We start from the raw sequence: 413,187 nt of genomic DNA, 5'->3' as shown, positions 1-413,187 counted from the left end.
ACCTGGATTTTACCTAAACCAAGTATTAGAAAATAAGGCACACAATGAGATCCACCTGTTCTCATTCTGAAACAAGACATTTTCTACATGAAGTAATTGAATCAGAGAAGTTAATCTTTAGATTCCAAGATGTGGCAACTAGAGAGGCTAATAAAGGATTTTGAAAGCCAAGGGATGCTGCTTTAGATTGGCTGACACGTCCAGCACACGATTCAGTTATAAGAGGCATTAAAAAGCATGCTTTCCGATAAATCACACAGCTTCAAGTATCAGTGGTATTAACAGCAATCAAAACACGACTAAAACCCCTGCCCTTTATAAGCAATTAACTCAAAGTGCAGAAAACAGAAGATACAATAATGAAATATATAATATAACAGGTGGGAGTGTGTAATTGCCAGCTCTTCTGAGTTCCGTTTCCTGTCCTGCTGGGGCTGTGCACTGACAGACGCTTTTCTAGGTCAGCGATGAACGTGAGCTGAAGTCAAACGTGCAGATCCAGCGCTCACCCGCCCAGCACTAAGGCAGAGCACTCACCATGGGAGGCACAGCACAGCAGAGCCCTCTCATCTGAGCACACCAAACAAAACAAGACCAAGAAAGCCCCAGCACTGTATCAATAACCTCGTAGGATCACACAAACACTAAGGAGGCTTTCTGCCTAACCTGTTATTTTTCAAACAGAAGACATCATCTCTCCCGATTCCAAATGTAGCACAAACTCCGCAGTAAGCTTAATAGCTTTCAAAACAAAAATATAAACAAATAATGCAATTCTCATCCCTTTGCTTCAGCCTCTCTCTGCCACACCATCAGCTCAAGCACCTCAGCCAGGTCCTTCCACGTCTGTAGATCTAAGCTCAATGGTAATTTATGCTTTACTCCAGGTTGTATCGATCAGCAGCCTCAGGAAGGCTCCCATCACCTCGCTGCAGGTGTTGGAAAGGCAATCAGCCTCACCAAGCTCAGCCCAGATACCTCGTTATCTACATGATTTTCAGACAAACTCACTCCTCAAAGTTCCCATTGACTTTTTGGAAAGTTTTTAACAGGATGGGTAAGTCAAGAGAAAGATTTATTTAGAGGAACAGAGCTAATACATTAAGGTAAAGCTAATGTACTTTATTTATTTTTTTTAAAGCAGTGCAGCTTTTAAGTTCAAATTTAACATTTTAAGTAACCCAGCCTTTACTTTAGCTCATACAAGTAAGTATGCTACTTAGACAAAAGCAACAGCCTAGGCAAATCCTCTATGCAATGAGCAAAGGAAGCAATAACAAATAAGAACAGGAGAGTCCTTTAGGCAAGAAGAGAAGCTGATGAGCAGAGACAGCGCACATACCATGCTCACTTCTGCTCTCACACCAGTGCAGCTATATTAGCTTCAGTAAACTTGGTCTTAATTTACATCAGCACAGGGAAGAAGAGAATCAGCTGTCTTTTTTCATTGTTAATATGCAATGTTACTGTAAACTGTACACACTTGCCAGTGTGCTGAGTTCCAACACGCTGAGTTTCAGAAGGTTTTGGCTCAGCTCCCGCACACAGGAGAGCAGCTCGTTCCCAGCCCTGCTCGCTTCAGAAACACAGTGTCCCCCCCAGCTGAGCTGCCTCCAGCAGAAATATCCCTATGGCACAGCTGTGGGGACAGCCGTCAGATAGGTCCTACCTGTTATCCAAGTTTTCTGGTAAGATCCTTGATTAGCTGGGGATCCTGCTGCGCTTCAGCCTGGAGCTGCCTTGTCCCTGAGCTGTGGGACACTTGCCTGGCGAGTAAAGCCTTGCACTGACTCTGAGCCAAGCACGTCATTTCATTTTTGCTGCTGTCCCCCTGGCCAAGGCAGGACCCAGCTGCACCCACCCGATTCCCCCAACCACCCTATGCTGCAGGATCTTGTACAACTATTTGCCGAAACCCCTTGTTGACGTGGTTTCCCAGCAGTTTTTTGACACTTAATTTCTAGACCAAAGTTCATGCTTTAATAAACTCCTCCTACCTCCTCATCTCCTCTCGGTTTCCAACCTGTTGACTAGTACAGTTAAAGAAGGCAGAGATCTAAATACATAATTACATTCTTATGGGTGGTCATGAAAAGGCAGACCGTTTGGCATTTTGAGGTAAAGCTGTAATGTGAGCTCAGCCCTTGTGGGACAGGCTCAGTTAACATTTAAGAGAGAAAGACACCCCAAACCTTAGGAGCTTTTTGGATGAGGAGACATCAACGGATACCACCAAAATGCAAAGCCCCAGGACAGCAGGATTTGTTGGCTTCCAGCTTGCAAAACTGCTCCTTTCCTCCTGCTGCTGACACATTTTCATGGCATCACGATACCACTTCATATCAAACTATCAGTGAAGAGCAGGTTTGTTATCACAGGTTTTGAAGCCAGGCCACGTTTTCACAATACCCTCAGTTGGCCCATGCTGGAATGCAGATTTCCCAGTATGAGCAGATGTGGTCCACCTCTCCTGTAAACCCAACACCTCCTCTTTCACACCACGCCGTTTCTGGTGGTGCTGCAGTTGGTCCTGCACGGGCAGCACATCCTTCATGGGATGCCCAGCACCACCTGTGTAAGGAACCAGCCAGAAGTCCAGCCTGAAGTTTGCAGAGACAATGCAGCAGCTCTGGCAGCAAGTCCATCCAGGTACCCAGAGCAACCTCACAGCAGGTTATAAACTCAGTGGCTGGGAACAGTATCCACATGAGCATGAACATGTAGTTTATTTGTATTTATCACCGCTGAGAGACTTGTTGCTGTACTCTTCATTGTGGTTGAGATTATTATCCCTTGGTTTCCCAAAGCAGAGATGGGTTGTCTTCTTTTGCACCAAATATTTTGCCTCCAGGAACTATAGTGCTTTTGAACAACTGCATGCTCTACATAGTGTTGTAAGCTTTATACCTTCCCGCACACCCACCATTTATTAGTACCTTTCCTTCTGCTCCTATGTCTATTTTGCCCACCTTCCTGGACCACTTCATATCTGGTCCTGCCCTCCCCACCCCTTTTTTTCCCTCCTTTTACATTCCTTCTGAGCTTGTGGTAGAGCCTAGAGAGCTAGTGTTTCCTCCCTGCCTTTTTCCCACTCTCAAGAGCCTTATGCAAGGGGCACCATGAGCAGGCAGCACTGATGTCAGACGGATGCACCTTAAGGGTGCTCCAGTTCTCCACCATTTTCCTCCACTGTTACCAGCCATGCACAAAATAAATTTGCTGGTTTCAGTTTTATCAGAATCTGAACACTTTTCCACTGTATCAGGGCTGTTTTCAGAACTCTCTTTTCTTTTGCTCTTCAGGGGAAGTCATTTATCTACACAGTCAGCAATTAGATAACTTAGTATTCCTTTCCCTTTCTAGGGTGATTGCAGTACAAGAATTACTGTACCTATTGCTGCAATTCTATTTTAGTGTGGGGATCAATATCCCTGGCAAGTACCAATCCCTATACCAAACCCCCACCATTCTCAATACACTCATTGAGAGACTCCTCCACAGCTACCTACTTGCTGTTGTTTTAAGTAACAAACTAAAGCTTAACCCTAGATTCATGGATTTAAAAAGTCACTGGAATGAGAAAGGATGCTGACTCCATTGAGCTTGCTCTTCAGAAGACAAATGCTTTGCCACAAAAATGTAAGCACTAAGTGTGAAAAAGTCATCCCAAAATTTATTCTCAAAATGTCAACAGAAACGCATCAGTAGATACTCAAAACTACAGAGTTCTTAAAAGTCATACATTCACAACTCAGAAACTTAACAATTGGGATGCCTTTTGCATGGTCTATGTAACAATATCCATTTTACAGTGTAAACAGGTACTGGTATGTTCTTACAAGTCCAGCAGGAAAGGCACAACTCGGCATACAGAGATCATAAGCAAGAATCAGGTGCAACAACATTACACAAACTTTTGGTAATCTGCATTTTTGGGGCCTTCCACAACGGAGACTGGACTTGAAGATTTCCTGCAGTCAACAACTAGACTTCTTTCCATCGTTCAGTCCTTCCACACCAAACGCTCGCCTTCCAGTCTGATTTTGATCCCATTACACACACAGCTCCAGCAGATGTTAGGGGAATAGTGAAAGGGCAGTCCAGTAAGTCTTCAGGTGCTTCCACTAATACATCAGGTTTTGGTTTCAGATAGTGCATGGAAGCATCTGCTTGAATCTCAGTTCATTACAGTGGTCATTAATAGAAAAATAGACACTACAGCTACAAAAGGAAAAAATGAGGTAGATAACTTAGAATCCAGATGACCATCCAGCAACCTTCATACAATACACATGGATCATTAATTACCATTTTGGTAGAATGCAATTTCACAAACCACCAAGAAACTTAATGACCAGAGTAGGAATGACATCCAAAAACCCACAAAACATTTAACCTAAGCATTAATACTTCATATTTAAATACAGGTTTACACAGACTGATCTAAATTACTCAAATGAAAAAAAAATAAAAATAAAAAAAAGTCTCTTGCTAAGGAAAACAGTTCCCATGCCCAATTGCAACAGTCACCTGAGATTCCTTGCAGAGCTTTTAGACCTGACTTCCCAAGGCAAGTCTTCCCTTTCAAGAGAGGAGGAAAAGAAGTATATACATACCCACCCATGCTTGTTTGGGGCTCTTGGTATGGAAATAAAACATCTAGGAAAAACTGCACATCTTTGGAAGTAGGAGTTTTGGCACTATACTTGAAGGACTGTCCTAGTAGTAGTATTAAATAAGCAGCAGTCGACAAAACAGAGAATTAATTCCTCACGAGCAGTGATTAAAGAAAAACAGCAACTTTCTTTCCACAGAACTTCTGAGGCAAAAAAGGAATTGAAAATATATTTTTTTGGTAGTTTTTATAGCCATTATAGTAAAAAGTACATTCAGAAACCATAGAGCCAAAAATCCAAACAGAAAAACTATTTCTAACAGGGTGGCAGACATTCTAGGATATTTACCCGCATTAATAGTTTTTATTTCTCATCAGTAAATAGAAGCTTTTCCATCGACAGTAGGTTACTTCCACTCTATTCAAAACCCCCAAGTATTCCACTCTAAACAAAGAGGTAAATATTCTAACCTTTGGAATTTCAAGTTGTAGAAACTTTTGTAAGGCTGTACACATTAAAGTCACACGTAAGAACTACTTTGCAAGACCCGCATCTTTCCAAATAGAAGGAAATCCTATTCTTTATTTATTATTTACTATTTGCAAAGCAATATCATGATTGTACTCTGGGCAACTCTTACAAAGACAACCATAAAATCATTTGCACGTCAATAGGAAAATAGGAGGCTGAAGTGGAATCTCTTAAAAATATATGTTTGTGTATATATATATTTGTTCTTTCTGTACGTCAACTTCACTAGAGTTTTTAACTAACAGCAATTTTGTTCTCCTCCATGAAGTGAGGGAACTGGTGTTTTGGCACATTGTCTGCAGCAGCACCACTGGCCTTTTCCGTATCAGAACCAGTCCCAGACTGGGTTCCATCTGTTTTGGAGACCGTAGCGGTATTTATTGACGAACTGCCCCCAATGGTGACTGGAAGGGTCGGTAAGCCACCGCTCTGGATCACCGAGATCTCGTTAGTCTTCATTGCTATGCCATTGCTGAGTACCGCTGCATACTGATTCCACACAGTGGGGTCAATGCTCACTGAAGGAGGCATTATATCCTTCGGAAACATTTCAGATACCTTCTTGGGATCATTCCCCAGCAGGGCCATGGGGTTATCAATCGAAAGCCTTCTTCCCCGCCTGGCAGAGTTATTCCACATGTGAGTTCCTACATGGACCTTCCAGAGGGGAAAAAAGTAGGGAATCGTTAATACTGCAGTTATACGGTATACCCAAGTTCTACTCTGCTTACAGCCAAGTTGCTCAAAAGAAGTCACACATACACCAGTTGCATTCAGGTAAGTATTTAATCTGGCTAATTCTTGTCTTTGTTCTCTTCCTGGCACATGTAAGATACAGTCATTCTACTGCCCGACATCACCATGGCTCTCTAGAGTTTACCGCTGAAGTGCTTGTAGGGCTGTGTTTTCACACTTACTGTCAGTGATGTTGGCAGAGGTGCCTCCCTACCCTCCAAAAAATAAAAGCCACATTATTTGCTGGGAACAGACTACATTGGAAAAAATTTAGTTAACACAAGAAAAAAAAAACAACTCACCAAGGAATTTGGAAGAGGTGTTACACCTGAGCTAAATATCTTCCACACCACAAACATACTGGTAACCTAATGGTCCCTACAAGTGACTGTCCACCAACTGCAGAGTATTTTCCCTCCCCATCAGCATTTATGCAAGAGGACTGAAGAGCTCAAAGAGGTTCTCATGGGAAAAGTCCCTGTGCAAGGGAGGGAGCTGAAAGCCCCTTACAGAGCAGACAGATTAATCTTACAATAAGGAAAGACTTGCAGGACTTCTTCAGCAAGTGCTTAGATGCAAAAATCCCTAAGTACTTTGTGCTGTCTCAGGATTATCCTCTCAGTTTTATCGCTCCTTGTCCTGCATGGTGTTTCAAGCAGTGCAGTGTAACACATGTATTCTGTAGGCATAATTTTGTAGAATTCGGTCAATGAAATGTTTATGTCTTGACACATCCAAGTCCACACAAAAATAAAGCAATCTCCTTAGTAAGGGCTAAGCCTTTCTTACCATACAAAAAGGAAAGTAAAGGACAGTAGCAGACTTCTGTGGGTAATCTTGGTACACTGTTTATCCAGTTGTGTGAAGAAACTCAGGAAGGAGAGACAAAAGTCAAAGATAACCATTCAAGGAACTAAAAGAAAATCAAATTTGTCCCCAAAGGCAGGACAAAGATTGGCAATAGTCTTTCCCTCTCTGCTATGACTTCCCCTGATAAAGGAGATCATAACTTAAGAGACAACTTACCTTCAGGTTTCCTTTTGTTGTGAATGCTCTCCCACAGATGGTGCAGGCAAATGGCTTTTCACCTGTATGGGTCCGTTCATGAATCTGAAGGGCGCTGGCGGAGGAGAAGTTCTTCCCACACGTAGTGCAGATGTGCTGTTTGGCGGGACGGCAGAATTTTGGTCGTGGCACGAGGAGAGGGGCAACACCAGGGGAGAGAGCTGGTGGGCCAATGAAATGGCTAGTGCTGATGGGACGCTCGCTGGGCATCTCCATCTTTATGAGGGCTGGTGGGGCTCTAACAAAAGCAGCTGGAATACTACTTCGACCTGGAAAGAAAGCAAAGATAACACTTATCCCAACCTCCTCCTGCTTCCATGCTTAAATCTGGCTAAGATACCAGAGGCCCTGCCTTTGGAGATGCTCTGAAGAGCATTCCTGCCAAGCCCACCAAAGCCAGGCGGTAGGGCTGCTATTACACTTGCTAGGTAAGATGCTCTGAAAGAAATCAGTTCATCCCTACTTTTGCTGGTGAGCTTCAGAGTTAGAAAGTCTCACTTTGATGTCAAATTTAGATCAACATCACCCTCAGCGCTGAAGAGCTCAAAAATCCCACAAAAGATCCCACAGTTGTAAAGCCACATTCTTGGGTTAAGCAGCTTTCCATGAAACACAAGCATGGATGCATCAGGTGAGGCTATGAACGACAGTAAGCACGTATAGGTTTTCTTTATATTAAGGACCTTGTATGCTCCCCGTTGCAGGAGATGACAGCAGTCAGACAACAGGAGTCTGACAGTCAGGGAAACTTTCCAGGGCATGTTCCCTCTCTCCTACTGTAGGAGGAGGAAGCTGAGGAGGTTTGGACCCCTGTTCATCCTTTTAGAGATGGATTTCCTTCAATTCTGCTACCTCACCCAAAGTTAGTGCCAGCATTTTGTGTTACTCACCATATTCTCCATTTGCAAAGTGTAACCCAGGTTCTTCTTTAATGACCTTTCGACCAATATTGCCGTAAGTTAAATCCAAAGCACCAACGACCCCTTCCATTTCTGCAGGTGCATTCTCAGGACCTTCTGATTTATTTCCCGTGCCTGTATCTTCTTGATTGTTGAAGCTAGGTGACTTTGACCTTACGCTCTCAGCTTGGCTGTTGGCTGGGGACAGAGCCTGGAGTGATGCAGACTCGGAAGCAGCAGGACTCCTGCCATTCTGGTAATCTGGATCTCCTGCCACAGAAGACGAATCATTTGTCATGCCATCACTTTCTGCTGAGCCATTGTCACTAGACTTCAAGCTGCTTTGCCGCTGCAAGTTCAAAGCGGAGCTGACGATCTTCATTTGATTCTCCAGTGCTGCAATACCAGAGAAGCCGGCTGCTGTGGCTGGAGATTCTGATTGTGCATCATACGGAGTAGGAGGTTTTGAAGAACTCCTAGGGCCATCCTGAGAGTCCAGGTCTTCTTCCATCTCTATGCTTTCCACGGTCTCATCTGGGCGACTAACGTCTCCATTCTTCTCAGCCACAGTAGGGTCCACATCAGTACTGTCACAGGTGCTTTCCGGGATTGGTGTATTGGGTATTTGTCCCCCCATATGCATGCGGATATGCTGCTGCAACACAACTGCATTTGTAAACTTCTTCTGACAAATGGGACAGGAATGTTGCATCTTCAAAGGAGTATTGGCCCGGTGGACACCATAATGAGTTTTAAGGTTCCCTTTAGTGGAGAAGGCACGGCCACAGATTTTACACTTGAACGGCCTCTCTCCAGTGTGAGTACGATAATGCATTTTGAGTGAACTCTGGCAGCTCAGCACTCTGTGGCAGATGAGGCACTCGTTGGGGTCAGCAGTGGATTTTTCAATATTTTCAACCAGCTGCTGGAGCTTCGATGTTTCTGAGCCTTGCTCATTTGACCCACTGACATGGAAGATGCTCACACTGCAGGCAGCTTGCGGTGAACTCAAGCTCTGCTCTGTTCCCAATTCATGACCAACCATCCCCGATGAGGATGAGCCACCCTCGCTTTCTGGAGAAGGCCTGGACTGCAGGTCACTTGAGAACGTTCCAGGCAGAGACTCCTTAATGCCCGCGAGGCTGGAGATGGCCTGAGGTGCACTGGTGGCTGCAGAGGTAGGCAGAGTTGTTAGGACAGGTTTGCTATCCACAATTAGGTTAGACTCATCCAGTGGCACAGACATCCCATATGGGATTCCAGTGCTAGTGGGAACATTGTCCAGGTGCTCAGGAACTGGGTAAGGATTCATCTTTATATGGGGGTATTTGTCTTTGTGGCGCTGAAAATGCACTTTAAGGTTTCCTTTGGTTGTGAAGCGGTTACCACAAATGTTACACTTGTAGGGTCTTTCACCAGTGTGGGAACGGAGGTGAATCTGCAGTGCACTGTCATTGCCAAAGACCTTGCCGCAGAATTTACACTTGTGTTTGAAGAACGGCTCTTCTGCATTCGGTTTGCTTTCAGAAACACTAATGTTGGGAGGTTTTCCCTTCCCCTTCTTTGAGGAATCGATCACAGAAGAAACAGCAGAAAGCGGATTTTGGAAGATGACGGAGTTGGATGACTGAGGTAGCAAAGGATTTGGGAACCGAGATATGGAGCCAGGGAGGCTTCTGCTCGCCTCCGGCTTCAAGGGGAAGGAGGAGGAAAGGCCGGCAGCCAGTGAGCCGGCCGCCGCAACGCCAGTGTTAGAATGAGGTAGTTTTCCTTGCTTCAAGGATTCCAGTGATAGGCTCTGGCTTCCAGCTTTTTGTCCGATTAAAGCAACAGCAGCCGAGAGCTGCTGAGACATGTGAGCACCCAGAGCTTTCAGCGGATCAGTAGCAGCTGCTATGGAAGGATGCAGGGCGTGGGGAGCCATCATGGCAATCTGAATGCGAATTTGCTCGGTCAGCTGAATTTGCTGAAGTTGCTGCTGCTGCAAACACACGAGCTGCTCCAGGATCATGGGGATAGCATTGAAACTGGTTGCCGAAGAGGAGATGGCATCGGAGGTCCGCTGGTTCACAGCCACCTTAGTGCCGCGTATCGTCTGCAAAGTCACGTTAGTGTTTGGTACTTTGGATTTTGGTAGATAGCTCAGCCCAGGAGCCGCAGGCGTGATGGGGGGTTCTATTTTAAGGTACATTCCTCCTACTGATTCAGCATCCATTTTTCCTTCTCTCTTTTCCATAGAACCAGTGCAGCTCTTTGCCTGAATGTCCTTGCGTGTCCTGCTATCCATTCGATCACTTGAAAAGCTCCCTAGAGAAGCTTCAGAGAAGCTTTCAGGGGGTACTGTTCCCTCACTGTCATTCATGATTAGAACAGGTGGATTTTTAGTGCAATTTTTCTTATGCTCAAGGAATTCAGAGAGATCAAAGAATTCTGCACAGCATTTCTCACAGATTTTAGTCTCCTCCATGCGGCACCTTTTGGAACTCATTTCACCATCTCTGTCACCTGGGACGTCTTGTGGACTCCCTTAAAGCAAAAGAAAGTCACATTATTAATAGCTAGATTTAGACTTGAGTATTTCCTATTCTTAAGATCACCAACTTCACCTAAGTTGCGAGTTAAAGATACAAGACATTGGAATCAAGTTTACAGATCAATCTGAAGTCTTGTTCTTTGTTTAGCTGCCAAGTCATTTTCAGCCCCAAAGAAATCTGCATCTCAGTTCTGTTTTTAATAAAGACAATAATGGAAAAGGAATCTCAACAAGAATCGATGGAAAGAGGTTTATCGCAAATCCCCTTATACGAGTAAAAATGCAACAGTACAGCAAGGCAGCTACAGCACCTGCAAAAGCCCTTAAAACGAACACAGCCCAAGGAAGACAGAGAAAGCATCGTAATGCTAAGCAAAGCATCACATAAGCTTATTTTGTGTTTGTACTTCCGGTTATAATTCTTTGTTAACCATCTCTCATAAATTCATATAAGATTGTTAATACAGGAACTCCAGAGCAGTTCTTAATTGTACACTGATCTACACTGAGTTGTTTAACTTTCATTCCACCATTATGGAAGTAATTCCTACCGAAGAGGGCTGACAAAAGCAAAAGTCCAATATTAGCTTCTAAATACTTCAAAAGCACACTCACGTAAAAAAGCAACCTCTAAAAAGCCACAGTAGTAAAGAAAAGACTATTAACTTACAGAACCCCACAGGTAGGTATGAGCCTACGCTGATACTGATGGTTATTAGAGAGCAAAGCAACAAGTCCTGCTTGCAAAACATACACAGTTGTTTCAGACAGGCTCAGGACAACCTGTCTAGCTGCATCCGCAACTCGCCTGCTTTTAGGGTGGGGGAGGCAAAGCAAAGCTCGTCTACAGGTCCACTCCTGCTCTTCCTCCACCTGTGCCCCACAGATTAGACTGAGCATGATTTCCACACGGACAGAAAGAAAAAAAAAATAACTTGGGGATATATCAGAATGGGAAGAGAGGTTAAGAGACATTCTAAACCAAAACAGGATGTTTTTGCTCAGTCTAGCCATCTTTAAACAACAAACTCACCCCCAGCTTTAGGCAGGCGAGCATTTGGGGCACGGGAGGAGGGAGCGTTCAGGGGGTGAAACTTGAGGCTCATGCGGCTGAGGGGAAGCGGGAAGGACTGTGGCTGTATTACAGCCCCCACCGGCTGAAATGTCTTGGAACTCACATTAATTGGTGCAATTTTGATGGGTGCCAAGGGTGCAGTAACCAAGTGCGTCACATCCCGCACACCCAGCAGGACACACTGCAGACCTCAGCTGAGAACCTCTGTTACGAGATCTCTTCTATTCAGGTCTTGCATGTCCAGTGATTCACTTGGGGCTCAGCTCTGGTTCCACACGAACAGCCCACACCATTTTACAAGGGGAACCAAAGACTCTGCAAGCACAAGAGCTACTTGTGGCTTTCATTTTAAAGGTGTAACTGAACCACACATCTGATACATGTGTATATCCTGTACATGGCAGGGTGGAGGGGAAGCATGTCCAAGCAACAACTCAAGCATGTTGACTTACTGTTTTGGGGTAGCATAAAAGCTCTGAAAGGGAGGATATTGCAAATGTTGACGTTTGTTAGGTTAACACGGGTATTGTATACATATTCAACAAATCAAGCTTTAACTGTTAAATACTGAGTGATGGAGAGTGCATGTCAAAGTTAATTTTTTAAAAAGACAAAACTTGATCAACTAAAAAACCGAAGAATTTGAGGCCTGTTATGCTATGGTCCAGAGAACCATAAACCCAAGTCTATATTTATGCGATTCTGTTAATCACGTACATTTCGGGGTTACAAGTCCTTGAACAGGGAGGAAAGGTTTTCTCAGCACAGATTTGATCAAAACTGTTTCAATCCCTCATATCTAAATGGGGAGAATTAAACTTTTTTCCCCCTCCTTCAGCCCAAACAACTTCCACAAGTAAAGGAAAGAATAGTAAAAATGTAGTTTTAGCATACATTTCCCAGCCCAAATATCACTAAACTGATGCCTCTAAAGTTGATTTGACTCTATAGAAAAATATATGTAGAAATATAGTCTGCAGACAAGAAGTACATGATTCAGAACTTGGTCAATTAATAGGGTCATCTGAGGTCAAGAATGGATGTTTTTAAACTCATCTTTGCAAGAGTCTGAGGAGATACAATGGCAAAGAAAGCACTAGTGTTGAAAAGAAGGCAAGAAGCTTCCATAACTACACTGTACACCGAGTTGAAAGATATTTCCTTGACTACTTTCCTAGCTACTTCCATCCATCCAACAGTTATCTCACAGAACAGGCTAAAGCATCAAAACCTTTTTCCCAAATCCTTTAGCATGTAGGGCTTCCAGCACTCCAGTCTCCCAGGCTCCACTATACAGTTCCCTCATGTTGCAAAATAACCTTAGGTTTTACCTTAGGTAGCACAAAGCTCTTCCTTCCACCACCTCTCCATAAGTAGATGTATTTCACACTGTAGTTTGCACCTCTGGGGTGGCCATGCAAAATGTTTCAAATGGAGTAGAAATGTCTGCATGAAAAGACTGTTCCCCAGCCCCCAAGGAGATATTCCAGGATAACTACCCCTAGACAAGTCCTCCAACTTAAACTGCTTCAAAGCCTCTGATCATTTATCTCCACCTCGCTTGATAGTACTTTATTATTTTCCCACTTTTCCACCGATAATACCACACTAAATTCAAAGCTCCCTTCTCCAAACTCCAGCAGGCTCCACACTCCTAATATTCACAACTCTGAGGAGCTCCAGGACTAATGTTCCTGGTCCTAAGGACCAGTTGCCACCTCAGAGAAAGAAACGGCAGTAAATTGAAGGCACCTGTGTTCAGCAGCAGCAGGTTAGCAGCCCTGCACACTCACACAGTTTCTGTCTCCAGTTCCCCTGTCTGTAGGGCACTAGCTCAGGACTCCAAATAAATTCAAGTCCCTGCATGACAAGTAGAGAAGAGTCATGCTTTATTTTCCCTTCGACCTTAGAAAATAGTATAATAGCTTCCCCTACCTCAAAAAGCATGTTTTTAAGATACATTCAGCAGAAGCAGGATGCTTGACTATCGTGTAGCAGCTGGAATAACACAGGAGCAATTTGTTGTTTCTTTAAAAAAAGAAACCAAACAGCTTCTCTGAAACTCTTCATCTTGATTTCTAGCTACATCCTCTCTCCAGCCCCGAAGGGGCACAGAGCCCCTGCAATCAGAGCACCTCATTCACCCAAACCCCTGTGCTGCCCGCCCCCTCAGCACTTATCACTGACATGAACTTAACGGTCTGAAAACGTGGGGCTTTCTCTGCAAAGGAGCCTCCCTGTGCAGGCAGCTCTGTCCATACTGTACGAGGATTTACTGAGAAACACAGGGCCCCGCCACAACCATTGCTTGTGCACTTCACTTACCCCTCTCCAAAAGGCTTCCTAGGGATAAGACTTCTACTTTTTTTTTATCTCCCCACCCCCGAATTTCAGGAATGTTATCTCTCAGCATCTAGTTATCCAATAAGTTAGAAGAATGCAGTAAACCCAGCAGGGGGGTTAGATTGAATCACTGGCAAATGGATGGAAAAAAATCCACTATTGTGTAGGACAAGTCGGTCATCGACAAGGAAGGCTGATAAAATCCACACAGCTCGAATTATTTTTTTTTTTGATGGAACCAGTAAAAGAGGAGTGAAATAAATCCTGTCTAGTTTGATGTGATTTCAAAAAGGATGCTGCTGATCGACCACTCAGCTCAGCAATTAGTGACTTTTTTCAGCTGTGATAAAATTATATTTCACTTGAGTTGGGAGGAAATGGTCAGAGCTCAAGTTTGTGTCCCCCCAGTCCCCTCTTCTTTTTTCCCAAAAGTTTAATACCCTTGGTGAGCTTACTTTTTCCACAGACAACATTTGATCAACTATTTCAACTTTAAAATTAACATAACCATGAACTTCCCCAGTTAAAATTAACTCATGAAGGATCAGCAAGTATCTACTCCAGTTTTGGTCATGAAAACTTCTGCCATCAGCTCCCTGTTGCTCTCAGGCATTGTGATTGCCCGATTTTTTTCCTGTTTCCAGCTGAAAAGCGAGGACTTAAAACTGGCCAAATTTTTCCTTCTTTCACTATAAAACACTGATCAAAACATTTTCTTTAACCATGAAAAAATCACCTCCTTGAGATAAGCAAAATACAAAACTACTGATGGAAATATCCCAGACCCTTGGTGTTTTCTACACCATATTTATCATCAGCATTTTTCTACCCAAGAATGAGCCAGAAACGTGTTACACCTAACAATTAATGTTTCACGTGCTTTCAGGTTGCTTCTCAAGGCTTTATTTGATTTTTTTGTTATTATGCCTCCGAGTCACCATTTTGATGATCCACCTACCAAAGAGAATGGGCAAAATATTGTGAAAAAAAAAAAAAGCATCTGAAGAGCAAAAAGTGTTAAAACACGGAGGCAAGGTTAAGATGGAGGGCACGGCGCTGGCAGTGCAGGCGCCCCCTCCCCGCTCCACCAACCTCAAGTCGTTCCAAAGCGCTCCAAACCCCCCCGAAGTTGAGGCAGCCGTGACAAACCCCTTTTATAAAATGTCTGCGAGTTACCTGCCCAGGCGCACACACACCCCCGGAGGCTCCAGCGCGGCCGCGTCCCGGCGCCGGTCGGTGGAGGGCACTGCTGCCCGCCCGGCTTTGCGGGGAACCGGCCGCCCCCGGGCGGTGCTGCCAGGCGGGGCCACCCCCGGAGCGCGGCCTCCCCCCGACCAGCATCCACCTGAGCGCGAACAGCAACCCACACCACCCATCATTATTTTTTAAAGCAAAACCCGAACTTGGCTGAAGAAATAACGCCCAAAGAGCAGAGGTTGCCCCAATAAGCGGCAGCAGGGGCCACCCGCCCGCCGCCCTACCTGCGCGGCAGCGCTGCCTCCGCGGCGGCCGGTCCTCCCACAGCTGTAAAGGCGGCGGCCCCGGACCACACTTAACACTAGTACAGTGTTTAAGACCGAGCTAAACGGCACAAACCCCGCTGCCAAGGTCAATTGCATGAGAGTCCTAATTGTAAGCCTGACATCAACTTACCACCCACAGCAAGCAGGAGGAGGCAAAGGTTAGAGCAGCAGCTCTGTCAAAACGTCACATGCCGCCAAGCCCAGAAAAAGGGCTTCATCACTACAACCAATATAATGTTTCACTTACGTAAAAGGAAAAATAAGCCGGGCATCGCCCCCCCTCCAGCTCCCAGGCACCCTCAGCCAGCACACCACTGCAACACCCCGGCTGCGCAGCCCAGGGCACGGCCGGGGAGATGCTGCCCCACCCGCCTTCCCAGACGATGGGAGCTTCGGGAAACCTAAAAATAAAGAAAACCACCAAAACCCCTTGTCTTTCCTCGTTAAACACCCCCCTCTCCACTTCTGCAGAGCTCAGAGCACGAACCAGGCATTTAAATAAAGGAAATCTCTAATTTTACCCTGAGAAAAAGTTGGGGTTTGATACTGTATTTTTTAGGAATGAATCACATATTTAATGGCAGCAATCCAGCACAATGGGCATTTTCAACCCCTTTGTGAAAATGCTAATTTTCAGTATGTAGTATTATTCTCCAGTGACCACCTGCTGATTTTTTGACCTGTTAATTGATCACCAGGTTAGCAGAACCGTTTCTTAACACGCTGCATTGTTCACAGAGGTGGGTCACAAATCACTTTGCAAAAAAAAAAGAAACACTTGCAAAATAGGAGATAAGAGCTTGATTTTATTATTACGATTATGTATATACTCGATAATGTCCCAGACAAATCCCTGCGGTATTTCGACTTTGTTATGCAGCTCATCACTTGTTATTTACGGGCACACCTGGAGTGGTGAATATCGAGACTATTTTGGAGATTTGAGGGCGATAAGAGGCATGTGAGCCGCAGCCGCGATTTTTGCTCCTGAAAACAGAAACGCGGATCCCGCAGGAAGGGGTTTCAGCGCAGGGACCCGCACCGGCCGCCGCGTCCGGGCGGACCCCCCGTTGTCCCCGCACCCCAGCGAAGGGTCCTGGCGAGCGCGGCCGCGGGGCGGCGCACGGCAGCACCGCGCCCCCCCCGACCCACAAGAGATGCCCCCATCCAAGGCGGCAGGAGAAGCCCCAAAATCCCCGGCGGGGGCCAGAGCTTCGCCAGGTTCTCCTCGGCCAGTGCAATCGCTGCCCGGGCTCCCGGAGGGAATTTCATCCAGGGTTTTGTTAGAAGCGGGGGGAAGCCCCAACAGCAACAACAAAAAAGCAGCTGGCCATTGCCCCGGAGAGCACGGTGTGTAGCGATCCTCCCCTCCCTGCACACCTCCCCCGCCCCAAGCAGGCCGCATCAGGAGTTATTAACCCTTTTGTTTCAGCGCAGACCCGGAGGTGGCTTTCCAGCAGTGGGCAGAGATTTACATGTGGAAACATCACCTCCATCCCCCAACCTAACCATATGCACAAAGGAAAACAGTCATGCATTAAACATGGGATTTATTGCCTTCTGGCCAGCTTGCTGTTTCTTAAGTCACCATTAACCGGACCCAACAATTGCACATTTCGACTGAAAGAACAGAGGGGGGAGGAGGAAAAAATTAAGAACCCGAACCTCCTGCGGGCTGGGAATAAGCAGCTCCTGTAATGCGCATTGGTATTGATCAGTTCTAGAGGTGGAAAAACCCCACACAAAATCAGTCCCTTAGGAAGGCAGAGAACCCCCAAAAAAAAGTTATTGGGCGCCGTATAGAAGCGTTTGGGCACAAGGACCACAACAACTCCTAACAAACGAAGCCCAGGTCGGCTCCCCACCAGCCTCCTATTCCTCACCCGGAACGTGCCCCTCCTGCCTCCACTTTCGTTTCGGAGCAGGACGGGCACCGAGAGCGCAAAGAGCGGGGTAAAGCCGGCACCTCAGCCCAGGGGCCGCCAGGCCCCCAGCAGCCCAGCTCCGGGCAGCCCCCGCGGGAAGATGCTGCTCCGTGGAGGAAAACCGGACACGGCCCGGCAGGCCCGACCCTTCCTCGCTCCCGTGGGGGACACCGGCAGGCGAGTGTCCCCTCCACCCCTTCCCCTGCACGCCCACCCCCACCGGGAGCTCAGGGCTAATTTGAGCGCAAATGTATACTCTCCTCGTCCCTTAAGCAAAGCAAAGGGCTGCGAGCTTCCCTAAAAGGAGGAACACTGATTTGCGGTAGCGAAATCTCCCACATCGCCCAAATACAAAGCGCTCACGCACACCCCACATTAGCTCACCGGAGTTATTTTAGGAAGTCGGAAATCAAAGATGGCTGGAGGTCAAGCTACAAAAGGTCCAGGGCGATTGTGATCTCCAACGAAAATAGTCCGAGCGCCTTTTTTTTTAAAGCCCCACAAAAATCCTCATATAACTACCGAGAAAGTGCTAAATAGATCGGGAAAACCAAACTCGAGCCCCTTCTTAGCCCTGCCAAGACTATTCGCAATTCCTTCCTCTCTCTCCCCCCCTCACACTCTGTTTGCCCCCCCCCCCCCCATCCCTTCCGCCCTAGGGAGGCTTTGGGGTTCACCTCCCATGAGGCTGCACCTCGAGCGCAGCGGGGCCCGCGCAGCCGTGCGCCCCCCACGCGGGAACCGGCGCAGGTTCCGCGGGACCAGGGCAGGGGGGGGGGGGGTGCGGGGCGTTGGGGGCCGCCAGCCGGGCAGGGCGAGGGACCCCTCGGGCAGCTCCGCGCCGAGACCCCCCTACCCCCCCGAGAAACAACGAGGGGCCGGTGCTCCGCACTACCCCGCGGAACAACACCGCGCTGGGGCTCCGCAGGGGCGCGAGGATTTAAACGCCCCCAAAAGCCTGAGAGGAGCTGGAGGTCGGGCTCTGGGGTGGGAAAGGAGCGGGGGGTGAAGCACGATGGTGGAAAAAGCCCCCCGGCAAGCGCTCCTCGCCGCCCCGGCCGCCTCCTCCGCGCATCAGGAAAGTTGGGACCCGCCGCGGCTCCGCGCCTTCCCTTGCGCCTTACCACTTGCAGCATCTGGGGGCTGCTCCTCCGAGTTGATGTGCTGGGGCTTCGCCTGCTTCCGTCGCGACATGGTGCACCAGCATCGGGAGCAAAATAGTAGCAATTATTTTCCTCTTCACAACAAATTCCTAGAGTTGGGAAATTACCCCCATTGGGCGGAATGCGCATGTCAGAGTAATTATGATTATCAATAATGCATTGCGATTTATCATGGGTCCCTGACAGCTGATTGGCCTGAGTCCAAGGGCTCACAGATTATTCAAATAAGGTCCATTGATCCGGGCGCAGCGGGGCACGCTGGGCGATGTAGTCCCTGCCCGGCCCGGCCCGCCCGGGCGGGCGACAAAGGCGAGAGCCCCGCCGGGGAGCGGGGCCGCCCCGGGCAGCGCTCCCGGGGCAGCGGGGGGGCAGGATCAGTGTGGAGAGTAAACAAACAAGCCAGCAGCCCGACTTGCCAGGCTGGCGAGGGACAATACCTTTGTTATCTCACCTGCGCTTTTTATATTGTGCTTTAAAGACTTTTTTCCCCCCCCCCCCCCCCCCCCCCCGCTCCTTTAGAGCAAGCAGAAACCGGGGACAATGCTAATTCTTCCCTCTGTCATGAGATAAGGTGGAAAAGGAAAGAGCACTGATTGTCTGAATGGGCGAACCCGGGGTCTCCTGGTGGTGTGGGCAAGTTAAGGGTCTTTAAAAGCGGATCCAGACGGCGCGTAATTATGTTTGGCGTTGGTTCATTTGTTTAAAGGCTTCTTTTAAGTCTCACTTTCTGGGAAGCCGACAAAATTGAGCCAATGGTATTTTTAACAGCAAATAAAAACGTTAGACGTGAAAGGTTCATGTGAAAAACTTGAAGCAAGTGAAGAAACACCACTTTGAAAGTGTTTTCTTGTACTAAGTTGACTGTGTAACTATATAGTGGAATCATTTTCATTTGTAGTCCCCTCTTCTGCTGTCGGCTTCCATGTGATAACGCACCACATTTAAATCCTCCTCCAGAAGCCCCAGCTGGGTGGCCCATAGCGTTTGGTGCCACATTGGAGGTAGCGTCCGTGTGTCTGGATAGGATCGCACGACCCAGCCCAGCTCAGGCTCGGATTTACCTTGCTGTAAATTCCCCGAGTGTTACAGAGCAGTCACCTCTTCTCCTCCGATCTCTACTGAAGCCAGCTGGACATTGCCTAAGCAAAAATGTGAGGCTTCTTGCATATATAGAGGTGCAGATTGCAAAATCTTTCAGCGAGATATGAATGCTTTTTGTTTTCATGTAGAACACACCCCTGCTCCTAGATCTATCTATGGAAAATGAAATGGGTTGCTACAAGACATTGAAGAGGTTGATAAGGTGAAGAGATGATTTTGTTGATTTGGAGGAGCAAAGCACTGAGTAAGGATTTAGAAGATGTAGGTTCAGCCAAAGTCAGACTCAATACACACTTACCATTGCATTCGTCAGCAAACAATTTACCAGGGTTTGTGCCTCAGTTTCCCAGTTGTAACCTGAGGATGCCATTGCCCTCGCTGCAGAGCTGCTGTGAAGATAAACATCCAGCCGAGATTGTGGAGGGGTGTCGGAAGGGTGATGTAGAGTGGAAAACGCAAATCTTACTAGACAGCAGGAGGGTGGAGGGAGGAAGCAATGGTGCCTAATGGGGCCACACAATTGCCACAGAACATTGCACAACACACTTTTTACATATTTTATCGGTTACTTTACTAACATTTTTACCTTGCAAAAACCCTGGGGTTTGTACAACATTTATATTCTAAAGTTTGTGCCTGTGAACACAGTTATGCCAAGTGTCCATGGCATTACCCAGAATCATCTTTTCTTTTTTTGTGTGTGTGTGTGATGCTTGAAGATGGGGGAGCTGTAGTTTGCATGGGACAGCCGTGGAAAGATCTTAACATTGTAGACCAAGGTAAACAGCACATCATGATCTAATTAGTTATATATTCTCTTGGGGTTTGGTTTTGTTTTTATAGTTTCTCTTAAGGTGTTTTATTTAGCTAAGGATAATAAAAATCTTAGAAAAAAAAAAAATCTTGCCAAGAGAATCTATCACCCTCCTCCTTGGACAATTATTGAACATGGAAGCTGGGACAAATTTTGTTTTTCAGGCCACTTTCCTTGCCCTTTCCTCTGCAAGCAAATAAAGGTTTTACAGACCCCCACACTTGCTACACTTTAATGGACATGTTACATCAAGAGCAACTCTGTGTTTACTAATATTAAATAGAAGAGATTAACAGGTATTAAAAATAACTCTGACCATTTTTATCTGGTGATTATTCCACCCCCATGTTGCCCAAAGAGCTTCTATATTTTTGTTTGTTTAACTGGCACTTTGAAATGCTCTTTGTTTCCGAAGTGTGTCCTGAGGAAATAGACTGTTAAACAAGATTGATACCAATTGATCCACAGATAGATATTTACATTGATGAATTTTCTCCTTTTTCACTTGATATGCTCAGTATAACCAAGAGATTTTCATTTATTACACATAATGCTACCAACCCACACCAGCGAATTTATTAAACATGCTGTTTTATGTATCAAGCTGAGAGACAGACATCCCTGTACAGTAGATCCATATTTAGAATGGACAACTCATGTGGAGCATTTGTACTGAATTTAAAAGAATATATTATATGAAATCAATGGAAGTTTTTGTATTGATTTCAGAGGACTGGGATTTCACTCACTATGGCTCTAGCACACTGAAAGAATAGAACGCGTGAAAAGTGTTAGTTTAAAAGGAAAAAAAAGAGCAAGGAACATTGCTGTATTTAAGGCTGTGAAGACAGCAAAAGTAGGAGAAAGAACACAACTGACCAAAAAATACAGAGAGGAAGAGGAGGAATGTGACCAAGGAAAAACTGTTCTGATTCTATTTTTCTGGGAAGGTGTTCCCAGCCCGTGGTGGTTATAAATAGGCTACCCTGAATGATTACATCATATGCAAAAGGCACACTACTTGGCTTCAGCACAATCATATGGATTAGCATGATTGCAGCTTCTGGATTTGAAGAACAGCAGGCTTCCTTTTCGGGCTTGACGTTGATTTATTTTTTTAAGAAAAGTCCAGAGGAACAATCTTCTGCCACCAGCAGAGCCGAGGCGTCACTCTGGATAGGCGTCCTCCCAACAGCGGCCCAGCCCAGGCCGCCACGCTGAGCAAAGGGAGCTGTGATAGCGCGGCGCGTTGGGAGCACGTGGAACTCATTGCTGCAAGACACGGTGGCAGGAACCGCAGCGCTGCCCAGGCCGGGAAATTCCTGTCTTCAGGAATGTCATTGCAAAATTATCATGACTATGGAAAATCTGATAAGTATGTTTGTGGGGAGATATATAATAGGTATATACATGTGTTTGTATATGCATCTCCTATGTACACTTAACCTCACCAAGGTAAAGAGCATTATCTTATATCCTGTGCTGTCCTACTTCAACCAACTCAGTTTATTGCTGGAAAAAACATACAAATTTAAAACTTAGTTCATCCCTTTTTGAAATTCAGAATTTAAATGTAAATAAAAATACCTTTCGCAAGTTGCACTGTGCTACATACAACTTTATAGCTTGGAGAAGGGAAAAGAAGCCTTAATAAACTTTGAGGCACACCAGTTCGCTTTCCGTATTCTTCCCCCTGTACCTTACTGCAGCTCGTCACAAGATGAATCTCCCAGTGTCGGCGCTCAGGGCTTATCTCCGCTACATGGAGGATGACTTGAATGTTACTCTGTTGGAACATGTGTAGGAAGCCTCACATTTGTTGATATGAGGTGGACCATAGCTCTGTAGGCAATGTAAATCAGGGTAATTAACATTAATTGTTGGGCCAGTTAATCAAGAGTGAATGCAAAGACACATACATTCGAATTTGGAAGTGGTTAAAAAGTATGTTAAATTTCATGTCGATAAGTACTTATGACTCCTCCAGACTAGACTCTAACTAAAACCAAAATCAGGACACTGTCTTTAAACAGTTTTCTTATACCATTACAACTATGGTAGATAAGGGACATATTTTTTTCCAGCTTTATAAGAAATTAAGGTTTACGTGGTCTGTCCATCCATCCATCCATCCATCCATCCATCCATCCATCCATCCATCCATCCATCCATCTTCCAAATGACTTTTGAACCCACTACCCGCTTCAGTCAAACCTGATAGTAGCAGAACAGTTTCAAATACTTGAGTTAGTGCAAATTGTGTGAAAATCAGCATCTGGGTAAGGAAGAAAGATCCCAATTAATGTTCTCATTTAAGAAAGAATTATGCTTCAAATCTCACACACATGGCAGCCAGCAAGCCATGTAGAACATTCACACTGGTGACCCAATAGCCAAATTGTCACTTCAGATCTGCACACACATGCTTGCACCAGCCACCCGAACAGGCTGGGGACATTGGACCAAGCAGGGAAAACGCCCAGGAGTGAGAGAAAGATGGAGCACAAATGTTTAAAACAGGCTTCCTGAGCCTACTGCTCAGGGAACAACTTGCATCTTGACCTAGTGATGCTTTTAGTACAGCTGCAGTTAATAGGGCCACAATATGGCTTAAGTACCTTCCGTGTGGGAACTGTTAATACAAATGCATCCACCCTCACTAGAGCAGTGGTTTAAGAGCCAAAATATCAAGCAAAACAGTAATGAGTTGCAACAAAGGCGTTAACAGAGCTTCATATTTTCCTCCCATCACTAAACAAACACAATGTCCATGTAACAACATCAAAGAACTCTTATTAATTAATAACCAGCTGTTAAGTGTGAGCAGCCACTTTTATTGTTTTGAATCTTTCTGACAGGAGCAAGCCCTGTTGCTTTAGTGGTTGTGACTCTGCTTCATCATCTGGTTGCCCCACGCCCACTGTTCTCTCCAGCTCTGTTAGCAGGGATTGCTGTGAAGAGAACACATTATTTTGCATGATTATGTTTTAAGAACAATATTTAGCCATTGATGATGGGACTGAAGCATGGAAGAGGAGTTTTGGGGTGGCAAGATCCTCACACCTCCATTACAGTATGGGTGTGTAACAAGTAAAAAGTCATATTTAGCCTCTGTCTTGTAAATGCAGCCTCTTGTACTGAAGCTGACAATGCTGCCAATTCTAGGGGTTTATAAATGCTATGGAAGTACCGCTTTCATAATGGCACTGCTAATGCAACTGATGGACCTCTGATTCCCATGAGTTCTGAGCTGTCTTTTACCAAAGATGCATCTGATGGAAGATGCAGGAAGTGACTTAATTTCAAGCTTTAGCTCTCCCAAGTGAGCGAAGTTATAACCTAGGAATTGTAACTTTTTGAAAGAACCACCAGCTGGCTCCCCAGCCAGGAGGAATGAGCGGCATGTGGGCTAGGCAGGTAAACAAACAAATCTCTGGTTTGTTAAAATGCCCAAGTGTTTCATCTAGTCAAGAGTAAACACTATTCAGTTCTATTTCTCCCAGCATGAAAAGTGTCCTCATGTAATATCTGGACATATTAGACAGCAGATGCAGTCTGGAGAATGAGAGATCCAGCTTTGCCCAGAAATACAAACCAAGTATGTTAAGGAGTGGATTGACTGTGTGTCAAGTGAATAGCATTCCCCTACTCTGCAATATTTGTTCATGTTCAAACACTTACTTGCTTCTGAATAAACATAAGACTAGAGGTGTCACTTGTCATTGCGGTGTCTTTACTGAATTTCATGACCAAATGATACATCACAGATAGTAACAGGAATCCTGTGAGATCGTTTCCTTCCAGACAAGGTACACAAACCTTTTTTTTAGCACTAAGCTGTAATGGAGCCTTTGGAGATGTCTGATTATTGTCCCTTTTTACAAGGGAGACATAGAGCCAGCAGTGGTGTGAGGGAGTCTCAGGGTCATTGCTGTGAACCTCAGCCCATCTCCAGAGCATCAGGGCTGACATTTGCTGATGGGAAATCTCCTTCGTAATTAGGAACTAGTCTAATGAGTTTTGATTATGAGGTATAATTACTTAAGTTAATACCAAACCATATCTGAAGGTGATGGTGAAATATTTAATCAGATGTCAATACTACATACAACTTAGTAGGTAACAAGTTAGGACAACCTCCGCTGTATCCTTATAATCTCAGATAACCACAATTTAATTGCATGTAGTATTGCTTCATAATCAATTTGTCAGTACAGGGTGCCATTACGTTATCCTAAAAAGCAGCTCATGGAAGACACATGAAAGCTGTTGCCTGTGCTCGCAAAGGACTGAGCTTGGTTCCAAAAGGTCTCTTCCCAGGTCTCTGTTCATGGTGGTTGCATGGAAAAACTGCTCGCTGGGCTCGAGCAGTCTGCAAGAGTCTGTGCAGAGATGGCTTGAAACAGCAGCTCCGAGAGAGAGAGTTATGAATTTCCTTGTTCATGTCAGGGAAGCACCAAGATCGAAATTGAATTATTTTCAGATGTCAAAATACCACTTAGCAGGGCTCTTTTACTTAGCAAAATTAGCTCTCATTTTCTGCTTTCATGACTATGATTAATATGATTTTCTTTTTTTTTTTCTTTACATTGTAGACCTAATTAACTTTCTTTTGCTACAGCAGTTTTCCCAATTCCTTTTATCAGTTATATCCCCATCCTAAACTTGGCTAGTTTCCACGTGGGTGGATTTGGTTCATGCCATACCTAATGAAGGACTGACAACCAATTGTGAGTGGAGATTCAGAGCATTAGCAGGTTTTGGAGGTGTCATCTGGTCTTCAATAGCTCAGCTTTTAGTTTAAAAAAATAACAAAAATTAACAAATGGAAAATCAACAACCCCCCATCTTCAGCTTTTATGGTTGGAAGGCAATAGGGAAAAATCAAACCAAAACATTGACACTTTAAACTGTGAATAGAGTGAAATCAACACAAAATTATCCCAGTGGGAACCTGAAATAAAAAAGGACAGAAACCTATGATTTTTTTTTTAATCTAAGCCTGATTGCAGAATGATGACTGAAATATTTTAAATGACCCATTTTAGTAGTCTACTCTTTATGCCAGGAATTAGGAGGGAAATGAAGAGGATATAATGATATGATCACTCTTGAACATCTGAACAATTTACTTTGAGTAGTATCCTATTTTCATAATTTATGAATCTTGTACTAAAAGTAAAGTTTGGAAGAAAGTGATCCCTTCCTTCTCATTCAAACTGTCCCACAGATCAATTCTTGACCAAGACTCAAAGACAGTAGCATGTTCTGCCTGCCATAGGTATTATTCTTTAAAGGAACTCTTTGATTTAAACGCATATCTCCAGTTTTGATGAAATTTCTGATACCATTCTTTTGAATTAATGATTAAAGGGATTTTGTCTGACTTTTCGTACAGATGCTGAAGGGCCACCACAGAATGAGCCCACTGAAGTTAAGGCTACACTTTTGATATTATTCAGTACCTCTACTTAGATTGGACAACTAAAAAATTGCATTTTCATTTCTTTACACAACAAGATTCATAACCAAAAATTCAAACTACTGTTATTCTATAAAACCCAGGGTGTTTATTCAGTTTGGATGCTGTATAGCCATGTAGCCATATAGGTGTATTTAAGAGAATGTGTATACCTTTCTAAAGAAGTCTTAAGTCAGATTAGAAAATTTGGGCCAAACCAGGGTAGAGTGACGTTTTCAACAAGGCGCTCCTGCTGTCAGACACCACTTTCAGCAGGAGACAGTATTGCTACTCAATTTTCTCTTCAAACAAAGGAAATGATTGTTGAGTGTTAGTTCATACATTGTCTCCCAAAGTAGTTAAAACAGACTTTAGTCTTCATCAAGGCAGCTTAAGTCAGCCCTAGAAACTGAAAGAGAGAGCCTGGAATTGGTGGGTAAATATATTGAAACTGAGCAACTTGCACTTGCAATAGAACTAATTAAATTTAACAGCTTCACCCAAGTATGATTAGACACAATAGGACACCTTTGCTGGGCTTTTTGGCCAAGGTCCCTCCAGCCAGCCCATTCTGCTGTAATTTAATAAAAAGCCCAAACCACCAAAAGGAAAACCCACAACCCACCTGCAAAGCTCAGTTGTTTCATCCACACTGACTGATCAAAATGTTTTAAGACCTGTTGGTTTTAACATTGATTAGTTAAATAGAGTGAGGTCTTTTCTAAAGTTCCTCTGATGCAGCACACTGGCCAGTAGAGCTATCACTGAACAGTTCTCCTTACAGCTCTTTTCCAATCTGTCTGCTTTTATACCTACAAGACCCTTAACACTGTCTGATTATTCCCTGTAGCAGTATAAACAATGCATCATAACCACGGTGGATCACCCAATGTGTGCCATCTATCTGCTGTCCTTCAACATGACTGCATGGAAGCTCTTTGGGGAAGGCTTTTTGATAGAGGTGCACAAGTGAGGATGGATTTGTGCAAGACCTGGGTGTATGGTTGCTTCAGACATGCCACAGCCATGCAATAAGCAGGTAATATGCCCAGCAGCTTCTGGGCCACTTGCTCCAAAGTTTCAAGATGATGCACTTGTGTAAGTGGCACAGCATTAGTGATCCTGAGCCCACTGCTGAAGGAGCTTGGATGAAGCGTTTGAGAGGAAGAAAACAACTAGATAAAGCTAAAATACTTGTTGTATCTGGCTCAGCCCAAAAGTACTTTTAAAGGCCCCTCATAATTAGAAGCTTGGCAGAGAGTTAGCTGCAAGTGGAACTGATGCAGGGTCTGGACACTAAATGCAGATCAGCCCCTTTCCCTTGCAAACCTCCCACTTTTCAGCTAGTTCTGACTGTAACTTAGTTATCCCTGATTACAAGTGTTCAACAACTTTAATGTTAATTTAGTTATGTTAGCTAAGGTGCAGTCTACTCTACAGACTTTAACTAGATTAAGAAACAGATCAGCTATAATTGGAGTCCCTGATTGAATTAGATTGGGATTACAAATATAATTGGATACTACCCTATTTGAGACACTTCAAAGGAAATAAATCTTCAGAGCAAGAAAGCTGAAAAAATCAACAGACCTTTGGAAATTCTCGGTCCTGTTTCCTGTGGGGATGTAGATAGTCCCGTATCGCTCCAGTGCCTTCTGCAGAAAGATATTTTTTAAAAGACAATTGCACTGGTGGAAACTATAAACCAGACTTCTGACATACATTCACAAGTCAAAGGCAACATAACCTTGCAGCTTCATAATCTTGCCCGTGGTAGCGATACAGCCAGATTAGGCTAAAACTGTGCCTGAAAGGAGCTTTAAAACCTAGTAACAAGTCCTAAGTATGGACTAACAGGCCTCAGGTTTTATTGTAGGACATAAGCTAGGAGCCACAGTTTAAGCAAAGAATTCCTTTTGCTGACATGGCTTTTGCAGACATTTCCATTTGAAAAGAGCAGTTGGTTGAACAATGGTCTCGGTGCTGGTTCAGTGCTTGACACCTTGCAGTATATAAAGAACAAAAGCCTGAAAACTTTTTTTCTTATGATATCTTTTCCTGTTTGTGGCCTTTAGTCTTTGCACCACTGTGAGCCTCCAGCTACCCGAGCCCTGATTAAGTAGGTCACACCATAAACAGGCTTATCAGAATAACAGCAGACTCATAACTCAAGTAGGAAAAACCTAGAGAAGACATTTTGTGGAAGAGAAAATAAACATCCAGCAGCCTCTTAACTGACCAGCCATGTGACAAAACGAAAATTAAAATTCATCCCTCAAAATACCCAGTCGTGTTTCAACATTTGCCTTCATGAAGACAGCTACGTTATTGAGAGGGTGCTCTGTTCTGGTCCAGGCATAAAGTGACTTCAGCTCTTTTGAGCCTTCTACATCTTGGCTTCATTTGATCTCCTTATCTAGGCTTCTCAATAGTCCCCAAACATTCAAGTTTATATGGAAATAAGTTGTTACGTGAGAGCTATTTTCAGGGGAAACAGCCAATTTGGGTTGGTTTTGTACTTTTTTTTTTTACCTTTTCCTTTGTGCTTCATCAAAAACTTGCCACTCACGTCAAAAATGCTGGTCCACTGGCACATGCTCACCCCTGGGGTCTCAAAGTGCCTTCCACACATGAAATATTGTCTAGATGATAAAGATGGCCTCAGCAAATCTATAAACCCTTAATCCATTCCTTATAACACTCCATCCTGGCTCCCTCCACAAAACCTCAAGAGCAGCAAAGCACCTTTACAGGCTGTTCAAACAAGCTGGAGTTACAGTTAATAAATTGTAGCCTGTGTGCTTGTGTTTCCCCACACTCTTTTTGCTGATTAATTGTTAACAGCATCTCTGTTTAAAGTTACTCCAGGACAAATTTGATCCTGATTTATTTTTTTGACATCCCACAGTTAGGTATTTTCAGGGAAGAAGACAAATGCATTAAAGTAATTCTGTGTCCTGAAGTGAGACCTATAACTATGAAAAAAAAAGGAGAGATATGGGACTCTTGGCTCCTTTGTGTAGCAGATCATGGATATCTAGGAGAGGTTTTATTTATATGTCATTTGTATACATAAGATTTATGCTTGCAATTAAATTTCAGTGTAAATTAGCCTGGCTTGTGTGTCTGTTTAATTGCAGGTGCAAATCAAGTGGGTAAAACATCTTTTTCTGCCTCTCTTGGATTTGTAAGCAGCTCACATCTGAGCTTTGAAACTCTGTGTGTGTATTTTGCAGATGACGGCTGTGCCTTCGAAAAAGGAGCTCCTAGCTCTCTCAAAGCTTCAGCTAGTAAATGCTCCCTTATACATTTTAATTAAAGTGGTTATTCGACAAGAAGCCCTTCTTGTTAGGTTTAGGTGCATAAATTCACTCAATTTTGCACATCAAGGGAGTAAATTGTATCTAAATATTGATGTATGTTGAAAGTATTGATACAGCCGAAAAGGTATCTGTCTCTTACTTGAGATTTTCCAATTTCTAAGCCTGGTGTTCTGTGACAACTTGAGCATGAGCAATCTTTATCTCTGTGCTAGTTAATTGAGAGGGGTCAGATTACCTCAAGGAGCCAATCACTTCGGGGTGGGGGTTGCTGTAATTTAGGACATCAGGAATTTTGACTCCAAGAACAATTCTTTTCAAACTTCTCTTTTCATCCCTGAGATTAACTGTTAGATTTTCAGGGAGAAGGGAGGATAGAACGGGCAGGGGAGCAAACCAGAAGCACTGAAGAGATTGGCAGTCACCTTGCATGTACTAAAGGTGACCAAAGAGAGGAACAAAATCGCAATTTCCTTTATTTACTAAGCTTGCTCCATTCCCGATTGTGTATGACTTGGCAACAATATATTGATTTTTCAGGAGTTTCTTTTTACAATTACTAAAGAAAACAAAATTACTGATTGGGAAGGAAAACTTCTTTGTTCTGTTTTGTAAAAGAAACAGGGGTTTTGTGTGTTTGGAAGAAATAGAAATGCATTAAAAGAAGAAAAGGAAAAGGAAGAAGATGATGCCACAAATCAATACAGAAAATTAGGTGAAATAGAACATCTTGTATGTTTTTTAGAAAATCATTTTTCATACACTAAGTACACTTGCAGACTTGTTTGCTACAAACCTTTTCAAGTTGCCATTTGAATCTGAAGCTCTAGGCTTCCCAATAGGCTTTAAGATGGCTGAGAAATATTTTGTTATTATTTTGGGAAAAGCAAAAGATTAGGAAGAACTCAGGCCTTCAGAGACCATCTCAATCTTAAGAAACACACGTATATTTATCCTCCCTACAGCCATGTCAAGGAAAGTATAAAGTCTTTGCCTGGGGGTTGAAAGACCTGATCATCAAGGTGTGGGGTGTTACCTCCGTATGACACAGTGACAGAAGAACCTGGTGCCAAGGTGGCACAACCTCACTCACCGAATGCTGGTTCTCCAGATGGCTTCATGAGGGGTTGTCTGATCTCAGTATGAGCAATGGTGAAATCAAGGCTGAATAGCTTGTATTTTGAATGCTGATGCTTCTCTCAGAAGTGGTATTGCCACCTACAATGACCACAAGCAGTATGTCACCCTCATTTCCTCCCTTGCTATTGATTTTGGGCTGTCAGTATGCTCAGGACTGTTTAAACAGAAGATGACAAAGACCAAGCGGTTTACAATCAGGAGACCTGGTGTTTTCTCTCAGGGTGAAGTTACAGTTTGGGAGGAGCCAAAATACCTACTTCTGCCATTCCTGTTTCCAGCCAGGAATGGGAAGAGGCAGAATGGTGGCAGCCTGTCTTTAGATAGGGTTTTCATCTTCACAGAGCCAAAGCCTCCCAGTTTAGTTTTATGACCTTTGAGCATCTGTACTAAAAATCATTATGGCTAAAACAGCCTCTGCTCCCACCTCTCTTTTGTTCTTTTTATGCTGTGCTGGCTGAAAAATAATCCAGCAAAAAAAAAGTTGCTAGCTCAGCTGGATAATTTTCTCGGACCACAGCCACAAAAAACACTTGTGGGTCCATCCAACGAGAAGGGGAAATGTGTGGGGCTGGACCGCACAACCATGGGCCATCCGCAACACCTGCACCAGCCAGGTCTCTCTCTTCTGTCGGGTTCTTACTAATAGAGCCCAGCACAGGATCAGGGCTTGTGTGTGCAGGAGTGATTTCTGCTTTTGAGAAGGCTGTACAGGGTTGGTTTTGTTTTGTTTTTTCCACCTATGTATCTTCACCTCTAGGAAAGTGAAAATTAGTCTCCAATTACGTAATTATCAGCCACCCTAAAGCTCAATTAATGTGTTCTGTAACTCTTCCAGAAAAACAGGAGGTCTGTTGAATATAAACGTGGTGTATATAAATGATGGGAATTTCTCCCTCCAGCTTTGTTTCTCTCTATTTTTAATTGCATAACTAGGGTGATGTGTAAAGATAACTAAATTCAGATTGGGGTTTACATCTGCAGTTGCTGGCTAATACTGATGAGCCACTCGTTGCCTCGCTGTGTATTATTTCAGGCCCTACCTCTTATGAATGGAGTTGCTTCAGAACAAGGAATTTTGCTGCAATAGCCCGGGGCAGCCGTACACAAACAAACAGCCTCTTGGAATAAATGCTCTGAATGAGTAACTCAGGATAGAGTTTCCTGGGATAGAGTGGATTTAACTCGAGTCGTGGATTTGTATAGTACGGGCATGACTTTTTTTCCTTTAAAAATACCCTGTCCCCCACATTGCAATGAATTACTGGGGGTTTTCCCCAAGGTTAAGCAGCTTTTCAAATATTTAGGTATTTACAGAGAATTAATCAGGAGCAGTGACTCCAAAATAAGCCTTCATGCAGATAAAGAATTAAGAAGGACTTGAAACTGCATGGAACAAGGAAAAGCTTGGTCATGTCACAGCACAAACACCAGGTTTGCTTGTCCCAGGAGGGGGGTGTTGCAGCCTCTCTCCAATTTATGCCATAGCTCTGCAATGAATTCGCACTAGTGAAAAATCCCGAAGGCGCTGATTTACTAGCCCACTAGGACCCAGCCTAGCCAAAGCACGCTACTGTAATACAAGAGGGGAAGGACAAAAACAATCTATAAATTCATCTGTTCAGTCCTCATAAATCCTAAGGATACCCAGCTCTTCCTCTGAGCTGTGACTCCATCGCCAGAGAACAGCATCTTCTCCCACCTGTATCCTCCAGCCTCTGGCTTGTTCCTTGGGTGCAAGGTGGTGGGTGTCAATGGGGTGGGTGTCAATGGGCACCCACAGCTGCGGGGTAGCAGGTCACAACTGAGGTTCTGCCCCTGATGCCCCATCAGCTTCTCTTCCCCTACTTTCAACATTTAATCAAGAAAACACAATTTTATTTAACCAAGCCTTACAAGTAATTATGTTATCTGTTAAATATTACAGAAGCTCCATGCATACGCAAGAAAAGAGAAGTTTTAATTCACTAGTGCCTGTTTGAGGAGCTATTTATGCAAACTTCCATAATTCTGGGAATCTACTATTACCCAGCCAGCTGATGGCCCTTCTGAAAATGAATGACTACTATTCAGAGCACTCAATGTTCACATCAAGCAGTTTCTTGATACGAACTGTTCGGCTTCAGGTTACTAACTCCCACGAAATCCGATGTTTCATTTAGAGCTGAAGTTCCTAGAGAAACAAATGGTTGTAAGAGAAGCCTTTCTTCTGCAGATCGGTAAAGTAATCTTAAAACATGTAATAATAAAGAAAAGCTTGAAAACGTAGGGTCTCTGTGGGGTTCGCTCTAAGGTCACAAGCCCCTAGAAAGTAAACAGAACATTTCCAGTATATATATATATCCAGTGTGTGTGCGTATGTGTTTATGTATATATACCTACCTATATATATATCTCTCTATATATATAGAGAGATATATATAGATAAATCTCAGAGGACTTTCAGATTATTTTGGAGCTTTTGGAGTAATTGAAGCTATTTTTTTTTCTTCAAATACCTGTGAGGCATAATGCTGTGCTTATCTCACTCTTATATGAAATTTATTCATCCAAACTCAGTCCATATTCAGTTTTCCAGATACTGTCAATGATATGTGAATAAAACAGGCACGGGAAATAAGATTTCAGCCTGCTGGGAATATGAGCTTCAGTCTCTTTCTGGTTTTAGTCTGATGATCACAACAGATAAATATATTGTGGAGATACAGTTTGGAAGAGGTATTAGAAATAAGGAAAAGAAATCTCAAGGGAGATAGATGGCAGGAAGTGAAGTAATGATCAAATAGAAAGAAACCTGTGTTCTGGTGTTGGGGAAATATGGGATGTCTCCATGATCAATTGGCTCCAAGTGACAGATTCTCCAGAGGTAGAAAGATTCCTCAGCAAGATTGACTTTAACGAAGTGGGCAGATCCACGGTGGGCCTCTAGCCATAAAAGAGATTTGCCAAATGGCCTTTGATTCATTATATTTATGAGTTTAAAAAGCATGTAATTTTTTTTTTTTTCCAGGAAAGTATAAACATAAATAATGCAGGAGAAGCCTGAGTTCAGTGGTGTGGAAGTAGCACCCACCTGAATCCTGATAAATCTGAGATAGGGCATGTGGGATCAGACCTGGGTGGAGTAAGACTCTGGGGACAAACCATATCATCCAGGGAAGAACATTTTTATCTAAGTAGCTGGTTATTGCTGTGCTTGTAGAGCTCATCACCTCTATCTTCTAGAAACAGACTCTGCAAGGCATTTGCACAGTACCCTTCCTGCAGGGTCTGAAGACCCAAACTTGATTTTAGGAGAGCAGAAATTACTATGTGAGAGTAAACTAGGGGAGGAGGAGATGCCCATCTCATTCAATAACCACTTTTGATACTGGATATCATTCGACGCTCAGGGAAGATGGTGTAAAAGAGTGTGCAAGATAATCAGCCACCGCATTAGGTTTTGTCTTAACCTGAAAATCAGAGTATAGATTAGACCCTGAAGCCTGACATTAAACAACCCTTCCAGAAACGCCATTAGCAATAACAGTTAAACAAAGATAGTTCTGTCATCCAGTCTATGCATGAAACTTTTAAAATCCTTGTCTTGGTGGCCATGAGTCCCACAGTGCAATAAATCACTGCACTGAAAAAGCATTTCCTATGAATCTGCTGTCTAACATAATAAAATATATCTTGAATGTCATGTCCCCTTTTTATGTGTGTGTCTTCAAATTTTAAATGATTTTACTTCCTGCTGGAGTCCAGCTATTGTTTAATCTTTAAAAGCTTATTGCCTGATTTTCAGAAGTGCTGAGCACCCACAAACTGAATCAGGGGGCTCTGTAAATGTTCAAAATCTTTTAAAGACCGAGGCATGGTTTCGATGTTCAGCCAGTTCAATTATGCCATTGATTCGAGCCCATTCAATGTAACAGATTTCCCAATTAGTGGACAGTGGAAGATCACACCTTGGGAATAAGTGCTTCATAAAAGGATACAGCATCTGCTCTGAAGAAGCGTTTAAAGAATTAAACCCCAAGTAAGTCCAAAGCCCAGTTGCTCGTTCTCCAGCTAACAACTTACCTTCTGCAGCTCTAAGTAGTATTTAATCTTCTGAAGAATAATTACTGCTTGCAAACATGTTAGCAAGAACAGCACAAGATTGGCTGGGAATCCATATGTTACAATTTATTGGGTCTTGCTGTGGTAAGGTGGGTGGGCTGAAGGCTGATTTTTTAAATAAAAGATGCACAGGGAGAGAGCAGGAGAGCAGTGGAACCAGCCTGCAGTGCTGAGGCTGTTCTGTATCTGAACTTACTCAATGGAAGTAAAATATTTTGCTTATAAAAAAATTTCATAAACATGTCTTAGGATGTGTATTAGAGGTACGTCTTAGGATGTGCATTAGGAGTAAGCTAAACAAGATGGTATAAACACAGGAATGGCCTGTAATAGGAGGATGAATGGCCTGCCCCCGCACCCGGCCCGAGTGAGGAGCTGCACGAGGTCCATCCCCAGCCACGCGTCCCCTGTTTAAATCTGGGAGATGCCTAAATATAGAACCACGTGGCTAATTCCAGGGTCCCGTTTATAAAACGCCTTTAAATTGCAACCACCTCTAACTTCTCTTCAGCCAAAATTAAAAAGGGCAGATCTGTTTCAAGGGATGTGTCAGTGCCAAAAATATCTACAATTTTCTCATGCAGCAGAAAGAACAAATCAAAGAGAACAACGGGATTTTATTTGGTTTACTGTTAAACATTTATCCAAAGTGTCCTGCCAGATTTGAAAGGTATTTAGGTATCAAAAGGTACAGATAGGCACGTAAAAAGGCCTTCAGAAGAGTCTGAGTGGGTCAGATGCCCAGTTGCCATTGAAATTCAGAAATACCTCAGATTTAGTTTCCCTTTACTTTTATCTTCCAGTCTTGATTCCCACTAAACCCTACCTTGGGCAAACCTCAGCTAGAAAACTCAGATGTTCAGCATTTTAAATGTGGTGGATGCCTAAATATAAAAGCAAATGCTTAATTTGAGACTTCCACTAAACTTCGGGTTTAAAACTACTACCACGTCTAACCTATATAAAGGCACAAATCCGTACTGAATAATAATAATTGAATTCAAATGCTTTCATCAAATAATGCCCAGCATTTTAATTAAAATCTGCAAGGATTTTTGGAGTCAGGGTGGACAGTGTAAGTTATAATCTAGTTTATGGTATAAAGTACTAATTATGTGTCCATGGTATTCATCAGATGAAAGTGTTTCCTGTGTAATGTAAAGTAAGTATGGTAAAGATTAATTTAATTATGCATTTTATAGATGAAACTATGTTTCTAATATTTTGTAACTAACAATAACTTTAAAGGCAACTGTAAATATATGGTATTTTGGAACCTTAAGAGATGAAAATAAATAACATCTGGACCAAAATAACGTGTGAGGCCTGGATTATGGTTTTGCTAACATCACTTTTAGAAGTATGATACTTTACTGACAAATAAGGCCAGCAGGAATGCCAGCTCAATATAAACTCAGTAATACTGGCCAGAAAAGGACTTTTTACTAGCAAAACTGCAAATTGATTGAAGCTAAATTGACAAAAAGCCAATATGTTTTGTGCTGGTGAGGTTCAACAGTACCAAACCAGCCCGGTTTCTGGCACTGTTGCATTAGCGAACCTGCAAGGAATAAATAACTGCACATTTCTCAGCTGTCAGCACTATCCATTGAAAGCTTACCAAATAAATTAGAATTTCCACCTATTTTGTCTAACTCTCATCTTCCTGCTTGCAACCCTGCCATGATATTTTGGAGCAAGGTGCATGATTGAATTTTCATGCCTTGGCTGTAGCATCCTCTCCCCAGGGCGGGATCTGGAGCGGGTGCTGTGTGGGAAGGTGAACTGCCATGAAGTCACAGCAAAGAGAAACATCACCCTCACTCTGCCTCATCTTCAGATGGGAATGGGAATTAATGTTGTTACTTCATCACAAGAGGCTCCCGGGTGACATATGACAAACACATTAGAGGAGGGGCTGTGCTAACAAAACAACAAAAAGTTTGCTTTCTTGGTGGTGTAATTAATTTTGATGATTATTTTTTGAAAGGGTGGCTCTGTTCTATTCTCTGCCTGAGGATAGGTGTTAGATTATTCCTGTGAGAAAGGCAGCTGAAGGAGCAGCTGTGGAAACCATTCGCACTCTAATAGCACTGCAGTAGCGTCCCCATGAAAGCCCCACCATGTAATACACAAGGGCCATTTCCACGTGATAGTGAACAAAGAATATCTACATGAAGATAGTCTATGAAAGAATATCTACGTGAAGATAGTCTATGTGAAGTCACTCTTCTCCAACCTTTTTTATTGTTTGTTTAATCAATTTCTCTGTTTATTTTGCAGCCTTAGCCTGACCAAGGTCCCCTTTTTGTGTTACTACTTGGTCTCATAGGCTGCATCACTAACAACTTGGTGCTATTTAGTTTTATTTGCTCTTAAAATGAACAAGGCATTCTTAGGATGTGTTATGTGATACTACTGTTTTGTTACTTCCCCTGGATAATAAACAGTCTGGGAAATTAATGATTTATAGAGAGTTAGTGTTTGTGACAGAAACTAGGACAAGTGGCTTGACTCGGATCCTGCTTGTGTCTATAACTCCAAATATTTTCGACGATCCACCTCTGATTTGCATTTATTCAGAATCCTGTCCAATGCACTTCTTTTAACACGTATAAGTCAAACAAACATTTAGCACTAGTATAATGGGCACTGATGAAGGAACCTCACAGAAGTCATAGATATATTTTCTTTGCAACGAAATACACACATAGCTGAATTATATCAGAGGGACAATCCTGCATGGTGAACTCCAACCAGGCCTTGTTTGTTGTCCAAATAAGCTTTAGCCCTGCAGGATTTAGGAAGACAGAGTATCAGCCCCTTGCACAATGCTGCTGGGAAGTGATTCTCCCATGGGGTTGGTCATCAGCTGCACGTCTTGGTCTATGACTAACCTTATCTGTGGATTCATGGTAGGGTGAGTTTTGAGGCAATTGTGGTTTCCAGCAATCCAGGACTCCTTCCACATTGCTTGTTCCATGCACCACAGTCCTTCCTGTGCTGGCCCATCTAGTTGTGAAATCCATCTGTCATCCAGTTCAGGGAATTGATCCAGCATTAAAACACACATACACAAAAACCAAAGGATGGAGAGCCAGCTTGGGATAGGAACTGGGAAAGGTGTAACAGGACAAGAACACACTAAGCCCTTTCTGCCATGATGCCACAGTCACTGATGCCACAGTTCAGTCCACAGATTTTAGACCTTTTGAGTAGTTATCAGGTTGTGTCAAATAAAGGGAGGAATATACTGCCTGGCACATAAGGCTTGATCCTGCAATAAAACTTCATCATTTATTAAGAGAACATTTACACTGAAAAGATGAACATATTAATATCTAAACACATCCTCAAGTTTAATTGCCTTGGACTTGATTTAGCTGTCACTGAACTGTACAAGCTATCTCCTACCTATATATGCTATTTAATGGAAAGATATTCAAACACACCCTTAATCAATAAAACTGGATAATACGACACAAAATTTTGAGATCACTGCTAAAAAATATCACTGGGAATAGCTGTTGTTACAGCTGAATTTTGGAACAACTCTGTAGATTGAGGAAAGAGCCCCCCCACACTTTTTTTTTTTTTAAGCTGTGCACCTGCACAAATGTCATTAAAAATCCAAACAGAAATACTAGAAAACAGTTCTCGTGAACTCGCCAACACTTTCATGACACAAATATAACTCCCAGGCAGAGCACGTGGGATATATAACACCCTCAAACAATGGGCTTTTGTTAATGAGCTCAGGAGAGGCTCCCATATAATTTACCATACAATGGTGCAGTGTAAAGGGTGTGCAAATCTGTAAACACATCCCCCCCGCCGCAGTGTTTTGTGGTTTTGAAACAGCACGGTAAGGTCACATAACCTAAACTGCAGATGTAGGGACAGAATGGACCCATCAGCCAGTCCCAGCACAATTACTGACACTCTGAGTCAATGTCTTTAAAATATTTCCAGTGTCACACATCAGTGGCTATGGGAAAAGGAATAACGTGACGGTGTTACTCGTGGGGTTTTGCTCACATGTGCCTGTAAGCACTATATCAGACTTGATGAATTTGATGGACTTCCTGAGAATTACATATGGACAGGAGTCCCTGCCTTAGGAATGGACACCTTACCAAACTTAAAAGTTTTGGCAGCAAAGTTTATCAGCAGCTTGTGAATGGAAAGATTGAAAGGCGCTATGAAAATTGTAAATTGTTACTGTATTTTTCTAAAAGATTAATGTCAGATCCTCAAGAAACAGACATGTCTACAGGCTGCTAATTTATTACCAGTAAAGCTTGGTTTAATAAACTTGTGGTAAATATTTTCTGCTTTTAAGACCCTCTAAGGCTACAAAGGCTCCCATTTGCTTTAGGGTCCCTAGGGATGCTGGTGCCAATGAGACATGTTTCATTAATTATGTTGCACAAATAAGCCAAATATTGCACAAATGTGTGTAGCAACATTGTGAGGAATGCAGCAAGGACTCTTCCTAACTTCACACAGAGCAGAGCTGCCCAGCTGGTGGCTCTTTTGAAGGACAGATAGGGCCTGAAACACACACTTGGGACCTAAAATTGACACCCCAAAATTGTATAATTACTGTTTAGGTGGGCACAAAATTGCCAATAGTTTTCCCTCTGGAATTCACAAACATTAGGCTGTTTTTTCGCAGTGTATGGCCCTTTTAAAATAGGGTGAGAAGGAAAAAGCACACTGCAGGGACATTGCAGATCCCTCGCTTCTTGCTGGGTTGGAAATTACGCAAATATGAAGAGATACCAGAGGATGATGAAGTCTGAGGTTGTGTTCCCATAAGTCTTCTTCGCCTGGACGAGGTTGAAAGTGGCGCATCTTGATGTGAGGAGCCTGGAGGTGAGATGTTCCTTGTTCAGCTTCAGAGCCAGGGTCCCTTGATGCTGGAAAAGGAAAAGAGCAGTGCTGTGAGCAGGTACGCTGCAGTAAAACTGAATATGCTGGGGAAAGGGAGTAGCCAGAGATATTTCACAGCCATTAGTGAAAGGTCACTGAAGCCACACGATGATTGCACCTTTCAGAAGGAGGACTGTTAGAAGAGCTACAGGCAAAGATGATTTTCCCAGCAGGGCATACAGGGATAGAAACCCTCATTTTGATTCTCACTTTTTCGCTTGTGTAACTCACACAGACCAGCAAAAAGCTACATCTCGTTTGAGCAGGTGAAAGCCCCCTGTTAAACAGGCAGTTGATAAACTAGAAGGCTGGAGATAAACTCTTGAGCAGTTCCTCTCTAAACCTCACAACCTGTGTTCCTCTGATAGCTGGGAAGGAAAATTAGCAAAAGCTGGGTGATAACTAGAAAATGGAAAGATGCTGTTTGGCTGCCTGGACACGAGAGCAATTACAAAAGCACACTGACGTGTGTACAGCTGAGGGAGACCTTAAGAGCGTACGCTGACAGTGTGCCATATGGCAGGGCACGTGCTGCTTTATATTACTTGGTGCAGCTTTGTGAGGGAACTGTACTAGGCTTGTATATGAATTTTAAATGAATTGTTAACACATTTTATGAATCTGGTAACGGGGGGCTGATGTGGGAGAGTGCACATGTCTGTTCTGCGAGATGGAGTAAATAAATCATGACTTTCACAAGATAAAACTTTATTGAGTAGCAGTAAACGACAGAAATACTTCTAACAGCATTTAAAGCTGTGTAAAAGAAAGCACGAAGGGCTGATTGCCTCCGAGTACACGTGCTTGTAACAGCTTGTGTTGCACTGATGGAAGAGAAGGTGCTTTGCTGGAGGAGCACTGGTTGTTATACGCTGAAATTCCCCAGGTCTTTTGTCCATAATGCCTTTCAGCAGCTGCATTTGCTGCTCACAGTATCTACAACATTTTGATGCCTTTGCCTAGACATAATCCTCCTCTCTTTCTGCCTTTCCTCGCCATAAATTCCTCTGCTTTTTTGTCTTGAGAACCATTTTGGACTGGAGGACACATCACCTGTGCTGCCCTCCTGCCTGGTTTCACGCTGTGAGCAGATGGGGGAAGTTGTTCTCTAGAGGGACACACTCAAGCCCATCAGGGATCAGTAAGCCCAAATTAGCCTGAAAAGTGGGCAAAACCAATTCCCATCATTTTCTTTAAAAGTTCTTCATAAGGACTCTTGTCGGTTCATTTTGGCCATTCGTAGTGGGGTAAGAGCTGCCTGGTAGGTCCTCTGCGGTAGGTGATGAATTCTACCGCATCTTGGGCAACACCTGAAGGAAGGGTACCATAAATTTTCCTTAGTTTGCTGGTGACTGACATTGTGTTACACATGAAACACTGGAGATCCAGAAGAGAAAACTGCCAGAACTGGTATCAAAAAGGTCTAGTAGCTTGAGTGGTGTGTGCCAGTGTCCTAACACACAAAACCAAGGCACCCTTTCTAGAGATATTTATTCAGCTTTAAGAAACATCTGCATAGAAGCCGGACTCCGAAAAGAGCTTTTGCTGCTGTTCCCACCCACTAATTTAGTGCCCCATCCTGTCAGGCAGCAACATATTCTCTCTTTTGTTAGAAAGTAACCAAATAATTTATCTGGACTTCCAAAACTGGAAAACAATAGTTCTACATTATTGACATCAGTGTTATAGATTTACAGTTTTATTAATTAAAATCTCTAGGTCTAAATGCTCAGTTCTTGGATTGCTTGCAAAGTTACTAAATTCTATGTACATCTCAGATATTCTTTCCAGCATCTCTCTGTTCACAAGGCATTGACTTACACTACTAGAAGCCTGTTTACCTGTCTAGTCCTGCCCTTTCCTGGTGGCTTTTAGTTTTTGCTTTTGTCTAAGACTATAACTTTTCTTTTTTTTTTTTTTTTTTTTAAATAGACCAGCTATTTTAAAAGGCACTTTCTTGTTCTCTGCTTGTGTTTGTTTCTCTGTCATTTAGAGATGAAAGAATAGGGGACTGTGGTGTTCTGGGGAACATAATATCTACCTGAATGTCTCTCCCTTCTTCACTGGGTTGCGTGTCTGTGTTTGTCCAGGTCTCCATGAACTTGTGGGTCTCTTTTGAAAGTGCATCAAAGACAGTACCTAGAGTCCCACCTTTACTCACATTGGCTCCTTCCTTCAGTGCTTTTCCTCTGCAGCTCACTCTTGTCTCTGTACTTCTCAGGGACCATCTCTCCCCTGCAGATTTGGCTCTTCATGTGCTGTGGCCACTCAGGAAGTTGGTTCTGCCCTGGGTGGGTGCTGGAGGTCCAGATGCAGCTTGAAGTGGAGCCACTCTGGTCTTCCTGCAAAGCTGCAAAAGGAATTACAAGGCAGACAGGCAACGTAATACTGGGAGATTTTGGAGAGCCAGGACCAGCTTCCACACACCATGAAGCTGAGCAGCAGAAGTAAAAATTTGTACCAGGGTATTTGATGTCATTTCTCTGGAGTGCAGTTGGTACCAGGAGCTAATGAAGAGTCCACACAGCAGCTTTGTGGAACAGCCTTGGTACAGACCTAGTTTTAGAAATAATTTCATGTGACCATCAGGAATACCAACTTTTACTGGTGAAGTTGAGTGTGGACATATGCAAAGATACCTCCACTTCAGACATATTTTATGAGGCAGGCCTGGCAGGCCTGCCCTTTTTAAAAGCTTAACTGGAAATGTGGCTACAGTGACGGTATTCATGTTATTACAATGAGTCAGCACAGATCACTTTAATCAGATTACGCTGGAGAAGGATTTTTTTTTCCCCAATACTGAGCCAAAGATACTTATCTAAACTTACCCAAGCAGCTTCTACTCCAAAATCTTAAGCAAACAGGTGTTTATAAAGTGAGAAATATCACCCTGATTTACCTCAGCACTGTCAGATTCGATAAATCTGTAGATTCAATGGTGACCCAGTAAGACAGTGGCAACATTTCCACTGTACTCAACAGGACCAGGATTGCAGTCTGTAAGATTAGAATTCTCAGGCTTTAGACCTCTGGTTTCATTTTGCTCCAGAACTACAATCTGATCTATTACCTCTTTGCTTTTCATGGATATTGGGGTGATCACGAATGGTCAAAATTAGGAAATGAAAAAAAATATACAAAGTTGTTTTATACAAAGACACAGGCAACAGCGCTTTATGCTCCCAGGGAAAGCTGGCACTTTGCGCAGACTCAGATTTCATGCAACTGTTCCCTTAGCCCAGCTCAGCACTCAGTAAAGACAACAGAATTTCCATCATCCCCAAAATCTATTTCTTCCCAGAAAAGCTCTTCTTAAACCTCAAAGATACCCACAGAAATGGACAGATGAGTCTTTCTTCTTCATGAAAAAACCCCAAGTTTTGTAGAGTAATAAAGTGTTTGGTTTTTTTTAAAGTCACTTGCCCGATTAATTCCTTTCGGCTGAATGTGAAGTGGGATGAAACCTCTCGCAAGGAGACAGTCTTACTTTTCCTTTGGTGCACTCACTGTTGACTGTGGCCCAATAAATCTGTTCCTCAGTGTATCCACAATACCATGCGCTGATCAAGGCTCAGCTGAACACTGGATGCTTAGTGATTATATGACCGAGACCCAAGATAAGCAACTTCATATATACATGACAGTAATCCCCACTCCATCCAAACATTTTTAAAACATCTTGATATAGAATTAAAACAGAGAGATGTGAAAAGAGGTGAAATTATTCAAGATATACAATGGAGGAATTTTATTACCAAGCTGACTGTGTTGTAAATCTAGTGCTCTGTAAATGCAATAAAACAATTGTTTAGTCTGCATGATTCATACCACAAACCTCGGTATTCTGTGTTTTGATCTTATTGCAGCAATAAACTGTCTAGACAGCAATTAACAAACTGTTTTTTCTTTAGATGTTTGGAGTGCCTTTGCTGCCTGATCAGCACTCAGAAATACAGGGCTTTTTCTCTATTCCTATTAATTATCAGGTTGATCAAGAAGCATAGTTAGCCATTCTCTGTAATTGTACAACATTTCTCTTTAAGTGAATTGCTATAGGAAAAGTACCGATAATATTGTTTTTCATTAGTACTAAGTAGCTAAGATAAAGATTTATTTTACCATGGTGCTCTAGAATGAGTTTCGAAGTATAATTTATACTGAGCAATAGCATGCCATTTTAGGCCCTGATTCAACAAATTGTTTACGCATGTGCCCAACTTTAAGCATATAAGTAATCCCAGGAGAACACACACGTTTGCAATTTGGTCCCTGACTCTGTATTTTCCTGAACTACAGCCAAATAACTGATCCTTCATATATAGTTATCCCTTATCTCTTCACACAATAAGAGCCGTAGATGTGTCACGTTTTGGTTTTAAGCTTAGCGGCTTACCAGCGGGAGGTGAGATAGAAGGGGTCCTAACACCTGGGGCAGCTTCTGCAGGAAAAAAGATACTTGAGAAAAACCTGCTGAAAGAGATTGGAATAGTTTCTTCAGATAGTAGTTTAAAGTGTGGGATACAAAGAAGCCTTTGAAAACCTATAATATTGTTACACGGAGGTTTACAGAAAGGTGAACAGAAACGTATTTCCTGTGGTGGCCTGTGCAGGTGAACTCTTTGGAAGTGATTTAAGGTGCGGGAGGCACCCACTCTGCAGCTGAAGCAGGGGTGTCGTGGGCTGCAGGGTGTTTGTTCAGCACAAACACCGGGGCTGTAAATGTACATGTCTGTGTGTGTATTTATGCTCATATAGCAGAGAGTGACTCATCACACAACATTTCCCTCCTTGCTTTGGGAGGCTGACGCAAGTCTCTAAAATCTACAGGAGATGCAAACGAACAGCCCCGGGATTTTCACCTGGTGTAAAACAGCCAAGCGGCGTTTCGCTGGTTTCCAGGGCACTCCTGGCTGTCCTGCCCCTGCTGCTGGAGGAGCCGCTCCGTGCCGGGAGGCACCGCGCAGCCCCGCGGCCGCTGCCTCGGCCCTTGCTGGACAGCTCCCGGGACAGGGACCGGGGATGGGACGGGACTGGGATGGGACCGGGACGGAACCGGATCGGGACTGGAGATGGGACCGGGATGGGACCGGGACGGGACCGGAGATGGGACCGGGACGGGACCGGGGATGGGACCAGGGGCGGGACTGGGACGGAACCCGAGATGGGACCGGGGGGCGGTTCCCGGAGCTCACCTGCACACGTACACAAGGAGAAGCAGCGTGGTAAGTTCTGCTGCAGTGAGCTCGCATCTCCAGGCAGCAGAGTTCCAGATAAAGGTCCAGCAGCAGCTGTAAGAAACATGCGGGAAATTCAGAGAGGATGCACCGCTTCCTTTAATTCGCAGAAATAATGCCATGGGATTTGGCTGTAATTCTAAGTTAATAAATGGATACGTGATATCTTGAAAGCAAAATGAAGAAATTCGATTTGAAGCTGACTGCTAGAAGTTATTTGAATAATAATCGTTCTTTAAAGAAAAAGTGTGTTTGATTATTTATTTTAGGATGTTTTCTCTCATTCCCTGTTGTGGCAGTAGAAGGGGGAATGGAGAAAATAAAACAAAACACACACAAAATCCCCAACACAACGCAAAACTAAAACCAACAACAACAAAAACCAAACCAAACCCCAAAGATGGACAGAAAAGAAAGGGAAAAACTACAACAAATCTAGTTTGCTTATCCACACAAGTGGAAAAAACACAAATTAATTGAAATGGAGCTTTTCAATTAATTTCACAGTTTTCATTCACAGTGTTTTGCAGAAGAACTCTGTAAGTTTGATGTTCATGTGCTAAAGACTCCAAGAGCCTCAGTTATCTGTTGATGGTGACCCTAGCATTGCAAAGATTTCAAATAGTATTTCAGCTTCCTTTGCTTTCCTGGGAATATTTGCAAAAAATAAGCAGAGTCTTGAAATCAGGAGTGAGTTTCAGGGTTCATATTATATTTACACGTTTTCTCTCTACAGCTTAAGAATGTGGGCAAGGAAGAGGCTTAGCTGCCCTTGAAACATGGGCAAGCGTCCTCATTGCAAAGAACCCAGAAGCTTCACCAGGTTCTGTTTCATTGAGCAAAGTCTCGGTAACTGGGGAAAAAGGAAGATTCGGCAAATATAGGAGGATACATACACATCTTAGAGGTTATTGATCGAGTAATTGATAAGTCCAACACACAGTAATTTCAGCCAAGTCTGGATGTCGGGATTTGTCAGCTGTATCTGGAGAGGCTAGGGCAGATGTGAGGGGACACTAGCTAAATGTGACCCTGGGAAGTGTGGGAACCACTGCAGGAGTCAATAAGTGCCCCATAATCCACTGACAAATACTCACTCTGTTTGTTTGGTTTTTAAATTTCAAAGGCTTTTGCTTAAAGAGTTGTACAGCATTTTTAAAATCCTCCTCTTGCTTCAAGTTCTATTTTTTTTTAATAAACTCATTCCTTTGGAAAGCTTGAAAAGGAAGCTTGTTTTCATTCTAATTTGCCTCTCCTCTATTATGTATAAACACTGGGCACATTTAGCAAGGTTGCCCGTGAAGTCAAATGTGCAGCTTTGATATATTTTCCCTAGAGAAATACATTTGTATCGAGAAAAGAAAAAAAAAAAATAGATCTATGCAGACTCTTCAAACAGTTATTAGGAAACATGCACGGTGAGTCAAATCAAATTCTGAGCTCGCTCACCTTGACAGTGTCCCTTGAAATTAACTTTGCAGCCTCAAAACACACAAACAAAACATTTTAAAGAATTGATCTGAGCAAGAAGCAGCAGCAAGGCCGGGGCTGCTGCACCACTTGTCTGGGCCGAGGTCTGTAGGGTGAAATCTGGAGGGCTCGGTGTACCCAGCGGGTGGGAAGGGGCCACCCCAGGTGTCCCCACCTGCTTCGCTGGCTGGAGAGCTGCGTGGTCACTGCTTTGCTGTGACACATGGGGATAAGGAACTTGTCCAGGAGGAGGTGAGGGCAGGAGACGGGCGAAGCCCCCGGGACCCTCGCAGCAAAGCCCAGCCCAAGGCAGGGGAGACCAGAGGCGCAGACAGATCACTGCTCACCCCCCTCCTTTCTGAGGGTATGATTGCCCTTGTGGATTTAATCCACACCGACATGCTCCTAAAACGTAAATCACACTTTGTTCGCTGGCTGTCCACAGGATTTTAGCCCATTTAACTCCTCCACCAACCAAGCACCCTGTAAAATCTATGACAGCACCTCGGCACTTTCAGCATATTTTTAAATGGTAGTTCAATATAACTTAGATCCATTTTTAACGTTTTCATGCAGGAAAAAAAAACCCAGCACCAATTTTTCCTAATTTCTTTTTCAATGTTCATCTTGCACATGAAAACACATTTTCCCTGTTCACTTGTAGATATTTCCTTTGACTTAACCCCCCACCCCAGATGATAAGGGCTGTGTTGATGAGTCTTAGAAAGGTGGGTGGAAGGCAAAAAATATCTGATTCTGATGTGTCTTTTGTGCTGCTGCACAGAAACTGCTGCCTGTAACGTGACAGCCCAACAGCAAAACAGTAGCATTGCTAAACTGCATTACTGATTTTCATTAGTTTATTTCTCTATTTTTTTCCCTCCTTTTTTTCTTTACGCAGAGGTAAACCCATGTTCTTATAGAAGATGTAAAACCAGGCTCATTTAACTGTTTTTCAAGATGTTTTGTAGAAACCCAGAGCATCTTCTGCTGTAATTGTCTTCCAAACTATATGCGGCTGTTCCGAGCTTATTTTTTGTTTCATATTATGTTTCATTAATTAGCGTTGGTTCTTTCAAATAATAAATAGCACTTCTGGCACCCATCTTGCAACCCAGAAAATCTTTAGGGAGAACAAAACAAAACAACAAATTATTAAGACCACAAAAGTCATTCAAAACAAAACTACAACATCGCACAAGACTCAGATGCTGTATAGTTTTATTCCATACTCTAAATTCAGTATAATTTCTTCAAATTGCTCCTGTCCTTTTCCAAACCAAGCCCAAATTCACTGAAAAGTCTTATGGGTAAGAGAGTCCCATGTAGCTCAGGGTTTTACAGTCAAATCAAGGAAAAATACTTTCATCTGGTTTTGACTCAGAAAATCAGGTGCTGCTCATCTATTATATTTTAGATAACTATAACTTTGAGAATTAACCTTCCTTCAAACTTGGATGATTTAAGTGGTTAAAACCCTGTGTCCATCAGAACCTGGCAGAATATTCTAATAAACGCCATCTATCTCTCAACATCAAGATTTATATAGCTCTCAATATGGCCTTAAAGACAAACCAAACCAAGCTTAACATTTCAATATTCCAAATGCATTTTGTTGCATTTTCTTCCCGTTAATGCTGCCAAACAGTGAATCTAATTAACTGGACACAGGAGGGCCTTTATGAATGGAATGTAACATAACCATACAAAGTAATCTTGTTACATTGTAACAAGAGGTTAAATACCACTTCCTGCTATGTAGTAGCTGTTAAGTATAGTATTGATGAAAAATATGCTAATAACACCTCCTGAAAAGAATAGCTCAGTTCTTGTTAGCTAATCTGTGCAAGCTGTTTGGTAAGCTGCTTTTGTGGCATGGTTATATCACATGCACATCAAGCAAAACTATTCTGTTATGTCTATCACCCTGTTTGAGACTTGGATTGCGGATTTTTTTTCTGTAGAGGGTAGATTTACATACATATACATATAAATATATACGCAGACAAATAAGCAGTGTTTGGATCTGTTCACAGCGCCCTTCCCATCCCCCTTCGTCCCAGTATGAAAGGAGCTGCCAGAACTGGGGTTGCTGGGGTTCAGCGACAGACTCGGAAACCAGGCCCTGGGTTTGGAACCCAGATTATGCTGAAAATCCCCAAAGTTTCAAATAGGACTTCTAAAATCCAAATTTATGCAGAGAAATGAGAATCAGGCTTATTCTTTCCCTTGTAAATCCACAGAAATCTGGTCATAAATCATTGCTATTTGCATCTGTGGGATAATTATTAGGTAAAGCTCACAGCTAAACCTGAAATTTTAACTTAAGAATAAGGTAAAAAATGTTAACTGTTTTAAATCGCAGCAGCTGGAATGGATTTTCACAGTCTCTGAGCTGATTTGCAGTTGTATTAGTCGATCAGCATCTCTCATTAGGTGTCTATAATGCAAGCAGGGACATCATGCTAAGCCCCTATGTTTCTCCTGTGCATAGGCCCATCTTTATCTGGAGGGTAATGTTCTGTTTTCTTTTCTCCCTCTTCATTTCCATAAACAATATGCACAATTCTCTGAGCCATTCAGTCTGCAAATAAAGGCGGAGGGCTAAGTAAATTTGCTTCACACCAATTATTTTTGTGAGGTCACAGAGTTAAGCATTAAAGAATACTGCTGTGGATGAGCACTCGGGAACAGTATGATTTGTGCTATGAAGTGGACAAAAGCACTCAGTGCATAGCAGAATACAACATTTATTGGGAAGCTTTGTTCCATGAGTTAACAGAAGAATAATCCTTTTAACAGCTACGAATTACTCATTTTACTGCATAACCCAGCTGCACTGTAAGTCACTTTTGAAGTCACAGCGCAGGATAGAAAGTGAAAGATGAGTGATTTCAGAAGAACATAAATAAAGATTGCTCAGTTCAATATTAAGCTGTTTTGCCTTTGCGCACAGCATGGGGGTGAGCAGCCGTCAAATTATTGTGTCATGTTTTTATGCAAATAAAATTACAGAAGGAAAGAACATTTTTCAATAATCAGAAGCCAAGTGAGGAGCCAAGAATCCAGCTGTTGTGGATTTGCATCGCTTTATTGTCACACTCCTCACAGCCGAGAGGTTGGCCCCACATCTGACTGTTTACTATGTAGGGCTGGCTTGTGAGCAGTAAGTAACTGTGACAAAATGCTCCGCGCACATGGGTAATGGCTGATGATTGCATTTCAGACAAAGGACTCAGGCTTGAACAAAACAGCAAGGCAATATTTCCCCGACGGAAGACACAATCATACAGCAGTTATACTGCTAGTAATGTAAGACGGAGTAAGTCTTAAAAGTCACTCTACTCGTTTCAGGATGCAAGGGCAGAATCAGACCCTGAGGTTTCAGGGGATTTAAAAAAAACCAAACTCAAACAGAAAAATAAGGTTGTGTCTGAAAAAAGATATCAGGCATAGGATAGAATCGATGGGAATTTGATCTGAAAAAATCACTGCAGGATCTGATACTTTATGATGCTTCCTAGGAGACAGGGCTAAAAACTAGCACCCACACTGGCATTTTTAGTAAGAGCAAGATGCTTTATCTTTGGACACTTTATTCTGTTCTAGTAGAACTTAAGTGACTATTACATGTACCAATAAAAGGAAGGCAATCAAATCACATGTTTGATTATTTATTAAAAAATTAGCTTTGAAATTATCCATCTAAATCCAAATAAAGCCCATGCTGTGCCCTTTGAAAGCAGATGAAAAGCCAAATATAACCGTGGCCTGAATCCTCACTGCCCGGGTCTATTTGTGCCTTAATTTGGTGGTACCCCAAATCAGAATTTGTCCCCCACTGCCTGTTCGGACTGGGGGGGGTTGGAGTTGGCTACAAATCCCCTTTTGTCGGAGCTTTGGGTTTATTCTGCTCTCTTTTTAACTGGTGCCCACTCAGCATCTTTGGGGTGACATGCAAGTATCCTGGAATGATGGATTGTAGCAGAGATTTTCTTATCAGAGGCACAACAACATTTGGAGTCATTTGTTCATTGAGTTGTAGTGGGTTGTGGGTTTTTTTTGGCCAGTCACTATATCAAGCTTCCCCAGGTGCTTTAATTAACCATTTAAATGAATTTTCCCTCCACTTCAATATCACACTTCAATTCCAGGTGTTGGGTGACTGTATGGGATGCTCATTGTACACCTGATTTGTGCTGGGATTATACAGCAAGTAATGCAATGGAAATACCACAACGAAGAATACGGTTTGGTTTTATTAAAAGAGAATACCTCCCAAATAAAACCTGACTTCTTAAAGAGAATTTTTAGTCTTTCACTATTTTAATGCCTTCCTTGTTTTCATTAATAGGAGTGACTATAGCTCTCTCCAAAGAGGAAAAATCACACTAGTGTGAGGCCTCATTGGGTCATCCCTTTGTTCAGACTGAGAGTATCACTTAATTACTGTCAAACAGACAAAGCTATCCCTCATCCATTTACAGTATTTAACTTTGTAAGGGCTGAAGCTGATTAATACACATGAGCTTGGTAAAAGATGTCATTTCATCGTTTACAGTAAGAGACAACACAATTAATGCAATATTTGCTCTTTTCTCGAGATGTCTGGGTGTCAACGATAACATCCAAGTTCTTGGCCTTTGTCACAAATATTTGATTGTCTCTTCAGCACCCTCAGTCACTAACAAACACCTCCGACATTTACTGGCTGCCTCCCATTTTCCAAGGGAAAACAATGCCAAGAACCAACCACACATCCCTCCGCTGCAGAAACTTGTGAAACTATTTGTTTCATTTTTCCCGACTGTGCTGAATAACCCTCTTTGTTGCCTGTGTCAGTAAATCCGAGTTCCTTTGCACTTTCCAGATCAGTGTGGGCCAGGCTGATGCGACTGGTGCTGACAAAGAGACCACTGCCCCTAGATATTAAGCATGAGCGCTGCTTGGAAAGAAAAACATAAAGAGTTTTGTAAGTTGGTTAGTGCCTGCTTGGAATTTGGTGCTATTTGTTCAAACTCGGAAATGAATGGGGAATTTTCCTTGAGTCATCTTCCTATTCTCTAGTGCTGCAGATGGGAATAAGCATGCAGCACAGACGTGACATTGCTGCTTTTAAGGGGAACACAGAGAGTGTAAACAGTTCTGAAATGAAAATAGCAAATTCCACAGTTATGACTTCAGTAAAAGTTACTCAAGCATTTAAATAATGGGACTTCCTACTCCCCAGATATCTTCCTTTCGGAAGAATTGTCTCAGGAAGGGATAGCATCAGGGATCATAAATTGTCTTTTGGCTTTTCAACACTTTACAGGCTCCCATGCATCGCCAACAATAGGACTGGGGAATGACTCTTAACAGCTCATTAAGGCTGTTTTTGCCAAATGCAAATAATAAAAAGGCCTCTTAAGAGGCTGTCTCATTTTTATTCAGAAAAGCTTACTACAGAATATAAAAAGATGCCATAAAATGGAAATGCAATAGAAGACCCAGTGCAGTTATCTTTGGTGTCCTTTGAAAGATATCCAGGCTAACTTCAAATCTCATGGCCATTTCTGGGTGGATTGCTGAGTGATTCTGCTCTGTAAATATGACAGTTTGTTCTGAAAGAAACTTAAGAGAAATCAGATATAGACACTGTGCTGGCAACAGACAGATTTCTGAGGAGTAAGGGAGCAGAAATAAGTAGGAACGAGATTTTAGTGGACTTGTGTCACATTTGCCACAATTTTTAATATTAGTTCCCACTTCAACTTTCCCTGCTTTGGTCTGACTGGATCTGACTCTTCAGTGCTTTTGACCTTCCCACAGACAAAGAAAATACACTTTGGCTATGCATAAAACACAATTTGGTGTCCCCAGACAGGAAACTCTCTCCCCATTTGTATGCTAAGTGTTGGACTAGAATTTCCTAGGTGAGTGCGAGCAATGGCAGGAGCACCACGTCTGAGCATTTGCTGGAGTTTCACGGCTTTTGCTCCCTCCCACCTCATCACCTCTGTGGTCCTGCTTGACTGCCGTTGCGTGGGAGGCCTATTCCCAGGTAACCTGCCATAGTCCTTAGCACCACCAGCCTGCACACACCCCAACACTCGTGTCTGCCTGTCAGTGCTGCTACCCAGGTTACCTGTGAGAGAAATACGTGCCGAGGGCTAAGAGTTTTAGCACTGGTGTTTCTTTTTTTCTTCCCCAGGAAGATGCAGGATTCCGGCTTGATCAACCTATGATGCCATCACCTAATTTTCAGAGGTGTTAAACATCTAAAGGTTTCCTTGGTTTTACCAGGAGACCTGAACATTCATCACTTTTTAAAGATAGGTCTGCAGGTAGTCTGTGGTAACAATCACTAAAATATCTGAAGATTGCATTGAAGACTGTGATAGTTTAGTTTATACAGACAGAAACTTTGGATCTATTTACCTCTATTGTTAAATCCCAGTGCACATATGCACCGAAGTCATTGGACAAAGATGGCCACTTATTTCAACCGAATAAGACTTTTACTCCAGCACAGCTTTAGAATAACTCTATGAAAACTAACAGTATGACAATTTATCTCAGTTGATGTGCCAGTACAATTGATTTGCACAAGTGACCAATGTTAATGTATTTATAGGAGATTTAGATTTACTTCCTTTCCCTCACAGAAATATTTTCTTTTCGTATTGGTTGGAAAAAAAATGTTTTCTGAAAAGCGAACATTTGGTTAAATCTGAATTATTTGAATACTGGTAGGTTTTCCTCATCTTTATGATAATCACTGTTATTTATTATGTAATAACACTAGAAATCCCCCAGTGAGACTCAGGCTGTCATTGTGGGAAATGATTCCATTACCAGAGTTCCCCAGCAGCTCACTGCGGGCTGCCATGGGGAGCCCGCAATCTGCAGAATTAGGACTCTTCATGAATTTGTTTGACTCCCTTAAATCAATCTTAAGAATTAACATGAAGAACAGAGTTGGTGACTTATCTTGCATAAGGCTTGAAAAATAAATGAAACAAAAGAGAAATCTACTGGGTAAGGCTGCAGAACTTGGCCCACAGAGGACCCATCTCTGCGAATTACTCTTGGGCCAGCACTGGACCATGTTTACTCCCACATCCCTTTCCTCAGTGCTTACCTGAGCCAGGAGGGTCACATCTCTATGTCTAGGTTTGATTTCCCTGAAAAACAACTGGGAGGTAAAAAACCCGTCAAACCAAGAACGAACGAACCAACCCACGCCACCCCAAACAAAGAAACACACACAAAACCCCCAAACAAACAAACAAAGAAACAATTTCATTGATTTGGGGCTTTTCTCTGGTGTAAAACTCAAGGTGGGATTTCTGGCTTTGTCCCGTGCAGTTGCTGATGTTATGCCACACGCAAGCTTACATTGTGATTTATTGCAGTTTTCACTACGTTGGCCTTTTAGAGTGGAAGACTTGACTTTTTAAAATGCAAATGAACCAGAACCTTGAGGGGCCTTGGAATATTTTCCTAACTTCCTGAGAGCCCATAAAAATGTGTCTTTAACATTGTGTTATGACGGGAGACCCCCAAGAAGCAGCGTAATGAAAAATGGTGCAGGAATCCAGCCCATCTCTGTGCTCTTGAGAACCTCGCTGTCTGGCAAGTTAACTTCTCCTGAGTCTGCTCTCCATGTTCCCTGCCCTCCCACATCTAAAGATTGCATTGATTTGATAGTGGTGCATTGGCGCTCTGCCCTCTAAGGAAAAAGACAGTAGGGTTAAATTGTGAGTAGCCCTTGGTTTTGAAAAACTGCTGAGCTCCACCATATGGACTGCTATATGGCAAGGAATATGCTTTATTGGCATTGCTCGGAGGTTTACAAGCAATCTTCTTGAAGTTTTAATGGTTGCTTGGGTGATTTATCCCATCTTGAGAGTCAGTGCTGTTAGGAGGCACCCAATTCTTGAGCTCTTGCTTTCCTTTATTATGAAAACCTTTAATCTTTCCTACATGTACCATAAATAACCTCATTATGGCCACACAGAGAAAATGTAACAGTTCCCATGTAAGTTTTGACTTTTTACTTAACGCTTTTATGAGCTGCTTTAACTTCACAAGGGGGATGCTTAATATACAGCAGCAGAAATTTGGGGGGTGAGGAGTAGGACCAAGAATGAAAATATCATGTACAATTTTGTGTCTTTGCAGTGATTAAGTCCAGAGTCATTTTTCAGCCAGGACTGCTGGCACGAAGACAGACTTCGCTTCCTTGAAATTCTCAAGGGCATCTTGTGTCGCTTCTTCCAGTGACTGCTTCAGGGCATTTCATACCCCGACATCTGGTACCTCAAGCTAATATTTTGCTCCCAATACACTTAAATGTGTTCTGCACCAATGTGTTTTCATGGAAAGAAGGAAGCAATAGCTTTGGAGGCACGGAAGTGAAGCATTAATAGAGTTAAACTGAAGACAGAAGCGTTCAGGTTCACAGCAGGAGAACATTTACTTTAAATTATCACCTGCATAGATTTAAGACAAAATCCACAAAACTGAAGGACATGCAGGAGAAAGGAAAATCATGATAACCTTTGTAGTTCAGTTATATCACCCTTTCATATAATAATTTAAGGAAAAATGGGGCATGATATCCTCAAAACTATTAAACACTTCAAACCTCTATGACTCCATTTCAGATCTGTCTTTGTCCAGGTCTATCAGATGTAACTTTCTGCTGTTTGCCTCAGTTTATGTACCTGTAAAATGCAGATGACAACGTTTACTCCTCTTTGTGAAGCTTTGTGAGATCTACAGAAAGAAAAATACTGTATTAATGGTCAGCACTAATAGTGCTATTTTTTCTTTATCTTTAGTGATTCTGCCTTAAGGGATTTTCTTTAACAAAACCTGGGCCCAGGCAGAAGATTTAGCCTTTGGGACTATGTGGGATGTAGATCACCACACCCAGGGGTGGGAAGCATGAGACAAACTCAGATAAGGAGGGAACAATTAGAGAATTCAGAGTGATGTTTCATGCAAAAGGACATTCAGATTAGCATAAAACAGCAGAGCATATACCTTGAGATGGAGGGATCGTAATTGAAGCAAAGCTCTGAGTGCATCTCTTGAGCTAATTGCCATCTCAAAGATTGTAAAAAAAGAGAGAAGAGAAAAAAAGACTGGAGGGCAAATTACAACTTTGGAGTAGGGATGGACTAAAGTTAGGGGATGCATGTGAGAGTTATGCAGGGAATTTGCAAAGGGTTGGGCAGTGTTTTATGGAACATTTGCCCTTAAGTTTTAAATATGTCCTTGGTTGTGTAAGGGGGATGGGGAGTGCAGGGTCAGAAATGCCTCTCTTTTTGGATAGAAGATACTTGATTTTAAATTAAATAGAACAAACACATAATGTAAAATAAGAATAAATTAAAATAGACCGTTGTTTACTTACTGTCACAGCAATCCTTATGCCCTATGGGGAAAACTAAAGCCAAGTGCGCACTCCCATGTACAACATTACACATTTACCTGGGAGATTTTCACTGTTGCCCAGAGCACAGACATTGATCCCAGCCAGAAATGGGATCCCACATCCAACAGACCGGTGGCAAAGTGGCAAAACCGACATTCCTGTAAAACACTTCAGATAATCACAACTGGCCTAATTAGCAGCAGCTCCTATCTTTTGGAAATGCATTAGTATAGACCGTAGATACTTTATCAACATGCCCAAGAAGGTGTTCAGTTAAAACCTAATAATAAACATATATTGCTGAAACTTTCAGACTATTAACCCAATCCATTTGCTTTCTGTCTCACTTTGTTATCTTTTCTCACATAGAGATTGTGGCAATTTGGAAAGGGAAGCATCTTTTTTGCTAGAATTATTTCCAGCACCTAATACAGTTGAAATCTGTGACGTTATGCGAGTGTCTATGTGCTTCTACAGTATGGAATAAACACCTCATACTAAACTAGGATTTTAGTTGTACTTTATTATTGCTATCAAGACAACGTAAGTAGCTCTTTTTCCCCTTTGTAAAACTCAGTAAGGTCTATGGATGTAAAAGGGATGTGTGACGTCAGTAGTAATCTTATTATTTTTTCTTCTCGTTAAGCGATTCGGGTAAAGGATCTTCCATTAATGAAACATGTGCACTGACAAGACAACAGGCCCATGTGCACTTAGCAAAGCTGTAAAGAGTTTGCTTTGGAAAAAAACACAAGCGTACCAGGTAATGGGAACCAGCACACGATCCCTCCCAGGGAAGTTCAGAAAACCAGCACAAAGGAAACATGGCTGGGATTGTTTCCTCACCTCCATTCTGGCTTCTCTGTGTATCCGCAGGGAAAGAAGCAGGAACCAATCCTGTGACACAGTACAGGACAATGAACATAATTTGCACTGATGGAAAAATAGTCTCTTTTTGGGAAAAACAAAACTAAACTTAACAGAACAGATCTCCTTTGCAGGAGTTCATTCAAAATGCTGCTTTAAACCCAACTTCTTACCCTGTGTATATGAGAGAGATCTGATCCCCTGGCATGTGTTAAACTCGGTACTCTAAATGGCATACCTTGTCTGTGAGGGTTTAGTGTTCAGAGGTAATTTGCTGGAATAAAGAAAGCTTATACAAGTTAGTAATATATTATCAGATATTTTCAGATACTATTACTATCAACACAATCAGTTATCAACTTTAACAAGCTGATCAGACCAACAAATGTGCTGTAATCTCTCCAAAAGTTAATTTTCCCAGTTTGGGTCTCATCACCAGGTCCACCTGTGGCTGCTGGTTGAGCCCACAGTCTCAGAGAATTGTTTACTTTAACTCAGCAGAATATTCCCATAAATCTGGAGCTATTTCCCAATTTTGAAGATGGTACGGGGAGGGGATTGGGAGCTGATGATAACGGGATGGAGGAGATTAGGCAGCTAAGCCATCCATTTTAGTTCCAGTGATCAAATTTCACAGTCTTTATCTGAAGCACTGACTAGCTAAGTTTTCAAGTGAGGTTAAAATGAAGGAGTGCGACTATAACCAATAACTTAATGCGTGTTGAGCGCTGCCACAAAATTGCCATCTATCCAAAGGCGCTTGTGTTTGTGCTGGTATGTGCGCTTGAGCTGGAGAGTTTGATTTTATAAATGCTTATTCTTGTTATCTGTAGAATTACTTATAGCAGAAAGCTCTGCTCCCAGTTGTGTTTGCAATCCCAGGACTCACAGTAAGGATCACAGCAGAGAGAGAGGTTTGTAAAGGTCAGCAGAGATACCAGGGACCAGATTCGGCTCTTAGGCAAACAAAATGCTTAAGGATTGAATAGCAATTGCTATACTGGACAATTAGGTAGAAGTTTCTTATCAAGAGGGAAGAAAACCCCAGCAAAACAACTCAGGAGAATTAAAAGTCAGTGTTGCCCAGACGTTTTACAAGGGACTGTAAATGCTTAATACTATGGGTGCCAAACAGTATGAAATACAATTAAATGTTATTAAGCTTTTTTACGGAAAGAAGGAACTTTTTCTTGCAAATAGTTTTTAACTAGCAGCTTTACTTGTTTATCCTCAAAAAGAAAAAAAATCTTTACATGTTTTATTTAAAACTAAAAATGCAGCGTTATACATATTAACATTCTTTGAAAGCTCCCAAGGGTTTTCCAGACCTCCCATAGGTACCCTGAGGGGAAAATCAGAACCACATATGGGGAAGTGTGGGGGTGAGAAGAGAAAGAAAAGTTAGTTCCATGTGGATTTTAATGCATCTGATCTCAGGAGGCATGAAGAAAAACAAAAAAATGTGCATTTTACAAGGTGAACACTATTGATTTGAGATTTTTATATCAGGAGGAGCTCAATTAATCTGATTTCAGTTGACTGATAATACATTGCTACCTTTCAAAACCAGAAGCAACTACCATAGCAACAAAATATAAATAAATGTACACAGCAAAAACCACCATAAAAGATAATGATGTATATTGTTAAAAGTGGAAAATACTGTCGTTTAGGTCCCAAAAGCTTCAGAAGTGTTCACAGTAGTATTTCTGTTACAGGAAAGACTTGAGGTCAGTTTTAAATACAGATGGCGATTTAACTGTTTTGATCTTTGTTGTTATTTTATTCTAATGATTACATGCTCTATAAACAGAACTAGACAAGTCATGTTTCTTGTGAACTGCTGGAGTAATAAATGCATTATATAAATTAACCCCGTAGGACTGACTGTATGAGGATCAAATGAAATGAAAAGGTAGCAAGGAAAAGTGAGATTTTGGTAACAAACACACCCAAATTACAAGTCCCCATCTTTGCTGCCATGGGATCAGAAGCTCACGCGTACCAACAGCATTAGAGCTGCTGAGTCTTTGAGCTCACAGAAGTAGCACTAATGGCATTTCTCCAGGGATTTGCATGGACACTGTCATGATGTCTGCCTGGTTGAGACGCTTCCCATGTTGCCATTGGTATCTGTAACCTGGAAACCTCTTTTTGTTTGCATGTGGGGTAATATATGTGTGTGTTCTGGAGTTCTTTTGGGTGGCTTGACACCAGGAGATAAATAATAGAGCCCCATATGAGAATTAAGAGTCAGCTGTCACCTCATAACAAAGAAAGATATTCAGAGGGTAAAACTTGGTACAAAACTGCTACAGACAGATAAAATGTAATTAAACTGGCTTCATTCATAAACAGATAAAATCAGTAACTTTTATGCATATTTAAATGGATAAAAAATTTAGTTTTCAAATGGGATTATAATAGTTAAATTTCCATTAATCTGCCATTTAAAAAAAATACAACAAACAAAACCCACGAGAACAGTAACTTAAAATTCCTGCATAGTTTGTTGAAAACAGAAGCCAGGAGGGTCTGGGCTGCAGGGCCAGCTCAGCATTGCAGGGAGGGCAGAAGGTGCCTGACCAACCACTGGCCCCTCGCAAGGGTCTGTGATGCACAGTTACAGACACTCTCACCCAAACAAGTGCCAGCACCGGGCCAGGACATGGAGTGCGACCATCAATCTGCTACAGCCCAGGCACCTGCTCACCAGAACATGTCGGAGACCTTCCTCACTCTTTTCTCAAAAAGGAATTTCAAGAGCAGGAATGTTTTCTTATCAAGAGCAGCAACTTTCAGACAGGCAGACTCATGACTGCTGGATCAGATAAAGTAGCTATGGAATTTATATGGTCCCTATTACAAAGTATCCGAATATGATATGTCACAACATCATGCTGACATTGGGAAACATTTTAATCTGCACATTTCCCTGTATAAAGGGTGAAATGGATGCAAGCAAGAGCAGCTGCGTTGCTCAAGGTTGCTCAGGAAGTTTACAGTCGAGGGGGGACCTGAACATGGGCTGCAGAGTCCTCAGCAATGCACCCTCTGTGCAGCTCTGCCTGCCTAAATCAGTTTTTGTGAGATATTCATTAACACTGGTGTCTAATGAGCTGTGTAAACTACATGGAAACGTTATATCTGGTGTGCAGATTTCTGGCAGAAGTCTGTAAGAGGCCCCCATCGTGCCTTTCACACCCCATGTGTGCCTCATGCAGAACCTGTGCCGACTGCTCCCATGCCACAGGGAATCATGGATTTTAACAGCAGCTCACGTGGGCTGGTAGCTGGACTCTCCCTTCCTGCTCAGCTGTCAGTGCTCAGCTGTTCGTGTTTAATCCAGCTGCAATCATGGACTGGAGATGCCCTGTGTCACACTGTAAACTGTCCAAGTCACCACACCAGAATGTTCAGAGTGGCAGGAACATTTACACAGGAGTGTAAGTAGAGTGATTAAAGAGACTAGAGGCATGGGGTGGAGGGTAAAGGCAGTCGTACTGCTTTAGCTGATAGAACCAATGATAGGACAAGGGGTAGTGGGTTCAAACTGGAACACAAAAGGTTCCACTTAAATTTGAGAAGAAACTTCTTCTCAGTAAGGGTGACAGAACACTGGAACAGGCTGCCCAGGGAGGTTGTGGAGTCTCCTACTCTGGAGACATTCAAAACCCACCTGGACCTCATCTGGGTGTTCCCGCTCTGGCAGGGGGATTGGACTAGACAATCTTTCAAGGTCCCTTCCAATCCCTGACATTCTGTGATTCTGTGAAAGCAATGCTCTTAGAAAGCAACCAGCCATTGATGGTCACCAGTCCAACCTCTTACCTTCTGTCCTGGCTTAGCTCGCCCCACGCATTGCTCATAGGATGGAAGTGGAGCATTTGAATCTTATGTGTCTCCTTTGTTGAGAAGGAAACAACAAATCTCTCAGGGACTGATGTAACTCACAGACACAAGCTGACATGCTGATGATGGAGAGACATCCAAACCTAACTGAACCTCCTTGATTTTGCTCTCAAGAATCGGAAGGTTCCCTTTGTTTGCTCTTGTACATCAGCCCTACCTGCATTGCTGTATCTGTGATTTGTTGTAGATAGGCTTCTACTAGTTCCTTTTTCAGGGTGAACCAAGCACTTTCTCTTTTTGGTTATTGCATGACCACAATAACGGCCCACATTACACTGAGGAGCAGTTGAGCCTGAGAAGAGCGAGGAGCACTTTGAATTAAGCCCAGCACTTTGTGCTTTGACAGAGATGTTATCTGTCACTCAGCAAAAGTCATTTTTGTGCAAGAGGAAGAGATAAGATGTTATGAAAAACATTAGACATTTATTTCCATTTCTTATATTTGGATGTACTGGGGTTTCAAGAGCGTTATAGAACACTTTATTGAGATGTGTTACGAAAGACATTTTTATATATTGCTAGTCTAATCAAGTTCTAAGAAACAGGCATACTCATGCAACAAATTAGAAGTTGTAGACGCTTTCAACTAAGTTGAAAGGATTTATATTCTAGCAAAAACATGCTGATAAGTGTTTTTTGTGGACATACTACAAAAAAAAGAGCTTTTGAATAAATATACCTGTCATCTTCTAATAGTCAAAACCATAATTACACAGAGAAGGAGAACAAATATAAATGGATTATATGATCACATGGTTTTTGTAAATCTAGAAATAAGTCTGGACCCTGCATCTATAATCTCCTGAATTAAGTCTGGAAGCGGACGGTAACCACCCAAACACAGGTTTCATACGCTTTCCTAAAAAAAGAAAAGCCACCCCAATTTACTCTCTCTGTAAATAAACAAATAAAAGGCTTTTAATTCAACAGGGTTGCTTCTGACATTAAGTTGTGTTTGATGTAAGGGTATTGGAACCCACCATGCGGCTGCTTCAGTGCAGCTAATGAGGGCTCATGGCTTTCAGTAAAGACCATTGAGAAAAATGAAACTAAATCCAAATGTACCTGTTGATACTCAGTCCATGAGCATGTCCTCAATTCCCTCCTTTTATCTACACTTTTGCCTACACTTCCAGTGCATTTAACAAAGCTCCATGGATTGCGAGCTATATACCAGGCCTGAAGTTCATCTACAGGCTGTCCGGTTTCAAGCTGAGATCTGAATGATGCATAACATAGAAGAAAAATTAACATAACATAGAAGAAAAAATTAATAAAAAGATAATTTTGTGGTATTTTTTCTCTCAATATCACCTAAGTCAGGGAAATACAGCTCAATGCTGCATGTTAAATGATATAACTGTGTTTACTTCAGGGCAGCAAACACATGAAGTCCAAGGGAAGCTTCATTTTCAATATAACAGAAGCAGTTTCTGGTCATTTGAAATCAGTGTAATGTTGTGGGTTATTAGTAATTCAGAAGGGTCCTTAAGCAAAGAAGTTACTTACACGCTTCAAAGAAAGAACAAATTCCGAAGTTATAACAGGATATGTTGTCCCTTTGAAACAGAAGGCGTCTTGGCACTGGATTTGCTCCAAGAGCACAAGGACAAAAATACAGACTCAAAATAATTGTGAAGAAATGTGTGACTTCAGGGTGGGAAGTGATTTCAGAGGCTTTTACCTGTGGCGATACTAGAAACACCCTCTCTTCCTGGAGCTCTAGGAACGTGACTATTCAAAACTTCTGGAGATTAAAAATTGCATTTATTTTATATGGAGAATACACTCCAGGAGGCATGTGTGGATACACACTTAAAAATGTTGGTTTGCTATGACAGTTTATGAGTTTCGAATGTTGAGATTTTAGTGCCACTTTAAATGTGAAGTTGGTTTATCTCTGCACCAATTTGTCCAACTTGACCATGGTGTGGTGGGGTTTTGTTGTTGCTTTGTTTTATTTTCCCAGGAGGAATCAGAAGCAAGAAGCACCACCTTTTTTTTTAATTTTTAGAGGATAAATATTATCTTTCTGTGATTTAAAAAAAAAAAAAAAAAAAAACAAAATACCCCCCCCCCCCTCAAAACTCATGGATTCTCTCTTTTTTCCAGATGACTGTAACACTTCTGAATTAGGCAAACCATTTGGTGCGTGCATGCGAGACCATAGAATGAATTTTATTACAGCTACAAACCAGATTTTCAGAAGTCACTTAGTAACTGCGAGCAGATGAAAGGGGAACCAGCTGAGATCTGTGCACTGCAAATTGTTTCCCCATGATTAAACTATTTCATCCTCCAGGCTAACATCTCTCTACTTGTTTGGCAACAAGTGATAATGTTAGTGATAAAAGTCTCTCCTGGACGATAACAATTATTATTACCTTTTTTGGGGGGAGAGTAAACACTTCTTCTACAGATATTTTACCAAATACAATTAAATATGAGGGATTAAAATAAATAATAATTAAAAGGAGACTAACATTGTCATATTATAGAAGCTTGCAATGCACTTCTGGAGTTTTGCCTTAGGAAGACTGCAGATTGTTGGTATGTGGCTGTTTCCAGTTTGGGCAAATTATTTTTGCTTTAATAGTAACTTTTTTTGGCTTAATTATTCATAATTAATACATATTATTGCTATGTATTACTAGTTATCATAAACTTAATTTTAATAGAGCAAAACATACAGGTAGCTTATAAACTTATCACTGACTCCTCTACAGAGTGAGGGAACTAAATACTATTTACCCCCCCAGGGTAAAAATAAATAAATAAAATGTGTTGAACAAATTACGTTTGTTCCTTTGACTATCTGTTGTATTTTTTCACTCATTTTATAGTGTTAAGGTTTGGGAAAAGCATTGCAAACTCACGGGCATAATTTTCAAAGGTGAGCCTAACCCAAAGCTATGCATTTATATTTTTATCAGGTCAATGGGAATTCTAAGCATTCAGTGTCTTTGCAACATTTTTAAGTGCTGTAAGCCTGAATTTTGACTAGTACTTAAAAATACAGTTTGTGCTGATGTTTACAAGCATTCCTGAATAACGGCTTAATTATCAATTCAAATACTAGTTTTCAGATATCCAAATTTACAGTCCTGGCTTAATTTGCGTGTGTGTGAAAACTTCTGGAAACATTTTAAATCGCTAGTTTAAAGAAGTACAGATAAGGTAAAAGAACGTTTTTTTGAGCTGTTTAAAGCTGAGTAGAGATTAAAAACAAAAAACCACAGAAAACTGATACCAACATACAATCATTGCTACAGAAACCTGAGCGCTTGGACTTTCAAATGAACATAAAGACACCCCTTATTCCCGCAGGCACGTGTAAATGTGTAAATGTGTGCTGGGGTGTGTGGAGGCACCCGGGAAGCCAGTTCCTACCTAGGGAAGGTTTATATACAGCCTATTCAACACTAGAACTTTTGCTACTAAATGGTTTTCAAATACAGTTCATTTTCATGCCATGATCTTTAATGAAAAGTGCCTGCTGAGTGCAGTACAAACCATTTGGTGCCCCAGTGTCAGGGGAGGAAAAGAACAACATTCAGTAAAACTGAAGGTTTTTATTATCACGTCGTAAATGAACAAATGGCATCTGTCAATACAAAGGAACTCATAGGGGGTATAGAAAGGAAGCTTAGTTATTACACTCAGGGTGTGCTGCTGAAGTGACAAACTGGAGTTTTATTAACATGCCAGTTATAGATCTCCTCTTCCTCCCCCACCACCCCGACCCTTTTCTTTTACCTCCTTCAATTTGGTACATACCAGAGCTGCTGTAAAACGAGCTTTGGTCAGACAGTGCTCCCCGTTTAATGCTGGAAGTTGCAATCATCACTATGAGTAATTAAAAACTGGGGCCGCTGTATCCAAAATGAAAACCTGGCCCCAGATTTGGCCCTCCTTTGGGTAACGTCACTACATGGGATCAGGCAGCGCTCCTCCCGAAGCACTAATCCCATCATAGTTTTCGTATTTAGGCAATAAACATCTTTCACTGCACTGATAAATGACGAAGGTGTTTATGGGCTTCAGGAAATGTTTATACCAAATGTATAAAAGGCAGAGATGGGATTGCTCACACTAGCGGAGAATTGGGTTTGGAGCGGTGACGCAGAGGGGAACAGAAAGGGAGGCGCAGGGGGTGGGAACCTCGGCCATGATTTTTACTGGAAGGTGTTAAGAGGTTTTTCTCATAAAAGAGTTTAGTGGCCTTGAGCAGGTGTGGCTGCAAGCTGGCAAACGCCAGAGAGGCAGCGCCCGGGGTGAGCGGGGAACCCCGGGACCCCCGCACCCTGCCTGGGGAAGGAAATGGGGCTGGAAGTGCCCCCTGTGCCCCGCTGGGATACTGAGCCCCGCTGCACGTTCACAGCAGGAACATTTCTGTGCCATAGAAACGGAAAAAAAACATGTTCTTCTCTGGAAAAATCGTATAATTAGATCTACAGTACGCTGAAAAGAGCTTAGCAGGCCAGACTTAAATCATGTTAGCAACCATGCAAATACAGGACATTGGGCATTTTTAATGGAAACAAGAAAATCCGAGAATTGCTTATGTGCATTACTAGCTTTTTCAACTGAAGAGACCGGTTTGTATATTATGATTAGCAAGCATCAGAGCTGCATTTAAAATGAGGCATGAAAGGAAGTGCCTTTCAATTATGGCTATAAACAACAATTTCACTGAGACTTCCTTTATAAACTGCACAGAACACAAAGTCAAGCTGCTTCTTGCTGATGCACTAAATGCAAAGCAAAGTTTCCTACTGACCCAAAAGAAAGGATTCCATGCAATGAAGCCTAAGGACTAAAATTGTGATGACTTAAGATTCAAAAGATGCATAAGCAGGTCTAGATCAATCTGCAACTCAGACTGACCTTGTAAATTCAAGGCTCACTGGTGCTTGGCAATGTGTAGGAATGCAGAACGGGGGGGGTTACGCACAGCCTGTAGTATCCTGTTAGATTCTGTTCCTCCCAAAACCATGTTTTAGCTCCACTTTCAAAGACTAGAAGGGTGAATACAGTACCCCAGGCTTTTAGGAAGCATTACAGTTCCCAAAGGGTGTGCTGTATCCTACAGTTCCCACTGGGGATGATGCATGACCATCCTGTGTCATACCGCTGGCAATGAATTACAGCTGTAAGCATTGGAGCAAACTCATCGCAAGTGGAAATTGTACAGACACTGAGACAGGCTTCTTGGGATAACACCTACTTGTTATTTTTCACTTTCACCTTCTGATTCCACCTTGCTCCATCATTATAAACAGGTAATGAAAAAATAAGCTTATCTCTCAGACAGTCCATGATACTGAAAAAAAAAACCCTTGTTTTGTCCAAGCTATTTGGAGGCCAAGCTGTGCTTTGCTCATCTCTCCGGTGGAGATCGCATCCTCAGCTGACAGCTCAGCACGGCTCCATTGGCCGCAGACCCTTTTCACACCTGCAGAGAACCTGCCCCCACCACATGTTCAGCGCCGCTTGTCATAAAAAGATTTATCAGAACCTTTGCACAAAAGCCACGTTTCCTTTCAGCGATTGACAAATTAAAAAGCCTCTTAAAACCAGAATAATCTCAGGGATGTTGCCTTTTGTAGGGGATGGCTTTATGTGCCCATTTCCTTCTCACGCAGACTCCTGCTTTTACAGCTTAATGACAACAACCGCTTTGCTCCAGCATCTCTGCTGCAAAGGGGAAGGAAAACAAATTGGGGTACCTGGCTGAGACCATCCTTCTTCTCTCTTCATCCGCAAGAGTAGCATCTCTCAGACCTCTCTCCACCTCCTCCACACACAAGCATAGGCAGGTGCAAATGCTTGGCTGAAACAGAGAGAGTGAACCTGATAAATCTAAAATGCCAGAGCACTACTTCAGCCCTGACTGAGCACAGACAATTTCAGAGAGTTCCTAAGCAGGAATCTTACCCTAGTAATCAATGTCATACAGCAGAGTTACTGGGTTACCAAAAAGGGGTTACCTGTATGCTGCCAGGAAGGTGCGTGTGCTCTCTCAGAGCGTGAAGCAGCGTTTTAACTCAAAACTAATGTAAAATGCCAATGGATAAAACAAGGATTACCAGGTTGTTCTAGTAACTTGCTGCTTTTTGGTTTTATGTGGCAGGACATGAAAGGGCTTTTGTATCTTTGGCAGACGGAGGGCTGGGAACAAATCTCAATATTTGGTTCAAACTAAGAACAAGAACAAATATCATAGTAATTTCACTTGCTTGTCCTTTTGCCCTCATGTTTTTGCCCCCTGTAAGAGATTTGTTTGCTGGCAGAAATCTTACAGAAAGAGCAGCTGTTGATATAAAAGAGAATGTTTAGGGAAAGCAACTTTTATAATTTACATTGGAAACATGATTATGGTCTATTTTGATAAGAACATTAATCTCTGACATCAGGAGACTTACACATCTCTGGACCTGTGCATGTTTCAAAGCCTTGCTGAACCAGAACCTTTGAGGCTTTGTCTTCACCGACACAAAGGTGTTTTTTTACAACCGGCCCATGAGCACATGGTGGGGATTTTACAGTGAGATATCTAAGTGGAGAGAAGGCGCTTTGGTATTTGCGGTGAGGAGGTGCTAAAGCAGTGCTGTCTCCTCCGGGTTCCACTGCAGCACAGCTCCTGCTGCCCATTACCCAAGGAAAATAAAATGATGTGAAGAAAGACGCAGCACCAGGGCCTTTCTGCCCAGGGATTAGAGCCTGTGAAGTGAACCCCTAACTAAAGGTACGCTAAGGGCTGGATTTGTCAACTAATAGGTTAAAATCCAACTGGCCCTGCATATTCCAGAATTAAAAAGGCCGGGGTGCTGCTGCGGGGCCATGTCTGTGTGTCTGTGCCGCTCTGCAGGCACCAAGCACCCATGCTGTCCTCGGTCACACTCATCGCTGGGGTGATTTGCACAAGTTCTCTATGTATGAAGAATCCTTCTCACTCTTATGAAGAAGCAGCGTGATGTGTCAATACTCGCAGCTAGGTGAGCACTGCACAAAGTAGGATTAGCAGTGAGCTCCATGAGCCTCATTAGTAATCCCAAAACTGGAACAGGACATTCCATTCAACTTTTTCTCTTTCCAGTCTTTTCTGTTGCATAAGCAATTAAATTAATGTAGGTTTCCTGCATATCATGCAGTTGGATACTCCACAGTCCAATAAAGACTACACACGCTACAGCCCTTTCCGCGGTCTGGAAATATAGATGTTGTTCTCTGATATCCAGTTGTTTTCATGCATCATAATCTTTGCGACTTCTGCCTCCCTATCAAATTTAGGTCAGACCAGGCGAGAAATCTGAGACAAGCTTGAGGAGAAATGTCTACAGAAAGAGACAGACATCGTGTTATCACATGGGTCTCCTTTCCTGCATAAATCAGTACAAAAGGCTTTAAATTTATAAAGGCTTACTTTATAGCATGAGAACCAGAGACTGAGAATGCTAATACTGACTATTCCTTTAGGTACCACAACGTGACCAAAATGTTTCTTTTGCCTGGTTGTTTTGACCTTGATTGTACAACTAGTTTGAGATGGCTAATGAGTTAATTATTGTGAATGAGATACCAGTCACGTAAAACTTTCCTATTTTCTCTCTTAATGGAATTTATACATAATATGCCAAAGCTCCTTTTGTAGCTGACATGCATGTGACTCAGTCACATGAGTAGTTTAAGCACAAAATTCTCCCCCTCCAAATTGTCATGTACAAACAAAGGAAAAATCCATTCAGTTGAGAAGGGGGATAAGCTTCAGCTGAGGGGTTTGTTGTTGGTTTGTTTTTTTTTTTTTAATAAGAAAGTAGTTATTTGATTTGTGTGAGGAAAGGGGTTGTTATGGAAGAAAGCCCAGGCAACAGTCATCTTTATCTAAGGACCCTAAAATAAATAGGGTGAGATCATCCAAAGAAGTTATTAACACATGAACTATGCTGAGTACAAGCACCGTGACCCACGGTCATCTTTAGTGCAGTATAGCAACTACAAAAGGGATATAAAATGTATGGAACTTTTTTCACCTTTTAGCTCATGCAGTGGTAAATTGTCTCATCCTGCTGATACATTGCAGTTTGTCATGAGTGATCCAGAAATGAAAGGAACAAACACAAAACAAATCACTGAAACATTTCACACCTCATCATCAAACCCATGTTCAGAAACACCGGGGAGAACTCTTTTGTTATGCTCTACCAATAATCACGAGGGGAGAATCAGCCCATATATTTTTTATTAGAGGCACTAAAAATTCTGAGTTCACTGGGTAAATCTATAGTATAGACTTAGGAAGTCAGTAACTTTTTAAATAAACAACACCAATACTAATATATAAGTACTAATATTTGACATCTGTTCTAACAGTTTTCATCTAACACAACAAATTATTGTGAAGAGAAACGCTCTTGTGGAACAAGTATAATTAAACTTAACTACATAAGAAAACTGAAGCACCAAGAAAATTTCTGTACATTTTTGAGCACAACTTACAGTACACTGGGAATTCTACTCTTTGCATCTGATAAATAGTTTATTTTACTATCTTCCTAACATACTTTTCTTTTGCCATTCAGTGGCAGCACTGATGGCTTTCTGGGACAGGCACATTGTATTTACACCAGGATCAGATAAGCCCCAGGCTCACTTAATGCAGTCTAGGAGCCAGACTGATCGCATTTAGAATAGGAATTTCCCATAGTGTTGCTATTCATATTCAGGATCAGAGAAATGAATCTGTCTAATCTCTACAGAAACCTGTTGGCATTGCACTAAATCTGGCTGTACTTGGAATTTTCCCATCAGGGATGAGACAAGGCAGCCTGTTCTAGCCAGTATTGGGTTATTTGAGTTATTTGCAGCACTGCAAAAGTAGCATCTGGGATCCAGTTGCTGGTGGAAGAGGAGATGGCAGTTCGGGGCATCCACTTGTAGGGCATTTTGTTGAAATTTCAAGTCCTGTTTTTCTGCATGTCCCCACAACAGCAGTGTGGCCATATAGAGAAACGAGAGTGGCTAAAACCAGCGTTATCATGTGGCACCAGCCCACAAATGTGGGCACGTTGACTTAAGTCTCCTGGCAGACCCTGCACCAAGGTTGGCTAGAATCCTCTTGTGCTTGGGGGCAATGTAGCTCCTTTAATTTGGAGTAGGGAAAACAACCTCGCTTTTCACAGGTACAAAGAGGAATAATGAATACGTACCTTGTATTTGAAGAAATGCATTTTGTACAAATATTTTTTACCCTCTCCTGCCATCTACTTCCCCTGCTTCTTCTGGCATAAACTGTTGCATTCCTTTAAGATTTATGAAAGATTATTTGAGTGAGAAGTGAATGTCTCAGCAAATGACTAACTGACCTTCCACCTATGATCATGACCCTAAACCAGATGAGCCTTTTGAAGAAATATTTTGGATTCAGTTAGGAAATGGCAGCGTAATTGAAACAAACTTGGAGAGGCTGTTCAGCACTGTGGAAAGACAATGCCGTGGTTAGGAAACCTTTGTCTACTGCTCTGTTTTCTGGAGTTAATGGTCAATTTTTCCACATACAAGACAAGACACAAGGAACTTTTCAGACTGTAGTGGTAATAAAAAAAAAAAATACTCATTTGCTTAAAAAAATATTTTATGTCCAGAAAACAGCTTTCATCATGTTGATAAATCAGCTGCAAATTAAAGTATTATTACTTGTGGTTTGTTTTTTTTTTTGTCTTACAGTGGGCATCTGTCTGTATCTCTGAACAGGGAACAATGAGTTTATCTAAGAGTTTGTTTTTAATCTCACAAAAGATATCCAGGCATTGAGTTAACCAGTAATGCCTGTATTATAGACCTTCATATAATAAGACAGAAAGAGGTAGAAATATCAGCAATCTGAGATGCTGCAAGAAGCAAAGAAACCATGCTTGAAGACTATTTAAATGATGACACTTCAAAATTCTCAAGTTTGTGAGCCAAAGGTCTCCAATATAAATGAAAATTTGTATTTCTTCTGTGAACCCAAGCAGTCTTTGCTCGACATTTAGTGTTTGATCACCCGGTGATATAAGTGATGTGGTCAGGAGTTATCTGCACAGACACGCGTGAGGCAGCTCGATGGTGCTGTGCAGGGCTGTGTTTTGCTGCCACAAATTGGGAAGCATCTCTAGGGGAAAAAGCTTAAATGCATCAAAATTATTTCTTTCCCTTTTACATTTAAAACAATGAAGTGAACTAAGAAACAAGAGAAGAATCTCAAAGGCTATTTTCATAAAAGGATTGACTTGGGCAAGAAAATCCGAAGTGAAGAAAACTCTCAGTTTAAGACACAATGAGTTTACAGACTATCACTAATTAACCCAATTTACAAACAGGAATTCAGCCCAGTGCCCTGGGCAGAGGGAGCAGTTTGCATCATCTAAGTTTTGAAGAAAGATAACTTGAAAAATACAGTAGGGAGCAATGCACACAGACCTCAGTGAGGCCAACACTCCCCCCTCCCCCCCCTTTTTCTTCTTCCCCCTGCCTTTTTTTGGGTTTTAATTCTCTAAGTGCTTCGCTTCTGATTCCCCTTCAAGATTATTGCCTAAAATGGGCTAGTTTTAAAATTCCAGATTTGCTCTCTTTTTGCACATTTTAAACTAGGAGAAAAAAACTCAACAATTTATCAGAAACAGCAATAAACTACAGCTATAGAGCAAGGTCTAGTTAGACATTTTAGTCATATGACCTTCATCTTTGCAAGGATCTATTGTTACATTCCATTTATTTTTGTCAATATTGACATCTGACCATGGACACAAAATGATCTTTTTTTCTTGCCTATACTCTCCTGTCCAACTTTGCATTAAGAAAGCAATTGAAAAGCCTAATGCATGGAAAGTGAATCTTTTGTATTCACTATAATGCCCAATTTTTCCTTTGGAGTTACCAAAGCTGTCCAAACAAGAGCTAGATTTTCCCTTTCAGGAGAGAATAATGGAAACTTTAAATGAAATCAGAAGGTTACTTGACCTGTTAGAAACTCTGAGGTAAAACTGATGTGAAATTATAACGTAAAGCCATGTGAGGCTGTTATATAAACTGTAGAGCATTATGCAATCTCATATTTTCAACAGAGCTAAAAATGAAAAAAGCTTGGACACTCAGCATGATCCAGCTTCTAAACTCTCATAGTTTGTGTTGTTGCCAGGATGTGAACCTGAATATGATTTCATTTCAGTTTGCTCACAGTGAAAGACTGATTGTGAACAATCCAGCTATCAAAAGGCCTTTCAAATAACTATGAAAAAAGTTGCTGCTTGCAACTGAATTTCACCCAATGCTTTGCAAGATGAGTCCCAAATACACCCTGTGCACCCCAACTGCATTTCCACAAAAGTGAATCTTGGAATTCTGAACCTCAGCAGCATTTTTATATGCATCAAATCCTAGATATTATATATCATTTCAGACAGTCAGAGTCCAGCTATTCCACCGACATAGTACTATCAGAAAGCAGTGATTCCACCAAAAAGAATACAGCCCCTCCTTGCAGACATCTTCTCAACCTCTTGTGGCATCGTACAGTGAAAGAGAGGAAAAAAAGCCGATTTTCACCCACTTCAGCAGATCTAAACCCACGGCTTTACCACCAAACATGCAATGGGGAGGAATTTGGTACTTTTGCTCCAGGTTAGCTCAGAGTGTACTAAATAAAGCACCGTGTCACCGGTCAAATCCTGGAACTGAAATAGGAAGGAACAGAACTTACTGCATTAAATTTTCTCCTGGCCCCCCGACGTTCTATGATAGACATCCACAAAGAAAGGAGGGTGCGCTGTCTGTGGCTTTATACAAGAGGGCAGAAAAGGGACAAAATGTATTTGTAGCCATTTTACCAGTAAAACCGTTTAACATTAGCTTTTCTTTTTGTTAGACTTGCTTAGCAAGACAGAGCTGGGGATGTCTGAGGCATTGCTCACACCCAGAGCTAAAGAAGGAATCACCCTGCTTAAGATCACTCCCAAGTCCAGATCCAGACTCTGAATAATGCCAAGATTACAGAACGACACAGTTATACAGCCAACCGAACTTTTCCTCCAATTTTAAAGAGAAAGCAGGATTTGTTATGAAGATGACAAGTGATACATAAACATATTGTTATACATTAATTGCAAGCTCATATATTTTCCAGCGTTATACAAATCTGAACACATGAGTCTGCCCAAATAAATACATATTCTAAAGAGCCAATGTGGGTGCAACACAAATCTTCTGATATATCCACAACAAAATTCAAATACTTTGGGAACTTTTTCTTAAAAATAGGTTACAAAAAAAAAAAAAAGGCATATTTCAACAACTTTAAAAAAAAATGTATTTTTATTGGACAAGAATTAAAGAATAGTTGCTATTGTCACTGCTTAGAAGGGTGTTTGCCATTTAAGCCGAATGCCTTTTCACCTTTTCATTTTTCTACATGCATTTTGTCACCAGTTCTTTTTGATTAAAGTGTTTTCTCCCCCAGTTCTGCGCATTAGGCTGACAATGCACAGAATTGCCAGACAGTTTTGTCGCTTATGCCATAGACTTTACTATTCCTTTGAACCTTGCTTGGCGTAAAAGAAGTTTTTCTTAATAAGTAGTTGTTCATCCTTTGATATGCACATCTGGATGTGCCTCTTATCTGCAACATGGTAATGCTGCTTCCTGAAGATAATGATAAAAGAACAACTGCAAATAACCAAAAAAAAGCCCCAAATACCTTCAAATTTCTTTAAAAAAATTATCAGTGAGGAGAAAAAGGGAAAACTCTCTCTCCTCAATTCTTTGGCCTGTTGTTGTATCTAAACAAACAAACCAACCCAAAAAACAGATTAAAGAAAGCAGCTGAAAGGTTTACATATAGGAATGGAAGGTATTATAAGTGTGATGATCTATGATGTATTTGAAAAGACTTATATAGCTCAAATAAGACCATGTTTTGCTCTCAATTTGCCACATATAATAAATCAAAACATAAGTATGAATAATCACTGATTGAAAACCATATTTCCCAGTGTAGCTGGTGAGCTGATGAGGAGGAAAAACCTCTGTATCTGGGACCGAGTTCTTCCAGTACATGATGCTGTGCAGTATTTTCTGTAACTTTTAGAGTAAACCTGTTTAGCATCACTTTAATCATGCCTCCATCTGTTCTCCAATCAGTTCCTAATCTCAGTTTCTTCATATATTTTCACCACTGGAAGTTGAGGAAAATGGTTGGTGGGGGCAGGATCAACCCCACTGCACACAATATGCTGCTGAAGTGTGCGATCCAAGGCCCCAGTGCTTTTCTGCGTAAGGTGTGATTCGCCTTTTCACTGACTGCCTAAACCAAAATGCTCCAAATAAAGTTTCCAGGTCCCAAAGTTAAGCCACATTCACAGAAATCTCTGCTTTCCCCATGGCACGCAGCTGAAGCAATTCTCTTATCTCTGCGAATATTTCACAGCCACTTTTCCCCGGGACAAATCAGGAAATAGCAAGTCAAACTTTTTTTGTTGCTCCATTCAGCCATTAGGTCTGTTTGCTGCATATCCCCATGCAGCGGGGAATAAAAGGTGGGCAGCAGAAACTCTGCTCCCTACAAAACCACGCTGCAACCGCAGGGCTGCGGACGGAGGTGCCGCTCCAAGTGCTGAATACGCCAGAGATTGTGGTGCTGGACCCTTCTTAGCCTTACAGATAACATTCATGAATTGATCCCTCATTAGTATGCAGCAGGCATGGGAAAATGATAAACTCCTATTAACACTGTCATGGCAACTGCAAAAATGGCTGCTTTGGAAGAACAAGGTCCACAACAGAAGAAAAGCAAAGGCCTCTTTCCTTTCTTCTGTTTGACATCTGTTGTTTAACATACAAAATTGTATTATAGTGACACACACTAGCACAGGCATAGTTAAAGGTTTGGCGGTGATTGTTATCATTATCAGCTCCTATTTTCAGGGCTTACGTGGCTCATCTCTGAAATTTCACTCTGGGCTGCAACCTGTCATACAGGATTTCAGCCCAGAAGCAAAATTTATTGGACAGATTTTGTCTGGATTGTGGCTGAGCAGAGAAGAAGAAGAAAAGTTGCCATTGATTAATTCGTTGTGATAAAACCTCAGAAAATACACTGTACATTTTTTTTCAACCAAGTTAATTTGAAAACAACTCTCAAATTTAGAAGTCCAAGATCAATTTTTAAAATCTCATCAGTTTTTAGGCTGATTTAGTACCTAAATCAGTTAAACACATTATTTCTGCTTATTGTTAAACATTATTTATGTATTTGATATGAATTACAGTTTTGTCATAATCTACCAAGTTTACTTCCAGAATAAACTGTTTGTGCCTTTTCCTACAGACCTCGCAGTTCTTAATGCAGATTTTTACCACATATAGATAATACCTTGTGTTGTATGTGGCTTAGTAGTTGTAGTGACCCTGGGGCTCAATTTTCATGTTTTTAAACTGAGGAAAATTACCTACAGTTATAAAACATTTCACCTGTCGCCCTGTGAAGCCAAATAAGTACTAAGTATTGTCACGGAGTCTGAATTGATTGGCCAGAGATTCAAAAGGCTAATAATTAGTCCCCCTTACTCGTTAACTGAATCAAACCGAGGGAAATCCATAGTTGTACTTGTGAGGGGCTGCGGGAGGGGGGTCCCGCTCGCTGAGGATGGCAAATTTAACTCCTTCAACTTGGCATAAAATGCATAAAATCCGGCCCCATGTTTTTACATGGGGGACAATGCAGAGACCTCATCAGCAATTCTGTGCAGCAGAGCCCCCAGACCTTGGGACCCATGATTACAGTTTGAGAGCAAAACAAAATTTAAGCTCTTATTAATGCCAGGTTAGTTTTACTTGGGCCAAGTCCCAGTCTGGTTTATAAGTCTGGACAGCCCACAGCTCCCTCCTCCCAAAGCTGGGGAGCGTGATGCGGTGCTGGTTATCCCAACACTGCCCGGACTGGTCCCACAGGCACCTCCTTGCAGTTGCACTTCAGCTGCTTCCCATGGCCACCAGTGTCTGGCCAGCCCGGCTGTCACCTGAAACTGGGCTCTAATCAGGGCCCAGGAACTAAAAATACACAATTAAATAACTGACTGCCATAATCCTTGATATTTTAATCTCTATGTCAGGGATTATTGTTACCCAGGCTGCCTAAAAAACTCGAATGCACAGCTATGTCCTCAGTTACTGTCCCACACATCTTGCGCAGGGGTGGCCGTGATGTCTGTTCCCAGCTGGCCCTCACAGGCTCAGGCACCAGGACAGTCTTTTTCTTTAGGCCATTAACTGGTACATCTACAGGATTAATTCTTCCAGTGCTTTATGCTTATGAATTACGTGCTGAGATGCTGCTAAAGATGTGATAGAAGGAAAAAAAAAAAAACACAAACAAAACAGCTACGAACAAATCTATCAGAACTGAGGATCTGGTTTAGGTTTTATCCATGTCTCATCTTCATTTCCACAGACCAGGGCAGAAAGTTCCTGTAGACACACAGGTCCTTCTTCCCATGGCCTCCTTTTCTTCTTTCAAAAGATCCATTTTCTTTTAAATTCAGTCTTTTGCCTCCCTGCTAATCATACACATTCATCTCACCCAGGTTGCCTCTCACTGCTCTTAGCTGTGGCCAGACCCCAGGATTTTGTGGCATAGGGACACGTCTTTGTCCAACGAACTGCTCTGGTGCACAGCATCAGACCAGACGATGATATCTTTAACAGGTTTCTACATAAGCTGCAAATTATTTACATCCTCTACCTTAAACAACCGCATCTCTGTTATCTTTTGCAGACAACTCTGGAGAAACAATAAGCTTTGCTAATTATGAAATTTGTGTGAAGTAAATCACCTCGTATCTGTGAAATTTAGTGACTAGCATACCGAAGAGTGATATTTGCTTGGATACCATCTGCATCTTTCAGAGATCTGTAAGAAATGCGTTTTTTTTTCTGTGCACCTGCATCTATTAATTGCTTTCCCACAAAAACTCCCTCTCCTTAAGACTGAAGCTGTGCTGTGTGCAGATAAATGTGCACAGAGGTGATCTAATTTAATTTCCTCTCATTAATAGCCTTCCTCCATGGCAACATATCAACTGTGACAATAAGGCCACCTGAGTATACACATACTCTGTGCAGTCTCCTTATAGGCAAAAGCATGTCAAGCTTAAGAAATGGAACAAAAAGAGAAGTTTTAAATGTGTTTCAAGCAGTTTGTTGAGAGTTACTTGATCAGGGTAATATTTCAAGCAGAAGATGTGGGCTTACGCGCAGTTGTAGGCAGATCCTAAAAGACAGGCCTAGGATTTTAGCTTTTTAGAGCTGCTGTTAGATCTTCATTATCCCTGCAAAGATCTTATACAAAGCGGGGAGAAGGGCTCCCTGCTCTTAACACAGTGAGGGCAGGAGGCAGCGGTCCCAGCCAGGGCCAGAGGTGTGAACCCAGCACCGCCATCCTCCCATTACTCTCACCCAGTTGTTAACTACAATGCTGGCCCATTTAAATGCTAATATTATTTAGCATGAAACAATCATTCAGGTTGGAGTCCCGGATTTTCTGAGTGGGGGGAAAGAAAAAAGAAACTTTGAAAACATTGTTTTGCTGTTCCCCAGGACATCTCCTCCCTTGTATGTATTTTGGGAAGAACATGCTGACGGTGCCTTGCAGTTGGTACACGGAGCTTGTTTTTTCAGTTCTCTACAGATTCATCTAGATCTTTATTAAATATAGACAAGTTTTGCTTTTACCTATTTTTCTGTATGTAATTTTTCCAGGTTTTCTTTGTGTCACATCCCATAACACTCCTACACTCTCTTTAGTATTTTTCAGGGGAAATTTGGAAATGGAAAACCCATCACAAATGGATAAAGCGCAAGCTCCAAGTTGAATTTAACTATGTTACCCAATTTGTGAAGAGCAGAGGAAGAAAGGTCACAAACCATAATTTTCTGCCTGCCCATTTCTTAGATAGCAGTTTCTTTACAGCCTGTGTGTTGAGTATCACACCACAAAAACTGCCATTGTTCAGATGCCAGTGGCTGGTATGACAATCAATGCTAAAAGAAATCATCGCTGACATTACAAAACAGTATCTGCATGAAAATGCTGCACTCAGTGTGCACCAGTGGAGCTGAGGTAACACACAAAAAGGACACCAAAATCTGCTACTGGCCAGAGAAAATAATAAAACCAGAAGCCTTTGAGGTGACTGGACAGGAAAACCAAGTCAGATGGAGACCTGAACAAAACTCACAACTTCCTCCTCTCAACACTGACATCCTGCATTGAGAAATTCCTTTCCCAAAGCTATTTAATCCCCCTCAGCCTCAAAAAAAAAAAAAAGTATAAATACCCCCTGCTTAGTCCCCAGTAGCTGATGAACAACAGAGATGCTGCTTTGCTGGCCAGTTTCCAGGTGGAAATGATAGCCCTGTTTTCTAGGATGGGGAAAAGAGATTTGGAGACTGGGCATCTTTGCTCACCCCGGGTGGGAAGGAGCCGGGAGCCGGGGTTGTCCTGGTCCTGGTCCAGCCTGCCTTGTAGCTCTGTCCAGAAGCTACAGACGTTCGACGCCAAGACTCACAGAGTAGTTGTCCAAAAATAATACTGATCACAGCAAGGCAAGGAAAGTAGAAATGAACTGGACATTTCTCTCCTTGTCCCCTTTTTGGTTTTCTGTAAGTTTGAACTAGAACATTTCGTGCTCCTCTTTTTCCCTCCCCATTTACGGGTCTGGTAAATATCTACGTGGTTTGGGAGTGAAACTGCCAACCTGCCCTGGAGGTCTGAAAATTCAGAGCCCCATCCCAAAGGCCTCTGAGGACAATCTGTCTTTGCTGTCATGCTTTCACAATTTCAGTGAGCTCTGGTTTAGCCCATGTACAAGCTGCTTACACATTTATGCATGCTCTGAAACTTGATGAGAAAAAGCTACTTGGTCTGGATCTAAAGCATGTTATTAAACTGAAATAAAACAACAAAAACAATCATTGTGAGTTTTTGTTTTCAAATGAGATTTTCTATCAGGATTCTGCTGACTCGGGAGGTTGAGAGATTTGGAAGAAACATGCTTATCAACAGTGAATACAAGCCCTGAGCTTGTGAAGACTCATATATTGCTAGTTCCCAGGCATTTTTGTTTTTGAATTACATAGTATTTCCTTTAAAGAGTTTGTGAAGGAGACAGTGCCCCAAAGTCTTTTTTTGAGCCAACAGAAGCAACACAAGTTGTGCAGCAGAATGAATTTTCATTGACGTAATAATAATCTTCTGAAATACACTAATACATAAAGCAAACTTAACTTCTTTCATTCAGAAGCTAATTTGTTGCACTTAGCCCTGGTGGCAGTGTTATCAGAGCTGTGCACAGCCTATATTTTTCCTACAGAGAAATAAACCAAATGCAATTTGAAATTAAATTACACAAGAATTTGTTTTATTTGGTTTCTGCTCTGAGAACTGACCATGCTTCCCAGTGACCATCTGCTTCCCAGGCCCAATTCAGACATACAAGTGTTGTTCCCATTTCAGTGGGTTTCCATGGTTGGCAGCACAATTATTCCTGATAAATGGTGGTCCAGGACAAGATCCATCTTTTGGAATGTGTTTAAAGTCCTACCTGATTACTCCAGAGGTTAAGACACAATTTTACTTCTTTTGGCTTTGCGGGATGTGTGAAGAAAAACATTCTTCAGCATTAGAATAGTTTATGAAGTTACAGCAACTGGGCCAACACCTCTGTTTTGAAGACTAGACAGAGAAGAAAGCAGATCCCCAAATTCAGGTCACAGAAGGAGGGAAGAAAACCTATTTTGCCTTTCTCTGTAGCAGGTTTATGTCAAGGGCATAAATTACTGTTTGTCAGGGGTAAACATTAGGATTTATTCATAGTTACGGCCAGTTTGGGAGATGAACAAATGCTCTGCAGCAAGCGGGCTCTTGGCACAATTTTCACCACAGTGCTATTGTACTGGTATGTTTAAGCCATTAAATTCCAGTAATGAAAACCACCACCTTGTCATGCCAGTTTTACAGGTAGTACCTAAAAAAATCTCAGACTTGCATTCCAGTGTTAGTTGTTCTTATTTCAGTGTGTACCAGCAGACCTGACTCACAGCCTGTAACTATCTTTGAATTATGCATTATTCCAGAGGTGTTTGGGGTCAGATAGTAACAGCATTTTGTATTATAGACATTTTGAACAAAAAAAAAAAAAAAAGAAAGAAAACAAGAAAAAAAAGAGGCTGGTAACTGATGGTGATGAAAGATGCTAAGCTGGTGGCTTAAAGATGGAACGTGCACTATGTACCTAGAAATAGCAAGGGTCAGTCTGACTAGTCCTGTCCCAGGGACGTCCTCATTGGGAAGAAAGCTGTTTAATACTCCAGAAACTCCTTAAAAACATTGCCAATACCAACAATAACAATACTAAAACTACAGTACATGGTAGTTAGAGTGAGACTATCAATGTATTAGACTAGACTGTTAAACACTAAGCAAATGAGAATGGCTGTCAGGGAGTACCACATGCTCAGAGCAAATTCACAGTAGAGACCTCATGATATCAGGAAGTTCCCTTCTGGAGTTATTCCTCTGTAAATATCATGTTTTAGAAAAGAGGTTACAGTGATTTCTTCATTTTACAAGACACAAACACTGCTTAGAGAAGCACCCGGTCCTTAAAGGAAGGTAGCTTTTCTTCATGTCTAACTTACACATCTCTGCTCAGTGTGCTGGTTTCTGCAGACCCTGTGAAAAACCATCTCCCATCAGCTTTGCATCATGTGAGGAGCTCAGGGGCAACCTCCAGGTAACGTCTCCACTGTTGGCCAGGCCATCGCAGGAGGGGCTTGGTGAGTCTGAACAACCTGGAGGACTTGGGTCTAAGTAGTTGGGAAGATGTTCTGAAGAAAACAAAGCATTTCTGAGCTTTCAGAATGACCCTGTCACCAGGTAGGTTTCAGAATATCACCTAGAGGAGTCCTCTTCCTTGCATCCCCTCAAACCTCTTTAGCCAGGTCACTGGAGCTGGTATTGGAAGGAAAGAGAAATTCTTAATATAGTAAGTCTTCTCCCTCTCTGTTTCCCCAGTTCCATGGAAGTTGACATAATACTTGAAATATGCATTTCAAGCCATCACATAATGATTCAGTGTTCTGGATTTAAACCATAAGACAAGAAAGGAAACAAAACCAAAATAACACTACTTATCCTGGTTGTACAGTCAAGTCCATTAAAAATCGCCAGAAACACGCAAGAACTCCATATGGCTCCTCATTATCCTGTGGATTTTATTATATGTTTCCTCCATATATCTCTGGTCACCTAGTGGTTGAATACCTTTTAAAAACCAAACCCCACAGCTGTGGGAATACACTGTGAGGTCTCCTTACAGCAGAGACAGGACACCAGGTCCAGTCTCACAGAGATCAAAGTGCTCTTGCTATTGTACAACTCAGGGGAAACATTTCTGTATGTGAGTCATTTTAAAACACACGAGGAATTTCAGGAGCCTCAGGTCATCTGAATAATCTGAGAGGATACAACGACTTCATTAAATCTATGTTACATGGTAATTCATATTGCATCATCAAAACTAAAGGAGACCAAAAGCACCCTGGTAATTAACTGATTTCACCACTGAAGTTTTTCCCTGCCCTCATATTAATTGAGACCTTGAAGTCTGTAATGGCTGTGATAAGACATTTGGTTACATTGATGTAATGTACTTTTTCTTATCAATATGCAAACAGGACCCTAATCTATTTGTCTCCTTCACATTTTATTTGGGGGAAGAAGGGGGAAGGAAGGTTGTCTTTGAAGGTTGCTTTCAAACTTTGGTATCTAATGAAACCAAGTTGACTTCTACAGCAAATAATAATTGTTATGTGCAAAGAGAAGAGTTTTGATTTTCCAGTAGAATTTTTCAGGTTTTAGCAAACAATTTTTGAAACAGGCTGCAGTAATACATAGGATTTACCTTCTGCAGAGGGCATTTACATAGGTCAGCTGCTACAAGCACCTTTGTCAACATAAGGCACAGTAATTCACAGATGTCCCTTGGGAGACCTAATGTATGAGGCTAAGTACATAATAGTCTTTAATTTTTCAGGGGAGAAGTCACTTTGGAAGATAGTAAGAGGGTTAATGCCAGGGAGCCAATGGCATCAGGACAACCACAATCAATCCACTTCAAGAAAAGTACAGTGGATTGCAGGAAGCATTGATCTGGGCAATAACAGCTCCTCAGTGCCATCCACCCCTTCCTTTCCATGTACTTCTCAGTCGTGTGCTGTGTCTGACTGTAAATTCTGAGCATGAGGATGGCATTACCAGCAGACACTCCTGAGAAGGCTGAAAAGGGAGCTCAATAGAGCAGAAAAAGATAAACTGATTTTCCTTTTCCCCTCCATTTTCTCTCCACTTTTTTTGCTATCCTCTACCCCCACTTAGCAGTCCGGAAATGTTTTAGTTCAACAGTCCATTGCCAAGTCCCACACCTCATGCAAGCAAAAACACAACACAAAATCTTGCACTTGCAGAAGGGAGGCTGAACTTCTTTCTATCCTCATATTTTTATGACTTATTTAAAGGCAGGTCCTATTCTATTTTTTATTTCAATGATCAAATCTTCCTCTTCCTCTAGGGAAAAAACCAAAAGGTAAAGGTACTGAGATATCTTTTACATCTTTTAAGCCAGAGTATGTCAGCAGGGAAGCCCTGTAGGCTGTTACAGTTATAAGGACCATCTGTAATACCACTAAACCTCAACTGCCCCCAGTCACAGTTATCCCTCTTCTCTTTAGGCTCCTCTTTTCAATATAATAGCAAATTGATGGTGTGTGTTTTCTCTCTGGTGATCAGGGGATCATTTGAAGTTGAGCCATCTAATCCTGAAGATTTTTTAGCTAAACAAAACTTGAGCACTTTATTGACTTGGACTGTGGTGTGTAACCACCAGTCTGAGCGAGGACTAGTGGACCGCCACCGTGCCCTTGGGGAATGCAGCATTTATTACCTAGGGGTGCAATCCACCCAGGTGGTTACTAAAGCGTGTGTATTCTGCATTTTCACTGTAGAATTCTCGCTGCCGCTCTCCATTGCATCCTGGGAGGTTTACTGAGTGACTCCCAGCACGCCACAGTACACATCACGCTTCTGTTTCATCATTTAAACAGTTCAGATCTTTATTTTTAAGATATCTGTAAGGAACAATAGAGTATTTAGCCCTGGGAGATTATCTGGGCAATGAATTGCTATCAGTGAGTGGCTCAACTGACCAGCTTCCAGCCATTAGATTTCCTACATTCATTTAAGAACCTTCTGTTTCCTTTTGTATAACAGGTGGTAAAACTCCTCTCCCCTCACTCAATTTCTTCCACTTCATGCAACCAATAATCGAATCACCAGTTTTGGCCATGCCGTCTCAGAGAAGGCAGAAGCTCAGCTAATTTTCTTCATTTGTTTTCCAAACCTCACAGGCACTGGGTACAGGTGCCTGTCCTGCAGCATGGCTGATAAATTCATAACAGCAAGTATTAATTATATTTTAGTGGTAGACGCTTGCCAGTGCTTATCTTATCTTGTGATTCACAAGGCTCTGAAGGAGTCATCTGTTCTTTTTATTTTGCAGCACTCAGTCAAATCGTGGATCATCCGTAGAATTTAATTGTTCATGTATTTATATAAGAGTGGGCCTGTGTATGAGACATGTGGAGCTTGGGCAGGTAGGGGATGGTGGGGAAGGAGGAGACATCACATGTGTGGCTGTTCAGGTGTTTCACAATAGGGGCAACACTACTGAGAGAGACCGTGCTGGTGCACCTATGGATTCTCCCATTGACTATGAGAACAAGTCTGTTCTCATAAGAAACAACAAAAAATAATTGCAATATAATGATTCTGGGGTCCCATATTGTATCCCTCGAATCTGTTTCACTATGCTGAAACTCAGTAGATCAATGTTCTAGAAGAGTTTGGGAGCTCTTTGCTATGTGAGGCAACCTCAGCAGACTGCTACCTGCTCCCTCTCCTTCATTTGGATTTGGTATTATTTTATCCCATTTTTCATTCACACCTTGCAGGTGTAGACAGAGACAGAACTTGTAAACAAGGAGAAAAATAAAGATTGAGGAGAGAGCACGTCTTGCAGTCGCTATTAGTGGAATTCATTATGGGTATCAGGGAAAGAAAATATTTCCAGTAAACACACTGGTTCCAGTTCTAGGAATTAGCTACAAATATCTAATTTAAGTATAATTAAATCCATGGACATTCTGCAAACAGAAAAACGGCTGAAGAGCTGGGAATTTTTCCACAGAAAAGCTGGCTACACACAGATGAAATCGCACTTGCTTTCTGGCCACTCCTGCACATACGAATCGGTCATGTCTATGTTTCAAAGACATTTCTAAAGGTCCATTCAGAATGAAATGAGAATGTACAGGCAGGGTTTGGTTTGCTTCCGGCAAAGAAGATGAAACATTTTAACAAGTCTCCACTGACACCTGCAAACATGTGCATCGCATACACACCTTTGAACTTGACAAAATGAATGTTTTCTCACCTTGCCATGTTTTCCTGAGGAGACAAATGCAATCTCATAATGACCAGTTATCTGGAGCACTGATGAGATATCAAGTATGTAATTTCTACATTAGTTGCCATTCACTGAATTCAAATGGGACATTTGTTTTACACCATGGTCACTGGAACCTCAAATCTCTTTGGTTAGACAGACAGACGATTGGTCTTGCACAAATACAGATGGGAACGTTATTGCCTTGCTGCCGAGAAATTATTTTTTGAGCATAATGCTTTAGAGTGTTTACAGTTCAAATACTAACAAAACATGTAGAGGTACACATTTCAATACAGTATATGGGAAACACCTGGCCTCAGAAACATTTGGGTAAAAATTGCTGTCAACCTTCTGTTTGTCAAAAGGGTATATTTATCCTCTGACTTTTTGTCATGACCTCTGCATTCTGAAATGAATTAAAGGTTTATGTGCAGGAATGCAGAGAGCAGGAAATCAGGAAATAGCATGGGAAATGGCTTTCCTGTCCCGTTTCACTGCTTTACGTACTGTAACGTCATCGAGTGCAGAGATTCTGTCAGTTTATGTTGGTGTCCTTAATACAGAGTGTGCATGTCATAAGGCTTTGTTCTCTGCTTCTGGAGTATCAAGAGGATCTGTTAAAGCACACGGTGTTGACTTAATTTTGGTACAAGACAGTGAGAGACATGTTCAGATTTCAACAGCGATTTGTTTATGTGGTTAACTGGAAAACTAGACATGTTTGAGCTAGTTAGACACAATTAACACCCACTTTGAACCACTTGCCCCTGCGTACATTTTTAAAAGTAAAAGCAGAAAGATCAAGTCTTCCCAGGAAGCAGATGATTCATCTAGCATTTTCATTTTCACAAACTCATTTCTCTAAAGGAATATTCAGTTGGGAAGTAGAGTTCATAAACTAAGAGTGAAAGAAAATAAATTGCATTTCATAAACAATTTTTGGTAAGACTTCCATGCTTTTAAGCACTACAACAAAGAACCAGGTGGGCAAAGTGCACGACCTGTTTGGTGCTTAGCAGCTGGACTGAAACTCATCGAAATACTGAGTTGGGTGGAATTGCTCAATCTGACTCTCAACAGGAGCAACAATAAACTGCCTGAATTACTTTCAAGTTGCAGCACTGAACATACAATTAAAATAAATAATAATACTAAAAAAACTCACCAAAACCAAACCAAACTATAAACAGGTTTTACAGTGGCTAGATACTTTGCATGAAAGTTTATAATCAATATTTTCTGAAAGTATTTTGTGATTGCTGGTTAGTAGAAGATGGATCTCCAAATACCTTAAATACCAAACCTATTTCACTCAAGCACTTAAATATGAGCATCAGGATCCAACTTTAAATTAGCAACACTGGCTTGGTGGCCTTTTGAATTAAGTAACATCTGTAGAACTCAGTGGGGACGGGGAAAGCTCTGAAACCAGCAGAACTCACTCAGCACTTTATAACATAAAGTTCTTAAAGACAGCCCTGAGATCCTTAATTCTTACTGCCTTTCCCACTGAATTTGACAAGAATTGCCATCCACAGAACAGTAAGAGAGGTCTTATACTCAGTTTTCTCAGCAATACGCCACCTAAGATAAAGGGGCCAAATACTACACTTAAAGATAATCCCAAAACATGTATTAATCCTGTGTTCAGCTGAATTTTTCCTCTGTTAACATTACTGTAAACAAAATCTCAATTTAGATACATCATTCAACTCCCTTCTACCCAAAACAGTTTTTGTTATTCAGTCTATATGTCCCGTATCTGGATGGAAAATATAACTGATGCCAATTTTTAATATTTCGGTGTCTATGCCTTTGTTTTAAACAAATCAGCCAACATGGCTAAACCATGCAGATTTTCATTCAGCTGTTTAAAGAGAACATTTGGAAGTAGACGGGTGTTTACAGGAAGCTCCAAAATAGGAATGTATATTTTTATGTAGTAATTAGTGATTGTTTAATATACCAACTGGGAAGGCAAAGAACAGCATAAACACATAATTGTTACCAGGCAGGGAGAAGTAGAGCATTAGGAGATAGCATAAATAGTCAAACGTGACCCCAAAAGGTCAAAAGAGAACTAAACAATTTTGTCACAGCACTTGCTTATTTAAGTCAATGCAAGTCCAATTTCCTCTCTGCTGTTTTGCCTGGTATTTTATACTGTCCAGTATTACTCTTATTTGGCAGAGACACACACAGTTGTCCTAAGTGTATTTACAAGTTGTGTGTGACTATTAAGCAAGAATAATCTAGAGCATTTTGGAAGTCAAAGATGACTATTTAAAACACAACGCCACGTAAAATGCTGAACCAAAAATGCCCACGTTATATTAATTTCTAACAATGATTTACTGAGGTCAATAACAATAAAAATGCAAGTCAGCTATGGAGGCATTTTGTAACCTAGCTGATTGTTTTTAACCCCCTGCGTGCTGCCATGTACAAGATCATCCCGGCACTGAGTAACAACAACATTTAAAAAGTTAATATCTGAAAAAATTCTCACTAAATTCATTCATGTTTTGACTCCCACTCCCCCCTGAAAAATAATCCCCTTTCTATTTCAATGCAAGACTAGGATTTCACTGGGGCAGAGTAGCCTCTATGTATGAGCCACAGGGAAGACAGGATTATTTGGTTACACTTTAAATCACGTGCATTTTAGAGCCTGTTCTTCATAACAAATAGGGCATTTTATCCTCATATTCTTTCTTTTTTTTTTTTTTTTTCTTTCTTCTATTTTTTTCTTAAAGTTTCCTTGGGGTGATTATAAAAATCGCTTAAATCCTGCAGGGGAACTATGCCTCAGTGACAAAACAAATTTGCCACAAATCATTTTACAAAAGAACAGCAGGACTTTAGACCAAACTCGGGAACTGTTCCTATTCATCATTCATTTGTTTTGGAAACTCCACCCTCCTCCTGCCATGTTCAATATCTAATTGGCATTCTGACACTTCAGATAACTAAACATCTGCTGCATGGATGCTTCTTAGAAGTCTTTTGTTCTGTAAGTTGGAGTTCAAGGGATACAACTCACCGATACACTAGATTCATGCCATTGTTAGGGCAACTACTCTTCCTGAATGGAGGGAAAACAGTCAAATAAAAGCATTTTGCTCAAATACTTCCCCCTACCCTTCTGATAAGCTTCCTAAGGGGGTCAGTGTATTAAAATTCAGATGTCAGAGTACGGCTGCTTCTTAGTCATTTCCACAGTTTAGGAAGTCAGGGTCTTTGCAACCCTCCTGTTAACAGCTGTTGACAAAAGGTTAATTTCTCTTACAGCGACAAGCAGGTTTCATCACCGAGTAAAACTGAATGCAGATTTCATTTGCCTTTTTTTTCTGTAATATAGTAGTTCAACGAACGTAAGTGAACAAGGTAGTTATATACCATGCAGTGCTGCTGTGAAAAAAGGATGCACACTTGTGAAGCAATGTTATTATTGGATTGATAAATAAGTAATATATAAAATTCTGTAAGATCTGCATGTTTCTGCTGCTGTTGTTTAGCATAAAGGCTTTATTACACGATACATTCAGCCAATATTGTGAAAACATTATCTGTATTGCAGGAGCTTCTTGAGTTTTCAGATCACCCTCTGTTCAGCCCACATAAATGAGAAAAAGCCACCACCAGACTCACGTCCTCATGAAAGGACAAGACAGGCAAAGGCTGGGAGAGGCACAAATTGGTACCTAAGCTACAATGTGTTTTGGTAAACAGCCGAGGATAAAAACCACATCGATGGGCTTCTTCTGCTTCACTGTTAGACTTTTCACTATGTGGTTCCTACTTAATTGTAGCTGAACATGGCTTTCATCCAGCAGGTACTTCCCTGTTCGTAACCATAGAAAGGACATTCCTTCTCAAGCATGGCCTTTGTCTCTGGAAACAGGTTTCTAAATGCCTAAAGGACCTGGGCAAAAAAATGCTTCAAGACCCAGAAGAAACATCAGAGAGATGGTGGTGGATGGAACTCCTTGCCGCTCCAAAGACTCTTTGGCAGGCTGAGCAGCTGCCCAGGTGCTACAGCAGTCTCCTACCTGGCCAGATTTCCAAGGCCTGCTTGGCACATTCTTTTTCCTCTGGAAATGTAACTCTCTGAAATCAAGTTGCTGTAAACTCTGTGAGGCAGGTTACAGAGAAGGGCACTGATGAATGCCCCTAAAAACCCATTGTGCCCATGCTGCTGCATGAAAAAGACTGCTGAATACACTGCATAGGAAACAACTCACGTCATTGTCCTTCTGCACACACAATCACTCAAATGATGCATGTAAATAAGAGATTTTATAGGCACATTCACTTTGCAAATCCTTCCCATCTATTCCAAAAGAGCCACATTGTAAACATTAACAGGCTGATCCTAAGCCTGAATTTAGCAGAAAGGCTTCCAGTAACACATGAGTGGGACTGAATTAGACGGACTGACTTCTGTATTCCAGATACCTCACTGGTTACCAGCCTCAGACTTACAAGCATTCAATGTATATGAAATCTCTTCTGTAACATCTAAATACACCAGTCAACTGGCAGAGGAAGGAGACAAAATTGTTTTAAGTCTCTCTGTCTAGGCAGAGAAAGGGATAGAATAAAAAAAATAATCATAGCTACTTATTTAAATGAATGACTGTAGGATCTGACACAGATAGAACAGTTAGTTCACAAAGGAATCACATTTGATATTTTCTTACGCTATTTTTGATGAAGGACTGCATAGTTATAAGGAGCTAGATGAGGTAGGTGAAAGTGGAATAATCATTTGTACTTCTTGATAACTATGACCAAAAGTGATCTTGTCCCTTGTTAAATGTTGATTTATATTTAGTGCGGACGAGTCCGGACTGGCAGAATGGAGTTAGCATATAGCTGTGGGAAATCTGGATTTAAGCCTTTGCTTTCCTAAGGAAAATATTTCTTGATCTTTGCCAAGTGATGTAGCAATTGGACCTTCAATACACAGTGTGAATGCAAGACATGTTTGCAACAAAGCACAACTTGGCAAATACATTGTGTTTACCTTTATTTTCTCAGGGGATATCCTAGTACATGGCTAGGATAATTAAATTCTCCAAGTGATTTTACTGAAATCCGCTATCTGGACAGCTATCCGCTGTCTCAGGTCTGAGTCAAAACACTCAGAGTTCAGAATACAGATCTGGATCCAAGAGGAGGCAACATTTCACTGGGAAACCTTAATGACATTTGTGCTTCTCCACAGAAACTTCTGCCTGGAAGTTTTCCGGCCAATAAAGTCTTTCTTATAAAGCAATTGCGAGTCTGCCAAGTGAAGAGGAGGAGAGAGCTGGAGCTCTTTGCATGCCTTGTCTCTAGTCTCTGCTCTCAGACTGGTAAGACCAGGTCTGTATCAGGAAGACCAAGGTGAAGGACATCTAAATCTGTAAGATAGCTCCCACACGTACTCTTCGTCATTGCTTGGTGCAAAGGGTCCCTTGAAGCATTTTCCTTCTTGCCCCCTCTCACACCCGCACTCGTGGCCTCTCACCAGATCATTTTCTGCACGTTTGTTGGGGCCTTCTACCAGCCTGTCCGCCCCGCTTTCTCTTTTCTCCCCCCGCTTTTCTTTTTCTTGTAAAGTAGAGGGATGAACATCTATGTCAATGAATCCCTGACCTACATAGGCTGACCCTGAGGAGTCAGAGATAATAACGCAAGAGTAAATGAGGTCAAAAATGGAGAAAAGCCCCCACACAGTGAACTTCCTAGCAAGGTTTAGCTGCACCACAACTTCCTGAGAACCACTTGGTACATGGTTACGTTTCAACCTCTCTGTGTCCTTTAAAAGCCTTTCAGATTCTTTACATAAGCTTTTGGTGAAGTTTATTGCCAAGAAGGGTAGCCCTGAAGTGTGGCTGATAAAGCAAGATTTCCTCATGCTCTCCTTCCTTCACTCTTCCGCAGTGCCGGCACGCTTGAGTGGATGTGACAAACTCGCTTCTGCTGAGGACAATGCAATGGGATGGCCCTGGTGGCTCCTGGCACAGGACTCACCGCTCTGTTGGCACCACCGAGAGGATGGAACCACTGTCCTGTGAGGGGAAACTGAGCTGTACCCCTTGAGACCACCTCAACAACTTAGAGATGTCAATGCTCAGCAAGCAAGAGCTTGATCCTGTGATTTAGCAGGGCTGATTTAAAAAGAAAAAAAATGCACCTATAGATAAACATAAAATGTCAGTCCGTGCATATAAGCCACTCATACCTGGCAACAAGGATCATGGGCAAAACACACTAAAGTATTTCATTGTAATCGGATAGCCCGCAGCTTTCTCACGTATAAAAAGAAAAAAAGAAAATAAATTCCTTTCACCAAAGAGGTCTGAGAAGTCTTACCTGTCACTGAGAAAGCAACAGTGTCAAAATCATATATATTCATCCCCAGCATGAAACAGACTTCTTTACTGATGGTAACATAACATCCAGGTGTTAGGCCTCAACCCCACTTCAACTATTGTTTATTGCCATTGCATGGATTAATCCCTGCTGTCAGTCCAGCCTGCGAGATGCTCTCAGAAAGAAAGGTCTGCATAGCATCACGAGTGTCAGATCCTGCTTTGATACACTTTATCTTCCCTTATCCCTTCAAACTCACCATGACTACTCTGCCTGACATGCTAAAAATGCTTTAGAATTGGTGCATATAGGCTAAACTCTGGTTTCAGGGGAAAAAAAACCTGCCCACCCCCACTTTTTCTTTTCCCTTTTTTGACAGAAATCATTGTTGATCTGATAAGAAGTTTGTGGAGTATCCAGTTACAAACTGAGAATCCCCAGAGTCGGTGATTCATTAGTAGTTATCCTAGTGTTACAGGAAGTAAACAGCTTTTAGATGTGCATTTTGCATCTAATTATGTCACAGTCCACTGGCCTTCTCAAAGGTGTGTTGTTTTTCAGGGTAATACATTAAAGATAACAGATTTTACAACAGCAGCTGGGAAAAAAAAAAACACCATGAAAATAGATAAGTTGTAGAAGCTTTGTAAAAGAAGTGGAAGATCTTTGCTACCCAGAGAAGACAACTGGGTGTCATTTTGAAGGATGTGAAACTTTATCCAGCAAAAAGAGGGCTGTCAAAGCATGCCTGCTTCCAGGAAGATCCTGAATTCATTTGTTTTTGTACTTCCCCACTAAACAGTTTCAGTTAAAGCTCAATGGCTTCATTCTGTCCTCAGATTCATTAAAGCAAACTATCCTGGATTTATATCGCAGCACAGGAGGACAGAGCTGAGCCCGGTGGGATTTCTCCACTTTGGAGTTTCAGTTTATTACTGGGGTCAGAAGCTGGATTGCTGTGTATTCAACACAAACTTTTTTAAAATATAAATTATCTGTCATTTTGGCTAAGTTGAGTTTGTAGAGACTCAAGAAGGGTTTTCTGTAACAGGCTGAGCGGCAACGCATCGCTCCCACCGCTACCCAGGGAGGCTCTGCCTACTGCCCACCTCCTAACCAAGGTGCTCATGACTCACTCACCCACTCCAATGTGATGGTGGCAGCAGATCTGGCACAACCCCATGTGTGACAAGAGCACTGGGACCAGCACCGTGCAGAGCTGATTCCACAGACCATGTCACCAGCAATGTGCAAGGCATAGTCTGGGTGCATTGAACGTGGGTCACTAAATCCCTAGCCTAGAAGGAGCTAGGGGGATAAGTCAAGGAGAGCAGATCCTCCTGGGACATGGGGCAGTGTGATGGGAGAGATGTTCCTGCTGGCGCACCAGGATGGCACAGCCTGCCAAGCAAGACCTGGCACCGTCTGCAGTTGCCATGATCTTCACTTATTTTCAGAGATGTTGAAAGGATGACAGTGCATTCTGGACACAAACAACGACATTCCTGTGAATGCTGTCCAGGATGTATTTAAGTAGGGGATGACTGATCCCATTAGTCTGCTAAATCCCAGAATCAGGGGTACAAAGAGCAGCAGTCTTAAAAAACAGGCAGTTTTATTTAGTTTTGCTTTTTTTAAAAAAATGAAATTAATAATATAAGTTACATTTAGGGAAATATTAGTTTGATAATGACTAAAAGTCAGATGTTTTGTTAAAGCACTTATCTGCTTCTATGCCTCCTAAGATTCTTTGTCACCCATGTGCCAGGAAAAATATTTCAGTGATTTTAAAGCAATTGTGCATCCCTTTTCAATTCAAGAGACTACTGTTCTGTTATTTTGCTCTGCTATGCTTTGCTGGTTATGCCCAGGCCAGGGCAGTGCTGTCCTCTCTTCTGCTCTTTCACCAATTCCAGCCATCTCCTAGAGAGCACCAGCATGAAATATCTCCTTCCTTTGCCTATTTTTGATGATGGGTAGCAAAGAGAAGCTTCATCATTTACTAGTCTATGCATCACTATTTCTGCTGACAGCTTGAAGAAACCTGTAATGCTGGGGTGCCCCTGGCTTCCCAGCAGTGTGTGCGCATTCATAGGAGCTTTTTCCTTGACACTCTACCATGCTTTTCTACAGTCACCTGCCTCCATCTCACAACAATCTCCTTTTACTCAATTAAAGCAAGGATGGATGTCTGGACATATTTGCCTATTCCCAGCTCCTCCTGGACTGGGAATCGATGTCTTGGGTGGTATTACAGGGTGAAGTTGGAGGATGGGTTTGGTGAATTGTCACCTGGGCAAAAAAAAAAGTAATAGTGACAGAACCTCTCTCCTCCAGCACCTAAAATACTATCATGCCACAAATCAAACAGGGAATACAGATGGTTTTCCATTGTTTTTTTATATGTGTGGATTCTTCTATTTCTACCAAGGAAAACCCAGGCAACTGTTCCTGACTCCATTAGCACAGTAAAAAGTTACCTCCTTCCTGCCACTTTGCACACAGAAAACTTGGGAAATTATCTTTCATTGGGACTTCTACTTGTCTCTCAAAGTTAGTTGTAATTGGACAATTTCTCATGGTGGGGAGGAAAATGAGAGAGACAGGTATATGGATATACACACACAAGGGCACAGGGAGTACAATCTCATAAACCTCATTTCCTTAGGAAATCAGGCCAAGCTGCAGAGGGCAGGGAACCATGTGGAGTAAAGCAGGCATGGCTGTGGCGATGCCCGAGTGCCTTGCCAAGCAGCGCGGTGGCATTTCGCTCGGGGATGGTGTGTCCAGGATGATGTCCTCTTGCCTAGCGCGGTGTTGCCCACTCCAGCGCTCCTCACCCCCAGCAGCACTGGCAGCGTGAGCCCCAGTTCCTCCCATCCGCAGAGGGAAATTAAGACTTCCTTCCTCCTCCTGGCAGAGCATCACTAAGATCTTCCTACTGTTTGTGAAATATTGATGAGAAAGGCTATACAAGGCCACAGGGCCCCTCCTCTGCAGCTGGACCCTACGTCAAAGAATGCATATGATACCTGAACTTAAAGAATACATGTGTTTTTTTTCCATTTGTTAAATCAGCGTTTCAGTAATACAAACTGAATTAATTTGTTTGAACTCACAGCTAGACTGGTGGTTATGTTTCTAGGAAACTACAAAATGAAGGCATTTTAGAATGCATTTATAAAGAAATGCAGAAGCCCTGCCGGCAATGACAAAACAAAGTTTCAGCTTAGAATGGGAAATGGATGGGTTGTAAATAACAGTGATGTTAAAACCTCAATTGATTCAGTTCCACAGTTAATCTATTATATTCTTCCAATGGAATTTGTTTTGCTTGAAAAGGATTATACGAAATCATAACCTCCATTAACTTTGAGTGATTCATTTTTTTTTTGTAACCAGATGTTTAGTTACAGCTGATAAAGCATGAAAACCTGCATTCCTCACAGCTTGCTCTGCATGGGTGTGTAGGGTAATGATGACAAATATAAAGGTACAACATTGCTCTTTGCTGACAGAGCAGTGACTGATTTGCTTATCAGATTCAGCTGGGAACTGGAATGCCTAAAGAAAGGGAAATATGAATGTATCTGATGAGCCTAATGGATCCTGAAAGTATTTATAGCTCAGAACAGATTGACAAGAAAAATGAAACACAAATTTGAAGAGAACTCATACTGCCATTCCGTGGGGCAAAGAAGGCATCACATGGCTTTTGAGGAGATGTGATTATTATCTAGACTCTATGTGAAGGTAAAAATGGAGCTGGAGTCACTCACACAAGCTGCAAGAGCTCTGTTCCTTACACAAGGCCATAAGCTTCAGACAAGAGATGAGACTCTGTAGAGGATGTGGTCCAGGAAAGTAGCTGTGCCTGTGAATGTTTCAGCATAGTCCAGAGGCTTACACAAATGAAACTCCTACATAGGACATGAACAATCCTGGGGGACAGGAATACACTGTGTTAGTATTTCACTAGTGAATTTTCAAACACATTTAGAACCCAGAAACTTCTGTTTGGTTGGTGCTGGCACAAACTGGCTGCTCAGGGTAAGCAACCCCCAAGAGAGCAACGGTCCAGTCGTACGTGCCAGAGCACTGGGATCAGCATTTCTTTGAATAGCAAGTTCTATGTCTTCTAACAAATGGAAAATGTAACCCAATCTTTAAGAAATCAATGAAAATGTAAAAGGAAACTTCAAGGCTTTTCTTTATAAACAGATTAATCATTTCCAGAAATAGAAAATGTCAGTCAGATCATCTTGTTTGACACAAGGTCAGCTTTCTGCAAATAAGGCCAGTGGCATGTCAGATGTGAAGATAAAACAACAGCTTTGCATTATGCAAGCTCAAGGTGCAGTTACCTGTGAAGGGGTTTCATTTCATTTCATTTCATTCATTTCAGCGCTCTGCCCAACCCCCTAAGACTCAAACTGGGAAATGCAACTTTATTTTTGCTCTTTTTAATGTTTGTCTTTAAATCAGCGCCAAAATTTTAGCCGAACAAAAGGCAGTCTCAATAGACCGAGCACACATCAGGATACAGGCTGACACTTTGTAAATGGATCTACCTGGAACAATTTAAGAAGTTACCACCCTTGCTTGTTTGCTCCCACCTCTCAACTAGTTATCACCGGCAGTCAGTAAGAAACAGTGGCAGGCAGGAACTTCTTGAACTGCACCAGCCAGACCTGCAAGAATCTGTCAGTCAACACTCTTTGTCCTGACGTTCTGCAGCTCTGACATCCCCGTTCTGGCCAGCCTGTCTTCAGGTACTTTTGTTTACACCATAGTGGTGCAATGGTTTAGGAATATAGCTGCATTATACCAAAGCACTGCTAGCTCTCATTATGTTAAGAGTTGGTGCAAAAATGACTTAAAAAAATTATTTTTCATTAAGGAAAAAAAGACTATTTTTTGTTTTAGCAAGCCTGATGCAAAGAAAAACTCTGATACATATAGTCTAAGGGCTCAACAATGAATAAAAGAAACTAAAAAATGAGTATTGAGTAATTTTTAAAAATCTCATTATTTAAAATGATGCCTGACTTGAGATTTTAATGCTTCTGAATTAGTAGGGCACAGATAAGCTATACCAGTTTCCTGCCTAGAATTTCTAGCAGTACCATTCTGTGCCCACTCCTTGAACACTCAGATGTACCTTATACCTTTGCCTTTAGGCTACGAACACTGCAGACAATGATACGAAAGAGAGAACAGAAACAAGGATGTGTAATAAAGGCTATTTTTTTTTTTCTAGTAGCCTTTGTTAGAAATTAAAAGTGTTTTTGAGATGAAAAACAATATCCTCTATATACTTAGTAATGAAACTTGAAATAAGTTGCAGTGCTTCTGCCAGTGAAGACTGATGCCTCACTGTTAATTTTGCCATCTGAACATGAAGGAATTTAAAGCTGTATTTTCTGAAATACTGGTCATGAAGAACACAGAATCACCAGCATTTGGCCCAAACAATTCTCTCAGCTATTTATTGCTGCACTGGCACATTGCAAGAGCAATTGTTTAGCCAGGAGCTGAAAAAGTCATCCTGAGCAAATGAAGTACGCAATTGCCCATGCAATCACATACCTCTCCGAGCAGGGCTCTCTCACTCATCTGTCTTGTCATTTGCTGGTACCTATCACAGGACCAGAACAGCAGCTGCAGTGGTCTGTGGGCAGTAGCTTGCTTTTACATTTCTTTTAGGAACTGTCCAGAGGTCTGAATGTCTTTGTCTGTTAAATCATTGCAGTGAATGTTCACCTTCTCCATCCCACCTCTCAAAAAATCCCAGTCTCTCGCTGCTCAAATCAAGCTATTCCAGCACCTGTTTTTCCTTTGCAGGAGGAGGACAAACACTACATTGATTAGACATATCACACTTCTGGAAGATGCTCAGATGCGGCCTGACAAGGCGAACAACGTGAGAACTTGCCAAGAGTAGATTCACATTGACATTAGGTAAAATCTACATCACTCATAAGTTAATGTGTGATAATAGTGATAAGACACTGCGGAGGCCAAAAGGTACACATACAAGAAAAAGCTAAAGCCATGTCCTGTGTTAATACAGACTGACTATAGTCCTGATCTCATGTGAAAGTGGTCACTTGAGTCATGGTCAGCATGTCTGGCTGCAAATCACAGTTTCAGCACTTAATGACAGGCTGGCAGGTAGAAGGATTAGTAGTAGTACGTACAATTTTATGTGCAGCCAGACAGCCAGACCTCTATTCCCACAACTAACAGTTTTGCCCTTATTGAGATACCAGATGTATTTTATACAATTCAGGTACAGTGCTGCCCTGCTCCAAAGCTTTTGAAGTCGGCAGAGACCACGAGCTATTTTAGCATTTGCCAAAAGTGACAGTGTAATCAGCCATGCCTGAAAAATAATGGGAATTGTCAACACTTAATAAAACTACTTTAAGAGGTTGGATTGATCTCTTTTCAAAGGCAATCTTACACCTGTGAAAACTTGTCTATAGCAGTATGTATCACTGAGTTGTACAATTGTTATTACAGTATAATCATCTGTTTGCACCTACAAAGTTTGCAATCCAGCTGACTTGAGGGCAGGTGAGCCCAGACCTCCTGTTTCCTGTAGTTTCTTAGGATTTTATGATTCAGAATGGAACATTAAAAGATAAGGAAAGTTCCTGTCATAACTTATCTGTGACTGCTTAACAAAAATAATGCAACTGTTTGCTAGAACAGAGCCCCATACTTGTTAATCTCTGCCAGACAGTGCCCTAAACCCGGTTAGCAAAATTTTATGTATTCTTGTTCACTCCTTACAACTCAATTTTAAACTCTAATTATACCATGAAAAGTTAAACCGTTTCAACAGGAAAGACCAAGAACTTGCTCCTGATTAAGACATGCTATTCACCCAGGCTGAAAAAGGAGCAGATGAGAGGTCTCCTTGCACGCGGGTGACCACTGCAACCGCAGAGGCCACAGCTGGGCAGGAGCGGACAGTCACCTCTGGACAGCCCCAGAGCCTGTCTCTGAAATGAGCAGGACACGGCCTATCTGCATGATCTGACTTCAGGACTACTAAGCTAAGAGAAAACCAGAGACAAGGACCTCATATTTTCCATGTCGTCCTTCTCTGTGGGACAAGGACTGGATGGCTTTTGCACAAGAGGTGATACTCGGAAACACCAATTGCTGAAACTGTCTTAGATGGCACTGGACTCTCCTACCCTTTCAAAACCTAAACAGAAGTAACATGATACACTCAAACCCTCTCTTTGCAGGAGACTTTTGATGAACCCAAAGACTAACTAAGAGACTTAATTTCTTTTTTGCTGCTTGCTTTTCTCTTCCTCCTGACCAAGCTGGGATGCATTTCTTATGCAATGCGTACATGAATGACAGCATGCAGAAGGCAAAGCAGAGGATTTCCACAACACCCGGGCTTGTATTGTGCTGCACCTTATTATCATTCTCTAACCCTGCACATATGGTCATCTTCCATTCTTCTAACTGGTTCCAGGACCCTGGAATTCAGCATGACCCCTGAGGGCTATTCTAATGCAATCAGTAGGAATACTATATCCAGGGCCAGTCCAAAATCAAAGGCCTGGCCAAAGCCCAGGATAAATTACAGCTGTTATAAAGAAATCACCTTTTCACCTTGGCCCTCATATTCTTTCAGTTTACAGTCATAACTCAGCAAGACCAGCAACATTTGTCATTAATAAACCTGGTTGGATAAACAAGACTGATGGATTAACAAGTCACATGTAAAGAAATCTGAGAAAGTGAAAAGCTTTAGACAGAAGGAAAGGATAAGCTGTATTTTTTTTTTCTGAGGTAAGAGAAAAATAGATATGTTTTTACATCTATTTTTCTGTACATTATCTTCACTTGTAACATGTGCTGGCATGACTGACAGCTATAAGTACAGTAGGTCTGAACAACTGCTGAAGAGAAGACACAGCCCTGGCCTATGGTATTTCAGAATGCAGGGCTGACTGTATGATCTGTGAGCCTAATGTTAACAGACATCCTGGTTTCACTGAAGTAGAGACTTCTTGCCAATATTTGTCTTTTATCCTACTCGGACACAATTGTTTTCCTCCAAACAAAACTCTTTTGTGATTTTAAGTAAGAGGAGAGGATTTTTGACTTAAAAAGATACATAGCCAACTAAGACCCTCATTTTGAACTGAATTAAAGAAGTACCTCGCATGAAGCTAATTTGATTAAGAAAGTTAAACTGAAGTTGTTCCCAAATGTGCAGTTTTGCAACTTGGACAATATATGATTTTCCATTAATGAAATAAGTACATTATGGTGAGAATGGCATGCCAGAATGTGAAGGGTTAAAAAAAGAGCTCTTGGAAACCTGTGAGAAAGAGGAAGAGCAGATTATATTCCCCAGCTTCCTTGGGAAAGCCTAGGAGGGTGTGATTTTTCTTTATTAATCTCTCTGTGATTTATAGTATCTTGATTTGAAAATTTGTTTAAATTCCTGTTTTAAAAAGGAAGAACAAATGCTGTGGAATACATGTAGTATATTAACAGCTTATATAAAAGATAGAGAAGGGTTTAATACATAAAAAAAAAAGAAGAACAACTGGAATTTTCTGTAAAGAAAAAGCTATGGGATAGATGAACTGTACAGTAACAAGAAATATCCACTAATGATCTTACATAACAAAATCCTCCTCAGTGCTACTACAGGGACAGCAAGGGACAAGACAGTTCAATCGGCATTAAGAAAGTCATGTCCAGGCATTCAGAGGTGTTTGCATTGAAATTCAAACTGGTTGAGAAGTCTGTAATCTCTCTATTTTTGTTTCTGACACAATTTGGTCTAATTAGTCCTAATTTGCCACTCTGGGTAGTGGTGTCCATGTGGAAGAGAGAGGGTGGGCTGGTGGTAGCTGTGAATGAATATGCAAGTGCCACATTAGAGGGTCCAAACAATATACTGGGAAAAAATAATTTATTAGGGTTTTGATAGGTGCTTTGTTTTTTATTTTTAAACAATTTGGCCTTAAACTGTCTTCATCTGGACATCAGCTGTTTACTCTGCAAACATCCCCACCCAGCCAGCACAATGCGAGGTGCCGCTGCAGAGCCGGCAGCTGCAGAGCACCTTTTGTGTTTTCAATTTAAAGCCTTTGGGTTGATAGTTCACATTAACATGGAGAGAAATATACAACTCGTGAGTTTGAAAAGCAGTTTTTACTCATAAAAACCTTTGATAGTTTAGCCATCTGGTCAGAGTGAAAGAAGCTCATAAAAGAGGCCCAAATAGGGTCAAAGGTCTCTTGCTACGTGGGTCAAGGGGGCCGAGGAGGGTTTGCTGTAGTGGACTTTACTAAAAACTTGTCAGTGAGGATCTTTGACAAATTATGGCACATTCCATGGCTTTTTGGGAAAGTATTTGATTACAGTGTGCAGGAATGTTGTTGATATTTGCAAGCTTTAAGGAAAAAGGCATTTAAATCTAAAGCTGTAAAGATCCCTTCGGAATCACTTCGTGCATTAATATGCACAGGGAAGATTTTTATTTTAGTTTGCCTTTTTTTTTTTTCCCCCTCCTCACTTTTTTTTTCCAGTATAAAAAGATTCAGGGGGACACAAAACAAAAACCTCTCTACTGCAGAAAGCACAAAGGCTTTGACCTTTGATTCAGGTCATTTATTCTTTTAAATGGTCACAAATTATAAAGTGCCCAATTACTTTTTTTTTTTTCTTCCAACTTTTGGTAAGTGACAAAGCAATAAACAAAACAAGAGGAAAAAATTCAACATCTGCCTTATTTTTCTGGTTTGTTCACATCAACCTAGCTAACAATGCCACTGTTATTTATAAGAGGTTGTTATGAAAAGTAACAGGATTTAAGCAGGCTGAAAGCAATTTTCTTGTGAAAGATCAGTAGAAAGTAGAGGAAATAACGTTATTGTTATGAGGTGTTTCATGGCACAGCATTATAATAAGTCATAGTACAGTAGTCATGTCTTAAGGGACAAGGCTATATCCCTTAAAACCACAAATACAACTGTGTCAAAAGTTTTACATTGTTCTTTCCTCCTGGGGGAGGGGGAAAGTGGCAGATTAGTCAGTTAAGATTATGTACTTAACATATACAATACTAACATTCCTTGGTAGAAATCTACCTATTGCAGCTTAATCAAACTTCCAGTTCTGCACATGCCCTGGACTGCGGCCTCAGAAAACTGGATGCGTATTCATTTCACTTGGAGCAAAAGCTGCATATAGTTTTCTGAAGACTAACCTCAACAAGGGGAAAAACATTAGGACTATTGCAACTTACTAAAAGCTTGGCTGTTTGGGATGACAGTTTGAGAAGTGTTTTGCAACTTCTTGATTTAAAGGCATTTTGTTGTTTTTAAGCTTGATGGGGCAGTTTATAGCTACTATGACTGTGGAGGAGTGCAGTGTTGCAAAATATCTGGTTTTTTGCTTTGCATGCACACAAAGCAGCCGTGTGCTGCTTTGTACATTACCTTGCTTGTGACATCTGAAATTGGACTCTGACCTTACAACAGTGAAACATCATATCTACGAGTGCAAAACAAAAATGCAGGATTACACCAAAGCAAATAAAGATATGCATCAGTTAGTTGTCACCTGACTGCTTTTTAACAAACATAAATCAGGTTTAATAAGTTGGATTAGTCGTTAAAGCAACTCTGATTTCTGTACATACTGTTGACCCTGAAGTGTCTGTGCATCATACAAACACACCAATTTATCTGACTTTTGCATATACATATATCTCCCACCTCCTGGCTGGAATTTATTTTATGTGGAGATTCTCAGGGGATGTAAATCAGTAAAACCCCATTGATTTCAACAGATCCTGGCTGCTGGGGTCACAGCGATGTATCAGCAGAGGTTCTGGCCTATCATGTTTATACTGCCTCTAAATAAATAAATAGGAAGCATTAAGAGGTGATTATATTTAGAGTGCAGATCTGCTCTCAAGCAGGTTACAGAGTGGCAGTTAAATAGAAATCAGGGCTTGTTAACTACTCTTTGGTAGACTTTATAATAAATAGGCTTGTCCATTAGTTGTAATGATTGTTGCGGAAAGGCATTGGCCACACTGTCAGGCTTTCTGAAATTAAGAAAGGAATAAAAAGGTGGGAGGGCAAAACCTCAAACTGCTGAGGGTGTGAAATAGTCCTGACCTGACCCGCAGGGACAAAATAATCTCTCAACAGAAGAGAGCAGTCGTGCGCTCGGTACAGTAATTTGCCCTGATTGACAAGCATGTCGATACCTTATCCTTCTCCAGGAAGGAAGAACCTTGTCTTGGAGACCTGCTGGGAGCCACAGGCTGGAGAAGACATTGCCAGTCCTATGCCAGTGATCATTTGCTGACCTTATGTATCAAATTGCACTGGGAAGAAATTACCTTTCTTAAATCTAGAGAAGGTAAGTAGCAAATGCAGTTCTTATTCATGTGTCTAATCCCTAAATCCTACTAAACTATTTGCCTCAGTAATATCCTACTGCAGTAAATTCCACATGTTAATCATACACTAACCATGAGATTATTTTCTTTTATCCTTTTTTGTTGTAATATAAAAGGATATTTTAAATTTCACTCCCATTTTTCTTTAATCATAAGAGAGGTAAACAGGTGCAATTAATCACACAAATTCATTGTGTGACATGCACAGAAGCATCTCTGGTACTCATAGAGAACCCTAGCAAGATGGATGGAGGTCCCAGCATACTGTCAGAACCTCAGTTGCCATAACTATAGGCACAAATGTAGCACTGGGTAGGACTGGACTCAACCGTCAGGACAAGTGCAGTGTTTGGCTGGGACAAGGCAGATGTGCTGTAATTACTCCTGGGGAGGAAAGTTGATTTCCATCACTGAAATTCCTTAAAGATCCATTCAGTAAATGTGGGACATCGGTTGCCCTTTGATGAGAGTGTCCATGGGGCCTGTATGTGCCAGCAGCTGCTCTTTAATTGTAATGTTACTCCAGGACCTATTGGGACAGGCAGTTGCAGTCTGGCTGCAGAGCATATGTGGGTCAGCAGCCAATGAAGCTGAAATTTGTCACCGGAACGATCCCCAAGTGCTTTGCAAAGCAGGAGAATGATTAAGTATGAAGGTAGCACTAAGCAAGGTTTAAAGATTAAGGAAGAAGAAGCTCAGATGAGAGGTATTTAAACTCAGAAAATGATGTGAAAGCAACAGACAGTGCCCTTGGTAAGATGTTAAAGGTTAGAAATACAAGGGTTTACAACAGAGAGGCGTCTCTTGGATCAGAAAAGCCTTTCTGCACTCAGCAATAGACCAGATCAACTCCCAGTCATACTGGGTTAAATCACAAGCTTACTCTCAGTCATTCACATGTAAGGGAAGTCGAACTAGATGTATTTCACTTGTTCTCATTTTTGGTTAATTTTTTTTATTGACATATGCAGATTTTACTATCTCATAACACTGAAAGATAAATAAAACAAATAATATATAGATATGTAGACATATTGTCTCTGCAACTCTAGTCAGAAAACTGCAGAAAGGTACTTTATAGTTCTTCAACAAGAGTGGGGGGAAGACCTATTCATAGTACAAATCGTGGCATTTTGTTTCGCATTACTAATTCATGGCCCTACAATTGTCCTGAATTAGAAGTTCCTGGGTCTGTCCTGGTGGAATACCAGCTTTCAACTGGGACAAGGTATGTGCTCAAAATGATATACACATTTACAGTGCTTGTCCTAGTCAAGGCCTAGTCATAAGCACACATCGCAGTTCTCTTTTTGAGACTATCCTTTGCTACCAGCAAAACAAAACAACCCAGACAAACCCCTCACCACCTCCCCTTCCAAAAAATAAACCCACAAAAAATCCCCACAAAACAACCAACCAACACCACCAAACAAAAACTTCAATCAATAGACTGACACGTGAAACTGCATGAAGATGGACTTATTGTCTTTCATGCAGTTATGGACAGCTTTATTTTTATATAAGACAACTCAGGTTATGAGACTTCTCTGCTAAATACAATGGGAAAAGCACAACAAGAAGTGACTGAGTCATCCACTTGAAATATTTCTTCCCAAGAACAGTTTGACACAGATGATGTTCCTGAATATCTAAAGTGCAGAACAGTTGTTTTTAGGTGACTGTTTGACACGAACAGTCCTGTGACCAGTGATCATTTATTTTCCTCGAACTGATCTGTTACTCAGTTATCAACTGGCTTTGTACTTGGTGGGTAACACTGGACACCTGTGTAAAAATACTTGATATTAATAATATTGCACAAACTCTGACATGAGAGACATGATTGTTTAGCTACTACTATCACTTGATTTACACTTCTTGTTTTGTTCTGTTGCCTTTTTAATCAGGCTTTTAGATTATCACCTTTCCAGTACAACAAACAAAACGTGGGTGTTGTGATGAATTTATCAATCTCCATTAATTATATCAGCAACGTGGTGAAATCATCTATTCTGTCATCTCTGGAATATTGCTTGGCTTCAGGTTTGGCTCTCTCAATCCGATTTGTAGATACTTATTCTTGCACTCGTGACCTCCTGATTGGATTATTGGAATTCTTTGCTGACAGCTCTTCCTGATAAGGCCTCGCGCAGGATTCAATTAATCCAAATGCAGTGAAGAAATTCTGTTAAACAACTGTTCCCTTCTTGTGATGTATATATTCCTCCAGCAGCCCAACGGGAGTGCGTTTTAAGCAGCTGGAGGGGCAGCCCATACTGTATGGGGAGCCAAACCTCTTGCTCTTTGGCACGTCTCTCCCTTTCATCTGCCTTCTGCCTGGCTCCACAGCAAGACGTGCTGACCTTTTGGGTGCTCTTAATCTCTTTTATCTACTGACCTCCCGCTTACTATTTGTCCTAGGTATTGAAATAATTTCATCCTCAATATCACTCTGTGATGAAGATGTAAAATTTCCTCCTTCATATTTTGCAGAGTGGTACTCTGTAGTCTATAAAGTTAAGTTTCCACAGCAGGAGACTATAAGGAGCATCATATAATTTACTATCCCTCTCTGTGGGCAACTGAGGTCATTGTGTTCTTACCACTCCTAGTGTCCTTGGATGCGGGTGTGTGCAGGGCAAATAACCCCCCCAGCAGAAATTCTACAGGCTCTTCTAGTAGATCTGTATTGAAATTGCCATGCTAATCCCAGGTCCTTAGGAGTTTTCCTCTAAATGCTGTATTTCTTACAACAGAGTCTTAAAGCGATCCTGAGCCCTTTAAGATGCTTGGCAGGAGTGCAGAAGGTAAACCGCTATGAGGTTTAAAACCAGACACTGTAGTGTTCAGCCCATAGTTTATCATTGAAGTGGTGGGCAATGCGCATGCATATTTGACTGACAACTTGCGGAGCTACTGCTGTGATTCATAAGAGCCCTACTGAGAAACTGGAGGAAAGAAATACGAGCCTCCTGGTTTGGAGAGGAAGAGGTAAATACACTCAGAACTCAGAAATTTAAAGGAATTAAACAAAAATAACGCAAAAGTTATTAAATTAAATTTACAAGGTAAATTAAATTTACAAGGTAAGACTTTACTGAATATTCTTCAGTTTTACTCAGTAATACAGGAAGAACTCCTGCCACTATCTCAAGATAGTTAAAGCCCAGTACTAATGTAAAGCAGTCTGGAGTGCAATGAAGCTGCAGCCAGAAATGCTGGACAGACTCTTCCACAAGATCAAAACTTAGAGTATAAAATTTCTCACTATCTACCAAGGGGACACAGGAAAAAAAAAAAATCCCTGACAGATTTGAGGGCAGTATTTATTTGGGCTTTTATCTTTAAATGAGAGAAAAAAGTCTGGATGACACCTGCCTTTACAGACAGTTTGACTAATTTCCTTGGAATGGCAACTGAAGCTTAATGCTTGCATGGATATCTCCCAAACCAAGCTCAAAGTTCTCTTTTGTTTTCCCTATAATTCTGAAAATATTTCACAGCCTGTTATAACAACAATGGATATGACATTTTTAGATCACAATTTCAACATATCAAAATATCTAACTTCACTGACATACACCAGAAACCCAGAAGAAGTATTTATCTCCTTTTGACAGAGCATTGATTATATTTATTAGTCCAAACCTTAACTGGGGTAGAGAAACATGGTTCTTAACTAGTACAAACCAGAGTTAGGCCTTCTCAATCTTATTTTCAGTACCTAGTGGGTTGGAGAACCTGGCAAACCAAACTGCTGTATAGGTTTGTGTAAGACAAAGAGGAGAAGCTGGAGGTTCCCCATGCTGTGGGCAGCCATGTGTCCACACACGCTGCTCACACACAACCTGTGCAAATATTTTTGGAATTCCAGAGCCCATAGTGTGTGTGGGAGGGACCAGGGGACCCTCATGAATCTTCCCAGTAAATCCTGAGGCTTATCAAATATTTATCAAAACTTAGCAGTTGTTTTGCCAAGGGTTTATGATAGATAGAATTTAGATAACTTCTGAAAATTAGGAGTGGATAATGAAGTTCACATGAGGAATTTGTTGTTGCTGTTCAAGAGTGTCATCTGGCACAGAGTTCAAGGGTCCTGGCCTACTAATATTTAAAGAAACCAACATTTCACTCCAAATTTCAGCTGAGTATATTTTACACCACAGAAAAGCAAGCTTGTGTCAACCAAGTGTAATGTAACCCAGAGCACGCTCCTGTCCGCTGTGAGGCCGTTCTGAGGAAGCTCACGAACTTCTGAAATATGGATGCTGAAGGACTTCACTCATAAACAATGCACATGACCCACCACATTTGCAACCTGCAAAGCTGAACCAGCTCCTTCTCACTGGTGCTAACTAGGGGGGGCATGCTTTCTTATCGTACTGTTTTGGGCTCCTCACCTCAGTCCAGTTTCTGCAGCTCTTTGCAAAGCTCCCGCCCTGGGAGGGCTGTGGGCACCAGTGTCCAGCTGGGCACACTGGGCTTGTCCTCTCAGGGTAACCAGATGCTTTAACTAAAATACGTGCCTCTGTGATCATTTTCAGAGAACGAGAACAAAGATGCATGTGCTAAAACCCATAAAAGCAGCACGTACCGTAGCCTGTTTTTTCACAAGTAAGATGTTCCCAGCCAGCAGATTATAAATGCCATGCTTCGTTACATTTTAAACAATAAAAATGAATGACCCATCTCCAACGAGTGTCATATTTCTGGAAGGGAGGATAACCTGTGTGGTTAGGAACATGTCCTAAATCTATCTGCTCCATTAACCTTTGGAAGTTGGAGTAGTTCTAAGGTTTGAGAAGCAATTAATATCTTGCAGGCAACAACATTCTTGAATGCATGAGCCAGGATTTCAGTTACACCTGAGCAGAAAGTAATACCTCACCAAGCTCTCACAAAGTAAAAAAAACAACTTCATTTGAAAGTGCAGTGAGGGGTCATAAAAATTGTGGATTACTTTAGTTAGCCATTTGTAACAGGTAAATGCATGAGTATAACTTCCTGGAGTGGGGGGAAAGGTCTTTATGATTTTTCCAGGGTTATGAATACATAAATAACAATGGTCACTTAAGAAGGACAGAAGCTTTCGGATTAACCTTTCCACACATTTCTAAGTAACCTGTTGACCCAGTAAAGGATTTTTTTTCTTGTTTGCTCTCCACATCAATCATATCAATAGGCGATGTAAACATTTCACCATCTAGTTCAAAATGAAAACTGGAAAATAATCACTCGACCTTTACAACTAGTTGTTTACACTCAAGCTGCCTTTTGGTAAATGCGTTACTACAAGAATTCTTGTGTAAGAAATTAATGGCTTTAGCTAGGTCATGTATTTGTCCTATTTCAGACATGAATCCATTCTCCCCAGTAAGTTTACAATGGCCTTCCTCACTGCTTGAGGTACAAGAAACACCATCCCTGTCATGGCATCTCCATCAGGATGGGTGTAAATTGTTGGTGGCTCCAAGACATACACACCCTTCCATGCCCACACCAGAGAGCAGGTCCCCACACACACCCCCAAAGGGCATCTCCACCCCCCCAGTGTGGGGTTGGCCACCCGCAGTCTGTGCAACGGGCTCGTTAATAACCGGCCTGAACATTAACCACTACGAAACCATGAATTTAAGATTAAATACACTCCAGTAGTCTTTGACAGAGAGAACTTCAAGCCAAGATGCAGAAGATACTATTTTTCTTTTTAAACTCTACAATGCTTAATTTTGCCTGGGGAGAGGAGAGACCCACATGATTCCGGCTACATTACTGCGTGCCAATGTCCAGAGTTTACAGATAACTTCCAAAGCTTTCCCACGCAAGTTTTCCAACGTAAAAATAAAATTCCTTGTCCAAAGTGGTCAAATCAGACAATTCATCCAGCATCCCATAAAGACAGCCACTGATTTCCGCTGGCATTGGGATGGGCCTTTGTTGCCTACCAAATATTGAGTAAGAAGTAATTAAACTGTCTCTATTTAGACACTGCCTCACCCAGGAGAGTTTTGCTCATGCTTGATTTGTAAACACAGCTATTATTTCTAAATTGTGAATCAGATTGAGGGCCACAAAAAACTCTCTACTGTTGCTTTAGAAGAGCCGTAATCATCTAGTAAATAAGCAGTGAACAAGGTTTGTTGATCTGAAAAGAAAAAACTACTCCAGACCAATGGCTCCATTGTAATCACAGAGAGTATATTAATCTCTTAATAACATATCAGACTTCCCCAAAACAGGAGGAATTCTGCCTCTTCTCACAAACTTTGAGTGCAAAGGTTTCTTTCTGGGTTTAGTTTGTTCTGATTTTGCTTACACCTTTACAAGGTAAGTATTAAATTCAGGTGTATAAGCATCTAATTCAGGTGCTCAACCACTCTCCCTAAGGACACCTAATTCTTCCCAATCAGGTTTATCGAAAAGAGTAGATGCATTATTAGGGATATAATAAACACCAAAAACCAAATTGTATCTTTAACTTGTACACACATTTTCCATTAATACATATAGAAATAAGTAAATCAGAATCTAATTAGCAGTGCCACCACTGCTCCTTGCAAGTAAACGCACATCCAAATGCAAAGTAACCAGAATGGAGACATCAGAAATTAAAAAATCAAAGTTTGCAAGTGCACGATTTCATGATGCAAAGACATTTGCAATGTTAGCAAAATTATTTTTTATTAAAACATGAAAATATCACATATAACTACAAGTATCAATTTGGCAAACATGGTGTACTGCAGCTATTCAGTCTGAGTGCTAGCAGAGAATTATGTTTCTATTTGGAGATGAGAAACAAATAGACATAACCAGACATAAATAAGATTATTTATTCTTCTGTAAAGGATGGCTAAGTGCTGGGATCAGAGATACCGATCAGTTCTTTTCCATTCAGCCCTCTTCACAGCAATCCCTGAGCTCTTTGCAATCTTTAATGGCTTTTTGGCCCTATAATGTTCTAGAAAAGCAAAAGGAGCTGCACTTGAGTCATAGGTGGAGGCGGCTGAAGCACACGATGGGCTGTGGAAGTTGCCCGAGGTCAAACAAGAAATCTGTGACCAAGATAATATGTTGCATGACTTCTCTCGAGATTTGCTAATTTTCATTTAAAAGGTAGAACTTAATTTCTGCCATGCCCCAACCCTGCTAACGCACCTGAACTGTGCTGAGGAAAACTACAGATATCTCTTTGCCCTCATATCCGCCAGCAAAGCAAATAACACTGTCACACAGAGAAACTTAATATGACCACATTTTAGACCATCTTGAAGATAAAAACACTGCCAGTGAATGCCTTACTGCTTCCTTCCCTGGAAGACCCTGTTTCTCTCACACTCTGCATAAAGCAACATTATTTGTCTAATTGTTCTAATAAAGAGCCTTCTTTCACTATTTCGATAGCAACAGAGATTTCTCATACTCCAAATTTAAATTACGTCATTTTGTCTAGTATATTGACTTCTGGAGTTACAGATAATATGTCTTTGATTTATTGTCCCCAAAGAAGCTGAACAGGCTCCTGCTGGTGCCCCATCCAGCCAGGACTCAGAGCCTTCACTGCTCTATTAACACAAATAGAAAAGGGTGAGAATTTACCTTCAGCTGCTGAGCTGCAGCCTATGAAAGGGGCAGATATGCTGCCTGTGCAGCCTCTGCGTTATGCTTTGATTTTGAGATTTCAGCTCCCTGTGCAGTGATTCTGCTCCCATGGTGCTGGAGCTCAGCACCCAGCACGGCATCGCAGCCTCTGCCCCCCAGGTTTCCCACAGCACAGGTTGGATTTCAGCTTCTCTTCAAAACAGTAAGGAGTAAAATCTTAAAAAACAAGCTTCCCCCCACCACACATCTTTTCCTCCTGGTTAAGGGATGTGGAAAATAATGCAAGAGTTGGCAACACTGAATATAAGCAGTGCCATCATCAGAATTCCCAGGTATTTAGGATTTACATTCAACTCTGTCAAAGTGGAGAATGATTTCAATCTGGTCTATCAAGTCACCAACTACTACTTCAGCACAAATATATTCCATGGAGGCCAACAGAATGAAGCAAATATGGTAATGAGCTACAAATTCAACATTGTGAGTGGGAAAAAAATCCCAAACTCGTTGCTTTGAGAGTGCAAAACTGGATTCCTGGTTAATAAAGCAGATGCTTTTATTAATGTCCAGAGAGCAGCTGAAGTGGGGCAATAATTGGCAGGGACTGACCTTGGGCTAACTTCAACAAGCCAAGCTCAAAGGAAACTTGTGCTTTCATGAAGCAGCTCTCTCTATTCACATTCCTCTATCCCAAGCACAATTTTGTGTTTAAATAAAAACTATGCTATGAAAGGATTTGAAGTTTTGACGTTGTTGTTTATCTCTAAAAACCAAACTTTTGGGTTTTGCCTTCCCCCCCCATATACACATTGCCAAAAGTTCCCACAAGTTAAATGACAGAATTGTCTTCAAATGGCAACAGTACCAAAGCTTACTGCTAATGAGTTGCAGATCTGCATCATAATTGAACATCCAGATTTCCATTTACAAAAGAAGGATGTGGTCAACAAGAACAAATAACATTACAGAGCCGAAAAAATAATAACTGAGAAGAAATTTGCAGAGTCGAGAGTACAGTAAATGACATAAATATCAGTGTAATTGCTGAAGACACGATGCATGAAAAGACTAATCAATACGGCCAATGTTTCATTCTTTGTCTGACTCCAGAAACAATACGTGGTAATATCAGCTTTAATTGTACAATCCCCGAGAAACGTTTGTTATGGCGTTTTCACGCTTCTTTCCCTTTTTAAACGGCAAAGTACTTGAGAAGTTATTTCATTCTCCCGAGTAATAACGCACGCACACACACAAACAAAGACGACAGGAAAAAAAATGACACAAATAAAAGAAATTAAGCTTGCCATAATGTCTGTGTTTCATGTTAACAGGCTCACTGTCCTGCTGGGTTGTCCATAATACTCTATCACAAGCACTGTCAGGGGCCCATGCTGGGTGGCTAATTAAAACAATTACAAAGACAAAGAAGGTATCAATAGCATTCCAAGCAGCAAACAAAGAGATAAAGTAGTGAAGATTTAAATCATCAATGGTTGATCTCTCCAGAATAGTTTTGATGTGGGGTCCCGTCCCCAACACACTCAAATCCAGGGAGCTGGCGGGCTCACTTTGTATTATTTCCTCACAAAAGGTGTGGGAATAGTTCTTTAAAAGTAGTTTCTAAAAATTGCAGTGGAGTAAGGCTTTACTGTTTGGAAATTTCCATCTTGTAAACTTGGGACACTTTTGTACTTGGTTTTACAAGGCGATTTGTTTAAAACTCGCTAAACAGATTATGGCTTTTACCCATAAAAACCCATCTCTTTTCTACCAGCAAATACAGACATAAAATAGAAATGCTTCAGTTATAATTCTAGGTTTTCACAGACAACAGGGATAAACATATATCACAGAGGGAATCAATAGAAGGAGAAGAGATGGCTGCATAAATTAGGCAGGTTTCTCAGATTCTGTTAAAGATTTTCCCAAAAGTTTTGATAAAGACAATTCCACAAAGTAGGCTATATATAGAAAAATGGTGAGTAATCTTCAAGAGTTTGCAAGCCAAGCTGTAGTAATACTTTAGACAAACACCCTTACCTTGATTAAGGAGTGTAAACAGTAGCAGTTGTTTTTCTCATACGCTAAAATAAAGGCAGCTTACTGAAAAGAGCCGTTTCATTTCATACAATCTCTATGCCCCAGCACAAAATGTTACTTTACAGAAAACCACTTTTCAACAAAAAGCTTTTTAAAGGCTTTTGTTATACTGAGTTAGTTATCTACAGGATAGTTTACTCAGGGCTTACTTAAAACTATATAGCAACAGTAGTTTTGTATAAGCAAAAAAGTTATGTGAGTTTACAGGAGTTTCATTTGCTAAATTAATCAGAGCAAACCAAAGAGCAGAGCTGGGTGTGTCAGCTCTGTAAATGCATTCTGACTTCCACTCAGCTGTTCTTTTAATCATCAGGATAAAGAGCCAGAAACTCCAATTAGCCAACAAGAAACGCTGAGGGGCAATGACAGCTTTTTCTGATTGCTGCCTCTGATGGAAGAAAAGTGATTGGGAATGCAATTGTTAGAGAGACCAGCAGCTAAATAAATAAACTGTTAACATGGAAAACTAAAATTCAAACGGTTTTCCTTAAGAGGTGTGCCTGCAAATATGTCTTTGATAAACTTGGAATAAAAACTTGCATTAAAGTGTCTGCAGAAACGTTCCGTTTCCCTCCTAACAACTCCCGCAACTGTTATTATGAAGGCACAACCACTCTACCCACCTTTGAAAAATTAAGGTCTGGATGGTAAACAAGGATCTCTGTTTTTAATGGATTCTGACAACCCTGTAGACAGGCTGAAAAAACAGGATTCTTCGTGAAAGAAGATAATAAATCTAATTTTCACCGCAGCCTCCGTTTGTCTACATTTCTGTATGTGCAATTCTGCATTGATGCTGAAAGATCCCCATAACAGGGAAGAGAGAACAGAATGTAGTTTTGCAGCTGATTAAATACATTTTTACAAGGGGAAGATTAATGGTTTTATTTCCTGACCACGTCAAAATGCAATGGAGGTAAAAACACACGAGATTGGAATTAGATGACCAGAGGGGCTCTCTCAATTGACAGGTAAGGTCTCTGTGAGTTTTTAACACACCCAGAACTTAGTATGACATTCTGGACAGGTTTCAAGAAATTATTGTTGTTGTTGTTATTCTTTCATAGCAAAAGCTCCGTGAAACTTCTGATTTCTGTTGGGAGATTTCATGCTGATTTTGTAGTAACTTCTACATGAGCAGGATTTGAATAACCTGAGGATTTCATAAATGAATGACTCTCAAATGTCAGAAGGATTAAGCTGACACTAAACATTTTGACTACAAGAGTCTTTGCAAAACACAAAAAACATATTACTCGTAATGCTGAAACATAAGAAAATGATGAATTAATTTAGTATCCCAAAAATTTTCTCACTGAATGGAGCCTGATTTGTTATCCAGAATCTAAACTCTGACAAAACTGGCACCATTTAGTGTTGATGACAATCATTTTGCACAGTTCCAAACCAGCTTCCTCCCAGATGTGTACAAGGATTATCATGCCAGGTTGATCGCTTTATAAGTTTGTCAACTTACAAATCATCAACAAGATGATTCCGGCTATTTCTGCCGTTTTTGTGTCTTGGGGTATCTGCAGAAGGAGAACAGAAAATGTTCTTCCTTACGTTATGTTGGGTCCATAGGCACCTCGCAGTCACTGGTTCCCAGCCCACTGGTACAAAAGCTGCTGACGTCCTCACTCGCGTGTTGTGTATCTGCCTCCCCTGACCACCTATAAATCCCAGCGCTTTAAGCACTGCTCCTATGTCATCATGCTGCCTCCCGACATTGATCTATTTATTCTGTTCTTGATATCAAGAACAAGAGAAGCAGATTAGGTTTAGGAGTGAACGTCAGGTCACTGAATCAAAGCAGAGTGGAAAAAAAAAGGAAGATTTGCTGGACACGTGTGTGTTCTATATTAAAGCCGTTGGTCCCATAGTAAAACCTCCCTTTATACATTTCCCTGTGTTTTCCTCCCCTTGCCAGTTTTATAAAGGCTCCATTGGCCACTCTGGCTGTAACAAGGGAATTGTGAACTAGCTGTCTTAGCTAGAAGTTGCAGATATTAGTAAAATTACATCATACAGCTTTCTGAAGAGGCTCCATCCACTCCATTTTCTGAGAAAAACAAAACTTGTCCCTGAATTTTATTAACCAGTTCAACTTGTTTTAACACAGCAGGAAGAAAGACGAGGACTCCAAGACCTGTTTGTATAATAATGGAAACACTGTGGTTTCTATTTGAGGTTAACTCTTAAAAAAATGACATCTTTTGTCTCTGGCTAGCAGCAGTAGCTATATAATCCCTGACCCACAATAGTGCTCTGTAATACTTGCCTTGGTCACTGTCTAAATTATTGTCAAGCTTTTCATCACATCCACAGAAGAGAGATTAAATTCATATAACTGCTAACATCAGGTGATACAACCACTTGTAAAAACTACTTACTCAAGCACATAGGTGCATTTTGTAATAAATATCTGAATCCAGAGCAGATGGTTAAATCTTCCTCCTTCCCTCCGTGTGTTACAGTCACAGGTACAGTCACCTATTGCTCAGAGCCTGCGCAAACTGTAGTGAAAGAGATCTGCCTATAAGGTTTTCCTACAAAAACCTTCCCAGGTTTGCTGCCACCCAGTCACTGAGAATAGCACTATATATAACTGTGAAAACAGTCTCTCTCTATATATGTATACATATATATGTTAGCTTGGATCGTTTGATCTCATAACCAAAGGGGACTGATTCCAGAAAAGAATGAAAACCTTTTAAATGCTTAGCTTTTGGGGAACTTCTTGAAGCTTTTCTGAAAGTTTTGAGAGTGTTTACAAATTCCTTCTGTTGTGACACAAAAGCAAACGAGGACACTGTAGTTACTCTTTTATTACCATGATAAAGATTGTTTTGTTTTTAAGGAGTTATACTTAAGAAGTATACAACACCTATAAAGTGTGATTCAGAAGTGTTAGAGCTGAGTGTTCAGCTCCTATAGCAAGTTCCTTGGGCATGCATGGAACTTTCTGTTGACACAGCTGATTTTTGAGCATGCTGCTGGGTTGCACAGAAGGTGGATGACATGGCCATACACCATTGCCGTGGTGTGTGACCCTTGTTCTTGGAGTCCCTACTCACCCAGAAGTGCAAATCACCCCTAAGACTAATGTACATCAAATTAATTTGGATTTTTGATGAGTCTCATATTATTTAATCTTTTGAGGCTTAAAACACACTCACTTAATGCCTGACAATTTTCTTTCAGCAGGACTGGTCACTTCCCAAATGCTCTTGGTGACAGAAGCTATCTGAACTACATGACAGCAAGAGTTGGGGAAAGAAAACGGAGCAATTCCAGATAAAAACCTGGCATAATGAATATTTCTAATGTTTGTGAATTCACTAGTCATCTTCAGAGATACTCTGCAGATGGGAATGAGGGCTGGGAAACCAAGCTGCTCTTTCAGAAGAAGAGATAGAGGAAGCAGCTGCTGAGCTGTGCCACAGGCTGTGCCAAAAGCGCCCTGAGCAGCAGCCCAAACACCGAGGGCCGTGTCCTGCTGAAGCGTCATATTTGGGAGGCTGTAATACAGGACTGGCTGCAGCCAGGGAGGGAAACTGCATCTGAACCCCTCAGGACAGATGAAGGTAGAGGCACGACCTATTTTCTCAGTAAATGACTCTTGGCAATGAAGTTTAGCAGAGGAGGCCACATCTGCAGCTTCTGGCAGCAGTCTTTTGAAGGAAGAGTGGGAACCCTCTTTCAAAGGGCACGACATTTGTGATGTTTCTGGGCTTTCAGTCACAGGTGAACACAGGTACACCACTGCCGGCCTCCCCAAGGCATTAGAGGCATCCTAAAGTTGTCTTCAGTGTTTCCTGCTGGCTTGATTTAGTGCTCCATGCTCAGTATGGCCTTTTTCATCCATTCTGTTGTGGGTTGCTGAGTTTTCTTCTTGCAAACAGCAAGAGTCTTGCACCTCTCTGCACTTGAAGTCTCGTGCTAGAGAGTTACACTAGCATCACAGCCTTGGGGAAGAGGACTGGATCTAAACAAACATCCAAAAATTCATTTTTCCATCAATTCAGAACTCAGTACATATTGCTGATACAGTGACAGTTTTCTGTCTGTGTTAACTGCTGTAATTTGTTGTTCCTCAGGGCAATAAGACTTTAAAACTGTCTGTCTAGGCATTAATTGTCTTGGATCATTTCAAAAGTCAGAGCACCCTCCTAACAGAATTTCTAGGGGAAACAAAACTGAAGTTGCTATATAACAGAATAACTAAAGCTGCTATGTTTTAGACGATTCAAATTAAAATTTCCCTAAGAAATAATTCCTTCTGCTTTTAATAATAGTTTCAGAGTTAGAAACCTTTTCTATTTAATCAACCTGCTTAAAATTCTTGCCTCCATCAGGAAAGAATCTCAATCAGAGGGACACAAACATTCATTAAGCCTTGTATAATAAACCTGCTCTGCAGCTGAAGTGCTATTAATATCATCTTACAGAAAGAGGAAATGGAAGAATAGTGAGATGGGAGTAACTTGCTTAGGGTCACAAAAAGGTCCATGAAACCATGGAAGAGCGGTAAACCCTGAATAAGAGACCTCTACTATAACCCAGAGCCAGCATGTCCTCTCTTACTGTGCTCTTGCACATTGCCTCGTGTTTACCATTCATTACTTTTTTTTTCTTTATAGCAATAGAGTTTATAAGATCTAAACATTTAACATTAGTGCTTTAAAGTTTCACTACACAACACAAAAGCAGTTATTTTTATACTCACTTATTTTCCTAATTAATAAGCGCTACCAAGGAGGTGTCCAGTTCCTCCCTGTTGGCCATGATCTTTCTCTTCCCTATTGAAGACAACTCTGAGGAACCCAACAGCAGCTTTTCCCGTCCTGGCAAATATGTGCCAAGGTAAGTGTGCTATGAATCCTCATCAGGCAAATCCAGACAAAACTTGAGCCACAGGATGAAGGCTTTGTCAATACAAGTCACCTTAGCTGCTAGTAGGCTACTTCTAAGCTCTTTGAGCTGGGTCAAGGCCACTTTCTTTTTTTGTATTTGGGCCATTTCCATTAGTGTCTCTCAAGAAGTTCAAGTGGGGTCAAGCAAGCAGGCTGCTGAGCTAGCATGACAGGACATGATGTTTACCAAAAAAGCTGTTTTTCACCTTAGTGATGGGTTTGAGTCTAATGGTTGCACCCCCTGGCCCTTGGGTAGAGAGGCTGACTTAATGAAAGAAATCCACAGAAAAAACAGGTCTGCTAGTATGTGACTTCTGATTGTCCCATTTGCTGCTGGGAATATACTGTGCGGTAATAACAGTGGCTTTGTGAGGGATGGGCTATTTATTCATACAGAATGCAGTTAGTAGATAATGAAAGATGATGTAGTGCACAAATACTAAGGTACAGATGACTAGTACTAGACTAGAGTGGTTTCTATATAGGATGACATGAATTGTGAGCAATTTCCCATCAAAAAAGGGAATGGGAATGGCATTCTTTAGCTGTTGTATTCTGTAAATAAAATAGTACGTGCTTTCTTTTGCCTACTGGGGTATATGGGGTAGGGTGGGTTTTCTTTACTTTTGCTGTTTGTAGGAACCTTTTCTGTGTCTGCCCAGCTGTGGGCAGGACAGGTGGCAGATGTTTCAGCTGATCTGACTGGAGGAATTGCTGAAAGATGGACCCTGAAAGGTCCAGAAAGAAACATAGAGAAAGAGAAGACTGGTGTGGTTTTGGAGAAAGCAGTGTTTATCAGAGAAATGAATCTGAAGGAACAGTGTGTAATAAGCTGCTCAGTCCTTAATTCCAGACAAGATGATAGTAATGTTCTAGACATTTTTAGCGTAAATATCTCAATTTAACAGGGTTCAGAGCACAAGGCAGCCAACAAATTCATAGTGCTGATTCTAGTACCACACCAGTGTCATCCTATAGATTTCCATATTTTCCAGGTAAGACTTGTGGTCGGTTTGATTGCTCATGTGCCAAGGTCAGCCTGGCATTCAGTCCAGTGCTCCTCCACTTGGCAAATGACTTGCTGCTTCCAGGAGAAAGACAGGCTGATCCCGTGATGTGATGCCTGCGAAAAACAAGGAGTAACTACATCGTTACATAGCAAAGTAACCAGATAATTGGCTCCACGGAATTCTTCTGATGTTCTAAATTAGTTTTAGAAATGACGAACTCTTTTGATGATTTGAAAAATATTCTCAGTGTCTCAGTGATTGAGGATCAGCCTTTTGGGTAATTAATCATGAAAACTTGCTTTCTTCATCTTTAATAATTATTTATTTGTCCATTGGCAAGTGATGTTTAGTCCACAGACAAGATTAGAATTCAAAAAGACTGTGATATGTTGAACAGATTATCTAAACCAAAACACGATATGGTTTGGTATGGACAAATACAGGTTCTACACCTATGTGCCAGTGATCTACTGCATAAATGTAGGATGGGAAGCTTCTGGTTAGGTAGCTGTTTTGCAGGGAAAGCTAGCTTTATTTTTGGAAAATGTGCTTCAAAACAGGTGTTGCTTAAGTGGAAAGTCTGGAGTTGAGCATCAGGAGTCATCATGTAGCTTCTAATATGCAACATGTGAAGAAATATTGGCATACCTCTAAAATCCTACATCCTCTGAGGGTCAAAATACCTTTTTTTTTTTTTTTTTGGTAACATTGCATACTTGTATATGCCTAAGTTGTGATTATAGGAGCTTTGGCAAGTACACCTATTTTAATTTCAAAAAGTTCAACTATATAAGGTCAGACCTCCTAAATAAAAGCACACTATAATAATTTGCTATGCTGAGCTGCCTATATTTGAATACAATTGAAATAGTGATAGGTGTTTTTAAAATATCTGCAATTATTGAGTGGTCAAAGTCCCTCTGCATTGTACTAACTTGGAGACTAACGTGGAATAGCACAGGGTTTATATGGATGTGGCTGCAGTATTGCACCCAAAACATAGTCCAGATTGATTTCCTTTACTCCTTTGGGGAGCTGGAATGTAAATGCCTGAAGCAGGTTAGTAAAGAAGATGAACAGTTCAACTTGTGCCATCTGTTCCCCCAAACATACATGGTGCCCTGTAGAAGAAAGGGAACAAGTTGTATTAAAAAACCAAACCAAACCAAACCAGAGGGGCTTGAGAAAAAGAGTAGTGAAAAACATTGAGATGCTTAACTTAACCTCACAATAAAGCAAGCTTTCAGCTGGGCCCCTCACAGCATTACTATTAATAGTTCAGGCAACTCGTACACCCCAATATAGTTCAGACACCCCGGCACAGCAGCCACGGGTCGCTGCAGCGCTCTCCTCCTCTTCTCGCGCTTCCCGGTTGTGTAGGTTAGCTGTTCCTGCAGAAGGAAATGGAAACTAAAAGGACTTTTAGTTGACTTAATTAATGCCTGTAACACTAGCCAATTGACATCAGCACCTTGTCTGTCACTCACTGTAGGAGGGGGGAGATGTGTTAAAAATAACAGCCTATTTCCGCTTCTCCAGCACCAGCTCTGCTGCAAACCAGCAGAAAAAGCCAAGGCCAAGTCAGTTAGTGACATCTTAAGGCTACGAACAGAACTGGCTAGAGTAGTTTATTGGATGCATTTTGTACTATACAACAGAAGAACCGGTATATTGCTGTTCCTCAATAGAGTACTTAAGTTGGAAACAGCTGGACGTCACTTGCTGAACATGCTGGCTACCCAGGGACAGCTGTTGAAATATGCAGCTTACAACTTATTTTAAAGTAACTTTTTTAAATGTACATTTCTATTTAACCATCTTTCTACTTTTAAAACTAAAACCAAGTGCCTCTAAACTAAGCAAGTATGGATGAAGGAAGGGTCTCTGACACATCCCTCACCTTTACCGGGAATATCTCAAAGCCCAACTTCAGCCTCATAGGTTTAATTTCACTGGGTATCAATGCAGAGAGATAAGCTCTTCCAGAGGGTGAGTCAAAGCTGACACTGTTCTGACACAGCCCCAGAGAGAACAGTTTCCGTCCACTGATAGGGAGCAGGCAGGGTGTGATCAGCCTCATTAGGCGATGGCCAGTCTTTGTGACTATCCCCACCAGTCTAGATTGCGAAGTTATAAACGGAGCTTTAAAGCAGAAATGTTCTGAAACAATTATTTCTTTTACCTTCTATTTGTAAGCCACTAAAAGAGTAGTAAGTGCTTTACAAATAGAACAAGGCCACTTTTGTCACCCTCATGCAATAACTCTGCAAACTTCCCATCTGCACGAGGACTCACCGATATCAGCCATGACTAATATTTGGCAGGACGTTCCATCCCGAAGCCACCCCAGCCCAGGGCTTGGGAAGAGGTGAGAGGCTCATCCAGGTAGTTCCAAACATCCCGGCTGTCTCCTGCTCTCTCTTGGATGCTGCTGTTTCCAGAGCAGAAAACTTGCCCTCATCAGTCCTGATCAGTAAGGAAGAGCCGGGACTAGAGGATGCACCTAAAGACACAATTTCAAGGGTGGTGGGAGGTAGTATGTACAGAGAGAAGGAAGGTGAATGTTTTCCAGCCATGGCCAAGTGGTGAATCTTGCTCGCTGCTCCTGCAGGCATCACCCAGCTTGGCCTTCATCTGAGGATGGTATGAAAAGAAAACAAAGTACTGAGTACTGTGCAATTATCAATATAAAGCCACCGATCTAATTCCTGTGGGAATAGTTAAGACTGCAAAGAAGAGGAGGTCTTCAAAAGTCACTGTTTATATCTAATGTATAACATAGCTACATCTCAGCAAAACAAGCAGACAAACCCTTTAGAGGATTCCAGTGTTAAATTACTTCCTCCGGTCTCCAAGTGCCATCATTTATGTGCGATACAGGCAAGAGGATGGAAAGAGCGAGCTGTCCTGGGGGATGTTTCATTTCACAGCCTGTGAATTCACACACAAGCAGAACAAGCGGGTTAAAAAAGAGGTTCTCTTACTGGACAAAACAGGCTCAACACCTGCTGAGGGCAGCTTCCCTTGCACCAAGAGCAATGAAACTGTATCCACTGTTTTATATACAGTACTATCATAAAATCATCCTTTTAAAAGCTTGACATTTCTTTGCAAGCAACTGCGATACTGCTTGCTCTATATGCTGCTTATTTAAGAAGTTTAGGTGTACATACTGTCTGAGTGGCTGCTTCCTGGCTACAGTCTCACATTAAAAAATATATGCTGCTTGTGAGTGGCTCATCCATGGAAAATTAAGGTTTAATACCTCTCAGTGAGATACAGCTTTACCTCCTGTAGTAGAGACATTGTTTTGGGAGCAAGAGCTCATAGGCTCTAACATCACTGACATCTAGCTACACAGTTAGGAGGGCATGTTCTACTCCAATGAGTACAGAAGAATATCAGCCTTCCTATGCAAATAGGAGTAAACTTATTCCTTAACCTTTACTAGAGGTTTCATTCATTATACAATTGAAAAACTTCCTACAAGAACCTCCCACACCAGGCAGGCTGGTGGCTTGGTGCAGCGGTCTGAGCTTCTCCGCTGGCATCACCGATGGAGATCCCTGAGACACAAGTGCGGAATGCAGCAGCATTTTTGCGGTTGACATATGAAGTCTCTTATTTAAAGAACTGAGATGGTTACTCTTATCAATATACCAAACAAATGATGTATCTGATCCCTTTAAGCCATGCCTAGGTTTTGTCAATCAAGCTTGTTGGGACCTCTGGCACACAAATGACAAATCACAGTGTTAGTAGAACTATTGACACACATTTTTAATACATAACTACTGTTGTTATATATAATCAGAGCTGATAGAGTTCGGCATAAAAGGGTATTTTAAAGTGCCAATAAAACCACTTAGCTTTTACAACACACTGCGTTTACTCCATTCCCCCCCTTCCTCCAAAAAACCTTTTCTTTTGAACTGAGCAATTTATATATTGGGTCAGTGTTATAAAGTAGGTATTTATAGCAGATTTCAATGGAGTGGAAGCTGGAATAAAGGCAACTTGCTTTTAAATGCAGCACGGAGGCAACTTTGCATTGATAAGATTATCAGCTCTTTGTACATAGAAGATGATGTGGTCACTGAGGGGCCTCACATTCTCTTTCTATAACTGTAACCCAAATTATTTGCTTTTCTAACGAATCATTTATATTTCAATTTTTCTTTGACTCATTCAATGTCAACTGAGCAACTTCTTCAATGGTTAGGAGCTGTACTAAAGAATTCAGCTGATAACACTTCACTGTCTTCTTAATTTAATCATTTTCTTTCCAAAAACCACAATAAATACATCACCAGACTAGTGATAAAAGCAATTCCAAGCTGTATCCTCACTGTAAGATGTTCACATATGCAGACAGTTGGCCATAGCTTGTGCTTTGTTACGCCTCAGGGTTGCATTTATCTTGGAAATCAGTTTGGTATTGATAGAATAACTCATCAGTGATGCTAACGAACCCCTTACCACCAAACTGCTCTCAATTACCATAGCCATACTTTTTTCCTTCAGACAAGCCGGCTCAAAGAAGCAGGACATGGGTCACATAAAATTAATAAGCACCCTGGATTTTAACCAAGCGTGAATACAGAAAATGATACACAATGTTTAAAAAGAGTATCTTTAAAATTAAAAGGAATAGAGATTAAGTTTTTGGGAAGTCCCCTTGAAAGAAATAGTGCTTTGTAATTGTTTTCTACTAAATACAATGCAGAGGAAAGAGAGGAAAATTAAGTTTGTGGTAGAGTCTGTATGTCTAAATATGAACTAAAATAATGCTAGTCTTTGTGATTTAAATAAATTAACATCTTTATAGCATGGATAGGTAGAAATGGAAAACCCTTGGATGAACTGGATTCTCCATATGAACTAATACTGGTTTAATGGTGAATGTGTTTTGGTTTTAACTCTTGGTGTTATCATAGTAAATAGAAGAATTGTGTGTGTGGATCTAGTTTTCCTTCAAATACAAAGTATTTCTGTTAACAAATGCAAAAATTAAATGCATACAATGGAATGTGGAGATGCACAGCAAATAATAGAAATTTGCACATGCAAATAGACTAATTACACACGCATGTGTCAACGGTTTGTGAAACAAATATTTGAAAACCTATCCCAGAGCAGGAAACTAGCATGTCAAAAAGGTAGAACAAGTAAAGCCAACTTCTTTTTCTGTTTCCTTTTGTATTACTGCTAGTTCCTGTGCCAGCCATACGACCAAGCATATTTTAACTGGGGATCTAACATAAAGGCTGGTGAACTCAATGGAAAGATTCCTACAAAGTTCAGTGGCCATATGAATAATATATTCAGAGCTTAATATAGACAGAACTCTGTATTTCTGTGCATGGATTTTATAGATCAGACCTTTTCATATCAACTGGATTGATAGCCGGATATATTATTAAAGATTTAGCTACATGGGGAGGAGAAGAGGATTAATTCCAATTCAGATTTAAATACTTTGCTGCAACTGCTCTGTACCAGCTGGGGTTCAGGAACTCTGCAAAGAGCCAGCTGGGTTTGTATCCCAGTACAGAGGGGTTTCCCCCCCAAAAATGCACCCAGCCCCTGTGCCAGGAATCTCCAATTCCTCTCTGCTACCAGGTCCTGCCAGTCTGCAACAGGGACAACAGGGACATTTACAGTGTCTGGATGGGCTGAGGATCAGCACAATCCCACAGCTTCAGTTGCCTCATGCCATAAACCTTTTCATTTGGGCCTTTCCAGTGCTGTAGCTGAGCAGGTGAAGTTTTAGATCCACTGGCTCTTTGGCTTTGTACCTCCTGAGTAAATAAAAAACAGCAGAAGGGGGGGTATGTGTCAGTCAGTTTTTGTTAAACATGTTTTATGCACATTTTGTAATTTTATGTTGGAAGCAGGATACGATTTCACAGGGTGGGGGGCACATCATTGCTAATTCATAGTCCTGCCCTGTAGGACTGAAGGATGACTAAAAGGCAGGTGGGCTTTTGCTCCAGTTTGATACCATTTTATTATGGTCAATGTGCTAGTCAGCAATCCTAAGGGAGTTTGGGATTAATTGCAGAGGATCTATAGAGCTGTAGAAATTTTGTTGTTGTTTAGGTTATGTTTGTTTTCCTAGTGCTTTTTTTTTCTTTTTGAAGAACAAAGAAAAGAAAGAAGAAGAAAAAAGAAAAAGACAGGCTTAGATGACCTTTGCACTATTACACAGGAATATTGTGCCATTGGAGTGGAATCTAAACCTAATTTAAACACCAGTATTCTCTTCCTGCAAAGGCCTGGCTATTGTGAGGGCGGTGCAAAGTCTGTCCCCCTCACCTTCCCTACCCAAACCATTTTGGGTGTAGCTCAGTGCCCAGAGGCTGATAAGCAGCTCCATCATTAGGCTGGAGACACCAGTAAGGTCCAGTTCCCACCAGGCTGTTGGTTTCGCTGCTGCACACAGGTGAGCTGTGCCAGATGTTCCTGTGGCTGCACTACTGCAAAGCACCTTGAGTTCATAGACCTTATGTAGATGATTTCAGAAACCGATATGAAAAAGCAAGCAGAGGACAAGGGGCAGTTTTTGGAGCGTACCAGTCGCTTGCAGTGGCCCTTGCTCAGCACAGACACCTTTCCTACTGTCTCTTCATCACCAGGTGTCCCTAATTCTTTACCCTCCTATTTGCCTTTTAGACAGACAGACTTTCCTTTCTTGGTCTCCTGACTCTATGCTGACCATTTTCCCTTTTTGTCCCTTATTCTTCCTCCCTTTGAAAGTCTGGGAAATGCTGGAGAGTAGCTAACTGGTATTCTTGAGCGTCTGGTCACTTAAGGACTACGCAGAGACAAACAAGCAGTGTCTGTGGCTCAGTTTCCATGGCAACTAAAAAAACCCAAGAAAAAGCCACCTACCTGTAGTTGTTGAGATGTTTTGGAGATGAGGAATTCCTTGTCCACTCCCACAGGCTGTGGAAGTGCAGCATGGAGACCAGCAGCTCTCCCATTGACACTTAGCAGTGGTCAGCTTGAGATCACACCCTGAGATTACAGCTCCCCTGCCACAAAATTTTGCATGAGTTTCGAAGCACTTCATGGGAGCAGATGGTGAGGTTGGCTAATGTGGCCAGAGCAGCGGTTGCATCTGCGACCCCGCAAGCAGGTCCGCTGGTCAAGGACTCACACAATCAAACAGCTCAAACCCACACTCGATTCTTGCTATGTAAGAATCGTTAAATCGACTTGCTATGTAAGTCGTTAAAAATTAAATAAGATGTTAACAAAGTAAGAAACTTGAGTTACTTTTGGACAAGCTTTTATTTCAGTAGTTTTCTGTGGTGAAGAGCTTTTCCCCAGGGTTCCTGCCAACAGGACGGCATCAACCTCTTGCTCTGTTCTCAGCGAGTGATTTTTGCTCTCAATGTGGTGTGGCTGGTATGTGAACATATCATGGCCAGTGACTGGGAGAGTCCTGAACAGTTCAGGCAATGAAGCCAACAAAGACACTAGCTGTGATCTGATCCTAAGGAAAGGATAAAGCTCAGTGAAAGGGCGAAAGCGGAAAAACAGCAATGGGAAAGAACATGGGCTACCTCTACTGGGTCCTCCAGGCTGCTGCAACTCATTCTACAGCAGAGATGACAAGCACATCATTGCTGAATGAGCCCAGAATATGCAGTCCTCAATGTCCTTTTGTTGCCTCATCTGTTTCCAAGATGAGCCATAAATTGAACCCTGTATCTCCTCCCCATGGCAAAATCCCAGCCAGCTCACAAAAGCGATGGGGCAGCTGGGTTGTTGCTGGGGAACCAAACTTCTGCCATCTTTGTTAGCTTTATCTTTGTGCCACTTTGGTGATCCTCATGAGCTCTGTGAAAACCCAGACTGCACCTTCCCCGAGGAGACCAGCAGCTCCTGTGCCCGAGAGGCAGATCTGGCTGGTCCCACCGACAGCCGCGGCTCCTCTCCCGCATCATGGGAAACCCGTGTCTGGCCAACGCGTCTTCTCAAACTGATGCCACCCAACCCGCAAAAGAGGATTTAGCTGCAAATGTGAACTTGGTTTTCCAGAGAACTCATCTGCTGTAGCTTCACCAAAAGTCCAGCTTTACCCAGGTGGCTTCAGTGCTTTGAACTTTACTCCTGAACCCAAAGGAAGCACAAACGGGAGCCATTGACACTGTACTGAACTCTTAAGGCTGACACGCTATTTAGCAACTTATTAATGCTGGATCTTTTCAGGAAAGTTTTCACTCACCGTCCACTCTAAAGAGCTTTGTCAAGCTGTAACCATTTAAATTGTACTACAATTGCCCCTGGAGGAGCTGGTGAAAGTTATACCAGCTGTACATTTATTTTACTGTTTTTATCTCCTTTTTTTCTGATCATCAGTCTGTCAAGGCTATCAGGATTTACATTTAAATGTAAAACTGGACTGTCCACCAAATAGCCTTTGAAGCTATTAGCTGTGAAAGATAATCAATTGAGAATGGGCCCCTGCAGAGCACTTTTCAAGCAGAGTCATCACCAAAAAGCAATTTTGCTGGCAGGCTTTTTTTTTTTTTTAAGAAAAAAATCATGAACATCCCTATCCAATTAAAATTATATCAATGGCTGATCTAACACCATTTTACGACAAAAACAAAATGTAACTTTGTTTAGGCAAATTCTGAAATTTTTAACGGGGACTAGGACACCAAGGATGGGCAACAACTGTACGTACTTACAGAAACAGACTGATCCAATATGCCCGGAGAATGAGGGAAAGTGCTACTATTTAAGATAATAAGCCTTATATCAGTCTTGTAAAAATTTAAACAACAAGGTACATTTTTATCACTTCTTTAGCTTTACAACTTCAACATGGCATTTTACATTGTCGTTTTTCTACAGCTCTGTCACCATTTCCAGTCCCTTTGCTTTATTAAAATAAAAAAGCATGTTTCACAAAGAACTGTAATCTATTAATTATGACTGCTATGCGTGATGCAGTTTAGCTTGATGCATTCCTGCTCTTTCAAATTTTCCGTTAGGCCATCAGGAGGTGTTACTATCTCCAGTATCTCCCGCTCATCACTGAGGTATCCAAGTTATCCTTATCCTCACAATTTACTTCTGATCTGCACGTCACCTTCTCCGGCCAGGCCCAGGGCTGCCCAGTCCTGAGCAGCTTCCATTTGGTGATGGAAAGAAAGGTATTAGCAATTTGTCTGAACCACTCTGACCAAGTCTGCTATGTAGGGCCAACCTTCATTTCCAAATGCTGCCTATGCAGATAGCACCAAGATTTTAACAGCTCTCCTGCATTTTGAGCAATACCAATGCTTAGCAACTCAAGTTGGAGGTTTATCCAGGCCTTTTATGTGTGTATCACATCAGGCGTGATAAATTGACATGTTGATGGCATAACGTCGTTTCTAGGAGGACAAGAAGTCAAAAATGCATCCTTGTATCCTTAAAAAAGCAAAAAACCCTGCTGGTTCCCAGATAATTATTTCAAAGATCATGTGCAGCTTTTACCTACACAATCCACTCACTCATCATTAACCAAGACAGCTTTTGCCTTCAGACATTAAAAGCAAGTTTACACGAGCTCTGAAACCGGGAGCTTACAGCAATGCCCACAACACCTTGTATCTGTAATAATACATAATTCATGTTTCTTATAGATACAAACCCAACTCCTGAAACTTACGGAATGGATTCTCTGATAACACAGGTCACAGAATTCAGTGGCATCACAGCAGCAGACTCTGAACACACACGTTAGTTGTTACTCTAATGGTACATAGCATTAAAAAAGCCCAACTTTTATTTGTTGTGGACTTCTTTACTTCCCCACAACATGGTGAAGTCTCTAAAAGATGAAAGACAGCTATGTAACCAAATACCATGTGTTTTATGAGTCCTTCTCCATGTCTAGCAACTGAAATAAAGACAAAGGCAGAAATGGATACCTGAGAGAGAAAAGAAAGCTTTTCCTGCGACAGACATTTAATTCACAATGATACCTGAGACATTATTTCCTCAAATCACTATAGAAACCTTTATCACCTTATGAAAGGTCATGGGGATAAGTGACAGGAGACATCAGTTTCTCTTAACAATATTGGTTTCTCTTCTTAAAATTTAAATAACAAGGCTAAAGATTTTCCAACTAGAGATGTAAAAGGCCATTAGAGTATCCAGTCAATATTCCTGAAATTATAGGACAGAAGCCTTTCCATTGAGGACACAGCAAATATTTTTATGGAGCACCACACAGCAAAAAGGATGACTGACTATATTTTGACCGTAAACACAAATAAATAAATGAAGAATCAAAACCACAAAATCTATCTAAAAAAGAAGCCTTTTCCCAGTTGTTTGTAACCTAGAGAAAAATGCCTTGGCACGCTTCTAACATTTTTCAAAGAACAATTTAGAACCCCACAACAGAAGGTACTTTCCAGCGCAGGCAGATCACAATAGCAATAAGGAGCCCTGCCAAAATGATTGTGAAATATTCTGATTGTAATTTTTTAATTGTGAACCCCACGTGTATTCAATTGAAGTTTGGATTTCCCCCACATCCCAGAGAAGCTTTTTGGGCCAAGTTCTGCCGCTTTTAGGTCTCATCTCACAGGAGGGTTTGATCGCACTCTGATCCAGGGGCCCTTTGCGTGCATCTGCACATGCGGGAACCGCCCGGTGTACAGGACAAATCCATGCTGGTTTGGAGCAGGAATCTGCCATTTTGATGCAAATGACAGTTCAAGTGTTTATCAAAACCACACAAAAGATACCAGCAGCACTGATAGAGGGCTTAATCCAGAGTGCTGCTGGTTTATTGTTCAAACTCAAGCCTGTCTTGCTGGGGACATGTGCAGGAGCTCACACTGGTACCTGCCACCCCAAAACACAAACAAAGGTGTTGAAGACACTTTTTTTTTTTTGACTCTTCCTTTTTTTTTTTCCCGCTGCATGTTTCTACCTCACAAAAGCAAGAGGGAAAAGCTCATTACAGCAGGTCTTGCAGAGGATAAGCCTCTTCTCATGTGACACCTGGGTCTGGTTTTAAACAGCAGTGTGATGGAGTAGCTACAACAAAACCCAAAGGTTGGGAAGGATGCAAGAGCAGGGAGTTGCTTTGTGTGAAATGCATACAGGGCATGCACCACTGTTTGCTGAGTGCCTTGGCTAATGCTCCTGCTCTGTTTAACCTGATTTCTTTGAGCAGTCACAGATTCATATTCGCAGGAGGGAGGACTGTAACGCACTCTAACTTGCGCACAGGACTCCACAAGCGAATCGTGTAAAAATGACGAGCCTGTACAGAGAGCAAAACCTGCAGCGAGTGTGCTGAAGGAAGCTAACCGGGGAGTATGCAGCTTTACACTTTCCTCCTAGAGCAAGTTAAGTGCAACGTGGTGCAAAGATCACCCATTTGGAGTGAAGGGAGCTGGAGTGGCTGTGTCCCCAGCAGCAGCACGGGCAGCCGGGTTTGCTCTGGGGAAATCAGTGCTCACCTCTTGGCCTTGGAGATCCCCAGGGAGGAACAAAATCCAGCCAAATGTTTTCTCGTGGAAAAGGACAACTTGCTATAGAGCTCTGAGGCTATGGCAGAGATCTAGGAAGGTATACGATTTATTTACCATGTGCTCGAAAGCAAGTAAGCTCTACAAGAAACACTTGTTATGAATTACTGCGCTCTCAAGGGATAGATCTGTTGATAACATGAAGAATGTATTAAAAGAGTATCAGAGATTAAAACAATCTGCTTCTGCCAGTTCTAAAACACAGAGAGCATTACTGTCATACACAGAAATAAAATACATAAAAGAATCACCCCCATGTTAGTTTTAGTTATCAGCTGCCTTTTTTTTTTATGGTAGAGGAAAGAAGTCTCTAGATTGTTCACTTAACATAATGCAATCAGCTAAACAATGCTGAAGAAGCAGCACTAAGCTTTGTCTATTCATTCACACCATTTTGTTATCTTTCCTGTTTATCTTAGAGGCACACAGAAGGAAGGTTGGGCTTTACAATATGACAAATCTACCGGTTTCCTATTTTAGAAAGTAAACACGCCTTTTTGTGAAACTGAAATGCAGATAACAGAGCTGTGTAACGTTAAGTGTGACATTAGATTGAACATGAGATTCCTGGATGCGGTGGCGCATCCCCTGGGTGCAGCTCTTGGCCAAGTGCAAACACGCATCACTTGCAATTCAAACCACCAGCTTTGTCAGAACCTCTCATTTTGTATCATCCGTGTAGTTCACTACAATTCTGAAGCTGCAAACCAAGTATAGATTAAAATTAATTAACAAAGAGTGAAAAGCAATCAGTTTAACATCAGTTGTGAGATTGCGTTCTGGCCATAAATCTGATAATTTGGTAACAGTAGAAAACTTTGAACATTTTTCTCTATTATTTGTTGCTTTTTGTCTTAAAGTAAGTTCTTCACAGTTAGGCATTCTGTAACTTCTTATAAAAGTGGCTTTTGCAATGTGTTTATCTGGGAAAGAAAAGCAGGGAACTATGAAACAGGAAACATCATCAAGCAGAACCCGCCCCACTGTAAAGTTATCTGGATCTCTAGCACCATCTACAGAGGACACAAAATACTTCACGCTCATGAGTTCATTTATACCAACGAGTATATGAAACGTAATGTTAATTGACTCCTGACATGCAAACTCCTCAGTTGGGCGACTTAAACTCTGTACTCCAGGGGCTTGTAGAAATTCAAACACAATTATCCTTGCGATCACCAGGCTCCATAAAATCAAGCAGCAGGAAATCCTGGGAACACGGTGTGCGAGCCAGCAGAGACAGACAGACGTACTGGCGACAAAGCCAAATTGTTTTAGATTCTCTTGTCTTACAATAAAGGGAAAATATATAACAACTGCTATTACAACTGAGATCCCCAATGGGCTGGTTGCTCCTGTTCAAAGGCCTCACACACTTACCTGCGACGCCTTTTCCAAGTGCTTCACCAGCAGCCTCGATGCAGCTGAAATGTAAAGGTTGGGTCTGTGCTATAGGTACAACAGTGAAACACGACTGGAAAGCCATCAAACAGCAAGGCCAGTGTTAAAATTCAAAGTATCTAGGCTTTAATTTATTGTTCTCAACGAATGTTCTGCAGTGATCTAATGTAATAAAAAACCTCCCGTCTACTTCTAATGTATATATATAAAAAAAGGTGTGCTCAGTGACTTGGAACTGGGTCTTGTCACCTCCTTAAATCACCTTTCTATAGGGTAGAGACAATTAACAGGTGACAAACCTGTATCACTGGAAAAGTTGGAGAACAAGTGTAGGAAAAAATAAACCCTGAAATACAACTGTCAGTGAACTGCAAACTTTTGCTTCATATTTCAATTCAGCATGGGGCTAGGAAATCAATCTTTAATAATGCCTTTTTAATTAAGCATTTATGAAGTTTCTTCTTCTAACTGGAGTGCGGTGTTTTCTGTTATCTACAAGTGTCAGACACGCTGCCAGACAGTTCAAATTAAACCCCAGATTTTAAACCCAAGATTATCTAGAAGGGTTTTTTGTTTTAAAAAAATATTAATTTAGAATAAAGGATTAGGAAGGAAAAAGAGATATGGAACTTCAAAACCACTACTTCCCATAAATAACGAAGACAACGATACTGGAGCATTCAACAAAAACAAAGGTCGCATTTTCAAGAACAACCTGCATCACTCTGAGTTATGATTGCATTTTCCTACTTGTTGTTGTACAGCAGGAAGCCTTACACCATATAGAGCACGTACACCAGGGGGAAGGAGCAGGAGCCCCCCCACATACACAAAATGCAATCTGTACCAGCTAAAAATTTCAAACACGAGCCCTATTCAGAAAGCGGCCCTTATTATATCCAAGTTTTCCAAGCATATTTCTAGCACATAAAGCAATCATTCACTGCCTCCCACTAGCAAATACTGTGAAATTTAACTTGACTTTTATTCCCCAAGAGGTTCTCTCGGAGGTGGTTTTGATGTCGCTTTTCAGTCTTCATGTATGTTAACAATTGTCCTTGGGATGCTGTCTGGCTGTGAAACCATCTCCAATTGTCGCAGACCCAGGCCCCTACGGAGCTGTTTTCCCAAGTTGAGACTCTGTTCTTTAACTAGGGAGTCTGGTAGTGAAGATATTATTAGCTACCACTACAAGAATGCTTACCAGATAAGACTATAATATTGCATAGATCAAAATACAGCCTAGAATTAATTCATGATAGTAATTTACCATTATATGATGCACATTTCTATCTCCTTGTGATCCAATCTGAATTTACATTAGAGTTTCAGACCTTGGATTAGAATCGCTTTGTTTGTTTGTTTTAAATGGAATTAATTCAATCTCTTCCCTTTTCCTGTTTAACTTGAAAAGGACAGAGACAAAACATAATACACTTACCACCCATGGAACTACAAGCAGGCAGCATCAAAATAAAAACAAAACGTAAGTAGCATTTGTAAAAAATATATTTGCAGTTGTTTTTTTAAAACACAGGTGTCTTTGACAGAGATCACTGTGCCGTATCTATGATTTGCAATCATGTTCTTGCTAACAAAGTTAGTTATTCCTGATCAACAAAATTCTTTTGTTCTCTAAAAATGATCATCTGGTCTTCTGCATAAGCACTTGCAGATTAAGTGCCAGGTGACGGAAATTTCTACAGATATCAAGGAACAACCTCCTTACACTTTACTAGGTCTGTGTTAGACCCATGGTAGACATTTCTTACAGATCAACAATCAACCAGGTGCAGTTAATGCATACATAGCACATAATTGAAACAGACTGCACTTCAAAATATACTTCAGAATGGCCTGGACTATTACCTTTTTGTGTGAGTCTTCCTTATTTTAGCCAGCACAATACAAGAATCATATTCTGGGAAGCTTATTGCCTGGTGAAATTGTCAACAGTTGCTTCAATGGTCTGATTTTACAAAGAACACAGCCTCTGATTTAAATAGAGGCACATAAATATACACATCCTCTTTTTCACAGACAAGATACATGTTTCCATGTATAGACAAGTAAAATGTGTAAGTGGAAGGTATTTGGCTTTGTAGGACAAATCCTGCATTCACGTATGTCCTGTGCATTTCTGCTGAACTCAGCATCGCCTCCGAGACCGAAATTTATTTAGCAACAGTACTTTGCGACTAATCTGGTATGGAGTCTGCTGGACACAGCAAAGCCGTATGGGCTCCACTTTGAATGATAGAATAGGTCTGCTTAGGGGCTTCTGTGTGAGAGGATGAAGAAAATATAGGAGGGGGAGCTGAAGTGGACACTGTTATACTCTGACCTCCATCACTAACCACAGTCACTTCTGTTGCTCCTTCTTGTATCAAAGCATTAAGGCCTTCTAAATCAGAGCAGCTGATTGCAGAGCTGGTGATGAAAGCTGGGTTTGCCGAAGCCTCATGGCTGCTGACAGGAGCAGCAGGAATCAGAGTCGGATGCAAAGCGCTTCCATCGCTCTGGTCGTGGGTTGTGAGAAGAACCGCTGGCTGTGCCACAGGCCCCGCTTCACTCTGGGCCAGGGGAGCTGGAGGTGGTGCCAACAAACTGACCTGGCCCAGCAGCTGCAAGCGGCTGTTGGCTGAGAGATCTTCCTGATTCTGGGTGACGAGTGTAGGAGGCATGACATTGACTGAGGCAGCCTGAACGATGCTGTTAGTCTGGGGGACCTGGTGACCCACGATGATCTTGACCCTTCCCTCGTTGTATGGGGAAACCTGAGCAGCCTGCAGTGGGACCTGGAGGTGACTGACAGTAATTGGAGCGCTGGCCTGCCGACTGGGATCCATCTGGAGCTGCAGAACAGCCAGTTCGTTATTTTTAGAGCCATTATACATACTGTGCTGCTTCTTATGGCTCCTAAGAGAATCTTCTCGGACAAAGGAGGCATCACACAGGTCACACTTAAATGCTTTCTTGGCATCCAGTTTGGCAACTTGCCTGGAGCCACCTTGCTTGGGCCTATCTCCTTCCTTCTCCGCTGTTTGCTTCTTGGTCTTGACTTTGTCACCATGAGCTTTCCTCACGTGGGTTGTCAGGTTGCTCCGCTGCTTGGTATCGAAGCTGCAGAATTCACACTTAAAAGGACGATCTTTGCAGTGAATTCGCTCGTGCACTTTCAGAGCCGCCTTGTTGGAGCAGGAGTAGTTGCACTCTGAGCACTTCACTGGTTGTTCGGGCTGATGAGTTCGTATGTGGTGCCGAAGGCTTGTTTTGTTTCCACACTGAAATTCACACTCTGGACACTTGAGAGTATTTTCCATGCTGTGCTTGATACGAATGTGCGATTTCAAGTTTCCTTTCATGGCACACCGGACCTCACAGAACTCACACTTGTAAGGTTTCTCACCAGAATGCACACGCATGTGCCTCTTCAAGTCCGAGTTGATTTTAAATTTAGCAGGACATGTCTGACATTGGAAAGGAGCATCTCCTGTCGACAAAAAATGCAGTTCAAATTAGAGATGAGACACTAAGATCTATTGGAGAGACCAATGTTATAATGAATTACGTACAACTGACGTGTTCTAAATACCTGGAAACTCCCAACGTATTTTCAAGGTGTAGAAAACTTTAATAGTATGGTATTTATCAACTGGTCTGATATATTTGTGTACAAACTCTCCACACGCATGCCTGCCCACATCTGTTGGCTTTTCATGTCTGAATCTTAGATATTTTCCATTTTTAGTTCATTTCACTGTCCAGTGTGCTCCAGAGAAGCTACTAAAGTTTTTCATTTGTCCCTCTTTAGCAACAGTGCATCTCAACTAGTGTTTAGAATTAATAAACACTAACTTCCACAGCTGCTGTATTTTTGAAGACTAAGAAAACAACATAAACACATCCATGTTTATACTACCAGATTTACAGGGAGGCTCGTAGGTTCACTTTAAGCCAGGTAAATGGCAGGCGACTGCAGAAATGGATGCTTGACAGGCACCAGCTTTACTGCTCAACCATATAGTTGAGTTAGATTAGCCAACTAGAAAAACTGATTCCTCTTTTTTGGCCTGGTTCATGTGGTGCAGCACAAATACTGTTGCTGGCACAGGAAGGCAGGGGAAACTTGTCCAGAACACAGGGAGATGTAGGGACAAAAGCCCACACCTGGGTCAGCAGCAGGTGGCTGCACAGCAACAACATTACTACAGTTGGAAAAAAAAAGAGGGATCACAGCTACACAAACGCAACCTGAAAAGACAAATGTGAGACTAATGAAACATACAAGTGTGGGACCCTGGGGAAATGCGTCTACACAGACAAGTAACATTAAGCTTTTGTTTTTCCGGCATTACAGCAACCAAGAAAGAGATATTTGCACCATGTATCACACCTAATAATGTTGTATAGATTACTTCAAGAAAATCTAATATCAGCTTGTAGTCATGCAAACAGGTATATAAAATATTCATAGGTAGTGGTGGTGTTTTTTTTTGTCGTTGTTTTGTTTTTTGAGAGCAATGCTGTTTCAGAAAGCTTACAATAGTAGTTGAAAGTTAGGTCACATTCTTAACTGATACAGCACAAAAAATGAACACACTCATCTGCAAGATCTCTGTAAGCCTGGTTTTGTCAGACCGCCTACACAAATAACCACTTGATCTGGATCTAAACAACTATTTTGCCTTTATTTGTCACAACACACATGATCAAATTAAGCTGTAGTTCTGTTTAGCCCATAATCAATTCCAAGGTAAAGACCAATGACTCCATTCTGAAATCATAAAAAAAAAATCCAAATCTATCAACCCAACTAAATAAACATTCACTTTTTCCTTTAATCTCAATAAGAGGTTCTCTAAACTACCTGAGCGTGAAGTCTCTAGGTAGGTATCACTTTGAAAAAGTGGAAGAATTGTGTTATTAGGTTCCAAGACACCCTTGGTGGGGGAAGGAGGAGAGTGTACTCAGCTTAGCAAGCATTTATCTTCTTAAATAATCAAACTGCAAATGGCTGATTTATTTTATAAGTTAATATTTTACAGAGTTTGTGATAACTGTATAATTTTGCATAATTTGCTTATCCAGCTACATATGTCATAGGTTTAGCTGCACATTTTTCAAATCAAGCTGTGGCCTACTGTGCTAATCCAAGTATCTGTTTAATAATTGAGATACATGGTGTATTATCTATATTAAACAGATTTTATTAATGGAGATGCGCTGTTTGTTCATCTAGTTCATTTTACAGTCTCAGCTGCACACTCAGCTACTGAATTTTTGTCTGCTTTGCTGATGAAGGCACAGGACATGTTTCAATGACTTAATTTTCACATACAGGGTAACACAATGTATGAAAAAGAATTAGTAATTTATTAAATATAGCAAACTATGTTGGTTCCATTTATTTAGACAGTGGGTTATTACTTACATTTCTTTACATTTCTGTCCATACATCATCGACACTGACAGAATATAGCTTTTAAAAAACAGTGTCTAATCCTGGAATTATTAATTGTAAGAATAGTTTTACTCAAATTAACAGGAAACTGATCTTTAGATGACTAGTTCACCAAGTAATGCTAGGTAGATGATCTCACTCTCAGCAATGTAGATTACACTCACCTTCCAAAGAACGACTAATTTAATTCCAGTAAGCAATATATTCTACATACCAGTCTTACTTTTCCACTAAAATTGGCTGTATGGATAACAGCTTTGTAACCTAACGAGGATGAGATTATTACTTTCAAAATTCTTGTGCCTTCTTTCAGCAAATTAAAAAAGTCCTTTAGTAAAGAGGATTTATTTTGGAGAAATGGAAGAGACAACAAAACCATTTTAGCATAAGATACAATAGACTGATCAGCCAAAAGGAGATAAAGTAGCTTACAACCCTTTCCCAACTACTGCAATATTTAATGCCACAAAAACCTCTCTACTGGAAATACAAGAGAATCATGATCACTCATAGGTTCTCCACAGGAATAACTGCACAAGTATGCAGACTCTTGTATGACATGAGGAAAATGCAATACCATAATCTCTGACTAGTGTTGTTTACTAACAGATAACTTCTCACAACAACCCGTACTATTTTGACTGACCATCACATCATCTTATACAGCAATAAAGAGAGAAACTTGTAAACCAACTGCCTGACGGCCTGCCTGTTCCATCACAGCAGATCTGTGAAGTATAAAAGATTCTTTTCTGTTAGAGACAGATTGGTTTAACCCCCCCCGCTTCACAATGCACAAGGGATTTATTTCTTTTATCTACTCAAAAGAAATCCCATCTTGCACACATCTGATCTAACATTGTTTAGTACTTGAATTCAGAATTAGATGTAGGATAGGTCCAAAGCTAATCTAGTAACCACTGAACCATAACCACCTTGCAGCTACAACTCACAGAACTAATCAAATGTATAAAACTCAACACAGAAACTAATCCAGTACCCTGGATTAGGTGGAAGACAACATATGAAGACAACTCTACGAAGACAGCGGTATCTTTACAGGAAATCACTTCTAGGAACAAACTATCAAAGCGAAATCGGATTAAAATCAAACTTAGGTAAATAATGCAAATGAGACAATGTTTATAAGCCTGGAGGCTAAAACTTTCTATTCATATAGCAAAAATATAGTTCCTGCTGCTCATACTAGTGTTCATGACCATCAGTCTGCACATGGAAGATACCACAAAGAAAGGTCAAAGAAAGATGTAACTTAAATTGCTAATTACTTCCTAATTTACTGATGCAAGAAAAACTAAATTATGCAGTTGAGTTTTGCACTGATATAACTAGTTCAATGACAAAGCAATTTCAGTGTTTCTAATATAGTGGACCAGATCTGAGATGCAGATAAGAACCTAGATGCTCTTAATCAATCAATCAATCCACCAGATCCTTTAGCGTTGCTGGTTTGAGAACATCTAATAGGCAGTTTCAAAATCAATTTAGAAGAAAATCTACCAAGAGTCAGATCTGCCTCTGATTGCTTCCAGGTATTTTTAGCAGAGCTGTACTGCCCTGTTAGACTCTATGCCCAAGAAATTCACAGAACCGGGATGCCTGGGTGCTTTTGGGATTTCAAATAGGCCCTTTCTGGTACCTTGACACCTGTACACTTTGAAAAATCTCCCCTATGACCTTCAAACCTGAATCTGAATTTTAGTACAAACTTACCTGTGTGAGATCTGAGATGTACGGTTAGCTGGCTAGAGTTGCGGCTTGCGTAAGGACAGATCTGGCATTTAAAAGGACGCTCGTTGGAGTGAATGCGCTGGTGCTTGTTGAGGCTGCTGCTGTCGGCAGCGGCGTAGTCACAGTGCTTGCACTTGTAAGGCTTCACCCCGGTGTGGGAACGCATGTGCATCTTCAGCTTGTCCTTACGACTAAAACACTTGTTACAAACTTCACATTTATGGGGCTTGTCTCCTGCAACAAACAGAAGAGCACCAACACACCGAGAATTTTTGCACCAGAAGGATGTTGTTTCAATTAAAAAAAAAAAAAAAAAAAGAAAAAAAAAAAAGCACAGAGTAAACACTTAATAGAAATGGGGCTACTTTTCAAAAGCTGGACATTGGATTTCAGCAGCTGTCACATCAGCCAAGAACTCTCCTTTGTTCCAGAGGCTGCATGCACAAGTACAACAAATTCAGAGGATCCTTTGGAACTCTCTCCTTTTACAACTATGAAATCAAGGTTTAAGGGGAGATGCCGGGATCATTGTTGCATTTGAAGAGCAAACTAGTTTATGCATCACCACCACACTGCACCTTGATAAACACAGGGCCTGTACCTTAGTAATTTAACTGTGCCTTAAATCAACGCACAGTGTTCATGTTTCATAGCTGTGAGTGGTACTGCCCATGGCGGGACATGGCTAACCCAGAAAGAGCAATTCTCTAGGTACAGAGAGCTATGATACTAAAACGTACAGACATACGTGTATGTTCCACATAGTTTATCTATAGATAGATTATTTTGTATGAGAATAGGCAAGAGAACGAAACCAAGCAAAAGAAGAAGAAACTATATAGACCTGTGTGTGTTCGTAGATGACGTTCCATATCCTTCATACCATAGCAAGTTTTGAACTGGCAACCTGAAAACAGTAAGATTAAGATCAATCAATTGAATCTAAGAAAATAATAAAAATATACTACTGTATTCTGGGCGTTATGTTTATTTTCCAGAACATTTTCTTTAAAATTCAGTATTAACAGAAAACAAGTTACCCATCCTGTTTACTCACATCTACTTAAAACAGTGACCGTCTTACCTAAGATCTTTAGTTTTCTGATGCTTCCCCAGGAGGCAATTCACTCTCTACATCACTGTTTTATGTAAGCTTTGAAACAAATTCCTTGGAATCTGCCTAGGATTTGAGATGCTTTTTACAATACACAGGGGATGCTGGGGAAACTAATTAATTCCACAGATGACTTCAAGTTAATGCAATTGGGAACTTGGGTAACAGCTCACCATTCAGGAATCCTGTCCGAGTGGAAAGTGCTACAGTTTTAGAGCAGAGAAACTAAATGCTCAGCATTTGAAATGTGCCTTTCAAATGAAGGCAAGCTTGAGAAAAGAGACTGTGACTTCTGCTTCCATTAAGATGACTACTCATCTACAAGGCTGTCTCTGCACACATTTTCTGCATATTGCATTGTTTTTAGTCATTAAGGTCCCCAAATACTTCGGTTCAATCTATCCTTATAAAAATGCTAACTGATGGAATACAAAACATATAACGCAAAAGGCATGTATAATATTTCTTGCGTATGTCAAATCAATCACAGAACTACCACTGGTACCAATGGTACATCGCACTTTCAGTAAGTGGGTTGCCTTCCAGGTCCTGCGTGTCTTAACTGCTTAAGACAGACAGAGCTACTGTGCATATCACTGTATGAAACTGCCAATTTAAAATGCAAAGGAAGAAGGTGTAGTCCACATCTTACCCGGATAGCAGCAGTTTAGTTTCTTCTGTGTAAGTGAGGAAGTGGATTTTTTCGAGCGTGGTTTTGGTGGAGTAGAGACGATAGCAGCAGCTGGAGGCTCAGTGCTCTCACTGGGCAGGTATGTTTGATAGCCATGCTCAAAAACAAACTCTGGTGCAGAAACTAAACACATAGAAGAGCTTCATTTGAGAACATTAACTTCTCCAATGAGAAAAACATAATTATTTTCTAGTTTCAACAGTTTATTGCTTGTTTTTTTTTTTTTTTTTTTCCAGCCATATTACTGTTCCTGGATTCCTATTCACCTGGCGGAGGAAGAAAGGAAAAAGGCTTTTCTCTTCCTTGCTGTCACTGAAAATTCTGTCAAGACCTGATGAACCACTGAACTTAGTACAACACTACATAGGCCCACTTGTCTCCCTCTGAGCCCAATCTGACTGCAGCCCCCAGTTTCTTCAGTTCAGTTTCTTCTCATGCCTGTCCAGCTCTTACATTAATAAGGGTATGTTTGTTTTTCAACACTGGCTGTGTTGAAAGCCCAAAGGAGAAAACAAATTATATGGCAAATGTTGTCAAACAGGAATCAAGTAAACATTTTTTTTTTAAATTGTTGAAATTTAGCCTCTTTCAGCTATACTGGTTTCAGCTATTACTCAAAAGAATAACAGGTGAAACTCTCTCAGCCAAAGTTGCAGCTTTTAAATCAATTAAATGCTATAACCCCAAAGAGCAGAAGGACATAACTGCCCTCATTTTAAAGAGTAAATATGAAGCAGAAAAATGACTCATCCAAAACCCACAGCGAGTTGAGGGATTATAATACAAAAATTCCTGGAAGTGAGCCCCAAATTCAGTCTGTTTCACTGCTCTTCCGGATTCTCTACCCTCATCTGTCTATCCAAATTAAAGTCAAATAATTTGAATTTTAGTAAGGTTCCAGACCAAAACAAAACAGAACTTCATATAGAAGGGCAAACCTTCATGCATGGGAAGAAAATCACAGTTCTATTTAAATGTCTGCAGGATCAGGACCTCAGTTGAGCCTCCACATAGGCACAAATTTTGCGTAATATTTTTCATGCTGATTAGTTGTAGGTGCAATATTAGGGAATGCAGCGTTCCCACATACAAAGGCCTGGAGTGGCGCCTGACAGCAATTCAGAGTCTGTTTTTCGTCCAGAGCACTCTTAAAAAATAAAATGGATAGTAACTTGATTAATTTCCATAAGTATTGACGACTCCAATTAGCTTGCACAAGTTGGTTATACAATGTTTGAGTTCATCAATCCCCTAAGTGAACTTGTATCTCAATTAGCCAATTAGCTAATAGTTATCATACCAAGAAGGCAGCAAGCCACTTTTTCTTTTTTTTTTTTGCTTGCAGGTACGTGATGACTAATGTAAGAAGTGTCATTTTAGCTTAGTGTGACAGGGACATACGTGCAGAGGGCTCTGTGATGTTGCCACTTTTGCACAGGCATTTTGCAGCTCCTGGGACACAATGTGATGATACCTGTGATGGTTTGGGTCTCTGAAGCGATGGTCCTGGCTGCGCTTTGCGCCTGTGTGGACGGCACCGTCTCCTCCGACACAAACTGGACGGTGCTGGCAGCCCCGGCGGCCGCACTGCTGAGCTGGCAGCCGCTCTGCTTGTGCCCAACGAAGGCGTCGAGGTTGTTGAACTGCTGCTTGCAGATGCCGCAGATGTGGATGTCGGGGGTGAGCTCCACCAGCACGGTGGTGCCGCCGGGAACTGTGGAAACAGGAGCAGAGCTCGTCGGGAGGGAACGGCCATGGGGGAACCGCTCAACCCGACACACACACCCCCCGCTGCGGGACAGCCCCTGCGGGCCCGGGGCTGCGGGACCCCCGCGGCGGGACGGACACGGCGCTGCCGGGGAGAACAGGCCGCCCGCGGCCCCCGGCACGTTTCCACGTAGGTGTCAGGGTCCCGCAGGGGGTTCCCGCCTCGCCCAGCGGCCGCAGCCCCTCAGCACCGAGCTCGCCCGGGTCCCGCCGCCCCTCCCGGCCTGCGGCGTCACCCAGATTCCCGGGTTCCCCCCCCCAGCCAGGTTCCCGGGCTCCGATCCCGCCTGTTTCTTGCGCTACTCAGGTTTCGGGGCCTGCCCAGGCCCCAGCTCAGCTCCACTCACCGCCGCGCGGGCCCCGGAGCGCGCATACCCCGCTGGCGCGCAGCGGCACTTACACTGCACGGAGCCGGGAAAGGCGGGCGCCGCCTCCCCGCCGCCGCCGCCGGGGTTCATGGCGGCAGCGAGTCCCGCAGGCCGGCTCCGCCGCCCGCACGGCACCTATTACCGGCAAGGAACCTCTGCCCGCGCCTGTCGGCCGCTTAGCGGGGCGGATGTGGAGGAGCCGAGCATGCTCAGTGGCAGCGGCGAGGCCGCGGCTGCCCTCACCCGCCGCCGGCCCGAGCGCTCCGCTGCTGCTGTTGCCATCCCTTAAAGGAGTGAATCCTGTCTGAAATCCCTGACCTAAACCTACGTAAATCCTTTCAGTTTTAGGTCAGTCTGCTCATATAACAAAGAGTGACTTGCAAAACACCAAATCGCGAACTGCAGACACTCCTGGCGTTGCAGCTTTAGCCATTCTGAAGCCCGCACTGTTAGTTGAGCCTTGCTTTAACACATAACCTCGAGGCTTCTGGATGAAGTGCCATTTTGCTGAACATTGGTCATGATATGCTAAAAGGATTATGTAATGCAATATGCAAATGTGCAACCAGTTGGCTCTTCAGGACTGCCCTCAGTGGCAATAAGATTTTGTATATAATGCATGGCGTGTTGGCTTTATCCCAGCACCCAGACTTGCATGACTTTGTAATAATATCTTGTCTCTGTGTGCTGAATTTGGCTCATTTGTAGGCACACCGGGTAACGAACCCTGGTTTAGGGACAGCAGTGCTGCCCCCATCTTGCTTTAGCATGTCCGAAAACGCACTTGTTTCTGCCACCACACTGGCCCCAGGGGAAAGCCCCATGCGGGACACCCCTGACAGGCCAAACCGCTGTCATTAAACCCTGTGCCCAGCACGGCAAGGTCTGCGTGTTCCATGGGAGGTGAATTGCCCCGTGTGTGCCTTTGCCATGGGCTGGGTGGCCGCTCTGGCCTGGCAGCATGTGGACCCGCCGTGGCTGGGGCAGCGGGGCCGAGGCCTCGTGTTTGCTTCAGCCCTGCGCCCCGCTGAGGCCTTAAAGTAGAGCTTTAATTTGCCTAGCAGTGCTTGCGGGAGTTTGGCAATGACTTAGGGTTGACACTGGGTTTAAATCTTAGGGTAGTCAAGACAGCAAAAACTAGCCTTAAGTTTTGGCCTTTTAGGTCGTATTAATGGTCTTCATGCAAAATCATGTTTATTGCTAGTACGACACTGATAATTCTGCAGAAAACCAAATTGTTTGTACAGGCATACTTACCTGAAAACTACTCTTGATAGTCCAGCTCTTTACAGGTTTTCCATCATGCTCACCTCAAATCTCGAAGATAATTTATAGTGCCAAATAAGAATCTGATACCCACTGAAGTCACCCATTGTCTGCGTGGGTTTCTGGATGTAGACCTCTGTGCATTACAGGCGGTGCTCCTTCAGAGCTGGAGAAAACACTTTCCTATAAGATGACACCCCTTTTTAGGAGGGATTGACATGTTTTGTGCCAAGTGCATTTAATGCTTTGCAGCAGCAAACTGGCTCAGCCCTTTTGGAGTGCCAGCACACAAAGTTATGTTGCCCTGCCATATATTAAAAATTGGCTGTTCAGGAAAAACCCACAGTATTATACATACACTGAGTAGAAAATGGAAATTTGGAAGTCAGATGACCTTCACTTCATGTACTTTACTTTTGCTACTTGAGTTTCACCAAGCTGTAAGACACAAAAGCTCCATTTGTGAGCGATCAGTAAAGACTCTGGCAGCTGAAGTTTCTGAGAGACACGTTCCGTCTGCCCGCACTTTGTGTCCAATTCAGGCTCCAGCCACCTTCAGACTCGTGTTAGGTATCGACATTTCTGCCGTGCTCTCGAGACTGCACAGTAGTGGGAGAAAAACACTTGCCTGGTGATACAGGGGTAAAGCGGCTGCAGAGGGAGGAAAATGGGCTAATGTGGGTAACCAAAGATCATATAATGACAATGAATGCGAGTGGGAAAACAAACTATTCATTCTGCTTTCTCCTTGTGAGTTTGATTTTGTTGCTGGATGATTTTATAGCTGTGTAGAAGTATCAGTTTATTCATTAATAAATGCAGAATAGTGTGTGCATGCACTAAACATACTGAGAATTTCAAATGCCCATTCGTGTTACAGTTGAAGTTTTATTTTCCTGTGAAAGTGGTGTCCACTTGACATGTCCGTTGACCTATTTTGCCAAAACAATATAGCACAGACAGGGGATTGTTAGGAGGCCAAGATAAGACACAAAAGGTGATAATCCGAGTTCTGTCCTTGGAAACCTGCTGTTTGATAGCACATCATAGTGCTGGTTGCAAGGAGCAAATTTATCTCACTTAAAGAGCTCAGGTATATTTTAATCCAACTTTAGATTAAAACTTTGATTAATATGTTAAAATACTAATGAAGAAGGAAACCAAATAAACTCCACACAACATGTATTGAATGTGGAACATTATTAGGAGTTTTAAAATTTATTCGGAATCCTCCCTCACCCTCAAAATAATAAAAATCAGGGAATTTACATTGATTCTGGAAATATACATGTTTTTACGTTAGCATGGTTGCATAGCCAGTACCTATAAAGCATAGCACAGAAACAGGAATGCAGTTAAGGCTGATGAGACTCTTTTGGGAGTATATCCAAAAGAAATTAATTCTTAGAGTAAGGGTAATCAACTTGAAACTATTTTTCCACAGTATAGATAGCGCTGTAGAACTGAAAGCTGACTTTTGACTCATTTTACTGTTTTTTCCACAACACTATGACCCATTTCCAAAGCTGACAGAGTGTCTGCCTATCTGTCTACCCAGCAGTTACAGGTGTACTGTGCAGCACAGCATAACTTATTTTTATCTATTTCTCCCTTGATTTAATGCATTTTCATTAGAATATAAGCCTGCTTGACTCAATTAGAGAAGAATAGGCATTGTGGTTTGTTAAAAGTGAATTTTCACTATCCAAGGACCTGTAATGACAGCTGGGCAGGCTATATGCCCCCTTTTGAGTGCCAGAACAAACACCGCAGGGAAGGAGCATCACAGCCGTCCCCACTGTTGTGCTGCTCCTTCGGCTGCACGTCAAGGTAACAATATTTAATTGATACCAGGATGGTCTGAGGTTACACTGAGTCAGATATGAAGCATTTTGTGTCTGGTGCGTTACCATCTCTTTTAGAAACATTTGCTACCTTATGCAACTGGACGCTATTAATGAGAGGTGTTGAATTAATTTACGGGAAAAGATTCAGAGCTAACCGTCCTGCAGCTGGCATCTGAAGGAGGAATTCCCTCCATCCCTTCTGTCATTCCTTCCAGCTGTCTTGCAAAAAGCACTTGGTCAATAGCAAACCGAACTGCTGAGTTCCCTGTGCTGGCAAGGGCTGAAGGCAGCTGGAAGCAAAGTGCTCAGTCTTGGGCTGCTCTTGCGTTATTCTTTCCATCTCTGGTATTTCCCAGCATGCTGCAAATACAGCTCAGCTGGGAATTTTCAGGCTTTTTTTCACTGTGGGACGACAAGGTGGGCGCCGAGTTAATGCTTTTCATAGGGATACGTGAATTTTGATAATGTCTGTGCTGGGAAAGGTTTTTCAGGTGCAGGCTAAAACCGGAGAGGGAAAGGCACCTGCAGAAAAAGAACCAGTAGCTTGCACTGCAGGTGCCTGTGGATCTAGTCCTTGGCCTTTTGTATCTTAAGGGAATATTAACTGCCAAGTCAGCCTCTCTGGTTTTTGTTTTGCATATATGGTTAGAAGAAGAAAAAACAGTCAATAGGCACTGACTTCAACGTAGTGCAGAGATTGAATTACTTAAAAAAAAACCTGCCTCATGTCTTTGGGGTAACAGCCACCTTCAGATCCACTGCGGTTTACAAGAACTTATGACATCCAAATATAATAATGTAAGGATCTGTCTTTAAAAACATTTGTGTCACGGAGAGTCCTCGCAGGTTAATTTAAGGGACAACAGAGTCCAAAACAACTTTTATTAGACCGGCGAGGAACAGGGTTTTAGCACTCCAAAGTGACTTAAATAAAGGTTCGGATATCAGCTGAGGAAAATTATTTGAGGGGCAGCAACTGATACAACCAACAGGCGGTCCACGGCGTGCATACACGTGGCTTCACTCAAAAAAAATGCCGGAGCTGGCCCTGAGTCCCGGAGAAGTACACACTTGCCTAACACGGTGCGGGATTATTTTTAAAGAGATACACGCACTCGTAGTGAGTACGGGAAGTGTACACTCGCGATTGTGCGAGGGTAAATTTATAATACACCCGCAATCCTGCGAGAGTTAATTTACTTACACGTGCAAGTGTGCATGGAATCCTACACGTGCTTACGTGGAAGCACGGGAGGAAAATACACTCGCGATTGTGCGAGGGGCTCTCGGCGGCCACTCGCGATTGTGTGAGGAAATAATTTATACACGTGCTCGTATTGGGCACGGAAAGTTACGCGTGCAAGTGTGCACGAAAGGAAAATACACTCACAATTGTGCAAGGAAATAATTTAAAGTACGCTTGCAAATGTGCACGGAAAGTTACTCGTGCATATGTGCACGGGAGGAAAATACACTCGCGATTGTGCGAGGATTAATTTTACACGCGCTCATATGGAGCACAGAAAGTTATACGTGCGTATGTGCACGAAAAGTATAAATATACTCGCAATCCTGCGAGAAGTTTTACTTACACCCGTGGCGGCAAGGCAAGCGGAATCCCCATCCCGGGGAGAGGGGCTCTCGGCGGCAGCATCTTGCTCGTGCTCCGAGAGACCCGCGACAATGGGCAGAGTCTCGACGAGAATCCGTTTTTATCTGATCAGATCTGACTGTAGGCACTCTAGAAACTTCTCTGCACCCCCCCCACACTGGCTGTGGGTGCCCCTGAAGCCTCCAAACATCCCCCACACTGGGCGCGGCTCAGTGTGCCTTGGCACTCCCTTCTTCTAATGTCCCAGGAGCCAGGGTGCTCTGGGCCAAACAAAAGAAGCTGTTAGCCTCAAGTAGCAGAGAAAGGGGGAGATGTGCCATACTGAAGGAGGGAGGGGGGTTTGCATTCTGCCACAATTTGACTTATGGTTATATCACCTGTTTGCATAAAAGCTTTGCAGCTGAACGTTCTCAGAAGCACACGAGTATGTGCATACGTGGATACTGGTTATCCAGGGCACATTTACTCTGAAAGCTCTTTGAGGCTGGCGCTTCTCCCTTGCGCTGCCTTTCAGCAGTACTTACCCTGTAAAGGCTTGATTTTGGCTCTGGCATGAGCATTGAAAACATCATTATTATCTTATTAATAACTAATACCACTTACAGATCAGGACTTTATTGAACGATGTTCTGGCCGGGGAGTTTTCATTTCACTGGATGAGGATTGATGTCTGAGAGTACAACACCGAACTGAGCGCTTGAGTCATCGAGCAGAGCTCTGCTGAGATCACACTTGACACTATTTCCAGCCTTTAAGGCATAAATCAGTATGCATGTGTAATCTTCGTCACCCTTAACCTGACTGCAATGAAAATACTGCAGTGCTTCAGGCTCCCTACAAGTGCAGAGCAAGCAAACAAGGCCCAGAAAAGACAAATGTCAATCATGAGAGAGAAGGAAAAAGAAAATATCAGACAGAGGTATAAAAAAGTCAGGCCTCATCAGAGCCTGGGAGACAGGCGTTCCCGGGCACGGTGCCGGACAGCTGCGCCCTCAATGCTTTCCTGGGGACAGACATTTATGTAGGACAAGAAATGTGGAGGATTTTACCTTCATAGCGAGCTTCTGTTCACCCTCCCGTCACCTGGGATCACATAGGGGCAAAGTTTCCTACCTTGCAAGCTCAGAGGAAAAAAAAACAACAAACAGACCGACCCAAAACCACAACAGAAAGCCAAGCTGAACCTACTGAAGTAGTGGGAAGAGAGTTATCAGTTGAGCTACACAGGAGAACAAACCCTGACGTAGAGAAAGTCCTTGAAAATAAATTACACCATTTATGGTTCCATTTGCCTTCCACAATAGGAGGATAGGTTTAAAAGAGGGGAAAAAGATATATATAAACCAGTGTATAAATGTACAAATGAACAAAACGTACCAATAAGATGTGAAAAAGCCCCAACAGTATTGCAAGAAAATAATATAAACTTGGTTATACCCTTGTGGTCACTGAAGAAGAAACAAACAAAAAAGAAACACAACTTCTAAAGACTTCGGACACTGAAGATGGAGACAAACAGACAGAGGATTTAGAGAAGAAACACAGCCAATTAAAATAACTTGAAGATTCAAACCCCAATGTTTAGCATTTCGTAATTATATTGATGGATAATGACATACACAGCAACATAAATGCACTGAGCTCAAATTAATTATATTAAAATAATAGGTAATCTGTCTCTGCCTTGATAACATATAATTATGATGAGGTTTTTCAAATGTTTTAAAATAATGTAATTTCAATTCATAATGCAAGGTAGGGATTTTGCTGTTTAATATATTTGCTATTTATACAATATTTTCAACGTAGTTGCTTTCCTCTACAATAAATAAAGTCTAAATAATCACTTAGTACTTTAAAATATTTCTTACTGCTGTATGAACTGTAAAATAACTCAATATGAAAATATTATTCACTGAAATAGCACATTGACAACTGTGATTAAACCTCCAATGAATACTGTAACAAAATAGGGAAGTATTTTTATGTTGAGACGTCTAATTATTCACTGTCAGAAAGCAGACCTCAACCCACACAGGGGAGATTTTCAGGCTTTTATAGGGTTAACTACACAACTATGCTTCACTGTCTTTCGCTCAGTGGAAAATACACAGTTATGATTGGAAAAGTTAGCTATACTGGTTCAGGATTTAATTCAGTTTTCAGCGATGATGCCGAGAACAAGGAGCATCCGTCCTCAGGACCCCCAGCCCTGCTAAGTTGGACTATTCCTAAACTGTCCTAAAATTGTTGCATTTTTTAAATGCACCTTCCCTTCCTTCCTGCACCTCTTATCTCTCCACCTTTATTTCATTCGTTGTTTTATTCTAATGTAAATTAGCTATCATAATCTGAACAAACTCTTAAAACAAACTTATATTATTACAATAAGGAATGTGTCACACCTGAAAATAAACTAGTTAATTTGTGGAATATATTTTGTATAAATAGCAAAGTACAGTAAAACCCCACTGGGATAAACATGATAACAAATAAATGCTGGATCTAAGATTGTACAGCTCCAGTCTAATATTTAGTCATTTTTATTATTATATTTGGGTTAAAAATGGAAAGCAACACCAGCAGAGGGACTCCCTTGATACTCAGTGGAGTTTTGCTTGCTCTCTATCAGGGCATGGAGGTAATTTTATTCTAGAAGCTTTTGAATGCTTTACAAGTAATAGAAACCAAGTGGGAAAAGCATATTCCATATTTTAGTTCTGACGTTCTCATAGAAAAGAATATATATAAAAAAAATTAAAGATTCAAAATACTTGCCTGTGATTCAGTACCTAAAGACTTTCTGGTGTTTTTCAGAATTCCCTTGAGACCTATAAATGCTTCTGAGCTGGAAGTACCCATTGTAGCTATAGTCGCTTACGCCACTTTATCAAACTAACGAGCCGTTGAGTGATGCTATTCCCAGGTTCAACTCTACCGGGGAGGGAAAGCAGAAAACAAAACTGAAATTTAGACAGAATGAAATTCCTAAGAGCCAGGGCAACGAGAATTTATTAATTCATCCCCTCCAAAGCTTACCAAAAATAATCTTCTCCCTTCAGTTTTTCTCTATAAATCTTACCGTCTTTCGTGAAGTCTGTACATGTAGAAAACACTGCAGGATTGCAGTACAAACATCGCCTATCAGTTTGCCAGAAAAACACCTTTATCGGGTTTCCTCTTCACACAGCCGTGGGTTATGCAAAGGTCCATGATAAAGAAATGTTTTACTGTCAGATGACACTAAGAAGGACTTTTGCTTATATCTTGGCTATTAGAGATCAAACCTCTCTAACTTTTAATTTAAAAGATTTCTTCAGCTAGATTAGCTGATGATAGATAAAGAGATAACTCCTTTTGTATTGTGTAATTATACATCGTTTATAAAGTACCATATCCTGGGCATTGGAGCTACAGCTCCTGATGACTGCAAGGTTTTCTTACAAGAAAAGTCCTATTCTGAGTTTAGTGGGATCGTTTGAATGAGCAGGAGTTGCATTTCTTTCTATGCTACTGTAGGTTACATTTATAAAGTATATGAGACGCTGCGTGCAAATTTTAATTAACTCGGCCATAACACAGGGCAGTTTGACTCTAGACCTTTGTCAGAAATACTGTCCAAAACCCTCTGCATTTGAACTATGTAAACATATTGCCGTTTTACAAAGCGTTGGAGGATATTCTGACTAGAAGATTCTATCTACTGATCTCTAACCATCAAGGTATTTAGCTTGGTGAGTCCTGACGAAAAGTAATAATAATTAAAAAAAAAAATATATTTGGGTTTTTTTTTTGCATCACAATGCTACTATACTGGAACTCTGTACTACTTGCTGCACAAGAAAAAACATATTAAAAAATGATAATCCTTCTGAAAGAAGGCTTCAGCTTTGTGTTCATGTCACATACCTTAACACTTTAATTTTTCAGGCATAAAAAGGGTAACAAACATGGAAGGGTTCTTTTTAAGTTATTTTAGAATAACACCTGCATACAAAAATCACAGCTAGGGAAAGAGTATCTGAACTGCAACAGCCACTCATTTTCATTTTACAATTAATTCTTTATCATAGTAATATTCCCCAGGATCATGTGTGTTTGCTTTCCAGGAATCCTGTAACAAATTCCTTCATCTATTATCAGGCTTCGTGACTTTCTGAGAACATGGTAGCAGATTCATTGAAAGCAAATTTTAAATTTGCATTGGAAACTTGATTTTAAGAAAGGAATTTATTCAGTCAAGCCTCAGAAACATAAGAGCATCTTCCTGAAGAAGGCCAAACATCAAATACATACAACGTATTTGCACATAAAGAGCTACAGAATAAAATGTCGCTCCACAAACTATTTTCTGAATATATATAGTGGGAAAGAAATTTATTAAAAGCTTGGAAATAGACAAAAATTAAGTATATGTTTGATACAAAAAATTGTTAACCCAAATCTGCTGAGTGACCCACCTGAAAGGTCTCCCAGTAATAACAGAAGTGACGAAAATGAATCTTTCATAACTAGGATCTGCTCCTAGCAAATTGGCTTTCTGTTAATTTTATATAGAACATACAGAAAAATAAAAGTAGAATAATATTTTCTATGTTTTTCTTGGAAAACGGAAGTGAAACATTTATCTATAGCATCTTACCTTCTCTCCCTTTCTCCTTTAGAACAGCATAGCTCTCATGATTTGCTCCAAAATCCCTATTTCTGAAGAAGCATTTTGCAGGGGTGTTAGTGTCCAGAAGAGGGTGCTGTTTGGTTGTATTTGTAATTTTTTGCTGTGCATATGCAATAACTGATACAATTGAGTATACTTTAAAATCTCCTTCCACACATTATTTTATTTTAGGCTCGTTAGTGTGAAATTCCATTTTAAATAGCACAGCCTAGCCCTGAAAACTTCAATGCTAGCATAAATTCTTGCTCAGCTATATTAAGCAGAACACCTAACAAGTTTAAATTCCAAAGGTCCTTTGTGTCTTTTGACTAGTTGCTACCTGTATCTTATGATATCAAGATAACTCCAAGTAATATAGTTGCTGTTCCCTGGGGTTTTCATAGAGTTGTCTTGAAAATGAGATGCTTGTCTTGCAAAGATATTTCTGTGAACGCTCACAAAAAAATAGTTGAAAAACAAGCAAAGGAATAAAAACACATTGCGCACCAGACTTAGGAATTTTTCAGTTTAAAATAACATATGTCTATCTAATTAACAATCTCCCCCTCCCTTGAGGTGAATATGTTTGCCTGGATTTTGCACAGAAGGGGAAAGTGAGGCAAAAGGGACAAATGTCCTTCGTTGCCATTTTCCCCATCCCTGTGCAGGACGTTTCCACTGCTTTACAACAGAGCAGTTGTTGTAAACGCTCCCTACTCAGTCTCAGTTAATGTGTTTGTGTAAGTCACCTTTGCTCCCTGGGTTGATTTTGGGTAGAAGGGGTTGGGAAGCACCTGAGAGCTCTTCTGGGGGGTCAGGCTGGCTGGTCCTTCACCACCTTTCTGCTTGCATCACTCTTTCAAAGTGAATTTTTATTTACACCCTCACAGCTGCAGCTCGGATTTATGAGACAAGGACTATCAGACACATCAGTTTGTGATATCCTGTAGCAATTACTTAACAATGGGTCCTCCAGGAGATTAGGGCCCACCCCAGGTGTGTGGTACACACCTGAGGAAGGAGATAGATAACTTCTTGAGGATCACACCTCCTCATTCTCTAAATACTCATGTGGGTGCTCAGTTCCAGGCAGGATTTGTCCTGAGCGACGGATCAGTGGGACACCTACATACTCATGTCAGCCTCTCTGCCCAGGATGGGCTTTTACCCCAAGTCATTCTGCTGCCAAGAGAGTTGGAGAGCTGCATCGTCCGCCTCAAAATACCAGGTTGATCATCCTAAAAGAGGTGCCAGCTGAGATGGAGCAGCAGGTGAATTCATCAAGATGAGCAAAGGCACATGGGGCAGCTCATCTCTTCATGGAGGTGTAAGATTTTGGATTGCCGAATCTTACAGTCACACCAAAATTCAAAAAGAACTTGATACCTACACCTATTGGTTACCTAAAGCCCCTTCATCTCAAACATCTCCGACATTTGACTGTGGCTTGTATCAGTAAACAGCTACTATCCACCTTATAAGAAGTATTGTTTTCTTTGGAAAGCCTGGGGAGCAAGATTACATTTTAATTGTTACTGAATTAGATGGAGCAATTCTGTGGGCTACTTATTTAATGGTACCTAGCAGTGATTCATAAGCCACTCACATCTAAGCATGAAGTAGTTGGTTGCCTTTTAATTTCCAGGGAAGAAAAAAAAACCCAACAACCTGCACATTTTTCTAGCTGACATTTCTTTGAAAATCAGCAGAAATTTGTGTGGGACATTTCAGGGAGAAGTCATCAACATTTTCTAGAATTTTTGGGATGAAACAGCTTTGTGTGAGGTTCATGTCAGTGCTGTCTCCTGCTTGTGTTTAACAAAACCTTAACTTGTACGTGTTGCGGTGCCTTTGCTTCTCAGTTTATGCTGCAGCTGTTCAGTGCAGTAGGTAAACCAAAGGGTTTTAATTAAAGCTGACATTGCTGCACCTCGTGCTGCTCGTGACAGTCCTGTTGAAAAGTATCCGGAGAAGTGGAGAAGCCCACTGTTAGAGTCCGCTCTCCTGTTTGCATCTGAGCGTTAATATGCTTCTCAATCAAGTGAAAACATCTATTGAAATTTGTTTTTTTGATGGAATATGAATTTCTGACAACAATGACTGTGCAAAGCATGTGAACAAATATTTTTGGTTGCGAATTTGGGCCAAAGACTGAAGGAAAAAAAGGTCGTTCAGTGCTTTTGAAACTATCAGCAAACAAGAACATTCTCCATCAGTTCCCAGTGAAATGCTTTTCAAGGAAAAATAACACTGGATCAGAGATCTAACTTTTCCGATTAAAAATCAATTTTTCACAGAGAGCCATTCTGATTAGTATTAATGAGAGGTAAGCAATGGGAAATGACATGCTGTGTCTAGGAATTATGCGTTTGGGCTCGGCGCTGCCCTGCAGTCTCCCTTTAACACCAGCAGCACCTGGTTCTCTCTCTTGTTTTGTGCCACTTTGACATTTCAAGGATTCACAGGAGCCGTTTTACTGCAGGGCAATGCCCATTAACCCTGCCTGCCAGGGCACAGCAATTCTCCATTACAGGATGCCGTGTGCCCTCTCTGCTTTTCCATTGAAAGCTTCAGTCTTCCATTATAAAGGAATTAAAATATTTACAGGAAACCATTGCACGGTGTAACTGTGCAGAGTCGCTGCAGTGATTTTATATCCTGTTACTGCATCCACAGCATTTGGGGCTTTGCTGTGCAAAAGGGAATCTAGAGAGGGACCCAGCAATCTATAACTCTAATACTGCCCCATATGGACTTCATTAGCCTATAATTTCCTCATGTATGTGGGAGACGAAGCTTAAATGACCCTAAATTGCGGGGAAGAAGGCATGGCTTAAAACTACATTTTCTTCTGAACTCATTCTGTGCACTCAGCCGATTAAAAAAAAAATCATGATTGCATTATTTCTAATTGTAAATATAATTATGAATGCACAAACTAAACCACTGAGGCATGCATTTAATTCTGAAACCTGAAGTCATATTTCTACCAACATATTACAGTGAAAAGTCAAATAGCAAAGGGTTTCCTACTGTTAAGAAATTGCAAAACTTCTGTATCTTCTGTTATTCTGATAACAATTATTTTTGTTGACTGCTGCTCAAAAGTGTACTCAAAAAGTGAGCAAATTCAGAGAAGAAGAATATATAAACTGTGATTTAATAAACATAAATGATTTGAAAATATTCTGGGGAAGTTCATAGTGAGTGACTTTCTTCAGTGTTCCGTATTTGCCCACTAGAGGTGGGACACTGGACACAAGTGGCCATGGTGGACACCAGTCTGTGGCCACGGCCAGGAGCAACATATGGACATTTGTATATGTTCTTATGCTCTTCATTGTACAGGCAGAAACAGAAAGACAGTCCTAGCTTGGAGTTCACAGCCCCTGTAGGATCAAAATGCAGTGAAGTGGCAGAGAAGAAAGTGAGTGAGATGACTAAAGATTTTTTCTTTAAAATGGAACATTGAACTGCCAGAAGCTCTCCAAATCTACTATTCTCTGCTTCACTCCCCTGCCCCCCCCAATCCCACCAGTTTGGAAACAGCAGTGTAATGCAGAAGGCACCTCAGGGACCATGGAAGTTCCACGGACACTTGATCAATCCTTAACCTGAAGACACTGTTTAGCCTGCAGCTGCCACACCACGCTGCGGTGGTGGGAGCACCCCAGTGATATACGTGATTATTGCGTATTGCTCAGAGATTCCTCTGAATCTCCGGGATAAACAGCACAAGAGAAACCTCAGGGTGGTTGGTTTGTTTTTTAAAAAGTTAAATGGGAAGCCAAACAAAGCAGCTACTCTTTGCAGACCAAGTGCATAACTGATGAAGAGAGACAAAAATTCAAGGGCTGACCATCACCTATTATCACTTCATTATGTGTTATTGATGTTGCATGAACATTTGGTGGCATCCAGCAGGATCTGTGGCTTCACCGTACAAGGTGCTGAACAAACACAAGAGACAGTCTGTCTCCTAAAAACCTTGCAAAATAACTGTAAGATGGCAAACAACTAAGACCATATGGGCATGTAAAGCAATAGTAGGAAGCAGGAATCAGCACAGCAGTTCAGCATGACATGAGTTTTGATCTGCTTATGAGTTGAATGGATTCAGGCTACAGTTGATAAGCTTATCTTGAAGTAAGACAGAAGTTCGGCTGCTGAAATTCCTACCGTTTCACTGTCATTATACAGCTGAAAGTCAAGAACTGTCAAATTACATGAATAATATCTATCCATATTTAATACAGCGAACTGTTGACAATTGCCTCTCATCCTTCCCTTCAGTGCATGCGCCCCATGAAACAGTTAGCAATGATCAGACTGAATATAGGTAAATCTGTGGCCATATAACCACACTCCAGATAAGAAACTCACTGTGTCTAAAATGGAGAAAAAGAGGAGATAGCAGCAAACAGAAAAAACTTGAGAGATAATCCTTCCTGGACCACAACAAGGAAAAACATTGGAAATTGTGCTGACACTACTGATGTTACAAATACTACAAGGCTAAGGATAACGCAGACTAGACTTTTTTCCCCCACCCCATTTAGAAACAATCACATTATATCTTCTTATAAGATACGAGAAAGATTGTTATCTCGTATAATGAAAACCAAATGACAGGCAGATAAACTTAGTAGCTGTTTATAAAGTCTTGTACAGTATTCTCAATGGTATACAGATAAGGAAATCACATAATTGAAATGGCTACAAACAGCATTAAAAAGGCATATAAGACGAAAATAAGGAGATCAGATGCAGAAGGCAGACAAATTTTAGATTACTGATGGAGGCGTTCTTGTGAGGCACTTTGATTTCTCATGGGAGCTGCACAGCAAATTCTCCTCCAGGCTGGTGTTGTCTGAACTCAGAGCCCATCGCTCTCCTCCAGTGACCCCTGTCATCCTCACCCACCTCAGGGACTCCAGGCTTGGCAATGGGGCTCCTGGAACAACCCCCAGCTTTGCTTTTTATTTTAAACTCTTTGCTCTTTAATGTCTTCAAGGATATCTTTGCTTGGGCATCTTCAGAAAGAGTCGATGGAAGGCACTAGCTGCTGCTCACTGTTCTCTTCCGAAACCGGAAAACCTCAAGTCCTTTCCTATCTAAATAAGCAGCAATGTATTTTCTTGACTTCCTCAAGTACAGAAGTACCAGGGAATCATTTTTACTGGAGGTAGAACAGCAGCATAAGAGTTTCTGCTTTGAGGCAGATTTAAACTGAAACCGCATTGTTAATGTGAGATTTGCTGGAGTTCTCAGACCTCGCAGTCAAACACGAACCTCGGCGGGAGGATGGATGTTGTGTGCTCCAGCGCAGCATCTCAAAGGAGCCAGAATTCAGGTCAGAGTGGAAGTCCTTACACTGCCATAATCTTCTCTAGGCAGAGAAGAAAAAAAGAATGCAGCTGGACAAATGAGCTAAAATCAGAAGAATCTTGAACAAACATCTCAAGCATTAATAATTTATGTGGAAGGAAGAAGAAAATCATCAAAATAATTGAGCAATTGCAGACAAATACCACAATCCCTTGTATTGCCAAAACCTCATCATTGGAAACGTATACGTCTGATTTCCAAGTGTATTAATGAAACAAAAAGGCATCTACAATAGATAAATAATACATCATATGGAATTCACAGTCTATTTATAATAGAGATCAGTGACACCTATCAACTCATATTAAATCACATCATGCATATTTTGCCTCGTCTGCACTTTGTCAATCTCTGCTTCCTATTTCATTGCTGTAGTAGCTACATTTAACAGAAAAGTAACGCACAGACCAGTTGAAAGAAGTAATCTTAAAAATCCCTGGAAGAACGTTTAAAAAAACAGCAAGGATCAGCTGTATTTATACACTTCAATGGTAATAGTGCTGTTCCACCTTTTACTTTTTACAGACATTTAATGAGTAAGTTCTGCTGTTACAGCTGGACAGTAGGTACCTCGCTTACAGGTCAGCAAATCGGAATTAAGGTCCTACAAGGAACTGAGGTCACAGAATGAGTGAGCGGCAGGTTTGGGACTAGAATAGGGGTATCCAACCTTCTGAGCTGTAAAACTGAGTTATCGTCCAGCCCTGACCTGCGTCCTGGTGCAAAAACACGAGATGAAGTGGGTTCTTTGACAAAGAACTTTGGTTTTGAGTTCTTACAAACATCACCCTTAAAACAGAACTTGAATTTAGAAACATCCTTCAAAAACAGCATAAATAAGTTATTTTGCAGAAGAATTATTTACCATAAGAAGAGATCAGTTTGGAGATCTGTAGGGAAAAAGTTACTAGTCACATCATCAGAAATGGGGTCTAAGGAAGCTGAAAAACCTGGATTTTGCATGAAGCTTTAAAAATATAATTAGTGATCTAACAGAAATAGACGTCACTGGCTGTAGTAATGTCTGTGGCAAATAAATAACAGTCAAACACAATAAAACTCCCTGTAATGTACTCTATTGTAATATTGATGGCAGCATATGGCAAACATCTGACAGCTGTTAAACAGATGTGGCAATTAGCAAACCTTATGGTCATGCTGTTAAGATTATTATGCAACACGTTCTCCAGTAAAATTAGATGACTTCCTACTTTCTGTAGCTTTACACATGTGGAGTGTTAGTCTAATGTCCCATTTAGGCAATATTGTTAGCTAATGTCTCCTAACCCATATTTTTTTAGTTGATGCCTCATAGAAGATTTAGAGAAATCCAGAATTTAAACAAGAACAATATCAATTCAGCTGTGTAGCAGATACTTCAATTATAATAGCTAATGGACAAATTGAGAGATAAAAAGACTTTTCTATCATGTTGAAATTCAATGAACAGTTTTCAATTAGGCTCCGAGTATAAAAGGGAAAAAAGAAAGATACTTTTCCTTGATGTTAACATTGCGGGAAAAGATGAGAGTAACTTTGCTTTTTCATTATACAGAAGAGGTGCATATAATGATGCATATTTAAATTATAAATCAGGTCACTATCTGCCAAATGAAAGCAATATCAATTAGAGCTAAGGTGGATCAGGCTTTAAAACTCCTTATATTTAATGACAAATGTATGACTGTTACCCTCACCCAGCCAACAAAGGGATAATTTAAGGCAGTAAGAAATCAAAGAGTGATGTCACAAAAATAAGCCCTCACAGCTTTTTGGATAGTATTATTATAATTAATAGACTTCCAATGACTTTTTTTTGCAGGTTATGGGCTTTCACAAAAGCATTTATTGCAGGCATAAAATATAAAACTCTAAAGAGTGGGTTTGACTGAGGTTGACTTGAGGGTCCTTAGCCTTTCTACTACAGTAATTCCTGTAAAATAATAGTTTCATTTATAGGCTCAATTTATAATGTTGAATTTATGCCAGTTCATCTGATATCAATCATGATAATAGCATGATCTATTGTATGTCACTTGTGCTAATGCAAATTAAATATCATTACATTACAAAAAAAGCCCTATGTTAAAATAACATTAAGTGTGTAACTTTAATCAGAAAAATCAAGGATGAATTAGCTATTTGGGGTGAGCAGATATACAGATAATAAATGTAAAACCATGCATATCTTATAAAATTATATACATGCTGAAAAAGGAAAAGCTAAGCAAAATATAAAATTGATTAAGGCTTGAGTAGCAAGATTAACACTGATTTTTCCCTCTTCATTGTAGTTAAGGTCGAGTAGCAAGCAGTTTATTATCTTTCTCTTTAACCACTGTGGTTTTCAGCCCCGTCTTTAACACGAGTATTAGGAATCAGATTTAAAAAACCCCTTTGGATCTGCAAATAAAGTCCTTTCAGTACCCCTATGTCTTGATAAATTACATACTTGCACACTTATCATTGTATATATGCATTTGGGTATAAAACTGTACAAATCGCATGTCAACTGAGATTATTTATAGGTACAGCTAGATAATAATAGTTTTGAGATGAAAATGCACCCAAAGATTTTTTTTTTTTTGCAAAAAATTGTTTACTTATTTTTGTTATTTTTAAGATTGTGCCTTACTAAAGTCTGTGTTCATTCTTCCTTGCAGAAGTGGCAGGACACCCTATCTACATTATGCATAACAGCAGGAAACTTTCCACAAAAAAATTGAGAAGATCTGAAATATTTGCGAAAACCTTCATGTTTGAAATTTTCTGCCATTTTAGGCAGAATAAGTGTTTATCGGCCGTGTCTCTGGGTGTTAGACATCATTTACACAGTTTAAAACACTTAGCATGGATTGTTTGCATTTTCTTCTTGAAACGAGGAGAGAAATCACTTCACCAGAAAATATTGTTTGTGAATTCTCCCAGCCTTGGAAGTGCTGCAGCTCCTATTACAATTCTTGCTTATAGATCAGACACGGGGATAATTTTTTAAAAGATACTTGCAGTGATAAAATATTGCCCATCCTATTACAGCAGGATCTGTGGTGCTCTGGACTGTGGTTCCAGTAGAGCTCCTGCAGACATTTTAATTACTCGCGGTGGTTGTACATGCGTCCCTTCTATTATAATGACTTGAGCATTTTGCAGTCATTAGTTTGGCCGCCTGCTTATTGATGGTTACTAAAACATCAGGCAATATTGCTCTCCATTTCTGATAGGGGGATGAAGCACTGAGGGGCCCAAGTCACACAGAAAGCACCTGTAGAAATGACCACGAACGTCCCAAGTCCCCATCGAGTGCAGCATTCCTCTGCTGTCCGGCGACCTTCGTGGAAAGAACCCAAATAATATTTCAGGTTGTGGCTTTTCCAGTTAATCTGAGATTGACTCGTGGTTTAATGTGATACGTTTCTTTCCTTATGAACATCTGGAAGGAAGGAAACGTGAAACAAATGTCGCGGTTGAGACGGACAAATGACATGCACCAAGTTCTTCCAGGATGAAAGTAGTAGGTGCCATTTATTGCTACAAGTGCATTTTTATACAATTCTACCAGTTCATGTGTCTTTTCACTATTGGTTACAAGTTACAGCAGTAACATCTCATTGGCTAATTTTGCTGGCATCCATGTTATTCTTCTACTCTCTTCTCTCTCACTGGTGCATCCCTTCTCTCTCATGGGTACAACTTAATATCTCCGGATACTTCTTTACTCCCATCCTTCCCAAGGGTAAACCTTAACATCTTCAAGGCTGATTTCTATTCCCATACTTTCTGTCAAGGATTCCACAGACCCGCTGCAGTTTCCCATGCACAAAGTCTTTGCAATATGCTCTTCAGCGCTTTATATTTGGGTTTGGCATCTCTGGGCAATACTTTTCCCATTGACGAAGTTTTGCATAATTAACTGCACTCCTTATAGAAGTAACTCAGAAGATCAAACCTAGCAAGGGGCTTTGCACATCTTCTGTTACAACAGACTGCTCTCCGAAGGCATATTCATTATTTCGCATTTTTCCTCCTTCAAATGGCGGTGTTGCTTGTTTCAGAAGCAGAACTGACACTTCAGCATTCATCGCTACAGATGTTAGAGATATTCTTTAATGTTGGAAGGAAACACAAACCTCCTAATGGAGACCTTGGCAGCTAAGTGAAAGGAAAATAGATTGTTTTAAAATATATTTATAGGTCTTTTAAAATATATATGCTCTGACAGTGATTTGGTAGTTTAAAAAGTCTATTATTAAATTTGTTTTAAAATCTCTGTTTACGAAGTCTCATATGCTTTTGTTATGTATTTCACGTATTAAAATGCTGGGCTTTCAATTGCATTTGAATGTACTTCAGCCTCCTTTCATGTACATTTTGAGAATTTTACCCAAAGTTAAAATAAACTTAGTGCTTGTGCTGAATTTAACTCTGCCACAAGATGAAGCCAAGTGTTTAACAGCTTTCCAAAAGGTCTTAGATGTTCATTTACATTCATATATGAGCAATTTTAAGTCTGTCTGTCTCTCCATGACATAACAATTCTTCAGATGATAACGTGACCAGTAAATGATACACATATGTACTCTTGCACTTGGTCTATACATCTGCTTAACTTTAAAGAAGTGAGCGAATCTCTGCTCACATTATGAAAGTTCAAACGTGTGGAAATATCTGCCAGATTGGGAATACAGTTATGAAGAAACCTTTATTCCAGTTTCTGCCCAGTACAAGAAGCTTCATATTCGATAGTGATGGAACAAACCAGTTGCAAAATTTTTCTTGTGGCTTCCCGTCTACCTTCGGGTACAGGCTGGAATCAGGTATAAGAAACTTGAACTCGCATCTGGTTCCAAATGGGAGCTCTGCCCTGGTAACATACCGGAATGACACCTGAGAAAATGCAAAGTTTCTGAGGCAGCTTCACTACCCAGAGGAATCTGACACACCAAATCCAACCCTTCTAAATGCATCCTGTATTTTCCAGTAATTATTTAATCTGCAAATAATTTACTAGGTACATTTAACCCCATTTTCTGTTCATAGCTTGCCCCTGAGCACTTTTTAGTTTTCTCTTTGAAATGTTTAAGTGAGTACTTTTTTATGAATAATTTTCAGGACTAGATTCTCTGCAAGGCTTAACTGTTCAAGTCTGTGTGTGAGGCGCCTCTCATACACCTCCCGACATGGCAGAGCTTCATCATACCTACTTCTCTACCATAAGGGACCCTCTAATAACTCTAAACTTGCAAGATGATCCAGCAGCAGAGGCAGAATGAACCTGGCTGTGGTGACTCGTTGCTGGCTGGTCGAGTGGCTTTTGTTCGCTCCAGAGGAGCACTGGGAATCCTGCAAATCAATGCAAACACCTCACTGGGGGTATTTGACCTGAAAAAGAAGCAGATGGCAGCCTTTGCGATAACCTCCTTGAAATGCTGCATTGCTGTAAATAAAAATCAGGGCATATGGTATTGAAAATGCCACGAAACACAGCAATAGCCATCTGACAGTGCTCATTTTCCGATTTGACAGGAGGATCAGGAACGCATCTTTAAGTAGTCGGTAGAAAACTCGGAGGTGGCAGCAAATGAGTAAATGTCTAAAACTCTTAGGGAGGTCACGGATATATATTTCCTCAGATTTCATATTTGGTTGCTAGAAGCAGCAAATGCACTCACAACTAATTCCATTCATTGGGAAATAAGAACAGAAAGAAGATGGAAAGGAAAAGAGCAGCATCAAAAGTGCCAGCACCAGGAAGAGATAAAACCAAATCAGTATTCAAATTGCATGCATGTCTCAATTTTGCTTTGTTATTGTGTCACTATTTTGAAAAGCCCAAATTATGCTCATAAAAACTTAAGCTATGCATACATATGTATGAAAGTATTCAGCTTCAGCAGGGTTGATACAGACAAATCTGGTAGTAGGTTTCTTTTCAGGTTGTGAGAAGCAAATAATAATCAAGTGTAGTTGAGTTGTGTGAGATATTGGAGTCCTGGAACCACCTCCTTTGTCTTGTTCTTCTCCAAGAGACAAGGAAGAGTATGAATGTATTTCTCCATCTCATCTGTGGGCTCTTTCCAGTTTTCAGTGAAGATAGCAGCAAATTGTTGTTGAATTCAATGCAGGGGACCAAAGTCTTTGTTAATATTGTGCTACTATAATTGATGCTTGTCCACAGTGCATAACGTGTGCCTCAGGAATTCAAAAATTGAGTAGTTCATGTAGGATGGCTTTCACAGATGAGAAATTGCACACATGCTGTGTTGTAACATTGTAATGAGTATTTTGTAAGGTGTGACATAAACCCCATCTCACATTATCCAGTATGTCTGGGGTTTATGGGGCACCTCTGGGTGCAGATTTCTCAGAGCCATGGCCTCCAGTTGTCCTCTCATTCAGGATGGCTCACAACGTGCTCCCATCTCCAGACCAGAACTTGAGTTGCTTTAACAGGGATTTAACATATCTGAGTAGATCTGGCATGTTTAATCAGTGTAATTCTCTTTAAGGCTATGAAACTAGTAACTAGAGATTCAACGCAGTCATATTTGTTCAGTTTAAATCTATTTTAGAGAAATTACTTCTTAAAAACACTCTTCTTGTATGTATATATGTATTCATCTTACCTGATCGTAATCATCTTCCAAATAGCTTCTCACAGGCCAGCTGGAGCACCTCCTTCCATGCCAGAGCACAGGGAGTCCACCCTCTTCCTTTCCTCAGGAGTATTTCTCACATTTCAGTGTTCTTTTCTCTGGATCTTCAATGTACAAACAGTTGTATCACATAATCTTTAAAGTACGTCGTTCACTTCTATTTATCCCAGGCGTTTTGCAACAGAGTGCATATCTGGAGAACAGTATTTCATTCTATGCTTGTTTTTTCACATACTTCCAGTTTACGTGTGATCATCATGAGTGTGCTGCAGAGTCTTGAAATGCAGATGTACAATGACTTTCCCTCAGTTCGCAGGTAAAAATCTACTCATAAATTGGTTACAAATCAGTTCTCGTGGCATAATTTCATATCAGCATTACAACCCTCACAAAGACTAGTTAGAATTTGTTGGTATTTATTATGTCTAGGACTTGAATCTTTTGCCTGATACAACTCAGAGAGCAACATTTTAATATAATTTTGTTTTATTTTTGTGTGCTAGTATGCAGAACACTGAGCCACAGGTTGAGATCTCAGTGACCTGTACAAACACAGATCACTCAGACAGTGCCTGCCCCAGAGAGCAATATTTTAGAAGGGTTTTTAAAATAAACAGAATTAAAGTTTACCAAAAGGCCCGAGAAAGCAGCCTGTTTATATACCTGCAGCGATTCTATTTTGGCCGCGTACTCCCAAGATGTACGTACATTTGAAGAACTTCCTCACAGTGGTGGAGAACTTGGATAATAAGGGACACGTCTGCATTGTCTCCTCAAAACCATTCACCTTTGGATATAATGTACAAGGATATACTAATACAATAATATCCGTTAGTAAAGCAGTGTCTTCCAGGAACTATAAAACATCCACTGGTTAATCCTCGCAACACCCCAGTGAGGAGGGCAAGTTACCTCCACCATGTACATCTTCCTGGCAAGGCAAGGTTGGCCCTGCAGTGCATCATCCAGCACTTTCTCCACACTGGAACAGATCTCACCTCGAAGAAAGGTGCTGTTTTTTCTCCTTTTTATTACCATAGCCACCTTAAACTTCTCATTCAGTAAAAATGGGAAAAGGTGATTCACATGGAAACATGTTATAGGCAGCCTAAAATATGGGCTGAAATGTGCCTGCTGAAAGTATTTATGTCAATAAGAAAAAATGGTGGGAGCATACGCTACAGAAAATCAAAAGAAAGAAGTGCAGATTAAGAGAACTAGAAATAATGTCAGTGATATCCATGTCACCAGAAACTAGGAGACTGATGATCTGTGTGACTGAGAGGAAGCAAGTGGGCGGTGAGAGCAGAAAAGGGCTGTCAACCATGAAGATAATGTTACAAGGACCCACGCTTTAGATTTTCAAAGCTGAGTAAAAAAGTAAGTTGCACAGTTCCGAATGAAATTAGTAAAATTTGCATGTGTCTCGACTCAAAATTGCACATCGGGAGAGATTTCATAAAACATAGTGTGACACGGAGTATTCACAATGGACAGCATCAAGTATAGATCACAGATGCTGAAGGTGACTGGTGAACAAATATCCAAATTAAGATGTCTTTGCTGTTTATTTTTCCCATTCAAACTGACCAGGTTAATTAACTCACAATTGAGGCTTTGATTCTACCCCCTTTAATCTGCTTTAACAGAAGCTAAAAAAAGGAAAAAGATACCGGAGGGGACTGACCCAGCTCGTCCACCTTCACTTCAACTCTGTTCTTACAACATGGCCATTTTTAGAATATATTCCATGATGTGGCTGATAACAAACATGGGGAAGTGGAGTTCATCTGCTTCTAATTTGAACACTTTAGTGTCACATATTGTAAATGTCGAACAGGTGCTTATACCTATGATTTCATTTGTCACTGCATCAGGACTCCTCAGGTTCTTCCTACAGACACCTTTAGGGCTTCTCCATGCCCTCTCCCCTATACAAAAGGCAAAGGATTCACAGGTTCTTACTCTTTGTGCTTCAGAAGATCCATTTCTGTCGAAACTTGAAGAGAAGTTGCCCATGATTTGAAAGCCAGTGTGATGGTCTGTTGGAGAGCTTGGAATCTAGTTTCTACAATTCAAGGAAAATCAACAGAAATTTATAAAACCAGCAACAAAATTATTAAATTAATACATTTGATTACTTTGCCTAACTTTTATGACTGGATTGTCTTCATCTGCAGCCCCCAGTTTTGATTAGAGGCTTGTAATATAAATATTCAATAATAACAACCATAATAAAAATGGGTAACGTAGTTCCACCCCTTCCTTCAGGAAAAATTTATTCCACTGAATGATTGCAAAGTAGCCCCAATTTTAAGTGCCTCTGCTTCAATCTTCAGCATATTTCTTAGGAAGATTAGAATATTCTCCCCTGTTCTGTGATGAATTAACTGTGTCTGGTTGTATTTTTTGAGGGGGGCAGGGGGAATTACCATATCACTATATGCACAAGAGATCAAATGTATGATTAAAAATATTTATAATACTGATGTGGAAAAGAATGATATGTTAAACAGATAAGCATATAATAATGCATGTCTTACCCATAAAATTTAATTTATCCCTTGGGCAGGGCATAAACTTTGCTCAAGAACAACATGTTTTCCATCTATAGATTGCAGAGCTAAACTGCTTAATTTTACAGCAAATTGATCACTGCTGTAATATTTCAGGAGCAAAATGATCCTCAACAGTCAGTTCAGTTTCAAAAGCCAAAATTTATAGTTCTGCTTCTGATTTAGTGATAAGGTTTTTTAACATATTGGGCATTTCATCACTTTCTATGGGGAGTCAGCGTTGAACCAACAAAGAAATATTTTTTGAAATCAACAACAACAACAATAAAAAAAAAAGGAACATAAATAATAGACATCGAACTGACAGAAGAGTTTAATATTCCCTTCAGAGTGGTAGGAAATTACTCAGATTCCTGTCCTTGTAAACATGTGTCCTGGCCCGAACAGGAGACGTGATCGGCTGCCGCACGGGCGGAATCGCAGGCTCCAGAGCCCAAATGCCTTCCCGAGTGCTAAGGAAATGATTCCATTTATTTTCTCAAGTGGCTAAACTTCATTTTACCCAATGCAAATAAAACTGAGTAGATCTAAAGTTGTCTGACACTTTTGATATGTTTAAAATAAATGTAGAGAGATTTAATGATGTGAAAGTTCATGACTCAGTAAAGATTGCTCCCTAGCTGGGGTCTTAGGATAGACACCTATAAAATCAAATTATTATAATCACAGGAGTCATGAGAAAAAAGTAGGCCCTGCTGAGCTCTATTCGCTGAGTTTTTGCATTCATTATACTCCTTCTAGTTATGAAACAAAGGGACGAGGTAGGCTGAAATCTCAAAAGGTTTTGTCAAGTAATTCTTTGCAGCAGCGTTGTGTGATTACTATAGTGAATTTTTAGAAATCCGATTCATATGCCAAGAGAAGAGGAAAAAACCGCGGCTTCTTCATTACCTCAATGTGGGAGCAAATGCACATTTTTTAACAATAACCCCCAAAATTATGGACACTGGAGAAATAAAAGTAAATGTATGGATTATATTTATTACATTTATGAGAAAGTGTTATTCAGCTACCTCTGGAGCAAGTTACTGTGAAAAATATCCAACTTAAAGACATTATGTGTGATGCAAAGGTCAAATTTTAAAAGGCTAACTCCCACTGACTTATGTTGTGTGATTTAGGAGAGAAATAGCTTTAAAAATCCTCCTTAAACGTACATATATCCCCCATCCATTTTGATACCTAATCAGCAATACTGTGTGGTTATATTGTGGTGAGTGGCACATATTTACACACAGGAGAACAAGTATATGGGTCTTTATAATCAAGATTATTTCCCAAAGCTGCTATTGCCTTTATGCATATATCTGCACACTGACCTGGGACACACTGAATGGAGACACAGTAATTAGGTAGTTTGCTCAGGCCTGATATTTCTTTGGAGGCTTAAAGGGTAAAATGTCTCTGTGCACAGTGCAGAGTGCGACGGTGTATTTTTCATATTTATGCTTTATAATAAAAAGAAGAGAAAGGAAAAGATCAAATGCCAACTTTTTTTTTTTTTTTTTTGTGAGGAAAACAATAATTATGGGTGCATGTTTCACCTGCAATTATTTATAACTGGAGTTTAGATCAGGGAGATGTCTAAAGCCTTGATGGAAGCTCAGAGTCGGTAATGCAGACGCTTTGTCTGGCCGCAGCTTGTTTGGCTCACTGGGATTATGCTGGAGAAGAAGATGCCAAGCATTCTGGCTCCCTTTAAAAACTGAGGCGAAAGATTTCAGCTACAGGCTCAACTGATTTAAATGCACGTGTTCTTCTTCAGTCAGTTACATCCAGTAGTTGGCCGAGCATGTTAACCCTCCCCACGTTTCTGCTAAGAAGCGCTTACACAGATAATTCAGAAACATGGGTGCGTATCCTCAACTTGTGAAGTTTTACTGAGAACAGTGGATAAAAGGTGATTTATGCTAGCCAATATTTCAAAGGCATTTTCTAAGGCTCAAAATTCAGCTTTGGAAATACATGCAATATTTCTAATAGAAGAATGCATTAGAGGAGCACAATCTTTTAATTACAGAGTTAAGTATAGGAAATCCTTTACCAATCAGTTGCAATTAAAGAAGAACTGTCTGTGGACAATTTAGTGGTTTTGTTTTACTTTGCATCATCTTTCTCAGGTTCTTTTTACATGCAATACCCTCTTTGGGTTTAAAGTTTTACAGTTGTGCTCAAAGACCTGATCAACTCTCCTGCAACTGGGTGCTATAGAAATGAATAGTAATAGACAGCTCCAGCATGAATGAGTGTAAAATCTGGGCTGCGTTCAAATTAATTCCATGTCCACAGACTGGAAATTACCCATTTACAAGCAGCCTCACAAAAAATCATGAACACATTGTAAATCATGTACTGTAATTATGCTTGCCAATGACTGTCCAGCAAAATATTTTAATGAATGTTTGCTCTCATAACGACTGTGTCTGCACCCAAATTGCGAGGTGAACATCAGGTGAAACTGCTGCATATGGAGCCCACAATTTGAAATATAAATTACATATCAAGTCCAGACTCATATGACAATAGGTCCACGTTTGCTTAGTAGGTTCATGAACCTTAAGCAAACATTTTGGTGAATCACCTCAGTTTTGAAAGTGCCATCCCAAACTTTCTTTCGTATCGGAGACATTTCTGTCAGTGTCACAGCAGTACATGCAGGGTTAGCTCCCCTTTACCTTTTCCCTCTTTCAGGCTTTTGTGCATTTCTTGGCTTCTTCAGTTCCCTCCCGCTGTATTGCAGCCTGCGTGCTCTCCTCGCATGAAACGCTCTCTGTCTGTGTCTCTGTTGTTATTCCCTCTAAACTTTCTTTGTTACCTGCTCTGTCTCCTGTTATTTCTCTTGTGTCATCAAAAACTGACTCCGTGCAGTCTGCCAATTAGCCTTTGTCTGTCAGCACATTCATCAGCATCCCGAAGAGTGATGGTGAATGGCAGCGCATGAAGTGCTATTTGAGATGCAGCCGGGTGTCCTTGCACATAGATGAACCATTACTGATGAAGTGGGAGGATGTGGCTTAGATTTCCCAGAGACAAAAGTTTTGGTAAGAAGCAGATACAATTAGTACCAAATGGAACAGAACATATTAAATGAGAAACTGTTTCAAAATTAACAGCTAAGTGCATAGAACTTTTCAGCATTTAGAATAGGATGTTATGAATATGGACCTCCTCTGTATGCAAAGTAAAAAAGCCTGACATAGATATTTCTAGGAAACAAAGGGAATTAACTGTGTAATCTGATATTACATACCTGCAAGTGAGTAATGCAAATAAAGCTGCTTCTGTGCTTGTTACAGGGAAAGGAATATGACTTTGGTATAAAATACACATTGCATTCTTTTGTGGAAATATACAAGTATGCATTATTCAAAATTCAAATATTAATGAACACATAAATATTCTATGATCTTGGCTATTACTTTCAGAACAAACATTTTAATTTTAAGATGTCATATTTGTAAAAGCTGTATTTTGAGTAAGAAAGAGAAAGAGAGAAGCAGACCCTTTTAAAAGTATCTTAGTGTCTTCCCATAGTATCTTTGCTTAGAAAATACATGGCACATTTAAATTTCTGCTGGCTCTACAATATTCAACTGCTTAAACATTTACAATGCTACTATTAAAAAAAAAAGGCGTAGAAAGAAATAAAAAGCAAATGCATAAGTGTGCGTTTGGATGAGCTGTGGATGTCTGAAAGTGCATGCCAGTAGGTAGAATTAGATTTATGAGGCTGGATTTTTGTGTGTAAGCTTTAGAGCAAACTTCAAGGGGATGTATGACCAGAGTAGTGGGATTATATGAGCAGCCTGTAAAACTATATCCTCCTATCGCTACATCTTTGCTAAGGGAGGTTTCCAAATTAATCAAAATGGAAAGCAAAATAATAAATTGCAAAATAGTAAGCACAAATGGGAGTTTTGACTTGTCTAGACAGTCTGGATAAGATTTTCAAAGGAAAGGTATAAGAAAATGATATTCATGCCAAAAGTCAGCTTTTGTATATGCAAATGGATAGCTATTACAAATGTTGCAAGTGGATTTCCAGATATTATTTCAGAATCAGCCTGCCAGATCTGAATGAGCAAGATTTTCCAAGTACTCAGGACACCCCCTTGCAGCCAGATTCCCAGAAGAGCTCAGCAATGGTATCGCAGTGGGGTGGGATCAATGAAGTGCTTTGAAAAATCTGGCTCTTACTTATTTAATTAAATAGTAATAAAGTGCTTATGGAAATCTCGAGTTGGTTGCGAGTAATAAATATACAGAAACTGACCCTAAGATGTTTTCAAAATTTGCATTTAAGTCTTACATCTACTAATATTTGTTGATCCTGATCAGCTCCCAGGGCTGAGGAATGAGGGTGCCTCACAGGTCTGTACAGTGGGACCTTTAACCCTTTGAGGTCTGGAGCACCTGGTGACGGTCACTCAGTTGACTTCTTGTGAAGTGTGTCAAGTCCCGTCTGCACAAACTGGCATGACACAAGAAAACCAGCCGAGTTGTTCTTTTGGAAGGTCTCCAGTCATTCTCGTAATTCCTGATGGGGGGAACACGGGCTGCAGCTTCCCCACCAGCATGGGTGAGTGGGGGGATCAGTCGCTGCTGTTTCACCCTTGTGGTCCTGTGCCAGGTCCTGAGGAGCCAGTTGAGATCTGGGCCATCGAGCTGCATGGGCAGCCCCTGCCTTTGTAGCTCTCTTGATTGTGCATAACACAGCACGAGAATCGGTAGCGTGGAAGACACCGGTGCATTGTCTTCTACCCACTGTCTAATTTTCTAAGTTGTAAAAATACAACCCATGGTTTTGCTTTATATTTAGAAATCATTACGCTTCAAAAGCTTGTTTTATTATGGCTTTCTTGATCAACATTCACTTGTTTGCACCCTTAGCATCACCCTTTCCTCATGGTAGGACACAACATGCTTTGGAAGCGTTCTCTGAGAAGCCACAGTCATTTCGAGGAGCTTAGTGGAGGCTCTGATTTGCAAGAGTTGGGATTTGGTTGCGTGTATGAAAGAATATCTAATTAGCACACATATCTGTCACCGTGATAAACAGGAATAGTTGCAATCACTTGTATGCACAGAGGCAAGAAGTCACTCCTAATACTGTTAAAAATATTGAAAAGTCAATCTCAGGACGGTTTCCATGGGGGCCAGGGGACTATTTAAGAAACAAGATGCCTGGAGAAAGATGCGTTGGAATAAGTTGTTATGACAGCCTATGCATATAGATACCGCTCACACTTCGGTGACCACAGCAGTTACAACAGGTATAAACGCGGTGTTTGGCGCACAGGTCTGCCTTTGGCAGTGAGAGCTGGAACAAGCCCAAGAGCTGTAGGAGGCTCCTGCAGGTTCCCTGTGGGCTCCATGTCTTCTCCTCACATCCCTTGTTCCTCATTCTTTCTGGATAAAGTGCAACCCCCTGCACAAAGGGGATAGACCCTGAGCTCCACAGGCCCCAAAACTGCGTTTGCTTTGCCTTGGGTGAGCATCCAGGCTGCACCCAGGTAACGAATGCCTGCAAGCAAGGAAAACTGTGAACCTTTCAGTTCTTGCCTGATTTTCTGGAAAAATAGTTTTCCTCATCTTAACATGCTTCTTTTTACCACATGTGTGGTAATTGTGAGACTTTTGCTCATTTTTTTATGGTTCTGTGCCTTTCTGTTTGTCCCTGCAGAGAATTTGTGCATATTATGCTGTATCTTAGGTTACTGGGCAAGTTTCTGTTTCTTCAGCTCGCTTTAGATCACTTACAAATTCTTGGCAGAAATTCATACCAGCCAGTGACTGGTTAGCAGAATTAAGAAATACTTCTTGTATTTGCTCTACAGAGAAGTGTTGGTTAGTATCCTCTATAAAATGGGTGATCAGCACATTGATTGCAGGAGCTTTTTATTGCTTGCCACTGCCTGGGTAAAACTAGACTTCAAGCTTGCAGGAATAATTCTTCAGCCTGTGGGGCTGACTTTGTGTTCCTGCTGTTCGCATCTGAAGCTGCTGCTGACCAAATAGTGCTCAACAGGGTCAACACCTCGAAGATGCAATTCATTTTCCTTATAACTACTGTTCTGTTCTCGGAGCCTGGGCAGTCTCTTTAAAGGCGGTTTATCTGCAGGTTCAATAAAACCACTCAAAGGTACTGAAGAAACAAACTCTGCAGGGCCACAGGCAGGATGGGAGAAACTACAGGTCTCCTAGCGAGTTGCTCCCTATTAGCAGCTCTTCATTGGACACGGTCGTTAACACCAAATCTACTCAGGAGCAGAAAAGGATGGTGAGAAAAGTACAGTGGTCACCAGAGACTTTAACTGGTTTACAAGCCTGAAGTGTGAGTTTAGGATTGCTGTCGTCTGCTTTAGGTGCACAAACCGGCAGCTTGGTCTGCTCAACACTAGTCATGGAATTTGAAAGTCTGAGAACATTTCTTACAGTGTCTCAGCCCCAAATGACAGAAGCTTGCGGGGAGTGGCTGCTGGCAGCTTTCAGTCACATCCCAATCAGAAGCGAGAAATAAAGTTCTTCCACTTGTGAATCTCTCAAAATCCTCTGGGGTAGGTTTTGATCTGGTGACTTGATCCTGACTCGCATATAAATTCAAAAGGATTTGAGACTGAATATCAAGTTTTGACCTTTCTGTTGTCTCCTTTAATTCTGACACTATTGGCTTCTTCCAGAGCAGATTTATATGATATGTCGGTTTTCTCTGCAGCAGACAGCATACAATTCTGCCTTACATTTTACCTTTGCATTTTCATCTCCTGTAATTCCTTCTGATACATTTCACCACATGATCTTCAGATAGGATTTGTATTTGCTCTTGGGCTGTTTCTGCTGTCCTACATATGTCAGTAACTTCTGCAGAGTCAGACTATCTTCCCTGAAGAATTTCCTATTGTCATCACTTCTGAGCCCCACTACAGTTGCTGCCCCTGTTAATTCCCTTAAAAAGAAATTCAGTTCTGTGTCACCAGCAGGTCTGTATTGTACTGGCTGTCCTCCATGAACTGCTTATAGCTTGCTTGGGCACACAATAGAAATCGTATTTTCTGGACATAAAAATCATATGACATCTTGGGTGATAGATCACATACATAAATGCAGATATTATAATAAAATCTTAATTTGTTATTATCTGGTTCTGTACTGTTATGGAGATACCCTGTTAAATATTGTAAATACTGAGCATTTGATAAGATAGCTGTTATTTTCTTTACTCCTCAAAATAAGTACCTGCACGGGATTCTTTATACATTACTGTGCACCTGCTTTTCAGCCTGGAATTGTAACACAGTACATTATAGAAGAGAGATTTTAATAGTCACAAATGGGAATTAAGTGTCAAATTCAGGGGAGCTGAACAACTACAAAGCTTTTGAAAAACTCTGCTACACTGAACCTCTTAATTTAGCCTGAACCTGTTTGTTGACGAAAAGCCCAACTCCTAGGCAGCGGTAGGGAAAGGTTTCCTTCTGCTCCAGTAGCCACGTTATCATTCACAAAATCAGTATGGTCTTAGTAAAGTTCATATCTGCCTAAGAAATAAACTTGCTCTATTGTTTTACCTTATGTTCACATAATATAGAAAAAAAGAAATGTTATTACAATTAGCAGGAAAATAAAAACTTTCCCTCTGTTCTAGAAAATAAATTATTATATGTTTAATTCAAACATGATTTCCTGTTACTAAAAATCTACTTGTTTTGTATTGGAAATGGACAATTTCTTACTGCAAGTGGAGATATTTCCAGTAAAAATAAAATTAGAGCTATTTCTTCAAATGGTAGTTGCACACATTATACATACCTTAATAAAACGCACACATTATACATACCCCAATAAAATTGTTGATTAAAATAATTATTAAAAGTTTTGTAACTTTTTCCAATTCTTTTTGATCTGTAATCTTCCCAATGCACATATAAATCTTTAAGATATTATGAAAACAAACATCAAAAGCAAAACTGTTACTAGTGAGGAGTCAAAGCACGGGTACAAAAGGAAGCATATTTTGCATACTCTGATAAGGATGACCAGTATTTTAGAGATTCTGGCTTAAGTCACAGAAGATTTCCTGAAACAAGGATATGACAGAAACATGTTTTTTCAATGCTATCTCTCATTGTTCTCTCAAATCCTTCATGTGCCACAGCATTATTCTGGAACAGCTTCGTGTTTCCTTCCATTTCTGTTAATTTGGTACCTGAGGTAGAGGTGCAGTGGTTGGTTATCAGGTGCTGTGTTCAATTCCTGGGAAAAAGGCAGTCCTCCTTGGGTTGATCATATGTCTGGCATCTGCACATGTACATCAAATGCATATTTTACTTTCTTCCTTTGTATTCCACGTATACTGCAGCAGATAAGACTAGACAAATGCACTTTCATTGACAAAGACTCACAGAATGCTTTGGGGTGGAAAGGATATTTGGTGATGGTATCTTGCATAGTTTGTCCCCTCTGCACCATGGCAGGATTGATTGCTTTATCACTAAATGATCCCTGATGGATGAGTATTGGGTCTGGGCATCAGTTAAAAGTGAGGATGATAATTCAGTTTTACTGATGCCACTGGAAGGGGAAGTTAATCTATTAAATTGTTTAGAAGTTTTACAATTTCCCATAAAGTGTTTAAAGCAGAGATTCTCAACCTTTGCCATGGCATGACCTACTTTTTCTTCTTATCCTCCTTTTTATCCATGCATATAGCGTGGAATTGACCTGGTGGCCTCCAGTACAGCATTGAGGGAGGCAAGGTGATTTTTTCCCCCTGTTAAGGACATAAAGGACCTCATATACAGATCAAAAGGAATGGGGAGATTTGTTGTAAGAGTTACAAATTATAGGGGCTAGTAATCTGAGGTGGTTTGTGTCACATGTAATGTCTGGGCTTGGACAGCATCTCTATGGGATCACAGTCTCGGGTCCTTGCTCGGATCAGTGTGTTCTCTCAGCTTTGCTCTCATCAGTATGAGCTGCTTGCAGGAAACTTCCTTGTGTGTGTGTCTGGATGGGATTTTGCACCTCTTGGCATGACCGATCTGCATCGGATGCTGCCCCCTCTGTACCCACAAACACCCATCCCAGTACTTTACATCACTGCCTGGCTGGCACCTGGGGTGACAGACACACCACCCCAGTCCATTTGTCCTGGGACAGGCAGGAACAGGGTGAGAATTTGGCCTTTTGGAGACAATTTATCCCCTGGGATGCTGCTGCTTGTATAAAGCCACCCCAGCCCCAGCACGATGAGGCACAGGGACAGATGCAAATGAGAGAAAATTAGAATAACAGAAATTAATGTTTGACGCATACAAACATATGCACATAAATATAAATACATTTATATCTAAAATCAAATAGTTTTACACCAGAGTGAGTGAGCGAGCAGTATTTGCTGCTTGCATTGTGCCGTCACTCATGAAGACGGTTGTATAGTTCCTCAAATTATGGTACAGCCTTTTACCCATGCTGGTGCCACCCATTTTCCCACTGTGTCTAATGTTGACTGGGAAGATCTCTGAAAGCTCAGCAGAGGAAAAAGCTAAAGGACAGAATTATAATAATGAGGAAAGACAAAGATCTAGAAGAAAGGGAATGGGTATTATCAGCATGTTACATTTTTGTGCAAGAATTCATACAGTATTAAGTTGTTTTGAGTAATGCAACTGACAACTGTCATAAAGAACATTTGCCAGTGTTGGACTCCATCCCAAAATATCCAGTTTACTCCCTATCTAACATAAATGCAAACATTTGTTTGAAATGGGCCAGAGATGAGATTCATCAGAAATTCAGTTGTGCTGGGAAACCAATGAAAGAGTATCCTGCTGGTTGAAGGCCAGTGAGAATTGCCATAGAAAGATATCTAACTTGCCAACAGGTTACCAGATTGCTGTTTCCCCTATTAATTGGGTCTGAAAGGTTTTAGGAAAACGTGAAAATTTGATAATGAAGAGACGAGAAAGTATTTAAAAATGAACATAGAAGCCAAACAGTTGACTATTGATGGGATGGTGTAATAGAGAATCACTCAGATAATGGTCACAAATCAAAGCTCCTCTGTGGATAGTTTGTCCTCTTAATGAGTTGAGCAGGTCTTATCTAGCATGTGCTTAATTATCACTAGGAGTGCAGGACTACGTCCATTAATAGAGCTACCTAGGTATTTTTTTTTTTCCTGAACAGCTTTTCACTAGAAATTGCTGATTATTTAAATTAATTTATTGTGTGGAGTCAATAGAAATGACAATAAATGAATTTATGGAATATGATATGGTTCTGATAAAGTAAAACTCTGACTGCAAATTTGCCTGGAACTGCGCAGACCCTTTTTCAAGTTTCAGAAAAGTTTGAATAATTTTTTTCTAGAAGTGAATAAAATTTCTGCTGCTTCTTCTCTCCCTGATCCAAGTAGAGGTGAGCACATGGTGAGCAAAATGTTGTAAGTAACAAGGAACGTGAAAGGACATCAAAGGTTCAGGGAATGAGGGAAATGTCTTGAGATTCCAAAGATCTGCGTTCAGTTTGAGGCACTATTACTGAGGTGCTTAGAGAATAATTGATTGCTGAAACACTAATTTCCTTTTCAGCCCATATTTATTTAGAACATAAGAGAATCTGGCTGTAGAGAGGGATGCAGTGAATCCCTTAGTGCTACTGTAACAAAACAACAATAATAATAATTGCTGTTTTTTGTCTCTGTGTGACAATTCTAACTTTGCACTCTCAGGCTTAGAGGGTTGTTTTCTTCTACAAGTACAGTTTTACAATGATTCAATAGACTTGCAGATTAAGTGTTCAACTCACTCCTATGTGCCATGATATTTGCACACGCTCAAATCAGATACCTTAACAGTTACAAAATTCTGATTCAGCACACATTTGGAATTAGGAGTTTTAACTCAATCTGAACCCATAAACCTTGTGGATTTCCTCCTTAGAATCAAAGGGAATGAAATGCTGACACTGTTCAGTATGTATAGTTTTCGGCTGACAGATAGCCGCAAGGCACAGCACTCGCTACTCACATTTTTGTTCCCAAGCAAGCCAGCCCGTCGGTTTGGTGGCGTCACCATTGGTACATCTTCCCCTCTTTGCTGACGGTGCTTTTGGATTGTGTTTGCTACCTCCATCCTGCCGGCACGGTCTGGAAAAGTGAGCACACAATACACAGTTTTAATTTTTGCTCAGGCTACGAAGAATCTCTCCTGCAGGGAATACAAGGTGCTTGGGGACGACACATGTGGCAGCAGCTGGCAGGAGTCCCTGGGGAGCTCAGGTGTGTGCTCATGGCACACATGCCATTAGAGGGCAGCCAGCGCTGCTGCCAGGGCCTCTCGGATCATGTTTCTCTGCCATGTTTAATAGGCTTTGTCTGGTTCAGGGTAAACCCCATTAGGCAGGAAAAGGCAGAGCTACGTAAAGGAACCTGCACAGACAGCCTGTTAAATGAGGATAGTGGGATTCAGTTGTTTTGGAAAAAAATATACACACACAAACACACATCTTAATTTTTTTCTCTATTTTTTTTGTCAGTATAAAAATAGGATCTCAGTTTGCTGAATGTGTTCTTAGCTGCACTGTGCTATCATTCACTGCGAACATTGCAACTGCTGTTTTCTCTCTGTTGACCCAACCACAATGCTCCCATGGCATTGTAAAACATATACCTTTTGCCATGTTTTCTGATACTCTGATTTTACAGTTATACATGTATTCACAATTACATCTTGTCAAAAAATACTCTTGTGGTTGCAGCAATTAATCATGCAAGTGGTCAGTTTACCGCTGAGAGCTCCCGTAGGAGTTCAGCCTGGCCCAGAGGATGGCTCAGGTCCCGTGGCAGCTCCAGTCCTGGCCATTGCGCTCAGGCACAGGTGTTTTCATCCATAATCATCAGGTTTGCATGTTTAATATGAGATACAAGTATGACAAAGTAAAAGTGTACAGTTACAGATGTGTAGTTTAAATAATTTAAGCATTACACGCTGGTGACATGAATATAAGGAAGATTTTGCACTTGTAATTTCTTTACTAAAAAATGTTCCTGTTCCTCTTTTGCTCGAACCCATGGATGATGTAAACTCAGTTTTTCCTGAGCTTTCCTATGCAGTGAATGGGATAAGTGTGTTTGAGTCTGGCCACAACTCCCAGCGATAGCGAGAGGCTCAAGAAAAAGGGTCTTTTAAGTGCATTTCTGTTTCTGCAGATCTTGTCACCAACACTGCACACAGCTGGTGGAGTTAAGATTAGGACTGCAATTACTTTTTGCTGACTCTGTCAGTCTGAGTTTTTCTACCAAAATTTCTCTAGAGGGCAGTAAGGATTCAAAGCTGCCTCAGTCCAAAAAAATATATATATTTTGTAGAAATGACAGATCATCTTTGCACAGCAGTAAAGGTTACAAGAGTGGGTGCACATGTTGCAGTGTAGGGTAGAACAGCTAAAAGCACATAAAGCATACTGTACACTCTTCCTTCTCATAACATCACCCGGGCTGATATTTCATTGCACATTTGTATTCTGAATTACTTAAAGTATTCTGCTTTTAATCTTGATGAGAAAGGGCCTTTTTGTTAGAGAAGATTCAGTTCGGGTTAGTGGAGGGCATGGTAATGGGGAAACAAATTGGAAAAATAAATTAAAGGTCCAAAAAGAAACCTTTGATTAACACCCTGCAGGGCTGAGACAGGAATTGCTTCTGTGACTCCTACCTGCTACTTTCAGAGAACTGGGGATACTGAAGCTGGACCTAGGGCCAAATACAGTGTATGTGATCATTCTCTGGCTCCAACATTGTGTTTAACAACGGCATATACAAAAATACATGTATTAATATAATGCCTGCTGGATTTTCACAAATTAGGTAGGCTTACCTGAGGTAATCCTGACAATATGAAAGTTTTGGAGTTTTCTTGCACCATCCCCAGCATCTTTGCACACTGATGATGACAGTGATGCAGCGGTGGCACCTAAGCAGATTAAACTCCCTTTAACACCTTATAGATCTCATATATCACTTAGGAAAGCAGCATGTAATGAGTTCCACACAACTGCTGTTTCTAAGAGTTCATAGCCCTTTTCTCCTTGTCTTGTCCATACATGCAGTTTTGAAGCCTCCAGAAACAAAGCAGAATGTCGTAGGTTTTGTGAGGTTCCTCCAGCTTTGCTGTCAGTGGGTATCACCAGAACCTCCCAGCACAAACACCCTGGGCCAGGAGGGCAAGAGGTAAAAGTAGCAGGGTCTACACATGACTATTTTCAACCCTGTGATGAGCATGCTGCAGTGGCAGCTTTGAGCAGATATATTTAAGGCAGCTCCAGTTGTACACATGGTTATTTGAGTGTTCAGCACTGTTGTAGTGAGTTGAAATGCAGGAATAGAGTCTCTGCACCCATTCCAAAAGACCTGTTAGATACTCCCGTTCTTCGTCATCTGTATTCCTATGATTTCATGGTATTGTATTTTAGACATGGAAAGGCTCTGGAAGCATTTTATAAAGTTCTTCCAAGACAACAGTCAGCTGACAGACAAAAGCTTTCTACTGCATCTGCTTGTGTCCAACTGCCCGCAATATAAAGTCAGACGCATGTAGGACTCGTATAGAATAAGTCTAGTTCTCTTTTTCAGTGTATGTAATCCTGCTGGCTTAGCAGAGCAGAAGATCCAGAGTAAGAACCTTGGATACAGCCAAACAAGCTGAGGTTCAATCAGGACACAACACAGACCATGCGGAGAGACAGGTGGCCAGAGAAGATGATCAACAATGTCATGGCCGATACTTGATGATAAGGTGCCCCTACTTATATCGGAAATAAAAGCTGTTTATTAGGCTTGGTGATACCATGAATAACAAAAGATCTTTGTGTCATTCTATGTTATCTTAACATAATGGAGGATATCTCTATTTCAATGTAATAACCACTTACCACTGATTTTAAATAGGGCAGGTGTGGTTAAATTTGAGCCGTGTTGTTTTCAGCCAGATGCAGGCAGGCTCACATTTCTGCAGGTGCCTGTTTTGTCCATATAATGAGACATAAAGCTCAGAGGTACGGGAGGTATAATCAGGTATAAAACTCTGAGAACCAGTTTTTTTATGGTGCCTAAACAAAATAGTTGAAAGCTAAAATTTAAGTTCACAATGGTGTGCAGATTTGGAGACCCTAACTGAAAATGTGATTTACAGTCTAGTAATTCCAGGGAGCCAATGGATTTCTTATCTCTGTTACAGCAACGAGATTCCCCAAATTCAGTTTGCAGCAGCGACTAATCCTGCTTGCTAACTTTTTATTAATTTCCAAGGCACATGTAGAGGTGAAGGCAGGCATCCATCCCTTCCTTTCTCACCTTTATCGCATTTTAACTCCCACCTTCCAGCAGCCTCTCCAGACCTCTCAACTACTTACATCGTAACTACTTACCCAACTACTGGACTCGTTGTCATCTCTTTCAAGTCATAATATTCCAGGGGCCACGTTATTCCTGGTCCCCAAACGCTCCATGTGCAGACTGCTCCTGAGCAGAGCTGCTGAAGGATCTTGCAGTCACTGGATGTTGCTAATTGCCCCAGGTGGGCACTTAACCCACAGCTTGGGCAAGGGATCTATATAGGAAACAGGGACCTGTGTCTGCACATCACATCTGAGTGGTTCACACACCAGCCGTAGTATCTTGTCGTGTTTTGAGAACTTCAGACATATATCATCATCAACATATGTGCAAGTGCTATGCCAAAAATTAAAGTCTGGGGCAAAAATATCAGTGGGGCACTTCAAATAAACAACCAAGACATAACTTTTCAAAACAACTAGTTCAAACAGAAAATTGGAGTGGTATGAACAATGTGAGAGTGGGCTAGATTTTATTGTAAGATTATGTTTTTAAGGAATACTAAATTTAGGATCTAAAGATGTTCATACTTGAATATATTTAAATAATTACTCCGTAAAATATTCATCCTACAATCTGTATTCTTGCTTTTCAGGTGTCTTAGCATCTAACAAGTCTGTATTCCTGACCTTAAAAAGTATGTTTCTTGCCTGAAACAAATTTAAACAATAATGTAAGATGCCATAAAACTTGAAACCTCCTATGTCAAGTCGAGAATCATTCAAGATAATTCCTTCCATATTTGCAACAGAATTTGGAGTTTTTTAGCTCAGATTCATCCAGCATATTCACCTGAGACCTCTTACCTTTTATCTCCCTGGCCATGTGTCCTCTCTTAGGCTCTACTGTGGAAAGCACATTTTAAGTGCGGGCTGACAACCATATTTTAAGCAGCCTCCAGCTCATTTCAGACTCTGACACTTTTGCTGTTGTGGAACCACACTGAAGGTCTGATCTCACATAAAACCGATCCAGGTTAATTCGCCAGTCTCTCATGGAGAGAAAACGCACTAATGGAAAAGGTGCTCGATACTAGAAATGAAGTCAGGAATGGTTTCCCAACCCATGGAGAGGTTTTGAAGTTAGAACTTTCCCCTAGTCAACGCTGGGATAGAACAAATACTTTTCCAGGCTTTTAATGAAAAATGGGTCATAGCCTTGTGGTTTGGTTCACACTCAGGCACTCAAAACGACAGCTACACAATGGTGAAAAAAACCTGTCCCCTTTTCACCCATGACACTGTGTGTGATGAAGACCATTGCAGTGTGTTTCCATCAAAAGTACTTAGGGAGCTTTCACTCCCCCGTTAGGTTATTCAGTACAAGCAGTGGGGCTCATAAATAGGGTTAGAAGTACCCCTTCGAAAGAGGAATATCCACCTAAAATAGATCTATTTCAAAGGCAGTGGCCCAAGAGCAATTGCTGTTTGGGGTCCTCAATATAATTCAAACCACACTGTCTCCCAGAAAAAGCTTTTAGTTAAGGGGCTATGATTTTAAGAAGGCTTTATACCCCATATGTGCACTATGGATCATGGAACTAGGAAGCAGTAAAAGTTGAGTACAGCTAGTATACCAGGGACTGACAGCATTATGACTTTTATCAGTTGTGTGAGAAATAAGTCCAGTCTTAGTAAGACAGTTAAGACAATATGACCATACTCCTATGCTACAGATTTATAGTACACAGTCCACCCTATAAAGCAATTGTTTAGAAACCAAGGGCTTGAAAACCCTTGTTCGGACAAGTAGTCCTTGTTCTTAAGTTCCATTGAACTTCCTTCACTTCAGCCACAGCAGTCCCCAAAAAAAGCACCAGAGAAGTAAGCAGACTGTGAGAGCCCCAGACCAACAAACATAGAGCCTTTCATGTCCTAGGGCAATCCAGCTTGCCTCACAGAAGCCTGTAAAACAATAAGCCAAACATTATGTGTTCATCATCTGGAAGATACATGGACCAGCAGAGTAGACCTGGGCCAGCTTACTCTTGGCTCTACTAGTGACATCCTCTATTGCTTGTGCCTCACTTCCCCACCTATATAACTGTAGAGGTAAAGCTATTTTGCAAAGGCCTTTTATATCTGTAAATGAAAAACATATAAATGCCAAATGTTGTTGTAATGAAACGTATTTTCTTGGGCTGTTCAGAATCAGTGGGAAATCCATATTGGACACTGCTCCTGGAATGTTATTGCAGTGGCACTTTTACAGCAAGAGTGCTTTCCTCCAAAAATATAAAGGCTTGAAAGGATAAAGTAGATCAAGTTTAGTAGTTCAACATCAGTCAGTTACTCAATGTTACTGCAGTTCGAAGGAGGTGAAGGGAAGATGGGTGATTTCAGGAAGGTACCTACAGGGAGATGTGTGCCAGGACTCAAGCCTGGTGATTCATAAGCTGTTCGTCAGTAGCTGTTAAATATCTGCTTTTTGCCAACGCTCACTGTTTCAGTCTGCCAAGGATACTGGATAAACAGTCACTGTAAAAAATTTATAGTTTCTCAGGGGAAAACAAAAGCTTTTTGTGGCATAATACAACATCATAAATTAAAACTTTTTTTAAAATTAAGAAGTTACATCATGTTTTGATGTAATGTGATGTGGCAGGTCATGCTTTTAATTTTAATAAGCTTAAAAAAGAGAGAGATTGAGATTTGGGGATATAAATATTGTTTCTGAACCTACAACATCTCTTGTTGGAGGCTAGTGAAGCAGGTTCACCTCTGCCATCTGGGTTCAAGTCCTATTTCAGGGAAACAGTTTGAAATGACTTCTGGAGGTATCAACATCAGTTAATGAACTGAATTTCCACTCCACAGACCTTCCAGGAAATTGCTAAACAGAGTTAGCACATCTATAGTATTTGTCATACTTAGGTATTGTTGTGCTTTAAAAAGCACTGTCATCTCCAGCTTACCTTTTTTGAAGTGTCCTGTAACTTTCAGATATCTTCAGTTTTGGAAACTCCAGTATAAGAGACCCAGGCCTGTATTTCAGCAGTGCTTGCCGTAAGTGCCGACTGATTTCTGCAGGGCTCCAAATGCACCTCTGAATAGTTGGTCCTTAAACAGAGGCATCTCGCTCTGGAATTCAGAATTGAAACCCATCGTGTTAGCAGTCACTTGAAGATGTAGGTCCTTTTGGCGTTGTAAGGTTATGACAGAGAGCAGAATTCATGTATCTTTAAGCTGACGTGAGCTTTCAGCACATCTAAGGCTAGACCTGCAATTAAAAAAACATATCTACCTTATGAATAGGGGACCTGCATTCTCTTTTCTTTTCTAGAAAAAAAAAGGTCATTTTTTAATGTATGAGCTAGCACAGGAGAGATATTAGCTTTGATTTTAACCTTTGGTCACTGCTATAAGAAATGTAAAGGGTCGGGCATATTGCAGGGCTACACAAGGGGAAATAATCACCTATTCAGCATTTCACCTCCTGAATGGTATTGTTTTTCTTTCAGCTCAGTCACTGAAAGATGTAGCCTGAACCCTGCGTTTATTTAGTCACATCAGACATGACTTTACTAGCTGGCCGTTGCTCTGTTCTCGCTACTCAATCCGATTTCAGCAGATGCGTCTCCTGGAGGGGGATTGCCCTCGACACACGTTGGCTTTGGCTGCAGAAGGATCCTGCAGCTCTCACTGCCTCCCTTGGCAGAAACTTGGCACTTTCTGGAGGAGTCTTGCATAAGCCTTGGGAGAATGAAATAGGAAATGACTACTGTAACACAGCTGAGTAATACGGCTCATTTCAAGCCGCTCAGACAACCACCTCACCCTCTGCTAAGCCCGAGGTAATTGTTTTAGGGCTGTTTGGGGCACTTCCCTTTCATTCTCCTTTCTGATTTCTCTTTTCAGTCCTCTTATTTATTTTCTTAATAGTTCATTTTTCCTTTCTAACTCTCATTTTTATATTTTTAATCATATTCAGAACAGAGGAAAAAGGGTGACCCATTGTCCTCACAAGTGACATCTAGTCTATGACTTGACTGACAGGAGGTACCATTAGAATAAGCATCCCTTCCCTGACTGAGACTATCCATGTTAACATTTCTGTTCTCTGGGCTATATATTTGATCTTACATAGCTGTAAATTATGAGTGACTCCATCAAAGTCAGAGCCATTACCCCAGTGCTAACATGGTGTAGGTCAGCTCAGATTCATGCTTTCAAGATTTGAGATGTCTCACTAGGGCTCCTGTTGTATTGCTGGCCACTCCTGCCATTCACTCATGTATGTGGTTAGAGTGAGCTGGCAAAAGTACCTGCTCACAAGAATCATTGCCTTGAATTTTTGAAGATTAGGTTCATGCTGGCATTTGAACTTGGCTATGGAGACACAAGTGCACAGTACATTGCTACTTTGTAAGTCATATCAGGGCAAAATCAAAACACAGTAGAAGTTAAACAAAACATCTGAAATAATTTTGTCTGTGTAAGCACAGTATGTCTCCTTGGGGTAAAACTGATCATTCAATTCAGAGTTGCAATGGAAGGTAAACTACTGGAGACAGAGAAAATCCAACATAATCAGCTGAAAACAACAGGCCTAGATTAAACTTTACCCAAGTTAAACTGGCAGTAGGAAAAAGATTTTGCTATCAGTTTCACAATTTTACACTCATATTCTATGATGGTTTCTGTACTGGTAATTTCTTTCCATCAGAGAAAAGCCAGGAGTGATACAGACAAGGCTGACCCGTTAGACGAGGACTCTGTAGGAAGGAGTTCTGATTCATGGGACAAGGAATGTTCTCACTAGGAATAAAGCTTACAAAACTCATTTCAGGAGTTACAAAACCACAGTGAGATCAGAAGTTCCATGATCAACTTAGAAAACACTAAGTAGCTGCAGAAATTGGTGTGTAGGGAAAGTGGGGAGGGTCAAAGGTCTCTTTGTAACTGGTAGAAAACAGAAGAAAGGTTTTTAAGAACGTCATACTTTGTATTCTTTTAGATAATGAGAACATAAAACGTCTGGTTCTCATCTCTTTTACACTTATGTAAAATTAGGATCGATTCAACAAGTTAATGGAGTTACATAGGTTTAAATCTGGCGTAAGTGAGATAAGAAACAGGCCCATCGGTTTATTAAGGACTTCATTAACTGTGACTGGAATATCTTGCAGAGCCTGTGTTCTTGCAAATAAAAACATGCGTTTGAGGCCACAGGAAGGTATTGTGCGTGCCCTAATGTATATGCATCCAACCAGCTGCCTATTTCAAAGTCAAAAGCTAGAGGGCTCTGCATAATTGCATCTGGGAGCGGGTGAGATTGTGTTTGTACAATCGCAGGACTTGTGCACACAACAAAATAGATGCACACAGAGGTAGTCTCACCTATCACCAGTAACAAACTGAGCACAGGAAAATACGCATAGGTCTGCATGCACACAAGACCCTCCATTTAATTAAACGTTGTCATGACTCCTTGGCTTGCAGAATTATCCTGTTTATGTTTATCTCACTTACATGTAAGTTAAATATATAGCTACATTTCACCATTCTGTGTTTTCTGCTGAGGGATATGCTTATGGTCTTATGAAGCTACTCAACCCACTCTATACCAATTTTACTCAAACATCAAAATAAATATATATTTAAAATTCCAGCCACAGCAAAGATCTGAATAACAAAGGAGTAGCAACTCCCTCAAAAACTTTATTCCTGTTCATGATTGATGGGCTCCATTACTTCAACTTTGCTGCTTGATCAAATGGAAAATCATGTAAATACACCATGTATGAGTGTCAAAGCTGTTTTGAAGAACTGAAAATTTTTGTTTAAATTACAGGTCAAGCAGCGATTTCCCAGAACAACCCCTAATGAAAGCAAAGATTTTCTTCCTTTTAAGCACACATCAGACCAATCTAATTTACTGGGGAGAAAATTCACTTTAGTGCAGAAGGACAATCCAGACGTATACAGTACTTACGCCCTTGTTAACTGAAAATTGGGATAAGTGGTACTAAGTGGGTGCATAGATCTTAAGCTTGTCCTCTTCAATAGGGTGAATTTTACCCTTAATAAGAAGTACAAGTAGAGCATCAGTGTTGTCTACATTCTTCTGAGGACCATTAACACACAGCTGAGTTTCACCATAAAGATGTAGCAGAAAATGTAAATTAATTGAGAGCTGTTTTGCTAGTTATATACTTCTCACTTATTGCTTCTCACTTGTAAACTGTGAACTCTATTATGTCTTGTCCAAATTATGCTGAAAAAAAGGTTTTGAATTAATTTCTCTCAATCCTTCATGGGATTTTCTTATGCCTTTTTACTCAATTTCTGCTCTTTGTTCTGCTGAAAATTTATCATATCATAAGGAAATCATGCAGACACTTAATTTAGTCTTTATGTGATTTGCTACATTTGTCCTTGAAAAGATCTACTTCAACAAACTAGAATGCAGAGGAAGGTAAATGAAGCTCAAATACGCATTTTATGATACAGGCCCTCAAAACAAACTAGATCTTCACAGCCACAGTTCCAGTAACCAGGGAAAGACTGATGATGGCAACATTCAACCTGGGAAAGATTCAAAATACGCCTGAGGTAGCACCAGAGGAGAGATAGGCTGGGTTTTTTGAGCTGTCTTTCCTTTAGACAGCACTACCAGATGCATAAAAGGCCCAATTCTCTGATTCCTGAGGTACGTTACATCTAGTACTCAGGCTGGTGCAATTCTCTTGAGATGAACCGGATTTCATAGATGCAGGTCTGCAATGGAGAATGACGCCAGCAAATAGGTAACATCAGCTATAGGTTGCCCCATCTCCATGCTGGAAAAGGGAAATAAAAGGCCTTCAAAGATGGTTGCAGCGGAATTCCAACAAACCTGGTCAAAACCGTGGACTGACTCTGCTCCTCTCAACTCGCTTGCATGTCTGGTTCCTAAAGATGGTCACTCCCACCATTTCATTATCAATCTCTGTACTTCAGAGGGGTAAGAAAGGAAAATACTCTAAGCATCCTGAGCAGTCTCTTGAGATAATTTCATCAGACGTTCACAGGTAGGTGGCTTGAATTGCTAATAAAGCTTGGAAGATTCCCTTTTCCTGTTTTGTGGGGTTTTTTTACCTTTTATTTTCTTTTTTTTTTTTTTTTCCTTTTTTTCCCAGCTTGACCCCAAATCAATCTTATCTCTCATTCAAAAAGCCTTGTTGTCCCAGGGAAATGTAAATGACACCTCTGTGTGAGAGCTAGTGATTTTGGCTCATGGCCCTAATGTCATTTCATTGCTTTGTACATCAAAAGAACGTCCCCTGACACAGACATTGGTTTACCTTAGCTGGAGTGACTCATCATTTTCCCACAATTAAATTTTTGAGCTCTAATGCAAAGCAGACTTATCTGCTTTGACAGGACAGTACAGAATAAACAGAAAAGACTAAATTTGTATTGGCAGCCACCACTGCGCTGCAGTTATGAGTAATACAGCATAACTAGAAAGGACACCAAAAAATCAAAATAGATTCTAGTTGCTGGAGAACTGAAAACGAAGAAATAGCTGTTGATCCCCAGTAACTGACTATTTAGTATTGTAGCGAGATACTAGATGGGAATGGCAGCAATAAATGTTTCCAGTCTTTTTCCCCTGTCAATATACTTTTATTCTCTCTATTTTATTATTTCTTAAATTTTATTTTGTTTTTTTCATACATTAAAAAAAGGAAATTTGACTGTGGATAATTTCTATGTGTGCTACATATAGTAAGGGGACAAAAATGTCCTTACAATTTGGCCCACTGTTCAAACACAGCGATTTCCTCGAGCCTCTGCCCTGCCGCACTCAGCCCGGCGCCTCCCGCTGAGTCTCCCATCTGCACAGCTCTTGGTTTCCCACTGACGGAGCAGGATGCTCAGATGCTGCTGGTGTGTGACCCACCTGCGGCTACACCGACAGAGAAGCTGCAGACTCCAGCAGGTCCAGCCTTCCTGGGCACCATCTATCCCTACACTGGTTTAAATGCAAATTTAATTTGTTTTGGCTGCATCTCAAAAACAATTACATGGTGTCACCCACATGTTCTTGCCATGTGATACGGGACATCTGTCACACCTGGAAGTGCTAGTGGAGGTGTGCTAAGAGAAGGGAAGTAAATTTGTAGCCAAAACTTGGTTGAATCTTACCTTGGAGATACTTGGTTGTGATTAATGAACTCAGCATCTTCCAAAAAAGTATCATCGGTATTATTTTCCTAACTGAGAAAAGATATGCACTGAATTCAAATGGGTTTAATTCCACCAAGCCTGTGGGCCCAGTGTTTCTGACCGGCTGGATGGCAGTTGACCAGTTAATCAGGAACACTGGGCCTGGGGAGAGACATGGAATTTTGGATTACGCTCATATCACGTTGCTCCAAAAATTTACATATGCAAACACTGTGTCTGCACACACAGATCAATAAATAGTGTCTACAAATGAACAGAACTTGTTGGCACATGCTTAAGCAAATTAGGACATGATTACATACAGTTAAAAGTTTGGATTCTAAACCTTTGTACACTTCTGTTGTGATATTTTGTAATTGCTAATTACAACAATATCTGTGCAGGGTATGTAATTCAACATGACAAGTGTTTTTAGCAGCAGGTGAATAAGATCAGTTATCGAAAAAGCAAAATTATTGCCAACACTGAGAAATTTAGATAAAAATGCAAGGTACAAAGAGCCTCATTCATATCAGATATAACAGAAGCTGGAGTAAACACAGAAAACTCTTAACTTTACATGTCAATAAATAATTTAAATAGTTTATAAGTGAAGAGAATGGCCTGGCATGGATTTGACTCTTCAGCATCATAAACAGAGTAGTAATACTATAAAGCTCTGTTCATGTAGTTATATTTTGGACTAGTCACCTATTGGATTCTATGTTTAAATTGGAAAGCCTTGAACATTAATATACCAGACACAAACTTCTCCCTTTAAAAGCTCACTACCCAGTGCAGTATTGTGCTCTTACAAAAAGAGCATGTGAAATCTGATTTCTTTGCTGGATTACTTCTAGTCTACCTTTTGGTCTTTAAACAACGCTTGGCATCCTTTCTTCAAAACTAATGCGAGCCCTCATGCAACACTCTCCATCATGTAAGAAAACTGATGTCTGGAGAAAGCCTTAAGTGACTTCAGTTGCACTGTGGGAATGCAAGTTTTAACCTTTCTGTCTGCACTGGAAGCCTTGGGAACTCAGTCTGATACTGTTATATGAACCAGACAAGATATGTCAATAATGTCCAGTGCCATCAGCATGCAAAGAACAGCTCTCTAGAGAAACAGGAATGGACATGGCTCTGTGCCAATGTGGTTTTGGACTGCCATGAAGAAGTCTCCACTTTTAATTCATTTTTAAATACAGAACAACAAGGACATGATATCCTTAATGAGAAATACAGAACCATCTTCTGTTTCTCTTGTCTTACAACATGAAATAGTGGTTGCTGGATGTAATGCAAGAGCACCTCTCTGTATGTGTTTGCATGTAATACAACATGAAAGTATATGGATGTGACCAGGCCAGCACACGTCCTGCAGGAACTATGGTTTGAGATTTGCTTCACAAATCACCATAAAGTGGTGATTTTCATAGGCCGCATGCATCTGGATCCAAGTGTGTGATGGAAACGATGAGCAACACACACTCTCATGTTATACTGCAAGTTCTGCCTTTGTGGCAACTTCACCATTAAAAGCAAGGATATAGCAAAGCATAAGTGAAAAGGATTAATGTAAGTGGTCTCTCACTCTTGCCTAAGTTTTACATAATACTGGATACTTAAGATCTATTATCCTTTAGCCCTCCAAGGCAGTGACAGTGTCAGTTTGCTCCTCATAAATAAATCCCTGATAAACTGACCATCGCCTTAGAACAGGAGGAGTTTTTAAGAGATTACAACCCTTTTGATCTGTTTGCCCCCTGTCATGCTGAAACACCTGTATAATTTTGGCTGGAGTCTGGAAGGAGTATTTCACAGCTCATAGCTCATGCGTTGTTTCTTAACCCCCTGCCCTGTTTACCAGAAGTAGTTTTATCTGGATTTTTTGGTGTTGACTCCCCACTTATTTCCCAGCAACCAGTTAGTAAGTTAAACTCCCATATACATTTATATATACGTGGACAGTAAGTATAGTCACACAGTAAACATCCCTGCCCAGAGTCAGTCACATGCAGCATTCATAAATTAATGCCACAGTCCCATGTCCTTCACACTTTTGTTTTCACTTGAAGATTATTTCTTAATAAGGAATAACGAACATCAACACCCAGTTATTCAGTAAACCAAAGCATATAAACAATTGAATTAAATTAAATTAGCACAGCCAAGCAAACAAAGCAGCAATCATTCAAGTCCTCTATTTAGGCTGCAGCCATAATGATAGACTGAAGAATAACAACACATTCCAGTAAAGACAATTAGTATTAAATTTTTGCTTTTTTGAAAAATCTTAAACACTAAATAAATACTAATTTTTGTCACAAAAGATTCCTTTTAAATAGTCCTTCCCTCTCACTTCAAAATGTAACAAATCCCAGACAGAATTGGTCTTTTATAAGCTTCATGTTACTGAAGTGTATTGAGCATTATCTTCTCCATACAGTTTTAGCTCATAATCTCCTGGGAGTCTCCGCCGCTTTCCTTGAATGTACTAAAACAAGGATTGGTCAGTCCAGAACAGTAAAGGATAAAGGCATTAGAGAATAGTCTTGGGTCAAAAGTTATTATTGCTAGAGGCCTCCAAAATCTAGTTATGGGTTTCAGCAAACCCTGTGGGCTCTTATGATAATGCTTTTCTACAGTATTATTGTTATATGGCACTAAATCAGTCAGATTCATGAGCAACAAGAGGTCAATGTCTGATTGAAATTCATAAGGTCAAAAAGGAAACTAAAAATCAATTTATAAGATATGAAGATTTAGGTTCAAACTATATCCATGAGCAATAAAATTTCACATCCATAAATGTAAGAAATCAGTTATTAAACTTGAGGAGGGGAAGAAGACTTATTAAGTTTTACACACACATAAGGCAGCTAACACATAATTTTATCAGACATTACTGAAATCCTATGTGTAATATAAGAGATGATAGGCTAAAATGCTAAATGGTTTAGCACTAAATTATTAAGTGATGTATCCCTAAGGTATTAAAAAGATAAGAAATGCAGAGCAGGTGTCTCTCCCACCAACTCTTGATCACTAGTTTAAGTGCATATTGATAACAAATGCACTTTAGAGGCAAAATAGTATTAGTAATATTTTTGCTGTATGAAAGCCTCGTGTCAGAATGACTAAAAGCTTCTACCTGACAAAGAAGTGTTCACATATATATATATATATATATGTATGTATAAAAATCATGTTAAGTATTAGCTCCCTGTAGAACAGAAACAAAACTCCAACGTATTGGACTTAGTTTGATACTTATACACAAGTAAATAATGTAGGTGGAATAACAACTATACCGCATTGAGAATGAGAATTATAGCAAGCACTCTTACCTGTTCTGAAAAGAAAATGCATTTTCATTAAAATTACAGATTAATGGAGATGTATGTAAGCCAAAAAGTATAAAAATGTAATACTCCAGACAACTATCGTTATTGCAAGTCTAGCCAGTGCGTTTCTTGAGAAGCATTTTTTCCTTTGCTATTGATTTTCTAGCAGTCCCATCTTTGGGTTGGCTCTCTTGCTTTATAGCAGAAAGCAAGTGGTGTGAGGGCGATGGCCTCTGCAATGTTAATGGCCCCTCCTGCTTAAACGTTTGGGTCAGGATGTGCGTGTGCTTGCTCAACATTGATGTTTTGTCCTCTTGCTCCCTCCTGCCCCAAAAGCAAACTAAAAAAGCCAAATACTGAACTTACCTCTGCTTCAAAACCTTCCTTGTTGTCCTTTGTTTCAAACAGCTCATTTCTCGTGCCTTCTTCTCCTATGATGATTTCTGCCATCCTTATCCAGAAGGGCTGGGATGCAATTCAACCAAGAGCTTTTGCAAAGACGCCTGTGTTTGAACTCTGATACTGAGGACTCCTTGGCAATTGCCTTCCAGCCCTCAGATTAACATTTACTTTACACCAGTGTTCAGATTTCTTCTTTTTCATATTCTCTTACCACGATATAAGAAGTGGATAGGACCGTCTCCTCTTATTTTTACTCTGATGGTGGCTTAGCTCCTTCTTCCTTGTCTTTCTTTTGCTACCCATTCTCCAGCTGCTTGAGTTTAGTCATTTGTCTGGTCATGACTTTTGTATTTTTTTCTAATATTAACCTTTGCATCTTCTCCATTCAACACAGAACTCGCTTCCTGCTGCGATTTTATTAAGAAACTTTTTAGGGTCTGGGCTGCTGAAGCCAAGGTATTCTTAGAGAATATCTTTCATTTAGCTCTCCATAAAATTAAAGGTTTGACAATGTGAACTCTGCACACTCTGAAAATTCAGAAGGCAAATAAAAACAGCCTGTCAGTATCATGTTAATAATAATGTTTGGGGTTAGGCCGTGACATTTAGAGCTGGATATATTGCAGTACCATTTGAGCTCCAGCTTTCATACACCTCCAACCTCTACTCCTTTGAGCCTCTCTTCAAAATATGCTTCTTCAATAACACTGAAGAATCTTATTATCTTTAATCATGAGGAACTCAGTTAAGCTGTTATCTAATCTTTCATTAATATCACCTTCATTGTCTGCTGTTCAGCTTCCACTTTTACCTGTTCGGATATTTGGTCCCTGTCAGTAAATCACAGATGGGAGCTGCCCAGGCAATGGACCATCACATAGAACTGAAGGGATATGGGATAAAAATGGTGCCCAGGGCTTGTGCAGACCTGGGACCAACCCTCGCTTGTGTCTGGGCTCATCGCTGATGAACACACAACCAGCAGCATCAGCTGCATTCGTCTCTTAAAGCGTCTTCAGAAGTTACGCACTTTAACTTAAATGAGCTAGAGGAGGAAGAGGAACACCAACAGAGATCTAAGACAGATTGCAAATTAAAGTTTAATGTTTGGTGATGTTTAAGGGTAAAAAACATGATGTAGAAATCAAGTGTTATGTGTCACCTAAGTGAAAAGAAGCGTGTTACATTCCTTGGATTGAATGAGGTTCAGTTTCAGAGCAAAATCTTTCTAAGCTGGCATTTCATCAGGGACTGCAAAATTTTCCAACAAAATGGAGTAATTTTGTTCGTTTCAATGGATTTCAAAGTAGGTCCAGATATAGATCCCAAACAAATTCAGAACTCCTCTTCCTGAGTTTGATACTTCTTATATTTATGTAGTGGTCCCACTCTAAGTATAATGTGAGTCAGACTAACAAAATTTGAATACAAGCTTTAGAATAAGGGAAAGCAAGAGTAGAAATGAACAGGGGCTTTTTGTTCGGTTGTTTGTTTTTTTCTCCTTGTAATATTTTGGTTTACATTATCCTTTTCAAGGTGGAGACTAACACTTTGATTTCCAAGCTTTTCTCTCTGGCTGGGAATGCTAATAATTACTCCTGAAAGATAAAAATATGAAACTCTTGGATAATAACATAGCTGTAGGGATTTAATGAATTCCCATGGGACGACCCAAATTACAAGAGAGGCCAGCATTGCGTCACTTGATGGGGATATAAGATGTGTTTGGAATAATTATGTAAAATTAAGGGAAGTGGTAATTTTAGTGGTTTCCCCTTTATTTTTCTGTACATAAGCAAACTGCCATTGCTTAGGATTTGTTAATGTAATAAACCACCAAAAAATGTCAGGTTTTACAATGAAAATGAACATTCTTATGCCTGCTTACAATTATTCCTTAGTAAAATTACATATCAATGTTATGATTGTTATATTAGCAGTATTTAATACAGTAAAGTTTAAACTATATTACAAAAAATTATAAATCGTTATGTAAAATGATACATTCTATGTCTAGGAGGATACCTAAACACTACTGTAAAAATGAAATAAGGATCTATTAATGCAATAAACCTACTTAATAAAAGTTGCTTTCATATTCAAAACCAAAATATTAAAGCATGCTCCATATCTGAAAGTCAAACGTGAAAGAATAAATTAACTAAGGTTAAGAACCTTGTAGCAGCTGACTAACAAAGCTCTAGGGCATTATAAAATTTCATGCTCTTGTAATAAAAAGGATAAAGAAATGGCTAGAAGACCACTAAAAGTTAAAATAAATGAACATAAAGTAGATGAAAAAGCTTGACATGGCTGAGACCACAAATGTGTAAAGACCAAAGACACAGTTTTAAGCCATTAGAGGACTGAATTAAATGCGAAATGAATCCTGGTAGTAAATTAATAGAAAATTACAAAGGTAAATGAGCTCTGTTTCACAGTTATAGAAAACTTTTAATATAATTTTATATCATTTTTTATCGGTACTTGAAAACACAGAAGTGTGATGAGTTAAATTCTGGTCGAAACCAGAAACAATTCTTAATATTTCTGCATATAGAAAAGTCACATTATAGAACAGACAAAAGCATGATCACACAAAGCATTTTCCACTTAAGGTAGGATCAATTTACCATTTAAATCTTTATTAAAAATTGTTCTATGTAGCATATTAAAATTTTACCTCTCAGCTCAGACCCTCCTTCTTTTATGTAAACATTCAAAAGTGATAATGAGAAAAAGGTCACAATTTTAGACTTGTTTTGTTATTATTTCTTAATCAGTGGATAAGACTGAGAAGGGTGATGTTAAAGAAAGGCAGAGGCTTGAAGGATGCTAAACAGATCAAATATAGTTAAAACATGGAAGCAAACAAACTTCCGGTATCGATACCTTCTTTGTTTGCCAGCATAAGAAGCACTTGCATCAGTGCTTGGAACCCCAGAATGCCCAAGGGTGGTTTCATAGGTGAAGCTGGATCTCTTTGATCTAGTTACAGCGCCCAGAAATCTTCATGCTCTTTATTCCAGTGGGGTATCACCTTTTGAAGGTAAGGTCCTATGCTGAAATAGTTTGATCTTTGCAATCCAATGAGTTAAGAGTGCAATTAATCACTGCAGGTGTAATCCATCTGTCTGCAAATGTCCATTAAATGAGTTTCTGTGTAAACTGAGTCTCACTTTATGTTTTTAAAAGTTCCAAGTGACATAAGACCAAATTACCTCCATCATAGCAAGCGATAGCCAGATGTAAGACATTGCTTATTGTCTTAAAAATACATTCTCCATGGTTTTTGAAAGAAACAAACTGCATTTTTCTAAAATCATGAATGTGCTACTTTATACCGACAAGAGGAATGATTAGAAAGAAAAGATTTATGTGCAGCGTATGTTTGCCTCTTTACGAGCATATGCACAGAGGGCTCTTAGGGCTCTCAGTAAAGCGTCTGAACTGTGATTTCAGCTGCTTCTTTTAATAAACTGTCTTCCTCCAGTCCTTATCTTCTCAATTTTTGTTTTAGTCTTCAGTGCTCTTCATGGGTATATTAAACCAACTGGATGCTCCACAGTAAGGATGTCAGCATTCAAACCTTAGTGCAACTCCGTCTCATCTCACTGTCATCTCCACAAAAAAACTATTTCGTTTGTTTGTTTGTTTTTGGAGAAAAACCCTAAAACCTTTAAAGAACAAAGTTGAAGCTTTCACAGTAAGAATGTTTGGTTTGCTGGAGACAAGAGCAATACTAGAGGAGGAGGCCGGGTCCTGTGGCACGTTGCTCGATGTGCTGGAGCTGAAAGTAAGCATTATTTAATCAGTGATTTACCTACAGGGATGACAGTAAGACCCTCCTCAGTTTGCTTCATTACTTTTCTCCATTATAGAACTGTAAAACAGGTTTCTTGAGTGTATGGGAAGGCACATCCCAATGGGAAGGCCGGTTCAGCCATGTCTGCGGATGGTTTGCTGGACACCACCAGCAATGCTAACAGAGCAGCACTGGGCTCCAAAACACAGCAATTCACTCCTGGGCAAGGATTTCCTCTGACCTACACAAGTATAGAATTCTTGTAGCCAACAGATGTAAAATGGTGTGACCTGAGTGGGTTTTGTGAAAGCTACACAAATATATGGGAGAGGAACTAATTATTTTGCCATTTTTAGCCAGATTCATTCAGGTAGAAAACTGATAGTAACTTTTGGGTGGAAAAAACTGAAGTTCAATAAATTTAAAAGGAGTAAATGAAACACTTTTGAAATTAAGAAGCTAGTGGAGAAAGTTGAAGTTCAACCACGTTAGTGATAATGGACTCCTACACAGGCTTTCGAAGTTTTTGCAAGAGTATCGTCACTTCTCTTCATTAACAAACTATCCTGTTCCTTTTTCTAGACCAGAGCTAGCACATCAATCTGACCATTTCTAATGAGATATAGGATAATACGGCATGGACCAGACTTGCTTGTCAGCCACTGCCTGATGGGTTTAAAGTAAGAAACGATCCTTCATTAATTAACCTTCACTTTCTATGTAGATTCACTCATTGAGATGCAGGTAATTAAACCAAGGTCGTTTCAAGGACTGACAGCGGAAAAACAGCAATGCAAAGGTGGTGTGGTTGTTTTGATAGAGGGCTTTCACTACAACTGTTTCAGTGCAATAGCTACACAAAGGTAGTAGTTTTGGAAAATAAGAAAAACACCCTCTTTTTTAATGTGTCGCCCCAAAAGGCTAAATAAGTTGTGGCCCTAACTTTGTAGACTTTGTATGGCTTTCAGGATAGATTAGGAAAAGAAAATATCACTAAACTCAAGAAAATTCAAAATTAAAAAAAATAATATTGGGAACAAAGATAGGCATGAACTCATTGGGAGGGCTTGACAGCAACTGAAAAAAGACTCAATCTCGCATCTCATTTTAAAGTAATATTCACCAATTAAAAAAAGAACTACTTCAGTTAAAAAGCTGTACATAGAAAACAGAAGTGTAGTTTGTCTTAGTGTTCAGGTTCATTTAACTGCCTTTAACCCTTACAAATGCAAGCATGTAAACCTACTGAGAGCTGTGCAATGCAAGCGGCTGCTCGCTCATTCGCAGGTATAAGACTCCAATTATGAAACTGCTTGGGGATATAACAGTATTTTTTGCAGCTCCTCCAAATTAACTCTTACACCAGTCCAAGATATGTGAAGTTCCAAACTTTGATCACTGTTGAGAGCAAAGTGAATATATTGAACCTGCAAATAGCCTTTAGCTCTTTCTAAGTGGTTCCCTTATAATTTGAGTGTTAGATTAAAGTTGTATGTTACAGATTTTAATAACTATCTTCCATTTAGTTTGCTGAGTACCACTTGCTGTGGATTATATGACCTACTCACCAGCATGTCCCATTATGAGCACTTAACCTTGAAAGTTGTAGAGACAGAACATTTAATCTGTTGAACACAGTCAGAATCAGAAGGTTATATAATTACAGGTAATTTGGCTTAGCACTTCTAATACTTTCCAATTATTAAAATAAATTTTAGTGAAAATTTTCTTCTCATAATATATGGAAAAAATGAGTACTGGAGAACACAAACATTTGTTGAAATGTATACATAATTTGTTTCAATTAAGGCCTTCAGTAATCATCAGTATATTAAACTTTTACAAACCTGGGTATGCAAAGAACAAAATTCAGTGTGAACGGTTGTGCAGTAATACTAGGAGTAGATAAGAATGCATTTGAAATTATTTTCCCACAAACATTCTTGATAGATATACATTATGGTAGAGGTACTTATGGAGACATTGATCCACACACCAATCACACCTTGTGTTTTGATACTTAAATGCAAAATAGATATGAAAAAAGTGGAGAGTGTTCAAAAAAATACTATTTTCTTATGGAAATTCTACAGCTAAGCAAACAGCAAATTATTTTCATCATGAAATTAAAAATCAATAAAATGAAAAGCTTATCAAAAATAGGAAGTCATTAACTACAGAAGACTAAATAACACATAAATAGTTAAGAAAAGTTTTATATAACACTTTTAAAATGGAGATAAAGAATGAGACCATGAATTAGACACCACAACCCGAGTGTCCAGTAACCTCTGCGTAAATGTTAATTTTCCATAAGGAACCAACAACATGCACTGAAGATGATGAAGACATCCCGTGGTTGGAGTTGGATGACTGCTCCTGAACATTCCCGACACACAGTGTAGTTTGAGACGCTGGGATCAGATGACCCCACAAGGATTTCCTTCTTAGTACTCAACCCCAAACCCTTGATTTGTAAATGAGTTTGGTAAGAAAAATACATTCAGTTGCATTTCAGATACACACACGGTTACTGATGCTCTAGCACATGGTGGGCACCGACTCAGTTACACTTACTTATATGCACAGTTATGAAATAGTCATGTGCCAATGAGGTCTGTGTTTGGCTGGGACATTGCACGTGAATTACAAGAACTGTAAAAATGAGCAATTAGAACTGCATTTCTTTTGGAAATCTGAATTTTCAGCACCACCAACATTTTTCCCAGGAAGGCAACACTGTCAAAATATTTTGTTTATGCAAAGCTCTAAAAGGAAAAAAAAGGCAAACAAACTATAAATATGAAGTCAGCAGAACCTGAATGGAGCTCCAGTTACACTCATTTTTTTTCTAAGCTTTTGGGAAAGTGTTTCAGCTTAATTAGGTTAAGCTATTTCAAAGCATGCCCAGTTGTTGTATTTTGTTTATGATACAGAGTTGCTCTTTGATCATGAATGTTCGTTTTTATAGAAACCCTGTTATCAGTCTCAGGATAAGAAAAGAAATGAACAGTGTTTGTGGTAACAATATTTAGAAAGGTTTAAGAAGCTCAGAAAATAGCTGTCTTGTTAATAAAAGAAAGAGATGACTTGATTTAGCATGTGATGGCAGTAGGGTGAGCAAATTACATTTTAGGAAAGAAAGGGTGTGAAGTGTGTTCACTTACACATCCTGCCAAAGATCTGGTCGCCTTTGGGGTCTCTTTAATAACCTGGTATCTAGTCTGAGTTTGAACTTTGCCAGTTCTTTGCTAAAGCGCCCATAATATCCCACTCATAATTTCCATCCTTTGAAACCCTTTCAATTCATTCACACACAAAAAAAGAAAACAAATCACTTTCTCTGCCCTTGAAATTGCTGTTTGATTCTGATATTTTTAAGAGATTTTACCAGAAAGGTGAAAAAGTTACAATATAGTATAACTGTCCCTAAGAAAATACTCTAGCTCTTAATTTTTAAAGAACAAACCTTAGCTGTTGTTGGAATTGGGTAATAAGAGCATATTCAGACCATCTCTATTTAAAATCGTGAATCTGGGTTAGAGGCTGTAGGTTGGCTTTTTCAGCTTATCTCTCTTTTTTTTTTTTTTTTATTGTGTGAGGATGTTATTTTTCTTTAAATCTTTGACGTGCTAAGATGGGTGCATTAGCTGCACCATTCTTTAGTGGAAGATCATCCAAAATACATGAATACATCTTGGCCTTTGGGAAGGGCTGTATTCACAGAGCATTTAAATGAGGTTTTTTCAGATATTGCATGAAGATATTTTTGCACTCATAGGGGAATAACGCAGATCTGTCTAAGGTTCCCTGTACCAGCAAAGCTATCTCTCTCTGGAACGTGTTACAGAAAGGATAAGAGTTTCATATGCAAAATAAAGAGTTTTAAAGCTCTCTTCAGCTTTTTTTTTTTTTTAATGTAGTTGATAACATGAGTTGCCTATATGCATATCTTTGCACAACCAAGGATGACATGATTGGTCATCTCTGTAATATCTCACCCAATTTATGCACATATTAGACACTGCTGCAAATTAGATGTGCATTATTTGTACACTTTAAAAAATGTAGGTCTTAATAATGACTCACCTTCCAAAACAAAATTCATGATGTTGAAGAGTGACACACAAATATTTGCTCTTTGACAGTGAAGTCTTCAAGAAGCAGACAAGAATCCTGTATCATTAGTAAGGCAAATCAACTTATTCATAGTAAAATCTAAGTAAATGAGCTCAGTCTTTTCTCCTGTTCACAATTAACTTTGAATTACGTGCACGTTTTTAAAACATATTTAATATCCAACATTTATTTTGAGTTATAGCCAGATTTAGGAAGGTATTTTGTCAACAGGAGCTGGACACATACACTGCTCAGGCATTTTTTCAAAAACACATTAAGTATCTCCTAAGTTTTGTTTGTATCTGGTCGTAATTTCTGGTCTTTATGGTGGACAGAGCCTCCTTTTGTTAGCGGTGTTTGCAGTTTTGGGCACTGTCATGGGTTACTTACACTGAGTGGACTCAAATCACCTGGTATTATTTTTGCTCCAATTAGACTGCATTTAGCTGCTATATCCATATTTAAAATCTGCTTTCCATAAATGTTATGCAACATTCTTTTAAAAATTGCTGTTTCAGTTAACATTTCTGCCCATAAATCAGTCACTGGAATATTCAGAGAAAGCAAATATGAAAGGGGTGTGAACACAGCTGAAGGCTATTCAATGTTTTATTCAAGGGAGTTTTCATGGAAAATATTTTGAGGTATTTGCTTAGTTCTAATCATTATCATGGGACGCCCTCGAAATCCAATAGTAACAGAAGTGCCAAAACTTGAAAGCAATTAAATATGTTTGAAGAAAGAAATTTTCATGTTATGTTTGTGTTGAAATTCTGGTGCAGGAAGGGGCAGCCCAGCTGAGCCAAATTCCACAGTCCTCTCAGCTTCCAGCATCTGGAAGGCCATAGATCTCACTGAAGCTCTATGAGACCCTCTGCAACTACAGGGAGCTTTTGTTTTCTGTCCATTATTTTGCCAGGAACTTGGCTCTTGCTGAGCTTCAGATGGAGGCAGGCTTTTTATATTCCCTGTCAAACACTGCAGTCAACAAAAGTGTGTTGGGGTAGAGGTCCTGGTGGAAAAGCACCACGTTCGGGGTTTTCCTATATCCAGTAGAACTGTATAGTGGAGCAACATCTGAGCTAGTACTGAAGTAGCTCAAGTAACAAGAACAAAATAGCCAATGAATTTATCGTGGACAAATCAGCCCAAGCAGAGTGTCCCGTCCATTACAGGTCAGGTACCTTTTGGAGACACAGGTTTTGCAAGTTCCTAGTGACCTAAAAGGTACTGAACTTACGCAGCCCCTATTTTCCATTTTAATGGGAGTCGAGGAAGCCAATCAGATCAGATGCACTCAATAATGTGATGAATGGTACCTTCAACAGATGACGGAAAACTTTCCATGGTGCTAGGGTTGCACCAGGCTTGCTTTCATTGTATATTAGCAGCCAGAGATGCTGCATGCACTGAAATGTGAGAAGGATTTTCATGCTTGCAAGAGTTCAACATGAAGCTATAGCTGAGCATTAGCACTTCTCTTACTTTACATTCCAAGGGTTCTTTGTCTGGGCTGAATATTCAGAGAGATAACAGCAATGAGAATTCATGGAAATTCAGTGCCCACTCCCTCTCCTCTGATAACGCACAAGATAATAAAGACATTGCATCTGAAACACATTTGGTCGAAATTTGGAAGCCCAAAATATGAAGGCATTTCATAAATTAGAATGGATGGATGAAATCTCGTAGTATAAAAGAATGCCAAGGAAACATATAGGGTTTTTCACCCCACCTTCAGGATTCAGCACTTAGCAGCTATTCAATTACTGTTTCAAGATAAAGCACGAATGCAACAGCTACTTCACACTATACTTCATATTTTACTTTCTCATGAATAAAGAATTGTATTGCTGATCACACAAGCATCACACATCCAAGTCCTAATATCCACAGCCTCAAAAATATCCCTGATGCCTCAGAAAAGGATTCTTTTTAATCACGTTTCAATTGTCTGAATACTCAGAGAACTGTAGAATCTCATGGCTGCTAAAGGCTTTCATTAAAAAAACAAAAATACGAACCCCCCCCCACATAACAACAACAGGCAATTATATGCTGTACATTTTGGAAGCTCATTTATGGGGTACAAGAAGATTTTGGCATGTTTTGTTAAATATGACCAGCTAAATCATGCAAGCCTAACTGAAAACCATGGAGCAAATCAGCATAGTAGACAAACAACGTTTGTTAATGGTTCTGATGTCTTCCTTTGGCTTTGTAAGTCATGATTTATATTCACAACGTCCTTTACAAATATGAACCACAGTATTTGTTTCATATTTTGTAGATGTTCTACCATGCTTTGTTTGTTGGGGATCAGTTGGCTCTAGCCATGGGTATTGAATCAGAAAAGCCTAATTCCTGGGAGTGCTTGTATTCCTGGGGTATAAGCAGCAACAAAAACTTCAGTGTTTGTCAAGTCGCTACCAGCCTTCATCACAGCTAGTCTCCCAACACAGCTGACGATCAATAATGGTTGCTCAGTGTGTCTGACAAAGCAGAAAACCACTCTACAAAACCAGCAAAACAGTTACTGGCATCTTTTTTGGCAACTGGATTGGAATGGCTTCTGGAGACTGAAAAGCCTGGCGCTGGCTTGGAGGTCACTGCTCTAGACGAGGAGAGTGAGGGATGTCATCAGTGGGGACAGGGTTGTGCAAGAAATCCTTGTACATCACTGCCTGCATTGTGGCTGTTTCCTGTTTCAGCTCAGTTGCTTTAATAATTCTCATATTCGTGTGCAATAGCTGTTCCAACAGAGTTTGAACACCTGGACGTGGCATGAAAAACACACCATTGTTTCCTTTAGGAACGGGACCTTGACCAATCAATAAAGCATTGTACTGGGGGTGTTCGTGAGACATGTCCTCCAGCCTCTGTATGGGTTATTATTTTAAAAAATAACAATTGGATAACAAAGGATAACCGTCTTGCATAAATGACAGAAGCATGGAACAGGATAGAAGAGCAGAAAACATGAAATCAACATAAAAGCCACATCATATTTCTCAATATACACTGTTGGGTCCCAATTCTGCCATCAGTTGCAGGGTACAATGACTTTACACATTGTAATTGAGGGCATAATTGAACCAATTTTCTATAATTTTCTATACATTCCAAAAACAAATCCTGAGCTACCCCAGAAACGCATTCACATTAAATGTCTCTAGGCTCCACTTTTGTCATAGATCTTTTCATTCCAATGCTTACTTTATAGCGGTGTGATTAGGAAATATTAGAAATGTTAACATTTCAATATAATGAGATATAAGCAATTTTTTTCCTTGCAATATCAACTTTCTTGAAGTTATGAAAACCTGAAATTTTGTAATAAACAGGGAAAAAAAAATTAAAAAGGAAAGAAAAGAGGAAAGGTAGATCTAGAGGTTCAAAATAGTAGATGCTGAACTGCTGAACTCCTGGATAAACTTTGATACTTCTTGCAGTATGAGATTAGGAACTGATCTTCTACACATTGCTCCAGGGAAGAGAGATAGCATGTGTCTTTTTCTCATTCTAAATACTCATTTCGGATATTTAAATGCTGAAGTCAACAAGGTGCTTCGGCACATGCCTGAATCATGGCCAAGTCAGCTCACTCGGTGACATAAAATAATGTTTGATAATTTGCACAATGCTTGAAAGATAGCCAGTGATTTGTTATCCGTAAATCCAATGAACTTCTGACATATCCTGTTGCCTGGGTGAGGCAAGACATCCATTCAGTTACTAATGGGGGAAAGTTGAGGCACAGTATGATTTGTTTTACTGATGTAAATGTCGCAGAGAGCTATATTTTGTGAATGGATGATAGATCTAATGAAAGCATTATCCCTTAGCCACAATGCTGAAGTATAATGAAATGAAACCTTCTAAGGTATCTAGGTACTCAAAAACACAGGTAGGGGCTCATAAAAGTCCTTTTAAGCAACCACCGGCACAGTTATGCACTAATATTTTAAAAATCTGATTGGACAACTAATTCTCCTTGAAGATGGCAGAAACTGATCATTTTTTCCTCCAACACTAAATAAAACAATATATTCTGAACATGAATACATTGCTGAATCATGCAAGATGCAAGTGAGCACAACTCTGGAGATTTTTTTAGAAGATTTTTTTTCCTGTGGTGAAAATTCAAATTATAAAATCTGTACTTAATGTGGAGATTTGGAAATTTCAGTGAGGCACTAGTTGGGAAAGTTTTTTAGGTCAGCCTGGGATTTTGGATAAGAGAGGCATGAGTAACACCATCTCTAAGTAGCTAATGCCCTTGTGACTATGGGATGTTAAGAGAGCAAACTGAACCTTATATATCTTATTTAATCAAAGAATACATAACTTCATCAGATCTGGCTTCAGCTTTCAAGTAGATATAAACCACTTCTATTCCTGGAAGTTATTAGATACTCATATTACGGCAAAACATACAAGTTTTTTGCCTTTCTGGATTCACGGCTAAAGAGAAAGAACAAAAGGAAGAAAAAAATGTAAAAGAAAGAAGCAGTAGAAAAAGCAAAAACCATGCAATATTTGTAAGTAAATCCTCTTTTTACTTTTAATAAAATGCAAGCCCATTCTTGATTTGGCAACTCTTTTCCCTAGGGCAGGCTGTAACTGGAAGAAAATGCTGAAATCACAAGCTCTGGCATCATTTGGGGGCTCGGAACGCTGAGTGATGCGATATTTGGTCACTGTGGCACACAGCATTAGCTGAAGGGCTGGGCACACAAGGCATCCACATTAGGTGACCAAGACTCTATGTGGCACAGGTTCATAAAAGGGAGGTGGGAATGGGCAGACATCAGCACTTCTGGCTGAAACGGCAACTTCGGGTTTATACCCAGACACTGGTATTCAGGAAAAATAACAGCAGCCTCAGTCAAGCTTAAATACAGCTTTCACACTAATAGAAAACCAGATCAGTGCAAAAGTAAGTTGCACAGAAGAAAGTAGAATGGTTTCTTTTGTCACCTGCATCTACCAAAAGGGCGCTCGCGTTAACTATCATCATGGCCTTACCAAGGATACATAATCTAAATCATCTGGAAGAGGAGCATTACCTAATGAAGGGCTGGAATCACTCCCCTTTGATCTGGTTTCAAGCAAATCTCCCACTAAATGCGAGGGCTGTCTCTGCACGTCCAGCTCTCACAACCCCTCCTCTGAGAGCGGTTTCTGATGTACCTCACAAAGAGACGGTTACAAGACATCTGAATTAAAAGGCATCACATTCCACATCCAAAGTCTCTGAGCCCGTGGTCCCAGAGCCAAGGACATCCATCAATATTTGGAACCTCATCCCCTGCACATGTACATCCAGCTATCTGAGTAAGAGATGTATAAACAGCAAACATTTGCAGACATTTGAGAGAGGATATCGGGCTGGTCTAAAGTCTGGTTTCTATCTCAACTCCAGAACTGGCACTGTTGAAATAATCCTTGAGATGACCCCGGTTGTCAAAAATCAAATAGGATTTGTTAAGTGCTTTAGGATCATTCTAGAGGAAAGTTGCTTAGAAATATAAGGTATTATTATTATTATAAGACAAGCTCACCATGTCTGTTGGTAATAATGCAGCTCACTGGTAGGGATAAACTATGGAGCCAACGTGAACCAGATTATTGCCTCATAAAATGGGACACCTGCCCTATTATCCCTTAAATAATAAGTACATAAAACAAATTTGACTGTAATAATAAAACATAATGGTGAAATATTTATGGGTAATTTTTCAATGCAGTGTGCAAGGATTAAGCCATGCAATTTCTATTGGCTTTTACCAGAGTTGCACTGTTAAATCCTCCCCATGAGGTCCAACAGAAACTGACCTGTAATCTGTCTGTACGTCTGCATAGTGTTCAGTAAAATTAGATGGAAATTCTAAAATATGATGAACAATCACAGATTCCACTCTTGCACTTAACCTCTAGTAGGCAGGATGGTAAGACGTACTTCAAGTAATCCAGCCAGGAATGTGCTTATTAATAAGGAAAACATTCTACTTGGGTCCATATTTTCATAAAGGCGTGTGCAGATAAAGCAGTTGTGCAGGTATTAACAAGTGCAAGCGGTTAATTAAGCCAACTTGTGAGCTTGCTTTCTGGGACTACATTCAATCGCAGCAGTGAATAAAGAAACACGATTTAAACATACAAGTGCAAATTGGTCTTAGATCTCAGTTTGCAGAGAAACAGCACTGAGTCCCTAATATAAACAATACTGAGTCCTCAATATGACAAACTAACAAATAATATGAAGAATTACTTAAGGAATATCATCAGCTTACATTTTTTACATGTCAGAATTTCTCACCTTTCACCTTTTCTGAATACTTGCAACTGAAAATGCCAGAGGGAGAAAAAAGAAATCTCATTTTCTGATTGTTCATTTGGCAGAACACTGCAGATAAACAGGCTTCAGAGTTTATTTCAAACAGTTCTTTCCATATTCATTTACCTACTCTTTTGTGGGCCTACTTCTGATGGAGCAGCAAAGAGAAAAATATTTTTAAATAAAGAAGTGCATTTCAAAGAAAATTTGTTAAGGGCATCTGAGGCAGCAGAGCCTCTAACCTGTGAGTACTTCCAATATATTTCAGATTTTAATTTGTCAGGGTCACATTCTCAGTTTCTGAAAAGCACTCACGTCTGGCTCCTGAGACAGAGTTAACCTGAGTTAGTCTTTTATAGGCACATAGTACATGCTCTAATTAACCCAACTTAATTTTTGAGAGCAGTCCCGATGTCTAATAGCCATGATGCAATATTTAACAGATAAAATTGCTTATTATTTTATAAGACACCAGGTAAAAATAAAGAGAATATCTGAATTGCACATTTCTTTAGCACTGCCTTCCAAATAAATGGATTGTTTTGATTTGCCTTTCTTAAAAGCAAGATAGGGTTATTTTAAGTCTGGCTCATTTGCTGGTTGCATATCACTGGCACTTTTCCAAGCAAAAGGAAACACCTAATGTTTTCCCTATATGTTCCTAGCCACTCGTGCAGCATAGGCCTGGGTAAATAGGTGAGCTGTACAGTCACAAACACCCAGACCAGGACTCTTCCCATTGCCCTTAGTGTCAGTTTGCATGCGTGCACACTCTCCTGATAACCATCCTGCTACTGCAGTCATTGCCTGCACCAATTATGTGCATTTTGGCATGTATATTTTCTAATACACAGCTCTAGCACAACGTCAATTTTTTGCTGGCAGAGCTGATATAGATATACACACGATGCGCGTGTGTGCACGTGCGTGAAAATCTATTCACGCCTTTCTTTCTTGGTGCGCTACCTCACTGCTTGACGAGTTTCTGTGTTTTCTCTTTGTATCATTCTGGCTCCAAGTACTAAAAGCCACATCCTGTTATGTTTGGTTGCTAGGTGGAGAAATGTTATCATGGGCTTCAGCAATAATTTATCCATAGAGCTAGAGGAGCTGTCATGTACTTCTGACAGTGAGCTGCAGCACTTTATCAGCTTGCCTGTAAATCAACCGTGTGTGGGTGAAGATGCCAGCAATGTTTGATCTCTCTCAGACACTCTAATAATCTGCTTTTGTCTGATTGATTCCTTCACATCACCAAGCACATTGCAACCGAGAGTGGAGTGCCCTCTGTTTATCTCCGTTGGTCATCTGCTTGAGGGCAACAGGGCAGAAAATGCTGTTCTCGCTGAGATGTAAGAGTTTTTTGGAATTAGGGGCTTTACATCATATCCTGGAGCAGGTTTAGTCCAGTAAATCAATGATAGCAGAATTGAATGCACCATAAATACCTCAAACTGTATCTCTTACAAGAATGTAAGAGTAATTCATAGAAACAGGAAAGGTAACTTTGCTGGAAAGAATTACGACCCCTACAAGCTTAAGACGTGCAGGTCTTTTATGGCCTGTGTTTACATCTACCCTCTTGAACTTTGGGAAGAAATGCACTGCACGCTGGCATTTGGTTCCAGGCAGTTCAGAGATAATATTGAGCCGAGCAGGACGCTGTCAGAATTGATCACTGCCTCTCAACCCGAAATCCAACTTTTTCTAAATTTCTGTCAAATTCTGTTTCACGCAGGAGATGCCAATACACCATGTCGTGCTCTGCACCGTGGTAAAGTGGAGCACAACGCCTGGTGCTGTGCAATGCCTGTCTGCCAAAAATATACATAAAAGGATGCAATCTAATGAGCAGCCAAAGCTCCTCTAGGAGGAAGGAGAAGTGTTTGCCCATTCCAATGGATAAATAGATCTTTGTTTTGTTTTGTACGTTGTACTGTTCCCCCAGTTGAAAATCACTAGCTTATTATCAGTCGGAGCCTGGCAGCAGCTCATTGTGCAGTGACCTGGGATCAGCGGCAGACTTGGATTCCCGACCTCTGTGAAAGCTGGGGTCAGACGATATTGTGGATTTGATTGACTAAATCCCATCAGGGGAAGCATTTGGTTGTAGCATCCCCTCTCTGGGTCACAGTGGGATGGCACAGGCAGCAGGATATTTGGGGAACACACTAATTTCAACCCAGTACACTAAAGGGAAAGGATGGTGCTTCATAGCACTGCTGAATGCTAAAAAAGGGTGAAAATTCACACTGCATAATGTATTTGTAATTGTGCTTAAGGCAATGAAAAGAAAGAAATTCATGAAGCAAATCTGGCGTGTGGTGGAGGCCTCTGTGGATGCTGGGGGAGCAGTTACATCTCCTCCAGATTTATTGCATTGAGTAGTAGAGCTTCAAGACAGAGTGGATCCACTGTGCCTTCCTTGGCCCATCACAGGGATTTCCCCAAACTACTATATAAGTTGTTATGGAGAAGTATTTCTGGGTGAGAAAGCAGCCCCTCTCTGTTCCCCTGCTGGCTGACCACTGCATGCAGCAGAGGGGCCTGTACTGATTCTCCACGTTTCATAACCCTCGCAGAGAAAGCTAGACTTTCATTCACAAGAGACTTTTAATCACTGCACACATCATAAAAGCAAGTAAAGTTATAAAAGTGAGGAGACCTAAAGTTACAGCATGCAGGAGGGTGTATTCCCTATTCTTTCACCAAGAGGCATAATCAAATGACATTTAGTTTTACTGGGTATTACAAAACACACACCATTGCTTCCTCTAAGACCTTAAGCTGGCATCATTTCAGCATTGCAATATTTAGAATACGATATGCATACACAGACAGACTTATGCATACAGACACATGTAACTCCAGAGACCTCATGGCTCCTATATGTACAGTATATTAAAATAACACAGAAAAATTATGAGGATTTTGAATTGGGAACTGTATTCTAGTTTGGATACAACTACTTGACCTCTCATTTAAGCCACCTACCTGATAGCAATAGGTCTGTAATTTCCCAAAGTTTGCTGGGGAACAGAGACAGAATCCTACCGACTGGCTGAAATCAGGAAGAAAACTCCACTGAAAGGCTCCAGTTCTGACTGTTTAGTATTCATGGATGTCCATGAAGTCTGTGTTCAGACTGGCTCTGGCCCAAATAACCCAAGTCCGGATCTTCAATGATCTTAAACACAGTCATTCTAAACTGCTCTTCAGTTTTATATTGCAAATTATTTAAAATAAGCTGTTAGGTCTCAAATGCTACTCATTTCTACTATTGCAATGCTACTCTTTTCAAAGGCTGGCACTTTCCAAAGGGGACCAAATAAATAAATGAAAAAAGAGAGTGAGAACAACAAAAAGGAAGGAAAGGACTTGAAAAGAGGAAAACGGAGAAATGGAGCATATCTAAGAAAACTACACTTCCAATAGCATCAAGTTATCCTCCAGGGATACGTATAAGTAGAAGATATTACATGGCTGAACAGTAAATATCACATTTCTTTTTACAAGCAAGTTTCTGCATTTCATTATATCTTGACTGGCAGATACATAAATTTTGAATATCCAGTCTAAGAAAGGACAAGCTTAAGTTCTACTAGGTGTATTCACTATGGGTCTAAATCATCATCAGCATTTTGTTATTCTGATTAATTAGTGAAATTTGATGTGTATATTTGTGAGCAAGTAAAAGAAATGAATAAATATTTACCTACGCTTAGGAATTTAGTTCTAGAAAAATGATTAGTAGTAGCTAATTTAGCTTAAGAATTCCTGTGCAAGTTATTTGATTCCCAGGCTTAAGAGATCCATGTTAAAGTCCTCTCTAAAATAGATTCTTCTAGGAAAATAGTTCCAGAAAAGTTATTCCAATGAGCAGCTGCAGGTCTCCTGCTCTTGAGTACTCTCCACATACTAACACTGCTGACCCAGAAACTACAGAAAGAAACTACTTGGGTAACTTTGGTTTATCTGACCTGCTTATAAAGTATTTTGCTGCTGCTGTCACCCGGCAATACGTTATTTCCTCAAGTATAATCCCAGTAAGTAGTATTTCTGGATCATCTACCAAAGTGTTGGCCAATGTTGAGTGATTGATTGAGGTTATGACATGACTTTTACAGACAGCACTTCCAGGACTGGTACGAACACATGGGGACTTGCTTGTTATTTTATTGTAAAGAAAAACACTCAGAGATGGGAAGTGAAGTTTCCGGCAGCTGGGAGACTTCAGTAATTTAACGTTAGACTATTTTTGTTTGATGGTGGAAGACAGGTCTGATGAAACCTGACATACGGTTTACAATTATAATTAATATCATCAGTGTGTTAAAGGGAAAAAACTCACTCATTGCTGTAATTTCATTGGAAAACACATTTACTGTAGTTTTGTCTCTGCTGCAGCTGAGTAATCTTGTGCTTAAAGGAACCTTTTTCTCTGGTACAAACTGCCAAGGTAAAACAACCTGGCTGAATGCTGACTGCCTTTGAGAACATATTTATTTAGACTTGGCCAAAGAGGATCTACCTTACTCTACGTATTAAAATCGTAGTCAAAGGTTACATGTAGCCAGGAACACCATCAAGATGACAATTTTGGAGCAGAGAAGGAAACATCTTCCTTTCCAAATGCTGTTGGCAACTGAGTTGTTTCATTCTTCAGGGGTAAATCAGAGACCTGTATGTGAGCAGCATCTCTCAGCTGTAAATTCCAGCACGAATTATTTCCCATGTATTGAACCTAATATTCTACATTGCTGATCTTAAAGTCCTTGTAAAGAAAATATTCAATTTTGAAACCTAAATTGAGACTATTCTAGTAAAATTAGATATTGGTTAGGCACTTAAGCATACTATAAAGTATAGGGGGTGAGCAAGACCCCCGAGAATGGGGCCAAAACCTGTACCATGATGAAAGAGCAGAAGCCTAGGCCTAGCCAATGAGGAAATAATAAGGACATGGATGAGTCTTAAATCCTGCCCTTGAGAATAATATTCCTATCTTTTCCTGCTCTCTGTCTGCTCATGATCCTCTGTCCAAAAGCATCTCCTGGCCTATTTTAGTATAAGAGACAAGGACTAAAGCTCTTCCTTTTAAAGCTGGACAACAGCATCTACGCACACTCAGGTTACAGTGGGAACACTCAGGTGGAGATGGGGGATCCAGGTTTAATTCCCCACTGCTGGAAAGTGCTGTTATAACCAGCTACAGCAACTGAGTTGGAAAGAAAGGGTCTAAAGTCTCACTTGACTAAAAAAAGGGGAGGTGGGGATGGAAGGCTGTGGACAAAGCAAGCATGTGCCTTCCTTTATATCTGGATGATTATTTCCAAAGAATGGTTCTACATTTCAGAGTCGGGAGCCACTGGATAAAACACAATTCTTGGAGGAGTGACTCCAAACCCTCAGAAGGTCCTTTTGCAAGGTATGTCCTCTGCCTGTCAACCTCCTGGTAAAGTATCTTTCTGGCATTGTCAATCTCCACTGTTTTTTTCCTTCACACATCTCCTGAAATGTCCCTCAAAGAGGGAGCTGCTTTCCTGGAACATCACACTTAGCTGGGAGGTGAACATTGGTCTGCTCATCCCTATCAAAATGTGGTTTCTTCTCTATCAGCCCAGAATCAGACCCAAACCATGGAGTTTGGGAAGGGACTGTAGGTTGGATGTTCTTGGTGGAGCAGGAGTTACCAGGATTTTTATGGCTAAATTCCCTATTTATCTGGACAAGGGCTATGCAGTGCTGATTTTCAGGAGTGCAAAAATATTTACAACTGACATATCTCTGTAGTTCAAAGGAAGCTGTTACTGCTCAGCATTTCTGGCCTGTAATCTGCATTAATGTCTGTGCTCTTCCCAGATTTCTCTTTAATGTTAATGAAAACACTGAATTTGCCCCAAAACACCAGAAATTTGGAGAAGAAAGTGGGATGAAATTTTCCAGCAATATCACTGGTTCTCTTAATGTGGATACGAGACAGGCAGTTGGTGGGTTACAAACCATAATGAACTGACACCTTTTCTTCACAGAAGGTGTCACAAAGGTACACCAAAGTGCTGCAGCTGAACCTATTTTAGATTGTAAAAGTGCAAATCAACTGGCAAATCCTTACAGAGGGGTAGATGCTACAGAAAGTGCTTATTTTTTAATATGCAAGTATAAAACATGGCAAGCCTGTAGCCCTGACCACGCTGGCCCACTGTTCTCGCCCTCTCTGCAACACTTGCTGTGTGGTACATGATGCATTGGTGCTGGTATCTAACAGACCAGCATGGTACTTGACCTGGAGAAAATATCAAATATTTGAGTACCCATTTCTGAGCATAGATAAAAAAATGGAAAAAAACCCCAGACAAACCCTAATCAACATAGAAAATCTAATTAGAGGTATTCCACAAACAGAAATTAGCATCTGACGGCTTTTTTGTTATTATCTGGTCAGCTCTTAGCATGATCCTATAACAGAGAGGACATACCCGGATTCATCATGAGAGTCTGAGTCCACAATGTAATAAAATGCAAGGCAGAAGCGTGGCAGCTTTTACTGATTCTTGAGATCTAGGTGTGCAAAATACATCAGTGACAGACAAGGCATCAAGGACTGAGAAAAGAGAATTTCATTTCAGCGGGAGGTATCCTCAGTGAAAATGAAAGCTGTTCCTCTAGATGTGGTATTAGAGATATAGAAAAACTGTAAATTGAGTATTTCGATACCCATCCACCCCTAATTTTAAGCAGTTTTAAAAAATGAAATAAAGAAAAATGAAGGAAAGCTCTTTTGTTGTATGCAGAACAATCAAACACCAGGGGACTGGCTGGCTTAGGGAACTGTTAATGGGATACAGAGTATTTCAAGGTCACTGGTTCAACTCTAGCTCAGGTTAGGAGTAATTGGAAGTCATAATTACTTGATGGCGTTCAGTAGTTTAAGTGACATGGGTTGGTGGTCTTAATGTAGCATTGAGTGAACACCTGTCTATACCACACACACACACAAATGGTGTCTCTATTGGTGTCAACTTAGCACTTTTCATCAGGGATAAATTTAAAGATAGAGCATAAAATAAATAAATCCAAATAATTTATGAACAATCTATGTCACATAGTTTTTCAAATATGTCATTGGCACCTCAAAGTTGGCCCTAACATGGCTTAGGCACTACTCCAAGGCTTTCTCTTCTCTTTGGTACCAGACGCAACTGCACTGGGAATGCCTTATTCTAAAATAAGCTTGGAACATAAAACAGTAATTAATGAATTAGATCTTACAGTGGTCAATCCAGACATAGATATGCTACCCTTTGAAGCGCAGGTCAAAATTGCATCCATGGGTATAGAAAAGGATGAATGATTTCCCCATGATAATTTAGAGAAAAGGTGCTGTGCAATGTGTTTGGGATTTATGATAATTCAGTAATAATAACAGAGTTTGGGCTAAACGGCATGCTTTGAATTTTGTTCACTATATTATGTCAAAAATCTTTGATAGAGATATGTAGTCCATAAAACTTAAATAAAGGATTTCATTGGTTTTGAAATTCATTCAACTCCCCCTGAAAATCTTATTGTCTCTCTCTGGCTTTCACGATTCTACATTTAGGAACCAAACTTACTCAAACATTGAATTTATTCACACTTTGACTGTGCTTAACCGAATGAAAAGCCAAAATTGGTTCTCCCAAATAATCCCACTTACTCTCAATGCTTAATTGGTACTAATTGATTTAATCTGATCTATTACTGAAAAAATTATTAAAGTGCTTTCTTCAGGATAGGGTTCCAAATGGACAAAATATTTCACGTTATCTGCTGAAAATCCATTCTAGTGGGTAATGTTTACTATTCCCTTCACATACAATTATTCCTCTCAGTATTAATCACACAATTTTTCAAAGGTGTAGTCATGAAATTGGACTGGCTCCATGCCTAATCCAATATACGTTGCTCAGTAAACATATATCAGAAGACATACATTTACTAGGCAACTGGATTTTAGCAAAGTGACAGTTGTATGCAGGAGTCCAGCTATACAAACAGATATTTTTTTGATGGAGAATTTATTGCTAAGAAAGCTATTTTTAGTTTTGTGCTTAACATGTTTTGGGTGAAAAAACAAACTGGAGGTGGACTGTTTTCCTAAGTAATTCTGTACTGTACATGCCATGTTTGTGATATGTCAATGACTCAGGGCTTTAAATAAAAACATAAGGCACCATTTCACTGTTTCGTGCTGTAGTACTTAGGTAAAAGAAAACATCTCTGCAGAGTAATCCTAAGTAACACCAATCTACTACGGCAACAATTGTCGGTGAGAAAATTTCCCTAAGGGCACAAGAGTAAAGGTTTCATTCATCAGGAACTGAAAAATTAAGAACTTCGGGTGTCCAAGGGATAATATGTAATAACTCTGCTGAGACAATAACCTACATTTAAAACAAAAGTCGAATTAATTTTGAATCCGGATTAACAGCATTTCTGTGTTCTGTGATATCTGTTGTGTCGTGGTCTCGCTCAGTCCAGGTAGACTGGAAATGCGTGAACTTCCTGTTGTAGTATTTTCAAGTTAAATTTGTAGACCGAGAAGCCTAAATTACTCCACATGGTTGTAGCTATCACTAATACAAGTTTCTGCCACAACTTCATTTAAACCAGAGATTTGTGTGTATAAATATAAGCTTTTCATGAGCATCTTGTCTTCTGAGTGTGTGTCTGAACAGACCCCAGCTCTGCAGCCCTCAAGACTGCAGGAAAAACCTGAAGTCTTATCACAGCAGCAAACCCTTGTCTGGCCCGAGATATTCTGCAGTAAGTACAAGTGCAGCAGCTCAGAAGGGATATTTATCGGTTGGAAAATAGAATGAAATCAAATTGTTTCTGCTTCCTGGTGTGCACAGTCCTTTCCCAGCAGGGCAGTCCTAGGAGGGACCTGTGGGATCATTCACATGCTCAGGAGATCACAGGATCAGGTCCAAAACCACTTCACTTTTGAGATACAGCTCTACGTCATGTAGACATTTCTATCAAAACATATTTCGACTATTTATGTGTTTATAAATGCAGTACACTCATAACTTACACTTAAGAATCAAGTAGCTGATGCAACTGTTATTTTCCCCTCGCTCATGCATTTTGAAATATTATTTTGCTCTTAATTTTCAGCCTACTCCACACCTCCTCCTTTCTTTCTCTCGCTTTTTTATTTTCGTTGGTGACCACAACTGTAGTTTCAGTAAATAAAGCTAGTGCTTGATAATGTGGAACGGCCAGGAGCTTAACTCTGCCCTTGGAGATCGCTTACATCAAACCAGCGATCAAAAAGTGGTGCAGATAAAATTTGTCATCAGGGATTTCCTACAAAAGAATTACAGTGGAGAAATAGCCTGATCGATACTATGGATTTTCACTGCAGGGGCTGATAGTCCAATTGCTGTGAAACACTCACACAGATAAAAGGGCATGGCTGCCACTTTGTTACAGACTGCTGACTCAGCGCAAAGCCTGTCAGGTATTTATAGGCCAAAGTGATACAGAATTATCACCTTGCAGTGCCCGGCTCTTGTTAGTTCTAAGATTGCCTCCCTTTATGGGATTGCTAAATGCAGGTGAATGGAAAAATGATGGCTAACAGCTGTCAAAATGCAACAGAATGAAGTACTTAAATCTTTTTTTATCCATTAAAAGGGTAACAACCAAACATATATCATAGTGCAGAAGTTGTAATGATATTTGGGGCCAGTAAACTAGGGGTTATAAACAATGTACATCTGATCAAAATGGTAAAGAAAATACAAAAGGGAAAAAAAAGCAATAATAAAAATTCCTCTTGTTACTTTACAATATGTGGCTTAGCATTTACTTTGCTGCTTTTTGCTGGGATCTCCAGGCCCCTCATCAAAGCCGCTGAGACCAGCCTCCCAGCTCCATTAATACCGTGGTAATTTTATACCCCATATACCACAGGGTAAACTGCTTTAAGGAGTCATTGGGATGACTCCAGGTGCTCTTCTTCACTGTCCTCAGCCAGTATTTCACACCCTCACCAAGATAAAATGCTGATAGATATCTAATATTAACCAACAGCGTTAAGGGCTCATTGACTTCAAGGACCGTTTCACACACAGACACTTAGAGGACCAGACCATGATGAAGGCAAAAGAAATACACTCCTCTTTAGGTCCAACAGGTAGCATAAAGCATCTCTGTTCTGGTGTACAGCAGTGATTGACTGTACTCAGCTGTGAGTTATTTCTCTGCTGGTAGTAGCCTGAATAGGTTTCTTAGTGGTGGTAATGAAAGGGGCAGACACTACCTTTCCTTTTGTCATTCTGTATAGCACAATATGTATTTATTTTTGGAGATCGTCTACAATGAGAGATTGGTTTTGACTGTATAAGGATAATATTTGGAAGGTCATATGAAAAGCTGTAGAGTCTAGTAATATAAAAAGAGACAGGATGTTTGATTAAGAGTATCTGCACAGACTTTGTCTTATCCATAGCCTCCTTAGGTGTTTTTCATATGGCAATTGGTGATGGACTCCATAAGAAGGCTTTTGCAGCTTAAAATCAGTTTGAAAACTAGTTCAAATATATTTTTCCTTATACTTAGCAAGGACAGAGCCAAAGTTGGGCTTTAGCACCTATGATTTTTTATACTGTAACAGCATTTAGAAGCAGACTTCAGGAGTCTGTTTTGGTAGATAATGAATATCCTTACAGTCCATTTCCCAGAAAACTTAACATCCAGTTAAACGATTTTTTTTCTAAGATTGTCTTGCAAAATCATGACGTTCTCAGCATATCACCTACTCTTCAATCACCACATTCATAATTTTGAGAATATTTCTTTTACTTGTAAATACGTGACACTCTTGGTGTGTGAGCAAACAAAGTTTACCCTTTGGATGGTTTTAAATATATGTAGGGAAGTAAACAGTAATTTCCAAAAGGGAAAAATAGGAGGCATTTGAATTTTATAACAGGTCCATCCACAGTTACAGAAAGCTCCATATATGGCCAGATTGTAAGAACCAAATTATATTTGTTATTTAAATGAGATGAAACCGGAGCTTGGCTATTCCTAAGCAGCAACAAATGTGATGAAGCATCTAGAGAACAAGTCCTACAAGGAGCGGCTGAGGAAACTGGGGCTGGTTAGCCTGGAGAAAAGGAGGCAGAGGGGAGACCGTATCGCTCTCTACAACTGCCTGGAAGGAGGTTGGAGCACGGAGGGTGTTGGTCTCTTCTCCCAAGTAACAAGATGAGGAAATGGCCTCAGGATGTGCCAGGGAAGGTTCATATGGGATAGTAGGAAAAGTTTCTTTACTGAAAGGATTGTCAGGCATTGGAACAGGCTGCCAAAGGAAGTGATTGAGTCACCATTCCTGGAGATATTTAAAAGACATGTAGGTGTGACGCTTAGGGACTTGGTTTAGTGGTTGACTCGGTGGTGCTAGGTTAACGGTTGGACTCATTCATCTCAAAGGTCTTTTCCAACTGAAATAGTTGTATGATTCTAAAATATGACTAGAGGGGCATCTGACCTAGCAAAGTCCGCGGGAGCGACATGGAGAAAAGCCAAACTTGCCGAGCGCCTACAACCAGATTAATCTCACCTAAAAGATGTCACAGCTGTAAGTTAGTCATCTAGAACCCCCTCAATCGTTGGTGGAAATAGATTGGTGCATGAAAGAGGAAGGAAGCCCTGAACTGTGCTTAGGACATCTAAAATGAAGTATAGATAGATCAGTATCTCTCCTCATCCTGTGCCTTGAGAGGGTACCTGAAAGTCCCTGTTAGGTAAGAAGAGTCACTCTGGTGGCTTAGAAAAGGTTAATAGATCCATCATGAATAATATCTTGAAGATCTAATTTTTGCTGATCCCCCCCCTTTTTCTTCATTAATACTGGTTTAAAACTACCTCAGGTGTTTTGGAAAACCACAAACAGGAGGATTAAAAAGCTGAAATTTTTTAAATGTCTTGAGAAGGTCATGGTGAGGAGTAGCTGAAATTCAGAGGAGTTTACGTACTTAATGCTTTAGACCTCATTTAATAACAGAGCTTTAAACTAGAGGAAGAAATACTGCACAAAGACTGAGAACTGTATTGTTCAAAATAGCACAAAGAACCAGGACTTAGGTATTATTGGAGGAAGTTTTCATTAAGTTTAATTATAGTGGTTAACTGCATAAGCTTTGGAGGGAAAATGCACAAAGTTTAAATTAAAATACTAAAATACAATGCAAAATATTAATTTAAAGAGTAATTTGCCTGCAAGAAATGTTGCAGGTTTCTAAATCAACATCTTTCCTCAGCAGGAGAGAAGCCACACCTTTCTCCATGCTCCATAGGGAAATTACTGTAGTGCTTGTCTGAACTGCCTGGTGCCGGTAGAATCATAGCTGCTCTCATCGCAGCGTTGTGGGATGGAAGTTTACTGTCACTAGCAATAAGCAGTAGATAAAAGGAGATAGTGGGGGATAAGAAAACAAAAGGGAAAAATAGAAGCTAAAAAATTCACCAGAGGTGAAAAAAAGGGGAAAAAACAAGAACATATACATAAACTAGTTGTTTTTGTCTTTCTAGTTGCTATGATGTGCACAAAGGAAATAGACTGAATAAAATCACATCTCAGGAACACCAACATAAATTCCCCCTTGCTTTGACAAGTACGTAATTTTGTGCAGTGATGCTCTTCACGTCTGGAGAGTTATGAGGCAATTTCATTCCCATCTGACAAATTTACAAAGAAACATTAGAGAGAAGGGATTAGAAAAGCGAGAAATCTTTATAGACTTTTTCCTCGGGCTGTATTTTCCTTCCATCTTTTGGCTCTTCCTTGAGGAATATGTATGAGTGACTCATTCTGTATGAACGCCATAACCAAAACACTTAGCAGATAAGCATAACATGAAATGTGCTTTAAATCAACTAATTGTATTTACATTATCTGAGAGGGTTGATCCTGATTGGCTAAAGTTTGTAAAAATTTGCTATTGTGCATTTTCAAGATAACAATTTAAAACCAGGCAAAAAATAAAAAGCTAAAATATTAGCTACATAACTTCGCAGAAAAGTCCACGTCAGAATAATAATTTGCACTTGCAAAGCACTTCTCGTCTCAGAGCTCTTTTTGACCTTTTTGCCCTTGTGATGGTCTCATGAAGACCGGTAATATTTTTTCATCCTACATGTTGGGAAACTGAGGTAGATTAAATGAGCTCCTACATTCATGGAGAAAATAAAATGTCACCGAAAAACAGGACAGGAAGGGACTAGTTGGGCTGAGCTCATTCTTCGGCATCGCAAACAGCCTCTCATTGACATTGTGCTCTGTAACCCTAGAGAACATCTACTCCATGGGGGCCACCAGGTACGTGCCGGCACACGTTGATAAACTTTATAACACTAAAAAAGCAAATGGAAGGATGAGATGAGGAGAGAGCAAAGTGTTGTTAAATTCTTGGCAACACCCATGAAAGGCCAGGGAATTCCTTGGTTTTGTGGCTGCACCATTCCAGCTTCTTCCTGCCAAAAGGCTGGCTCAGCCTTCTCTTTGCTGACAGTGGACAATTCTGGCACTGATTATTCTAGGAATAAATGCTAATAAGAAATGCTGTAAAGGTTTTGCTTTCTCCCACAAGATTTTAAAAAACAGACAGCCATGGCTTGTTTTAGTTACACTGCTGAACGTATTTAAGCCGAGCTGATATATGGCTACTGCAGGATGCCGGTATTTTACGTTCTACAAGTAATCAGTATAATTTTTCTTTTCTTCATTTTTTTATATCAAAACGTTGGCACCAATTGTTCATTATGTTGTAATGTCGAGGAACTTCCACCACGGATAACCTGGGCCCTGCTAGTCCAGATCTTTTGTTTCTGCACAGTTTCGTATGGGTCCCCCTTTAAGGTCATTTCAAGTACTGGATGATGGTTCCCTCCTCCTTTTATTAATGAAAATTATATGATGGTGCTCGGAAGTTCCAAAACATATTCCTTTCTTGGCATCAAGATGAAATATAATAAAATGCAGATGCTTTCTGATACAGAGCACAGATGAAAATGTTTTATAACCACGACTTATAGAGAGAGGAAAGCACAGGGGACACAGTTCCTTGGGCCCTGCTTGAAAGCCCCAAAGCAATCACTGCAATATCTGTAATATGACAGAAGAAAGTCGGGGGAGGGGTATTTATTATCTTTTTCATGGGACCCAGGTGGACCTCCTGGCAGCCATGTTTATGACTCAGGATCCATTTTAAAGTAGGAAACCATAATAAATGGAAACTCAGACATGTAACTGTGCTGCATTTTAACATTTCAAGTTTTACTGTTTCTGCATTTGCAATCGTTTTTGCATGGAGCATACCATTTCTTAATAGCTTTCAACTATGCTGTTGCACCCTCTGTATTTACTTCATCTGACAGGTCCCCTTGCCCTCCTTGTGTTTTGACAACATGGGTGGGATAAAATTCTGTTATGAGAATTTAGTTCCACTTAAGGAGTCAAAGGGAGACTTGAAATCCATACCTCCTTTTCTAACCAATAGGTAGACAATAAAGGAAGCATTTCCTATGCTTTGTTTAAAACGAATGTTTAATAATTTACTTCTCTGGACAAGATATTCTCTTTGTGTTTCAGACAGATGTGGAAGCAGAAATGTTTGCCATTTGCCTTTGATGCACAGTTTAGATATTTCCTTTCCCCAAGACAAATAAATATTGGGCACATGTCCTTTGAACTTAGAGAGAATTATCAGAATTATGTAGTGGGACTGTTTCTTCAATATCGGCTAAGCACATTGAAAATGAACCCTAAAGATAATATAAAAAAAGAGAAGCGTGTCCAAGCCAGGAAGCCTGTAATCTCATCTGCCTGTAACCTTCCAGAAGTTCGAAGACATTTGGATAAGAATTTTGGTTGCAGTCTGTTGGTGCTAAAAGAGATGGAAATCCTAATCTCAGCTCAAGATCTAAACTTTACATAGTTAAGCAACTGTTTAGATCGCAGCTTATGTCTGGTTGTGCTGCATGTTCAGATGAGGTCCCAAGAGCACGGCTGCATATCTGAACATTTTCTTTTTGTAAGAGATGAAAATCTTGTGAGAAGCTATATAATTGCTAACATTTCTAATGTGCTCTGGCAAGAATATGACCACAAATACAGAGAGCTTCAAAATATTTTGGCATTTTTGGCTTCAGCTCAATCCACAAATCATGAGTATAGAAAAATATAAAAAATGTAGTTAACACAAATGACAAACTCAGGCGAGTTTGAGGACATTATTTATTCTAACCAAGTTGTTTCTATTATCAGCAAGAAACAATTTAACTGACTCACTGCCCTGAGCATCTACAGGACTTTCTCCAAGAGCTTGAGCAAATTGCCCAATTACACCTGCTCTTGAATTGCAAGCACAAGACGTGGGCCAAAGGCATTCAGCATTTGGAGTAATTCAGTGGTTGCCCTAAAGCTGGGTTTAAGAGAGCAGAAAGCTGCACTTCCACCTTTCCCTTTGGCTGTGCTCAAAGACACGGCATATGGCACAGCCCTGCACGTTCACTGCTCTGAGCGGCGTATGGTCCTGTTATTCTGCAGATCATAATTTAACACTTCACACTGGGGAGCTCTCCACTCAGCCCCACAAAATAACATGCTAAATCAGGAAAGTTCACACCATAGTTCGCATAACAATTTCCACAACTTCAAGGAATTCCATTGAAACTATTTAAGTCTCCTTCTAAATATTTTAGGTAGCGTTATCAAAAAGCGCATCTCTGTGGACACTATCTTTGTGAGTGCTGCTGTGCTTAACATGTTTGTTCAATTCCTACAGCTGCATGAGTTTAGTTGCCTGATAGTTGGGTGCATACAAGATACCTTAAATAGATAATTAAATATATAACTAATCTTTTCATGAGGACAAATGTACGGCGAAACTCTTTGAAAATTTAACGCATAACTAATTATTTGAAAAGGAGTAAATTGAAATGAAGAGGGAATATCTATTTAAAAACTGCTTTTGAAAAACAATAAGAAAAAAATTCTTTATTTTTCTTTTCTGTGCGTGTGAGACATCTAAGCCTAAACAATTTCATTGTAAAGCTTGTGAAAATAAAAAAAAAATATTTGAATTATTTTGATCATGATAATCCCAATTATTTTGAAAGTAAATTATATTTGAAAGTCTCTCCAGAATGTACTTACAAATTCATAGGAATGCCATTAAAATACAGCATTAATTAACATCCACTTTTATAAAGTACTTCTAATATTGTGTAAACAAGCAAGAGTTGAAAAGGTTATTTTTAACTTGTATCTGCATATGCAGTGTGATCATAGCAAGTAACAAAAATACCCAAACAGCACTGGGAAATGAATTTTCACAGTTTGTTTCTGGTTGAAGACACACCAAAGTACCTGTCTTTAATTTGAGTAGCTGTGAACAAAAGGTACTTGCCAGCTTGCTTAGCATCGTATTTATATGCTCATGTCAGTTCAGCTATGGGCGGAATACTGATGTGTCAATATTTGTTAGCCAAAATGATAATAAGTAACTGACTTGAAATAACTTAAAACAATCAGAAGCAATTGTGCAGCGTTGTATCAGGTTAAACCTGACCGTGCCATATTTTAGCTCTTCAAAACCAAAGCCAGTGGATGGCATGCTGAACAGCGTTGCTGCAGGACTCCAGCCCGAGGTGGGACACCTTTAACCCCCTGCCAGACCTTCCACCATCCCCACTGACACCATGGACCATGGTGGGGCAGCTCCCATGAATGGAGAACAACAACAAAACCCCTCAGAACTCAGTTGTACTAGGTGAGATCCTAATGGTTACGACCTACCTTTCAACTGTCTGGGTGATGGTTATGTTCACCTTGATTTCGCTTGCAATATCCTGCTTTCAGTACCTGAAGTCTAACCCCAAATTTTGTAAAACTTGTGTTATTTGTTCCAGTATCAAATCAATCTGGCATGGAAGGCAAAGTCCGTTGAAGTATATAGGGTAAAACTAATTTAGGATGGTTTAGAGAAGGAAACTCCTTCGCCTCTCCCTCATTTTGTTATATATATATAATATTTGAATTTGGATTCCAGATAACTTCTACAGGGTTACATTACATGTGTGTGCAGAGCTTGGCCTAGGATCATGTTAGACATATAATCATTTCGTATATGGCACCAGCTTAAAATTATTGAAACAAAGGCAAAATTTATGCTATCACAGATAAGCCCTTGAACGTGCTGATGACAGTATAATCAACAGACTAAATATGCTGACCTTGAGTTTTACATTCTTCTCCATTTTTCTAATTTTTCAGCATCATTTTTGCTTATCTCTGAACCAGATTAGAGTATGTGGCTGCCAGTTCAGACTTGTAGGTTTTTCACCAGTGATCTTGATATGTAACCTCTGGACAAGTCACTTGCTCTCAGCCCTGAGTTTATCTCACCTTGTAGTAAGCACACCAATGCTTACCCCACAGAGGAGTCACAAAGTTAGTTCATGTATAGAGAGATCCACAAATGGAAAATACAAAGGAAATGCAAAGCAATACCACATTTCTCATTTAAAATGAGTGGGTGACAAATTGCTCATCAGATTGTACAATTTGGGTTGCTCTTGCTTGCTAATTAACCAGTCTGACATGATGTTTCCTCCCTCTTGCATCTACCCTGCCTCTGAACTAATCAGGGTTCAATGACAGCATCACTTATCCCAGGACACATTCCAATAATTAAGGTTTGGAGGACATCTTGCAAACTCCATCATATACCAATACGATATTCTCTCCCTCTACTGCTGTGTATCTGACATGTGACAAGACAAAGCCCTGCTCTCATATACATAACAGCAGGATGCTTTCCCACCTTTTAATGGCTGACTGAATTTCTTCCTCAGTAACTCTGACAGTATGAAAGTGCACTGTAAAAATGACTCTGTCTTGAAAAGTGAAACCTCACAGCCTCTGGACTTGGGAACAAAAAACCCCTTTATGTTCACATAAGATGCATCTAATGCTAAATGCTCTTACCCACGAATTTTTAATGTACGATCCCATAAACTAAGTAAGAATCCTTGCTACTTGATTGCTTTCAAACTTTCATACGCAGAAGCAACAACAACTGGAAAGCTGGGCTTTCCGCTGTGGCGTGCTCAGAGTATCTTCATTAGCACGGACAGAACTATTCTGAATTTTCCCGCTAGTAACCAGCTCCCTCTCCTCTGGTTTTGATAGCTCTGATTTAGTCCTGACTCACAGGCCAACTGGGTCAACCTGCCTAAGGTCTGTAGAGACGAAACGTGAGCATAAGCTGGTCGATCCTTCCTTGGACGCTTTCTCCCCTTCAGCTCACTGCCCAAGAAAAGTCAGCTCGTGAGCCAGTGAACAGTAGGAAGCACCAGCCCCTGAGCTGAACGACTGAACTTTGTAAGAGCAAAGTTTGATCCCACAAGTTCTGTATGAAATTACAAGGGGAAAAAAGTACCACCTGGATTCTATAAGCATAGGAAACTTCAGAAAGGTACAATTTTTTTATAAAATAGATTTAAATTTATGATCTCAGCTAATTGCTGTTAGCTTTCCTGAGACTACCGATTTGATGTGGCTACAAATACCCTTCTCTATGAAGCCTAAATGTTCTGGTGATCAGTTCTCCTGAAGAGCAGATAGATAATTTGTTTTCTCTTGGTGCGTGATCCTGCAGCGGTGTTTTTATCAGTATCAGAAACAGTGAAATTCTGGCTTTGATCCCACCATAGACATGTTTTACCATTGATTTCAACACATTTGTGATTTTGCGGATAGTACAATTAAATAAGAACCTCCCCCCCACTTCCAAATCTCAGTAACTTTAGATTTAATAAGTAAATTATCCTGAAATATTTCATTTAGTCTCTCCTGTTTGGGGGACCAATTTCTAAGCTTTTATTTCAGATTCTTAGTCAATACATCTGTGTTGGTTCATAAAAACAGGGATTTTCTTTACCGGTCTCATCTGGATAAAAATCATCCCAGTCGCAGCTCCTAGGAAGTTTTCTGTACATGGGAATGGGAAGAATACAACAGGGTAGCCTAGCATTATGTGAGGTCGTTTGCCATAGAAAGGATTGAATATATCAACTTCTGACAATGTAAAATAGGTATATCAATGGGATTCAGTCAGTATGTGGCTTATGTTTTCAAGAACAGAAACTGTTCAAACTGCTGAGGCACAAAATGAAGAGGACTAAATTAGCAGATTATTAATTTTGTAATCTACCAGGTATTCATGATGTATCCACAGTGGCAGATAACTATATTCTCAGTAGTACTGCAGAAATACGCAGTCACAGTCTTTCTGTTTAACCCATCTGGTTCTTTTCACGGTATCTAGTATTACAATATGTGGCATAATACAATGAAATATTCATTTATTTTCTACCAGGTAGGTATGAATTATATTATGATCACATCTTTAACGGCTACGTTCCTCACAACTGTGTAGTGGTGAACATGAGTGAAAATGATCTTGCATCAAAACACAAGGCAAAGGACTTGGAAACTGTGGAGAACTCTGTGAATGTTACATTGCAATGAGCTGCGTTTTACTCAGTCGGCTGCCACTGCTTCCGACATTGTATTCCATAATCACACCACAGAAATCAGACAAGAGAACATTTCCTATAGATAGAAATTAATGGTGATAGTTCTTCAACTAGAATGAACATACTTTAATTGATTTATACAATATTACGCTACTTCACGCATTCTTACACCTCTATAGCCTCTTTCAGACACTTCAAATAAATTTTACAAGGTGGGATGCAAAACATAAGAGCCAAATTTGTGCCCCTAAGATCTCCTAATGTAACTCAACATGGTGGCAGAAAACGGGACTAGGAAGCAGGGTTATAGGAGCCTGGACGAACATGCCCAAAGAGACAGAGACAAGAGGAATTTAACTGCGATGTCGTGGCATAGCCAGTATTGCTACTGCCCAAGCACAGTGCCACTGCCTCGAGTCTGAAGCTGCAATTATTTCTTCTCTGCTGTCTTTTGCATCATCAGGTATTTGCATTTTTCAGTCAAAAAAAAAAAAAGAAGTACAACAAAACCTCTGTTTCATATATAACTTTCAAGGTCACTTGCATAAAATGTACGAAAAGCACATTTTTGTTGATGGAATGGCCTTTTGCTAATGAGGTAATTAGTGATATTACAGCAAAAAAAAGGGGGGTATTTCTTTCTCCTTTTCTCCCTTTTCTCAAACCCAGTGAAGTGGCAAATTTTGTCGCATTTGCTGTATGTGCACAATATTTCAACCAGCTCTACAAAGTAATGTGTTTTTTGAATAGCTACTGTGTTTGCTGAAACTAAGTTATAATAATTTGATGACTAGGAACAAGATTAATTCAATGAACTACTATTCTCATGACAATTGCAAAATATGATAGGGGACAGAGCATGAATAGAAATGTTTAGGGCATCTTACTGCTTCATCAGTGAGAAGCTTGAGATGGAAAAATATCCAGCGAGGATATTAGGGGGTCATATCTCTTGAGGTGCAGCAAGGTAATCAATTAATTTCTCTGTAAGAAAATCAGGAGCTGCAATGAAAACTATCATCAGAGGAAGCATGAATATATATACAATAGAAGAATAAAAAACAGTGAAAGATATAATTACAATAAATTATAGCAACTGCCATGTAAAGTACCAATGAACGTAACAAAAAGAATTGTCATTTCCTTTAGAAATGATGTTTGATAATATCGCAGAGACTTCACATCTGCTCACACGTGGAGATGTGCCAGTTATCCAATATCTAGGGGGAAAACAAAGAGCTCCATCCCAGCCTCAGTTACAGTACAACTGGGAACAGCACTTGGCTTGTCAGTTAGGATGTGACAATCAAAACTAGAGCATCTGACGGAATGATCTTTGAAGAAGGGATTTATTTTATTATTATTTTTTTAAAGCTATAACATCTAGTACAGGGCAACACTGAACTATCTCTTGTTCTCTCATAACATAAATAATAACCACCAATAACACTACAAATAATTTATGTGTAATGGTTCACAGATTAACATCTTCATAGCTTAAGTATACGAGAGCAAATTTAGAGCAAGTAAGTGATATGCACATATGTTATGTAAAGGCCTAATATTCACTGAAGATAGGGAAGTATTTTTCAACTATGTGTACCACAGAGCTGGGATTTGGAGACCTATAAATATAATAGTTTGCTGAAGTTGTGGAAGAAGAGAATTTACAGCACACAAAAAAAAAAAAATTCAAAATTATGGAAAGTAGAGTTGGTATGAAAATTTTCTGTTCTCAATCAGAAAAAAACCAAAATATTTTTCTCCCATCACTCTTGTGTTTTTTAAAAACAAACAAACAAGCAAAACACTTTCCCAAAATCAGGTGTTAGCTGAGTGTTTTGGCACCTCCTGGGATGTGGGATACCACGGTTCAAGATTCTCTGCCTTGTGGTTTTACAAAGACATTAGGTGTGAGATCATCCAGTTCTTTTGGAATCATTTTATGTGCATTGAAGAACTTGTATATCCCCCATTGCGGTTGGTTATATAACCACGGGCTGCAGAGCATTCCCCAGTTCTGTGGTTAGAGACACCCACCCAGCCCAGGACAACCGATGGATGGGGGGATCACAGGACTTGTCCTGCACGTGAGGTGGGGTATGTCTGCTGGTAATAAGCTTCCAGATGTTCTGAAGTCAGACTCTGTCTTAACTTGGCCAGATGATACTGGACATGAAAAAACAAACAAACAAACAAACCACCTTTCTCAACAAACCCTGAAAACATTATGTTCTTAGTAAAAAGATTGTCTGGAGAAACTTGCAGCACCAGTCAGAAGGTGTCCAATGTAAAATTCCTAAACAAGTAGAGAACTGACCCCTTTTACATTTTCTAACCTTTGCCTATTGTTTTACCTGTACGTACTTTATTTGTGGCATCTCTGCAGAAGTTTTAATCATTGAAGTCTTAGTACAAGTGTTATTTTTGGAACAGAAACTGCTCCTTGGAATATTACGCACAAGTTTCCTTAGCTTAATGTCAACATATGTAAAATAAGTAGTAAGTGGATACAAAAATGTTATCTTGGAATGTTAAACACTCATGTAATGGGTGTATTTGCAACAGAAAGTGCAAAGCAATGGAAGATCAGGACTATGGAATCTGAAGTTCTCTCAATCAAGTGGCTTAAATGTAACAAATCGAAGCTTGTAGAAGTCTAAATTGTAAAACTAGTAGAGCTGTTAAACTGGCCTTCCTTATAATTATGAGTTTGTTGGCTCATTTCTTTTAATGGCAAACTGTGAATCTTGGTTGTCCATCGGTGGCTGGACTGTAAATCAGGTACCATGAGAGCAGGAGAACTCCTACTGCAAAACAAAGGCTCCCACGACAGACCTTGGGCCTTTCTGTTAGACCCCACATGAAGCTGCATGGAAACAATGAAGATTCTTTTGTGTTAAACAAAGCAAAACACATACAGATCCAAAAGTTAAAATGGAGTAAACATCTGATCAGGATGTACCAAGGTGGCCTGATATTTGCCAAAATGGCAACACTGAGATCACACGTGGTATACTAAGAGGTTGCCCAGACTGTTATGCAGTTGGTTATATTTACAGAGAAACTACAAGGATTGTATATTAAGCATTTTACAGCTTGAGGTCAAATTAAAGTTGGGATAAATTAACGTAACTCAGATAAAGTCGGAGGAATTGCGCCTATTAATTCATGGCGTGCTGCAGTGACAATACACTTAAAACAGGATGAAGAGATGCCCATTTTTGTTCTGCTAAGGAAATGATGGACCCTCTAATTTACTGATTCAAAACCAGCTTATTCCATTTTAGGGAAAAGTATATTGGTTTGCATCTATCCACCAAATTTGAGAATATCTATTGCCAATTTACTTTTAATGTATTTTTATTGTAATAGCTGATAGCAAAACTTAGGAGGAGTATATGGTCCCAACACAAGCAGCTGTGAAAAGATCTCCTAGAATTCAGACAAACTGCATTGTTAATAGACTACTCTTAGTGAAGAGAGAAAACACAGTGTCAATCATGCATGCTGACAGGGTGCAATTAACCCAGCATCAAATTGTAGAGAGATGGATGGGACCAGATGGTCCTGTTATCCTAACAAAGGATTATACAGCAAGTGTCCTTCGGAAGAAAGAGCCTTTTTTTAACATAGATCTTCAGAACAAAAAAAAGATGATGTGAACTAAAGAGACATTACAGAAAACGGAAACTAGCAAATGATGTTTTAAATATGAATTTCAATAGTTAATTATGTGCTTTAAATACAAATATATGTTATTTTTTTATCATAATGACGTCTAGTGAAATTTACCCAAAAGGGTGTCTCAAGAGATTGATGTCAAACAGAATCACTGAAAACAAAGTTAGCAAGGAATGACTGAAAATAATCATTCTTGCTGTTCCTGAAAAAGTGATATTATTTATTAACCTAAAACTGGCCAAACGCTGCTCCATTTATGGAAAATACATACTTTGAAACCTAATTAGAGCACAGGAATTGTAGAGCACAAACAGTGAACCCTGAAAGACTTCCCAGAGCACTCAGTGAGTAGCATTTGGGATTGTGTGATTAGAACAACAGCTCGTCCCCCCAAAAATGAGATACACTATTAAGTATGCAAAGGATATAACAAATTTATGCAAAGAAATCTGGCAAAATAGGTAAATAAGAGGAATTTCTAATAAAGTAAAATTTCAGTTAAATAATAGAAACATATTACTTGGAAAAAAAGCTACTTTGTATTACTATCATGAGAAAAGCGCATGTTAACACTGAAATCCCAAAGCCTGTGCTATTCCTGGTATTATATCAGAACACAGGTCTTAAACCTCAGAGCCTTCTGCCATCTCTAGGGTCGTATGACTGTCTTCTAAGTCTATGGATCTAACCACATCACAAGAAAACATTACATTGCAGATTTCCAGGATAAGTAAAAGGCTGGAAACAAGCAGAGAATGCTACAGAAACTAGCACAATACTGATTATGAGTTAATACACTAAATATTATAATAGCAATAAAGTTTAGATATGAAAAGATATATTTTACTGCACTGATGTAATAGGATCCATAGATATGTTTCCAATTTCTATATGCTTCCTAGGGAAGTTTAAAGCTGTTTAGCCTAAAAAAATTGTACAAAAAATGTGAGATTCAATCCATAATCACCTAATGAATCATGGAAGAAAATACACTCCTCAGATTCCCTCACTAATTGAAGACTAAGTCAACTTTACTATTATATCTTCTATTCTTAAAATCAGAAGAAGCCCCATGAGGAAGCCAAGCAATCATGCCTCAATTAACTGGCTACGTGACGTAGATTTGTGCACCTCTGGCTCAGCCAAGGACGCTGTTATTTTTGCATGTCTAAGAAACACAGCGTGGCACCTCACAGTGACTCCATGTCCCTTTTTATCTGATGCTCTGTGAGCTGTTCAAATTTTTCTGGCAGAGATGTGAAAAATTTCTATGATATTTCCTTGAGTTTTCTTGAGTTATGATTCTCCTACTTTTCTAAATTCCACAAGATCCAGCCTCGTGTCAGTGCATCCAGAATGGATTTCCCTTTCCATTCACAACATCATTTTGCACAAGACGGAAGGAAATGTTTTGCAATGTAGATCAACGCAACCACAACGAAAAAAGTGACCTGCTTGATGTCTTTTCAAAATTATCCAGTCTGAAGAATATCAGCTTTCTCTCAACTAAGGAAATTATAAAAGATCTAATCAGCAGATAGAATATAGCCATAGAAAACGCACATCAGCATACCTTAACGAAAGTAAAATAAATCTTGAAAGTTTAATATCCCTCTTTCTTGAACCTAAATAGGCCCCTTTGGAAAAATATTTTATTGTTTCTCATTAAATTAGAATTGTGCTGAGATGCCACTATCTACCATTTCCTATTATTATTAATGTTAAAAAAAATTCACTGCATATTCAGCATTTCCTCAGTTAAAACCAGACATAAAAGAAAATCTGAGTTGTGTTTTTTCTTAATTCACACTAATTTAAAACCAAAAAGTTCTTTACTTTTTTCCCCCTAGTTTGCATCTGCATTTAAAGATAGCAATATTTTCTAATGATAATTAAGAACCTTTAATTTATTGGTTTATTACTTCTGTCCTACATTAACAGCTCTTACAGAAACAGCCCAGAGATACCACATGCTTGAATGTGCTTAATTCCTCTCTCATTAACCTCAGAATCACATAGTAATTTTTAGCCAACTCAGACCACAGGGCACTGGATTTTCTTTGCTTTTCAAGTTGTTAGTAAAAGTTACAGTACAATCATGTGTCCCAAGTCTGTTGCTCACCAAAATTTCAGCTTTCGTGACCCTCTTGCATTTAGCAATTACTGTTATAAAGAGGAGCTTGTCATGTATCATCATTTACATATTAGGGTATGTTCTATTAACGAAATGTTAATATTTTTGCATAGCTTGCTCAAGGCAGAACGCTTGAATCAGGTTGGCATTTTTATCAACAAAACAGAAAGTGACAGATATGCATATGGATAAGATGAAATTCTCCCAGTTATACACTAATGCTCTTCTTAATAATGCAATAGTAGGAATCAACCTTTCTAATTTGCCCAAAGACTCTTCTTATTTGCTACCAAAACACACTTGGGTAAATTTTTCGGACGTGTTTGCATTTTTCTTATTTAGCATCCATTGAAGAGAACATGAGTCAAGCCAGGGCACCAAAGAAGAGGGAGGAATGATTTTCTTGCCCAATGTGCACAGGATCAAGTCCCGCAGGGGTGGGACTGCGGTTCAGTTTGTCCCAGGATTACTTCTACTTTCTGTCCAACATGGAATGTCCTAATTATTTGGCTTAAGGATTAGAATTGGGAGCGCTTGCTTTAGTCCTGGGACCCCAGGAAGGAACAGTGAGCGCTCATAGGAATTGCTGTGGGCAGGGACCCCCTTGGGAAGTGAAGAATGTGGCTTGAAATCTCAAGGCCAGAGAATAAAAGAGCTCTGGTCTCAACTCCTCTAGGATGCCATGAAGAGAACCATGACATTCGGTAATTCGTACCAAAGATTTAGTGTGATCCATCGCAGCGCAGAAGTGGTATGGCAAAAACCAGAAGATTTTCTTATGGTGAGCGGTGGTGAATGGAGATGAATGCAAAGGCTGACACCAGAGTCCCCTCCCAGTTCAACAAGTCCCAGTCTCCGTTCCCCACCAGCTCCCAGATGCAGGATTTCATGCTGCAAAAGGATGCAATGTTTGATACTTTGTGGAAAATTTTTCCAGCAAATAGCACAGCCCTCCACAAAACTCCCGAGCTGGTGTACAAACTGCTCCAGTCCCTGAGAAGCAACAGTTCAGCTTCTGAGCACCATATTCATGTGGCTACAGTGACAACAGCATCACTGTTTAAAAATCACAGCCTGGCAAAGTTCGCTTAGGCTGATGAAGATATAAGCGGTCACTCTTATTTTGACTATTAATTCTTAGAAATACCATGCTCTGTGCCGTGGGAAGAGGGCTGCTCTGGCTTCGTGCTTGTCGCTAGCAGAGCCGAGCTTTTTATAGCTGCTAGCTCTGCCCTGGCAGAACCTGTCTTTAGGGATCCCCCAGTCTCCTTGCAAAATTCAATGCCTTCTCCAGTCCGTTATTTAGAAAAAATTTTAGACACGACACACCCCCTTTGCCACCCCCTTCTTTTGGGCCTGTTAGAGAACTTTGGAGCATCTGCAGCTTAAAAGGTAACGGGGCTGATGACACAAGTTCATTAGTGCCTAATGCACAGTTTTCCGTGGCTGCGTGCCACAGGGTTTCTGCTTGAGCGACCTTGACAGGCAGCGGTGTAGTCATATGGAGTTTTTAATAAGCGTCAGAAAACCTCAAGTACTAACGTTTCCCTAATGTTACTTTTTGGCATCGTTATCCACTAGAGATGAAAGAATGAAATTGAAATGTCTGTTCCCAGAAAAAAAGAAGGCTCACCTGGGTTGAGTGTGAGGGAACGTATGGCTCAAGAAACCTGCGTTAGGATTAGGTTAAATCCCTTCCAACTCACTTGCTCAAATCCAGCAGGGGTCAATTGGAAATTATCACTCTCTGACATCCACAAAGGCATATGTTTCGAAATAGGCTTTTTAGTTGCCTTTTGGGATGAGTTACCGATGAAATTAGTTGTTGGCTTGACTGCATTAGTATTTATTATGTCGAGCGTTGACACCATGCCCTGTGCGACAGGACGTGAAAAACTAAAGAGCGACTCTGCTGCTCTTGGTTTAAAGCACAAAGGCAGAGCCGCAGGGGCAGGACGGAGTGGAGAGACCTTCAGGAGCGATGATAACCCCATCCTTCATACACATAACACAGCAGGGAAAGAAATGTCGATCCGTGTGACTGAAACAAGCTCACTGGACATTTGGAAGAAAGCTACATCCTACCAGTGTGTATTCTGTGCATAAATCAGCAAAGGTTCAGCCTCAGGATGAAGCCAATCTTCCACAATTTAAGTTTATAGAAATACTTTAGTGAGTAGCCTCAGAAAAATAAGAGTATGGAATAAATTGTGCTTTAATTATCTTTTGTTATGCTGGTGTAGCTAGCTTGATTGTTTTTACTAGAAGTCAAATGACGAATGTGTAAGGAAAGCCCAAAATTTGCCTCTTTATTATATGTCGTGTATGTATTTACAAACACACCTTAAACTATTATTAGTGTAATTTTGGTGCTAAGAAGATTTTTTAATATATCTTTTAAGATTATCTTAACCGAAAGTTTTTAATTATTTTTTTTAAATCAAACTTTATCTGTCTTTGACCAAATGAATGTGATAATTTTGATAGTTTTTAGGGAAGGAAGTTGGTCTTTTTTATTTTTTTACTATTATGCTTCACTGAATAATTTGTATTAAGCTATGCTTTAAATCAGCATTTTCTCAAATTAAAGAACAACTGATGCTAAAGTATATGGTCGATTGTAATACTTGTAATTTGCATAAAAATAAAAAAAAAATCAGTTTATCACTAGTGTTCTTTGTAGCACGGATTTCTAAAACCACTGGCTAGGAAATATTGTTAGTTTTCAGACCACACTTCATCTAATTATACAAAAGCATATCCACAGAATTGCAAGGGTTCATGGAAGAGATAATCAAATCCCAACCATTCAGAATGAGAGATACGCTCAATGTTGAATTGCTGATACAGCAATTTAATTAGAGCAGTTTAGCAGCAGAAGAGCAAAGTTCTTTAAGAGATGCCACAGGTTTAACATTTTTGAGTACAGAAAGGGATACAGAAGTTACAAACCAAACCACCACAAAAGCAGATGGATACTCCAGTCATGTATTCAGGATCCCCCTTTTGTTCTTGATCTTTTTACACCTTTATATTAATATTTTATTGGAAAAAAAAATTCTAAGTCCCCAAAACAAAGCAAGTATCTACCCTGAGTTAATTCAGATCAGTGGGAATAAAGCCAAACGAATAACTTTATTTAGGAAAATACTAATGATCTCAAATGTATTTCTGTAGATATTTATGCAGTAACTTCTACATTTGTTTAGGTGTTTTTTCTCAAAATTGGATCTTTATGACCAAAGCCATCTTCATAAAGGTTCTTATTGAGAAGAGTTTTTGCTCATTCTCATCTTTGAAACAGGGCAGATTTTATTCTTTCTTCACCTCTGTAATTTTCCCGTCTTGAGTGTTAAAGCACTGCAACCAATTAAGGTGAAAATTAATCTAATACCTGTTCTTCGAAGACCACACATGTGCTGCTGCACGTTTCATAAGAGACTTTAACTGAAAATTTGCCCCCAAATCTTAAAGCTGTTAAAGATGAACCACTGAGTTCTACCTAGAAGCTGTTTAAAAGTTATATCATAGTCAATATTTAGCACTTCAGGGCTGCTCTTTGTTACGGAAAGCACAGCAAAAAAATTATTTAATTCCCGTATTCTTTTTATTTTAAAAAGAAATATTAAACGTCCTGAGTTTTAAACAACAATAGTACTATTTCCCTTGTTTACTGTCAATTCTGTGTGGACTAGAGCCCTCCTAGAAATCAGGTAGTATACATGTAAATTAAATACACGTATTTATGGCTTTAGTACTATGTTATCCCAAGCATCATTAAAACACACATCAGTATAAACACCTGATGCAGTACCTGTGTCACCCATCTACTCTGAGCAGGTTGGTGTGCAGACGCAAGAGTTACTGACACTCTGACTTCGCCGAAATTCTGTCTCAGGCCTGGAAAATAATCTAAGCCTTGTTCTATCCAGGGTTACTTGCACTGCCTCTAGGCAGAGATTATCACCTGGGGCACAGGGCCAAGCAGGTTTGCAATGTGCTGGTTTTGGGCTAAATGGGTTATTTCTGTCGCAGCTGTGTCTGCACTTTGCTCCTTTACTCGAGATGTGAGTGCCAAGATTGGTGGGACTTCTGACATATGTGGTGCTTCAAATCTGGGTGCTTAAGTGGCAACAGTTTTAAGAGTTCCCTGTTTGAGAAGAACAGTATTTAGCGTTTTCAAAAAATCATATCCTCATAATGGGTCTCTAGGTGCTTGTACCCAACTAGGAAGATTCACAATTGTGAATCCCTTTGGAAATTTGAGTTCATAGGGACTTGCACAGAAAACATGTAGCAGGGATTTGCATTCAAATATCCTCTTGGCTTAGGCTGCCATCGTTAATACTGGACCATCCCATATAATATCAGTGCCTAATAAGAAAAGCAGAGAATGGCTAAAGACGTACACTAAGACATTTAGTACAACTATAACCAACATGGAATGTTATTGTTAAATTGGTATTTTTAACCTGCATTGAACTTTTGTGTTAAAAACCACCCAGAATTCCATTGAAACAGGTAAAAATATTTTCCTCTCCCATTGTTATTGCTACTTCATGTGACAGATGATTTAGATGGAGGAATTCTCACGTGAGATTTTGGAACGTTTACTTAGTTTCTTCCCCTATTTTTATCAGTCTTAAACTTAATGATGCATTTACACAGGCTTCTTATATCAAATGGCACACAAATATCCTGTGAACAAAAATGTGTCTCACCAGTACACATCAAGACTTTTTTTCCTTCTATTATTTTATATTAAGATCTATTAAATCCTGGATAGGTCAGTTGGCCTCAGCCTATAACTAGCAGAACCTTACTTCAGCTCAGATTTGTATAGCACGCATATTAAATGTTAACACACAACATTAAACTCCAAAGTTTGGATGGTAAAAGCGGTTCTTTGCCAACTCCTACTGTCACGCACATTTAAGATGCCACTGTGTGCATATGAGAGCAAAATATGGTCCTCTAACATCTGATTTGTACAGCTGCAAAGAACAGCCAGAAAAACTCCACAGATTAGGGTTAAAGTGGGTTCTGCACGGAGTGTTGTCAATAGGTTCCTTGTTGCTAAGGAAACTATTTCCTTGGTAGCTGCGTTTGCCACATCTTACTAAATTGGTGTCAATCTCAAGCAAAGAACAATGTGTTGTGGCATTGCAAGAAAGAAAAACCCAAATAGGCTTAAAGTTTATTAAATACTAATTAAAAAAGGGCAACATTACAGCCTGAAAACACTATACAATAACTCGCTGAAAAGCCCTGATTTCATAAGAGTCATTAGCTGGCCATACAGGTGTTTGTAGAGTAAATACAAATCTTTCATCTTCTAAAAATCAGAGAGGCACCCTTTCACAAGAATATACTTTTTAAGCTGTTGAAAATCTTAGGTGATGCACCCATGGCAGCCAGTTTTGTGCATGGGAATGGATGAGCTACTACGCCTTCGTTTTCTTCCTATTGATGCAAACATCAAGTTATGTTTTTACCATCTAATATTACATTATATGGTAATTTACAGCCTGAGAGTGGGTAAAGCAGATTCTAAGTACATTTGTAGAAACCTAGAAGTATAAAAATACACTGCACAATTTTTGTGCACAATTTTCAAGAAAGGTTTGAAGGAAATGATGAAGTATCCCAACTTTTGTTTCCTATTGTATCTATCTCCCTTACTGAAGTCACCACCTTCTCTTACATCTTCAGGAAGAGGTGAGGTCACTTAGTTAAATGTAACCCTGATCCATTAATAGATGGGTTTAACAACAGTCACTTTGCATATTTGTACGGTGTTTGTGGCTGCACTAAGAGTAGTGAAAATGCACTGTGTTTAAAAGTGGTGTGTTTTTGAAGTGCTTCTGTTTAATTTGTATTCTTGGTGTTTTTGTGGATTGTGCTTTCAAAAGTGATTTGCTCCACAGGCACAAATATATCCTGGCCTTTCTCCTGTTAATTTAACAGTCTGCTACTTAACACTGGAGATCAGAAATACTATGAGATATGGGAAATAAAAAGTGTATCAGAGGACTTTAATGGGGACATCAAGGTTAATATCTGTCTACGCTCTTTCTTGAGAAACTGCAAGCAAGACAATTTATTGGATTGGACCCGAGTTTTATGCTTAATTATCTAAAGCACAGTTTCCTTAGCAGCACAGCTCTCCATTGCCTGTCATCTAGAGAAGCAGCAGAGTCGCTATGAAATCCATCAGCTGGGACCTGAACCAGAGGTTACACTATGAACAACAAAGTCAAGAACACCATGCAGAGGGCTGATATGATAGACCCTAACAGAAAGACTTCACACCAGGCTAACACTAATAGGAAACTGCTAAATATTCATTAAACCACTCTAAAATAGCAATATTTTAGCTATCGCAAAACCAAACTACACAGAAGAGCAAATAATGAAAAATTATTTCTTGGCACAAGTTCCTCTGACACTTTATTTCCTTGCAGCCTGGAACTACAGAGACACAAAAAGTTTCCCGCAACTTCAAAATAAAAGCGTTGCAGAGAGCTGGTTGAACAAGTGCAATATCACACTGGCATTTTGGTACCATTGGCAGCCTTCCTTGATTATTGACACCACTGCTCCTGTACCAGCCTGCAGAGCTGCAGCCGGCATCTCTAGTATTTGTCACTGTCACTTCACAAGGGCTCGGCATTGTTCAGGAAATTGTATGTGTAAAGCAAAACTGCCTGCGACCAACTTCGACAAGGGAGCTGGGATGTGAGGGTGCTTGAAACTGAAACAGAGGTTTTATGTGTCCTATTATGTGCCCCAGCAAGAGCCATAAATAATTGTGACAAGTATTTTTTTTGTGTGTTACATGTGAAAGTCCTTGACTGTGCCTCCTGCTTCAGCTCCCCCCTCTCTCTCATGCACTACAGCTGCCAAGCTGCATGATGATAGATGGCACTATGCAGCAAATGACAGCCGGATAGATTTTTTAGTTTGTGCTTTAGAGAGAATCAGATATGCTGTAAAAAGCAATAAAAAAAGCATACTCACAAGGTGGGTTAAAAATAGCTAGCACAGCAGTAGATGAGTTTGCTGTTTATCAAAAAGTTAAATCTTTACATGTAAAGTCCAGGCGATGTGTTAATTCTTTTAAATCTTAGTAAGTGGTAATATTAAGCACACAAACCTGAAGAGTTTAGTATTTTTTTTCCTTCATCTTTTAATGCAGCGTACACCAAAAGCCTGAACGTAAACTTTTCTGAATAAGGACAGCATACAAAGTGCAAGTGGAAATAGACTTGATCCTTATAATGAGATGAAGAAAGTCCTAAATCTGTACAAGGTATGACTGAAAAGCTGGCTTTCAAACCAGATCACAGAATCATAGGAACCCAAACTCCCTGTAAACTTTGAGTCTCCAAGCCACTGAAGTCAGCAAGATGCTTTACCATGAAATTTGATCAAGATTATCTGATCACTGATATAATAAATTACTTTTATCCTTGATAGATCATGTCTAATGCAAAACACACGTTTAGGTTTTCAATATGTATTATATTCTCTTATATGCTAAAACATAGTAATCTTGTGGTGATAAAGCAGATAGCATTCATGAAAGTGAGAATTCAGGTGTGTCAGAGTACTCACAAAATACTTGTGGAACATGCAATACGAAGCCATAGGCAGCCATTGCGACTGCAGAGGAAAGCTAGAGGAAAAAGGGTGTGCAAATGCTTCTGTTCTATACACTGGTAAAATCTGACAATTACATTTACATAAGGCAGTAGCTTTTCCTTGTGCTTAATATTTTTCAGTAATTGAATACGATGTTCCGAAGAACAGGATGTTCCCATGAAACGTACACTGCACATATGAGATGTGCAAGCTTGGAAGTTGTTCTGTCCTTTCCACTGGATGTTAACTTTACTTGTTTTCCTCTGTGCTTTCTATTGATCTAGATTCTGTGTAACAAATGGCCTGGTTTCCCAGCCACCTTGGAAATGTCATGCAGGAGTCAACAAAAATACCGAGTGTATGTTTTATAAAGAATTACAGCTGGCTCTGAATTACTCTGGCTTTCATCTCTGTAAACCCAGTCTGGTTGCTCTCTGTATCGATGGATGAGCAGAAGGATCAGGAAATGATTCAATGAGCCAGTGAGTTTCCCAGTTCACGGACATGACAGCCTGAGACATACTTATTCACTCTGCTTCTGTCTCCTCATACACTATACTTGAAGCTGCTATGTAATTTAAGAGTACTCAGTATATCAGATCTCAACTATTTTTCCCCCCTGATTTCTGATGAATCATGTTAGGAAAGCTGTGGTTTTAACGCTGGAGGATGTGACATAATGCAAAACAGCACAAGAAGTATATTAAAAAAATATGTCTGTCAGACTTTATATTGCTGGAAGGGGATAATTTGAATTATATGCCCATAATTCAAATTTGGGGATAATTCAACACCCAAACAGATACATTTCTAGCTGTACCTAGTCACCTGATACAATACTGGCTGTTGTTTATTACTTACTAGTATGTAGTTATAGCATCACCTCCCCATGTTATGCTTGGGGGACAGTTTACATTTCCATAATAAAATCCATTTTCTATAGGTTTATAACTCAGTTTACATGTCACAACACTGCTGCCTGGCATATGAATTTCAGTTCAAGTCCTGCCGGTTTGGCTAAAAATAACTTTCAAAGCAGCTTATTTATTTAGAAATAATTAATCAATGCCATGGAGAAGTTTTAAAGTACGTAATATTGTTTCCCAGACCAAGATATTTTAGCAACTCCCAGATATTCACTAGAAAAGGACCTTTTAAAGTCCTTTTTACAAGAACCTGATGGATTCAGGACCAAACGGAACTACTTAAATAAGCAGATGTTCCGGCATCTCTATATTTAGAGATAAGTGAGAATAATAAAGTACAATGCTTTAAAACTGAAAAGGAGCATTTCTTGTATGATACAACAGCAGTACCGCATAGCCACACAGTTCAGCGTACCTGGTGTGCCCACCCATGTCCCCACTGTTTATATAGTGCCCAGGGGGGTCTCGTGGTGGTTCACAGGTACTAAATGCAACGAGGGATCGAATCACTGGAGGAACAAGGGTTCCCATTGACTTCAGCATTGGTGTCTCCTCAGTCAGGCATGGAAAACCTGAAAAGTCTGGGGCAGGGGTATATGTTACTGTTTAAAGAATAAGACTCTAAATGCCTAAGTCACAGTCACACCGAGAGAGGCGACACTGAACAGTCCTCTCTCCCAGGCAGCTGGCTAATCTATCACATTCTTCCATATACACCTTTCGTATTTTCCATAAACTTCTAATTTCTACCGCAATATTCTCCATTGTCACATTACAGTACGCTCTCCCTGCACAATTAGAAGGGCATCTATTAACTTTGTTTCCCTATCCCTTTCCATTTTCTCAGGATTCTGACAGAGGCAGGAACGAGGACTAACAAAAGCAGAAGGAATGGCCAGGGATCTGATCACAGCGCCTGATTGAATGCTTGCCCACCAGAAGCAATGAACTACAGACTGAATGTATGTTCCTGCTCTGAGGAAGAACTTCTCCCAATTTCCCAAAGGTGCCTCTTTCACCGCTGAAAAATCCTGAAATAACAAAATATTCTCAGCCACATAAGCAGAAAATAACATAACTGTCTCTTCTACCTGTGCCCAAGAAGCTATCACAAAATGAGCTGAAGCAGTTATGAATGTTAAAATGGAGAAACAAAAAGTCTAAGCTTTGTTACCACAGGGAGATGCATGATCTAGTATACACGTGAGAAAATGTGAAAGTTGTATCTGATATCTGTTCAGCAGACTATATAATCATGCTTGCTGTTTTTTTTCTGATTAGTTCTGGAAAAATAATTATTTATATTAAATCCATTAGAGCACTTAATATAAAACAGTCAGTATTGACAAATATATAGCCATCTCTTAAACGTAGAGGTCTCTATCTCTGGGTGAAATGACAACTCTAACCTTTCCATATTCCCATTTTTGCCCGTTTCAAACAGCACGTTGGCAGCATTGCTGAGTGGTTGGGAGGCTCTGGGGGCTATGCGAGTAGTCAAAAATCTGCTGGAAGACAAAATTAATGAAACTCATATTCCCAATTCTGGGACATGCCGCTCCCAGGTCCCCCCGAGCAGGAGGAACGAGGCAGAGGGTGCAGCGCGACTCATTCCCGGGCAAATTACGGAGCTTTACTGTCTGTTGTGCTCGTTTGGAGCAAGGGTTATAAAGCAGGTTTGTGAGTTTGGATGCAATTTTGGAATATCATGCTAAGCTAGTACTGATGTTTTGATTATTACAGGGTTTGTGATCTCAGCCTTCCTGACCAGGGTTCATTCTAAACAGCCATCACAGATTTTGCACAGGTTGATACATGTGTCTCTAATCATCAGAGCCAAACTAGGGTTGCACCTCATAAACATTGTCTTTCTTGGAAGAAAATGTTTTCTTTCAGATCAAACTGAATCACTGGGCGAGCAAGGAGGAGGAAAGGGGGAGTTTATTATGCACGTCTAGTCTGTCCAAGAAAAGACGGGATTAACAGCTAATTTCCTGCCATTATATTTCAGCCCCAAAGAAAGCTTTTTCAAAGAAATGACTTGCATCTCAAAATGACTTAACATCTGCAATGAACAAAGATGAGAAAACTCACCAGGACACGGGCTGAATTCTAAGTCCTTTGTAACTCTTCCTGCTGTGGTAGTATGAAGCTGTAAACTGTTACAAGGAACAAAAAAGAACAAACGGTGCCTGTACCTGCAGTCAGGGTCCTCTGCAACCCCCTCAGTCCCTGTTGCCAACCCTGAAGGGTTCCAGGGGTGCATTCTGCTGTCACAGGTGATGAAGTTTGGAGCCAGGAGCTGCTCCAGTTCCATGAACCCATATGAAGCACATCTCTTGTGATCACATTTTAAACAGCTGTGGAAGCTGCCAGCAATTCAAAAGGTATATTTAATGCTAAACATCAGCTGAAGGCATCAGAATGCCTGACCTTCTTACTGGAAAATCACATTGTCCCATTCCGGTACTCTGAGATCCCACCTTCAGACACATGCCTGTGTATGTAATCCAAATGTGCAATTGTTCTCCCAGAAGGGAACATGAACATTGAAAATCCATCCTCAAGCATCTCAGGCTCTTGTTTTCTTTCTGGAACAGACTACAAGTTCTTGAGAGGTGAAAGCAAGAAAGGCAGGCCTGTAAAGTTTTCCCCTCCCACTTTAGCAACTGCCATTTTTGTTTTTATTCCCAGGGCTCAGAAAAAAAGGAGAGAGAAGGAAAACAAAACAAAACACAACAACCTAGAGGTAAGATTAGCTGGAAGTGTCTAGGGGCCTGGGCACAGTTTCTGCAGCACTGTGCTTGTGCAGAGCATCCTCAGCACCAGGCAGGTGAGCACCCGCTCCCTGTCCCGTCCCCAAGAACCCAACGCGGGAACACGGCAGCTGCAAAATGGCCTGGAGCAAGAGTACAACTCATTCCCCCCCATAGACCAGAGTACTTCAGAGAAGAGTCCTAAACTGTCCAATTAACTTAAGAGGCACAGTCTCACCCTAAATTTATAAACCATTTTGCGATGTACAGATGAGCAGAAAACAGTACGTAATGGTGAACAAAGAGCGATTGCTACCTGCACCATGACCGAGCAATTTAAACCACCATCCTCATCTCTATAGGTTCTATCAGTTAAGCGAGCAGGATAAATCACTGAGAGTCAATTACACTGTAAAGCTCACTAGAACAAATTCTCTGCTGGTTTAACTCTACTGAAGTCAAAGCAACCATGTCAGGAAATTTAGTTTGTTAAATTAAAACAATATGGATTAACATAGCATTCTGGATGCATTTCTGTCTGCATCAATATTACCATTAAGTGTTGCGGAAGTGTTGTGACTCCATCAGCAAATGAAGTGAAAGGGAATATTAGCTACTGAAAAGGAAACAACCTATGACTTGGCAGATCAAATAATTACGCTTAAAAACTGCACTGTGTTTAGCTGCTCTTTTTGCAACAATTAATGCAACAGAAAAAGAAAAATCAAGCAGAATCTCGCTATACTTCTCTCAGCATGTGTTTAGTACAATGCACGTGTGTCTAATTGCCATCACAACCGTCTTCACATTGCACAGGTGACACTTTTTCACAGGGACAGGTTTCTCAAGCGACGGACCTTCTTAGCGAGCCCTGTCCGGTCCGTACAACTTCCACTCGAGAGTCCGCTCTCAGTGCAAGTGCAGCTGGACTGGAAGGTTTTATGTACCAGCCATTCCCATTCAGTGGATTTGGACTGTGCGCACCGGTTTTACAGGTATGAATTGGTCCTTTGTAGGAACATCTCAGCACCTCACTCTGCGGTCAGTGGAGCTGTGCCAGTCCACATCGGCAGCACACATCAGCCCCACCGCCTTATCTCAGCTTCAATAAGATAAATGAGTTTACTTCACCCTTTGGGTAAGTAGGGAAAACTCCTAGAAATTAGACTGGAGTTGTAAGCCTCGGCTTAATCCCTAAATTGATTCCTCTAAACAAAAATCTGCCTTAAAATCACTGTTCTTACGTCTGTCATTTGTAGGAGTCATTTGTGACATAAATTCCCTATCTAATAGTCATCGCTACAAGAGATCACTCGAAGCGCTCAGTGATATTCGGTCAGATTCAGATTGCAGCTCACCACTACCAATATGAAAAACAGAGTCTGTAAAGAATTTGTTTCACAAATTACATTTGTTTGGAGCCACATAACAAAAGAAGTCAGAATCTAGATTAATGATCACGATTATACTCCAACTTACAAGTCAGACAGTCCTCTGTAAAAGATTACTTTTCAAAGGCTTGCACAATTTCTTATGGAAGTTTGCAGCTTATGCACACAAACCTCCAAATACACAAAAAGGCCAATAAATAAAACAAAACGATAAAAAAATCATATTGCCAAAATTAGTGGAAAAGCAACACACTGAGAAATATGTATTTAACTCTTCCCCACATACACAAAGTTGCTAGGGAACCAGCGAGCGCCTTGCAAACTGCCAGTACAATTACATTTACAAAGAGCTGACAAGGATTGACCTTTGCCTACTCCTTCCTGTCTGCCTTTTACCAGGCATGGAAAAGCCTGGTGGCTTGACAAACAGATTTGATGGGCACGTTTCCAGGCAGCAGGCTGTCTGGCCGGGTGAGGTAGCCCTCTTCCGCAAGGCTGCTAAGGACTAAAGAAGCTTTTAAGAGCGCCACAACTGCCAGTGTTTAGCTGTCCCAGTAAAAGGTGGTCTTCCCTTCGCTAAGCTTTTATAAGTTTTGGAAGTACAAAATTAGTTTAGCACTGTAAAGGGCAGCACTTCCAGCCAAGGCACAGTCAAATAGTTCCATCGGCAACTATTCATGAAATCTCAAGATAATTTCTGCAAAAAGAATTAAAGGCTCATATTTGCAAAAGTACACATGCAAAACTTGCCAATACTTTTGCAAGCTGAAGCTGTGCTTTTGTACCAAGTTGCAGGGATTGTACACAAACATTGCTGTGATACCCCAACTTCCACAGAAAACCCTGAAAATATGCATACAAAAGCACACGCGTTATTTAGTATAAGCAGTTAAGAAATTCTGTGCCATTACCTATATATTTTAATAATTGTAACTTTCAGTGGTACTGACATAAAAACAATTACTTTTTGAAATTCCTCTGTGTGTATGCATTTGAAACTACACAGCCATTAAAAACAGTCTGTCGAATTAAAGGTTGTGCAATTAATTAAGTGCAAATCCTGTAAAACTGGACCAAGGAGAAAATTCATCAAATGTGTGAAATATGACCTATCTTGTCCAAAAGACAAATATGTTTAAACAAAATATGAAAATTGATGACAAAATTACTGGTAGCAAAATGCACACAGAGCAAATATGAGACAGCTGTACTTTGATTCAGCACAGGAGGTTCACCCTTACAGAATTTGTGATTCATTATCTCTACTGTCTTGTAAAACTTTTCCTAGTTAATCTCTAAAGTACGGCCTTTGTATCTACGATAGTAAAAATTCTCAATAAAATCACATATAACTGTTTAGCAATGATTTACTGTCCATTTCCAGAAGCAGATTAAATCTATTATAAACTGGATGTGCGGATCCAGCAGCAAGCTTTTGCTCTGGCACCCTAGCATTTTGTGGCTGCTTCTTCCAATCAATGTCCTGGTCTCACTGGTGTGACCCACGTGGGGACAACCAGCCGCACGTGGGGGCTGTCTCTGCTCTGTCCCGAAGTGCAGCCTGGGCATTAGAGTTTGGAAGGGAGACCAGGTGTCTTCTTGGCACCTCAATATTTGCTGCCAGGCAGGGACAGAGTCTTCTCAACATTGACAGTCATGCAGCTGGACACCTGGACCTTGTTTAAGCCTTGTGAGGTTCATAACTTCACAGACCAAATATTGCTATATATCACCGTGTTCTGGTTCACCTCTATACAAGGGAACCATATTTTGAATTGTTTTACTGTAAACCAACCCCAAAATAAGACTTTTTCTATTTCACCCACAGCAACCCATTGACAAGGAGAGTTATAGATTCTTTGCCTGACACAACTTGAAGGTACATTTTCAATATCTCTATAAATTATTCTAGCAATAAGGCAACAGTTGTCTCCTGTTGCCGGTTTTGGACACAAGTCTTCCCACACATGTACAAACAACTTATTTGCTCATGGGCTGCGACTGGAAATTGTTGTAGCAGTGTACTGGGGAGCAGGATTTTCTCGGTCATGTTCAATCTACTGTTTAATATTAATTAGACAAAAATAAGACACAGAGAGTAAAGAAGCTGGTTGTCTCAGAATATTAAGACATGACATTCAAGGAATCCATAGAATATTTATTTTGCATGAAGTAGAAAATGTCAGAAAAAATGTTTGGGGGAGGCTGCAGCCAGAATGGACTCTACCATGGAGATGGAAACACCTAAAGGGATCATGACTTATTTTTATGCAGAGAGAAGTGTCTTGCAAACTGAGGAGTACAGATTGAACTACCTTTCTCTTTGCTTCATCTTTTACTCACAGCCTACCAGGACCCAGCTGTGCCAATACATTGCCCCAGAGAAAACAGGGGCATGAGACAGGGAATTCTGATTAGGCAGCAGGGACTCCAGATCATCTTTGAGAAACATCACTCACACACACTTAAAATTAGCTTACTTCTATTTACACATGTATACCATTTTCTTCCTGAAGGACATATGCAAACTCAATGATTCCTGAAGAATGCACTCTATCTGTCAGGAGCTATGACTTCAAGCAACTGCATTTGTAAGGTGGGCATGTATAATGTTCACTAGACATATTGTATTACATGCACTTGACATTATAAGCAGGTTTAAGACTTCACAAATCAAAATCAAATTGTAAATTGGATGGTAGAGAGGAGGCGGACTGCAGGGAATGCTAGGAATACAGCCTGTTATTTTCATATTAAAATGTAATGGTGCCATTAAAGTTAAAACCACTGTTAAACTTGATTGAGTAAATTAGTTAATTAACCATAGCATCTAATGCATTCCTCCAAGGCATACCTCAGTTCCTCAAGATAGAGGCTTGATAAAGTTCCCATTGCACAATATCTTAGCTGTGAATTTCAGTGTGATTATGCTTTTGGAGTGACTTACTGTTTGTCAATGAAGAATGCAAGCTGTCCTATGAATTTTGCACTGATTAAAAATTAGCAGGAAAAAACCCCATATTTTTCCTTTTTTCCTTTTAAGAAACTTCTCATATTTAATAAATTCTTCTTACTCTCTCTCTTCCCTTCTCAGAAATTTTTATATTAAAAGAAGTTAAAGGTGTGACATTTTGGATGTCTCTAGTTAAGATTGAGGAAGGAGGATTTAGTTCCATCCTGTCACAGCAGAACAAACTCTATAGTCATGTTGCACTCAAACCACCACCCAATAGAACTCCGAGTTGATTCCTGTTAGCTGATCCCACCGAGGCATTAGGAAGCCATACAACAGCTACCCGATGGTAGTGGTCAGCTTGGGTCCCCTTACTGCCTACATATGATTAGCAGAGAAACTGAGAAGTGACAGAAGTATACACACAAAAAAATCACTTATGTCAAAGGTAAAATAAACCTACGCAAGACTGTTTAGAGAAATGACCATCACTTATAACCCAGCTCAAATTATACATCACCAAAAATAACACCTTAAAGTGTAACCCCCCAATTCAGCATACAACAACCTTTCCAGGAGGGCAGCTTTCCTCTGTGCTCTTTTTTGTGTCCAACCATCTACATCTGCAACTTAACAGTGGTAAAACCAAAATAACTTTTTTCCCTCCTAATCAATCACTACACCTTCAGGTTATATGGTTAAAGATCTAAGAAGCACTAATTCAGATTTAAAATAATTTCGCTGGTACAAAACTTAAAGGTGCAAAAATCTGCAGATACGTTACAGTAAAACACAAAACATCTGGGTATGCGCCTCGTGAGAATGAGTTTCCCTTGGGACAACATAACTAATCACAGTTTTTATTTCTTTCTTTGGCTTTTCTTCTTGAGGGGAAGAAAGACAAATTATGCTAATCATCAAGAATGCTGTGACCTACTTACTCTAAAGTAAGCACCAGTCAGGTTTGTTACCAAAGCTGACGGTATCACTCTGTACCACATATGCCTTTGCACCAAAACTGCTTTTTGATTGTATCGGAGATGTTGCTCACTACATCTGCAGTTGACATGCTTAAGATTCACTGCTACAATAAAAAGCTTAAATGTAAAAATCACTTTCAAACAACAACAAAAAAGAATAGTGTCTCAAGCAGAAAACAGCTGGAATAAAAGAGTTGAAACAACATGCAAGAAGTATTCAGATTTTTTAAAGAACTCAAAAAGGAAAGGCAACTAAGATTTTTCAAATATGACTTCTGAATTTCATAATGTAAATTTCACTCAAGCTCCCTTTTGTAGGAAAAATGGCCACAAAGCTTGGATCATGGATTTTGTATCTACTTACCTAATTTACCTGTGAGGTAGAGTAAAATACAGATTTTCTGATATAGAAATGCCATGTGAGCAAGAAGCAAGATTATTTGGAAATCTGTCTTATATTAAAAAATAGATCGCTATCAAGATAGTAGACTGTAAACTGAGTATATTTTCTTTTAACTACTTTATTTTCAAAGCAGTTGAGTTACCATGTTGTCATAAACATCCTTGTAATCCCTTCTTATTACATTCCCAGAAGAAATTTCATTTCTTTTTCAACAGAAACTTTTAAGACCTATTTTTTTATTTACAGAATTGCTCAAAACTTATTCATCAAAATAACATTTTCACAAAAACATATTGCATGCTGATGTTTCTGCTGATTTTTTCATGTTTCCCAACTAGTCCATTGTTACACCCCAGTGCAGTGCCGGAGTAACATGACCATGCAAAGTGTGTTGTACCTCTCAAGAATACTCTTTCACATAGCAGCACACAGTTGACCAGCCAACTTATTTTCATACCTTTTGAGTGTATGGCTGGCCATTTTCTATTTTTGAGGTATAACACTGCCACTGAGATGTTCTCTCCAACCCACCACCTTGGGGAACACTTAATTTTGAAAGCATTAGGACACAATCGTAACAACTCCCTTATGAAAATACGGCTGATTTTCCACTTTAAACAAACCTAAAACCGATCTCTCAAGCTGCATTGCTATGTTTCATGTGATCTCTTTGTACGTTTTCCACCTTTCTCTCTTCTGCCACATCCAATAACGAAGCTGCCCTAAACAAAGTCTGCTTGCTTTTTCTTTTCATTTTTGCTAACAGATACTACACCTTGGAAAAATCACTCTCCACATATGGATAACCTCAGTGGAAAGTGCAAATGTGACAGATGTCATCCTCTATCTTACAAATGTCCAAGAGGTAATTAGCAATTTGAATGACAATTACTCAGATTTCCATGTTTTCTACACCATAAACTATCTCCATTCACTAAGGAGTGCCTAAACTTAACATTTCTTCTGTGTCTTACATAGAACAAATATACTATTTTTTCATTTAATATTTCTTTATTGTCTATTTGATACAAACAAAGCATCTTCCTGAAGGTCAAGATATTGATCTAATTCAACCCAAGGGGCTCATTCCCATCCAATGATAGATGCAAGGTACCTGTGGGATAAGGGACTTGTGGGAATAACCTGTGAAAAGGATAGTGGGTTGGATCTTCAAAGAACACTGCTAAAATTGCAACACTCTTGAGCTATTTCTCCTTTATCTCTTCTTGAGTGTAAAAACGAAACTGTAAAGAGAACATGCAAAGAACTCGTGTGTAGGGGCTCTTACTATGTGATACTTACAGCAGACCCCTGAATTAATAAAGAAGCAAAACCACTTAACCATTATCTGTGACAGACTCCACAGTTTTATTGTTAAAAATTCTGACCTGCTACCCAAATTCTACCAAAAATTAGAAGCCATGTAGTAACAGCATTTGGCTGAGTTGAGAGAGGAATTTGCTGAAGAGGAAATTCCCTCTTGAATAATTAAGTACCTTACTTTTCTCTCTGTTTTTCTCCTTTCCTCATCAGATTTCTAGTATATAGAAAGAAGTAACATCCTCTTTCCACTATTGATGAAATAATACTGATGATCTAAGTAATTTCTTGCTACTCTTATGTATTTAATAAGGCTTCTAAGATTAGTGGTTAAAGTCAGCTAATTTTAGCAAATTATAGTACATAATTGAATTAGTTATAGGTAGGCACAACTCAGCTTTTATTCAGATCTTTAACATAATCAAAGAATTAGAAATTTATTCTGTCACTACCAAACAACAGTAGTGTTACATTTTTAACTACTCAGCAATAATAATTAATCCAACATCTGTTCCTTTTACATTTATGCTCATGATCCTTTTCAGAAACACATTCCTAGACTTCTATTCCACAAGGCTTCACTAAATAAGTATAGGAATATATCAGTGGCCAGGAAGGATGATAGCACAGATAGAGCTGTGATCAGATAGGGTGCACAGACATGTACGTTAAAAAAACAAAAGTCCAAATGATTTTAATAATGATGTATCATTGAAAAAAATCGGTGTATATACACAAAGAACCCAGATCATCGGCTAGCACTCTACCCTTACTTTTCATGGTCTTTCATCTCTATGTCAAGTGATTGTCTTCTCAATTCAGAAAATTTTAATGCTCTTGTAAGAAACTTTCTCCTATCTTGCTTTGCAGACCCATCTTATCATAACCCCTCCCCAAGTGCCTCCTCTTTGTTGGACAATTTCATTTCCCCAAGGGATCCTCTTTCTTGTTCCTCCTTCCCTCCCTGCTTCTTCACCCTAAGCCAACATGTTCAGCTTCAAGCTAACAGATCTGATGTTCTCATATGCTATATGTGCTTCAGCTTTGCCTCTTGTTTTTTTTTTTTTTTTTTTTTTTTTTTTTAAAACACACATCGACAACTCTTCTTATAACACTTCTGGAGCAGCTTGTAACCAAGTAGCTAAAACACAAACCTTTCATGCTATTTCCCAAGTGGTTTACTTTTATCATTGGCAAATCTTTCTCCATCTCAGAGGTTTGATAGATTTTTCTACCCCTTTCTCACCATCTCCTCCACAGCAGCACCGAACTTGACCCAGCAAACACTGCTGCTCTATTATCTCGCTCTTGTAGTGCTGATGGTAGTTTAGTCTGCTAGATGCAAGGGTCATTGCAAAGTCAGTAGCCAGGAAAACTATGTTAATCCATTAAAGTCTTCAGAGTTTACTATCTGAGAAATTCCACGCTCTCCAGCACCTCAGAGAATTGCTCACCGTGCATTACGCCATCTAATAGCATCCTGAGTAGGAAATATATGTATCTGACTCCATCTCTGAAACAGACGTTTAGGAAAACACAAAACCCTCTTTGCCTGCTGATTTTTTGGGGTTTTTCCTTGTGTTTATAGAGATCAACAGCCTCCATGCCAGCTTTGTGCCAGCACTCCGGACTGGGTGTAGGCATTGAGTCCTATCTATTTTAGAAGCCAGTTTTGTTATAATGATATGTCAAAACCAATACTGCAGGGATATGAACTCCATAAGAAAGAATTAATCCTAAATAAGTTTCATAGTTGTAATAGCTGTTTAACAATAGTTTAAAAATTATTGTTTTCTTATTTAAATATCTACCGTAGCAATAAGTACCAGTTGACTCTGGCTCAGTGAAATGCAAATTTTGTAAAATCTAATCCATCAAGCAGAAATTTTACTACAAAAGGGTTTCACAGAAATAATAGCTGTCAGCTAACAATTAATGCACCCAACATGCTTAAGTACTGCACTGAACTTTAATGAAAGGTTACAGAGTCTGTTAAATTGCTTCATACCTTGTAAGACTAAAGTTAAGCAAAAATTAACATCAGTATTCTGGGAAAAGAGCATGCAAACAAAATTCACCTTGATGATGGGGGAGACTAATGTTTTCACAGAATATTTTGAACTATAATTCCATTAGAACATTGTCAAAAAACTAATAATGTCACTCCATTTAATGTTCAGAGCAAAAACATTTTGAGATTTCAGCTGAAATAATTTTATAGCAGATACGAACATACATGGATATTTAAAAACACATGCAGTTCTCCTCAAATATAAGCATAGAGATATCCTGGGATTATGGTTGTCAGTATTTACTTTGCTACTGACCCTTGCATTCTGATAAAGGCTCATTTCACCAGCTGCAAAAGGTCATTTCAAAGCAAGGTATCACAGCAGACACCACGGCACACCATTTTGCTAGATGTTTGGTAATGTTTTTTGTACTGTTAGTGCTCTGGATACTAGGCACTCTCCTTTGCTGAGTTCTTATAAACATTCCCACACTTTAAGTAATACTTGGCAGCTTTACTACTGTTGTCAGGAACTAAAAGGTGCAATAACCCCATACACAATACAAAAGATCAAACCATCAGATCATAAGTCATTCCCAAAGGGCAGTCCAGTAAAAGTGATAAAGGAAACCACACTCCAAGGACTTCCTCAGGCCACTGCCCCGGATCATTAGGGCTACTGATACTGCTCATCTATCGCCAGCAGCACACAGCCAGCTCCTGCCCTGATTATCCTGCAGTCCTGGCTCTCTAGCTGTTCTCTGCTTGGTAGCCTTTCCAAACAATCCCCCCCTCTTGTCTGCAGTGGTAGAAGTTCCTTGAATGGACAGCTACTTAAGCCCTTTGGATATCACTACACAGCCTTATTATCAATCTTTTAAATGGGAATATTTCAAAAACTGGTGCTATGACTGTGTGGGCTGCTTACTACAGCTGGAAGGACCACAGTTTGGGAAGACTAGAACCAGCCCTTTTGCCCTTCTGCTCACTAAAGGTTTATAGAAGTATAGTGATGGACGTACAAGCATGATTGTGTTATAAACAGTTTGAGGATCAAGAGTCCAAACCTAGGTAAGTGTATTCACAATATTATCCTGATGAACACACAGGGCTCAGCTTTGCTACATCACCAACTTAGAAGAATTGCACTTAATCTTTGTTTAAGGATATATCTAAGAAGAAATCAAGTACAGAATCAACTGAAAGAATAGAAGCCATCTCTCAAAACTACAGTCTAGATGAAGGCTCAGCCAAAAAAACATGAACCTGAGAAGGAGAGGCATCTTGAATGCACACATGGAGCGCTGAATACTGTGGGATGAAGCTGTGTGCGTACACACCTTGTGTGTAAAAGAGAGAAAGATAGCAAATGTTATACACAAATAGGGGATGTGTTCCTGTTTGAAGCCAAGGAGCTGTACTTGCATGGTGTGGGGCCATTTTCCATCAGTATTTACTGATTCTGTGCTATGGCTTGGACAGGATTTGTATTTGTCCTCTGCACAGGTAGGACGAGCTCCTATTTGCATTATGCCCACATTGTTATTTGTAACCATGAACTAAGCAGTCCACTAAGCTTTTCTCTTTTTATGAAGACATTTATCAAAGCATGTGTTCAAAAGGAAAATATAATTTCCCCCTTACATTATCCATGCTGAGGAGAGCACTAACTGTTGGCCCCAGACTAAACTCTGCAGGAAGGCAGCTGCCAGCAGAGCAGCAAGACAAGAACATTTAAGAGAATGCCAAGGCTCAGAAATGCTCTAACAGAATTTTTTATCTCTTTCTCTATTTATCGGTAGAACAATTAGTAGCCTCTAAAAACAAACAAAAGAAGAAAAAAAGAAAAATCAAAGACAGAGCGCATCATGGAGACAGGGGGATCCAGGATGCAGTCTGGCATCCAGGATGCAGTCTGGCAGTGGAGTTTAGCACTACCTGTGCTGTGTCCCCTACGGATAAACAGAAGGCCTCATGTTCCAGAATGGTAAATTTAGCATCTTTCACGTGCACTAAATTCACTTAATTAAAAGTCTCTATTTCACGGTTACCAGAGTACTGTTTGTGTGTGTCCTTTCTCAAATCTGCCTCGCTTTACAGGCCCACAGAAGGCTGTCTTTAATGCAGAAATGAGATACACATAAAATGCAACTGATACAGCAACCCTCCCCCACTAACATATTTTCTTGAGATTCTCTAGACTATATTCATGAAAAATGATTTACAAAATACAAATAGATTTTGGCATGAAGTAAGCTTAAATTGACTGCTTTCTATCAGGAATTAATATTAACCAGAGCTTGTCAGTTACTAAATATTTATTTTAGGAATACATACAGCCTCTGCTTTCATGTAGGTTAAGCTGTAATCTTTGGCTTGTCAGTTCCAGGATATAGCAGTGGATAAATCATGCACTCTTGAACTGATAGATGTCAGAGCCGTTGTATACAAATGGAGGGATATGTCAATGAACACCCTAGTTTAGGTTACATTTACTATAAACATTGACATTCCTTTGCAATGAGACCATTTGCTGGCTAAGCAGTCACAGCTTCACAGGATTTGATGCTTTTGTGCTCAATCAGGTTCTAATGATTTCAGATGTTTGCAATTAATGAACCATTAGATTAATTGGTTGAGTATGGAAAGACTGGTTTAAGAATTGGGTCAGAACCACAGACAAGCTATTACCTGAAGTGACAGCAATCACCAGAGGCACAACAGTGAGAAATTGAATTAGTGATTTTTCACTCTCTCTTTCACTTTTGGCAAAAATTAGCACTGGGCCGGTGTTTAAACTGAGAGAACACTATAAGCGTTAGGGGCAAGGGGTGCAAAAGACACGTTCTCATTGTTCCCCATCTAAGTGGAGGAGCTCAATCTTCACCTCGCAGAATCTCTGTTGAATATAAAGAAGTTACCACATTTCTTTTGGATCATCCAAATCCTCCTAAAGCTTTCTTCCGAAGTCAATGTACAATATTAACTATGTACCACATAGGGCACCTTAGTAAGATGATTAAGTGTCCTTCAGAACCACTGAAATAAATAAGCCTAGTGTCAATATATGATCATGTAGGCTTGGTAGAAACCCCAAGGTAGCCATCCTTTAGGTAGAGTACATAAGGATGTTTAGTCCCAGTGGATCACTGGTGCTTAAATTCCAACAATGTGACAAGTTATCACAATGAGCTGATGGCAGTTTAGCTGAATCTGTAATTTCAAAGAGTAAAATTAACCCTGGATGTACAGCACAGTTTTGGGACCATCTTCTTTCCAGGAAAGGGTAAATTCTAATGAGCTTTTCTCTCACTTCATGGTGCAGTACTTCAGAAATCAAGTTTATACATGGTGGCTGTCACTGCCTTGTGTGCACTTTGTACAAGAGTGTTAATACAATTTTAGAGAAAAAGGAACAGAATGCAGCAATCCTATGAACACACTCACGTGATCCTTGGCTCAAAGGAAGCAAGAACATGTTGCACATTAAAAATAATGGAGGGTGTTTTCTTAATCCCAATGTTATGTGAATTCAGCATTACAGTTCATGGCTGGAATGCAAGCTAAATAGAAATGATCATTTTCCTTCGCTTCCACCAACTCTCCATAGACTTGATCCATTTAAGTTGCAGAAAGTATTTCTATTCAAGTCAATGTGTTCAGGATATGGCTTTAAATTACCTTGAACAGGTTATGTATCCCTTTGTGTTGCTGTTTTATTCTTGGTATAATGAAACAGTCAAGAGACACTATTGGACATAAAAACCCCAAGTTTTTAACTTTGCTATTATTCCATAAGGAAAGTCAATTATTCTGCATTTTTTTTTACAACTAAACTGAAATGTGCTGTGCAGTTTTTGATTTTTACAGGAAGTAACTTGGTTGCTGCTGAAGGGAAAAATAAATATTACATTTAAGGCATTTTTAAAGTTAACTATGGATCTATAGAAATTCTAAGTGTCCAACACAGATTTGCTTTTGAACATGAAAATAAGTTCAGAATTAAAAAAAATGAAATTTCCCATTGATTTCTGAATAATAGCTAAGCTCAGTGCCATAACTTTAAAGTCACATAACAACACCCGTTTCCATCTTTTTGCCTGTGCCCTATTCAGGTGATTAAAGTTAGGTGTATTAAATTCACGCACAAAGATGTGAAAATTCTAAATCTAACCTATTGTAGATGAATCTGGTAAAACAAACAAAACGTGTTTGAGGTTTCACTGTCTTACAACAAAACAGAGCCCATGGAGTCTATGGGAGACCATTCACCAATGTTGAAGACTTTGAGACAACAGGAAAACATAGATACTGTATTTTCACTTGTATAACCCATGGGATCTCGAAACACAGGATGCCTGCAATTCAGAATAAGTAGGTGTGGAACCAGGGCAACTTTATTCCATAATTCTCTATTCCCAAAGGCCTTTCCTGTACCTCAACCCAGTAACTGCCCCACTTCTCTTAGATTTTTTTCTTCCATAGCAGGAATCCTCCACCAAAAGCTTCAGAAATTGTTGAAATCACAGCTATTTGGGAGGAAAAGTAGGTAACAGTCAAGAACGTGAGGAACAAATGTTGACAATATGGTAATCAACCTTAACAACCCCCATTTATGAGATAATTAAGACCTGGAAAGCAGCTCTTCCTTTCTGTTTTCTATTAATGTATCATATTTATGAGGCAGTCAAGGCCAAAAAGAGTTGATCAGACTCTCTCCATTGACTTGAACATAGACTGGAAGAGTCATCTAGGACAAATGTACAAATAAGCCTATTTACCTGAGTATTCCCAATTAATATCAGTCAGATTACTCAAGTATATAAAAGCTTGCAGAATGAGGATCACTTGACTGAATAAGAGCTTCTTACTTATATCTGAAGTATAACACACATTCATTTCACTGGGGGAGAGGGCTGTTGGGAGGAGAGAAATGCAAAACATCCAGAGATAGAATCTTACCCCTTACATGAAGAACAAAGGATATAAATGTGAGTCATTAAAAGGCAAAAAACAAAACCAAAACCTCTAAAGGCACTGTAAATAAACCCCTGTAATTATGCATCACAAAAAAGTCAACTGCAAATGGTTCAGTAATCTCATTACCAAGCTTACTAATAATCATTGCAATATTCTCCATCTCCCCTAAGATAATGAGCAGCACAGTGGATGTTGCAATAATAAATAAATAAACATACAAGCAACGATTTCTCATCTAAATATTTAACAAAATGAATGGGCTTGCCTAAAGGTCTGAGATCGAACCCTAGTGTAACAAATTTTTAATTTGCACTATTTTCCCAGTTTTAAAGGGGGAGAAAACTCAGCTCATTTGAGAATGGAGTTCAAAATAAACAATGCTTTCATGACAACATAAAAATAAAGAAATAAAACATTTTTAAATATTTCAATACCACAAAATTAGCCTAAGTTAAAGGCAACAATTAGTAAACAACTTTGTCATATTCAGAACACTATCTTTCCCATTAACATTTCTATAGTTCCCCAATTACATTACAAATCAAAAGTAATACAAACAGACAATATAGTAATGAGAACACACAGACTGCATCAAAAATTAAGATACCAGCTTTTTCTTTACTCTTGGATCATTCTGTTAACTTGTCCTAGTTTACTTTCTTGGCAGCAAGAGAACAGTCAGAGAAAGTGAATTTACACCTTGGTGAATAAATCCTAAAATTTGATCTGAAAATATTCTGAAAGGTTAACATGTTTTCTTCTAGAGTGTAGGGCAATGGCATTTTAAGCTCCCAAATGCTGTCTTCTGCTATAGATAGGGAGCTAACGGGAAAAAGAAGTTGTGAAGGGATGATGTATCCCAGCACTGCAGCACTGCCGATTGATTAACCACCAAACCCCTTTGCTAAGAGTTTCTGACCTGCTGATATCTCCTCCTTCCCTCTCAGTGTGTGACTCACAGGTGACGCTACTTCTGGCTAAGAAATGTACCTTTCAAAAGTAGATTGGAATGATCCCAAATATTGCAGATCTTCTCCTGCAGAAGGACAGGGAGGGAAGCAGATTGTACCGCAGCACAGAGTCCTGCAGAGACGCAGGGCAAGACCAGAACTCATCGCTTTGCTGCATCTCTGAATTTGATGGCTTGGCATCCCAACTCAGCTCACTGCAATGCACTTGCTCACTTTATTTATTTATTTATTTTAAATCTGTTGCTTTTCTGTCATATCCATTTACTACATTGATGTCCTTTGACAAAGAGGAATTTAAACAAAAAAATGACTAGAAATGGTTATGGCAGTTATGATACTACAAAAGAGGAAAGCAACTGACTTCGGAAACAGAGAAGCAGAACAGTGGAAGAATTAGAGGCCTTAGATAAAGGATAGGGATAAAAATATGGCTTCTTAGTTTTCAAAGCACATCAGCACATTAGAAATAGGGTTGCACATAAGATGAAAGCACAAGGGTGTGGGACAGGGAAGCATAAGGATGTGAAAATAAACACAATTAAGTATCGGTGTTTATCTTATGCACATATTTCTTAAAACATCACTGCTGCTAATACAGAGATTAATTGTACAGGGTAGAGAAGGAGATTAAATTATGTATTGTTTCTTTAACACTTTCTTTGGTTAAATAACATAATATTTTCAAGGTTACTGTTAAAATAACAGGCTTGTCCAGTGGAATTTATCCCCAATGGTGTTTGTGTACTGTATATATTTATTCCACATGAGCAGCCCATAAATTCTCCTCATAAATGCTGTTATCTCCAGTGCTGGCAGTTTCTCATTTTTATGGTAGTATAACTTTAAGGTGTGGTATACGTACCGTTATACCTCATTGCATACAGCTTCTGCTGCCCCATTAGGCTCTGACTCTGCGGGGGTGAAGAGCTCCTTGTCCTCCCTGACGTCACTTGGTTCTTCTCTTGTCCCCATCCGCACCACAATAAGGCAGCTCTGTGAGCATGGCCACCACACAGCAAAGCACTGCTTCCAACTCCATCCCCCACAGCCCCCCAGCTCTGCGATGCTTCTGTCTAATCCCCATCTGACCACCTTCCGACATCCAATCACCCCCTCCTGCTTAGGAGCTTCTCTTCCAGACCAAGAAAAAAGAGTTCCAAGAAAAGCACATCGCAATCTCACTCTTTTAGAGGTGGGCAGCCTGATTAACAGGCACATTTTTCATTTTAAAAAAAGATAAATATATAGATTTATAGAAAAGTTGTCCATCTGAATTGTGAATTGCTTAGGGTATAGGAAAAAGCTGAAGCAACTTGATAGGAGGAAAAAAGCCCATGCATGCAGTTGCAAGAAACTCTTTGTACATCATAAGGGGCTTATAAGTAATGAGAGCCCATCTACGTATCAATCTGTCAGTGCATCCACACACAGGATGATTAGTATCAGCAGAACACTCAATGTGCTGGCTGCTCACATCCATCTGCCCCCAAGTTTGGTGCTGCTAACTCCAGACTTCGGAATCTGAACTCAAATGTTGTTTTCTCCAATTTTCTTTCCTTTTATGACCTTTTTCTGTTGCAACCTTGATTTATGGTCATTTGTGTGATTGCATTGCTTTGCTTTATGGCAGTTTATGTCATTCTGGTCTTGTCATAAATGACTACCATAAAGTGAGGTAAAATATCATAAAACATTAGTGAGTCACTGATATTCAAGGTTCTTGAGTACAAGCGCTGACAGGTAGCAACCACAGAAGAACTGTGCCATTCGAGGGATGTATCATTATGAATACATGTGTGTACTGGGATCTGGATGAACAAATGCCGCTATGACTTCGCTTGTCAGTGGAAACAATTTAAAAGGGCAACATTGAGTTATTTTTATAAGTTTAGAAGTCTTATATTTCTGCAGTGATTTCTTTTACAATAAAATGCTCGGGAAATGGAAGCTGATCTGTTCCCCTACAAAATTTCTCATTGTGTTTCACATATAACTAAAAAGGCTATTTAGGAGTTAGCCAAGACTGCTAATAACTGTGTAGAAATCAGATTACTTCTGTAGGATGATCATTCTCGTTTGTTTGCCCACCTTTGTTCATCTTGGGTTATTAGCACCGAGTTCTGTGTGATGCTTTGGTTTTGCTGCCATTGCTTGAAGGTATACATCCTTGAGCTGTGGTAGGCAAGCTCCAAAATCCTAAACTGATTATTTTGATATATTCTATTTAAAGAAAAACACATTTTACCCAATAATCTAAGCACTTACTATTCTTGTTACCTTTATAGGTAAGAGTATTCCAAAGCATTTTATACTTTTTTCTCAGTTTAGAAAAATAAACCATTGCATTTATATGCTTTCCAAATAAATATGAAAATAAAATACAAAAATCTTTTGCCACTGATGTTTGTATTATGAATCCTTTATGTATTAGGAATCAATAATCGCTGTTTCCACTATAAATTCTTATCAGTTGTTGTTACTTTATAGGATAACTTAATTCTAGAATGAAAAACGGATATTTGCTGGATTTAAAACTGGGAGTGCATTACCATTAAGAAATATGGAGATAACAGTTTTGAAATTTATATTTGTTATTTGAACATAAAAACATTGTTCAGATTTTTAAATGGCTTTTTTTATTTTCTACTATTACCGCAAAAATAAAAGACTCGTCATCTCAAAATCCATTTAATCTATAGTGACATTCCATTATTTATTGGACTAGTTCTCTGGATACTTTGAGGGGGTGGAATTATTTTTAAGGCAGGATTTTTTTCTTTATTTCTGTGGAAAACTGCACTTGTACGGCATTTTCATTATGCATGTTGCATCTAACCTCTGGCACTGATAGCTGCATCTTCACCCACACAGGAAAATATTAAAAATAAAACTTAGATTACCCCCAAATGTGCCAAACATGGTTGCATTTAATGCCAGACCTCTCCCATTTTAGAGGTTTGTTGCAATGTCTTTGCTGGTTTTTAATGCAGTGACTTAATATAGAACCACTCAATATCCTCAATACCCAGGGATCTGATTCCACTCTCCGCCAATCTATTTTATTCCAGTCTTAATGGTCTTGGCCTTTTACAAACACATTCAGCTTAGATTCACCACTTCATTTCAATCCCTTTGTGTTGCCCAGGTAAGCAAGTCAATCTGACTGACTGAAAATTCCCCCGGCCATGGCAGCCCTGGAGCTGCAGAGACCCCGCACTGACCCACCACCCATGTACCAGGGTCTGGAACACGCTGGGTGGGCAGAGAAATAACAGAGACTCAATTCTGGCAATGCCAGATGATGCGGAGCCTCTGCCAAATTCCCTCCACCTGCCACAGCGACTCCATTTGGAGATACTCCTAATTGGTACAAGTGGGAGGGGAACGAATACTTTCTGGTGTTACACATCAGAAAAGCACAAACATTTTCATGTGAGGGTGGGGGAAAAGTGGAAAGGAAAATAAAGGGTCTTCAGCAGCCACACAGCTAGTGACTTGCAGGAGTAAGAGATCAATCTGCTCTATTTCTAATAGGTAAGAAAAGGTAAATCTTATTGGAAGTATCCCACTTCAATCGTAAAGGTTCGTAAATGAGAACAGAGTTAGAAAATAATACTTAACCCACCAACAAAATGACATGGGCAGTTGTATATGACCTGAGATTGCATACTACTTCCATGCCAGTCAATGCTGGAGATGTTGGAACACGAGAAAAGTCTTGCCCTTGTTACAAAACAGCAGCAAAGGGGATGGTTCCAGTTGATTTCCTACAGCAAATGCTCCCACAGGAAATCCTCTGGAAAGAAAAAAAAGAGGTGCTGTGTCCAATCTCAGCTCTGCTGGGTGGAGAGAGATCTTGCACGGTTATCTCAGCACTTGGGACAATTAATTTCATTGACACGAATTTCATGCTTATGAAACAGGGTTTGTGTCCTGTTCCCTCTGAACGCAAGGACAAGGTTCAAGCTGCCTTCAAGGATGACAGGACCAGGTTGTCTGTCCTTAGAACTGCTGCTCTCAGCACCCGAGCTCAGCTCCCTCCGTGGTGCCAGTAGCACCATGGGCTTATTGTGCTGCTCAGAACCGAAACCCGAAGCAGAATATCACTACCGGCAAAACTGCAGAGGAGATTTATTGCGTAGGTACGTTTTTGGCACTGACTCCACATCTGAAAACCTGGTAACGTCTGTGAAATAATCAATGTAATTTTGGCCTCTATGCGTGCGGGAATTACTTGTTTTGGCATTGCATATAATCAACTTGTATCAGGTGATCTCCAAATTACACAGGATGTCTAAAGCAGATAATGAGAATTTATAATTACTCGCTACCTGAGGACAAGACAATCCTTTCTTCAGAGCAGGCACAATGGCGGGGTGGCTTTGGCACAGGGCTCCTTTTTCCTGCTGATCGCCATGGGAATGTATGAACGAGTGTATCTGAGTTGCTTAAGAAGAAAACGAGTTTTTGCTGTTAGTACTATGGGCTATTTGGGGTTTGAATTAATGTAAAAAAGGATCTTTCTAAAGCAGTACTCCCTGCACAACAGAGGACTTCACCCATAGTTCTATTTTGATAAGACAGATACTCAGATTGTGTCCATTCATTCAACAGTTACAAAATCTGTTTATGTTTCTATAGTAATGGATACTCTTTATCAAAAAAGATAGAACTTGCATTTTCTTAGAAAGAAAACTCCTACTTAAAATACTTTTGAAAACCAACATGCAGCTTCCCCCTGTCAATGGTCCACAAAAGTTCACTGATTATTTGAAGTATAGTATGGAAACTTTCATTACCATCATCTTCCACTACGCACCAAAGTTGCACTGATGTGTATATGGGAATACCCCAAATTTTTACCAGCAGCAATTGCTACTAAAAGGCCGTGGTTATTGTTTTTTTTTTTTTTTTTTTTTTTTTTTTTTTTTTGGTTGGTTGGGTTTTTATTTTATTTTTAAAAAATTTAGATAGAGAGGATCAAATGTGAATAGATGGTAAGTCAAAATTTGTTGTTAGAATTACTGGAAATATGAGTCCCTTGAACATATTCTCAATATTTTTGAAGAAAAACTGATACATTTTAGTTCAACTGACTCATAGTCCTTCACATCTGCTTTCTTTTTTTTGTTTTTTTGGTTAAAGTTAAAATTCTCAATGAAACAAAGTTTTGGGAAATGTTGTTCATAAATTTAATTTCATGGAAGACCTTCAATGTATGTACAAATTTGGAATGGAAACAGATTTTAGAATTTCTATCAGAACAAAATCACTACAACTCACCAAAACTATATTCATGTGAAACTTCTGGTTTAGGATTTTGAAAGACAGTTGCAATTTCTTCCTGGTAAATCAGCTAAGTAGCTAAAGCAGTTTAAACAGGGTGCTGAAATCCCTTGATATAAACTAAGTGCAGAGCAAGAAAAAGGGCTTTGCATGAAAAATAAAGAGCACCATCTTTACCTGTGCAGTGAACTAGATCTAGCATAAAAAGAATAAATTAGAAAAGTCTTCTGTTTCTTTTCCTTGTTGTAATATGAAAGAGAATGCATGCTCACCCAAGCACAAAGAAGTCATTGGTTTAGCATTATGAGGACACTCTGCATGATCTATTCCAAGCTTCGTTAAAATTATTGTGACTAAAGGCTGAGAAATTTAGCACAACTGAGACTAAGTGATAAATAATGCTTAAGCATATCTGCTGCTTACATTAAGGAGACAGACTAAAGAGTTAATAATGCCTCTGATCATCTTTTAATAGCCTCTAGATGCTTTCACACAATAAATAGACCTGTTGTGAAATACTTTGGAACACACAGAGAAATACCACATGCATTGTGCCCTTTAAAATGCTTTAAATAGCACAATTATAGATTTAAAGATTGTAATTGATTTAAATTGGTGGTGGAATGTAAAATTTTATATGATGCATGAAACCTCTTAAGGCTTTAAAACTATAATTATCTTTGTCAGTCTCATATTGCACCCCAAAGCTTTTCTTTTAATGATTTAGACATTATAGAAAATAAATGAAATGTTCATATGGATTGCCAAACAAAATGCAAAGAGAACAACCAGACAGTGCTGTACTTCTATGAAGAAGAGCTACTCTCAGGATTTGCCTGAACTCTGAGCAGTAAATAATGAGTAGGTATGCCCTATATGAATGATGTTCACACTCATTTAAGTGCATTGCTTCACATATACTAGTCTAAAACCTCGGCAGATACTCTCTGCATACAACAAAACTTTGTTCCTTGTTTACATTAGAAAAGTGCAGTCGTGGGTATCCAAATTGGAGCTAAGACTTTAGACAGGAATCCAGAGAAGCTTCTCAATATCAGAGAAGCTAATTAATTCTTCATTTCTATATTGGCAAAGAATACACTGTATATATCAAGCATCCATCAGATTTATACATAAACCAGCTATCAGATACACAAGACCTACAAAATATACCTTATCCCTGCTTCCTTATGGCAATTTTGTCAGGTAGTTGCATATATTCGAGGTTGGAGAAGCCTGCCTGGCGCACACATCTGTCTCTCCTCTTTGAAAGGATTCCACAACATTTCCAGCAGTTTGAGTGCATTCAAAACTCAAAATTCAGCCACTGAAGAAATTAAGTCCTGGTCAGAGAAAAACAACACAAATTCCAAGACCCAAGATTTAATGCACAACAGAGTAAAACTGAAACCCATGTTTTAGGGTTAACCACTGATTCTCACGATATAAGGATCTGATAACCGAAGCCTGTAGACATTATTTAATACCAAAACAAAAACAAAGTGTAAGTAGCTAGAAAGAAGAACGTCAACTCAAGAAAGATTATTTCAGTTTATCTGACCCATTTTTGGGAACTTAAACCAATTCAACAAAGCACAGCCCCCTTTCAACTAATGAACAAGAAAAATCTTCTCAAATCTGTTTGTATTCATGCAGATGTCAATGTTGATACCATTGCAGAAACAATTAAGAATTTCTTTTAACTTCTGCTGCTTCAGAAATCCAGTGAAGAAGAAAACCTCAGTAAATCAATGAATTAAAAATGGACAGAATTGTTATGGAAAGATTTTGTATTTTCAAGCTAAGAGGATATTACCAACAATAGGTACTTAAAAATGGAATTAACAACTAATAAAAATGGTGAAGCATGTTTAAAGACCAATTTGAAAGGCTTTCCATTAAAACAACAACTTCAGTCACAAACGTCTGGGTAACACAATGAATAGTAACGTTTGTGGCTTGTGGGGGCCAATTACCTTCAACTCTGTATTTATGAGTTCCCATTCCCAATGGGACGGGTACCAGAGTTTATTTTGGTGACGTGTGTTTCACGGAAAGTTATGCATCAAAGTAAAGCCTTGATATATAATCTGCCATTTTTTCCCAATTTGACAGAGGAAATGTGGCACATTTAACAGTCATTATGACCTCAGCGAAAGGACAGACACATTCGGGCTGTTGGGAAACAGCATCATTATAGCAGCAGAAAAATGAGCGATTAATATGAGGTGAGAACGATTTACTACAGAAATACTGTTTGTATCTTTGAATTTTTAAGGTATTAGAGGAAAGCATTAGGATTCTTATTCATAATGTGGCTGGCTTTTTAGAAGGTGTATGGAAAATAACATAGAAAGTTATGTTTTCATAGCCCCACGTGGCACAGTATGTTTGTATTTCAATGGGAAGCAACCAGTAGCTGAGAAAGCGAAATGGTTCTAATTATTTGAGAGAAAAAAGAAAAAATTAAAGCCAATGACATTGATGAGATTGCAGAATTTATTGATTATTTCAGTTTTGTCTCTCTCGTCACACATTTAAACTCCTGTTGGCTGAGGCCTCAAGGTAAGCTAAAGGTTCTTTCACCTTTTCTTAGTTTCTCTCTTTTTTATTTTTAACAGCACAATTTCAGAGTAAAAGGGAATTCTGTAAAAGGTTACTGCTACAGTACAGAACCTGAGATACCAAAGAAGATGAGTGTGTGCAGGACGGTACAAGACAAAAGCAAAGAGCACAAGCATTTGCACACACACGAGCATGTGAAATGGTAGAAGCAATTCTGTGTTTAGAGAAGACTGGCAATCAAGGATTATAAATTAAAAATAGAGAAAAACACCCTGTTCTCACTGGCTATGTGCTCTAAACTTGAGAAAAGCTTTTGTTAAATTATAAGAAAAGCACTACTAAAATATAAATTAGCAGAAAATTATGTAAAAAGTTAGAGGAGACCAGTGAGATGGAAGAGGTGTGCTTCTCTGCTGATTCTGTTCACTAAATTACTATTGCCACCATCTAACAGGAATCCTTGGTCTGCTTACACACATAGTGAGCCAATTTTTTCTTACTCCAGATAAAGATGATGAACAGTAAAGCTCTTATTCTGCACTGATTCTGGCACTGCAGCTACTATGGCTAAAGCTCAAACAGGGGCATTCTGCACAGAACAAAGATATTCAAGTGAACGAATTCCACCTGAATGGCCAAACTTTGTAACACTTAAAATGGTGTGAATCTGAACTATTTTAAGGTGGTGAAGTCAAGTTAACTTGCATCCTTACACAAATAAAGTTTGACCCTTAGGTGTTATTTCTGCTTTGCCCCATATACCATGGATATAGCCTCTATCTTTAGTTACTGAAGCTTAACGGCTACATCGCCAGCTGGAAGGGCAGGTTTTAAAACCAATATACAGGGATCTGAATACAGACTAACACACCTTCATTTTACAGACTGGGAAACAACGATAAGAAGTAAATTTCAAACAGTGTCTAACAGACTTGCCCAGTCGGGTGTTTCAGTCTCTCAGTCTGCAATGCTGGACCCACAGCTTTTTCCTGGTATGTCTAATAAGGTAAAAGAAAAAGAACACACCATGTAATTTTCAGTCTCTTTTGGCTTTAAACATTTGGTCAAAGTTTTCAGAAAAGAAAAAAAATCTCCTGGCTCCTATTTTCTTCTACCCCTACCACACTGTCATCCCGTCCTGAGTGCTGCACATGATTTACCAGATCCTACCTGTCTAAATGATGAAAAGGAGAAAGCTTTTACCAAGTATGTATATCATAGAAATGTAACTATTACATACATTGTACTGAATGTTTTTTATCCAGCTAAATACAGTAAGACCATTAATACGAATACTAAGTACAGTGGTCTGCTTAAAAATCCACAAGATGAATAACAAATCATAATACTGGCACAGCAAAAAACACCCTTGTAAACCATTCTTTTTCAGAAGCCTTTGAAGATACTAGTGGGTATCTGATAGTTGATTTAAAGTCCAGCATGAACAAGATCTATGGGGTTGTGGAATAATGTATTGCGGACAGTAAAGGAAACCCCACTGTTTAAAAGTAGCCTGGAAAATGAACTCTAGAAAATATATTTGAAGAAACAACCCTGTACAAGCTTGGTGAGTACGTAGGTAAAACGTGAAATGTCTTTTTCTTTTTCCTAAATAGTATATATCTGAAATTTTGGCTTCATTAAAATGAATGGGAGTGTTACTATTTATTTACTCAAGGGCAGGATTTAATTCTGTACTTTAGGATTGTCTTAATGAAAGAACTTGGTAACTCAGCTGACTTCAAAGAAGCAATGTGGTTTCACAAATTATAACAAATTTTATAATAGCTAAATAAGTATTTTAGAGGGACATTGTGCAAGTATTTGCAATATCTATCAGCTGCCACTGATGTCTACAAAGAAGCTGAACTTGCTCTAATTTGCTTTCCAACTTTTCTACCTTCTTCATCAATTCATACATGAACTGAAAAAAAATGCTGTCCAGCTCTTCTAATGACCAAAATTATTGAAGTTCCATATATTCTAGACTCTGGAGTTGAAGGAAAAGAAAGACTGGATCACACATAACAAATCGTTTGGAAAGGTGGAAGTCAGGACAATAGAGCACAGGATATTTTTTGAGAATCCTGCAAAGTGTGACACAGATGCACCCCAGCATTCATTATCATTCATGTTATTGCTAGGAAAAAAATGTTAATGCCATCCTGGTATGGTAAAAGTTTATGCTTTCCAGGTAGAAAAGCCACCTTATTACCTGCGGATGAAAACGTTTCGATCAAAACTACCGTACACTGTATAACTTTGTTTCCTAGCAGGAGAATGGGCTACATTCTCATTCTACATGAAGGATACATGTGCAAGTAAAATGTGGAAGCAGCAAACAGAGATGTGTTTGCAAATACCTTACCACAAGCATTTACACAAAATATGTTGCATGCGTAACTAAATTGTTTGAAAATTCCGCTGTTTCAGATGTGTTATAGATGTAACTCCACTGGTGCAAAAAAAAAAAAAAGAGTTTAAAATTAGCCCTATGCAAGGTTATCAGTCTGATATTTTTAAATTAGAATGCAGAATGAGATTTTGTTTCTCAGTACATACACTACAGGGACTCTTTATTACACTGGCAGTATAGCTGGTACAGATAATACCAATTAGAATTAAGAAAAACTGCTAAAGGAAGAGACTATCAGAAAGGTGTTATGGTCAAACCTCCACCAACCCCGATGGGCTGGCACAGGCTGACACCAGCGAAGGGTGACATAACATCTCTAAGCCCTGTCATTAAGAACCAACCAAAAGTTCTGCTATTTTTTTTTTTTTTTAAGAGACAATTCGAGTATATTTGAGTGCTTGCTTTTTGATACATTTAATTTAAGCAGGTGCGGCGTTGCCTAGCCCGTATTTCTTTTTGGTGGCTTATTTGTCATGAGCGTATTGTGATCACACGATTCCCTAGTAAACTTTCCTAGCTTATTATTACAAACCAAGATTACTTTGTTCAATCTATTGTTCAACCACCTATCCCCAGGCCAGATTTTCTCTTTAAAGGGGCTGCTAAATGATGGTTTCTTGTTCTGTCCCTTTTAAGAATCTAAATGTTGCACAAAGAGACCAATTCTAAATTTAGCTGTTTATTCAGCGTGTATTTTTCAGTCTACGCAGGGAACAGGAACTTGCCCAGATTGCAGGCCCCTTCACTTCATAGCAAGCACTCCTCATAAAACAGTATTTTGACTATGTTTATTACTTTCTACATTAAACTCCTCCAAGGAAGAAACAACTGTCCAGAAAGTCTGTGACTTGCTCACTGTACAGCACCGGTGACCCCAGCTCATCTATTACACTGCCATAAGAAGAATCAGACTCCAAACCCATTTGTCTGCTTTAATACTAGGTCTTTTAGGTTGCAAATGGAACAGATTTTTATTTAAACCCCCATCTAAGAGTGTCATTATCCACAAATCTGCTCATAAATGTTTTGGCAACTGACAACAAAAATTAACTTCAGAAGAGGAAGCCATTAGGATGAAAACATTTCAAATCATGTCATTCATCAGATCTCTGCTCATCCAACAAAACTCGCTTTTCTTACAGGCAATTGTGGTGCTTAATCTCTGTACTTTTCAGCAACACATTTTTCTGATTAAAAAGAACCCCATAGTAATACTGGCAGTAGTTAGGGATGGAAAAGACCTATTAGTTCACTAAACCTCACTCCCTTCCATAGCAAGATATAATCCCTGGCAGGAAGTATTTCAGATATTAAATTGATCCAGAGCTTAATTTTAAGAAGTCTCTATGTAGGTGTCACAGCACTTTGAATTTAAAGAGCCAAAATGGCTGCTCTTTTTTTTCTTCATTTCTAGAGTCTGACCCCTTTTCTGACCTGTGCAATTACAGATCTCATGACTAGAGTCCAGCAGTTCTATGCTACACGGTGGAAAATGGTGTGGGAACCTCCTCACCAGGTCTGCAACCAGGAACAACGTTGCAGCGTCACCTGGAGCTTGGCACAAGCCAACGTGCAGCTCCAACATCTGCAGGTGGGGGTCAGTGTGTGGGGACCAGAGCAGAGGTGCCTCCTGGGGTTCCCCCAGCCTGATCTCCTGATGGGACCAGAGTAGAGACCATGGGAAGCCGCTGCAGACAACTGAAAGATGGTGAAGCACAGCAGATAAGAGAGCAAAATGGCAGAGAGAATGGGGAGGAAGGGACCAAGGTCTTTCCAACAGAGCTACCACACGGTGCTACAGCATGTGAAGGGTTCATGAGGAGTGATTTTCTGGAGTCTGAAGGTGATAACAATACTTACACTGGTCTGTTCTCAATCCTTGGCCCTCTCCCATGTTTTTTTAAAGGTATGGTTTGCTCCGGTTTGTAGTGGATTCCTCTTCACAGCCTCCACCTTGCTCCGTGCAAAAAGCCCCACATAATGCTGTTAAGCACCCAGGTCCTGACTTTCCATTTGCTTCCTCTCATGTCACAATCTCAGGTGCAGCATCTGTCCCCTCCACACACCGCATGGAGCTGCTGCAGGACGGACAATACGATACCCGGCTACTACCAAACCATCAGCAGCTGAGCCAGAGAGGGGGGAGGAGATGAAATCTTTTTTTAATTACATTAAGAACTGAAAAATTGAAGAGGAAAAAGAGAAAGAAAATCCCTTTTGCTTGGGATCCTGATAGTCAACAAAATTTATAAAGCGGTTATTCTTCTAGTCACCTCCATCTCAGTAAATCCATCAGCAATGAAAGGCTGTTCATGACCTCCACTCACCCTTTTTAATTTAGGCATCTCAATGTGGATATGGCTCCTTTAAACATCTACAAGATCTTCCCTCTTCACCTTAACATTCTTATATAATGGTTTCTTTACACTTAAGAAATTATGAAGGTCCACATGAATGTGTTATTGTTAAATTTATTGCCTATATATACCAACACTACTCAAAAAATTTAACCCTAAATTTCATTCTAAATACATGACTCTTTATGTGGAGCTAGCACAGACATTTAAATACTGCTTACAGGTAATAATAATTTCTTTAGAAGTCCACCTACAGGAAAAAAAAAGCCATTTAAAAAGTTTCTTTAGAGAATGATTACATAATAACTTATATTTCTCCAAAGTGAAAGTTAGCTCTGTTCATTTTAATAGATACAGCACAAATAAAAAAAAACTAGAACCTGACTCTTCCCTCTACCATCCACATCTTATTTCAAAGGTCACCTCCTCCAGGTTCTTTGTTTTCAGGATGGAAACACAAGACAAAGAATTCAGCCCAACGGCTTCTTGCATACAGGTGGACCCTCACAGGGCATCACTGGATTCAGTAAGCCTTCCTAAAAGTGGGAGCATTTGCCCTCTATACTAACTTACAGGATTAGAGGAAGCAATCTGATTTGTCACCCTCTGAAATCAATAGAAAGTCTTCCTTTGACTTCAGTGTGTGTTGGTTCAGACACCAAATATTACAGGAAAAATACAAGGTATCATTCAGTCAAAAAAGTATTTAAAATTCAATGCTATAAAATTATATAGTAAATAGGCAGCAATTTTCTTTCAGGTTCTGCAAACTGTTTAGAGCATGTTGTAAATTAATAATATAACTAGAAGAAAAAGATGATGTGATATTAATATATTGACCTAGCTATATGCTTTTAATTTGGAAAATTGCAATCAGAAATGGAAAGATGGAAATTTAACAGCTATATTGAAGATGATCATAAGAGTTCTTTCCATAAAGGTTAACAACAGATAATTACTTTCTCAGGAAATCACTAAAATAACATGATTTTTCTGCTTTGTTTTCACTGAAGTTTTATGATGCTCTCCTTCTTGCCACTTAGCAATGAAACAAATGAGGTTAGATGGCAAAGATTATGAAAGAAATTAGCAATAATGAGTCCAGTAACTAAAAAACATTACTAGAGAAAATTGAGTTGACCTTACTTTTATAATTATTCATTTTCTTAATTGTTTTTTTTCTGGAATAATTGGAATGAAATTAAATAATACAAAGTACAACCCTCACATGCGATCATGTATTTGGCATAGATTAATAACCTTCCCAAATACACAATGCATTGCCCATTCTAGAGGTCACCTCTGCACAAATACCTGTTCTGAGCTCCGCAAGACTGGACCTTTCTCTTCTAAACCTTCACTTCAGGATTAACATCTACTTGCTGCCCACCAGCCATGAAATGCTTGTGAAGTTTAATATGTTATACATGTAGTTGCCAATCAGAAGACAGGGAGGTGGATTCAAATAATAATCACTATAGTACCTTTCCAGTTCTGCAGCCAGCTCCAAAATAGCATGTTTCTTGGTTAATTGTTTTCAGTTCCATCAAGGGGACAAAGAGGACTTCTACCAACTTATCACAGCTACCAAGTGCACTCCTTAGGCAAACATGGGGACATCCGTCCCACTGCAGCCTGGGGAGCACTGAGGGACACCAAGTGCTACCCTACACCCGCTGATGTTTGCAGAATCCATTCCTCTGTTATCAAGTGAAACAGTACGATTAGTTCAGTCAGTTAATCAAAGATAAAAAACTGATTACTTCTCAAGTTCAGGGCTACAGCCCTCAATATTTATACAGCAGACAACTCTGACGTTGCAAAGCTCTGTATAGATGCTATGCCATGTGCAATCCCTCCTATCTCGTGCACATTTCTTTTCAGAACTGCGTTCCCTGAGATGAACATCAGACCACCCACAATTCCATGGCACCAAATTTTAGAATAAAGAGAACTAGGGCTCTTGTGAAATCGGCTAAAATTTCGCAGAGTATTAAAACGCTGAAAGCAAAACTCTAGGACGGTTCCTTTCAGAACCATATAAATCTCTTCCCTCTCCCCTTTGTTCTTTCGCTTCATCCATTTATGAAATACAGTACTTAACAGATGACAAATATTAAGAAATTAAGGTCTCCAAATACTCACATAAAGCAGAAGAGCATTGTTATTACCACTACCTTGTAAATGGGAAACCAGAGCACAGCAGCTGAATGACTTACCCTCAGGTTACACACAAGCTTATGACTGAGCGAGAAATCAAAGGTAGAGCTCCCACACCAGGGATACAGCCCCAAACCAAGGCAAAGAGGTTTAAGGGATTTTTAAAGTGAATGGATCAAATTTTGAGGCAACCTGGTTTGAATCTCAAGATGATGCCCAGGCATAATTTTTTTCCTGAGTTTTAGTGGGAACTTCAATGTTGATGTAGATTCAGCATCGATGAAGTATATCCCAACACTCTCATGAATCAAATGCCAAACAGGTTCTTACAGTTCTTGTTCCATGTTTAAATTAAATTTAAAAAGTAGTACTAACAGGTAAAATAATTGCTGCTGAGCTGAGATACATCATGTGTTTAGTTTGATGCATTACTTCATACTAAGTTTCAAATGGGGAGATGGGAATTAGTGGACTCCCTCTCCAATTATTAATTCTGCAGAAACACACAGAGCTCGGCAATGGGACATAGTCCCAAGCTTGCCATAGACAAAGAAATGTAACAGTTGAGAGGATATGAAGGTAAAAAGTGGCCTTCTGCACACTTTCAGGTTATTTCCTTTGTCAACAGATCTAAAAACTGATTTCTTTTTTTTTTTTAAGCTAACCACACAACATAAAGAAATATGCCCCGTTTACACTGACATGTAGCATAATTCATAGCAAATAAAGAAACTAGATCCCATTCCACAAACATGCCACTCAGCTCTACCCAGCACAGAAGACCCTCAAATCCCCAAATAACACACCAAAGTAGAGCCCAGGTGCCCATGAACATGCTGCGGCCAGAGGTTCCATCCAAGCTGCACTACAGCAGCTGCTCTGTGGTCTCCATGTGGTCTCCAGACATGGTGTGGTGGGCACAGGCAAAGTGAGCCCAGAGTTCAGTGTACCCTTCTCACATCTAAAAGATGTGTCAGAGTTACTCATCCTAGGCCCACAGTAATAAGTAAAGAGATGTAGGCGATTAAAATGGAAGATGTGTCTTCCTAAATACCCATTTCAGGCCAGATACTGGAATTCCCCTGCTTATGGGCGGTAGGTAACCTGGGGACCGTAACCTTTCTGGCCTGTATCCAGAAACCAAAACAAAGACAAGACACTCCCAATATCCCAAATTAGAAGAGAAAGACTAAAAAAAAAAGAAGATATTCGATTAAAAAAATTAAAAAACCCAACAATCCCCCCACAAATAACAAAACAAACCAAAAAACCCAACAAAACCAAAACAAAAAAGCCCCATAACAAAACCCAGAGAAAACAAGCAACCAAACAAACAGTTTTCATTCCTTAAATAAAGACTAAATTGTAAAATTGTTTACATTCATGTTCATATTCAAGCACGTAATTCCAAGGGTTGTCCTTGAGCTTTCTGTGGTTATTCACTATTATGCATTTATAATTATACAGAAATTTAACAAATGTAAACCAGCTTATTTAAACAAGGCATTACACATTGCCCCCTGATAGCAGACCAGTAAAATCTCATTCAGAAATGTGTCACTGAAGTTCTATTTGTCCATTCCTATTTACTGTAGTAAAAAAGAAAAGGAAAAAAATACTTTTGAGTCATATTTCCTGTGAGTTCATCATACTCTGGCAGATAACATTTGTGAATTTTATTCAATTCATTTAAAATGATTTCTAACACACAGGCAGCAAGTTAAGGACTGCAAGGAATTCAAATGATCACCAGGCATGCAAGATTTCTCAAGAGACAGCTTTCAAACCACAAGCGGGGTATATTTTCCTTTAGGAATTGTACATAAAAAAAAAATCAGATCTAATGACTCCATATTTCTCAAAAGAAGACAGGCTTACTCGTGTTGTGAAATCTATTGACTCACAGACCCTTAAAAGGGCAGGAACTGTTCTCTGCAGAAATTCAATCTGAGGTGGAACAAACTACAGCAGTTCAACAAATTCCAGTAGCTTTAAGCCGAGTGGGACTAGAGGCAGGAGATCTGGTTTTCACTGGTGTGGCTCAGCCCCACCTCTGACACGTTTAGCATCCCCTCCCCTGCATTTTCTCCCTCCTGCCAGCATGCCAGCCCCTTCCTTTCATGGCACAGGGCAGCACAGACCCCCAGAGCTGCTGCCCATCAGCTCTGCACAAATAGTCGTAAGGAACCCGAGCATGCTCCTGCAGCAGAGATGTACCGCACTGGAGAGGGCTGGCAAGCTGAAATGGTACTTACAACATCTGGTGAATCCTCCAGATATCTTAAATAATAATTTCCTCCCATTTACCTTTGCTCAACACAACCTCCTGATTATGTCTCCTGCTCCATGCTATTCTCTCTTGTGGTTCCCCTTCCTAAATTTCATAGTTTTCTCACCTTCCTGACTGACTTCATTTTCTATTGCTCCTATCAGTAGGTCCACCTACTTTTCTACTCCTCTTTATTCTATTCTTCCCTAAAGCACAAATCCAGGTCTCATAAATCCACCATCTCTGCTTCTTCCTCATATCTAATGACATTCATTTCCTTTAACCATTTTTTGTTCCCCAGCAATACTAGGCTCTTACCCAATTCCAGTCATGAGCACATTGGTCATTCCACTTGCCATTATTCTTTAATGTTCTTTCCAGTTATAATTTCAGTGGTTCCCTCCTCCCACCTCGACATTAAGTTTACAACTTTTAACACTTAGCTTAGTGTATAAGAAAATCACTGTTCTCTGGAGGCTGTAACAGAAGTTGAAGATAACAGATACCACTGATTTTGTTCTCAGTGAATCAGAATTACCCTGCAAGCTTTATTACCTGGGATCACAATTAACCTTTTATTAATCGGCCTTTACAAAGAACATATCTTCATTTTCCAAATGAAGGAAAACCCTTCACTCAGTCCCCAGGTTTGATTTACAACCAGTAACACTGTGGACTCAACAAACAGAGATTGCTGACTACTAAGAACAATGAACTTGTTAGTTAACAGAATTAACAGTGCGTTGTTTAACTATAATGACAGCAATAAAACAGGAGATGTGAAGTTGATACAGTCACAACTGAATCGTAATGGATGAGATATTTACGGCAAAGCTGTTAAAACATTGAATAAAATATGGGAAGAGCAAAAGCAGATGTGATTTTATTCTTCAGAGTTGAAGCCTGTAAAGTATAAGATAGCATGAGTAATAATCACAGGTTCTGGTTCACAATGCATTAATAAATATTGATATGATGCCAGTGCTGAAACTTTCCAGATACCGAAATAAAGTGAGAAAACATGCTCTTGCATTATGTATTGCTAAGTTTAAATTTTACAGCACACATGGCAATATATTCATTATGATATTACACACCCCCCTACATTATCTCACACACACACATCTCTCTCTATTTAGGACCTGAACAAGCATTCAATTTGCCAGTCACCAGTGCTACAGCCCCCGCTGCTGCAGGTACATCCCCCATAGCAGAACTGACAGGAAGGATCAGATAAGAATTCTTTATCTATTTTAGTGCAGAATTATCCAGCTAGGCTTCAATGGTTTGGGAGGAGAGTTTGGGTAGATGTGGCTGATTTTGCTCTGTAGTGTCAGGCCACACGGATGGGCTCCCTCTGATGGTGGGATCCCAGGGAAAAGGGCTGATGAGCTTCCCTGAGTAGTAACACTTCCAGCTCCTCCAGCCAAACCCTAAAAGCGTTTCCCATGACCTCACACAGCTACTGATCACACACTTTTTTTATTGCCCCCCCAAAGGGATGGTATTTCTATCTAGAAAAGCGATCACAACCTGATCAGGCACCAGTTTGTTTGGCTGCAGCCTGATACCCAAGATAGTATAAAACCAACCAAGCCAAACAAGAAAAAAAGAATACTGCAAATCTGAATCCTTTTCATTCATACCTGCTCAGACATTTGTGCTGGCATGGCCACACTGCCAGCTAATGTGTGTTTGCATACATAAAATATGACACAAATATGGACATTTTTGTTTTGTTTTACTTCAAATACGTTAATCAGCCTAAATGACTACTTCTGTACGACTAAAGGACAGGCACAAAACAACATCATCTTGTTCCCACTGATTCCAACAAAGCTGCTTGCCCTCCTTCCTCCTCTCCATTCTTGGAGAGCACAAACTGTGCTACACTGACTTCACATTCCAAACAGATTTCACATCTGCACACACCTCCCTCGAGTTCAACCTACAGCAGGAGAAGGCTCAACGAATTACCTGGTATTGTACTAACACAGTACACTGGCATTTTGTCACTGTCTGATTGGTACCCTGAAAGTCGATGGCAAGCATTTACTACTGCACTGACATCATCTGTAGGAAGCTGCGTAATTATATATTATTTGATTATTTTTCTGGAAACTTCCAGTCTAAACTCCTGGGAAAGGGGGGAGATATATATAGATACACACACACACACATACATACATATATATAGGTATGTGTCTCTCCATCCATTCTTTCCCAGAATGGATATAATTTCCCTGCAACTTATACTAGTATGTACTTAATGTTCTTCATTAATCATCAATCTAAATCTCAAAAGGAAGGAACTATAACACCAAACCTCACCTTCTTGAATTAAAATATCTCTCAAAGGATTTAATTTTCTGATTTCAAACCATGAAGCAGATTTACACTGGAAAAACTTTATTTTGGCTGGGCAGATATGAGGAACTGTGTACTGTGCATGAAGAGCTAACAGTTCACATCTGGTCTGGGACTCCTCTGCAGTTATAATCAGCCTGATTTAAAAGATAGAGGAGAAGGAATGAAAAGAACCTCCAAATAGAGCTCTGATTTCTGTACTGTTTGGTGTAAATTTTCAGTACATGTCTGCTGTTCCTACAGTGTGGGGACTGTTCTTTACTCTTTACAGAGCATACGATGACTGAAAACCTGTACTGATGGCGGTCTCTAGGTTTCTCAGAGCACAAATAATACAAATTTTCAATCAGCGTGTTGACTCAGGCACAGTAAAGTTTCTTACAAACTTTTGTGAATGTAGCCTTAAAACACATTCCACTGTGGGTACAGCAAGATTCATACCAAAGCAATGACATGGGAAATAAATTGTATGAATTGGTACCCGATGTAAACTGGCATCAGTCCACTGCAACCAACATGTCTGTGTTGACTTACATAGGCTAAGGATGCAGCCCTGCAACCTCACATCTAGTTTAGGCAGCAAGTCTCACCTGGAGTTTCTGCAGTACAAAGCAAAACTGCAAGAGTGGATTAAGACCTGACACTCATGGTTTGTGCAACTACATATGCAATTCTGGAAAATGCTTTCAAATGTCTTTCCATTGTCATCTGAAAGCACAGAACCCAAATCCAGAGATTCCAAGGGTACCTATTGGGGCACTTCGCATTTATGTTAGTAGATTCTGAAAACAAAATACCAGGAGCTACTTTGAAAACACTCCAATTGTTTCGCCAAATCTTCCTTGAGGCTCTTCACATCCTTAACGTTATTATCTATTAGTCTGACCCACATCTCTTCAGAATCAATGCTGTTATTGATGTTAAACTGTGCTGGCTGATTCAGATTTCTATGACATATGGACTCCTGTCCACTAGGTACTCAGCTGCAACCACTAAGCTCATTTCACTTAGATCTCAACTCCAAATAGAGTATTAGGGATAAACGGTCAGTGCTTTAATGGTCATTTCACACTTCATCATCAAGTCATCCATTCTCTGCATGTGCCACTTAAATCTTCTGTTCTGTTCCCTCAAATATATCATAGCAAAAATGAACATGACGAAACAAATGTTGAAAAAAGCAACCTTTGCTTGGTGGTGGTGGTGTAGGTTTTTTTGTGGGTTTTTTTTTTTTTTTTGTTTGTTTGTTTTTCCCCTCTAACTAAATGGCAAATTGTCCCATTATACTCATTTCCTGCAAAATATGTATCTCCAGGACCTTCAGTGCAGCAAAGCAAGGCACTGCTACCGTCATCTTCTGTGCGGAGTGCTTCTGTTTTACATACTGACATGCATTTTAACACGAAAAAGGTCAGAGATGGAAACAGCACAGCTTGTTGCTGTGACAGCAGACATTTAACAGAAAGACTTCTGGACACACTACAGTTTAAAATAATTTAGTAAAATAATTGCCATGATTGATTTTTTGGGTCTCTGAGTTCATACCACACACTTTTGTGTGACAACTCCCTTCAGTGGTGTTTTTTCTTTCTTCCCTTCTTTTTTTTTTTTCTCTCCCCAGCAATGACAAGAAATGCATTTCAAATAAGTTCTGGGTTGTTGTCAAAGTTTGATGAGATTCTCAAACTCCACCATCATTTGTTGGCTAAGACTAGTCTACAGAGCTATTGCCAATCCTTTGTCCGAACAGCTGGTAGCATAAGGCTAGCAGAAAATCAGCTTGTTCAAATGAACTTTTCATAGCCTGCCCTTATGACAAGCTAAGTCCTATTTGTAAGGAGTGCAGCACTTGCTTTTGTTGCAAGCACAGACGTTGCTCAGCAATGGCCACATCAGGACTGCACAATACATCTGCCCCTGAAAATAATTAGTTCAGTTATTACAAATGAAAGCCAGAAAGGATTATATTTCAGGGAGAAAAGGAACTGTGAGATACCAGAGAAATAAGCAAAGCTGTTGAACTTGGGAGAAGCTCTAAGTCTATTACACACAACACCACACAGCTTTGGATTCACTTCATTTTAGCTACTCAATTTAGGCACAAAAATATCTACAAAACTAAACCCCACAGAGCTTATAAACCAGACTTCTTTCATAGGCAATGGAGGAAGACAAGACAGGTATATCTGAAGACAGCTTCGGGGTGCTTGGAAACATCATCAGCTAATCTTTGGTACAATCCCAGAAGGAAGTCACCTGAATTCACTAAAGGAAATATTGGTACAGTGATTATATCAAGTATATAATATCAATACATATGTAATCAGTATATATACAGATTCAAAGCTGCCAAGTTGATTTCACAATGTTAATTCTCTGAAGGGAGAAGAATTAGAAGAGATTATCATATTTAGCATAAGTGTGCAATTGAGCATTCATCCTAAAAACAGGAGAAATTGTTCGTAGCCCAGCTAGTCAAGGGGGTTCAAAGCTACACTTTCCAGAGAGGCGAGTCTGATTTTCCAAACTTGATCCCAGTGTCATTTGCACGGTTCACCTAATAACTCTTCAGCCCAAAAAACATAAGCTATTCAGAACATAAGCTATACAGAAAGGACCAGAATTTGAAACAAGCCATCTTGCAATACAGCTCCTTCACCTGGGCCAATACATCAGGTTCCCATGGCCCAGCACGCAGAATGTAACAACCCAGTTTCAGCGGCAGCAATTGTGAGATGCCACCCACCTTTGCCCATAACTTGGTAGTTTGTGCACTCTTCTGCTCTAGAGAACACAAGAAGGACTTAAAACTAGATTTTGCACTTTGTTTAAAAGTATCTCCAAGTGCAGAACTATGCACAGAAAAGCATATAAGGCACAGACCATCATAGAGTTGCTGCTGTGACCTGAGCTAAATACAGTCTGACCTTCTTACAAATGGTCTGAAAAATCCAGGTTGATGAGGGACCTCAGGGTCCTTAGGCTGTATCTTCCTTGCTCTTACTCTGCTTTTCACTCTATGTGGAACATTTGTCCCAGAATCTCAAAGTGTTTCAGTATTAAATAGTTGTTTTTCAAACAACACACAAGAGTGGAAATATTATTGAGCATGTATATAAGTATATATGTTGCACAAGGTTCAGCTATGGCATTGGAAAATTGTGCAGCTTACTTGCCCGTGGTCACAGTATGTTCCCATTGGAAACACAGACCCGAGGCGCTCAATTGCCACAACCATGCTAAAGAAACTAGACTTCACAGGCTCTATTTTAAAGCTAAATTATAATTTGTTCACTTCAAAGACATAACACAATCAATTTGCGATAGCATTACTAAGGCAAAGTATTACTGGTATGAAATGCAATACTTAAATATATATTGAAGCATTTTACTTCTATCCTATTCTTAGTATACTTAATTTTGACAGTTCTAAACAAATGTCAAACTTACTTTCAATTTCCTCTCTCCTCCTCCCCACATTTTGTGCTGGTGCATTACTAACAGAGTTAAAACTTGAAAATAGCCTTAGGCTTTCTAACCACTTTTGAATGGTATCAGAGCCTTTTGTCTATTTCAGAATATAAACTCAAAGATACTAATTTTGCCGTATTTTTAAATAATAAACTAAGAAATGTTCATAGCTAAAATAATACAAACGGGCTGTAAAATACAAAGAACAAAAAAAGAAGGAAAAATGGATACCATATTGCGAAGGAAAAAAAGACTTAGATTGTCATGAATTTGAAAGGAAATCAATAGGACAACTTTGGAGACCCATTTCAATCTGTTGTTGACATTGTTTTCTAGTAGTAATTTTCTCAAAATGTTAACAGTATTGAGTTTGCTTATTGATTCTATTATTTTTGACCTTGCATTAGTGTGGGCTAATCTTACATGCCATAAAATTTCCTTTCACAGCTAAAAATTATTGTATGGCTCTAGAGGAAAGTTACAATCAGGTCACAGCCCCCTTAGGATTTTGATGAGCATATAACTGGCAATAATGAGTTATTTTCGCTTTCTATGTACCTTCCTGTTGTTTACATTTTATTAGAGTTTAGGCAGGATCTTCAGTATATTGACTAAAATACCCAAATCATAACAAATTGAAAAGTAAAATTAGAGCAGCCAGATAGGTCTATGTCTATGAGATATGAGCAGGTAGACAGGGTGTGAGCTGAAGCCAATGTGTCACCCATTTGCCTGTGTATGTGGCTGCAGAGCATCTATGGCACAGCCAGATGTCGCAACATTTATGATTTAGCAGCAAAAAGAGTGATTCCACTTGCCTGCTATATAACAGTAAGACACACAATACAACAACAAAGATGATGGTGAGACCATTCCTCACAATATAAATTTATGCCATATATTTTAATACCTGTGAGACTTTATCCTCATTCCCTTTTACTTACGCACTAATTACACAGCTATTATTTTTACTCAAGATTTCCTGTATTAAGTGTTCAGAATGGACAGTGCTAAATTAATCAGCAGCTACTACATGGTTCAATAGTTTAGCACCATTACCAGTACTTAAACATTTCTCTGAAGACAAACCCATTTGTTTCAGGGAGGATCTTCCGTGATTCCTTTATGCTGAGTGTCTGAATAACTCCCAAGTAAAGAAATGGAAATTTCAAGTCTCAAACCACACTGAATGACATCTAACACGTTATACTGAGAATGTGTCTTTGCTAAAAAATATCTGGGTTTGTGTGCAAACTGCATATACATTTGGGGCTAAAAAGTTCTTTTCATAACATCAGAAATAATCTGACATTTTGGGTTCCTAACAGCTACGGCAGCTGTTCCGAGAGCATCCAAACAGCCAACAGTCAGGCCTGTGTGAAAAGGAGGTATTTTGGATTCTGAAAACTCATAAAGGTTTAGACATACCCAGATGTTCCTTATAAAAAGAACTTTAACACCAGAGAAAAGACACCCAAAGATAGGCTAAGTGCCCTGCTTGAAGGCTGCATAGTATATATGTCCCCAGAGGAGAGAGCTGCAGGGAGATTTATTGTTTGAGGCTTTTAGCCTCCAGCTTAATTTTTAAAGGTATGTATTTCCCTAGAAACAGAATACTTCCATTTAAAAGTCACAGGTGCCCTGAAGCTCTGCTTAGATTACCTCAAGTTTCATTTAACAACAGGCTCGAAACTTGAGTCAAATTATTTATTACAATGGGCAATATTTTTGTCTGTTTTTCCCTTATGGTCATCTTGGGTGCTAAAAGGGCTCAATAAAAATTAAAAATGATAGCAGCTTATACTGTTCTGCCGATGAAGGGTTTTTCTTTGAACCGTCTTTAAACCTGATATATAGTTCAAGCCAAGCCTTCCATGTAATCCTGAAATAAAACAAGTAGCAGTTCATCCCAGTTTATCCCAAGCTAATGTATCCCAGTCTTGTGTTTTGTTTTTATAGTTTTGATGTTCAAGTCCTGACAGTAGTCATCACTATGGGAACACAAATACGAGTTTGCACAAAAATGCAGTAATTAGGGCTGGGTAGACTTTTACATAGTGGTTGAAAGCACACACATTTGTACAGATAAGGGTTGGAAAGATAAGGTATCAAAAAAAGAGCCGAGAAGAGATGTATTTTTGACTTTCTGGACAATTTGGAAAATTCTGAAAGGTTCATCCTTTCACTTGGCACCTTGCTTAACAAAAACTCCAAGATCTCCGTTCTGAACAGAATACTTACACACACACAAATAATCAGGTAAAGAAGAAGGGGCTTTTGTGTGAGGAAAATTTTTTTGAGGAACAACTTTTGTTCTCTGTCCCCCCCTAAAGAGGATGAAGTGGCCACAGACTTGATGAATACTTGGGTTTTACTGAATCAGTATTTTCCCACTGAAAACAGTGTAAAAATAATTTCATTGCAATGGTGTCAAGAAAGGTTTCTTTACTAAATCATAACTGATATGTCTAACTTTTCTTTAAAGACATATTTTCTGTTTTTCTAGAAACACGAGTGTACAATAGCTGTTAGGATTTCTAGTTATTTACCTTAAATAATTTGAAACACTTTCTTAACTACAAGAAGAGAGCAGGAAATTGTGCAGTGAAAAAACCTCTCTTCTTGTAGGGTCTCTATTGTCCTTGCAACTTCAGAAAACAGCTTCCATCCAGCAAGCTGAATCTACAGCATAGTACTTAAGCCCACTAAGAAAATACTTGAGCATATGCTTAAATATTAGCCAGGTCGTCTAATCTGTATTGTCTACTTTTGCTGTTATTACATTTTTGTGGTATTGGATAAAGAACAAAGGAAAAAAAGTCTGGAGAAGATTTAAAGAACCATGAAATCAAAATAACTTACAACAGTGGTATTTCTTTTTTGACCTCAAGGAGGAAAGCATTTTCCAAATCCCAATTTGATAAACAATTAGTTTTGTTTCTCTGCAATCCAGTTAAAAGGAATTTAAGAAATCAAAATATACAGAGAGATATTTACCCTATTAAAATTACACAGGCATGAGTATCTCTTGATTTTTTGTTTTAAGAACTCTCAAATGCAGAGACTCAAAGATGAGATGAGCCCAAGCCAGTTATTACAAGACACAGCTACAGAAACTTACAGAAGCTCTTACATGCAAGAATAATCATCATATATGGGTTCCTAACATGGGATTTCAAAGCGGGACTCGATATGGTCAGCAGTTTTACAGGCACCATTAAGTTTAAGTAGAAGTTGACAGAATTTAGGGGACAAGTCTCATTTGAGCTATGACTATCTTATATGTCTTTGGCAGTGCAAATGCACCTTAAAATGAGTGTAAATTACTTTCAGTAACAGCTAAAAAGTTTCCAAAAACATCAATGAAAGGCAATGAAACCTGAGCTTCAAAAAACTGTTACAGAAATCTTTCAAATGCCTCTGAAAAGCAGGAGAAACCAAGACACCAGCTTGAGGAATATGTCTAGTGACTCTATTTCCAAGTATGAACGGGGAGCAGTATACTTACACGTGTATGTCCAGTAAGTGTTTCATAAAACATCTGTGTGTTGATGGGTATATTATAATTACTCTTATGGTTATGTACTGATGTATCTGTTGCTGCTCCCTCAGGAAGCTGCATTTCTCAGGATAGCAGTTGTCCATGGATCACACTGTAATGGGCATGGGGGTACCTGGATATTCCATGTGCATTAAAGCAGAAACATTCAATAAGCCTCTGTCTTATCTCAGAGGTTTTTGATCTTGTTATTGTTGTTTGGTTTGTTGGGTTTTGTTTGTTTTTCTCAGCTCCAGCTAGATTTAAGGATTAGCCCCACTGGAAACAAAAAATGGACTCCTCCTTCTGTAGAACACCTTCTGCTTGATCTTTAAGAAAGCTGAACCAACACCCTCAGTCTCACCTAGTAACCCCCAAATTCAGATTCCCCTCTACACTACAGCCACAACTACATAAGCTAATATTAGGTCACTATGTAACTAAAAATGTGTGGATTAATTTTTTTTCAGGTACTGTGGGCGATAAAGCTTTTTACCCTGCTCTGTCCTGAGCAAAACTGTACTATCACTGTGCCCCTGTACTACGGAGTGAGGGACTGAGCCTTGCATGACATGGGCACATTCAGGAAATCACTGCAGGCTGTGATTTTGAGAGGAAAGAGACCTCATCTTCATTTCTAAAGAGATTTGAAATGAGGGACTTCTCAACACCTCCCATCAGCTGACTTCTGCTCAGATTTTTGCTAGTTTCCCACTGAATAGGCTATTTTGGATTCCAAAAAACACAGATGAAAGAAGAGCCTATGAAAGCAGTTGTGTGTTTGGAAGTTCTAGTAACAGGTAGTAAACAGCATCCACTGCATCGCCTTGTAAAGGTATAAACCCATTGGACAGGTCGGATGATTGATAACACGCACAGTTGTTCTACCCCGACAGCAAGGATGGTGAACACTCTTTCACCCTTTCATAACACCGGATGCACCACCTAGCCTTGGTAAAAACACCTTCTTCTTGTAAGTTGTGGGACAAAAAGAGACAGCACAACAGAACAAGCTAGTTTGCACACACAGTATCCCACTACTCTACCCAGGGTTGATTTGTCTGCTGAACAAACGTTCATTTGCATAAGAAATTACCCAGCCCGATAATTGCTTGAATGCACTGTTGGAGCAACTACAGCCAGAGATGAAATAACTGTGCTTATTTTTGTATATCTATGAACATCACCAAGCTTTCCCAAAATCTGGGACTGTTAACAAGCATCACAACTTCCTAGCACACCTTTCTTTGTCTGCAAGCTCAGTCTCTTCTGTTTCTGGAAATAGCTACTAATTCATTATTATCACTGACATTTCTTGCAATTTCATGTGTTTCCCTAGCAGTGCCTGTTTCCTCAGTTTCATTATTACCAAACAGCTCTGCTGTGATAGACTGCCGATCCTCATCTTCATATTGATTAATTTCATTTTCACATGCATCATCCTGATTTCCAACATCTTCAGCACAGTCTTCTCACAATGAGTCATTTGCAAGACAGATTTTCATTATTGGAGTCATATTCAGCGTAGGAATATGCTGGACCAGTTTCAGGTACAAGGCCATATTCTGCTCAGCTAGATTAGTATAAATTAGGAATGCATGCACAAAGCTTAAAAGAATTACTCAAAACCTCCGGTGGTGTAAGGAATAAACTGACTCTGGCCCACAGCGTTTGCTTCTCTCTGCCTTTTGGCTGTCTCAGGGAAGGAATATGCCAATCATACTTGGGCTTGATTATTATCAATGTAATTAAAATGCAATTTATTTTTTTGGATTAATTTGTAGATTAAACAGAGTCATTTTATTATATTTATCTCGGACATCTAAAATATTTAAGCATTTACCATTACCAAGTTAGCTAAATAAATCTTTAAATTAGTATAATTAGATTTGTTTAAATTAAAAAATGTATTGATATTCCAAAATAGTCTCATATCCATTTGAGACAGTAAATTAGAACTTTAAATATCTTGTAGTTGTCCCTGCTTATCCAGTGTACAGGTCATGAAATACTGTTATCTAACACAACGCATGCACTTCTATACATACTAATCCAGACCCTTACAACTTATCATACCATAACATCAGTCCTTCGAGCTCATTCTGGCAAGAAGAGAGAAGCATTTGTCGTGTTTAGAGGATATGGACATAACGAACTCCGGGGGGGTTCAAAAGCAACTGGGCAAATTCATAGAAGGAAAAATCCATCACACCAGGTTTGGGGTGGTCTGAGCTGTGACCAAGGGATGTTGAGGGCAATGTTGCTGTATATGATGCTCAGCCACTGGCCCTGCAGAGCAGGCACTGCCCAGACCTCTGGTGTGAACCTCAACATGAGAACATAATGACTTTAACAGAAAGATTACTGCTCGCTAATGCCCTTCTAAAACCTAGAAGCATGAGATGAGGTTGCCTTCTTTTTAATGTGTGCAATTACAAGTGTTATTGTAGATCGTAAAATTATCAGCTCTTATATTAAAATTCAGTTCTAGAGCCAAACTTCAGCTGGTAAGAGGACTTGCAAAGTAGTGTAGCCAATAGAAGCAAACTATATGATAAACACAAGCCAGAAGTAATGGTTTGTTTTGCGTTTCAAAAAATGCACTCTTGGGAGTGGCTACAGCAGCACTATTTCCCCTCTTTTCTTTTTTTGCGAACTTTTTCTTCACTGGGAACAGGCTCCAGTCCTCCCTGCAGCAAACAGTCAACTTTACCTGGGGAAAAGGGAAAAGGATGGTGGCAGCGGCAGGAACAGAGGGAGCGGAGCAGCCAGCAGGCGTTGGGCTAAAGGACCATTCAGATGCAGGTGTGGCTGCATCTTCCATATTTCACATTTCCTCTGGAATTCCTTTGGCTGCCTCTTATAATGGTCAGTCCCTAGCTTTAGGAAACTCTTCTCATCTGACAAACCAGCTCTTAAAAACCTCACTTTAAAAACCCATTCCATAAGTGCTTGCATTTTTCATGAACTTTGGGCGCATCTGGTGTCAAGGACGGTATATTCCCTATTTCAACATTAGAAAAAGCCTAACATCAGAATTCCTATGTTATTAACAGATCATTTCATTTGATCAGTTTAAAGAGCGGGACTCCAAAGTAGCACATTAACCTTGATCTTGTGTCTTCTCCGTGCAGCAATCAGCAGATCATCAGGTTCTTGTGGGACACTGTGCCTGTCTTGACTTTACTGAGCTAACTCACGGGGAGGACAGTTTTATGAAAAACTGAGATCCCTGGAGAAGGGAGTCAGACTTCGTGCAGATGAAAAGCTGGCAATCCTGCACACATATCCCTCTGCACATCATAAAGAGGTGACAGTTACAATAGTGTTTATTAGAGTGGATATTTTTGTGCTCCTGTGGCACCTGATAACTGTTATATGCACTAACGAATGACTCATGAGTGGCTATCAGAAGTAAGCTGGAAGATAAGTAAAAAAAAATTAAAATTCAAATGGAGATTCAGGTTTGTAGGCAGCAAAGGTTTCTCACATCACATCGAGCTCGGAGCATCCCAGTGAAGGGCCAAATGCAGTCTGCTTCACAATAAAACCAGGGAGGTGGTACAAACCAATAATTACACAGAGACTCTGCCAGCTGCCTGTATTCTTCCCTTTCAGACACAGGCGTTTCATACACTACAAGATAATGGTCATAATGTGCCACTTGAACTATGCTTCCGTCTAGCACTAATTCTGCAGGCATAAAATTTCACATTTGCAAATTACTGCTTAGATCTCATAAGACAAAGGTTTGAGTATCTGAAAGAAAAGGATGTTGTTTTCAATTTTATTTTTTTTCCTCCAGCACAGTCTTGTTCAGCCACAAGAGAGTCTCCCATAGACACCAGCAAAACTGGTACGTGACTCTGAGTATTTACACACCTGCCAGGCTTTCCAGTATCATTTATGAGACAGGCTGCTCGAAGAAGACACAGGTTTGCATTTGGGTAACACCCCTTATTACTGTAATGAAAATGCCATTTGTATGTTTTCTACCTAAAAAAGGGTTCACGTTGCCTTTGTGAGTCTGTGTCTGTCATGTTTAACAACCTGGGAAAACAAGCAAGGACATTTTCAAAATCTCTCCTGAACTTTGGTGTTCCAGTCACTGCTGAGGAGCAGGTTGCCTCAGTGGCCACTTCTGCACCAAGACGTCCTGTTCAGCCAGCTCTTCACCTGTAAAGCTTTACTGAACTGACCCATTATCGCGGTTTCAGCCTAAAATAGGATGGTCTTAGAACAGGGATGGTTATCAAGGAAGCAGGAATCCATATATTTCAGGTAGCCCACTAAAAGACTGCCATAAATACATCCAGTTCCTTTTGTCACAGAAATACAAGACAGCATCATCCCCTCTCAGGGTTTGGCCATGGTCCTCTCCGTATCAAATATATCCCCCCTCCATATCACTGAAATAGCAGACAAGCTTTTCTTCCCCCTTGATCTTCTCTAGGTAATACAGAATTCAGCATCCAAGGTGCTCTTTTGAAAGTAGGCTGCCTCCTGATGAAAGTAAGAGTTCATATTTGTGCTGACGATAGCAATGATGTTAGTACTATGCTGCCTGTATTTTATATATATATATATATATATATATATATATATATATAAAACCCCACATAGCGAAACAAAAATATCACCAAAACAACCTCTCCAAAAAGACACCTCCCTGACAAAAAAAAAAAACAAACAACAAACCCACCATGACCAAAACTCAACCAACCAAAACCCAACAACAACAAAACCACACCACAAATGCAAAACACCAAAACTGAAGGATACCTTTACATCCTCACTAAGATTCCCTCAGTTTGAGTCAAACACACCTTTCACCACCTTCAACTAGCAAGCAAATGCTATCACACTCCAACTGAATTGTGAATTGCGGAGCAACGCTCTCAGTATTTTCACAAGGCAAAGAGACTTTCATAGCTGGAAAGACTTTTAGAAGATGTGCTTTTCTTTCCCTGGAAAAGAGAAAGCTTGAATTTTTACAGGAAAGATCCTTCCTGTATGTCCCCCACGCACATCTCAGAGCTGTAATTCCTTCAGTACTCCCTGTAAGATCTCTAATCTTTACAGTCAAGCACAAAAGCTTCTAATATAAATATTTGCAATACTATCGTATGCTGGAGAGTCGTGAGTGATGAACTGTTCTGTAATTTTCAGCGCACTGGCTGTGGGTGCTGTTTCCATTATGCAGCAGGAATGTGGTAGTCTGACAGAAAGTATTAAACAATGGGAAGGTTTTACACGGTGCTAAGTATGGGGTTTTGCCACTTCAGAGCAAAATACTACAACATATTTGTTCTACTTCTAATAAGACAACGATAAGTAAATCAGGGTCACCAAGTGGACTGTTCCAGTGAATTATGAAAGCGAGAGTAACAAACTTGAATTTACAATGCGTGCCCTTTAGCTAAATCTGAGATTTGTTGCAGTTATTTTGGCCTTATTAAAGTATAATATTAACGTCCATAAGAGAAAATTTGTTATTCCAAAGACACTTCTATACCAAACAATGCTATATTTAGAGACAATAACTATCCTGGCATTGCATAATCTGGCATTTGTACCACAAGGGAGTCATATGGCATTATTCACTAATGACAGAAAGGCTTCTGGCTCCGTTTCCTGGTGCAATAAATATCACTTTAGAGCAAGCAAACCAGAGGGGGTGTACTGTGCTACTGGATGCTTTTTGGGTTTGTTTTTCTCTTTTAAATTGCAAATTAGTGAGAGCTGTTTTCAGTCCTTATCTTGACACTTATTGCTATTAGTGCAGTAAGAGTTAAATTTTATCAAACTTTTAAAACCAATAATAAATCAAACACAACTACCAGATCACTACTGAAAATTTAGCTCAGGCTTAACCATGAAGAAGGGCTTGTTACTGTTTGGTGCCCTGCACAAGCCGGGCAGACTCAGGCTAAGGGGATTGGGTACGTAAGGTAGAAATAATCACCATTAACTGCAAGTACAGTCTAGATTAAGGACACTGCTGCTTCAGCCAGGATGAGATTTCACAAGTGTTCAATGACTGGACTGGTCTTAGGCTACAACACACTATGAATCAATTGTTCTTGGCAAACCTAATTTAAGTTTCTTCTTTTCAGGAGAACTTGGCAAGTGGAGTGCAATTCTTAGGTGCCATTCTTTGAATAACGACATTGGTTGGTTAGGAAGAAGAAACTAAGCATTTAGGAGGAAAAAATATTTTAAACCAATAAACTGTACATACAACGACAGCACCTACATCCTTTGGTGAGGAAAAAGAACAAAAAATCTGTCTACTTTCTTCAAACTTTTAAGGAGAAGTTTCTGTCCCTTTTGTGAGAGACTTGGCCTTTTTCAAACTTGCTAGAGTAGATCTCATTGTCTGTGTTCTTTTCCCTGTCCTAGTTAAAAGTAGCTTTGTCAGTTTGATGATTTTTCCTCATTCTCAGCTAGGCTAATGCTTTGGCATTGGTCCTTAACAACTAAATGGTTTGCAAGAAGATGGCCCGTCACAGACCTCTCCTGCCTGAGCTTTTTCTGTACCCCCAGACAGTCAATCCCCTCGTGTTAAATCAATTTGATTGTTAAAAAAAAAAAAAGACAGAAAATGAAAAAAATCCAAACTCCCATAAAATAACCAAACTGGCATGTAGTTATTGCAGAACAGTTTCAAATCTGTCAATGTCATCAGAGATTTGACCTTTCCAGTGGGTTGATTCACAAAGTAAAAGTGATGGGTGTATCCAAGAGCCCCCAGCCCAGGCTGGTGCTGCTCACTGCAGGTGCACAGCAGATAGTGGGTGGGAAAACAGGACAACACAAGAGCAAGAATCACACAAAGCCTCCAAACTGTAAAAAACATTCCTCTGCAAAAGTCTTCTTGGAACAGCAGGCTGCGGGTTTATCAAGTTAACAGAGTTTGCTGCTTTGAATCACAACTTTTTGCTCTGACTTGACTGTGCTCCCAATTCTCCCTGTTGTGGCACTTCACTCCCCTCCACCTCTGTGCTCCCCAGAGCCCCTGGTGAGCTTCCTTTTCAACCTGTGAGATGTTTTTGAGGCACACTCATGAGTCATGATGGGGTACCTGGGTTATCAACAGACACTCATTAATTTCTCCCACTCAGTGCTATAAGTCATCCCCTATCTATGTGCCATGTTAGCTTTTGTAATTTTTCCTTAAAGATGCCTAAATGAGCGTGACAGACATTGAATTTACATTGTTATTTGTAATGAGTAAAAGAAGAGGGCCAGATCTGATAGCAGCTGGTCATTGTCTTCAGAAGTTTCGCACAAATGGAAAGATTTGATCCTGAAAGTAGAGCTTAGCAAAGTCTGTATTTAAAAACTCAGGGGGCTGGGAAGATAACTCGTGTAGCTGCTTCTCATTAAGACACAAGTGCACAATAAAATGGAATGCAGAAAATTAAATCTCCATGATTTGTGGCATTTTGCCATTTACCTTCAAGTTTTTTTAGAAAGACATGAGAAAACAATAAAGAAACATAACCAAAAGACTTGAGTATGGCAGTGAGTAACAAAGCCAAACATTTCAGAGCCCCGATCAGTGCCCACAGCCCTTCTCCCACAACCTCCTGAGAAGACAGAGGAGACACCCCCACACCACAAACTAGAGACAAGTCATTAATCTCTCTGAATTTTGTGGACTTTAGGTCAGAAAACACCATCCAGACTTTCCCCTCTGAAAAAGGCCTGCTAGCCACTTTTTTTTAAAAGAAAATATTTCTAGAAAACCATTAAAAGTATATTACTTCCTTTTTATAGAACAGAACTGCTCAGCAGCAGATAGATACATATGTTCTTTTATATTTTTTATGCTCTGGATAACACATCAAGGCATTTTATAGACATCAGGTCAGCACTGACACGTAGTTATCGGAACCGTCAGCTGCACAGAAAGTAACAGCCCATCTCTATCCAAATGCAGGAGGCAAATACAGACTCTGCATCACATTGAAAGTTCATCAGGCCTTTTAATAAGCAGAATACAACTGTTTATACTGAATTTTGCCAATCCAAATACAATGAAACAACTATAAACGATGTAAATACAAGGAGTCAATAACCATCTAAAATGAGATGTTATAACATCATCTTGTCCATTCTGCGCGGACACCGAGGAAGAGGAAAGTAAGGAAGTCTATGAGTATATGAGTGTCTTTGTCTCAGATCACTTTCCATTCCAGCTGTGAGGAGTCAGGGTGACTTCAGTAAACACTGGACCAGAAAATGAAACCTGCCACAGCCGTTGTGTGAAATAGCTCCAGGCACAGTTTATTTCTCTCATCCTTAACAATGCATATTCTGATGAGACGCTGCCATCGCAATCTGCTCCAAAAGCCCAAAATAAGATTCCAAAAATTTTATGCATATTGGCAGACACGTATTTCATACAAACATGATTTTCCAATCAGGTCATAATGCCACCTTAAACTCAGAGTAAATTTTTGCAGCTAAGTTATAAAACCCTGAAAGCAGCATTTTATGATGGAAATGCTGATACAAGCTTAACCAGAGCAGCAAGAAGAGCGCCATACACTATAAAAATAAAAGTGAATCATAAAGTAGTTAAGGTTTGATTACTATAAAATACCTGGTCTTGAAATTTTGATTCAAACCTTTTTTTTTTTTTAATTACTTCTCATGACCTAGAGTTACTTTTTGGACAGATAAAGTCAAGGGAATTAGATCAAAGTTCCTTTTTGTAACTTCAGAATACAGCACTAATGTGTTCGATGGTTTCCTTCGAACATAAAGCATAAGACTTTGAAAGTTATTTGGTCTACTTGTAAACAACGGCGTGAAGTGGAGCTTGCAATTAAAGAGAAACACCTTTGCTAAACTCCAGCCAACCAAAACTGAGATTTGCAGGAGTAAACAAAAAATAAAACCACCACCACAAAAAAAGGAGGAAAAAGAAAAAGGAAAAAGCTCCCAAGATTTCAAAGATGCCTGGTAGGAATATTTCTTAATTGAGCCATGCTTTAGAGCTGCATGGAATTGTTCTTATTAAAAATTAAATAAGAACAGAGGAGAAGAACATAGGAGCTTTTGAGAGATTAGAGCTTTGTAAGATTTACTTAAAAGGTTTCTATTAGACTTCAGGGGTTCTCTCACATAGAAAAAACCCTCACCTACACAAAATATTCTGAAAAGCCACGCTCCAGCTATCAAAAACCGCAATCAGTTGATTGGAAAAAAAGTCTTTCCAATACAGTAGTAATGCTCATGCTGACTCCATGTGTTTTCTTTGTTTGCTAAATAATCATCACCTCTTATTTTTATATATATATTTTTTTTAACTCAGCATGTTCATTTTCAATCTGCATTTCTTCCTGATCCTTCCAGTTTAACTAACTGAGAACCGGCTCTGTCTGGGCACCTCACAGTTACCTCGTTTCCCACTTAATGCACAGTTAGATTGGATGTAGTTCAAGAAGGGGACACAACCAAAGTTTTACACTGGTTATGTACTGTGAATCACAACATCCACAGGGACCAAAGATACCGTATCTCCAGTTAAATAATCTTATATAGGGTGAACAAGATATAAAACATGGCTCAAAGATCTCGCTGCAAATGCAGGACCTTTCTGCAATTTTATCACCTTTGTTCAGCAAAACTGTAGGTTTGTTTTGAAATCCTTAAATATGCCACCTGCTACCGTATTTCAGAATCCACCTGCAAAAATGGAGCCTTAAGATTCATCAGATGGGGACAAAAAACGTTCTCAGTTCTTTGGCTCCCATCTGTGCTAACTCTGTCTTAGCGAGTGCACCTTCTGCACCATGCCAAGCTTTCAAGTATTGGCAGACTTTGGGGATTTCACAAATGAAACACTTAATACTTCTGGGCAACCTGAGGAGCTTTGCTGATCTCTGTTCATATTACATTTCTAGCTCATTCAAGTTGGCTCATGGACCAATTTCCCATTAGGTTTTTATCAAAATCTCAAATGACACATTCTCAACCCATTCCCTTCTTTGCAAAGCTGTTACATGTTTTAAAAGGAGACAATCCTGACTCCCATATGACTATGAATGGGCATAGGAAGTTTCAATAAATGCTACTGGCTTGGACTGGTATTATAAATACGTAGAAGAAAAAAAAAAAGGCTGGTAAGAGGCTCAATCTATTCTAACGTAACAGTAATGCAAGCTTTATTGCTTGCTTTAGTTTAAAGGAGTGCAACTCTTAGTGATCAAACAGAACTGCAGCAAGTGCTGTTTGGGCAGGACAGAGGACATGCAGACTGCAAGTCCTGGTATTTTCAGCTCAGTAAGGATTTACAACTTGATCTTTATAACCTCTGTCCCTAAAATACAGAAATGATTAAAAGCAAGTAAGTGGGAATAAAAGGATGCTACGTCTGTGCCCAGTTCTTCTGGGAACTGTGTTACTTCTGCAGTGACTCCCTTCTGGGAACAGCATTTAAGAGCTGCTGGTGTGTCTGGGCTATCTAGAGACTAAAGCTGAGCAAGAAACTGGAATGAATAATATTATCTCAAAATTTAAGGTTTTTTAGGTTCCATTTATGTTTGACTTCACTGTCTTTTAATTTATTACAATAAATGCTCTGAATTCAAAATTAGAAAAAACCCAATAAAGTGAAATATAAAATAATTAAAAGATAGGACCCAGTTAACAACAGAAGGGAGCTAAAGTTAAGCATGTCAGACAAAAGCTTACATTTAATTCAGTAAAGAGGACAGAAGACACCAAGATGCGTCACATAAAGGGAGACGGAGCCTGGACGCTGACGGCTTGGCTGTGCAATACGGGGCAGCGCAGCATCAGCCCCGCACTCAGACAGCCCAGAGAATCTACACAACCGCCATCAATACGTCACACAGGTGAGAAGGACAAAACTAATGGACGTAGAAAGATTTATGAGCACATGGCAAGCGCAACCAAGGGAAAGAAAGATAAGAGAGGAAGGGTAAGATATCTCTTACAATTATTTAATATAGAAAAATGTAAAGAAAGAAAAAAATTTCGAGCAGCTTAAAAGGAATTGCTGGGAATAATGGAAACTTCAAGATTGATATTAGGGATTAGAATTCGTGTTGCTGTGAACTCTACCATCCCAAAAACCAGCATCACAGATTAAGCTGGTCTCTACCACTTCCTTGCTAGAGAAACAGCACGTCTGGCCTGGAGAAATTCAGTCCTTGTGATAAAGAAGGAAAAGGGGAAAAAAGGCAAATCAAAATATTCAAAATACCTATTCTACTATGCACATTAACTCATCAAATACATGTTTTTCATCTGCTATATTCTTTCACTATTGTATTCCTACTTCCAGCATAACTACCATAATTATTGTTTTCAATGAAATCCAAGATTTTCTTTATGCACACTCTTTTTAAAGGGAAAAGTATGCACACTTACAGAACACACACCTCTATCATATAATTATATGACTTCTCCCCTTCTCCATTTTAACATTCTATAATTTGCTTTGTATTCCTATACGAATTTCATATTGCAACTGATAGACTCTACAGCCTGTGTTATACAAAAAAAAAAAAATCACTCTATGTGAGTCTGAACAAGCCTTGAGCAAACTTGAATAAGATCTACATTTATGTGCAGGTTTGGGAGGTTTTATTGTTTGTTTATCAAGCATTAACTCATGCAAGCCATTCCAAGACTCTCATATATACATACATCTCTATATATATCCTGGTACAGAAGCCAGGGTAAACAGAGAATCTTATCTACAGCTTAATTTCCTCTTTCTTCAACTGAAAATTACAAAATAATCAGGAATTTACCAATACTGGTCTGAAGAGTGTCCCTGCCTGTGGCAGTGGGGTTGGAACTAAGAGAGCTTTAAGGTCCCTTCCAATCCAAACCATTCTATGATAAGACAGGACTAAAAAACATGGTAATTTTTGAGGAGAATCTCTCACAACTCATATCATTACAGAAAAAATATTTTATGTAGAAATTTTACCTAAGAAGCTATTTTTATGATTTATTATTAATGTTTTCATCTTTAACCTAAGGTGGAATGGATCATATATACCTATATGCCAGGCAGGGATGAAGAGGTATATTTCTGATATTCTCTTATTCTCTGTGTATGATTCCAGCAGTTTTTAATTCCTATTTTCAGCAGAATCAGGGACTACATGAGCTTTGTGAGGTGATAGTGTCAATTAATTAAATCTTAAATATTGACTAACAATAAAATCCAGTCATAGAAAATGAAAACAATGGAAACTAGCAATGTTTTAGGGAGTTATTCAAACAGTAAGATTCTGTGAACTTAAATATGGTTTATAGCACATTTATTGTAGGGGTTATGTTAATGCAAACCTCCTTCTCCCTCTAAGATCGTGTTCCTTATTTAGCATCATCAACTGGTCAGTCAAGGGTATTTAATTGTTTACTGACACCACATTAGCCTCAAATCACTTCCATTCTAACCATACACCAGAATAGCACACATGAAGTGAATATACCAACATTTTATACATAACAGATATGTCTAATAGGCAAAGTTTCCAACTGCTGCTGCCATTCATTTTGATAAAATACTAGCCATGAATAATTAGTACTCATTTGCTCTAATTAAGGAATATAGATAATGGAAGCTGGATTTAGAATAGCATGGAAACAGTTTTCTGGGGCCCATCATGCCCAATTCAACCAAAAATGCGAGTGCTGCCTGCGGGACAGGACGAGCCCCAGGGACCAAGTGCTACATGAGGAATTACCGAGAGATTTCCAAGAGCAGACATGGTCCACAATACTTCTCAGGTCCTACACTTCCCAAGCACCAGATTCTGTGAATTATGCCTGAAGCAGAAATACAGTACTAGAAGTACAAGTTAGCATGGCAGATGCACAGATGCTTTTCTTTATGTATTATCATGCAGTAAACTTGCATAGGAGTGAACAAGTAACAAATGTACCAAGCAGAGTTTTTACAGCTCTGTTTGGTAGCTGGCTGGGTGCAGATGAGCTTTGCCCAGTGGCTGGAGGTGCACAGAGGAGACGGAGTTCTGCTTTCTTGTCCGTCACTGCGTTAGTCCATGGCCGTGGACGGACTTGGTCAACATCTTTGTTCATGTGTTGACTCAGATACAAGGCACAGAGGAACCATCACACAGACACCACTGAAATTAAGTTTGAAAATTACTTGGAAATATCTTCTTTAGGAAAGGCTAAATGTAAGTGCCAAATTACTGACAGACACCAAGTGCCTAAAGCAAGCCCTTATTTCAAAGGCACTCCCCCATGGGTGTTGCCAGGCACGGCCGGGCAGGCCTGTCCTGAAACACTGTGATGCATTCCCCTTCCTCCTCTGTTTAATTACTTTATCTGATAAAATTGTGGCCATCTCCTCCAGGTTCAGCCCAGCAATCCCACCAACCCATAGCTATGGCATCCAGACCAGCTGGCAGAGGCAGCAACAATTGACAGCTACGCAAAAGAACATTTTCAAGCAGAGATGCACACGCCGGCTCCATCCTCTCTGTGGCTTAAGAGAAGATTCCTGATTTCTTTTAACTACTGAAGAGCACATACACAGGCACCCATCTCAACAAAGAGGCAGTTGCTCTGGTTCCCATTACCTGCCAGTTTAATTACTGACTGAACCATATCTTTGCTGAACTCCATCATGTTTAAGCATTTTACTGCAGGCATTGGTGAAACAGCACTCATCATTTTTTTTTTTTTTCAGCCATGAGTAGGTAACTGGCAAAGCTGCTTTTCATTGCAGATACAAGCTTAAATCTAAATGTTTATTTCTGCTTGGTTTCTAAGAATCAGGTCCCCCTTCTGTGTGGGAAGGGTGCGTTAACTGATGCTTCTCAGAAATCAAGCAGAAACACTCATCCAGTCAGTCTCCAGGCTCAGCTGAGGAGCGATACTGTCAGTAGCTGCTTCCAAAAATCATTCTGCATGAATGCCCCTTCGCTGCAGCTCGTTGGGACACTGTATCAGCACATCAGTTCTGTCTGGGAGAAGGTGCTGCTAGCGCTCCCGGATCACAGTGGGGAGGATGAGCATGGGGGCAGCTGAGCAATCCCCTTGGTAGGGACACAACCACTTGCAGAGCCCCTTTCTCAGCACTGACAAGCTTCTCTGCCCACTCTGCATCGCAGGTGGCTGCAGTGGGCATGAGAGCTTCAAGACCCAAGACAAGGAGTGCTGCATGAAAGCTCGCAGGTTTGACCATGGGCACTAAGAGACACCAGAAATCAAATCAGAGTTTGGAGCAAGACAAGAGAAACACAGCCTGTGTATGTAATTTCCTCCGGAGAGCAAAATTTTTCTATTGGCTATGGAGGTCACACAGCAAAAAGACAGAAAAACACATTTGGAGTCTAAGATCAGAGTATGCAAGAGCAGCCACATGACCTGGGCATCTAAACCAAGCTTCTAAAGTTTACATCATTGACTTAAAATAACATCAATATCTGTGGGCAATATGTAGCTCATTGATAACTGGACTTCTGCTAGGAATAATGAAAGTATGTTATACTTATTGCATTATTGTTTTCACTTTTCTGTCCTTTGAAAATGCACATTCTTAAAAAATAATTCCCACCCAGATTTCCCTTAAATGTTGGCCCCTTCACTAATACCTCTATGTTTCCAGTTAGTGAAAACTATTAGGCTTGTTAGGTAAGTGGAATTTACAGTGCCACAGAACAATGCCCCACCTCTAAGCTTTAAAAGGGTTAAAATAATTTCATTAAAAAAAACAAAAACAAAACAACAACAAAAAAACCCCAAGCCACAAATTGAATACAGTTTACCCCAAATCCAGCTTTTTTGTTCCCCTTTTTAAAATGCCTTCTGGGAAGAGGCCAAATTACATACTAAGCACTTCTAAAGGGCTTGACAACACAATCAGATTTGATGTGAAAAGGGTTATAGATTCTGCTCTACAGTAGTGTTAGTTGGCTCAGCTATAAAATATCTATATCTCTGTATCAATGATAGATGACCCAGTATAATAAAAGATCTTGACTTGCGTGTATGTTAACAATTAATGGGATGTATAATGTATCACATACTGTATGTGGAAGGTAATAAAGAGGTGTAAATGAGAATTACACTGGTTAATTGGTGTCATTAATGGTTCTTTTGTTCTGCTAGAAAAGCAGTATCTTACTCTGAAGCCGATATTGTAGGGCTGACTGCAGACTTCAAGTCAAGAGTTGAGATGAGTTAAAAATGCCAGCTCAGCTATGAAATTGCTTGTTCAGGGACATGTCCAACATGAAACCCAGTTAAAACCCCAGATTCAGCCCTAGTAAATAGACTGGTTTCCTTCTTCTCGTGATTGCCCTCAGACCTCATCCATGCTTTGCAAAGCCGACCACCATATCACTGATCACCGCAAACCCTGTAAACAAAGATTTTGGATTCTAGTAGCTTTGGTAAGGCACAGGACATATGTAGAGCCAAGAAGAAAACCCAGACAAAGAGTTTTCTTCCTTCCATGGATCTAGCTATAAACAGAACACAGCACAGAAGAATCATCATGTTGAAGAATAAAGAAGATAAGGAGGAATAAAAAGGGTTCCAACCTCAGGACAGAAGTCTGGCACAGAAATAAGAAGTGTATATGCCATTATAGCAACATTTCTCTTTTGTTATTTGGAAAACCAGCTTCACAGTGTTTGGCAAATTAAATCCTATGATCATCAACTGGCTAGAACTTATATAGTGCTTTTTATACAGGACTATCAGAACATTTTATAACAAATAGGTCTGATTCCAGCTATTGTAAAATTGAAAGAGAAGAGTAAAATACCTTCTCCCAGTTCAGAGAGGAAACTGGTACCTTGGACTGAAAGCCAAGTTTCCGAATTCTACCCTATTGACAAGAATATGCTGATATTCCTCTACTTGAGAAAGAAAGCATGTGAAAATGCTAAGCATTGCAAAGCCTCTGCCACTTCTGTACAAATCTACCAGCCAGTGCTTTGACAACTTGGGAGAAGAGCCAGCATGCATACATCATTTTAAAGGTGAAACCTCCTAACCACACCGAAAAATATTTAGCAATTACAATAAAAGATACCTTTTTAACGAGTGACTTTTTAATCAGCTCTACAGTGCTGTAAATCAAACCGTGCAGGATGCTTTCCAAAAGACTAAGTGCTAAGCCACTGAATTTAAATGGTCTAACAAACGATGGGCCATCCAGTGCCCGCTGACACCATCAGGAGCTCTGTGGTAGATTTAAGGCAATGCAGAACTCTATAAAATCACTGTATCATATTCAGACTTTTGATTTTTACATCCTTCTTCAGTATTTTGCATTAATTTAGTACTTGTGGAATATGCCACATAGACTCAGCACAGGGACAGTAACCTAAGCCTCCAGATACACTGCTAGATTTGGCTTTCAGTGCTAAACACTGGGATCAGGTAGAGAAGTACATCTACATGGGCAAACTCTGATACAAAATCCATCTGTGCTCTTGGGTTTGCGAACATGGATGTGCCACTTGAGAAAGCAGGCAGAGGTGTCTCCTGAAACCTGCCCCTATCTGGCACCTCCAGATACAGCGGGAGCTGCGCTCGGTTTAATTCTCGTGAATCTACTGCAGTGACAGCTGTGAAAGACAAGTGTGAAGGTCAAATACACAAGATCCTGACTGAAAGCTTTATGCCTAATCTTAAAGTCTCCAAGCCTAACAAGATTTCTTCCAAGATATATGTCCTGGACAGTGACAGACCATACAACAATCTTTTCTTTTTCAAGTATCCCTTTGTTCATATTGCATCCAAGGCCAAAACGAGGGTCACCACCACTGGGTGCTGGCTGCTTGTTGACTGCCCAAGCAGCAAAAGACAACACGTACCTGCAAAAGGAAGGTCCGGGTTTTCCAAAGCTGTTTCATCATTGCTTTGGCCACCATTGCTAAAACAAAGTTTTTTAGGGGGTTAATTCACCTTTTCAAATATGACATACGCACACTGGGAAGTTAATTTCAATTGTAATTTTTAAGAAATTAATTGAATAATAATAATAATAAAAAAATCATTGCAGAAATTAAAGGAGCCTTCAGTCAACCTAACGTAATTCACTTCTCGAGTAAGCTACTGGTGAAATGGGATTCCTGAACAATACCATAAAGACAGACCATAATACTGTCACTCTCCCTATTCCGTTACTGCCCTGACCAGTGCCCTATTTTACTTATACCTGGAGCCAGCCTTGAACTCCGAATCAGTACATTCCCAGATCTGGCTGGAGAGCATTAACTTTTCCTTTTTTTTTTTGTTTAACATTCTCTCACGCCACAGACATCTGTAGGTTTTAAAAATTTTAGAGCGTTTTGAGTACATCATTTCTCTTGAACAAATTTGCATAACTAAAAGCAAACAGGCGATATAAAAATGCATTTGTGTGATCATCATTTTAAGGGGTTGACTAAAACCTTTTTAGGGAGACAATTAGAAACACAGAGGGAGTGTGGCTGATTTATGTGTATGACAGATTCACTAACTACTCTGTCTTGGTATATTCTGAGCTCTCCGTTCCCATCACCAACTAGTAAACACCGCCATTAAATATTTCTCTTTTGACCTGTACACTTATATTTCATTAGCATACATTACACATGGGCCAATATCAGCGTAATTTATCCAAGCTCCAGTTGTGTTGGTGCAGTTGCTTTTGAGAGTGGAAAGTTGCATGCAAAATTAGAAGCCAGAGAGAAACAAGGTCCTTAAACTACACAGAACAGAGTTGTGGTTTCTAAATAATTCAAAGGTTAAACTAAACTATTCACCTAAAATTGTTTGCATATGTTTATGTTTGGGTGACACAATGAACAAGAAAGCAGAACAGCAAACCATATTAACTGTGTAGGATTCATAACAGCAAAGGCATTTTTGCACATGCACATTGTCTGCCCTTCCCTGCAATGGTCTCTTTCTCACTTTTCTTCTTAGCTTAAATGTTTCCAACTAGCCACATAATTTTACTTACTTGCCTTTTTTCTTTCAACACCTCTTACTTTTAGCAATGAAAGCTGATAAAAGCTCTGATTTACCATCAGAGACTTCTGGTCTAGGACTTGTGCTTGCAACTCACCCTTCCTTGGATAGGAAAGGAGATGGCAGTAAAGAGAAATACTGGCAGAACAACAGTCTGTAATATAAGGCTAGATGCTATTCTCTGATTGCAGATTAGGAATTGCACGGTATAACTTGTGGGAAGGAAAAGTATCTTGATTTGAGATAACAATGCATCATGCATATGTCCAAAGTCTCATGTTGTCTGCAGAATAAATGAGGCCACACATGAGCCAGTAAATGCGCAGCGACCTCACAAGACAAGTTAGAGCTCATGCCCACACCCCTGTCACTCTGCACTGAGACAGCAGTCCAGCTCCAGATGTTTTGGACCCAGGCTTGCAATTAGATCAGAACCCTGGAAAGCTCATATACATACAGACACAAACATCATCCCTGTGACAGTGGCTAATAATTTTTGAAAAATCTCGTGGTAAAACATACCTTATGTAAAGTAAGAATGACTAATTATTCTCATGACAGGAAAAAGAATAGGCATAAAAACTATTTCTCCTCTCTTTTCTTTCTTCCCTCTCCTCTTCCCCAGTAACTCCTCCAAAAGGACAAGCCACCACGCTTCACACTTACACAGTCTTTTAAACTTGAATAGGACTTCACCCGGGCAGTCCATGCAGGACAGCAGTACTGGGCACTCTTATCCTGAGCATCTCATCTCTCTGTTTGCCCAGGCTCCAAGAACAGTCACCTCTGACACTGCCAAAGGTAAACTGCATTTAGGGGACAGGAATAACAATTCTAACATTCGGTATGTCACCGGAGTCCTTTATCCTTTTATTATTCCTAGTTAGCCTGTCAGGAAATATTTGCTACACACAATAGTGAAGCAGCATAGCACCAAGTGAATAACCAGAGACTAATCCAACCAGCCTCGATTCATTATTTCACCCTGGTTCTTACAGGATGAGTTTCTAACATAAGGAGCAAAAGGATATTTTGATAGTCTTTCATGCTTCATTGTGGTTAGGTTCTCTCTGCTACAATCCTATTATCAACAATCCTGATGAAAGCGAATTTGTGCTCCTTCAGGACGGCTCAGTCCGGACTCTCACCTTACATCATCTGCAATTTCTTCACAGGTTTTTAGATTCAGTGCAAGGATTTTTATGTTAGTTGCTATACTCTGATCTCAATACAGATTAGGTTTAAAAGCTAATGATCAACAATGAATCAAGTTTACTTCAAATTATAAATCTGACTGTACTAAGTGTGCAGCAGCTCTAAAGGAAAATGAGCTTTCACAGAAGACCTGATTTTTGTTTTTCTTTCCTAAACACATCAACTTAAGACAGACCACTCTAAAATTCCAGTTTCATTTAGTTGTCATTGAGTTCTTCGCAGAGCTCAGTACTGAAAAGCACACATCACATTGCCTCAGAAATCAGGGAAAGATCTAAAAGTAAACCTACAAGGCATACAGGAGAGGCTCACAGATGATAGGTGTATTTTGATCTCTGTGCAAAGAAACGTTCTTGCTAATATTGATAAGAATCGGATATACACATCCGGAGGCAGAAGCATGCATTTATTTGCTTGTAAATCATTTTTAAACTCAGGAAATAAATGTGTCGGTATTGTTTCCACAGACCTCTTAGATTCAAGTGACATTATGAAGACCAGCGTGCCCCGACTGGGAAATAATTTCTGTTTCAGGGAGCTCATTTCTTTAAAGCAAAGAACCTGAAAGTTTATAATGCTCGCTAGAAATGGGTAATCATTTATTACTTATAGATATGTCTGTGCTCTGAAGTATACGGGACATGAGATGAAATCCTGGACCTATCCAAGTTAATAACAGAACCGCCACACTTTAAAAGGGTGTTAGCCTCTATAATTTACAGTTTAAAAGCAGATATTTGACCCAAGAAAAGTTTAATTTGAACTTCACAGAAGAATCTCACTCTCTCAGACTAGAAACCTTTCACTGATTTTAGGAATCACTCAACTGAGTTGAAGCAACTGCATTATAACACATCTCCAGAGATGCTAGTGAATAATATTTATTTGAACAATGAATGAAAAAATTTTTTTAAGAAGCCATAACAAAACCACTCAGAAACAATGATCAAGCTCACATGGACACAGGACAAACAACAACACAAGAAAAACAATTCAAAATCTTCAGGGGAAACAGAAATCGGGTCCTTGCTCATAGGAGCTCATGATTAAAAAAAGAAAAGAAAAATCCACACTGACAGTGCCCTTTTAAGTGTACAAGCTTTCTGTGCTGAAGAATATAGTCTGGTTGAAATTAGTATAAATCTCACAATGTATTAAAGCATCAGAAGATGAGGGTAGCTATGGTAATTCTAGCACTTTATTAAACACCAGCCAAATTGAAGAGTACATTTCCTGCTTTTTGAAAGAAATGAATGATATCTTCTGATTGGGGAATGCTGAGGGCAAAGGAAGCTGGCTGAAATGGCTTAAAACAGCACCGCAGTACATTTATCAGGACGTTTAGTGTGGCTTTTCATGGGAAAATGGTGGAAGGAGAAGGAGGAGTGATTTTTATTGCTGAAATTAAATTTATTGCTATGCTAACTAACTCTCTTCCCCCCTGGAATCAGGCGCAAATAAAGAAAAATGACGGGGAATGCTCTTCCCTCTTGGTGGTTTTTCAGTGCTCGTCTGTGTTTTCAGTGCGCTGGATCCAGGCTGTGCACTGCGCCATTCTGCCCGAACTACAGCACGGGAAACAGATACATAAAGAACGAAGAATCTGATTAAGAAAAGTACATTTATATTTTGACTGTGTTTTATTTTTAACATAAAACATCTTGAAAAAAAGTTTTATGATCTAGCATTTATGAATGACTAGATTTTAAGAGAATTGTAATATTTTTTTAGGGTATTTCAGCTCTATGAGTTATTTCTTGTAGATTCAGATAATGACATTATAAATCTTTCTGTGGAGGCAATTACTAAGGCAGAAATGGCCTATTCCCCATTGGCTTTTAGGCTCAGCTTACTGACATATTACAAGCAGGCTTACCATGGTCATTAAAAACTGATCTGGGATTTATTGTACCTCTTTAAACTCTCAGTACTTTGAAAAGTATTGAACAGAAAGGAATACAAGGTGAAGTTACAAAGAGATCCAACGAAGCAATCAGGGGAAAAATAGGCTTAATTTATCCCAGCAAGGCCCACCAGAAGCACCACAAAAATATTTGAAATCGTGTCCTTAATAGAGATCATTCACAGAAGCTATTAATCATATCAAATGGAAACACTTTTAAACAGAGGGTCTGGGAACATAAAGGACATCAACACAAGATTACAGGGCAGAAAACAAAGCCAAGATTTTAAGACTGCCAATAATGACAAAATAGCTGCCCCGTGCAGCAGACGAGAATGAAAAAACCTCAGCTACAGCAACTTTTCTTGCCTAGATCCCAGCCACCTGCAGTGCAAGCAGGAATTTTATCTATACCTTGTGTTAACATCAGACCTCAGGTCATTGCAATGCAGTCCGTTTTCAGGGTAATCTCTGGTGTAGGGCAGGCAGGAGAACAAATGCTTGAGAGCACAAACGCACCATCGCCTTGTGCAAACGGATCTGAAAGAAGGGCAGGATAAGAGAAACACTGACCACCACTGGATGTGAGCAGGACTGGCGCGCTCAGTAGCAGGCAAAGGTCAGTGGCAAAATTTCTATTTCATCATCTGCCCGTAAACCTTCAGTTCCAGGTTGCCAGTCACAGGAGCTGCATTTTCGGAGCAACCCCAAACTCCTTGTTCCTCTGGGACATCCGTGGGGTGGAGGGTTCGGAGCAATTGGGAGATTACCTGATGTAGTGACACCTGCCACTTCTTGTGGCTTTTGTCCCAAGCTTAATGCTCCTTTACAGGAATGAGATGCGGCTTGGGGAAACTACTTTGTGACTGTGTTTTATATTCTCCTACAGTCATCTCCAAGAATCCCATTCATTTCAGGGAAGAAACCCACCAAGGGTGACTGGTGTCTCAGGGTGTTATACAGCTTTAAAAAAAATACAGCCATTACCTGTACTTTGCTGTAAGTAAATAACCAAACCCTCCGTTTTACCGACAATTCTCTGTTATCAGATCACAATTACTGAAAAAGAATACAGTTTCAGTGTGTCTCTTTTAGAGCACCCTATTTGGTCATAATTCTCAACGATATGTAGCAATTTGGATATCTTTCTAGAAAACTGTGAATGGGCATCAGATTTGCAATGGACAATGGTTCAGTACCTTTCTGAAAACTGTACTACAAATGTTTGAAGGCTGTTGATCTAAGAACTAAATGTCACTTTTGCCTTGTAAGTCATCTTTTGCTTTCTCCAGATGATTCTGACAGGCACATACATAATCTAGTGTTGTACAGTATGTTAGGTTGGTCAACACATTTTAAAGAATGTGTTTTAACATAACATTGATTTCAAACCTGAAACCAAGTTATTACACGTAGTCTAAAACCGCAGCCTTTTTGTTAAGTTTGCATTTTCCAGAGAGATTTGTCACTCTAAAATTCTCTTTATTTTTCACCAGGAATAAACTGAACTGTATTTGAAAATAATGGCTTTAATTATAATTGGCATATCTGAGCCTACAGCTAGTACCAGTCACTTTACCAAGTGACATTACTCATGACACTAGCAAGATCAGAGTCTTTTATCACTTTTTTTTTTTTTAATTATTAATAGGAGACCAATTTCCAACCTTCCCTAATATCTGATTATCTCTGGATAACTGGAGAAACACACCCAGAACTGAGGCCCCACTGATAATCCCTAAAAATCCATGGTATTCATGGTGCAGAATGTTCTCAAGATTAACAGAAATTATATGATTTCCATTCCCTTTGACTAAAGCGGCTGTCATAAGATTGCTGTAAATAAATCAGGGGTGGGAAAACCTACACCCCAGAACTAGGCGCAGCTCCTGACCTCAACTCAGACTTTTGGTACCTATTAGCACACAAGCCACCAAAAGTGCCTGACGGACCTATTCATCACTGCTAAGATTATAAAGAAATATTACATTTAGTAGTAGAAATGTCATAGTCCTGCAGCAGAGCCCAAGGGGTAGGAGGTAAGGCCACCAAAACCAAGGGGAAGCCTGGCAGGGCTGGGTACTGCACCCTGCACCAGCCCGGGTGAGCGATGCGAGGGATGCAGCGTCACATCCTTCTGTCCCCTTCTTGCTTCTCATGTGTTTGCCGCATATATACAGCCCAGCTTAGGCTCACGTTCAGTGCCTGTCTAGCAAAACTAACAAGGCTAATGCAATCAGTAAGAAAGAAGAGTGACAGTGCAGGTTTCTTCGAATCCAGGTAAATTCACCTTACGCTACAGAAAAGGCGAGGCCAGAAGACCTGACTGCAGAATGTGGCGCCACGCACGTAGAATCTCCACACGTACAGAATTTGTCTAAAATACTCCTTCCATTAAGACAAAGCTCATTCGGACCCGCTCTTCCTCCTTGGAACATCCACAGCATTGATTTACACTTTAGTAGTAATAACTTCAGCTATTACAGTGCTCTTAGTATCCTTTTTAAATTGGCTTCAGGCATTTGGGGAGTCATTGTCAGGCCATCTAGAATGCAGATAAAAGGGATCCTATGGTAGAGTAATATTCTGTTTAAACTCCAGTCTAGGGATGATGATATATTTTCCATAACTCTTGCATTGCAGGCATTCCGATAACATGTGGACAAAGTGTTCCAGAATATATATTACATCACCAGCCCCTTATTGCTCAAAACACCAGCAGAGCGAATCCCTTTCAGAGTCCAGGAAATCTGCAATGTAATTTTGTTGTTAGAGAAAACCTTAATCACCTGGTGATTATTTTGACTGCTAGTACAAACATTATCCCAAGCTTAGCCTGACATTTGAGTGTTTGTATCTGAATCTCTGAGTTCCTTCAGCATCCTTAGCTAGGTAACATTATCCCACGGAATAATGTTTTTGAAATGTATTTTCCATAAAAATCTAGAAGAATTGGCTACACTGTATCAGATAAATCATTCTGGTTTAAGACATACTTTACAGACATGCCCAATTTCTGATATTCCATAAATGAGTGAATAGCCCTCCAACATGCTTAATTCTGTAACCAAATCATGCAAGAACTATCCTTCTAGTAGCTGTTGAAATACTCTGACTGATTGGTAAAGTCAAAATAGCAGGGACTATGTCAATATTAAAATACAGATTAGGGCTTCGATTTTCAAATTTACTTAAACCTAATGGTGTAGTATCAGCTGCAAAATATGACAATGAGACCCAACTCTATTCTCTACCTTGTAAACTCAGGAGCGGTTAAAATTCTGGATGGTTTCTTTCAGCTGCTTTTGAATGAGTATTGTAAGGATTTCTTCTTAAGGGAATAATTTTGCACTTTTCAAGATGGAAACAATAGATTAACACACAAGATTAGTGCATGACAACTGCTGAAGTTTTTCTCAGAGTAGCAGAAAGAAAAAGGACAGCCTTTCAAAGATGCAACTTGAGAATGCTAATTTGTATTTTATGTTACAAACATAAGGATAACCATAAAGGGTAACTAAGATGCTTAAGTTTTGTGAATGTTGATTGTTTAATATAACATAATGTGTTATTTTTCTCTTCTGTGCAGACCATTATATAGAAACACAACTTAAAATAATAGTAACCAGAATTGTAGTGTAGCTGGAAAGTCAAGGGTAACATAACCACATCGTACGACAAGTTTGCACCTACAAGCATATTAAAAGAATAACATTGAGGCACAGCAGCAACCAGCAGCAAGAAATCATGTACGAAAGCACACACGTTTTACCTTTGTGTATGCCTTTTAAATTTTTCCAAATAATTTTTATTTACTTCCCAAATATTTCATCACAAGATTCCTACCTGAGACTTGGGTCAGAAAATGAGCAGCTGCACATGCAGACAGAAGTGGCTTCTCTTGGCTTGTGTGGAGAACCTGTGGGAACAGGGGATGGGGCTGCTCAGAGCTCAGTAGAAGTTAATGTCTCTGCCAGCCCTGCTTACGCAAAAACGCTTTGCTGAGTACAACCTCAGAAAAGCTGGAAAAAGGTCCCTCCAAGCGCTGATCATGCTTTTGTGTGATCAGATGAATCACAACGCACTAGTTAGGTGAGATAATTGGACAGCTTCAGAAATAAAATCTCAAAAGTAAAAGCTCCAAACCCACAGGACAAATCAGAGATAGAACACACAACTAATTCACGTATTTCTTGGCTTTGTCCACGCAGACTAGTCAGCAATCTTCCACTGCCTTCCTTCACAGTCGTTACGATAAGAGACATGCAACTGATATCAAGACTGCATTGAAAAATTTCCATGAGGGATTGTTAGTGCATGCAAGCAAGCAAATATATTTCCAAATAATATATTTCCAAAAATATATTGTTAAAAATAATGGAAAATTTGGGAATTTCAGTTTGGAATCTCTATCTAAATAGGCCTTTTTCTCAGAAGTGCACATGGAACAGAGCAAACTGAAACATCTGTAAGTTTCTTACTGTAAACTACATAACTTATTGATTTCAATGCCATAACAAAAGAATTCTGGCACTTAAGCAAGCTCTCAAAGATTGCCACTAATCTAATCTCTGAGGCATGTTGCAATTCTCAAGTGTCAACTGATATTTTCCCCAAGTGAACTAGATGACCTCCAGAAGTCTCTTCCAACACCAATTATTTTACAATTCTATAAGCATTTTGAATCATTGCTTTCTGTGCTCTGTCGCTGGTGCAAAGAATACCATTTAGCATGCTCAGAAATGCACTATACGCAACCAAAATGGAGTTAGAAGTACGCCATTTAAAACACATTTTCTTCACAAATAATATGGTATGTGGTCTTCCCAGGAGTAACTCTCATGACCTGTTCCAGTCGCATCACCTAGGTGGTGACAGAATGAATGAAACCTGCTGCTCCATAGCGAGAAATTTTTGTGATGTAATAACTGAAGCAGACATCACAGAAAATCAGGTCTCTGTATGATTGTGCACGAAAGCAACTTCAGGATTCTCTCCGTACTAAGCGATTTACGGTAGAGAAATATTTCTTGCTGCTACACAGAGGACCCGAATGGCATCTTTGATGGAGCAGCTGTAATTCTGAAGGAGTGCAACGTGTCACCCCACTGCCTGCGAAGAGTTAAGGTGGGGAAAAGAGCAACTCTTGAGAATTTCCCCTTTTCCTGCAGATTGACACAAGAGTTACTGAATCAAATCCAGGTCCACCCAACCCCAGGACTTGTCTCCAACTTTTATACCAGAAACTCAGGGGAAACAAAAGAAACAGCAGACAGTGAACGTGGATACTCAACCTCCAGGAACAAGTGTTCTGGGGTCTTCTAAAGGCAGCAGTTATGTTAATGTTAATGTTAAACTGTCACTGGCAGAACAAACCTCCCTAAATTATCAAAGCAGCAAGATCAGGTACACAAGACTTCTCATGAAAAAAATGGAAAACACACATACACTCTAATGCTAATGAGAAATTTTAACTCTCCAGGCAAGGTCCAAGGTACAGCATAAGAAAATCCAAGGTACAAACTGAGATACAAATGGCATAAACCATAACTCTAAACTAACTTAGTGAAAGGGAGTCCAAATGAAGTTGGATTGCTCTAACTTTTTAACTTGTTGCGACTGAAAAAGGTGAAGAAAGCCACTGGCGGATGTCCTCAGCATAGCCTATGTACTTATTATCTTTTCGAGGGTGGGTTGCACAAGGCTGCAGTCTTTGAACAAAAATGTTAGAAAATACTGGCACAATTTAGATCTTTTATAATTATTCGCTGCCTTTGTAGTCCTCTCTACCTCATCCTCCATTATTTCAAGGACTAAAGCTCAAAGGTATTTATAGTTGTTCTTAAGAAATACTGAAGAAAGGGTGAAGTGAGAAAACACAAGACAAGGGAGTTGGAAAAAGAAGTAACTTAGAGATTATAAAGGAGTGTCTTCTTTTAAATTTATGGGAAAACCTTGAAACAAATTATCTCTATTCTGTAAAGATAACGAGAAGCGCTGGACATTTTGTTCTTGGAGACTGGCTGTTGAATCACACTAATTTTCTTCTACAAGGAAGGAGGTTTTCTAGACAGGAAACAATAGATGTCACTAAATTTTAGAGAAATATCTGATTGCTATAAGATATCTAATGCTAAAGAAACATGGATCAGATAAAACAATGATAGGGTACAAAATCACTTTTAAAACTGTACTCAGAGTATTTATCAAAGGTTCACGGCCACAATTGGAGGGTGTATGAAGTGAGGTTCCACAGGGGACTGGGCTTGGTATTATTCAATATTTTCATTAGTGACCCCATTGACAGAATAGATTATGCTTATTACATCTGCAGACAGCATCAGATTGTGAGTATGTTGGAAGACAAGATCAGAATTCAAAATGATCATGACAAATCAGAGAAGTATTCTGAAAAATAGAATGCTGTTCAAAAGGGACAGGTGCAAATTTCATGTAGGCAGCAACATTCAACAGTACACGATGAGTGAATAACTAAGTAACAATTCCATATAGAATAATCCAGGAACTATAGCAGATCAAGTAAAGCTTCTATCAAAGTTGGACCTTGGATGTGAAAGAAGAGGCAGGAAGTAGACCCATGTACTTGTGTTGCCTGAAGCTTTAGCTGACAGAAGAAAGCCACGTGCAAACACTACTAGATTATTAAATAACCTTTCATAGCCTGCTTAAAAGTCATTCCAGAGGCAGACATCCAAGGCTTAATGTCTCTGCAGAGGTACAAGGCTACTGAAGAGATACCTCTACTATTCAAAGTCTTGGCTATAGATTTCTGATATGAAGAGTTGCAGAGAGAAAGATTTTTACCTCACTAATTTACTGTTTACTAATTTACTATTTACTAATTCCAAAATATAGGTTACTGTAGGAAGAGGGTGACACGATCAGTTGCTCCGATGCACTTGAATGACAAGAGTTGCATGAGCACGAATTGTCTGATACTCCATTGAGCTAGTGAGTGGCACAGAAAGAATAAGTCAAACACTAGTGTCTTTTTGATGGTTATGAATAATGGACATCAAAGTAAAAATTGATTAACAGGCTTTGTGCCAGAAAAAGTCCATCTGTACTGAATCCACTGGGAAAAATTGCCTGAAAAGATTTTATTTATATGAAAATATGGTCAAAGCGCTGTTGTCAAGGTCAGTAAGACTTACGGTGATCTGCTGACTAAGTTCTATTTGTGCAAGACTGATCTGCATAAGGGGTACCTTGAGTTTACATGATAATCCCATCCTTCTGCTAATTCTTAGATGAACAGCATTAGTCTGGAATCTGTTTCCAGACTCATCTGTGAAAATGTACCATATTTGCATATCTCAGGCATCTTATAATCGTATCTCATTCTATTTAGATACTGGTAAAATGGTCTGATACAGATATCAGACAAGAACAGAGTTCAACATTACACTGTCTTGTCACTGGGAGAAGAAACCACCCCTTGTCCTGTCTGTGGTTGCTATCTATCTTTACCTTGTCTTTTTCAAAACATTTTGATGCTCTCTCTACCACATTAGAAATAAGTACCCGGTTCCAATTTGCACCGAGATGAATGATAAATCATAAACGGAAAACTCATTTCGCACAACTTTCAGTAACATGGTTTGCTAAAATGGCATTAACAATTAAAATTACGTAAAAACATTATAACAATCAAAAACATGGAGGAGTAGTATGTAGGGCATATGTAATAACCAGATAAGGCTGTTGCATATTGTACTTTCTCTCTGACCCCAGTTCATTAGAGAAAAAACAATGATTTAAACTACCTAGCTAACCTCTTCCAGAGCGATAATTTACAATCATAAATCAGACACGTGACCACCTGGAGGCAGAGAGTTTGCTGCTGCGCTATGTTACAGAGCTAGGAGGGAAAGAAAGTTCCTATTATTGGATCATGTGGTAGACATTGGTGCTTGAAATTTCCACTTACACTACATTAGCTCCAGGCAGTTCATTTGCTAAAATAAAAGAAACAAAGTGTAAAATATTCACTGACTTGCTCAACAAAGCAATCAACGAAAGCGAGAAAGAGGAAAAGAGCGTGATTTTTTTTTTTCTGCTATCACACTGTTGATAAATACCATTAGTGTTTTAAAATTATCTCACCCATTCAATTTAAATTTAAAAGTATTAATGGTATTATCAGTCTGTCTATCCATCTCCCTTTATTTTGTCTGTCTCCTGCTTCTATTTTGTGTGAGATGAATCCCATTTTCTATTAATTCAATGGCTGTCATCTTGCATTGCATCATGTAGCCAAGATCACAACAATGAAATCTAAGGGTTTAAATTAATAATATTGCAACACATCACTTTGTAAAGCATCGTAGTCATCCATATCTAGCCAGCTCAGGTACCTTGCCTCCAGTCCCATGCCTTTCACTGGTAGCTGTGGGTGGGATTACACCTGTATAGTTGCAAACACACTATAATTGGTATCTGAATACTCAGACTTCATGGAGGATAACATTAATAGGGTGTTGAGATTTAACAAGATGTTTTTGCTTAAAAATAAAATAGTTGAGGGAAGCTTCAGGGAATATGAGATCTCTGTTCTCGGAGTGGCATTTTCCACACCTACAAATATATGCTGACAGGTAACTGTATTGCATTACAATTGCCTTGCATACAATGTCAGCTAAAGCTACATGGAAAGTCAGCATCTTGGAGCACCACAAAACAGCTGATAGATTTGGTTAACTATTAGAAGTTCAGATATAATCTCATTATAGCCACTAATTCACAAAAAAGAAAAAAAAAGGCACCAAAAAAACACACACAGTGCCCCCCCCCAACACACAAAATCCAAACCAAGATTATGTGCAAGGAAACCATCAGAGCCCCTAGAAAATCAGGAAGGAATAAAACATTATGCCTCAAGGAAAATAACATAAGATCAAAAATACATCCTATCCAACATTTACTGTTACTATTCAGGCATATCTCCTATTATGTTTTGTCATGTAGAAACAAATCCACTAATGGGAATCTACATTTTTAGTTTGTGATTATTTCTAACAGAAAGGATGAAAAAGAAACATTACCATAAGTTCTTCAGTGGCCAAGCCAAAGTACAAGAAACAGATGTGCAGGTGGGAGCGCCTCCCTTCTCCTCCGAGCACACTTGAAGCTGTGAGAATATTCATAAGACTTTATATATTGACAAACATGTGAAGCACTTGGTGAGCGAAGAGGCACAGAATTATATGGGATTCATTAGGTAGCTGCTAATCGTCAAATAAGTTCCAGTCCAACCTGCTGAGTGTAAATGCAAATTTACCACCTTTGGAGCTGCCTCATTGTACAGCTATTGATTTATGTTTGAATGGGAGTTCAAAAAAAAGTTGTCTTTTGAAGCCTTACTATCTGAGCATGGCTCCTTTGTCCAGGTGTCTTGGGGATCTCTTGCTGCAATTTTGATCTTTGTATTCCTAAAGCCTTAGAGAGTCAATTCAGGTAACTTAAAAGTGAGATATAATCAGAAAGGATTTGGAAATAAAGTCTTTGCCTTGTCACATTAATGCGGCCCTATCAAGTGGCAGTTTATCAAGAGGCAGCTCACAAGGTTTTAATGAGCATGCTGCCTGTTCTTGTACAATACTAATTAATCCCATTTTTTCACACTGGTGTGATTGCTTCATGAAACCCGCATTGTTTTATGCTCAGCAGCAAAGCGGGCTCTCACTGATTAAATCTCCTTCCCAGAGCTGGAGCCTGACAACTGAATTATACCTTGCTCAAAATAATAATGGGTATCAGCTAATAAATACGGTTTAACACACACAAAACTATGCAGCCAAAATCACACCACAAAATAGGAGTTTGACTTATAGGCACAGCAGTGTTTCATTAAACATCTGTATTATAATTCACTGGTTTTCCAACTGATGTAATAACTTAATTGATGAGAACAAAGACAAGCTTATTTATTCACCCAATTGCTTGCTTCTTGACTAACGTTTTTCCTTGGTGTTATTGTGGAAATAAATATGCAATATTCTTTTTATAGAAGTCTAATTTAGGCCCTTTTTTTCCCCTATTGAGAAGTCAACATCACAATCTGTTTCTGACACGTTCTTGCTGCAGTGAAGCAGACCGCATTATGATAAGACAGCAGCGTGTTGTTTACCCTAATGTTCAGACATTCCAGCAAAGGTGAGAGAGGTGTGATGCTTCAGGCAGTTAATAATGAATAATTGTCTGCAAATTTACATTACAGGGCTCAAAAAGCCTGTTTTCTCTCTTTTTCCTTCCCTGTTCTCCCACATGATTTAAAGCTTCTTCCACCTCAGCCAGGGAAGGGGTAACAGCAAAGTACTAATGAGAAGTACAGCACTTTTCTCTGCAAGACCAAGTCAAACTAGGGACGTTGCAGATGTAGAATAATTTGGGGAAAACAAAAAATGCAGATATATATATATTTTTTTCAATTGACAAATACATAAAAGGTACATTTTACTCTTTTGCAATGCATTGGTCACACGCTGCAGACCAGAATGGTCAAAAATTAACGTCTCATTTTGGTTAAGAACCTCTGAAGAAAACTACTTCACCACTTTGACAGGATTTCCTTCCAAAAGTGCTCCCCACAGCCAAAAAAAAAGAAAAAAAAAAGGCAATCATTAACTTTGGATTTAATATAGATTAATATATGTAGCTTTGGATGCCCCGGGAGAAACTGCCGCTTATTTATCTCTCATTTTAATAGTGCCAGAAAAGTATGAGGAATTTTACAGCTGGATCTAAAGAAACAAAGAGGTGGGATTTTCAAAGGACGAAGGAGAGCCCTGCTCCAGTACATTAACTGAATTTTGGAACTGAATTTGATAGGAGCAAATTAGTAGAAATTTCAAAAATACATTGTATTTGTCCCTAATGTCACTGTCCTGAAACATTTACATTCTAAAAGAGTTAGCCCAATAGAAAAAAACACTTTCAAATAAAAAGATTTTTCATTAATGGGCATCATGTAAGTTTTTCACTGGGCTTTTTTGTTGTTCAGAATGTTGGTACAACTAGTGCTTCTATAGATTTAAGAATTACTCTGAATCCTTTCAAACAGATGACTCAAACAACAAATGGGAAGGCGCATTCAATTCGAAAGGATAGATGAGAAGGTGCTATCAAGATGAGGCTTGAAACAAGATAAGAATAGCAGGTTTTAAGTTGTGCTGCTTTTTGATAAAACTACCAGAACAAGGAACAAGAAAGCTTGGAAAATAGGAGCAAAGAAAGAAAAAAAATTCCCTTTTTTTTCCCAGTTATTCCAATTTCATTCCAGTTCTTGTGATATAATTTAGCCAAGTCTCTCTAGTCCCCATTCAAAGCTTCCACTGACACAAACTGGAATCATCCCTCGAGGATCTTGCCCATGCAGAGTCTTCCAGACCATCCCCTCCAGACAAGACCAGCATTTCCACGTTATTCACAAGGGCATGAAGCGAACACATCGCACATGGTTCTACCAGGTCGGGATTCCTCACCTGTCTCTTCTGACTCTGGCACTTATTATTTCACTAGGCGTGATCTTTCTCCATGGAACATGCCATCACTTCTAAGGCGAACAAAGCAGAAAGGTTCTCCCCCAGCTCATCCACCGTTTGCAAAGGCAGAAGTTCCTGGCGAATCAGGCACTATATCCATCCTCACAAATGTCATGACTCTATGACAGACCAAGCTATAATTAGGTCATGACCTATGTCTCATGTTAGAACTCAATTCACAGAATTGACGTGCTAGATGAGATAAAAAGAATTAAAGGGAATAATTAATTTATATTAGAAAAACAATATTAGCCATCTGCAACAATGACTTCTCCATGTGCAAGTGGCACACATATTGGCATAAAGATGCCCAAACAACTTATTTATACTTTTATATATAAAAATACATGAAAGACACTTTTGGGGCCCAGATTCAAACTATTTTTAAAAATTTGCTTGTTAGAGCAGAAGGATTTGAGCTTATCCCTTAATAAAATAGCTATTACATTATTTTCTAATAATTCTGTTCAGAAAAAAAAACTTTCCCTTCTTCTAGAGAATCTAATTATTCAGTGACAGCAGTTGGCTGACTTGGGCACAACACAACATGTCAATTTTCAGTTGCTTACACAGTATCACAGAAACTGTTAGAAATTGTTTTGAAATCTGGCATACTTTTCAGTCATCCTAATTCCTCCAAGTGAGCCAAACCTGATTACATTTGGCTCACCCACAAAAGATCTGCAAGATAGGGAGAAGAATGAGGCGGAAAAAGAATAAAATCAAAAAGATTTCCTCCCCGCCGCCTTCATCTCTGTCTCACTGTAACAGCATCTCCTATAATACCCAAAACCATATGGACCTTAAAAAAAAAAGTTTAAGAATTCTAGGTTAGTTTAGATAATTAAGGCTTGAAATATGATATTGCATCTACAGGAGATGATCATCTGTCCATAAAGCAATAAATCCCCTACTTATACTCATAACTCTCTTCAAATTTATGTCTGAAACCACACTTCCCCGTGCTAATGTATGGTGGGTTCTAGTTACAGCATGCGACTAATCGCAACAAAAGCATCCTCACCGAATTTATCATATAGAGGTTTATTTTTGGAATAGCCAGCTTTGGAACATGGTAAATGTATGATGCAAGTAGATAAAACAGTCCATGTCTGAATACAAATTCAAATGCCACAGTGAAATTACACTGAATTCCATTAGATGAGAACCTGGCCCTTTATATGGAAACTATTCCACCTTTGCAATGTATTGCCAACCCCATCAGTAACGTTCACGAAAAGGCCTGTTGATTTAAACTCCTCCTTTGATACCAAATTAATCTGATCGCTTTCCTTTTGGATTTACATAGAAAACATTTATGTTTATTACAAAACACTGTACTTCTCCAGCTGCCAAAAATACAGCTCTAAGCATAGAAACACAGACCCAAACTCCTGTTTCCAATAATGAAATAAAAAGCTTACTTATCTTTAAAGCAAGAAACTTTAATTCAGTCTCTTTACATGGTAATGACAGGATTTTAGTGTTTGTGGGTGGTATATATTTTTTTAAGGATTCTTCGTTTGATAGACCAATGGAAAAAATGCGAAGGCCATTATTCAAATGTTTGTGGACCCTTTTAGCTAATGGATTCAAATCTATAATTCTGCACTTGTCAACAAGATAATTCTTCAATCATATAGAGACTGCTTAACTCAGTTCAGTTCAAATCTTCCAGGACTCTGTTATGCAAAGCGAATAACATTTCCCCAAGGGGAAAAACATGTATTCACGGTATCTAATTCTCATGTTCTCTCAATGTTTTCTTGATTTTATTTTTTTATTTTTTTTGGAATAGAGATATATTTCTGGTAGGTGTGGCCCCACTTATATAAAACATAGTCCCCTCCATATACACACACAAAGATATTCAAAATAGCCTAATTTTAGGGCAATAGTCTGTGTTCTCCAAGATAATACCAGACTTCTTTACACTAGGTTTTCAGAAGTAAGTCTGTGCCTTATTGTAAGTAGCTTATATGGCAAATAGTTCTAAAGCTTAATTATATTTATGTTTTTACAGAAGCTTGCCTCTTCCTTCCTTCATTACATTATTAAATTAAAAGCTGAACTAATCAGGACAGTTTTGAACCAAAGAAATCCAAATCGAAACAGTGGACATTTCAAAGAAGTTTCATAACTGTGCTTCTGTTTGAATGTTGACAGACCGTCAACCTGAAGAAAATATTAGCTGCACTTCAGAGGCCAACAGCATGGCAAATCTCGCACAAGTCCCACAACCCAACAAGTCCCTCAAATGCAGCATTAGTTTGGACAGATGTTTCAGTTTGCATTTAAATTATAACATAATTTACAACATGTGTATCAAGAATAATAGACACGTCTTTTACATAAGATAATAAGCAACAAAAGTTTAGCAGCAATCTACTTGACTACTTTCATTTTCACCTCTGAAGGGAATGCTGGAAACAATCAGAGAGAACATGCCTGTCGCTACAGAGGTTCAGATAATAGTGCTCTTCTACGACATTTATAAAAGCACTACCCACCACAAAAAGTGGCATCCAGCATTTAAAACTCAATGTCAAAAACATCTCCAAACTTTCTGCACTGTTTTTTTAATATATCCCTTCTATACTCAGTATTAGAAATCTTCAGACAGAGATCAAACCATACTGATTAAATGTTTTTACTACAAATGTGTAATGATTCTTCTAGAACATAACACCTACAAAGTTTTCCTGTGCTTCACTTTTTTGTTTGCTTGTGCTGGCATAAAGAACATTCTTACTCTATTTACATTAGGCACTTAAAATACTTCTTAAAATAAACTCAAAGTCAACCAAACCCACAGAATCAAATGGCATCTGTGATGTAGAGCTGGATTTAGCACACTATTTGGGCATCACCATGCAAACCATGTGTGTAACCAGCATATGAATGCTTTTTAAATTTTATTTTATCTTAAACAGTTGCAAAAAGCAGATAATGAACCACTGTTGGGCTAAGCAGAGCTCACCAATAGCTGGTTGGTTCCAGTGCCACATGATAATTTTCCACATAGATTTGTATTCAATATTTCTCTGTACCAGCTACATGAAATAAGGCCAAACGATGGCAAGCAGGTGAGTTACCATCATTTAAAGAGTTACTGTAACTTAATGAGTTATTGCTCACCTGCGCAGCCACAGTTACTAGTTGCTGCTCACCACACTTTTGGTCCTGGCTCGAACCAACCTCATAACAACCTTAGAAATCCACCAGTCTTTCAAGAACCCTCCAGGCTTGCAGGATTACTTTCATTGTGTCTTATTTAAATGAAATTATGAAATAATTCCCTAGCTTCTAGAGGTTGAAGGAGGGATAGGAGATGCATCCGTACGAGACTTTTTACACCAGAGGCAGACCTTTATTGGCAGGCATTTAATAAGTATTCCTGGAGTGGTTCTTAGTCCCTCTGTTCTCCATAGAGGGCTTGAGATATCCCTAACATTATGGAACAAAAAAATACATTAGATTTTATAACCCTGTCTTCATTTTCTGCCCTGTACTTCAGAATTCAAGGTGGCGGTAGCCCCAGTTTTACCTGAAAAATATTAGCGTGAGTAGGAAGAGAGGAAAGACAAAAACTCTCCTTAATACAGGTTGATATGTGACTTTGCATAGCACTTTGAATGTTATTAAGTGTTTGAATTTCTTCCTGTGTCTTTTTAGCCTAGATGACTGTCTTTCTCTTTCACTGACAGCCTCTGCAGGACCAAATTGACAGCTCTTTAAAGCAGTCTGACAAAAAGCAGCATTAATTAAGTCATTGCCGGACTGTAATTGTGTTAAGAAGTAAAAATCTAATATGAGAAAAGGTTAGTGAGTCCTCTCTTGTGTCAGATTTTCTACTCTCTATGAATATTAATGTCCTTAATGAAGACAATCTTTGCCTCATCAAGTCGTTGTTCTGCATTCAGGTGCCAAATCCCTGCACCATTGATTTGTTTTTAAAGAACAAATATGTCAGGGGAGAGTGACTGTCCTGTTTCTTATCAACATCATAGAGAATGCTTTTGTATTCCTGGAAAGAGTTTATAGATTTTATGTGCCATGTACAAGCAGTGTCTGTGATGGCAGAGGAGCGGTGGGGAGGGGAATAATGTCGAGGCGAGGCAAACTAGTTGAAGTAATTTAATAGAAGCATTACATTTTATCATGTTAGCTTTTTTTTGTGTGTGCTAGCAATATCCATATATTAACGAGGTTATGATCAGCAGTTTTAATGATAAAATATGAATTATCTCTCCAGAAAGAATCCTGCACTGAAATGAAGGAGCTCAATGATAAGACGTTGATCATCTCTTGCTGATTATCCCTCCCCTCCTCCTCCCGATCGAGCAGATAATGATGATGGTGCTGATTAATGATGATCCTTTTTAAATAGGTTGAAGGCCCTTAGGAGTCTAACTCTGGTGAGGAATGTTTCGTGCTCTTCTGTTCCTCGCTCAGCCCCCAAGTCTCCCATCCCTTTCCTTACTACCATCCTCAAAGCTTGTAGCAGCTCCGAAATATTCTGCATTATTAGTTACTACAGTATTGCTAATGCTTTTGGTTAGAAAGTGTTGCATCTACTTGGGTGAACACATGACAGGCCTCCGACACCCAGTTAAAGCTCAGCATACCACACCAAAAGGCAGAACTATTCTCCTGACAGTGCTGGAAACCAGATCAAGTGAGAATCCTACCGAGGGCATTAGAAGGTACGTGAATTTCTACAGAGGGTATTTAAAAGATTCATGCCCCTTTTGAGAGTTAAGAGGTAATTAATATTCTATTTTCCAAGCAGAAATCTTTGTAACAGCTCTGTTTTAAAGGAAACACTGGTAATTTTGTTATGCTACCAAAAAAATCTGAGTAACACAGTTCTTTTTAAAGGAAATCTCAGCATATGTTACACTGACAGAACAACATGAGAATTTTCCTAGACAAGATTAAAGATTTGAAGTTTTTATTTGAGATGGATTATGTCTGCCAGTTAAGATGGATACAATAAACGTTCAATGGTGATAGCACCAACATTTCCAGAGTGATTTGTACAGCAAAAGGAGTGAAGGAAGTTTCTGACCTGACATACTGGAAAGTTCAAGCTCAGAGCTAAGAAGCCTTTATTAAAACAAGAGGCAAACAACATCAACAAGAATCACTGCCACCAAATGCATAAATTTCATACATAAGGTAGTAAAGGATCCACAACACTGATCACAGCAAAGTACACTCCAGACAGCGGGCACTGACTCATTCTCTGCCACCACATCTTATTTCTGACTCTACAGAAGCATCTCTGGGTTATACTCTGTCTATATGATTTTTTTTTTCCTTAATGCTTGAGATATACGGCTGGTTACAACAGAAAAGGGAGCCTGTAAAAGGTACCAACATTCAGGAATAGTTCAGCTGCAATCACTACGTCTGAAATGGAGCAAAAGTGCTTGACTTCTGAATGCCAGACTGGTTGTCAGGAAAAGTTCGACATTTTTAAAAGCTGGCTAGAGCACGAGACCCGAATTGCTGTGTTATAGCAGCATTCCCGATGGAGATGAGGGATGTGTTACTCTTTGGCAATAGTTACCCTTTGCATTTCTCATCGCCTGGCTCTACATGCAACCAGCCTCCCAGGCACCAGCACACAAGTTCTTTCAATGTTTTAAGCATCTAGAGCTTTTGTAACTGGGCTGTTCTTGCTGCCCCAGCACACGCCACCTTCTCCCTTTCCTCTCTATCCAAAAGCTTTTCTTACAATCTAAGTCAGCAGTTTTATTTTCTCAGCTGCAAATGGGTTCTTTGTCCTACTTCTGAACACTCTTTCCTCTCCTTAAAACCAACTTCGAATCCACACAATATTACAAAATGTAGGACAGAGTAATTCAAACCAATTCATGAATTATCTGTTCCTCTCCACAATGGTTTCAAAAGAGACAGGAATTCCTGAAAATTCAGGTGAAAAATGAATTAAGGCTGGGATCTCTTAGAGAAGCAATAAATTGAGATCTCTAATTATTTATTTTTTTTAATGGAATAGGGAAAGCACTGACCCTTTAAGGTTTGAAAACCCGTTTATTAATCTAGTATTGTGCCCAGTTCCTTGTCAATTGATTAAGTTATTCACATAGTTTATGAAAGATGCAACCCTGATTTTTAAAATACTTATGTGACATATTAGATATTAATACAAAACTAGACCACATTTGACAGGCTAATGGCACAGCAGCCCGCTTGGATATACAAAATCTTCCCAAAAGACCCTGAAGAGGTTTTTTCCAAAATAAAACCTTACCGCAAAACTTTTTCTTGATGAAAAAATTCCTAATTACAGCGGTGTTTGGCAGTACAGCATACATAGAAATGACTTTTTTTTTTTACTTTAAAAAAACCAAACCAACACAGTGTGTGTCCTTAGCCCCTTTGACAAGGGAAAAGAAATTAAATGCCATATTCTTAACTCATTGGGGAAATCAACTTTGCTGTTCCTTCTGTTGGTTTAATGTGAAATCATCACCTGGCTCTACCAGTGTTGAAGCCAGCACACAGGACTGAAAGCAAGTCTCCAGCACTTCTTTGTTCAAACGAACTTGCATCAAGTTTTCAAAGACTTTGCATAACCAGACGTCAGAGATGACACATGGTGAGGTTTGCAGGTGTTTCCAAAGGCAAGAAATACCTGCAGCAAGTCCCCCCAAAGCAGGTGATGCTGCAGCAATGGAGCAGATCTAGAGGAGAGTTCAAGAATGACAAAGGTGGCTTCAAAGGCAAGGGATAAACATTCTCCATGAGCTGGAAGGGGACTATCTGGATCTTGATTCAGTAGATGAAGCTGTTGGATGCTGCTTTATAGTGAATCGGACAGAGGCTGCTTTGCTTTGGCTTTTAAAGTTTGTCTTCTCCTTTCAAGCAGGATTGTCACCTCTGAACAGGACTGTCCTGCTTGGTGAATGATCTTCTAGATAGGGCTTTTCTGGAGTTATCCCTACTACTTTGGAATATTTGAAATACAAAGCCAGCTTCCTTCAGCTTAAAATCAGACTGGCTCCCATGTAGTGAGAGGAATTACACTAGATTTATACCATCAGTGACTTACACTGTAACTCAGAATCCAGGTGAGGGAGTTATAAATACACCACTGTAACATAAGAGTTTATGATATACCATGTGGGAGTTGCGTTTTTACACTCATTTTGCTCTCAAATTTCCATTTTTTTTTTTTTTTTTTTTTTTACTGGTGCATCTTAAGTTATTAATCTAAAAGTCCTATCATGGGACAGCCTTCCCTAATTTAGCTTTCCCACTGTCCAGCTGACCCACTTGTACAGCAGACGGACAGTATAGAGGACATTAGAGGAAACTGTAGAGTGATTGTGTGATTTGAATTACTTATTAAAAAGATTCATTGTAATTTTAAGTTAATGGCTACAAACCTTCTTTTTTTCCACTTTTTCTCCCTCCAAGTGTCTTTGACCCACGCTTCATGCTCATTTGATCGTTGTTTGCCTGACATCCCGCTCCCACCCCTGCCAGCACAGCTGGAAGTCAGTGTTGCTAGAACACCTGAGATTACATATAAACACATTATTCTAAATTGTGTGAACATTAAATATAATTACTTTCTGTCAATCAAAACTTACAAGTAAAGTAGCTATATTCCAGCCTCTTTCCCATTTGTCTTAAAATTTATGGGGGTCTCAAAAGTGTCAAAAATATTCAGTCCAGCACTAATCATTTTTCAGGTCATTACCCTACATCTTGGCATTTCTTAACCAAAATGCCAGACATTTAAGATAAGTGTACTCTCTCCACTTATTCCATCCACATAGGAAATTGTAGATGACAAGGAGAATACTGGCCAAACTGTAAAGACCTTTTTTTTTATCCTCCCCGTGCAGTGAACTTTATAGCCTAATTTTTACTTTCAAGAACACCTGCCCAGCTCTGGTTTAAGGGTGTCTGCCCTACTTTCTTTGTTCGCTGACCGCTAACTCCCCTTTGCACACAGTGTGAGCCACGCATACATCTGATATTTGGTGTTGCATTCTCCTGAGTTCCAGCTACAGGCAGCCTGGCAGATTAAGTTCAAGCTTTGTGAACAGAAGAGAGATAATTCAGAGGCTTCTTATTACTTCTGATCTCTGAGCTGTGCCGGGATCACAGCTCCAGGACTGCATCTGTTCCTGAAATTTTCAAAACAAAACCAGCTTCTATGCATAATCTATTTTTTTACTATCATGTAGTAAGACATTCAAGAATCATTTAAAAAAAAAACCTCCTAGAAGAACACAACAACCTTCAGGTGATTAAAATAATCACTGACAAGATGAAATGAGAGCATTTTTTCAATACATATTCCCCTGCAAAAACACATGCATACAAGTGACGGCCTTCAGTTAGAAAACACAAGAAAAGCCATACAGACAGGCGACAAGCTTAAAATATGGACTTTTTTACAGATGTACCACAGTTCATTCTGCAGGCACTGAGGTAGGTTTGCATATACCAATGTAATTATGACCTTGAAAGGTCACTAAGAGACTAACATTCACAATTCCTTCCCACAAGCAAAGCCCAAACATTCATTTATTAATATATGAGCTTTATAATTTATTTTCTGAGTGTGCACTCTGCTACAATGCCAAAGGTATTTCCCTGGATTTTCAATATTTTTAAGGGTGATGTACTTGTATTAGAGTATTGTTCTGTGAACACATGGGACTGGGTGCCCTTAATCCAGCTCCTGTATCTTACTTTCTAGCATGTAAATATGCTTCATACCTGTCCCAGGGAGAATACTTCTACAGGTAACAGGATATAGTAGCAATTCTAACTATAAATAGGGTTCGAGACATGAAAAGAAAGAAATTAAGAGGTGTATAAATGAACCTTGCTATACCACTGACCTAGCTCCTTCTCTCCAATTAATTTAATTGAGAGTTTTGGTTTACTTAGCACTTTTCATCCATAGATCTAAAAGCACTTTATAAAGAAATGTAAATGTCAATATCCTCATTTTACAGACGAGGATAAAAGGGCACAGCGAACTTACATGAATCACCCCAGGTCAGCAAGTAGGTGGCAAAACCAGGAATAGAAACCAGTCTGCTTACTGTCTGCTGTGCCCTCATCCAGCGGGAACTGTGGATTCCAGGTCATTTAACAAAGAGCTACGGAAAATCCTCCACAAGACTGAGAGCCACCCCTCTTACATATCAAGGCCAAGCATCCCATCTGCACAAGTCTTCAATCAAACTAAACTTTAGGAAAAACAGCTGTATGAAATGCCACAGTTTGTACTTAAAAAAAAAAAAAAAAAAAAAAAAGAAGAAACATCTTATCCATGTAACATTATGAAAAAAATTATATTTCATAATTTTTCTTGTCCAGAAAACCTTATGTTTTACCACATGCACATAGAATGATTTTTCAGGCAGCTCAACTAGCTATTCAGAGAAACAAAACTGATTTTGTCTCCTGAAAGCAGATATTCTCAGTTTTAATTTATTTTCTCCTATGGCAAAAACATCAGGAGGTGATGTAGTATGGAGAAAGGCTGGAAAGTCTTCCGAAACACAGGGTCATAATCAATGGAGTTTTGCCTCTCTGAGCTTCTGTGTCTGGTTGGTGTTTATGGGAGCTGCTGAACTACCCTGTTTCAAGAGTTAGCACTTAATTTGTTATTTTTCATGGAATATATTGAAGTACTTCTGGACCACTTGAGGTTCAGTTGAAATACTTCACAAAGTTTCACCATGCTCTGCTTTACAGTGACATGCAATGACAACCAATGATTTTCAGAAATCTTGATAGCTGTTTTAGCTACAAAGATAAATAAAAGATAATATGATATGAAACAGAGCTCAATCTATCATACAAAGAGTCTCAGCCGCAGGATAAAGTGAATGTAAATTGATTCATCTGCAAAGCCATAGTCGAGAGGCCAGTTTACAGAGACCTCGTGATACTCCTGCAATGTATTTGATCATATTCCAGTGCAGCTTCACGAGCTAAACCATCAACAACAGCTATGTCGTTAAGCCAGAGTCTGCATATCCCATTGCTGCCTTCCACATTGAGATTTCATCTGAAGACTAGAGACATGAAGGATATTTGAGACATTCCGTCAGTATTTTATATCACCCAAGGCTGGAGAAAAGTAGTGAGAAAAATGGAGATCTGGAGAAACAATCACTTTCTCGTATAAATATAGCATCCCAATTGGAAAGCGAGCTGGACTTTGTGATATTAACAACATTCACATAACATTTCCTTAGGAAGGACTTGCTCTCCAGCTGTGAGCAAGATAAAGATTGTTCTACTAATCAGAAGACTTACAGCAATTTCCTCATGCATCTTTTCTGAAAGAGAAAGCTTGATGACCAGTTACCCTAAAGCATTTGGGTTTTGAATCTGAAGTCTTGAAGGGCAGGTTTTGTCATTCTTTTACTGAGCTCTCTGTGAATAATACCTCTGTGATATTTCAAGACTTCAGTATAGTGCATGACTCATGAATTCTGTAGTAAATAGGCCAGACTTGCAGCTCCAGGTATTTTTAACCTCCTAAGCAGAAAAGGGGAATATATAGGATAAGAAATGAACATGAATTTAAAGATAAAAATAGAAAGACCACTTGGTATACAGCACTTGGGTAACCCTCTGGGACAGAAACTATACAGATTACCATATGTCCTTTTCCAAGCAATATAAAAAAAAAAAGAAGAGACAACGAAATATGCTTTATGAAATTCTTTACAGTGCGATAGCACTGATGGAAAACTGTAGCTAAAATAAATATGATACCTTCCTTGTGGTACTCCAAGGCACTTGTGACCTATCAGTTTCTCAATCTGAGCAAAAGAGAGCTAAAAGATGACAAGCCTCTCCCAGCAGAACGGCTGATATACAGCAAACAGCTACAGCTCTGTCCCTGATTATTAGTGTGACTAATATAAAGCAAGCAGATGCTGGGAACGCCTGGGGCTAGCTTTGAAACTGGGAGGTCTCATCTTGCCCTTCTTCTCCTACATATGCTTGATAGTACAATTACCTGCAAGTGAATGGTCTGGTGGTTAGAGGTGGTTATCACCACACTCTTATTTTTCTGTGTTGATGCACTATGCGGCAATTTACACAAGAATGAGAATTTCACGGAGACAGACTGGTTATCACCCCTATACTGGGACCTCTGGCAAGACCAGGTCTGAGCTGAAGCATGCAAAACCCCACAAAAAGCCTAGAAAGCAAAGGTTCTCCCTCACAACTTCAAGCAGAGAGCTGCAAATCAGGCTTGAGCTGGAAGGGGATGAAGAGGCACTAAAGTGGCAAAACTCCTCACAAGCACATGGGAATGGCTTTCACATTGGATGTTTTCGCTTGTACTTTCAAGCTAAAATTTTCAGATGTTTATCAGATTAGAGTGCTTAACTCCCATTGAATTTGCTAGATTTTGGGCAACTAACTCCCTCAGGCTTTTTAAAAAAAAATCCCATCTGTAGTCATTTTCCTGTCCTTGTTCTGACTAATTAGCCTGATGCTCCGGCATGTGACATTACAACACTGCAGAGGATTCTCCTGAATATGTGTAGGGGGTGAGGGGAGTTATCTTATTGAAATTTGATTCAAAAGAAGTAAAAAAAAAAAAAAAAAAAATCTATCCACATTAGGTTTTGTAAAACCCTTTATTGTTATGAAAAGCCTAATGTTTAAGCCTAAACTAAGTAGACAGTGATCCTTTAAGTCCCTGTCTTCCAGTATATTTCACCACTCTGTTCTTTCAGGGAAAGTTAGGTTTGTTGTTCTTTCACCTTCCAAAGTCCTTGATGGGTTATTTCTAGAGAATATTTAAATCTGTAGAGTATTTTTGTCGGCAAAGATGTCTACGGAAGTTTCCTCAAACTCCAGCATATATTTACCCACTTCTCAGAAATTCTTCTTCCATTTTCTATTAATATTATTTCACTGGGATCAGTCTCTGTAGAGGAATTTAGTTTAAGCTGCCTAGCAGTCTTAAAAGAGGAAGATCTATTAATTTAATCATTTATATGAATCATGTCTAAATGATCTCGGCAGAGAAAATGTGTTAGCCATTTAAATCTCATCATTACATATTATATAATAATTACCACTAATTCTAGTTTGGATGGGCCACAATATTGCTTTACATACCTAATATATTCAGAACATCTACCTTACCAAGCTCAGTCTTTTTATGACCTTTGAGTTTATGCTTGTCCCTTGATTATGAACATAGGACAGACTCTCCAAGAAATTAGCTATGCAAAACACATACACAGTGCCACATCTATTTGGCATGCACAACTACCACTTCTTTTTTTTTTAAGTATCTCAAGTTCTTTTTGTCTCTGTTTTGTCTCTGGAAGATATCGAGCATGCTATTGATACTGTTGCAATCAAAATAATATTTTTGTTAAGTATTCTCAGTATGCTCAGCGCTGCACATGACACTAATTCACACTCTGTATCAAGCTGAGTTTACGGCGTAAAATGGGGTTACTCACAGGAGATTACAGGGTGTAACTTCCACTGAATTTCCAAACCCCTTACCCTGAAAGGGCTGCTTAAACATTGTGTGTGCATGTGTACATACAGTTCATACATGTATAGTTACACATGTATGAACTGTATGTACACTTAAATACAGCTCAGACTGAGAGCTTGCACGGATTTTTTCCATTGAAAAAGGGAAAATACTAATTAGCCATAAGAGATCTCTGCACAGGTCTGAACATAGGTTTTACTATATACAATCACAGAGCACTCATGCATGTAAGGCCTAGAGAGAGAATAAAAACTGTACAGCAATGAACGAACAAGCTACCGAATTGCTTCTCTGTTGGGAAACCTTAGTAAAAGGCCATTGACATGTAATTCCTCACTGGGAGTCAATCCATTTCCACGTGGACACAACAATCCAGTGTTACTCAAGTAAGGCAAAAATGGATCCAAACACTTTCCACTGCTCCAGCGCTGTTTACAGATACGGGAATCTGGCTTTGCCCTTGGGAAAGGTTGAACGGTGTCTCTGCCATGCTAAAACAACATGAATAGCTTCATCCGGTGTGGACATTCATTTTAATATTTTTTTATTATTATTCTTTATCTTTGTTTGTCTCTAACAGCTCTGTATTAATGCATCTGCCAGCAACCTTCCCCCATCAAAATTGCCACATAAGATACACCCCTGATTAATTACAGAAGAGTGAAACTTCCAACTCTCACATCCCAAGAGTCGAATTTATTCCTGGTGGAAGCCAGAACTCAGTAGTGAGACAAATTTGGCCCTAGGTGACTTTTTTCCCCCAACTAACTCATTACACCGTCCCTTCTACAGCTGATGAATAGAGCCCCTTGTGCTCTGTTTGTAACCATAATTAGTATTCGCTTTGCAAGCTTAAAGTTCACCCTTGATACGGGACTGAGCCTAATGTTAATCACTGCGGTGTCTTACCGCCTTTGACTCTGATCTGTCAGGTTTGCATTACTTGTCCCATACCTAATTTTTTGCCCTTACCAGCCAACTAGCACCTCGACATCACACTGTGTCAGAATTAGAAACTTTTGACAGATCTGTAATCATCTAGTTCTCATCATCTCTATGCATGTTAGTCACTTCATTTCCACATTCTAACAGTTAATATGCCTTAATTTCTCTCACTTTGTGAATATTTAATTCCTCCCTTTTCAACATCATTTTTAGGTTGTGTGAATCATTTTCAAAGCCTTTGCTATTCTCCCTCCACTATCATCTGCATATTTTATGAAATGGCACAGTTGAATCTCTGAGGGCTCTTGATAAAAATGAAACTGGCAGGCTGCTCATTAGTTGTTTACCTGGAGCTGTGTGAATTCCCTAGAATGGTGGATTCCCATTTGGATTTGAATTAGGATATTCTGACACATAAGAATTCAAAACCTTTCCAAGCTAAGTGTGATTCTTCCCCACCCCCCCAACCCTTCTACCCCAATTAATAGCTCTTCCAGGAAGTTTGCATTTTTTTTGACTAATATCTAGTAGTACAGTACCACATACACCAACATCTGAAACACCTGGATTGTTACAAGGTGAGAGACAGAGACTGTAGCCAGTTAGCAACTCTAATGAGGGGGGAAAAAAAGTGTCCCATCAAGAATGCACAGAGGGCAGCATGAGTAAAATGTGAACTTTCCAGGATTCCAAAGTCAAACCAAGTTGCTTGGACTAGGGCTGTGGTTTATTTAAGCAAGTATTTTAATAGGCAAGTAATAAAAAAATTGCATTCAGTGGAAACTGTGAGTAACATTAAAAAAAAATAAGTATTTTACAGTGACCCCACCTGGCAAGTCTCATACAGCTGTTACACAGGAAGAACAGTTTTCGTTATTTCCTTGATCTTCTTTATGCAGTAAGGCACTTTCATGTCTCACCACTGGAATAAACTTAGGAGCCACACTCAACAATTTGTGAGCTATGAGATGGAAAAAAGGACACCCTTGTGTTTACCAGAAGATCGTGGATGATCAACAGGAGAATTCAGTGGGTTATCTATTCCATCCCTGATGCAGAACACTTTTTCCCTACTGCATCTGTACTTCGCTCACTTGGAAGCTGGGTGCATGCTGATTGAATAACTCCATATCACATCTGCAATAAAACACCTCTTTACTTTCCAATAGTTTGAGTTTTTAGTATCCACAGATTTACATTTAGCTTGATTTATTGCTATGCTGATATCATGCTATTACTTTTCATAGATTTTACTTAAAAGCAGTAATGCTGTCTCTCTGTGCACTAAATTTTTTATGAATTTTTGGGCCTCTATTGACTTCGTAAGTAAATAGGGAATTGAGACCATTATAAATAAAGGTAAGATAAGCTTTTCAGCTGTAGAAGCTGCATCTGCATTGGTACTTCGGTCATACAGATGTTTTGGTGAAAGAGAAGGTACTTGGTTTTGACAGGAATCATCTTTCTATTTTATCCTCATGTCCTTACATAATACATCTTAGTTTTAACAAATCTCATAAAAGTTAGTGCACTAGAAATACAAACAGCTAATAGCAGAGTTCATGATTAAAATTAAAAGCTTGGTGGGCTATATGGCTGGGTTTTTAATTCTTGGGTTCAACAGCATTGTATTCTGATTTGTTGTATACACTTCAGATCTATTACTTTTTAATTGGACATGAACATGCCCATAAACTGAACTTAGTATCCAAGGGTTTGCATAAAATTAGCCAGATGTGGGGGAAAATGGAGTTGTCACTACAACTCAAAATTATCAGATATTGCAAAGAGTTAAAAATAACAATAGCCAGAAAGATGCTGGTGCAGCATCATGTAACTAAGGACAATGAGCAGCAGATTTGGTAGGATAACATTTTAACTCTGTTTTCAAAGATTCTTTCCCTAGTCCACTAACAAGTTAAGCATTTAACATTTATCACTTCTTACGTTTTAATATTTTTTTTCTATCTTATTAAATATTGGTTGGATTCAGAAATACTTTTAACCTACCGACTAGAAACTTACATATCATTCAGGTATTTGTGCATCATTCACTCTCAGCCTTTCAAAAATCTTACAGGCTTCAACATACAGGGCGATTATGTTTCAAAAAGGCATTCTCACTGTTACAATTGCGCATGAAAGAACTACAACATTTATTTTGTTAGCTGCTAGTGCAAGTTAATTTAACTTGTGACTTCAGTCTTGCAATACTAGCAGTGTGGTTACCTTCACACAAGCAACATTAATGAATTTACTTTCAGTAAAGTGTTGATACATATGAGCACACATTTAAAAAAATTGTTCCCCATTTGATGAAGAGAATTGTCATATCTCTTACTACTAATACCACCACACATTCTAGGCAAAGCGAAGGACTTCTTTGGGAAATTGCAATTCAGGGCAACAGTTCAATTGCACATTGAGCCCCCGATCTGTTCTTGCTCTTGATGCAAATCATCTGCATCAACCTTATGCTGCTGATCTGTGCTGACCAGAACACTGTACGGAGCAAGCTGATCACTGCTGACCCAAAGCCATTAAACAAGATGAAATGCCGCTTTTCTTACAATCAGGTATTGTTCTGCACAGTGACTATATAGTAGGTGGTGCTCACAGGGAAATACAAGTGCCAACGTGGTTTCTCTATGAAAACCAGTGCGCAATGGAGCCGTGTATGGAATTGTGGGTGAGTAAAAAGCCATTACTCTGGCAACAACGACAGGTCAAGGGACTGGAAGCACAGGGAACACCAAACCATTCGATGCAAGCAACTGAAAGACTTGCCCAGAAAGGCAAACTCTGTCTGCAGAGATACTGCTCTTTTCTGATGTAGTTGTCTGCTTTTTCTAAACTACTCCTCAAAAGAAAAGCTTTTCAGTTTGCCTTGGTACAACATAGAGTCACGGCTTATGCTTCTCTACTCTCCCTGCCCCTCCTCCCACATGTTAAACAGGCCAGAGACCTGACATTTTATGTTGTTTGTTTGAAATGATAAACTTAATCATGAGTGAAATGTTAGGAAGTGACAGCGCTGGCCACACTAAGGTCATTTCTCTTTTCAGCCAAGTACAATACAGCTTTCCCCTTAATTGCATTGCCAGTCCTTGCCACAGGAGGACCCAGGCATTTGCAAGTGGGGAACTGAATCTGTCTGTGTGATAATTAAACCATGGACCTCTGTAAAGACTGCCAAATCTGCCATATGGTACTTTTATGACCTAGACTGCTGTTATCTCTTGAGAAAGCTAACATCCTAATCTCATTTTAGTTATCTGTGATCAGAACCCATATTTCTAGAGGGCAAAATGCGGGAATACTGCTTGTTGCAGAGCATCCTAAAGCAATGGATTTTTTTTTTAGTGGTTCACATTAATAAAATGACGAGAGAACTCATTATTGGCATACGGGAATTCAAACAGAAATCAAGGAACTAAAACCAAATAACCTGTGGGTTTCCTGCACATGGATTAGTAACATCCCACTTTGAAAAATTGCTGGGACTTGACTTAGGATAGATGAGCACTCTGACAAGTAATTAAAACCTTCATTGCAGGAAGGCTGTGAAAAGGCCACTGAATTTTTCCAATGCAAACATTATTTTAAAACACAAATACAAGAGCCTACTGCCTTTGGAGATCTGATATCACTTATTATAGCCCCACTGCTTTAAGAGCATCCTCATGAACAGAGATTTGGGCAAATACTTTACAGGTAGATAAATTCAACTGTAAGATACCCAGTACGAAGAACGAGCAGAGCAGAACTGACGCTGGATAATGCTTTATGCCTGGCCCTCCTAATACTTCTATTATTTCAATAAATTAACACTAATTTGTCTTCAAGCCTGCAGTACATCCACCTGATCACTTGCACTGTGGTTCAGAAACACACTGCTCTTTAGAATTAAAATACAAATGGTCACCACCTTCTTACATATTTTTAGGGGCTTGATCAATTCATAACCAAGAGAATGCATCTGTTCCTTTCAGCAAGGTTATGTCTTCAAAAGTGCATTGAAATCATAAGAAACAGGTGGCATATTTTTCGTCTCACTGGTAGTAAGCAAACACACAGGCTATATACTCTTTGATGCCTGAGAGCCTTAAATACAGGCATCTTTACTACTTGAAATTGCTATTTGAAGATGATGTTCATTAGATGTTTTGTGATGGGATATTTCCTCGCAAATACAGATCTAATGGCTACCCCGGCCCACAGTAAGTTCTCCAGCCCAATGACCTTTATCACATTTATCTGATAGACAGACACTCTTATCAAGAAATTACGTAGGTCTGTTTTTACAGAAATATTCTGGTTATACGATCTAGATAATGTAGCCCGCTATAAATCACCCTGGTTGTCCCTTGATATTTTGAAAACTGATGAGACTGCCAATTCTTGCTTCTTACTTTGTATGCAAATGATGAATTATAGATGGGAAATAGGAAAAAGAAGGTTTTACTCATTTGCTGGATTGAAACAGACTGGATTAGTGAGCGAGCAGTAGTACCCTTGGACTATTTATTGTGACATTGCTTAGAAAAATTCAAACCCCAAAGCCTTCAAATCACTGGGGACATTGTTAGCCTTCTGCAGGAATTATTAAAATGTACAGAAATGTATGAGCATCACTTTATAATAATTAATCAGGGGCTGTTGATTAATAAAGCTCATTTTTTAGTCCCAATGATTCAGGGTATTATCCAAAGGACAGTGTCCTTGTCATATTGATTAAGAAACCAGACTTTGCCGTGGAAGAAAGTGTAAGAACAGTCGCGCTTCTTCTTTTCCCCCTCCCCCCACATAAAATAAATATTGAATGAGAATATTAACTCGTTAACCTTGACAACAATTTGTAATTTTCATAAGGAGGAAAACTCGCATATTCAGCAAATAAATTGCTGCAGGGATTTCAGGGAAACAAATTGGAGAGAATGAAGAATGCTACCATATGAATTCTGTCGTTTTTATGGGCTGCGATGATAAATTTGTTTGGTTATGTCCCTCAATTAAGGCCACAAATACTGCAAAGCGTCAGAAGCAAGTTAACTGGTAGAGCTGGTACAAAGAAGCCTGGGTGACAATCTAAGGTCATTCAGGAAGTTTTCTTTCTTCTTTTAGATCAAGCTCAGATCTGGAGCAAACATCTTAACCGAGTTACAGGGAGCATCCTCTGCACAGCATATTAATCCCCTTAAAGCCTTTGTTAAAAGATAACACCATTTATTAGGTATTGCATGAAAAAATCTTTATGTGGAATTAACAGCACCAGTCACAGGTTTTACAGGGTTATCTAATTATTTTGAACTCAGTTTAACCAGGAATGCAGGTAAAATAAATAATTTGTAAGCTGTTTACCTCTGCAGTTGGTGAGCACTATTTTTTAACCCCCTATAAAAATGTTATACTTTAAAACTCAAGCTAGACTGCTGTTTTAATGATTACAGGAAAAATGGACTCTCTGCTGTTCCATGGATTTCCAGCTGTATAAACCTTATTTGTTCAGATCATTGACTAAGTCAACAAGCCAGCAAAACACATTTAAGCACGTGCCTAGTTTTAAGCTTGCTTTGCCTCAACTGACATCAAGTTATACTATGCACACTTAAGCATATGCTTAACTGCTTTGCTGGATTACAGTCTAAATTATCTATTAATCCAATTGCACGGTTTCCTCTGATCACTGCTGTCTTGAAATTCTTACTGTACAATAGATTTAATATAAATGCATTATGTTTGTCAGGCATGCTGCTAGATTTGCATGCTGTCCTTGTCTGCTTGGGCATATTATCATCCATAGGAGAATATTAAAGATTTAATATGATTTTTAAAAATTTAATTTTAGTGACTTTTTGAAGGATATGAATGAACTGTATCTTGTTTGGGGAAGTAAAAGGAAAAATTAAATGAAAGTGTTTGATGCTTTAAAGGTCCAGATAGGCAACATGAGGCAAATGAGAAAATGTACATGCAAACTAGCAGCCTTGGAACAGAAAGGCAAAACAACCCACACGGTGGTTTGTATGCCACTAGTTGCTTTTACAGTAACAATAACTGGTGTCTGATTATCTTCTGATTTTACTGTACTCATTCTGCAAGGACTCCAGGATAGAGAAATGCTGTCTCCCCATCTTGTACGTAAGGAAGCTCAGACACAGAAACTGGCTGCCACAGGTCTGAGTGAATTCCCTTTCATTCCAGCACACAAACGCGCATGAAGTGCCCAGGTATTGCAGTGAAGGGAACCACTGAAAGCACAGCACACTTGCTGCTATTTTGCTATTCCAATCCGTACTTTTTGATGGTTGTTTTTCCTTGGTGCCCTCATGAATTTTAATGATACTAAGACCCATTTTAAGTACACTTTAAATTCAGCCTTAAGTAATTTGTCCCTGATCTCACAGGACCCTGTGAAGAAACCGGTTAAGTCCTGTGTGCTCCTCACACCCGGCCAGCCCTGATCCTTCCCAGTGAAATCCTGCCCAGGAGCAGGGGTGGCAGCTTAACCACTCCCAGAGCAGCTGGAACAAGTTTCCAGCCCTATTCAGCTATACCTGCTGTGTTCCTTTAGCTGAAGTGCAGAACAAAAATTTGTGTAACCCTGGGTAAGATGTTATTAATATGAAGCAATGGGGTACAAACTCAGAGATGCAGTTATTCACTCATGATGTATTATAGAGGATAATAGCAATAATGATTTTTGCTAAGCCTTTTTTTGTTCTCAAAGTGCTAAAATAAAACAGGAATAAATAAAAATAAGAAAATCCCTGCATTTCTATTACTGGTGGCACTGGAATATAATCAGGCAGTACCGGCAGGATAAATCAAAAAGATTAAATTAAGTTGGGATTTGAATCCCCACTAAACAAAGAATCAAACAGAGATTACGTTTTTCTGGACTCCAGTCTCAGAATAGCTTTCAAGGGCCTCCCTTACAAACATAATATCATTATTTGCTTTGACCACTGGTACGTTAAAGAAAATACAGGAGAGGGAGTGTGAGGGGGAGTAGTCAGGCAACGACAATATGGAGAGCAGTATGGGGCATGCTAATTTTTATTCACTGCTGGGCCTCCTGCCTGCTGCTCCTGAGTCTATTCAAGTCCCAGCCTTGGGTTCTGACTCTTGACCGATATCTGTCAGCATGTTCACTATCCTGCCTTCTGCTGCTACTTTTGTTCAGCCTGATATTTTCCCTTGCTTTCTGCAGGAGACCGATACCTGCTGTCCCTCCACCCACGCTGCCACCTCCCAACGCTGTTTGTTCCTCCTCCACAAAACCACAAATCGCCAAAACCTTCTACCTTTGGGGAGAGGTCATTCAAATACAAGCAAGATTAAGCTTAATCACAAAATAATATTATATTTAGAGGCATGAGGATCACTGTACTGGCTCTGACCCATGGGTGGTAGAGTCCTGAATTCCTCCCCTGCCAGCAACTGAATAAAGGTGAAAAAACACCAAAACTTAAATAACTTATGCCTCCCTGCCCACAAGATGTCACCCTGAATTTTAACAAAGGTAGATTTACCCTTAAATACTCTCTCCCTCCCTCTTCCCATATTCTGTTCATTAGAATCAACTACTTTGATTCTTAAGTATTCATAATTTACACACAATCACAAAAATCCTGTTTAAATCTTGCTGCTGCTGACCTCAGTTACATCATATTGGCAACATAGTCTACCATCAAATTATGGGCTGTATTTCCTCTAATTTTGCATAGCACAGAATAAATATTTTCAGATCAGTCTTCACAACCCAATCCAGTGTGACCAAAGACTCTTTTAGTGATGTTCATGTCTCAAGTTTGAGAAAGAGTACACGGGAGATTTTTTAATGCAGAGTCATAAAGTACATTATCTGATAGCAGCAGCATCAGATTTCAAGTATTTCACAGCTTTGGGATGATAAAAAAGCCCAGCATGAAAAAAGGAATGAGAAGTATCTCTAAACCTTCTTCTAAGTGGAAGTGACAACAGGCTTGCAAGAGTGCGCTCGCCGAATCTTTTGCCTTGGAAAATGACGTAGTTGAATTTCCAAGGTATGGTATGTACTGTTATTTTAAAAACTGATTCAGTTTGTTTAGACCCCGGAGCTGCAACTCCATCTTGAGAATACGCTGATGTGTACACAAAGCTTTGCTGCTCTTTTCATCAAGAAAAAAAGACCTGTTTCTGCCAGATTTTTTGCACCCATTGTACCTATTCCTTCAGCTGTTTCTGCACAGAGACCACAGACCCAGTTGTGGGACAGGAGCGTGTCAATGGCCATTAGAAACCTGCCATGACATTTATGTGCAGGGTTGCTCTCACAAGCACAATAATTACACACACAAATGAGGTTTGAAATTGCCCTTTTATGAAAATTCAAACCTTGAGATTTAACTGTTTCCTAAGAACCTATCTTGCATCTGATTTGCAAATCAGATGTTTGTGTTAAAGGCTGGATTTTGCAAAAGGAGGAGGTCAGACATCGGTATGCATTTTCCATGTCTATTTTGAGTGCTCATTTATGAGCTCATTCATGTATACATACATGAATTTGGCTTTTTTGGTGAAAATATTTGTTTTGTTTCTTTATGTGTGAGTGTTTACACACAACTGCCAGATAACTAATAACTGGGCACACTAAACAGGCACAGAGGTGCATGTATAACCTTTAATCTCAGAACTTCAACACCTTAATAACAGGTCTCCCAAATTTATCAGTGGTTGATTGTAAACACCTTTGCACTGCAACACTGCATCTACCGTAACAGGTCTCTGACAAAGCAGTCCCAGCCTATTGCTACATATATAGGTATTCCTTAAAAATAGTGAATAGAATTTCAAAGTTATGTGGTATGTTGAACTGATATACACTATATGCAGTATTTTATTTTTTAAGTAAGTTATTTTATGGTTTACTCAAAAATATTGGGGCCTCTTTCAAGGGAAGTTTCTTCCTGATTTTATGGGAACAGAGTTAAACACTGACAACCTTGGAGGTTTTACCTGTAGATTATTTTCCTCCTTGCTGCTTTTTCTCTAATTCAAGACAGCTGCTACTTTAGAGATTCTGCCTTAAGTGAAAAAGTGTCAGATTTAAGAAATGATAAAGAAATTTATCTTCCTAATCATTATACTACATCAACAATGCTCAGCATTTCTGCATCACTTTGCAACTGAAGATCTCCAAGTACTTCACAAGGCACTAAATTGCAAAATACTGTATATCAGGTATTGAATCACTGTACCTATGATACCAGTGGGAAAACAGGGGCAAAGATTGTCCAAGTGATTTGCTCAGAGCAACACGTTAATTTTGTGGCAGAGCTTGGAAATAGCACTGAAATCACCTGACTCTCAGTCTTGAGCTTTAACAGCAAGACTGACGGTGCTCCTAGACACTATGACAATACAGGTACTTGGTTCTGCTGAAGAGTTTTAATGAGTTGAACATGGATACCAACATATGACCAGACCAATGGAGTGTGGGGGGTGCAAGTCTGGTAGGCAAGTGCTTGCTGAGAATGAGGATTTTTACAAGAACAACAATAAAATGAAACATTCCCACTCCCAAATAACCTATCCCACCTCATTATTCTCCAAGCATCAGAAAGAAGCAGCAGCAGAGCGATCAACAAAACTTCTCAGAAAAAAGAGCATTTGTCGAGTAGCTGTACTGAAGACTGTTCCTACAGAAGACTAAACCATTGAAGCAGAAACATTTGTTTCAACATTTACTACAAAAACACCTTTGGAATTTCTGATGTTTCTATAGAGAATTCTAATCTGATACCCACTAGCAGGTTTTGTTCGTGCTGACTACACTGTTGCTATGAAAATACACCACTTACCTAAACATTATTTCAGACTAAGTAAAAAGAAAGGCTGAGAACCACTGTAAAGAGAACATCAAAGTAAAACTAGATTAATAGGAAAATAAATAGTTTATTGCCATTATATTTTCACTTATTTGCAGCTATCATGAAAAAACGATGTGAGAAACACTATGGGATTAACTAAGTTTTAACTAAGGCCAGAGTTTTTCGAGAGTTTTCTCCACTAAGGTTCCCTAAATATCCAGTCTAAGTTTCACTCCCCTAATCCGCTCCATCAAACCCTGTAAATATTTTGATCAGCTTTATAGGAACATCTATTTTTATGAATAAATGAGAGCATCTTGAATGGCAGGATCTCAAAGATACATGCAGATCAGATTTCAGAGGCTGATTTGCTTCAGCCTCCACCCATCTTCTCTGATAATATCAACTTTTCTTTCAAAAAGCTCTGTATCAAAGTAGCAATTGGTCAAGACACCAGGAAGGCTAAAATAAACAAACACACACATTTCAAACTGTGAAACAGCCAGCAGGAGCTAAATTATTTTAAATTCTTAACACTCATCTCCAGAAATTCAAATCAGGCCCAAATTTTTTATTTTAAAAGGCAGCTGTATCATATCCTGAGTCTATCACTGGTACCGATTTTAGCAAATACCACTTATCATAAAAGTTTGCATACTCTAACCCATTCTACCCCCAGCACAAGCTTTTCTTCCCTAAGATGCCATTACACGTAGTTCTTATATGCATTTTAAATATATTTTATAAACGGTAATTACACATAGCCACTCAACCACAGATGGACCAACTGATTTGATACATTTGCTCTGCAGAGGCTTCCCTGACTGCATAGTTTACAGAAATGCACAGGTCCATTTTAAAAACCATAGAGAGGATACAACATTTTCCAGAGTAGGATAAAGAGATATTAGGATTATTATCCTCCATGATTAAGCCATTGACAGGCTGGCATTTTTGCAACAAAGCATCATGCCAGGATTTCTCAGTAAATTGGGCCTACCAAGTTCTCTAACCTGAAGTTGTACTGACTCAGCAATTTCTTCACATGATTGGATAAAAAAATGTTTTCAATGTGTCAGGTATGCAGGTACACAGAGCAATAATTTCCATAATATTATAAAACACAAAGAAAGAAAAGTGCAGTAATTTGCACTGATTAAGTGAAAATAGGAAACTTTAATTATTAATTTTTGAAATCACTGAAAGAGGAAAATCACATACTTTCCATGTGCAGACACTGAAATTAGATTAGCTTGACAAGCCCATTTCAGAAGGAACGGGAATTCTTCAGTGCATTTATTTAATAGACCTTGAACATGTTATGAAGTAACTCTTTATTACAGCATCCTAAAAGAAGTGAAAGGATTTAAAATCCCACATCTTGGTGTTGCTTTTAGATTAATACAAAACACTGAATGAATCAGAATACTGAAAGCTTGCTATTCAAAGCACCCTCTAACAGGATCAAGTAGAACAGAGTAAGTGGGACTAACTAACGTTCCTTTGTGACAAGTGCAGTTCTCGGCGCGGGAGGAAGGAGTTTCCCTACATTCACACCTTGTAGCACCAAATCTTTTGCCATGCCACAGTTGTGTTGACCACCTAGATGAACCTTCTGTGCTCATCATGTCTCTCCCATGACCAGGCAAATCCAGTAGCAGCTGTTCATCCAAGTTCATTAACCATCTGGTCAGAAATATTCAAATTTACGTGTGTGCAGGAACCCCAGATTAAGGTCTGATCCCAAATACATTGATATCAATGGACATTCTCCTGAGAATCTACTTGGCTATAATCAAGAATCCAACTTGCCTGTTTAAACATTGGCTTGTACCAAAGCGCAAGTACATCTGCTCCCAAGGATTCTTTAAAGACTTGAAGTTTTTCAAGTGGCAGAATAACCCACATTGACTCTCTTGTCTGCCATGTTCTTAAAGGTCATGCTCCACTTCTGTATCACTCATAAGTCTTACTGAAAGTATGCAGCAAAACATGTGAACAAGTAAAAAGCCTTGTAACATCCTATTAGTTTATTCCTCTCAAAGCTCACATGTTGATGATAGTATCATTCACTTGCAGAAAGGATTAATTTGCCCAGTCACACTGAAGTAGCTTCAGTCACTAAGCTTCACAGAAAATTCCATATAAATAGATAATTAAAAATACAAACACCTTGAAGCCTGTTGTGTTTTAATATGTCATCCAAGAAAATATGCATAGGGTTGATAAACCAACTTTGTACCTAACCAAATGAGTACAATGGATCATTAATGACTAGATGAAATGATTACTACACATGAGCCTGAGCATCTCTGACCCTGAGGTTCTAGGTGTATCAACCTGAGCCTGACAATCACTTCTCAAAGTAGAATTACCACACAGGCCTTCTAAATGGATTCTAAAATAATCCATTGTCTCTTTAGACATTTCCACGTACACAAGCAGAAGATGACACATAAAATTATCAGCAAGAGCCACTTTGTAAGTGCACCTGCTTTGATCGCATCTTGTCAAAGTGAACTCCCTTCCCCCAGTCACTGCACTGCCCGCATCAGTGTCAGCTTTCTAAAATGATATTGTCTGATGAGGAGCAACCAAGAACATTTACATTGCTTCATGCAACTGTTTCTGTTGTTGAGCCAGTGACCCCTGCTGTGACAAATATGTATATTGTTGACACATTGAACCTTTTTTGTACCCATCTTTGCCTTCATAAATGCACCTGACTTTTGAGAGTCTCTAAGACCTACATCCTTTCCTATTAAGTCTCATTACATTTTGAGAAACTAAGAACTCTCTTCATCCGTTCCTTAAACAACCAGAACACATGACTTTGACGAGGTATTAAAGCCCATCCAAAGTGGCTGGCATGTGCAGCCCTGCAGAAAAGAGACTTAACACACAAACAAAACAAAACAAAAACAACCCCCCAAAAAAGCACTGCAGTATCTTTCAGAGCCCATATAGATATACCTGGAGCTAGGTTCTCCACCTCTATAGATCAGCGTTATTCACTTGAATCTGACCTTTCAATTTCAAAGCATTAATGGCAACTGTCTGCTCTTCAGAAAATCCTTTTTCCCAGGAAACTCACAGTATCATTTTTTAAAGCGGGAAAAGAATTTTTATATCACATACTGTAAACACTGGCAAAGGAGAGAGTATCACAGAAAAGCCAAAACATGGAATGAATTCAGTTGTATTCTTATAGATGGGCTTGCAGAGAATGGAACTGAAACAAGGGAAACTGGGGAGCCGCAGTGATCCAAGTTTGGGCTGCCCAGGTCATGGACAAGGATTCTACCAGCAGGGATAGAAATGATAAATGAAACTGGGGAGTTTGCTTTAAAATAACAATCAGGAAAGATGGAAAGGTATTGAAATTCGGCTAATGAAGCAGAAGAATCTGCAGAGGCTGTAAGAGCAGAACCAAAAGGGAGAGGACTTCTTTTGTAGGTTTTTTTTTTCCTCTTTTCATTAGGCTGATTTTATTTTTTTTTAGACTGAGCAAATATTGTGTTATATATCTCTGTCTCATTGTCTTCTGTCACCTGAGTAACACCTCTTTTTACTGCTGCCAAAATGGCTACTCCAATGCTAGGTCAGACCAATTATTTCTTAAATGGTTTGTATTCACCCGCACTTCAAATGTGTGGCTTTGAGAAACAAAATAACAGCACCTCATTCTCAGTCTGCTCCAAAGATCCATTATGCTAGCAACACATCAGTCTGCTCAATTAAAGAGCCAATGACTACAAAGCGACTGTATATCATTTGTATTACCTTTCTGGAGCCGACACTTTATTCACAAATATCTGACTCCAAGAGGTCCTTTTTTGCTTAGCTATGTGCTTTATCCTAGCTTGCATTTATGTTTTAAAAAAATCAGCAATGTGCTTTAAGCAAAGATTTCTGTGTCCTGTGTACAGCTACAGTTTTTCTTTTCTGCAATTTTGCTATTCTTTGCAGCTTACTTCAAACTGATTTGTTAAAAGCTTTCCAAGTCCCATGAAATAACAGACAGTCTGAAGGCATACTTTCAAAATATTAGAGTTCCAACATTCAAACCAATAATACTGTTTTGCCAATAAACTTAATTCTTACTCAGTTTTGAACTGTGTACACATTAAATAATTTGAATTTTATTATGCCTTCTTAAGTTAACTTTGTTCACATTTTGTTGAGTGCTATCCCAGGGTTGAAGATAGAGTTTTTCAGTAGTCCACTACACCCCAAGACAGACATCAGGTCTAGTCTATCTATATAAAGCAGTACTGGCTTTATTTGGGATCCACCAACCCATCTTTCAAACATGACTGTTCCTCTCACTGTTCCCCTGCATCTAATGCAGATTTTGGAGCTGTCAGGTGAATTTCTCTCATTTTATCTAGTGCTAGAATTGAAATATCTCAGTGTAACAGCAGCCCCCCAGCACCCAAAGAAGAGGTTGCAAAAAAGATGGACCCCGGTTCTTTGCTGAGGTACACAGCGCAACAATAAGAAACAGACTGAAAAAGAGGATTTTCTGTAAGAAGACAAGGAAAACTCTCTTTTTCCTCTGTGAGGATAATTAAGCACTGAAACAGTCTGTCCAGAGAGGCCATGGCATCTCCATCCCTGGATGTTTTCAAGACCCAACTGGGAGACACCCTGAGCACTCTGGTCTGAACTTGGTGTTTGCCCCCTGCTCTGAGCAGAAGGTTGGATGAGAGACCTCCTGAGGTGCCCTCCAAGCCCAGTGATTCTGTAATAATAAGAAGCAATCATGAAATAAACCCAGCTACTATTCCAGCTTCATAGGTCTTTCTCACAGAAGCTTATTATGACTGCCAGAAAATTTCCAGGCAGCTCCTTGCTGAGCTAATTTAAAATAACAAGACAGAGCCCTGAAATATGAGGTCTTATTCTCCACTCTTCCAGACTTCCCTAGTAACTTGCTCCTGTGACAAGTTTGTATAAAACACTATAAGAACAGAATTCTTTGCCTACTTATATTAGTAGCAGAGCCACACATGCATTTGCCATTCACAGGGCCAAACAGCTCTGTAATTCATTTTCCTGCTTTGCACAGTCACCTAAGCCATATGCGCCTATGAAAGAGAAGCACTGAACGTATGGATGACATAGGATAGTAAAAACCTTCAGCTCTGCAGCAGACTAGTGACACAGGTGTTCCAAAGCCTTTAGGACAGCCCAGGTTGACTTTATTTTCCAGATCTCATGAAGAGGTAAGCTAATTTCAAGGAAGTGTAAATTCTGCCTAGTGCAAAGAAAAATTACTTTGAGTTAACTGGATAGATGTTATGAATAATCCACATTAAATTCTTAATTTTGGGTTACGATAGAAGACTTAATGGTGGTCAGATACCCACTGCCTGTGCAATTAATTCTTAGCAAAGAAAATGAATGTGAGATATAAAATATTTTAGAAATCATATTTTCATGAAGAAACAATGGAATTTTGGAGACAGATTAAGATTTAGTGTCACAACAGATTATAGTGTGAACAGAACATGTCCTTACAGATATTTATTTAACTAGTGATGTCCTAGAGGGAACAAACGATAGGCCTTTTTGACATAAAAAAATATGAATTTGCTCTTTGTGTTTACTAGAGCTCACAACTGGCAGGAAATGAGGCATGAAATGTATTGTCAAACATACAGTGTTCAAATATAATGTATTACTTTAAGCTGAGCATTGCTTTTAGGGATGCTAACTCTCAGACTCCCCAAGTAGACTTAGAAAAAAATATCAGCACCCCAGTTACACTATATTGCTGCAAAAACATTGGTGTGTTTTTTTGTTTGTTTGGGATTTATTTTAAACCCCAAACAAACATACACACCTGGATCCGAAAAATACATTCCCCTTAAGATGAGCTGATAGTGCAAAAATACTGGAAAAGAGTAGTATTATGCATAAACCAAAACAAAGTATAGTGTAAGAGGCATTAAGGGCAGTAACGGACATGAAGTATGTACGTGCTCCATAGCTCAGAGATGGTGCAGACTCGTGACCCACCTCCCACTAAAATCCAAGCAAACAAAGGTGACTTGGTGCTGGCTCTAAGACAACACCAACTTCTGTCCCCTTCTGTTACAAGAACAGCACTAAAAGGAAGAACTAGGACAGAGGGGCTCCCACCAGGCAGCTAACAGAAAATTCCGTCACAAAGTTACTCTTAAGTGATAACGACAGTATATATCTTAGAGAAAAATAATTGAATCGTAACTCAAGACCTACACACTGTTGAAGAAAAGCAAGAACATCATCCTTCTGTAAAGTATCTTTCCAAGATATTGTTTCCTTATTATGGCCAGAGACATCATTCCACTGAAATCTAATTCTTCTGCTTTAAGGCCATCAAGTATCAGCGAAACATGCAAGTCTGCTGTTTAGAGTCATCTATAACCCAAGCTGCCTAATACTTTCAGGGTATTGTAAGCAAGTGAAAGATTGCTCAGGTGACACAAGCTCCAGATAAAATGAGTTTTACACTTATTTGACATCCAAAATAGGCTATGCAAAAAAGCATTTACCTAGGTCACCCTTTTCCAGACCGTAGACAATGTAGTTAAATAACTAGGCTGTTACTAAATCCTTCCCTAAAACAAAATTTTTCTTTAAACTTTATAACAAAAAAACCTGGAATGAAAATCAAACAAAAACACAAGAACCAAGCCTATTTAAATACAAAATAACTTTTTGCTTTGATCACAGGAGATTTAAACTGTATGGCAATGACTGCATTTAACTATAGATTAATATGATAGCAGGTATCTTGCTGGATCAGGTAGGATTGTATAGAACAAACCACCATTTTTTGCTAGGCTGTTTGGGAGAAACATTTGTTTCGTTGAAAGTTTGCTTTCCAAACTCTTTGTTTGTTTGTTTTCCTTTTAATCATAACAGTCTACTGGTTATAACATGCAGAAGGTGGTAGGAATAGTCTCATTTCTTGCCTTTTTGAGTTTTACAGTGAAAGATGACTGTAAAATGTGTCACAGAGATTTTTTCCAGCACTGGAAAGTAAAGTAAGGCTAACTAACTATGGTTAAGCCATTTATTACTGCTTAGTCCTAATGGCAGGGACACTACTTTGCTTCTGCTATATAGCCACTAGAACTGGCAGAATTATGGCAGGGATAGATATAACCCATTCTCTTTAAGTCAGTGTCATTCATTTCTACCCAAAAGAGGCAAGAGAAATTAATGGTTCTCTCTCATCCTTCATACTTTGATTCTTTAAGTTATTGAACACTTTCTATTCTTGTATGATTGAAAGAGAACTGATAGAGGCAGACACTTATCAGAAGCAAATCCCCGAACAGACAAGGGAACATATTCTCAGCTCAGTGCTAGATCACTTCACCGAAATTAGCAGCAGCTTTTTCCTATCAAAGATCAAATCACTCCTATACAGGGTGTGACAAACGGGGCCGAATGAGAGAGCAGCTGCAGTAGCACAGGCTGCAGCTCCTGGGTACCTGGGGTGAGGCGGGTGACCGGATCCCAGCAAACAGCCAGGATCAGTTATCCTTGCGTATCAGCTATAGGTGTCCATTATAAATGCAGATCAAGTTTAAGAGATCTAATGTTTTGCAATCACATTGGTAAGATGTGATCTAGCACTGAATATGGTCTCCAGAGAATATTTTCTACACTGGGAGGCACAGGAGAGGAGACTTGACAACAAACTTTAGACTAGCAAGATTTTCTGTATAAAGTAATTAAGGTGTTCATTAAAACCAAACCAAAACAAAAAACCAACACACAGAACACAAACAGCAACCACCATATAAAACAAACAAAAACAAAAAAAGCTCCCCCCCCAAACAAAAACCAACACAAAAAACCCCCAAACCCAAAACCCCCCCACACTCCCCCAAACAAAACACCCACACAAAAGATTAAAGGCTTTTCTTGTATTCTTATGCTTAAACCTAGAGAAAGGCAACTAAAAATCAAGTCCATCACATGTGCTGCAATTCATCTACTAGGTTAACAAACTAATGGGAAGTCAGTCCATACCTAAAGCAGTATATTTAGCACGGCAACGCCTTTCGAATGTCTAACCTCTTAGCCGCATGTGCAATGAGTGCTCTTGACAGTTTTATTAGTTGAATAGTTGTCCATTTATGAGTCCCATCATGTTAAGAATGGGGTTTCTGTATTTCTGCCAACATCCTAGAAGTGGAAACTTGTCTCTTGTGTTTTCTCTTCTTCGAAAAAAATATCAGGCTAAAAAGACAGGTCCTAACAGTTACTAGCCATTTTGGCAAACATGCTACTATTGTTTATAAATCCATAAAATTGTTTTGGGACAGTTTCTGTTACCTTACTTTTTATAACAGACATGTGACTTTCAATGTGTCAAGGAAACCTAATAAAATACAAATACAAACTGTTTGCCTGGTTTCCCCCCCCCTTTACTTTGAGCACAGCTTATATTAACAAAGCAAAAGCAAAATAAGACTACAAAATATAACTAAAACAACCAAGAGTTTAGTGTTGAATCAGCCAGAAATGTTTTGTGTTTATTAAGTTTTAATTTACAAGAGTCTGCATCACCTTATCTATATCATGAAAAGCACTATACATGACTTGCTGGCTAAGGCCCCAATCCAGCAAAGCACAAACATATGTGTAACTGTAAGGCATGAAAACAGTGTCACTGTGTCGGTTTTAACCTATGTATCTCCCAGGAATCCTCCCCTCAGGCAAAAGTCAGAACAGAAACTGGCCCAAGATGTGTCTCTGCAACTCAGAGGGGTTTGCGTGACCCAAGGAGAGAAGTGTCTTTCTCCTCCACTGACCATCCATTCGCAATTTCTTGCCACTCATCTGCTGATACTTCAGCCTAGGGACTCTTTGCTTGAACTAGACCTAGAGGAATGTCTGAGTAATGTCATCCAGAGATAACACCCAAACAGTTCCCCAGAAAGCTGGGAGCCAGACACACACATATTTCAGGTTTACCTGTCTTTGCATTCAAACACAAGCTAGATGACCTCTTGAGATCCACCAGAAGTTTCCAATAAAACAGCTGTAGATCTCACTTTATTTCAAGTATTTTGTTACACCCAATGGTATCTAATATTTTCCATACATAGATTTACATAAGTAATATTTGAAAAATATTGTCCTTACAAGACAGGAATTCCCCTTTTTGATGCAACCCCCTTTTATTTATTTCACTTTTCAAAAAAAGTGAAAACCAATTAACTTTGAACCTTTGGCTCATCGGCCTATCCTAGTCCCTGCAATACCTTTGTGCAAGGAAACAAAAACTAGACAGTTTAGGCTACCATTAAATAAGAATAGAGGTTCAAGAACAGGAAGGGAATGACAAGGGCAGTGACATTGCATAAACCCTTTAATGCACCTATTCTCATTCTGCATAGTTATTAAACTTTCTGGTCTCCACTAATATTAAATGGCTGTTCCAGAGCCTCCTCTTGAAACAGATTCAATTTTAGTGTAGAGTTATTTGCTCTTGTGTCAACTCCATTTTTCACATTTTTACTTCTCCACCTCTCAGCCTTGGTCTTACAAAGTCCTTCTAATACAATAGATTATTTCCCCAACCATCCTAGTAGCTGTCCTGCTCTTCACATCTTAATGTTTTAATTCATCCTTAAATTGGTACTAACAAGTATTTTAGGATGTCTCAGGAGAAATCTTTAATGGCATTGGATACTCCCCTAGTCTGCCTTTGGTAAACTCAGCGGCATTTTCCCCAGTTTTAGACTGAGCTCTGCACCTTCACTCCCTCTCTACCATTTGTTCCAAGGCCTCATGTGCTGTTGAGGTCGAACTAAGGGGCAGATGGGGCCCAGAATGGTTTTTCCCTTTTGCAAAGAGGGGGCTGTGTTTGCTGTCCCCAACACACGACTTAGCAGTCCCAAAACTGTTTTTAGCTAAAAAGCCTTGCTGCTAGGCTTACAGTTTCCTATGTTGGCTATTTCAGCATTCTGTGATGGAGATTACCCATTCCTCCTGGCTTGAGCACACTAAGCCCTCCAAATTTTGTTTTCACCTTGGATATAGTAACTTGAAATTCTAGACACCTCCTCCACTTATCCATGCTGCCTTTGGTCACGTCATCCTTTTTCAAAAAGAGAGGCATACTCATTTAATTTTGGTGCCATAATTAGGTTATCTTTAATTGAGCAAGAAACATTTTTGAATACTAAGAAACAATATTGAATAAAACAGCTTACACTGCTTGATACACCCTTCTTTGAAGCCAAGTATTTCCCCCTCAAAAAGTGCCAGCCTTTTCTTTTGATACCTGCTATCATTATTTGACAGCAGACTAGGCCAATGTATGGCAATATACCACTGGCAGTGGACATATGCTCTGAAGTGAGGACTAGAGGTGGACATCACTCCTCCTACTACTATTCAAATTAGAAAAAGGATTAAACCCACCTCCCTTTTCAGTCTGCTTATGTTATTTCATCTGGCAAAGCCCATACAGAAATTAATAATAGCTTTCCCATCTGCAAATAAAAGTATGTTACTTAAGATTTTTGGCAGCGAACTGGCATTTTGTCATTTAATCATTTCACATCATTACACCGCAATATGCAATGTAATGATATGACACTCCTAAATGACAGACACTGGATACCTCCTGTACTGAAAGAAATAATGTAATAGCAAGGAAATTATACACTTAAGGTCGCCACAATTTCACTCCCACAAGTTGGGATTAAAACACAGAATAATTGCAAGGAGAACCTCACCTACAGATGACCAAGCTAACCCGTAAGCATACATTAACTTCAGACCCACAAATACTAGTCCTATGGCTTGGATCTAATAAAGGTTAAGGATGCTAATGCCACACCAAAACATTCATTACTCTAGGTGCAGAGGGAGATAATACCCAGTGTTTCCCAGGGTCACACCACAGATGAAGGAAAGCCAAAACCTCCTTATCTCTCTGGCCCACTTGATTTTGAGGATATATTAACCTTTAAGCATTTTGGAGAAATGCCTCTAGAGATCACCTGCCAAAGCCCGATTTGATTGTCTGGTGTGGTGGCAAATAGGGCAAAAACCGAGATAAATCCAAAGTTAGAAGCCAACACTTGCTACCCACACATTGCAAAGCTTAGAGCATTTTCAAAGCAAGCCCTAAAATGTTCAAGGCCCCAAGGACCTCCAAGATTCTCAGAATTATTTCTTTCTACTATGAATTCAACTCACATAAGAGGCCAGTAAGGAAGCTGTAAATAACACTCTAAAATAAAATGTCACTAATGTGCTGATAAACCCCCTCCTGCTGCACATCCATTTAACATCAAAGTGCCACTTGCCACCTTTCCTTGAGCTTGTCAGAAACCCGCGACTAGATGAAGCTACCACCATGATACACGCTTAGAAAAACCCAAACAGTTAGGATGGTTTGAATACAAATACAAAGGAAAGAATACAAATAAAGCTCTGTGAATTTATAGTTTCACCTGTGTAAGAGCGATCTTTTCATTCTAACCAGACACTGCAGACTCGGGTGCATGGTTGTGACCATTGGTGCCTGAGCACCAGATCTCCAGGGGCACAAACAGATTCCTGCAGACACCAGAGGATCCTACAGAGGCAGAGAGCTGGCAGGGAAGCTAGAGGTACATGGTACTCTGCTTGAGACTTGGCTACTAGGCAGCCTTTGAGACTACTGCAATACATTTATCTCCAAGAAATCCTGAAGAGGCTGTTTCAGACCCAGCTGATCCAGAGTCAGGTGCAAAAATCTTTTTGCTTCCCTTTTCAGTTGCCCCAGCCATTCACAGGCTCACCACGCCTGTCAGAAGACTTGAGAAGAATTGAGGAAGAGACAATAAAATTCTGAAGTGAAGAGCTCTTTAAATATTAGCTCAGCTGGTATTATCATACATTTTTCCAAGTTCAAACATGATAAAGTGATTTGAGAGTTTGCCAACTCCATATTCAGGGGAAACACGCAGAGAGAGGAGAAATGCTGATATCTTTCATGTGAGTTTTTTCTTTTCTTTCTTTTCGTTTACTTTAAACAACAATCTTTTTAAAACTCATTTCAGAAGCCATCAGAAAACACTGGAAATTATACAACAGCTTTAGGAGCACAGAGTTGCAGGTGGCAAGATATTTATTTACCAGAAGAAGCTATCCATGAATGGATGAGTTATCCAAAGAAATGGTTATTTTCTTTGCCATTTTATTCACAGAAAAAGCCCTATTGAATTTCTGCTATTCAATCATTTATTATTCAGTGGCTGAGAGCTGGCTTTTACATTCTTCCCCACGTCAGTAAGAAAAAACAATCCTTAAAAACAAATTCCCAAAGTGACAATGAACTTCTGGTTCCCACTATGTAATAAGCAGCCCTAAACATCACTTTCTTCAGGACACAGTCACAGCTACACACAGCAAAACCCTTTTAAAAACATAGGGAGCTGGCAAGTAGGGCACTTCTGAGGTGCCTTGACTTTTATGTGCACATCCCCATTTCACGTTGAGGTTTAGGGGGTCTAAGAGAGCCTAGTTTTTCCAGAAGTGAAATCAGCTGATGTAGAGGGGAACATGATAAAAACACAGCACAACCCACCCCAGCCCTTCCCACATCACAGCGCAGCTTCTGCTTATTTCACAGTTTATTCTGTGTGGCTCGTTCTAGCATACGCTGCAAGGCTGAATGATAGATTTAAAGACGGGGTGTTTCAGGGAGAGATCGGATCATTCGAATTTCATCACCTTCATAAGTGTCCAGTAAAGCTTGATGGCTCCCTCCCTCAGAAAAAAAATCACGCTAATACACAAAGGTTCATTAAAATGTAATAATATAGATATAAGTTTACTTAATCCTGCTTCAGAGTGCCATAGAGAAAAAGCAATATTCATTACACTTGGCAAGAGCAAGCATGGTGAGTGGGAGCCAAAGCAGCCCTGGATGCTTGCTTGTTTCCTCATCTTTTTTTAAAGCCTTTTTTATTTTCTTAAAGCATTAGGCACTGGCGTGTTCACTAAATGCAGAAAAGACAGAAGGTAATTACATATCATGACTCATTATCAGAAAAAAGGGAAAGTGGGAGCAAAAGCAGTAGGTGGGTGGGGGTAAATTTACCACATAATGATTTAAAAGTTTTGCACTCCTGCACACAGGGGGAAAAGAGGGAAGGAATTTAGTCATTCAGACTGTGAAATTCTAGGAGACTAAACGTCTACTTAAATTATTTCATCACATATTCATTAGGCCATGCCAGACAAAGTAGTTATATTATTTGATGGGGTTTCAGTTCTTTTCTGGCACCCTGAAAACAACAAAGAGCAGACAAATTGAACAAAAGATGGACAAAGAAAGTGGCAGGAAAGGAAGGCAGAGAAGTCTTAGGAAAAAATAATAACAAAAAAACCCCAACACACACAAAACAAAAACACAAACCCCACAGACCTATTGAGCTGTGGCATAAAAAAAAAATCCAAGGTCTAATTTCAGCCTCTGACACCAACTTCTCCTACAACCCCAGACTTGTTGCTTATTGCCACTGGTCCTCATTTAGCCATCTGTAATGCCAACGCTGCTGTTTTCTGCTTGTTTGTCTTCACTAGGCTACAAATAAATCAGGAGTTATGTTTTAACATGTTTCTTCTACAGCACCAAACACATAAAGGAATTTATCCTCTGAGTTCACTAGACTGTAAAACAAATAAATATAAATAATGATAAAAGAAAAGGAGAAGGAAAGTGAAACACTTACGTGGAAAGTCAGGAAAAATCTTTTTTCATCCATAGTTATTGCCCACAAACTTTTCCCTTTAATAACTGCTAGTTTTCTTTTTCTTTTTTTCCCTATAATCACTAAAACTGTTAAGCTAGTTCCTTTTAGAGAATATAATATATCCCCTTTTTCAGCTGTATCACAGTAGAAGATACTCCATTTACTCCCTTCACATTTTAAAACATGGACTTAAAGACCCAGGAGAACAGAATAAATTTTCTGCTATTTTAAAGAATTAGAATGTGTTGGGGAAAGACTGTACCAGGCTGGGAGCCGGTTTATTAAAAGGATGTTGCGGCTCGAGAGTGGAAAAAATAGGACAAAGCATCCAGTGGGAGCCGTTGTTCTCCTTGGGGCAGGCGGCAGAGCTCCACGTTCAGCTGGGGAGGGAATGGTACATTCAGACTGGTTCCAGCCAAGTGCAGGAGATAAAAACTAATCTATCCATCAAGCAGCCAGATCTACCCTGTACAGCTGCATCTTCTTATTCAGCTGGTAGAACTACAAATTCAGCACAGCTTAGCAGCAAATTTGCCATCCATAGAAAAGGATCAGTGCTAACATCTGGGCAAAAACATCAGCAGAAAACCTTATTACTCAACTCAGACAATTTGGTTTTATCCCAATAAGTCCCCAAAACACCCCCCCCCCCCCCCGCCTCACTCGTGTGGGGGTCAGGTAGAGATAGGAGTAGTAAAGAGAATGATGATAGCAGAAACTTGGGGAATAGACTTTTTTCCTGGCTGTCACTAGCTTCTTGTGCCATGGTTTTACTCTTTAATGAGTGTAATACTAGATTTCTAATTTAGGATTCATGATACAATAGCACAACTTAAAAGGTGGGCCTCAAACAGCCAAAATATTCCTATGCTCTAATATGGCATGTCAGTCTGAATGTCTCCTATAATTTAAATCTGGGTTTCTGTCCACACCATGACCTTCAGAATATTAGTTCTTCATATCTGATAGTTGTTAGCATTTGACACATTATATCACAACAGATTAAATACTATGATTCCTGTGTTCATAAGTGCATATCCCCACCAAACAATCCAAAATAAATAAAGCCCCCAAATAAGGCTGAGAAGTCAGTGCTTTTGACCCTCCAATATAAGCCTCTTTGCTGTTACAATACAAAATACATTAACTGGATTTTGGAGGTCCTAACAATCTTCAGCTTTAATGCAGCCCAAGTCTGCATCAGATTCAGAGTCACAGTATAACCAGCACTGCAATTCTCTCCAATTTAATACCAATAATCTCACATCGGAAAGAAATCGTAACTCTTAAGTATTATTTGCAATGACATCCGCCTTTTAACTTTAAGGAGCATTTTTTAAACATTTCTAAACTTTTCCTATTTCTTCCTTGTGCCTTGATATGAATTTGTCTGTCACCAAAGGCTGTACACAAAGAGAGACACAGACACTGAGCACAAAGCTATCAGGAAGTGGTTTTCCTAGCAACAGTAATCATCTGAGAGATCCCAGAACATCCTTCCTATTCATGCAGCATTTTGTGTTTTGAATAGCGCTGACAGGTGAAGTGGATTCATAGTATTTAATACAAAAAATATTGCCGCGGATGGGGATGGCACGAAAGCAAAAATATCCACACTATTCACGAACAGATGAATTCAGTGTTTTCATAACGTTCCAGATTATTCACTAAGGCACAAATTCAAAAGTAAAGAATTTCACCTTCCCACAGAATGAATAATCCAGTGTACTCTGCTGAAGCAGAGTCACCAGGTGCTTTTGCATCTTCAAATCCTACTCACCTATCAAACATCACCATCTAATTCTTCTACCCACCCAAGTACGCCCATCCTACACTGGACTCTATCTTGTCCCTGAATGAGGACAGGCAGACCTGCAAGCTGCTGCGATGAGACCCTTCCTCCAAAGGAGCCTCAAGTTTTGTTCTCACATTCCAGACCCAGAAACAAAGGTCAAACCTGATGATCAGTAAACTCTTGAGCAAGATGGTGGTATTTCATCTGCTGAGCTCAGGTTTTTCTGCCCAACACAACCCTGGGACATGGCCCTATACTTAAGAGGCTGAAGGGAGCTTAGAGACCTAAGCAGGAACAGACATCAATTATCATGGAGTGAATACAGCTGTTCTGCAGAACTAACACATTAGAGTCTCAAAATTCTTGTTATCCTACAAAGCATATCAGATCCCATAAAACAAATGGAATCATGAACGATCATGAGCAAAAATCCAAGACAATTCAGTACCCTTCTCCCTCAACTAATGGAAGTTTAACAGCCACAAGGGTTTTTGTTCCTTTTGCTTTTCGCCCTCCCATTTTTCCAAAATTTCAGATTCTTGTTGTCTCGTGGGAAATCCAGCACATTAATTTTCTTCCTGAGGCACATCTCAATTGTTCTCCTATTGCTTTTCCTTCCTTGCACTCAAAAACATGCCTTCCAGAATTGTTTCCCCAACTCAATCGATTCAACAGCTGCATCCCACCCTCCCCACATGAACTTATTGAGCAGACCCTGACTTACTATCTAGAACGCTGTAAATCTTTTTCTTCTTGAAGGTCTATTCAGTCTGTATGAGTATAATGCATTAATTTTTACTATTCCCTTAAGAAAATCATCCTTTCTCTTCAGAAACCTATATAATTCTTCTCCTGGCCTTAACCTTCCCTGCACTTTCAGTCTTTTGGTTGTCAGTGTATTAAACCACTTTCTTCCTACCTACGTCTGCACCCCAAGATATATAATGGAAACGTCAACAAATTCTTGGCTATAGGCATGCCAAAGGATGGGACTTATTACCTGGACAATTTGTTGCCAATTCACATTTTTATGCATTGAAAGTAATAATAAATTAAATTGAAAGGAATAAGTTCAGAACAGATGTGAACAGGTATAACTAATGTGAGTGTCAGAGAAAATTAAATAATGACAAACAGTGGTGTAAATTACAATGTCAGTTTAAGTTGATTTTAAAGGGACATCAGCAAGGTACCTTTCATGGATTTGGCATTTAGAAACTACAAGTTAGCTGCAATTGAAATACACGCGGTATGGATTATAAATGTGCGATAAGAGAAATTACTAATATGAAGTTGTAAGATAGCAGAAGATTAATCAGCTTCCTTCTGCTCCCTGGAGCCTTTATGTTGGATCTTGTTTCTCCATTTGCCCTCTGCCTTCTGCAGTTGTTTACATAGACACAAAGCAGATATAAAGTGCTACTGTTCCAGTAAAGTTTGCACACTTGCTTTGTACTACTGCTCATGCACAACATGCTGTACATCCTAGTGCAAAACAATGGAAAAATAAAAAGGCCTTCTAACTTCCTGCTTGATAGGGAGGTTTCTCCTCTCCCTCCAAAAAAGTAACTTCATTTTTTTAATAAAAATATTTTGTAAATGTATCCCATAAAAAGTTACTTTAAAATTCTCGAATCACAAGTATTTTATAACCTTCTAGAAATACTCATTGATATTTAAAAACCCCAAATCCTTCATGGTTTCAAAAATGCCAAGGAAAGTAATGCTACATTCCAAACAAATCTGCTCCCTCCATCTCGCAAACAGCTTGAGTATCTATAATGAGCTAAAATAAATCTTTAGATTGAAGCACTAATTAACTTTGGAGTTGCTTGTCTCTTGTTATGAATCTGAGTTTCATGGCATTAGCCAGTCCCCAGTAACTGGCCCATAGACTTTGTGTTGTTGTTTGTTTTTGTTTTTTTTGTGTTTTGTTTTTTTTTAAAAGGCAGCATTAAATAGCTTTATTTTCAAGGACAAGAAAGACATATAGACAGCCAAATTAATTACTGCTCTAGACATGCTCCTCTCCAATCTTCCTGTAGTGGTTTTGGCCCTAAAACAGCGAGGAAAAGGTGACTTAATTCAGACATTTGTGGAGTCAGAGCTCTGCTGAAACTCTAGAACAAGCAATTTTGCTTACTGCAATAATTAACTAGTCACCATTTTGTTTACAAGTGGGAAATAGCTTCAATCTCATAAACTACAATATCATGTTAATGTGAAACAATCCGCTAGTAACACCACCAATAAAAGTTTATGGAAATCCCTGTGCCATTATGGAAATCCCTTACCCTCTGGCTACTGACAACACTATTGATGTGAAAATCAAAATTGATGGCTCTGGTAACAGATTCCCTTGAAACAGTGAGGCATAAACTATGAAAAAAGTCACCTTTGCCAAAACTAGCACCAGTTTAATACAAGATGTGATGCTATCAACAGAAGTTGGGAACAGGAAGAAGGGGCAGAGGATGCGTTATCAAGCTCACTAGAAAACTGTAGTGAAAAAAGCTCAAAGACCCCAACATGAAAACCCCCACAGGAGAGATCCAGCTCCTGCCTTTGAATGGAGGTTCCAGCTAAAATTGGTTTCAGCACTTTCAATAAGCAAATATGAAATCATTGGTATTTTTGCAGGAATAGAGCTTGTCTATTTCTCTGGAAGCCCCAGATGAAGAGAGGTTTCTGGGTTGGTGCATAATCATCTTGGGAGCAGCGGTTATTTCAAACTTCTCAGCTAACCTTACACTAGATTAATATCCTACCAGGAGCTCTAAAATACATACATTGCAACTTGGCTCAATGACAGCAGAAACCAAGAAACAGCCGTGTAGGCTCTAACTATGGCATTATTCCTCAGTTTGCTCAGCAAGCAGTCCCTGGTCTGACATCCACCATCCATGCCCCAGCTGTCACCGGTGGGACGGCATTTCCTTGTGAGACTGGATTGCACTTGGGGGAAACAACTTCACACAATGTAGAAGTATGAGCCTCTAAAGCTTTTTTGTCTCTTTTGGGTGGGAGGGAGAATGCTCCCAGATTTGCTGCAAAACTAACTTCAATCGCATCCTCGCTTTCCCCTACAATTCCAAATTAATACATCAAATCTGATCTCAGAGTTTGAGAAGTGACTCTTCTGGCTATGCCAGGATCGTTACACACTGGGGACACTTATTAAAATCGTGTTCAGGGTTAGAATGAGATTCTTTCTCCCATAACAGAGACCATACGAATAATTAATTCGGCATGTTCCCCACCATCTCAACTATTATCCCAATTCAAGCAGTGGTTTCGTAGTTCCTCAGCTACCATAGAGTTTTTGGCCCTCAAAGGGTAATGGTCTTCAAATTACCTTTTAGACAATGTATCCTTGGAAAAAATATTTTAATGCAGTTTCCACTAAACAGTGTTTGAGAATTTAAGAAATAAAGCAAAAGGAATATCTTTTTAAAATCACATCTCTGATCAATAAACACCCTTGCAGAAGCCTGCTGTGGTCAGCAGAGAGATGGGTATGTGCTTTAATTATTAAGCAAGTTGGCAAGAGTTGAAAGATTATAACTTAAAAAAAAATATACATATATATATATATATATACACACATCTTTCCTTTAATAAGATGGTTTGGATCTAGTTGAGGTTTCTGTGCTCAATATTTATTATTTCATCTGTTTCCAGACAGGAACGATAAGTATTTTGATAAATGGATTGAAATGCTTAGCTTTATAATAGCTTCTGCATAAGCACCTCTGTGTCCTTCTCACTTAAAATTCTGCATGGCAGCTTCTTACACAAATATTTCCCTGTAAATCAAAGAAATAGCACTGGACTTCTCATACAGGTAGTTCAGTAGAGGAATGACTTTCCTCTTCATTAGCAAAAGTTTAGCCCTAGTACTAAAAGCAAAACTGACCTATATAAAGGTAGTCAGAAAGCACACAAGTCCTTTCTTTATCCCTTTTCCCTACCTTCTCCTCCAAGTTTTATGTAAAAATAAAATCAATCCACCCTAATTCATATAATTTCTGACTTGTAGACAAGACACAAATTCTGAAAAAAAAAAAACAAACAAACAAAAAAAAAAAACCTGCTATAAAAACAGAGAAAAATATCTTTGTCTTAACGTATCAAGCGTGTCTTCACCGTTCGAGGTTATCATGGGCCACTCAACAAATCATTGAGATTTCAATACATAAATTGCCCAGATCTCACAAGAGACTCCTGCGACACAGCATATTCTAAGAAATTATCTTCTATGAGGTTCTGTGGACCTAACAGAGTAACAATGAGCAAGTGAAGCAACATTTCTTTATGAACCAACCTGTAGAATATTGTTGTTAAATAAAAAGCAGCAGGCTCTGCTACACACACCGTACCATCTTCTGTTTCACAGAAGTCCATTTCCTTAGCAGACACAGCCCTGCATAAAGTCCCTCTTGTTTCTTTAAGTCCTAAATTCAGAGAAATAAATGGCTGATATTCTTAGCATAAAGCAAACAGAGGGGAAAAAAAAAATAAGTAAAAAATCAGCTGCATGAACTTGGAAGCAAGCTCCACTGGCACCATTGCTTTTAGCAAGATGCTATCTGACATCTTTTGGCTGAACAAGTCCCTTTTGTGGGGAGGATTGTACAGCAAATATTTCTGAGTAGCATAATGTTTGTTGGATATTGCTCTGTTAGGGCAGCTTGTGTTTTCACTCTATTCTGCTTTTGTATGCGAGGGTGTGGAATTTGTTAATCTAAATAAAACTCAAAATAGACAGCATGGCTTAAAGAGCTGCTGACGCCTGGTGGGAAATTTTGAAAGAGTTCTCTGTCGAAAAGCAATCCTCTGTATGAGTTTATCTCCAAGCTTCACTTTGCTCTCAGTCCGCAGAGCAAGAGGCTTCCTTCCAGAAAGTGGATTTAGCTGTTTAATGGGAACACAAACCACTTTCACTGCAAGGTGACCCACTAACTTCAGCTTTGCAAGTGTTTGCATTCATCTTGCACTCCATCACTGCACAAATTTCTGTTTCTGAGACGGGCACAGAGATACAGGGATGCAACATCCTTGTATCCTTAGCTGTGACTAGTTGATTCCTCAAGCCGCACAGGGATGCTGGCTGGTTTTCCTTCTGCTCTCAGCATTTCTGTGCCAAACCCCACACAAGCACCTGTGCTGGGCTCCCCGCCCTGCAGCCACATCGCCAGCTCGGCTTCCAGCAGAGCTGCTCTGCACGATCCTGTTGCTGTTTGTGGGTCCATTGGGTGCGCAGCACTGTCGCCCTTGCACCACTTACGGCTGGAGAGGTTCAGTTTCCTCCTGCAGAAAGCCACCTGAATTTTTCCGTAGTGAATCCAGTCCCTTACCTGGATATATGTCCAGTCAAATAACTTTAGTCCCCCTTTACATTGACGATCTCTCTCCATGCAGTGTTCTGTTATTTTCAAGTTTGTTCCTACAAATTTGACATTATTTGGATAAATACTGCCACATGAATTCCCTCTTGCTTCATCTTTGCCTTCAAGTAAGGATAAGTTGAAGTCTTACACAACAGTCCTCCCCAAATTTCAGCCTGTATCAATGGAGACATGTCCACAGATTTGTCTTATCTCTCCTCTTTAATAGACAGCAAGTACCTGAGCTTTGTTAAACTTCAAACAATTTGGTTCTGGATTTGTATTTTCTGATTTAAACTTCGAAGTCTGGTCTTTGAGCAAACCTCAAGCTAGCATCCACATGTTATCAAACACTACTGGAAAGAATAAATAAATATCGCACGCACTCGTTCTGACTGAAGTTACGAAAATTTCACCAGCATTCACGAGGAAACTCAGATCACAGCAGCCCACGTTCTGCAATACAGATATTTTAAATTTTAGAAAATCTTTAGACAGGTTAGCTTGAGTTTAACTGAACTTTTCTAGTTAATCCATCACTATAAACTGCATTCTTCCTCATCATGATCTCCTTTTAAAGAAACAAACTTCAATAAATAATATTGCAATAGAAGGATCTGAATAGTGTTCCAAATGGGTCCTACCTGATGGCTCTAAGGCACACAACATTTTGGAAAGGTCAGGGAAAAAACTAACTAGAGTTGCCAGTATCATTACAGGAAAGTCAACACTTTTGTACATAACAGAATGTGTCCCAGCTTGAAGCTTAAAACACTATGAAAACCACCATGCAATCCATATAACTGTTTTTACCATTTAATGAATAAGATAACTTCTGCAGAATTTTTCCCCCTTAAGTATGAATACAGCAACCTACGCTTTCTTTCCTAGACATCTCCTCATTAGCCATACCCAGAGAAGGCAAGCCTACCAAGAATGATTTGGCAAGTACTAAAGATAAATCACAACACCAACCACTGTGGTCATGAACCCATTGTGAATGGATATTTTTAAAAATGGATTGTTTTCAGCACACAAAGTTTAAGAGAAGAAGAGGGTGAATCTGGAAAGGGGATTTATAGGGACAGACATTCACTTGTATTGGGTCCTGCAGGTAAGTAGACAAATATCAGTTTATGTTAACACTGAGCATCACCTCAGAACACCTGTTAGACTGGAGTACTTTGGTTTCATTTACTTTTCAAAACAAGGAGCAAAAGTTAAGGTAGATAATCTAAAATATAAATGGAACTGATTTAAACTGTCATCCACAATGCAGGACAATCTTCTGAGCATTGTTCTCATTCATTTTCACCCACTTAAACTTGCTGGTCCACCTCAGTAGAGGCATGAAATTTCATAAGAGATTTCATTCTGAAAGTCATTGCCTTTTGAACCCTCCCCCATTTTCTCACCCCTTGCAGAAAAGGTGTTTAGATAACCTGTATTAAAACTGTGAAAACTTCCATTGCTGCCTGCAATTTCAAACTGTTCAAATTGAGGCTTTGGGACCAATTCTCATCTTGTCTGTTCCTTCTTTATAGTCTTGCAACTCAGCTGAGGCTTGTGGACCATTAGACTCAACCTCATGTGAGCATAGACTCAGGGTCCACAAATCTGAATTTTATGAACAGGTCTATGTGAAAAAAAATCAGACTGTCACTATGAAAGCCTGTCCTGCCACTCACCAGATCTGAATTCCTTTCAACCCTTCAGTCATAGACCTCATCCCCATCATAAAAACAGACATAGGAGAGCTCTGTGAAGCTGATTGCAAGAGCTGCCACTGTGAGAGATTCCTTCAGTAGAAAGGATTAGTGTGTCCTGAAAATGTCAATCAGATATCAAAGATACATGAAGATTGAAAATAAAATGTACAATTTATAAAAATAAGTCTTTGGGAGACATGCTGAAAGTACCTTGAAAAATTTAAGAGAAATATGTCATCAAACCAAATACATACTCCAGAATCCAACTTTAATTTTTCACTGCTACAACCTCCAAGCACTCCAACCAATACAGTAAATCAAAGAGCTAAATCCTTACCAGTATCCAATTTCCATTTACCATGACTAAGTGTCTTTTACAGCTGATGCTCTTCAGCTTATATGATCTCATATACCTCCCACTAACCAGGTGCCCTACATGTCAATGGCAAGACATGACTATCAGGACTGTCACAATCACGAACACACTGCTACTCCTCCTGTAACCAGAGCTGCATTGGCCACCCAGCCAAGCCACCGAGTAGTGCCTGCCTGGTGAGTTTTCTGTTGTTTGGGTTTTAATTCACTTTACTAAGATTGCTTTTCATTCACTTAGTGACAGGTACTTATTTGTTTGCAGGGTTCCATTTGACATTTATTGTTAGTGTAAAACACTAATAATAATAATTAGTGCCTTTTTAGAGTTGTCTGAGGTTTTAGTGCCGGTGCATTGTTAATATAAAACATCCCAACGCTTTGCTGTATATAGGATAGTATGATAGTATTTAAATATAACAAAGGGGCTCATTATACTGAGACCAGATTGCAGTATCTTTGAGCCTCCTGTTAGCAAGCCAAGATTTAACATCCTCTAAACTTGTCTGCAATGTTAATACTTTCTGGAAAGGGGGAAAAACCACCACAATACAACACCAAAACAAAAACTAGACAGACATAACATGTTTATCCACTTAGAATTTAAGAGCTAAAGTAAGTTTAATGAAAAGAGGGTAGGAATGAGTGAGAATAAATGAATCCTACTATTACTTTGATAACCTCAAGATACTCTGAACATTCTTGTGTGGACATACCTCCACGTATGAGAACAGATCATTCAAAACCACTTCATAGTTACTACACTTATTATGTCATGTCTCTGACATCTGATAATAATTTTCATAACATGACCAATGAGGCTACAGACAATACTTTCAGAGCAACTCATTAAAATATATTTGCAATACTATTGTGAATTGATGTTACGCACATTGTAATACACACATTCCTTGGTTGGTTGCTCTTCACCAAGGCACTTAATCACAGCAGTTCTCAGTTTGCTGTTGTATCAGTTGCAATGGTTACCCTGCTTCAGGGGACACACTCTAGAGGGAGCAAATTGAGGAAAACTTCCCATATAGAGATGACTAGATGCAGTTTTTAAAAATCAGGAATAATTTAAAGCTTAAGATACACTTTTGAATCACATGGCATTCTAAAAGGTGCTATATGGACAGTGAAAATAAAGCCAGAACTATGAGCCAGGCATTTGCCAATCACAACTAGCTTGTTCTGTTTGGTTTTTTTCTTTAATCCCGTAGTTCGCCTCTGATTATAGTTCAAAGTTTGAGTGAGTTCTCATTTCTGATGAGGATACTCAGGGATTATCTCATCTTTGTAGAACTCCAGTTTCAGACAGATCTTATTCCAGGGAAGATTCAGAAGTCAGATCTCTGCCAGCTAACATTGCACAAGCGAAGCCCAATTTACAGCCGAGGAAGTGCTCACCCTTTATCTTCTAATGTAGTCACATTACAAGGGGAGAAAAGAAATAGGAAAGCTTTGAACAGAAGGTATAAAATATAGGCAGAGTTGAGATTTAAGTAGTGCAACATATAAAAAAAAAAAAACATGTTGCACACAATTATTACTTTCAAAACCAAACGAAGAGCTGAGGCAAGTTGCAAGATGTTCTCCAAAAACTGTGCCATAATTACATGAGCAGAAAGTCCAAATAACGTGAAGGAAAGAGAGAAAAAAATGCTCATTTATTCCTTTTTTTCCCCTTTCTTTCAAGAGCTAAGTCATTCTAACTCAAAGAAATGGCATTTATTGTGACAAACTGAGTCTAGACAAGATATGTCAGGTTCAGCTGTACTATATACCTTAAGGTATACACATTTACACTACATATTGTAAGAAGAGACATATGAAACAAGAATTTCAATATTGAGCACTGATAGATCTTTTAGACTTTCTGCCTGAAAACATGTCTGCGAGAAGCACTTGTCGCCGCAGTGTCTCGACAGACAGAGGGTTAACTACTACCCTTTCCCATCTGTGCTTTCTTGAGGCCATTGGGCAACACCAACTTCCCAGATATCAATTTTATTCTTCATTTAAGGAGCTACATATCCAGTTGACATACTAAGCATTCAGTGTATTTAATTTCAGTACCTCCAATAATTGAATTCAATAAACCTTTTTAAGAGAAATTCCACTTCGTGCCAACTATGACCTCTGAGCCAACAGCTTTTCTTTGCTTGAATGGATCGGGCAGAGTAAGAACCAAGCAGAAGTTTGAGAATGAAACGAGGGTTTGCTTTTGGTTTGTGTTTTGCATCTTTGGGTGGTGCGGCAACTACCAAAATAACTGTGATATTGCACATTTATTTTCCACCATATTTGGCAAGCAAAACAAGAAGTCCAATAACATCCAAAGCTCAAAGGATGCATGAGAATATTAAAGCACTGTCCTGCAAACTGTAACAGGTGTTGGCCTTGCTAGGAAGTCTTTGAAAGGATCACAACTGGTACCATTAAAACATATTCCAGAAGAAAAAGCATAGATTGCCAGAATTTGTCAGTGAAAATAAAAGGTTAGGCTAACTTATTTTTAAACCCTCTATTTAAAATATCTTGCTTCAAACTTATGTGAAGTTTAAAGTGAAAAGGAAAAAAGGCAAAGCCTACATGGAATATTTGACTAAGAAATCAACTTGGGTTTATTTTCTGAAAGATGTGAAGATGGACCTTTTATCTTAATTTCCCTATGAAAATGCTTGGAAAACCTGAAAAGCTTAGTCAGCTTTAACTTTGGCCTAAAATCCAAAGCTTTGTTTTCCATCGTTATAAGCAGCCATTCGAGTCAGACCTCAGCAGAAGGTGCTCAGGTTTGCTATTGACAACAATGGAAGCAAAATCTTAGAAAAAAAATAAAGCCAAAATCTGCTGAAATCTGTCTTGTTTCTGTGACCCAGATACCAACAGGGAAATCCAAACATTTGCTGTGTGTTACACTTGGCTTTCCATTAAAGACCTGAGCCTCAAATGACCCTGGAATGTCCATTTTCTGGATTATAAACTTCCTCAGCAGCATTAGAATTCAAGGTGTTCCCACTGATGGGCTTGTCTTTCGAAAGAGAGCTTTACTGAGAGTGACAATTCTTGCTTAGAAACATGCAACTTCCATAATTGCAAGTCTACTAGAAGAAATGAATATCATTGAAAGTTCCAAAGATAATTTTTTTTTAATCTGGTTAAAATTATTTTGAATTTCAACAATGATATTTTACTTCTTTAAAGTTATTGTCTATATTAGAAAAATCTTCAGACAAAATGAAGAGTACTTTTCAAAGAATTCTCTCCACTTAATTTGCTTTTTTTTCTATAGGCTCTAAGCGTTTGCTTTTTAATCCCCTTAAGTTGAGCAAATTCTGCAGAAATCCAAACTGGATTATCCGTCCAGAAACTGGGTAATTTTGTCAAAAGTTTTTCCAACTCCAAATTGAAAGCCTTTCTCTCCTGAAGTTTGTACGTGTTTGCATCTTCTATTCTTACAGCATTATGAAATAACAATCCATCTGATGAGGTTTGTATCCCCAGCCCTATCTGACTTCACCTGATGGTGGGTGGGCTGGCCATCTGTTCAGGAAAAAGAAAATAATCTTGTACTCTACTGAAGTTTCTTCCCTTTCCCCAACCCTCTTTTCCCCAATTCAAGCTACGACATTTTTTTCTGACCCGTAAGTGGTTTCCACCATCCTGCACACATGATATAATGTAAGTTGACATGATTGATGCAGCCTGACCTGACATGTCATGACGCTGCTTGTCACATGTGGAGTTCAGGAAGAAAAATAAAATAAGCAACCTTGACGTGTTCATAATAACCAATGATTTTTCTTTTCCTCATTATCTCTAAGTTACACAGGCATTTACAACATAAATGTTGTCACTAGTAAGAAAGCAAGCTACCTGCTCTTGAGACAATAACAGCTGAACTAAGGTCCCAAATATCTTTCCATGGGTATTTGCTTCCCCAAGAAGAATTTTGACAGAGCAAAGATTGAAGGCTCAAACTGCAGATTCACCACTATCTAATGTTAAGTGGTTTGCACATTTCATCTCTCCTGTAAATTAAAGAATGAAAACAGCTTGTCATGCCTCTTGAGACCAGCGGGTTCCTTCAACAACAAAATGCTAAAAGCTGAGGCAGTGCTAATGACTGGCTCCACATTTTCTTTAAGCAGGTGCTGGACTCTTTTCCTTGAGTGTCTATTTTAAAAGGCAAAAAAGAGAAGGGGAAGTCAAGATTATGCATAGCTTCCCTGCAGTTCTAATGTGCTGTATATTACAAGGCAGAGATTGACATTACCAGTGTATACTTTATGGCTATTCTGCTTCTAAAATGCTATTTTTATACATAAAAAGTGATAAAGGTCCTACAGCACCTCATAGGTAGTTTTAATAGCCATTACATGCTTATTTTCTCAGAACATTTTTTCCTTGATACTTCTCTTGAAGTATAAGACTCAAAAAGGAGCTTACAGAAATATCCTAGTTTTTCAGAAAATATCCAACAGCTCTGCTTTGCACTGCAGTCCAAGAGGCTTCCAGCAATTTTCATAGAACTGACGTCAGATCAGGACCAAGACAGAGCAATTAGATCCCAAGTTATTTTGCAGTCAAGACAGTATGCATGAGAGAAGGTAGAAGTTAGTTGGTATGTTAATAAAAATGACTTGAAATAATTTCAGTTGGTGTTGTCAGCAAACACTTCATAATGCCCAGTCTTCAGGTATTTCCAATATCCTCCACAAACTACAGAAAGACAAAAGCACCACTATGTTTTGACCGAGTCTGAGCAAACCTCTGACCTGTTTCCCAGCATCCTTACCAAGACAACCTGGCAACTGTTCCCTTTGGGCATCTCCTTTCTCCTCCAGGGCCTCCCAGCATTACAGGACACAGGGTAAGCAGGTTCCCATTCAAACCCAGGTTCAGGGCTTTTTGAAGCTTTCCTTAACCTTTTAAATGTTGGTATGCCCATTACAACTTGCTTAAGGCATTTCTCTGTCCCCTCAGAGGCAGTTGCATTCTTTCTTCCTAGAAATGACAGCCAGAAATGGCTTCCTTCACTTTGGACTCCTGCAAGCAAAACAAAAAATTAAGACTTGCCCAAGAACTACTTAATATGTGGAGAAAAAAAAAAGTACACAATTTAATAGAGGTTGAAGTCCTGTAACTATTTAACTATAGAGTGGGGTAGTCCAGCAACAATAGACTTCAGACTGGCACTAGTCTGAAGTGGCAGCTTTTACTTCAAGAGATAAACTAGATTAATTATTGCTCAAGATCTGGTATATTGCTGGGGCTTGCTGAACAGTCCATTAAAAAAAAAAAGGACCAAGTGATAAGCAAGTGAAAAGCTGACTGGAAGTATAAACAAGTGAGGGCAAACTTGAGCTATATTTTAGTAAATACATACCTCTATGACCAGCTAATATTTCAAATATCAATTGCCAAGCTTGCCTCCAGTGCAGCACTTATTGACTTTGAAGACTGAAGGTGATATCTTTAAATAATGCAGCTCCATTGTAATAAATCGAACTGCACCAAAGTCAACTCCGGAAGGGTCTACTCCAAGCATATTTGACTTTAAGATCAAAACAATGAGTAAAATTTTCTGAGAGCGAGTCTAATGGCTTATCTTTACTAGACAATGTTATCATAGCTTGATATACACACAAAGAACCACAGCAGTTATCAGCCATGGTGCTCAGGAGTAGCCAGCCCTGCCGAGCAGGGTACACTGTGCTCAGGGTTGTGTCAGTTGACTCATTCAGCTCTTCACAGTTGTGTTTGAACACAGTAGTAATTTACACTGTGCACCAGCCTACAAAGAACATACAATTCATGCATTAATCATCCATGCCACGGAAGCACTTCAGATATGAACCAAGACACGATTGTGTGTTTGAGGTGGGCAAGCCAGGTTCTGTGTTTGTTTTGCTCAGAGCTGAATTTCCTCCAAAAACAAACAGACACATAAAATAACAGAAAACCCAAACTTTAACCACCTAAAAATTTTACAAAGTTCTTCTTCAAGCTGAAGTTAGGAGTGAATTCAAACCGACCAGATACTCATTTGTTTTACTTCCCAGTTTGCTGAAACAAAGTCCTGATGAAAGATTCACCTACATGAAGCCGTGTATTTCTGACTCATTTTCACCACTGACCTTAGATCATACTGTAACAACAGCTAGGAAAGCACAAATCAAAGCTACCCATTCATCATGAAGCTTGATAATATGTTTTACAGACAAAGTACTTACACCTTGAAAGGAAATCCTGCAATTCCAACATAGCACATGGTGGCTGTTCCACAGCCAAGTGCAAAACAAGGTTCTAAAGCCACAAAGGCAGCCTAGTGGTATGTCACCAACTCCTAGAACAAAAATTTGCCTCTGGCTGCTGCAGAAACACAAGCTGCACCAGGAACCAACAAGTAAGTAGGACTGAAGCAGAACTGGGAGCTCAACACATGGGTGTGCACACTAGTCTGGGCACGGAGCTCTGAAAGGCAAAATTCAACCACATGCAGATCACACACACGTGGTGCTTTTATATCCAGCATGCAGCTTTATCTAGGATGAGACACATACATAAATAGCTGTCTAGTAACCAACTCCTTCCAGCTCTATGCCAGCTTGAGTTTAAACTGGAAAAGTCCAGTGCATAGCTGAGTTATAGTGACTGAAGTGCTCATACAGTAAACGCTCACCAGGATAAATCAGTACAGAATTAGTCACACACCTTCCTAATATCTGCAGCTTCTTTATGTGTAAGAAATTCTTCTACTGTTCTCCCAGTCTCAATCAGCCTCATACCCCACAAAGCCCTTGAAATAGTAACAAAATGCTTTATCTATTCACTGGTACTAGTTTTATTTAATCTGGCATTTTTAAGCTTGCTAAAATTGCTTTTTCTGCCTGAAATAATTTGTCTTGTGTGCACTGTCATATGGGGGCGTAGAGTAAAAATCCCTTAGTCAAGTAGATTGTCCCCCACCTTTCTAAGTGCCACAGTTTTCCAAAGAGAAGCTTTTATATCTAATGTAGTAACTGTTAGCAGTTTGTGACATTTCTAGTCTGTCCAGGGTGTAACTAGTACATGACAGGTCAAGTCTGTCACCTTCATAAAACAAAGAACATCTACACTGGCACACTACACTGTGGAGTCCCTCTGAGAATTACCAATGTCATACCAAATATCATCAGCAGTATTTATCTTCTCTTCATCTCTGCCATTTGTAGGAGCTTCCAAAAAATTCAAATGATTTTTACACGAAGACAGCTTTCTTCTTACTTTTATGAAGTGAATGCCATAAACCAAAGCTTGAATCTATGAGATTTAATTTTTCCTTGTGGCAATTATAATTAAAATACAGTTCTCTTTGGGGAATACCTGGAAAATTAAAGTTATTGTTGTCACTGTTATTAATTAATTATCAGATACTTGCTCTTAAAAAATGATCAGTCTTTAGATTTTGATGCTCCCTATTATCCTCATTAAGTAAATGGTGAAATAAAGATGAATGAATTGCAAGCAGATGAATTAATGATTAGCCAAGAATACTTTAGATTGAATTCTGTAACCAGCAGGTGTCACATCAGTAGGAAACGCTTGCACACCCCGCTGTACTTTGGATAAGTGTTCACACAAAAATAGTGCTCTGATTAGGAAACTTTCCTCTACTCAGAGAAAGAGACAGATAAATCAGGTGAGAGGAGAGGAAGTTAAATCATTCTCATGTAGCTGGTCAAGGATTTAGAAAGGAAGCAATACTAATTATGGGCCCGTCCTGGACACATCAGATGGCATCATCCTAAATAAGAAATGACATATAAAGCAATGGATCATTTCTGCAAGGGAGATAGAGGATATTAATAATGGGCCGAATTTAGGGTGAAGCAAAGCAGAGTCCTCCAGGGAAGCGGCTTTGCTTCTCTGATTTCCAAGCCAGTGCCAAGACTCGCACAGCACACGCAGCATGGGAAGTGGTCTTCCTGATGTGTTGGATGTTTTGCCAACTGTACTTTGCTTTCTCCTGCCTCAACCCCAGCATGTTCCTTGTTCTGGCAGGTGCGGAAACACGGGCTCCATAGCCAGATGGGCAATCACTAGGAGTTCTCCCTTGTCAGCAATTTGCCAGAGGTATCTTTTGCGCTCCTTGGCCCATTGCAAAGCTACCAGCTCCAAAGGAGCCCAGTTCTCCAGCCTCAGGCTTTGCAGACCATTTCTGTTGTGCAGTGAACAGAATAAAAGGATCCACTTGGAGGAAAGCTTCCATATACTTAATAAAGAGGCAGAAGAAAAAGAATTTTGAGGTCCAGAGAAGAGCCATAAAGATGATCAAAGGACTGGGAAGTTGCCATATGAGGAAAGGCTGAGAAAACTGGGCTTGTTCAGCCTTGAGAAAAGAAGGCTTAGGGGAAACATTATCACCATGTTCGAGTATTTAAAGGGTGGCTACGAAGAAGATGGAGAAGGAGTCACACGGAGATTAAAAAAAAAAGAGCATAATGTGAACAAGTTACTCCTGAGGAGATTCCAATTGGACACAATAGGGAAATTTTTCACAATGAGAACAATCAGCCATTGGAATAATCTCCCCAGGGAAGTGGTGGATTCCCCAATATTGGACACTTAAGATTCAGCTGCACAGGGTGCTGGGCCATCTTGTCTAGACTATGGTTTGCCGAGAAAGGTTGGACCAAATGATCCTTGCGGTCCCTTCCAACCTGTTATTCTATGATATTTAGAGCTACCCTAAAGGCTGAAGTTCCTTAAATCCCTAGTTTTTAATAGAATTTAGAACAGACGTTGAAAGTTGCAGAAATGCTAATCAGTTATTCCAATGCATTTGTTGTGCGGTAATATAGAGTTGCCCTTTGCTGCGTATAATGTCAAGACATACTATTTTAGGGAGCAATACCCACCTTTGCCAATCCCCATGTGAGGCACTGCAGCACACTGCTGGCATGATTCAGCACACTCAGATTTGCACCAAGAACCTAACTGTTGCGAGTGGAGGAAGCTAATTAGATCTACCTTCTTTCCACGTCTCTATTACACAGGGTCCTGTCTCAAATGAAGCTTAAGCCTCACCTGTGCATTATATTTATTTCATGGAGGCACAGACCCTATTTCTGCTGCCACCCTTTACAGCCACATGGATGTCAGAGCCAGGTCCGTGGTAGCCCTGCAGTGCCCTTCAGAAGTTATCTCCTTCAAATACAAACCCTGCTCTGGTGCCTGTAAGAAAATACTGTTCTACATGGGCAAGACAGCATCCAAAGTCAAGACTACTTGTTATTTTATCACCTGCTTATCACTTCAAAAAATCCTGAGGTAGGCTCTCAAATAGCAAAGAAATTTAAAGGCACATGTTATCTATTTTTTTTTATGATTTAGTATGACTGTGCAGCATCCTCCTTGCATGACACCAGCACGCACTATGGATTTATTCTCTTGGTACAAGTTCATACTCTAAAGGAATAAAGTACAATCCAGTGTCAATGCTGAACCAGATGGGCCAGAGCCTCCAAGGGGCCAAATATGACAGATATATGTTTAGAATATCAATTATTGAATGCATTTGTTGTGTAGCCACAGCAACCTTCTATTTACAACATATTATGCATCAGATCCACTTACACAGTGATTTCCATGGGGAAACACAGTTATGGACTCGTGCTTGCTGTCCAACCTGTATGAGAAATGCTGAGTGCCCTGTCACTGGGATCTTCAAAAGCGCTCAGGAAAGGCCCAATTCTGTTCCCATTAACTTTAATAGACATTAAGACGAATATTTAGTGCTTCTAAAAGTCTTTTGTATTTTGCCAACAGTTGAGTCCCTGGGTTCAAACTTCCACTCTCTTATTCACACTCCAAGAGCAACATCTTGCACAATTATGTCCTTTGTTACTCTTTCAACTAGATGATTTAAAGTGCATTGATAACATGCAACAGTATTACTTCTATTTGAATGATAACACATGTTTTTCCCTCTAGCCCTGATTTTACCTTGTCTTGTAGCAAGCCATTGCACATAGGATAGGGATCAAACTAGCAAAGGGGAATCAGAAAATGAGGCTTTTGTCCCTCATTCTGTTGTAAAAGTATTGTTTTGCTACTGGGAGTGAGACTGTGCTCTGAAGCTGTGTTGTGGTTCCACCAGAAACTTTCCTGTGGCAGCTATGGCTAAGTACCCCTCCATTTACAGCTTGTTCTGTTTCCAGATCACCTTCACCCCCATTGTAGCCTGGCTACTCATGTAGGAAGGAAACTTAAAACAACCTTTTTTATTAATTTTGTATTAATTTTTCCTCTCTTGTCCAGATTCTTTTTCAGGCAGATCGCTCTTCCTAGGTCTGCTTCACTCTGCAGCTACAAATAAGGTGGGGTACAATGGTGGGAACAGCATATAAAGTTAAGATACAAGCAAAGATTGTAGCAACAGCATCAGAGTTGCTTAAACCAGTTTAATCCCTTGCGAGCAGCCGTGCTGTGAGGTGTCACACAACCTGCCATCACATCACCCATCTGCCCCGAGCACCGCGCTCCACAACTGCTCTTCAGGGAACATTCAAGGAAACCAGCAGTCCTAGCTGAACATCCTTGGTTTAGTTCCTTTTAGTTCCTTTAAATCAGACCTTTTATACTGGTATTAATGTATTTAAAGGAGCAGTGAGGAATAGCATTAAGCCTTTGTTCCTTTTTTTTTTTTTCTTTCTCTCGTTAGTTCAATGGGTTGTTAGCTAAAACATACAAAAGAAATGAAGACTGGCTGACTTCATACCTGCTGAAGGGGCTTTTGCTTGCACTGCTTGCATTTCTTTGTTTATCTGACTGTATTGTTTTGCTTCAATCGTTATATTTAGAGCCTTCATAAAAAGGACGACATAGCATTGTTGTTGGTTTGGGGTTATTTCTCCCCCTCCTCAAGATGCCGTGGCTATAGCCAAGTTCCACTGAGCACGTAGGAGCTGTGCAAACAAAGAACAGAGCAAACAAAGAAAAAAAGCCAGACAGAAGGTAGGAGCTCCTGCCCCAGCCCCAACACAGCCAAACGGCCTTGGGTGGATATTGAACACGTAAGGGTGAGCAGGACAAAGGGTGACTGCAAGAGGTGGGCTGTTGAGTCTCTGCTCCCGACAGGTTTATTTTAATGCTCATCTGTGCATGTTTACTCAGTTTGAGGGCATTTCCACATGGAAGTGGATATACAAACAAGGGGCTATAAGAGGATAATTATTATTTTGCATTTGCACTATACAAACATTACTGAATTAATTATCTCAATGCCGCTGTAATAGTGAAGTGGTGTAATTCAGTCAAGAAACAGACAGAGTTCAGCGATAAATCCAAATCACACCTGCAAGAGTCAGGGAATAAAACCTTTTGTTTTCATACATCCCTATCGAAATTCTCCCCCCATCAGATATGTAGGAGTTGAAAAAGGAGATTTTTAGCAACATTATTTTTACTGAAGTTTCATTGTTGTAGCTGGTGGCTACACAAATAGCTCAACTGTAAACTCTAAGTGCCCAGAAGACCTGCAGGCAGAGATGCAGCCCTGACTCTGGTGAGGATGGCTTACAAATGGTAATTGTAGCTAGCTGTTGTGCTTTAAGTACTTTTTATGCTACCACATCCCACTTCGGTGTTCCCTCCTGCTTCCCCCAGGAGAGGTTAGCCTCAAATAAACTGATTCAAGTGAATGAGAACATTTTTGTTCTGCTTCTTCCATAAGAAACAACACAGAGGCATATGCTTTTTTACAAGTGTTTAAATTTTTACCATAGTATTTATGAACCTATCCTAATGTTGACTTATGCTTCAATAAGGTGACCAAAGAAGTTGAGCAGTATACAATTGCTATGAAGAAAATGGTACATTTTTGCTGATCACGATTTGCATCAGAGAACAATCAAAAGACTTTTACGGGAGTCATTACTACAGGCGCTCAGTGAGTGCAGAGTCTGAAGTTAAAGCACTGCAGCAGTGGCAGAACTACCACTTTCACTTGTCACCTCAATAGAAGACATTAAAAAATATATAGGTAATGAAACTTAAGCATAACAGGTTAATAATTAAGATAGCAGAGATTTCTCAAAGCTGAAACAAGAACAAAAAGGCAGTACAAAGCATCTGTGCCATGACAACATAGCAAGCAGGAATTTTGTAGAACCGCAGGTTGGACAAAGGTATGAATTCAAGGGTGGGGGTTTACTCTTCCTCAGCATATTTCAATATTTCTGGGGCTTTCAGGGATGCCGTTTGTGACAGGTTTATCATTTTCAGCTGCCTCAGCCCTGTCCTGTCCTTCCCTCCTCCCATTCCAAAGCACATACACATTCTGCCAGACCTGACCATCACGTGCCAAAGCCTGCCTGTCTCTTTAGCCTCTGAAGTTGGATTCTGAAGAGGTGAGGCTGGCTTTCAGAAAAGGTCAGCTAGTGCTAAAGGAGGAGGTGGCCCCAGAGGTAGCTCGAAGCACTTGAAATGATAGAATAACACTTCTGAATTGGCAAAGGGGCAGAGAGAAATACACACAGGAGGAAGCAGAGGAGTCAAGACAACAAGGGATGAAAGTGAGTGGAATGGAAAGAAAGGTAACATGTACATGGAAAGGGAGATATCAACTGTAAATACAGAGGTACAGCATGAAGATAAGCACAACTTTAATAGCACAAAGGGTCTAAAAGAACATTAGCACAATAAGTAGCAACTTTAGCCCCATACTTCTACACCTTTAGTTTTTGAACAGAGTTTCTAGCACATTCCAAAGCCACCAAATAAGAAAAACTCATATATCACATCCAAGCACAGTGGGAGAGGAACAAAGCAGAACTAATTTCCTCCTTCAGAGGGGAAAGTTGAAGCTTCATTTCCAGGCTTTTGTTTTCTTTTGCCCACCACCCACGCAAGCTCAGCAGTCTCACCACTACACTTCCTACAGCCTTCCACCCTCTGTCCCATCCCAAAAGAAGTTGTTTACCCCCATGTTTTCCTATCGAATGTGGCAACATGGTGGCAAATGCATTCAAGAATGAGATAACCTGTCATCTCTTTAAAGGGTCTTAAGAAAGACTGTTCTGTTTTAGTATACCTCCAGATGTGAATGTTTCTGCCTTTCAATTTTCTCCCTTTGCAACGTGCTAGTGAGGTTTCCATCTGGCAGATGCCGGAACCAGAGACATGGTAAGAGTCCTGGTAACAGCTCAGCATGTGCTTCTGCATCAGCCTCTCTGCCAGGGTATCTGGAACACAAGGTAGTGAGACTCCCTGCTTAGGAGAAAGGACCAGAATCTGTCTTGACAAGTGTTTTGCATGCAGTTAAACAGACAAATGTATTCTGCTGCCAGCCTCTAGCAGGAATTTGACTTGATGCCTGTCACCAAACAGCTTCTTTTGCACTAGAAGAATTACAAAACACTCATACCCTATAATGATCAAAAAGAGAGCCCCCATGCCCACATTAGATTTCAGAGATGCAATCCACACTACCTTGCAAGCTAATAACATTTAAGCCTACACAGAATTAGGATACACGTTTCTAAAGGGTAAAACAAACACGAAACAAACTACTGTATTATGTAAAGGTCACTGGTCCATCCTCTCCTGTAGCCTGTTTGCAGCAATGACAATCCACCTCCACAAGACATTGCACCACACATATGTACAGCACAAGCCTCTTCTCAGTTCTGCTACTTAGTGATTAACCTCTCATATAGAGCAGAAAGGGCCATATAGCTCAAACTGGTTTTAAGGCTAATGCTGTTTGGATACACTCAGCCTGCATGCAGATATCTAATGTGACTCCTACCAAGCTATTTCAGTGATGCTTTGTGGCAGTAAGTCTCAAGAGACAAGTGTACATTTTGTATTGTGCAGTTCATTAGCTATTTTTCTCATTTCACTACTTGTTTTTGTGTTATGGTCAAGTAGGAGTCCATTAGAATACCTGTTACTGTGCATGATTAGAAACTCTCATTTTGGAAGAGCTTGAAAGTAATGGTGGCATTCATTTGTTGCAAATACAAGCTCTCAAGAGACAAAGTAAGTATCTCCCTTATTTCACCTTCTGTATCACTTTATTTCCACTATGCCCTTTTTCAGAGAGTACAGCACACCCAAACCTCAGAAACACAAATGAAGACATTAATGGTAAAAAGCAGCTTTCAGTCTCAGCTAGAGATTGTACCTTTTTAGTTATCAGCACTAAATACTGCAATTAAAGACTTAAAAAAAGACACTAGCAATTTGCCTGACAAGAACTAACAAAACCTGCTTTTTATGTATTTGTTTACTGTAGTCAATAGAAACTCAAGAGGCTGCAAGATCCACCTGAAGCTACTCCTGCTGCTGGAGCATCTGTAAAGGATCCCCCAGTTTTCTTATGACCCATGGGGTGATACAACAACCTGCCCTTCAACCACGATCTCCCACCCCTCTATTTGGCCACCCGTTTTCACCCAATTTACAAATGCCCTGTTATCCCTCACAGCCTCAGCACTAACATGTTTTTCTTGATATCTGCTTAAGTGTATTACCCTATTGCATTTAGTTGATTTCCACAGAAAACCAAACAGAAGCACACAGTCAATATATCTTCCCTTTCTTGGTTCACATGCTCAATCACCATTGCAATGCAAACAGATTGCCCAAAGAGGCTGCAAAATCTCCATCCACTGAGATATTCAAAACTTAGTTGAAGAAGATCCTGAAAAAATTGATCTGACTTCAAAGCTGGATCTAATTTCAACACTCATCCCACCTTTGTGCAGGTATGTGGTACCGGATGAGCCCCAAAATACCTTCTAATGTAAGTTTGCTGGGATCCTAGTAGAATCAACAGTTCTGAGCATTTCTGATAAGCTTCCTACAATATTTAGAGAATTGAGTTGCCTATGAAAATGTGCTAATAAACAGTAGAGCAGAGTCTGGAAGCAGGTCAGGGAGGATATTGGAAATACTCCCCTCTCCGTATTACAGCAGCCATTCCATGGTTGATGAACATTGCATGTCAGGTTCCTCACTACCCAGAGCATTCATGCTAAACATTCAACAATCCACCAGCCCATTAGGGTATCTTTCCTTAGAACAAGTACAGTACTTCTGAAAGGCATCAGTTGCAATGCCATGTAAACCAAAAGTCAAGCAGCTAGCTAAAGCACCGGTTTCCTCCATGGCTCACTCATTCTTTGGCCTGTCAAAGGACAGAAAGACAACAAATTGACTGAGCCTCAACAACTCATCTGATAGGCTTCCAAAAATGGTAACAACTTTGTCACTTCTGGCTATGAGCGAATTTAAGTTGGCAATTCTGCCAACCCTCTGAGCCATCCAGACTCTCATGCCTTTCATTTTTTAGGATATGGTTAGATTAGCCCATCCATTATAAATATGACACAGCAGTACCCACAAGCATTACAGAGTTTTCAGCATTTCAGCTAAAAACCTCATTTCGGAAGGATTTACAGCTTGGCTGCAAGAGTGGCGTCTGGTTGAAACGTGGCATACAAAGTCTCGCCATAAGAGCCCAGCCATTTAATAATAAATCAATTTGGCTATTTTTAAATTAGAAGGCTCAAAAATACAAATGAAGTTTACCATTTGCTGACACATCTTCGATCTCAGAAGGAATGTGAATTCTACAGGTGGACTCTTCAGCTGATGTACATCATCATAGCTACACTGGCATCAGTGGAGTTCCAATGATTTACATGCCACAATTCTCTCCCTGTACTTATTAATGAAATATTTTCAGTTAGCTTTAGGGCCAAATCTTTGCTGTTGGTATAACCTACTGGAATCAAGGGAGAGTTGCACATTCACAGGCAGAAAAGACAAGTTTCTTTCTTCCCACTCCTGATTATTTAACTTTTAACTGAAACGAAATTGCAGAGGACAAACCTCATCATGTAGAACCCAGAGTATTTAAGGCAGCACACATCTTAGCTAGGACTATAATGAGAATTACAAGGCAGCTGTAGCACATGCATCAATTGCTACTTTTTAATCTTCATGGATGGATCCCTACGGCAATCTGTGCTATTGTGGATTCATATTTACACCATAAGTCTATATTTTAGTAGTTTCTTGGAGAGGCCATGCTGAAACTTGAAAAACCAAAAAGTCTCTGAAAAAACACAGAGGCCAAAGATTTGGCATTACGTTCAGGATTTTTTCTTCATTCCTCCTCTCTCACACTATCTCCTACCTATTGCTTGCTTTGTGTTGCAGAAAGGGCTACACATCTCTGCCTCAGCTTCTTCAAACCATGCATGTGCAGTGTCAACTACTGAAGAGAGCAGCTTGTATCAAGGGAACAAGTAAGATAAAGCACTAAGGCCAAAAACCAGAACATCCAAACTCAATTTAGGTCTGCCCCTACTTCCTCTGCCCCATAGGGCAAGTTCTGCCGGCTTTTGGCACTGTTTTCATCCCCTCCCTTGCCATAAAACCAAATGGGACTAATGATATTTACTAAACTGTGTGGAATTGGGATTTATGTATAACATATGCTAAACATACCATCTATTTGCATGTTTATGATTGCATGTGCAATCATAAATGCAAGGTGGAACTGCGTTTGAAAACGCATCATTTTACAAACATTTCTGAAAACCTGAGCATCACCTGGGTTATTGACCAGATCTTTTTAAATTTAGTATTTTGTATTTGGGGATTCTATAAACACAAAACATTTACTAACACTCAGCACATGCAGTGCCTGTCTATGATGGTGTATGCAGAAAGCACCATAGCATTAATTGATGTAATGCCCAAGATAGAAATATTTGCTTGCTTCACTCAGTACATTTCTTCATTTGCTGAATAATTCAGCTTCTCTACAGGATTAGCTGACCTTTGCTTGATAAAGTCATATTTCTAAGCATTTGCTTGCATTTGGTATTTTTAATCAGGTTCAAGTCCACTCACTGTACATCGGAGCTGAGAAAAATGATGCAGATACGTGTTTTAGCCAAATGATGTTCCTTATAGCACACACACTTTCCCCAAATCACCGAGTTGTTAACTAAAGTGTAAGAGAATTTATGATGCTAAATAAAACCAGAAAAAAAAAAAGATGTTTTAATAAGATGAAAATCCAAATGTTAAAATAATGAGCCATCTGTATGGGTGGCCCTCTCCTGAGAGATGCCAAGAGCTTTACCATCTGTGAAACATTTACCAGCTGTTTCCTTCCTTTTTCATGAGAATATAAGAAATCCTTGCAGTTGGTGTTTCTAACTGACACATCCCAGTGAAGGAAACAGGTTTGTTCGATGTCAGGGACCTCTCCTGAAGCTTAGTCTGGCTGGAATTAACCTAATAATACTTTGGTAAGCATTGCTGTTTCCTATTTCGAAAAGGTCTTTCCAAACAATGGTCCAAGAGGCCACAGAGCACTCTGGAAAATGGAGGAGGCAGAAAACAGCCCACAAACCACAGCCTGGTTACAGGGAAAAGAAAATCTATTGAATATTTGATCCGAACATTTCTTTAGTGTTTTGCTTTTTTTAAACCCTAATCTGTCGCAGAAATTCAGGATAAATTTGTAACCCATATGAAGCTCAAAGGCACCTGAAAGAAATAAGTATAATCGACGTATAGAAAAGGGCCTCACTGCTTCTCCTCTGATCAGCGTTTCACATACCTACAATCAGCACATCCCTGCGGCTTTTGACCTGACACGTACTGTACCTCAGCACGAGTGAGTTACGTAGGGTCCTAGGATAAGACAATGATGCTCTGAAAGACTTTAGTTTGTGGTACACACACATCAAAGGCTGCAAAATAAAAACAAATTTAATTCATGAAAGGATATATTGGCTTGTATTTATTTGCATCCTGATGCACCATAGCCCTAATCACAAAACATTTAATTATTTCCTTAGTGTTCTCTTATTTCATTAGCTGCCGATGTGAAATGAAGAGAATATAACTTAAGCAGAATTAGCTCTTAAATTCTAAGTCAATGAAATTTGCCCATAGGAGTGATAAAGGGAGTTTCTATAAAGTATTCAGTTATGTTTTCAGAAGTTAATTTTTCAAGAGACTTGTGAAGTGAGTCAGGAAAAAAAAAGAAAATCAGCATCTGATCAAGTTGACAGTCTGTGCGGTTGTGCAAAGAGCAATACTTGGTTATCATTTATATGCCAAACACCATGATATCCTGTACTTCACAATTTTCATAACTGTAACAGACACGTAAGATGTTATCAATAAAACACCTGGCTTTTTTCATAAGAATGAAAACTTAGAACTTAAGTTTTAAGTAATAGCAAAGAATAGCACAAGCCTTTTGCTAGGCATCCTCTCAGTTTTAGAATAGGTTCCAATACCGAATGGCACTGAAGAGCTTGTGATCTGTTCTTTGAGGAGGAACTACAAGGCTTGGTAGTTTGCACAATTTTTTAGGCATAGTTATATCACTGTCAAATGAATTTATATTTTATCAGAAAAAATAAAGTCGCCAAAGATGGTGAAATTTAAGTTTCATGCCATCCTTGAAGAGTAAGTCCCAGAAAACATCATGTCAGTATTTATTCTGAGACAAACTGAGGCATGAAGTAATACAGATTTTCAGATTGGTGTGTCTATTCTTGCCTCAAAACAGTCAACTTAGCTCAGCTAGATGAAGTCCTAATAGTACCGTAGCCCTTATATTCTTCTTTAAATGTTATAAAAACCTTGGGATACCAGATGGTATAGAAAAAGTGGGTTCTTTGAGCGTTACCTGTTCAAAAAAGGACCTTCTTCCGAGGTCAAGTGATTTTAATTAATTATATCCTCTAGTGACCCGAGCCCATAACAGCGTCTATACTTACATGAATGTTATTAGTATGTGCTTAGAAAGGGATCAGGCAAAGCTAACACTGAGTGCATTACACACTGCGCTCCCCTGCTAGAACAAGATGAAGGTCATTGGCAGGGCAGGCCATGCATGTGCGAAGTTTACACTGCAGATATCTTCACTGGGTTGCTGAAGTGCTCATAATTTCAGGCACTCAAATACTCTTCAACTTTGTGAGTATAGAACATATGCAATTAATCAGAAAGCCATTACTAACAAAAGATGGGTTTTGTAGGTGTATGAAATCCTGCATATATTTTAAGACTTATAAAAACCCACAGCTGAGTCTGCTATTTAAGACAAATAATAGCCAGGTTTTAAAATGCAGCAATCTTAATTTTTTGTTGCTATTTTGAAATATCTTGGGGTGATTTTCCATGGTTTTAAATATCCTACATGGCATCAAGCATAGAATATGTGTATACAGATTTGTATGCTCATATTAACCCATTTTCTTCTTGGTTCTAGTTCTAAAGAACAAATATTGCTCTGAACAAAACCCATCTTGAATAGAATATTTCCCTTCCACATGCAAGCAAGGAAAACCTCACTTGGCACTTGAGTACCTGTGTAATGAGAAAGGGTTAAGCCTTGCTTTTCTGTTTTGAAAGCTATCAGTTTTAGTAGTCAGTGCTTCTAAACGACACCAGTTAGCGTTCAATGTATAAATTCTAGATTATAAAAATGCTTTGTAACCATAGCCTCTTTTCTGTGCTCCTGGAAATGCTCTGACTGCTGGAAGCTGCACAGTGGGTTGGTAAGAACGAGACAGAATGAGCTCCAAGTAACACCAAGGTGACATGGGTGAGGTTACTGAAGATTTAGCGGGTTGCACAGTGCTCCTGGTTAGTAGGCGTTTGAGATGTAAACTCAAAGAATTCAAGCACTCGGCATAGCTAAAGATGCCATTTTACTTGTTGGAAAGGTAACTGTGTTAAACAGAGCATGCTGGATAAAGACCAGCACACATAACTACATTCTGCTTTAGCAAGTTCTCCCTTCATTCAGAGGGCTGATTAGGAAGGGTATTCCTCATTTTTGTCTTTGTGCTGCTCCCAGGCTGGAGGTGGACAAAGGCAGTTGACACTGATCACCTCTTGGACACATACATAGGAAAAATGGGCTTGTTAAGTAGGTAAGAGAAAACTGTCATTTTAGATGGAGACCCCTCACAGTTCCCTCGGGGACGAGTGGTAATTCCACCAGGAACTACAGGAACCACCCTCAATATATGGCAAAGAGAAACAAACTCAGTTCAAGTACTGGGGCTGCACCACTGCAAAGACCTGTGTGCACCCTGCGATAGAGAACCTGGCCATCGCACTTGGTAGCACTAAAGATCAAGGAAAGTTCATTTTTTCTCTCTCTAATTCTACATAACAGGCATCTGCCTTACCACAGTACTCAGAAAAGAACTACCACTAACCAAGAGCAGACTCAGATCCCATATTTGTAAATTGGCCTGAAATATATGGCTCTAAAAACCTTTTCAGTCCCTGTGCATCCTGTGTAACCAATGACACTGCAAGGCAAGTCACTGTTTTTCAGCAGATGTATTGAAGACTGAGCAAAGTACCACATCAATATCCAGAGAGAGACTCTGCTCCAGCATTTCTGTCCAGTTGGGAATTTCAACCAAGTAGGTATTTTGGGTTGCTCCCTGTACATATTTATATGCTTGAATGGACCTAAAAGTATCATCTCTTCTGGTACAAAGGGTCCTTAAGAAGAGCTGTAGGACAAGAGTAATAACATATATGAAGAGACACTGGCATTTTTGTGCACAGAAGGACTTTTCTGAGTATTATTTTAACGTGAATGACCAAAGTGGAGTTGTTTGAAAAACAAACAAACAAAGCAACCTCTACAATTGTTTCTGGTTTTCTTAACCTTGTCCTTCTCTTATTGGTATAATATTTATGATCTTGTGTATCTTAATTCTTCCATTGAGAGTCTTCTGCCGATTCACAGACCAGGTGCTGTGTAGGTGGGTGCTGTGTGGGTTTCCCCTCTGCTCAGATGCCTGAACTACAAGAGCTCAGCATCATGTTCAGCCAGGCCTGAACACCCTTTGAGCCAAGATTAACAATCTGTGCCAAACTACGGAGGCAGCCTGGGATCAAAACACCTTTTTAAAACCTTTTGTTAATATCTAGCTATAAAAATAGTACAAATCTGTCCATTAAAAAAAAAAATCTCTTAATCACTTGTGCAGTCAGGCAAACTTACACCTCATTTGTCAGAATGTCACTGAACATTAGATGCCCATCCTTGATATCATAGTAATTCATTATTACTTAAATTCATTTCAATGGAAGGTCTCAGAAATCCTTTCAAGAACAGGAAGAAAAAAAAAATATATCAAACAAACCAAAAAACAACCATATTTTTTGGCACTTAAGAATTCGTTTGTAAGCTAGCAATGGTTGCTGTTTTCATCAAATTTCAAAATATGATATGCTTTACAGCTTTTGTTTTAGTTAATTGATTAGCCAATCTCAGTCTATGGAGATCTTCCTCCTAAGAGAGGGACACTTGATCATAGCACCAGCATAATCCTCAGTGCTCTCCAGAACCTCCCTCAGCTTCATAACAGGGAAAGGTACCTACATTTAGCATTTGAACTGGATTTCTGAAACACTGTAGGACTCCAAAGCCCCCATTTGCCTCTCCACTGTCAATCCTCATGGGCTGTCAGTGTCTTTTACTGAGTCTTGGTAAAAATACAAAAAAGAAAAGTAAAATTTAAATAGGACTGCGAAGTACATTTGGTATCAGATTGCCTTGAAACCTACTGTAGCTTTTTGCAAAACTATACCCATGTTCTCCCAAGTTCTTGGGCACATCTGGAGTTTCACAGTTTTGGATCAAACCAGATGACAGCAGTCTGTCAAAAGACAGCCAGAAGCCCATCAAACAGATATGCAAAAGAATTAAATGAATAAAACTCTTTTGAACCCAAAATAGAATTTTCTATAACACAGAAATAGTGCTTTTTCCAAACTTCCCTTCAGGGAAAGGACAGAAAGTTAATTCTTTCTGTCTGAAAACAACACATTGGCTTTACTGATGACAGTCTTCAGAAATAGAAAGGCAAAACCATTTACTCCTAGCTGTAGACCATATTACACACATGAAAGCAGCATTCACGTGCATGATGGGGAGATGGAACCGAAACTACACCAGGATTTGCAGTCACCTTTGGTGGACTCAACTTGTACCCAAACATTTTACAATTCAGGTATAGAAAAATCTTAATTAACTCAAAACACCGTTTTGGACTGAGAAGCCAGCAGAGCTTGCTCAGAAAGGGCTTCTGGCTCGTTTGGAGAGATAGTGGTTCAGAGCATTGTGCTTGGCCTCAGAAGTTTAATTGTACCTAAATTAAGACTGAAAGCTGATCAGGTTGGATCAAAGCCAAGTGGGATTCTGGAACAGAGATTTCTCACTCTGTCCTCTGCTAATATTTTTCCAAACTGCTTTTTGGCAATCCCTTCAATTTTGCACCCAGTTTTCCCTGTAAGTGAGCAGTGAAATTCCAAGGGGTTCTATCAGGAGTTAAAATCACTCAGTATATATTTGCCAGCGCATGCAGTGTTTATTTTTAAACAGTGCCAAAAGTGTTTATAGATAGAAACAACAGGACAACCCATAATTAAATAACTGTTTCTGCTACATCTGCTATTTAGTAACTTGAAGGAAAATAATTTCCCAACAACAAATAGGAATGGTCAAGAAAGCTCTCAAGTTTGGGCCCATTATTACCAGATAAAACAACATATTAGTTGCTTAGCTACCAATCATAAAAGAAGCCCAATTAAAAATGAAAGAATCTTAACTAGCTGCATGGAATATAAAAGTGAAAAGTTAAAAGCTGTCAGGTGGTTAGTGGAGAGAATACCGAGAAGTGATTGACAAACTGGGCTTGCTTTGCTTCAAATTTGGCTTTGATTCAATAAATGATTGACACACTGATGTCGTCTGAAATAGCAGATTGTGCTTTGGAGAGGCTATTTAGCAGCCCACTGATTGACAGGCTACTAAAATTGTCCCATGGACAGAGGTAACCAAACAGAGCTATATTTTGACAGGTGGACTTTTTTTCCCCCCTTCACCTGTATTTCCTATACAGTTTATATTAAAAGCGGTAGAGAAAGGCCATAAAAGTGTCATTCAATTTTCATAAAAATGGCTTGATGTCTCCTTTTGTAATAACGTTCCACAAAACCAGAATTCCATTCCCCCATTAACTATCCCGCTTTTTATGGAAGACTCTTAAAGCCAAACTGAACAGCCTCAGACTCCTTTTTCAGAAACGGAGACATATTGTGAACACGAAAGCATTTGCCCGTTTGCACAACGATCACCATGCAAGGCAGGAATGAGTAATGTAACCAAACATCTTTCCTAACCAGTACCAGGTAACAAGACTCAAGTCAAGGAGGATAAAGTGTCATCCTAACGCTCAGGCTCAGCATCTCCCATAAGCCAAGGATGGGGTGGATCAGCACCCAAACTGGAGATCTACAACCCTGATTAAGACTAAGGGTTTCTAAGAAGTCGTTGTGTGTCCTCCATAACAGGTGCAAGGCAGTGCAAGACGATGCAAGGAATATTGCCAACGATGACACAGGTGCTTTAGAAATGCCTCATTATTTAGGAACAAAGAAAGAAGTATTCTAACAAAAATAAAACTCCCAACATTTTTTTCTTTTTTAAATCAAAGAGCACTACACAGCATTTTTCCTGAGTAAGCATAAGTACATTATTCCCTCCACCGTTAGCCTCCAGATTCTAAAAAAAAAACCCCAAAACCTAGTTTTCTAGGTTTATTATCACTCTTGCTTTTGACACTTTTAATACAAAACAAATTACTACTGCTCAGCAATAAGTCTTTCTTGTTTCTAAATATTCTCTTTGTTCCCAATGTTGCCAATTACAAAGGATGGTCCCTACTTTGTCTCCCAGTCCTTATTCTTTACTTTTTAGATTTCTACTAAACTTAATTGTTTCTGGTCTGCTTCTTTGGTAACTCTCAGTCATTTATACAGAATGCTCTTTGCTTCCCACCTCCAGCTTTGCAACTGCATGCAATTCACTGATAAAACTACACTTCATTTAACCCAAAGAAGTCTGCACGATGATTACAGACAAAACACTAAGGATCAGCACTTACCTCAGGCTTAAACAACCTGTGGTAGGTATCTGAGTTTGCAAGTTACACTCTCAATTTACAGAGAAAAAGAAAGAGATTACTCCCTTCAGATAAGCTGCTCTACAGCACATATTCAAACCAGACAGCACAGGAAACACAAGGAAAAATACTACTAATAACTACTTACCTGACAGAGACACATACAGAACAGCCAAGAGAGGATCTGCATGAGAAGGTAGGAAGGAACCAGCAGGAGAAACGTCCTGAGTTCAATCTTTGCATGTGTGGGGCAGCTGCAGCTCATGAGGGGTTCGTGGAATCTACTAGAAACACCTGCAGAGGAGCTGGGGGGTCTCACCCAGGAGAGCAACGTCTTCTGGGCCTGGTGCACAAACGTTTCCATTAATGTTCAGAATTTTTTGGCAGATCTTCTGTAGAAAAAAAAAAATACCCTATTTTAAAATATTTTTTGGCCTTCCTTTAGTTTTCACACAGAATTATTGCTTTTTGCTACATGAAATCTTCATCTCTTTTTTTTATCAAAATTACATTTCAATTAAAATCATATTAAGCATTTGGTCTCTGTTAGTGGCTTTAGCATTTCGGTTACATTTTCTCTGTATTGTTTATTAAACAAACGAGTGTAGTACATGTAAACTGTGTTTGTCTATTTCACCTTTTTTGACATTAGAAAAGAATCCCTGTATGGCTCAGTGTATGACACAGTTTACTACAAGTGGCAACATAGAGAATTACAGATTCTGAAAGTATTTAGCACCTTACCTTTTCCCCAACCATTGTCAGAGATGGAATACTAGAGGCTCTAGGAAGTACCGGTATCATTTTAGCCCCAAATATCTCAGTTCAATTATTCCAACTGTCGGCATAATTTTATTCTCTGACTATACATGATAATAATAAATAATCACACCAATAAAATAAAGAATAGGCTTACGCTGCACAAACAATTAATTTATGGCATAATGGATAGCACACATCCCAATACCATGGTGACTTGGTGCTTTGTAATGAAATGATCCAGACAGAAGGGGTATTCACATACTTTGTCAAATCGACACTGCTATAGCCATTTTAAAAGCAAGTTCAGACTTTTGCCTTCCCTTCTATTCAGGGCAAGCAGCTTCTAACCCAAAGTTTCCTGTAGATGTTCATATGGTTTTGCCAACTGTGTATATATTTTGCACAGTTTATCCGCTCTCTTTATTTGGATTGCTACTCAATCTTTAAAAGGAAGAGAGAAATCCAGCATCAAAGAGCCCCAAATATTTACTTGCCTGTGTTTGTGAGTGGCCTGGCCTCTCCTGTCCCCTTAGCGCTTTCAGAAGAGGAAAGATGCTCTACTTTCCAAAAGAAAACTGCTTCTGCCTTCTTTTGTGCCTCCTCCAGAAGACACAACCTCACAACCTCTTAGCTCCTGCCAACTAACAAACAAGACCTTTCCAAGTGTGAATTTCATACGGGCACAGGATTCCTTCGCAAGATTGCTCTCTAAAAGAAAGGACCATATCCAGTCCTTGTGTTTTGCATCTCTCTCCTCCCCGATTACAGTAGTGCACAGTCCTTTTTCTGATGCACGGAATAAAAAAAAGCCCAAGACCATCTTCAAGCTTCTAGTTTGCAGGGATGTATTCGGCAGTTACGCAGGCATTGCATGAAACATGTCCATTTTATCATTTTAACATTCATAGCGTATTTGCAAAAATCTATTAAGACATATTTTTCAACTAAATATGATACTTAAGGAAAAATGTTTTGGAAGAACATATTGCCATCTTGATGTTGCTTTTCCATCCTAAAAATGACAGTTCTAGTTTTTCTTTCTTTCTCAGTTATGCCTTTTTCCAAGGACTCTTCATAGACTCCAGTCCATTTCTTGCCCAGTTCCAGCGGACTCTTATTATTTTAAAAAATTCTGAAGATACTGTTATTTGTTTAAAAAGAAAATAATTCCACTAGTCCGATGTGCCTGCCGAATAGGGACTTAACTCAAAATCCACTGAAGAAAATAGGTTTGTGGATCGCAGTATGAACAACTTTTAGATTGAACCAATTCAATTAGCTGCTTTCGCTCTTTTGATTGGGAAATGGTATTACAGTGTTGCTGTGCTTATTTCAGAAAAAGTGGCATGTTTATTGTTGTTTGTTTTTTTTTTTTTTTAAACTGGAGATTTGTTGTGATTTAAAGAAGGAAAATTCAGTTCCTAAAATGAGAGCTTCCAGGCTGTTTCAGTCTGCAGTAGGTTTGCAAGTCTGAATTATAAATTCTGGAAATAGGATGTCATAGTTAAAAAATGCATGGTGAGCCTTATGTATAGTTCTGAATGAGATCTTATGTGGTATTCTAGCTGATGACATTGTGATGGAAGATGAACCACAGATGTGGCTGGTGAAGGTAGCTGCAGCCAGAGCTGTGCAAACCATCGCACTCTTTTAAATTCTCGTTTCTTGGCCACAAAAGATTACTTTTTGCAGTTAGATGGGACTGCAAACTCAAATGCCTCTTTTGCAGCCAAAGGGTGAATCCTTTAGCTGAAGATTAGAAGTCAAGGGTCTCTGGAAATGCTGCCTGCTGTTACTCAAAGTATAAATTATTAGCAATATCAGGTTTTCATCCCAAGAGGTGAAATTTAACCTTCCCTACCCCACCAAACTGGGTGTAACTGAACTGCGTGCAGAGAAATGCCTGAAAGGGGAAAACATTATTTTGCCCCAATGCTGCTATTATAACCCTTTGTAGGGAAAAAGAGCTGTATAGCATGGCAAGGAATGCTTCTACAAAAGAAACCCTGAATATACATTCTATAAACAAACAAGTATTTGTCTAAATGTGAAAGACATGCAGAAAGGGGTGCCTTCTAGTGACCAGGAACACACAGGGAAAAATAATAGAGAAAGTCACAAAATGAGATACAACTAGAAAGGAACATAATAAGAAGAAAGTGTTTTGTAAGTGTGTGCTCTATGCAGGAAAAGACCTAGGAAAGATTACATCTGTCACTCAGCAGAGAAAGCTCTCGACAGATCACCCTAAGAAAGCCTTTTTTACTTTCATCTTCGCTACGGGAATCAGCTGTGATCAGATTGCAAAAATAATCAAGACCACTGTTAGATTAGTGGGAGCTCTGACTACAGTAGGAAGAGGTTCAAGAGCACTTACGAAGCATGTAGATAAGGTCAGGCCATTAAACTCATCTTAGAAAAATATCAGAACCACCAGTGACCGTCCCTGAAGACCTGTGAAGGACCAGTGGTTTCCAGCAGACTCAGCAGTGCAAATACAGCAGCTGTCTTCAAGATGGAAGGGTGGGAAGGGACCACTGGGTCTTCTTACCTTCTGTTCATATAAAAATACTGGGACAAAAGAATCAGACTATCCATAAGAACATAGAACAAGGTTTTTGGAGATAAACGAGAGATGGATTTATAAATAAATATGGATTTATTCAGGATAGATTATGTCAAACCTACCTAATCTTGACTTGTGTAAGCTTCTGCCGCTGTCTCACGTGAGTCTCACATGGGTGAGCTGTGGAATATCCTCCAGATGACACCATCGCAGGGGGCTGGAAGAGGTCGGAAAATTATACTCCAAAATTACACCTTCACGGCTCATTGTCAGGCTGGACTAACACCTGGAGTGGGTCCTGGGCCCAGTAATACCCAATACTGTTAATGTCTTAGAAAGTGGAACCGAAAATATTATGCATGATATCTGCAGGTGGTACCAAGGTAGGGGGAATGGCAACGGCCTTTGAAGACAGTGTTATAATACAGAATGCTCTTGACAAATTGTAAAAACAGTCAGAAAAAATAGGGTGAAATTCAAGATTAATCAGTGCAAAGTTGTCGCTGATGCATAATCAGCTGCTCAAATATGGGATGGGGACAACTGATTACAAAGCAGTTCTGCAAGGAAGCATCTGGGGTTACAGTGAATCAGAAGCTGTACATGAGTCAACAGTGTCGTGCTGTTGCAAGAAGGGCATATGTCAAACTGGGACATATAAACAGGGGTGTCATGTGTTAGACATGTGAAATAATCCCGCTTGGTGCTGAGAAGATTTCAAATGCAATACAGCATTCAGTTTTTGGCGCTGCACTTTGAAACATATGTCGCCCAGCCACAGAACAATGAAAATAGTGCCAGGTCCAGAAAACATGACCTACAAAGGAATGGCTGAAGAAATCAGGGTTGTCTGGTGAGTAGATGTATTAAGTCTTCAAATATATCCAAAATTGCTGCAGAGAGGAAGGAAACAAACCGTTCTCCATTTCTTGTGAGAACACCATAAGAAGAAGCAGACAGGTTTCCAGAAACATTTAATAGTAGGAAATTTTTCTGTTGTTTAAGCCAATGGAATAGTTTGCCCAGATGAATTGTTGAATCATATGATCGTATGGTCAAATGTGCCTCAAGAGTGAACCAAATATATTGAATCCTGTCATGGGCAGAGAGACCGCACTGGTCAGCTTACCAAGGTGCTCTGTTTTCCATAAGGATTCCCCAGTCTGCCTGTCGAGTTGATTCTTTCAGAATGATTGTAATCACAACATTTTTAAAATACTTTTTTTCCCCCCAGTAATTCGAACAAGGAGGAAGTAAAGATTGAAGATGACAATATCAATAGCTAGTAATATTACTACATATTTTAAATTTTCATTTATCAACCCAAATAATTTCTTTTTTTTTCTATTTGTATAACTTGTTAGAACATCCACTTTTTCTTTCTCTAAAGTGATAGGCAAAGCGTGAACAGGGTAAGCAACTCCAAGCCGAATTTCCTTCAAGATGAGCTATGTACTTCCATATATAACTTCTAAGAAACAAACAAACAAACAAGATGGGAATCAAAACCCCCCACATTTAATGATCGGCATAGCAGCCACAGAAAGAAAGACAGACAACAAAACCAAGTAACACAGCTGAGTTTGTTGTGACTACCCACGATGGTAACTGTTATCAAAGTCAAGTACACGAAGCATATTTGGCCCTTTCTTGTGCACAAAAAATGTAAACTTTACTGTAATGCACAACAAACCACACACATTATTTTGAAAAATCAGACAAAAACCAGCCCAAAGCTATAGCAATAGAGGATTTTCACTGTCCCACATCACACTATTGTTCCATACAATCTGCACCTAACCAAGAAATTGGAAAACCTCTAAGAACATACCTAGTTGATTGTATACTGCTGTATTTGGGGGGAGAAAATTCCTTTTGGATCCCAGTGGGGAATTCAGCTCGTGCCCTGAAGCATGAGATTTGATTACTCTTTTTTGAACATGCATAACTGCCATTGCTATTACTGGTCATAACATTTTGTCAGGAAAGAGAAATATTATTCTGCAACATAATAAAAATAGATAAAATTCAATATAGCTTCAGAATCATTTGCTACATTTCCAAAGTAAACATTAAGCACCCATCAAGATTATTCCATTGGATAAGCCAAGGAAGCCTCCAGTGCTATCTGTTCATTTTATTATCTCTTAATTTTCAAGTGTGCAAAAATGCTTTTGGTAAATATTATGGGTTCTTCCTGTGCTAAAAGAGATGCTAAATGACCTTCACCAACTTAGTTATAAATAACAGAAGCAGAGAGCACACAAATGCTATATAGTTTCAGCTCTATCCAAACCTATCAGCGAGTTCTGACCGGTGGATAAAAATGGACACCAGATCCTGCGTGCTTTTTTTCCCCTTCTTCATAATCCCACCCCAGTTCCCTCTTGAAAGGCATTTTGTTCTGTCAGCCATAATGGCATCTGCTGGTGGAGACAGGAAGCCATAAATCTGTAGGGTTCCTCTCGACCAAGCCTTGTTAATGCTCCCATTTATCACCGAGGATAGGGTGCCATCTCACTAGTGCTCTACTCAGAAGTCCATCTTCTCAATTTTCCCTTCCCAAAGGAGTAACCATTTAAAACAGTGACTTTCTCATCTTGCATGTTGAGATTAAAAACGCCACTGATATAAATACCATACCCAGTGTGTAGCATTTGGATTTAAGCCATGACTCTGGAGAACAATAGCCACTACTTGCTGATCCCAGGCTACACTGAATCACTACTTTGCTTACATCTAGATCTTGTATCTTTTCAACTTGCACAACACTAGCAGATCCCGGATGGAGAGGTTGAAATCTTAAGGGACTCTGTCATTTGCGCCCCCTCCTGACGCCTGCTAGTGTCCCAATGCATTACAACATGTCCCACAGTTTGGGAGAATTGTTAATAAAAACATCACTGTGTTAAAACAGCGTTTAATACACAATTCTTCATAATAAACAAACTATCCTAATCAGAGGGCCAGTATCTCTCTCTGCAGCCAGGGAGGAGAGAAAACATAAAACCAAGTAGAAGTATCTCCATTCTTCTGATTTGGCAACCAAAACATAGAAGATGGAGGGTTCAAAATCACAGATCAAAGCTGGATGAAATGTGAAAATCCTAGTTTACCACTCTGCCCCTGAAATACCTTATACAGGTCCAGTGCTGCACTTAACAAACTAGGTAGTATGTCACTTCTCATCCCAGTGCCAGGATAATCCTCCCCACGCCGTGAAAGCTCTGGCACGCTTGGCCTTGTATTCACACCCACCTGTATGGGAGGCAAAGCAGAAATGCCCTGGTGTGCACCAAATGGATCTTACACGTGCTGCACACAGGTATAAAACGTCTGTGCAATTGTGACTCATTCAAGCAGAGCTGTTCGCTTCTGAGTGAGTTATGCTAGGCAGAAGTGGAAAAATGAGTATTTTATAGTAGCGTTATCCTGTTTTATCTTTCAAACCAAGCATTTGCTTGCACCAATAAATACTTTCAAATTGCTTATAAAAATTGCTAGAGTTCGTACAGGGAAGGCTATCAAGTAATTTAAGTGAAATCAGTTTGGTGGGCACTTTCATAAACACAATCTCGTCTTAGGCTGCTAAATATAAAGGTCACTCAGGGGTCTTCCCATGGAAATTCATTCCCTGCCCAAGCTGCGGTTTGCAGATCTCCAGTGACACCAGCTATGACACGGTGGCTCTTGCTGGTGCTTTGTAACAGAGCCCGATCTAATAGACTGATTTTAGAGAGATGCAAATTACTTCTATTAAACCAAATAGTTTCATTAGAAAGATACAAATGTCAAAACAGGAAAAAAAGTATCTAAGAACTTGGTTCCCTAGCAAACCCCGGGAGCAGGCTATGGAGCTTTGCAAAATCCACTTTTAAGATGTCTTATACAAGTTATAATTAAAATATAGAAATTGAACTACCCTTTCACCCCCAAAATCACTTTTAAACCCTCATGGTGTTAAGAACAGCTGTGGAAAAAAACTGAAGTGGGTAAACAGGGCAGGGAAAGTTACCTCCACGTGTCTTGGGGAACAAAACTGTTCGAGGCTCCAGTGCCACCTGCCCCTCCTTGGCCTGGGGGCAAGTTAGGGTCTCTGAAAGGGTGACAAATTGTATGGTTGGACAGGACATACTCTGGTTTGCCATGAAGGCACAGAAGCACCTGATGGACACACCTGAATCCCCCTAAATCCAGGTGCAAGGGGAAAACAGAACGGAGGGTGCTTGAGCAGCGTACACTAGCCCTGCACTCCTGGGCTCCCTGGTGCCTCATTTGTTACTGCAGAAGGGCCTCCAACGAAGCCTTGGGTTTCACCCGAACTTCACCAAACTTTGCATTTAGGACCAAGCGTGCCGGGTGACCGCCAGGGTGAGGATGAAGATGAGAGAAGACAAAGGGCTGCGGTGTCCTCAGCCCCAGTGACACCTGAGGAATCACCAGTCACGCGTGGTTGCAGCAAGGCGGTGGGAGCACCAGCCGCGGGTCCCCACAGACCCCACGCGTGGCGGGGTCACTGCCTTAAACCCCCAGAATTCCAGTGGAAACGCCCGAGTGACATGGGGCGCGAGGCGCTGCCGCCCCGTCCCGAGCGCCCTCCATCGGGGGACAAACCCTCCGGGGGACAAACCCTCGGGGGCTGTGTGGGGTGGTCTCGCGTGGGGTGGGGGGAGGATGAGAGTGTGGTGGGGTGGTGACGCGGGGCTGCGACACCGGGGGCAGGGGCGCGCCCTGTCCCTTTAACGCCCCGCGCTGCCGCCCGCCTGCGCGAGTAAATTCATCCTGTCATCAGGTCGCGGAGGAGGAGTTTTGTTAATGTTCAGTTTGCTCAGTGGATCGATGTTTGCTGGCATCGCCTCGCCCTGCCTGTGCGTGTGCGTGTGTGTGTGTATGTGTGTGTGTGTGTGTGCACGCGTGTGTGTGTGCGCGCGTGTGCGTGTGCGAACAGCAGCTCTCCCTTCCACCCGCAGCCTCCCTGTCCTCTCCCATATCACTCACTGCCTGGCATCTGACAGCACGGAACCTGCAGCGCTCCGCGCACACACACGCACGCACACACACACCACGCACACCCGGGCACCGCTCCGCCATACAGCTCTGCGAGGAGGAGGAGGAGAGGAGAGGAAAGGGAGGAAGCAGCCAGCCCCACAGTCTTTCCAGAGCTGCCTTTTTTTTTTAATATATACATATCTATTTTGTTATTTATTTATTACCGTTCTCTGGCACTGTGGGCGCCTTTCATTTGCTCCTGAGCTCGGATGTTTGAATCAAAGCAAAGCAAGTGTTGCAACAGTTAAAAAAAAAAAAAAAAGCCAACCAAAAAAAAAGAGAGAGAGAGAAAGAAACCTAGATCTCTAAAATAAAATAAAAACCAAACAGGTTCCTATCAGTGAAGTGGAAAGGAGGGGGGCAGGGGAGGCTTGAGGGGGGTGTCGGGGAAAGCAGCTGAGAGGCAGAGGCAGAGAAACACGACTCAGGAGCGTCTCAGGGCTCTCGGATCTGGGGACAGAAGTGAGATTGGAGAAAGTAGAGCGATGCCAAGGAGGAAACAGCAAGCACCCAAACGGGCTGCAGGTAAGGAGAAGCCATCCACTTACACAGCCTCTGTCTCTGCTCCTTCCACTCCTACCCCCCATCTTTATTATTATTTAGGGTCACCCTTGCTTTTCCGGGCTGGATCTTTATTTATTTATCCCCCCCTCCCCCTCCCTTTCCCTTCGTAACTCCACGGAGCCAGTTTCATTCCTTATTGCCAAGATCCTCACTCTGACACGGGCTGTCCCCGTCCACCCTCCGCCGCTCCCGCCGCCCGGTCCCCGCCGCTCCCGCTCCCGCCGGCCCTGCCGAAACTTTTTCCCCCAACTTTCTTCCACTCGACTCCCCTTGTCCCCCTTCCCCTTCCGAACCGAAAGCAGCTTTCCATTTGCTTCCCGCTTTAGTATTCTATTTTTTTTTCTTCTTATTCCCCCCCCCCCCCCACCTCCTCCTGGCGGTTTCTGTTTTTAAAACGTGTGTTTCGCGAAGTGGGTCGGTGTGTTTAATCTTTTATTTCGCCGTGTTTCTGGTCGCGATGCCGGCCGGGTGACTCTGTGTGTGTGTTGTGTATGCCTGAAATAGTACAGGGACTGTCTCTGCTGATGAACCCGGTGGGGAAGTTCAGCCTTTGATCATCAGTGGTGAAAATTGCAACAGGAAATAAAATGAAACGTTCAGACTGTTAGAAGACAATCCACATTTTCAGATCAAACCCTCCTTTTGTTTTGTTGCCGAGTTTATATATTTGCACATGCCAAGTGGTTTTGCATTTTTATTTTTTTTTTAAAGAAGAAAATAGTTTGCAACTTTGGAAGTGTTGTTTTGTCGTTTGTAGGGTGTTCTTTTGCTGTTGGGGGCCAAGAAAAAGAAACAGACGAGTGGGCCTGTATAGTAAATCTTTTCAAAGAGTTTTCTTTCAGGCTGCTTAATTGCTTTTTATTTTTTTTTAATAGTGTGGTGGGGTTTTGTTTCTGGGAAGCGCAATATGGAAGTTCATTTTTCTCCTGCCAGACCCACCCACTGAAAAATCAGCTTTCCAGTTGATTGCCAGCTTTGATTTGACATTTGATTGATCACCTGTCATCTTGCTGCCTTTGATCTATTCATTCTTGATATATATCAATAAATCACTCACCATGGTAACCCAAGTGCCAATGACGTAAGGCTTGCCCTCTAGATTCTCTTAGCCAGACATGCACAATTATTATCTTGTTTGGCTTTTAATGTAGGCGGGTTTTTTTTTCTCTTCTTTATTTCTTTGTGTCCTTCATCAGATTAGTTCTCTAAAGAAAAATAATATTTTATGGTTTTAGTTTAAAAAGGTTTACTAATTTTTCCTCTCCTTTCTGAGCATTTTCTAGATGTAGCATATTATATTGTGGGACAAAATGTATGGGCAAGTTTAGTGGCATACTTGAATAAACTTTGAAAAGTAGTGCTTGGGATTCATTCAAGGTAAATGCGATTTCGGAGAAACTGGGACATGCATAACTTTTATAAACTTATGCATTTCACCATATTCATGTAGGTATAGGACAGTAGTATGCAGGCAGGGGCTCTTGGGACGTGATCAATGAATGTACCTGTGCAGGTTGCTGGTATCATTCCTGGCAAGCAAAGGTCCCCTTTAACCATAAATAACAGTTAAGCTAGAAGTGCATATATATATATATACATAGATATGTATTCGGAAGAACTCTCTGACGAGTTGCCATTATTGTTTTATTCACAAAGAGGCTATATCTGAATAAGGCATTAATGTTTGCAACTTGCGGGATAAATAGCTATTTTTTCATGGACGCTGATCATCACAGTGACAGTGCTAGAATTGCTCCCTTTTTGTCTCTGTCAGGAGTATGAGGCTTCATTTTATTTTGTTTTCAAAGTAGAATTTTCCCTTGAAATGCACATAGTATCTTTTTGTAGAAGGGACACCCTGTTCTTTTTTAGAAACATAGGCTACAGAGTAAGTAAATTTTTGCGAGCAAAGCCCAGACTGTTGTTTCCCTGGATTTCCCTGCTGAGAACACAGTAAGATATATTTTTATCCAGAATGCTACAGTATTTTTGAGAATCTTGATGATGAGGCAGAAAATTGAATGACCACAATAACATCTCTCCTTCCTTATTCTCATTATGAAATGTGCATTGCTCTTCAGCGGTGCGTTTGTTTGATTGTATTTGTCCTCAAATCAATGTTGTTTCAGGTGAGCAAAATACTGCAAATGCAGTCCAGTTTCAGCCAGCATAAGTGATTTGAAGTAGGTTTATACATTTGCAATAGTTCTGCTTTTAAGTTGTATCTGTGTGTTTGTGGGGGGTAAGGGGGTTTCAAAGAGCAGACATGCCTATTGTATATAGTTTTTAAAACTGACATTCATTTGCAGGGATAGTACTGAGGTTCTGTTTTGTATGGTGAAAAATACCTCAAAGTGACAGTAGACAGACTGTGCACTAAGAAGAGACTCGCTCATCAAGGCTGATAGCAAAGCTCCTTATTCCTTTTATTTAAAGGAGTTAATACATTATATATTACTTAATTTTCACTTTTATTTATTTTTAGTTGTACAAGTTCAAAGGTATCAGTTGCACTGCATTTTGTCTTGATGGCAGCAGAGATATTGAAGAGAAGTTTGCAACTTTTAGCTTCTTTAGATAGTTCATCTCTATGGGAAGAAAAATGATAAGCCTTATGATTCTGGACATGCCTGCTTTTGTCATTGCTTAAAATTAAATACTATGCACAACTGTAAATAATTACTACCCTGCACAGACTTTGAAAGCAGGTTTCTAGTTTGATTAATGAATAATGTAAAGGTTAGAGAGAACCAGCGAGTGAATCAGAAGTGAAGTCCTGCTGCTAGATGTAAATCTATCTAGAGGTATATACATGGCAATTTTGTTCTTTTCTATTATTAATTTTAAGCCTTGTATTCCTAAGAAATATATTACAGACCATTGTAATGAAACAAGGTAATGTAATTGGATAAATGGGGCACTATTTATGTTTGATGATGGGGATTTTTGATCTCGGATTACACTTTTAAAGACACTCTATTTCACATCAACACCGAAACTATGTCAAATGCATTTTGATCTTTCCAGGGCTGAATCGTCATTCCTTTTAGAGATTGTCATTTCCATTTCGATAATTCTTGAGGCAGAGAGTTGCAGCTCTTTATGTCAGTGCCTGCGTTAGTATCATACTTCTGTTTACAATAAACAACCCATTTGTGTTGTAGCTTTCACCCAAATGAATCACAAAGGGCTTTACAAACTGCGGGCCTGATTCTTCTCTAGCTCAGGTGCAAATCAAAAATAGCTTTACCAGCAGCATCAGTGCAGTTGCAATGAGTGCTGGCTGCTCCTGTGAGTAAGAAGATACTCAGGCCCAGAAAGTACTTCATCCTTCAATGAAATGCAGCCACCTCTGGGGTAGAAGTCTTGTAACGATTCCATAACAAATGGTAATATATTAACAGAAGGGTGGAAAAAGGGTGGGAGCAAAGCAGAATTGCTATTCAGATTTTATTCCTAGGGGTATGAAATAGCTTTCAAACACAATTTCACTGGATTAAACTCTCCTTTCCCCTGCAGCTTGTTTAAATGTGCATATTTTATTTTGTGATCATGAATTGCTAGTTTGCTTTTCTTAAACCCTGCAAAGAGGAATCTGGACTTAATGCCTTTTCCGGCTGCAATTTTGCGTTTCTTCTTTTCTTTCTCTCCCGGCTCCACTAGGCTACCTAAGAACCAAAGCTCTAGAAAAGTACAGCAGAAAGAGATATCAGTTGCATTTATTTTGTTTAGTGGATCTGTCGAATAACACAGTTTTGTTTTTGGAAGAGTCCTCACAGAGCAGCAAACAGAAGACGCTTAGCAGTCAGTACTTTAAAGCTGCAGTTTGCACCTTACTAGTAGAAGATTATTTAAAACAGAAACATATTTAGAAAGTGAAATGTTTCTTCTTCAGAATGCAGAGTAAATGACCAGAGAGGTCCAGCATGTAGATTTCTGTGATGAAGGGAAGTGGTATATACATGTATTAATAACCAAGACCGTTGTGGCTTTTCAAGTATTATTTGTATCCTTTATTACGGGGGCAATAGAATCAGGTTCCAAGCAATCAGGACTGAATGAAACTGTAGAAATGGCAGCTCTGCTTTGTTTAAACATCCTCCAGATAAGCAAGTGCACATCAAAACCACCTAAATAGCTCTTGCCTCAGAACCTTTCAGTTAGAGTGCACATCACAATGCTGACAGATGACAAAAAAGCCAAGGTGTTCACAAACAAGAGGAGCCTTTAAATCCTGGTTAATGAAATATATTCCAAAATAGGTACTTTTGCAACTAAAGAGGCACCAAAATTAGTTGCCATCTGTGTTAAATTCTGGAACTGGAGCTGCTATGTATTTTGCCATGTCAAAACTCAGGCCTGAATGGGACAATTTGAAATTGCATTCATTTTAGTTACTGTTTCCTTATTTCCATTTTACTCTCACGTACCAAAGCTCAGTATATTACCTCTGTATAAAGACTGGGACTCACCAAGAGTTCAGCCCCTGTGACAGTGATATGAAAGATGCTTCCATCGGTAAATGACACTATTTTATAGCACTTTTAAAAACATGTTCTTTGTCAGAAATTCCTTTCCATAAATGCTCGCTCTCTTCGGTGCTCTCTAATCGAAAAGCCCGTTTTCTTCAAAATAGCAGGATTTTGTTATTTCCTCCCGGCACTTTCTCCTCCTGATTTTTCTTCTCATTAGTAGCACCCACCTCAAGTAGCCGTTTCCCCTAGAAGAGGTCCCAAGGGTTCCTCGGTAGCACAGAGCCAGGGTGAGCCTTTCTCCCGTCATTTTCCTTCCCATCCCGATGAGGACATCACTCCCAGAGAGCAACTCCAGACTCACGGACAAAAAAAATGCTGTCAGTTGCTGTGGCTGCAATTCCCAACTTAGCAGCAGCAGCAGAGGGAATGGAACTGTACTCTATCAATTACAGTTGGAACCAGAGGCTAAACACTTATTGTGTTAAGCTATTGTGCAGATCTTAAGAGCTCAAATGTAAAAAAAATATCATGTCAGCTAGTGGAGGGGAGAATAAGGCCTGGTTCTTCTACTGGGTGACGTATTATTAGCAAATGCAAAGTAAAATGATTCAAATTCCATTTAATGCATCTCGGGTTGACACATGTGTGTACCATATTATGCTTTAAAAAAGGGAGATCCTACGGACTTCACTGCTAAAATAAGCCTTTGTTTTTCCCTCTTCTCCACAAAATGAAAATATTTGTGAAGTTTTACCTCTAAAGCGTGGTCATGCAAGCAGAGAGACATTTTCATCTGTCTCCGAATCTGATACAGGAGTCAATTGGAAACACATTACACTCTCAGCTGAAGTCTTAGATTTCATTTGTGCAAGAGCAGTGATTTTTCATTACCTATTTAATTACAATAATTTACATGAGAGTGGGTCCAGTTCTGCAGCTCTTACTCAGCACTTTGCTTCAATGGGTAACTGGCCTGTGTAGAGACTGTCGATGTAAGACTGGGCTGTTCAGCTACGAAATTAAATATACATGTTTCTTTACTAATGTTTTACCTCTGAAGAGGGACGAGATTCTACCACTAAGCTTTAAATCTAGGGAGAATTCTGCTTGTAACTTGTGTTACTAGTGGTTGCATGCTATTCTTTTCTGAAGGCTGTATGACGGAGATATTTTGCTTTCAAGGGTTACTGCCCTTCTCAAATGCTTCCATTCTCTGTGTTAATTATCAAACACTGTTTCTTGATACCAGTGATGATATGGTCTTTTAAAGAATCCCGTTTTAACGTGCAATGTTACGTCGTGCGCGCAGACAGCAGTTCTCAAGTAAATGCATGAAGATGGTTTTGCAAGTCGGAAATCTAAAAGTTCCGTGTAGTTTTAGGGGACTAAAATCAGTTCTTTCTCATTAAGGTGACCTTCCATTTGAGGCTGTTGGATCTTGGCACCAAGTCATTTTTACCATGTTATAATAACGGCTTCTGCAACTCCAAAATACCTTGACAGTGAATGGTGTATTTTTTAAGGTTTCAAGGAGAAACACATCATAGAAGCACACTGTTTCCCATTAGATTTACACATCCCTCTTTAACTGTTGCTGGCTTTTCATCCGTTACCTTGTGAGGTTTTTCAGTCAAAAAAGAAGTGGAAAAACTGGTCTTATGATCTAAGTGTTGCATTAAGTGTTTCATTTAGAAAAATGAAGAGAATCTTTGTTTCCCTAAAAGAAATGTTTTCCCTCTTCGCCTTAGGAAAAAGAAAGTCACAACAATAGCTTCCAAATGACAAGATTAGATTGTGAAAAATACATAGTTTGTAACGTGCAGCACCCAGTGGTCCCAGCTATTGGTAAAATTCCACATTTAAATAGAACAAACAGTCCTAAATGTATTGGAAATAGATCCTTTTCAGGTACGCAGACATGCACACCTGCAAAAGGGACAGACAAGTGCCTGCCTGGGAGGGAGATGCACCGTTTGTTGGGTTTTTTTAATACAAGCTGGAAAGCTCAATTGCTTAGAACAGTGATTATTCCACCAATATTTGCCCAAAATTAAAATTCCTATGATGCTAGGAGTTGTGTCTACTGAAAGTCCTTTGTTAGTGGGGTTTTTTTTTCAACCTCCAGCTCCTGGAGTTTGGTGATTACGCGAATGCCAAACATACATTTGAAAATAAAAACATATTTTAAACTCCTTCCTATGGAGGACTGAGGAGCTTGAAAATGTGCAGCCTAAGAGTTCTGCCAGAAGAAAAATGCCATGATTCTCAAAGTGAGTGCTTTTAGCATTTCGTCATTTCCATCTAGTCTCTCGATTTTTGAGGGTGTGCCTCATGATTTTTGAATAAATGAAGTTGTCAATATTGCTTTTGATTGATTCTGATGATGATCTGTTGTATGTGTCTGCGTATATAATTATATATGTGCACACACATAATACCAGTAAACAAAATACATAATGATGGAGTGGAATTACGTGAATAGTAGCTCTGAATTTGTATTGCTATAAACAACGCAGTTTTGAGAGATCAGACCCTGGGTTCTCGAGGAGTGGCTTTCAACTGAAGTTTTGTGGAGATTGTTTTTAGTGGCAATTAGATCTAGGAAGTTAATAGCCAGTAATTGTTCTTTAAAGCCTAAACACTTGCAAGACCTACAAGGAATGCACAGCCTGCTTTTTATTTCAGATATAATCAGGCTCAACTTTATTGAAAAAAATATATAACTAGCAACATTAATGCTGTATTTTTATTGTATTAATGCAAATGAGATGCTGACTTCTTTCTTTCATCTCCAAGGCTTGTATCCATTATAGCTGTATCTTATTCCTTTCTGTGTCTTTTCTCCCTGGTTTCTGTAAACTGCTATCGTCTAATGATACTGAGGCTCATTAAAGTTACTCACGATGCTGAAGAGACTATGGGAAGCAGCTTTAGCTCTGGATGACTACGGGAAAGCAAAAACTACTGAGTATATAGGGAAAACTAATCCAAATAATCCCTTCCATTCCCATTTTGGGGTACTCTTAAAATTGATAGGTCAAACAGGAAGAAAAAACTTACAGGAAGGATTGTGTACTGGAAAGAACAGGTCATTTTTAATACACATCGCTACCTGACAAAGATGAAAAGCAGTAAACTTTTAAGGAGCTTTCTGGCTCTTCCTGCATCTCTCTCAAAAGACTAATTTAATGGAAAAGCTTGTTGTGCTTGTTTTTATGCATGTAAAAGAGAAAAGGGGCAATTTTGCACAAGGCCTAATATTCCAGCATAATATAATCAGAACTCTTTCTGTTTGCTTTTTAAGTCTCTCTGTTCATATAAAATTAAGACCCACTTATCTTAAATTGTACTAAATCTCATTCAATATTGCTTCCATAACTTAAAAAATGCTGTTAAATATTCCCAAAGCAACTTTGCTGAAGGGATATTTGGTCTGTTTATGTGGAATCAGTGCAAAATTTCTGTTGGAAAAGGAGCAGCATACAGTTCTTGTTTTTATGGAAAATAATTAAATTCTCTGGAATACCTTGATAGCAAAGATTATTTTCTAGTGAAACTCTACTTAAAAGAGATCGGAATGAAAATTTGCACATTGGTGCAGTTTGGTATATGCAGACAACGACCCTATTTCTATCACTCACTCTTCGCTTGGATTGAAGTTTGGTTTTTTTTTGGGAGAAAAATTTTACTCTAAATTTTTCGTATATAAATAATTTTGTGTGAATTACACCGGCAATCAGCACCACAATTCACACGGCCTGCAATTTTCTTTGTTCATATAGGAGGAACTCATTTACTTCCCGTAGCGTTAGTGGACTGCACAGAGAAGAGCAGGATCTTTTCATGATGTACAGTTCTGTATGGAAGAAACATAGCCTTATGCTAGCTGCTATATTGGTCTACCCAAATTAATTTTTTTATGTGTTTTTCAGCCATGTCATAACATTTATAAGCACAGCACAAGTAGCATTAAATTAACGTGTGAAAGGAGAAAGAAGCTAAGTAGTTATATTGATCATCTGTAGCATTAAATGCTAAAACAAAGAGAAAAGCTTTCTTGTGCTTTTGATTAGCTGCATCGTTCCTGCTCGTATATGTGTGTGCTTTGTGAGGAAGTGGAGTAATATTTCTTCGCACTTAGCACCTTTCTTCCAAGGATTTCTTACTAATGCTGTGCACTCCGCAGAATAAACCCAGTGAAGCAGAATATTTTTTCCCCATTTTACAGAAAGGCAAATTGAAGCCAGGAGGTATTAGCTGATTTGCTCAAGGTCAAACAGCTTTTGCTCCTAATTCTTTGCTCTAGGTGACATGTCAGGTTTCTGTCATCTGGGCTGGGGGCTGCAGGCACCCCCATGCCCGCTGCTGGGGTGGGACACGCGGGAATCGCCCAGGGAGGGAGATGGGAAGAAGTTTCATCCTTCCCCACAACTCCCTGAGGTGGAGGAGTCGGCACTTTGCTCGTGTCCAGGAGCTCCCGAAAGTGGGAGGACTCACAGTCAAAGCAAGCAAAGCTCTATTAACTCTGTTAACACACCAAGCGAGCTTTACTAGGCAATAGTTATAAGCAAGATAATTTATTTAACCTCCTTAAATTATCCTCAGATGGGGTTTTGGTCAGTGATAAGTTTCGGGACCAGATAATTTGTTTACATTTACTTTTCCCCCCATATACTGTCCTACATTTCTTTGTCAGACCTGGGATCTAGCTTTGTATTTCTGACAGTATATAATGCATCGCCCTGAGAAACATGAAAAACCTGGTCTAGCTGTAACTAAACAGGACAGAAACATTTTCCTCCACCCTGACTGCCAGAGGTGGTTGGAAATCTGTGGTAATAAAGTTTGAGGCTCTGATTTTTCTAATGTTAAGAGACTAAATCCTTATGTGGGCATCTAAAGAGAGACCCGGATTTTCAAAAGCTTTTAGCACCAAGCAGTTCCCATGGACCTTCCTCAGTTCCTTCTCTGGTGCAAACAGGAATTGTTAAGCCTTGACCAAGGGCAGCGTTGTTTTTCTAAAGTGGAGATGTATATATTGCCTATAGAAGAAATATGATGCAAGTAATAGCCTAAGGGTTCATTAAGGGTTGTTTATGTTTATTTTCACACCATATTACCTTTCAGGAATGGTCGTTTCGGCCATTATATTGACAGGAACTCAGAATAAATCTTAGGTAATACAGGGCTAATCTGCCATACCTGGGAGACCACCTGCTACCCTCTCCAACAGAGGCCAGATCGTTTGGTGGTGAATCACCAGGTGGGGCTTTCTTCTCTGGAGCTGGGGACTGGGGAAGCTCTCCCATGGCTCCTTTTCACGTGGAAATTAATGCTCGCCTCTATTTCTGAAGAGTAGGTTATTATAGACTGTATGCAAATTCCCAGGATGGGAATTTGTCTCTCTTTGATAATTGAGACAATATGTATTTTTAGTGGCCCACAGTCCTTGAACTTGAGCCTTGTGTATGCAATTTATGTTTATTTCTTACTGTTATTAACTGTAATTTAGTTGTTGACATCTTTCATTGCTTTAGATTGAAGGGAACGTCTCTACCCATTGCCCCTCCACAAAAAAATGCCTTTTTAGGGTTCCTTATCCTATATCCTTGCCCAGATATTTCCTAACCTGTCAAATACTGTAGTTTTATTCCTTACAGATCATTCACAGTACATCTCCAGTTGCGCACACAAATAAGGAACAAATGCAATCAGGATGCATCATCGTTTAGCATAACAAATAAAAGCCGATCTGTGCAGATTTCCCTTAAAGCATCTCTTAATATGTATTGTCAAAATGTCTGAAGATGTCTTTTACTCATAAGCATTTAATTATTTGTGACAATTAAACTAATATTCAGAGCAGGAAAAAAAAATGAGGGTATTAAATATTTTCTCTTGTCAAAAGCTAACAAAATGTCACCTGACATAGCAAACTCCTTCAATTTTGTATTTCAAACACACATTATAACTGAAAAAGCACTTGAACAAAATTATGAAGCCTCATTTCACTATTTGGATCCACAGATGGATTTTGTATTGAATTTGAGGAAATTGTGTTTTAAAGACCAGACCAAAATTTAAGGGCATATCATTCAGCAATGAGCAGCTGAATACTTGATGATTAAACATGAGTTCCTATCCATTTTTAAGTCTGTGCTGAAATTTAAGGCCAAGGGCCCCTCCAACTGAATCCGGGACTCAGACCTGAGTTTTGTAGCCTTGGCCAGTTATTGTCTTACTTGTGCATGAGAAAAAACAGCTCAATTAATATAGACCAAGTTATCAACCTTTTCTGTGTTCAGAATTATATATTGTTGTTGTTGTTTTTATCTGATGATCCTTGTAGTCAGATGGATCATTTGAACTGGAGAGGCAAGGTGCTGTGCATGGGCAGAACAAGTAGCCAATATTGCTACGTATGGCTCAATGCGTTCAGCTGCCTGACAGCCCCATGATGCGGTAAAAGTTCAGCTATGTGATAATGAAAAGGGGAAACAAACCAGGGAAGATCTTGAAAAAATCAGAAAACCAATGGAAGGCTTGAGAGCACTGTTGGAAGGATGCTGGAGTACTGCATAGCCCTGGGCACGGAAACAGGCACATCTATATTATGGGCTCAACAGTTCTATAGTCCAGATTTTTTGGGCTTTTCTGTTGAGACGCTCAATTTCTAGTGATTCTAATGTTTCCAGTTCTGAGCTGCTCACAGCAACCATTTCCATTATCAAAATCTGTGTTTCCCTTCTCAAAATGTTCTTCCTGAAATTTAGAGTAGGATATTGTTTGGCAAAAAAGTTTAAAAGACGTACATCAGGGTTTATTTCAAAGCTGTGGGACCACTGTGCTTTCTGGCAGTGACGTGAACATTCTTCAGAGATATCTTCTGCTTTCCCTGAGAAAATCCACCCGAATTTGTCTCACTTATGAAGTCTTAAAGTTGTTGTTGCCAAAGAATTTTTAGAAGGTGACACAGCATTCTCCAACATGCCGTCTCCACCACACATGCTCTGTTCTTGGTTTCTCTTTTTCAATTACATTCCCCTAAAATATGTTTTAGCTGGGGATAAGTAGGACGATTGCTTTCCCTGCTGCAAGGACAGTGATGGGGCTGAGCAGTCCAGGGAGAATGAGGCAGTGGTCTGTATTGTGTATTTAGCTGAAGCCCAGACCCTGGGCTGGGAAGCAGGGAAATATAGGAAGCAGAATACAGACAAGCAAGGGCAAGGACATGAGCAGAGAGAATAAACTTATCAAATATCTGTAGAAAACAGTGGTAAAAATGTATACGTGACTCCATTGCCTGGTCAGTGTAGAGCATAATGTTCAACGTCAGCTCTTGCAGAGAATGCATCTAGAAACTTCTCTCTAGATTAAGATGTGGGTGGAAATAAGTGTGGTTCTACATGTGCATTTCCTGGCTCTCCTCAGCTGGCTTTTTCAAAAGCCTGGCTGGGCACTGGCTTCATCGCAGGCAGGGGATGGACATGTGCAGGAAATTAATCTGCCTCGGCTGGGAAGAAAGGGACCATCTGCAGGGCGGCTGCTGGGCTGGTGGCGGGAGCGTGAGGAGCCCCTGAGCTTGGCGGGAGCTAGCCTGGCGCTCCTGAGGTGGGCGCTCAGCCTCAGGGACATTCTTCTCTGTGGAAAAATCAGAAAAATTTGCTTAAAATTTGCCAGAACTGTGCCCACCCATCTGTTACATGGTGGTGGCAACGTTCTGTCCCCAAGGCATTGCACAGGCAGTTCAGGAGTGGTCGCGAGGCCGGCGTGAAATGCCATCGGAAGGAGGAAAGCCCTGATTCCCTGTCAGGAGTGCGGAGGAGACGCGGGCAGCACGGCTCGGGGCCACACCTGGGCTGGGGAGAACTAAACAGATGCATCAAAGAGGTCAGACAGCGCACTGAGAGGTTCGTGGAAGACATATAGAATGTATAATAGTGCTAATCTATAGGGCAGTTGCAAGGTGTCCGTGTGGGGAGCAGCGGGTTGTCAGGCTGGGTGTGTGGGGCCAGGAGCGGGTGCCACAGGTAGGCTGGAACAAAGCCTGGAAATTACTGGCAGTTAAGAAGCTGTTGTACAAAAGTGAGCGGCTGGGAGAAAATATAAAGAGTAATGCCAGGAGTTTCAACCACAGATATCTGTTTAGATAAAAAGGTCTTGTTAGTCTGAGATCTCTTCTCATGCAAATCGCAAAGGGCTGGTCCCCGTGTCGCTGTGTGGGCAACCGCCATTTACCTCAGCAGATGTTGGGCCTTTGCAACTCGGGGCAGGAGTTTTTATTTCATTTAATTTCATTTGCTACCCCATGGAAGATTTTTCATAGAAATTGAATCTTCCTGTCTGGAAGTCCGTGATAAAACTGGAACCAGGAGCAGTGAGAGCAGAGCAGGTCGCCTTCAGGATATTGTATGGTTTTGTGTCACCTCCCAGATTAGTACATTAAATAACTAAAATCCTGAGAAAGTTAATCTAGAAAACAGTCACCCTTGCATTACTCTTTTGCTGTTTCTGTGAGCTTATTACAGATTTTATGAACGTGTGATTTGGGTTAAACAGAGGTAAATCATTTGGAGAAATATTTGCAGGGGGACAGAGGGATGTTATGATGCCATCAGCATCTGGGTTTCCACTTGTTTGGATTAGGGACATTTTATTTTAATCATTCCCAAACATGTCTGCTAAAATTCCTGCTTTCATTTTTTATCACCTATGAGGTATAACCAGCCAGGTTTTCCATTTGTGTGTGTGTGCGTTAGGTTGAAGTGCTGAAATTTGTTGTTAGAGTGAGTATACAAACAGTCTCCTTTCTATATTTGTCCTCTTTCATTATAATTGTTTGGAAACATTTTGATTCAGTTAAAATGCACTACATACAAAGTATGTACAGGGGAACAAGGGAGTGATTATGAGTTTCTCCAAGGAAATAAGCATCTCTTAGCCATCATCCTACAACTGCGAGAGTTCTAATACATGACATCTATATAATTTAACCTAATATATTTTTTTTTTTTACGATGATGTAATGGGGAGAGTGACCTGGGCTTTGTAAAAGTTCCTCTACTTACTACAGATTCCCAAGGGCAATGTAACATTCTAGACAGTGTTTTATATGCCCTGATTAAAATGTAACATATTTTTGCATTTCCTGTGCAGTGACCTGTTAGTGTTCATAGACAGAACACTTAAAGAACAGTTACAAGGAGACATTTCCAAATGTGCCTAATATGCGCGAGTTTTTATAACATTCTTATTTCATTTGAAATTGCAGCTACAGCAGGAACCATTCAGACGACGCATTGATTTAACTTTTTAATCCACTGTTTTGCTACGTCAAGTAAAATAAATGTTTGTTTTTAGCTCCTTTTTTTTTTTTTTCATCGCTAAAACTCGTAACTACTTGCTTTAAGCTTGGGATTCTAAAGGGAGCTACATTATCTGAGATTTAGAGCTTGCTTTTCGTAGCTGCTTTCTCACAACTCCCCCAAGAAAAAAAAAAAAAGATGCAAAAGTACAACTTTAGCAAAAAGGGCTTTTATATCTCTATCAATTATAGAAGCACCAGCTGCAGTAGATTACAAATGTGTTTGGCTGATTGTGATGCTATGTGGGGAAAACTGTCACAAGGAGCTGGATTCTGTTGCTCCCGACGCCACCGGGATGTCGCGCAGCTCCCGGGGCTGCAGCCGCCTCTGCTGTCAGGGCTGGAGCGGGCAGGAGCAGGAGCCAGCGCTGGGATTGCCAGATTGCATAATGCCGAGCACACCGCTGGACTAGCACACATGTCCTGGTGCTGGGAAACAATATGGAGCTGTTGAATGTGAACACAAGTGCTAACCGTGTGTTATTGTGTGTGCATGTGTTTTTCTGTGAGCTGAAACAAAAGCCACACCGACAGGTCTGTAACCTGGACGAGAAACTTCTGGGGAGAATCACTCCAGTTGTTGTTGTTCTTTGTATTTTATATCCAAGATATTTGCTTACTTTTACTTTCTTGAAGAACAAAGTGGGGGGAGCGGGGAAAGGCATCACAGAACAAAAATTGTTTGGCCACCCCATAAAGGGGTGAGGCTGTAAGTCATGAAGAAAAGACATATGATATCGAGACAGCAATGCAAGATCATCAATTTAGCATTTTTGGTGGTGTTGAGCTCAGGAAAAAATTAATGTATTGAAGTGTGCATAGGTCATATCACTCCACTAGTAAAAGGGTAGCAATGTGAGGGCGTTCAGGTGGTTGCATCTTGGTTACTGTTTCATTTATCTCATCCTGCTTTGGGTCGCTCTGGGAGGACCTAGTTGGGCCCTGTTTTATTTTAACGAAGAGAAACTGACATGGCAAAGTTCTGTGTATACTTTACAGTGAAAATGCATTTTTCTGTTTTCATTTAATCCCAGGAATGTTGGCATTTTCCAGGCTGTCAAACAAATGAGTGCACCGGAGGACAGTTAGATGTGTCTGTCTAGTTCATCTATCTAATCTACCTCATTTCTAATGTGCCCGTCACCATGGTGTCTAGGCGGAAAGTATCTGCTCTGATTTTGCTTTTTGTCTTTATTGGATGTGGTAACTTAATTGAGTCCTAAGAGCTTTTAGATTCATCTGCAACAATAATAACAAAAACATTATTGGAATAATGATTCATTTTTGTATTCTTACTCAGAATTTCTCCTTTCTGTTCTGAGTGTATTTGACTGGTTATCTATTGTAGCCCTATCTAGAAGAGGTTACATTTTAGAAGTGTTGTATTAAATTGGAGTTTTACCTGAGTCAGCAGTGACTCAAAACTTCATCTGGCTTCTAAAGTGAATTCATTCATGTCCTCTAATTTCCTTCTGCTTTTCTCTGCAGAAGCTGACTTCATTTACTAAACCACCCAGTTTAGCAGCTGCATCTGTTCTGTGACCCTTTGCCATATAAAACATAGGTAAAGGTTATAAAAAAGTAATAGAAGTTGTGGCTTCAAAAATTATATCTTCATTTAGAAGCCCTGGTTTCTGTTAAATTTAATTACTTCTCCCTCTGCCAGTTAGGTAAAAATGCATTGTAAGACATAAGTGAGCAGTCTTTCAAAAGCGGAGGCCTGAGGTCTGTGCTAAGGGGAGAAGAAAAACCCACTGTTGATGAGCTGTATTTGTGTTTGTGGGTGTCAGGATCTGCGTGCACACGCGGGGTCAGTGCTTCAATGGGGCACCGCGGTGCTGCCGGCGGGCACAGTCATCCCATCAATGTAAGTGGTCACGGAGATTTTAGAAACGCATCTGCCGGGCATGCAGTGGCATCTGCAAGGTTGTGTGCCACCTCCTGCTCTTGAAAAATGTGGCCTGAGCAGTAATTAGTCTGCAGAAGTCAATAAACTCATGTTGAAGAGGCTGAGCAACAGCGTGGTGCTCGCTGAGGGAAAGAGTTCACTGAAAATGCTGCAAATGTAGCTTTCTCGGCTGTAATAGAATTTGATCTCAGCTGTACAGTTACATACAGCCCTTTTCTACTCCTCTCCTACGTGTGTTGAAAGTGTCTTTATAAACCTACCCCTCAAAGATAATTTCATTGAGAGCCAGACATTTCATACGTGACAGTGATTTTTAATCCCATCTGGACTGGCAGATCGCAGATTCCCAGCCTGTGGCCTCAGCATGTAACGTGAGTTCACACAAACGCAGTAAACCATCGCTCTGGCTGTTCGGTTTGTCCTGGAATGATCAAGTAAGAGATGGATTACTCTTTGAAAGATTTAATTTTCATCTTCCGGGTATTTGCACTAGACCAAAGTATGGACATGATTACATTTCACAGATTTTTGTGTGATTTAGAACAAAAATTATTGGCAGAGCTGGCTCAGCAAGGAATTTCTGATGTAATCTATACCAGTTACAAGCGAGGGGTGTGGTAATAGGGAAAGAAAAAGGAGGGCTAAGTGTTTATCCCGGCTGACTGAGACAGAAAACAGGACTGGCAGGATGACAAACTGGCATAACCTTACACTAGAAAGTGCAATGATTCCAGAAAAAAGATCCAGCCGTAATGCGTGGCTTTTGAAGAAGCCAGCCATAGGAGAGGACAGTCTCTTGGTGCATCCTTCAGCATAGCTAAAGCAGGCAGGGGCAAGATCTGTACCATGCAGTTTCTTCAGGCGCTATGGCAGTAAGTATGTTAAATAAGTGTTAGGAACCGGTTTTCAGGGGTTTGGGGGTGGGGTTGGTAGAAGAGACATATGAAAAATATATTCATGTTAGATTCATGACCACTTAATTTCTCCGGTAACAGTACTGTAAAACATTTTTTCATCAGCTCTGTTAGGAATAGTGACAGATGAGCCTTGAGCATTTCTGAGGTTTTCCATAGCTCAGATATAAATACTTCATACTTCTCTGCAGGTTTCAGGATACTGCATAAATAACAGAATTTCCCAAGCTTATATTCCCACCTTTCCCATGATGCAGATATTTTTCCTTATCCCCATTTCCTCTGTGGCTGAGCTGTAGCACAGAGATGTTTAATGACTCAGCAGAAGGGTCAGGAACACAGTTCAGGATTTGTGGCTCATCACAATGGCCTCCAAGAGATTACATGGTCATCACGGTCCTCA

At 39.9% G+C, this 413,187-nt stretch overlaps 3 protein-coding genes and 2 long non-coding RNA genes across 21 annotated transcripts in view; 1 reads left to right on the top strand and 4 right to left on the bottom strand.

Moving 5' to 3' along the window:
- Nucleotides 1-3,651: 3,651 nt before the first annotated feature.
- On the bottom strand, nt 3,652-18,688 carry SALL4 (spalt like transcription factor 4). Of its 3 annotated transcripts, none has more exons than XM_005499632.3 (4): nt 18,370-18,688; nt 7,838-10,372; nt 6,909-7,216; nt 3,652-5,804 (listed from the first exon to the last, which is right to left on the bottom strand). In XM_005499632.3, the coding sequence occupies exons 1-4, from the start codon at nt 18,437-18,439 to the stop codon at nt 5,382-5,384; spliced, it is 3,336 nt and encodes a 1,111-aa protein (XP_005499689.2). In that variant the 5' UTR covers nt 18,440-18,688; the 3' UTR covers nt 3,652-5,381. The 3 variants fall into 3 exon arrangements, with proteins under 3 accessions (XP_005499689.2, XP_064888584.1, XP_021139436.2); XM_065032512.1 differs by lacking the exon at nt 18,370-18,688 and adding an exon at nt 17,630-17,869; XM_021283761.2 differs by lacking the exon at nt 18,370-18,688 and adding an exon at nt 14,974-15,088.
- A 16,254-nt stretch (nt 18,689-34,942) lies between these two features.
- LOC135575592 (uncharacterized) lies at nt 34,943-111,576 on the bottom strand. 5 transcript variants are annotated; one of them, XR_010466651.1, is made up of 7 exons: nt 111,263-111,576; nt 65,923-66,026; nt 56,175-56,311; nt 55,471-55,572; nt 44,476-54,750; nt 41,442-43,721; nt 34,943-39,267 (listed from the first exon to the last, which is right to left on the bottom strand). It is a non-coding gene; the product is annotated as an uncharacterized LOC135575592 (long non-coding RNA). The 5 variants fall into 5 exon arrangements; XR_010466647.1 differs by having other exon boundaries at nt 41,442-54,750; XR_010466648.1 differs by having other exon boundaries at nt 41,442-54,698.
- A 20,119-nt stretch (nt 111,577-131,695) lies between these two features.
- Nucleotides 131,696-141,571, bottom strand: ZFP64 (ZFP64 zinc finger protein). Its single transcript, XM_065032511.1, has 6 exons — nt 141,393-141,571; nt 140,700-140,939; nt 139,187-139,348; nt 138,265-138,327; nt 137,403-137,654; nt 131,696-133,697 (listed from the first exon to the last, which is right to left on the bottom strand). The coding sequence occupies exons 1-6, from the start codon at nt 141,448-141,450 to the stop codon at nt 132,403-132,405; spliced, it is 2,070 nt and encodes a 689-aa protein (XP_064888583.1). The 5' UTR covers nt 141,451-141,571; the 3' UTR covers nt 131,696-132,402.
- Nucleotides 141,572-155,376: 13,805 nt separating this feature from the next.
- LOC135575591 (uncharacterized) lies at nt 155,377-391,247 on the bottom strand. 5 transcript variants are annotated; one of them, XR_010466643.1, is made up of 7 exons: nt 390,632-391,247; nt 387,330-387,573; nt 182,666-182,831; nt 178,235-178,330; nt 176,387-176,505; nt 162,751-173,654; nt 155,377-160,276 (listed from the first exon to the last, which is right to left on the bottom strand). It is a non-coding gene; the product is annotated as an uncharacterized LOC135575591 (long non-coding RNA). The 5 variants fall into 5 exon arrangements; XR_010466644.1 differs by lacking the exons at nt 387,330-387,573; nt 390,632-391,247 and adding an exon at nt 208,912-209,295 and having other exon boundaries at nt 162,751-164,848; nt 168,032-173,654; XR_010466646.1 differs by lacking the exons at nt 387,330-387,573; nt 390,632-391,247 and adding an exon at nt 208,912-209,288 and having other exon boundaries at nt 162,751-164,848; nt 173,563-173,654.
- A 4,071-nt stretch (nt 391,248-395,318) lies between these two features.
- TSHZ2 (teashirt zinc finger homeobox 2) overlaps nt 395,319-413,187 on the top strand; it is a 222,805-nt gene continuing 204,936 nt past the window's right edge. For 3 of the 7 annotated variants that reach the window (XR_010466641.1, XM_065032507.1, XM_021283756.2), the window contains exon 1: nt 395,320-396,083. Coding sequence is in view for 5 of the 7 variants with exons in the window: in XM_065032507.1 (XP_064888579.1) it covers nt 396,044-396,083 (40 nt within the window). In the remaining 2 variants the exon portion in view is untranslated. Of the gene's footprint in view, nt 396,084-396,493; nt 408,508-413,187 lie in introns of those variants that run through there. The other 4 variants (XM_005499631.4, XM_065032505.1, XM_021283757.2 and 1 more) reach the window with 3 other exon arrangements.

This window comes from Columba livia, chromosome 16, assembly GCF_036013475.1.
Source record: "Columba livia isolate bColLiv1 breed racing homer chromosome 16, bColLiv1.pat.W.v2, whole genome shotgun sequence".
Taxonomy (NCBI): domain Eukaryota; kingdom Metazoa; phylum Chordata; class Aves; order Columbiformes; family Columbidae; genus Columba; species Columba livia.
The sequence above is the reverse complement of the archived record's forward strand: the minus strand, read 5'-3'. Positions and strand labels throughout refer to the sequence as shown.

What these genes read in the sequence shown, in the direction of transcription:
- SALL4 (XM_005499632.3), bottom strand. Translation starts at nt 18,439, where the DNA reads ATGTCGCGACGGAAGCAGGCGAAGCCCCAGCACATCAACTCGGAGGAG. An exon ending in GCCCCCAGATGCTGCAAGTG is followed by an intron (nt 10,373 to 18,369) that starts GTAAGGCGCAAG and finishes TTTTGCTTTAAG; the next exon opens with GGAGTCCACAAGACGTCCCA. An exon ending in CTTTGCAAATGGAGAATATG is followed by an intron (nt 7,217 to 7,837) that starts GTGAGTAACACA and finishes CTTTCTTTCCAG; the next exon opens with GTCGAAGTAGTATTCCAGCT.
- ZFP64 (XM_065032511.1), bottom strand. Translation starts at nt 141,450, where the DNA reads ATGAACCCCGGCGGCGGCGGCGGGGAGGCGGCGCCCGCCTTTCCCGGC. An exon ending in AGAGACCCAAACCATCACAG is followed by an intron (nt 139,349 to 140,699) that starts GTATCATCACAT and finishes CTATGTGTTTAG; the next exon opens with TTTCTGCACCAGAGTTTGTT. An exon ending in ACTAAACTGCTGCTATCCGG is followed by an intron (nt 138,328 to 139,186) that starts GTAAGATGTGGA and finishes TACTGTTTTCAG; the next exon opens with GTTGCCAGTTCAAAACTTGC.